At 43.8% G+C, this 511,420-nt stretch overlaps 100 protein-coding genes, 6 long non-coding RNA genes and 3 other non-coding genes across 211 annotated transcripts, besides 4 other annotated features; 54 read left to right on the top strand and 55 right to left on the bottom strand.

Annotated features, from left to right (window-relative positions):
- Positions 1-1,482: 1,482 nt before the first annotated feature.
- NT1 (Neurotrophin 1) lies at positions 1,483-8,264 on the top strand. 7 transcript variants are annotated; one of them, NM_001169877.2, is made up of 7 exons: positions 1,483-1,855; positions 4,014-4,516; positions 4,608-5,512; positions 5,737-5,868; positions 6,238-6,384; positions 6,452-7,025; positions 7,117-8,264. In NM_001169877.2, exons 2-7 carry the CDS (start codon positions 4,061-4,063, stop codon positions 7,561-7,563), a joined length of 2,661 nt encoding a protein of 886 aa, NP_001163348.1. In that variant the 5' UTR covers positions 1,483-1,855; positions 4,014-4,060; the 3' UTR covers positions 7,564-8,264. The 7 variants fall into 7 exon arrangements, with proteins under 7 accessions (NP_001163348.1, NP_001261418.1, NP_729009.2 ...); NM_001274489.1 differs by having other exon boundaries at positions 1,483-1,563; positions 6,452-8,264; NM_168090.3 differs by having other exon boundaries at positions 6,452-8,264.
- Positions 8,265-9,415: 1,151 nt separating this feature from the next.
- On the top strand, positions 9,416-11,060 carry CG13720 (uncharacterized protein). Its single transcript, NM_139656.3, has one exon. The coding sequence runs from the start codon at positions 9,478-9,480 to the stop codon at positions 10,939-10,941; it is 1,464 nt and encodes a 487-aa protein (NP_647913.3). The 5' UTR covers positions 9,416-9,477; the 3' UTR covers positions 10,942-11,060.
- Positions 11,061-12,138: 1,078 nt separating this feature from the next.
- CG13721 (uncharacterized protein) lies at positions 12,139-13,033 on the top strand. The gene is made up of 2 exons (NM_139655.2): positions 12,139-12,510; positions 12,641-13,033. The coding sequence occupies exons 1-2, from the start codon at positions 12,258-12,260 to the stop codon at positions 12,706-12,708; spliced, it is 321 nt and encodes a 106-aa protein (NP_647912.1). The 5' UTR covers positions 12,139-12,257; the 3' UTR covers positions 12,709-13,033.
- Positions 13,034-14,700: 1,667 nt separating this feature from the next.
- Positions 14,701-16,182, top strand: lncRNA:CR44709 (long non-coding RNA:CR44709). 2 transcript variants are annotated; one of them, NR_133167.1, is made up of 3 exons: positions 14,701-14,795; positions 14,857-15,264; positions 15,336-16,182. It is a non-coding gene; the product is annotated as a long non-coding RNA:CR44709 (long non-coding RNA). The 2 variants fall into 2 exon arrangements; NR_124784.1 differs by lacking the exon at positions 14,701-14,795 and having other exon boundaries at positions 15,117-15,264; positions 15,336-15,604.
- A 2,770-nt stretch (positions 16,183-18,952) lies between these two features.
- Positions 18,953-24,757, top strand: CG13722 (uncharacterized protein). Its single transcript, NM_139654.2, has 4 exons — positions 18,953-19,088; positions 19,174-19,272; positions 22,333-22,395; positions 22,453-24,757. Exons 2-4 carry the CDS (start codon positions 19,264-19,266, stop codon positions 24,505-24,507), a joined length of 2,127 nt encoding a protein of 708 aa, NP_647911.2. The 5' UTR covers positions 18,953-19,088; positions 19,174-19,263; the 3' UTR covers positions 24,508-24,757.
- A 788-nt stretch (positions 24,758-25,545) lies between these two features.
- CG11350 (uncharacterized protein) lies at positions 25,546-27,107 on the bottom strand. Its single transcript, NM_139653.3, has 2 exons — positions 27,070-27,107; positions 25,546-27,004 (listed from the first exon to the last, which is right to left on the bottom strand). The coding sequence occupies exons 1-2, from the start codon at positions 27,070-27,072 to the stop codon at positions 25,637-25,639; spliced, it is 1,371 nt and encodes a 456-aa protein (NP_647910.1). The 5' UTR covers positions 27,073-27,107; the 3' UTR covers positions 25,546-25,636.
- A 1,321-nt stretch (positions 27,108-28,428) lies between these two features.
- Positions 28,429-29,633, bottom strand: CG7465 (uncharacterized protein). Its single transcript, NM_139652.2, has 2 exons — positions 29,583-29,633; positions 28,429-29,503 (listed from the first exon to the last, which is right to left on the bottom strand). Exons 1-2 carry the CDS (start codon positions 29,583-29,585, stop codon positions 28,541-28,543), a joined length of 966 nt encoding a protein of 321 aa, NP_647909.1. The 5' UTR covers positions 29,586-29,633; the 3' UTR covers positions 28,429-28,540.
- A 5,187-nt stretch (positions 29,634-34,820) lies between these two features.
- CG11349 (uncharacterized protein) lies at positions 34,821-36,848 on the bottom strand. Its single transcript, NM_139651.2, has 2 exons — positions 36,837-36,848; positions 34,821-36,778 (listed from the first exon to the last, which is right to left on the bottom strand). Exons 1-2 carry the CDS (start codon positions 36,837-36,839, stop codon positions 34,892-34,894), a joined length of 1,890 nt encoding a protein of 629 aa, NP_647908.2. The 5' UTR covers positions 36,840-36,848; the 3' UTR covers positions 34,821-34,891.
- A 629-nt stretch (positions 36,849-37,477) lies between these two features.
- Positions 37,478-38,167, bottom strand: CG32248 (uncharacterized protein). Its single transcript, NM_168089.3, has 2 exons — positions 38,149-38,167; positions 37,478-38,077 (listed from the first exon to the last, which is right to left on the bottom strand). The coding sequence occupies exons 1-2, from the start codon at positions 38,149-38,151 to the stop codon at positions 37,532-37,534; spliced, it is 549 nt and encodes a 182-aa protein (NP_729002.2). The 5' UTR covers positions 38,152-38,167; the 3' UTR covers positions 37,478-37,531.
- Positions 38,168-38,903: 736 nt separating this feature from the next.
- Positions 38,904-39,915, bottom strand: CG32249 (uncharacterized protein). Its single transcript, NM_168088.3, has 2 exons — positions 39,907-39,915; positions 38,904-39,845 (listed from the first exon to the last, which is right to left on the bottom strand). The coding sequence occupies exons 1-2, from the start codon at positions 39,907-39,909 to the stop codon at positions 39,120-39,122; spliced, it is 729 nt and encodes a 242-aa protein (NP_729001.2). The 5' UTR covers positions 39,910-39,915; the 3' UTR covers positions 38,904-39,119.
- A 3,370-nt stretch (positions 39,916-43,285) lies between these two features.
- Positions 43,286-44,811, top strand: CG32241 (uncharacterized protein). The gene is made up of 2 exons (NM_168087.3): positions 43,286-43,294; positions 43,446-44,811. Exons 1-2 carry the CDS (start codon positions 43,292-43,294, stop codon positions 44,688-44,690), a joined length of 1,248 nt encoding a protein of 415 aa, NP_729000.2. The 5' UTR covers positions 43,286-43,291; the 3' UTR covers positions 44,691-44,811.
- A 1,281-nt stretch (positions 44,812-46,092) lies between these two features.
- Positions 46,093-46,942, top strand: CG15024 (uncharacterized protein). Its single transcript, NM_144079.3, has 2 exons — positions 46,093-46,195; positions 46,551-46,942. The coding sequence occupies exons 1-2, from the start codon at positions 46,193-46,195 to the stop codon at positions 46,866-46,868; spliced, it is 321 nt and encodes a 106-aa protein (NP_652336.2). The 5' UTR covers positions 46,093-46,192; the 3' UTR covers positions 46,869-46,942.
- Positions 46,943-48,411: 1,469 nt separating this feature from the next.
- CG15023 (uncharacterized protein) lies at positions 48,412-49,294 on the top strand. Of its 3 annotated transcripts, none has more exons than NM_001300006.1 (2): positions 48,412-48,599; positions 48,664-49,294. In NM_001300006.1, exons 1-2 carry the CDS (start codon positions 48,597-48,599, stop codon positions 49,168-49,170), a joined length of 510 nt encoding a protein of 169 aa, NP_001286935.1. In that variant the 5' UTR covers positions 48,412-48,596; the 3' UTR covers positions 49,171-49,294. The 3 variants fall into 3 exon arrangements, with proteins under 3 accessions (NP_001286935.1, NP_001261416.1, NP_647906.2); NM_001274487.1 differs by having other exon boundaries at positions 48,545-48,599; positions 48,667-49,294; NM_139649.3 differs by having other exon boundaries at positions 48,545-48,599.
- Positions 49,295-49,598: 304 nt separating this feature from the next.
- Positions 49,599-50,723, top strand: CG15022 (uncharacterized protein). The gene is made up of 2 exons (NM_139648.2): positions 49,599-49,671; positions 49,734-50,723. Exons 1-2 carry the CDS (start codon positions 49,669-49,671, stop codon positions 50,616-50,618), a joined length of 888 nt encoding a protein of 295 aa, NP_647905.1. The 5' UTR covers positions 49,599-49,668; the 3' UTR covers positions 50,619-50,723.
- A 1,029-nt stretch (positions 50,724-51,752) lies between these two features.
- CG11345 (uncharacterized protein) lies at positions 51,753-52,739 on the top strand. Its single transcript, NM_139647.3, has 2 exons — positions 51,753-51,806; positions 51,871-52,739. Exons 1-2 carry the CDS (start codon positions 51,804-51,806, stop codon positions 52,594-52,596), a joined length of 729 nt encoding a protein of 242 aa, NP_647904.2. The 5' UTR covers positions 51,753-51,803; the 3' UTR covers positions 52,597-52,739.
- A 472-nt stretch (positions 52,740-53,211) lies between these two features.
- Positions 53,212-57,939: a mobile genetic element.
- Positions 57,940-61,843: 3,904 nt separating this feature from the next.
- Positions 61,844-63,343, bottom strand: CG12607 (uncharacterized protein). 3 transcript variants are annotated; one of them, NM_001274486.1, is made up of 3 exons: positions 63,239-63,343; positions 62,329-62,739; positions 61,844-62,121 (listed from the first exon to the last, which is right to left on the bottom strand). In NM_001274486.1, the coding sequence occupies exons 1-3, from the start codon at positions 63,239-63,241 to the stop codon at positions 62,116-62,118; spliced, it is 420 nt and encodes a 139-aa protein (NP_001261415.1). In that variant the 5' UTR covers positions 63,242-63,343; the 3' UTR covers positions 61,844-62,115. The 3 variants fall into 3 exon arrangements, with proteins under 3 accessions (NP_001261415.1, NP_647903.1, NP_001137884.1); NM_139646.2 differs by having other exon boundaries at positions 61,844-62,018; NM_001144412.2 differs by having other exon boundaries at positions 61,844-62,739.
- A 177-nt stretch (positions 63,344-63,520) lies between these two features.
- On the top strand, positions 63,521-63,920 carry lncRNA:CR45739 (long non-coding RNA:CR45739). Its single transcript, NR_124783.1, has one exon. It is a non-coding gene; the product is annotated as a long non-coding RNA:CR45739 (long non-coding RNA).
- A 7,684-nt stretch (positions 63,921-71,604) lies between these two features.
- CG15021 (uncharacterized protein) lies at positions 71,605-73,195 on the bottom strand. The gene is made up of 2 exons (NM_139645.3): positions 73,025-73,195; positions 71,605-72,969 (listed from the first exon to the last, which is right to left on the bottom strand). The coding sequence occupies exons 1-2, from the start codon at positions 73,025-73,027 to the stop codon at positions 71,710-71,712; spliced, it is 1,263 nt and encodes a 420-aa protein (NP_647902.1). The 5' UTR covers positions 73,028-73,195; the 3' UTR covers positions 71,605-71,709.
- A 727-nt stretch (positions 73,196-73,922) lies between these two features.
- nAChRbeta1 (nicotinic Acetylcholine Receptor beta1) lies at positions 73,923-80,567 on the bottom strand. 2 transcript variants are annotated; one of them, NM_079203.3, is made up of 7 exons: positions 80,414-80,567; positions 80,201-80,350; positions 77,394-77,530; positions 76,457-76,611; positions 75,857-76,301; positions 74,827-75,426; positions 73,923-74,741 (listed from the first exon to the last, which is right to left on the bottom strand). In NM_079203.3, exons 2-7 carry the CDS (start codon positions 80,262-80,264, stop codon positions 74,577-74,579), a joined length of 1,566 nt encoding a protein of 521 aa, NP_523927.2. In that variant the 5' UTR covers positions 80,265-80,350; positions 80,414-80,567; the 3' UTR covers positions 73,923-74,576. The 2 variants fall into 2 exon arrangements, with proteins under 2 accessions (NP_523927.2, NP_728994.1); NM_168086.2 differs by lacking the exons at positions 73,923-74,741; positions 74,827-75,426; positions 75,857-76,301; positions 76,457-76,611; positions 77,394-77,530 and having other exon boundaries at positions 79,687-80,350.
- Positions 80,568-83,294: 2,727 nt separating this feature from the next.
- Positions 83,295-88,254, bottom strand: CG15020 (uncharacterized protein). The gene is made up of 9 exons (NM_139644.3): positions 87,603-88,254; positions 86,050-86,147; positions 85,290-85,649; positions 85,015-85,231; positions 84,734-84,951; positions 84,538-84,671; positions 84,328-84,482; positions 84,025-84,266; positions 83,295-83,962 (listed from the first exon to the last, which is right to left on the bottom strand). Exons 2-9 carry the CDS (start codon positions 86,125-86,127, stop codon positions 83,552-83,554), a joined length of 1,815 nt encoding a protein of 604 aa, NP_647901.1. The 5' UTR covers positions 86,128-86,147; positions 87,603-88,254; the 3' UTR covers positions 83,295-83,551.
- A 1,013-nt stretch (positions 88,255-89,267) lies between these two features.
- On the bottom strand, positions 89,268-102,973 carry TP53INP (Tumor protein p53 inducible nuclear protein). 8 transcript variants are annotated; one of them, NM_168084.2, is made up of 5 exons: positions 102,532-102,771; positions 91,422-92,096; positions 90,744-91,134; positions 90,253-90,487; positions 89,268-90,176 (listed from the first exon to the last, which is right to left on the bottom strand). In NM_168084.2, exons 2-5 carry the CDS (start codon positions 91,792-91,794, stop codon positions 90,012-90,014), a joined length of 1,164 nt encoding a protein of 387 aa, NP_728991.1. In that variant the 5' UTR covers positions 91,795-92,096; positions 102,532-102,771; the 3' UTR covers positions 89,268-90,011. The 8 variants fall into 8 exon arrangements, with proteins under 8 accessions (NP_728991.1, NP_728990.1, NP_001097503.1 ...); NM_168083.3 differs by lacking the exon at positions 102,532-102,771 and adding an exon at positions 95,459-95,559; NM_001104033.2 differs by lacking the exon at positions 102,532-102,771 and adding an exon at positions 102,896-102,973 and having other exon boundaries at positions 89,650-90,176.
- Positions 102,974-103,856: 883 nt separating this feature from the next.
- On the top strand, positions 103,857-104,789 carry CG15019 (uncharacterized protein). Of its 2 annotated transcripts, none has more exons than NM_001104032.1 (2): positions 103,857-104,131; positions 104,301-104,789. In NM_001104032.1, exons 1-2 carry the CDS (start codon positions 103,946-103,948, stop codon positions 104,553-104,555), a joined length of 441 nt encoding a protein of 146 aa, NP_001097502.1. In that variant the 5' UTR covers positions 103,857-103,945; the 3' UTR covers positions 104,556-104,789. The 2 variants fall into 2 exon arrangements, with proteins under 2 accessions (NP_001097502.1, NP_647899.1); NM_139642.2 differs by having other exon boundaries at positions 104,301-104,702.
- On the bottom strand, positions 104,748-106,429 carry Syx17 (Syntaxin 17). Of its 2 annotated transcripts, none has more exons than NM_079202.4 (3): positions 106,021-106,429; positions 105,719-105,965; positions 104,748-105,657 (listed from the first exon to the last, which is right to left on the bottom strand). In NM_079202.4, exons 1-3 carry the CDS (start codon positions 106,087-106,089, stop codon positions 105,068-105,070), a joined length of 906 nt encoding a protein of 301 aa, NP_523926.1. In that variant the 5' UTR covers positions 106,090-106,429; the 3' UTR covers positions 104,748-105,067. Both variants share the same exon structure in this region, with proteins under 2 accessions (NP_523926.1, NP_001261414.1).
- Positions 106,430-106,734: 305 nt separating this feature from the next.
- Positions 106,735-125,474, bottom strand: slow (slowdown). 2 transcript variants are annotated; one of them, NM_139641.3, is made up of 5 exons: positions 125,029-125,474; positions 118,695-119,466; positions 107,760-108,016; positions 107,273-107,691; positions 106,735-107,204 (listed from the first exon to the last, which is right to left on the bottom strand). In NM_139641.3, exons 2-5 carry the CDS (start codon positions 119,423-119,425, stop codon positions 107,073-107,075), a joined length of 1,539 nt encoding a protein of 512 aa, NP_647898.3. In that variant the 5' UTR covers positions 119,426-119,466; positions 125,029-125,474; the 3' UTR covers positions 106,735-107,072. The 2 variants fall into 2 exon arrangements, with proteins under 2 accessions (NP_647898.3, NP_788461.1); NM_176283.2 differs by having other exon boundaries at positions 125,289-125,474.
- A 2,812-nt stretch (positions 125,475-128,286) lies between these two features.
- Positions 128,287-129,052, top strand: CG32240 (uncharacterized protein). The gene is made up of 3 exons (NM_168082.2): positions 128,287-128,530; positions 128,589-128,726; positions 128,790-129,052. Exons 1-3 carry the CDS (start codon positions 128,430-128,432, stop codon positions 128,986-128,988), a joined length of 438 nt encoding a protein of 145 aa, NP_728987.1. The 5' UTR covers positions 128,287-128,429; the 3' UTR covers positions 128,989-129,052.
- A 476-nt stretch (positions 129,053-129,528) lies between these two features.
- On the top strand, positions 129,529-142,267 carry DopEcR (Dopamine/Ecdysteroid receptor). Of its 3 annotated transcripts, none has more exons than NM_001014560.2 (5): positions 129,529-129,985; positions 130,320-130,495; positions 138,012-139,318; positions 139,832-140,090; positions 140,179-142,267. In NM_001014560.2, the coding sequence occupies exons 3-5, from the start codon at positions 139,186-139,188 to the stop codon at positions 140,753-140,755; spliced, it is 969 nt and encodes a 322-aa protein (NP_001014560.1). In that variant the 5' UTR covers positions 129,529-129,985; positions 130,320-130,495; positions 138,012-139,185; the 3' UTR covers positions 140,756-142,267. The 3 variants fall into 3 exon arrangements, with proteins under 3 accessions (NP_001014560.1, NP_647897.2, NP_001014559.1); NM_139640.3 differs by having other exon boundaries at positions 129,529-129,607; positions 140,179-140,782; NM_001014559.3 differs by lacking the exon at positions 129,529-129,985 and having other exon boundaries at positions 130,317-130,495.
- On the top strand, positions 131,917-132,548 carry lncRNA:CR44360 (long non-coding RNA:CR44360). Its single transcript, NR_124782.1, has one exon. It is a non-coding gene; the product is annotated as a long non-coding RNA:CR44360 (long non-coding RNA).
- Positions 142,268-142,457: 190 nt separating the features above from the next.
- CG11342 (uncharacterized protein) lies at positions 142,458-143,422 on the top strand. The gene has a single exon (NM_139639.2). The coding sequence runs from the start codon at positions 142,502-142,504 to the stop codon at positions 143,216-143,218; it is 717 nt and encodes a 238-aa protein (NP_647896.1). The 5' UTR covers positions 142,458-142,501; the 3' UTR covers positions 143,219-143,422.
- On the bottom strand, positions 143,245-144,482 carry CG33514 (uncharacterized protein). Its single transcript, NM_001014558.3, has 2 exons — positions 144,116-144,482; positions 143,245-144,056 (listed from the first exon to the last, which is right to left on the bottom strand). The coding sequence occupies exons 1-2, from the start codon at positions 144,418-144,420 to the stop codon at positions 143,426-143,428; spliced, it is 936 nt and encodes a 311-aa protein (NP_001014558.1). The 5' UTR covers positions 144,421-144,482; the 3' UTR covers positions 143,245-143,425.
- Positions 144,483-144,672: 190 nt separating this feature from the next.
- Positions 144,673-145,366, bottom strand: mRpS6 (mitochondrial ribosomal protein S6). 2 transcript variants are annotated; one of them, NM_079201.5, is made up of 3 exons: positions 145,331-145,366; positions 145,171-145,237; positions 144,673-145,104 (listed from the first exon to the last, which is right to left on the bottom strand). In NM_079201.5, exons 2-3 carry the CDS (start codon positions 145,213-145,215, stop codon positions 144,706-144,708), a joined length of 444 nt encoding a protein of 147 aa, NP_523925.1. In that variant the 5' UTR covers positions 145,216-145,237; positions 145,331-145,366; the 3' UTR covers positions 144,673-144,705. The 2 variants fall into 2 exon arrangements, with proteins under 2 accessions (NP_523925.1, NP_001246623.1); NM_001259694.2 differs by having other exon boundaries at positions 145,171-145,366.
- A 447-nt stretch (positions 145,367-145,813) lies between these two features.
- Positions 145,814-187,425, top strand: Cip4 (Cdc42-interacting protein 4; the record flags this gene model as incomplete). Of its 11 annotated transcripts, none has more annotated exons than NM_001259688.2 (12): positions 145,814-145,928; positions 146,789-146,889; positions 171,734-171,849; positions 173,597-173,647; positions 181,999-182,143; positions 182,214-182,683; positions 182,746-182,932; positions 183,672-183,707; positions 184,506-184,855; positions 184,920-184,994; positions 185,469-185,632; positions 185,696-187,244. In NM_001259688.2, the coding sequence occupies 12 exons, from the start codon at positions 145,916-145,918 to the stop codon at positions 185,857-185,859; spliced, it is 1,872 nt and encodes a 623-aa protein (NP_001246617.1). In that variant the 3' UTR covers positions 185,860-187,244. The 11 variants fall into 11 exon arrangements, with proteins under 11 accessions (NP_001246617.1, NP_001246616.1, NP_001246622.1 ...); NM_001259687.2 differs by having other exon boundaries at positions 184,920-185,054; positions 185,466-185,632; NM_001259693.2 differs by having other exon boundaries at positions 185,466-185,632; positions 185,696-186,386.
- Positions 148,015-148,868: a mobile genetic element.
- Positions 162,115-164,115, bottom strand: lncRNA:CR45156 (long non-coding RNA:CR45156). The gene is made up of 2 exons (NR_124781.1): positions 163,632-164,115; positions 162,115-163,107 (listed from the first exon to the last, which is right to left on the bottom strand). It is a non-coding gene; the product is annotated as a long non-coding RNA:CR45156 (long non-coding RNA).
- Positions 173,689-181,129: a mobile genetic element.
- A 231-nt stretch (positions 187,426-187,656) lies between the features above and the next one.
- CG15014 (uncharacterized protein) lies at positions 187,657-188,811 on the top strand. Its single transcript, NM_139635.2, has one exon. It carries the CDS (start codon positions 187,719-187,721, stop codon positions 188,691-188,693), a length of 975 nt encoding a protein of 324 aa, NP_647892.1. The 5' UTR covers positions 187,657-187,718; the 3' UTR covers positions 188,694-188,811.
- On the bottom strand, positions 188,807-191,161 carry PMP34 (Peroxisomal Membrane Protein 34). Of its 2 annotated transcripts, NM_001259686.2 has the most exons (4): positions 191,108-191,161; positions 190,794-191,001; positions 190,657-190,717; positions 188,807-189,778 (listed from the first exon to the last, which is right to left on the bottom strand). In NM_001259686.2, exons 2-4 carry the CDS (start codon positions 190,863-190,865, stop codon positions 188,967-188,969), a joined length of 945 nt encoding a protein of 314 aa, NP_001246615.1. In that variant the 5' UTR covers positions 190,866-191,001; positions 191,108-191,161; the 3' UTR covers positions 188,807-188,966. The 2 variants fall into 2 exon arrangements, with proteins under 2 accessions (NP_001246615.1, NP_728982.1); NM_168081.3 differs by having other exon boundaries at positions 190,794-191,161.
- Positions 191,162-191,307: 146 nt separating this feature from the next.
- Positions 191,308-196,433, bottom strand: Claspin. Of its 2 annotated transcripts, none has more exons than NM_001300005.1 (7): positions 194,806-196,433; positions 194,496-194,743; positions 193,782-194,444; positions 192,422-193,723; positions 192,112-192,364; positions 191,719-192,054; positions 191,308-191,656 (listed from the first exon to the last, which is right to left on the bottom strand). In NM_001300005.1, the coding sequence occupies exons 1-7, from the start codon at positions 196,279-196,281 to the stop codon at positions 191,537-191,539; spliced, it is 4,398 nt and encodes a 1,465-aa protein (NP_001286934.1). In that variant the 5' UTR covers positions 196,282-196,433; the 3' UTR covers positions 191,308-191,536. The 2 variants fall into 2 exon arrangements, with proteins under 2 accessions (NP_001286934.1, NP_728981.1); NM_168080.2 differs by having other exon boundaries at positions 191,443-191,656.
- A 5,764-nt stretch (positions 196,434-202,197) lies between these two features.
- On the top strand, positions 202,198-215,912 carry dyl (dusky-like). Of its 3 annotated transcripts, NM_168079.2 has the most exons (4): positions 210,412-210,572; positions 210,824-210,911; positions 211,146-211,386; positions 213,625-215,912. In NM_168079.2, the coding sequence occupies exons 3-4, from the start codon at positions 211,321-211,323 to the stop codon at positions 215,392-215,394; spliced, it is 1,836 nt and encodes a 611-aa protein (NP_728980.1). In that variant the 5' UTR covers positions 210,412-210,572; positions 210,824-210,911; positions 211,146-211,320; the 3' UTR covers positions 215,395-215,912. The 3 variants fall into 3 exon arrangements, with proteins under 3 accessions (NP_728979.1, NP_728980.1, NP_647890.2); NM_168078.2 differs by lacking the exons at positions 210,412-210,572; positions 210,824-210,911 and adding an exon at positions 202,198-202,558; NM_139633.3 differs by lacking the exon at positions 210,824-210,911.
- A 571-nt stretch (positions 215,913-216,483) lies between these two features.
- On the bottom strand, positions 216,484-217,434 carry Fdx2 (Ferredoxin 2). The gene is made up of 2 exons (NM_139632.3): positions 217,174-217,434; positions 216,484-217,085 (listed from the first exon to the last, which is right to left on the bottom strand). The coding sequence occupies exons 1-2, from the start codon at positions 217,290-217,292 to the stop codon at positions 216,746-216,748; spliced, it is 459 nt and encodes a 152-aa protein (NP_647889.2). The 5' UTR covers positions 217,293-217,434; the 3' UTR covers positions 216,484-216,745.
- Positions 217,435-217,669: 235 nt separating this feature from the next.
- CG15012 (uncharacterized protein) lies at positions 217,670-218,708 on the top strand. Its single transcript, NM_001169876.2, has 4 exons — positions 217,670-217,846; positions 217,907-218,041; positions 218,100-218,229; positions 218,293-218,708. Exons 1-4 carry the CDS (start codon positions 217,763-217,765, stop codon positions 218,400-218,402), a joined length of 459 nt encoding a protein of 152 aa, NP_001163347.1. The 5' UTR covers positions 217,670-217,762; the 3' UTR covers positions 218,403-218,708.
- On the bottom strand, positions 218,705-221,275 carry Hexo1 (Hexosaminidase 1). Of its 4 annotated transcripts, NM_079200.5 has the most exons (5): positions 221,215-221,275; positions 220,745-220,866; positions 220,036-220,670; positions 218,866-219,955; positions 218,705-218,803 (listed from the first exon to the last, which is right to left on the bottom strand). In NM_079200.5, the coding sequence occupies exons 2-5, from the start codon at positions 220,819-220,821 to the stop codon at positions 218,737-218,739; spliced, it is 1,869 nt and encodes a 622-aa protein (NP_523924.1). In that variant the 5' UTR covers positions 220,822-220,866; positions 221,215-221,275; the 3' UTR covers positions 218,705-218,736. The 4 variants fall into 4 exon arrangements, with proteins under 4 accessions (NP_523924.1, NP_728975.1, NP_728976.2 ...); NM_168076.2 differs by having other exon boundaries at positions 218,705-219,955; positions 220,745-221,008; NM_168077.3 differs by having other exon boundaries at positions 218,705-219,955.
- A 291-nt stretch (positions 221,276-221,566) lies between these two features.
- On the bottom strand, positions 221,567-222,878 carry TfIIEbeta (Transcription factor IIEbeta). Of its 2 annotated transcripts, NM_079199.3 has the most exons (5): positions 222,705-222,878; positions 222,528-222,632; positions 222,290-222,452; positions 221,939-222,229; positions 221,567-221,882 (listed from the first exon to the last, which is right to left on the bottom strand). In NM_079199.3, the coding sequence occupies exons 1-5, from the start codon at positions 222,764-222,766 to the stop codon at positions 221,625-221,627; spliced, it is 879 nt and encodes a 292-aa protein (NP_523923.1). In that variant the 5' UTR covers positions 222,767-222,878; the 3' UTR covers positions 221,567-221,624. The 2 variants fall into 2 exon arrangements, with proteins under 2 accessions (NP_523923.1, NP_001163346.1); NM_001169875.1 differs by having other exon boundaries at positions 222,528-222,878.
- Positions 222,879-223,050: 172 nt separating this feature from the next.
- CG1316 (uncharacterized protein) lies at positions 223,051-226,065 on the bottom strand. Its single transcript, NM_139630.3, has 9 exons — positions 225,633-226,065; positions 225,375-225,569; positions 224,926-225,311; positions 224,800-224,863; positions 224,644-224,741; positions 224,385-224,491; positions 224,147-224,317; positions 223,996-224,069; positions 223,051-223,744 (listed from the first exon to the last, which is right to left on the bottom strand). The coding sequence occupies exons 1-8, from the start codon at positions 225,950-225,952 to the stop codon at positions 223,998-224,000; spliced, it is 1,413 nt and encodes a 470-aa protein (NP_647887.1). The 5' UTR covers positions 225,953-226,065; the 3' UTR covers positions 223,051-223,744; positions 223,996-223,997.
- A 372-nt stretch (positions 226,066-226,437) lies between these two features.
- On the top strand, positions 226,438-226,960 carry srw (shrew; the record flags this gene model as incomplete). Its single annotated transcript, NM_139629.3, has 1 exon — positions 226,438-226,960. One exon carries the CDS (start codon positions 226,438-226,440, stop codon positions 226,846-226,848), a length of 411 nt encoding a protein of 136 aa, NP_647886.2. The 3' UTR covers positions 226,849-226,960.
- Positions 226,961-227,098: 138 nt separating this feature from the next.
- CG11583 (uncharacterized protein) lies at positions 227,099-228,412 on the top strand. The gene is made up of 2 exons (NM_001038900.2): positions 227,099-227,306; positions 227,368-228,412. Exons 1-2 carry the CDS (start codon positions 227,187-227,189, stop codon positions 228,316-228,318), a joined length of 1,071 nt encoding a protein of 356 aa, NP_001033989.1. The 5' UTR covers positions 227,099-227,186; the 3' UTR covers positions 228,319-228,412.
- On the bottom strand, positions 228,331-231,954 carry Ctl1 (Choline transporter-like 1). Of its 2 annotated transcripts, none has more exons than NM_139627.2 (9): positions 231,666-231,954; positions 230,799-231,175; positions 230,577-230,731; positions 230,292-230,521; positions 229,935-230,235; positions 229,371-229,650; positions 229,142-229,304; positions 228,858-229,079; positions 228,331-228,800 (listed from the first exon to the last, which is right to left on the bottom strand). In NM_139627.2, exons 1-9 carry the CDS (start codon positions 231,780-231,782, stop codon positions 228,570-228,572), a joined length of 2,076 nt encoding a protein of 691 aa, NP_647884.1. In that variant the 5' UTR covers positions 231,783-231,954; the 3' UTR covers positions 228,331-228,569. The 2 variants fall into 2 exon arrangements, with proteins under 2 accessions (NP_647884.1, NP_001261411.1); NM_001274482.1 differs by having other exon boundaries at positions 229,371-229,635.
- A 183-nt stretch (positions 231,955-232,137) lies between these two features.
- On the bottom strand, positions 232,138-246,197 carry CG1273 (uncharacterized protein). The gene is made up of 6 exons (NM_139626.2): positions 245,948-246,197; positions 237,719-237,836; positions 235,820-236,135; positions 235,519-235,756; positions 235,298-235,460; positions 232,138-235,239 (listed from the first exon to the last, which is right to left on the bottom strand). Exons 2-6 carry the CDS (start codon positions 237,803-237,805, stop codon positions 232,537-232,539), a joined length of 3,507 nt encoding a protein of 1,168 aa, NP_647883.1. The 5' UTR covers positions 237,806-237,836; positions 245,948-246,197; the 3' UTR covers positions 232,138-232,536.
- Positions 242,413-243,127, top strand: CG33764 (uncharacterized protein; the record flags this gene model as incomplete). Its single annotated transcript, NM_001031936.1, has 4 exons — positions 242,413-242,475; positions 242,530-242,685; positions 242,751-242,918; positions 242,972-243,127. The coding sequence occupies 4 exons, from the start codon at positions 242,413-242,415 to the stop codon at positions 243,125-243,127; spliced, it is 543 nt and encodes a 180-aa protein (NP_001027107.1).
- Positions 243,256-243,291: a mobile genetic element.
- A 254-nt stretch (positions 246,198-246,451) lies between the features above and the next one.
- VhaM9.7-a (Vacuolar H[+] ATPase M9.7 subunit a) lies at positions 246,452-247,211 on the bottom strand. 2 transcript variants are annotated; one of them, NM_001104030.2, is made up of 2 exons: positions 247,169-247,211; positions 246,452-247,118 (listed from the first exon to the last, which is right to left on the bottom strand). In NM_001104030.2, exon 2 carries the CDS (start codon positions 247,100-247,102, stop codon positions 246,845-246,847), a length of 258 nt encoding a protein of 85 aa, NP_001097500.1. In that variant the 5' UTR covers positions 247,103-247,118; positions 247,169-247,211; the 3' UTR covers positions 246,452-246,844. The 2 variants fall into 2 exon arrangements, with proteins under 2 accessions (NP_001097500.1, NP_001097499.1); NM_001104029.2 differs by having other exon boundaries at positions 246,683-247,110.
- Positions 247,212-247,445: 234 nt separating this feature from the next.
- CG11586 (uncharacterized protein) lies at positions 247,446-248,619 on the top strand. Of its 2 annotated transcripts, none has more exons than NM_139624.3 (2): positions 247,446-247,652; positions 247,712-248,619. In NM_139624.3, exons 1-2 carry the CDS (start codon positions 247,550-247,552, stop codon positions 248,191-248,193), a joined length of 585 nt encoding a protein of 194 aa, NP_647881.1. In that variant the 5' UTR covers positions 247,446-247,549; the 3' UTR covers positions 248,194-248,619. The 2 variants fall into 2 exon arrangements, with proteins under 2 accessions (NP_647881.1, NP_001261410.1); NM_001274481.1 differs by having other exon boundaries at positions 247,712-248,264.
- Positions 248,273-250,486, bottom strand: CG1309 (uncharacterized protein). Its single transcript, NM_139623.3, has 6 exons — positions 250,248-250,486; positions 249,859-250,172; positions 249,656-249,807; positions 248,945-249,548; positions 248,611-248,878; positions 248,273-248,554 (listed from the first exon to the last, which is right to left on the bottom strand). The coding sequence occupies exons 1-6, from the start codon at positions 250,371-250,373 to the stop codon at positions 248,444-248,446; spliced, it is 1,575 nt and encodes a 524-aa protein (NP_647880.1). The 5' UTR covers positions 250,374-250,486; the 3' UTR covers positions 248,273-248,443.
- A 277-nt stretch (positions 250,487-250,763) lies between these two features.
- CG15011 (uncharacterized protein) lies at positions 250,764-253,925 on the top strand. The gene is made up of 10 exons (NM_139622.1): positions 250,764-250,903; positions 250,970-251,580; positions 251,642-251,800; positions 251,854-251,970; positions 252,028-252,144; positions 252,201-252,332; positions 252,396-252,604; positions 252,660-252,840; positions 252,901-253,356; positions 253,417-253,925. Exons 1-10 carry the CDS (start codon positions 250,789-250,791, stop codon positions 253,840-253,842), a joined length of 2,523 nt encoding a protein of 840 aa, NP_647879.1. The 5' UTR covers positions 250,764-250,788; the 3' UTR covers positions 253,843-253,925.
- CG1265 (uncharacterized protein) lies at positions 253,863-255,140 on the bottom strand. Its single transcript, NM_139621.3, has 4 exons — positions 254,948-255,140; positions 254,621-254,880; positions 254,186-254,306; positions 253,863-254,116 (listed from the first exon to the last, which is right to left on the bottom strand). The coding sequence occupies exons 1-4, from the start codon at positions 255,099-255,101 to the stop codon at positions 253,986-253,988; spliced, it is 666 nt and encodes a 221-aa protein (NP_647878.1). The 5' UTR covers positions 255,102-255,140; the 3' UTR covers positions 253,863-253,985.
- Positions 255,141-255,609: 469 nt separating this feature from the next.
- Positions 255,610-263,573, top strand: ago (archipelago). Of its 3 annotated transcripts, NM_168073.2 has the most exons (8): positions 255,864-255,927; positions 256,839-256,889; positions 258,076-261,192; positions 261,262-261,443; positions 261,508-261,733; positions 261,794-262,004; positions 262,091-262,262; positions 262,329-263,573. In NM_168073.2, the coding sequence occupies exons 3-8, from the start codon at positions 258,115-258,117 to the stop codon at positions 262,438-262,440; spliced, it is 3,981 nt and encodes a 1,326-aa protein (NP_728965.1). In that variant the 5' UTR covers positions 255,864-255,927; positions 256,839-256,889; positions 258,076-258,114; the 3' UTR covers positions 262,441-263,573. The 3 variants fall into 3 exon arrangements, with proteins under 3 accessions (NP_523922.1, NP_728965.1, NP_728964.1); NM_079198.3 differs by lacking the exons at positions 255,864-255,927; positions 256,839-256,889 and adding an exon at positions 255,610-255,788; NM_168072.2 differs by lacking the exons at positions 255,864-255,927; positions 256,839-256,889 and adding an exon at positions 257,865-257,934.
- Positions 263,574-263,682: 109 nt separating this feature from the next.
- On the bottom strand, positions 263,683-267,182 carry pav (pavarotti). The gene is made up of 6 exons (NM_057677.4): positions 267,028-267,182; positions 266,210-266,968; positions 265,602-266,151; positions 265,220-265,541; positions 264,614-265,164; positions 263,683-264,552 (listed from the first exon to the last, which is right to left on the bottom strand). Exons 1-6 carry the CDS (start codon positions 267,036-267,038, stop codon positions 264,082-264,084), a joined length of 2,664 nt encoding a protein of 887 aa, NP_477025.1. The 5' UTR covers positions 267,039-267,182; the 3' UTR covers positions 263,683-264,081.
- A 130-nt stretch (positions 267,183-267,312) lies between these two features.
- Positions 267,313-269,743, bottom strand: Sqor (Sulfide quinone oxidoreductase). Of its 2 annotated transcripts, NM_168071.1 has the most exons (8): positions 269,642-269,743; positions 269,393-269,577; positions 269,025-269,130; positions 268,740-268,964; positions 268,481-268,681; positions 268,213-268,422; positions 267,826-268,012; positions 267,313-267,772 (listed from the first exon to the last, which is right to left on the bottom strand). In NM_168071.1, exons 2-8 carry the CDS (start codon positions 269,518-269,520, stop codon positions 267,456-267,458), a joined length of 1,374 nt encoding a protein of 457 aa, NP_728963.1. In that variant the 5' UTR covers positions 269,521-269,577; positions 269,642-269,743; the 3' UTR covers positions 267,313-267,455. The 2 variants fall into 2 exon arrangements, with proteins under 2 accessions (NP_728963.1, NP_647877.1); NM_139620.2 differs by lacking the exon at positions 269,642-269,743 and having other exon boundaries at positions 269,393-269,608.
- Positions 269,411-269,847, top strand: asRNA:CR45738 (antisense RNA:CR45738). Its single transcript, NR_124780.1, has one exon.
- Positions 269,848-273,768: 3,921 nt separating this feature from the next.
- Positions 273,769-285,910, top strand: ImpL2 (Ecdysone-inducible gene L2). Of its 4 annotated transcripts, none has more exons than NM_079197.5 (3): positions 273,769-274,013; positions 284,210-284,989; positions 285,065-285,206. In NM_079197.5, the coding sequence occupies exons 1-3, from the start codon at positions 274,008-274,010 to the stop codon at positions 285,077-285,079; spliced, it is 801 nt and encodes a 266-aa protein (NP_523921.3). In that variant the 5' UTR covers positions 273,769-274,007; the 3' UTR covers positions 285,080-285,206. The 4 variants fall into 4 exon arrangements, with proteins under 4 accessions (NP_523921.3, NP_001261409.1, NP_728960.1 ...); NM_001274480.1 differs by lacking the exon at positions 273,769-274,013 and adding an exon at positions 282,614-283,342 and having other exon boundaries at positions 285,065-285,910; NM_168069.2 differs by lacking the exon at positions 273,769-274,013 and adding an exon at positions 282,614-283,342.
- Positions 282,614-285,206, top strand: CG46460 (uncharacterized protein). Its single transcript, NM_001382165.1, has 3 exons — positions 282,614-283,342; positions 284,210-284,989; positions 285,065-285,206. Exon 1 carries the CDS (start codon positions 283,140-283,142, stop codon positions 283,233-283,235), a length of 96 nt encoding a protein of 31 aa, NP_001369038.1. The 5' UTR covers positions 282,614-283,139; the 3' UTR covers positions 283,236-283,342; positions 284,210-284,989; positions 285,065-285,206.
- Positions 285,911-285,912: 2 nt separating the features above from the next.
- Positions 285,913-315,923, bottom strand: CG43367 (uncharacterized protein). Of its 4 annotated transcripts, NM_001202119.2 has the most exons (26): positions 315,581-315,923; positions 315,002-315,358; positions 314,752-314,938; positions 314,529-314,617; positions 314,201-314,326; positions 313,926-314,075; positions 313,609-313,869; positions 313,232-313,554; positions 312,961-313,168; positions 312,289-312,903; positions 310,982-312,232; positions 310,320-310,920; positions 310,034-310,266; positions 309,348-309,975; positions 309,098-309,285; positions 304,383-304,690; positions 293,189-293,332; positions 292,738-293,125; positions 292,511-292,679; positions 292,322-292,446; positions 291,952-292,259; positions 291,614-291,894; positions 291,201-291,552; positions 290,571-291,148; positions 287,548-287,725; positions 285,913-287,489 (listed from the first exon to the last, which is right to left on the bottom strand). In NM_001202119.2, exons 1-26 carry the CDS (start codon positions 315,629-315,631, stop codon positions 287,324-287,326), a joined length of 8,265 nt encoding a protein of 2,754 aa, NP_001189048.2. In that variant the 5' UTR covers positions 315,632-315,923; the 3' UTR covers positions 285,913-287,323. The 4 variants fall into 4 exon arrangements, with proteins under 4 accessions (NP_001189048.2, NP_001246613.1, NP_647869.3 ...); NM_001259684.1 differs by having other exon boundaries at positions 314,201-314,617; NM_139612.3 differs by lacking the exon at positions 314,201-314,326.
- On the top strand, positions 287,182-288,212 carry asRNA:CR32252 (antisense RNA:CR32252). Its single transcript, NR_048228.1, has 2 exons — positions 287,182-287,504; positions 287,556-288,212.
- Positions 293,502-294,537, bottom strand: Cpr64Ad (Cuticular protein 64Ad). The gene is made up of 2 exons (NM_139618.4): positions 294,452-294,537; positions 293,502-294,376 (listed from the first exon to the last, which is right to left on the bottom strand). The coding sequence occupies exons 1-2, from the start codon at positions 294,464-294,466 to the stop codon at positions 293,648-293,650; spliced, it is 744 nt and encodes a 247-aa protein (NP_647875.1). The 5' UTR covers positions 294,467-294,537; the 3' UTR covers positions 293,502-293,647.
- On the top strand, positions 297,001-297,952 carry Cpr64Ac (Cuticular protein 64Ac). The gene is made up of 2 exons (NM_139617.2): positions 297,001-297,054; positions 297,117-297,952. Exons 1-2 carry the CDS (start codon positions 297,043-297,045, stop codon positions 297,669-297,671), a joined length of 567 nt encoding a protein of 188 aa, NP_647874.1. The 5' UTR covers positions 297,001-297,042; the 3' UTR covers positions 297,672-297,952.
- On the top strand, positions 298,376-299,036 carry Cpr64Ab (Cuticular protein 64Ab). Its single transcript, NM_139616.3, has 2 exons — positions 298,376-298,458; positions 298,568-299,036. Exons 1-2 carry the CDS (start codon positions 298,444-298,446, stop codon positions 298,913-298,915), a joined length of 363 nt encoding a protein of 120 aa, NP_647873.2. The 5' UTR covers positions 298,376-298,443; the 3' UTR covers positions 298,916-299,036.
- Positions 300,738-302,078, top strand: Cpr64Aa (Cuticular protein 64Aa). The gene is made up of 2 exons (NM_139615.3): positions 300,738-301,024; positions 301,352-302,078. The coding sequence occupies exons 1-2, from the start codon at positions 300,824-300,826 to the stop codon at positions 301,727-301,729; spliced, it is 579 nt and encodes a 192-aa protein (NP_647872.1). The 5' UTR covers positions 300,738-300,823; the 3' UTR covers positions 301,730-302,078.
- Positions 305,577-309,091, top strand: CG15005 (uncharacterized protein). Its single transcript, NM_139613.3, has 2 exons — positions 305,577-305,831; positions 306,699-309,091. The coding sequence occupies exons 1-2, from the start codon at positions 305,799-305,801 to the stop codon at positions 308,916-308,918; spliced, it is 2,253 nt and encodes a 750-aa protein (NP_647870.1). The 5' UTR covers positions 305,577-305,798; the 3' UTR covers positions 308,919-309,091.
- A 204-nt stretch (positions 315,924-316,127) lies between the features above and the next one.
- Positions 316,128-321,417, bottom strand: tipE (temperature-induced paralytic E). 2 transcript variants are annotated; one of them, NM_168067.2, is made up of 3 exons: positions 321,288-321,417; positions 318,030-320,240; positions 316,128-317,724 (listed from the first exon to the last, which is right to left on the bottom strand). In NM_168067.2, exons 2-3 carry the CDS (start codon positions 319,322-319,324, stop codon positions 317,661-317,663), a joined length of 1,359 nt encoding a protein of 452 aa, NP_728952.1. In that variant the 5' UTR covers positions 319,325-320,240; positions 321,288-321,417; the 3' UTR covers positions 316,128-317,660. The 2 variants fall into 2 exon arrangements, with proteins under 2 accessions (NP_728952.1, NP_523920.1); NM_079196.3 differs by having other exon boundaries at positions 316,816-317,724; positions 321,142-321,417.
- Positions 316,948-336,032, bottom strand: CG18675 (uncharacterized protein). The gene is made up of 4 exons (NM_144077.3): positions 335,589-336,032; positions 335,253-335,522; positions 335,074-335,190; positions 316,948-317,724 (listed from the first exon to the last, which is right to left on the bottom strand). Exons 1-4 carry the CDS (start codon positions 335,961-335,963, stop codon positions 317,611-317,613), a joined length of 876 nt encoding a protein of 291 aa, NP_652334.2. The 5' UTR covers positions 335,964-336,032; the 3' UTR covers positions 316,948-317,610.
- On the top strand, positions 321,893-330,936 carry Teh2 (tipE homolog 2). Of its 2 annotated transcripts, NM_001169874.3 has the most exons (6): positions 321,893-322,243; positions 327,043-328,391; positions 328,466-328,661; positions 328,715-328,888; positions 328,949-329,185; positions 329,561-329,932. In NM_001169874.3, exons 2-6 carry the CDS (start codon positions 328,115-328,117, stop codon positions 329,616-329,618), a joined length of 942 nt encoding a protein of 313 aa, NP_001163345.1. In that variant the 5' UTR covers positions 321,893-322,243; positions 327,043-328,114; the 3' UTR covers positions 329,619-329,932. The 2 variants fall into 2 exon arrangements, with proteins under 2 accessions (NP_001163345.1, NP_647867.1); NM_139610.4 differs by lacking the exons at positions 321,893-322,243; positions 329,561-329,932 and adding an exon at positions 330,329-330,936 and having other exon boundaries at positions 328,080-328,391.
- Positions 323,051-323,898, top strand: VhaM9.7-c (Vacuolar H[+] ATPase M9.7 subunit c). Its single transcript, NM_139611.3, has one exon. The coding sequence runs from the start codon at positions 323,148-323,150 to the stop codon at positions 323,400-323,402; it is 255 nt and encodes an 84-aa protein (NP_647868.1). The 5' UTR covers positions 323,051-323,147; the 3' UTR covers positions 323,403-323,898.
- Teh3 (tipE homolog 3) lies at positions 325,253-327,271 on the top strand (the record flags this gene model as incomplete). The annotated part of the gene is made up of 2 exons (NM_144078.2): positions 325,253-326,609; positions 327,043-327,271. The coding sequence occupies one exon, from the start codon at positions 325,253-325,255 to the stop codon at positions 326,597-326,599; it is 1,347 nt and encodes a 448-aa protein (NP_652335.1). The 3' UTR covers positions 326,600-326,609; positions 327,043-327,271.
- Positions 331,646-335,057, top strand: Teh4 (tipE homolog 4). Its single transcript, NM_139609.2, has 8 exons — positions 331,646-332,418; positions 332,486-332,696; positions 332,982-333,066; positions 333,131-333,333; positions 333,398-333,564; positions 333,618-333,912; positions 333,989-334,126; positions 334,198-335,057. Exons 1-8 carry the CDS (start codon positions 332,273-332,275, stop codon positions 334,525-334,527), a joined length of 1,575 nt encoding a protein of 524 aa, NP_647866.2. The 5' UTR covers positions 331,646-332,272; the 3' UTR covers positions 334,528-335,057.
- Positions 336,033-336,126: 94 nt separating the features above from the next.
- Positions 336,127-339,512, bottom strand: Ero1L (Endoplasmic reticulum oxidoreductin-1-like). Its single transcript, NM_139608.4, has 5 exons — positions 339,124-339,512; positions 338,439-338,702; positions 337,006-337,691; positions 336,640-336,948; positions 336,127-336,578 (listed from the first exon to the last, which is right to left on the bottom strand). Exons 1-5 carry the CDS (start codon positions 339,262-339,264, stop codon positions 336,527-336,529), a joined length of 1,452 nt encoding a protein of 483 aa, NP_647865.2. The 5' UTR covers positions 339,265-339,512; the 3' UTR covers positions 336,127-336,526.
- Positions 339,513-341,069: 1,557 nt separating this feature from the next.
- lncRNA:CR44529 (long non-coding RNA:CR44529) lies at positions 341,070-341,677 on the top strand. Its single transcript, NR_124779.1, has 2 exons — positions 341,070-341,250; positions 341,353-341,677. It is a non-coding gene; the product is annotated as a long non-coding RNA:CR44529 (long non-coding RNA).
- A 774-nt stretch (positions 341,678-342,451) lies between these two features.
- mas (masquerade) lies at positions 342,452-348,250 on the top strand. Of its 2 annotated transcripts, none has more exons than NM_001274479.1 (9): positions 342,452-342,586; positions 344,279-344,451; positions 344,524-344,673; positions 344,735-345,031; positions 345,120-345,272; positions 345,332-346,246; positions 346,303-347,203; positions 347,262-347,539; positions 347,599-348,250. In NM_001274479.1, the coding sequence occupies exons 2-9, from the start codon at positions 344,328-344,330 to the stop codon at positions 347,919-347,921; spliced, it is 3,141 nt and encodes a 1,046-aa protein (NP_001261408.1). In that variant the 5' UTR covers positions 342,452-342,586; positions 344,279-344,327; the 3' UTR covers positions 347,922-348,250. The 2 variants fall into 2 exon arrangements, with proteins under 2 accessions (NP_001261408.1, NP_523919.1); NM_079195.3 differs by having other exon boundaries at positions 345,117-345,272.
- Positions 348,251-348,983: 733 nt separating this feature from the next.
- Positions 348,984-356,298, top strand: nab. 3 transcript variants are annotated; one of them, NM_001014557.2, is made up of 6 exons: positions 348,984-349,585; positions 353,420-353,692; positions 353,803-354,677; positions 355,458-355,549; positions 355,671-355,746; positions 355,832-356,298. In NM_001014557.2, the coding sequence occupies exons 1-6, from the start codon at positions 349,267-349,269 to the stop codon at positions 356,072-356,074; spliced, it is 1,878 nt and encodes a 625-aa protein (NP_001014557.3). In that variant the 5' UTR covers positions 348,984-349,266; the 3' UTR covers positions 356,075-356,298. The 3 variants fall into 3 exon arrangements, with proteins under 3 accessions (NP_001014557.3, NP_001261407.1, NP_001163344.1); NM_001274478.1 differs by having other exon boundaries at positions 355,671-355,750; NM_001169873.1 differs by having other exon boundaries at positions 355,671-356,298.
- A 1,144-nt stretch (positions 356,299-357,442) lies between these two features.
- Positions 357,443-361,220, bottom strand: CG1299 (uncharacterized protein). 2 transcript variants are annotated; one of them, NM_139605.2, is made up of 6 exons: positions 360,891-361,220; positions 359,525-359,694; positions 359,194-359,452; positions 358,361-358,766; positions 358,223-358,298; positions 357,443-358,157 (listed from the first exon to the last, which is right to left on the bottom strand). In NM_139605.2, the coding sequence occupies exons 1-6, from the start codon at positions 360,985-360,987 to the stop codon at positions 357,630-357,632; spliced, it is 1,536 nt and encodes a 511-aa protein (NP_647862.1). In that variant the 5' UTR covers positions 360,988-361,220; the 3' UTR covers positions 357,443-357,629. The 2 variants fall into 2 exon arrangements, with proteins under 2 accessions (NP_647862.1, NP_001261406.1); NM_001274477.1 differs by lacking the exon at positions 359,525-359,694 and having other exon boundaries at positions 359,194-359,415.
- A 2,729-nt stretch (positions 361,221-363,949) lies between these two features.
- CG32260 (uncharacterized protein) lies at positions 363,950-367,552 on the bottom strand (the record flags this gene model as incomplete). 2 transcript variants are annotated; one of them, NM_001274476.1, is made up of 7 exons in its annotated part: positions 363,950-364,204; positions 364,436-364,507; positions 364,589-364,800; positions 364,874-365,167; positions 365,221-365,506; positions 365,795-365,946; positions 367,522-367,552. In NM_001274476.1, the coding sequence occupies 7 exons, from the start codon at positions 367,550-367,552 to the stop codon at positions 364,064-364,066; spliced, it is 1,188 nt and encodes a 395-aa protein (NP_001261405.1). In that variant the 3' UTR covers positions 363,950-364,063. The 2 variants fall into 2 exon arrangements, with proteins under 2 accessions (NP_001261405.1, NP_728942.1); NM_168065.2 differs by lacking the exon at positions 367,522-367,552 and adding an exon at positions 366,160-366,824.
- Positions 367,553-367,845: 293 nt separating this feature from the next.
- On the bottom strand, positions 367,846-368,449 carry Akh (Adipokinetic hormone). Its single transcript, NM_079194.2, has 2 exons — positions 368,262-368,449; positions 367,846-368,193 (listed from the first exon to the last, which is right to left on the bottom strand). The coding sequence occupies exons 1-2, from the start codon at positions 368,328-368,330 to the stop codon at positions 368,023-368,025; spliced, it is 240 nt and encodes a 79-aa protein (NP_523918.1). The 5' UTR covers positions 368,331-368,449; the 3' UTR covers positions 367,846-368,022.
- Positions 368,450-368,517: 68 nt separating this feature from the next.
- Positions 368,518-370,840, bottom strand: Ras64B (Ras oncogene at 64B). Its single transcript, NM_079193.4, has 3 exons — positions 370,657-370,840; positions 369,922-370,009; positions 368,518-369,865 (listed from the first exon to the last, which is right to left on the bottom strand). The coding sequence occupies exons 1-3, from the start codon at positions 370,735-370,737 to the stop codon at positions 369,456-369,458; spliced, it is 579 nt and encodes a 192-aa protein (NP_523917.2). The 5' UTR covers positions 370,738-370,840; the 3' UTR covers positions 368,518-369,455.
- A 79-nt stretch (positions 370,841-370,919) lies between these two features.
- Positions 370,920-373,557, top strand: Rop (Ras opposite). Of its 2 annotated transcripts, none has more exons than NM_001274475.1 (1): positions 370,920-373,557. In NM_001274475.1, exon 1 carries the CDS (start codon positions 371,102-371,104, stop codon positions 372,893-372,895), a length of 1,794 nt encoding a protein of 597 aa, NP_001261404.1. In that variant the 5' UTR covers positions 370,920-371,101; the 3' UTR covers positions 372,896-373,557. The 2 variants fall into 2 exon arrangements, with proteins under 2 accessions (NP_001261404.1, NP_523916.2); NM_079192.3 differs by having other exon boundaries at positions 370,920-373,128.
- A 320-nt stretch (positions 373,558-373,877) lies between these two features.
- On the top strand, positions 373,878-375,056 carry RfC4 (Replication factor C subunit 4). The gene is made up of 2 exons (NM_079191.3): positions 373,878-374,097; positions 374,150-375,056. Exons 1-2 carry the CDS (start codon positions 373,933-373,935, stop codon positions 374,978-374,980), a joined length of 996 nt encoding a protein of 331 aa, NP_523915.1. The 5' UTR covers positions 373,878-373,932; the 3' UTR covers positions 374,981-375,056.
- Positions 375,057-375,365: 309 nt separating this feature from the next.
- On the top strand, positions 375,366-387,009 carry ens (ensconsin). Of its 12 annotated transcripts, NM_001104028.2 has the most exons (16): positions 375,366-375,462; positions 376,094-376,147; positions 376,260-376,367; positions 377,704-377,960; positions 378,027-378,166; positions 378,680-378,795; positions 379,273-379,527; positions 380,125-380,265; positions 380,943-381,608; positions 382,754-382,927; positions 382,985-383,154; positions 383,214-384,035; positions 384,108-384,338; positions 384,416-384,780; positions 384,837-384,997; positions 385,064-386,363. In NM_001104028.2, the coding sequence occupies exons 1-16, from the start codon at positions 375,414-375,416 to the stop codon at positions 385,078-385,080; spliced, it is 3,726 nt and encodes a 1,241-aa protein (NP_001097498.1). In that variant the 5' UTR covers positions 375,366-375,413; the 3' UTR covers positions 385,081-386,363. The 12 variants fall into 12 exon arrangements, with proteins under 12 accessions (NP_001097498.1, NP_001261401.1, NP_001261400.1 ...); NM_001274472.1 differs by lacking the exon at positions 376,260-376,367 and having other exon boundaries at positions 377,713-377,960; positions 380,943-381,302; NM_001274471.1 differs by lacking the exons at positions 376,260-376,367; positions 379,273-379,527 and having other exon boundaries at positions 377,713-377,960; positions 380,943-381,302.
- Positions 387,010-387,527: 518 nt separating this feature from the next.
- Chd64 lies at positions 387,528-395,627 on the top strand. 2 transcript variants are annotated; one of them, NM_139603.3, is made up of 3 exons: positions 387,528-387,760; positions 394,270-394,611; positions 394,774-395,627. In NM_139603.3, exons 1-3 carry the CDS (start codon positions 387,707-387,709, stop codon positions 394,942-394,944), a joined length of 567 nt encoding a protein of 188 aa, NP_647860.1. In that variant the 5' UTR covers positions 387,528-387,706; the 3' UTR covers positions 394,945-395,627. The 2 variants fall into 2 exon arrangements, with proteins under 2 accessions (NP_647860.1, NP_001261398.1); NM_001274469.1 differs by lacking the exon at positions 387,528-387,760 and adding an exon at positions 394,164-394,193.
- A 131-nt stretch (positions 395,628-395,758) lies between these two features.
- Ack (Activated Cdc42 kinase) lies at positions 395,759-401,730 on the bottom strand. The gene is made up of 3 exons (NM_139602.3): positions 400,933-401,730; positions 398,277-399,418; positions 395,759-398,211 (listed from the first exon to the last, which is right to left on the bottom strand). The coding sequence occupies exons 2-3, from the start codon at positions 399,413-399,415 to the stop codon at positions 396,129-396,131; spliced, it is 3,222 nt and encodes a 1,073-aa protein (NP_647859.1). The 5' UTR covers positions 399,416-399,418; positions 400,933-401,730; the 3' UTR covers positions 395,759-396,128.
- A 715-nt stretch (positions 401,731-402,445) lies between these two features.
- On the top strand, positions 402,446-402,773 carry lncRNA:CR45670 (long non-coding RNA:CR45670). Its single transcript, NR_124778.1, has one exon. It is a non-coding gene; the product is annotated as a long non-coding RNA:CR45670 (long non-coding RNA).
- A 26-nt stretch (positions 402,774-402,799) lies between these two features.
- Positions 402,800-406,352, bottom strand: Fit1 (Fermitin 1). 2 transcript variants are annotated; one of them, NM_139601.4, is made up of 2 exons: positions 405,798-406,352; positions 402,800-405,713 (listed from the first exon to the last, which is right to left on the bottom strand). In NM_139601.4, exon 2 carries the CDS (start codon positions 405,654-405,656, stop codon positions 403,530-403,532), a length of 2,127 nt encoding a protein of 708 aa, NP_647858.2. In that variant the 5' UTR covers positions 405,657-405,713; positions 405,798-406,352; the 3' UTR covers positions 402,800-403,529. The 2 variants fall into 2 exon arrangements, with proteins under 2 accessions (NP_647858.2, NP_728936.1); NM_168060.3 differs by having other exon boundaries at positions 403,234-406,352.
- A 307-nt stretch (positions 406,353-406,659) lies between these two features.
- On the top strand, positions 406,660-415,573 carry CG14995 (uncharacterized protein). Of its 7 annotated transcripts, NM_168059.4 has the most exons (10): positions 406,956-408,439; positions 409,071-409,136; positions 411,717-411,890; positions 412,112-412,409; positions 412,582-412,710; positions 412,938-413,012; positions 413,849-413,944; positions 414,042-414,280; positions 414,623-414,716; positions 414,794-415,573. In NM_168059.4, the coding sequence occupies exons 1-10, from the start codon at positions 408,360-408,362 to the stop codon at positions 414,905-414,907; spliced, it is 1,365 nt and encodes a 454-aa protein (NP_728935.1). In that variant the 5' UTR covers positions 406,956-408,359; the 3' UTR covers positions 414,908-415,573. The 7 variants fall into 7 exon arrangements, with proteins under 7 accessions (NP_001163343.1, NP_728935.1, NP_728934.1 ...); NM_168058.3 differs by lacking the exon at positions 412,582-412,710 and having other exon boundaries at positions 407,219-408,439; NM_001274468.1 differs by lacking the exon at positions 412,582-412,710 and having other exon boundaries at positions 407,219-408,439; positions 414,770-415,573.
- On the bottom strand, positions 415,572-416,709 carry CG14990 (uncharacterized protein). Its single transcript, NM_139599.2, has 2 exons — positions 416,600-416,709; positions 415,572-416,533 (listed from the first exon to the last, which is right to left on the bottom strand). Exons 1-2 carry the CDS (start codon positions 416,675-416,677, stop codon positions 415,643-415,645), a joined length of 969 nt encoding a protein of 322 aa, NP_647856.2. The 5' UTR covers positions 416,678-416,709; the 3' UTR covers positions 415,572-415,642.
- A 500-nt stretch (positions 416,710-417,209) lies between these two features.
- On the bottom strand, positions 417,210-422,335 carry CG14989 (uncharacterized protein). Of its 4 annotated transcripts, none has more exons than NM_001259683.1 (4): positions 422,212-422,335; positions 420,702-420,956; positions 419,774-419,877; positions 417,210-419,643 (listed from the first exon to the last, which is right to left on the bottom strand). In NM_001259683.1, the coding sequence occupies exons 2-4, from the start codon at positions 420,947-420,949 to the stop codon at positions 419,255-419,257; spliced, it is 741 nt and encodes a 246-aa protein (NP_001246612.1). In that variant the 5' UTR covers positions 420,950-420,956; positions 422,212-422,335; the 3' UTR covers positions 417,210-419,254. The 4 variants fall into 4 exon arrangements, with proteins under 4 accessions (NP_001246612.1, NP_647855.3, NP_001286932.1 ...); NM_139598.4 differs by having other exon boundaries at positions 418,614-419,643; positions 420,702-420,951; NM_001259682.1 differs by having other exon boundaries at positions 419,016-419,643.
- On the top strand, positions 421,172-435,839 carry Gad1 (Glutamic acid decarboxylase 1). Of its 4 annotated transcripts, NM_168056.2 has the most exons (9): positions 424,073-424,293; positions 424,387-424,487; positions 425,118-425,186; positions 427,277-427,513; positions 430,422-430,990; positions 431,099-431,166; positions 433,039-433,117; positions 433,976-434,320; positions 434,378-435,839. In NM_168056.2, the coding sequence occupies exons 3-9, from the start codon at positions 425,126-425,128 to the stop codon at positions 434,549-434,551; spliced, it is 1,533 nt and encodes a 510-aa protein (NP_728931.1). In that variant the 5' UTR covers positions 424,073-424,293; positions 424,387-424,487; positions 425,118-425,125; the 3' UTR covers positions 434,552-435,839. The 4 variants fall into 4 exon arrangements, with proteins under 4 accessions (NP_728930.1, NP_001261396.1, NP_728931.1 ...); NM_168055.2 differs by lacking the exons at positions 424,073-424,293; positions 424,387-424,487 and adding an exon at positions 421,172-421,704; NM_001274467.1 differs by lacking the exons at positions 424,073-424,293; positions 424,387-424,487 and adding an exon at positions 421,517-421,704.
- Positions 435,840-435,961: 122 nt separating this feature from the next.
- On the top strand, positions 435,962-437,884 carry Faa (Fumarylacetoacetase). The gene is made up of 4 exons (NM_080091.4): positions 435,962-436,162; positions 436,547-436,764; positions 436,825-437,426; positions 437,485-437,884. Exons 1-4 carry the CDS (start codon positions 436,076-436,078, stop codon positions 437,829-437,831), a joined length of 1,254 nt encoding a protein of 417 aa, NP_524830.2. The 5' UTR covers positions 435,962-436,075; the 3' UTR covers positions 437,832-437,884.
- A 314-nt stretch (positions 437,885-438,198) lies between these two features.
- Positions 438,199-445,764, top strand: wit (wishful thinking). 2 transcript variants are annotated; one of them, NM_079953.4, is made up of 6 exons: positions 438,199-438,507; positions 441,602-441,757; positions 441,828-442,052; positions 442,113-442,682; positions 442,746-443,569; positions 443,632-445,764. In NM_079953.4, exons 2-6 carry the CDS (start codon positions 441,706-441,708, stop codon positions 444,670-444,672), a joined length of 2,712 nt encoding a protein of 903 aa, NP_524692.3. In that variant the 5' UTR covers positions 438,199-438,507; positions 441,602-441,705; the 3' UTR covers positions 444,673-445,764. Both variants share the same exon structure in this region, with proteins under 2 accessions (NP_524692.3, NP_001261395.1).
- Positions 439,635-440,547, bottom strand: CG32259 (uncharacterized protein). Of its 2 annotated transcripts, NM_168054.2 has the most exons (3): positions 440,455-440,547; positions 440,276-440,382; positions 439,635-440,213 (listed from the first exon to the last, which is right to left on the bottom strand). In NM_168054.2, exons 2-3 carry the CDS (start codon positions 440,285-440,287, stop codon positions 439,734-439,736), a joined length of 492 nt encoding a protein of 163 aa, NP_728929.2. In that variant the 5' UTR covers positions 440,288-440,382; positions 440,455-440,547; the 3' UTR covers positions 439,635-439,733. The 2 variants fall into 2 exon arrangements, with proteins under 2 accessions (NP_728929.2, NP_001163341.1); NM_001169870.1 differs by lacking the exon at positions 440,455-440,547 and having other exon boundaries at positions 440,276-440,427.
- Positions 445,365-447,624, bottom strand: dib (disembodied). The gene is made up of 4 exons (NM_080071.3): positions 447,027-447,624; positions 446,285-446,886; positions 446,028-446,225; positions 445,365-445,941 (listed from the first exon to the last, which is right to left on the bottom strand). Exons 1-4 carry the CDS (start codon positions 447,574-447,576, stop codon positions 445,822-445,824), a joined length of 1,470 nt encoding a protein of 489 aa, NP_524810.2. The 5' UTR covers positions 447,577-447,624; the 3' UTR covers positions 445,365-445,821.
- Positions 447,625-447,992: 368 nt separating this feature from the next.
- Positions 447,993-450,146, bottom strand: Ugt305A1 (UDP-glycosyltransferase family 305 member A1). Of its 2 annotated transcripts, none has more exons than NM_144446.2 (4): positions 449,336-450,146; positions 448,869-449,278; positions 448,690-448,802; positions 447,993-448,634 (listed from the first exon to the last, which is right to left on the bottom strand). In NM_144446.2, the coding sequence occupies exons 1-4, from the start codon at positions 449,992-449,994 to the stop codon at positions 448,065-448,067; spliced, it is 1,752 nt and encodes a 583-aa protein (NP_652703.1). In that variant the 5' UTR covers positions 449,995-450,146; the 3' UTR covers positions 447,993-448,064. The 2 variants fall into 2 exon arrangements, with proteins under 2 accessions (NP_652703.1, NP_001261394.1); NM_001274465.1 differs by having other exon boundaries at positions 449,336-450,013.
- Positions 450,147-450,255: 109 nt separating this feature from the next.
- Positions 450,256-463,320, bottom strand: CG1136 (uncharacterized protein). Its single transcript, NM_139596.3, has 4 exons — positions 462,910-463,320; positions 452,501-452,663; positions 452,320-452,441; positions 450,256-452,263 (listed from the first exon to the last, which is right to left on the bottom strand). Exons 1-4 carry the CDS (start codon positions 462,922-462,924, stop codon positions 451,187-451,189), a joined length of 1,377 nt encoding a protein of 458 aa, NP_647853.1. The 5' UTR covers positions 462,925-463,320; the 3' UTR covers positions 450,256-451,186.
- On the top strand, positions 462,181-462,928 carry Dpy-30L2 (Dpy-30-like 2). Of its 2 annotated transcripts, none has more exons than NM_001274464.1 (2): positions 462,181-462,217; positions 462,460-462,928. In NM_001274464.1, the coding sequence occupies exon 2, from the start codon at positions 462,467-462,469 to the stop codon at positions 462,761-462,763; it is 297 nt and encodes a 98-aa protein (NP_001261393.1). In that variant the 5' UTR covers positions 462,181-462,217; positions 462,460-462,466; the 3' UTR covers positions 462,764-462,928. The 2 variants fall into 2 exon arrangements, with proteins under 2 accessions (NP_001261393.1, NP_647854.1); NM_139597.2 differs by lacking the exon at positions 462,181-462,217 and adding an exon at positions 462,243-462,323.
- A 3,998-nt stretch (positions 463,321-467,318) lies between the features above and the next one.
- Positions 467,319-469,387, bottom strand: Rcd5 (Reduction in Cnn dots 5). The gene is made up of 3 exons (NM_139595.3): positions 469,013-469,387; positions 468,223-468,949; positions 467,319-468,163 (listed from the first exon to the last, which is right to left on the bottom strand). The coding sequence occupies exons 1-3, from the start codon at positions 469,285-469,287 to the stop codon at positions 467,429-467,431; spliced, it is 1,737 nt and encodes a 578-aa protein (NP_647852.1). The 5' UTR covers positions 469,288-469,387; the 3' UTR covers positions 467,319-467,428.
- Positions 469,388-469,433: 46 nt separating this feature from the next.
- On the top strand, positions 469,434-472,393 carry CG11593 (uncharacterized protein). Of its 2 annotated transcripts, none has more exons than NM_139594.2 (4): positions 469,434-469,820; positions 469,885-471,102; positions 471,164-471,274; positions 471,337-472,393. In NM_139594.2, the coding sequence occupies exons 1-4, from the start codon at positions 469,816-469,818 to the stop codon at positions 471,455-471,457; spliced, it is 1,455 nt and encodes a 484-aa protein (NP_647851.3). In that variant the 5' UTR covers positions 469,434-469,815; the 3' UTR covers positions 471,458-472,393. The 2 variants fall into 2 exon arrangements, with proteins under 2 accessions (NP_647851.3, NP_001261392.1); NM_001274463.1 differs by having other exon boundaries at positions 469,625-469,820.
- Positions 472,341-474,117, bottom strand: Gr64f (Gustatory receptor 64f; the record flags this gene model as incomplete). Its single annotated transcript, NM_168052.3, has 7 exons — positions 472,341-472,469; positions 472,529-472,781; positions 472,837-472,991; positions 473,042-473,313; positions 473,371-473,823; positions 473,881-473,966; positions 474,020-474,117. 7 exons carry the CDS (start codon positions 474,115-474,117, stop codon positions 472,377-472,379), a joined length of 1,410 nt encoding a protein of 469 aa, NP_728924.2. The 3' UTR covers positions 472,341-472,376.
- Positions 474,118-474,212: 95 nt separating this feature from the next.
- Positions 474,213-477,775, bottom strand: Gr64e (Gustatory receptor 64e; the record flags this gene model as incomplete). 2 transcript variants are annotated; one of them, NM_168051.3, is made up of 12 exons in its annotated part: positions 474,213-474,381; positions 474,442-474,531; positions 474,589-474,751; positions 474,818-474,972; positions 475,031-475,305; positions 475,366-475,752; positions 475,809-475,883; positions 475,939-475,979; positions 476,064-476,452; positions 476,503-476,755; positions 476,820-477,456; positions 477,528-477,775. In NM_168051.3, the coding sequence occupies 9 exons, from the start codon at positions 476,147-476,149 to the stop codon at positions 474,298-474,300; spliced, it is 1,356 nt and encodes a 451-aa protein (NP_728923.2). In that variant the 3' UTR covers positions 474,213-474,297. The 2 variants fall into 2 exon arrangements, with proteins under 2 accessions (NP_728923.2, NP_001027106.1); NM_001031935.2 differs by lacking the exons at positions 476,503-476,755; positions 476,820-477,456; positions 477,528-477,775 and having other exon boundaries at positions 475,939-476,006; positions 476,064-476,149.
- Gr64d (Gustatory receptor 64d) lies at positions 474,213-477,854 on the bottom strand (the record flags this gene model as incomplete). Of its 2 annotated transcripts, NM_168050.3 has the most annotated exons (12): positions 477,528-477,775; positions 476,820-477,456; positions 476,503-476,755; positions 476,064-476,452; positions 475,939-475,979; positions 475,809-475,883; positions 475,366-475,752; positions 475,031-475,305; positions 474,818-474,972; positions 474,589-474,751; positions 474,442-474,531; positions 474,213-474,381 (listed from the first exon to the last, which is right to left on the bottom strand). In NM_168050.3, exons 1-4 carry the CDS (start codon positions 477,577-477,579, stop codon positions 476,333-476,335), a joined length of 1,062 nt encoding a protein of 353 aa, NP_728922.2. In that variant the 5' UTR covers positions 477,580-477,775. The 2 variants fall into 2 exon arrangements, with proteins under 2 accessions (NP_728922.2, NP_001027105.2); NM_001031934.1 differs by lacking the exons at positions 474,213-474,381; positions 474,442-474,531; positions 474,589-474,751; ... (3 more) ...; positions 475,809-475,883; positions 475,939-475,979 and having other exon boundaries at positions 476,333-476,452; positions 477,528-477,722; positions 477,770-477,854.
- asRNA:CR45042 (antisense RNA:CR45042) lies at positions 475,166-475,886 on the top strand. Its single transcript, NR_124777.1, has 2 exons — positions 475,166-475,313; positions 475,370-475,886.
- Positions 477,855-477,883: 29 nt separating the features above from the next.
- On the bottom strand, positions 477,884-481,311 carry Gr64b (Gustatory receptor 64b). The gene is made up of 11 exons (NM_168049.2): positions 481,193-481,311; positions 480,743-481,132; positions 480,527-480,687; positions 480,187-480,464; positions 479,967-480,132; positions 479,825-479,914; positions 479,420-479,764; positions 479,176-479,370; positions 478,480-479,116; positions 478,169-478,421; positions 477,884-478,107 (listed from the first exon to the last, which is right to left on the bottom strand). Exons 1-7 carry the CDS (start codon positions 481,230-481,232, stop codon positions 479,669-479,671), a joined length of 1,221 nt encoding a protein of 406 aa, NP_728921.1. The 5' UTR covers positions 481,233-481,311; the 3' UTR covers positions 477,884-478,107; positions 478,169-478,421; positions 478,480-479,116; positions 479,176-479,370; positions 479,420-479,668.
- On the bottom strand, positions 477,884-481,311 carry Gr64c (Gustatory receptor 64c). Of its 2 annotated transcripts, NM_001259681.1 has the most exons (11): positions 481,193-481,311; positions 480,743-481,132; positions 480,527-480,687; positions 480,187-480,464; positions 479,967-480,132; positions 479,825-479,914; positions 479,420-479,764; positions 479,176-479,370; positions 478,480-479,116; positions 478,169-478,421; positions 477,884-478,107 (listed from the first exon to the last, which is right to left on the bottom strand). In NM_001259681.1, exons 7-11 carry the CDS (start codon positions 479,475-479,477, stop codon positions 477,991-477,993), a joined length of 1,260 nt encoding a protein of 419 aa, NP_001246610.1. In that variant the 5' UTR covers positions 479,478-479,764; positions 479,825-479,914; positions 479,967-480,132; positions 480,187-480,464; positions 480,527-480,687; positions 480,743-481,132; positions 481,193-481,311; the 3' UTR covers positions 477,884-477,990. The 2 variants fall into 2 exon arrangements, with proteins under 2 accessions (NP_001246610.1, NP_523913.2); NM_079189.4 differs by lacking the exons at positions 479,825-479,914; positions 479,967-480,132; positions 480,187-480,464; ... (1 more) ...; positions 480,743-481,132; positions 481,193-481,311 and having other exon boundaries at positions 479,420-479,652.
- Positions 481,312-481,315: 4 nt separating this feature from the next.
- On the bottom strand, positions 481,316-483,147 carry Gr64a (Gustatory receptor 64a; the record flags this gene model as incomplete). Its single annotated transcript, NM_168048.2, has 7 exons — positions 481,316-481,522; positions 481,593-481,845; positions 481,896-482,173; positions 482,229-482,395; positions 482,447-482,641; positions 482,704-482,895; positions 482,952-483,147. 7 exons carry the CDS (start codon positions 483,145-483,147, stop codon positions 481,433-481,435), a joined length of 1,371 nt encoding a protein of 456 aa, NP_728920.1. The 3' UTR covers positions 481,316-481,432.
- Positions 483,148-483,904: 757 nt separating this feature from the next.
- On the top strand, positions 483,905-487,216 carry CG11594 (uncharacterized protein). 4 transcript variants are annotated; one of them, NM_168047.2, is made up of 6 exons: positions 483,905-484,069; positions 484,747-484,971; positions 485,210-486,226; positions 486,289-486,363; positions 486,422-486,640; positions 486,700-486,942. In NM_168047.2, the coding sequence occupies exons 2-6, from the start codon at positions 484,786-484,788 to the stop codon at positions 486,847-486,849; spliced, it is 1,647 nt and encodes a 548-aa protein (NP_728919.1). In that variant the 5' UTR covers positions 483,905-484,069; positions 484,747-484,785; the 3' UTR covers positions 486,850-486,942. The 4 variants fall into 4 exon arrangements, with proteins under 4 accessions (NP_728919.1, NP_001261391.1, NP_728918.1 ...); NM_001274462.1 differs by having other exon boundaries at positions 483,905-484,248; NM_168046.3 differs by having other exon boundaries at positions 483,905-484,971; positions 486,700-487,216.
- Mul1 (Mitochondrial E3 ubiquitin protein ligase 1) lies at positions 486,415-488,459 on the bottom strand. Of its 2 annotated transcripts, none has more exons than NM_001316436.1 (4): positions 488,277-488,459; positions 487,629-488,212; positions 487,363-487,570; positions 486,415-487,095 (listed from the first exon to the last, which is right to left on the bottom strand). In NM_001316436.1, the coding sequence occupies exons 1-4, from the start codon at positions 488,379-488,381 to the stop codon at positions 486,976-486,978; spliced, it is 1,017 nt and encodes a 338-aa protein (NP_001303365.1). In that variant the 5' UTR covers positions 488,382-488,459; the 3' UTR covers positions 486,415-486,975. The 2 variants fall into 2 exon arrangements, with proteins under 2 accessions (NP_001303365.1, NP_647847.1); NM_139590.4 differs by having other exon boundaries at positions 486,858-487,095.
- Positions 488,460-488,636: 177 nt separating this feature from the next.
- FoxL1 (Forkhead box L1) lies at positions 488,637-491,038 on the bottom strand. 2 transcript variants are annotated; one of them, NM_001259680.2, is made up of 3 exons: positions 490,452-491,038; positions 489,264-489,519; positions 488,637-489,207 (listed from the first exon to the last, which is right to left on the bottom strand). In NM_001259680.2, the coding sequence occupies exons 1-3, from the start codon at positions 490,820-490,822 to the stop codon at positions 488,737-488,739; spliced, it is 1,098 nt and encodes a 365-aa protein (NP_001246609.1). In that variant the 5' UTR covers positions 490,823-491,038; the 3' UTR covers positions 488,637-488,736. The 2 variants fall into 2 exon arrangements, with proteins under 2 accessions (NP_001246609.1, NP_523912.1); NM_079188.3 differs by having other exon boundaries at positions 490,452-490,996.
- A 12,251-nt stretch (positions 491,039-503,289) lies between these two features.
- CG14985 (uncharacterized protein) lies at positions 503,290-506,442 on the bottom strand. 2 transcript variants are annotated; one of them, NM_139589.3, is made up of 3 exons: positions 505,952-506,442; positions 505,575-505,780; positions 503,290-505,400 (listed from the first exon to the last, which is right to left on the bottom strand). In NM_139589.3, exons 1-3 carry the CDS (start codon positions 506,315-506,317, stop codon positions 505,247-505,249), a joined length of 726 nt encoding a protein of 241 aa, NP_647846.2. In that variant the 5' UTR covers positions 506,318-506,442; the 3' UTR covers positions 503,290-505,246. The 2 variants fall into 2 exon arrangements, with proteins under 2 accessions (NP_647846.2, NP_001246608.1); NM_001259679.2 differs by having other exon boundaries at positions 504,339-505,500.
- Between the last annotated feature and the right edge of the window lie 4,978 nt (positions 506,443-511,420).

Raw genomic sequence — 511,420 nt, 5'->3', positions numbered from 1 at the left:
TGCGGTGCTAGGTAATATTTCACTACCGGACCGGAACACAAACATACAATAAACATAACAACAAACATAAAATAAAGAAATAAATATAAAAATAAAAATTTAATGTGCAAATTAGCCAAGTGCATCGCTATGTTTTATGGTCAGCAAGTTGGCCAGCCGGGATGAACGCCGGTAGCGGAAAATCTAGCGAATTGCAACGATATGCGAGTAAAAACCATGGATAACCGAGTGCAACCAAGTTGAGTGAGTGAGGACACTTTCGGCTATGGTTGCTTGATTGATGACGCTGCAATTAAACACACGGCCAGCGATGCGGTAATGTCGACAAATGGACATTAAGATAAAATGCGTAAAGGCTGAAAAACATTGCGTGCTCGTGAAAATGAAATGAAAATTCAGCTGGTACCGTTTTGCCGCTGTGGTTACCAATGAAAGTGTGAAGAAAATGCTCTTTAAGTGGTCATTGAAAGTGCCATAGAAGCCGGAGGGAGGATGCACTTGCCACTGCCCTGGAGCAGTTAAGCCGATAGTTTATGGACTCAACCAATGATGAAGAAATAACAATAAAGCGCAAAAAAGCAAAACGTCAAAATCACGAAAAGTCGTTATTAGACGCAAGTCAAAGTCATTGCACAGTGGGGTGCAAAACGATATAAGGTAATTAGCTAAAAATAGGAGCAATTTAATCAGAGTTTACGAACATAAAAAAAATTATTTCAATCCTAAATTTTCATTTTAGATTTTAATAATGCTAATCTTAATAAAATTAGGCATGTATTTGGCTATGATATATAATATATATTGAATAGTTTACAAGGATATCAACTTGTGTTGCTATGCATTAAAAGATAAAATAAAAATTTGCACGACTAAATTTTGTCCCACTGTTCGGTGGCTGAAAAGCAGGCGGAGGCGCTAACCACCTGCCCAAAGTTGCTACCGAGGGCTGTTGTTTTGAAAAACGAAAGTGCCGTGGCTGGAAATTAATTTTCTTTCCTTAACTTTAGGGGCTGACCCTCGCGGGCGGCCGTAACGCCTGATGAAGTGGTCAAAGTGGTTTTCGTGGCTAATGATGCCGATAGAAAGCAGTTTAGATACGCCGTTTAGCATGCTTCCGTTTTGGACAAATCGCTTCCTGACCCAGTGCCAAAACAAATGACTGAAGACACGAACTGGGCAGACGAGGCTGCTACATACAGTTTTAAATATAGGCAAACTTCCGCTCTAAACGTTAATTAATTTCACATGCATGGATATGCAAATGTAAACCAACTAACGGTTCAATGAACTTGCGAACTGCACAAGAAATGCAATTTGCCGATGCGCACTTTTTAATGCACAAGCACGCACCTAAGTTGGATTTACTGCAATGGGTCCAGAACGCCAACTGAGCCAAAGTCGCCGCAGCAGCAGCAGCAACAACAACCGCAGCAGCAGCAAAAGCGGTAGGTAAAGAAGCAGTAAGCAGCAGTTGAGGCAGCAAATCAGTTTGCGGCGAGTGTTGAAAGCGTTCAGACGTAGCAGGCGGAAAAAATAAAAAGCTGTCTCAAAAGCAAAACGAAGGTGAATGCCAAGCGGACAGACTCAAGAAGTGTGGCAAAGTAGAAATTTCTGTTAATTAAGGCGCGTGTGAAAAGTGTGAAAATCAGCGAAGGCGGTAGCCAATGAGCCTATAAAAGTGAAAATTATCTATGCAAAGTGGAGTGGAATGGAAACTCGGTTCTTGCGCCGCAACAGGAAATAAACAGTGATCAAGCTAAATACATATATCGAAGCTCGGAAGACTGGAGAAGGGAGTGGCTTGGAGAACAAAAAAAAAAAGAAGAACAGTGGACTGAAGACAAGCTGATCTGAGGTGATTTCTGAAGCTCTGCTTTAGCTTTATAAATTAATCATAAAAAACTAGAGCGCAAAGCGGAGAACAAGAAACAAAATCGAAATTGGAATTTTAAAATAGCATTTCATTTGTGAGTGTATTTTAGCCAAATATGTGAAATGGAAACAACTTTCTAAATGAACGAAAACAAAAAAGCGCTTACACCCAACAACAATAACAACAACGACGCACAAAAATTTGAATTCGTTTTATTCTTTACGCCCGAGGAAATTGTGTCAGTCCGCGCTGTTTAAGCGTGTGCGTGTGTGTTCGTTTATTGATATGAGTTGCCGCTTTTCGGCGGTCGTCAAGTTTGTGTCTTAAGTCTTTCGTTTAGGGCCCAGTAAGTTGGTTGGGAATTTATATGTCAGTTCGGATGGCCAAACCTATGCGATGAAGATATTGATCCCCGATCTGTCCAATACAGCTCGACAGCTGTTGGTGGTTAGTGGTTCAGCGGGTTCGCTTACTAGGTTAGTCGGTTAGCACCTAGTTGCTTCTGAGGCTGCTTAGTCTGCTTAGTAGGATTCTGCGGAGATTGTCAGTGCGACTTTCTTGCTTTGCGCTTCGCTTTCAGATGCTTCTCCTCTCATTTGCAGCGCTTTAATTTGTTTTCTTCAATTCGTCTCGTTTGTTTTTCTTTTGCCTTTTTTTTTATTTTTTGACTGGCCCCGTTTCGTTGTCTGCGCAACGCACGCAAATTACAAGTTAATTAAAGTGGCCAAAGAATTTGCCGAGAGATCGCATGCAAGCGGAGTGCAGCATCTTCAAATGCAACCCATTGCCATTCCCATTTTCGTCTGTAATTTGTATTTGCTTTCTTGCAAATGGCACCCACGCGAAATTACTGGGATGCCTGGGAACCGAAATAATGGTTGGCATATATGGGAAACGGCTGCGACTTATTGGCTTAATTTGATTTATCGTACTATGCCGCTTTCCCAGCGTCAAAAAAGTATCTATACGTAAATGCAAAGGCCACACAAAAACCAGAAGCGCCGCCATCTCTCTTCCCCTTTCGTAGGATCCATTAGCGGGGTCTTCTGCGCGCAGGTGTGCGAGATAAATTAAAGACATCGAGCCTGCCTGCATCTTGACAACGGCAGCATCCTCACGTTCGTGCATCGCAAACTGTGCGCATCATTTCATTCAATTATTTGCCTTGCCTTGGGTGCCCGAAGAGACGTGAATCGTTGGACAATCTTCTCTAGCCCACGTCCGCCATAAGTTTTCATGCTGGCCTTGGCTGCCTTTTCTAAACTGTCAACTGTTTGCCGCTGCTGCAGCCAAATTTTCACTTTTCATCTGCACAAAAGGTCATAACATCGATGCAGCTGGTATAGCCATTGCCTCGGAGGAGTTTTCCTGGCTTGGGTGTTGTTAGCATTCAGATTTGTCGGCTCCTTGGGGTAGTCGACTATATAAATAACGAACAAAATGAAAGAAAGACTTTCCTTTGTGCTGAACACATTTGCATAGACAAGAAGAGAAAACCAAGTTCATAGGGAAGAGGGAAGAGCTCTTTTAGCCTGACAAATGTCTTCATCATGATGATAGGAAGCTAAAGCGCAGTCAAATCAATCACCCGACCTTTGGATGGGATGCCATATTACCGCAAAACGGCCAGTTTAGTCAGGAGTCATAACCCCGTGCGCGAAAATACACATTAAAATGGTAAAAATAGCAACAACCAGAGCAGCTTCGGTGCTTCACGCCTTGTTGGGCAGTCAACTGAGATGACAGTGAAGATCATGATGACGACGCCGATGGCTGAGTGCGATTACCTAAAGCCGGAGACGACTGTGCTGCTGTAATAGCCTGGCCAAGATGACTGTTATGACTCTTGCTGCACGGTCGTAATAGTTTACGCTCATGTTAATGACTCTTGCTTTCGATGGAAAGCCAAAAATATGAATGGTTTTGAATTTGCCAAGACAAATTGAACCCGTCTAAGAATAAGCCATAAACTGTTTTTTTTTTTGAAAGCGTGCGAGTGTCGTCTGAGGTGCACTATAGTCATAAATAAACAATTAATAAGACGACATTCATCTGATATTTCGGAAAATTAAATCCAACTTAATAACCAGCAGTGACCGCCCCCTCGCTTTAACTTTCCTTTGCCTTTTGTCATTCGCAGACGACTGCAATTAAAAACAAAGCCAAGAAAATAAAGCCAGAGTGAAAATGAAAGCTGGCCGCGCCTTCGGCTGCCTTTTCTGGGCTCTGCTCTATTGTGTGCTCTATCTGGATCTGGTCAGTGGGAACTCCGCCGACGATGAGCTGATGGACTTTGATTTTGCGGATTCAAATGATGCTGCTATGGAGGACTGGCAGCTGGATGATCTGGAGGAGGCAAAAAAGGCGGAGCAGGCCGAAAAGAAGTTGGAGTCGAATATGCTGGACTTTAGCGTAGATCTGGATGAACCGGAGCCGGAGAAACAATTACCACCTTTCGATTGGCGAGAAAGGGTTTTAAGAAACGCTCTGGCCAAAGCCTTGGCGGATGAGGGATTGCGCCAGAAGTTCGCCGAAGTTTTGCCCATTTTAAGAATGCTATCTTCTCAACAGCGCCTGGCTCTTTCCGCTTTGATCTCGGCTCAGATGAATGCAAAAAAGGGGCACGAACTAAAGTTTGAACAGGTGTGTTTGAGAACGTTTTTAAAAAAATATTATTTTACATTACATTGCATTAAAAAAAAAAACTGGCTAATGATTTTTCTAATTTAATCAGGTTCGCATGATGTTTGGCAATGAAAAAAAGCTGCTTTTGCCCATAGTGTTCGACATCGCAAATCTCATAAAGAGCTCTACCCGCAAGTACATCAATCTGGGTTCTGATCTGGCTTCATCTGCCCTTTACCATACTCCCATCAATCGTCGTGAAGATGATTTGACTCCAGAAGAGTCCCAACAGGATGACCAATTGGGCACCATTGCTGTGGAAGTTGAGCCAAAAAAGGTCTCTACTGAGGAGGTGCAATTGGAGTCTCTAGAGGACTTCTTTGATGAGATGGGGTCAGAAGTGCTTGATCCTCAGATGATCAATGAGGCCCTGACAGGTGATCTTCATGATAACAAAACCAAGACTTTTAAACCAGAAAATCATGGTCAAAGAGTTCGACGATCGGCAAACGAGTTTGTTCACAAATTGACCCGATCCGTGCCTGCTTCTGTGACCGAGCAGCAACTTTTGGGTGGCATTGCTGGACGTACCATCAAGCTGAATACCACAGCTTTTCAACAGCCAAGTAGCCAGGAGGAGGAGAAGATGGCCTCCTCCAATGGTGGCCAGTCATACTCTGAGGTGGAGGATCTGGCTTTTGCTGGTCTTAATGGCACGGAAATCCCCCTGAGCGCTGATGAGCGATTAGATCTGCAAAGAAACAGCGCCGAGGAGACTGAGGAACCACTACCAAGTCCAGAGGAACTCATCGCTGGACCACGTTACCGACTGGGGAAAAGACCACTGCCTGGTCAAAAATCTGGATCTCCCATCAAACGAAAGAGAGTCACATCCTCCTTAAGGGGAAGACCGAAGACCGCCGCCAGTTCCCATAAACCCGTGGTTACACCACCCAACAAGAAATGCGAACGATTCACCAGCAACATGTGCATCCGAACCGACGACTATCCGCTGTAAGATTCCCGTAGCTAGTTGGTGAGCGGTACTCCCAGGGTCCTGGTTCCGGTCCATAGTCCTTAGCTCTAGTTTAGTCCGAATTTTAGCCATAATAAAACTTTAATTTATGAATCACACTTGCCCAACTTTCCCTTGCACTTATGCTTAGTTATTGGTTTTGGTTAGAGTTGTTGAATGAAGTCTACCGTTGGAAACTGCATATATTATTTTGAAATCTTAGTGAACAGATCATGGGCAGCATTAGGCGTCACAAAAACGCCATGTCCGCTCTATTGGCCGAGTTCTACGACAAGCCCAATAACAATCTGGAGTTTAGTGATGACTTCGATGACTTCAGCCTGAGCAAAAAGAGGTAAGTGAAAAAGATCATCAAAGATAGCAAATAACTGACAATAAATGTCATAACATAAGTTTTGACTATAAAAGTTTTAGGAAACGTGATCATTTCGAAATTGTATATTGAAATTGTCGTTGAATCATATGAGCATAAGCCACATAAAGTCATTTTCTTCACAAAGTTATGATAATAAAATAATATATTAGGTCACACAAATTTTATTACACTTTTATCAGTTATATTGGCATTATATTTCGTAAACCAATGAAAAAAAACAATGTGTAGGAATATACTTTTATATTAGTTTTGAAAAGACCAATTAAAAAGCCAAATGCTCGACGGTGAATTTTGGTAAAATATTTCATTTTTTTTTTCACATTAAAGGCGTGAAGACGAAGGCAGCGCAGGTGGGATGTGCCAGAGCGTGGTACGTTATGCCCGACCCCAGAAGGCCAAGTCAGCTTCAGGAGAATGGAAGTACATAGTGAACACTGGTCAGCACACGCAAACCTTAAGATTGGAAAAATGCAGGTGGGTGAAAATAATTTTTCACTTGAATAACATGGTATTAACTTGCAATCTTTGCATTTATAAACAGTAATCCCGTCGAGAGTTGTTCCTACTTGGCGCAGACTTACCGTTCCCACTGCTCGCAGGTGTACAACTATCATCGTCTATTAAGTTGGGACAAAGTGCGTGGTCTCCATGTGGATATTTTTAAGGTGCCCACCTGTTGCTCCTGCCAAGTGGATGGTTATCGCCAGCAGTTTCCACCGCTCTCCTCCATACAAGCCAAAGATTACTCTCCCCAGTCTCCTGTCATAAATCATAGTCATAATGGGTATAGTACCATAAACGAGGAGGATCTGGACTATGCCGAAGAGAGCGAGGAGGACGAACTGGGTCTTCGATATCCCTCTTTCAACAATCGGGAGACAAATGAACTGTATTCCAGCAGTAACAAGGTGCGCGTAAAGCTGCCTGGTATTAGCAGCAGTGTGGGTCCATATCTCAGTCCCCCTGATGATGACGAAGATCGCTATGGCGGATACAAGAGCTCCAGTTCCAGTTCCAAGAAGTATTACAGCCAGGTGAGCCGCCGGCGGCCGCAGCATTCAGAGGCGCGTCTGGACTTGGATTTGGCGCCAAGCGAGACGCATTCGGACCAAGAGGTAAACCTATTCGCTGGCCCACCAAACGGCGGTGCAGAGAAGCCGCGTATCCCGCTGAATCGCAAGCGTATTTATGCCTCCACCCACACAGCCCCCACCACCGCAACATCATCAGCATCATCATCTTCAGTACCATCGCCCGCAGGAGGAGCTGCCGTCCGCCTACGATTTCCACAGACCACAAGTCTACCAGCCCGAACGGGAACAGCTGCCCTTAGTCCGGGATCCGGCTTTGTCTCCGGTTTCAGCGCCAGTGCTGGCCTCTCCAGCGCCTCCTCTGCCCATGCCGCCCATGCCCATCAAGCAGGTGCCATCGCACCACCAGGCGCACCACCAACAGCCTCACCACCATCTTCACCAGTCAACCGGCAAGGTGGCAGCAAATCGCGACCCCGCTTCTATGCACCACCAGCCACCACGACGACCAACACAGCAGTGGTTACCGGGTCAGCGTCGTCCCTTTCGACCGAGCGCACCACTCAGTGGGAGCGGGATCAGTCGACGTCACTACCACAACCGCCGGCAGTCTATCCAGTGAGCTCGATCTTCCCCAGCGGTGGTGGCAGCGAGATGTCGGGCAAGAGGATTAACTATAACTACCACCCCATTATCGATTTCTTCGAGAAGAATCGCAAGGCGGAGGCGGCGGCTACAGTCAGTTCCATCGCAGAAGAGTCCCGCATAGTGGAGCAGCGTATATTCCCGCAGAATTCCCCCAAATCTCAACAGAATGGCATGGGCTTGGGCATGGAGACAATCACTGGAGTTTACCAACATCCCATTCCGGTGCCCAAAACGCACGAGAGGCGTATGGGTTACCGGGCACATAACGGTGGCGTGGGTGGTGCAGGTGCTGTGGGTGGTGGTGCTGGTTTCGCTAGCGATAACGCCTGGCTGCCCATGGTTGTGGAGTAGCTTAAGTCGCATGAGTCCATCAAAATCAAAGTCCTCAAATCCCCGAAATCTAACGTATTAACGCCGATGCCTTAGCTCGTAGTCTCTGCCGTTCTCGCCAGGAGCCTAATCTTGTAGTTTGTCTACCTGGCTCCTAATCTCAACCCCATTTATCCCAAAACCCACTCTAATGTTTAACCAACTATGTTTATTTATTTATTTATTTTGTAGTGTGTAGTGCAAAGATTAAGAGATGACCTCGTTTTTGGGGGAGGTTCAATTGGTCAAAAGCTTGGTTGGTTTGTCACGAGAGTTCTAGCAATAAATATAATTTATTGAAATCTTAACACGTGTTTGTTTCTTTAAGAAATGTGTCGAGTTTACTTTTACACTCACTGTACTTCTGTTAACACTGAAGCTAACAGAACAAATATTATAGCATCTTTTAGGCGCTTTTTAAAATTCTGACTTCTGTTAACAAAACAGGCATGCGCAACGGCATTGCCATTAAAAGAGCTGTTTTGTTTTATTGATAATATAATCTTGTAATAAATTCAAGTACAAGGCAATTAAATAAAGTCCTACAATTCAATGTTAATTATGGTGCTTTTTAATTTAAAACGTGACTAATATAGACATTTGTAGTATTTAATAGTTTGCAGCTTAATCAAATGTAGATGTTTGGAAGAAGATTTAAATACAATTATTTGCAATGAAAAGTTTACTTAAAAATTCAATTAATTACGTACCTTGAAGAGTCAAAGAATTTATTAAAATTACAAACAGAAACAAAAATTTTTTTTCCACTCACAAAAAATCTCATGAATATATTTATTCCTATTAGATATTCCCATAGAATATCAAAGTCCGCATAAATCATTCCCATCTAAAGACCGCATTATTCCCCATATTTTTAAAACACCCAAATTAAATGGACAGTGCATAAATTAATTCACCGTTCGCTCTGCCTTTCGCCCAAATGACACAAATACCAAATCAGTGGCTTTCGGCGAAGTTCAAGTTGAGGGTCAAGTGGCGGGCACTAATGAGATTCGAGACTGCGAAAATAAAAACACTTACCCACACGATCGAAAACTGAATTCAAGACAGAAACTAGTTTCTGCACAGCAACCAGAAAGTTGCAATGTGCCAAGCCACCGTTGTGGCGTATGCAAAGTGGGTTTCTAAAGCGAAACACGGCTTGAGCCCCGACTTTGACCAGTTATAACATTGGACGTTGAACGTTGCAACTTGCATCTGGCAGCTACTTGCAACGTCACTTCGGCTGGCCAGATTCGCTTTCATTTGCGGCCGAAGCTAACAAACGGCCGATGACGACGACGATGACGACTTCAAAAACATCTATCTCGTCACGAAAGAAAGAAAGAAAGAAAGGCTCGTGGCGCGGTGATCAAACTGGAAAATTGGAAAAACGGCGAGGAAATGTTATAAAGCCACAATGATAGCACACTTACTGCACAGTTGTCGGTTGGCCGTCGAACGCGAAAGTGAAAAGTTGCATTTCCCCCGACCTTGGGATAGAGAGAGTAAAAGTGCAATGGCTGTGCTAAGGACATACTTTTTGCTCCTCTTCTATTTACAACTAAGCCAGGCGATAAAAGTGGATAGTGGGAGCAAGGAAGGAGATTCCAGTAGCACTCCAAGTCCTCCTCTTTATAGAGTATCGAAGCCCGAGCACAAGAAACCGGAGAACAGGGTTCCACCGCATTTGCAGGACATACGTCCTGGTTACGTCGATGATGATGCGGGAGATGTGATCAGGATTATTGAGCCTCCTCAGCACTTTCAGCAGCTGAAACGTCTGCGTCAACGGCAACCTTCCAATCCACCTGTGGTTTGGGAGCAACCACGGAAATTGGCCACCAATAGGTTGAAAATCATGCCACAAGGAGACCTCCTCACGCAAGAAACCCAGATTCAAAATGGTCCTAATCAGCTACAAATACCCGTGGAAATCTTGGCCTCTGTGCGGAAAACAGAGCGTCTATTGCAGCGGCAAAGACAAAAGGCAAAGTTTCCGCTGGTAAGACAACGACATATCCAGCGACAAAGTCACACGTTGATAGCTCAAAAGGCCCTGGAACAGCAACTTTACCATCGAAGCCAGCAGCAAAGACTAAAAGCACTGTTAAGTCGCAATCAGGAGCTTAAGAGAAGTAAAAGAAACCGAAGGGATGTGCCTGTAAAGTCAAAGGAACCTTATGATGTACAAAAGGGCCTGAAGTTGGTGGCCCACATTGGGGATCTACTGAAAAATGCAACACAATATCTACCCGACGAGGGCGTCACCAATGAGGTGAAGAGGTCATCAATTTGCAGCAATGCAACCAACTGCGACAATCGGCGACGTCGCCAAAGACTTTTCAAACAGCACGACAAGTCAGCAGAGCGGGAAAAATTAAAGGAGAGGCGGCGCAACTTCCGGAATAAAGAGGCAACAACCACAACAGCAGCAACAACCAAGGCGACAACGACGACAACAACAACCACTGGCAAATCAGTGTTTTCAAGTGCCAATTCACTTGCGGAAACTTCCGCAACTCCGCTGGCCAGTCGCCTGGTGAATTCACGCAAATCCAAATCCAAATCGCCAAATAACAACCGCAATAGCAACTGGGGCCGCAACGATGACTCCATACTCTATGCGGATGTAATGACAAATATACGCAACTTGTGGCAGGAGCACGATCAGTTGGCGGGACCAAGGTTTATTGCACCTGACGAGGTGGCCAACAATACGGACTATCGCACCTTGGACGTTTATCTCAAGCAGCTGGATGATTTGGCCAAAAAGCTACCCACTGTGGCTCCCATTAGTGGTCTCAACAAGGAGGAGCTGCAGCGAGCTACGCCAACGCCCAGTTGGTACTTGATAAACTCAGAGGGAGGGATCTTTGAGACCCGACTGGATAGTCAAACTAAACCCTCGTCGTCCCTATTTCATCGATTCCCCGACATGCCCAATCAAAATCAAAGTGTGTCCACATTGGACTTGGAGTAGACATTGCTCTTAAAGTTTTAAGCTAGTTGTTACTTATTTATTTACAAAGAATAAAGTATTATTACTGCAACGGAGTTAGAAATGAAAATTTCTAAATGGCATTTACGTTAGTTTTAATTAAATGCAACTTATATAATTATTAAGTTATTAACAAGTAGTTAACTTATTAACCCTGCAACTCTTCGCCTCAACTCCTCCAAAGCTACATCTCTGGCGGATTCTTGGTGGCCAACCAAGCATTTAGCTCCGCTAATTACAACAACTCCCAACTCTCAAGTCACAAGTTCTTGGCTAATGCGGCAATTTAGATAAGCCCTAGCTGGCAATTAGCCCCGAGCTTGAATCCAAGCTGCCAAACGTGCGAAACGCATTGTCCCAAGCCCTGACCCCGCCAGACATGCAAAGTTGTGAGAAGATTTTCGGCAATTAGGCAGGTACATGGAAATTGAGTGGCTCAGATGAAGCGGAAGAAAATCTGACCTGACCTCTCTTACACGGGAAATATGTAGATCTGTCGGATCTCTCATTCAGATAATACTTGTTTTGGTTTCTGATCTACGTAATAGTTTTGCGGGGATTCTTGGAACATTTTCATTTCCACAATCGTTTTTTTTTTTTTTTTCGCTACCAAGTCTGAAGTTTTTGGGCGTCGTTTTTTTTATGGGATTAGAATGTTGTCCGGCCACTTTGACAAAGAATTATTTAATTTATAGAGCGTGTGTTGGGTTTTTTATGATTATTATTTGGTGTGTTGGCGGGACGAGCGATAAATTAGAGTGGATCGATAGCGAAGAGTAGAGAAATCGGTCTACATTATGTAAGCAAATGAATTTCTGGCCTTTAAAGAAAAGAAGAGGGGCACTGCCCATTGCGACATTGACCCCACTGATCGCAGCCAGCGGGCTGAATTGGTGGCGGAGTGGGCGGTGGGTGGTAAGAGAAAAACAGGCAAACAAACATTGGTTGGCCCAAAGCATTGTAATTAGTAGTCGGTCATGCAAGAAATAGAAGCCTCCCACCAACCCCCCTCTTGGCCAATTCATTGATGTTTCGGAGGGGGTTTTCTTTGAATTGTTAGAAGCACACGCAGCTGGAGTCGCCCAAATTGAAGGGGGAACCGTTTTTCGCTTAGACAATTGTTTTGTCGCTGCGCATTGATGGCAATGCGGCGTTGCAAGAATCGCTTTTTGGCCATTATAAAAGCACAGTGCACGTTTCCAGCGTCAGTCAGTCAGTTTTTGTAAGCCCCGAGTGGCATTTCCATTTCCAATACTTTGTTGTTTGCCCAAAGAAAATCCGCCGAAATACTCACCAAAATGTTCCAAGCCAGAACCGTTTGCCTGCTGCTCGCCCTCAGCCTTTTGGCCATGTTCTTTGTCGGATCTGAGGCCCTGCCACGCCCACAGGAGGGTCGTGAGGAGGGCGGCGATCAGGAGGCGAATGTAGAGGCTGAGGAGAAGGATCTGGAGGGAGCTGCATCCTTTGGATACGGATACTACTCGTCACCCTACTTGGGTGGCTACTACGGCGGATATTGGCCACATTACAGCGGCAGTTACTACGGAATTGGTAAGATTATAAGAAGAATAGAGTAAAAATATTTCGTTCGGAAATTCGGGAAATTCGTGACATGGAGGATTATGTTCTAATTTTGATAAAGATCAAAACGGGTATAATCTTTGAACTTACTTACTCGCAGGTTATCCATACTATGGAGGTTACTACGGATTGCATCATCACCATGGGCACTATGGACACTACTTCTAGGAAGGGTTCTTAACCCAACCAGAAATAAATACTTTTACAGCCTCAGTAGAACTCTATCAGCACCAGACATCTATCAGCACTAGAAAAAATAGTACATTTAGTAATAGAAGCCGACAGAGAATAGCCATTAATAGCCAGCACTAGACTCAATAGCCAGACGATGCGTTCTTGACCGGATAGCGAACAGATTAACTGCACTGCCCCTTGGGCGAGGATAATTGCTTCAATAAAGCATAAAATCACAAAAAAAAGAGTACAACCAACTAAATATTACATAAATAAATGTTATACTTTGTACAAATTAATGCCTGCGTGCTTGATGGCTACTGTTGATTGTTTTAATTTTACTCCTAGCTCTTTATTTTATGCCATCGTAAAAACCTCATGAAGCGAACAGCTAATTTGCAATTCAAATGGAGCTAAACAAAAATTGGCTCCATATCGTTAGCCTAATCTAATTAATAGGGGTTTTATTTCAGAAGCAAATTAACTGTACAAATTGGCAAGAACTTAAGCGGACGTTAGACGTAAAAGTTTGGTAACAAACGACAGAAAAGTACAAGTAATCTTCGGTTATTTGATTCCTGTTGTACCCCTCGGCGTATGCGTAATTTGTGAGTGGAATACCATAAATCTCTTAAGGCGAGCGAGCATTGTGTAAGCCAAGTGTCTCAGATTCTCAAAATAAACTCGCCGAACGGTGCTGCCCAAGACTATTTGTCTTGATCGGATTTTGACAGGCAACAATCGGATATTGGAAGTCAGACATCAAGTCCGAAAGGTCACGGAAGCGACGGACAATGGACATCTAAGATTAACGGCCGGCAGACGGCGGCGATGGTGCGACAATAATCGTTTGATTTCACAGAGAAACTTTAGCATACATTTTATTCAGTTGATCTAAGGTCAATCGGTAGCCGAGAAACGAAACTCTCCGTTTGACCTCTGTGCATTGACACTTTTCTTCGTGGCTTACAAACGTCAAAATCAAGAACGTTTCATTGATTTTTCTTTGATTTTTATTCACATTCCGAGGGCCGGATTTAGCTGTAGACAATAATAGCGTTAAATTGGTTATTAAAAGATCGTTTAGCATTTCATTGTTGATCTGAAGCGTGACTTAGCTCAAAATATTGCTTAAATATGATTATTATTTATTCATCAGGTTGGAATGACTCACTTAAAAAATCTTGCCAAAATGGATAAAAAACTTGTTTTAATTAGAGCTGGGAGACTTTTGTCTGGTTAGCTTCTGCTCTTTGTGGCTCAATAAATTAAGTCAGTTGACGGTAGCACCGACATTCATTGCACTTTCTCACAGTTGCCGGACTTCGCCAATGGGTTTCTCTAGATCATTTCGTTTTTTGGATTCATAAATCACTTGGCAATAGGCCAAAAATATCAGACTGATTATTTGGCTAATTCTTTGTTTGTTTTAGTTAATTTTACCCAAAGCTGTTTGCGTTTCGTTGATGTTTTTCTTCTATTTATAACTTTCATTAGCTAAAAAGGTAGATATTGAAATTCATTGAAAAACGTTCGGCCATTGTTATGTGGAAAAACCACTGAAATTATAACCACTTCTTTATTTTTATGCTGAGTTATTGTATCTTTCGTGGTATTTAATTTGGGCATCGAATAAAAAAAAAGTTGGCATGAAAAAAATATCAAAAAATTTTAAGACATTTTAATACATAATTTACGAGCCCATTGAAAAGTCAGAATAAAAGTTATGAGAATTCTACATTTTTATTATACATTTTACTTGTGATCCACTGTATAATCTGTTTATTTTTTCGTGATTAAAAAAAAGCGAAGTAATAATTTGATTTGCATCCGAGTACCTACTTGTTTACCCATGCGTCGTGGGTCGCTTTATATCTCAATTAGACGCTAAGACGATCATCATTAGCGTAGTGGTGGCGAGTGCATTCAAAGCGCAGTGCGCTCTTGATGCGATAATAATTTCAGTACAGTAAATTATCAATCTATATGCCGATGGCATTAAATCCCGTCAGCGAGACGGCTTAAAGGTGTCGCAATCTGGCTTCAGCAGCAGTCGCTTTGAGAAGTTCCTGCTGCGACAGGTTCGTGTCTTAAGTCTTTCGTCTTTCGTGGAATTAACATGTCAAGCACGTATTATTTCAGGTCGAACAACAATTCCCATCCGCAATGTTGTGGCAGTCCCGGGCCAGCATTCGATTCTTCCTTGCCACCAAGGACGCTGCGGCTTAAACGCACTTGAACCCTTGTAAAATTATACACTGGAAAATATTAGTTTTATTTAAAAGAAAATGTATTGAATTATATATTTTTTTTTTTTGAGTAAAATCGGAGTATTCCACAACAGTCCAAAAATAAAATTTAATACAGTGCTCTTTTCCTAAAAACAGTTTTGAAATTTTTCCAGCACTGGCATCCTGGATTTGTCCCTCAAAGTTGGCCATTGAACTTGCGGCAAAACTTGTTTTCCCCTCGTTTTCTTATCGTTTCTGCGGCAGCTGCTGGCGTGGCTTTTGTGGTTAAGAGTCGAGGCGAGTTGGCCGGATTGTAATGGTAAGCATTTTGCATACCAAAGGTATTAAATTCTTTCGACTTTGACCTTGCCCAATCCGATCTTCGCGTAGGTGAATAGAGCACAGCAGGGTGTACCTTAATGTGTGTGGCATGCTCGACTTGGCAAGAGGCAAGGGCGATCAGTTGTGGCAGAGCAACCCACCGAGAAGTCCGCTCCAAATGCAACAGACCAGAAACCCGACCGAATAAAGAGAACTTCTAGGCTTTTGGAGACTGCTCGTTATTTAATTTCCAGTCAATCTCTTTAATTAGCTGTTAACTTCCGCAACATTTGCGCCAAAGAACGCTTGTCTTGTCTTGCCAAAAAAAAATAAAACACAAAATTCCAAGATACAAGCAACCTCCCAACCAAGTATTTATTCGTTGTGGGTGCGTTCAATGGCTGAAAGTGATTTATGAACGCCTGCTGTGCCATAGATATTTATGGCAATTGTTTCGCTTTGATTTGCGAAGCCATTTAAGGCTTTAATTAAAGTGCTTAGTACTGGGAACTAGTCTACTAGACTCCGCGACGGAAACGACGCTCTGCCCAAAAACTAAGTCAAAAGCTTCCATTAGCCAAGTTAGCAGACAAGTGCTGACAGGAAGTTCTCATCTCTCGGTTCTAGCCATGAATTATGACCAATTTTGACCAAGAAGCGACCAAGCGTTTTAGAAAGGCAAAATCCTGTGCCACTAAGGTCACATTCTGGTCCGTTCGAACGCACCAGAACCCGTTCTCCAGTCACTTCCTCCATTGTAACAGGATCAGCTTGGGATTCCGCTTCATGTGCTGGCCATTAAGCGGGTATTCTGATTCTCAGACGTCGGATGCCGCGGCGACCTTGAGACGAGAGTGCAAAAAATGTGTTCAGATGTTCGCTGCTGCCCCGATCTCTCGGTGTGTAGGTTGCAATTAAGCTGAACTTGTTATGGTCGCTGGTTTCACTTCGGTTGCTCACCGACGTTGGCTTTATGACCGAAAAAAATGTGCTTAATGAAAACGAACCGACGCCCCATCCATCTCACCATCTGCCACACCACCCCACCCCCTCCCACATTAAGCTAATCGCTCCGAAAGTTGTTATAAATTTGTCACTTAAATTCATTACATCGATTGGATCCATTGTCACTCGCGTAATTAGATATTGATGAATGGGCCTTTGTGGGTGGTTCCCTGAACGTGTGGGGTATGTAAACTGTTACAGAAAGCTTGACCTTACGCAATTAAATTTTCTAAAATAATGTTAAAAAAGTGAACTACTTGTTTTTTCAACACATATCGAATTTTTGTTTTTGTTTACATTTTTTAATTCAGTATGTACAAGATATTTAATGGAAATTATACTTGAAAACTTTTTCATATTGAAGAGTATTTTGAGTCTGTGTCTGTTGAAGTTTAACTTTAATTAGTCACTGATGATTGCAAATTTATTTTCAAATAATTTGTAGCAGTTCGATTGATACAAGTAGTAAACGTTAAGTATTTTATAACACACATTTTCAGAATCTTTAAATAAATCTAGCTTAAATTTAATTAGCTCGTGTTTGTGTCATTTACCTTCTCATTTTTATTAATAGCCAACCCATCACCTAAATTAAAAGGGTATGACAGACTGCGTCTTCTCGAGTTTTACTTTCATTTGTCATATTTGATTATTTATTTGTGAATATTTTGTATCGGTTCGATTTGAACATGAGGTAAAGCGCCCTGAGGTTTAATGAACTGTTGGCGGATTTGTTTTTGGTGAAAACCATTGGGGCTGAATCACCTGCTGATTATTATTGTTGGTTGTTGGTTTAATGAGCGTTTACCTTGCGGTTGACGCTGCTGGTAATTCATTTGTATGCCATGGGCGAAATTGTCCCAGCGAAATGCATAAAAACTTCAGGGGGCTTATATTATTTATGGACTTGGGTACAGGGAATTTTAATCAGGTTCTAGCCACATCCTAGTTGCAGTGTTAATCCCTGTTAATATTCATTTATTATTTCACTTCCAAATTGTAGAGGATCAGACAGCTTGCAATCTGTAGCTTAAAATTCCTGAGTGATTTGCTTCGCATTTGTGGGCATGCTAAATAGTTGTTAAAAGCTTTTAGTTTTAGTGCTAAGCCGCTTAGCCGAATAGAATTTCTAGTTAGCCACGCAAATAGAACTCCGCCTGAAATGCGACTCATCTGTGGCAACCGTCGATCATCTCTGATCTAGCTCTCTGGTTTTTAATTATCGGCTGGCAATAAACGATTTCAGTTCAAGTTGTTAATGGCATTTCGTTATGTATGTTTCATAGTTTTGAAAGTTGAAATACTTGAGTCGAATCAAATGGTTGTTGTACAACACAACGCATCTTGTACGGGTATCTTCCGGTTTTTCGTCCGATTTATGATTATTATTAATAATTGAATTTCTATTTGTTCGACGAGCCGTGAACATAGACCAGCATCTTTTTGTGGCTTTGTTTCGCTTGCAGGGTTTTTTCATCTTTTTTTTTTCTGTTTTGATGATTAGAGCTTAATTTAATGGAATCAACAATGGAAACCGTTGCTTGATCGATTGTCTAATTTGTCAGCCAAAGGATTAGTACACAAATCAACATTAATATGCCATTAAAGCGGCACGAACAAGGTTTTGCCCCTCATCTCTCCCTCATTGATAGGAAAAGGGTGCAGTTCCGCTTGATTGATGAAAAAGAACCGAAGCTATCTGATCGCTTTTCACACTTTTGGCCAGCTCCACTTCTACTTCCACTCCGCTGGGGTTCTTTTTCCCGTCATTCAAGCCAACTGCCAACTAAGGTCATTCAACAACCCAAATAAAAGCAAATCAAAACAGCTTCAACTTTAGATTATGGGTGTTCTTTTTGCACTGCGATCGATATAAAATCAATCAAGGTCATCGCATCTCAACTCACTTCAAACGGTAGCAAGACTGCAAGGCAAAATGGTATCAAATATTTTGGCACGCTTGCGTACGGTTTTCGGAAGTCATGAAAAGGTTTTCTTGTCGAGAGCTATTAACAGAGTTCAGTGTTGTTAAATATGTAAACTTGATATTTATGAGTAAGCAATTTTATAATCAATTATTATTTTTAGATGGGAACTATTTAATGATTTGCCTAATGTCCGCTTCTCTATCGTAGTTTTTGGATAAGTCACTTTTATTGGTATCAATCGTAAAAGTATTTAAAATTGCAAAATATTCCCCTCCTAGTTGCTTAGTCTTATATTTCATGACTTACATTACTTTTTTCCACAAAGACTTTATTTATTTCCGTTTTTTTCCTTATTCAATTTAAATTTTCTCTTCACCCAAGCACTGTTCATACTCAAGGTCGTTCCACTGCTATTTTTGGCGTATAATGATGGCAATTTGTAGGCCAATTTGCGTGGCCATTTCTGCAGTTTGTAATGCCACGGCTTAGACAAACACCTTTAAGTCCGGAGGAGGAGCTATGAAATCGATTAGCACCCCGAAGACGGTCTAATTGTGGGCACGCACGAAGCTCCAGTTCCGAATACCCCACAGGTGGCAGTCTTCTTGTCTGCAGACCCCTCCCCACCTGGATTCAATCGGCGCGGCGGTACGATGTGGCTGCACTGCGCATGCGTGGCGACTGCCGAGCGATTCGATCGGGCGTCTTCGGCAGCAGAGTCTTATAAATACGCCGGGCGTCGGCGCAGTTTTTGTTATTTGAACTTCAAATTTGCTCGAGATCGCTTCGTCTCGCGCATTCGGCCGCTAGCGAAACGCGCGCGTTTTATTGGCGATTTAGTAGCGTTTTCTTTACCGCCTTTACCGCGGCGATTTTGCGTTCTTTACAAGTGGGTAGCTGTTTGCCATAAACAGAGTGACTTCTATATAGAACTTTTTGGATGTAAATAAGTGGTGTTCGTAAATATATTTTAGGTGCTGACGCAAGTGGTGCTGTTGATCTCAACTGATCTGATCTGATCTGCTATTGAATCGCAAAACGCGTTGTTGCATCACGACTCGAGAATGAAGATGGTGAGTGTGCTGGTGTTGCAGTGCGAAACGAGTGCACCGAAATGTGCGAACAATCAGGCCATAATCGTAACAATGTCGCGGCTAGAATCGGCAATGGATCCCAGAAATATTCACACTTTTTTGAGGTGCAGTTGCATGCTGCTGCACTCCGCAGTTAGCAACCGATATGCAGCTTGCAGCTCGGCAGTTGGCCTGCTGGCATCCCATGAGTTGTCTGTCAAACAAAATTGCCCAACGCCAAAGAGTTTCTAAAAAGCGACAGCGACGAAAAACAAACAAACTTACAGAAACAAAAACAGAAACAGATACGACTCTGCGCTGCGAGTGGAGGAGTCGCATGGTAAATTTGCATAAATGGCGCTACAATTGAAGAAAATCGGTACAAGTACAAATAAAATAACAGAAAACAGCTGGCAGCAGTCATCAGTCAGATGCGAAAACGGCGACATACACGTAGAGAAAGGATAAATGATAAATGATTTAAAAAGGAAATAGATTGAAAAGCAAATTTTATTTTCGACCAGTTCAAAAGATTGACAAGATTGGGTTTTTTGAATATCCAAAATCAATGATAACCAATATAATTTTTTACTTATTGGAAATAATATTACTTTAATTTAAAATCTATTTAATTTTCTTAAGGGTTCTAGTTTATTAGCAAATGTATATTACTTTTTTTTTTGTTGACGCTCTGTTATATTTATCTAAGTTAGCTTAGTTCACTTTCACCATACTCCAAAACCATTTCAATCCATGAATTTCATAAGACAACGAAATTTCTTTCTGTGCTGACCTGCGGCAATGGTAACTGCATTGAGTGATTCCACCGGCTCCAAAACCGAGTCCGTTGCCAATGACTGACTCACTCGAGGGCGACTCCGGAGTTGCGACCGGAAGTGCTCATAACCGACCGTTTCAATCCGCCCTGCGCTGAGTTGCTCTTCACGCATGCGCGTGTTCTTGGCCATTTCGAGAGCGGCTAAACGGGCCACGAGATTTGGCAATAAGCCCTGGGCTGGTGAATAGGCTTGAATGAGTCAATGGGTGCCCAGAACCAGTGTTGAGCAACCGCAATTAACACCGAGCGCCAAACTGATTTTCCCCAAGGTCGTCACACCACATATAAATAGATGTGCTGGCTTTGGTTTTATGATGTGATTTCACACGCCTCAATTGTGACAATTAACGCCCCCCGTTTCGCGGCATTTGTCGCCCGAATTGTCTAAGTTTTCGGTGTTTTTCTCTGTTTGTTTGGAGTCAGGGCTTAGGAAAATGACTCGACATGATCGAGACAGTTTCAGATTCTGTGTTAAAAAAGTTCCAGCGGCAGGCGCACCTCGAGCAGTAGACCTCACCCACTTTACACACTCTTCAAAACTTCAACTATTCAAGCCACACAGAATTATGCCACTCGAAATGACGCCGCACATTCGGGCAGGTATTTTGTAATGGGTGCTTTAATTACGAGCTTGTAGATTTGTATGGTGAAACTTTCAATTAAGGTCAACAGGAAAACGGATATGTATATATCTTAATTCGTCCGAGCCATGTTCATTTTGGATTAGCAGAAACAGTAAGATGCCATCTTTGGCATTATTCTAAAGCGAATATTAATAAAGAGAAACATCGAGAGCATTATTCATGTTATGCGACACCTGTGTGCGTTACTGCCATAAAAAAATATATTTCAACCCAAAACTTAATTGGGTTCTGACTTTAATGGACATACACATATCAACGCGAGTTGTCAACTAATAACGCAACAGAAACCAAATTATACGGCGGTTAGAACTAGTTTCTTGAGGTGCCTGTGATTCATGCCACAAGTTGAAAGAAGATTGGCAAATCCGCTAGAATTTAAGGCCCGACAGCTGACAAGCCGCTTGAGTATCTCACAAGTGGCATTTTTCCATAACAATTTATCAAAGAGGTAAAGAGAAAAAAAAAAAAACATAATCATAAATCCATAAGAACATTGCGTGGGATGCCTTAAACTATTTCCATTTGATTGAGATGATCTCGCTGTTCGACGCGACTTTTGTTCCATTTTTATATAACATGGTTTTTTTTGTTGAATTTTTTTGATGCTATTGTCTTGATTCAATTAAGGTTTCTGTTTTAATGGCCAGTCTTTAACGACTCTGACTTGAAGCGCACTCATAGAAGCCGTTTAAGTTTATTTTTAGTTTTATTTTGGGCAAATTTATGTGCTTTAATTTGAGAAATGGAATTCCGGGTTTCAAAGATTGTTTTGCTCAGCAGATAAAGGTTTTCACTGCCTCTCTCAAAGTCTGTTATCTATGGCTTAATTAGTGCTCGCCAAATTGCTAGTTTTGTATTTACATAAATCGGAGCGAGTGGTGGGATTTCCATCTAATTTGATTTTAGCATCTACTCGGGTTTATCGAACCGGTCGGCGTGACTTTGCCATCAAGTGCTAGTGTTTTTGTCCGACTATCCACGAGGTTATTCACACACGCCTGGTATTTAGAACATTTCTAGGCGGTCCAGATCGGTTCGATAAACTAATGGTCAATGTGGCAGATGCTACGACCTTGACTCTGAGTATCGCTCGCGGCAGCTACCAGTTTTTATTTTTCTATTATATATATATATATATTTTTTTTTTAATGCAACCACATGCGGGCTTGGCGTAGGCCCGGTCTATACCGCCCCTGCCAATAATCAATCAACGCATGGGCAATTAGCGCACAAAAATGCGTTTAATTTGGCTTTCGACTTGTTAATCATTAATGTGCGTATAGAGTCATCGATGAACGTGACCTAATTGGATTGTAAGCGCAGTGTCGAATTCTTAGCCAAAAACCGATGGTGTCAAAAGCTGACAATGGTCAATTTGCCAAATGGTCAAACCTTAATTATATGCGGAAATTTTCGATGCTCTGACGCCACTGAAAATGGCCATAAACGGTCGAGGCCCACGTAGTTGTTGTCAGTCACTTCGGCTAAATATAAATATAAATGTCAAAGACTTGGATTTAAGATCATTAATGGTTTCGACACTTAACTATATTTGTATTCTTATTATTTTTCTTGCAGCAAATTCGTGTATTTAGCCTGGCTTTGATCGCCCTAAGCCAGAGCTACTTTACTGCGGCCCAGGTAAGTCGATGATATCTGATTAATGTAAGCGTACTTAACTAATTGAATCGTTTCCAGGGCTATGACTATCCAATTCCGAAGGTGTCCTTCACCGATGGGTATTCGTATCCAAAGCCGGCCATTCCGTTCCCACCACCACTCCCGAAAGTGGTGGAGTCCAGTGGCTACTCCTACCCAAAGCCAGTCGTTCCCTTCCCGCCAGCACAACCGAAGTACACGCCACCAGTGCAGCAGATCATTCCGCAGGAACCAAAGCTGGTCAGTGGGTACTCTTATCCAAAGCCAGTGGTCCCATTCCCGCCACCAACGCAGCCACCACAGATCAGGGTGACATCACCACCGGTCGCAGAGGGATACGCCTATCCCACGCCGTCGGTACCTTTTCCCCAGCCAAAACAAGGATACGATTACCCCAAGCCGGCAGTTCCGTTCCCACCACCAGCTGTTCCAACACAAAAGTACTTGCCACCTGTAACCACAACTCAAGCGCCACCTCCTCAAGTTAAACAGGGATACGACTATCCAAAGCCTGCCATTCCATTCCCACCGCCTACTGCTCCGCCACAAAAGTATCTTCCGCCGGTGACCACCACTCCTGCTCCACCTCCACCACCACCGCCGACTAAGAAGTACCTGCCACCCCCTCAGGTTAAGCAGGGTTACGATTATCCTAAGCCAGCAATTCCATTCCCACCACCCACCAACCCACCACAGAAATACCTGCCTCCCGTTGTGCCAACCAGCCCTCCTGTGCCAAAATACGTTCCCCCACCTACACCTACCTACATTCCACCACCACCAAAGAAGCAAGGATATGACTATCCCAAGCCCGCCATTCCATTCCCACCACCCACTGCTCCTCCGCAAAAGTATCTGCCTCCTGTGACCACAACCCAAGCACCACCTCCTCCACCGCCCAAGTACCTGCCGCCACCTCAGGTGAAGCAGGGATACGACTATCCCAAGCCTGCTATTCCATTCCCTCCACCAACTGCTCCGCCACAAAAATATTTGCCACCTGTTACCACCACGAAAGCTCCTCCACCACCACCTACTGTCAAATATCTTCCTCCACCACAAGTGAAGCAAGGTTATGATTACCCAAAACCCGCCGTCCCTTTCCCACCTCCCACTAACCCACCACAGAAATATCTGCCGCCTGTTGTGCCTACGACTCCACCACAGCCGAAGTACTTGCCACCTCCAAAGCCAACAAACCCACCGCAGCCCAAGTATCTGCCACCCCCACAGCCTAAGTCCGGCTATGATTACCCAAAACCCGCCATTCCATTCCCACCACCAACAAACCCACCACAGAAATACTTGCCACCTGTTGTGCCCACGTCTCCACCACAGCCCAAGTACTTGCCACCTCCTAAGCCAACAAACCCACCGCAGCCGAAGTATCTGCCACCCCCACAGCCTAAGTCAGGCTATGATTACCCGAAGCCCGCCATTCCATTCCCAGCACCTACTAACCCACCTCAAAAGTACCTGCCACCACCGGTAATTCCCACTTCACCACCAGTACCAAAATATCTGCCACCTACAAACCCACCAACGCCCCAGTACTTGCCTCCGGTGCAGGTGAAGCAGGGTTACGACTATCCCAAGCCCGCCATTCCATTCCCGCCACCCACTGCCCCACCGCAGAAGTACTTGCCACCAGTGACCACAACACAAGCACCACCTCCACCTCCTCCCACATCCAAGTACCTTCCTCCACCTCAAGTTAAGCAGGGCTATGACTATCCCAAGCCCGCCATTCCATTCCCGCCACCCACTGCCCCACCGCAGAAGTACTTGCCACCAGTGACCACAACACAAGCACCACCTCCACCTCCTCCCACATCCAAGTACCTTCCTCCACCTCAAGTTAAGCAGGGCTATGACTATCCCAAGCCCGCCATTCCATTCCCCCCACCCACGAATCCCCCCCAGAAGTACATTCCACCCGTTGTGCCAACCAGCCCGCCCACTCCCAAGTACCTTCCACCCCCTCAGGTGAAGCAGGGTTACGACTACCCTAAGCCAGTCATTCCATTTCCCCCACCCGCTCCCAAGTCGGCGGGCTATTCCTACCCGAAGCCGGCCATCGCATTCGACTTTTGAATAACTCATCCGTCGATTGGCCCTCTCATCACTGATTAAATGACACAATTGCCTCTGTGTGCGCATAGTGATCCTTAGGAACGTACGAAATTGAATAATTGTAGTCTACTGTAATATTTTATTTAATAACTATTATTAATGATTTACCGGGGATCTTGCCTGCGGAATCTCCAATCGAACTTAGTCATTAAAATATGTTTTTAAAACTTATGTTTTAACGATTACGCAATGCTGCCGAATTAAAAATGACAATGTGAATGTTATGTTCTTACTGTTTTCTTTCAGTGTGTCGAAGGGTAAGACGTCTAGTCTTAGAGTGAAACAGCAGATCCCATCTAGAATAAACTAAAAATTCGGTCGAATCACATACTTTTAGACATCGCAGTTTATAGTGCTGGCTTGCCGAAAAGTAGAGTACATTTGGGCAACAAGAAATTAATAATTCTGCTCAAACTTCGGTAACGCGATAGCATTGGAATCATTCAACCTGCTATTTTTTAGCCGGAATAACAAAAGTCTTTCTGTGATACGGATATAATGCTATACATTGAGGCTTTTTATATTACTAAGATAAATTTTTTAATAAGTCTGCCTTACAAAATAGATCCATAATTCACTGGGTTTTTTTTAACTCTGTAGTCTGCCGCGAGGGACTTACTACATAAATATACACTTACTATATGCTTACTACATCCATATAAATCTTACAAAGGCCAAAAAGTATGCCTCGAATTTTCTTATGGTTGACTTTGAACTTGAAGCTTCAGATGACAATGCACTTGCTGAACAAAAAATTAATTTCGAAGCATTAAACGAGTTTCCGCATCTCGATTTGAACTAGTTTTTTCAGTTGCTGTATCGTCTCCGCTTGACGACAGCTCGGTATTAATGCCTGATAATCATTGGCTTTAGTGGCCAAAACTTCTTATTCTATTATGCAATATTATTGTTAGGCAAATAAGGGGGCTCCCGTCAATGGGGTTTCCTGTTAGTCGATTAATTAATCAGGCAGTGGAAGTATTTTTCAATATTTTTTTTATTTATGAATTTATTAATTTCGTTTCCCAGATGAAACCCGTGAGTCAAATAACAGGATTTGGCTCGGTTCGCTGGGGGTTCGTTGGAGCCTCTAGTAACGGTGACGGCGGAGGACCACGCGACGCTGGGTCTTGTAGCGGTATCCATCGTTGGAGGAGAAGGAGTGGGCGGGCTCAGAGGCGGCGGTCTCGTAGCTCTCAGCTGGGGCAGAGTAGGAAGCAGCTGGGGCGGAGTAGGAGACAGCTGGGGCGGAAGCGGCACCGCTGTAGTACTCGGGAGCAGAGTAGCTCTGAGAGGGAGCAGAGTAGGAGACAGCTGGAGCGGAAGCAGCAGCGGTGTAGGTGGCAGCAGGAGCAGAGTAGCTCTGGGCAGGTGCGGCGTAGGACACAGCTGGGGCGGAGGCAGCAGCGGTGTAGGTGGCAGCGGGAGCAGAGTAGCTCTGAGCGGGGGCGGAGTACACTGGAGCTGGGGCAGAGGCTGCTGGAGGCAGGTAATCGTTGGAAGGCAGGTGGCTCACATCACGACGGTGACGGCGGAGCACCACACGCTTGTGGGTCTTGTAGCGGTATCCATCGTTGGAGGAGAAGGAGTGGGCAGGAGCAGAAGCAGCGGTTTCGTAGCTCTCGGCGGGCTCGGCGTAGGAGACAGCAGGTGCGGAATAGGTCTGGGCGGGAGCGGCGTAGGACACAGCTGGGGCAGAGGCAGCGCTCTGGTAGACTGGAGCGGGGGCGGAAGCTGCTGGGGGCAGGTACTCACTGGTTGGGGCAGAAGCGGCTCCCTGGAAGGGGGGCAGGTAGTCGTTGGAGGGCACGCCACGACGATGACGGCGAAGGACCACGCGCTTGTGGGTCTTGTAGCGGTATCCATCGTTGGCCGAGAAGGTGTGGGCGGGCTCAGAGGCAGCGGTCTCGTAAGACTCAGCGGGAGCGGAGTAGGACACAGCTGGGGCGGAAGCGGCAGCGGTGTAGGTCTGAGCAGGAGCAGCGTAGGTCACAGCTGGGGCAGAAGCAGCAGCAGTGTAGGTGGCAGCAGGAGCAGAGTAGCTCTGGGCAGGAGCGGCGTAGGACACAGCTGGGGCAGAAGCAGCAGCAGTGTAGGTGGCAGCAGGAGCAGAGTAGCTTTGGGCAGGAGCGGCGTAGGACACAGCTGGGGCAGAAGCAGCAGCAGTGTAGGTGGCAGCAGGAGCAGAGTAGCTCTGGGCGGGAGCGGCGTAGGACACAGCTGGAGCAGCATAAGACACCGCTGGAGCAGAAGCAGCAACGGAGTAGCTGGACTCAACGGGAGCAGAGTAGGAGGCAACTGGGGCCGAGGCCTCTACGCTGTAGCTCTGGGAAGGAGCAGAGTAGGAAGCCACGGGAGCCGATGCTGCTCCACGGCCGGGGGGCAGGTACTGGCTAGATGGCAGGTGGCTGACATCAGCGGCCACGGCGGCGATGAAGGCGCAGAACAAGAAGAATTTCTGCAATGGAGAAAATGGCACATATTAGCTGATTATCCTAATGGCGCACCGTTCCTGGTTAATACCATTTTGCTGGGTGCTCGGCTGTCCAGTTGAACGGAGAGTGCAAGTGGAAGTGATGCCTTAGACAATGTTCTGCGGCTTATTTATATGATTCTAATCACCGGCCTGCGGCGAGAAATTTGCATTTGACTATTTAATTTATGAATTTGTATTTAGTGACACCGCCAAAACATATCCATTATAGTTTTGCAAGCAGGTTTGCAACGGGTTTTGCGCTCTGCTCAACTCCAGCGAGATCATGAGCCACGATTTGGGAGTCCCCCTTTCACCCCCGGCCTAACCGCCAAATCATCCAAACGGCCACTTAATATTTTAAGTATATTTCGTTAATACTTAGTGGCCAAGATCAGGTTCCATTGTTCCCCTATCCGCACTTGCCAATTTCTCCCAGACCAAACGCGTGCCAATTTCGATTCCCAATTCCGACCCACCCCAGCTCAATTTGCTTAATTGTCGATAATTATATTGTGGCTTAATCAACTGGTACTAATCGGGTTCTATGACTTCGGGTAATAAAAGCAGATGTTCGATAGCGGAGCGGAGAAAAGGCTAAAAACAGTTGGTAAGAAGCGAAATGACTGCCGAAAAAGCAATCAAATTGCGGAAATAAATCACGACCTCAATGCCGAAACAATACATAGATGTGACTGTCGAAAGCGATTGTATATCACCGGCTGAAAGAAAACCTGAACAAAATGAACTGAATACACTTTTGGAAAAATTACCTTTTATGAAGAGTCGAAGGAAAACATTAATAAAACGGGGTAATTAATTCTATTCCTCGAACTAGATTCTGCTAACAAAACGTTTCTATATTTAATTGCAAATCGTATATAAATAATATATCCACTATAAAATAACATTTTAATAAATTACATAAGCGTTTAGGTCATAAAAACCTATTAAATTAATAACGGCATATTAAAAAGACACACCATCCAAGAAAGTTAACATACCCTTACTTTTGTAGGTAAATGGTCTAAAAGCGTTAAGCAGGCTTGAACTTTTTGAAGATGAGATTGCGGAAGCTTCGGCATAAATAGATTTCAATTTCGATTATGTGTCAAGTGTATATTGCTTCTCTAATCCCACGTTCTTATGTGTATAATTAGATCGTGAAATAATGAATATATTCTAGCCCTAAAACCTTTTTATATTATTACATTAAATTATTATTTTTAAATAGGTTAATACATGTTTAAAAACTTTGTCGTTTTTTATTATTCTCTGGTTTATATATTATCCGCAAAGATTTATGTTTTATCCGAATATATTCCTCCTTCAGTCAATTCTATACATATAACCTTTTATCACCCAGCTCGTACACCCAACATAATAAAATTAAAAAGAGCTGAATGTATGGATTCGTTATCGTATTATTGTATTTGAATGAAAAAGAGGTATTCTAATAGTAGGGTCTGCACTCAAAAATGAGCACAATTCGATCACCTAGTGAAGCCTTTATCGGATGATTTAGTGGCGGCGCAACACAACGCGCTTGTGGGTCTTGTAGACGTATCCATCATCAGCCAGGACATGGGCGGGAGCCGCCTCGACGGTGTTTTCCTGGGGGGCAAGGTACTCGGCAGAGGGAGCAGACTGCACGGGAGGCAAGTACTCGTTGGAGAGCTCGTTCACATCACGACGGTGACGGCGGGTTACCACGCGCTTGTGGGTCTTGTAGCGGTATCCATCAACGGCCAAGTCGGTCTCAGGAGCAGTCTCAGCGGGAGCCAGGTACTCGTTGGAAGGAGCTGCGAAGGGGGGCAGGTACTCGTTGGAGAGCTCGTTGACGTCACGGCGGTGGCGGCGGTAAACAACGCGACGATGGGTCTTGTAACGGTAACCGTCATCGGCCAGCTCATGGGCGGGCTCAGCCTCAACCACGACAGGAGCGGGGGCGGCCAGCTGGACAGGGGCGGCGATCTGAACTGGAGCGGGAGCTGGGGCAGCAACCTGGACGGGGGCGGACACTGGGGGCAGATACTCGTTGGAAGGAGCAGCAGCCTGGACTGGGGGCAGGTACTCGTTGGAGGGCAAGTGGCTCACATCACGACGGTGACGGCGGGTTACCACGCGCTTGTGGGTCTTGTAACGGTATCCATCATCGGCCAAGATGGTCTCAGGAGCACCCTCAGCAGGAGCCAGGTACTCGTTGGAAGGAGCTGCGAAGGGGGGCAGGTACTCGTTGAAGAGCTCGTTGACGTCACGGCGGTGGCGGCGGACCACCACGCGCTTGTGGGTCTTGTACCGGTAGCCATCATCGGCCAGCTCATGGGCGGGGGCAGACTCGGCCTGCACGGGAGGCAGGTACTCGTTGCTGGGTCCGGCGATGATCTGCTGCTCCTGGACGGGAGGCAGGTACTCGTTGGAGGGCAGGTGGCTGACATCGGCAGCCACGGCTGCGATCACGGCAAAAGCGACCAGGAAGAGTTTCTGCAAGAGACAGTTGGGAAATTTGTTTAGTTTAGTCCTTCAGTGGCGATTCGATGGCTCCTAAATTGTCGAATCGTACCATATTGTCCGATGAGTTGCTTGTTCACAGCAGTAAAACCGAAACTCTAATGAGGAATACGCAGAACCTTTTGGTATTTATACAGATTCTCCGCTCTTCGCTGGCTATTACAGAGCTGGCGTTTTTTGCGCCTCTGCCCAAAAAGACGTCGCTGCCGGCGCAAGCGTCTGTAAATTCGCACGACTTCGGCTTTGGTTTGGCTAAGCTACGGGTTCTAAGCCGCTCTTTTGCGGCTCAAACGCAGCTTGGCCAACACGATAGACGGCGACTGCGACGCTTACATTCGCACAAGCTATAGCTTCGGAGCAGTTGATGGCTAAAAAAAAAATGTTTAATGGCCAAAATCGTTCGCACGGATTCTCTTAATTGTTTTATTTAATCATATGCAAAAGATTTGATGGACATCAACGTTTTGGACAAGTCGAGCGCGCAAAGATACTCACATACAAATATATATAAACATATACATATATCCGTATTAACTTGGCTCTCGTCTTGTTTACACCTCTTTGTGTTCGCTCCACCTGCCTGGTTTCATTCAAGCCGCTATTGGAATTGCGCTCGATATAAATTCAAATGATGAGTTATATGTTTCAATCAAATTCGCTCACTTCAATAGCTTTCCGAATCGCCACTCAAAAAGTCGATTATTTCGATCGCAGCCTCTTCCCATTGTGGCGATGTCGTTCGCCGTTCATTAATCAACAAATAGGAACTGACCAAGCGAGCCATTCAATTTTTGGAAATATGATATAATTATGCCTGATGCGTACGAATTGTATAAGTTTGTAAACCGAATGCCGGATATAGGATGACGAGATCTTCAGAAGATCCCATTGTGAATTCTAAGAACAATCCGCTTTGTGCGGATGCGCGCTTATCAATTACTAAGTTTGAAATGGCTAATAATATTTATTGACATTAAAAAAGACAACAGTATGGATATGTCTAAAATATATAATTGTTATTTAAAAATAAAATTTAAGTTTTAATAAAACATTGATTTGAAATCGTAATAGGTACAGCTTACTTTTAAAAACATGTTTTCTTATAATTATTAATCGACCAATTTGGTTGACACAGCACACTTAATCCCAGCTTAAGCATTTTTCAATATCATCCAGATGTGACATTTAATCTGCAAGTGATTTTTTGTGTCACTTCTGGTTAAAAACCTCTCACCAATTGTTTCCAAAATTAAACATGGACATGCAAGGGATGTCCGAATAAATCAAGTTAATCTGTTTCCACCTGCATATAAGGAGTATTTATTTTCGCTTATTTATGAGTTAGTTTAATTTTAAACGCATGCGCCAGTTGATAAAATAGGATTGAATGATTAAATTGAAGATATTAATGCGTTTAAAAAAAGAAGGCAGGCCATCAAGTCAAGCTAATCAATTTGTTAAGAGTCAAAGTGCAGCAAATGATTAATGGTTTAACTTTGGCGGAGAGGGGGAGTACATGCTTTATTTGGTGTATTTGCAACATCGAAGCTAAAATAAATAGCCATGAAGCAAGGCTCGTTAGAGGTGCTAAGAACTAATCGGTTCCGTAAAGTGAAGGATAAACGATGACTAATCAACCGCCAATCGATTCATCGAAAAATCGCTATATAACTCGGGTCAAAGTACAGCCGTGAAAGTCAAGGCCATGATCGATGGGGTTGCCCGAAGTTTTAGATGAATGGAGGTGGTTGTGGGGATTGCGCCGGTGATGGATGGTTGTCACGCGCCACCAATCGCCACCAATCTGAGAAGACGGACCTTAATAGCACCAGTTTGGCTAATTAACGCGGCGACCATAAACACTTTGGTCGGTATCAAATAGCAACTATATCAGTTTTCCTATTCCCAAATGCATAAAGGTTGAGAGCCTTACAATTCTAGTTTGGCCTGCCATTGTACGCGTGAGATAAATCACTTAATTTCCTGTATGTGTGCAGCACTTAAAAATACTCAAAAAACTGCGAGTATTAACGAGCTGAATTTATGGCTTTGCCAATTTACATTTTATTCACTGGCAACATAGCGAGTTCTAGCATATTCCACATATGTGTGTATGTATTTCTATTCTGATTATGGTCCAGTTGCCCATAGATGTTCTACACGCAAGCTGCCAGTCAATAGATCACGATAGCCCCATCTGCTTATTATTACTATCCATCAGTAGTTCGGTGAGCCGGTCCGAACACTTAAGAGTTCCATTTCGGAATCGATGCTTATGCCGAAAAATAGAGAAATATGCAAATTAGTGAATGGCAGTTGGGATCCCATATAGTCGTCCCGTAGAATGGGACAAAATCCCAACGCAACGGCCACAGACAACATTTAAATTGTCAGCCCGGCTTAATAAGTAAGCGTGGGCCCCGAATTAGCGTAACCCACAAAAAGAAAACGGACAGGAGAGCGGATCGGCGAAAGGAGATCTCCGTCCCACTGATTGTGTTATCGGATAATGTATACTATGGTTAATGGCCGGGCGCGCTCGATCGGTCTCCCCAAATGGAGTTTCCGAATCGCTGTATATACCAGATTCAGACTGCCTTTGCATAATCCCACAGGTCGCGTCGCTCTGTCTAACAAAAACCAAAGACCATTTCGCGTTGGCTTAATTTATGCAAATTCTATTCTAATTAATATTATGGCCATTCGATTTTTGCCATATATGTGAGCTTAACAGGCGGCAACTTCTTTCTCGTGGCTGCCGCCTTTCCTTTGTCTTAGTCTTTGTATTTTGTCCGGCATAGTCACACGCGCTAGTTAATTTAGTTTTCAAGATACTCTAATTGGGGAGGATTCCCTATCCCGCATTGTAGTTTATATAAAATGGAATCTTATCTGAAAGCTTGCATATGGTAAGGGCATCGTATTATTATCAAAATTATATTACATATTACAAGGTTAGTTGGCTGGGAAGTAAAGGTATTTATTAACAGTTTATGTTTCTTTTATTTGTATTTATCTTAATTAAATTTTAGAACAATTTCTTTACATGTTTCTGCTCTCCATCAAAATTTATCAAATAAAATATAGTCTGTTGCTTTTTTTACAGCGTAAAAGAAAGTCTGTTTCAAAAGACTCTAACACTCACTAGCCAAGTACACGTTTTAGTCTTTTACGATAAACTTAACGTTCTTTTAGCCTGTTATGCTCTTTTTTCGTTTAACTAAAATATATGATAAATCATTCTGGAAACCCGTTTTCAAATCGCCCCACTCTTCGGAGCCGGCGACTAGAAAGTGCCACCACCGTCATGAAGCGCATCTCCAGAGCTCTAAAAAAAAAAAAACAAAACAAATCCGAAAAGAGCTAAATTATAAATATACAAAAATCAACGCCAAGCAACAGGGCAACAAAAAAGATGAAAAATAAAATTCCGCACACTTTTAACACTCGGCTCGTGGCCAATAAATAATGGAAACGCGTGGCAGCCGAAATTTGGCAAGTTCCTTTCATGTAATTCTGATTCTGATTCTAATTCGATTCTTATTTTGGGGCTGCCTGCGGCTCATCGAGGGGCTTTCTGTTTGATGGCTGATAGAAAATAAAGTGCGATCGTTCTTGAATATGTATTCTCGGTTGTGGGCTGTCTAAAATTAATTATGTGGCTGCCAAGTGCTGAAAATTAATCATCCGAGCATCGAATGCTCGTCGATTTTTTTAGGCTATGTTTAACGGATGACGCAAGGCGGAGTTACATGAGATCGGATTAGTTATGATCCCGAAACTCAGAACCCTTTCAGTACAGAGTTGTAGCTCTATGTTGGCCATCTGGAAAGTCATTAAATAATAAATACACCTAAAGAAATCAGAGTACATTCGATATATTTCATACATAAATGACTTTTGATTATAATTAAATTAATTGATTAATTGAATTATATTTCACTGCCTTAGTGATTAAAATTGTTCGATTCTTATTTAGTAGAACAATTTAAATTGAAAAATTAATACTGTTCTGAAAATTCTCAGTTCTGATTTTGCGCAGTGCTTCGGGAAAGCCTAAAAATTATGGTTCATAATGTTTGATAGCAATAATTGCCAAAGAGGCGGGTGGCACCGGATCATTGAACTCCAGCAGCCCCACTTTGAACCCACTCACTCGCTTTGCATAGCCACAAGCCCGCGAAATTCGCACAGACATCATCCGAAATTTATTTCTGTAATCAGCGGGCTTTTAACGGTCTCCGTTAATTTTATGCCGAGCCGAGCTCCTCCGTAGAGTTTGATCCGAAAGTTTGCCATAAATTATTTTAATTTAATGCTACTTGTAGACATTTTTTTGAAGGCCCTGCTGCGGTCATTTGACTCTCTTAAGCTTGCCAATTTCACCAGGAGAAGTGCGCTGATTTATGGGGATCAGCTAATAGGTTTCTATGGGTCGGTGCATTGGGTCACGAGCCGACGAGATGGGCTAAGGCTAATCCTCTCTGACCTACAGTTGGCCAAAAAACAGACGCACATGCCGGCAGTGGACTGCCCACATTTGATTTAGGAGTCCACTCGCTAATATTGACATTGATTGCCGAATTTAAACATTACTAAGGCCCGCCTCAGTCTGAGTAAAAAATAATCATAACAAAAACATAACATACACGCAGCCTTTTATCCATAGGTCACAAATGAGGTGGGCCAAAAACGGATCCAATGAATGTGTTTTGGGCAGCTCACCTCTATGCAGTCGACTGGCCAAGATATGCTGCCTGGTGAAACAATAGATTTTGTTTTATTTCTATTTTGATTTCAGTTGATTGGATTTGCATGAGAATCGAATCTAAATGATTGCATAAATTTATGTCGACAATTCATTTTGCCTCTCTCACTATAAAAAAAATGTCTTTGTGCCTCTATTTCTATATAGCTCTGAACTAGTTTCCTTTCCGCGTACCCTAATGGACAATATATACACCTTTTCCATCAAAGGCAATCGCAGATATGGCCAGAACATAAATGCCCTAATCTATTTGCACGTGTATATTTATGTTAATGTATGTAATTTAAAGGCAAACAAAAAAATCAAATATACATAGTTGGTAAATATCTGGATATTTTTATGTGCAATATAGATATTTGTAGTCTGGTGTAAAGCTTAATCAAAAGCTCAATTTATAAAGCTCAGCTTGAAAACCCGTGTCGATTTCTCAACAAACTTTAAAGCTACCTTGAGCGGAAACGGAAGTAGCCGCCATAGTTTTCGCCTGAAAGTATGCTTTAAATAAGTAATCAAGGTTTGTTTGGTATGCTCTTGTAGCAAATGCTGATAAGTATGATTTAATTTATGTTATAATATGTTCTGTTTTAAAATACTTAAAACTCGAATGACTGTTTGGGCTTCTGGTAGTGATAGCCATCCTCACGATAGTCAGTGTCGTACTCCGAAGCAGATGTTTTAAGATCCACATTGTTTCGCTTTGAACTGCGCCTATGAGATCGCAGTTGTTTGGGAGCAACCACATAAGAGGACTGCTTGTTACTAGCCGCAAAGCCCAGAAATCCTAGCTGCCCATCATCGTCCGCATCATCGTCATCGGGTATAAGGACTGAACGCTGATTAGGATTAACCGATACCAAAGCCCGCTGGTGTCCATGATGAGGATCGCTGTAGAAGTTGCCGTCTATGATGTTGGTGTCCTGTTGATTTCCCAGCGCATTTGTGGGTCCCTGGAGATGGGGTTGTCCGAAAACGTTTCCATTCAGCACATTGAGACCCTGGTAGTTGGATCGATTGCGCTGTCGTCGGTTGTTGAGGCGTGGTACTTGTCCCGCTGCCAATTGGGCTCCAATGGAGGGGTCGGACTGTCGCTGATTGGGATCAAAAGCTCCTGGTCCAGCTGCATTGGGTCGCTGGTTAGGCACGCCTTGTCCAGCTCCAAGTTGGGCACCTGTCGAAGGATCAAATGCTCCCTGTGCACTTGGTCTCTGGTTAAAGCCCTGACCTGCACCCAATTGAGCACCCGTAGAAGGATCAAATGCTCCCTGTCCACTTGGTCTTTGGTTAGAAACACCCTCACCTGCGCCCAATTGAGCACCTGTAGAAGGATCAAATGCTCCCTGTCCACTTGGTCTTTGGTTAGAAACACCCTGACCTGCGCCCAATTGAGCACCCACGGAGGGGTCAAAAGGGCCACCTAGCTGAAGGTTGGGATCATATTGGTTTTGCGCAGGTCTTTGAGGTCTTTGACCAGCTCCAAAACCAGTGTTAAATGGTCCTCCGGCAGCTGCTTGGGCACCAAAGGAAGGGTCGAATCCTTGGCTCCCTCCAAGTTGAGCTCCTCCCGCAAGCTGACCTCCTCCGGCAGCCTGTTGATTTCCAGCTCCAGCATTACCTATGGCTCCCAGCTGAGCGCCCAGCGAAGGATCAACAAAAAAGTTGAGTCGGTTGCCATATCCACCTCCATAGCCACCTGGACGTGGAGGTCGCTGACCGTTACCCAGAACAGCCAATTGTCCGCCGGCAACAGGTTGATTGGCCGGAAGATTAGCACCAGTGGGAGCCAAAGCACTGGCTGGTAGCTGAGCACCTATGGGATCAGAGGGTCCACAGCCAGGTGGTACGTTTCCAGGTCCAACAAACTGGCAGTTGGGTCGAAATCCTGGTGCCTGGGCTCCAGTCGGTGCTTGAGCCCCAGCAGGATCCTGTGCTCCTGCTGCACGATCTGGGCGAGTAAGGGAATTCAATTCCGAATCCTGGGACTGCACGTTGATCTGCGTGTGGGTGTGGAACACCGAGTTGGGGGCACTGGCGTATAGAATTCGACTAGGACGACGGCGGCGATAAACCACTTGGGTAGCAGCTGGGGTGAACAAGTCCTGATTGTAATCCGTACGGACATGGGGCTTGCTATGCTTGTAGTGAATGTGCTGGGTCTTTACTTCTGGCTTCTTGTCATAGTGATGGTAGTGATCCACTCGCTGCTTTTTGGGCTCTTCATGTTGATGCTCCTTGTAGTATTTGGGCTCCTCGTGCTCCTCTACCTTGTGGTAAACCACCTTTTCACTGGTGTGCTTCTCCTTCTTGTAAAAAGGTTGCTCCACCTCCTTTTCCTCGTGGGGAGGTAGGTAATGGGACTCCTCATCGTCATCTTCGTGATCCCTGGAGTGATGATGCCGCTGGTGCTTGTGGTGTTTCACATGGGAAACGTCCGCCAGACATGCGATTGCCATAAGGCATAGAACCAGGATCACGAGGACATTCTAAAATAAAAATGGATTGGTGAAATGCGGAACCTAGAACCTATCGTTGATCCGTTACCATTGCTAAAGTGCCAGTGACTGTAAGCAGCTGTAGATGCAACTTATATACTCTCTTCGGGATCTTTTTTGTTGCATCCCCACATCGAGCCCCCAAAAAAGACCACAGTTGAAAGCGAAACCTGTTGCCGAGCGTGAGAAATCGATTCCGCGCTTTATGTGACCCATTTGTTCTTATTGAATAGCCGCCAATTTAAATTCTATTGAATATTCTGAAGCACAACGAAAGTGTCCCGTAAATTTGTCAGATCAAAGCGTTTAAATTTATTGGCCCAAGTGCGCTGCACACTTATGCGATAACGCATGGGTTCTTTGAACTTCGTTTCCAGGTGTGAATTTGGCCTAGTAATACAATTGAAGCTTCAAACTAATTTATCATTAACAACTGATTGTTAGTTATGGATAAGAAAAACTGCACTCCAGTACTAACTAACAATTATTAATAAAATTTAATTTTGCGATTTTTTTTTTCTTTTCTAGCAAGAATTTTAGCACTTTTGAAATGTTGTTTTAGGTTTTATAGTTTTTTTTTTTGCGCGCTTCTTTTGCTAAAACTATACACCATATCATTCTTGTTTAATTATCAAATTATCATATTATCTTTATTAGTGTTTTAATGCTCAAATAAAACTATGTTTTTATAAATTTAATATTCGAGTTTTTTATTGTCGCATTTTATCGTATCATCATCATCGTTTAAGCGCGGTGCTTGAACACACGGCGACGGACGGTCTTGTACTTGTATCCCTGCTGGCTGGCGGCGGGCTGGCTATAATCGTATCCGGAGCGGGCGGCAGAGGGGGCGGAAGCTGCGGCCTCGAACACCGGTCCGGAGGACTCGAAAGCAGGAGCTGGAGCAGAGGCGAAGGACTGCACGGGGGCGGGGGCGGGAGCTGGAGCAGGAGCAAAGGACTGAACGGGAGCTGGAGCTGAGGCGGCGGCATGGTGGTGGACATGGGGAGCGGGAGGCACGTATGTGCGGGCTGGTGCGGGTGCAGAGGCGGCCTGCTGGAAAACGGGAGCAGGAGCAGCTACTGGAGCTGGGGCAGGGGCAAACGACTGCACTGGGGCAGAGGCAGCTGGAGCTGGGGGCACGTAGGTCCTCACTGGAGCCGGAGCAGAGGCAGCTTGCTGGAAAACAGGAGCCGGGGCAGAGGCGGCTACCTGGCGGGGAGCATTGTAGTTGTAGCCAGATTCGGCGGCCACACAGCCAACCACGGCCAAGGTCAAGATAAAGAATTTCTACAGGGAAAAATCGAAATAGAATAATATGCCAACTAATATAATCCGCAATACAGATGGGAGATCCTTACCATTTTAGATGATCTGTTTGCTTTAGGAGCAACGAACCGAATAATATCTTAGACCGGCGACTCCTGTACTTTTATACAAGTCGGAGAATCTGCGGATCCAAACGGAAGTGCTGAGTATCATAAATCAACGAAACGTTTTTCTTCGCGTCGAAAAATTTGTTTAATTGGGCAAACAGATACCTCGACCACGACGCCATATGGGGCTTGTTTTTATCAGTTAGGTACGCCATGGAGTTTGGATTTAAAACTCTCATTTTTTTGCTGTCATATTAAATATAAATATTCATAAGAATACACGTATCACAGCTTAATTTTTTTGCCAAAACAATTTTATCGCAAACCTGATAGTTTGGTTTCGTCTTGAAGAAGAGCTTTTTTAATTCACCCAAGCTTTTGCTAAGACTAAACCCGATATTGGGTTAATAGAAACAGTAGCAGAGAGCTATTTTTAAATCGATCCAGAACAAGAAGTATAGCAATTAGCCGGTCATAAACTATCTAGTCAGCCGTATACCTTATCCACTTAAAGCAAACAAATTGCTCAGGCTAATGACTTAATGTTCCGCTAACTCGATTGATGGACTGATTGATTAATTGTTCAGAGAAGCCTCAAGATCGCGACTCCCAAGGTATTAGGTATCTTAAACATTTCCTCTTGGGGTTAATGGCATATGGTGCCCTTTTTTGCATAATCACGTTATCTGATCTGTATTGACGCCCTCCAATGGTCTCGAGTCTAAACAATGTTATTGTTTATCTTTCTGAGCTTTCTTTATTGTCTCTTTTGCGCTAATTCGAGAATATGCTAATCGTATCAAGTCAGACACACAAATAAACCTATTAAATGTATTTTTGCATTTCTTTGCCAAGATGGTGAATTAGCATTCGAATATAGTTGGTGTTGTGGGTTAAACCACAAACCAGTTGAGTTGGTGGTTGCTCAGAAATGTTGTTTCGGATGATGAGGCATCTTACTGGGGCGGCAGGTAGGTGTTACGAGGAGCGATGACTTGTGGCGGCAGGTAGGTATTGCGCGGAGCAGCCACCGAGATCACTTGCGGAGCAGGACGAGCAATGGACACCACCTGTGGAGCAGGACGAACAATGGACACCACCTGTGGAGCAGGACGAGCAATGGACACCACCTGTGGAGCAGGACGAGCAATGGACACCACCTGCGGAGCGGGACGCGCAATGGACACTACCTCTGGAGCAGGACGCGCAATGGACACCACCTCTGGAGCGGGACGAGCAATGGACACCACCTGTGGAGCAGGACGAGCAATGGACACCACCTGTGGAGCAGGACGAGCAATGGACACCACCTGCGGAGCGGGACGCGCAATGGACACCACCTGTGGAGCGGGACGCGCAATGGACACCACCTGTGGAGCGGGGCGACTAATCACTTGGGGTGGCAGATAGGTGTTACGAGGCGCAGCCACGGAGATCACTTGGGGAGCAGGACGAGCTATCTGCACCACTGGCGACGGACGATAAACGGGAACCACTTGTGGCACCACCAGAGGGGCGGGAACCACCTGACGCTCGATGATCTGGGGTTGAACTTGAACCCTGGGAACAGAGATCACCTGGGGTTGCACCACCTGCACCTGAGGCGGCAAATAGGTCCTGGATAGAGAAGTGGCACCGACCACTCCCAAGAGAGCCACTGCGAAAGGCAAGAAGAGGACACGCTGGGCAGAAAAATTTTCCATTAATCTCACAATTATTAAATCCAATCCGATTGAAACCCACCATGTTGATCACACAAAGTCGAACAATTAAACTGTTTTTTTGCGAGCAGAACATTTGGTATTTATAAGACAATTTGGGCAGAACCCCAAATATATAGTATATCTAATAACATTCAGCTGGTATATCTTTTGCATATGTATCGGTATTGTCATTCTGATTGCAGTCGTCTGGCGAAATGCGGTTACGACTGCGAACCATAAATAAAAGCAGTAGTCCAGACGCAGGTTCCATGTCAGCCATAAAACAATTGCTCGCATCAATTTGAGTTAAAATATTTAAATAAAAGTAGCTCGCCAAGTCCATAAATCTGGTTTGGTAAATACTTTCACTTTTCTGCAATACTATGAGTTAATTAATAAGACGCAATTTGAAATGCGTATTTTTATTAATTTGAGTTTCTAATAAACGCATAAAGATTCCATCTAAGGGATAATTGGATTAGGGATTCAGTTTGTTTCGATGTATGGTCATAGTACTGTTTTGGATAGATGATTCATACGTATTCCCATACCGGTTCAGTGCCCGAGTAATGGGTACGAACTAAATTTTTATTATTATTGTTATTGCTGACCTAAACAAAATACTATTAACACATTTTGACGTTCCTTAGCACAGTCAGATTCTGCCCTGGTCCTAGTCCTCCTAATTAAGAGCGTACATATTTCATTGAGCAGACTTCTAGTGTTACGTACTGTTCATCTAACCTAGTATACCCACTTATTTCAGACAGTAAGAGCTATAATACGGGTTTTTTTTTACTAGTTCGTGTTCTGCTCAATTGTCTGTATCGCCACTGTTAAAGAACTGTGTTCTGTTGCCGTAACAGAGTAAGCCGGGACACGAACCACGAATGTAAGCCACAACGGTCGGTTCAAAGACGATGTTAAATAATTTTTGGAATTTATGTGCTCTTAATGCAGATTTATACAGCCAGAAAGAAATTTTGTTGTATTCTTAATGAACTTTAGCTTTTGTGTGTTGTGCTGGCTTGCGGTTTCGTTTTGTTCGTGCCAAAAGTTGCCAAACATCCAGTATATATTGGCCTGTAGCTGGTTGGCTGTGTTAACTTGGCTTCCGTTGCTTGGCCGCTAATTGATTCCCCACATTATCTCGCCCCCTTGAAGATTAATGTTTGACATTATGCTGGGATTGATAAAGAGTTTTCAAAATTATTTGCTTGCATTCGGTTGGAATTTGGTCTTGAATTTGGTTTTGAGAGAACTCACTCATAGGAATGGACACAGTAAACTTGTTCTTAATTATGCCCAATATCTAATGTGAAATTTATAAACACTAAATACTAAAGCATTCACCAAACTAATTGAACCGGTTTCAGGATCGGTTATACGGCTCTGCAATTTCCGATCCCGTCTTTCGATTTAGATCCCCAACCCTAATACATCGCACGCGTGTTTAGCGGTGGACATATTTGGCTATTTCAACAAATTCATTGTTCAAAATACACATTTGCGATGATATATATTTGGTATATATATGGAGGGGAGTGCAGATTGCAAACTCGTTTACCGTTGTGTGGCATTTACCCAGCATTAATCTAATTAAACCACAGGCAGGAGCGTTGTTTTCATTTCAGATGAAGTAATCAGAGCTAATTTTTTATATTAGCGGGTAGATGATGGTCTGAGAACTCATTTAAATGCCGGAAACTTTGATCCGCTCGGGTCAGATCACACACATCAAATTCCGACAAATTGCCAGAGTCGCTAACAGCCATTCAAAAATTAACCATCGTGATTAATCGATGACTATGGCACGTTTAATAATCACTTGATTGACGACTAAGTCCAAGTCATGACGTAGATAGTTCGCACTAAGTCTGACAAGCAAACCAGATTTCTTCGATACTGAGAGATTTGCCCTATAGATTACGCAATACAACTTCTAAATGGAAATTAAGCGAAAAACCCCCGGAATTCTAAAAAAAAGAACAGCATGGATCAAATTATTGCGTCGGTCAACGATCGACCTAGCCACGTTTGGTGGGAATTCTTGGAATACTATCCATCTTGTACGTCATAGCCGAAGAGGATAATAATGTATTTGAATCGAGAAGCAATTAACGGCACAATCTGAAGAAAAAGATTTGTTTGCGATTATTGCAAAAATAAATGGACTTCATTAAAATTCAAATCGATTGTATAACAATCAAGTTTGATGGTAGGAATTCAAATGACCAACATTAAAAATCAGTTTAAGAGTGCAACTTTCGACGCGCGTAAATCGATTTATCAATTGCGTTTAAAAGAGAAGATGACAGGAATCTGGAACAGTGGGTTAAGCTGGGATTGTGGTTGCCCTTGCAACGGTCCATGGCAAAGGTCAGTTTGAGGAGGGCACTGCATAAGCAACCGGTTCCACTTCCGATGACTGATTCATGCACTTGGATGACGTTTGTCTGAAGGTTGCCCTTCGAGAGTGTGAATATTTTTTTTTTTTCGTAGGGAGAGATAATTTGGGGCCTCTAGCCACAGACGGAACTTTTGGGAGAATTTATGCAAATCCACGAACGCTCTCATAAATAAAACATACTGAAATCGGTTTTTTTTTATAGAACCAAATCAATGCGAAATTAATTTATGCTTTTCGTCGCGCTAACCAGCGTGGAACGTGGCTCTAAACTAGATTTATGTGGGGGATCATTTAAAGAGTGCCATTGTCTATGTTGTGAAGTGCGAAGTGGCTCCATCTTCTCCAAATTGACTGTCATATGGTGGAGCACCCCTGCTGGTTATCGATCACAACTATCCAAATATTTGCAGATTAACGAGCATGAAATTGCGAGCCCATGCGGGACTTCCATTCCCCGAAATTCCAGCACTTCTGCGCCTCCACTTTCTGAGTTCTTCCACGCGATCGTCTATATTTCACCGGTTTTTCTAGAATTTAAATTAAATCTTTTCAAACAGCTCACGAAGCGCAGACTCAGCTTTTAAGTTATCACATATTTAAAAGTAGTCTTTTTGCTTTCTTTGGATTATGATTTTTATTATATTCGAGTTCATTTAGGTGGGTTCTACTTGGATGTGCTAGGCGCTTTTTTCATTTTGTTGCCCTGGCCAAAATCTAAATTTGTCGCCAAAATATAAAATTTCGCCTGGGACGCGACAGAGAACGAGATAGACCGTAAGTTTATGGGTGTCGTTCTGAGGGAGCTGCGTAGCCAGAAGACTCAGAAACGTCAGCAGCAGCCGGTTAACCAAACCAAGCAGGTTCTGTTAAGTTTTCGGAGCTCCGACGAGAAGCTTCTGCCGTGAAATCTCTTTTGGCCATCCTGAGGCGCGCTGAACTATAAATAATGTAGACCCGAGTAGAAAAGGCACAGTCACAACTCTACCTTCGAGGTGTTGAATTGGATCTGAGCAAAATGGTAAGACCACAAGCCGAGGAACGGAAATGGAGTATCGAGGATTAGAGCGCTGCACTCGGTGGTGGATACGAATACCGAGCTGGCAGACCGTGGAATATCTATGGACACCTAAAATGCAAGCTTTGCTTACCGATCTGTGTTTTCTTCGCAGAAATTCCTGATAGCTTTTGCCCTGGTGGCCGTGGCCAGCGCAGATGTTTCTCATCTGTTCTCGAACAGCAACAACCTGCAGGAGGATGGATACCACTATGCGCCACCTAGCGCTCCGGTCGTCATCGACGTGCCGTATGTGCCCCACGAGTCTGCCCCACCAAGAGTAGTGGTCTACGAGGCCCCCAAGCCCAAGCCCACACCCCCTCGCCCCGTCTACACACCACCAGTGGTCATCCCCTCCGAGCCCGCCGGTGTCCTCAAGGACGATGGTTACCACTACGGACAGCCCTCCGTGAAATTCGAGGTCTCTGCTCCTCCACCACCGAAGGTTGAGTACCTGCCTCCTCCGACCAAGAAGGTGGTTATCGCCCCTCCCCCAGTGTATGTGCCACCCCCAACCAAGAAGGTTGTCTACACCCCACCCCCACCACCACCAACCAAGAAGGTCGTCTACACACCACCCCCACCACCACCAACCAAGAAGGTCGTCTACACACCACCCCCACCACCACCAACCAAGAAGGTCGTCTACACACCACCCCCACCACCACCACCACCGAAGAAGGTCGTCTACACTCCACCCCCAACTGGCATCCTGAAGGACGATGGCTACCACTACGGCCAGCCCTCCGTGAAATTCGAGGTCTCTGCTCCTCCAGCACCCAAGGTTGAGTACCTGCCTCCTCCGACCAAGAAGGTGGTTATCGCCCCTCCCCCAGTGTACGTGCCACCACCAACCAAGAAGGTTATCTACACCCCACCCCCACCACCACCAACCAAGAAGGTTGTCTACACCCCACCCCCACCACCACCAACCAAGAAGGTCGTTTACACACCACCCCCACCACCACCACCACCGAAGAAGGTCGTCTACACTCCACCCCCAACTGGCATCCTGAAGGACGATGGCTACCACTACGGCCAGCCCTCCGTGAAATTCGAGGTCTCTGCTCCTCCAGCACCGAAGGTTGAGTACCTGCCACCCCCACCCACCAAAAAGGTGTACGTCGCTCCCCCAGTCTACGTGCCACCACCCACCAAGAAGGTCGTTGTGTACACCCCACCTCCACCACCACCGCCAGTGTACATCCCTCCCCCAACCAAGAAGGTCGTCGTCTACACACCACCCCCACCACCACCACCGACCAAGAAGGTGTACGTGACCCCCAAGGTCGAGTACCTGCCCCCCGTCCAGAAGGGATACAGCTACCCCAACGACCCCCAGCCCGCGTTCAACTTCTAGGCTCTCGAAGCTCGTTGTAAATACACAGATTAAGTATTAGCCATATTTTTGAACGAATTGTGAATGAGTGGCTTGGCCTTTCCCTGTCGCAGGAAAGCCAAGTCCACTTGATATAACCGTGAAAATAAAAATCATTCGATTTTAATTAGCTGTCTATTGATAGTCGGGAATATAGTAAAATAACACAAAGCTTGGTTATCGTAATTCAACTCAATTTACTTAAATCAAGTATCTGTCTATTTAAGTGCCAAAAAATGAAATCGTATAAATTTATGTTATTTCAAAAGTATAATTTAGTACCTTATGATTTTTGGAAAGGTAAATCATATCTAACGTTATATCATATACGCCTTTTGCTATACTATGAGTTTTAATGTGACTCACTTAGCCCGAGAAGTATGCTTCGTTTTCTAAAAGCATTTCTTTGCTAACAGAAGCAGTTTCTTCTTTAACAGAATAAATTGTTTAACGCTTTAATTTATACATATATATTTATGTGCAATTTACACATGTATGTTAGTTCATTGACAGGGATTTAATAAGAAGCAAAAATTTAGCTCACCTTATAAATATATTTATTTAATTTGAATTTGTATTAACAAACGAATTCAATGAATTGTATTGAAATCAGGTATATAATATTGTTACTTGTTCCAGTTATTAAAATGCCATTGTTAGCTTTCTTTGGATAATCAAAAAGTGGGTGTGTCTCCATTCAGATCCCGTTGGCAGTTAACAGCAGGTGCAATTTCCGCCTAGACATAAACCAATCTAATCAATGGCCAAATGGCTAGTGCAATCAATCTTCCAACGTCCACTGAAAGGCGATGCTATACTATAATCAAAATGTCAAGTTGGCGTGGATAAATTGTGCGATGGCTTCGCGAGTTTTGCAGCCATAAAATCCAATGAAACGGAAACGTGTTGAAGCGACGCTTTTATGCGCTTTATACATATGCTCCGCCGGGCATCGGGCAGGGCTGCATAATTGAATATAAGACGTGAGGAGCCACTCGGATCACGTGGATGGGAGCAAACACTGATCTGTCAGAATCATTAGTTCGTATACAAATCGACAAACAAATGCGCCAGAGACAAAAGCAACGCACTGACACTTGACCCCACAAAACAAGTCTTAGCCTTGGCAATGGCGATGTGGTTGGAGATGGAGATGTTGTAGCATTTTGAGTGGAGTGCCCGCTGCCGAAGCGGTAGCACCACCATTTGGCCCAAGACATCGATTCGTTTGTTTGTTTATCTAGGGCCGCTCACTGTTCCACTGGTTCGGTTTATGTTTTGGCTTCAGCACAGTCATCACGATCGGCTTGGCGCAATTAATAAAATGAGGCAAATGTGGCGAACATATAGAAGTATAAATAGTTTGGGCTCGATCGCCGGCGCCTGCATTCGCTTGAGCAACGCTCCATTGGTAGCGACAACTATTACGGCATTCTTAAAGGTTTCCCTTTCAAGTTATACCCAGCTAAAGATCATCTAACATCATGGTAAGCCATCGTCTTTAGTAGCTTATAACCACCACTAATTTGGATTTATCTCAAAGTTACTGCAATTGGAGCATTTAACTTAAAAAAAAGGAGAACATGTTCCCTGCTTAACATAAGCTTAAGATAATTGTTCATCAAATTTGCACTTCCATCATATATCGACTATTTAAAGTTTTTTGTTAATAATTCAACCAAAACTGGATTTTTTCCAATAGTGAGTCTATTTAATGCAGAAAATTATCATAATTTGTTTTTAGGATTATAATCTATTGTAGATAATACACACTTCTAGTTTTGCTCACAAGAACTTTGGTTATAATTTTTAAACAAATTATTTTATATATTTTCTCTATAGCGCTTTTTGGTATTCAGTTTCATGCTTATGGCAATTTGTCTGGCCGCCCGAGCAGATGTCTCCCAGTTGGTGAGATCTGGCAATGGATTTGTTTACGATGTACCCAAAGTCACGGAACTAGAGCTGGAGGTGAACAACGAGTTTCCTACGGGCGAGGAATTCCCCCAGGATGCCATCCCAGTGGCTCCCTCCGATGCGGAACTCGGCCAGGCTGAAGATCTGGAGGAACCAGTAGAACCAACAACAGCCGGCACAACTGCCTCCAAGAAAATCCATGGATACAAATACCAGGTGCCCAGTCGGCGCTTTAAGAGCTAAATTCCACCCTTACTAATTCCAATTTGTACCAAAGTTTCGTAAAGATAATAAACAATAAAATCAAATCGAAATCTAACGGCGTTCCTTTCACAATTCAGGCCCTTGGACAGGGCTTATTCCAAAAACTCATTGCCTTGGACGTGGCTCAGAACGAGATTCACAGCTTAGAGTAGTGTATTCATAAAAAGCACAAAATGTCTCTGCTCGACCAAATATTTCTAATCCAAACCGGTTGAGGAATCACGAAATTCGCAGAGATTTGCGATAGATCAAAACTGCTGAGGCCTAGCCAACGCTGAGATGAATGCCCATAAAAAACGACAATTAATTCCATAATCGGCATAAATTACTCGCATTTTGGCCAAAGGCGAGCAGAAACGAGGATGGTTCAGCACACGCCATCCAATTCCGGCACTTGACAATCGATCAGTTCGATCTCTACTATGCAGTTCAACAACCCATTGATTTTTTGGCATGCGGTCAAATAAAAGTGATAGTTGAATCTGGACCAGTATCGTCTGTTTGTTTATACAATCGTAGCCGAAGACGCTAATCCAACTAATTAGTCAACTTAAGGCGGCTGGTCTCCAATCAATAGAGAGTTCTAAATAATCCAGACATTATTTAAAATAGTTTTTTAGTTTTGTAAACACCGTGTCTAAACTGTTCAAACAATAATATTTAAGTATTCCTTAAGAATAAAATTAAATGTTTCCAGACTTGTTCATAATTTCATTCACTATAAACATAGGTCTTCTCCTAAAACTATTTCGATATCTTCTGACTACCACCATTAAAAAAATGTTAGTTTGAAAATAGTCTTAATTTTCCTTGTTCTCCGTGGCCGTTAAGCTCCTTACCATCTTCTCCGCCTCTGCTATATAACTCGACTGATCTGTAACTGAATTGCTTCCGCAAGATCATGTCCAGCAGACAGCTTCATTGTCCATCTGTCCATGAAACTCTGACCACTCAAACTTCTTGAGTTGCAAAAGGCAGCGCGAGCCATAATTATTATAAATGAAGTCTAAATGATTTATGACAGCCAGCAGAGCACGCTTACAACGCTTCCAGCGACGGAACTACCTCTTCAGATGCACTGAGAGAAAATTTAGCTTGACTAGCTTAAAATAAATAACATTAAGTGCATGTACCTTTCATGTATGAATGAATTTCATTAATTAACATTTAAAATATGTAGCAACCCATATCAGAATGCAAGTACTCGCTGATTACTTATTTCAAATTGATTCAAAATCTGCTCAGAATTTTTATGAATTTATGACTGTTTTTCTGTGTGCTAAGCTTTTGTGCCCCAGGTTCCGTCGGAAGTTTGGTCATACCTTTAACACCGTAACAATGAAAACCCAAGTGACGACGTTGATGAAAAACGGCTCAGTAGGGCCCCATATAGGCATAATAGTTCCGAAACAAAGTTGGCGATGTTGACGCTGCTCCTCTGTCAACTTCGGCGCACTATTGTGGCGCTAATCATTCATATAAACATGGCTGCGGAGAGCGCTACAGATACAGATACATTTACCGATACAAAGAATGCCGTGGGGCTAGCGGTGTTATATCGATTTAAATGATAATAATTGGCCTCTAGAGCGCCATGGACAGTATCGATCTGTTTTAGAATTTTGACTATAAATAAACCGACGTGGATGCAAACGCTCAATCATTTGTGGTTTAAGAGCTCAAGGTGTTAGACATATCATAAAGGAGATGGTGAGTGTGGTCAGTTGTAGATATGAGAAGCAATCTGAACTTCACGATTTCTTTCCTATTTCAGAAGCTATTCATTTTGGCTACCTGTCTGCTGGCTTTTGCAGCCGGTGATGTTTCGCATTTGCCGCTGGAACTCCTGGAGGAGCATCATGAGCATGGCTATGGCTATGACTACCCCAAGCCGGAGATACCATTTGTGATTACCTCGACGACGGAGCCACCACCGCCACCACCGACTTATCTGCCACCCAAACCAGTACCCACTTACCTACCTCCTCCTCCGCCCACAACCACAACTACCACCACAACCACTCCGGCTCCTACTCCCGCTCCTACCTACCTTCCTCCCCCTCCACCTACTACCACTACCACGACAACCACTCCCGCTCCCACTCCTGCTCCCACTTACCTTCCTCCCCCACCTCCACCACCGCGTACCACTACCACCACCACCACTACAACCACAACGACACCTGCACCCACGCCAGTGCCCACGTACCTTCCACCCCCACCACCACAACCGGAACCGGGTTACCACTACGATGTGCCCGCCCAAGAGTTCACCTTCTGAGCAAAATCGCGATCGAACTGAACATGGAAGATTTCCCCGGATTAGTTTTGTTTTAAATCGTTCCACTAGGCTTAGGTTTATATAAGGTTAAAGCCATCTCAATAAACGCTGTTTTGTTAACCCCATTAGCATCGGTATCTCCCAAATATTTATTGGGATGGGACAAAAGTGGTACAGATGGCCGAGTCAATCACCGTCAATTGTCTGGGATTTCGTCGCATCCGCTGCATATTCATGAGCTGCTTTGTTGTGCAGAGCTAATTTGGTCGAAATCGCATTAATTGTTTTGGGGTAGAGGGAGATAACACACGCCGATAATTGGCCGACCTCAAGTTCATGAAAACCAAGAAAAGTGTGAAGAAAACCAAATAGCCAGCCGGTCGAGGAAGGCGCGATCTTTGTATAAAAGCGGTGACCATCGACGTTATTGACATTACTACCTGCTGTCATCAAACGGCAGCAACATCATCTCGATCGGTGGATTATCTCTTAAAGGAAATGGTAAACAGTAGCGGCATATTCTCTAATAAAGATGACCTAACAGGAGGTTGGTTATTTTACAGAAACCCATGCTGATCCTTTTGGCTCTGGCAGGCTTTGCCATCTGTATTCGGGCAGACGTGTCCCACCTGTACGGAGGAGGTTACCACGATCACGGCCATGATCACCATCACCACCATGATCACGATCACGATCATGATCACCACCACTATGATGTCCATTCCCACCACCATTCTCCCTCGTCACACGATCATCATGATCTGCACATTGATCTGCACTATCAGCCGGATCACCACCATCATCATCATCAAGAGGCCAAGTTCGATATCCCTAGCGGATATAGCTATGGACCTCCAGAGAAACCTCGCCAGAAGTACCTGCCGCCCAAGGTTTCCCTGCCACCGCCACCACCTCCACCGCCCAAGGCAACTTATCTGCCTCCCTCAAAGCCTGAAGTGAAGTACCTGCCCCCCGAACCGGTGGCCAAGTATCTGCCACCCAAGGTCGCTCCCAGCCTGCCTCCTCCACCACCACCTCCAGTTGTGGCGCCCAAGCCCACATATCTGCCTCCCAGTCCGCCAGAGTCCAAGTACCTTCCTCCTCCGACGCCCGAGGTGAAGTATCTGCCACCTGCTCCAGTGGCAAGGTATCTGCCACCCAAGGTTGCACCCAGTCTGCCACCACCACCTCCACCCCCACCAGTGGCTCCCAAGAAGCTGTATCTTCCTCCTGCCGAGCCGGAGACTAAGTACCTGCCACCTTCCGAGCCCGTCGAGAAGTATCTGCCTCCTAAGCCCGAACAAAAATATCTGCCACCCCAGCCTGAGGTAGATTTCCACATACCGATTCCATCCTATGCACTGCCCTTGGGCCCTGCACCAAGTCCAATCCACGACGCCGAGCCTGGTTACCACTACAAGCCTCCACTTCGCCGTTTCAGGCATTAGGATAATCAACCACCGAAAAAAAACCAAACCACAAGCACTGCATCTAGTTTTAAGCTGTACACATTAAAAGCATTTTTAACAAAAAATAAAATGGAGTATTACACCACTCGCACTCTTTCCCCATCCTCAAGGTCAAAGATATCAAACCCAAATTGCTGTCACCCAGCCCCCAAGGGATCCATGTGGATTTCAATCTGACCTCCAAATCTAATTGCGGCCAATCAACCGAAATAGCCAAACGGCTTCGGTTTTAGCTTTAGTTCAGCTCGATCATCACCTGCAGTGTCGATAATTACTGTCTTTTTGGATGAAAAATGATGTGAGTTTTGGTTTGAATATATTTATAGGGATTGATCGGTGTCGGTTACAGAAAGGTTCAAACCGAACCAAAATCGCTAATCGCCAATTGCAGCCATCGGCAATGGGACGACAGTTGACCTCTTTCAATGTTGCCCAGAGATGGGGCAAGTCTTTTAAAGGTGCCATGAAAAGATTAGACAGAAATAAATAATTAAGCCCCTAACGAATTGAGTATGCTCTTTTGAAAAGGGTTAAAGTTTAAATGTTTAAACATTAGGTTACTTTAATAGCACACTTGATTTGTCTTTCATTTTGTCTTTAAGCATTTTAATTAAAACCTGATAGTGATGTATCAATAATGTTATACATTTCTTAGGTACATGATGACTAATGCATACGAAATAAATAGTCTAACAACTCCAAAAGTACGATAAACTATTTATCCCAATAATTGCCTAACCAAAAACTATTTTAAGTACTTGGCAAACGCAGCGGTGATCGTAAAACCCAACACGTTTATGGCTCCCAGCCATAAAGAGCTCCCTGGTCGGGCCAAAAAAAAACAAAAGCCAACGCAACGAGATGACTTCGAATTAAGAGATTTAATAAAAATTGAATGCCAATTCCCAATACCGGCTGCCAAAGGGGCGAGACCCCTAAACGCCGCTTAGCTGACAACCGGGCCATTTGGATATAGACGGATCGCAGTCAGATCGTCTCTCGCGGCGTCGGCGTTGGCCAGAGGTAATAACGTGACGCGATCGCTTTATAGCGACCACTGATTCAGGTTCAGGTTCTCTAACTGTATAAATAAAGAAGCACTTGCCGGAAACTGTATCACTTCGGTAGAGGCCGTCGTCGCACCAAGAACGTTCCAACAGAAAAATGGTTTGTGTTTACTCTCCAAGGATAATAGCTCAGCGTGTTAAATTGATTTTATTGTATATTTCAGAAAGTCCTTATGCTGGCTGTTTGCAGCTTGGCTCTGGTAGCCGCTGATGTCTCGCATTTGTTCGGTCATGACCACCATGATCACCATGACCATCCTGGCTACAACTATGACCCACCAAGCATCCCCTTTGAACTGCCCACTCCGGCTCCGGCTTATCTGCCTCCAGAACCAGTGACCGTTCGTGAGGCTCCTGTGACCGTGCCTCCTCCAGTTTATTTGCCACCAGCGACCGTGAAACCTGAGATCCCGGTTGTCAGGACCCCCAAGCCCGCCTATCTGCCTCCTCCACCACCAGTGATTAAGGTCAACCCACCCAAGCCCGCCTATCTGCCTCCTCCGCCACCAGTTGTCAAGGTCAATCCACCCAAGCCTGCCTATCTGCCTCCTCCGCCACCAGTTGTGAAGGTCAACCCACCCAAGCCCTCCTACCTGCCTCCTCCACCACCGGTTGTTAAGGTCAACCCACCCAAGCCTGCCTATGTGCCACCTCCACCACCGGCTGTCAAGGTCAACCCACCCAAGCCCGCTTATCTGCCACCTGCACCTGTGGTGGAGCAGCCCCGTTACGTCGCACCAGCTGTAGTGCCCGCCTTCAAGATCCCGATCCCTTCATACGCCGCACCTCTGGAGGAACCCGTAAACACCTATCTGCCACCCCAGGAGATCGTGGAGTCCCATGATGATGGATACCACTACGATGCGCCATCTCAGCCGTTCCTCTTCTAAATAGCCATCATCCTCAGCCATTTTTTATTTGTTGTCTTTGAGTGTGACGTGTATTTACCTGTAGTTATTTATTGTTTACCTAGCTCAGCCTGCACTAAAAACGAAATAAAGCTTAGCACTGCGAAAACGTAGTTTCCCAAGCGTGTTATATGTATATCCTGTTCTGATCTTGAACTTGAGAAGGGAAAATCCTATCGTAAAAGAGGCCATGACCACGAACTCGGCTCAAGTGCCACGATAGACAGCATAATTGCCTCGGGAGTGCTAAAATTATATTTCAGACCGAGGCAGAACAGTTTCATTCATGGACAATCCAGCTGTGGTTATTTTGGGAACTACACTGAGTAATGCTCTATGGCCAATTCCGGCTTGATTTATTGACAACCCAAACAAAATCCAGCTTTGAGTAATTGAACTTAGCAGCCATAATAAGCTGTAGTTTTATGGGTCGAATTGTGGCTGAGCTTCAATAAACGACATTCTTATAATTTATGATACCACCTTAATTGCTCGAGACAATCGCTGGCATTGTTTAAGAGGTGTGATGATACGCCCCCGACCATTGGAAGTATTTTATTTTTTTTTTGTTTTAATCCGCCCACAATGCTGTGAAAGTTTTTATTATTAATTTATTTATTAAGGCATACGGGGAAGTCTTGAATCCCCTTTGTGTCCTTCTTATCTATTAATTCAGCCCATTTGGGCTCGCCGGCTAACTATAGTTAGCTTTTTCAAATTTACAGTAATTTAACTACAATTACATAACAATCACATATAACAAATAGGATTTAAGATAAGCGTCAGCTTCTGCGGACCCTTGTCAAAGGAGATCGGGTAATGAGATCCCTCGGTTGCCTTCTATTGAGCCTCCTTGGTGGGCGAGATCTGTTTAAAGCGCTGGCCAGCCGATTTCTGTGGCGCTCCAGCCTGTCATGGTATCTGCTCGAGTGCTTGTTTATTTCGTCAAATACCGTTGCGAGTTTCAGGTCTCTGTGCAGGGTGGTGTTTCGAACAAACCACTCGCAGCCGGTGATGAGTCTTGCTACCTTATTTTGAATAGCCTGGATCCTTTTGATGTGGCTGTCGCAGGCTAAGCCCCAGATTTGGCACCCATACTTCCAGTTTGGTGCTAGGATCTGTTTGTAAATTGTCAGCTTGTTGGATAGCGACAATTTACTGCGCGAAGAAAGTAGCCAGTAGTGCTTCGCCACCTTAGCACGTAGGCGCGTTCTGATGTCGGTCACATGCTTGGAAAATGTGAGTCTGCGATCCAGAAGCACTCCAAGGTACTTTGCTGCGTTCGGCTGTGGTACGGGGACTTCCTCGATGTAGACGGGCGGTGGCGTTCTCCGCTTTAAAGTGAAGCAGACGTTGTTGGATTTACTGCTATTGATGCCAATATTCCATCGTCTTGCCCATTCCGAGAACCGGTATGCAAAGTCCTGGATACCATCGGCTGCGTCGTGCTCGCATCGGGACCTGTAGGTGACGCACACGTCATCGGCAAATGTGGCCAACATAGATTTCCCGTAAAGGCTTACATCTGGCTGCGGCATGTCGTGGCTATACAGGCAGTAGAGCAGGGGGCCGAGGACACTACCTTGTGGAACACCAGCTGCCACGTTGTGCTCGGTGGAAATTGCTGAATGAAAGCGCACAGCGAACCTCCTTCCTTCCAGGTACGATTTCAGCAACCCAAAATATGGAGCAGGCAGCGTCTGCTTGATTTTCAGTTGGAGTCCAATGTGCCACACTCGATCAAACGCTTCTCGAATGTCCAAGAAGAGGCTGTTACAATATTCCTTACTGTCGTAGGCAGTCAGAATTTGCTCGACGACTCGATGGAGCTGCTCGACAGTACAGTGGCCAGCACGGAAACCGAACTGGTGCTCAGGGGTAATCCCCTGGGCTTCCATAATCCTTACAATCCGGACAGCAATCAGTCTCTCAAACACCTTCGAAATTGAAGGGAGGAGACTGATCGGCCGGTAGGAGGCGGGCTCCCTTTCCGGCTTGCCAGGTTTGTGGATCATGGAGATTATCCCGAGCTTCCACTGATAAGGGAAGTATTGCAACCTCACAATAGCGTTGAAAACCAACGTTATGTAGAGGATCGCTTGTCTGGGCAGGGCCTTCAATGTGGCGTTGCAGATAACGTCATGTCCAGGTGCTTTGTTGTTACTCTGGCGCACAATGACTTCGGCTACCTCGCAGGGTTCAAACGGCGTGATTGGCATATCCATTTGAAGCGCTTGGTTCAGCTGGTCCTGAGTTTCTTCAACCTGTTGCAGGCTGGCAAGCTTGAATGGTTGAAATCGCTCGGCGAGGTGCGCAGCGAATACCTCCGCTTGTCCCAAGTCGGTCCGACACCATGTCCCGTTGCTATCGACTAGAGGCGCCTTCCTCGTGCAACGCCTTTTGATTGCGCGCGTGGCCTTCCACAGCGAATGCGTCGCTTCGCTTTCGACTCCGGTATTGGCAAGCCTTTCGTCGAACCATGCGGCTTTGTGCAGCACCAACGCGCATCGGAGCCTACTCAGAGCTCGGTTCCATTCCGTTTTGTCCGACGGGTGCCGAGACCTCATCCACCTAGTGCGTAAGCGCCTCTTCTCAGCTATAAGCAGCAGGATCTCCCTGGGTATTGGGATTCGATCTGCCGCGGGCTGCCGAGATATGCTGCGAGTTGCCAATCTAGCTGCTGACTTGATATTGTTGGTGAGCAGTTCGATAGCATCATCAACGTCCTGTCCAGAGTTTATGGCAGTGTTGAGGGGCAGTGTGGACTCCAGTTGCGATTGGAATACCTCCAGGTTAGTACGCCTAGTGATAAGCCGCTCCATCTTAGGGTAGGATATTGCCCCCGCATCCAGCGTAATTACCAGAGGCAGGTGGTCGGAGCTAAGCTCAACAACCGCACTTATGTTAGCGTGGATGCCCAGCACACCCTTTGTCAGTGCAAAATCGATGTACCCTGGTGAGCCTCTACAGCCGTACGGGTATCTTGTTGGTCCTCCTGTTGCTAGCGAGTCCACCTCCGAATTTAGGACGAGATTCGCTAATGCAATGCCTCTTTGGTTGCTCCTTCCCGCACCCCAGAGCCAGTGGGACGCGTTCCAATCGCCTGCAACAATGAACTTCGTCTGGAACTCTTCCAAAATGTCCTTAAACTCGTCCGTAGTCCATGCAAATCTCGGTGGGCAGTAGACCGCTCCAAAGCTTATAGGACCAAGTGCCGTTTCAATAACCGCCGGCGCAAGTTGCACCTTGGCAGTGGCTATTGGTGTTAGCGGAAAGTGGGCAAGGCTATTTTTGATTAAGATAGCTGCTCCGCCTTTGGCGTTGCCACCACTCGGATCATTGGCAGTGTAGGCTACAAATCCGAATAGCTTAGGCGTCTCTGCCCCCTTGCAGTGTGTCTCGCTGAGCAGTAATACATCGATTTCGTGACGTCGCACGAAGCACTCTACTTCAGGCAACTTCGTGGATACGCCGTCGGCGTTCCACACTAGGATGCGCAGCGGCATCATTATGGCGCTTGACGCGCTTGGAGAGTAGTGAGCAGATTGATAATCTGCCCCTGCTGATGTGACTGTTGTTGCTGTTGCTTCATCATCATCATCATTAATTCCATTTGCTTCTCTTGAATCGAGCGCAAAGAATTAATGTTCTCATTAAGCGTCTGCAGGATGGCTTCAATGCTGCTGCTAGCATCCGTCGAGCGCTGGAGTGTACCCCTAGACGCCCTTGTCCGGCTGCGGCTCCTTTGACGACTGGGGCTTCCATCATAGGGCTGTTGCTGTTGCTTCTGTTGCTGGTGCGTCAGGCTCATTGGTTGCTTGTGGTGAATGGACCCTCTAGCCACATCTGCATAAGATATTCCGCCTCGAGAAGAGGGGATCTCCTTACCTCCAGCTAAGCCCCGTGGAGTTGGTCGCTCGCTTACTTCTGTTCTTCCAGCCACTCCACTTCTGGGTCTGGATCGCTGCAGGAACGGTTGTAGCTTGCTGCAACCTTTATAGTTTGCAGGATGCTGGCCGCCACAGTTGTAGCAAGTGCACAGCTCGATGCGTGGCCTGGTACAGTCCTTGGCTGGGTGTTCGCCGGCACATTTCACACAAATGTGGGCCTTACGGCAGTATTTGGCTGTGTGGCCAAACTGCTGACAACGATGGCACTGGACAATAGCGTTACGCTTGCGGAGAGGCTCAATAACTACTCTCATATGGCATAGTGCCTTTACCGCCAGGATCTCCTTATTGTTTGCCGCAGCAGCAATATTTAGGAAGAACATATTGACTGGCGACGCTTTTGAGGTACCCGGTTCGTTTCGCCTAAGCGGTGTGTGAATATCGAGAACCTTGTGCCCGATCTTTTCCAGCTCATCCTTGATTTGGTGATGTAGCGTACTGTGGTGCAGGCCTTTCACGCATACCCTGTAAGGCCTGTCCTCTTTAAGCTGGTAGCAGTGGAACTCATACTCTTCGATCTCGAGCCAGTTCACTATGGTGCGAAATGTATTAGCGTCAGCCGCGTAAAGCCTTAGGACACCGCTCATTGACGCCCTAGCCTCAATCTTTTCTAGGTCCACTATATTTTCGATGCTCTGCATCATCAGGTATACGTCGTCCACTCCCTCCATTACTATAGGAGGTGGTTTGGACTGCGCCTTTTTGGCTGAGCTAGTGGTACCAGCGGAGGCTGCATCCCGCTTAGCGGCAGCAATTGCAGCTTGATGACTGGTACTGGGCTGGTCATACAGATCGCCAATTTCATTGCCTACTTGTTTGTCAGCTGTGAGATGCGCAAGTAAACCAAATCGGTTTGAATTGCCGCCATATCTAGGTTCTGTAGCCGAAGGGTTTTCCCCTTGTTTGCCGATGGTTGATTTGGGTTTTTTCCTTTCAGTCTCCGGAGAAGCACGAGACTTTCGCTTTATTTTTTGAAAGCGCTGCGGGGCAGCACATTGGGGGCTCGAGAGAAACGCAGTATCCAACGATTCATCAGCCGCAGCGGTTTCATTTAAAGTGTTCATATTGAAGTGTGCACCAAATCACCAGGGTTCTAGCCAAAACTTGAACCCTGGGATAGAAAGCTTTAAGCTCGCAAACAGCTGTTTGTGCGATCGCGTGGCAGCTGGGCAGCGGAGCCCCAGTTCGAGAAACTTAACTTTGTATTTTTGAATGAAAATGTTTTCGTTTCACTATTATTTCACTGTTAGTGACTTGGGGGGTCACTATTTGCTATGTGTGCCAGTATTCTGGTCTTGTCCATAAGTTTATTACCGCGAAAACTAATTTCACTTAATCCACTTTGTCAGGTGCGTATTGTTAGACACGAACCTTTTTGTATCGCTGTGAAAGTGAAATTAATGCGATCAGGAAGTTAAACATTATTTTTTCGGTGCTGCCATCAATGGAGAAGATGCCCGTGGAATGTTTGTTGACAAAATGAATTGCTCTTATGCAAATCAACTTCATGATCTAATGGCTGGGAACCAGTTTTCCCTTATAGCCACCCGCTTCTTTCTGTCAGCAAATGCAAATTAATAAGATTATTACGTTTATCTTTGGCTGAACGCCCAACAATGATTTACTTAAGAGTTTTATCTACGGTTGTTGCTCTTAGTAGCGCCGTTTAAATAAACATGGCCCATAAATTATCTGTCAAATCATTGATTTTAGAAAGCAAAACCGAAAAACTGATGACCCCACTCGAACAGGCGGTCTAGCCTGTTTCTTATTCGCCACTAATGAAACCAACTATTTGTTTCCTTATTTTTTGGCACGATCATTTTGCTGATGCATTTGAGACGAAATGCTAATTGAAAGTTAGCTTATATCGGATCATTCTAGACGTGGACGTGGATCATAACTACATTAATATTTCGGGTTTGATTGTGCATACTTTGCGTATGATGAATATAATGCTGGCAATTATGTTCGAGCAGTCAATTAACAATATAAAATAAAATTGAAATAAATCCATCAACACGAACAGAAAAAATAAATCAAATGTAATTTAAAATGGCTATTAAATCTGACCTACACGATATTCAGATTACAAAACCATTAATAAAACTAATTTGCCTTTTTTCATGCGGTATGTATTAATTGCACTGACTTCTTTTAAACAGCCGAAAACGTATTGTTTGCGTAATAAAAATTAGTTGAGGTATCACTTAGACATATATATTTATATAAAGTTGCTTATTAAAATATACAGGATATGTTGGGCTAGTGCATTATGGTTTTAGCGAAATCAATTTTTCAAATTTTTTTTTAAAGTCTACTTAATTAGTGTAGCCTAATTGACGCCCTAGCCTCAATCTTTTCTAGGTCCACTATATTTTCGATGCTCTGCATCATCAGGTATACGTCGTCCACTCCCTCCATTACTATAGGAGGTGGTTTGGACTGCGCCTTTTTGGCTGAGCTAGTGGTACCAGCGGAGGCTGCATCCCGCTTAGCGGCAGCAATTGCAGCTTGATGACTGGTACTGGGCTGGTCATACAGATCGCCAATTTCATTGCCTACTTGTTTGTCAGCTGTGAGATGCGCAAGTAAACCAAATCGGTTTGAATTGCCGCCATATCTAGGTTCTGTAGCCGAAGGGTTTTCCCCTTGTTTGCCGATGGTTGATTTGGGTTTTTTCCTTTCAGTCTCCGGAGAAGCACGAGACTTTCGCTTTATTTTTTGAAAGCGCTGCGGGGCAGCACATTGGGGGCTCGAGAGAAACGCAGTATCCAACGATTCATCAGCCGCAGCGGTTTCATTTAAAGTGTTCATATTGAAGTGTGCACCAAATCACCAGGGTTCTAGCCAAAACTTGAACCCTGGGATAGAAAGCTTTAAGCTCGCAAACAGCTGTTTGTGCGATCGCGTGGCAGCTGGGCAGCGGAGCCCCAGTTCGAGAAACTTAACTTTGTATTTTTGAATGAAAATGTTTTCGTTTCACTATTATTTCACTGTTAGTGACTTGGGGGGTCACTATTTGCTATGTGTGCCAGTATTCTGGTCTTGTCCATAAGTTTATTACCGCGAAAACTAATTTCACTTAATCCACTTTGTCAGGTGCGTATTGTTAGACACGAACCTTTTTGTATCGCTGTGAAAGTGAAATTAATGCGATCAGGAAGTTAAACATTATTTTTTCGGTGCTGCCATCAATGGAGAAGATGCCCGTGGAATGTTTGTTGACAAAATGAATTGCTCTTATGCAAATCAACTTCATGATCTAATGGCTGGGAACCAGTTTTCCCTTATAGCCACCCGCTTCTTTCTGTCAGCAAATGCAAATTAATAAGATTATTACGTTTATCTTTGGCTGAACGCCCAACAATGATTTACTTAAGAGTTTTATCTACGGTTGTTGCTCTTAGTAGCGCCGTTTAAATAAACATGGCCCATAAATTATCTGTCAAATCATTGATTTTAGAAAGCAAAACCGAAAAACTGATGACCCCACTCGAACAGGCGGTCTAGCCTGTTTCTTATTCGCCACTAATGAAACCAACTATTTGTTTCCTTATTTTTTGGCACGATCATTTTGCTGATGCATTTGAGACGAAATGCTAATTGAAAGTTAGCTTATATCGGATCATTCTAGACGTGGACGTGGATCATAACTACATTAATATTTCGGGTTTGATTGTGCATACTTTGCGTATGATGAATATAATGCTGGCAATTATGTTCGAGCAGTCAATTAACAATATAAAATAAAATTGAAATAAATCCATCAACACGAACAGAAAAAATAAATCAAATGTAATTTAAAATGGCTATTAAATCTGACCTACACGATATTCAGATTACAAAACCATTAATAAAACTAATTTGCCTTTTTTCATGCGGTATGTATTAATTGCACTGACTTCTTTTAAACAGCCGAAAACGTATTGTTTGCGTAATAAAAATTAGTTGAGGTATCACTTAGACATATATATTTATATAAAGTTGCTTATTAAAATATACAGGATATGTTGGGCTAGTGCATTATGGTTTTAGCGAAATCAATTTTTCAAATTTTTTTTTAAAGTCTACTTAATTAGTGTAGCCTATTTTTCGTCAAAATATCTAAACGCAACTTAATTTGCAATGCTGCCCCATTGTATGCTTTTAAACATGAGAGTATAACAGTTTTGATTTTTAGCAGTTATGAGAAGAAAATCCTTTAGCAATTAAACACATAAAGCGTTCAACAATGCTGGTTGTGAGAAAAGTGCTGTAATGTTATTATAAATTAAAAAACAAGGTCCGGTTACAAATTACTACTTTAAAATCAAGTTGCAATATGGGTGTGTAAGTCCGTGTAATCAACATTCAGTCATTAGGCCACAACGATCTATTAATGCCAATTGACCAGGGAATAAATAAAAATCCCAGCCAAGACGGAAGCACCTCCGATGATGAATTTCCCGCCTGTCACCACTGCCATCCATACAAAGGAGTAGAGTGGAGTGAAGTGGAATGGAATGGATGGATCAAGACCCAGTTTGTCATAGTTCACTGACAAAAGTGACTGTTAATGCCCCTGAATAGAAGCTGAGGCAAGGCAATCAAATTGACAATCAATCCATCAATCAATAGTACATTGTCTCAAAAGCTGACCACCCGGACAGACTATGGCTTTTAAATCGGATTGTTTACACTTCTGATTTGACTATGTGGCCAGTGGTCGTTTGTGTGTATTTTTGGGACAACTTGGCAGGTTCAGAAGATGTCTAAACCGGTTAAACTTAATGTATTTTGAAAGTAATCTAGTAGATTTATGTATTTCTATTTGTTTAAGCTGCGGCTAGTTTCGGTTTACGACCCGTCAAGAGTCGTGCAAGAAGCTGCATAAATAATTCTCCCTAATTAGCCGAATAAGACGCACCACTTAAGCCCAGTGTAGTCTTAATGAGTGCCAACACCACGCAACACAGAAATTGTTTCCCAGCCACTTGTTAATAAGTCGACCCCAAGTGCTCAGATACGCAGCTTCCGTATGCAAATGTCCATATTAGATGGCAAGTACATTTTCCTCATGGCAATCCATGATTAATGAGGAACCAGCAACGATGATGCCGATGGGGGGTACTCATCAAATCGAGAACGAATCTTTGTACAATTTCGACACACTTTATTGTGCTTTGATGAGCTGTGAATAATATAATTAAAACCTGATACTCTTCCCCCGTTTTTTCCGACCAGTTTGATTGGCCTTGGTAGATGAATGAAATAGTTGAACCAAAAATTTGTTTATCATTTTTACAAATAATTTACGTTTATTTATTCGTACTTTACTGGGCAATTCAACAATAACTGAATACTTCGTTTTTCGATCTTTGTCTTTAGAACATCATTTGTCTCTTTGTACTTCGCTCTTTATGCTTTTGATCTTGACTTCTTCTTGTTGGTCGTTTCTTTGATGGTTTCGTTCTAGGATTAGGATAGTTATAATACGATATTTTGATAGTTGGACAGTTTGATAGTGTGGATCAGTGCGTGATAATGTGTGTGTTGATTTGGATAATTGTTAATGCTTGATACGGTTTGGGTTTTGATTTTGATTGGTTTTTGAGTTGAAGATTGGTGCGTAGAGAGTTGATTCAGGCAGGTGAGGAGTGGAGGAGAAGGAAGAGAAACGACAAAATAGGAGGAATTACTGGGGTTGTCGAGCACGTATTAAATATAGTTAAGATCTAGCTGCGTCCTCTTAGTAGCGGCGCAGGCGATAGAAACGTCTTACATAGACTGGACGGCGGTACTGGTATCCAGCCCTGCTGTTGTAGGTGTGTCCCACCAGCTGCTGTTGCGGCAACACCACCTGCTGAGCCACCGGCGCCACGTACTGAGCCCTCTGGACAATCTGCTGCTGGACGGGCTGCTGGACGAAGGATTGGGCCACAACCACGGGGCGAGCCACTGGATGAGCAACTGGCCGAGCGATGGGAGCAGGGGCGGCGAAGACGGGACGGGGAGCAGCGGCCACAGGACGAGGAGCAGGTGCGGCAGCCACCGGTGCAGGTTCGTCGATATCAATGTACTCCGGCTCCGGGGTGGCAATATCCTGAGGATTGGGTCCCTGGGTGGCGGAGTCAGGAAGCTGAGCTCCAGCAGCAATGCCCACAAGGGCCAAAGCCAATAGCAAAAAGAATTTCTGCAAAAAAAAAAGGAGAATATTTACCATCAATTCTGCTACCTAGTTCTTTGCTTGAATGACTATGTCCTTAACTGCAATAAGTCTAAGACTTATAACAATTTGAGGGACACAACTTTTTATATTATCATCCCATATGGATGACCTCAGTTTAAGTCAAAATCTGCTATATACAAATTAACAGATATTTCAAAAACTGCCAGTGAGTGAGATTGTTATTTTAAGAACATTCTGAAGCATAATCATGTGCGTGGCTTCGGCACGGGTGTGAAGTGAATCAAGTCCCGAGGAGCACTAGAAACGGGACAGCGCGTTGATGAAGTCGTTTAGAGCACTTGAGTCCGGGTTGGTTGGCACTTGTGGTGAGAGTTATTTTTGGGTTTCTAATTTGAATAGTTCTATATCACGTTTCACTTGGTCTTTTGTTTTTCGTTTTTATCCTGGTTAAAACAGCAGCATATCACTAAAATTCGTTGTCCTTGTTGCAAGGATCACATACCATTTTTGTTTGTTTTGGTTTTGGGGTTTCACGAAATTTTCTCGAGCAGAAGCAAACGAGCAATTTACACTTAAGAAGTTCAAAGCACAAATGATGATGAGCTGGTCAGTGGGTATGAAATTTATACTATATCGCCCGTTCAGTCCGTCCGGTTCGGTTCAGTTCGCTACGTGGGTCTAAGAGAGTCTGGGCAGAGCGACGGCGACCGCCAAAAACCAAAACCCGATGAGACACAAACCGCACACCGCGTTATAAATAAGGCAAAAACAAAATCTTAACAGCAGAAGCGGCAACGTTCAGCACCAAAAGCAACAACGGCAGCAGAGGCAATTCAAATCAAAATTTAAATTAAATGAAACGAATCGAATTGAGAAGAATCGGCGACTAGAAGAGGATGCTGGAGATGCCGACGGGCTGTGAGATGCTGCCGGGACCCTTTGGACAATCACTTAAATGTCGTCACGAGTCATGACGCACAAATAAAAAGGCCCACAATATTAGAGATCTACACTGTTCAAAAGGTGGCGAAATAAATGTTAATAAGAGGGCTATGTGATTTTTGGCTATGTTCGTTGCCTAAGTCTTTTGTTTTGAAAATATCGAATACAATTTCTTTAAGCAAATGTGACATTTACAGGAAATCGGATTCGAAAGATTTCATTCACACAATTACTCTTTAACTAATGTTCGTGTCTTAAGTCTTTTGATTTTCAAGAACAGGAAATAAAATTTTCATTTAAATCAAATAAAATTCCCCTTACTCAATTTTTATCAGTGTATGTACTCTGATTTTAACGCCGTTTGTCTCTTCACAGCGCGTGCCTCAATTAAAGTTTGTTTCCTAAGTCTTTCATTTTGTCTCCTGCTTGAAGTAATTTGCATAATTTTTTATTAGAATAATATTTTCATATTGAAGTGGCTCTATTCCAGTATGCTAAAATCTTGCCAGAGTTTATCCAAGGGAAAGATTAGTCATCGAAGTGATAGCCCAAGCTTGGATACAAGCGTACTGATTATGTTTTCAATAAGACAAAACTTGACTTCACCATGTCAATTTGTAGATTGCTTGCCCATCTGCCAGCCGACCTGGTAGCCCCCTCTTTCATTCATTGGTTTGACTGCTGGCATGATTGTTTGTATCTTCACTTGACCTTAGTGGCAACAATAAGCAAATTTAACGGCTTTTGGTCATACATCATTTCCGTTTCTCATGTGTGTGTGTGGGGAAATACATTCACCTGCCACCGTCAAGTGAATGAATCCACTTGAGCCATAGATGCAGTGCCAATAAAAATGATTTGTTTGATATCAAGGCCGTCCTGAAAAGATTAAGTGGCTCTAAGACAGGAAATTGTTAAGCCATTTTCGACGCAGATACCAACGGGCTTTGTAAAGATGTTACCATGAATATAACTATGGCTATAAGCCCACTTTAAAATGGTTCTGACCCCATCGTGTGACATCATTTTTGCTGCCTTTCACTTGCATTGATTGATGGAATATTTGTCAACGGCCAGAGATGAAACATACAAGTTTTATGCAGCATTTTTCATAATCTACCCAAAATAATAAACACCAAACAACAATTTATCGTGTGTTTTTACGGTTATTAGAAAATTTAAAATGTAATTAATAATGCTTTGGTCCGCTGGCATCTTAGGTTTCAAATTCATAAATTTGATCTCCCGCGAAACTTTCATTATTGACTGCTTATGCCATTTGCGGCCATTGTCTATTGAGTCAGCGATTTGACTTGCAAAATGTGTCATTTGCGTCTAAAAAGCATCGTTCTACCTATGGTTATAAGTCTATACATTCGTAAATCAATGACAAGGGCGGGGCAGATTTATGCGACCAACAATCGATTTCGATATAGTGCAGCTGTCTGCTTCGTGATAACATTTATATTAACGGACTCTTGACTCTTATTTATGTTAATGCCAATATAAAATAAATATCCCCGTAAAATATGTTTTTGATCTTTCCATCATCGTGTCTTGTGTGTACGGAAACAAGGTGACTACTTTTGCCCAATTTGCATACAGGAACCAGATATCGCACCAAGTGAATCAAAAGCCCTGAGCCGCCATAGAAGTTTTTTTTTTTTGGCTAAATGCCGGTAATCGAAGATTCTTGAAATTTATTACCTTATGCCTGCCCATAGCCAGAATCCAGTCAATTTCACGTGCCTCTCTAAATTCGTTTTGTTTTGCTCTAAACGTTCATACATATTAAGCATGCGACCTGTTGTGCGACCGGGGTTAAATACAACACAGATTTCATAGGCGATCGATTTCTGGTTGGGTGTGTTTACAAGCGATTTTAGTCACCTGATAAGGATTCCAAAGTCAGCCCCGTGCTTTTTGAATATTTCTTTTATAGCCGCAGTTGCTGCCAAGAGATTTGGTTTGGGGTAAGACACGCCTCGTTTTCTGGTCACCAGCTGTGTTTAGCATTTGAATATGCGCGTGTGAATAAACAGAAAATAAAACATTTTTAACGGTCGTTTATGTCTTGACATCTTTCTTAGTAAAATGAGCTAGTTTAAAAGCGAAGACATTGTGTGGCGTTGTAATACAATTTTATTTTGACCTTGTCCAAGCGAAGATTCTCAAGCCATTCTACCTTTCCCGTGTTTTTATTTTATCACGTTTCTAGACACAATGCTTCGTAAATAGTAGTATGTGGAATTCTTTATTTAACAAAGCTTCCGCACATTCACCACGACGTCTACCAGCGGCAATATGAATATTCAATATTTTACGCAAAAAATTATAACAAACAACAACTGAAGCATGGCAAATATATCATGTTGAAAAGACAATTGAAAACTTTTGCATACTCTTGTCAAGAAATATATACAAACATAATAAACAGTGATGGACAAAGTTTAGTTACCCGTTCGTAGGGTAGTAATGATGATCTAGGCCCAGAAATATTTATTGCAACACCTCAAAATATTTGGGGTACTTGAAAGATTTATAACCGCCTCAATAAATTGTCTTAAAATAGCTTATAAATCCTAATGCTTAGCCTCGTTTCCGCCTCTGCATTTGAGTGAACAAATGTTTTCTACCAATTAACGTCGATCAATCACTTGACCTACAGTTAGTCTGTCTTTGATTCCAAAATCGAAGAACTCTCTGGAATGGCATATAACTTGCCTGTTTTGCAGGTGTTTCGACATGTTTAATGTTTAACCGGCCAGGGCAGATTGCCAGTCGTCGTAGACCGACGGTCTGGGACACGCGCACAGTGAAAGCTGCCGAAGAAGAACGTTAACATTTAATGGGAAGCATAAATTAATTATTGAAATTAGTCAGAATCGACATAAAATAAAAGCCAAATGGTCACGAGAATCGAAAGACGATTTGCGAATGAGAATGGCCACAAAGAGCTTCATCTAATCATTGTTTAACTTAATAATAAGTTTTTTATTATATACCCCTATAATTTGTTTCGCAACAACAGCAAACAATGAAATCGATGCCGCCGAAGGGGGAAAAAAAGCATCAGCGATATCTCGACGTCGGTGGCTGTGAACATTGCCAATTTAGCCACTTTGGCACCTTTTTGGCCGGCTCGTGCTGCAAACTCAGACATGTGAACTAGCATATTGAACTTTGAAGCTCATGCAAGCGTAGTGGCCAATTTGTATAATTAAATCGACTAATTGTCACAAAATGTTCAATTTTGCTACATACTGCAGCCCAACTCGAACTATTATGGATACCTTTCTTGTCAAATATATAATTATTAGTATATTAGTAGTAGTATTAAAGTACAATTATTATTTATTAGTTAGTTAAAGAACAATCAAATGACCTGGGTTTGTTTTATTAAAATAAATATAAACCAAATTATGCTAATGAGGATTCAATTTGGTCTGCATATGGAACTGCTTGGCTATAACTCAAGAATTAAGGTCAGATTCAACATTTCATTAGTAGAGCGTAAATATGGCAATCCAGATAAGCAAAAATCGAACATAAAACAGACATATATGGATATATACACTTCCCCAATGGACATACCCAAGAATACCCTGCGATTGTGCTGTAATCGACTGGCAGTGAACTTGAATTTTGAGTAATTGCACCCAATAAAACTGGCACTAAGCTTAAAAGGCTAATGTGATAGTTCGAAACGATCGATGTGATCTAGTTCTGTGACAAACCCACCCTGACACGAAGTCCAGCAACCAGTTATAGCTCGGCAAAAACCCAAAGAGAGGTGATCGATTTAAATGTTTATAACTATAAGTTTAAGCCATTCTAGCCAATTTGCACAAATGCAAATGCTGATTATTATGATCGTATTTGAGAGTGAGACGATAGCTTAATGGCTATTAGAAGAACCCGTTTTGCGGTTCTTTTTTTCGGCTTCGAATGATTATTTCCATGCGGCACATGGCGTGGATGATGATGATGATAAAGGTTCTTCTTGGCCGCCGCTCTGTCTGCCGAGTTGTGTAAAGTTCTGGCATCTGTATCTGCTGTGAGTCAACGGATCATCTGGCCATCTGTATCCATCAGGCACAAAAGGCATTTGAATGTGTGTTGTGTTTTTGATGATTTGACTAACTGCTATGACATTGTTTCAAATCGGATGCCGTTTGCTGCGCTTTGTGTGTGTAAGGCCAAGGTTGAAATTTGTAAAGAGATTGTAAACAGTGGATTAACTGCTATGCGTCGTGTTGCCTTTTCAATCGGATTCGGTTTTTATCTTTGTTGACTCTGCATTTGCATTTCTTAGCCAGCCTTTGGAGATCCATTGTGGCGATCGATGTTGCTGCTGTTTTGACATCCATTATGGATTGGTTTGACAAGTGCTGTCAGTGCTCAAGACAACGACCCACATGACTGAATGGCCCAGACTAGACATATATTTTTGCCGTTAATTGCTTCACGCTGGCCAAGACGACAAGACGACGAGACGTTTTTGGTTGAACATTCAGAAGCGGCATTAACCAAATTTGCGTGACAAAGCCGCCCTCTGGGGCTTAAATCTTCACCACACCATTTTGAATGAATGAATTTTCATATCTGATCGATCTAGACCGCATCGAGCTTGTCGCTCTTTTCTGCATCTTTTGATTAATGTTGGCGTTTTGTTCGTTTTATAATTAAAATTTAATAGAGCGCACAAAATGTGTTGCCAGTGCCTTGGTATTATGCTAATCACTGGCGCCCACAGCGTTTATTGAAAATCTCAAGCTTACACAGGCAATCATCCTTAACAAAGGCTAAGTCAATCTCTTATTTTTATATTTTTTTTCTACAATATTTTTTAGCCACGAGCCCAAATGATGAACTGACTTCTTCTGGAACGGCCAAGCGAATAATTGCCAATTTTCGACTGCTAAACGATTTTGTTCACGCTCAAGAATCGCAGCGTTTAATCATAAATCGCCGCTGTCTGTGGGATTCGTGATTAATTCGCAACCACTTGAATGCTCGCCGGGAAGGTTAACAGTTGTTAAACATCTATTAGCAATTGATTAATTTACTGTTAATGCGATACAAGCATGAGACTTCAGACGTAGGTCAGGGGTTTTCAAATGGGATGGAACGTGTTGGTAATATCGGTCAATTGGATAAGGAAGTTGTTGAAACAAATGGATTACGCTGAATTTCGCTTGCTGAGCCGTAGATTAAGACATCAGTTTCTAATCGAGGTGTATGCTGATTGCCGATATTTAAATGAATGAATTGAAATCTTGAAAATAGCTAATTCGGATAAAAATAGAAAAGACATTGCGGTAATCGAGGTTTGGGGTTGAATTCGATTTATAACTAGCTATTAGAGTTTTGAAAACAAAAAAAAAAAACGCTTAGCTCTAAAGCAATTAAAAAAATAAATACATAAATTTTAAAATGGAAAAGGAGGAATAGTCAGTAAATAGTAAGGTAGTTGACTTTCGAACATTCCAAGAAATTGTCTCAATATTGCAATGGAACTTATTTTTTACTTTTATGCTAGACTTTTTTAATATTTGTGTAAAAACTTTTGTAGTGCTTCAGCTATTATTTAGCCATCATTAATAGCAATTAAGCAGCCTTAACCAAGTCCCTCAAATAAAATCGTCGTAAAGTTATTTTTAATATTTAATTAGCAGGCATTTATGATTATAATTGACTCACAAAATGACCGCGCAAAGACTCCATAAACACCAATAAAAAGCTTAAGCTTAATCAATTAGGAAGCTCAAGACTCAAGATAAATGTGTATAAAGCTCAGTTTATCTTAAGGACCAGTTGAAAAGTAGGCAATATATTCGCAAGTAAATTAAGCTCGGCTTAGGTAGTTTGTTGAAGAACTTTTAAGTCGAACTTAAGGCTGAAAATGATTTTTGTCGTAAGCATGATTGTGCGAACTGAGAGCTGGTTTCATGCGTGAGCGGTTTTCATAGCTGGTTTTTGCTAGCTGAACCACTCGAGCACCGCTGACGGCTTGATTCATATTTCTTGACTCGTTCCGTCTACACAAATCATTGTACGCAATGTTTGAAGACGTTTGGGTGCGTTGCCGTTTTACAATTGAACAGTTATGAGCCAAGACAGCAAAAAGTAGCAATCGGGTGAAGAATAGAAAAAAAAAAACCAACGGAAACTGTGCCAAGGGCAATTTCGCTGGTGATTGATTTACATGAGGGGCCAACGTAACGCAACGCAAAAACGGACCACGTTGCGTATGCGCAATATTTTTTGACGCTAAGCGAACAACAGGTGCTGTTTCTACGACTTTACCTCTTCGGCACGGGCATAAATCAGTTGATGACTTTATTGTATGTCCATTAAGTCATAATTATAATATGTCCATTAATATTTTCGATTAGCCGCTGTCGGAATAATTTTTGAAGAATTAATTGGAAATTTGAGATGAACGATGAAGAAGCTGGCTGTTAAGAATTTCGCCCTCAGGCATTAATAATATATATTTTTGCCGCTTTCATATTTAGAATGATTTAATATTTATATACTCGCATTTACATTTGCGTGTTCGTCTGACGGAGGCATCTGAATATTAATAGCTTGTTTGGGAAATTTACACCCGGATGGAATCGGAGGGAATTAGAATCGTCATCGGAGTGGCAGAAATTAGCTAGGGTCACCAGGTGACTCGCATGAACTTCATCTGGGGCCTAGTGCCTCCATTTGGATTGCTGCAATTATCGAGGCAAGTCAAACAATGCGTGCCGAATCTCATGTCATGCCCAATCTTTTCAAGTGCCGTGCTGTAATCATAAATCACGCAAAAACTTAAGTCTAAGTGCAGCTGCAGATCTGATGCTATGGCTGATGCCTGACAACATAAATCACACCCAAGCCGCTCGTTAAGACGTTAATCAAATGGCTCAGATCGAGCTGAGTGAGTGAGGCTTAGGGCGCCCCCGTGTCCAGCGAAATTGAAGGCCGTTTTGTAGGTGCTTATGTAATTAGTGGCAAAGTACTCGCCCGCAAGCCCCCCCCTCGGAAAAAGAAGAAAAAAAATCCCTATTGGAAAATCGTTGCACAACCGCACTTGCAGTTGCAGTTGCAGTTTTTGTTTCTTGTTTATCTTTATTTTTGGGCAACCTAATGAAGTTGCCACGGCTAACTCAATTTATTGACTAAGCCAACTGGCATATTGACTAAATGACTGATGAACCTGGCGACTGACGAACCGACCGACGACAGCCGGTGGGAATTGAGTCGTCGATCGATGGATCGCCGGCTCAGATCGATCATTGATCGACTCGCTCATATTTATTTTGGCTCCGCCGGCACCTTGAGTGTCCCATGTATGGATGCAATGTCTGTGGCTATGCCAGTTGCAATCATTATGGGCTCTCATCGACATCTACCTAAATCTATATATATATATATATATATATATATATATATATATATATATATATTTATGGTCGTTAGGGTTTATAGATATTGCAAACAAAGCCGGCCTGAGAACGTTCACGGCTGCTTGACGCTCTCGGAATTTCCGCCTCTGATTTATGGCGCCCCCAGGTTTTTGATTGATTTGACCTACCAACTGGCCACCACACTATGTACCACTGGGTGGTGCCTGGGGACTGCACTTGAACCACTGGTATTTCGACTAGGCCATCTGCCTGCACTGGAAAAAAATTGAAGTTTTTGGATGAGTGCAATGTGTGAAAGGAGAGTAACAAATATTAGATTCTCGTCTTAAAAACTATTTATCTATATAAAACTATATTTAAAATGTGTGTAAAGTACCATAAAAGCTTGCAAATTTTTGTTCATCTTGTAGCTGTTAAAGTGACGGCACAGAAGGTCGTTTTTAAAGCTGAAACATTGACCCACCAGCGAATCCCCCGAGTGATTGACATATCCAGCTTTGACTTTGGCTTTTGAAATTTGTTTTTATTTGGAAAAAGATTTGAGTGGCGGGGCAACTGGCTCCAATGGTGGTTCACAGGACAGTGGTTTTGAGTACTTTTCTAGAAGTTTCTAGAAGGTAAAGGGTTTGGCAGGCTTGTTGTAGTTGTAGCCATCGGGTCCCAGAGAGCCTGCCTCATCGCCACCACTGGTGGGTGGTGGTGGTCCGTACTCCGGAGTTGGTGCAGGTGGTGCTGGCGGACGTGGCTGATAGGTGGGTCCTGGAGCAGGTGCAGGTGGTGCAGGAGGTTGTGGCTGATATGTGGGTGCCGGTGGTGCAGGAGGACTCGGGGGGCGTGGCTGGTAAGTGGGTCCTGGTGCAGGCGCTGGTGGTGCTGGTGGGCGTGGTTGATAAGTAGGTCCTGGTGCAGGCGCTGGTGGTGCTGGTGGGCGTGGCTGGTATGTGGGTCCAGCGGGAGGTGCAGGCGGTGGTGGTCCGTATTCCGGCACTGGTGCAGTTGGCTGCGGTTGTGTCGGGGTGACCTCATTCTCTCCAGGAGGTGGCAAATACTCAGATCCTGGCTGTGGCCGTGGTGGCTGTGGGCGTGGCGGCTGTGGTCTTGGCGGCTGTGGTGCCGGCTGAGCGGGTCCTGGTCCTGGTGGTGGTGTAGGAGGGCCGTATCCTGGAGTAGGCTGTGGCTTAGGCGGAGGTGGTGGCGGTGGTGGTCCGTAGCCAGGAGTTGGCTGGGGCCTAGGTGGTGGTGGTGGAGGCGGCTGAGGACGCGAGGGCGTTGGACGTGGCTTTGGCTGATCTGGAGGCAGGTACTCTGGCCCAGGTTGTGGCGATGGTGGCGATGGTGGCTGTGGTGCCGGTGGCTGAGGCTGAGGAGGTCCATAGGATGGAGCTGGAGCCGAAGGTGTTGGCTGCGGTGGAGGACGAGGTGGTGGTGTCTGCGGCGGTCCATAAGATGGTGGTGGAGCGGGAGCCGATGGAGTTGGCTGTGGTGGAGGACGTGGTGGAGGCGTCTGCGGAGGACCATAGGATGGAGGTGGCGGAGCAGGAGCCGAAGGAGTTGGCTGCGGTGGAGGGCGTGGTGGCTGAGTCTGAGGAGGTCCATAGGAAGGACGAGGAGCTGGTGGAGTCGGCTGTGGCGGTGGAGGAGGAGGAGGAGGACGCGTCTGCGGGGGCCCATAGGACGGCGCCGGCGCCGAGGGAGCAGGTCCTGGGCCTATGCCCGAATCCTCAATGCCATTTCCCGATCCCGGAGGCGGAAAAGGCACCGACGGCTGCTTGTAATGATAGCCATCCTCCTGGAGATCTGTGTCCAGGTGGGAGACATCCGCGTGGACACCCGCTGCCAAGAGCAGGGCCACCAGAGGCAGAAAACAGCGCTACAAGACAATTGAGATGAAACCGGCAGCTTGTTTCCTCAGCCAACGAACTCACCATTTCTACTCGATGCTAAACGAGCGCGGTTTTTCCGAGTTTTCCTAACAACACAACACACACAGCGAATCGAACTATTACCGGTTTCGCAGACGAACCGCACTCGAAATTACTTTTCCAGGGGGCCTTTGAGCCGACGTCTTCGTTGCAAAATCAGAAATCGAATGATGCCCAAATGTTCTCCCTTGGCTCATTTATACCGGCCTGGCCCAGAGCAGCCCCTAAGTTGGCTAAGCTCGGAGCTCGCTCAGTTAGATGCCGAAGTTTTGAGTCAGCCGAGTACGAGTTTTACCTCAATCGCCGCTCAGCCGAGCTAAGTCGTCATCATCGTCATCATCTTGGTCGTCGTCGTGATGCTGCAACCTTTGATGTAGCCATATAGCCACAGGTGAGGACAGAGATACTGTATCTCTATATCTGTATCTGTTGATCAGCGGCGATTGTAAGTCAATAACAGCGCGTACTAGTTAGTTTTTTGTCTTTAGTTCCCCCGAACTCCGTGTGAGTGCTCCAACCAGGAACCAAATGGGGAAATTTCTGACCATGTTTATGTGTTTGGCCAATTAGGTTTGATGGGATCCGACAGAATTCACACCAAGTGGCTACGTGGGCGGATGATTAATGTGCGAATATACGACTGCAAAACAGAAACAGCTATTTCTAAGACACATATGCCCAAGATATGTTAGAATCGTGCTTACATAATTGGCTTCCCATCCCTACCACTAAACAATAAACATTATTGACTTGAACAATCGATGCTTATTTAAATCGACATTCTCCAGTTGGCCAATAAAACATTATGCCCATATTAATTTGTTAATAAGCCAAGTGTCCAGGCGCGTAACACGCGGCGTATGCGCGATGCAGCAATGAAATTAATAGACGGGTTCGCTTAATTAACTTTGCATTTTTATTGGTTTCATGTAGGCTCCGGGTCTCCGGATCTTCGGATCTTCGGAGCCTACGATTAAGTCGATCTTTTTGCTAGCTGCGATCGTGTGAGAAGCATTTACAAATTGATTCGGGATGTATTCCATTCTTAAATCTTATGCGTAAAACTGCGATTACTTATGATTAAGTTCCTGGCACAACATAACAAATTATTTGGGAAACGTTTGTTTGCTATTTATTGCTCTTAAACTAAACTTCATTCTAGATGTCCATATTAGCTAAGTTCGTTTTAAAAATTATAAATTTACTCACAATTCCACTAGGTTGGTTTTCTTTGTTTTGATTTATTTGTTTAACATTTGTTGCTGGTGAGTTATTTTGCGTATTTGTTTTACTCGACGTCTGCTTAGTGTGTGTTCTGTGTTCCAATTCGTGTGTTTACCAAAAAGTTAATATTAGTTAGTTATTTTAGGTGTTAATTCTGCTCAAGCAAGTATCGTTTAGTGTTCATTAATTATTAAAATCTAAAAATCCGCATTAATTGTTGCAATTTTCATTGTTTTCCTCTGTCTCAATACCTCGTTTGCTTATTATTGTTGCGTTTGCAATGCTGTTAACCATTTCAATCAGCCCCCGGCTGCTCCAAGTCCTCACTCGCTTACTTTCCCCTGTAAATCTCGATGATGCGATCCTGATCAACGTACTCGAAAATATGCGGAGCATCCATCAGAATGCCCACCGTTCCGGCCGTGGTCACAATGAAGAAGATGTATAGTTGCAAGCGATCGATCACCATGGCCACGTACTTCCAATCTTCGCGGGTCTGTAAAGTTTTTGGGAGATATTTCATTTCATAAAGTCATTCTCGAAACAGTTAAATATTCAAATAAATATTCTATTACACCCACCTGAATGTACAGATCCTCGTTCCGCAAGTGCTCGGCAATGAACTCCACCGCCTCGGTGGCCTTGCTGGCCTCCGGAGAGAGCAGGATGGAATCGGAGGACTCGCTCTCCCGGCGACAACCGTCACCCAGGCCAAGTTCCCCACCACTGTTGACCTTGCGGTTGATCTTGCAGTTGGGGTGATGCAGGTCGGACAACTCCATGACCTCCATCTTGGATTGCTTGCCGCCGATGGCGCTGATATGCTTGGGCAGCTCCGCTGGCGAGCCGTAGGAGGGATGAGGATGGGCGGGCATGCTCATTCCGGGCATCTCCATCATCCAGCGCAGGCGGGTCTTCCGAGGGCGCTTCATGAATAGGAAGGCGGGCAGGTAGTGCAGGAAGATGGAGCGGATGTACATGGGCATGCGGTGGGTGCGCGGCCCCCGGAAGTTCCAGTTGATGATGATCACGGTCACCAGGATGGAAACCGTGTTCATGATGAAGGTGAACAGCAAATATTTGGCGATCAGTGGCAGCACCAGCGACGTTGGTGGCAGAATCTTCGACACCAGCAACAGGAACACAACCAGTGACAGCAAAATGCTAATTCCGAGCGTAACCTGGGGACACAAATCGTTATTTACGGATCGGTAATAGACCAAAACCTGCCCTACACTGAAAGTAAATGGGTCGCCCCACTGCCCAAATACGTTCTATCCATGTTTCTGACTTTTCAAGTGAAACAGATTTACCAAATTTATTTAGATATTTTTAAAATCTTAATCACAATGACGAAACGAAATCAACAATCATGTTGTTTACTGGAATTAATTAAATCAAGAGCCAGATGTTGAAGTTTAGTTAATTAATGTTTGGGGGTATACTACGATCATTAAATAAATGGAAATTAGTCGTTGACGAACTCTACGTGGATTAAGAATATTTAAATATTATTCAAGTGTATTTTTTTTTTTGACATGACCCCACCCATGACCAGATGTGACCCTCTATAAAGTAGACTTAATGACCGATCGAATAGCTATATCTTACCTTTTCGCCGGCCTCGGCTGGCAGGTAAAATACCAAGACGCAGAGGAAGGAAATCAGCACCGTGGGCAGAATTAAATTCACAGTGTAGAAGAGAGTCTTTCGCCGGATGATGATGTAGAATGTGATGTCAGTCTCCGTGGGGTGGTTGCTATCGCCCTCGTAAACGTTCAGATAGGCGGGCACCTCTATAATGTCCCAGGTGCCGGACTTCCAGTAATCCGACAGATCCACAAAGTTCTTATTATTATAGAGCGCCAATGAGACCTGATCTCCATTGAAGGTCCACGATCCGAACTTCATGATACAGGTCTGCTGATCGAAGGGGAAGTAGGTCACATCGATGGTGCAGGAGCTCTGGTAAATGGCCGGAGGAACCCACAGGACCTCTCCCGTGGGATAAATCAGCACGTTGGACTTGTAGCGCACCTCGTAGTTGCCATCGGCACTGTCGACGGAAAAATAAGATATCAATATGGGCTGCAAATTAAATGAGTGCGAGGAGCGCTCCGACTTTCGCCTACTAGTATCATTATCTATTTGTCTTGGTTAGTGTAGAGAGTTGGAGTTGATGGGTTAGCTAGAAAATGGCCATTTACTCACTTATTGAAGAGCACAATGTCCGGCTTCCAAACCTTGTCGGGGGGCAGACGCAACACCCCGATGCCGCCGTAGTCGGCCTCATCCCACTGCAGCTGGTAGTCGTACCAAACCAAACGTAACCAAACGTTTGATTTCATAATTTGATTTTTCTCATTCTTGATCGGTTTTCGATTTTCGATTTTGTTTTTTCGGGAATTCGTTTGTTTTTTTTTTCGGTTTTGATTGTGATCAGATGGTGGTGGTTTGGTGGTTGGTTTGTTGGTGGTTTGGTTGGTTGGTGGTTTGGTTGGTTGGTGGTGTGATAGAGAACGGTACGAAGTACGGGTACGATTTTCATTTGAGATTCGAAACGAATCGAAATCGAATCGAATTTTGGCGTACACAATCGAGAAATCGAGAGAGAGAGCGGGTGGGAAGGTAGTTAAGACATTATTTCGCATGTGGCTTTACTTTAGTTAGTTAGTTAGTTAGTTGGTTAGTTTGTTTTGCTTGTTTAATCTTAATTGTTTAGGGTTAGTATTTGTATTTCGTATTTGATTTTCTAGCATCAAGTTCACTACAAACATACAAAGTCAAGACAACGTGTACGTAATTATTTACAAAGCATAACCGAAACTGAAACGTTGAATGCGCCCCTCCCCCAGCCCCTCGTCAGTCTGAGTGGGCGTGGCCGGGGGAGCAGCCAGTGCATGTGAGTGTGTATGTGGGTGTTGCTGACTGTTAATGAGCGAGTGTGTGGGTGTTTTATGGCTTTTTTTCAGATGGACGATTATGACAGCAACGAAACTGAAGAATTTGTTAGGAACAGAACTCGAAAACACATTTACACTCTACGAAAGTTAGTTATGAGTTTTGTTTTTTTATATTAGCATAATCTTATTATTATTCAGGTTTTTTTTTTTTGTTGTTTGACAAATTTAATTTTGAGAACACTTACGACATTGATTAGCTGTACGAACGCCAAACCAAATCTTACTCCAACTTTTTGTGTCATATTCTGTACGGGTCGTATGAGTTTATTGTAGCCTCGAAAGAGGTCACGCACCAAGCGCTCTTCATCTTCGGATGCACTGACTAAAAAACACAACGGAAACGGAAGCGAACGAAAAACAACGGAAGAGTGTACACACACATATAGGAATTCGGAGGCGGGATATAGGTTTAATCAGAACAAAATGGCGGGCACACAGAGACACAAAAGTAATGAAAGAAAATACAGAGAAACAAAGAAACGAACGGATGAGCAAAGTTGTTGTATTCATTGTTTAAGTTTTGCTTGTTGTTCTTTTTTTAATTTTTGAATGGGTTTTTGGGATGATTTAGCTTATAGACAGATAGACTTAGACAGAGCGAGATAGAGAGAGAGAGAGGAAGAGTAGAAGAGAGAGACTGAGAGAGATAGGCAGATAGGACAGAGGCATTGTCAGACTTTTTAAACCGATTCTTCGTCTTCAGCATCAGCATCATTTTAGAATTTTGATGGGAAAAGTTAAACAAAAATGGACGACACATGAGAACCGCTCGATTGTGGTATATATTTCTGTTTTTGCTGTTTTTGCTGTTTTTGGTGGTGCAGGTGGTGGTTGTCAGTTTTGGTGGTGGAGGTGGTGTGCGAAGTGGCACTGTTGATGTTGTTGCTGTTGTTCTGGCCTACGTTGAGTATACGCCGCATGGGAGGCACTTCCGTTAAACAAGAACTATGAACAGGGGAAGAGGTCCTTCCAACCCCCACCCCCCACATAGTGGATGGTTTAATGCAAGTGCCTAGTGATTCTTACAGTCCTAGAGTCCTGACTCGTAAAAAGTACTATGATAACATGGTTATACAGTAACTTGTGCTTGACAAAGTGCAACATTTAAGTGGCGCCCGATCAGGGATATCTAAGAACCTAACGGGAGTTTCTGCTTATATATTCTACGTGGGACTGAGATGGCTATAGTGCCCGTTGTTTTCCTCGCCGCTTGACAGCTGAGCGAACTTTATCCGGAAAAGCTCCACACGGTGTCCTTCGAGAGAGGAGAAGAGAGAGCTCTTCGAAAGCGCAGGGATGCTGGGGCCCACACTCTCGGCCGCTTGTGTGTGTGACCGGGTTATCCTTGTTCTTTGAGTGTGTGTTCGCGTCCCTTTGTGTGTCCATGTGTGTGTGTGTGTGGTCTCATATATGGAGCACGAACTGCTGCTACTGTATGCGTGCGTGACTTTCGAAACTCGTTTTTGGAGTTGCACTTTGCGCTAGGTGAACGTTATGATTTTTTGGGGTGGGTACATATGATGATGATATACTAAGCAAATCAGTGTGTGTGTGTGTATGTTGTTATGCGGGTGAGTGAATGCACTAATATATTTAGTTCTTCTTTAGCAAATTAAGTCTAATCCTGAATGGGGGGTTCTGTCTATGCGAACTTCGACTACAATTTCTATTTGCTTTTCTTTTCGTTACTTCTTGGACTGCTCAGAAGAGAAGGAGTATGAATTAAGATTCGGCAGTTGATACAGAAATCTTTATATACACGTATATATATATATGCATTGTTGTTTCGGTTCGTTGCATTTTCGTATTGCATTTTCTGTTTCTTTTGGTTGCTGTTCATTTCGGTTGCCGTGGTCGTTCGGGATGTAATGTGCCACCACCCATCCTGCGGGTCCCTCAAGGACCTTGGCTACCACGCTTTTCGTAGATACACAGTCAGGGGTTTTTAATATTTATTTTGGGGGGTGGACAAAGACAGAGAGATAGAGAGTCATAGAGAGAGAGCGAGCGAGAGAAATGCAGAGGGGACTCTGGAGAAATGTTAATAATTACAAAAGCGATTATAGCTGGGGAATATTATATATTGTTTGTAAAATATTCATAGAGTAAAACAAGTATGCAGGTGTACTGGGCGTATAGTTTGATAGTTCGGTTCGGGTACAGAAGTTTACAGTTGTCGAGCAATGGATATAGAGTCGGAGAGCGGGAGAGAAAGAGAGAGCAAGAGAGAGAGAGAGAGAGATAGCTAAAGCTAAGCTAATGTTTAGTGAATCTATATAGAGATAGAAGTTATAGCTATGCCAAAATATCTAATCTGTGGGGCGGCACTTAACAGAGTGCGAGGTGTGCTATGAGGAGTTCTACTTGAGATTCCAAATTATATATATATATATATATAAAGTTTACAAAGAGTTTTGATGACTAGCGCAGTTGTGATTCGGTTATAATTTTCGGTTCTTTTTTTTTTTTTTTTTTTTTGCAGCGCTGCAGCAGCGACGCTTTGACAGATTCTCCAAGACTCATTTTTTCGGGCAATCGCAAGTCGAGATTTGTGTGGCGGTTGTTGTTGCTGGTCTATTTGCTATATAGCTACTAAATCCAGTACATTTGGTAGTTGTTGCTGTTCTTTTGGGAGTTGTGTGGCTAAGCTATATACACGAAACGTTGGATGCCAGGAGCTGGAGGGCCGGTGGTAGTTGGTACTTGGTACTTGGTGGTTGGCAATGAGAGCTTGGAGAACTTGTTAAGGCGGCGCTGCCAGCGCAAAGCGTAAATTTAAGAAAAAAATCAAATCATTGCTGTAAAATCGTAAGCTAGCTAAGGAGAAGAGAAATAGAGAGATAGTTTTCGTTTTTCGGGGACTAAGAAACGGTTAGCAGAGTTAACAGAGTTTTTAGGCCTTCATTTGCATTTCTTTCCTTTACGATTACATAACGGCCCTTGCCCGAAAGGGGGCGTGGCAGTCTTCTTCTTCGTAGCCCAAAATACGTACCCAACGAAAAGGCCACAAGCACCAGGATGCTGCACAACAGCCAGGATTTGCAGGAAGACTCCATGATTTTTCCACACTTTTCACTTACTCCAGGGACATGGCTAATTTATATTTTTTCGCATTGGGATTTCGCTGGCCCACGCCCCAAAACTGTAGACACAATAAATGAGGCCTTTAATCCAGACAAAACCTCTTAAAAACAGCACACTTCACCTTATCTCAAGCTTTTCTTAATTTTAGCTAGTGCTTTATGAATATTTTCTTAATTTTCACTGATTTTTCAGGGAATTTTCTTTCCGAACTTTCCGTCTTGAACTGGAGCCGTCAGTTTGGGTGCGGATTAAGAACTCTACTTCGGGAATCTGGATAAAAATCAATGGGATTCTGACTTTCTAGAGCGCAGCAGCCAAATCTGACAAAAAGAGCTGAGCGCAGGCGCGAAAAATTCGGATAACTGAGATGAAAATGGAAAGCTCTCTCATTTCTAAAGGTGTTTTTTCCAAAACCAACCCTTTTGATAATCTTTAGTTTGTAAACAATAGCAGTTGGCCCTATCAGCTGTTGATAATATTTGTTTACATGTGCTTGGCCTCCAGAGTTGCCGGCGCCCACAAAAAGTTTCCACCACAGTGATTGTGAAAAGTTAGTGGAAGAATGCTTCCGCTATCCGGCAATCTCGTTTTATTTTGTTATAAAAATGTTTAGTTATGACATAAGACTTGGGCCTATAAATTAAGCGAATAACAAAAAAAAAAAAAAACTAACGACGTAAAGGTCAGGTGGGAGTGGAATTTAATTTGTTATTTCATAGTTTTTTTTATATATTTTTTCACAGCGTCCAATCGCTTATGGTTATCATTAGGAAAACGCAGTTCCTCATGGCGCGTAAATGATTTAAATAAATGTTTCCCAACAACGGCAATGCTTTCGAGTACCCACATTTCACGATATTTGTTCCAGATTTCTAAAAATGCAAGTGCATTATTTTTAAACTCTTGTATAATATGGCTTCAGTTTGACCTTTTGGTCAAATTCCCAATTCTCATTCAGCTGTCAGCACTTATATTAACCTTTAATTACATTTGGAATTATATTGCCAAATGGCTTTGGGCTTGTAAGCTTCCGTGAATTGATTGATAGCTGCTCAATTTATTTAATCTATCGAGGATGTTGAAAAAGCAAGTACAATAAAAACTCCAAAAAGATTCTCTGCAAAGGGAAAACCGAACAAAAAAATTCAACGATGAGTTGCCCAAAGGAGAATATTATTAATACCACATGTGTGTTATACTGTTTGGTAATGAAAGCATATTTTTACATTACTGATTTTTACGGAGTTTCTGAAGTTGCCTTAACTGCACTGGAAGAAATTTAGCCTAATGCGATTATCAGTGAACGTATAAATAAATTAAAAACAATTAATAAAATAAAATAATATAATATTATATAATCGTAAACCTACAACATACATAAGGGTGCTAGAAAAACACATTGACCTAATGAGAAATGATTCCTTTCTTTCGGTGTGGTATTTCTTCGGCTTTTGGCTTCTCTGCCTGCTGTTGATGATTTTCATGTGCGCATGACAGCGCAATACAATGCAGCGAAAAACGAAAGACTCAGGCCACGAACGTGCAAGTTATGAGACATGCGGCTGTGCTGGGCGAAAAGCAAAAACTCTAAGGTCGCCTCTAAGCGCATAAAAAGCACAACTTTGAAGCCTTTGTGCGGCACTGTTGGTGCAATTTGGGTGCCATTTTTTGGTGTCACCAGCGGCAGCAGTTGGAGGCAAGTTTTTCCTCTCGCCCGCTGGGGACGCGATAAAATCAATGGCAGCAACGCCAACGCAAATTACATCAAATTAATTTCTGTATCTTCATAAATTTTTACTTAATTATTTCGCTGCATTCAATTGAAACACTTTGCTCAAGGTCGCCGTCGAAAAGTAGTTAGCCGCAGATCTACGTGCTCAAGATGGCCTAGAAATGGTGGAGAAATCACCTAAAAACCCACTGGGCGGGGTCGTTATGCAAAGAAATAGCGGCCGCATGTAGAGGCATTTTAAAATTTTTGTAGAGTGCCACTTCCACCTTATGATTCAATTAGTGTGTTTTGCTCACTCGCTTCTTAAACTGTCATTAATCATAAATGAGCAAAAAAAAAAAAAAAAGAAACAGCAAACACTGTCGATTGTATGCAAAACTCTGTGTGAAAAAAGCTGCCATTCTGTGCATAAGTGTAATGTGATATCATAAACATATTTGGATTGCTTTTGTGTGCGGATTCTTTTGTTTGTTTTCGCACAGCCACATAAATTAATTAGCCGTTGACTCTGGCCAATTCCGTGTTAATTTTTACACCCAAGAACAGGCGGAGAGCGTTTGCCAAAACAATAATAGAGGCGAAATGACTGGGCCATCGAAAATTGCACAATTAGCAGTGTATTTCTGCGGCTGCTGCTAATGCAGCAGTTGTTGCATTTGCGATTGGGCAATATTAAAAGTCCTCAACCATATTAACACTTTTTGGGCAATGTTTTGCGGCGCGCCGCAGTCGAAAATTTGTGTCAAACCCAACATCTTTGAGCCACAACAACGGAAAATCATGCGGCTGGGCGCACGACCGACTAAAAAAGCAGTCAAAACACATAAATCTCCATGGCTCTCGGTGACAAGCGCTCGAAAACACCAAATTTGGACGTGTCAATGGCTGAGGACAAAGCCGGTCTCATGAGGAAGTGCCACAGGTGTCACCAGTCGCCTTCGACTTCCTTATGCCTGCCACATGGGGCGGCATAAACATGAGCGGTAACTCAAAAAAACCCGCCTCCAAAGGCCATCAGTATATTTGGCGCTGAACAAATTGAAACATTATTCAGTGGCAAGCCTAATGGCAGGCAACATTTTTTTACACTAACGGTTTCGAAAGTTTTTAATCGAGCCTATAGCCAGGCAATATTTTACGTTGTGTAAACAAAAACCTGTAAGTAAAATTCGATTCAAAATACTTCAGTTACATATACGTATTAATTTTAAAAACTGTATAATAATGCTTTACATATATTTCTCATATAAAAATAAACACAAATTTTCTTCAAAACATCTGAATTAAATTATATTTATTCAGTAAGAAACCAAGCTTTTAAAAGGTCTATAATTTTTAGAAATCGCAGGAGATCTTTCTCCATTCCACCCACGATCAGTTGGCAAAATCAAAACTTAAGTCTAGCACTCGGAACCTAAAGAAAGACTACAGCAAACTTAGCTCTAACTAAAACAGAATTTCGTGGGTCATAAGCTATATACACAATGTGCTCAGAACAAGGCCACAAATTGGCCAATTTGGTTTTCATCAATCGATTTGTCCTTTGTGTGCAATATAAGAGTCGTACAGTGAGGACTCCTTGCGACGTTTTAGTCTCGAACAGGCAATGAAGAGGGTTACTGTTAGCACGCATAATACCGCTGAACAGCCGGCGGTTAATGCCGAAAATGTGGACGTTTTCAAGCATGTTTGATGTGGTGACAAAGGTTTCGTCTGCCGATGGGCATACACATCATCGCCATCAGTTTCACCCTCTTGCAGAACACGCAGGGACTGGAAAAGGTTCACATTTTCGGATAGGGAATTAGCTGTTGGGCTCTCTGTGGTGAGTCCCTCTCCATCGGCGGACAATGGAGGAATCGAGATGTTTGTGGCTGTCATGTTGGAGGTATCGCGCTTGGTCACTGCTTTCAGATTCCTCCAGTGACATGGTTGGCTCTGAGGAATAAAATATATTATTTTGACATAATGTTTACTGATTATTTTACGATATAACTCACTGGACACCGTCCATGGCACATCCGCACATCGCACTCGATATAGAGCGCTGGTGATCCAGTGAAGCGGAAAGTCTTCATGTAGGCATACACCTGAGTCTCGTACACTCCAGAATCCGACCAGGAGCCCCTGAAGCGTGAGATGAGCTTGTCATCCACTGGACAGCCGTGCTGATCGATGAGCTGTATCCGCTTGTTGGCGCCATTGTGGGCATAACAATCGTTGACCACTATGTCGAAGCCGTCTGCGTATCGCAATATCGTCATTAATATATTAGTTCAGACGGTGTGAATCAATTCATTTACCATATTTGCTCCTCATATAGATGATCAAGGTTAGCGGATCGCCCACACGCACTGGACCTGTTACCCTTGGACCTCCAATGCCATAACCATTTTGGATTTCCATATAGCATTCGGGCGGACTTAGAGTGAAGACCACAGGATTGCCAGTAGCCACTCTGTGGGATTAAAAATATAAATAACTAAATATATTTGGTAATTTCTTATACGTACTCCACATCTAGAAAGGGAAAGGTCACCGTTTTCCAGAAGTCATAGCCATACTCGCAGGTGACCTTAAAGTGTTCATCGTACTCTTCCTCAATCAAGGGGTTATATTGAACAGTTACCGTGTTCCACATAAAATTCTAGAAAATAGGGAAAATTTTCTTCAAACATTGTTATAAAATCCAGTATCAATCATACGCACCGTGGGATTCTTGCGACTTTCCTCTTGCAGAGAATTTTTCCCCAAAGTACCACAGCGATTCAGCTGGATATAGAATTCGTAGTAGTCCCTGCCAGACCCATTGATGTACATGCAATCCGGATCATAGGCATATCCAGCTGAATACAGTAATCCACTAAAGGAGCCATTGAATCCAATGCGTATTTTCATATAGTCATCCTGACACTCAGCTTCGATATCTGTTTAGGCAATTGGATTACCATGAGAACGAAATATTTAAGTTAGGAATTATTGATTCTTACGTTGAACTCTGGTTCCATTGTGTTGATGTTGATGTCCTGCATACTCCTGATCCCAGTATTCCTCCTGCCACTTGCTGTTCTCATAGGGCACCGCATGATAGCCACCGCTACCAGTAGGAGCACCACTTGAATCCACTCCCGTAGGTCCATAATCCAAATGCACAGGATGACCAATTCGATGGGGTATGTAGCCAGAGGAATCAGGCACGTGATCGGGCTGATTTTTGACACATTTTTAATTAAATAATTTCGAAAAATATATGTTAAAAACTTACGACTTCATGCTGCAGCTTGTTGCGCTCCAATGCATTACTGCTACGATTGCGCACATCCTTGGGAAATTTTTTGGGTCCTGCCAGTCCAGCTCGTTTAGACAACTTCGAGGGTTGTGTGGTGGGTCCGGAAATATACGATTTGGAGGAAATCCCAACCAATTCCTTTTGGGCTTCAGCGCCAGTGGCCAAGGGACGAGTACCAGAAGTACTTCTCGTGGATGGAGTTGTTGTCTGAATGCGACCTTTGAAAATTCGCAGTGGCGGCACTAGAGTGGGTGGTGCAGAAGTCGTGGTTGCCACTCCTGCAGTCTTGCTAACCACCGAATAGTCCGTACTCTGTTCCAATCCACTGATGGGCTGCTGCAAGACAATGGAAAAGAAGCATTTTCAAAAAGTGCGTACGGCGCGTGGGGCGTATACGCAATGCCATAAATCACTCGCTTAAGTTTGTGTCTCAAGTCTTTGGCTTTATGAGCCTCGCGAAAAAGGAAAAGTGCTGCATCAGCAGCAATGGCAACAAAGCCACATTATTTTGGCCAGACAAAGCTTCTTCCGCTCGCGGTCGATACGCAATCTGCATTAGAGCAGAGCATATCCGTTAGACGGGCTGGGCGATTGGCCAACGATTGGTAACGGTTCATGTGGCCTAATCAGGAAGTTCATGCTAAGAACTGTTAAATAGATTAGATTTCCCATCAGCCACTACTTGGGCAATAATGCTCTTCGTTGGCCAATCAGTCGGAGGTGAAAGGTTTCTTACCTGCAACTCCACGAGCAGCATCATCAGAACAACCGACTGGAGCAGCCACGTTCGCTTGGGCAATCTGCACATCTTCATGTCCGTCACCCGACTGGCAGCTGCAAAGATGAAAATGGAGTCCCATAGGGGACCATTCAATATGGTATCGGAATGCTAGTCGGTATCATAACTATCGTCATGCTTGAGGCTGCCACAAGCTGACCTTGCTAGTGGTCACTCAAGTGTTGTCTGCCGGTGGTTACACCAAATGCGTGCTGGCCGGAAGGAAGTTTGTGCTTCATAAATTAATTGTGGCCAATGTGCACGGCTATTAGATCTCGGATCTTCGTGGTCGCAAAATGGTTAGATAGGATGCCCTTAACTTGATTTATGGCAGATCATAAAGATAGAGGTTATTATTCTATTCTATGGCTTCTTCCTTGCAAAACTGTCTTAGTTTAGCAGATTTAGTTACATATTTCGAACGAATATCTTTAAGATTCTTATATACAAGTATGGACAATGGACAAATCATTTTAATCATAGAAGGTTCTAAAATTTATATTTTTTCTTGAAGTTATTTCCCATTCCAGCTATCAGCCATAATGTTACTTCCGTTGGACTCTACAGCATGTTATTTCTATCCTCTTCAATGTCGTTGAAGCTATGGCCAGAACAATGACAACTTCAGATACATCATCTTCTAACTCCGTTTGTCTGACGTTAAGGTCAAAGCCATAAAACTGTCACCCGTTGCGATGGTTTAATTATGGCCCACGCAGAACGCACCTGTCTAAGATTTTAGTCTGCGCTTAAACTTGGATTACATTTTAATGAACGACGTGATCCGCCGACGAAATCACCCCTCTCGCCCACCAAAATGCTTGGCTGCCTTTTCGCTTAGCTGTAAAAACGCACGCCGTTTGCTTAATTGTTGTTATAATTACTTCAGCTTCTTGTGGGTGTTTGTTTCATGTTTGTTTAATGTTTTTTTTTTTTTTTTTTTCTTCATTTTTGCCTTGTTGTTGGCCACTGTTGTGCAATAGTTGCTGCTGTTATTGCCGCTTCTTCGTTTTGTTGGGTTTTTGGTTTCGGTTTTTGGCTTTCATTATTTGCCAGTCTTGTTGATGTTGTTCTTCTGCTTTTGCTCCTACACTTGGCTTTTATAATTATAGTTAATCGCATTTAACTGACCTTGAGCCGTTTTTCTCTGCCTGCATTAATTGCAAATACCTAACGGTTCCAAGCACGTTAATGGCGGATGGTTAGACCGGTTTAGGCCATGGCTTATTCTTCCTGGCAGATAATATTGATTTAACAGAGTGCTTTTATTATCTTTTTTAACTATACTTTTAAAAAATTGCTTTATAGTTTCTCTTTAATAAAGAATGCCGCGTTAATCATTCTCGTTTTAAAAGAAAAACTTCGCTATTATTCATCATCATCTGACTTTTGTTCTTCAGTGTAAACCTTTAAACTTGCATAGCTAAAGTAAATTTTATGTCCTTAATAAAATCATCATAAATCAATATTCTATGAAAAACCTTTTCTACCATCCCTTTTGAATAACTTACCTCTTTCGTAAAAACTCCTTAGGCTTCAAATCGCTTGACCTCTTAGTTCCAGATCAGTTTAATTACTGACCTGCTCAACGTATTTCTGATTTTCCAACGCGGTTTTCTCACACCCACAAACACGAATCACGGGTCACAGTTCACAGCTCGGCACGCACTTTGACCAACTGACACCAAACAACTTGGCCCATTTCAGGGTGCTTAGCAAATCCTCGCGACGTTGGCCATAAAAGTTGACGATCCGGATCCGATGTTCGGTCTCAAAACGCTATACAAAACGGTTCGGATTTCTTTTGGACGGTTTTGTCTCGGTCTCACTTTCGATAATGGTTTTGGATATTGCGCGATTTTTGGTTGGCAGCTTTTGTCGGGTTTTCTCGGCTACGTCATTTGGGCCGCTTTACATATTGCACGTATGCTGTTCAAAAGGTTTGTTGGTTTTCCGTTTTTTTGGAAGCCCGAAAAATCACTCAAGTGCAACTTGCCAAATAGAATCAGCCACCAAGTGGGGGAGTTGGGCGAGTATGTAAGTGGATGGATGGATGTGTGTTCGCAGATTGCCTAATCTTACATAATAGTCCGAACGGAGTTCCGACCACCGTTGCCGGCTGAATTTCCGAGTCTTATATCTTTTGCGGACTATGGTTTGCAGCTCTTCGCGATGCGAGCAGGTGTGAAGCGAAGCGCGGCTAGTGCGGATCTTTATAAAGTTTTCCTCCATCCATCCACACATCCAGCCATCCAATAGGTTGCACAGAGGAAAATCTAGGTAATAAGCGCTATTCTCAAGCAAAGATGTATTGTAACAAAGATCCTTGCATCAAAATAAAGGATCGTTATAAGTTTTAAGTTTGAATTCAAAAGACTTACAGGACTAGGAATGGATAGATATTTTTTACAATATGCATACCTTGCTTGCAAGATTTTTTCCCTGTGTAAAAGAGCACAAGCAACCAACCGCATTCTCGTGGCTCTCAGGGCTCCCCACCTTTTGCAGGTTGTGAAAGAATCTCTTGGAGCCCATCTGAGATGATTCCATTTGCTGATTTACTTTCGTTGTGATTCGCCGTTAGAGCCGCTTTGCATCGCGGAAGTCGCAGGAAAATGGGGAGTCGGAGCAGCTGCTTGGTAACCCCTTACCCCTTTTGGCCAAGGTCAACGGCACCTAACTGTCGAGTGCGGTCTGCGGATTAGGCTCGTTTAATTGCCACCGTTTGCCAAGCGTGTCTGCGTTAAAATACTAATCACTAATTAGTTACTTGGCACTTTAAGCGTTGTGAAAGGCTCGTCCGCCTCCCGACCACTTGACCCTGGGACAACGGCTTCTCCATGGACAATGGCTCGAAATGCACATCTACGCAAGGGCAGCCCTTGTCTATCGACCGTGACAACACGCTCCTTCGATCCGCACAGTTGACCCACATTGCAAAAGATCTTTAACCCCACTACAAAGTATTGGATCTATAGGATCAATAAGGAAACCCTTGCTATTAAAATAAGAAGAATCTCCGACGATCCTTTGACTCTATGAGTGATAAATCCCAATAAATCCCATAAAATTCCAGATGGTTCTTTAAAGTTTAGCAGAATTATTTTTATTGTGATTTTTTTCCTTCTGTTATATATATATTTTTTTTTTTTTTTTAACCCCTTCTCACACATTTTGTTTCATACATACGCACGCGCATTTCCAACATAATCAGGCATACAATAGAACATTAGATCTGGTGCCAGGGGTTTAATACAATATATCCTACATTTCGATAAGCATACACTTTACACACGGAAATTCATACAAACTCAAATCAATCGATATTCAGAGACCGATCACACAAACAAACATAAAGTTTTGCAAAACATACCATAAAGTAATCGTGTGTGTGTTGTTGATTGTTAAATAAATAAAATAGTTTTCTTAGCTACATTAACAAAATCGTTTCTGTTGCTTATTTTATACATGCTTTTTTTTGTCATTTTTCATGTGTGTATTTTCTCATGGGTTTTTTTGCATAATCATTTTGAAAATTTTATTGCATTTTTTTTTTTTGGTATTTTTCATATAAGTTTTGAAATTGAAACGGCAAACGTTAAAACCTACGCATTTACACAGATAGTTAAATTTTTTTGTTGCTTTTCTTTTTCGTTTTTACACAAGTATTTGTTAAGTTTAGTTAATTAAACATATGCGTTTCTTGTAGCTGCTAGATTTTTGATATTTTTGTGGCATTTTTCCTTTTTTTGCGAATTTTCTCTCGTTTCATCTGGGGGTAAGGTTAAAATACTAATTAAAATCGCGTCGCCTGCCATGATTGTAATGCTCCTCCTACGGCTCCGTCGGCTCCTCGAGCGCTGGAGGCATGGTGGTGGTGTTGGTGTTGGGTGGTTGTGGGTGGCGTGGGTGGTGGCCGCCTAGTAGCAGCACTTGCTGCGGTTGTTGTTGGCGCCGCTGACCAGCTTGCAGTGCTGCATCTCCGAGCGGCGCGGGCGGTTGGCCTTGGCCTGGAAGTCGCGCACCTTGTTGGCCCGCTTGATGGCACTGCGGCAGAGCTGCTGGTGCTCCTTCTTGTTCTTGCTCTATGGATTGGGTGGAGAGGATAGATCTATTAGAGATCATATACTTTTACCATTGTGTAATATGTGTAATCCTTACCTTCTGACTCTGACGAGCCAGCGTCTGCTGCTTCAACTGTACGGCCGCATGGCTATCGAAGCGAGCGTTGGGGGCACGTTGCTGCTCCTGGAGAGCCTGGCGCTGATCCTGCGGCTCAGCCTCCGGCTCGGGCTCCTCCCGCTGCTGCGGCACCTCCGTCGACACCCCGAGATCAAGATTAACAAAACTATCGGTTCCCTCCTGGGTGGACCTAATACTATGATAAACGGACATGCTGCAAAATAGAATAGAAAAGTCGCAAGTTAGTCAAGGATCAATAAGTCCAGATGGATAACTAGTATTTTGCGTGCGTTTCGGCTGCAAATGGCGGTTGTTGGTGGAACGGGTAGGATGCTGGGATGGGTTGGAGACTTGTAATGTGTACTATAAAGATCACCAACCTTGGATGCTCAATCAATAGATTCTCAAATGGTGATGTTTCCATATTGATTGGCCCAATCGAGGTGAAGCATGGTGGCGGTGTTACGTACCAGGACTCCTCCATCAGCACGTTAGCACCCTGGCCGTGATCCTGACCCTGGTCGCTGCCGCTCGGCGAGGCCACGTACAGCGACTGGGTCAGCGTGTCATGATCGCCGGCCCCCAGGGCGGGCACACTTCTGGGCGGGCTGAGGGTGCTGATGCTCAGCGGCCGGGAGACGCGCGAGCGTTGCAGATAGTTGCGTTGCTGCTGCGGCCGGGGCCCACTGTACAGGGAACACGAGTTGACGCCCTGCCGGCGGCGGCAGTTGAACGCCGTGCCAGTGGCCACGGTCACCATTGGAGAGGAGGCGTTGTTGGAACCGCCCCGCGGCTGCGACACCTCCACCACGGAGAGCTCCTCCTCGGAGTCGCTGCGTGGCAGGGAGTCGTCCTCCTCGTCTGCAAGAGGAATAAACCGTATTAGTTTAGCACGAACTATTAAGAAAATAAATCTTAAAAGTTACTATTTGATTTTTTAGACATGGATTTTGCCATTTTAACACACACTTTCAGATCAAGACTGTTGAATAACCTGCGACTTTATTTTCAATGCTAATGTAGTGAATGAGATTTATCAGTATCTTTTTCTTTTTAATTGCGTACTTTGAACACTACTTTCTGCACATAATGGATAACCTAATATAACCTAATTAAAATCTTAAAATTTGGCAGAATTGACAACTCACCTTCCTTCTCCACAATGTACCATTCGTCCTCGTCGAAGTCCTCGTCGACGATCTCGCCGGAGGGCGTCAGCAATTTGGTGATCGCTGGCTGTTGTTTCCGCTGCTGCTGGTTGGTCCGCTGCTGCTTGCCACGCCTGTTCTTGCCCCGCTTGCCGTTGGAGGCGCGCACCGCCCCACGACTGCTGCCCGCTACCGAGGGCGTCGAGGAGGTGACCTCAATTACATCGCCTGCAGCGGGATCGCTGGTCGGGCCGGGACTCGAGCTAGAGTTCGCGTTCGAGGCGTTCGTTCGGTTCTGGGCGGGATTGGCTTCTTGGCTAATGGAATCGGATGTAGCTGATCCAAAGAGATACGAGGCGAGGCTGCTTAACATTATACAAGGTTAATGCGGCTGATCCGGCGGTAAAGTGCGCTGGCTCTTTCTTTTTATTGCTTCTTGGTTGCGGGGTTGCTGAGATCAAAGATGCGCTTTTCCACTCGGATTTTTGTGGGCCTAGTTTCACAGTTAGAGAGACGATTTGTGGGAGATTGCTTATGTTGCTGTTGGTTTTGTTCCTTGGATTTGCTTGAACGTTGCTCAGTCTTTTATTTAATTCTTTTTGTATTTGTTTATGTTACTTGTTTGTACGCTGTTCTCTTGTCTTGTTCTGTTTCTCTTTCTTCGTAGCGTAGAAGCTGCAAGTGGAAAGGAAAGAGAGAGTGGTGAGAAATGAGCTTAGCAAATTGTGTGCACATTGCGTAATCGCCAACCCCCCCCCCCCCTTCGGAAAAGTCCCCCTTTTTCCCAGTAAGCCGCTTGCTTGCGTGGGCGCACGCGGTTCAATGGGGCGGCTACTTAATTTCATTTAATTGCCCATACTCTGTTAAGTTATGAGCAGCAGGATTTTTTTAAGTGCATACCTCAAGTGCTTGGGTAACAAAGCTTATTTGATTGAAGTTCCAAGACACGATAATGGTGGGAAAACAAAAGTTATTTAAGTAACTTTAGAAGAACTTAAGGTCTTGCAAATACGAATTTATTTAATTTGATTTATTTAGCTTTATATATTTTTTAGAGTATTCAATGTGCGTCATTCAATCAATCCTTGCTAACATTTAATTTAATCGCCTTTCGTTGAAACTCACATATTCAACTTAATTTTAATGAATGTGCGGATCCGAATGTGAACTCGAAAAACGCAAACGACAAGTTCCCCACAAAATGATAGCAATTATTTTTTATTGCATCACTTGGATGCTATATTATAAATACAATATATAGCTCAAGCGAAATCAATGCAAATGGGCTTTCGAATTCGATTGCGAAAGTGAAATTTTCCCAACGCAAATTAACCGAACGCTCCAATTATGTGTGATTACATTAATCAGATTTTTCTTCTATAGCACCGTGCTGACAACTGTATAATAGACTGGCCAGTGCCATAAAGTATCGCCGCACTCGCCATTAAGTTTCCCAGTTGATAGATACCCCCTGTCCACCAAGGCCACCTCCCACCGCCCCCAATTCCATCCGATTCCAATTGGAACGGTGTGCATGCGCCAAGCTTATGATCGAGGCAATTATATATGGCACACACACACACACACAGCAGTAGAGTGGTTTGCTGGAACACTAAGTGTGTATGCAATTTGAATCGGGCTCTCGTCATGACAATAGAAAAATGTGTATAAATGTATGAACTAAATCGGTGATGCACTTGGCTAAATGCATATTACATAGCTAAAGCAATGGAGAAACTAGAAAAGTTGTATTGTTAATAAAATGTTATGTATTTTTCCCCAGTGCATTTGGCTGATTATCGCATCGTCATAAAGATGCCAGCAGCTCGACTGGCATATTTTTGTCGATCAAACTGTGCGCACGGAAAACGGAAAACTCAAACAAATGGAAATGAAAATGGATCTGAAGCTAAAGCTGGACTTGCAGAGACAATTGCCGGGGCAATTTGCAATTTAACCGCAAAGCAAAAACGTGAAAAGCCACAGAAACTAACAAAGTGAAATCTCCTGCAGCAGAGACACAAAAGCGTACGAAAATTGGATTTGATGAGGCAGTCCAAGTCGAAATGTCAGCGAAAGTTTGACAATCAAATTTGATGGGGGGGGGCCATTGACTTGGATAGCACAAATAAATTCTGATAATTGCCATTGGCAATGGTAATGCGCTAAACAGAGAGCGCGCTGCCTCTTCAAAGGGGTTGCAGGAATACAATAAACATTTAGCAAACTCAACTTGACCTCAAAATGCCAGGCCATATTTTAGCACATTGAAGAATGCACATCTAACCGAAAATAGCGGCAAAATGTTTTGCATTCGAAATGCATTTGCGTTGCACAACCGCGTTTGCCGTGCAGGCATTTTATAAATAAACACGTTCATATGGTGGACCGATCGAGGGCTCTCCTTACTTTTATGGCCGACAGCTTACAGCACCCTTGATAACCCGTAGGATTGATTGGTCATGGACCCCGCGATGCATATATACTCTACTTGGCTTGAGCTGCTGCAGTAAGCACAATTTCACTTTTGTCACATCTGCAGCCAAATATTTGCGACCTTCGAATGTTCAGATACAATATATATATTCTGATCTGCATTATATATTCTAGTCAGCGTGCATCGCTAGATACCAGATATCATCGCGCTTATTTTAGCTCACAATTTTGTTGATTTTCCTTTGGCACCGACCTTGATCGCTAATTGGTTATATAAGTCTTAGGAAATCGTTATCCACACAATGTTTGGGCTTTGTTTGCTATCGGAATAAGTTTTGACTGTTTATCACCGACGACTAACAATAGAGAATTCGCCAACTCATTTTGAGGACCGATAAGCCGCACCCCAGACGAATTCGCCAGACAGCGTCAACTATGCTAATAATTTCTATTTGTATACTATTATACCATTGTTTACTATATAGTCTAGGTCCGACTATAGCGCAGAGTCTGGCGTGTGTGGCAAACGAGCCAGCAGTCGAAAGTTCAGGCTTTGTTCAATTGATTGTTCTATATAGTTTCGAGATAGTGGCGGCTTCACTATCCACCGGGGGCTTTCAAGTGGGGCTGGGCTAATGAACTTGAACTAATTTAGTAGAACTGACAGCTGCTGTGAGCACAGAGTGTGAAACAAGTGCAGAGCAGGGCTTTCACAGAACAGGAATATCTGGACCATTAAGTCCAAACATCTCTAACGAACTTATTTATACCTCGGCATGTATTTCAAACAAAGAGCCGTATGTAAAGCTCTCTGCTTGAGTACAAACCAATAGCCAATCTGCTATATATACATACGTTAGGATTGATATCTATATGTGGGCATATATTCATATCAGTCAAATCGTATCTGATTAGCTTTAAGCTCTCGCCCAGTCAAAGTGCAAAAGTGCCTTTGTTTTGAAGGAATTTCGTGTTATTGTTTGTTACTTGTTTTCGCTTTCTTATTATTTTTTTTTTTTTCTTCGTTTTGGGAAAACAAAAAACAAAGTGGGGTATGGAATTTTTCTCTTTATGGCATAATGCGGAATTATGCAAGCTAGCCAAATGACGTCAGTGGCGACCTTGGCAGTGCCTGAATTTTGCGAATTACAGGCACTAATTGGTAGAACACTTGAAAATAGATAGCTGCGATCTGCTCACCTTATGGATGCGCAAAACTATCAAACTGCACAAGGAAAACACACACGTAAATTCACTAAAACCACTTAGAGTCAGGCCACAAAATCGGATATTGTTTGAGGGATATATATATATAGGTATATATATATATATGGATATGGATGCGGATGCCACTGCAGACGGTACAGCCTAGTCGACACTCGATTGCCAACTGAATCGACGGAAGCGCATTTGAATTTCAAAAGCGGGCGCAAGAACAAAAGCTACAGTATTCGTATTTGAGAGTATCTGTATCTGCGAGTACCTGTATCTGAAGCCGAGTGTTGCTTGTGTTTTTTCCACTGCAGTTTGTACTCTTCTATTATTTTGGCGTTTTTCGGTTGGGTATCTCACACTTCTCTTGTTTGTTTGCTTGTATTTACCTAATATCTTCTGGGATTTTCACTTTTCTTCTTCTGCTGCACTCGATTTTCCGGTGCTGCTGCTGTTGCGTCTGCTTTCAAATATCAAAGGCGAATGCCAGGCAGCGATCGTTGTAAACGCTGGAAAAGTATCTGAGTATCTCTTGGTTTTTTTTTCCCCAGAGAGCGGAAAAGAGAGCGCAACTCGCGAGCGTTTCTAAGCCCATAATTATGTATTTTTTTAAAACGCAAAAAGCCAACAAAGCCAGCGCCAAAATTATGCTCCAACCAGCTGAGCAGCGCTAAAAAACCGTGAGAGAACCGCGATCATACGTGTTGTTCGTGACTTTTGTTTACCAACAAAGCGATCGCGGCTCTCCTTCTTCAAATACAAACTATATAGCGTATAGTATTCGCTCTCCGATCAGCTGCTCTGACGTTTGCGCACTGACACACTTTCCCGCCCCCTAGCCCGCTCCCCCTCCCAACTGTAGCTGTATCTGCTAGATACTTTTCTATCGCCAGACCAAGTGGCTCTTCGCTGCCAACTGGCCACGGGCCGCCCGAGTGACTAAGCTTCGACAGGAAGGGGGTGATGGAAAAAACTGAATACACGTCAACAAATCATGGGATTTGTGAAATATGAACTCAAAACCTACTTGAGGTAGTTACGCCATTTCTTTTTCTATTAGTAGATATTAGTTAGTTTTGATCCGATTGCTAATTGATTGAGTACATATTACTTGCTTTTTATATTATAATTAATTCAGTTTTTTTTTTATGGATTACAACCATCAATATATGAAATTATGCCATAACTTGGCTAAAAATAATCCCACTGTGCTAAGATTACATTTTTTATGAAGCTAATAACACATATTAACAATCTGTATCATTAATTTTTTAATTTTGAAAAAAAATTTTTTTTTGATTTTTTCACTTTTTGACAGTGGTTACATCATCAAAATTTGCAAAAAATGGCAAAATTTAAAAAAGTTCAGATTCGAATACAATTCGATTGGTGGTGTTTCTACGAGCTCAAAAATGTATTACATTCCGTATTTGAACAATTTTTTGATTGTTTTTTGTGAAAAACACTAATAACAGAAGGTGGAAATGCACAACTAAGGAAATTTTTGCAAAAAGATATGAAATTGTTATTAAATAATCTTAATCTTTTCTAATCAAGCGCACAGCTTGCGTAAATATGTTTACATTCTATGCCTATGATTTTGATAAGATATGATTTCGTGTGTGTACTTAAATTTTTCTCACTTATTTTTCCCAGTGCATGGGTGTGGAATACTCGCTTTGGCAGAGTAGTTGGCAGCTGGCAGCTCCAAAGTTCACGCAGAAATACAGTTTCTCTGCTTAATAATTTCAAATGTTTAATGCCGAGTCACGGCTGAAGCAAAAGGCAGCCAAGCAATAAGTTGTCGGACATTGGGAACGCATAAAAATGCTAATGAACGGCTGAGAACTATTTGCAAACTGTCATTCCCAGGCATTCTTGAGGCATTTGAATCAGTTCAGACTCGATTTCGTTGCCAGTTTGCCAATCATCGCATTATGCAATTCGAAATCAATTCGAAAAGCAATCATCAAGTGTCGGCTACTGCCTCTTTGGATATAAAGTGCTATAAACGCTATATGAGCTCATTTAAAAAAATCATTAAAATGCGACTACTGCTTGTGCAGATATAAAATATACAGTATTCCATAGACAAAGCGCTTAAATGTTTTTTTCACATTCTGCTACCTTCTAGACTTGAATTTAAATTAATAATTATAATTTGGAAAAATACTAAAGTTAAGACCGACCAATTTCTACAATAAATTTTAATTTAATTATAAATATATTTTTTTTACTATTTATATCGTATTGTGAATTGTATGGAATAATTCATTTTTTGTTTTTTTAGAATTACCTCAAAACGCAACTGTTGCACACCCAAAAATTGATTCTCGCTCGCCACCACCCATTAAATAATTTTGTTTCGTTTTAGATAATGGGCCATAACACACAAGTGCATGTACTGATACATATTTCTGACAAAAGCACAACCTCTCGGCCAGGTTCAAGGTTGTTTAGCCATTAGAGCAGCATTTTGTTGTGGCTTTCTATATATTTTTAGATATTCTATCATGCAACAGCTGACGGCGACAAAGTGTAGCTTTCGCACAGGGAGAACTGCAACTACAAATGTAGCAGAGCGACGACACAGGTGCTTAAGAGCAGCAAAAAAGATCGCCGGATATAGCCAGCTATATATATATAGTCGTATATATACATAGACGAAATTTATGTGTGTTTATGGCCAGCATACCCGCACAAAGTCTTGTGATCTCTCTCCCCATTCCATGCCATTGGCCAACCCAAAGTTTTTATAATTAATCTTAGTCTGCACGCGTTTGGTTTATGCTCGAAAAAAAAAAAATAGTATAAAAAACATGGTAAAGAAAACAAAAGTCCCCCACTTCTGCGTGGAGGTAAACAATATTGGCGTCATCGGGTGGACGCCAAAGAAATAGAAAACCAAATAAAAAACTACATGCGCGCGGCAGCACTTTAAATTCAAATAAACAAAGTTCAGATAGAAATGGTGCTCTATCTAATCGGGTAATGTTTATGCCAGCTATGTGGCTGCCACATCTTGTGTCCCAAAATGATTACAACATGTAAACAGCCAGCAAACTGGCAAAGCGGCCAGCATCAAAGGCAGTGAAGTGAACCATGGCCCAGCCCAAGTGAACTCAACTGTTCCGAGCGCTTCTTTCTGGGTTATTGCGCACAAACTCCAATCCAAGTAACCCCCCTTTTCCATAAGATCCCCTCCATGGAGCACAACTTGCAAATACTACGCAGTCAAATGACGAACGCCAACGCATCGACAGAAGCTAAATGCGACATCAAGTGAGGCAACTTTTCATTCGCTTTATGTTTTCATTTGGATGGACAAACATTTGTGAATATGGAAATGGAGACGATCAGCTAGCTGACATGCATGTGAATGCATTTTTCAGCTGCACTGAGTGGAATTTTACGATGCACTGTAATGGATACCATATGCGGTGGAATTAGATATTTTTATGATACCATGATACTTGTATACTATATCAAAATGTTACAATTTGTTTGGTCTATTTTGTAAAAAACTGAGCCTACTTCTTTATTATCAAGCCAAATAATAAGTTCATTTCAGTAATATCTACAAAGCCCAGTTAAGCTGCTCAATAAATGACGCAAACGATACTTTGATGTCACAGCGACACCAACACACACATTTAGAAAGAGAGTCAGCTGCGAGGCTCCACTGTACCAATGAATCAAGGTTCGTTGTGTGGCGGAGCTTATCAAACGATCGATGATAAATGTGGGATTGCAGGTTCTGTGCCCGCACATATATAATTTCAAGTTCGCGCACCTCGCTGCACTTTGGCTGTACATATTAATGGCATTTAGTTGAGCTTTTTATTATATTTGTGCATATATACATATATATATATATATATATATATATATATAATTGGATGTTTTATAACGCGTAATTTCAATTAGTACGTGAGACGCAGCTGTGCGCATTCCGTGCGACTCTTCTTAGGCAAATCCACTGGACACGGCGCATATTTTTTATCACTTTGTTTATCAATAGCAGTCCGCAGGTCCAGCTGTCGTATTTGGAATTCTGGGTCAGCGCCGTTTCTGACCACCGAATATATATATATTCACTAAACAATCAATCAATCTAATATTCCGCAAGTCAATCAATATTGGCGGATTACATCAGGCGCTCAACTGGTGACTCGGAAATGAGTCTAGTCAATATGATTACTGTAAGTATAGTATGGCTTAAAGTCGCAGTCTAGCACGTGCGCAATTATAAAAATAAAGTGCTACACGGGCATAAATTTGTTATGCAAATTGTATTTATAAAACGGTTTAGAAAAATATCTCTAGTGGTTACAAAATCATTTATATGAGTGCGTAAAAGTTTGCAGCAAAAATCAATGCGAACTACTTTGATGCTGAAAATATATTGTAGCATACTTTCAAACATCTTTCTAATTAGTATTTTTCCGCTTGCCAAGTACGATCTCTTTTTAAAGAAACTTTATGCAGATTGGTGACCTTATTTCCTGCCCTTTGACAGTTTCCTTTCCTTCATAATCAAATGAATTTTTAACGCCATTTCCATAGCGTCAGGCGTAAATATAGCACTCAAATTGCCACAGTTGTGTTTGAACGACGCCAATTAAAAGGCAGATTTATGGGCAAATATAAATCGACCGCCCCCCGCCCCTTGCAGACACCACCCACTGGGCTTGAAATAGTTTTCCCACCGCAGTTTGTTACTGTAACTGGTACGGTTACTGGCTTTTCCCCTACATTCACTGCAGGACTTTTCCCTAGTTCTCTCTCTCTCTCTCTTTGCTCTCAGTCCTATTTTGTTTACAAACAAATTTGTTTGACCTGCGCAGTCGGAGGGCATTTTCCCCGATGACGATTACCTAGCAACCTTCACGATGGGACCCATTGAATGTTTTGGTTCTCTCTCTCTGGTATATATATATATATAGAGGGAATACCCACCATCCTAAATATATATGTATATACAAAGTAACGACTTCCGCATTTGGGAAAATGTAGGCCCAGAGAAACTTTTTTGCAGCCTCCCGTTCCGCAGCCGTTTTGGGGGTCACCTTTGCTATTTTTGGGCTTGCACAGGGTGCCTCCTAGTTGTTGGGTGTAGGGTCCGCACCACATGCTTACCTCCCTTTGGAAGCGGTTTAGCTGCAAATCGATGAAAGGCCCATAGCTGCAAATCAGCGCCAGTGGAAAATGAACACGTCAGCAACCCCAAAGTGGAAAACGGGGAAGGGATTTGGGTGAAACTGCGCAGTGTGCAGTGTTACTGGGCCTACCACCTGGAACCACCCCGTTTACCACCCCGAATCTTCTACCCTACAGTACCCACATGCAGCTGCGTTTATTTTCAAGAATTATGACATAATTTTTGACATTTAGATGCGCAGTCAAAAGAGTCAGGGGGGAGAAAAAAAACTTACATAACTCGAAAATACTAAACAACTTGAACTTGACTCTGTGTCTTTGTTTCGCATCGGTTTTTTTTTGTTTGTGTCCTGAGTAAACTGGTTTTGCCCGCACCTACAGCAGTTTCACTTTCTTCATGGCCATAAATCAGGACCTGCGAGGAACCCGAAAAACAGTAACCCAAAACCGAGACAAGAACATCAAGTGTTGGTTATTTGGCCTTTTGTTTGGATATCTTTCGGATGCACATGCCTAAGTACAGGTACGGCAAGTCGGCTGACTAAATTTCTAATTATAGTCGGGCATTATCGGCTCTGCGGGGAGGGCAGTCCCATCCCATTTTGGGATTAGCCACCAGCCAGTTGCCTTCCCCTGCTACCTGTTAGTTGGTTTTTGGATCTGCACCCGATGGGCTGAGTTGCGGATACCCCTGGGACTGTCCAAAATTGCCACGTCAGTATCTATGCTCTAATTAAACCAGATAATGCCGTCTAACGATAACCTAATTGCCTTCATTCCCTACTCAGTTCAGTGCTCAGAGGAATTGACACTGCTGCAGATAAATAAATAATCACCGAATTGGGTCGCTAAGTAGCTAAGTATGGTTTACTTAAAATGAATAACTTTCAAAAAAACAAATGATCGACTTATGAATTATAGAACTCAAATACTTCTGTTATCTAACACATTTTCTCCCTGTGCATCGGTTGGACTTTCTGTGACTACGGTTACCCTTTTGGCCAATTAAGGCGACCAGATTTGTTGGCCACGATCGAAGCGGGGCAGCCAACTGACTTTATCTGCCAGATACACATTTGGCTGAGTTCGCGTTGCTGCAGCATCATCAGCTGTTCGCTGTTTATGTTGTTGTCTGTGGCTTTTGTTTTTCAATTTTTCTTTCATTGCCACAGACAAACAACTGGCCAGACTTGATTTATCATCCGCGACGGTTCTTCCCATTCGTTTTTGGACCCCTACTCCCCACCCCTCCGTTTCGATCCAGCACCTTCCGTTCTTTAGAGGTTTTTTTTTTAGCTCTTCAGCTCGAAAAATGGACAATGGACAATGGCAACTGCAAGACCTGTTCTGCACATTTGGCGCATGATTCACTTGGGTTTTTGGGCCTGCTTTTGTGGCTGTGGAGCGGCAAGGTTTCTCCTCGAAATGCTCCCTATTTTCGTTTGCCTCTCGGATCTCAACATCTGAGCAAATGTTGGCAGGCATCCAGGAGATTTTTTTTGGCCATAATATTATAGTTGAGGAAATAATTGCAAGGCTAATTAAGATGTTAATCAGCGAAACATTCATTGCACTTGCCATCACCAGTTGACACTCCATGAACACACAATGATTGCACAAAAAAAAATATATAACTCGATCGTGGGGCAAAGTGCAGCAGCTAATATGTAAGTCTGAACACAGAGAGAAATTTTTCTAAAAAGAGTATGAGAAATTCTGAACGCTTTATGTTAGCATTTAATTCTATACACTCATTATTCCAATAAGCTCTACATTAGATGGTTTTAGGCAAATTTTTAGCAGTGCACTCAGCTGGGAAATGCCAGAGATCTGAGATGTGGCACGGATCTGATAACGATCGCTAAAAATGCTGAAAACGTGATGCAAGTCAAATTTATGGCTATTAGATGCCCAGAATGGAAATCCCCTTAACAAGAAACTCGGCCGATTTGCAGCCAAATACAATTTGGGGGAAAATCGGTGTTTGTGTGTGTGTAAGTGCATGTGGAGATGGAAAACTGTTGGCCTGGCCGAAAGCCAAGGAAAACTCACACAGCCGCAAAAGTGTGAACTCTTTGGATGCGAAGGTGCAATCAGAATTTTTTCCTGCTTTTTCGTATGTATCGCTGGGCTGCACTTTGGGATGTGTGTACATGTAAATCGGCTTGCAGCAGAACTTTTGAGAAACATATCTGAGCATGTGTTGGTGCGTGTGTGAGTGTAATGTCCTTTCCTTGGAGAAGGACTTCCGCTTCAGTATTTTTCTGCTTTTTTTCTTTGGGGGGGTTAAAACTGCACTTACTTGCTGCGCGGAGTTTATTGATCGATCGGTGTCGGAATCTACCCGTATTCTCTGCAATAATTTGCACCAGCAAGGCTTTTTACACAGTTTTCGAAATGTTTTTTAATTGGCGTGCTTATTGTTTTTTGTGCTGATTACTTCCGTTTTTGCTTAACTGACGGGGGTGAGAGTGCGGAGAAGAGCAGCGCTACAGGAACTCCGTGACGTATGCTAGCAACAACGACTGACGAGCGAATGATGGCAGAAGGTCTACAAACTGGCCAACCAAGCTGGTTGCCCCCCTATCTGTGTGCCTCTGCTGTTCGCTGGTGTTGGTGCGCTACCCATGTATTGGTGGCTCTACAGCTGAGCCCGACACACTTACCCTGTTTCTGCCTCTTTCTGCTGCTGCGCATGTGCAAGAGAGGCTCTTCGGATGCTCTATCCAAATCGAAAGTAACTCAGCTATGTCACTGAAGTAAACACATTGTATTGTACATTAACAATACCTTATACTTTGGCTAAATAGCTAGGACATTTTTACAGTCTATCTCTTTGTGAAAACCTTTTTATCAAGGTCTTTAAAAAGTAAGTGCATTTAAGCCGAATTCTTTTAAACTGTTAAACAAACTATTATATGCATTGTCTTAGCTATTAGAGAAAACTATTGCATTTTGTACAATCATATATTTTTTATAAAATTCTATTTAGTGTATTAAAAATCTAGTCGGTGTAGAGCATTTCACAACGACTATATTTCCTATTTTAGTTACTTTTCGTATTTGGCAAGCCTCTCATTTTCTCTTCAGCAGCTGATTTTGTTTGTATACAAAAATCATATTGCAATATATATATACTGAAAAGGAGAGAGAACAAAAGGTAAATAAATACAGAGTGGAAAAGGGGAAGAAAGAGATGAATGGAAACGAAAATGGAAGTGGAAAAAAGCCACAAAAGCTTAATTTGTGGTTTTTAAAAAAGTTATAACTTATATGCATTAAAGGCAAAGTCATAAAAACTAGAATTTAATATGTTTTAATATATTTTGTGGTTTTTAAAAATTTATGTACCTGATAATTGATACAACAGCGCTACAGCATATTAGGGAAAATAAGGACATAAGGTGTAATTAAATAATATGACACATATTTCTATACAGATAAGTGTCTTTTACATAGAAAGTATATAAAACTATTTAAAAAACGAGAGTAAAAAAAAAACAATTTTTAATCTTGGCGGCTAAATAACTAAAAATAAGCCCTGGTCGATTAATTTATTTGCGCTATCGATAAGAGCCCGCTGAAAAAAATCGAAGAAAAATCGGGCAGTTTTCCAGCTCTAGCAAAAACACACGTGTTTACGTTTTTAGCAAATTGAACGCAATTTCTTTACTTCTTTGACTTTTTCTGGTATTACTTAATATCCGACTACCGAAATGGGCAGAAACAATCGCTCGAGAAAGCGTCGTGATGAAATGAATAAGATAAAGAAGGCGCGGTACGAAGCCAAGGAGTTAATTCGACTGAAGAAAACTCTGGGACTCCTAGATGCCGATGGAAATGAGATCATGAAGGATATAAGCGATGTGGTCGAAATTAAGACCGCCAAGGAGCTCAAAAGGGTTAGTTATGTGATATACCCACCTACAAATATACCAATTTACCTAATGTATTATATGTATTGTATGCATGTAATATGCGAAAAACCGGCTTAGTTTATCGCGATACTACCTTCATTCTTGTTACGTATTTTATATCCTTATTAAAGAAGAAATTGTATTCCTAAAACAGGAGGCCAAATCCAAGGAGGAGCAGGAATTGATCTACGAGCACCAGGAGAGTCTGGAGAAGGGCGAGAAAGTCAAGGTGACCAACGAGAACACGGGCGTGGAGCACATTTTCAACAGCAAGACCCTCAAAGATCAGTACGGCAATTATCCTGCGTGGTTCAAGAAGAAGAAGACCGCCAAGCGTCTAAGAAAGAAGCAGCACTCGCAGAAGAAGAACTTCAAACAGGCCTGGACCACGGTTAATGTTCCCCTATAAATCCGGGGCTGGGTTACCCATCTGGTATCTTATCGTAGTTTATAAGTCCTCGCTTAGTTTAGGAGATTTTGTAGGCTTTTTCTACAAAGATGTTATAGCTAAGAGTATATATTGCATATTAAAGCCCAAACAAGTTCTGAAAAACCCAGATATAGTCTGAACTTCTCAACATGGCAATCAAATAGTATCATTACTTTTTTAAAGCTACGAGTTATTATTGCATATTAAAGCCTTAAAATCTACACACATTTGCGGTGTCATGTGAACAACAAGTATCCAACGCTTAAACTAAAGTGCAGTTACATTATGCTCATTAGCTCTATTGCACGTGGAAAATCACAAAATGGGGATATTGAACTAAAATCGTGGTCAAATTTCTACTGAACGGAACAATAGCTGCGCACGCTGCAAATCACTCCGTTGGTGGCTGCCTCCAAACGTCGTGTGTTCGCCGACCATATGTGCGTGGTGGCCAGAGCCGTGGATGCGGATCGGGCACTTCCTCCTGCGGGTCATTCTGGCTTCTCTTTTAGCTCCAGTCTCTCAGTTGACTCGCTATCCGGTTCCACCTGCTCCTCCTCGATGTTGCCATGCATTACATTGGGATTGGCCTTTAGCACAGAGCCACCGGTGAAGCCGAGGATGCCACATCCTACTGCCGCCAATCCTCCAGCTTTCATGCCCGCCACCAGACCAATGGGTCCTCCCACACAGGTGCCCAGAAGAGCTCCGACTACGGGGTACATGGCCTTCTTGTAGGTGAGCGCCCGGCGCAGATTCAATTCGCCCTGCTGGACATTCTCCAGAGCTTCCTCCGCATTGTCTGCTATCTTTTCCACCGCCACTGATTGCTCTGCAGTCAGTTGACGCATTCCCTGGAACATCCCGTGCAGATCGTAGATCTCCTGTTGCAGGTTCTCCATCTGATCCAGGCAGGCTTGCCTCTGCGCCAATTGGTGTTCCTCCAGCTGGAAATTGAGTTGCAGCTGGGGCATGTGGCGGTGTGCGGGTAGACTGTTCATATCCACCTCCTGTGGCTGATTGTCCAGATCGTCGTCGTACTGAGAACTCAAAGTGGAGGTGGGTGATTTGAGTTGGAGCTCTAAAAATACAGTAGGTGTGTTGGTAAAGCCGAAAGAATTTAGATGGCATTTCAAACTTACCCGCAAATTCCTTCATGCCAGCGAAGGCAGTATCCCTGCCAGGTTTCATTAGGTCGTCGAAACGTTCCAGATCCTCCTCCCGTACTTTTTCTCGCAGTGCATCCATTTCCAGAAGTAGATTCTTGATCTGCTTAATGACCCTCATAGCATTGAGTTCCTCCTTTTTGATTTTTTGCCAGTCGCCGAGCGCCAGGCTTTTTTCTATATTGCTGCGATGGTTTTTCAGTAGGCTCAGATGGTGGGGCACCTATGAGTGTTAAGGAATTAGTTCCGCTCTTCAGAAGATATAGTAAATAACCTACCGCCACATCCTGAAACCTTTGGATGGAGACCTCCGCCTGTTTAAGTGGCAGTTTCTCATCGCGCGTCATCGTGAACTGAATACTTTGAACTCGCAGCGCTTTGATTTTTAATCAGTTTTAATTGTGGTAAAAGTGAAATCTGGGGGATCAGTTTCTGTAACACCCCCCGCCCCTTTTTAACGATGGACCTTGCTTAACAGATTTCCCTGGTTTTTCTGCGCAGTTTTTGCTTTGTTTTGCCAGTGACGTCACTGCTTGCTTTTCGGGATGTTTCCAGTGAGTAGTGCTTTGTTGTTGTGAATGAAACTACGGTGGCATGGTTCCAATCATGCTGGTCTTGTCCCCTATATTTATACTGATAATAATTCTATTGTGCAGTCCAATTATTTGTTTGTTATTGGTGATAGAGATGGCAATCAGTTCGATACTAGCGAATATTGCGCAGCCTTGCCCACACTCGATATTATTCTTACAGTTATCGATTGTCTCCGCTGGTGGGAATCCCCGCTAAAAGGTCAGCTTACAGCCGAGGTCATAAAAATAGTTGTTGACTCACCATTATTGCATTTAAAAGGAAAAATAACCAAATTTTATGTTGCGCGTTAAGTTGTAGCCAATATATAAAAGTAAATATTGCAGCACTTTACCTTTTTTTTCATGATAACTTCCAGATAAATAGATTTCCTTTGTTAAATATCCCATGAAAGACCCATTAAAATCAGAAAATGCATTTATTCGTGCAGTGATTTCTCATATACATTAAAATTATATACAGATACATGCAGAAACTAATCACTGCACCACCCACATGAAGAGCGGTGCAGAGTGCGGTGGTGCGCTTACGTCTAAAACTTCACATCTCGATACATTTATGACACACGTTCTCGCTTAAGTACTAATAGCCCGATCCGTGGGCTAATTCTACAGACTACAGAGGCACTCGACTCGCATTCGGGAATGGCTTACAAGCAGGAGCATCTAGCTACACATGAACGGAGTGGTCAATTAAGTTAACTAACATTTAATAATAGCGTGGGGAAATGCAGTTCTGTTTAGGGGCAATTGGCATTGGGGCCATTCCGGCACTTCAGCAGCAGGTTCAGCATACCCTCCAGCTTGTTCGTCCGGGACTCTGTCTTGTAGAGATTCGTCTGCAGTCGACTGACATCCTGAGCCTGCTTTTCCTGAGGGCATACGAAGTAATCGTTAAAGTATGAATATTCAAATATAGAAGTTCAACTCTAATCCTTACCAGCGTGCTTAGCCGACTCTTGAGTGTGTCCACCACACTGTAGGTGGCCTGCAGCGACTTTTGCAGCTCGTTCGTGTGCACTCGCTCATTGGCCAAGGACTTTTCGATCTTCTGGAGTCGCGTGGCCACCTCCGCGTCCGTATCATCGATATCGTTCTCCAGATCCCGAGCCTCGAACGCATCGTCCGCATTCGTGGACACCTTCTTGCAGCTCTGCTGATCCGACTGGAGAACGAATCCCTGACGGCAGCGGCAGAAGTAAGATCCATGCGTATTGATGCACTGTTGATCGCATGGCTTCTCCGTCTGGCACTCGTCCACATCCTGCTCGCAGAAACGTCCTGTGAAACCAGTTGGACAGCTGCAGGTGCTAGGAGCCGTACAATTGCCACCGTTTTGGCAGCGCGCGGAGCAAATAGCTGTAAATAATTAGAAGATAAAAATATTCCAAATTCATTGCAATCTATGTATTTTGTTTAAGACTCACGTTTCATGCACGAATCCGACCTTGGGTTTTCCCGGCTCCATCCCGTGCAGCAGTCGTAGGTCATCTGCTGGGCGGTCTTGTGATCGATGACGTCCCTGTAGGCCTGCTCGTGGACCACCTGCACCCTGGTGCACTTCTGGCCACTAAAGGTGGGCGGCTGGCAGGGCGTGGCCACGTGCTTCCAGGTGGGACGACTGTAGACCTCCGTTCGCTTCACGGGCATCGTAACCGTTCGCTGTTGCATGCAAATGTGCCGCCTGCAATGAGTAGCAAGGAAAACAAACCAGAGCGAGGTGTGAATCGAATAGGATTGGAATGGATTCGAGCGGTGTGGCTGACCCAAATCAGCGGCTCATCATCTGCAAAAGTGAAACTGACTTTTCCAGACGACTTCGCCCAATTACAGTCATAACGACACAGAGCGGCCAACAGGTTGTTTTTAGGAGTGGGATCTGGGCAATTGTCACATGTGTCTGGAAGTGCCAGCGGATTGGATTGGATTGGATTCGATTGGACTGGACTACGATATTAGCGTGTTCGCGTATCTGCGATGACAAACACGACACGCTCCCAGCCGATGACTTGCAGCCATGTCAGCCATGTCATTTGTTTGCCCGCCACTCGGACTCGGATATGGAGGAGCAGCCAGATGGCAGTTTGGCAGCCTGGCAGCCTATCAGCCTGGCAACCAAGTGCTCCAGTTCACGCAACCGACAGTTCAGTGGCTGTCAAACCAAATTTGAAGGCTTGTCAAACTGTTGACAGAAATATCACAAGGATATTCCATATTAGTTGTTATCCAATTCGGTTGCCTTGTGCAACAAATTCAAATTTAGCAATTTTTTCCAGCGAAAAATGTATGTACTTCTAACTCAAAAAAAGGTAACCAATTTAATGTTTTAAAGGATAAAAATCAGACTAAAAGTAATTTTTTTAAAATGTTTATATATTAGCCAATATTTCTATTGAACATAATATTTTCAGCATTTAGATCCTTACCAGGAATTTTTCGGAACTAACGCTGTAGCCGTTGTTTTATTACAAATTTAAGCCCATAAGAGCATTTGAAGTTTTTACTACTCAAGTACAATCCCAACTTCACACTTTATAATAAATCTTTATATATGACCCTGTGCCTCTCAAACCCAGCCAAAATCCAATAACCGAAGTGCCAATGCTCCTAAGACCTTTGGCCCCCAAGCAGTCAAACATAAAAAGCGCTGATAATAAGCGGTTTTTGATTTTGGTTGCCAAAAAACGAGGCAAACTGGCCCAAAAGCGAGGTGCATCCCATAAATTGGCAGGCTGTGGGGCTGCGAATAAACGCTGCTGTTTGATGCAGCACTTACTGCTGCTGCAGTTACTGCTGCTGCAGTTGCTGCTGCTGATGTTGCTGCTGCAGCAACTGATGCTGGTGGTGGCTGATGGTGTCGTAATTGGCAATGCGGGCCAAAAACAATTGCGAACGCGTGACGTGGCCACTGAGTGACGACTGACTGCTGCGATCGTTGGTTGGTCTTTTTGCTGGCCATTTGGCTGGCCAAAATTTCGCGATTTAAAAGCGGAAAGTGGCACACAGTTGGCCACAATGGTCCTGCGACCGGGACATTTACCAATTTCTTTATTGCCGCGCATGCATATTTATGCCCTGTTCTTTCTTGGGTTTTTTCCCTGTATGTTGCTTGCTGTAACTGGCTTCTCTTGTACCATAATTCTCACGTTATTTATGCGCCAGCATTCTGAGCGTTAAGGGCGCCAAACAAAGCCAAAACCAAAGATACTGGCCTCCATTTCCAGCGAAAACAATAACAAGAACGGCTAAATAAAATGCGGAAGTCTTCTCCCGAAAAGCAGAAACTGTGCCAGCAGCAAAGTGCAACATGGAATGCTCATTCCCATTTCCATCTCCAATCCACTGGCTGCATAAATCTCCAATCGGATTCAGTGCACCAAAAAAAAATCAATTAATATGTTTTGTTTTAATAGTTTCAACTAACTGATAAAATATGAATGGTTCTTATTAAAATAATACAATCCATAGAAATGTGCTTCTACCTCTGTTTAAATCGACTTATTCAATTATCCTTAATCATATTTAAGTATGAACTACCAATTTTCTTTCCGTGCAATTGCAGACGATGCACCCCGACCCCAGGCCGACCTGCCCCGCCCCCTCCGCCCATCGGCGCCTTGTATATATCCCGCTGCGCCAGACAGCGCCAGACAAAAGTGTAATCGAATGCATGTGTGCTGGTGAATGGATGGCTTCATTGCTTTGTTTAGAAACGTTTAGGCTAAAATTAAATTTGAATTTTTAATTGCCGAAAGCCCGAACACCTGTGGCTACACCTTTAAGTTCTCCTTTGGCTTCAGAAGAAGTCAGAGCTCAGTTAAGTCCAAGGGCTTCACTGCCAACGGACCCATAAAATTATAAAAGCATCAATCAAAATTGCCTCGTTTTTATTCGGAGACAAACGCAGAGCAGCAGCCGCCAGAAATAAAATGCAAGCGGGCCAATTAATCAAAAAAATGAAAACTGTTATATTTTACAAGAAACGCAACGAGACAAATATATTGGCCACTCCAGGGCCAAAAACGGAGACCCAAAAGATGCACTTAAAGAAAGGCAGTTAAAAATGTGAAAAGAGTTGGAGTGGGGAGCTGAGATTCGAAACCGTCGAATGCGGTTTATTGATTTACGATTTATTTTCATTGGCCGCCACGCAGAAATTAATGAGCCATCGATGGCTGCAGGCCAAAAAGGTGACCCCGAGCGGGTGTGTGGGCTTAATGGAGTGTGTGTAGATGGGTCCAGGGCTAATAAATGGATAGAGCTCGGAATTCATGAAAAACTCTCGGATCCCTGCCCTCAAGACGATGAGTCATTTCCCATGCTTCAATAAAATTATACGGAAAAGGATTGTATCGATTATATAAACGCACTACCATAAGAATTTTATTAAGAAACCAGAAGTGAAAGATAAATAAGCATCAATATTATTAGTACTTAACTTGAGATCATCTGCTGCTCTTTATGAACTTTTATCCCTGTCTATAGCCCCTGTAAATTTGTAAATATTAACAAGGCATCAAAATATTATTCCCTTCACTAAAGTTTTGCTTTTTAATTAAGTTTCAACACTTAATATGCATATACGTTGACAACTTCGCATTGTGTTCGAAATAAGCCAGACCTTGGGAATCTTTTTAAACCTTTTTGATGAGAATTGTAATTTATTAAAAGTGTGCAGTGTAAAACTCGCTTTGTGCACCACTGGAAATTTGTTTATGGCTGAACAAATTAGGCAGATAAAATGGGTTTTAGCCAAAATGAAACCCCAGTTAGATGACCATTATAAACTGTAAAGGGCCTTTCAATGGAGTTAATTCCGATTTAAATCATTTTTATTGAGCTCTTTAGAGATTGGGTCATTTCGGAAACCCGTTTGCATTTTGTCAATCTTTACAACGTCTTTGCAATGTGAATGCATTTAAAAAACAGTTAAGGCGAATAGTAAAAACCTAAGCCACAAAAACTTGGCGACACTTAACGGCTGTAAACATTCAAGATATACCGGAGAAAAGTGCAAGTCTAGCTTCGCGTATCTGGTTTCCAGATGAAAATGTGAAATAAATTTATAAAAACATAAAAATATTGTTGTCAGGGTCGTAAAATGAATTTTTATGGCCACATTCGCGTTGGAGGAGTGAAATTTGCTTTTGGGCCAGGCCAAGACCGCGGCCAAATGCTACCTACTAGGCTGTGGCCCCAAACTTGGCTAAAATGCCCAGCTCAAGTGCAGGTAACTTTGGCTAACTGTTTGGGCCATTTGTGGTCCGGCAAACTGGGCAGCTAATCTGATTTGCTACATGAAATTAGAATTTAAATTGGCCCGGCCAGCAAATGCACAATTCCAGAACAGAGCGATCGGAATTGCACTGCATCATTAGGCAAGTTGGATGCACTCACCCACTACGACGTTCTGCATTTGGTTAAACTGGAAAAAATCTTGTGCAATTTATTCATGCTAACAAAGAGAACCACTTGAAATGCTAAGAAATAAGGAGATTGAGTAGCAATTTATGACATGATTTCACAATGTAACATTTGCAGCTGTGATCTAAGAGGGTATATTTCTGGTGAGTTTTCTTCAGTGTACCGTGCAACACGACCAAGACGACAACAGCGACAAGAGGAACAGAATCCAACAGAACAGAACAGAAGAGCTGAAAACAGGAGGAACAACCACGACAACGACAGCCGTGGAGAAGGAAGCCTCTGGAGGTGGCGACCAGGAACAGCAACCAGGGGGTGTAGTAACATTTTTAGACGTGCTTCCTGGTCCAGCTGCCGCAGCTTTATTTGGATTCTTACTTAGCGTAAAATGCAACGCCCATGTGACCACGGCTCCCGATCCAAGGAAGATGCCACAAAGTCGACAACGACGCACTGCCTCGTCGTTTCTAATAATATTTCAGTCATGTCCGCGCCGCGTCTGGCAAGTGCAACTAAAATCGGAGGCAGCTCCACCGCTTTCGGTTTTGTTCCTTCTCTTTTAGCGGAGAAAATTATTACAGCACTCAGCGACGACTCAAGTGGAAATCCAATATGCGACTGGACAAATACTCAGGCCAAATGGGTGGAGATTCCCGGCCAGAAAAAAACCATCCAGACAAGACGATTCCCTTGGGAAGATGCTACTTCCTCGTCGAAAAAGGCAAACACTGCTGGAATTTCTTCACTGCTTTGAAGTACTTGTCAGCAACAAATCAGATTGGACTTTTCCAGATCGGGATAATATATGGCCATCATTTGGATTTAGACACCATGTGTTGGCCAAGAAACAAATGCCTTTCTTTCCAGTTGCTGCAGCTTCAGTTGCTGCAATTTAAAAATCTGAAACTAAAACACCATTTCAAATAATTGGTTAGATCGAATAAAATGTATTATTTATTCTTTTTAATAGTATCCCCAAGCAAACTTCAAGTCAAAGTGAATATGCATCACGCTGCTACTCTACACAAATTCGTGGCTGAAATCGCCAGTCACGGCTAACCGCAGCCAGCCAGTTCTAATTTGGCTGTAAATTTGTCTTGCTCTCTTGGCCAGATTATGCAATAAAAGACGCAACAAGAATTTGTTGCGAAAAGTGAAAAGAAAATTGCCGCAAGTGTTGCAGTTGCACTGCAGATGAAAATGGCAATTGGAAATTCCTCGGCCACGAAGATGGAGCACTATTTTGTGGTAATCTAAGCTGATTATATACATAGGGATTGCTGCAGGAGAGAACCCAGGAACTGGGGGGTTCAGTGGCCGCCCGTCCCCTCAAATTTTCCGTACAACATAATCGCGCGATAAGCGATCTGGAGGCCTGTCAATGGGTTCCTCCCCATTTTCTTACCATTTTTTTGTTGTGTCTTATGTATCTGAAATCCCTCCACTAATTCGGGCCCTTTTCTTCGTTCGGCTGCCCTGTGTGCAGCCTCCGCTGGCCAAGTGTGAATGTGATTGAGAGTGTGTGTCGGTGTGTTGTAAATCATGATTAATGCCCCAAACTTGTTTAAACAACAGCCGTGTCGAGCCGTGGCCGAAAATCCGATTAGTGGCAACGTGAGCTGCAGCCTCTGCCCTTCTCCAAAACTCACAAACTCCGAACGAGAAAGAAAGAAAAAAAGCCCAAGAAGATCCGAAGAAAACGCCAGAGAAATGCAAGAGGCGTGCACGATTTCCATTTTATTTTTCCTTACGTCGTTTGGCGGCTGTACGTATTCCCAGCTCTTCACCGGCTTTTGGTCTTTCCGATGAACTGCTAACAAAAGCGCAACCGAACGGCAAACGCACACAAATTTTCATCAAATTAACATGGCCCATTCTCGGCTACCTTTGTTATATTGTTACTCCTAATGCTAATGCTGAAATTGAGATCCGAATCGCGCAACGACGAGTGAAAAGGCCGTAACACATTTGGAAATAGCCGCGTTTGGGTAACCAGAAAAGAGAAGCTGCTGCCGAAATGGCCCAGATGAAGATATTTTCCAGCGAATCCACATCTCGTCCCACGCCCAAAAGTCGAGCAAGTGCAGCGCCAGCAAGCGATCCTATCCCACTCCAGTTCCGAACCCAATCCCAGTGCCAGTCCCAATCCCTGGTTGTATGTTGCACGGCTTGTTATCCAATTGCAACATAATTAAGTAAGCCAAATGGCGTGCCTCGTTCGCTCTCCTGGCCAGGTTAGCATGCTTATCTGCTACACTCAGCGAAAAAGAAAGGTGAAAGTGGATATGCATATGAGCTTAGCATCTAAAATGGAAAGTGACTTTATAATTTTTAATAATTTATTTTAAGAACCAATGCAAAACTGTTCAACTGTGCATTGTGATTTCAATTAAAGAACTAAATGACGATGATTGATGATTCAAGTCAAGGAGATGACTTCATTCAGCAATATAAATATTCGTAGATCTCTGTTGGATTTGAATTAAGCTGATAAAAAATAAATTATTCCGCAGAAATGAGCGTATAAAATAAATGTAGCTACTGTGAGTCAGTGAGCATCACAATCAAGTAATGGGATTTTTCTTAGAGTGTAGAGCATGTATGGCTGGAATTTTGTGCGTCATGTTTGGCCAGACTTTTGGATCTGAGCTCGTGTGTGGCGCTTGGAGTTTTGTTGTCTTTTGTATTTCGTATTTTGTACTGGCTGCAAGACAAAAGCCCATTGCAAAGACATCGCCATCCGAATCGCCATGACACCCCGCAACCCATCCCGGACCACTCCTCGAACGGGTTTCCATGTAATCTGTCTGGGGTTTGGGGAACTGCTTTTCGGTCTCCAACTCGGTCTCAGTCCAATCCCCCCCAGCATTGCATTAACCCAATTTTCAACTTGAGATGCGAAGCTGCGTGATTTGCAAATTACCGCTGAGCCGATGCATTTCCATTGTGGCCAAGCTGGGCTGTCCAACTGTCCATCTGTCCAGAGTGTCCACTGTTCCATTCGAGTTTCGAGCGACTTACTCATGTTTATATGAAAAACTCACTAATTGCATGGCGTGGACAGCGCTGCAGACAATAGGCGTAAATTCAGACCATGAAAAGTGATTTGCATATTCATTTAATAAATTTCATTTCTACTTTATGGTAAGGCCCGAGGTGTATGATAGATACTTATATAACCTGCATGTAACTGGAAAACTTTGCATTGTAAATTCTATTATTATTGCACTATTGTTTCTTGAATGTATCATTACATATTTCAAATCACTTTAGAATTGTTTTAAGACTACACGTTCCCCAATTTTCAATAAAAACAATATTATTCTTTTCTGTTCAACACAGTCTGATTCATTAAATTATTTTGTGGTTCATTTGAATAGGTTTCCATAACGAGGGGTAAATAACTCAACTGGTAAAGGTAAAGTGATATTCCAACAAACAACCAACATGTCACACTTGAGGGAAAGTGTAACAAATATTTTTGTCAGACCTTTGACCCAAATATATTTTGAAAATACCAAAAAAGAGACAAAACCCTCGAAGGTGCCCAGCCTGATCCATTTAAAGTGACACTGACCATGACTAATGGCACAATCGGGGTCACCAATTCGTGCGAGCAGTCATAAACTTCCCAATAACAAGGTTTCCATAGGGGCTCGTAAAGATTGAATGAGAAATCCATCTTCATTAAAGCGAATATTGAGATGGCAAATCAGCGATTTGCATTTGTCAAGCAATTTGTTCAATTGATGTCGTATCAAGTCGTGTTCTCCGCTGATTTTTGATGAGCACGTGTTGCGAGTTGCAAGTTTCAAGCTGCACCGAGTGGGTGTAAGCCCAAGTTTCCCCAACACGAATCCCAAGAAAAACTCATTAAGCGAGCTTCTGCCTGGGCCAAGGTTTCCTGGCCCGATGGCATGACTTGGACTTCAGATAAGCCCGTCTAGGTTTATGCCACTCCAGCTCCAGAGTCTTTGAGCCATATACAGTCTTTAAGAGCGCACTTTTTTTCTGCCTTTTTAGCCGGGCACGCGTAGGCGTAGCCATTGAGCACAATGCTTCACGGTGCAAAATGTTAACGAATTTTCACAGGCCCAGCCGCGTTCTAAGTGCAGCTTTTCCAAGCGCAGCATATCAAATCATTCGTCACTCGCCCCCCAGTTTCCCCCTTTTGTGTCCATAATTATCGCAGACCTGGAGTTTGCAGCTCGGAGTTTGGGTTTCCAAGCCAAAGTCGATTGTTGACAAGCAATTTGCAGGCGGCGGACTTGAGCCCTGACTTCGCATCCAGCTGCGAATGGGCCGCAGTCTGAACCGTGCACTTAGAGAAAACTGTAAAAACCAATTGAATAATTACCCAAGATACCTAATCTAACTTCATTCCAATTGTTTTCAGTGCAGTCTGCGGCTCTGTCTGGGGTCACAGCGCTGCTTGGAGTGCACATAGCTCGGCGCTGGCTCTTGTCTCATTTGATTGTGCCTTTGCCAATTGTTGCATTTGGCTTTTATTGCTGCGCCTGATTGAAGTCAAGGCCCTGCTTTGTTTTCGATTTTTATGCTAGGCCATTGGAGATATCTGTAAGATATGGATGCATGTACTTGCAGCACTCGTACTCGAGCTGCAAGTGGCATTTATGGCGTGACACGCCCACTGGTGTATGAGTGCCCTCCCTGAATCAACACCTTCTTACATGGCGAGTACAAGATCTATAATTAATTTATTGGCTCGCAGTTCAGATCATTCCCCATCGATGGCGCAACTGCGAAGGCAAATCAAAAGTCAATCAATACGATCAGCTACCGCGCCGTCAAAAAACAGACATCAATCAAGTGTCAGACACATGCAACTGCAACTGCCACGGCAGCAACAACAAATTGGCCAAAACATGCACACTGCAGACATCAATTGAATTTATCACACAGAAGCCAAAACACTGGACCAACAAACACACAACAAATATCGAATGGTTCAAATGTTTTGGCTTTTGCATATGCAGTTACAACACGATGTGGATAATTAAAAACTTAATTTCCTGCGCCTCGAGGTGGCACTGTGCACAGAAAGAAAAAAGCTGTACGTTTAGTGTTTTAATAATTGAGAAGTTGTCATCTCAAAATATACTTTTCAACAGATATTTCAGTTATGATGATTGTACATTTGAAGTGGCAATTAAACATTTTTTTTTCCAGTGCCTCTCATAGCCAAAGGAGCGGAAAACGACTTTAGTTCACTTTTATCCGCAAATCACCGCGTATGACGCTGATTAACACGGAGTCCATAGCCGCAATTGAATCGTTGCACTGGCCATTACCCATTAACCAGGTTCGATCGGCCCATGGTGGGGATTTATGTGCTGATGGCGGCGTGTGAATATCTGCAGGCGAAGCCAATCCGTACGAAAAGTCATTTCCATATGCTCTGTTGCAACTTGCCACTTGCAGTCGCAGTTGCAGTTAAAGTATCTTGGCGTTGCACGTGCAGTGCTTAAATAAATAGAGAAATAAATGGGCAAGGCAACAGCAGCGCCTACGTATTGAGGCAATCACAGTGGAAATGATGCCAGAAAATAGAAGATTTGCACAATCGCTGCACTGCGCAAAAAAACGATTTAAAATAGGAAAAGGGCAGTTGCAGTAGATTTATGAAATAATATAAAGTGCATATGCAATAGTTTTTGAAAAATAGCAACCCCCATTCATTTTATCTATTAAGAAACCAAAACCAGCTGATAAGTGTCGAATTACATTTATAATTGCCTGCAGTCAGATTTATAATTTGCTGATAACCATCTAGTTTGACATTTTAATTTATATAGTATGCCGCGAAGTATTTGCACCAGCTTTTTTTTTTTTTTGCCACTGTGCTGTGACTGATGATGCTGGCTGTGTGTTTGCCTTGTGGCATGATTTTGGCAGTTGCCGCATAAATCAAAAAGTGTCATAATTTGCAACTCCAGCACCGCGTTGCATGTGTAAAAACGAGCCATAAGCGCTCAGATTGCGCATACGCGGTGTTGTCCCCGCGTCGCAGATGCAAGGGCGTCGGATTGCAGCTGGAATGCCAGTGCCCTTAAGTAGAGTCGCATTAATTCCAATTAGAAAACATCGGCGACTGGCAATTGAAAACTCGTTAAAGTTCATTACCTTAAAGACAACGACAGACTGGCTTTTTCGAGTCAATGCCACCACGATCTTGGCCAAATGGGTGGTGCACAAAAAAGAGGGGGAAACTTAACAAGGGCGAAGACAAGCCATATCTAACCGAAGATCTGTTTGTTACACTTAGGGAGCTGCAATTGCAATAGTTTCCGAAGTGCACGCTCATTGATTCGCTGCAATTGACACACGACAATTGAAGTGCTTGTTGAGAAAAATCTGAAAATATCACGGCCACTTGGCCTTGGGGCTAACTTCCAGCCAGCAGTTGGCTGGCATTTGGTCCGGACTGGTCTTGCCTCGTCTTGCGGCTCGAATTAGCCACGAAGCGCAGCTGCTGACATTGAAAACGCGGCATGTCATAATATTTAAATAATTTATGTACGCCGCGATAAGCCGCAGATCTTGGGCCAAAGGTAAGACATATGACCAGCCCGGCTTTTCGGTCATATTTATGGCTGCAACAGCCTTGAACCGCCGAACTGAGACTTTCTGATAAATGCAATCGGACACGCCCCGCCCAAAAGATCCGCATCCACCTTTGTAGTCATCTTCATCTATCCCAGAGGTGGGACCCAAAATCATTACTCTTTTCCGTGGCTCAATGAACCGAAGATGGCAAGGTTATCGATTGGACTAAGGCCTGGGGATTGGTGCCGTTTAATTGGTTAATTTAGATAAGATATTGTATCTCTTAGGAGGATGTATGCAATTCAGCAAGTTTAGTTATTTATCATTTGAGCTCACAGGTCAGCATTCTGCTAATAGTATAATAATCTTACCTTTCCATTTCCTTGGGATCTGTGGGATAGCCTCGACCAATGGTGTTCGTCTCGAAGGGATTGTCAGTGGTGATGGTGTTCACTGGAGGAGAACTTGTGGTGGTGGTGTAGCTATAGCCCCTTCTGGCCGGAACCAGTGGTGGAATAGTGCCGATGCTACTGCGAGAACCAGGACTCGCGGATCTTCGATTCAGATTCGGTGGCGGAGCAGTGGTGACCGTTACCGATGGCACGAATGAGTAACCCCTTCCACGTTCTCGCACCCCGATAAACTCAACATCCTGGGTATTATCCTCGCCCTTTCCATATCGCGGTGACAACGGCATCGGCGGTGGCGGTGGACCGAACGTGTTGGTCATGATGTTGTAAGTATTGTAATCCCATTCGGTGGGGTTTCGCGATTGGTGTAGGCGTCGTGTCTGCACTTTATTGTAGGGATTATGTGGCTGAACCCGTCGTAATCTGGTGACCTCGTGCATGGTGACCCCGGGCAGCAGCTCCACATCCGATTTGGCTTGATTCAGCGACTGCAGTCTGCGCTGCTGCCTTTGATGGGTGGCCAAATAGTTGCCCTGATGACGCGTTCGATGACTGTGACCATGTCCGCGATGAGTTTGATTCTGGTGAGGATGAGGGCTGGTGCTATTGGAACCGGCATTCTGTACTGTTCCCAGCAGCAGGATTGTGCAACAGAGCAGCAGGAAAGAGCTCGAGTAAATCATTTCTGGCATTTTGATGCTGGCGTCCCGCTACCTTAATTCACTCGATGGCACTGCAAGTGAAATAAATATATATGTAATATAAGCGTGACTTTATTAAGTGCTGAACTTGTTTCTACGTTGCTTAAATCAAAACCTCATCCTTCGTTCAATTACATTCACTTTCGTTCTCATTCAAATTCCTAGGCATTTTGCACGCCTGCCTTGCTTAATGTAAGCAACAAGACGGATCCACTGCTCCTCATTACCGATTCCTTTGTCCAACGGAGCGCCGACCTGTCCGTCAGTCTGTCCATCATTGGTAATTGAAAGGTAGCATAAATGTATTAACTAGGTACTGGACGAAGCCAAAGGATTAAACCGACAGACACGTACACTTTACTTGCATTTAGGAGACCGTTTATTCCACTCATTAATTCATAAATATATAACTCTTATATTCGAAAAAATTGAAAATATTTTCAACAATGAGTTCTGGTTTCTAAATCTTCAAGTAGCCTTCATTATGGTTTTAAGGAAGTAATATACTTTTCTGAACCCAGTTCTTGATGAGGCCAACGGTTTTCATGGTCGAGTGGCCAACACTTCCAAGTACGGTTCGATTTTTTAGCCCAGAGACAAAGGCAATTTGTTCAACAGAGCCGACGATGATGAGACGGTGACTGTGATTATTTCTCCACGCTTTTATTTTTATTTTTTTCATTTTTTGGTTGATAAATCACACGTTAAACAAAAAGAAAAGTAAACGCGTTAACAGTTAACCGGCAGGAGATGCCAAAACGTGAAGCAAAGTGGAGTGAACCGAAGCCGGAAGCGAAAAAGTGCATCAATTTTGGCTTTGTTCGGTGGGGCATTTTTCAAAATTTCACGCACTGTGCGATTGTGGAGCAATGGCATCACATTTGTCAGTGGAGTGCAGCACAATGCCCCACAGCACCCACCCACAATACACACAGTGCCCGCACCCACCACCCAAAACCATAAAAAACCGATTGCTGCAATTGCTCAGTGAGCTTATTAATATTCATTGCTTCCACTTGAATTTATGATTCCCAACGCCCTGCTCATTAAAGTGGATCTAACATATGTCCGTTCTTGTTTTTAATTTCAAAAAACTGTACACATTAAAAAATTAATTACGTTTCTTTTCTGAAAGTCTGTTTTGCATTCGGAACGAGAACAAATTTGAAATAAATACAATAGAATGGTTTTTTCTACCATTATAATGACACATATTTAATATTCCTATCTAAGCTTAGTACTCATTTTCTTGCAGTGCATGCATTGAACAATTGAACTCCGCAGAACTTTTGATGGCTTCGAATGACAGTCGTCATTAACATTTGCTGCGCTAATTAAAAGCCACCAGCCAAAGTTTGAAAATTGAGAAATGGCAAGGGAAATGTGGCAAGTTCGACCCTTCACTCAACTGCATTTTGGGGAAAAAGGAAAAGAAGCAGGGGCAGTGCCAATCAGGTGTGGTTTTAAGCTGCTTAGTAAGTGAAACCTGGAACCCCTTGGGCTCGACTGCCACTCAAATGACTGCCAAATGTCATACCCAGCCCACCAAAAACCAGTTGTCATAACTCTGCAAGAGTTCCCAGAAATGCAAAAACGCCAAATAAAAATGGTAAAAAGGTTTTTTCGGGCGCCGCCACAAAACTAATCGAGTCTGCAGACAAAGGGTAAAAAGTATAAAAAAAAAAAAAAAAAAAAATGTACAAAAAGTGGAGTGAAAAACAACTTGATTCCGTTGAAATCTAAGCCGCGTTGACAACTCGCCTTGACCTTGCTGGATTGCCAAAAACGGTCAGTCCGCAGATAAATCAAATCCAGCGGCATTTGTCTGAACCCGAAAAGGTGGAGATCGAGATGGATCCACAGATACACCCGAGTATATAGATATTCAATGTGCCAGCCCACAGACGATTGGCGGCTATATTTTGATATATTTCTAATTAATAGCTGGCATTGCCTTAGGAATCGTTTATAAATCAACTTTCGGATCGCGGTTGCAGTTTAGCTGGAATTTATGCAAAGACTGCCACACATTTTTCTCATTTCTGTGCGCTGTAGGTATCGAAATTAGTGTGTGTTAAATGTTATTGATTTGTTTTCCCAGCACATAAATCACCGGCTAAATGTTTCTAGAGGCGTGGACTTTTTCCCAACGAAAAGTGTCAACTTTATTTTTGTCACCCTGACAAGACACGGATTCAGTGGGAGTATCTGTAGCCGAAACTATATATATATCTACATCTGAATCTGTATCTGCAACTGGGAGCTGACCCACACATGAGCTATGGCCAATGAATCACCAGAGATGCGTACTGCCAAACATACATAAAATGTATCAGGCAACTTGAAAAGATGTGAGATACGGTGAGCTCTAGATATGAGGTAATCTAATCTAGAGCTACGTAAAATGTGGCTCATCCAAAAGCTTAAACAAACAAATAAATAAATGTGTACTCATATGTAAAATAAAAAAGAATTCTAATTAAAGCCATTAAAAATAGCGTAGCTCACATATATGAATCTATATCCTACTGTGTGTATTTATACTTAAAGTATTGCTCTGATATTTATTACAAACCATATATATATAAATTACAATATATCCGATTCATATTAAAGTCTTATTTAAAAATCCATCTTATCGAGAATATCTGACTTTCTGACTTCACGAGCTCCCCAGAAACATTGCCTATGTCTCATCCATTTGACATGTTTTGGTTGTGATGGCAAATAGTTGGGGAGGAAGCTGTCGAAAAGTCTGTCTGAATTATAAATAAAAGTTTTTGCATTTCAAAATTAATCATGTCCCCGGGGGCATGACTAAAACTGCACCAATTACTTAATTAAGGAGATCATTATGGAAATTTTTACGTTATTTTTGGATGTTTTTCGATGTTGAAGTCTGTTTACCCGTGCTCAATGGCGTGTAAATTGATCATCTTTCGCTTTTCGGAATGTAATTCAAATTAACAACTCTTCCGACGGCCAGCCATTTAAATGTTAATTAAATGCCTCAGTCCGGCTCTTTCTTCGATTTTTTTTTTTAACATTTTCTTTTTTTTTGTGCAATTCCAAACAGCTGCCAGTTTAGCTTGCGTTTTTATTTATGTTTTGTGTAATCGGGGCCGCTCCTCAAGTTCTTATAAAGAGATAAACTAAAAGCTTAACGCCGCCTGCCGAGGAGAATCCCCAAACAGCCCAGCAATTGTTTGGTAACTCTGCAGCTTTTCTTTAATGGCCGCTCGAGGAAAATTCAAATTTTCCAATTTGTTGCTGTTGCAAACGCTTTTCAACGCTGCTTTTATTAACATTATCTAGACAGCCGAGATGGGCCGCAAAATGCCTTAGATCTCGGGAAAACTGCACTGCACCGTACGATCGATCGCACCCGGAGAATTGTGTGAGAAAATGGGGTGGGAAAAGGCGAAAGAAAAGCCACCCACTGTCGATATAATTTTCACGCTGCTCTCTGAGTTCAATAACCCAGTGCGATGGGAAATTATCGAATATATCTTATCTGACATATTGCCAAATATTTGCGTCGGGGTTACACATTTCATTCATTCCTTGGCTTTGTTTATTGTTCTGGCTGCCGGGCTCATCTTGATTTTTCCCACGAGACAACCAAGACAGCCATGACAGCCGTGATGGGTAGAAAAATCACGGCCAACAAAATACTCGCATGTGGTTTAATAGTGTGTGCTGTTTTGTGTTTCATTTGTTGATATTGTGTCGCTGTCTTTAATATTGCAAGATCATGACACATTTCCGCGGAGTTTGTATCTCGTTTACTTTCGACGTTGCCTCCCCACTATTTCATTGCGAATGTTTTTATTTTTTAACAAGATCAACAAAACGGCGGGGGGGGGGGGGGGGTATCGATCGCAATTTTTGTTTACACTTCACTTTGTTACTTTCAATCCAATTTAAGGAATGTTGTTGGCCTTTGTGGCTGCGTTTCTTCCCTAACAAAGTCGGAGATGAAAAGCGAAAACTATGCAACGTGTTCAACATCGACAGTTTGACATCTCAAAAGTCGCATGCCTCACCAACCCCCTTTAGCACACTGAGAAAAATATTGCACAATTTTAGATTTAATGGATTTATAATTACAGATACTGCTGAGTATAGCCTTCAATAATAATTTCATTTTATTTGATATCCTGTGACCATATTCCGTTTCTAATGGCCAATTACTCATTTGTGATCGATAACTGTGAGATACATGTACCTTTTTCCAGCAAGTTCAACTGTTTTTAACGCGAAAACTCATTTCAATAACAATTGCAGCGACCCAAAAAAGGCCAAAGGAAAAACTGCAACAGCAGAGCTCAATTTGCTGGCATGTCCAGTCTTTTGCTAATTGCTTTGCAGCTGCAAGGGGGCGGAGGCCACGCCCACACGTGCCCCGCAGACCCATTGCCCATATGAACAAATAGTATATATCCATATATATGTATGCATATAGCTATGGTTCATGTTGACCCGCGACCAAGCCGGACAAAAGTCATAAACCCAGTTACCGTTAGCTGCGTAATTTATGGAAATGACTTTGTCTAATTAGCAAAGTCGAGGAAAAACAAGAAAACCAACAACAAACTCCACCCCACTTTCCAGTGGCGTTAACCATAATAACATTTGTATAGACACTATGATACGCAGAAAGGCACGATCGCTTTCCACGGATCGTGCCCCAAACTTCGATTTCTGATTGCTCACCTGCCAAACGATATGTGTGAGAATGCAGAATGCACGTTGGGGCAAACAAAAAAAAAACGAAACTCATTTAGCCATATGTATGCATAATTGTTAGCCAAACTAGTCTAAACAATGGAAAGTATTGATACATCTATTTTTGATTTGTGTCGTTTTCCGCTTTGTCACATTATTTACACTAATTTTTGATGGCGATAACGTCACAAGATTTACATATTTATTTTGGTTGCATTCATGTCAGCAATAATGTTGGGCTATAAAATGTTCATTTCGATAGTGAAGAAAAATGGTTATATAAAATATATATATTTTAAACTTATCTAAAAGAGTAAAAATAAATTACAAGATTTCCGCAGAACAATCTTTGTTTACGCAAAAACGAAGCAATGAATTAATCCTTTATCAGATCATTGTTGAAAGAAATAAAATTTATTGAGCAATTTATTGCCATTTCGAAATAAATAATTTGCATTGAAGAAAACACGGAAACAAATTACACTGTCTTAAACACTTTTTATCAAGGTGCAAATTACCGTAGAAAATTACCAAGAAAATTATCACAAATTGTACATTGAAAACTACTCAGAATTATTGACAATTATTTAATAAAGACATTGTCTTGAAGTTCTCACGATAATTAATTCTTAGACCATTTATGGCATTGTTTGGCAGCCAAAGCGCATATGTAAATGGTAAGCCAACTTAGTTAGCCGCTCCACAAAAATGCAAATTACGTCCATAAGTGACATGTAACTCCTAGACAGGATAGGCAATGCGATTTTGAGCAAGATTAATGCACTAGGAAATGTCGCACCGCGCTTTGACACACATTCAAATCATAAGTAATTGCAATTAATTAAAGCTATTTGCATGTGACTTACACACGGCGAACAAATTCCAACTGACCCAGCCAGTGTTCAGAGAAAAACAGAGATAATCTTGCCCAGATTTAAAATTCCTCTTTATAGAGATGACCCGAAACACGCGCGAATAAATCAAAGCACAATTATGCCAAATTTGCAATCACAAACAATAAATTGAATTGAGTTTTCGCGCTGACATTAAGCAGATACGCGGCACTGTGCCTTTTTTGTACAATAAAATATTTTAATGGCCGTGAATGGGCCTTTTCGAAACATACTATATATATATATTTGTGAAATATATACGGCTCTTGTGATTTTCCGGATTCTGCGTTAGCCGCTTCCGTATGCCAGGCACAAAAACCGAGCGAACTGGCTGCGATCTTTGAGATACAAATTTCCAGCTGGCGCGGCGGAGCTAACGAAATCCAAACCGATCGCTTAGAAGTCCCGAGACGAACTGAAAATGCACAGCCGAAACCGAAAGTCCAGTTAACGATCGGCGATCGACGGCGCTGCCAGTGCAGTCGGAAAGTGGAGCCAAAAGTATATAGATTGTATACTCTGAACACTCCGAACATCGGTAAATATTTAGTTATTTTCTTAAACATTGATTCATTCATATATCAGTAGCACACTTTACTTTTTGTTTACTTCTTTGGAATCGGGATAACTGTAGATGCCGTAGAAAATACGTCGAGTTTTCTGAAATCTACATATATATTTGTTTTTAAAAATATCTTTACCTGATATTTTAGCAAAATTTTGAAAAGGGTAAATTTCTCTAAAATAAGAAGCCACACAAACTTCTACAAATATGTAAGATTTTACTACTCAATTTATCTTGCTAAATATCAGTGGAATTTTAATATGTTTCTCAGGTGTATTCTTATTAGTCTGTATATAATCTGTATATATTTTTTTACAGCTAGAAATAGCCAGCTGGTCTGCACTGTCAGACCAGTCGAAGCCCATGTTCGGTGCACATTGGCTGGTTCGCTCAAACGAAATTGGACCGATGGGGGCACAAGTTGGCTTCCTTTGTTCGATGCAACTGTGGAGCGGATGAATTCGCCAGGCGGAAGAACTCTTTGTGGTGGGGCTGAGGGGCGCAGTGGTGGGTGGTGGGCGGCGCAGTGGGCAGGTATGCCCTCGGCTGGTCGTTGGCTGGTTTTTGAGTGCGTTACAGCTGTTTTGTTTATAGGAGGATCATCTCTGCACTCTCTGCACAGTTCAAACTATTTGGAAGTTGCGGTTTGTGCTTTTTATGGTCCGCCGTTGTTGTTCTTGCGGCCACGGCTGCTTTTGTTGCATCTTCTTCGGTCGGTGGCAAGTTGTTAAGTTAAATATTTACCCACCGCTGCCGGGCAGCCAGTTTAGGCCACGGCTCGCTGATCTTTCACATCGAGAATCCGAGTCCCAGAGCGAAGAAGAACTCGTTTCCAGCCCTTCTGTCCATATCGGGTGCTGGATCTGTCGTTGTCATCATAAGAGTGCTACTGTCAACCACACTCGAAAAATGCCACTAAGTCTAGATTTAATCAAAAATTCATGGGTTAAACATGATAAAGGTTTTAAATGTACTTTAATTCATGTCCTAAGTAAGTCTGTTATATTATATATGTACAGTACTTTCCTTAAGCATAATCACTTTTGTATATAACTTTTTTGATTGTGCTAGATACAATAGTTTCGCCAAGTGCATTGCCACATACTATTAGCCACTGGCAACAGAATAGCTGCCCACTGTCTAAATGCTGAGCACATTGGACATGTCAAAAGGATTTGCGCCTGCGCTGTGGAACATCCAGCATTCAGCATTCGTCCGTGCGAATCCATCCCATAAACTGGTTGCACATTCCCTGGCCAACAGAATGGTCATAAATCGAACAATGTGCCAGCCATTGACAGTTCGCTTAGCTGCACAAAGGTACTACGGTCTTCTCTTAATATTATGTGTGTGTTGCTTCGGTTTCCTCGCCGCCGACAATCACAATTTATTGGGCTATTAGCTGCCACTTGAGTGGGGACTTTGGGTTTGGGGAACACCCACGCCGCGTTCCCAAATCGAATTCAAATAAAGCATAAAAGCATAAGAGCTGAGATAACAAAGCCGGGTACCCCGCTCAGACAATTAACTGATAACAATTCATTAGCATTTCGTGTGGGTTGCCCATCGCCTTCGTCATAATCACGATCTTTTTCATCAGTTGCAGCAGCTCTGCATTGGAGTTTAGGTAATTTGACAGCCATTTGATGACCGACAACATGTGGCCAAAGTGTATCTTCTTAACTGGTTTAGGTGGGAAAGCATAATGGATTCGATTTTGTTACAGGCAATATATTTTTAATGAGAAGTATGAAAGACAAGCCATGCTTAAAAGGTTTACTAAGGTTAAGAACCATAACTTCGTTACGATTGTTATGTATTTAGCATTTTATTTGAAATTAACATGTTATTGCTCGCATGTGCTAATTTTAATTCAGAGCAGAATTTAGTCATCTTGATGTTATCGGCGCGTGTGTCAGCACATTTGTTTGATTCTCGGCCGTAAGATCGTAACTTTTCACATGCCCTGTCAGCCATTATCCATGACTACCATCTGGGTTGGTTTTTGGTTTTCGGTTTTGGGTTTTCGAATTCGAGGCTGGGCTGCTTGTCCAGCAATCGTACGAATGTGCCTCAATTTGGGGCAATATATGCAGTGTCAGTTGCTGGGAGGAGAAATACGCAAAGACAAAGGGGAAACTGTGAGGAATTCAAACTGCAACCAAGAGACGTGGCCATAAATCCGAAGCGAATGTGTCAAGCGGCAGGCAAATTTTCCAACACAAAAAAAAAAAATAATAGAAAAAAATGCCTGAAATGTTCTTTTGACACTGTCAACATTCTCCAACCCCATAATTTATTTGATCACGCTTTTCCGAGGCGATTGTTGACGGAAGCGCACGAATTGCCATTGCAAATTGCAATTGCACCTCGTAGACAAAAGCGAAATTCGCAATGTGGCAAACTTGAATTAGTTAAATGATGATCCCGCCGGGCAATCGATCGTAGAATGTTCGACGATCTTCGACCTTGGCGCCATTTTAAGCCTTAACTTCCAGGTTGTTAAGGATAAGCAGCATAAGCATCTGGCATCGATGCATTGATCATGCTTTCGCATTAATGAGGCAATAATTTAATTGATACTTTTCCAAAGCTACTGCAGCAAATCATTCTTTTGATAAAATGCTTACTATATTATGTATTAAGTCAGCACTGCTTTTCCTCAACACTCAAAGCTCGAATAACATGAGATTTAGTATTATTTTTAAATTTCAAAGAATCAAAACCAACGCATAACACTAGTTAGCTGATTTTCAAAATTTTATCCGGTCTTCAAAAGGTAGCCAGTCGCAGCCAGTCGATCAGGCCAATGATGATGCCTCAATTTGTGTTCTGGAGGAGGGATGCCAAAAAGACCCAGCTGGAGCAGATCTCGCCCATCTGGAGGGATTTGAATGCTACATTTGTGACGTAACACGCAGATAGGATCACTTTTACTTTATGTTACTATATACCATTTTTCATATAGGGTTCTCAGCTGGAGTTGGCTCATCTACGCACTTTCCGCACTGGTAATCATCACTTGTGCATATTTCGCTTATTGTGAGCGCTGCCGAAGAACTGAATCAGTGCGACGACGACGGGTGATTCAAAGAGCTCAAGAGCGGTATAATAGTTATGATTTAAATTTAACAGTTTGTGTTAATTTATCATTTATACACCATTTAAGACCGCCACAAAAGCGACGACCGAATGCGGCCTATCGGGATCACCAGATCTACCGCCACATCATCCTCAGCGTGGCCAAGTACATGAAGAATCCGGATGGTATTCGACCCTTTATAGAACACATGGAGCAGCTATATCCACTCAGGCATAACTTGGCCGATCAGCAGCAGGTGGCCGAACCAAGTGCTGGAGAAGATTAGTGATCAGGGAGGTAAAACCAAAAGATTTGAATCCAAAATTAATAGAATAAATACTGCGAAAATTAAATTTATTTTCATAAGTAGTCTTAAATGCAATGAAGTGCTCTCACTTATTTAATTTCCTATCTACTAATATTATTTCTTTAAAAAATAGCTTAGAGATGAGAACTTGGAGATAATAGATACCAATTGCAAACTAGAGTGGGAGCAACTAGATAAATTAATTAGTTTAACCAGGCTCATGCTTTTGGCCAACTAAAATTGGGTCATGCGCAGTGGGAGATTCTGGTTGGCGGTGCCTAAAAATATGCAGTGCTATTTTTACCTGCCACAAATATAAACAAACGCCATGTGCGTTTGCCGAGCTTTCAGCTGGCGAAAGCTTCGCTTTCTCTCGCTTCCTGTTGCTGCTTTTCCATTTCCATTTCCAGCCGCCCTCTCTCTCAGATCTCTCTCTCCCTCTCTATCGTGCGAGAGAGAGTTCGCCGAGTTGTCGGGGCGTTAGCAGAAGAGAAGAAAAGCGATGGAAAAACGGAAAACAGTTGCCAGTTAGACAGTGAGCGCGTCGCATCTACGCACGCATCGAAAAGATTCAGCGGCAGCAGCAGCAGCGCGTTCAGTGGTTGTTGTTGTTGGAAACGGTGGAAGCACACACACACAGCAGACACAACACCAACACACGCCCGCACACACACACACACACCAACACGCGGCCAGCAAACACACTTTTCGGCTGGCCTTAATTTTCATTGCATACCAATGCCAATCACAATCAAAAATGGAATATTTGAAAATTTGAAAATTCGAATGGCAAAGTGAATTCAATTAAATTGTGCAAATTACGAGCTTGAGGATAATTGAAAAATCAAGGCACACACCTGCGCACATGTGTCTGTGAGAGGGTCCTGTGTGTACTGGTATCTGTGTGAGAACGCCTTTGGCTGTATGTGTGTTGAAGGCTAAGCAGAAAATCAGCAGCCCACGGAAAAGCCAACAAGTAAAGCGAAAAAAATTAATGTTGCATGTGCCCCGAAAATCGGGAAATTGGAAATGGAAATTCAGTTAACCATAGCAAGAAAGTTCGACAGTGCAAAGTGACAAAGTTTGAAAGATATATTATTATCGCGACACCAAAGCCATAAATCGTGCCCCTTATAAATTATCTTATCTGAAAAGAAAATCCATTTAAATCAACACCACCTAATGCATGCATTAAAATATTATTTGATTGATTTATTAGTGAAAAATACACGGGCTGCTTAAAGTTCCTTTGAGGGCCACCGACTTGGTTAGATATATCTTAAGCCCACATTCATCTAGATATTTTACAGTTCTTGCCTGTTGCAGCCAAAGAGTTAGCAAACAAAGTGATAAAGACAAAGTGTTCAAGAAAAAATGTAATAAATACCCATTAAATATTATACAAGAAATCAACTTAATACTCAACCGATCAACTGGAAAAACTGAGCAATGTCAAGGCAAAGGTTCTCAACACGAGCAGTCTCAGGTGAGCAATTTTTCGGTGGCAGGGAGCATCAAGTCGAGCTTTGCTCCAGACGCATCCTACCTCAACACAAAAAAAAAGCGAAGATAGATGGGAAGAAACAGGGAGCGAGAGGGAACGCGAAAGAGCGAACCAAAACATAAACAACCCCGAAAAGAGCGAAACTCTAGAAGTAATGGTCGAAAGGAAAGTGCTGACACTTAAAAAAAAAGAAGAGAACTTTGAGAATTTTTAATTTTTTTTGATAATTTATTTAAGATAACATTAGACGTGTTTTTTTGACAATTACTTGGCTATAATGCACCTTTTTGCGAGTGTCTAATCTATATAGCTGTGTAGTAGACTATGGAGTGAAACAAGCTGTACCGTTAAAAAAAATTTAAATAGTCTAAAGACTTGAAATTTATATTGGGATATTTTTTTCGCAGTGCACTTGAACCTCCACTTCTCCTATCGGAAATGCTGTGCTGTTCTTCTCATATCCCTTATGCTCGGTCCTTCGGTGTTGATGTAGAGATACGAAAATAGGCAAAGTTTAGCACAAAAAAACGAAGAATTTCAGTTGGAAAGCTCAATGCAAAGAATGGCAGCATTCGTTGGGGATTAGCCAAAGCCAAAAGACTTTGTGCAAATACTGAAAAGCTCGGCCTGAGCGCATCATTTTCCACGCAAATTTCGTTTGCGAAAATTTCAATTTATGTGTGGCAAACAGGATTTGCAGTATATGTCTGCATATGTATGTATGTATCTGTAACTCGGTCACACGTTACACGCTTCTCCGTTTTTTTTTTTTCCCCACCATTTTATTGACTTTGTCGTTTTATAGGCAATTTGTCTTCTGGCAGCCGTCGATAGCTTTTGCTGTGTCATAAAATTACGCGCCAAGCGAATGCCCCGTATCCTTATTGGTATCCTTATCCTTATCGGCAAGGACCGGGTTTCGAGCTTGGACTCTTTCGCTGCCAAGTTGTTTATATTGTCGTAAATTTGCCTTCAAGGACGCGACAACACCGCACAGTCTGCCGCCTCCCACCGCCCCCTACCCGCTCACATGGCCATTTTATCGATCACACAATGGGAAATTTCACACGTTGTCCCAAAGGGCTGGAAAATGGGTTTGGAAACGTACAGTGGTCGCTCCTGGCTTTAATTAATTCGAATCACCAGGATATGGATAGACCCACTGCAACAAATTGGGGATATAATTACAGAGAACTGTATCTCCGCGTATAGATCATATAACGTATTAGAAATACATAAGTAAAAAATTACCATTCAATCTATATTTTAGATCTAAGAATCTTAAAGATACAATATCTTATTATTATTGGATACCTACACATTCGCTTTACGCAGAGAACACTGTGGCAACAGACCCGTTGTGTTGAGTTGCGTTTCGTTGCTCGTCTTTAATTACGTGCGCTGCAATTGGCAGCTTCAAGGTCGTTGCCGTCTTTTGCATAATTAAGGGTCACCCACCGCCGCCCAGCGTGCCACCCCCTTCTGACTCATTGGTGCACCCATCGCAAGTGGCTTTTGTTCTTGCAACACAGTTTCAGTTTCTGAATAATGCAATTGACGCGGTCGTGTAGGCGCTGACACAGTTGCCATTTTTCACACATGACCAGCCGGAAAACAGAAACCAGAAACCAGAGACCAGGCACAACTAACAACTGGCACCGTGCGACGTGCAACGTGCGACGAGCAGCATGCAACATTCGCCGCATGTCCGGCAAGCGAGTGCAATTTCCATAGCACACTTCAAGGCTGGCCGCTGTCTAATTTACATGGCAAATGACGCTGCTCTGGCTTTCTCCGCTTTCACTGCTTTCTCCGCTTTGCATTTATGACTCGTGACGTGCAATGGCGATTGTCCGCCAACCATTTTCTTCGCCGTTTTGTGTTTCGACACACGTATTCAATTAGCCCGATAAAGGAAGCAAAATGCCGCAGCTGCTGCTGCCCACACATTTGCATATGAAAGAAAGTCCGGGAAAATTCGAGGGTGCTGATGGTGCTTGTTGGCGGGAAATGTGAGCCGTTTTAGCCATGAAATAAAACGGTACCATCAACATTGGCAGCAAATTTTAATTGGACTCTAATTCGACTTTATCTTCGCAGATAAAATCCTTTTACCCAAAAATGATCTACTTAAAAATATTGCTTTTTGGAATTATATATTTTATTTATTGCTTTACTGTGAAGTATTCAAGTTTAAGTAATTAATATATCTTTTTCCAATCCGGTCTGCAAAGAATTTATTTGCACACATTTATATCTCTTTTGATTTATGACCACAACGTGTCGCGTATATGCCGTGTTTTTTATACATTTTGTGGAAGACACCAGTAAAATTTTGGAAGTAAAAGTGTTTTTTTTTTTTGGCGGCTTTTAGGTTCGACAACAAATAGCTGGCAAAGCAAATGAGACAAACCAAACAAGTGTTTCTATATTTAAATATCTTAAGAGAACAACAAATTTAACATAACAAATATGTATGATGAAATTCTAGTCTGCTATTGACGAGCAAATACTCTGCGACACAGTTTAAACTTTTATAGATGGTTCTAATCTATTATTTGGTAATTATCTCAATTTGTTTTTCCGCTCACAAAAACAACATTTAGCCCAATGAAAGGAAAACAAAACAAACGCTGGTCGATAGTCGGCCTAAGTGGACACACCCATTCAGCCTAAATTCTCCAACACTCCCCTATTTTTCGCTCTCAACTTTCCGCCCTCGCACCCGATTTCCCGCCCCGCGTTTTTTTCCGATCCCCCCGCCATGCCTTTTTACCTCCTTCCACGCACACACAAATCGCAACTCTCTGTTTGTCCAGGCCATCGTCTAATTAGTTGTGGGCTGTGACCGCCTTGATTTATATATTTATGATGGGCGTGGCCCTGGGCTAGTGCCAACTAATTGCCGCCGGGCATTCCCATTTCCATGCCCTTCCCTCATTTCAAATGCAAGGAGTAGCTTTCTATTTGTTACCCCAGGAATAGAGACAGATGCAGATACAGATACAAAACGCGTTCACAGATACACACGTTAATAAGTGTGCATTTGGCAGCTGCTGCGAACAAATTGCTTAAATGTCAAACCGTCCTCAGAGCTTCCGACTGAATCCCGGCCAGACTTGCCAGCTCTTTTAGCGTCAGCTGGCACATTAAGCCAATAAGCCTTTGGTGCACTGAAAAAAAACTAGGGCAGTGAGTAAGTCATATATCAGTAATGCTACTGTAATGTTATACTTGTAGAAAAATATTTAGGACTGGAAGTTATATTAGTAAAATATAATTTAAAATTGTTGACCAGCTAACAGTATGCTATATAAATTAATTTTGTACATTTTTTCCTCTGTGTACGTGCATAGAAACCGCATAGTCATGATCCCGCCCTTCGTTATTGGCTGAATTCGTTGATTCCCCCCGTTTGCTTATCAATCAGACAGCGAATAACAGCAACAAATAAACAAGTTGCTGCATTTAATAAACCAGCAAAGCAACAACAACAATGCAGTGAAAAGGAGCCATGGCGGGGATGACAAATTGATGCATTGCCGTATTGATTGAACGACTGGCTTTGCTATTGCCAGTGCCACAATGAACGCCTTGACTGAATGTCAAGTCGCAGCATTGAAATGAATTTCGTGTTGGGTTTTTTCTTTTATTGATCGATTGTTCCAGTGATGTGTGTGTGTGTGTTATGTCTGTATGTGTGTGTTGATGTGGGGGTAGGATATAGCCGGTATCAGGAGCCAATACAATTGTCCTTAGAGCCGAGTGCCGCCAGTCTTATTTATTACGCATACGTCACGTTGTCGAGTGTTGGGCTTGTGGTTGGAAACGAAAGGAAAATGCCAGCCCATGACTGTGACCTTGCCAATTGTAGAACATCTGCAAACCATTGCATTTTGCCATATTCAAGATATTTCCAAAAAAAAAAAAAAAATACAATAGAACCTTCGCCCAAAGGGAAATCAGAGTTAGAGCGCTAGGAAAATCCAGTGGGAAATAGAACAATATAAAACTAAGCACGAGCGCGTCGCCAAGTCGCTGTTTGCCCTTGGCCCGAACCACGCCCCCTCTCTCTCTCTCTCTCTCTAACTGCCCCTCGCGCAACGCAAAATTGGCCCAAATAAAAAGCATTGCGTATACGACATGTGGTACGGCATTTCACAATGCGGTTTATGGCCATAACAGCGGGTAGCACGTGAATTTAAGTTGGCCCAATCACGCACCCCCCGCCGTCATTTATTTTGAGGACGCAAAATATTCAGGGCATTTCCCAGGCAAATTGGATTTCTTTTTACGACGTTCCTTGGCCAAATTACTCTTTTCGGCTGCCTATTATTATTATTATTATGCCAATGTATAGAGAACGAACACTTTTGGATGAGCTAACATTTTCATTAAATCAATTTAATCGATTCTTTATTACTTTTTAAACTTTGTTTCCACATATCTACGAACATTGCAGTTCAATCAATGCTATTCAGTATCTAATTTTTTGGAATTGAAGTTTCCCAAATTGTTTTTGTGGTCGAACTGTTGCATTTTACGGCAAAGTTTCTAGCGTTCTGCCACTTTGATTGCAATTTGCCTGCAGGCATTTTTCGGTTGACAAAAGTTAGTGGCCAAAGAGTTTGGCTCGGTGAGCGTGGGGCAAAGCAACAGGCAGCAGGACCGCCTGCAAAGTCCTTAAGCTACTGAGTGACAGGAGCTGCCAAGTCTAGCCCGGCGCCACCGCCTTCGGCGACTCCTCCGCCCCCCCGAAGGACGAGCATTTCCAGGCATATGCGACACTTGACATGCGTAAGCATAAATTATGCAGTCGCCGCAGCAGATGCACTGAGCAAAACAGGTGGCGCCATGTAAATACGTTGCACGAAACACCAATTGTCAACTGGCTGCTGTGCTGCGAAAATGAAAATGAAAATGTAAATGTAAATGAATAGAAAAGCCAAGGTGAGGTCATGCTTATGTAAAGACGCAGCCACGTGAATGGCGACGATGACGTGGCACCCATCCGCAGCAGCCTTGCCAGCCTTGTCAGCCTGCCACCCACTGCTACGCCCACTCTTCGTCCTGGGGCTTCCTGCCAACAGGCAGCGTCATCAAACGGGTATAGTATCCTTCTTGGGCCTGCAGCTCGCCTTGGCCTTTGTTGCGGTATTTCGCCATTTTGTTTAAACACGTAGCCCATCCAAAAGTTTATTTATAGCACCCAAAAGCCTGGCTCGCTCCTTGCTCCTGCCACATCCATTCACACCCATCTGCCACATATTATATATGGCATAGTGCTTCCCACCTGCCAGGCATTTGTATATATATAATTGTATATATATTTATATATATACAGATGTGGTTTTATGACAGCGGCACATTCGATGGTTTTCCGCTTCTGTTTGTGTTTCGTTTCGGGCTCAAACTTGTGTGTTTTCTGAGGCGACATAAACACGCATGGAATACATATTTTATGGTCCCGAAAGCTGGAAAATCTACAGAGCAAAAAATGAAAACAGGTCGACGGAAAGTCGGGCGCAAACATACAGTGCGTTTCGGCAATGTAGGCCAGTGACTTTTTAAGCTCCTTTTAAGGTTCGTACTGTGCATATGTTTAAAGATATAGATTAGATTATAAAATAGTTACAAAAGTTAATTCACGCTTCACTTTTGTAATATCTAGACTTTCTAATTATGTTGTGAATAAAAAAAAAACGTTTTATTTTTTGAAATAAATTATATTTTTTAGGAATGACTTGTCAATAAAAAATGTTATTTCCCATAATTTTGTGAATTTTGATGGCACTGACCCAGTTTGGTCTTTATTTTCCTCCTCAGTTTTTAATGTATTCCTTTTTCCTTTAACAATCGCAAGTTTTAATGGTCAGCTATGTGGGTCACTTTAATTTCCCACTGCAACTCAAGCTGCATTCACGATTTCGTATCTCTGGCTATTCAAGTTGGTCAAAGGATTCGCCTCCGGGGCAGGACAAAAGTTGCCCCCCAAAAGGGGGCCACATATTATTTTTAATTATGCCGAGGGCTTAATGGGCTGCCCGGCAATCCCAGTGGCAATCAAAATCTCATCAGCTTGTTAGCGGTTGACGCGAAGAACAATGACCATGTTTACATAATTAATCACTGGCCGCGCTTATTGATTATCCTTCCAAGAAAAGCAGCAAAGGGGTTCGCTGAACGCGATTCTCCGGCTCCGTGGGCCTCCAATTTCCGGTTATTCCGGCAACGACTCCGCGGGTCAAGGGGCACTCATTATGCGGTGGGGTTCGCTTAAGTTGGCGGCCATAACAGTTATTTCAGCGTAATTGCAGTGGGGACAGAGCCGGAGTCGAGTGGATTTGAATGGTTCGCAGGCGGAGAAGTCATTTGCACAAATGACGTTGCTGCAGGTAGCGTCATCAACTGCAGCGGCTTACGTAATGATGGACAATCAGTTGGAATGATGTGCTACGTCGGGATGCGGATGTGGCTAATGCAATCCATTGATATTTATCACCTGGCCACCGACCGACCGACTGTCGAATCCGATGCCCATGCCCAGTTACCCCGTTATCGCTAATTTAATCACCTGGTCGAGCAAAAGAGGGGTATCAACGCAGGGGCGTGAATGACAAACTTGTTACCTCAATCAACGACATCCCATAATGCCACCCCCTAATGGCAACCACCCATCCATACCCATGCTCATCCTTTGGCACTTGGAGCATCCCCGTCGATGTCTAATGGCATTTGATAATGGTGTTTGTGTCTGCGTGGAAAATGGCACGATGACGTAGTGTGTGCCTCTAATAGAGGCTGTGGTTTAAAGCCAGTGTTGGCAATTGATTTGTATTTGAATTCTTAGTACAGATAAAATGAATATATATATATATTCAAAACAGCATATTAGATTAGATGGTGGAACATGTTTAAAAGTATGATTCGTTATATATTTAATCTAGAGATTCATATCGAAATAATGTGGTATCTACTGCGATCTTTAAGACACATATATAAGTAAATAATTTTAAAGTATCATTTTTAAATGAAAAGTTGCTTGAAAGTAGCCAAGTAGGCATCACTGCTTCGGCGCTCGTTAAATATAGATGGAGTGGGCGTGATCGATGACGGTGGTCCACAAATAGAGACCAAAGCGCAGACCCCTCGAGATTTTTAACAGTTCCAGGCCCCTCGAGAGACAAACCCAGTTTGAGCAGCCGGCCAGTGACAGCTATGGCTCTCAAACTGTGTCAAGTGGCACCGCAAAGTGGGTCATTGCAGGCGGGAAATGTGGGTGGTGGCTGGAGGTGATGGGTGGGTGGGTGCCTCTGAAATAGCAGGCAAGTGACGGGCGCAGGATAAGCACGCTTATGTAAAGCGTTTGTGCAGCTAAAAGGCTTTTTCCGCCTGCTGCCGTATGTGGGATAATTTATTGATTGGCTCAAGATGGAAGATTCTGTAAACTATTTATGAAGCGCTAAAGGCATACAATTGCTATCCTTTGTCCTTTCAGATGCGCACAATTAGCTTAAAACGACAGCAGGACGTGGAGTTTAAACACCAACAACAGCAACAAGAGCCAGAATTTACAAGCAAAAGGATAATCACAATCACCAAGCAGCGAAATTAAATAGCAAAACCGATACTTAACAACCGAACTATTATCGAACTATTTTAACAAACTTAAATGTAGCACAACAGAAGCCTTACAAAACAACAAAACCATTTGTGCTGTGCTTTAATTATAGTCGAAAGATATTTCAACTAACCCCGAAAGAAAAAGAGCCCTGAAAACCGCGTAATTATTACACATTAAATAGTTAAATTAATAATCATTATTCTTCCACTTGCGAGTTTGAAATGTGTACATTTTTAAATCGATATTAAAACTAGTAGCGAATTATTCAAGCATACAACTAACAGTTTTGACGTTCATTAAAACTTAGCAAAGAGCGTTGTGAATTTAGCAAAACAAAACGAATTCTTTAAATCATTAACGATCCTCTAAGATAGAAACCAAATTGTACGCAATTACTAGATTTTACGTGTAAGATTTTAGCCCAAGCAGCATTTTAAACGAGCTTCAGACACACACATAGACACACACACACCAGCACAACCTTATCCTTAACCTTAACCACGACGCCAGGATTGTGAGGGTAACAATCAAATGCTTGGCTCGGCGCCAAAAGGTGGGCAGTAGTAGAAGTTGCAGCCCAAATAAAAGTAGGCAGTAGAAAATTTATACAAATTTGGCGCCAACGTTGGAGAAAGGACGAAAAAACAGCGCCAAGGACTCCGACGACCTTCGCGTGTGCAAGCCTCGTTGCACAATAAAGGACGCCACCAACACTCGCACCCAGACACACACACACACTCACACATCGACACACTCACCTAAGCACACATAGACACTCACAGACACACCGACACACACAACCGAAGGCACAGGACAATTGCATGGGCGTCCGCCATGACCGGAAGTAAAGTACGGTCACGTCCACGTCCACTGGCCTTTGCATAACAATCAGCCCGCCAAGAAGGTGCGGAGAAAGCGGGTGAAAGCAGCAGCGAAAGCAGGTGAAAGCAGGAGGAGCCAAGGAGGAGGGAAACGGACAAGGAGCTAAGGGAGCGTATACAACGAGCACAGGAGCGCCCATTTCAACCGACAGTGCCAGCCCGTAAAAATGCAGGAAATGAGCTACCTACAGGATAATTCCAAGGTGGAGGCCCTCACCAAGGCGGTGCTCATATCGATACTGGGCGTGGCCATCGTCCTGTCCAACCTCCTCATTATCGCCACCTATGCCAACTTCAAGGGTACGTTGCACGAATATCACACTCACATAACACTTTCCACAGGAACATCTCGAATCTCGCGGTTGGGTTTGGCCTCAAGCATAATATTTTCATAAGTAACCTACATATGTGTTGAATATAATTTATTTTGACCACTTAAGTCCAATGTTTATACTTAAAATGCATCCATGATTTTGATGTGAAAGTGAAAGGAATGAAGTAACACGGCATCCTCCCCAAAAATTCAAATGTGTTGTTTTCTTGTTGTCTTAATTGCTTTGAAAAAATTCAAAAACCAATTGTGCTTAAGCATATTATTTCTTTCCCCTTTTTGTACCTAAACTTTTATCCTATAAATTGATTGTTATTGGATAAATTTAAGAACCTTAGGTTTCTAAATAGTTCTAGTGAATGTCGTACAAATAGACTCGCCCAAATTATTGAATGATCCATTTAAATATTATTGTTTGCATTTGCCTATTATTTTTGAATACACCTCTACTTCGTTTTCTAACGATATTGCTGTCATCGCAGGACCCACAGAGGTGATCAACTACTACCTCTTGTCCCTGGCCATCGCCGATCTGCTCTGCGGACTCCTGGTGGTGCCCTTCTCCGTGTATCCCGCTTTGACCGGAGAATGGATGTACGGCGACATCGTGTGTCGCTTCACCGGCTATCTGGAGGTCACTCTGTGGGCGGTATCGGTATACACCTTCATGTGGATATCAGTGGATCGCTATCTTGCGGTGCGGAAGCCACTCAGATATGAAACGGTGCAGACGAAAACGAGGTGAGTAGCGCCAATGGAACCCCGAATTCCTCCTCATCTGGATTAAAACTGGATTAATCTTTGATCTCTTGTGACCTTTATCGTGCAGATGCCAATGCTGGATGGTGTTCACTTGGATATCGGCGGCCCTGCTGTGCTGTCCCCCAATCCTGGGCTACTCGATGCCCATCGAGAACAACATGACGCACATTTGCATGCTGGACTGGGGGAATATGGCAGCATATAGCGCCACCTTGGCGATATTAGTCTTAGGTCCCAGCCTCATTTCAATCGTACACAACTACGGCTATATCTTTGTAATGATGCGTAAGATTAGGTCCGGCGAGCCGATACACGATAAAGAATATGCAACTGCTCTGGCTGAAAATTTATCGAACCCTAGTCATATGATGTCATTCGCATTAGTCTTTGCATTCTGGGTGTCCTGGCTGCCATGGATTCTGTTGCGTCTGTACGAGGTGGTCACGGGCGATGTTATCCAAAGTACTCTTATCAACTTCGCCGTCGTCTGGATCGGCATATTGAATTCGTTTTGGAAAATTCTGATCATGACCAGTATGTCGCCGCAATTCCGTATCGCTTTGAGAGTATTTTGCTTAACCATTTGTTGTAAGACTAAGGGCCGTTTGCAAGCAGAGCTAATCGGGTTGGACCCAGATGACTAGAGTTAGATTTAGATTTTCATTCTCCTCAAAAAAAAATACAATAATTATCCGTAAAAATCCCCCTCCCAAACCCATCCTCCGTAATCCCTTTGAGAAGAACTACAAAGTCCTGCAAGTAAATAATTGGTTGTAATTGCATTGAGCCATTTCCTTAACTCTCTATATATCTCTCTCTCTCAATATATATAAACACTTACTTGCCTGTTTGCCATATAGTTGCATATTTACGGGCCGTTTGGCGCTACGCGACATGCCAATGAAAGCACCACCCCACAGTCACAGCCACAGAAAAACTGAAAACTAAAAACGCAACCACTCAACCACTCAGCCACCATACAGCAAACCACACAGAAACACCAAAAACACCAAAACCACAGACACGTTGAAAGACATATTCATATTTCTAGACCTAAGCTAAGCTAAGAGTTTTTAGCGTATCCAATTATGATTGATTCACCGATTGATTGATTGAATTGATTGACGATTATTATTGTGTATTTATGAGCTTACCACGTATATATATACTTGTACTTAACTCTAGCCATATACATATACATATGTAGCAGCGATCTAATTCTAATTCTAATTCGTAGACAAGAGACAATTCACTAGGCAAGAGCAACATTTCCGTTTCCGGTTTACAATTCGAACTTGCTACAACAAAAACAATATACGAAAATCATATGCTACTCGAGCAGCAGGATTATTATCTAAAGATTGCATAAGTATAAACCTTTTTCAAAGTCCATATTAAGTAGCATTTAGAATTTTACAAAATGAAATCGTGTAGCGTTTATTAAACAATTTGCCAAACTTGACGACGGGCCGAAATATGAGAATTCAAAATTCGGAAAATCTTCAATCTTCGCACGCTTTGCGAATTGCGCTTAAGAAACGAAAAACCAAGGCCCACTAAACGAATATAAAACACAGCAAATATGTTAAAATCCAAAAAGCAAATAAGCCCAAAAAGACATTTCCAGTAGTTCTTAGCCATACAACATACAACTATGATACTGAAATGATAGGCTAGTGTGAAGTTTCGATCGTTGTTCAAATCGGTAGAATGATTCATTTTCCTTTTGGCCGCCCCTGAACGCTTCGATTTGGTGGGCTTACCAACAGAGCGTTGCAATTTTGCCTAGTTCCCTTAGTGGGTCAAATTCAGTTTCCCGAGCGCCGCCGATGAAGCATCCAGGGTCCCAAGTCGAGTGTTTGTCGTTGAATATTGTTGATCATTGTGTTGAATTGATGATATCTTAGCCACAAACATGCCAAATGCGAAAATACCGAACGAATTCGAAGACGAAACATTGTGTATATTTTGTTGTTGTATTGTACATTTCATTGACGATATTTTGTACATTTAGTTATAGTTTGAAACTAATTTACACACCAAAGAGCAAGTGTTAACGATTTTTAAGTGTAAGTGTTAGAGCCGTATAAGCAGATAGCAAGAGGCGTTTCGACAAATATAAACAAAGAACGCAGTAAATAAACGCAAAAATGATGAAAATGCATGTGAGTTTTATTTGGAGATGCAGTTTGAATTTGGCGGTTTTCTTAAACTGCACCTTTTAACACTGGCCTTGTGAAAATTGTAGATGTTAACTCACTTAACAGCGCTGCTAGAGATGGCATGTTAACTTTGTTGTGCATTTAAATATGATATATCGTCTCAACGACCATCTCTAGCAGCATGTTTCTGTGAAATCAAAACAAATAAAAACACGAATCTTATAAAATATGGATATTAGAAACAACGATCCCGGCGCGGTTCAATATGGCAACTTCTTCAACTACTATCAGTTCAGTTCCGCCGCAGAACGCGTGAAACTCTTACCAGACGCGGACATATGGCTTCCTGCGTTGGAGGATGGAGAAACCCAAAAGGATAAACCCTATTTCATCCTGGATGTGGGCTGCAATTGCGGCGTACTCACTCAACTCATGCATAAATATCTGGAGGAACGTCTTCATAGATCTGTGAAAGTTCTAGGTGTGGATATAGACCCTCGGCTGATTCAACGTGCCAGCGAGGAGAATGAATCCCCGAAAGATGTGAGCTACGCCTGCGTGGATGTCCTCGATGATGAAGCCTTTGAATCCGTTAAAACCTATATGGAGGTGAATAATCTCGAGAAATTTGATGCCATTTGCTGCTACTCCATTACCATGTGGATTCACTTGAATCACCATGATCAAGGCCTGCGATTCTTTCTGCAAAAGCTCTCCAATCTGGCAGAGCTCCTGGTGGTGGAACCACAGCCCTGGAAATGCTATCAGAAAGCAGAGAGACGCCTGAAAAAAGCCGGAGAGATATTCCCTCTTTTCCTGGAACTTAAGTGGCGATCTGATGTGGATCTTCAGATACAAAAGTACCTGGAAGAGTCTTTGGACCGAAGAAAGATATTCAAATCCGCACCAACTAAATGGCAGCGAAAGATCTGCTTCTACAGATGATAATAAAAGCTAAAAGGACAATGTTTATATAGGAGAAACCTAAAACTGCTGCGAAGTATCGTAGCATATTCATGTATTCCTATATTATCATTCCTACTATTGGATTTTACAATTCAACTGATGCGAATGTGTTTTCTAGCCACTAAATTGGACAACTTTTTCAACTGGCTGATAAGAAAATAAAATCTTTAAAGTTACAAACTGAAACTAGTCCACGTTGAGCTTTCTAAAGGAACCTTCTACTCCGAAAAGCCCCTCAAAATCGATTGGTTTTCCGGGACGCAGGCTCTCGTCGGTGCCGAAGTTCACATTTTCCTGGAAGAAATCGGCGTACTCGTCCAACTTCTTCTCCATGGCGGCCACGATGTCCTGCGTGGTGCCATTCTCGCCGCCGTATTCCTCGGGCAGATATTTCAGTGGAATCTGCTCCGTCAAGAGCCCCATTTTGTTGCCGTGCACAAATAGGCGAGACTGCATTTTCTTGGACATCATTGGCTTGAACATGTTGAACAGCTGCTCGAATCCGGTGATGGTGTTGATGAAATGCTGTGCCTTCAGACGCAGTGGAAGTGCCTCCTCCGAGAAGACAGTGAATTTCTTGGCCATCGACGGCGTCATCTGGAACAAGTGTGCGGCGGTGGCACCCTTCATGTCCATAATGAAAACTACTCCATTGACATTGGCGTAGTCGTCCTCCAAAATGGCAATCTCCTGCATTGCCTGGGCCACTTGCATGCACTCCAGCATTGTGTACTTCTCCACTGGCACCAATCCCATGCGCCAGATCCCGATGCGAGGTCCATTTTCATTCAGCGGAGTGGGCAGGTAGATGATGGCACTGAATTGACAGAATTGCATTGATAAATTAAATTAGTTAGCTGGCGTCAAAATCCTTACCCCGTTTGATGAATCTCCCGGAACTTGCTATCCGTGGTGTTGGTAACTCGGAAATAGTCCGGATACTTGGTCTTCAGCGTGTAGTACTTATCTAACTTGGACTTGGCCCGCTCCAAACTGTACTTGCAGCCGCGCAAGAAAGCCACCAGAAACTGATCATCCATTCGGGGATTTAGATGCGGCTGCTGCTCGATCCATGTCTTAAACGCCTGCAGATCGGCTTCGAGACGTTCGGGATCCTCCTTGAGCTGCTCCTTGGCAACTTTTTGCAGCTCTGGCGTAAGTGGACGGATTTGCGGTGACATTTCTAGGTCGTTTGCGGTCAGGAGGAAGTACTAGTGAACTGCTCGACGATTCTTGAGGCACTACCTGGACAATTTACGTTCTATTGATGGTCGATTATACGGAGCTTTATCAATTAATTGATAAGCGTCCGATTGGGCGCCATAAACCAAACAAAGACAAACATTGTGAAAAGTACTAAGATAACAGGCGCATTTCATAAGGAATGCTTCAGTTTGAATTAGCCAAAGATCGAGGAACCCACAACCGGTTTTAGCATACATAATTAACGCGTTTTATTTGGTGTTTTATTTTTGGAAGGGATAGTAGTCCAGGCCGGAGTTGTAGTTGAACTTCTTCTTTTGCTTCTTCTGGGCGGCCGCAATGATCTCCTGCACATCCTTGCGATACGCGGGTGGCAGCATCTCCTCGTGCAGCGTGCAGGGCTTCTGCTCGGGCTCCTCCACCTTGAAGATGTAGCGCCGTATGATGTCGATGTCGCGGCCAAACTCCTCCTTCAAGTCTGCGATCTTAGTGGGCGCCGTATCAAAGGCGATGGTGAAGTGGGTGCCTTCCCGGTGAACCACCCCGTGTTCGCTGACTTTGTGGGGCAGGGCGCGGGATCCCAGGTTCTCCAGCTTCCGGATAATGCCGCCCTTGTCCAGGATGGACTCGGCCGTTCGCCTAATCACGGAAATCAGTTCGGGCTGCGGGCGGTGTACAATTCTTATTTACTTTTATGTAACTGCCGGTGGATTTCATGTGCTACTCACGCGAGGCAATTGGCGGAGCACCAGTGCTAGTTCGTAAGAAGGCATTGTGACCGGTGAATTGTATGAGCTGGTAAGGAATTTAATTTCTTATATTAACGTTGTTTCTCTCAAGTTTTAATTCATTAAAAAGTTAGTAAATCTAATGTAATTGTTGACCCACCAGCTGATAGTGTTAACAGCTGATGCAAGGAAAGTACTAAAAATGATCTAGCGCCTGGCGCACATGCTTACACCTTACAGTGTGCCAAAATCTATTGCTCCAGTGAATTTAATGTTCAAATTAATATATTATATACAACAATAAGCGATGCTCTTGTTACTTTAAAAGCAATAAACAATAATAAGAAGTTTCTTCCAAGCTCAATAATAGCTTTCTTCATCTGTTTCAACGTTATGTTATTCCATAAAATTATTAGTTTTCAAGGCCACAATAATATATTTAAAAAGTCTACAATTAACGTTAAATTATAAAAAAAAATGGGGGCACGTATTAACGAAAGTTTCATATATTTTATATAATAATAATTAAACTTTACAGTTGCTCTCAATATGGGTTCATATCCCCGCTAGATGTTAAAGAGTTAGAAATTAGGTCGCCATCGGTCTCTGGTCACACTGCAAACGCAGAGGTGTGCCTATTCAAACACATTGCGGTCACACTGTGTATTGATGCCGAAGTGAAAAAACGAGCGGAAAGTTGCGAGCGGATAAAATTGTTTTTTCGCACGCCAAAAAGGAGAAACAAATGCTTGCGTTGTGTGAGTGCGGGTGTTTTAACTGTGTGCTTGTGTGTGTGTGCAAATGTCGCCCGAATTATGACGCATGCGAAAGTGCAGGCGCTAAATAAAACCCAAAATCGAAAGAAGTTGCAACTGCAAAGCAAATGCTAAAAAAAAAGTTAGCACAAATAACAAAAAAAAAAACGGTGGCAGATCTAGAAGCAGAGTGCGTGCATTCGGCAATTGCGTTTACTTGTGTGCGTGTGTGTGCGAAATTATGTAAATACAACAATAGTAGAATTCCAATTGTCCTCTCTTTCTGCTTTTCTCAATTATGAAATGCAGTTGCATCGCTCTCTATCTCTATCGCTCCCTCTCTCTCCTCACTCTCTTTGCGCATCGAAATGCCAGTGCATAGAATTTTCTTATTTTGCACTTATCACTAAACAACTCCCAAAAAAAGTGTTTAAATTCTCATTATCTATAATTTCCTTCAACTTCATTTTTCTACCTGCCGCTGCAACTGACACGTCTGCATTGCCACTCTTTTTTGTTTTTACATGCTTTCTTACCTGCCCAACCACCGAAAAAAAAAAAAACAAAAATGAAATATATCTGACTCGAATTGCTCTCTTTCATAGAAAATTAAACATCGCGCCGCGCAACGCTGAAAAAAATATAGAAAAACAAACGGAAAATGAAAACGAAAAAGCAGCCATAAAATTAATTAACCTTTGCGGGAAAATATAAAACAAAAACGAATAAAAGTTCTCATCTTTTGCTCTTCTCCCTCGCTTTCTACCTTTCTCCCTCTCTCCTCATCGTCTGTGGATTACATTATCTTCTGTGGATTATTATTATTAAAACAACAACAACAACGACGGCAACAACAAATACAGTGGCAAGCGGATCGAGCAGAAGCAGCAGCAACAACAAACTGGCCGAATCGGAAAACTCAGCGCAAAACTCCAACAACATGAGTTGGGGCACCGAGCTATGGGTGAGTTTTTCCTGGATTTAGAGGGGCTATATCTTCAGATAAGAAGTCGTATTTCATTGATAAAACAGGGGGTTCCTATAAGCAACAAATACATAGTTCTGCTTGTTTGAGGAGTATGAATGTATACCTATAGCTAAAAATCAAAACAAATTCGTAGTTTAGCTTGATCAGAATCATTAAGGTGTCCATTACCAGCTCAAAGAAGCTGGGGTCGGAAAAATCGAATTTTTGAAATTTGAAAGCTGGAATCGTTTGCCCATTTTTTGCCCATGTTTGCCCACCAATTAGTTTTTTTTGCCCACGTCCAGTTTTTGAGATATGAATTTTCGAAAAAGTTCGAAAATTTTCGAAAATCAAAAATTTCGCTTTTTTCAAATTTTTTTTTTTTAAATCGCAATAACATCGTTTGCCCACGTTTGCCCACCCTTTAGAATTTTGAAAAAATTTATACTTTAGAAAATATAAGGCTTTTAAGTTTACCTCGGTCTAATCAGAGAGTAAATCGTTTGCCCATCTCTTAAAACCAAATATTATCAACAAAAAACGTTTGCCCAACCATTATTATTAGTTTTTATCGTTTGCCCACCCTTTAAAAAACCTTTAACAAAAATTTTTTTTCGATTGCCCACACTTGAAATACAACTAATTTCGTTAGCCCACCTCTTCAAAATAAAACTTTTCAATAAAAAACGTTTTCCCACCATTTAAAAATAAATAATTTCGATTGCCCACCTTTTAAAACTAAATAATTTCGTTTGCCCATCCTTTAAAATTCATTTTTAACGTTTGCCCACCCTTTAAAATTTGTTTTTTTCGTTTGCCCACCTCTTAAAAATGGTTTTTTCGATTTTTCACCTATTAAAACTAAATTTGTACATATGTACATATGTAATAATTGTAAGATGTGGCGCCAAAAGCACAGTTACTTACAAAAGAACAGTTATTTACATATTTACATACATTTTCAATATATCCATAGTGTTAATCATTCATGAATTGTAACATCAATTTTTCTTAATCATTGTTTCATTTCATGGAAAATATTTTATATTGCAATATAATATATATGCAAAAAAATGTATGTATGTTTATCAACACTCTCCAAGCTCAAGAAAATTCTGGAATAAAATATTTTCCATGAAATGAAACAATGATTAAGAAAAATTGATGTTACAATTCATGAATGATTAACACTATGGATATATTGAAAATGTATGTAAATATGTAAATAACTGTTCTTTTGTAAGTAACTGTGCTTTTGGCGCCACATCTTACAATTATTACATATGTACATATGTACAAATTTAGTTTTAATAGGTGAAAAATCGAAAAAACCATTTTTAAGAGGTGGGCAAACGAAAAAAACAAATTTTAAAGGGTGGGCAAACGTTAAAAATGAATTTTAAAGGATGGGCAAACGAAATTATTTAGTTTTAAAAGGTGGGCAATCGAAATTATTTATTTTTAAATGGTGGGAAAACGTTTTTTATTGAAAAGTTTTATTTTGAAGAGGTGGGCTAACGAAATTAGTTGTATTTCAAGTGTGGGCAATCGAAAAAAAATTTTTGTTAAAGGTTTTTTAAAGGGTGGGCAAACGATAAAAACTAATAATAATGGTTGGGCAAACGTTTTTTGTTGATAATATTTGGTTTTAAGAGATGGGCAAACGATTTACTCTCTGATTAGACCGAGGTAAACTTAAAAGCCTTATATTTTCTAAAGTATAAATTTTTTCAAAATTCTAAAGGGTGGGCAAACGTGGGCAAACGATGTTATTGCGATTTAAAAAAAAAAAATTTGAAAAAAGCGAAATTTTTGATTTTCGAAAATTTTCGAACTTTTTCGAAAATTCATATCTCAAAAACTGGACGTGGGCAAAAAAAACTAATTGGTGGGCAAACATGGGCAAAAAATGGGCAAACGATTCCAGCTTTCAAATTTCAAAAATTCGATTTTTCCGACCCCAGCTTCTTTGAGCTTCCATTACCTCCTATATTCTTGGATATTAAAGAGGCGCTTATCTTCAGATAGGCTATATATATTGAAAGGCTCCAAACCTAAAATATAGATAGAAACGACAACATTGGTCTTATTAAGAAATTGTAAGCACTCATCAAAAATTACAAATTGCAAGCCACACAATTTTAATTAATTAAACATTTTTGTTTTGCCAAGCACTTGGTAAATGCAATTAAACTTCTCAAATATTTTACAACTACCAGAAAATAAGCTCGAAATTCCGGTTTTTTAAAACCAACTGACACATTGTTCCTGTCAGAAAACCCTACATTTTCTAATTGGATACCCAATCTCAGTGAACTTAAGCGTGTCAATTAATTATTATTTCAATGTCATCGGTTTACCCATAGGAAATCCACTCAAATGCTCGAGCAGTGAGAATTTAACAAATTGCTTCCCATAAGCCAAAGTGCAGGCAAATGTTTTAAGAACGCACGCTTAAAGCGTCCGTCTCTCTCAGCCGCTGCATTGCCGTCTCTTTCCGTCTGCCGACCAAGTTGGAACTCGAAACTTTATAAAAAAAAAAACTGGTTTTGCGGGTTTTATGTAAATTACTGCCATATGAGCACGGCCAGCAGCAGCAGCGTGCGCCTCAATTCAATATGTGCTGCACACACATATATATATGTATATTTATGTATGTATATTTTTCGGATATATCTGCTTTCTTGTTGTTTTTATTTTCCTCATAGTTTGCGTTCTGTTTCGCCAAAGACCCCACATTCCACTTCGATCCATCGGATTCCCAGTGCCGGGTCTCCACATTATTATTATTATTATTATTTATTTTTTTTTTTGTTTTTTCCGCTCTGTCTATGGGCATTCTCCGGCTCACAGCTGTTTTTTTTCTGACGCTCTTTTCATGTTTCGTTTGGGCCGAGGGCGTTGACACGCCCAGCTAAAGCTTACCTGTCTATACAGGGATTTAAAAGATACAAAAAACCATTTTAGCTTGCCTCAGCTGCCTCCTTTTTTCCGCCGTTTTAGCCCGATTTAGTTTTTGCTGATTTCAATTCAATTCGGATACTCGAATATCGATGGGCTTCACATGCCCTCCGCCTTTCGGGGGTAGTTTTCCTTCATCAGACAGCAGCAGCCAGCCGGCACACCCTCAAAATGTGCGCTGGTGTGCGTGTGCGCTCGTAGGTGTGTGCGCGTGTGTGCTTGTGTGTGTGTGTAAGCGGAAAATTCGCCTCGAATGAAGAGGAGGTGCCCCGATGTCAGGACCAAAATTGCACGTCTAGACATCGTTTTGCAATCTGTTTTGCTGGCACTTTGTGCACTTTTTTTTCCATAGTTTTTCTCGTTTTTAGTTGCAGGGATTTAGCCAGTGTCTAATGTTGGTTTTGGGCTCTGAAAAAGCTTACCAAGTGTTTGTCCAACGGATTTGCATGGGGCTCAAAACGGCTTGAAATGTGACAGAAACTAATAAAATGCAGCTGGTAGTTGGGAAAACAAAATGACAAATGTAGCACAACAACTATTTAAAGAACTTCTATCTGATTTTATACAGAACTAATTGAAAGCTGGACATATAAACTTACTTTTGAATAATAATAACCGAACTGCAGGTATAAACAATCATTCAAAACTTAATAAAAGAACAGTAGCAACAACACATTCTCAAGAATATAAACAAATTCTTCTCAGCTTTTATGGCCAATTCCACATAGCTCGACTTTTTGCTTTTTATTCTCGACTTCGCGACTTTGTTTAGTGACTCATGTTAGTGGTAGAAATCCAGTTTCTGGCGCCCCTCCGCCGATTTTCCGCCCACCACATCTTTTGCAGACTCAATCACGAAGCATTGTTAGCTTGGCTAAAATCGGTAGCCAAGCGAACATTATGCTTTAGATGGCCGAAATTGTATTTTCAATATTTGCATAATGATTCGCACGCCACACGGCGAAATACTCGATATGCCACTTAACTCAAAGAAAGTGTAACCAGCAAGATTTCGGTTAATTGAATTTGTGCATGGAAAGCGAGGCGGACAAAATTTAAAAAAAGGCAATAATATTGTACATTTATAATGCAGAAATCATAGCCTACGTCCGCGCCCCCTCCCCCTCCACCCTCCTGCTGTCCAGTTTCTTGGCCTGGCTAATAACTGCGGCGATCGAGCGCGTGGCTAAGCGGGTCAATTGTGGGGCCAGAAAAAGCCAACAAGCGCCAGTCGTCGTCGGGTAATACGAAAAAATGGGTGAAAAAAAAAACTTTCTTTGCATTTTTCGAGTGCCCACTTTTTTACGAACCCAAGATTTTCACTTTAATTAAATTTAAAGCATGCGCCGTTCGTTGCGTTCGTTGCTTTGCATATGCAAAAAATGCCAAATATAAAATGAGTAAAATGTTGCGCCACCGCAGACAGAAACTTGGTTAAATACGGTCGCTTTTTGTTAAGTATTTATTTCGACATTTGCATTTGATGGGAATTTCTTTTTCGGAAAAACACCACCCCACCCACATGGTATCTCCCACCTTTTCCGTCATCTCCCTCGCTCTTTCTCGCAGCCACTTGGATTTTCTTGTGTCTACAGAGTGGGCCTAAAAATAGTCAGTGTTTTTGTAATTTCAAAGTGCGTCGGGTCTAGACAAAGTATATTGAATTAAAGATGGTTTTGTTGCCAGAAAATTCGTGCTAGTCTCTGCTATATAATATACTATACTTTTTTAAGGATTTAGTTCGAGGAGCTTTACATCCTTTTCGAAACTTAAAATGCCTAAGTAAACGATTCCCAACTATTTATCGTTGCTGTGAGTGAACTTAATAAACAATTAACAAAATAACAAAGTAGTCACCAGTTTTATCTGGAAATATCCAAGTAAATATTTCCTAGAATCGTAATGGAGCTGTAACTTGTTCTAATTTATTTGGCTCTAAATATGCATGCTCCGTGAACAATTTGTCTTCATTTGAGTGCTCTGCTCTGTCACAGCCTATCTAATCAGCTGGTTCTACTGGAGCATTCTGTGCAGTATCACTCAAACCGATGACTGACCGGCTCGTCTGCACTTTTTTCATGTTACACCCGTCCTCACAATTCCAGACCTCTGTGATCCACACTCGGCGTTCAATGCCATCGAGTCGTTTCGAGTGCAGCTGTTTAATGTTGTCGAGCACTGTGTAAATAAGTTTCATGCAATTTGTAACTGCTGCTGCTGGTGGTGATCGTTTTCGATCAGTTTTCACATGACATTGAGAGGCCCAAGACGGCAAACAAAATAAAAGCGAAACATTCACCGCGCCGAGAGACGTTCACCCGAGCAATTAGCAAATAAGTATTTATGTATCGAATTGGGAAACGGCTTAAGGTTCGAGTTGCCCCAACTTGTTGAACGGCCTGGCCCGGCAGAGATCATAAAGCATTTTTTATGCGTTCGGGGTGTGGACATGCTGTTGTAAGGAACTGTTCGCCGGTGCGCTCCATAAAAAACCGAAGAAATAAAGTCGAAGCTCGTATATCTTTTCGCAGCAGGTCCATTGCCGAGGGGGAGGATGAATGCTTTTCTATTTCAAACGTGTCCGCCATGATTGAAATTCTATCACCATCACCCTCTTCCAGACTGCACTTGGTCTGCCTTTCCTTTCCTTTCCATTTCCATTTCTTTGCTATCCCCCAAAAGAAAAATGGGTGTATGTAAGATCTCCTTGGGCACAATTCCAATTAAGCGACGGCAAGTGTCAGTGCCAGGACATCCAGGCTGAATTGGGGTGGACTCCTGGCTCAAGGCCATGGCCAGCTCCTTGGGTCTCCTTCACATGTTCTCGTCCTGCGTGCAAAACGCACCCTATCTGAAAATCTCAATCTGCATCGCCAACGCCAACGCCCTGCTCTGCTCTGCTCCTTATCCTTATCGATTTTCCTTTCTCCTTGCACATCTTCTCCCTGCAATATGTCGCCCTAATGTACAATCAAAATAGTTTCTGGCTTACTCAAGGGAATTTTCCAAGTTCACGCTCGCCACGGGGGGTTGGAAAAACATTTTCGCTGATTTTATTGCATCCGGATGCGGAGATGGCAACTCAAACGAATTTGGCGGCAATCCGAGACGTCGTTGAAAAGCTGACTAAGGCGATATTTATTTGGCAAATGGCTTAAGGGTTCCGAGTATGGATGGAACTAGTGTCGAAATGGTTGAAAATATTCCACAGAATTTGTGTGGGGAATTTATTACGGCGAACGGGAATATAATCTAATAAACAAAAAAGGTGTACTTCAAAAATGAAGAAGTTTCTGAACTTTGTTGTTCGTAGAATACCCAGCTATGTTATCTGAACATTCCACTGAATATCTCTCACGATCCATCCACATGAGTATATGAGTATCCTTCGCTGTGCGACTCATAACTCTCGATTGCGAATTCTATACACATCGTATTGGGCATTGTAAAATTATTATTACTTTTTGTTTGCATTTTAGCTTTTCGCATGCTTTGGCTCGCGTTGCCATTTTCCAAGTTGTTGTTTTTTTTTTTTTTTTGCAATCCGTCTGTCGTGGCGTCTATTGATTTCAGTAGCCTTCAGCCAGTTTGCGCCGTATGCATACTAAACAGCATTCAGATTCAGATACTTTTGCCAGTGCAGTACGAAAACCTTTTAAAATGCAAATTGCAACCGTTGGAGTTTGAAATAAAAATCGGTTGTGGCGCCTGCGCTGACCATTTTTAATTTGTGCCACTGCCCCGTCATTTTTGCCCCACATGAGAGTGATTATTAACATTAAATATTTTTCCTCTTGTTAAAAACATTTCAAAGATAAGTTTCAAATTCTTGTGCGATAAGTACAATACATACATATATTACGCACTCACTTCCTTTTAATTCAGAGCCTCCGTTTCGATAAGTTGAACTACTTAAGCTTAGTTTGTCCCTGGGTTCAGATAAGTTTTATTTTAGAAATATTTCCACATATGCACATTACTTATGGAATAAATAAATGCTTATGGTGCTGAGAACGTGAACTGAATGCTGCCGAATTTCTGTGTTTCAATTAACACCTTGGCGTTTCCGAAACAAATCAATTTGTTGCCATTTCCAGTGAGTCAGATATTGGCTTTTGTTTACAAATACCTGCTGCTGGCTGATTCAGCTGGAGAAATATCTTGCACAGAATTAATTATAACTATTTAAAGTTTTAGAGTTTTGTGGTTCGCTGGGCATGTCGTTTCAGTTTAGTTTGTTCCGTTTTTTTCGCTGGCGATGTGTCAGAAGAAAACTTATCAGCACATTCAGCTGATGTGACTAAATTAAATGAACCTGTTGCTGGTCATAAAATCTATATAGACACGCACACCAACAGGTGACAAAAAATCCCTGGTTTAGTGTATTGCATTTGTGGGACTCATTTTATCGGTCGAAGGTAGAGGGATTGCCTGGCCCCGTATCAGAAATAGATTAAGCACCCTATCGAAATTATGAGAATATTGCCTATTAAAGGAAAAGTCATCCACATATATATATATTTATTCTAAAAATATTAGGAAAGTAAATCTAACCACATAAATATTTTCTCAAAGATAACACTTTTTATACATCAAAAAGTCACATTGAAAAATATTTACATATATTTCACTCAATCCTTTCAAGATTTTTGCGCTTTATTAGCATAAGCAAATTTGTCTCGAAATGATTTATCTCACCTACAAACATACATATATAAAATAACATCAACATTGTTTTTAACAAATTGTTGACTAGAGTATGTGAAATTCAGCGTTTCGTTTTTCAAGCCAAACAATTTTTGTTTGACTAAGCACACTCACAATCGCCCACCATATCATATCATATCAGCAAAGGTTAATAAGTAAATATTAGTTAGACATTAGATACACAATGTGGCCAGTGCTACGTATCTGCTAGAATATTTTTTTGTTTTCGTGGGTTGCCTGAGGGAAACAAAGGCCAAATTCAATTATAGTGGCGGGTGGAAACAACATGGCCAATTTGGGTGTGGTTCGAACCGATGCCAAAAACTACAGAAAACAAAATCATGAATCAAAGTATTCGATTTTGGATAATAATTAAAATTCCACGCGAAGATTTATGATGTGTGCGTAGAAAGCTAAAGTCGCTGTGGGATAACTCCCACAAGAAAAGATACATATATTTAGATTTCAAATAGTTAACCTTAGATAAAAGTGGTCAAATTATTGATTAAAGTATTTTTATCTGTGCTTCATAAACATATAGTAATATGGTGGCTCTTGCTCGCTACTTTGGGTAGGTTGGAATTGTAGTAGTTTGTTTGCCAGTTCGATAAGAACGCTTTTCCGTTGCTCATTATCAACAGGTTCGCTGGGCTCAACTTTGACCCTGCACTGTCAGCTTTTGTTTCCCTTTTTTTTTTTATTTCAACATTTATTAATTAGTCTAGAGATTTATGAACAGGCGACGATAATTCATTTACGCCTTCTGACTTCTCTGACTTTCTGTGTGGCATGGCGACATGTGGCCGCTGATGGCTCATGACCAAGTCAAGTTAATGCCTGGAGAGCTCTCGTTTCGAGTGGATTTAGGTTTCCAGAGGGAGTGTGTGCCATTTTGCAAGAAATCGGCAACACAAATCGGCCACAAATCACTTGAAATTGCAGTTGGATCGGGCAACCCCGTTTCTTATTGTTTTCCTGTCCAAAATGCACTCGAATTGTGAAGTGGTAAATGGGACGTCATGGCAACCGATGCCCTTTGTTCTCGATCCCCTGTGTATATGCAAGTATATGTAGTATATATACATACGAAAATGTGCCCTAATGCCAGTTTGTATCACGTTTTAGCCGTTGGATCTAGCAACACGTTTCATTATTTACATCCATCCAGCTAGCTAGTTGATAAAGAGACGCTTTTTCTTTTGAGTCACCCACTTCCTCCGACTGACTCACCCGCAAGGGGGTGGCCTTGCCGCCTCCTGATTCCGCTGTTGCTTCCACCCTCTCACGTATGACTCATCAGCTGAGCCAACTTGTCCTTCAGACCCTCCCAGAGCCACCCAAACACCATCCATCCACTCGCAGAAACCCCCCATGTAATGCCGCTAGCATTGCGTCAAAGTGCTTGATTACGATGTTTGTTTAATATTTTTTTTTTCGCTGTGTGCGGCATGCGACATTGTTTGTTCGGATGGGATCACTGCAGGAAACGGGGGTTTAAAAAAGGGGTGTCGACTTTTCCCATAAGCTGGCTTATGAATCATGCAAAAGGCTTCTTCATTGTTACCTTTTTAAACGTTAATAATGCAAATAAATATCTGATTTTCAGTAATAAATAAAATTTTGCTTTCTAAAATATTTGGTAAATCAATATGAATGTCAATATTTGGAAATTCAGTCAATTATTATTAAAAATTTTATTTAAAATGGGTTATTATATATTTTCAAGTGCTAAATTACTATTTGGTCAATGTATCTTGATAGTGCAGATTCGAACATTCCTGTTCATTCATAATTTAAATGTATATCCTTAGAGTCTTTTAAATATTTTTCGAGTGTCCTGCTATCCGATGGGAATCTGTCACAGCTTTGGCCCTATTCAAAAGGAGCTTTTTCCGCCTGCTGGATGGCAAGTTCAAAGGCAGCTGGCGAGGCAGGGGAATCACACAAAGGACTGGCTGTGCTCCCTGTTTCGTCATCAAATGTTATGCAAAGTAAAGAAAAACGAGGAATTGAGGACACAGCCCGGCTTCGCTTTTATCATTGTCATAAACATAAGCGTTGTAAAACGCGAAGGCTAAGTCGGGCTGCCTGCGTGGCTTGGGTTTCCTTTAGTTTGGGTTTCGTATAATAACGTTTTTTTTTATTATTATTTTGGTATTCCTCAACCCCTTGATGAAAGAAAGAAAAAAAAACAGTCGATGGCACACCCGCAAAACAAATTAGCTTCATTTCCTGCCCATGTGACAGGCCCAAAACATAAGCACTGCCAAAACTCAAGTATTTTTTGCGTTCAGAAATACATAAATTTGCTGTTTGCTTGGCCATCTTGTTTGTTGCAAAAATTCGAACAAACTTTATTGTATTTTTTTTTTTTACTTTTTTGCATTGTGTGGGCAAGTTAAAAACTCCTCCACATGGAGGAGCTATGGCGGAAATCGTTAAATACTCGGGCGATAAGACTGAAAGTGTTGCCGCAACATGTTGCAGGGGCGAAGTCATTGAACCGCAGGAAGTTGCATTAAAATCGATTCTGCGGACCCTGATCTCCAGTCCCTTGACTCATCGCATCGCATCCCATTCATTTCATCCATCCATATGGTTTTGGGGTCGCTTTCCATTTCTGCACAGTCCTGATTCATTTTTTTTTTTCGTAATTTCGAAGAACGCGTGTCAAGGGGTGTGGGGTGTGGTGGGTGGTAGGTGATGTGTTATGATGTGATGTGCACATGAAGAGCTCGCCTTTTGTCTGCCTTTTGATGTTTTATGACAGTTTCAAATAAAAAGCATCCATTAACGAACCAAATCGCTTCATCAACTGCATCCACAGCTGCCGGTCTTTGTTTTCCATGCTTTGTTGCATTGCGATTTCCTTGGCCAACCGTGAGAAATTGCACTGATATGGCTATAATGGCAGAGGATCGGTTTATCTGCTTTCTTTTGCATAATCATCGTCGGTAAAAAGTGCAAGATGTAATACATAATCTATTCTTAAGTTCAATATAAACGCATAATGCACTTTACGAAAGTCCTATAACTTTTGCGATGTGCTCTAGAAACGTCAAAAAAGTTATAAGTTCTTTGCCCTGAGATGCTCTTATGAAAAGGCGTCGGTAAATTAGGTGGCAACATAGTTGCCACTCAAACGTGCCACATAATATTATTAAAAACTGCAGTTCGCCGCCATAAAACGTTGCTAAACGGGGAATGGGCTGGGCCCGGGCTCTCCATGAGTAATGGAGATGGAGTACAGTGGATTCGAGTGGCTGGAGGGGCTTGAGGTTGAGGCTCCGCCATACACGAGTTATAAGGTATGCCAGTGGGAGCTGCAGATGGCGACGAAGAAGGCATAAAAGTTTCGCGCTGCTCGGTTGCAAGTGGAGCAGCTAGTGGCAAGAAGGGGCGGGGGGAAGGTGGGTGTTTGGCTGGGGTTGGGGGAGCAGAAAGGGGATACCCGGAGCATTGCACCCGCCGTCATTGTGGAAAACTGTGCAAACTTGAGGCAGCTGCCAACTATTTTGCATCCGTGTGAGTGAGCGTTCGTGTCTAGTATTTGTTTGCTTGTTTGCCGTGAATAAGAAGATGCGACGTCTACTTCAGTTAATACTATTATGGCAAGATGGTAGCCCTGATTTGCGAAGAACATACAATAAATAAGTGCTTTGTGGCGAGCACATTGACTTTGCTGCAAGTTGAGGGGAGGGGAATTTGAGCAGTTGGCTTAATCAGTTCATTTGCCAAGTGCTGACACACTTTATTTCTAAGAATATCCAAATTGATTTAGCGCCTGCAGGTCTTTATTATTAGGTGATTCATGGAAAAACAATATAAGTATCAGCTGAATCAGGAGTTATCGGAATAAATTTGTATATATGCTTGGAACTTTACATAGATACATTGTATATATATATATATATATCGTTTAGGTATAAATAAATTGGTTTTTTTTTCTTAATGTTATTTATCGCACTTTCTGTTTGTACCAAGTTTCCTTGTAAATGTTCCATCCTGTAGCATAAATCAAAAAATAATTAAATGTAAAATCAAAGAATCAGACTTCCGTATAAATAAAGACTTTCGTGAAAATGAACTGTATTTATTTGGAGGTTTAAACAAAATATTCAAGCATCGATGTGAATTTTGTTTAACCCGATTTTCTCTTTCTCTTGCAGGTAAGTTGCAGTCACATTAATCAAGCGACGTGAAAAACAACTGGCGAGTACAGAATTTAAGCAGAAAAGCACGATAAAGTCTGCAGTTGAAGTGAATTTTCCAGGCAACGGGAATGCAATCGGTAGCGCTAGTTTATTTTTATAAGACTTGAGCGCATTTATTATAAACAAATGCGAGTTGATAGCCGCAATAATGTTTACGTTAACATTGACTGCCAGCCAGTGGAACGAACCTGAACCCGAAAAGAAAGAAAATATTGGGAATCCACCACCCATGGAAAACTGATTTTTCCTTGACGCATTTCCTAGGCATTTCCATTCTATTTAGTAAACATCACGTCCAACTTTTCTTGTCCAGAAAAAACCCAGGTATCGATGATCCTCAAGCGGTTCTCCCGATTTCCCAAAAATGGGCCTGCTGGCGGCTACTTTTACTTTGCATTGGATTGAAATCGAAAACGAATCAATTTGTATTTGAAACGCAGTGCGTTCATAATTTGTTTATAGACTCGTATATATTTATATTTCCGCATTTCGCTTTTGGGCACTTTCAGTTTTCATATGGATTATGCATTCGTTTTATTGCTGACTAATAATGGAAACTACTACCCTCGGTCATAATTAACATTACAAATCATAAAGATTTCCAAGCGTCAACTCGATTTGCATTTCCATTGTGGGGAACGCAAAAAAAAAAATGTTTTGATAAAAGATATGGTTTTGATGTTGTTTTTTCATTTGTTTGCTTTAGTCATTTGTTTGTTAGTATTATTATTTATGCATTCTATAGACGGGTCTTTCATAATTTCCTGAACCGGTTTAGGGAAAGGTAAAAGAGAAATAAATATAAATGGGAAGCTGCATAATTTTATAAACAAATTGGGAAGTTAATTTCTTTTTACGATCCCTCAACACACTGTGGTTTCCCTATTGTTCAATCGCACAGGTGAAAATCGTTTTCTAACAGACAAATACCAAAAGTATTCGTAATAAACAAATGAAATATCATTTCAATAGAATTTAAGAAGCGCCGCCAGGTCATTTGACCCAAAAGGTTTGGGTCATCAAATTTGAGGTCTAATTTGCATATAAATTTCTTTTCTTTAGAGAATCTTCTTAACGGCATTTGTGTGTTGCACTCAATCCTAACTGTTACTGCAACATTTATATTGTATTGTGGGGAAATTTTAGAATACCTAACGGCCCGCACACAATTAACGGAAAATATATAAAAGAAATAAAGCTATTCTTAGCTGAATATAATCGAAAAAAAAAGCACAGAGAGAGAATTTCCAATGAAAATCCACTCAGGTTATACGAATTTTCTGCAAAGGAAAATCATTCGCCCACGCCAAATGCTTATACATGTATGTGCACATGAAAAGATCTTAAATTATAGGCCGATTGTATTCGAACATTTGGCAACACTTGTTATGAAATCACCGCAACATGCCTAATGATTTTCCATCCAACATTTTTCTTCCCCGGACGCCGCCGAGGCGTTATCCATTTGGAAAAATTGAACCAGGCCAGCTGAGCTGGGCGAAGAAACAATGGATCGCCACAGACCCAGACCCAGTATCCGAGTCTCGGGTCCAGTCACTCACTCATTCAATGGCCCCCCCCAGACTGGCTGGCACTTTGGGGCACCACGAAACGGGTTTCGATTTGGTTTCTTGCTGGCTGCTAAAATGTTGCCATCCGCTTCAACCATCCTCCGTAGCCTTCACATCCTCCGCATCATCGCATGCAGACTGCATTTAGTGTCGTCAGGCAGCTGGAAAAGTCTGAAACTCAGTGCCCAGACCTCCGAAGCCCTCGTAAAAGTAAAACAAAACTCGTGTCTAAACAATGGCAAACTCAAACCGCGGGCAATTGAAACCAGAATTCATTTGGCTTTGGTTTAGATTTTCACTTTTGCGGCTATTTTGACGGACACTCCCCCAGCGGCGGCCCTCTCACTTCTTCAATTCCTCCGGCCTCCTTCACTTTTCCCCTTTTCTTTTATTTGCCCTACTCAATTTCAGAATCAGACTGACATTCGTGCAGGGAGTCGACTAGGAAATACCCTGAACAATTGCAAAATTGGTTGAAAATGAACTGTGATATGGAGGCTTACTTTATAGCACCATGTAAATTCCAGTAATGGAGTAATGGGTATATGATAATCGAAACAAAATACAACTAAAGCTTTTGATTGATGTTACATTCTTTTCAAAATATCTGTTTTCGAATCAAAGCACGTCAAATGTAAAACTTACCGTGCAAAAAGAGCTGACCAGGCACGTGTTTAACCCACACCCTCGTGAACTCCTGCTCCCCAGATCTTTTCGAAGTCCAGCTGGTTAGGCAGGCAATTTACATTATTTTGTTCTAAGGCGCAGATGTTCCATTGAACAGGGCTTGGTGTTGTTTCTAGCTTTCGTACTTTCCTTCGCTTTTCACCGACTTAATTGGAAGCGTTTGTGACGGCGCGGCAATTGTCTAAATGTTTGAACTGCGGCTGTTAGTTAGTTAGTCACTTGGACTTGGACTTTGTCGGGGCAATTGAGGTTCGGAATTGACATTGACGCCGAATGAGATTGGGTTGTGGAAACAATGAGGCGCTTAGAAATAAACGAAATCCATAATATTAAGCAACGAAAAAAAAAGATTGCTTCAAATAACTTTGCGAAAGACTGAAACTCTCTCACGTTCGATGGCCGAAGGCGAAACCGAGTTAACCTTTTTGAACTGGTCAAAAAGTCGGGGTGCAAGCATTCCGTGACGTCACTAGGCAATCAACTCTCAGTGGCACACAACACAAAATCTGCATTCTATTGAATGATATATTCTTAAATAGTCACATATGTTAATATATAGATAGATCAGTATTCTAGATAGTATAATATAATATAACATTAATAGCAGCTGTTGAATACTTCTTTGTTCGCACAATTTTTCCGCAGTGCATCTATAGATTGGCCAGAGCTTCAAGTGCAGCTGCGATGCCGCAACATCGAGATGTTTGTCTGGTCAGTGAAATGCTGTCGTTTTTTTTTTCTGTAGCTAGCTGTTTGTTATTAATTGACTTTTGAGTTGACTTGCTGGGCGAAAAGGCAACGCTTAATTTATTGCTCATACGCCCCGTTGTCTGTGGTAAGTACGAAAGAAATGGTAGGGAAGTCAGCAGGGTGCACCCACAAGTTCGGAAGCAGACACTGCAGGAAATTGATCAAGTTTTCCCACCCGCCAAGTAAAGTGTCTACGTTTTATACTCACCATTTCCCCTCTGCACTTTCATGGCTCATAAATATATGGAAATGGCAATATTCCCGCTCAAAGAAATATGTGTAGATTTTGTTTATTATTTTTGTGCTTTTGTGCTGCTATAAAAATAGCTAATGGATTGCAGTTGGCTGTGCTGTAAACATTTCCTCTTTTGCTGGCATTTAAAAGATGGTGAGAGTAATCCATTCTGTTCTACGGATCGTGGAATAACAACTATTTGCATTATATGGCTGGTTTTCAGCACCGCCTAATTGCCACCTTGTTTTCCACGAAGCTATCGCCTCGTATAATCACCGACTATGTAAATACATACATACATATGTGAGAAATTTTAATTACCGGCAACGATCTTGTATCGCATACGAATAGCATAGCCGACAGATAGATGTGTGCTGTGTGCATCTCGTTGCTGTGCCGAGATTAATGATAACTTTGAAGAGCTGAAAGTAAAGACATGAGAAATGAGTTACTCGGAAAATGCTGCCCAGCCTTTGTTGTTGCTCCAGTTTTCAGCGTTGCAAGTTGTCAGTCGCAGGCCGCAAGTTGCAAGTTGCAAGAGGAGAGTTGCTGCATATTTTCATGTACAAGCCAACGGAAATGCAACAAATTTTTATGGCCACTCGAGAGCGAGTGAAAAACAAAAAGAAAAGAAAAGGAAAAAAGCCAGAGACTTGAAAAGCGAAACTCTGGCCACGCGGATCGAGGCTGATAAGGCTCGACCAGGGCTCTATTTATAGAGCGGGGCAGCTTTATCCAATCGCTGGTTCTGGGCGATGTCGAAGTCATGCCGCTCCTAAAAAGTCCATCGAATGTCCGGTCTTGCATGTGCAGCTGGAGCTCTCAAGTTGGAACTCGGAATTATTGGCCATGGTTCTGCTGCCGCTGCGATTTCTGCTCAACCAAAGTAGTTCAACCTGTTCGGCGGCTTTGGCCCGTTCCCAAAGAATGTGGCTGCAAATTTATAGCTCTTTTTGCTTTCAGCTCTTTTAGCCTTACAGCTTACAACCGCTTCTATGTTCCATCTTCGTCGATCCGACGAGCATGCCCCTTATGTTTTTGTTTCATATTTTTAGCCTCTCAGCGGCATCAGCATCAGCAGCGACATTAGCTGAAAAAAAGATTAAACTTTCGTGGTCATTTGGTTGCAAGATTTACGCAAAATGTTGCTGAAAAATGGTTAAGTCACATAAAGTACATAAAAAACGCTAGACGGCAGATTTTTGCTTCCCATCAAAATGGAATGTGAAGTGCACTGTAAAAAATAGTTGCTTTAGCAAAGGCAGCTCTTTCAAGCGAGCTTATAAACTTGGGAAACTGTGTTGAAGAATCTGCTTTATTGGTCATTTCTTAGCTGACCTCATTTTCTCATCTCATTAATCTAATCTAAAGTGAATAAGATTATTAATCACTCAAACTTGATTGGAATTTCGTTTGAATACAACCTAGATATTTAGGGCACATCATTTAAGTGACTTGATAAGAACATAAAAATACGAGTTGAGGAATTTGTATCGTACATTTTTGCATTTTTAAATCTCAGTGTAAATTGTAGTTCCTCATCTTATTTCCTAAGATGCTTGTTTGGGCTAAGATGGAGTTTGTGCTTAGATACACTTTATTTTACTTACTTACTTCTCGACAAAAAACTTGAAGTATTTTTATGGAGGAGGAGATGATGGTAGTTAAAGAAAATCCGTTGATCCGTTTGGCACGAATGTCATTCAATCATTTTATTCACTCATTCACTCAGTTTTTTAGATATACCAATCTTTTGTTTTTATTTGTGCTTGTAGAGCGTCTTCTCTGGTTCGCCTTCTTCTTTTCTCAGTTCTCAATTAAGTTTAATGAGCACATGGGCATTTTCATAATTGGAGCAAATTAACTTGAATGGCGCTTCTCAGCCAGAGATCCACTCTATATATAACGCTTGGTATATAAGCCGCAATCCGCCCGGAAGCGTTTGTCGTACTTATAGTTCGACTTGTAAGCAAAACATAAGTCTTAAGTCTGACCAACTTCCCTCTTGTTTTGTGCCCTGTGTTCACCTAACGAGCGCCAATTGTCAACTGTTTGCTGACTGCGTCTGGAGCAGCTGCTCTGTTTAAGATGACAGATCTTTGCGGTTTTGGCACGTTTCGAGGTTACTTGGACAGCGGGCAATCAGTGAAATATAAATCAGTATAATATAAATAATAATAATAATAATAGCGAAAAAGAAATGAGCACTGAGCTCGGTTCTATCTCTATCTGGGCAACACTCCCTCGTCTTGGATGGCACATGTTACGAAATTCTTGGCTTATCTTGAACATTTTCTCCCTCCACTCCATCGGTGCATTTTTCTACCACATTTCTTGCGGCCATTGGAGACCACTTAACTGGCTGAACAGTTGGTCAATTAGTTCGTTCGTGGCTCTCAACATGAACTGCCTGCTCGGCTATTTGAATGCGGCACAGCGCAGCCTCAGCGAGTCCGGAGTTGCAACCATTTTGGATCCCAGGGATAGCCATTTGGAATTTTGGGTGAGCTAGTGTGTGTGTGTGTGTACCCGGCGGGGCAGAAAGCAACCAATGGAACTGCCAACAAGAATGCCCCGCAGGTGGTTAACTGGACAACCAGTTTGCAATTAAATGTCGCCGCTTAAATGTGATTTGATTCTTTGCATAACCGAAATGCAATTGGGCTTCGACTGCCTGCGTTAGATTGAGTCGATCGAGATTGGGCTAAACAAGTTTGTAATGCACAGTGAAAAAGTGGCTTAGTTTCTTTTAAAAATTAGGAGAAAATCAAAGCTCTCAAGAAAATCGAACGTCAAAAGTGTTGAATATGCAAAAGTAAAGAGTAAAGTGTTATTGGATTAGAAATTATTGTTAGAAATAATCGATTGATTGCCATTTAAATGGTTCTCTAGTCAGTTATTATTCTACCTATTCCAAAATAAATCCCAGCTCATTTATTTCAAAAAACATTAAATAATTTTAGTAATAAGATGGCTATTTTACATGTCTGCCCATAAAATTACAAATGTTTAGAAATGAAGGAATGAACCTTTGATCTTTCGGACCGTCCCAAGAAAACTATTCATCAGCAATCTCAGCCTGGAGGCCAATCCATTCATATTATTCATTTGCAAGCACCGTTTGGGGCTGGCCATCTCTAATGATCTTGGAACCGGGTATTCAGTACTTGACCAACGGCTTCTGCTGCCGGCGAGTTGCGACTTCTGTTTCTTCTGACCACGTTGAAAGTTAAAGTTCAACTGAACGTAGTGGCTCAACTATTTTTATGATTACAACTTTGCGGTGACTAACTAACGGTTCACATACGTTGGCCAGAAAGCAGCGACAACATACATATGTATGCTATTCATTCTGGCCGATGTTTTATGCTTCCTGTTTTGCTTTTCAGCCATGAGCATTATCCGGTTGAGCTGCTGCTTCTGGCCAAGATCATGTTGCTACACTCGGGGTTTTCGGCATTTGGCTGTCGGCTTTTCTCGTTTTTTTTTCCGCCTCTCTGTTGAATTTCCACATTTTTAACTGTGAAAAGGCGTCGCTTGATTTATTCATTTATTCATTCGCTTGCATGATTGCAAATTTACATGTGTAATTATCAAGTTGCGCCAATTTGTTAGCCACTTATTCGGTTCTAAGCTCTTTTACTTCTGTTCTATGATTGAAATGCAGTGGCCACTGTACTTCGATCTAATTGGATAGCAATTATTCTTTGATGTTGACCGACTTGACCTAAATATCGATTTGCAAAAAATGTGCGGGAAAAACAAAAAAAAACCAGAATGAGTTATTTAATCAATAGCGAGACAAACGGCAGCGATACCGAATGGGTTAATGTGCTAATTTTGGGTTCCCACTGTCAACAACAATTTGCAGGCACTGTGTGTGAGAAGAGTGGGTGATAAAGAGGAAGTGGCGAACGACATGTAAATATAGATCCCCAGTGGAGTGGGCGGGAAATGGGGCAGAGTTGAGTTTTCCACGGAGCAGCATTGAGGCGGAAAATCGTTACAGCAAATTAACTGAAAATGAGCAGAAAAAGCCGCTTATAAATAGAAATGGAAATGGAAAATGGCAAGAAAACGGGTCAGGAGTTGCTTCTTTAGTTTCGTTTTTCTCCCACTCATTGTCTTTGCAAATTTGTAGGGAAATTTCTGCGGAAAACCGCCACCAAATTGCTCTTTAAGTTGTTATTCATGTGGGTATTTCTTGAAAAGCAAATACAAGCGGTTACACTGAAGAGAAAATTTGTCTATTTTGTGAAATAAGTTGAGATAAATAGTACTGAATCCGTTCATTTTTCTACATAATCTTTATGTGGGAAGCTGAACTTTATATGTATATGTTGAACCGACTGATTTACTGGGGTCATCGTACTGACCTGGCTTAATGGAAAAACTGATAAAAGCTTAAAAAAAAAAAAAGGTGGCCGTAAAGCTTTCTCATATGCAACATTTTCATTAGACGTCACGACAAACAAAGGCGCCGCCCAAACGTTGTCATGCTAAACTGAAAAAACAGAAGAAAAAAAATTCCATCGAACTGAAGGCGGTAAAAGGGGGCGTGGCGGAAACCAATAGACTTACGTATAGACGTGCCGCCACGAGCTGCATGTTGCACTCACTGGGGGCAATGTCAATTTGCGTCGGCCAAGGGAACAGTCAGTCATCAGTGGACATCATCGTCATCCACTAAATGTCGACTGGGTGCAGCACATCAAACAAACAATTCATCGTCATGCCGGGCGGTCAACTTCACTATCGATATGATACGAACCCCCCACTTTTTCCAACACACCACTTGTGCATGTGTGTGTGTGTGTGTTATTACTTCCCCTGCTTATCAGCTGAAATGAATATGTTGCTGTTGTACTTGCTGCTGCTGCAGTTGCAGTTGCAGTTGTTGCCGCTGCTGCTGTTGCTGCTGCAGTTGTTTGCGTGCCACGTCCGCTGCAGATAAAAACGCGTGCTGCGGAACTTCCATTGGGCGGCTGCCCATGAGCTGAATCCGTTGTTCTTCTCCAAGAATTTGTCGTGGATGCACTGCTAGAAAATGCAGTCGTAACTGCATTGAAATATATAAATACATAAATAAATAATCGCTATTCATAAGAGCAGATGCATTTAAAAGCTATACTTTTTATTTATAATAGATTCTGAATTTAATTAATAGCAATTAATAATTCTTTGTTTAATGAAGTGTCGCTCAACGAATGTCAAATGAACATTATTGATGACTCAACCTAATAAAGCCTTCCGCTTTTGTGTTCTTATAAAAAATCAGCTACATATTCATCCAATTCAGTCAGCCAATGTGATTGTTAACTAACTCTGGCTAGATTCGTTGTTTAAGCCACCCCATTTTGTTTGAGCCACTGTGAATATGGCTTCCAAAACCGCAGTACAGAAACAAAACACAAAAAAAAAAACGCAACGGTGGTAACAAAATCGTTGGTAGCAATACCAATAGCAGTAGCAATGGCAACCCAAAGCCAAAAGCCTCAACCCGTTGGTTGGTTGTTGCAGTTGGTGCTGCACCTGTTACCCAGTTTTATTTAGTTTTAGCCGTTGGCATTGCCAGCTCGGTTAGTCGGTCGTCAAAAACTGGGTCTCTCTCCTAATCGCCTGGAAAACTGAAGCACTGAAAAACCAAAACAAAAGCCAAAGCCAAAGCCGTGGCAAAAGGAAGCCAACGTTTCTGGTCGAGTGCACCACAACTGTGATGCTAATGCAAAACAGGAACCATAATGTACGCGCAGTATTAACCGAACCGATCGGTGGATATATATCTGGTATATAGTATATACTATATGTGTATATAGACAAATGCCAGACAGTTGCCGTCAACGCTTTCTGCTTCAATTGACACCCTCTTCTGTTGCAGTTGCAATGTTCGCAGCATTGCAGTTGCATTTGGCTGGCAAAGTGGTAGTTGTTGCATAAACACAATTGACAGGGCGCTCGGGGTCTTTGGGCCAAGCTGATTTCCCTTTACCGTTGCACATTGCCAATATTATGCAATTGTCTGGTTTCTGCTCCCTGATTACAGTGGTTACTGCCATTTTACTAGATCGCCATGGGGTATGTACATACATTATCTAATGCAACTATCATAAATTATTATACGATATTGTAGCTATCGGCGGGTTCTACAGTTAACTGGTTTCGTGGTTGAAATGCAGTAAGTACTTCCTATGCGATAAGTGCTCAAGTGCTGAGAATTCTCAAATGATTATGATTATAGTTTTATTTCAAAAGTATGTTGTATGGGATGTTATGTGATGTTCCCACTTTCACACCCGATACAAGTTATTGATATGCTAAAAATTCTGCTTATATTGCGGTTGTAAATTATTTATATGGTTATCATATTCATTTTTGCAATACAAATCAATATAATAAACAAGAATTTCCTTCTCGATTATCACCAATATTTACCACTTCGAGTTCTTGTCCCCGTTCCACTTTCCGTCGCCCCTTTCCTTTTTGATCGAATGTCACGAGCCCTGAAAAGTGATTCGAAACCACGATTAAATTGATTGAAGAACAAAACACAATAAAATACAATACAATGTGTTGAACAAATAAAGGGCGACAAATGCGTTTAATCAATCGGATCAGCCTTCAATCTTGACCCACTGAGCGATGTCAGGCGGGTCTGTTTAATGGTTAATGGAATGCCCTTCCTACTGGGTGCCCCATCGCACATTCCTCAACTTGGAATGCTCAAACTTACCCTTCCAATTTCAAAAAAAAAGAAAAAAATGGAACCCAAACAATCGATGACAATCTTCAATCGAATCTAACACTTTTCAATGTTTTTTTTTTTCTTTTGCCAGCAATTTGTTAATTTCTTTATTGCTTTTTATTGTCATTGTTTCGCTGGGGTTGGATTTTTGTTGTAAGAGTTTATATCTTGCCCATTCTTATTGCTACATTTTGTTGATTGTTGTTTTTTTTTGTTGACGAGCCCCGAGAGATGACGGTGATGAACCAACTTGTGTCAAGTGAAAGTCATCAAGTGGCTTCGACTTTAGCTGGGAATGGGAATCGGGATTGGATTCGAGATGCGTTTTTGGATTGGGGCCTTTTGCTAATAAAGTCTGTGACATCCAAAGCTGACGATGATGGTGATGGTGATGATGATGATGATGTTGATGTTGATGATGCCTCCATGTAAAACTTTCGCCATGATTTATTGGCCACCTTGTTAGTGTTGGCCAGTCCAGGCTTTTTGGGATGCGGCGACATTAATCTTCCGGCTTGGCTTGCTTAAGTAAATAAATATTATTTAAATGTGTCATTAACCCGCGAGGCGAGCAAAACGAGAGAGTTGGCGACACGGCACATGTGCTCCTCCAACTCGATGCCAATTGGAAAGACCCTTGATTCCGTTGCCATTCGACTCCACTCCTTATATGCGCAGACTGCCTCCGATCTTGGCATCGCATCGCATCGCATAGCGATCCGGTCAAGGTCAACAATGCGATCCGATTGGCAAATAACCTCGAGAGTCGTCTATCAATGTCAGATTCGGAGCCTCGCTGCCTCGTTGGATGAGCGACAGCGATCATGTTCGGCCTCTCGGCAACCATAGAAATTCAGTGAAAAATATCAGAAAAAACATAAGTGCTTCCCACATTTCATCTAATCAATCGATGATCGATCGATCGATCGATCGAGGGATCGCCCATAGAACCAGAATGTTAGTCCCAAACCAGACATTCCATTCTCACCTCATAAGCCCGGCGACAGCATCAACTTATCTCAATCAATGCATTTAACTTGCGGCCTATCATCAAACATTTATATAAATCAATAGCGCTAATGGCAACTTTCCTGACCCAACGAGAGGCGGGCAATTTGCCATTCCATTTAATCAAACAAGATGGAAAACTGGCACGCATGCACCCCTGGCCATATATCTATATACATTTATGTTTCTTTTATAATATATGTATATGTAGGTAGGTAGAGCAGTCGAAGCAATTTCCCGCCGGCGGGGGGCGTTTATATTGCGCAAGCGCACCACTGTGTGTTACTGTGAAAAGTAAATTAATTTGATTTGATTTTGTGTCGAGCGGAATGGAATGGAATTGATGGAAAGGCGCCGCGGGAAAATGTGTGCACCGAAAAAAAACTAATCACAGATTTGCTGAAATAAGTTTTACTTATTAAGCAATCAATAGCTTTGGATACCACTTCCTAAAAAAACATTTATATTGGAAAATCTTGTAGCTTTTTTTCTCCAAATGCACGTCAGGCAATCGATTACATAAACAGTTAACTTACCCAGCGGCACAAGTGACAGATGCCGTATTTTATATGCCCAGTTTCGAGACCAAGTCGTCCTGACTCCTGATGGCTTCCACCCACAACTGGTAGGCAACGCCCTCGGCGGCGGTTGCAACTCAATTACTGCATGCTACTCGCATGACATTTGTGCCGTGTCGCCTGACACTTTTCCATTTTCCACGCGAAAACGCTTTTCATTGAGTGCCAAGATGTGCCGCACCTTTGTTCGTTCGAGTGAAAGTTTTTACTGTGACGCAAGGGGCGATTCGAGTTGAGTCCAAATAAATACAAAAATAAAAGTCAGCCACGTGAAATAAACAACCAAATCAAACAAATTCTACAAACGCACTCGATATCTAATGCTGTATTGCAAGCTAATTGACAATTGTTTTAATTAATGGCGGGCACGTTGCCGAATTTCACTGCTAACGACTGAGATTATTGTAATCATCGCATTGAAACAAAATTACAAAATTTTGCAATAGCCCAAAGAAGACTTCAAAACATACAGACAGCGTAAATTTTCGAACATTTACCGCTTGAAAATTGTTTGGGCCATGATCGGAACTGGGTTTCATTATGTAATTGATGTTAATTTCTCGACTCCTCCTCAGCTGAACTTCAAATGCAAATTGGCTACGCGTCTTGTTTGTGTGCCATTTAAGCGGTTTTTTTTTGTGGGGATTTTTGTTACCTTCTGGGTTCACTTAAAATTCAAATCTGCTTGCCATTGCGTTTGGGGGCGTGATTCGTTCGCGATTGGCAGCTAAGTTGGCCAAAACGGCAGCGTCTTTTGATGTCTCTACAGTCTTGTTGTTTTGTCAGCGTGCGAAAATAAAATCAAAAGTGGAGCGCCGTTTGTTTTGATTGTTGTTAGGTCTGCCTATTGACAAACACAATATTGAAAAGTATTGCAAATTGCCCACAAAGGCAGCCAAAGAAAGTAAAAATGAAAGAAAATAACCCGATATTATGTCATAACGCGCGACGAGGAGGAAGTGACTGCCCATATTTGTGTCAGCGGTAAACTAATGATACATATGCCATAATTTAAGATTGAACCACTCGAAATTGTCGACTAGTAGCGTTTAAAATTCAATGCTCCTATTTAAGGCTAATGAGTTCGCTCTGCAAGACCTGCAAGCTCTATGAATCGATCCATTATGGCATTGTATAATCTAGATCTTTATCCACATAAGTGAATTCCCATTTGCTACGCAGCGAATTTCCTATATCGAGCTAATTAAAAAAATTAGATTAATTTCGTATTATTTTTTTTGCGCTGCTCTCAATCTATTCCATTTATCGCATATGTGTATGTATCTATGTATCTACGCATTTGCCTTGGCTCAATGTCAGCGGGCATTAAGTGCTTTTAACCCGGCTCTTTTTAATAGATTCCATCTGCACATTTTCCATACTTTCAGGATCAAAACGAGAATCTGGCGATACACACAAACAGAGGCATCGATGCTCTGGACAAGTTTGCCAACTTCTTACGCGATCGAGTGGCCATAGAAACGGAATATGCCGGCAAATTAAGGTGAGTCCGATTTATAATGAATTTAAATCGGGGGATTCATTAATGATTGGTCGCTACATTTGAAAAGCAATAAACTGACTGCCAATTCAACCTAATTGAAATGATTAACCACTTTTAATCACCTAAAAATACAGCAATATCAATTTTATTTTTAGTTACTTTTAAGGCATTAGAACGAATTAATACTCTTGTCGCTTCCCAATTTGGCCTTAACAAATAGCCAATTAAATATAAATATTTCGCTAGTTGCAACTGGCCTCACCCATTTGTGGCATGTCTTGTGGCTTTGGCCAGCCGAATATTAATGTTCTCGCTAATGTAAATCCGATAAAGTCAAAAAACAAAACGTGATGCCAAGCAATGGGCACAAGGTCGTCCACTTGTGGAAGTGATTTAGCGATTGTCCAGCAGGCTCCTTTCCAGGCTAAAACAAAAAGGCCTTAACTTAAAACGCATTTAATCGAAGTCTTTGTCTTGGACATTATTGCACAATGACCACAGCCTTCGATGGCGACAGAAAAACGCTCGATTGTCATAAACAATAATCGTAAATAGTTAATTGTATGCACTTACATACTTGTGGCGCATTTCAATTACCGCCGATTACGAATGTTTATGGATCCCAAGAATTTTCGAGAGCTGCACCCCTGCAAAGTTTAAAACTGCACTTAATTGAGTGACACCCGAGCAGGGAAACCACAACCTGCCCCACTCAATTGACACGCGACTGCCTCTTTGAGTGGCCAATCCCCAATCCTCGTTGCCCGCTGGCCTGTCCAGGCGAACTGGACGTGGTGTCACATGTGGGGACCTAATGGGATTAGGCTTCGCCTTCGGTTACCCAGACGATTGCCCAACATGGCAGCGTGGGTCGGTGTTGGCTGTCAGTTCGTCATAATTGTTTAATTTAAGCGAAGATTATGTTGCCACGTCAAGGTGTTCGCTTCGAAAGAAGGGGGCATCGCTAGTTTCCCACCGCCTGGCACCGAGTTCCCACCATGAGTCGCAGCTTTGCTTGATGACTCCGCTTCAGCTTCCATCTCAGCTTCAGTTTAAGATTCAGTTTTAGTTTCAGTTCCTCCTCTCCCCCGGATGGTGGGACTGAACTATGGCCCCTGATATGGCTGGGAGCTACCCGTCTTGACTCGTTTTAATGACTTTATCATTACGCGTCTAACATTGCTTGCGGCTAGAGGTGCAGTTGTACACTGAGAAAGAAGGCGTGGAGTCACAAAATGTCTTGGAAAGTGTGTTAAAGACATAGGGGACTATTAAGTACAGCAAAGTAATTGCTGGTGGATTTGCATAAAATGGTTAAATTGAATATAAATTATGTATATGTTGTATAGCAGCTCAAATCAAGAAGGTATACTACAACCTACACATTTTACTCAAAATCTAGCTAATTCTCCGTGTGTATTTGTTCTTTGCTTCAGAGTCTTGAAGCGAGTGCATAGTATACCCGTAGCAGTAGCAACTAGACCACAAAGTCGCCGCATGAAACTGTGAGGAAAAACTGAAAAACTAAAAAAAAACTGTATTAAAATGCGCGGCGCAGTGAAATCTTTTGCGTGAGCCGCCTTGGCAATCGGCAAATGAAAAGTCTCGTGTTAATGCAAATGCGCTGCTGCTACTATTAATATTACTATTACTCTTATTACTATATCTTTCTTTGCATAAACAAAGTTTCACTAATGCCATGATTTTGATTATACCTTTCGTTTTTGCCTCTTTTTTTCTCTTGCAGGCGCCTAGTGAAAAACTACCAGCCCAAAAAGAAGGAGGAGGAAGACAATGAGTAAGCATTATAGCCAAAAACGCGATCAAAAACGTTACAATTGTAATGATGAACTCCAATTAAGAACACAAGTCCGTTTTAAGTTGAAGGCAGCCGTCGGGCTGACATATATTTATTCAATTTCTTCTTTTGATTTTAGAGTAGGCAGAAATGGTTCTGTCAGCTCAACGTCTACAGAGTCTCTCCGATTTTACAGTTTTTTATATATTTGGACTTAGGCTAATCCGCGTAGCTGCGCTGCCGGGTACGCCAGCAGCGGAGCGGTGTTCTTATGTATATCTTATATATCTAGGCTTATCGGGAGAGCGAGATATGTATGTACGTATGTAATATGTATTTGGTCGGCGTGTGAATACTGACCATGCACTTATACTTTTTGCCTTCGAGTGGGTGATCATGTTACATCTGCCCTGGCCTAACTGCGTGCATAAACATAAACATAAACATAGCAACAAAGTGCTGCCATAAGTTAATATGCTATTTTATTTAATTGTTCTTAATATTGCATAGGCACATACTACATCTCCCTCCTTTTGAAAAATAACGTAACCTAGTGAAGTTATTTTGATTATTAAATGCAAATTATTTTATTTTTATTTTTATTTTGTTTGTGTTTTTGTTTGAACAACAATAGTTGATTTTATAATGCAAAGATAAAAATATACGTAGTGTATGGAAAATTTGTATAAATGATTAAGGAAAATATAAGTTTAAATTCAATCATGAATGAAATTTCTTTAATCTATCTTTATGAACTATTTGTTTTTTGTTTTTATTAGTAAGTAGCGTAATATTGTTATTATCTCCTATGCTTTCTATCTTATAGGGCCCCGTATATTTAAAGTCTAATTTATGACCTACCTCATTTCTTAGTAAAACTTTATCTCCTACTTCTAATTCTATGTCTTTTATTTTTAAGTCATAATTTTCTTTATTTTTTTCTTTGTGTGCTTCAAGAAGTTTTCTTGCTCGAGCATATGCTACCTCTAACCTATATTTACTCTCCTTAGCGTAATCATCTATGTTATATATTGGTTCTATGCTATGTAGTTTATTAAAATGTTTTGGTAAATTACTTGTTCTACCGAAAACTAATTCATATGGACAATAATTATGTACCATAGATTGGGTCGTGTTGAAGCAGTATACGAAATATTGAAGCCATACGTCCCAATCGGTTTTGTCCGTCGATATGTAGGATCGTATATACTCGTTTAAAGTTCTATGACTTCTTTCTACTACTCCAACTGTCTGGTGGTGATGAGCTGTTGATGTTATATTTTTTATTTTCAAATATTTACACAGGTCAGTAATTATTGAATTCTTATACTCTGTTCCCATGTCCGTTATGAACGTCTTCATTGGACCGTACTTTAGAATAAAAGATTCAAATATAGCTTTTGCGACTGTTTTTGCGCTTTTATTTGCTATTGGTATGGCAACTAAGTACTTGGTTAAATCACATATGAGAGTGACTGCGTACTCGTTACCATTTTCTGACTTGGGTAGTGGACCAATTGTGTCCACAACAACTCTATCGAAAGCATGTTCTGGTGTTTCAGTTATCGTCATTGGAGTCTTTGTGTGCTTTGTTGTTTTTGCTTTTTGGCATTTTTGACATTTTCTTACGTACTCTTTTATGTATTTACTCATATTTTTCCAGTAATAATGTCTTTTGACCTTGGCCAAGGTTTTTGTAATGCCTGTATGCCCTCCTTGTATTGGATCATCATGTAATGTAGACAATATAGCTTCTTTTTCTTTTTCATTATTTATTTGGGTCACCGGGTTAAGTAGCGCTACTTTTAAATTCTTTAATATTTTATTGCCCATATTTTTAAATTTATCTATTGAAACGTGTTCAAAGATTTTTTTCCACGGTGCCATTTTGATTTGGCTGATATCATATATACCGGCCTGCAATTCAAGCCTTTGGAGAAATTGATCTAAATCAAGAATTCCATTAGTATAAAGATCACCAACATCATATCTTGCAATAATTTTCTTTCCATGTTTAAATAAACATATCGAGTCATTCAATTGCAATGTCACTACTTTTCGTACCTCGTCATTTGTTATGACTTCGTATACGTTGGGCTCTGAAGCTATTTCTTTGGTTTGCTTTTGCAAATCCAATTGTTCTTTTCCTGCGCAGGATTTTTGTCTACTTTGAAATCTTGTAGTGACTTTTAATATATTTCCAGTTATATCTTTTAGCTCTTTGATGGTTATTCTTGATAACGCATCTGCTACATGATTGTCCTTGCCCTTTAGATACTCTACTGTAAAATTATATTCCTCTAGTTCAAGCCTTATTCTAGTTAATTTAGAGCTGGGGTTCACCATCGAGAATAAATATGTCAATGGTCTATGGTCTGTTTTCACAGTGAAATGTTTTCCGTAAATGTATGGTCTGAAATGTATTATTGCCCAATGAATTGCTGCTAACTCTTGTTCTGTTGTACTCTTATTGCTTTCACCTTTCGTAAAAGCTCTGGATGCATAAGCAACTGGGAGTTGGTGGCCATTATGGTTTTGAGTTAAAACTGCGCCACACGCTTGCTTGCTTGCATCTGTTGTTATGCAAAATTCTTTGCTGAAGTCTGGGTACTGCAAGAGTGTTGGGTTAATTAGCTGAGATTTTAAATGTATGAATGCTTTTTGACATTCATCTGTCCACTCGAATGGAACATTCTTTTTACATAATCTTGTTATGTGCCGCGAATAGTCGGCGAAATTTTTGATAAAACGTCTGTAGTAATTGCAAAATGCTACAAAACGTCTAGCGCTGTCCGCATCATGTGGAACTGGGTAGTTCTGAATGACATCATATTTTTTGTCATCCGGCAAAATTCCTTTGTCTGTGCATTTGTGTCCCAAAAATGTGACTTCATGCATGAAAAATGAACATTTTTCAGGATGTAACTTTAGGTTGTATTCCCTGCATTTACCAAAAACTTCAGTGAGGTTTTTAAGCATATGTTTTTCGGAACAACCTATGACTATTAAGTCATCCATATAAAGGAATGCTTGAGACGGTTCTATTCCGGAGAATGCTATAGTCATCATTCTTTGGAATGAATTAGGCGCTATTTTTAAGCCAAATGGCAATCGCGTGAAACGATATGAGCCATTGCTGGTTGAGAAAGATGTTATATCTCTCGAGCCTTCATCCAGTTCGATTTGATGAAAACCTGACATTAAATCAAGGCAGGAGAAATATTTTGCTCGACCAAGTTGGTCCAAAATATCATCTATTCTCGGTAGTGGAAATTTGTCAGCTAAAAGTTTCTTATTAATTTGGCGATAGTCTATTACTAATCTCCATTTCTTTTTATCAGAATTCGGGCTTGACTTTTTGGGTACTAATAGCAAAGGGCTATTGTACTGTGAAACTGATGGTTCAACTATTTTATCTTTTATTAATTTCTGAACTTGGGCTTGTATTTCTTCCACTTGACTATGAGGACTTCTATAATTTTTCGTGTATACTGGCTCATCATCTTTTAATCTCAACTGTTGTTTATACAAATTATTAACTGTTATAGGTTCTGATTCTAATGCAAATATATCTATATATTCGCTGCATATATTTTCTAATTGTGATTTAAACAATTCGGGGAAATTTTTCTTTAATTGAGATAAGACAGTTTTATTTCTGTGTTCACTATTTGCCTGAACTACATTGTAGTTCGAAAGTGGCTCATATTTTAGAGTGTCCATATTGACTAATTGGTCGGAATCGGTTGTATTTAAAATTCGGACAAATGTATTACTTGATGTTGCGATTGTATTTGCAACATAAATACCAGTTTGAATTTCCTGGTTTGGAATTAAAATGTTATCATCTTTTGATGATACTATTAATCTTCGGACAACTTGGGATCTTGCTGGTAATAACGTTGTGTTAATACCAGAGCTGTATGCTATGGGAATATATATTGGAAATTTCAAATTGTTTGGTCTAATTATAAACCAATCTTCTTCTTGGTTTAAATCGATTTGGCAATTATATTTTTTTATGAAATCTATTCCGATTATTCCATCACACGGTATTGGAAAGTTTTTATCTACTAAATGAAAATCGTGTGGGATAACGTATTTACCTGTCTGTATCTCAATAAAAGTCTGTCCTCGAGACTGAATTTTCTGTTGGCCTATGCCTTGAATGTTTATTTTATTGGTTATTTGAATATTAGAAAATTTGTCAGAGTTCTCTTTGAGAATAGAGATATCTGCACCTGTATCAAGTAGAAAAACTAGTTTTACGCCTGTTTTGGCATGAATGAATGTAGAAAATATGTTGAGATTATAATTGATGGTGTATACTCTACGATCTTCTTCTACTGAGTACCTAAAGGCTGTTGCGAGTTTCCCTGTTCTTGGATTACTCGTACATTGGCATTGTTTCTGTTGTAGTTGTTCTGACTGTTGTTACGGCCTCTGTTTCCATTATAACGGCCTCTGTTATAGCCATTATAACGGTTATTATTTCCATTATAGCGGTTTTGATAACCGTTATTCTGGTAACCGTTATTTTGGTAACCGTTATTTTGGTAACCGTTATGGTAGTTGCCTCTAATACTATTGTTATTAAAGCCTCTACCGCGGTTACTACCTCTATTGGCATTTCCGTATCCTCTATTGGGTCTGTTACCTCTAAAGTACATCACTTTATTGATGTCACCGGTAACTCTTGTACTCGTTCTTATGTATGCGCTTATCGCTGCATCCATAGTGGTGCAAGTCCCTGCTTCCAGTACTGTTTTGATACTTTCGTGCTCAGCACGATGTATCATGGTTTCAATTGCCTCTTTGGTGCTTAGACCAGTGGCATGTTCTAGAGGTATACCCTCATCGATATAGGAAGCTTCTAAAAGTTTTCTCAGGCTATCAACTTCAGCGGTAAATTGCGTTGCAGTTTTACCTCTCTGCTGAACTGTTGCTAGCTTTGCTTTGACATTACTGGATGTCTCACCGACAACTACTTTCTGCAATTTGTTTATAATTGCTGGAATTGTCGTTTCATTGTCAACTGAGTTCAAAATTGTGCCAACTATTTTTGACTTAATGACCTCAACTGCAATGTCTTCAAATGGTCCCTTAGCTAGGTCTACCAATTTGATTGCCTTAATGAATCTTTGTAAATGGATCTTTTGCCCATCAAATTCTGGCACTGTGCAGGCGACTTCCCTAATGTAAGACCTAATGGCAGCTGCTTCTTCTGCCATGGTTAAGTTATTTTCGGAGTCGGCTGCGTTATTTGTTTTATCGTCGTTCTTCAGCATTAATTTTGCTGGTATAGTTAGATCGTGAAGATCTTCCTCTTTAATGTCTTCCTTGACTATAGTCCTATCTTCCTCGTCAGAGTTAGTGCTGTCTTCATTCAAATTTATTCTTAGTGGGGTGTTTACTATGGTTGGAATTTCTATCTGGAGACTGAATTTATTTTTTATAAATATTAATTTTTCTCTTAATGTCACCAGTAGGTTCAAAGCCTTAGCACACTGTTTGCGTTCCAAATTCTTTCTATTTTGTTGGATCAACTCTCTGATTTCATTATAACTATTTACCAAGACTTGGGCATTCCTATTGATTGTTACAGCTTGTGTTGATCTGTTTTGCGTTAAGCACTTATAGGATTTTCTGAAATTTTCATTTTGATCTTTTATCTGATCAACAAGCTTTTCCCAGTCCATGCTGTGGTATACTCATAACTTCAAATTTATTCATTTGTATATATTTTTTTTTTTTTAATGTAGATAAATTCAATATTACGTTTTATATTTTTTTTTTATTTATTATTTTTTTTTTCATATAATTTTTCTCATATTTTCATTCATAATTGACTTTATTAAAGATCTTCCTTAAATATTATCTATACCGTTAGCAGTGCTACGGTATCGTTTCTTAAGACACTTGTTATGCAGTTTGTATATTTTTATTAATGCATTGGATACCATAATTAATGCAATTACAATTAGTATTATGGTTATCCAGAACAAGTCTGCATTTTGGACTTCTACTTTATTTATTACATTGGCTGTAGAGTCCACAGTTTTAGTGTCTATTAGACCCATTTTGGGTATACTAATTTTATATTTTGGAGAATAGAATAGAAAATTTCCTTTGTATATACTTTTATTTTCAGTTTTACTTATTTCATTTGTCTCTATAGACATTTATGTTTGGAATTATCTATTTATAAAATCTTTCAATGTTCGCAAGAGTAAAAAAAAATTGTATTTTACATTGTTGCCTGCCTGATTCTAGCTATGGCTTCACGGGCCATATTGGGTTAACAGGGCATAATAGTATATGCTCCGTTTTACAATATTTCTTACAATTTTTCTTATCTATATATATTTTATATTTACTTTATATTTATATATATTTATTATTATATTCTGCTGTTGATGATGCTCATCAGGTGTCAGCTGGGCGTCGCCGGGGGTGGCACGCTGACACTCCCTCGCTGCTGTCTATTTCTTCGCCGCTGAAGACGTCGATGGTCGCTCACAAGTCCCCAGGCAGTGGGGACTCCAGATTCCTTCGCAGCCAGGGGGGCAGGACTTCTTTGGTTTTGTTAATGCTGGTGCTGGTGCTGGACATGCCTGGTATTTTGGAACTTCATTAATTGTGGGTATATTTTTAATATTATCTGAGTGAGTTTTCTCGAGCTTATGGGTCTTTAATTCTTGCTGATATTGCAACAAGTGGTCTAGCTCTGCATGTAGCTTTAGAGCTTTCGACCAAACCGGTGGCGTTTGCTGACCGTATATTAGCCACCTTACGTGGGCTATACGTTTATTCAGCTTAGTTTTCAAACCGCCACGGTGTTTGCCCATACTCAATAGAACTCTACTCACTCAGATTTTTCCTTGGTTTTTGCAGTTCCATTTAATTAGTCCAGTCTTCTTCCAGTCCAGTGTTCCTTTGTTCCTTTGTTTTCACCAGCTTTGGTCAATTCGTCCAGCGTTGGACGACTGTCACGGTCGCCATGTAATGATGAACTCCAATTAAGAACACAAGTCCGTTTTAAGTTGAAGGCAGCCGTCGGGCTGACATATATTTATTCAATTTCTTCTTTTGATTTTAGAGTAGGCAGAAATGGTTCTGTCAGCTCAACGTCTACAGAGTCTCTCCGATTTTACAGTTTTTTATATATTTGGACTTAGGCTAATCCGCGTAGCTGCGCTGCCGGGTACGCCAGCAGCGGAGCGGTGTTCTTATGTATATCTTATATATCTAGGCTTATCGGGAGAGCGAGATATGTATGTACGTATGTAATATGTATTTGGTCGGCGTGTGAATGCTGACCATGCACTTATACTTTTTGCCTTCGAGTGGGTGATCATGTTACATCTGCCCTGGCCTAACTGCGTGCATAAACATAAACATAAACATAGCAACAAAGTGCTGCCATAAGTTAATATGCTATTTTATTTAATTGTTCTTAATATTGCATAGGCACATACTACACAATGTACCATATAGTATAATTGAGTTTTTTTCTTTCTTCTTTACTTTACCCTATTCATTCGTTAAATGTTTTGGAAAATTATCCGTAATTTGTTGCACTTTGTTTGCCATATTTGTCGGCAAAAAAAAAAAAAAAAGTGCTAAGTGGATTGGGTTGGGGATAATCTCATATGACTTATGCTCTAATTGTGCGTGCTGTGTGCGGCATTCAATTTGCGCGGAAAAAGCCACTTGAATCTCGTCTAAGACTCAAGTAGTTCCATTCTGTGTGGTCTGGGAATCGCGGTTTTTAATTACACGCCATGCAAATCTGGCCCAACTGGCAGTCTGGCAAACTGACATCATGACCCGCAAATAGATCTCTGAATGTGGCATGTGTGTAACATGACAATGAAGCTATAGCCATGGCGATAGCCAAGTGGAACTCTCTTGGTAATGAAATGCCGAGCGCTTTACCATATTCAGTTGTAAAATCCATAAATTTATGCCCCATTCCTCTGGCCATATAGAGTGGCCATTCTGACAGACGGCGATGATAGACGAACGGACCACGGACGGAGGGACAGCAGAAATCCGGAGTCGCGTGGGTGTTCCACAGCGCGTGTCCAACGCTGTCAATCCGAGAGCTCCATAAATCGGGCCCTCGGCTATGGACTGTCTTGAGTTCATAAAACAGTCCACTAAAGGTCTGCAGAGAGAAAAATATGCTGTGCTTGCAAAGACATGTGAAAACATCAGTTTTCGTTTAGTTTTAAATTTATTGCTCACATTATAAACGCTGTTTTTCTCTGTGCACATAAACTCATAGTACTCCTCAGGCGCAAATTGGCGTAGGTCGAACTGATTCACATGCTACCATTCCATTACAGATTCACATCGGTGCAAGCGTTCCGCAATCTGCTCAAGGAGGTGGGCGATCTGGCGGGACAGCGCGAGGTGGTGTCCGAGTCCCTGCAGCTGCAGATCATTGCGGGAGTGACGCTTCTGTCCAAGACATTGCGCGAGGAACGCAAGGTGAGTGCGTGGGATTGCCGAAAAATAAATTAAACTTACAACCCATCTATATCCATATGTGTGCTTGTAGAAATGCCTTAGCGATGGTGCCACCCTGCAGCAGAACCTCACCACACAGCTCTCCTCGCTGGACCGGGCCAAGCGGAACTACGAGAAGGCCTACCGTGACTCGGAGAAGGCGGTGGACAGCTATAAGCGGGCAGACATGGACCTCAATCTCAGCCGGGCCGAGGTGGAGCGCTACAAGAACGTGATGACGTCCAAGATCCAGCAGTCGGACGATGCGAAGAACGAGTACGCTAACCAGCTACAGAAGACGAACAATCTGCAGCAGCAACACTACAGCATGCTGCTGCCCTCGGTCCTCAATCGGCTGCAGGAGCTGGACGAGAAACGCACCCGTGGCTTCAGGGAGTTCATTGTGGGAGCGGCGGATGTGGAGTCATCGGTGGCGCCAATCATAGCCCGCTGCATGGAGGGTATCGTGAAGGCCGGCGAGTCCATCAACGAAAAGGAGGATACCTTCAAAGTCATAGAAAGGTGGGAAACGTTTTCCGAATAATACATAAACCTCAAACTAACTCTCTATGTCCGCCTTGCAGATATCAATCTGGTTTCACGCCACCAAGGGACATACCCTTCGAGGATCTGTCCAAGTGCGATCCGGATTCCGTGCAGGACTCACACTACAGCAACTCGACATCGAACCACCTGACCATTAGAGGCACGATGAGTGCCAACAAGCTGAAGAAACGCGTGGGCATTTTTAACATATTCGGCAGCAATAAGGTGAGGCAGTCCGTGGCCAATTCGAGGGGCCTAACTTTGGGATACCTCCTCAGTGGGTTTTAGACTCGACTACCACTGCCTGACTATCTCTATTGTCCAGAGTTTTCAGTTCGCCGCACTTGTCCGTTCCATTCTGTGCACTAGCCTCTTGAGTTGAGACGCTTCTTGATTAGTTCTTAAGTTCGATGTTCTATTGATAAGGTGTAGGTCTTGGTTATGGTTTGTGTCTCTTTATGGTTTACTCATCCAGTCTTCTCTCTTTTCCGTTCTATTTCTATATTAATTTGATCGAATCTCGATTACCATATCTTTATTTCACTTGGACATGGTTCTGTCTCTTGCCGTAAGTACCAAGTGTCCAAAGAATTCGATTCGTGTCCTATCCAATCATAGTCCACAACCAGATCGGCATTTCCATATATACATACATCGCCTCATTCCTCGGATTGCTTTTGAATTGCCATGTTTTGTGTCTTTCGCTATTACTAATACTTTGTGCTTTAAGTTCGCTCCTCACCGACTGCAACATTATTCCAAATCCAAAGCTTCTTCTATAACTCACGAATATTAATTGATTAACTCTTGATTTCTACTTTTGTACACATATTTGTTGCTGCCATTCGATTTTAAAATGATTAAATGCTTAAAATCACACGAACACAACAACACCACACATGTGATACAATTGCAAAAATTAAAAACCTACAAAATAAATATTAAATCAATTCGCTGCCAATAGCAACGGCAGATAATTGAAGCCTGTATCACCATGAAGGTATGATGAATCTTTCAGCTTTCTCCCAACTAAATAACTAACTTTAACTAAGTCTAGCCTAAACTAGCCCCTTACGATTAATCTTAATAACACCACTATCTCGCTATTTACTAATCACAATCAGCTAAATAAGAATCTAATCATCACTAGCAATATCGTTTCCATTAACAATAATTAATAGTCTGAGCAACTTTCACTTTAAACGCCTGAACGCAAATGATCGGCATATTCTTGGCTTGATTAAACATAGTCAAGTTCTAAAAATGAACACCACCAATTATTCTCAAATAGTTAAGCCTTTAAATTAACCAGTAAATTGTTGGCCAACTAGCTGAAAGTCACAGCAGCACACTTACACATTATTCCATTTATGTTTTAACTTTATTATTGTTTAATTTCTGTTCTTTATGTGCCATTAGCTCTCGAATCCCACCGCATGATTGAATGCCTTTATCGCCTTGTTTTCCCTTTCGTTCCATTTCCATAATTTTTCTTTATGGTGCCATTTAATAGCCTGTTGATTTCGAAACTGGTTTGATTTATGTCGAAAGCGGGTCATTGGATTATCAAAAAATCTGCATTTATTATTTTGCTGTGTTGATATTATTATCTGATTTTTCGGTTTCCTCTGTTGTTTGTACTGATTCTAATCACTGCGTGCAGCTCTTGTTGTGTCTTGTGAATGTCTTGTGTCTTTTTAGTCCTGATTTGTATCTTATTATTCATTGCATTGGCCTATAAAGATATCATTCAATATACTTGTAATGCATTCAACTAACCAAGCTGTAATTGGCACAGAATTCCCTGACTGCGGATGGACAAAAGGAGGACTTCAGCGATCTGCCACCGAATCAACGAAGAAAGAAACTGCAGGCGAAGATCGCCGAACTGACACAGAATATCGCCCAGGAAACAAAAGCACGGGATGGCCTGATGAAGATGAAGATCGTCTATGAGGCGAACTCATCGCTGGGCAATCCCATGACCGTCGAGGGACAACTGAACGAGTCGGAACACAAGTTGGAGAAGCTGAAAGTGGATCTAAAGAAGTACCAGGGCTTCTTGGAGAAGGCAAGCCAAGTGCCGACGGCCACCAGTAGTCCGCAGGCGAGTCGAAATCAATTGCAAAACGGTCACCGAACCTCTAGGTGAGTTAATATAAGTTGCGACCCATATAATATACAATCTAATAACTGAATACCCCCACTTTAGACATTCCAATGGCAGTGCCGATGACCATCATGATGATGGCGACGACCAGCCCGATGATGCTGGCAGCTTAAGCAGGTCAGATTCTGAGGATAATGTGGCGCAAATACAAAATGGGCATAATAATAACAATAACGGGTACACTCATAAGTCTACGTTCAATGTTTATATATATATATATCTTTCACCCACATACATTATACTCGTACATACATTATCGTAGCATTATGATTTGGCATCGCATATATAATCTGTATTATTTAATTCGATCGTAATATCACTGCACTATTCACGGTGTGTGGCATTTTCTTCGGTGTTGGTTTCTCACTCACTTTGAAAGCATATAAAGTATAGTAACACAGCCCAGAAAGTCCACAATAAGCCAAAGATTAAACAAAAATTTTAATAACTATTTTAGCATACTTCTAATTTGTAGTACAACTTAATTCTTTATCGCTCTACACCAAACATGATGACACTTAATAATGTGAAAATTGCAACTTCTTCAAATATTTCGTTTCATTTTGCCTTTTCCATGGTGAAATCCAGCAGTTCGGCAAGTCCCGAGAGTGGCCTTGGCACTTCGCACACATCCCTGCCAGGATCAGGACAGGGCAGCGCCAACGAAAACGCGATTGGCGAGGATACCTACTATGAAACGGAAGTGGAGACCCTTAATCCAGTGGGAAAATGTCGTGCCCTGTATCCATTTGAAGGTGAGTAGTAGGAAATATAACGAATGTAACATCTAATTACATGCTGGCTCTAATACTTTATAGCCTCCAGCGAGGGTAGCATACCCATGAGTGAGGGCGAGGAGCTGCAAGTGATCGAGATCGACCAAGGAGACGGATGGACGCGGGTGCGGCGGGAGAACAACTCCAATGGCTGGGACGAGGGCTTCGTGCCCACGAGTTACATCGAGATCACGCTCTATGCTTAGGATTAAGTTCATTTTCGGGGCGGGCAATCAGCCGGGCGGTTTTAAATGTTACCTACTCAGCAAACTCTTGCGTATGATCGATTGATTTGTGTACTTTTGTCATAACTTTGCGTTCTGTCGGACAGCCATAACACACAAAACATAACATAACAGACACAACACGCCTAACTTTCACACAACACTGTACATTTGACTTAAGCTAAGTTCGATTCATTTACCCTTCGTATGCTTTGTATATTTACTTTGATTTTAAACGTCATTGATCTTATGGTAGTGCAAGCTATATCATACTATAAATACTATAGTCATATGCACCTACGAGCAGACCTCACCTAATTGTAAGCACCGCAACGTTTCCCTCTTCACCACAACAATCATGATAACACCTATTTATATACATATATGGAAAAAGATTTATATGACACTTGAATACGTGAGAGCATGAAAAGGAAAACTTAAACTGAAACTTAAACTACAGCCGTTGGACATTAAAAGTAATCTTGTGAACACGTTCTCACGTGCAATCCATTTGGCAATGTGTTGATAATACTTACTTTTGCACGGTTCTCGGCTTTGGCCTTAGGAGCACCCGTCACCTTTCCCTCAGACCAATTTGGAAAGGCGGCAGAGTGCGATTTCCTCAAATTTAAGCACTAAAACTTTGGTAAATATGCAAAGATCAAGCGAGCGGACATCGATCCCATCCCATATATACACACACACCCGAGACTCCAGGAAATGTGGGCAAAAGTTATGGCAATCCTGCATGACATGCGGCATATGCAATTGCGGAAGCAGAAGAACGCGCTAGCTTGTTTTATATAAATAGCAACAATTGTACATTTTACTTTAAACCACTCTATGCATAATTCGTAATCTTAATTTGATGATAATTTTGTATTGCTCTTGGCCTTGTACATTTTCACACACTATGTTTAATGGGACGCGAGAAGCGCATTCATGCCGAGATAGTGCATCGATTAGTTATGTTTTAGGAATCCCTATACCATTAAGTTCACAACATTAAGGCTTAAGTCAATGCAAAGCCGGGCGGCAATGACGCCACTTTGCAATACATTTATTTATACTTTAATATGATATACCGCTGTATATTGGTAAACCACAATCAAAAACATGAAACGGAAGTCTGCGGATAAAGTCCAGGCGGAGCGAGATAGGTCTTTAGTTAGATATTCAGCAGCCTTCAGTATCTGCATTTTGTACTTTCATTTCGCATAGATATGCTACCATGCTTTAGCATTTAAGTGTGCAAACAACTGAAACTGATGAATTCTGTTTTTCTTACGTTTAATTACACGATGTAAACGAATGACGATGAACTAATCTTAGTGCGAACGCAGAAAATAAATAATTCCAAAATTCTTAAATTTATCTAATTTTAAATTCGAACCGAAAACAGGCACATACGTATTACGCTATAATGTTTACGACATCAAATGGAATGAGAGTAATTGAATTTAAGTGACAGACTACGGCAAAAGTATGTGAGAATCGTCGGCTTAATAAAAGTAACTACAATTAAAACATAAAGCTGATCAGCATTTGATCCTTTTGCAAATGGATGTTTTATTAAACTGGTTGGGAATAATTATAGAAATTTTTTTAATTTAAAAGGGCATTGATAAATGGAAATATGAAATTGTATTTTAATACCGATTAAGCAATTTCAAAATTAAAATTTTTGAAGATGAATTTTCTTTCAATACTTTTAGTTTTAAAGTGACCATATCTTCTTAATTCTGCTCTACGGATTTTAGTAGCTTCAAAGCACGGCATTACTGGCGTATTTACGGTATCACTAATTTAAACAGCCGGCGAAGCAAAATAAGTTTTATTTCATGGAGCCCGCCTCAAAAAAATCGAAAATGGGTAAAAACGTGAAGTTTAACAACAACAAGAAGAAGTATTTCCACGCCAAGAGGCAGACGCTCCAACCTGGGCAACGTGGATTCTTCGCCACGTGCAACATCAACGAGAAGGCATGTGTTCGCGAATGCTACAATTTGTTGAACCACTATGCTGACATACTTTACGGTTCGGAAAAGCCAGAGAATGAACCGGAAAAGAAGCAGCCAGAGGAAGGAGCGGGTGGTGATGCGGGAGAGGATGATCCGAAGCCAGCGGCGGGAGGCACCAGTGATGACGATGACGACTTGGAAGCAGCTGCCGCCAAATGCCGCGAGATGCTTTCGCAGCGCAAGATGCGATTCCAGAATGTAGACACCAACACCACCAACTGCGTGTTCATCCGCACCCAACTGGAGGATCCGGTCGCCCTGGGTAAACACATCATCAACGACATAGCGACCACCGGCAAGTCCATGTCCCGATTTGTCCTGCGCCTGGTGCCCATCGAAGTCGTCTGCCGCGCCAACATGCCGGACATCATCACTGCCGCCGGCGAGCTCTTCGACAAGCACTTCCTCAAGGAGCCCACCAGCTATGGCATCATCTTCAATCATCGCTATAATCAGCAGATCAAGCGCGACCAAATCATAACCCAACTGGCCGAGCTGGTCAACTCCAAGAACGTGGGTAACAAGGTGGACCTAAAGGAGGCCAAGAAATCCATCATCGTGGAGGTCTTGAGGGGCTGGTGTCTGCTTAGCGTGATCGACAACTATCTGGAGTGCAAAAAGTTCAACCTGGCCGAGCTGGCCAATCCTAGCGATAAAAAATCTTCCGGCGAAGGAGATTCCAAGTCGGAGACTTCAGAGGTCGCCAATGGCAACGATAAGGAGCAAGCTGAATCTTCAGAAGAGTCCAAGTCTAATGACGATGAGAATAAGGACTCTACTGAGAATGACAAATAAATGAAAATCAAAACCGCCCAATTAAAGATATATAGCAATGACCACACCTAGGTATAGATGGACCATCTGCTGTGCAGACGAATATAAATAAAGCATCCAGTTATTATTTACTTCTGTTAACTATTTATTCTTTTCATTTATCCATTGACGCTTAGCGACTAAACTTTGGAGAGTCTGTGTGCTGGCCATATCCTATGTCAGAATGTGTATGTTTGTGTTATAGCTTACGTTAGGATTAATTGAGTAAAACTACTTGTTGACTAGAGCCTCTTTTCAGTTGCGCTTAAGCAGCATGCCAACGGTGCCGGCTATCTTTTCGTAGGCCATGAACATCAGGGCCGCCGTGAGCACGGTTTGCAGGATCTTGGCCTCCAGACCGCGGAACAGTCCACGAATGCCCTGGTGCTGCAGTATGCTGATCATCAGCTCCAGTGTGCTCTCGGTGCGGGGCGTAGAACCCGCCGATGTGGACGGCTTCGAGTCCGACTCCTTGCTGCGATGACGCTGCTTGGTTTGGACCAACTGCAGCGGATAGGTCAGCACCGTGGCGAAGGCCTTGGCAATGGCACCAATAAAGAAGAAACTCAGACTGCCCATTTCACCGCCGGTGAAGCGCATAATGTTGCGCTTAAGCATCTCATACATCATGAACTGCAGCGCGGGATTAGAGACCAGCATCAGGGAGGGTATGGTGCCAGACCACAGACCGGCGATGCCCTCCTTTTCGGCCACGTACTTGAGACCCTCCAGCAGGTTCTTGTAGTGCTTGTTCACCTCGTCCGAGGTTCCGGCCACGTTGCGCATGCGCAGTCGCGTGTTGACCACCCAAAAGGGTGTGGTGGTGAGCACATTGATGATGCCGGCAATGCTGCCCAGGAGCAGATCCTTGAGAGCGCTGTGCTGGGATGGCGAGCCTCCCGATGCCACCGCCTTGAGGGCATGGAATGTGTAGAAGTAGACAAAGTTCGAAATGCAAAGGCTCTGCAGTACAGGACCAAGACCTCGGTACAGGGACTGGAATCCCTCGCCCAGCACGATCTCCTTGATCACTTGCCTTGTACTCCGCACATCGCCGGCTTCTTCCACTGTAAATATTTATTGGAAAAAACACTATAAGTTTTAAGCTGGGGATTCTGAAGCCAAGATTATTTCAGGTGTGTTTGGTTTTCGCGCTAATTGAACTTGTCACGCATACTACGAGTCAGTGATATTAAGCCAACCCTGAACCCTATTATGTTAATTATCCAATTTCTAGAATTAAATTTGAAAACGCTTTAGTCGAATATGCAACCGTGTTGGGTAAATATGGTATGGGCTAAAATTGTCATAAAGCTGCACCTTTAAAAAAATGTATTAAAAGGTATTTCTTTTTGTTTTCGCGAATTTTAGTGAACTTAACTGATCATAATTGTAAGAAGTTTTATTTTACGAGTCAAAGTCCAATGGCTCTATAAAATTGCAAAATTTATGCATTCAGATAATATAAGCTGTTCGTGTACTTGGAAAATGGGAAATAGAGCGCACACCTTGTAAAGTGAACCCTCGATATCACATAGGTATCATATGGGCACTTAATATTGAACGAATTTTGTGTATCAAAATATACACAATGTAATATTATAACTACGTTCACATATGATATCATCTATAGTGTTTGTATATCTTTTAAAATAAACCTTTAGTTATTCCTCATACTATACAGAAAATAATTATCACAATTTTTTTCGCGGCACAGAAACCAGACGCTATCGAATTTCATCTATAACCAGACCTCAAATTGGATTAGCCCGGGCAATTGACTGATATGGACTCTCAAACATATCGTCAATAGAAAGTTTCAAACGCTGGAGTTTGAACTCGCGCACAGATTAATAGGTGCGCCTATATGAATTATCAAAGCGTGGCCCGCTTATCGGGTGATGATTAGTTACAGTCCGATTGTTGAATCCCTGGGTAAACTTACGTTGCAGGCGGGAACGCACTGTATCCAGTGGATAGAAAGTGCTCATGGCGATGCAGCCGCCCTGTGAATAGGTGACCAAATGCAAATTAGCACCGATGCCATCTTGACCTTTAGCCGGCAAATATTTGCCCACTCACCGCAGCTCCGGATACGGCATGCACAAAGTTCTGGTAGCTAAGCACCTGGCTGAGTTTCGAGGGGGCCACCATTCTGCTGTTTGTTTGTCGGACTGTGAGATCTCTAAACTGGGGACTGGAACGTCCGGCGGCGTCTTCGGGCGAGTGTTTACTGATTGACGACGACCCGATCGATCCGCCGGTTGTTGAAAATTTAGCTGCGGCAGCGCTGTTCGCCGCGATGTGTAGATTAGATTAAATTTATCGGCGGCGGAGGAGGCGGTGGCTTTGTTGTGCCTCCTGGATCACGGCGACTTTGTAAATGATTCACTTACATATTCATAATTTCTGTATAGAATTCACATTCATTCACACAGTATGACCAATGTTTGTGGGTTCGAAATATACCATGTAGCTGGAGAAATATACCAAAATATATATACGCACATATGTATATATTTTACAAAATAGACCGTTAACTGGGTTTGTAAAATCTTAAATCTTTCTTAATTTTTTATTAATTATTCCTCATTTTACTGAAATACATACAAATTCCTAATCATAAACTTCCTACATACCAAATTTCACAACAATCGCACATAAAATGTAAGGAATATTCCAATTATAAGGCAGTATAACCAATTTATACTGTTCCTATCTAAAGAAATATAAAATTTAACTTATTTTTATTCACTCCTATAAACTATCTTAGCAGTCTAACTTTTGAAATGTACATTTAAGTCTTAGCTTAAAAGAAGAACGGATCAAAGGAGCTGATCTATTAGGCACTTGTCTCTCCGAGGCTCCAACTTTGGTTTCTTTATGAAGTTTACCCCCGTCTCAGTGCTGCTGTTCAGTATATCGGCAGCTTTTCTCTTTCGATTCTGGAATGTTATTAATTTGGTTTAGAAGGAATCGTAATCAAAAGAACATAGTTAGTTCCCACCTCATGTTCCTCTTCCGTTAGCGTGGCGAAAACGAAGTTTTTCGCCTTCGCTGACTTCACAGAAATAGTGCCCTCCGCGGCATCCACATCGCCGGAGGTTCCTTTTGTGAGTCCTGCCAGTTTGGAAAGCGTCTGCTGGTCCCGAATCAGAAAGGAGCCACGAACAGCGCTCTTCTGCTGCTTGCCAGCTATTGTCTTTGAGATCAGGAATGGAGAATTCTTCTTCACCTCCACAGTTGTCTTCTTAGAGGAAATTATGTTCAGTCGGCGAATGGCCGGCGAATTACCATTGTTACTGGTGTTTATCACGGACGTAGAAAGCGGTGAGGCCACCTCCTAAAAGATTAAAATGTTTTAGTGAATAGAACTAAGAAAATAAACGAGTTTTCGCACCGGTTTTAAACCCTTCTCTAAAAGAAGCTGCTCTCGTTCGTAGCGGATTTTTCGCCACAGATGCTCGTTTTCCTCATCGCCACTGCCGTCGTTTCCTTCACCATTGTCGGTTCGATTATCGTCGAGACTGAATCCGGCCTCCACGTTCTTCCAGCGGAATTGGCGCTGGCGATTCGCTCCCTCTTCCTCCTCTTCGAAGAGCAATTCCTTGATCTTGCGCACTTCCCGAATATCCTGATCCATCATTTTACGCCTGTCAAAAAGAAATGGTTAAAGTATTTTAAAGAAGTAGAATTTTTGATTTACTTACGCATGTATCTGGCCAAGCTCATGCCGCAGTTTATCACGATCGAACTGGTCTTCGTCGCCCAATTCAATGTCGTACTCGTCCATGTTTTTCTCATCCTCGTCGGCTGATCCCCATTCGGATTCAGACAGCTCAGCTTCTTTGTCCACAAAGTTGGCTGCTCGTATTTTACGATCCTTCTTGGTCATCTCCACAACAATCTCATTTTCCTCGGAATCGTAGTCTACAAAGGTTTCCGGAATTTCCTCTACTGGCTCTGCGTCACTTTCCTCGTCGAATTCCTCAACCTCATCATCGCTATCTTCATCATCCGAGAAGCCCAATTTGGCCTTTTTCTTTGGCCTTTTCTTGGTTAGTTTTTTGTTTCTTGGCTTATCGACTTCCAAGGCATCCTCCTGGGCTTCTTCATCGCTGGATACTATTCTGTTCGCTACTGCTGCCGGTACTTCGGATTCTTCCTGCTGTTCCGGCTGTTGAGTGGGTGCTTGCGATGGCAACTGGGTGGCGAAGGTACCAGAACACAGACCCTCCAGTTCATCTGCTGCCTGGCTGCTGCCGCCAAACTGTGTCATGGGAATCTGACTGATCACAGCTGTATCCACCGAAGGGGCGTCGGAGGAAAGCATCTGGGTCTGCGGAAACTGGCCAGAACACAGATCCAGGAGTTCATTCTCCTCGTCGCTGGCCGTGCGTCGGGTCTCCACATCGAAAAGCTTGTGGGCGGATAATTGCAACTGGGTAGCGGTTATGGGAGCAACATTGCTTGGCTTCGGAGTTTGCAGCAGGTCGAGATCATCTTCATCGGAGTTGTCGTCCTCGAATGCTTTAATGATGCGGTTCTTCTTTCTGGTTTGCGTTTCTGGCTCTGGGTTCGCTTCACATTCCTGCTCACTTTCACTGTCATTTTTCTCATCCTCACTGTCTTCAACTGGATTGTCTTCGGGATCTTCGTCTGCATCGTTTTTGTTTTCTTCAGCATCGCCATCATCCTCAGCAGTGCTATCAACTTTATCTATGATTTCCTCATCTTCATTTATAGTTACTTCTGCATAGCCAGGTTTATCTTCCGGTTCGTACTCCTCATCCACATCCATGCCTTCCTCCTCATCTTCTGCCATTTTCTCCTGTTCTTCAGCCTGCTTTTTGCGTAGGTCCTCCATGCGTTTTTTAGTAATCAGGGTTTTGAGATGCTCCTGCATTTTCATGTAACCCGCTCCTGGTTTTGGTTCTTTTGCGATTTCCTCTTCGTGCAGGTGTATGCTCACCTTGGACATCTCCAGCTTGCCATGTTCAGTGGTTAGGATGCTAAAAAAAATGTACCCAAGTTTTAGGGCTGAAAAAGATGGTAAAGTGGGCTACATACTTGACAGTCTCTGTGGTCTTGTGCTTTTTAGCTTCCCGCGTTTTCATCAGACGGTTTAGCAGGTCATCCACACCTGTTGGTTTTTTGGCGAACATATCACCCGTTTCCAGATCAATAACCATGTTGGGATCGCCTTTCAGCGAAGGGCTCTCATCTAAGCTCTTCTCAATCTTCAGCTGGCGAATAACTTCGCTAATCTTAGGAGTTGCTGGCTTAGAGGACGGTGTTATGTTGATGGTGCTCAAGTCCAGCTTGGGCAATTCCACTACTTCTGTAACCAGACAGACTTTGCTGGGGGATTTCGCATTAGTCTCTTGCTGAATTTCAAAATTATCTGCTAATTTCAGGGCAGCTGCAGTAGAGGTGGAGGCAATGGGTTCTTCTTCAGTAATAGAATCTGCAACCATTGCTTCATCACCGACGGTATCATCTGTTTTGTCTTCACCCAGGACAGGTACCTCAATAACTGCTTGGCTGGTCATGTCCTCTGTGTCGTTCTTGGGCTGTTCTGGAGTTTTTGGATTATCCAGCATCTCATCCATAACACCTGGATTGTCTTTTAATTCCATAGGTTCTTCGTTCTCCGAATCATCCTCCTCATCTGACTCAGACTCAGACTTAAAGAACTCGGTAGCTTCTTTGGCACGATCCTCCATAAGTTTTCTAAACAATAGATTAGGTTTAAATTATCTTTTAAAGCCTCATGTAACTTACGCATAAGCCTCCAATTCCTCCCTGGTCATCCGCAGTCCCACCGACTTCCTTGGCTGCCTGCTGGGCATTGGACTTCCTCCAGCCAGAGCCGTGGCCAGTGGAGCGTTGATGGTTCGTCGGCTAAGAAACTCCTTCAGTGTCCTTGGTTTCGGCTGATGATACGGCACGTTGATGTGTGCCTCGCGGTGCAAACGCTGCTGTTCACTTTGGATGGCCTGCATCCCCTCCAGTGCTTTCTTAGCTGATTCCTAATTATATGAAAGTATGTATTAAAATATATTATAGCCATCCTATTAATTAAAAAACTCACGCGAACAACTTTGGCCTTCTTAGGTTTCTCTCTGGAGAGAGCGCTTTCCATTGGGGCTTCCTGTTCTCCTGCAGATTCCTCGGGATTGTCTAGCTCTGGTTCCGATTCCGAGTCCACCAATCCTTTAAGTTTGTTCTTGACGGGACTAACTTCCTCAGCAGTTTCTTCCGGTTCAGATTCGGAGTCCACCAATCCTTTCAGTTTGTTTTTGGGTGAACTGGTTATTTTCTCGCTTTCGGTTTTCGGGATTTCATCTTCGCTTTCACTGTCCATTCGTTGTTTATTTTTCTTTGCCTTTTTGGGAGGTTCCTGCATTTCCTGGTCTTCCTTATCGCTGCCCATTTCCAGCTCATTTTCACTGCTCATTTTCTTAAGATCATGATCTTGATCCACCTTTTCATTCTGATTTTCCTCTGACTCGTCATCGCTCAGTACTTTCTGTTTGTTTTTCTTGGCCATCTTTTTCGGCTTCACTATCTGTTCCTTATCCTCCTTGGTGTCAATATTGTCCAACTTTATTTTCTTGAGTGGCTTCTTTTGCTCTTGGTGTTCCTGGTCTTCACCTGACTCTTCCTTACTGTCCTTATTAGTTTTCTTGGCTGATTTTTTTGTCTTCTGCTTTTGAGGCTCCTGATCTTCTTGATACATTTTAAGGTCTTCACCCGCGTCCTCTTCGTTGTCCATTAGGGAATCTATTTTAGATTTGTCGGACTTCTTTGCCTTTGATTTTGGTGAAGGTTTCTTCTTCTCCTGTTCAGTGCCATTGTCCTCCTTATCATCCTCTTGTTGCTTCTGCTTCTTGGCCAACTTTTTTGACTTTTGTGTCTTTGCAGGTTTCTCATGCTGTTGGTGGTGGTCGTACTCTTCGTTTGTTTGGGGTTTACCATCTTTATTCGTTTGTTTCTTATTTTTGACCACTTTTTTTGGTTTATCCTCCTTGGAAGGGTTATCCTGGTCGTCCTCCGCCTTGTTTGCTTGGGTCTTATTCTTTACCGCCTTCTTTGTCTTATTAGATTTGACAGGTTTCTCCTGATCCTCCTGGTTGACCTGGGATCTCTTCTTCTTGCTTTTGACGGGTTGCTTCCCCTCCTCCTTCTGCGTCTTTTTTTCCGCCTGCTGCTCATCATCATTATCCGAATCTATGATGGCGGATACCTTCTTTTTCGGCCTGGAAACCATCTCCTCCTCCACATCCTCGCTGTTTTTTATGGAATCACCGTTTCCCTGATCCATTGCATCTTCCTCCTGGTCACTGTCCATCATCCTTCGGCGCCTGTCCTTGGGTGATAGGGGCTTTTCCTGGGAGCCATCTTCCGCTTCGCTGTCATCCGACATTATCAAACTCTTGCCACCCAGTAAATCTTCGCCGGAGACCATCTGCTCGTCTTCCTCGTCGAAGACCAGCTTTTCCATCGAGTCGTCGGCCTGCTCTTCATTTTCCGCTGCAGCTGCAGTTTCTGCAAGCGATTCACTCATATTTCTGGGTCACTTGTTTTTTTGTTAATAATAATAAGAAACCAAAAACATTCGAAGTCGCAAACGCACACAATTACACGCAGTTCGATTTTTGGCGCAAAGAGTGTTGAAAGTGCGGGATCAATCAGCTGATGCAGGCAGTGTTGTAAGGCATACTTAATAAACAGGCCTGGCCACATTTGTGTAAAATGATGTAGAAGAAATGAGTCAAATTAATGTATAATAGACCGTTACTTACAGGAATATTAAAAACAAAATTTTACTCAATTTCATAAGGTATAAAAATAATAATAATAAAAATAAAACAAAATTAATGTTGCTCCTTTATTTTATTATTTTCTAAATATTAATTAAATAAACAAAATATATTGAAATTAGAATATAAATTTTCTTAAAATATTTCAAATTTTATTTTGTATTAGAGGAGAATACATACTCAAAGTTTATGGCCACATCAGTTTAAATAGTGAAAACTCTTAAATAGCCATAAATGAACTCAATATCTCGACGAGCTGAAACCTATAAAATGTACATGATTATTCAAACGCAAATCAAGCAGCGTGAACAAATCTCGGACAGCAACTTAATCAGCAGGCTGCAACCTTTCAGCAGTACAGCAATCGAAAGTAATCACCCAGCGGATTTGCATACACTCAGATGAAAAAAGCAGACAAATGGAAAATATCCAGGTGGGTATGCGAGTAGGTTCACCTGTTCCCGTGGTTGTTGTTGCTCTTGTATGTTGGCGAATTGTTGCAGTTGGTTTGATTTTGGTACGATGTCGATGTTGCTACTTGCTGCCATGCTTTCTCCGCATCTCTTTCTGTCTCAGAGGCATTTCTCTTTCACAGTTTCGTGGCTGAAAAGCCAAAAAGCTGAAAAGATCTTTCGACCGAGGGTCATTAAGTAACCCCAAGACGACGAGAGTGGCCTAATGATATACCCTTGCTCCGATATAAATAGCATTAAAATGCAATTAATAATGCTGAAAAACGCATCCAATGCGCAACCATTAACCTCGGTTCAGAGCCTAATATTCAATTAACTTGGCTTTCAATGAAAGCAAAAGCAAAAGGCCCCCGAAAAGCGAAACCAAACCGTTTTAATAGGTGTTAAATTCCCCCGGCTTTTCACTTAATAGGTCTATTCTGAGATCACTCTCGGTCAAAACATAAATGATTAATGCATTTTACAAATGTCTTTGATATTTAAGAGGGACAAATGTTTCACCTTGCCGAATTGCGCAACGTTTGAAAATCCCACACAACAAAGCCATATGTTATTCAACCTTAGAAAGATCGAAAGAAAGCAGCCATATTTCACGAATCCTATGCTTTCCGCTTTGCCAAATTCATAATATATTCGCATGTGGAATCACAGCTTGGGCTTAATCAGTCGTTAAATTAGCATGGCTTGGTAAATATTTGGATACTCTTTTGGAAGAGATTTCTCTCAAATTTTCATATTTATCAAACATATCGATAGTATTTCAATAAGCTTAGAGAATCGCATGAAAACCATGATATTACATAGATATTTGTTCTAATTTGATATTTTCTAAAAAAAATTGATCTTATCATCTTACCAACAGAACTACAAGCTTTAATCCCCAGATACAAGTATTTATCACCATTAAGTCGTCTTTTACAGTCATAAAAACCTTAGGTAATTTTTGCCCCTTATCCAGCAGCCTGATTAAATCATAATGCTCTTGCTTACGACTTTTGAGCTAGGCATTTATAATTTTAAGCTTCAGCTAGCGCACCAATTAGCATACTATATACGTATATTTAAAAAAAACGAATCTTGGTGCCGTCGCACACAATTTCTCTTTCATTTGGCAAAAACCAAAAAAAAACTAAAAACGGTTAACTGTATGTATCTTTCAGACATCTTTTTTCATATCTGTAGCAGAGATTTTGCTTTTGGCCACTTACGGTATTTCTGCGCCTTGTTGTCGCTACCTAATTTGCATACGCACAGTTCACAGATACCACCGAAAACCGAAAAATCACAACTTGGGCCCATAAGATGAAAGTGAAAACACTCGAGTGTGTGCTAAATGCAGAGTCTAATCGAAAGATACACATAATTTCCAACTGTCTACAATCAATATTGATCTTCGCCTCACAATCTCATGGAATTCGAAATGGGATTTCGATCGAAGCAAACAAACAGCCAATGAATACCCCATTTCTTTAGAAAACTACTTTTAGCCCATATTTTCTTTTTGGCAAGACTAAGTGGCTTATGCAATCGCGCGGTCTTAAGACCTTTCAGAGCCTTCAACTGCAGATTTAAGTTGAGTTTATGGGGCTTATGCAGCCACTCTGTCGTTCGCAATTAAAAGCAAATCGTCCACGGAGGATCGCATAAAAAATCGGGGCTGATCGGCTTGTAAATGCCACATGTTTGCGTATATATCTTTTAGCTGTTGTTCCTGGGACCCAGACACGCCTTTGGCTGTCTGCGTCTGGCTTTTCGTTGCCCGATTGAGATTTCTTGCCGTTTTGCTATGCCATGTCTTTTTTTTTTTGCGAGTGAAAGTGATATATGGCGCATGACTCAGGCTCCGTCCATGCTCGACTCCATCCGACATCCAGCCGACCCCATCCCGGCCTCAAGTCATATGCATAAAATAATAATTAAGCGCCATTTATGCGGCCCAAGTCGAAGAAATGGCCAAAAAGGGCGCAGCAGCCATCGAGCGTGGACCGAAACCAAACTTAAAATCAATTGACGTTTTGCGCACACTGAAAAAAATATGAGCTCATAAAAAAAAATTTTTTTTTCTTATTTTTGCATTTTTGGATGTACCACCCATCACCTTTTTTCCGAAAAATCTAAAAATTTTAAAGTTTCCAGTTTTGAATGCCAATTGATTGGGTAGTTCATTACGAGCACTTTGAGGTATAGTATTCCACTTTGCGTGAACTTTTTCAATTGTTCTGCTTAAAACATAGATAAAACGTTTAGATTAGATTAGTTATCTACAATTACAAAACAAAAGGTTATCAGCAATAGAGTAATGATTTAATGGTAGCAAATAACTTGGCCTCCCCCTAAACTTTCAACTGATGTACACCTGTTTACTGCCCTTCTGTCTTCGAGTTCAGCAAGTTGGCATCTTAGAGCCAGGTTCATTGTCTTTATAAATGTGATTTAGGGCTGGCGACAGCTCAGCGGAAAAGCCGCCAGCGTCGGAATGAACAGTAACAAAAAAAGGCCAGTAAATTGCAGCCCAGCGACTGACAAAAGAAATGGAAAGTAAAAAGCGTGGCGATTCCATTGAGCTCTCGAGCTCGATGACCGGGCCCGGGGTTGCAGCTCCGGCCGGAGTGCGACTTGCACAATGATTGACATGATTGTCTGGGCCGGGCCATGGTCCACAATAATTTGTTTATAAACAATAAGCGCCTAGATTGTGCACCGTTATAACTGCACTGACTTAGCGGCTCAAAAAAAAAAAAGAAAGAAAAGCGGAGTTGTGCAAATCTGTGGTAGCAACTGGTTTTTATCTACACCAAAATGAAACGAAATTAACTGAATGAAGCCGAGATTATTTTGTTACTTTTGTTACTTTAGGAGGTGAAATGAATAACCGAAGAAAGGTTCGACAGCTGGTAACTTTGTAAAGATATTTTTAGACTGGCGGTAAAACGTTTCAACATCTTATTATTTATGTTTTTTGTAGCAGTCGAGGTACAGAAGATTATTTTATATAAACTTAATAACAAATTACTTATCTCCTTTAAAAACAAATTAATATTATTTATAAGTAATATAAAATCGTTGAGATTATTCCAACATATTCTACACACTCACAAATAAATTCATACTCTGATTTAATTTTATTATGAAATACTTTCCACTTCTCCCGGCATTGCCTCACTTTCCACAGAAAGATTGCATCACGACCGCGTTCTCCAGCCGAAAACCATTGCCTTTCCCAACTTCGCTCGACCTGAGCCCCAAAATGCGGGCCCAGAAGTTGCTCAATTTTCTAGAAACGAACGAAAGGCCAAAAGAAGCCACTGGATGAGGGCCAGCCCACGTACGAGTGCGTCAGCCGAGACGGATCACGGTGCAATTAGCATGCCAGGCACGTCCCTGACCCAATTTCGATTTGGAAGCGTAACTGGGGGCGATAATGTTACTCGCTCATTTGGCGGAGTGCCAGAGGATCTACGTCACGGAGCTGCGGGTGATTCACTACGGGCGTGGAAATCCAAATCCGGGGCGTTAACGCGCCCTGGCCGAGATCGACTTTGAATGAAATCGAAACCCGAAGGCAAAATGCGGAACTTTCGATTTCTTTCGATGTCATCGCTTGGGCAGCCAATGTGCGTACCTGTGGATATATAAATTTAAATGAAAGTTCATAGCGATCGGCGATTACTTTCTTAGCATTTGGGATCGGCTTTGGCCAATTGTCGGCCAACCATTTTGTATCTCTCATGGATTTGGGCATTTCTACTTAATCACTTTTTTGGCTTGTGCTCGCTCGTTTCACTTGACGCTTTGAATTGGCATTTTTATGCCATTTCATCATCGGAAATTGGTGGAGTGGTCTAAAAGACACATCTCTTTTGTGCAAAATCGAGAGTGGCGGGCGACAAATTTACTTTTGCGTTTGGCACTTTGGCAAATTGATCAAATTGTTGCTAGGAAATTGGCACAAAGTTGTTTGCTTTTCTTTATTTGCTTGGGTTGTGCAATGGGCAGATGGAATTACTAGCCCAAGGCATTTGAAAATTGGGCTGAAATCATTAAATGAAGTTTGGTGGAAACAAACTCAAATAACACAAAATTGGGACATTTTCCTGGCACGTGCCTTAATTTGTTTAATTTTGTTTTGAAAGAAGTTAAGAAAACTGCATTTAAAAAATTATTACTGCATTTAAGCAATTATGGTTGGGTAATTGATCATTTTCGTTATAGGTAGCTAATTAAAAAATATAACCCAAATTGAGATACATTTTTTTTATGAAATTGCCAGTATATTGCAATGAATTGAATACCTACAAATTCTTCAAGCTATTTTTAATAACAATATGAAACTTTCACAATTTATTCTTACAGCAGCAGTGAATATCATTATGCATGAACAATGGCTCAAGATGCACAATCAACACATTGTTATTTGATTTACTTTAAATTCGTTTACCCTAGAAACAAAAGACTTAGGCAACGAACTTGAAACTGTAAATGACTCAATTAAAATCGAAACCTTTTCTAATCTCATGAGAGAAACAAAAATTGACTTGATAACCGAATTAAATTAATTTACGCCTCGCACACACAAAGGTCAATACAATGGAAAAAAACACACCGCCCATTTTGTACACACCTCGTGCCCCGTTAAGTGTGTGCATTATGTCATTAGGGATTGCATAAGCGGCTGGCGATCATAATTTAATTTTCCAATGCATTGGCCAGAATAACAAGCGTGGCCAAAAAAGCCGTTAGCTGACTCACAGCCGGACGCGAACCCTTTTGGAATAACAATCGAAATTAGGCAATCGTTGAGGTAGTTCGCTCGGTATCCGGCAGGCCACCACCACCAACGATCTACGTCACCAGTTACCTTGACACCACACAGACGGTGGGCAAAAAAAAAGATTGGATTTATATATATCACTTACTTGAAAACCGCAAGAGAAAGAGAAAAAGGTGGCCCGTAGCGGCAGCAGAAAGCGGCCTGAAATGAAAAGTTGGCCGAAAACTTGTTTTTGGAATACCCGAAAACCGCATATTTTGCATTCGGCGAGCTGCTGCCGAGCAAAAGAGCGAGTCTTCCAATCTTCGTGAGCTCTCTTCGACGCTTTTCAAGGCATCGGGCGCTCGAGCGGAGCGACAGCTCCAATGGTAAAGGGGTCAAAACTTTCACGCGATATAAAATCTTGGTTAGCGATACGGCCGGGCCGCATTTTCATTTCAACTTTGTGTGCGACGAGTTGTCTCTCCAGTCGCGTCCTGTTAGCCACCTCCGCGTCCGCAGCGCGTCCCTTCGTTCCGTGATCGCAGTGCTCGGAATCGAATATCTATATCAATTGGAATATATTTTGGAAATTTCGAATATATAAAAACAAGCTACAAAATCAAGTGAGCAACTCGAGACTTGCTCTTGTTTCAATTTGTGCAACGAACACAACCGAATCCTCGATTCCAGTGGAACGCCGAACATAAAAAAGCAATCGTGATCCGCCGCTGTGCCATTGACTCCAGCTGAAAGGGATTAACCGAACCCAATGCCAAGGATTTAAACTGACTAAAGGTAAGAAAGTGTGACGAAATAGAAAAATATCTGGGTTGCCGGATGAGTTAACCCAGTTTAGGGATCAATGAACGGATCTTAGTGTCACAGGATTGTGATATTAAATGAAAAGCTTACTGAATTGCTAATAAGATCTTGGGTGTCATAAATATAGTGAATTGTGAATGTATCACACAAACTTGTACCGAAAACAAAAGACTTAGGAAACGAACTTGATGGGAATGTGTTCAACTAAAGTACAAAGCGTAATTAAAGTATGTTTAAAATATATACATGTTATTTGTAAAATTGATAATTAAAATGCTGTTCTTGCGCTAAAGTATTTCAAAGAACCATTGTTACATTGATGCCGTGTTTTCACTCCTCAAACTAAATTAATGATCATCCTTAGCAGTGGGCCACCTAACTGTCTATGGTCTGTCTGCCGACCATATAAACACCTGCCCCATTCACATAACTTGTAAAAAACGTTCAAACACTCAACCCACAGTTCCATTTGCTTACAAAAGCGTTGCAATCACTTCGCCGACAGAGAGAATACCCGTAAATGTTTGTTATTTTCGTTAAAAAAAAAAATGAGTGCAGAAGAAAGCCAAAAAACAACTTTCGTCGTCGTGCATTATGCGGAAATATAACTATTATTAATAATAGTTAGGGCGCCGCTGAGGCGTGAAGCGCATAAAACTGATGTGGAACCCTTGGCTCATTAAGCTTAATTTGGATTTGCATACTCATAGCTCTCAATTGGCCAGAGAAAGAAGACATCCAGCCACCCACCACCCAACCACCCACTTGAAACGAGATTCGAGTGGTTCGGTGATGCAGTAGCCGGCGCTCGTTCTGTGTGTCTCATGTTGCTGATTTTTCTGCTGGTGAAATTTCATCGCGTTTCGCGCGAATGAAAGTCTGAAATTATCTTGTGCCGCTTCTCATTCGCAATCGTGGCTTCTTCTTCTGCTTCTGCTGCTGTTGCAGTCGCTGAGTTTTCCATACACACATGTATTGCAGCTTCTCTGTTGATTAATATTGCGAATTGCTTTGTTCAAAAACTGCTCCACTTTGGGCCCGCAGCGCATGAAAACAATTTCGCTGGGTGCGCTCTATCTTGCAGATATACTTTCCGTATCTGTATCTATGTAACAAAGTATCTGAGGTGCATCTCGGGATCTCTTAGCACGCGCGCTCTCGGCCAACTGGGTTGCATTGCTCATACGCCGTGTGGGCCACCGCTTGTCATTGCTGCCCAAACATAGCGCCTGGCAATACTTTTAATTGATTCCACACAGACAGACGCCGCAGACGCAGACATTCTCATAGTGAAAGAAGCTGCACCACTTGCTGAAATAATTACTGGTTTCTCGCTCTCGACTGCGGCTTGCATCTCCAGTTGAATCTCTGAAAACCCTGGCTCAAGATCGCGGCAACTGGCTCTGGGACTTGGCGACAATTTCAAATTAACGGCAATTGTCTCGCCGCCTTGTGCAATTTTCACGCAGTTTTTCATGGCAGCGTGAAAATGTCAAACAACAACGGGATAGAAAGAAAAAAGAAAAGCGACCGAACTTTCATTGGCAGCTCCAGGAGTTGTGAAAACGCGATTTTCATTAACTGCGAAGAGAAATGAAATAGAATTGAAATAGAAAAATGTAAGAGTAGTTGTTAAAATTGCAAACCAAATTCAGATTTTAAAATTAATCTTATACACCCGAAATGATTCCATTCGAATAACAATTTTCTTTTAACACCTTCACTTGACTTTCAATCCACTTTTAATGAGACCGCCAAGTCAATTTCTCATATTTCATTTCAAATGTTATTCTCAAGAAATAATTCAATTCACTTCCATCTGTTTTGATTTCTTTCCTTTTCACTTGGTTAACTCTGTTAACCCTCTAAATCTCGCCAGCCAGCTTAGCGTTTTTCGGCTTGTTGACCACAAAATCTCATTTGGCACCATCCGCTGCACGTCACTGCCCATTTCAAGTTGCACCCAAAAGCTCTTCATTAGACGCAATCAAAGTTGATTTGAAATTATCATGGAAATCATGGAAAATCAGTCAAATCAATGCCCGCCCAGAGATCCATTCGTATTTCGTTTTTCCTCCACTTTTTTTTTTTTTTTTTGATTGAGCCGCACATTAACTCAACGAGAGTCACTCCAAAAATCGAGCAGCATAAACGAAACATCTCAAGTAATGCTATATGCTATATAGCACTGCATGTGTGCCTGAGCGGTGCGCTGAAAAGAAATGAAAACCACTTTCTTTGCATGCATGCCACAAAGTACGAGTACGCCAACACTGCACCACTACCACCAGCAAGCGGAGCCCCAGAGTCGAGCAATTTGCTTGCACCACTGCGATCCGCCAGTTGCAAGTGGTGCGGTGGTGGCTCAGTGGTGCGGCGGGCAGGCAAGCGGAACAGGCCGCTCCGTGGCGACAGCCGCCGCAGCCCGAAATTGGGTCACTAATTATTTCAGAGCAAAATGCAACCGGCTTGGGCTTCGCCAACTTCGTTGGATCTGTTTCTGCACGGAGAAAAAATATTAAGATATGTGAATATCTTAAAACAATTTAGGCTATGGTCACATAAAAATTGATTTGTTATTCGTGAGATCATAAACTGTTGTTATATTTTAAATTACATTGACATTACATTGCACTTGCCTTTTCTCAGAGTGCACGAAACGCTGGCGCCACTGCAACTTCGGTTTCAGGTTGGCTTCGGCTAACGATGCGTTGCAAGTTGCAACTGGAGGATATGCCTGCAGCTCAGCTCTGTCGCCCCTCTCTACTCTGCCCCTTTCTCCGTTGATCACCTTGTCGCTTTTTTTACTTGCTTTCTTTCACCCTCCATCGTTCTTTCACCGATCGGCGCTGAACTGGACCGGACAACTTGGGCAGAAAGTGCAAGCCCTTGAGTTTTTACTTTCGTTGGGCTGGCAATGGCAGCAGCGGCAACCGGTTCTGCCCATTCAATGGCATCCGATCGCGATCCGATGCGGCCCCATCACCCCCTCCCGCCTTTTTTGCAATTGGAGTCGTTTTTGGCGGATTTCGAGTTTACCGTTAAAAGAAATGGAAAGTAAAAATGGCCAGCAACAAAAGGAAGCCAAAATGGGCAGGAGAATATAGGGGGTTTTGTGAATTATGTTAATTGTCTTGTTTCCTTTTATCTGCATCTGCATCTCTGATCCTGGCTAACGGCATTCCACTAATGATCCGCGAGGGGTTACTTGCCACAACTGTTGGGCAGTTAACGGAAACAGTTAGCAGGTAACGGGAATTCGTAATTTTTCGGAGTTTTTTTTGGGAAAAGTTATGGTTCAGTGCGAGCTGGGGGAAATTGTAAAAAAAAAGTAATTAATTTTTTATCATCACGAAGTTGGGCCATTTTAGAATATTTTGTTTTGTATTTTTTAAGCGTGAGGCTTTCAAGTCTTACAATAATTATTAAAATGAGTAATAGTGAGTTAAGCTCCTGGTGCATTTAGCTAAACAAAAAAAAAAAACAGCCAAACGCAGTTAATAATAGCTTGCACAAAATGCCGTTTACGTTGGTATTTTTTCGTTTCCTTTGGCATGATTGCAATTTCCTCTCAATTAGCATATTTCACACCCCATATCTCGTATGCCCACATATCTTTTCCCTGGCCTTCAACCCGCAGCGTGCCAGATTAGTATGCAAATTGCTCGCGAGGCCCATTTCTAAATTCACTTTCCCTATTTTGCGATAAATTGCGTTATCATTTTTGTACGCACATGCGCGGTGCGGCAAGGCAAGGCAATTTCCCAACAGCGACGACCAAGTGAATGGAATGCCGTCGAAGTTGCGGCTGCAACAATTTACTTTCATTTGCCACTCAGACAAGACCTGAGGCAAGTCTGCGGGCGCCTTTGCCTTATCTCATTGGTTAATTGTCGCCTTGTCGCCGAAGTGGAGCATAGAAAATTAATTGTTTGCTCTATTTTACATAATGTCCGGGCTGTGGGGCTCATCTTATCGCCAGCTCGGTCTTAAGTTGCGAAAAACTGCGGGTTCCTCCCATATTGGTGCAAGTTCGTTGCCTAAGTCTTTTGTTTTTTTGCATGCTTGCTGCTCTAGTCTTTTGTATTCAAGGAAGTTTGTTGCCCAAGTCTTTTGTATTTAAGGAAGTTTGCTTGTTGTTGAAAAACACACACCAAAATTACCAAAACCATCAGAAACAACCAAACGATTATCGAGCTTGTAACCCTCATTAATGGTATGACCAAACTGCCCGAACCGATTTAATCATGGAATTAAATTTACGAACCACTAACTGAAACAGTTACCGATGCAAATTAAAAAGTTATAGGAAGAAAATTAAATTAGTGTGGAAACATATATATGGGCATTTCATCAGCGAAGACCTCTTTCAACATTCGAGCACGCTTCAGAGCTAATCGCTTTACCCTCTGTTGCCATCTGCTTATCTGCAAGAAAGAAGTTACTTAATAACCATAAAAAAAAACACAGTTAACTAGGCACTCACACACACGCACACACTTGCGCGAGTAAACGAAAGTAAATTGCCCCTTTACAAGAAAAAAACCCTCGACGGCTGTTAACATTTTTGCGCTTTTTCAACCACACTCCTTCTCCATTGTTGCTGCTCGCTGACGGTGCGAACAAATTTCACTTTCACAGCATCCGAGGCTCGTGATATGGACATGTGTAGTTAATTACGCATGATACGCTCGGGGGATCGAAGGGGGTTATCTGGAAGCGGTTGGGGGCCGACTTCGGTTTCTATGCCACTATGGCAAATAATATCGATCGTTTACGGCCACAAAAGCCGCGGCAGCCACAAATGACATTAAATTGAGTGGAAACGCTGGTCTTACCGTTACAATTTCGAAATGCTGCACTGCAAGAAGCGTGTTATGAAATGTCATATATATGTACATATATATATATATGGAGCTGGCCAGAATAGTTTGTCTTTGCATTAACGCTTAGTTATAAGCTTTAACAGCTTTAATTTAATGGTAATGTTTATAGTAAAATAAACAAATAAGCATTCACAAAACTGCTGTAAAATTTGAAAGTAAGTGCTATCTGTAAATTTATTGCTCCTCAGATTAGATAACTTAATTCAGGTTTTTATGAATTCGTTTCATATTGTTTATCAACCAATCTTAACGTGAAATATGACACGCTTCTATGTCAATAAATAACATGATAGCACTTATTAATCAAAGCAAGTGTACAAAATGTAAGCAGCTAAGAGCGCATTTAATTGTTTTCGGTGTATTAAAAGTAGTTCCACAGCATCTGCAATAGTGAAACTTTTACCGAGCAACAACAACCGCCTCTCGGAATCGATCGACAAACAACGAAACACATTCCAACGCATAAAACTCCATTCCAAGTTCTGTTTTGTTAACCAAAGAAGTGTTTGCGCTGGCGACCGCACCTCTGACATCTATAAAGCGTTTTTTTTTTTATTTTTGGAAGCCCCTTTCCTCTGGGAACCCCATCTCCAGACATCAGCCATCCCGTGTCAAGAGCAGCAAATTTGTCAGCTACTCAATTAAGCAAATATCCAAGACATTTATGAAGACATATAGAAACGTTTTTATATATATGTATACGCCTTAATCCCCGGGGCTGCGAAACGCCAAAGATGAATGAAAACGAAAAAGATGTGAGTTTTAGTTACGACGACGGGGGATTTGTGAAAGCGTTCAATTAAATTAATGGACTGCAAGCAGCCGTTTTGGCAAATGCCAAAACCAAAAAATAAATGCAGCGCGAGTGCTGATAAATAATTACTCGGCCATGGCATTAAATGCAATTTCGTTTTCTTTTAATTGACAACCGATGTCAATGAATGCGTGTCTCTTATATACATATGTGTGTGTGCCTTACAAGGAAATTTTGGAGATGAAAATAGTACAGCGAAGCAATGAGAGTTATTATCGAATTAGACCAGCCCGAGGGGCTGAAATGTGCGAAAAGTGCCTTACAATCAAAGAAATTATAGTGCCAACATGGCTTTGTTTGACTTTGAGTCGCAGGAAATGTCGTGTGCTAATGTCGGCTATTCAAATCAACGAATCCTGGGGACACACGACCAACCATTGAGTTGTCCGATTCGTATCGATATCCGGCTTGGGGGACCCCGAAATGTAAGCCACGTAAATTACCGAGAATTAGAACGATCCAACCGCGAGTTATGTGAGTGCCCCAGTGGTTCACCTAGTTTGCAATGGACCACTGCCATATGCCATGCCATGCACCATATTGTTTATATAGCGTCACGCATTGTCATTCAATCAATCGGCGGAGTGGAGACATCGCCAGTAGTCAGCCAGCTGGTTTTCGTTGCATTTTCACTTGCCAGCCATGATTTTCACATGATTTAATGCGCCGATACTGTAAATATATGACAGAGAAATGAAAAATGCTAAACCCAAATCGTAAGCTAATTAGCTGAAAACAAAAGTCCCCAGTTGCACCTTTCGCCCGCGATATGTGAGCAAATAACTTTATAGTGTTAATTAAAGCTGGCAAACAAAACAAGAGAAAAATAAATATGCCCTTATATGCGGCATCTGTAAGAAGCGGGCTCGAGCAGAGCCAGAAAAAAAAAACAAAAAACTAAAAGAAGAAGGCGGTGAAAAACTTTCACTTGCCAAACAGCCACAATAAACAATTCCATTTGGCAGTTACACATAACAGCCAACAGCAGCAACAATGAGCTTTAAACAAGCACCATCAGCTGCTGAAAAAGAAAGATTTGTTGTTGGCTTCTTTGGTGGCGATTGAAGTCGCTTGATAAGGCATTTGCAGGGGTGCCAGCAATTAGCTGGGTACAAAATTAAGAAAACCACCAAAAGTTTCGCCGCATTTTGCTAATTGCCAAAGATTTCTAGTTTTATATGCAAATTTGCAACCATTTCCTGGGCAAGAAAGTGGCCGAGAAAATCAAATTGAAAATACCTAGTCAAATAAATGGGTAAAGCGCCGTTAAATGGCCAGCGCACTTAAACGAACAAGACATTTGCGAGTTCTTTGCTAATTTTACGATGTCTTCTGCCAGTAAAAATATCGCTAATTGTGATCAGCACTGACCTAACCCATTTCTTGAGTACAGCTTATAGACTTTGTTTTTATGGGCACACTGGGAGGCATCTATCATTTAAATATTTCAATCTTCTTGAAACTCGTGAAAGTCACAATATTTGTATAGACTTTTTATGAACTATCACATTCTCAATGGGCTTAAAACAATACCAATATTATAAAATAATTGTAGGGTTAGTTTTGCAGGAAACTACCTAATCGGTATATTTTACCGTTGAGCTACTGAAAATTAGAAAACCATGATTGCATAATCCGATCAGCTGAAGGGCCATTAGGGCAATTAGTTTGAAGTACCTGCCCCAACCACCGACATGGTCCCCTCCTGTTGCCAAAAACAATTGTCAGCCAGTTTAGTGGCATCCGTTACTGTTTCAGTGGGTTAATGGTACACTTGCTCAACGCCAGCAAGCCGGTTTTCAGCGGCATCTCGACGGACTTTATGGCCGCGGCTTGTTAAAAACCCATTTACATGTGTTATTTTTCGGAATAAGACCTGGGCACCCAGCACTGTGGCCCGTCTTTAGCCGTTGTGTGTAAAAGTAAAACCTAAGACTGCAAGTTGAAGTCAAAAACAAAACTATGAAATGATAAAAACAGAGAGACAGTTAGGGTAAAGAAGCGGGAGAGCAAGTGAAATGCGTTCGAGGCAGAGCAGCCGCTTACTTTTCCATCGCTCCGGCGGCTGTGTGAAAGCTGTCAGTCTTCGGTCTTCCAGTCTCTCCGGTCTTCAGTCTTCCAGTCTTCAGTCTTTATCGGCACTCGAACGCAGGCGCATCGTCGGCATCGGATTCGGAATCGTTGGAGTCCAAAAACTACAAACACTGAGCTCTGTTAGCCAGGCCAAGACGCTTTTGGGCCACTGTTAAGCCGATGGCCGAGTAATGCTAGAGTGCGACTGTTAAACGTAAGGAAAAACAGTCGAAATTAATGGATGGTCGTAAAGTGCAGCCACCGTGTGGAAAACCAGACGCTGCGTTGGCGTTTTGGACTCGGATTTGTACTCGGATTCGTATGGATTCGTATGTCGTAGTCGCATTCGGATTGGAAGAAGCCAAATGCTAGCGGAGTACTGTTATAGTGAAAATAGAAAGTGGTTCCTGTTTGGTGCGCGCGAGTTTTCATTTGCTTAACATCAAATGCAGTTTTCTTTCACAGCGCGTGTACTCGTATCAACTGACACCATAAGCCAGCAAACGGGCAATTGTGGCTATTAATTTGGCCGCTTAATGACGACCATAAAGTCGTATGCGTATATGTTTATGTTTAGCTATATGAATATGTTTGACCAAAACGTTGTGATTTTGCTTGAGCATTATGCATAAGTGAGATAAGCTGCGTGGTTCGATAACAGTGTTTTCTAACGGCCTTACAGAATGTGCCAAATAACAGCGCCTTTACAACTACTGGCCTCGAAAAATATTCGTATGCAAATCGGTCGCATTGTTTACCCTTGTTCCCCTTTCTTTCTTTCTTGCAGACGCCACACCAAAAATCAAACAGCAGCACACCAGCAGCAGCGAAGAAGAAAGCCGCAGAGCGAGGCCGAGTAGCGAAATCCAAAAATCCACATTTTTGGTTTCCAGGGCGTCAATTTGGAATTTCAATTTCAAGCCAACCACCACACACACACACACACACACAACCAGATCAAAATGGGACACCTGACGCGACGCAGCAGCCTAATGGCCATAGTCCTGTGCCTGGTACTCAACACACAGGTGAGTTGGCCGGCGGTGGGTGGTGGGCATACCTTATAGATGATGTAGTTCCACATGAAAGTGCTGGGCATGAAGCGCTGGTTTTCATCCAGCAGGCGTCGTACAGTTAGAAGATCTCTGCGGTGTGGCCCACTTTGGAGCAGCTCATTTCGTATGCAGACCCAACCTGTAGCGGATCTCTTCACTTTCGACTCAAAGATAGACTACCGTTCGATCAATACCAATTCGAATGCAAATCACTGACGGATTGAGCTGGCTGCGATCTTAAGTTGGAAGTTGGAAGTTGGGAAGTCAGAAGACTATGCATATAGCGGATTGCTGGCAGATCAATATCAATATCGAATCGAGAGAGTTGGCTAGTTGGCTGGTGAGGAATGGCGGACAATGTAGCAACTAAACGGCACTTTGCTAATCATTGCAATTAGAGTTGGAAAATTAGTTGAGAGAGAGAGAGAAAAGTAAAGAGATTACTCCGAATAGAAGCGAGGAAGTACATATATTACTATTAGACTTTATTTTACAGTGGTTGAGTGAACATTTTCGTAGAAGTGAGTTTCAATCTTACAGATGTCCAATGTATCTCGTGGATATAGAAAACATTAAAGTAACGAGCAGTTAGTTAAATACATGAATATGACAGTAACATGATTTCTTACATAGCTAAAGAGAGGTATTAAATTTAAATACCTCTCATATGCATCACCGCGATGGACTGTCAATCAATATGAGATGAGCCATAAATTTGGCGGATTTCTTTGGCGCGCTGCCGCACGCTTTCGATTGATAAGCAAGGCCAAGACAAACTCGCCTCTTCCCCCTCGAAAAAGTGGCAGCCTTCAGTGGGCTATTTAAAGCGCATCAATCACTGGTGGCCGATGGAAAACAGAAACACACTCACACAATCAGCGCATTTTAGACGCTGCAATCACGTCAAGGAAAACTCAAACGCAAGCTGGCCAAAGAAACTGTTGGCCAGTTGGATGGCCAAGCGAGTGTCGTCCAAGCATCCAGGCATCCAACTAACCAACTGCGTGTCTGGGTGCTGAGGCGGCGAAGAAATTGCAGTTATGCTCTGATTTGTACCAGTTTTGACTTTCTTGTTTATGGCGCATTAATTCACAGAGATTGCTTTATTATTTATTTATTGTCAGTTTTCTTTCTCCAAAGCGTTGAACGTTGGAAAAAAGAGAGAAGAAAAATTACCAATGCCATCGAGGCGATCGAATCGATCGATCGATGTGTTTATATTGATATCTCCATTGCCAAGTGCGTGGAATGTCCAAAAAAAAAAAAAAGAAAATAGTCGAGACGTTGTGTTTTTGTCTCTCTATTTTTCCATTAGGTACGTTGCTTCTTTTGTTGGCCAGCTCGTTTTCCTTTGGTCATTTCACTTTCAAAATCATCTCACGACATCTCAACGCGTGGTCACCAGCCACCGAAAGTAGAAAAGCACAAATATAATAATAAATAAACAAATATAACAGCAGCAACAGCAGCCACAGAAAAATCCACACCGTCATCGTGCTGGATTTAACTTTCGGTTTTCGTGGTGCCCCCCGCCGGACTTTGAGATACATCCGCTTCCCGTGCGCAGCCACAAGCCCATAAAATTATGAGCCAGATGCGAAGACACGGCCAAACCGAAAGACAGAAAGAAAGTGACAAAGCCCTGCGGGGGAAACGTGGGGGCGTGGCTCTTTCTCCGTTGTCTTACGCAATGGGTTAAACTCCATTTGGAGCTTTTAGTTTTGTGTTTCTTGGGTTTGTTAAGCGTGCCGCTCTGTCAACCATTTAATTTTGAAATACTCCAGCTGTCGTGTAATTTTCAACGCTTCGCATCGCTTCTTGCCAAATGTCGTCGAGAGTGATTTCGGTGTCTGTCGCTGAGATTGCGATTGCATAACCCAAATCCAATTATATATCGCGGAAAAGATAACCCGAAACGAGAGCTTTCCGCAATCCTGTGATCTGAGCCATAACCTAGGCTCTAATCGAAACGTTTTTAGGGGGCGGAGTGTTTTGACATCGTTTTGAAAAGCAAGAGGAAAACTTTTGAGTTGGCACATGTCTTAAATGTGCAACACTGCGTATAAGTGATTTTCATCTGTGATGACTTCATTGCAAATTGCTCATACTGCACTGTTGCAGTACATTTCGCTTGATGAGAGCTTATTAAATAAAAAATTAACTGTATTGGTTCCCTTTTCTAATGAATTTCCCCTTCTTCTCTATCCACAGCACCTGTCGGTGCATGGCGATGCCTCGCACATTGAGTCCGCCGCCCTGCCACTCGAACACAGGGCCGGCTACGGTCCACCGGCGCCCATTTACGGTGCGCCCCAGGGACCACTGAGCACCGGAGCCACCAACGATGTGTCCGAGGAGGCATGGCCCCTCGCCAGCACCAACGACAGTCCGCAGATCAAGCACCTGCAGGTGCAGTGCGAGAAGACCCACATGCGGGTGAACATCGAGTTCGACCGACCTTTCTACGGCATGATCTTCTCCAAGGGATTCTACAGTGATCCACACTGCGTGCACCTGAAGCCCGGCACCGGCCACCTGAGCGCCACCTTTGAGATCTTCCTGAATAGCTGCGGCATGACCAGCTCGGCCAACCACAATGCCGCCGGCTATGGAGCGCCCACGCCATCGGGCAGCTATGTGGAGAACACGATCATCATCCAGTACGATCCCTATGTGCAGGAGGTGTGGGATCAGGCCAGGAAGCTGCGCTGCACCTGGTACGATTTCTACGAGAAGGCCGTCACCTTCAGGCCCTTCCAGGTGGACATGCTGCATGCGGTGACCGCTAACTTCCTGGGCGACAACCTGCAGTGCTGGATGCAAATCCAGGTGGGCAAGGGACCCTGGGCCTCCGAGGTTTCGGGCATTGTCAAGATCGGACAGACGATGACCATGGTGCTGGCCATCAAGGATGATGAAAACAAATTCGATATGCTAGTGCGCAACTGTGTGGCCCACGACGGCAAGCGGGCTCCCATCCAGCTGGTGGATCAGAATGGCTGCGTTGTCAGGCCCAAGATCATGAGCAAGTTCCAGAAGATCAAGAACTTCGGACCCTCCGCATCGGTGGTTAGCTTCGCCTACTTCCAGGCCTTCAAGTTCCCCGACTCGATGAATGTGCACTTCCAGTGCGTCATCCAGGTGTGCCGCTACAACTGTCCCGAGCCCAAGTGCGGTCCCGGTTTGCCGGGTGGCGAGTACGGTCTGCCCCAGATTGGAGCCAACGGTCTGTCCGAGGAGTATGGTCCCCCAGAGGCATATGAGCGCAACGATTTCGCCCTGGGCGGGCCCGGAGTTCTGCCACCAGCAGCCTATCCTGATCCACGTCACCCTGCCTCCGATGCCACTGGAGCGTACTCTGAGAACCAACCGGATGTGGTGCCCTCGCCCCAGGCTCAGACATCGGCGGCAGTGCCCACTGCTGACTCGGGAACCGTTTCCGGACCTGCCAGCTCCCAGTCGCCACAGCCTCAGCCCACTGGCAGCAACGAACTGGGTCTGCCGCCACCACCACTGCCAGGACAGAGCGGTCAGTACAGCACGGTGAAGCGCAAGGATGACCTGAGTGCCGGTGGCAACCTGGTTTCCTTGGGCGGACGCCCACGCTCCGTGGAGGGACTGGACGATCTGCGCGGCGTGCGAAGGCGCAGAGACACCATGGACATTGTGGTGAAGCCACAGAGGATCTACAAGAGGAACGCGCAGGAGATGACCGATGTGAACACCAGCCGAATTATCCAGGTGGTGGCGCCCGGAGACGTTAACTTTGCGCTGAACAGCAATGCCAGCAACGAGACGGTGGTCATCCAGTCGGCCAGGTCCGCGGATGCGGAGACCATCTGCATGTCGGTGCCCAGCTTTGTGGGCGGATTGGTGATGCTGCTGCTCGTCCTGGCCGTCGCCTCTCTAGTCGCCGCCTTCCTCTTCGTCCGCGTGCGTCACTTCGATCGCAAGGGAGCGGGCATGGCCTATGTGAACTAAGGATCTGAAATCGGGCCAGAGGACCGGACCATCATCACCATCAACAGCGACCGATCGGCGTGAACAGAAAACCAAATCAGTTTTATGTGCACTTCAGAAACACTCATTCCAAACCCATTCCCCATAGGCACCCCCCATCCCATAACTATTTATTCTTTGGTTATTTATTGAGATCCCACAATCCGCCACTTTCAAATGGTTTCCTACTTTACCACTACGCTCTATCCTTCATATGTTTCCCTAGTTTTAGGCAAAGCGAAATTGAATTGTCAGACTTGTTAAGTTTCAGTTATACCTACGCGGGATTTGAGGCCATCTGAACGAACAGATTAGCCTCGAATGTTACAATATGCAAGTTAATAATATCGAGAAAATAAACACAAACGAAGTAATGAAGCGGCAAACATGGAAAGGCAGAAAATCGTTTACAATAAGTTAATATAGCAAATGTATATATTAAATTATTTATTTATTACTTTATTTGATAGCTGCGAAATAATAAAAAGTTTACTTTTATTAAGCGACAAGTGTTTTAATGCGTTCTAATAGTACCTCTGATTATCGGAGCTTGGGAACGACTGATAAGGAAACGCAAACAAAGCTAATGCAAACTTTATCAGTGTGATGAAATGTTTGTGTGGGGGGCTTTGATAACAGCCCTTGTGTTGGCCGTGACTGGAAGTTTTGGTATAAACAAAACAAGTTTGGCAAAACGAATGAATAGAATAAAGAATAATATGGTTCGCATTGTCATACAAGCGAGGCAAATAGGAATATAAAATACGATCATCTTGAATTTGCTAACTAATGATCATAAACCTGTGTTCAAAAGTATACTACACACTTTTATTAGAACTATGATGCCGAGGAAAATCTTTGCGTGTGCCTGTTTATTTGCCGAGCACAACTTCGAGATCATGAATACACGCAGAAAAACACTTTTTAGCTGAGATATTTAAAAAACAAGAATGACCGATTTAAAATCGGCTAGTTTTGCCAATAGAATTAAAAAGGCAAATGAATTATTGGTTAAAAATGATATCTACGCTGGATGCTTTCCTCCACAGTTTCAATAAAACCAAGAGAAGTACGAAAATACATGTAAATTTATTGCAACACACTTATTTACATATTGATCTAATCCCTTTGAGCTTAAACACTTTAAAAACAACAGCGGACGCTAATCCGCAACTGGAATCGGATTAATGCGCGCATCCATTATAGCCGCCTGAGGTTTGTGTCCCTGGGACAATACATACGATTTCGTTCAAAAATATTGACTACATCTAGGTTGAACTAAAGCGAATTAGCACTCAAATTTGTAACAATTGATAACAGTGGTGGTGTCTATCTACGCGGCACGTGCGTCATTGATGGTGGAGGGCACATGTACCTCCAGGCCCTCCATATCCTTGGACAGGGTGATCTGGCAGCCCAGCCGCGAGGTGTCCGTCAGTTCGTACGCCAAATCCAGCATGTCCAGCTCCTCATCACCGGGTTTGTCGGGCAGTTTCTCGAAATCGCTGGTCTTGAAGATCAGGTGGCAGGTGGAGCAGGTCAGCGTGCCCTCACAGGCCCCGAAACCATCCAGATCCACATTGTTGTTGACCACCACGTCCAGCAGGGAGTCACCCACTTTTCCGGACGTCTTAATCTTGTCCCCATTGGCACGCACGAAGGTTATGTTAACACTGCAATAGCGAGATTGGTCAATGTTTACGCTGCTCTGGCGGTGTGGAGCTACCATTGTAGTGCTCGTGGGGTGGAGAAGATACTCACACATCTTTCGTTTTCAGGGCCAATCCCGTCGAGAAAGTACGCGTTGCGATCGGCGATCGCAAATTGAGGCTGCGTAGCGCCAATCTGGAGGCAGCTCTGCATGAGTTTATGACTAGCATTCTGGTTAGGATTCCTTTGCAATCTCTTACTATAACTGACAACACGCACCCACTCGTGTCGCTGCGATCGGTTGTTAAATAATAAGGAAATCAATTAAATTTTGTTAAACGTGAAGTTGTGTGTGACCGTATTGGACTTTCTGAAAAAGACGTCGTGCCTTTAACGTACTAAAAAACAACAACAAACTGCATAAGCAGTAATTTTAAAGTTAAACATTTAAATGTTTGCACAAATTATTGCACAAAATATTTAATTAACAGCAACTTTCTTTTTATAACGGAGTTAATTTGTGTTACACAAAAAGTATATGTTACTGCTGCAGTTCAGGTGTGAACACACTAAATACTGAAACAGGGTTGCTACAGCGAGTGAAGAAACCCTGTATTCACCTGCAGACAGACAACCCTGTGCGTCAAAACAAGAAGATTTAAGAGTGGAATAAATTTAATTACGTTTTAAAACCTAAACAATGGGCGTGTTGGACAATATTGCGTTGCATTTCACGGGGGATGCGTCCAGGAACAGGAACACCTCCATAATAGCCGGACTTCTGGTAGGCTAACACCCGCAAACAAAGAGCCGCCCGCCTGACAGTGCAACTTTTTCTCCTTAGTTTTTCGCAGGATGGTGGGTTCTAATCGATGCCATGTCCATCGACGGCAAGCACCAGATTACCACAGGACACGTCTTCATCGGCATCTTCGGGACCATCAGCTTCTGCATGGTGAACGCAGTGAAGGGAGAACATGTAACACACACTTATCATTGGGCTTAACAAGTGACTCACTTCTTTTGTTTGTGCGCAGATTTCTGATGAGAACTCATCGGAGTCCGGCGCCAGGATAGCGAAGATCTGGCTGCTTGTGGGCTTCCTAATGGGTTTTGCCTCCATCATTGCCGCCATCTGGGTGATGATCGACGACTTCATCAACAATGGTGAGAAATAAACAGATATTTAAGGATTCCTTAGCTGAATTGCACCCACTTATCGTTTTTCAGAAAAGAAGGATGGCTGGTTTGGCGTGGCTCTGCTGATGCAAAACGTCTTCATCCTGTTCGCCAGTTTGGTCTACAAGTTTGGACGCAACGAGGAAGAGTGGAATGAGTAAAGCTTCCATTCAAATTATTGCACAAGGGAACGCAGCTTTTAGTATCTAGACTCATTACGTACATAATCAGGAGTCCAAGGAGTTTATGCTTGAGGCCGAGGACACCATCACTCGCAAATCCTCACCCCACACATTGAAGCGTAAAATGTCCAACTCTGCTACTGTTCATATTCGAAAAAATCGTCGAGTCTGTACGGATTTCCCTCACTATTTCCGACATTCTGCCGCTTTGAATCGGAAAAGGGCGCAGAGCAGGGCCAATAATCTCATTTATATTTAACAAAATAAACGACAAGTCACTTGCGTAAGGCCACCTTTGAGCTGTACTTTATTTTCAGGCAGAGAGCGTTGTGAGAAGCAACAGGACGATCAACCCAAGCCGCCCGCTGCCCCGACTACATCTACAAGGATAGCGACCGTTAAGAGAAATGGTTTAATAGCTGGTCAAACTTGTGCATCGTACGCGTCAATGGGACACTCGTGCTCGTTTTGCAGGCACCACTGCGGCTGCATGGCCTCTGCGCCCAGACCATTGTCCACCAGTCGCTGGCGGTGGAGCAGCAGACGTGACTCCGCCTGGCGCCAACCTTCGGCAGGATTTGACCAAAGTCGTTCGGCCAGGGCACTGGCCCTGGGCCAGAAGCGGTTGTCCAGTGTGTGCTCGTCGATCTGCTCTGACCAAATGGCTCCCTCCGCGCCCAATACATGATGCTCGTAGTCGCCGGCAATGGATTTCAAACTATTGTCGTACACCTTCTGCCAGCCAATGTAGGGGGAGCACCAGTTGTTTCCATCGGTCACCCAGCCAGCTCCGCCGCAATCCAAGTACAGGGCATCGTAGTTGGACACAATGATCTTGTAGCCCCGCTCCAGAATCTTCTTTACCTTCGGATCTACACCAGTGGTCCAGATCTGAATGATGTAACGCTCTGGGTTCAGATACTCGTCAATGAAGGGCTCCTCAGTGAGTCCACTAGTCCACAGAATGATGGGCGTGTGCGTACCATTGGCCACCTTGTCCACGCGACCAAGAGCCTCCGTCTGGAAGTGTCCCCACAAGCGCATAAAGTCGGCGGTCTCCAGGCCCCAACCCTGTTTCTTCATCCACTGCTGGATGGGCTGGCTGCTGTTCCAGCAGCTGGTTGACACTTCATCGCCGCCCATGTGGAAGATATCCGGGTTGAACTGATCGAACATGGTGCCGTAAATGTCCTCCAGCACATCGTACATTTCGTTCACAGTGGGATCGAGTTGGCCACACGGTGGCTCAACGCAGAACGACTTCCATGGCTGGGCATTGAAGCAGGCGGTCATGTTCTTGTGCTGCCAGCCCTCACCCACATGGGCAGGGGCATCGAACTCTGGCATAACACGGATGCCTCGCACGCGGCCGTACTCCACAACCTCGGCCACGTCCCGACGGGTGTACACCTGCCGTTGGGAATAGGCTCCCAGCTTGTGCAGCTCCGGACGCTTCTTCACCTCCAATGGGAAGCTGTGCGAGTCCGTGATGTGCCAGTGGAAGGTGTTCAGTTTGACCAAGGCCATGCCCTCTAAGGAGGAAAAAAGGATACTCATAGAGTCAACGGAAAACATAACCCTCCCCTGCCTCTTTCCTGAACCATTGCCTTACCCAACGTCCTCTTGATGGACTTCACAGAGTAGTAGTTACGGGAGGTGTCCAGGAGCAATCCACGCCATTTGTACACGGGAGCATCGTTGATGGTGGCATTGGCAGTCACCTGAACCTCGCGGCGGATGTCATCGTAGACAATCAACTGGGCTAGTGTCTCCAGGCCATGACGGGCTCCAAAGAAGTTGGACGCGGTTATGTTGGCCAGCACATGACCCGAGGCATCCGTATCAATGTCCAGCGTATAGCTCTCATCCGTATCCAGGGTGAGTCTGGCCGGTGTCGGCTCATCCGGAGTATTGATGTTCACAGACATACGGTAGCCACCTCGTGCCAGAACCTTGCGATCCGGAATCTGGGCTTCGAGCATGTTCATGAAACGGTCTTCAACCGCTCGCCATAGCTTCTGCTGGCGGGCAATTCCATTGAAATTGAAATCAATGAAGGAGATGTCCACTTGGCGCATCAACGTGTCCAGACGCACAGTGCCCGTCGGTTTGGGCCACAAGGTGCCGATGGAGCTGCCGCAGAAGAGCCGGCACACGGGCAGACTGATGGCCTTGACGTAGTTCTCCTCGCTGAGCTCTACCTTCTGGCAGTAGCCACTGCGGCACTCGTAGCCGTAAACCAAGTCACTGGATGCGGGAATCAAGTCAAAGAGAAAGTCAGTGACCTAATCTATATAGCATACGAGGTTTGATTTACTCACTCCGAGCTGTGGGCCGCCAGTTGAGACACCAGGGCCAGGAGCAGGGCCACTCCAAGTGCAGTCCGCGTCGACTTCATTTCGTCAACCTCAGCACAGAAACTCTCAAAACCAACTGGCGAATGCTTCGGGAATGATAATTAAACAAATTGAGTATTTCAAAACAAGTTTTTGCCGCCGAGTAGAGAGCTCATTGTCCGTGCCAAAGAGTCAAGCCAAGTAAACAAAGAATCGGATTTCATGCAAGTCCACTTATGAATACCCTATCTTTTAAATTGAACAAGTTAGAGGACGAACGATAGTTTGCAATATGACTGATTTACGAGTCGTATGAGCTATATTTTTGTCTATACTGAATATCGGATCTCTTGTTATAATCTTAATAGATTACAAATAGCAACACAATCTTTTTTTAGATTTGTAGAGTCCAATATATAGATAATTTTCCTGATAAGCCCGCACAACCGCCGTACCAAAATATAGGTTATTCCAAATCGATTCCAACTGAACTTGGCTGCTGTTCAGTGCAGACTAAAGCTACGGCTTCCCTCTGTTGCCAATTTAACTGCCCACCAGCATCGATTCTGGCCCTCGTACACGCACACCACCAGCCATCAGGTGTGGAAAGCAATGGGGAATGTCAGGAAAAGATTACATAGTTTTGCTTTTTAATTATCTTTCCCTGTGCCGGTCGTCATATTTTTAAGTTCAATGCCACAGGCAGAACAGCAATCTGGTACTATAAATCTTGAGGAATGAGATTTCGGCCACAGCGGATTCTTAATTAGATTGGCAGTGGTTAAACAAATTTATAACATCCAGTTTCGAGTGTACTTAATTCCATTGAGAGTGGTTTTTATTTGTATAATCTAATGTCTCTATTCTACGTTGGGTTCACACCCTTCAGCGTTAGTGTGTTATCCTCGTAGACCTCCAGAACGTCGGCCAAATGTTCGTTGTCTCTGGGCTTCTTGAACTGCCGCTTCTTGTTGGCCGCCTTCTTGCGCTTGGGAATTGCTTTCTTGAGGCCATGGTCCTGCATGGAGCGAATGCCCTGCTTCTCGAGGTACTCGTCAATCTTGGCGTCGTCCATTGCATCGACCGTAGCCGAGCGCCATAGCTTCTGGAACTCGTCGTCCACCTGAGACGGTACAATTGATTAGGCTGGGATTTTAGAAGAGTGTGTTTATAACCCACCGAAAAATTAGCAGTCCTGTCATTGTAAAATAAAATCTTCTTTTTGTCAATGGGTCTAACAACAAAAAGTATTTCGGCTGATCGGTTCTTCAGCACCTTTTCGCAGTGTGGTAGAGATTCCTGGACATCGTCCAGCAAAATGCCGCCCAGGCCCTTTAAATCATGTTGCTTGAGCAGACGCATCAGCGTTTTGCCATCCTTGATCTTGTAGACTGGCTTGAAACTGAACTTGGTGCCACATGGACTGGCTTCCACCTTGGGATTGTTGTGCAGAGCCTCGCTAGCAAGCCACTAAAATAGAGGAATAATGGTTTAATAACCTGCCACAACTTATCACGCACTGTAGCTAACATTCTTAACGGATTGCCCAATGTCCAGCTGGTTGGTCTCGTCCAGAATCTCATCGATGGTCAGGGGATGGTCGTCGCCGTCCTGGTGACGTGTGCGCATGAATTTCACAATCTTGGCCAGCACTCCAAAGCGGTACTGGGAACTGCCGGACATGGTCTTGTATCTAAGTATGGAATGCAAGAGTTCCACATGGTTAAGAACCATTTCTGGCAGTAGCAGAGGCTCTCAAGGAACTTACGTTGTGGCATCCAGCCTGGGAGCATTGGGCGGGCGCATTTTGCGCCTGGAATCATCGCTAGGCGGCGGTGGAGCTGGTCTATCGGGCTTGGACTTCTTTTCCACGCTATTTTAAAAGGATAGCATGTAATTTTCGAGAAGCAATCTTTATCAGAGGGGCCACAAGTGCGGTACTCACGTGGGCGTGGCCATCGCCCGCTTTTTGAAGGCCTCGCGTTCGCGAAGCAGTGCTGGATCCATTTCGAATGTTTTTTTTTATTATTTAGCTCTACGAAAAAAAACTTTCTGCTGCGAGAAATCAACAATTTACAAAATCTAAACAATGCCTGCTCAGCTGTCCGTGGAACCGGAACTTACCAGGGCTGCGACACTGAAGTTGTACATTTCGGAACTGGTTCATTTAACGACCTTTCAAAAAGTCCATTCGCTTTTAAAAAAAAATTTATTATATATATATGGAAAATCTGCATAGCGAGAATTAATTTGTTTCCCATTTCGCTTCCAAAGAAAAAAAAAACATTATTCCATTTAAGTGTATTTATTGTTGGCCTTATACAGTAGAATATCGTTTATTTAAATCTAATATATGAAAAGAATAATTTTTCACGCTGTGGCTTAGCGTGAATTTACGAGACAGAGTTGATACTCTTAAGAAATTCATTGCGTTTGAATTTATTGCTTGGCTGAATCTCGTCGGAATAAGTTTGTAAGAGTTCAAGTTACACAGAGAGTTCGTTTCTGTATCACGGGTAGATTCAAAAGTCCCCTAAGCGGTATGAGTACACATATATACGACACTATGCATATATTGTGTATATAGCAAGAGCATTGCGGTTTCGTTGGCTCCGTTTAAAGGTCGTATGGGTTATGGGTCTTTCTACGAGTGCTCTGTACGAGACCCACTTGAGTTAGTCAATTGGTAGAGAGTAGTCAACGGGTGTGGTGATTTCGTTGGCCTGTTTGGTTTGTTCACCCGGGTATGGTCTTCGTTCGCAGTTTCCGTTTCCAGTCTGCGTTCTCCAGTCCCCGTGGTTCTGGTTCATGTGGCATTCCGTACGGAGAGTGTTGTTGTGGTGGTGGTTCTTGTTTGGTTATTGGTTGGTTGTTGCGTTGTTTGGTGGTTGGTGGTCAGTTCAACTGTTTTTATCGGACTGTATGCTCAAGTTAGTTACGTTTTCGTACATTGCGTTCTCTGTAAGTTCTTGGTTGTCAGTGGGTCTGTGGAGATAGAAAGATAAAAATGGTTTGGCTTATTATGTTCGCGCTCAGTGGGCGGCATGGGTATCGTGGACATCGATGGCCAACCGGTGCACAGGGCAAGTGCAGCAGGCGCACATTGTCTTAAATCGCTAAAAGGTTTTCGGTTTGGAATTTGCACAGCTACTTACCTCGTACCACGGCACACACTCAGTTCAATTATGGCTACATTAATAGATACGGAATTTATGCATACTCAACTAGCTACTTACACTCAGTTCCGTCTCAATCGCTTGCGACCGCCATCATCGCCGTCGGAGCCACTTCGCTCCTCAGCCTCCATGACCTAAAGTAAGATAAAAATTTAAAATTGATTAGAATTGCTTGCTTGTCAGCAACAGAACATGAGTACACGGTACAAACCTTGATTTTGGTGCCGCAAATTTCGGCTCCGTTTAGGGTACGAATGGCCAATTGAGCACTCTCAACCTCCGCATACTTGACGTAGCCACAGTTCTTGTTGGGCAGAAGGTAGACGTCGATCAGTCCCGACCAGCAAGAGAATATGTTCTTCAATATCGAATGCGGCAAGTTCTGAGTAGATGGGAAAGAAACAACGTTTATAGCTAATGGTAATTGGACACGGTACAGTGATACCTACCGCTGAGAGCACAATGAACAGTCGTTGGGCCACCTGGTCGTCCGGCGATGCCAGTGGCTGAGTTGGGGGCAAGGGAACATTGCAGATGGCATCCTTTTTGGTTCGCTCTAAAATAAAAAACCACATTAAGTCTAGAAATAGGAAATATCATGCATTTTAAGCCAAAAATGTGCTAAGAAATAAACCAAGCAAAAGCGTTTAATAAATGGCTACAGGTGATGGCGCGGCCTGTAGCCCTTGATAGGTTTAACTCGCGTACTGTCTATGAAGGATGTGTCCATGCGAGCTGAGCTCATTCCATTGACTTTGACAATGATGCGTTCGCCCATTGGGTACTCCAGGCCATGAAGTTTGTCCCTAAAGAAGAATAGTGTTTTAAAGCCTGCATGAAAATGAGTTTTAGGGCTTTGTTTACTTGGCATAAATGGCGGCTTCTGGGTTGTCGTACACCACTAAGGCCTCATTGGTGCGCGGTCCATCTACAACGGAGATATAAGTAGTTCAAAAGGGGTTTGAAACCCACACTGGGTTGGTCACTTACGTTCGCGCATGATTTGGCAGTAATCCAAGCCGGGAATTATGTCGAAGAGACGCCAGAGCTGATCCTGGTTGACGCAGTTGCTCACGTTAACCTCCAGACAGGATGGCTGGGCCACTGGCACATTCTGCATGCGCAGGAAGGCCGCCATGTCGTTGTTCTGCGATACATTCCAGTCGTTGTTGTAGCTGTTGCTGCCGCCGCCACCGCTGCTGCTACCGCCTCCATTGAAATTGGAATTGCCACGTCCCGAGCTGCTATACAAGGGATTGTCCTCGGAGGGACGGCCGTACTGGTCACGCTGTGTGCGTGTAGAACCCTTTGGCTCGGCAAAGACAGCTTTATACTTGGCGGAGCAGTTTTCGAAAGCCACAGCTGCATAGTAAAACCTGTGCATTGAGATTAGATTAGTTATGGCTAGGACAATTAGCAATGCTACATTCGCCACGCACTTGGTAAAGCGGACATATCCGAAGCCCTTGGGATTGCCATTGTTCTTCTCCTTGACAATTGTGACAGATTCCACATCGCCCCACTGCGAGAATTCCTCGCGAATATCCTCCTCGGTGGCTGTTTTGGGGATCACTATGAAGAGTCTCACGTACTTCTCCTGCTCGTTCTCAGACTTATTTGAGCCCTGATTGCGACTGGAAGAGGAGGATAAGAGTTAGACCATGGTTTTGGGCCAGTACTCTCGAAGCTAATCTTACTTGGCTGCCACCAGGACTTTAAGGGTGCGATCCATCTTGCCAATGGTCTTGCCGTTCATCTCCTCCTGTGCCTTGGCAGCATCGGATGTCTTGGAGAACTTGACGTACGCGATTCCCTTGTTCTCCTGGGTGTGCTTGTCCTTCACCACCCAGATATCCTCGATTTCGCCGTATGGCGAGAAGGCTTCACGGAAATCCTCCTCGGTGTGCGCCTTGTTGCAAATGATGAAGAGACGCGACATCGGCGGATCGTCGTCGTTCGAGTACTCCTGACCGCCACGTCCCCCGCCACTGCGCGATTGCGATCTATAGTCCGACATGGTTCTGATTTATCTATATTTTTTCCGCTCCGTTAAAATTATTTGCACTTCGACTTTTCTCGCTTTTGCCGCTTTGACACACAGCCGTATACAGACAAGATAGAGATGTGAACTGATCGATATACGTCTAAACTGTTTCGATGGCTGTGTACGCTGTGGTTCCTTTGATTGAACTGGTTCTTACACTATAACCGCATAAAATACATTTAAAAATCCATATTTCATAAAGTAATTTCTAACAGCTCGGAATGTTAAAGATCCCAACTGCGTTGCATGGATTAAAGTATTAATTTCCAATAATAAGTCAGCAAAAAGGGCCATTGCGGGCATTTAGGTAATAGTTATAAAAATAGATAAAGCCCTTAGTGGCAGCTGGTGAGTGATTTTCTACCTGAAACATTATACCACCTACTACCTGTACTATATTCTTATTTAAAAACCGTTTGTAAGTGCGCCAACACTTCAGTTGCATATTCCAAATCAATATGAAAACACTTCTGACTATCTACATTTTGCTATCCTTTGGAGAGTTAGGCCTCGCTAACATGGCACAAATGCGAAAGAAATCGCACACCGAGGAATTCGAAGGAATGCCAGCCTTGTTCAGGGCCATGTCCTCATCTCCAAACGATGGATACACATACAATTGGAGCGTGGTCTCGTTTTCAACGAATGGAAAACCAGGATCTGGTCTAAATTGCACCGTTTTGTATCTGGATCAGTGCACATCCTGGAATAAGTGTCGACAGACCTGCCTGAAAACCGGAGCCACCAGCTACAGGTGGTTTCATGACGGATGTTGCGAGTGCGTGGGAGAACTTTGCATGAATTACGGCGTAAATGAGAGCAGATGTCGACTATGTCCTGAACCCGGACTTGAAGATGAAGATGATTGAAAATCCCTTGTCAGCAGCTAGAGGCTAATTATCGGATGCTATACGTCATGCTAATTGTAATTTCAAATTAATTTATAGATTATGAAAATTTAAAAGTTTATTTAGCTTAACGAAAATAAAAGAAACCGTTAAAAAATATTTTACCTACATTTTTCTAGTTTTTGATTTAAAATTACGGACTTTTCAAATACTTCCCATAAAGTGTTGCAAAATACCACTATTCGGGTGCACGTGCTGTTGACGCCCTGGCTTTGAATGAATAGCCATCCCTGGTTGTTGTCACTCCACGTTTTGCCTTCGCACTGTTCAATTGTTTTTAATTATTTAAACTACAAAAAATGGGTCGCAAATTCCAGAATAAGAAAAAGAAGGCCGCGCCGCAGCTGGAGATAGTGCCGCTGGATGAAAATCCACCACTGCCGCCACAGAGATCGTCAGATGATGTGGTGCCCAAAAAGGCAAGAAAAGTGACTTTTTTAAACCCGAATTTCTTAACTAAAAACTGGATTTTATTTACAGGAAAAATGGGTGAACAAACAGCGCGTGCTGGTCTTCTCCGCCCGCGGTATTAGCCACCGGGACCGGCACTTAATGAAGGATATTAAGACCCTAATGCCGCACCACCGACCCGAATCCAAAATGGAGCGCTCCAAAACCTTGTCGGTGGTCAACGAAATGTGCGAAATGAAGCACTGCAACAAGGCGATGCTGTTCGAGGGACGCCGGAAAAGGGATCTGTACATGTGGATATCCAACACCTCGGGATCGACTGGTCCATCCGCTAAATTCCTCATCGAAAACATTCATACAATGGCCGAACTGAAGATGACGGGAAACTGCTTGCGGGGATCACGTCCGCTGCTCTCGTTTGACTCCAAATTCGACGAGCTGCCGCACCTTAAGCTGCTCAAGGAGCTGTTCGTGCAGACCTACTCCGTGCCCAACCATCATCCCAAGAGCCAGCCCTTCGTCGATCACGTTTTCACCTTCACCTACCTGGACAAACGCATCTGGTTCAGAAATTTCCAGATTCTATCCGAAGATGGCGGTTTGTCCGAAGTCGGGCCGCGTTACGTGATGAATCCTGTAAAAATATTCGATGGTTCCTTCACTGGCAAAACCATTTGGGAGAATCCGGACTACGTGAGTCCATCCAAACAGCGGCAGGTACTTAAGAAGGCTGCCAAGGATAAGTACGTGAACCGAGTGGAGCAAAAGGTCAAGCACGAGGCCACGCGACCTATTAGAGCCTACGATGGCATGGATAACGATGAGCTATTCGAGGACGATGATCCCGTGGAGACGGCCAAGATACTGGCTGCGATAGCCAAAAAGAAGAAGGAGGAAGCCGCCAAACAGACACCCAAATCGGCGCTGACCAAGAAGATCAAGGAGAAACAACTGCAGGCCGTGAAAGATGTGATTGAAAGAAAGAAGGCAAGAACCATTAAACGCGTGAAAAAGGTTTAAACACCTCATTTTACATTAAGATACAAAAACGATTAAACTTTATAAATACGTTTACAAACTGTGCATCCTAAGTTTGAATATATCAATAGACAAGATTACCAGTTATTATTAGTCCCACTGTTCTGCTTTGTACGTCGCGACGGAGTAATGGTATGTATATAAATATTAACATCCTAATGAGATGTGCGTTGAGTTTCGGGGGGTTCTGCGCTTGGAATACAAAAGCGAAAGCATCTAGCTGCGTCTTAGAACTAATCCGCCGACATGGGAGCTACCTCGGGATCGGACTGAGGGAGTCGGGTAATACTAAATGGCTGCTTGTTGATGGGCATCATTTGAACAACTTCGATGGGCGGCTCCTCGCCAGGCTGCAGCGGTTCCTCGCCTACCAGCTTGGCCAAGTTACTCTGTGCCCAACGACCAGAGCGACCATTCAGGGTCTTATCCTCGCAGACACAGAGGAATAAGGTATCCACTACCATCTATTAACGAGTCATAGGTTAGCCATAAGCTTGGTCGTATTGTAAAGGAATACCTACCTCAAAAAGCGAGAGGATAATGTGAGCAATAAAGAAGGAGAATATGATGATGATTATGACGGGAGCCATGTAGAAATTCAGACCGGGCTTATCCTTGAGCAAAACGATACCAATCAGGCCAGAGAGCGCGGCCACCACAACCTTTCCCAGGAAGAGAATGAAGTCGCCCACACTGTTAATGGTGGCCACTTGCAGGACATTCGTGGCCATGGCATTCCAAGCCTAGAAAGAAATAAAAATTTATAAATTTCAAACATTCAACATTTATGGGATAGCAGACTTACAATGCCAGCAGCGGGGCAGAAGTTAATGGATTCGATAGCCACCACGGTGTAGGCATTATGATTCAAGAAGCGAATGAACTTCTCAAGCAGCCAGAAACCACAAATGCAGCACTTCAAACAGCAGGCGGCACACTCCGATCCCTTGTCCTCGCCTTTTTTTAATCTGAAATGTCATGTTCAATTAGTAAAGAATGGGAAACTCATGCAAAGTGACGATGATTCAACTTACTTGGCGTACAAATAAGTGAGTATCAGGCGGGGAATCTTGAAAATAGTGATGACAAAGGATCCCTTGGCCACCGTACCCAAATGATACTTAACCAGTTTGCCAATGGCGTAAAACGTGGGCGTGCTGGTCGGTTTTTGGAAGTACCAGAAGGCCACGGCTGCGGCCAATGCAAACTGCTGGCATGCGAAAATAAACTCCACTGTCCATATAAGACCCACCACATAGATCCAGAACATGCTGCGAAGAACTCCGGCATCGGCATATTCTACACGGGCATTTGCTGTTTAAGGAAAATATTTGCTTAATTCTCTGGAATCATAGGTGCAGTAACTTAAGAAGAAATCTATTGTATATACAATTTAGATCGAAGAGTTGTGAGGAGAAAACACAGAAATATATACAAATGAGTCAAATTCCGTGCCCTTAGCAAATATCACTTACTTATTCACCAAATCACGTTATAAAATAACAACAAAATGCAAAAATTCAGATTATTTCAAATTCGTCTGCTTTGGGAAACCTGCATAGAATGGATTTACATCGCAGATATATGAGACTACTTACGTCTTAAATCATTGACGTCGGTGCTATTGGAAACGAACAATGCATTTGCTGGCAAAGGCTGTTGATGGGCCTTCGAGTTGTCGAACGGAGCAATGGGACTTTGTCCAGGTGAACTGGCAGTGGCCAGGCAAATGATCACTGCGACCCAAAAGCTTAAGAAGGCTATAAGCACAAGGAAGGCCAAGAGCGGAGCGATCAAAAGACCTGGGAGATTCATCATGCACTGGCCAGCTTCTTCGAAAAGCGCAGATAAGCCAGCCAATTTGTTCTTCAAGAAGTATATGACCACAATAAGGATTATCTGTAAAGGAGACACACTAAGTAACTACCCATAAAGTATTGAATGAGCTAACAAACCATGGTTATGGTGGCCAGAACGGCCAGGGTTAAGACTGCCTGTTGGTTGCGCACAAACTCCTCCAGCATAGAGTACTGTGTGTTAACGCCAGACTTATTGCGTATGTTGTAGTAGGCATACCACAGAGCAACAGTAAGCGCCACACTGGCCACTATGACCAAAACACAGATGATCCAGGAGACGATGCGAGACAGCCAGTGCATCATGGTTACCAGAGCAATGGAAATGACTAGAGAAAAAGGCTTTTTAGAAAATACTTTGGTGAAAGATGTGTCTACTCTTACGCAAAGCTAATCCACAGACCATGGCAATGATGTGCCAGGTGGAGTAGATATCGCCAACGAACTGCTGGGCCACATCCCAGTTGTTGAGCATGTCGTAGTAGTTCTGAACCTTCTCGCCCGTACCCTTGGGCACACAGCGATGTAGGACAGGCGAACTGGAAAGAAGTGATTAGTGTGTGAATTAAATTAGCATTTGATTTGGGTGATGTAATCAACACACACCTCTCATGAACGGGAAAACTGGGACATGGGCCCAGGAAATTGAACGTTTTGGCATCGTTGCCCGCCGTAGTCAGCTGCTGCATGTTGTAGTCGTATTTGCAGAGCTGTGTGCCCGTTTGGCTGTAGTATTCCAGCAGCTCGCTGCCCTTGGTCATAGTTTTGGCGGGACATGACTTAACGCATATCTTGAGGGACTTTTTCAGCTCCTTGACATCGAAATAGAAGAGCTCCGGCTTGTCGAGTGTATTCATGCCGGACAGCGGGAATCCCTGGAACTTTTCATTGTACTTAACGCCACAGGTGTTGCCAAAGGAATCGTAGCCATTGATGATGCGCAGGGGATTTCCATAAACGAACGAAAAGATGGCAATCACTATCTGCAATACAAAAATGAGGCAAATTAAAGTGTATAGATCATTGTTCATGGTGGCCAACGCCCCATGACCAACATGTCATGTCAAGGGGCATTATTAATATAATACCCATGCAAATACTTGACATGGAAATGCTTTCGAGGAGTGGCGTGTCCTGCAGGACAACAGAACAGAACAGCAGAACAACGGGTATCGATTCGCTTCACAAGGGATTTAAGTTGGCTTATACAATGTCGGACTAACCCTGACTGTTAAATCATCGCATTCATTAGAGGAATTAACAATTCCGCGCATGAATCGCTATCCAGCGATGACGACATGAATGAGACATTTTCAAGTAACAAGTAGCCGCTTTCCGCCCGCAAAAACCGCTCACACACACTGCGAAGCAGACAGACGCGCTGCGCAGATGAATGTCTCAGCTTTCACTTTCCCGATACAGACTTTGGCTGTATATATCTCTAAATAGGGCGAAATCTATTTAATTTCTTACCAAAAACAGCCAGAATATAATGTAAATGGCCAGCCAGCAGGTGTCCGTGCAGGACCGGTATTTGGGCCTATTGTTTTGCGCCTCCCCCTCGCCGTCCTTGCTCTCCGCACAGCCCATTTTGCACTTGTTAAGCTGCTCGATAATTAGCGGGCTTACTTCCTCTTATCACTTTGTACTTATATCTATTCCTTCAGTATGTTGAGCAACTTGTTTGTTCTATTTTGATTCAATTCACAACCGACGAAACAACAACAACGCCTAAATCCTCAATGCTCAGGTGTGACCAGAAGGTGCGCGGAAAATAAGACCAGGTATCTGCGGCCTACAAAAAAGACCAACATAGCGGTTTATGGTGAGCGCGAGATTTGAAAATAGTCTAGAAATATATAAAATACTTGAAATATAGTTAAAGCTGAAGAAGTGCAGGAATTTATCCATACCTTTTTCATCGAAAAAGAAAGCCATAGCTTGTAAGAAATTATTCACATTTATTTAAAGATCGGGCTTAGTCATTACATTACATCCGTAGCTAACATTAACATAAGAATAGTAATGAACTGAAAAAAATAATTAAATTTCGAAGTCGTATACTAGAGATTCGATGCTTATTCAATGAATGTGATGTGTGATTTGTCTTAAATACTGAGGACTGGCAGTCGCAGATTCCGCCAATATAACCAAAAGTGTCATTCCAAAATTGTTCCCATGCGCGAAACAATTTTCGAACAAGATTTCGTCATATGCACGATCGACCTAACTAAAGTTATATTCCCTACTTATAACTAACATATAGAGTGGTTTAAGCTACATCCTTGCGTTCTGTGGTAGAACTCGATTCTCCTATAATCTCATGGTGAGGCCGGCTCTGTGATCACTTCTTAACCGTCACCTGGATGCCGCCCTTGACCACCGCCTCTGCAGGTGGTTGTCCGAATCTCCGGCTCTGGTTGAGGTTGCTCTTGCGCCGTATGCTAATCTTTCCAGGCAAAGGGGCAGGTGCAGGTGCAGGTGCAGCCAAGGGAGCCGGAGCACTGGCACTCCTCTGCGTCTCCTCGTCCGCGGCTGGTGGTCTGTAGGTTCGGATTCCGGAGTTGGATCTCACCGGGAGAAGCGTCACCAGCTTATGGACACTGGGTTCCGTACTGCTGGCAGCGAACTGTGAGATCTTGAGCATCTCCTCGTAGTTTAGTGGATCCACCACCTCCACTTCCGCCTCGCCAATCACTGGAATTGCCGCTCCCAGGACTTCAGAGGAGCCATCATCTATAAAACTAGACATTGGCTTAATAAACGGCTCCCTTTCGACAGGCAGAATAGATTCCGGTATCAGTAATGGTATTTCCGTGGTGGTGGAGCTGGGTATTGGTCTCCTTGTGACTTCTTCCTTCGGAGCGTGCTTTAGTTTGTTTTGTGAAAAGGGAGGAAACTTATTGGGAACACTGGGTGTAATGCCCAGCTTGGAGGCCAACGTATCAAAGATCAGGGAGATGTCCTGAATGTTACTGGCGTTGTTGATCCTTGTCTTGATATCGTTTAACGTCAAGTTTTCCGACTTGTCAATGTCCTCCGATACCCAAGCCTGCAAGGTCTGATTGAAGACCTTCCTCATATTCGAGTTGTGTCCAAATCCTTGAGCCGATGAACTATTGACAAACTCCCATTTGGAGTGAGACGGAAATAGGTTTGAGTCGTCCATCATTGTGGGCCGTTCACTGGTGGTTCGAATGCGATTCCTTTTCGTGGTTCTGGGCTCCTCCGTTGTGGTTCTGGTTGTTGTGGTCGGCATCGTCGTGGTTGTGGATTCCTCCAAAGTTTCGTTGGAGAGAATCGATGAGGGGGTATTCCTCTGCAGAATGATTTCCTTGAGGTTCATGAAGTTCGGCTTGGAAAGGCTTACACTGGGGGCCTTCAGAGTATCCAAGGATTCCTCTTCCTCAGGTTCTATGCGGGATTCTATAGCATCCTCTATTGGTTTTTTAGTCGCAGTCGCGTTTTCCTCTTTGGGCAGATTAAGCAGCTCCATGAAGAATTCTCCAATGGTGTCGGCCAACACAGAGTTATCCGTAGGTTTCAGCGAGGGCAGAGATGGAGATTTCGTTGGCTTGGGTGAGCTTTTAACTGGTACGTTTGTGGCTAATGTGGTTACCTCCACTTTCTCCTGTTTCCTTTCCACTTTAGTGGTTATCTCTGGTTGATCTGCCTTCTGATCATTATGCGCCTGAGCTTTCTTCTTTTCCGGAGCCGTCTGATTCGCTTCCTTGACGTGTGCTTCCAACTGCTCTTTCTTTGATGGTTGCTCCTTCTTTTCCAGTTTCTCCTGGGGCTTCTTTGCAATAACTCCTCCACCTAAATGCTCGAATCTCTCGTTGCTGGCATCCAGATTGAAGGGCATCTTGTCGCCCGTTCCCATGGTAGCATCGATGGGCTTAAATGGTGGTATAATAACATCATCTATAAGAGGAACAGGCAAAGGATGTGGTTCCACCAGAGCTCCTCCCAAGCGTTCTATATTCTCGGTGCCCGGCATAAAGATCGGACTGCCGAAATTATGGTAGAACAGCATGTCCTGATCCTGTGCCTGTGGTCCGAGATTTGGTTTCGGCTCTTGTACTCGCAAACCCGGATTGAGGAAACCCAAACTATAGGGATCCACAGTCACTGGAGCCACAGCAGCTGTTGGAGGCGTAGGATTGTCTGCAATGAAGGGCAGTTCGAATTCGTCGATTCTCCTCTGTGGTATATGGTTCACTGTAGGAGTAGTTCCACCGGGTAGAGTTTTGGTGGGAAAAGCGGGTGGTGGTCCGGGTAGCAGCTCAGGAACCTCTCGGTGCATGGGTCTCCACGGTTGAGTGTCCAAAATGGGGAACGTGGTAAACAGATTGGCATCCAGTTTGGGCAGAGATCCCCCTTGATTTGGAGGAGGTGTGTTCACGGAGGGATAGGTAAAAGTGTTGGTGCTTGTAGTGGTTGCTCTAGTGGTGCTTGGAGGTAGTGGCGGTGTTGTTGTAGTCGTCGAGGTAGTGGTAGTTGTAGTGGCCTCCGTGGTTGTAGTAGTAGTTGTAGGCTTCGGAGTAGTCGTTGTTGTAGTTTTCCTCGTAGTGGAAGTTGTGGTTCTCTTTGTCGTGGTAGTAGTTGCCTTAGTGGCCTTGGTGGTTGCCCTGGTGGAGCTAATAGGACCTCCGGTGGGCAGCTGTTGCGGCAGCACCGTTGTTAGCTTCTCGATGCTCGGCTTCTTGGGCTTCACCCTCAAGGAAAAGGGCGTAACCGCAATGGCCTTGGGTGGCAAGGTGCTACTAGCGGCTTGGTAGGCGCGAGTGGGCGGAGTCTTCTTCCGGGCTATGTCCGCGTCCGTTTTGGTGATCTCGAAGGAACCCTCGAAAGATCCTTGTATAACTGGTGCATTCTCCACATCGATATCGGGCTCTTCGTCGGCGGAATGACTGCGCAGCAGGGGATTCTTCGGCTTGGGCGTGGTATTCGGATTCGGTTTAGGATGAACTGGAGGTGTTGCCGGTGTGCTGCCCTTTTTCATGAGACGCTTTTCCAGTTGTGTTTGACTAGTGGGCACTGTTTGCTGTTGGATAGAGAATGGTTTTACAATGATAACAACTTTGAGAGGTCTCTTGACTTACGGCTTCTTTTAATATCGCTGCAGATCGCACCACCTGTTCATCCATTATGCGCTTGATCTCCACCGACTCCGTGTCCAAACGTAGTGAACGATATAAAGATTTCGCAGCGGAAGTTTCCAGGAACAGAGACTCCTTGATATACTCCTCGACACTCAGGATGTTTCTGATAAATGAAAGAACATGAAATCGGTGGAAATAATATGGAAATAATGTTTTCTTACTGCGGCAGTTTACGGACATCGAGGAATACGCGGAATGAGACCTTTATTAATGGACCGTCACCAAAGCCCCAGACATCGGTGCGCAGTGGCTGCAATCCATTGTCCATCATGGAACGCTCCACGAATCTCTTATAGAAATCGATTTTCTGTTTGTAGGTGGTGGTGTGGTTGTACTTCAAACCAGTGGAGAAGAGATCCCCTTTGGCAATGCGGAAGGAACCCTCAAAGCCCATGACAGCTGTTTAAAGTTACCGAATATTAAGTATTTTCCAACTATTTGCATATATGTCCAAATACTTACGATCCTCCAGATTGGTTTTTATAGAGCTGAAGTAAAAGGCCAATCCGGCGATTGAGATGACCGTAAGCAGGACGATAAATGCAGCCGTTGTAAGGATAATGCTGAATGATCGATTCTTGGGGTACTGCGTGTGCGTCTTGGCCGAGAAGGTGGATGGGGCGATGTTCCTGCCATCCCGCCATATGCCCCACGTATTGTATCCATACTGACTGTTCAGACTGTGCTCATTGGTGTACGAGGGCTGTTTGTTCATGTGGTAGTATGCCCCCAGCTGAGACCTCCGGCCAACTGTGTTCTGGTATGTATAGTCCGCGCTCTGCGAAAGAAGATGTCAGTTATTCTTAACCAGGTTTCCAAAGTATGCCAGAATCGATCCCGATGGCCACTAATTCGATAATTAGAAGCCAGAAGTCGCACAACTTTCTCGTCGACAACCCTTCGGCCACTTTCTATCGTGACTCCCAATCTAGATGACGGAAGTTGGTATCTAACGGCCCCCTTTTGGACTCAATTGCTGGTATCTTCAAGAACCGCAAAAACCAAACTTCCCCTCAAACTTTCCCAGCGTTATGTCAGAATCGCTATCGCCGGTGAGCACTTGTCATGATTTGTTAATGCATCTCATTAACACGGCTGGGAAAACGCATTTAATTAGCCTGGGTTGGTACAAAGTCATTGCACTTGGTCAAATTCTTAGAATCTGGCTAACTTCCGTGTGATTCTTGGCACAGTCAAAATCATATAACTAGCTGTTTTAGGTCTAAAAGTTTAATATTTTTATGTTAATCTTTAAATATGCATATTCCCTTTTGCAATTGACTTTATTTAGCCATTCAATAAGCTCGTTTTATTTTTTCAAGTGCTTTTATTAGCAGTGCCATAAAGTCAAAAGACTTTTTTGCTTAAGTCTTTTGATTTGGCATTGACATTGATATTGAAAAGAGTGACTGGCATGGCATTGATATAGACTTAAACTGTTAATTGCAGATAATATGACTCGCATTAAGTTAACTGTAAATACATTTTTACGTTTCAATTTGTATTATTTATTTTAAGTTTAAATTATTTTAAACTTGGGATTTCCATGTTGTTTGTTTTTAATTGAGTTTTTTGCTTAAGTCTTTTGATTTGATTTGTCTGTTTACATTTCGCTGCACATATATTATCTACCAAAAAGAACAGTTCTTTATTTTTTCAAGCATTCCTAACCAAATCCAAACTCTTAATTACAAATAATCAATGAACCCCATGGGCTATTATCTCGACCCCGGCTGTAGGTGCATTTGCTCGGGGAGATACATCCCCGAGGGGCCTGTGGGAAAGTTTGATTGTTTCTTGATTACCATTTAACATTTAGCAGTTAGCTGCAGGGCATTTCCCTTAGTTCCTCTCTTTCGGCCGGGAAGCAGCTCCCTTGCCTTCCGTTTGGCCCCCTGCTAAACTAAACTGAGTTGGCCAAATTGCCGTCTCCTCGGCTCTTTTCTTCTGCGTTCTCTTCTGCGACTCTTCGCTGCCTCTTATTTCTTTCTTCGCTGCCAGAGAAAGTCATTCACCTTTTAGAACGTTCTGCTGTCGAGTTTGGCTCGCTAGTTACTCGTACCTATGTATCTTTTTTTTTAGACTCTCGAGTTTGCTGGTGAATGAGGAATGCAAACAGCTCGATTCCGAGACCCAGGTCCCAAATAAACAGGCAAATGAATAAATAAAGAACGCAGCTTGCATGCGTTCTGTTTAAGAAACACAAAAAAAAAGATACGGCCGACGCGAGTTGATGTAACAACTCTATTGACAAAGGGATTTGGGGCCCCGATTCTATTCTTGGACCTACTGAATGCTAATCAACTTGATACCGTTAAGCCTTTTGTACCCGCAAGTGATAAACGATTGGGGATTACTCACCATTTGCCGACATGTCTGCGCCCTGTATATATCACTCACGCCGGATAAACTCTGGAAGTATTTCTTTGTCCCATAGACAGTGTCCATTTTTCCACCGTTACAATTCCAGTCGCAGGTTCTGAAAAAGATAGAAAATTTGGGCGAACCATTGTTAGCAGTTTTCTTCACTTTCGTTCTTCGGTCTTTGCTTTCTTTTGGGTCCACTTGGTGTGGGCCTGAGTGATCCATGCTCGGGTTCAGGCTGTGAAAAAGAGTCACTAATGGGCCAGCATGCCGGAGAACCGGCTAATCCTGTTTCCCAGTCCATTAGCCAAGCGAAAATTCTCACTTTTCGCCAGGGAAAAGAGGAAAAGAACAGCGCACAATGGCAATGAGATATGCATGCCGTTAACCGGTTTGATTTGCATTTGCATTTTCCAAACTACTCAAAAGTATTCAAAGGAGTAGTTTTACACAAGGAAAAATGATTGTAGTCTTATAGGAATTCCTAGAAATATTTTTATTCAGATCAGATGAAATTTATAAGGCAACAAATTATGAGACGCTCCCAGTAATAAAACATTTCCCAGAACAAAGAAAGCTGGTTCAGAAATACAGCGGTCCTTAAGAACCACTTGCTTTTCCTAACAAATGAAGACATTTCTCATGCTAATAAAAATTCCAGTCATGTTTCACCTTCTCAATAATGAAAGAAGGTATCAGATAAGTTTCATAATTAATTGAACCAAACGCCGGACCAAAGTGAAGAGCTCTCCAGTGACCAGTCGTAAAAAGCGAAAGCTATCCGTGGCATAAACAAAAAAAAAATTTAATTAGAGAACTCCCCGACACTCCGATACGCTCAATGGCTGAGCCCTACAAATTTGGAATTTTCACTTCATGGGAAGCCCGGCTCCAGCATAAAGAACCCACTCCGAATGGCTTAAGTACACAGCAGATGGGCTGGCGATGGAGTGGGTTGGAAACCAGTTCTCCACATCCAAGATGGGATGCGATGGGGCCGAGCCGGGTTATGGCTTGTTCCGCCGTCATATACACATGTAAGATCTCGGTAGTTATGAAGCCACAATGTATGGTTTGATTGTACATGTGCAATCAAAAGCAAAGTTCAGCCGCACTGAAACGTGTGTAAAAATAGTTTTTTCGGTGCGGCAAAGCCGCGGGCTACAGATGGTCTCTTCTGTGGATGGATGATCATGGCCCGAGCTGAGCTTTTCGAGCTGGCAAAAGTAAAAGTTCTGTTATATTTTTGGAATGCCTTGCTGATGGGCTCTGGCCAACGAGGAGAAACTAATTCGATACTTTGAATGGTAATCAGGCCGGCAGAAGCCGCTTTGTTGGATCATCACAGATCGAACACAAACCTAATGGGGGATTATGCAAAATGGTTTAGTAATGAGTCTAGAAATGATCTGGGAAAGCCGCATATGCTTTATTCTTATGAGCCATGTTTATCTTACTTGACTTCAACTTGAAACAGATTACTCCCATCGAACCATTGGTTTTATGGCCCGCGTGAGTTGTTCTAAAAGACCATAAATCTTCCGGTTAATTTCTTTCCTAGTAACCCCCATTAACTGTAAGCGATGGCCCGGAATCTTTCTGTCATCGCCGCCACTTCCCATTGAAATGGAACGGAAACCCATTTGCCTAATAAAATGAGCGCCAAAAACGCGCTCAAGCTGGCAGAAAATGAGGCAAATTGAAGAACCACTGCAATTAGAATGGAGGTACACATGTTCCAATGTGTTTATATAGCTGGGCTCCAGGGGGAATCCAGTCACCCTCCACCCAAAACAGTTAGAACGCTTGGGGAGCCATCGCCATCGCCATAGCCGTCGTCATCCTCATCCGTGGCCAAAGCCATAGCCACCAGCTTTTGACCTAGATGCGCATGCGCGGAGCCACGGGGAATAGAAGGTGCGGGGAGGCATGGTGAAGTGGTGAGGTGAAGCCCGGCGATGGCCCAAACCAAAACTGGTAACTTGTGCTCGCCTCGCAGTACGTACTCACAATGGCGGGCAAAGTATTAGGCGTATGTTGAAAATATTTAACAAGCTTAGTGTTGTTTTAATCCGCTGCTTAATGTAAATACATCCATAAAAAATTATATAAATAAATATTTCATAACATATTCTAAGCCAGATTTGTATTAATGAAATATGCAATTTGTTAAGCCAGCATCTTTCCTTTGTTTTAAATCATCTAATAGATTCCAATGATGTATAGTATTATTGTGTTTACACTATCTTGACCGCAGCTGTAGTCACGTTGCTGTGCTTTGGAGAAAGAATGAATAAATTGGCTTGCGTCTGAGCGGCGTAAAAATGTTAACGAAAATACAGAAATAAAACAAAAATATTGCTGGCACACACTTACTTGACTGTTTTTTTTTTTTTATTTCGATTTAGGCATTAAGCATTAAGACGTCGCTGGCCACGCATAAGTTGATTAAATTTCTCGCATTAGCCGATTTTCACTGCCGGGGAGAAATTGCTGGACGAAAAAGCGTCAAAGAATGATTGATGAGAATTTGATCTGAAAACTCAGGCAGTTGTCGGTCTGCAGGTAGCTACATACATATATATGTGTACATAGATGTGTATATATAGCTGCAAAATGTCTAACGGAAGTCGGCCATTAACCCGTTGGCACGTTTAACCCATTGCGGCCGATATCTGGACAAATGCGACGCGATTTTCGGCCAGATTAAGATTCCCAGCCACTTTCAATCATAAAAGCCTCTCGCCGACAAAGTCCCGAAGAAAGTGAAATGTGACAGGTGCTCTGCGGGAAGGGGGAGGGGGGATGGTTGCGGTGTTATTTTATTTATCTTTTTCACAGGTGAGGCATCGATGTCAATGGATGCTTATCGGAAAACGACGGTGAAATGGAAAGTCCATTTCGAGCGCATCGAAAACTAGAGGAGCTGCTCATTGAATCATCCAAACAATGCAGTCGTTTTGATTATTTATCCAAACTGCGACTTTTGTTCGACTTTGGAAAGTGATTGCCAATTTGGTTGGCCGCATCATTATGGAGGTTAGAAAACCGCTAGCCATATGTCATAATTGATGGCTCAATTTTAGCTGGGCAGTGTGCAAATTTATGCAATCTTCTCCGGCGCTTTCCTTTCTTGAGCAAAAATTCGTACAACTAGTCTAATGTAAACAGAATGGACGGTACAGTAGAAATTCGTTATGAAAAGCGAGGAAGATGTAAGAAAGAGTTTGGTAATAGGTGAAAAAACTAAAACAAACATAAATTGAAAAATATAATATTTCAAAATAATATCTATAAGGTATATAACAAGATTAGTATAACTATTAGTATAACTTTTTAGCCATAAGCTTCTTTTTATTGGCAAGAACTTCGTCTAATACCAAATGTTTCTTAGTGAACCCACTGCAGTTCCGAACAAAGTAACGTTGCCGCTAATTGTATGATAAATTAATTAAAATGTTTATGGCCATTAAGAAATAAATATGTACGAGTATGCGTTGAAAGCAATCCGTGCAGCGTTTGCAGTTTCGTAATCGCTCTAACGGCGCCAACTACCAGCCTCTTACTGGAGCATGACCACTTCATAGATATGGGGCTAGGAAACACCACATACGTTCATATGTATGTATCCATGGAATGGAGTGGGTACTCTTTGGGTGCTCAGAACCACGCGGCTTGGATACAAAGTATGGCACTCAGTGCCCAAGCATTGCGGAACTAAGAGTGCACTCCATTTCTGCGACAAACGGAGGGGAAAAGTTGACAGGGACGAAAAGAACACAAATATATTATAACATGAAAAGAGTGGAGTTGTGAAGAGTGTTGGGAATAGTCATTAAAAGCATGCACCGCTACGCTTTAACCGCCGTCCCAACTAATTAAAAACAAACAAATCCGTCGGGCATTATTCTCACATTTCAGCTCCGCCTTGGCGAGCGAGAATTATTCAGAAACTTGATTACTCACTAAATGCAGAACTTTGCCCAATGGAGGGCCGACTGTACAGGCCGCCTCATCGAAGGTGAAAAGTGTCAAGTCAGGTGGCCAGCACCGTTAGTCTGAGGTAACAGTATTAACAACAGTGCTAAATGCCGGATGGGTGACTTGTTGGTCAAGATGGGAACTCTGGCAACAATGTAGCGGGTGAATTCGTTCCATATTACTTAGCAAACTTAAATCGAAATCATTTCATTTCCGATCCCAATTAGCAGGAAGTGATTCTAGCACGAATCCAAAATAGTAACTTGTTATGGATACGGATTTCAACCATCTCAAACACGATGAAAAATAAATTAGTAGAGTTAGGCTTATTTTAGTTGAAATAAAAGTTTAGTTGTGCTGATTATTTAAATTATTGTAAATATGTTGAAGCATAATTTAGGTAATTTATAAACAATTTGATGGACAGTATATTTATCGATAAGACCAAATTGATTTTGAATAGTGTTCTTTTCTAATTGATGAATGTTGGCTAGCTAATTTGGAACGGTTTTAATGGATACATCCAAAAATTAATCACTAACATTTTCACGCTGTCATTTTGTTGCTTAATGACGATTTGGTCGTGGATGTAACAACCATATTTAAAAAATGTATCAAGGAATAACTGCATTATTCCAGTTGTAATTGAATTATTTATATAAAGATAAAGTGTAGTTCAAGTTTAATACACCATACACCAAAAGGATATAATGGCAATCAAGCTGAATTTGTTCGTCGCCTCTCTGATTTTGCTAACATATTATATCACAGAGGTTTGTTAACTGTTTTACTGAAAAAAAAAACCATAATAAAGAAGTTACTTTTAGATTTATTCTGTAGTGAAATTCACAAACATACAGTGCCAGTCTCTGGATAGGGACTTTGCCTTATTTGATTCTTGGTTTCTGAAATCAGTTAACCGATCCTACAAATACGTTTCCGTAAAAGTTAAACTCCTAAAGATACCCGTTAGCAAAGTAAAGGTATAATGAACATATATCCAAATGTATTTTGAGGCATATTAATAAGCTTATATTCTTTTATTCAGGTGCGTTTTGGTCTCTATAAACGCGTGAATGGCTATATGCCCTTTCTCTACAATATGAGTTTTGATGCGTGCAGATTCCTAACATCGCCGAATCCCAATCCGGTTGCCCTTTACTTTTACAATTTTTTCAAAGATTACTCCAATATTAACCACTCTTGCCCCTTTGACGTATGTATTCCCCAAGGTAATAAAGTATAATATTCATATTATCTATATTTCAGCATGATATTATTCTGGATAAGATGCCATATCATAGTATAAACAATAAGGTTACAAAAATACTGCCCTTTCCGGAGGGAAAATATATGATTGAAATGCACTGGATAGCCTACGATATTGATCGAGCTATAACTAAGTTCTATTGGACACTTACTTGATACTAAAAGCAATCAAAAATAGAATTGGAATGCAAGTAATGAAGCATAAACTTAAAGACGAGCTTAATTATGAATGTATTTAGATATATTTGTGTATTGGTGGTGGATGATATGTAAAAAACTATGTAACTATCAGATACCCGTTACGCCGTTAGTGGGAATGCTCAAATAAAATCCAATATTTGTTATTTCAGTTACACTAAATGAATATGTTTTTCTTACAGTGCAGCGGAGTGCTCTTGCTCCATTCGCTTCACCGCAACGAACTCTTGCATTTGAGGTCGCTTTCCTCTTGGCAGGCGAAACAAAAGATCGGCCCATTAGAGGCGATTTTACATCATTTGAATGCAATTTAGCCGCAGCTTAGCTTAGCGTTATGTTCTATTTCTATTCCGGCCCGGCACGAACTGCTGGCCAGGCCAAGTCGGCTGAAGAGCCAGACGGAGATCAATCTGATGGCCAGTCTTCGGATTCTTCTGTCATTTGGCATTTGGCGTCGCGCAGAAGAATCGTGCGGCACGGATGATCAGTCGTCGGTACTGCCAATTTGGGCCAGTCGCGAGAGATATCATCATGATTAGACCCCCGTTTCTTGACCAATTTGTGATTCTTCACGCAGAATCATTCACTGCCGCGGAAGAGCGGAGAATCTGAGGCAAGACAAAAAGTCTTTTTTTTTTGTGGAGGCGGAGAATTAACCTGAGATCTTAAGAGCTCAGATCTCAGATCTCCGAGATCTTCGGCCTCTGACTTGACCGACTCTTAACGAGCGAAAGTGTTTCATTAACTCGTAAATGAATAATTTGAGTGTCGAGACAACGAAAACGAAATCAAAATAAACCAAAACAGAAACACAAATAACAAAAAAAAAAAAAAGAAAAAAGAAATGCTCGTAAAAATGTACATAATTTTTCAATCTCAATCTGGTTTTGCGCATTTCTATTTCGCCTGTCGTTTGATCCACTTCCGACTGACGAAAAAACATGAAAATTTTCATTGCCTCAGTGAAACTAATATGAGGTGAAAATTGTCAAAATAGGAAAAGAAGCACGAAAATGTGGTTAAAATAATGGGAGAAACACTGCAAATGCCTTACTGACAGTTAGACAGAAAAAACGAAAGAGCGAAAGATATGGGTGTGTTTATGCGTCTAGGATGAGATCTTGGATTCGGATTCGTCTGCTGGCTGGGATTTGGAAGTGGATTTGGCAACCTGTCGAGACAGCCTTGTCCCAGTCCGCATCCCAATCCGAGTGTCTCGTGCTGAGTCAGTGGCTCTGCTCATTTGGCACTTTCTCCGGCTGCAGTTATCAATGAGTCAGTTTGGATCGTTGGCGCATTTGCGTCAGTGCTCGGCTATTACTGGGTGCCCCGCCTCGAATTGGGTCAAAAAAAATAAAAAAAAATGTGGAGAAGAAGAATGAGTGCCGAGAGCCACAGCCTCTTCCTGTCTTTTTGCCGCTTTATTTTAAAAAAAGAACGAGAACCGTAAACGACTGAGATCTTAACTGCGACTAAAAATCAATTTCCGCAACGACATACATAGATAGGCGCATGCAAAACACTCATATCTGTAATGGGCACAGCTGCGGTCAGGATAATAGCACCCGGGGCTGGGCTCATAAAAACTTAATTGTTTAGAAATATTTAAATGCTGTTGTAAAATAGAAAAGTGGGCAAACTGAACAAGTAGATCACTAAAAAACATTCCTTCTATGTTATTATTAATTAAATGCATGAATAACAAAAAGGCGGTAATATAATGTATGTATGTTTATATACGTTTTCTTGTTTACATGTTTTATTATAGGCACATGTTTCTTCATCTAGGATCAACTGATCTTATGATGAAATGACATTTCTCTTCCATATTTGCAAACATCAGTAATGCATGTAATTTAATAAATCAGCATTAATTTTGAACAAGTTCTTAGTTATAGCTTGTCTGAACCCCCGAAGATGCCCCATAATTCCAATATACTATGTTCCTATCGATGCAACCGCTTCTATCTCCCATCGCCCATAACAATCCGCCGACATAATGGGCGAACCACTCATCTTATAGCGGTTAGTGGGATCGGATAATAATGGAGTTTCCTCCCGCGGTGCGCCATCTCCGATGTCGTGGCTCCAAAGCGGAGTGCAACGGGTCCGTCTCCGGAATGGCCGAGGGGAAAATGGGAAATGGCCACGAGCGAAGTGAACCGAGCACGGTGAACAGTGAGCAGTGAACTGTCGATTGGCCCAGTTCATGAACGTGGTAATTGCGCGGTTAGCGACATATAAAGCGACACCAAGAAGAATTGCGACGCGAGGAGGCAACAAAGCGATCTCCGGGCCTTTTGTTTTTTTTTCGAGCTCTTTGGACGATCACCTGTCCACCTTTTTAAGACATTCTCAACGCTTTTATTGGTGCCAGTGCCAGTGCCAGTTGGTTTCGGAATGGCTGGCTTGGGCGAATGCTCTTTGCTTCGTGCCGCCCTTTTTTTCGGGTGTTTGGCGGAGTCTTAATTTCTAATTTCTTTTATTACAGACTGTTTCTTTTTTATTGCCATTTTTTTTTTTTCGTTTTAACATCCATAATTTTGTTGCTTTGCCAGCTCGTTTGTGCGCGATTATTGTGCTTGGCCAGGCTTTTTAGACCTCTTACGCTGGTGGTAATGTAACCAGTTTCGGACCTTCTGCACACCCGGTGCTTTATGGCATGCCTAACTAGTTTATGGCCCAAGTCGCGAGACTTGGCTTAGGGAGAGTCCGAAGATTCCGGAATGCTCCTGCACCTTTCTTGCAAATTAAGTTGTAAACTCCTAACTAGCTCACCTGCCAGGTTTTGCTTCACTCAATTATCGTCCACCGTTGCAGAAGACGGTTTCCATTTGAGAATTAAGAATCACTCCCTGCGATCGATTTGTACTTGAATTCAATCACAAATGCTGCACAGTTTGGATTATTTTTTATGCGACTAATTTCTATTGATTCGGAAATTCACGGTATTTTCTTCCATGGGCACTGCAAAACCACACGAATCGGAAAAGCCAACTGATCGCGCCCGTGACTGAAGGTTAACTGAAGACGGTGGCTACAAATCTCGGTGGTGTTGGCCCCCAGCAGACGAAGAAAAGAGAAAAGAAGATGGGCTCTTTTTCTCTCTCTCCACTCTTTCTCTTCGCTCTGCGCTTATCAGCAAAAGTATCGTTATTCTTCTGTTATTCAAATGGACAGGGAAGGCATTTCTATTGTGGACCAGCTACTGACTGCAGTAGTTATAAAGAGAATTAAAATATGAATATGTGCAAACAGAAAGGAAAAGTTGGTTGTCTTTTTGTTTGGAATGTCAAAATACTTTCTTGTTTTTGGAATTTATTCAGCATAACTGTGTGGTAGCCATTAATTAACTAAAGAATATTAATTTAACTTAAATTATTCAAAAAATTAAATAGACCTATTATTCAAACTGTCTTCATTTATACAATTTATATTGGTAGAAAGAATATTTGGTTTGAAACAATAATAGTATTCTGCAGATGTACTAGTTGATGCCTATAGATTTTATTTACAAGGCAATCTAAATATTTAATTTATTATTGAATATCTGATATTTAAACAATTCGAAGTTAACAGAACACTTGATATTTTTACTTCTTATTTACAACGTAAAACAAACAGCTAATGTGACGATTATTGCAGAATAATTTAGTTAGCAGTCACTCTATTTTCCTAACCAGCCACAATTGGGTTGTTCCAGGACCTTCCAATCATGGCCACCACATCGCGCTTTAGTTTGGGCCCGATCAAGGGATTCATTTGGGCCATGTAGCAACATAGCCAGAAGAGCCAGCAGCAGGCGGCGGTCAGCATCAGGATGCAGCGGATCAGATTCTGGTGAGGTCCTTTGGGGGTCATTATGGGCATGGCGATGCCCACACCGCCCCACAAGGCGGTGAAAAACAGCACGGGAAAGAAAGCGGCACCCATTTTTTTGGCTATGAAACTTTAAAATACAATAATTTCCCAGATTTTACGGTATTTATTGCAACCTACCGTTTTTTTCCTAACTGCTGTATACGAAAAATCAATATTTATCGCACATCGATTATTTTACCTACCTGTGGTTATCGTCGATGTCCAAAATTAGGTCCATTTTTTTGTGTATACAGATTCGGACTTATATGCTATTAAATAAGCTTTAATTTAAACTTTAAATACAATTTTTTTAAATTAAAATTAACAACTGCTTTTACATTTTCACATCCGCCTTCTGGTTCCATCGATAACATTTAAAAAAAAATATCAAGTTGTCATCCCTGTCCAAAATCTTAGCTCAGACGCAAACCGCCGCATCGCTAACAAAAATATTTACAAATTTTCATTGCCTTACTTTTACCGAATAGATTTTAGTGCAATTGTCATCCCAGCGCCACCATGACGATGCGACCTGATGACCACCGAAGGAAATGGGACAAGAACGAGTACGAGAAGCTGGCGGCGGAGCGGCTGCTCAACCAGGTGGCACCCAAGGAAGAAGGTCAGTGTCTAAATTCCCTGGAAGGCACACATAATAAAAGTCTTTTTGTTTTTCACCAGAACCCGTACAGCGGGAGAACCTCAAGCGACGCGACTATAAGGTGGACCTGGACAGCAAGCTGGGCAAGAGCGTTGTCATCAACAAGAACACACCCACCTCGCAATCCGGTGGCTATTACTGCAACGTTTGCGACTGCGTGGTCAAGGATTCCATCAACTTTCTGGACCACATCAATGGCAAGAAGCACCAGCGCAATCTGGGCATGTCCATGAAGGTGGAGCGGAGCACCGTCGACCAGGTAAAGGAGCGCTTCCAGCAGAACAAGAAGAAGATGGAGGAGAAGCAGAAAGACTACGAGCTCGAGCGCCGCCTGCGGGAGGCCAAGGAGGAGGAGGATCGCTACAAGGAACACCGCAAGGAGAAGCGAAAAGAGCGGAAGCGCAAGGCCGAGGACACGGACTTCGAGTCCGGCGGCATGCCCGACGACATGGCCGCCATCATGGGCTTCTCCGGCTTCGGTGGATCAAAGAAGAACTCGTAGGAACTAAGTGTTGAACTGCCCCTCCCCTCCAATTTTAGCTGTACCATGAAATAGAAACTAACCACAAGACGACGCGTCTAGTTTAGCTTGTGACATTTATTTTGTATATAATTTCACACCAGTTCAGAAGACACCAGCTACCCGGCTGTTCCCAGTTAGAATAATTTAATAAGCAGTCAGAAGGCAAAAATTACTAAAAACCATTTTACTAAATCTAAGCATACGGCCGTGGATCACCTGCGGAATGAGCTTAGGTGAACACAAATCCCTGCTCAGTGGGTATGTCCCACGGCATGGTAAAGAACTCCCCGGGCAGCTGGGTGCAGTGCGTCGAGTTATAGTCACGTAAATGCTTGCGCAGCTGAAAGGTGAACAGTATTAGATATATAGACCATTTAAACTGCCGAATAAACCCACCAAGAACACAGCCATCAGATTGCGCACCTCCTCCGAGTAATCTGCTCCAATGTTCATGGGGAATGACTTGCCCTCGTCAGAGGCGTAGGTGATCAGGCGCGACATGCACAGCTTCTCGTCGGCGACGGGGATACTGTATGGTTCCAGGGGCTTAGACAGCAGCCCCTTGGCCTTATTCAACTGGGAAGCCCCAAAAATGTTGGGATACCGGTGCTTGAGCACTGACAAGACCAAGAAATTTCCGCGGTTTGTGTCAATGTGGTTGTCCCTAATGGAAATCAATGGGTTACGTTTTAGGAAAGACCTCTGCCCAAATGCAAAAGTTATCACTCACTCTGCAATGATCTCATCCTCAGTGCGGCGAATAAAGGATATGGGTCCATTGAACTCGTTGGCCAGTTCGGCATTGTTCAAATTACAGTAGTTTCGAATGGCTACCTTGACAATGCCCGCCAGTGCAGCTGGCATGCGAGGAACGGCCAAGTAGAGCACATCGTCGAAGGTGGCGTCTAGTACCACTCCCTTGACATCCGGATACACAGAGGCAGCGTATAGTGTACTAAAGCCACCAATGCTCCAGCCATACAAAATTATATCCTCTACGGGGAACCTAAGATTGTTGATGGCAAACTGCACCACGGCATCGATGGCGTTCTTGTCCTGGTGGGGATGAGGAGTGCCTGTGCTGCCGGCAAATCCGGGATGATTCCAGCCCAAAACGGAATACTTTAAGGCCACTGGGGTGGCCATAATGCCCACTTCATAAAAACCGGCATTGCCCTCGGAGCAAATGACTAGAGTCTTGCCATTTCCCACGTTGTTTGGGCGATTGTCAATGAACAACGTATCGATTTCGTTCGAGTCAATGGTCTTAACCTTGTAGCGGATGCCGTTGTCATCCTCGATGAGCTTGGCGCGTCCGGAGATCAGCATGGGTCCTGCAAAATATTTTAGGTTCAGTATATGTAGAAGTCTATCTTATGGGCTTATCGGATTGCAATTTAACAACATTTCAGACAGCTTCACATATGTATATCTTTCTTACTCATAAGTTTCTGGAGTAGTTTGACCGAACCCGGATAGATCATGGAGAGCCCAAAGGTGTTTATGGCCAGGTAGGCGATGGCCTCACAGGGCAGTGTCGCCAGCTGGATGGGCTCCCGCCTTCTAGCCGTAACCACCGGCTTTTTGGTATCACTGAAAACGAAGATGTTATTCTGGCACACTTCAAAGGCGTAGCCCACTCACCCGGTTAGAGCTTTCACATCAAAGTCCACCGGCCAAGCGTTGAACTCGATGTCGAAGCGACGCAGCTCGCTGTTGGCATCTCCTGGTGCCTTGGAGGACTTTGCTCGGACGAGGGCCTTAATCATGTTGGAGTAGGAGCGCGATTGCTTGCGCCCCAGGCCGCGCATCACCAGCGATAGGATGACGATGAGGCCCACGCTGGTGGTGATCTTGGCCAGCGTCGGTATGGAATCGGTCACCAGGTAGCCGCGTCGGTATAGGAATGTGACGAGCAGCGGAGAAGTATAATAGCCCACGGACCACATAACCGATAGCTGCAACGGAGAGTGTCGATTTTCCACATTACCATATGCTCCAGATTCTGCCCCATGGGATCGCAGGGCACTTACCGTCGATAGAATCTGCTCCCCGAACTTTTCCACGGCACCTGCCTCGTACATCTTGCGCTGCGGCTCCGGCACACCGCGGTATTCCATGTAGAGGTTGGGGCCAAACACGTAATTTAGGAAACTCATCTTGGATCGGATCGTAGTCGGTATGTCTGGATATATTTAATTTTCTCTATTTTATTTTGTTGCAAATGATGTGAAAGCTGTTCCAGGGTGTCGCACTCACGAACAGATGTTTAACATCGAATACCAGGGCTGCCACATTAGATACCTGACCTATTAATTGTAAACTTCAAAATGTTGGTCCAAATTATTAAATGCAATAAAATATGCAGAGAGGATGTTTGATAATTTAGGTATTAATGTGTATGTATGTATTTTTTTTGAATTAAATGAAATTCCCAATTGGAAACTGAAAGCTCACACAAATGTGTACCTTTCGGAACTAGATCCCCTAATTGCTGTTATCAGAGAACGAGCCATCCCTGGTTCTACCCCAGGAATTTATTCCCAGTTGATAGACAAAAACGCCGGCTTAAAAATGGAAAAGTTTAATAAAGCGCAAGCTAAAAATTTGGCTGCCGCCCAAAAACTGGTGGACACCTACGCCTCCAGCTCCGAGGATGAAGGCGAACTGGATGAGAATCACATTTTGGGTAAATCGACCGATGCTTGTGACGTGTCATTTGAAAACCATCAAATTTTGTGCTTTATCTTTTCAGAACTCCTATACAAGAACTACAAACCGTCGGACAACGCAGGAAGCTCAAAGGAAGCGGCACGCACCAGTACGTTTCTGGAAAACACTCTACACTCGGGAGCGGCAACCTGTCTCATTTGCATCGGAAGCATTCGGCGGGTGGAGGCCATTTGGTCTTGCGAGAGCTGTTACTGCTTCTTTCACTTGAAGTGCATCCAACGGTGGGCCAACGACAGCATGATGCAGATGAAGGTAAAGGCGGCAGAGCAGCAGAACGGCCAGGGCCACTACAATCATCTGGGCGAATTTGTGCCGCCCAAGCGACAGAAATCCCTTCACTGGTGCTGCCCCAAGTGCCGCAGGGACTACCAACCGGCCGATAAGCCCACGCAGTACAACTGCTTCTGCGGCAAGGAGGTGAACCCCGAGAACCAGCCCTTCCTTGTGCCCCACTCATGCGGAGAGCACTGCGGAAAGCTTTTGCAACCGAAGTGTGGGCACGATTGCAAGCTGCTATGTCATCCGGGGCCATGTCCTCCTTGTGCGCAGCAGGCGCAGGTCTCGTGCCTGTGTGGTAAATCTAGTCCTAGGTCCGTGAGGTGCATTGACAAGCAGTGGACGTGTCAGCAGACTGTAAGTCTTAACGTTTTAAGAAATTTTGTCTGACCACCATACTAAAAAAATGATTTTCCAGTGCAAGGAACTTCTAGCCTGCGGCAAGCACAAATGTAATCAGGTGTGTCATCAGCCAGGAAAGTGTCCTCCATGCACCAGCAAAAGCTTACAACCTTGCGAGTGCCAGCGGGAGTCGAAGATGGTCAACTGCTCCGATCGGAAATGGAAGTGTCAGAATGTAAGAAAAGCCTTTTGAAGCTGAAGCATAAAACAACATTAATATTCTTTCAGGTTTGTGGAGCTCCATTTGCTTGTGGTTTGCACATTTGCGAGAAGGTGTGTCACGCTGGACCCTGCGGAGATGGAGAGTGTCCTTTGCAAGTCAGGAGTTGCCCATGCGGCAAGAATGTATGTGATATATTTATTTACAAGTTTATATTCATTTATGATTACCTAATTCTGTAGACCCAGGTAAGACCCTGTAATGAGACAGAGGAAACCTGTGGCGATACGTGCCAAAAACTTTTGTCCTGTGGCCAGCACACTTGCACCCAGCGTTGTCATCGTGGACCTTGCATTTCCGTAAGATAGCCACCAGGGAAGCAAATCGATTCTCTAATGAAATATGTTTCTTACAGTGCCCAATAAGAACCAAAAAGAAGTGTCGTTGTGGTCTGCACGAAAAGGAGTTGCCCTGCTCCAAAGAGTTTGCATGCGAGACTAAATGCAAGCAAATGCGTGATTGCGGCAAGCATGCATGCAATAGAAAGGTATAAGAGCACGCAAGCATTTTAAATGTATACAGCCGAATTAACCAATAACCTTTTTTAAAGTGCTGTGGGGACCAGTGTCCACCGTGCGAAAAGATTTGTGGCAAGCAGCTGAGCTGCAACAAGCACAAATGTCAGTCCGTGTGCCACAACGGACCTTGCTATCCGTGTAAACTGGAATCCCAGATTAACTGCCGCTGTGGAAAGACCAAAAAAAGTGTTCCTTGTGGCAGGGAAAGAAGTGCACGCATTGTCTGCTTGGAACTCTGTCGGTTCGTATTTCTTTCGCAATATATAATGACCGACTTTTAATCTCACTTCTTGCAGCATAACTCCCAAATGTCACCATGCCATTAAGCATCGTTGTCACAAGGGTGACTGTCCTCCATGTGGCCAAGTGTGCGGTCTACCCAATGACACCAGCAAGTGTGGGCACATCTGTAAGGCACGATGCCACGAGGCAGTTAGAGTTAATAAACCCAAAGAGGCTAGGCCACAGGCCAAAAAGGTAACTATAATCACAAAACTCACCTATCTCAACATTAAAACTCTACAATTTGTTTTACAGTATGAGTATAAGGCATTACCACATCCACGGTGCGAGGAAGGCGTCATTGTCACCTGTATCGGAGGTCATGAGGTTGCCACTTGGCCATGCTGGAACTCCAAACCCACTTCCTGTCAGCGATCGTGTGCACGTCAGCTTAAGTGCGGCAATCACAAGTGTTCATTGGTTTGCCATTTCGTACCGCTTCCCCAGGATATGTCTGCGCAAACTGGCTGTGCCAACTGCGAGGAGGGTTGCACCGTTCCCCGACCAACCGGATGTATTCACGCCTGTCCCAAAGGATGTCATCCACCGCCCTGTGCGCCCTGCAACTTTGTGATTAAGACCAAGTGTCACTGTGGACTCAACCAGTTGGTTTACAAGTGCAACGAGTATTATGATGAAACGGGATCGGTCCAGGAGATCATCGAGCGAAGAGAAAAGCTACGGAGCTGCGGTAATCGATGCTTGAAGAATGTAAGTGCTGTAATATACCATTGTCGATCAAGCCTTACAGTGATATATATATTTTTTCAGTATCCTTGCGGACATCGCTGCACAGCCATCTGCCACACAGGCAAGTGCCCAAATCCCGAGTTGTGCCGCAAGAAGGTTCGCATTTTCTGCGCCTGCAAGCGACTCAAGCAGGAGATTGCCTGTGACAAACACCGTGCTGGTCAGACATTCTTGGATTGCGACTCGAACTGCAAGGCGGAGCAAATTCGCGTCCAGGCGGCAGAGCAACTGCAGCTGGAACAAAAGCGTCGCGACGAGGAAGAAAGAAACCGCCTGGAACTCGAGAAGTTCGAGGCCAAGTTCGGCAAACGCAAGCACAAGGAGCGCAAAACTGTGGGTTCTGGACCGGCCAAGACCAAGATCGATTGGCAACGTAGAGCAATCTATGCAGTATCCATTCTAACAGTTGTGGGTGCAATTGTGGTGGCTTTCTACGCGGACAGTTAAACGAGTAACAACAACCGATTCAAACAAGAATTTGTAATATCAATTTAAACAGATAAGCAAATAGAATTAAAACAATGACTGATAAGCATTTCCAGCCAGCGCAGTGTTTGTCTATGTTGAGCTTTTCTAATCAGGCTGGCCAATTACTCCGCCTTGGCCTTCTTCTTGTAGACGCAAGCGGCGGTGAAAACGGAGGCGCTAAGGAACGTCGAAATCAGGAAGTTTGATAGCAACATCCAATCGTGGGACTGGAAGAACACCGTGTAGATTCGAGCTGTAAGGGATACATATATGATGTGTTAATTGATGACATCAAGTGATGGAATGCAAGATGTGATCTCACTCATGTTTGTAAAGGCGGAGAGCGCCCATGTGGTTCTACTGACGGAACTGGCATCCTTGGTCCTCAGAATAGCCAGCAGCTGGAGGACCTTACTCGTGGCTCCAATGGGAGTGCAGAAAGGCTGACGGGAAATCAAACATTTAGATGAATTTCACGAGATTTATATATATTGCCCGAGCACTGAAAGTATTAATAGCCGCTCAAATATTATACAACAAACATCGGTGACCTTGAGCGAAGATGCTGCCCAGTTAAGAGCACCGCCTTTTCAAACTAAAACAAATAACAAATCAAACCAAACCCGTTTGCCCGGAAACATAATTAGTTAATTGGAAAAGAGAGCGGGGAACGGGTTTGAACTGCGCCGAAGTCGTTATCTGGGCAAGAATACCCGACTAATCAGTCACTAGGTGATATCAATACAGGCTTACTCACCACCAGGAACTTAAGGATGATAATGGGAAAGAGCTTCATGTATATGAGAGTGGCCACTATACTATACAGTATGGCCACCACTTGCGTCCTCCTTCCCAGCAGATCCTGGTACTTGAAGGCGTAGTAAATCAGGGCGTACTCCTGCAGCAGCAAAACAGGATACTCCATGTACGAGAGGAAGTCGTAGCCACTGGTGTAGTTGTACGACAACATCACCGTATAACTGAACAGCTCCAGGCACAGTCCCAAAACACTGATGCCTAATTCATAAATCCGTATCATATGAGTGGGAGGATAGGTTGCAGATGTTGTGTGGGCGGTGCTCACCTTTCGAGGACTCGTTCGCCCGTATCGTGTTTATCTGCGGAACCTTGATCACCAGGCAGGACGAGACCGTTATCAGGCTAAGGAGGTCCGCCACCACGAGCACTGGGCCGCGCTCCAGGTATTCGGACACCACATCTCCGAGAGCTCCACTCATAGCGACCGTCGAAATTCGAAATTTGCAGCTTCTGAGTGTGACCTTAACATTGTGTGGACGGAAATGCTAGTGTTACCACACTCTATCACTAGTAAACAAATTAACGATATTTGCTGTAATGGTTTCTAATTATTTTATAACATAGCAATAAATAACAAACTCATGTCATTTTTAGGGTTTTCAAGAAATTTCTATAAGTTATAAAATATAAGTATAAAAATTAAAAACTATGAAAATAGAAACAAGTTTTTTAAACATATAATAATTTTAGTAATTAAGCAATCAAAAATATAATATAAAATATAAGCAATCAAAAAAGAAAAGTAGAATTGCTGAGCAATTAAATTGTGTAAGAAACACGTTTATTATTACAACACATAAATAATTCATGAAATCCATACATATAAACAACTTGCAGAGTATCACATTTTTTAAAACCAAGCTCGAGTCACGCGGAGACCATCACATCCCTAACTTAAGCCGTGAATTCCCATGGTATATTTGAACGGTCGAGCGGTGGTCACACTGGATCCGCATTAGTTTTTTTTCGGGTCCAAAATCTGTCCAAATCCGCAAATTGCACGCATATTCTAGTATCTGAAAACCAGAAATTTAGATAGACTGGGTACAGAGTCATCTGAAAAACGCAAAAATTAGGCAATCTCCGAGGAGCAACGTCCTTAAAACGTATGTGAAAAATTCGATTGAACGTGTGTGTGCTGTGTTGCGCCTGTATGTGTGAGAGTGGGCCCCAAACGCAAAAAGTTTTACACGCGTTAAATGTGCAGTTGAAAACCTGAAAACAAATTGTGCCCGCTAAAGTGGGGTGTGTTTTTTTAGTGCCCCCTCCACGTTGGCTGCCCTTAAAGTTTATAAACAATGTGCAAGGCACCACGCGAACTCAAACTTTAGCTGCGAGCGAGCGAGCGAGTGGGTTCGTCTGTGTGCGTGACTCTGCCTGTGTGTACAACAATGTCCACATTTTTCTTTTGTTGTTTGCTCCACGAATTATGGGGCTATCCCCTCCGTGTTCCAACCGCTGCATTTGCAGGTGCAGAAAAGTGGGGTTAGGATGGTCAAAGAGTCCGTAAGGAACGCTCAGCGTGCTGCAATCGCTGCTCTGAATTTGCAACGAAAGTAATCTATTTTTGGGGGATTTGGGACCACAGGTCTCTGCCCATTATCCGCGTTGGTGTGCGTCTGTGTGTATGCAGCGATTATGACGACTCCACACCCGTGGCTAAATCCACAGAGAGAAAATGTTCTCGAGCGCATCCCCGATGTTCGACCAAAGTGTCCTGTGTGGCACAGGTAAAAACGCGTATCGAAATGCGGTGTGAAAGCGGAGACCCTAAAAACATATTTTACGTTTTTTCGGGAGGTCAACAGCCAAAGGCCACGAGCCAGGGGTGGGGAAGGAGGAGGAGGAGGAGAAGCAGTAGAAGGAGGGTGGGAAGAGAATGAATACGAATATGGGAAAATGTTCGGGAGAAATGCCTGCACATCTGATCTGTTTCGGCAGTGATGCAACAGCAGGAGCGCTGAAAATTCCTTTGTGATCTCGCCCCTTTTGTTCTGCGGATGCTGCGCTGCAATGGCTGATCTTTGCTTCTTCTCCTTCTCCTTGGTTTTCTTGTCCCCTCCCCTGGATCTTCCAATCTCTGCCTACGGCGATCCCTTTTTCTACTCTCTCGGGTGCGTGTGTGTGTCTGTGCGCTGGTAGGATGTGATGGCCAGTCAAGCTGCTGTCAAACATCAGAGATGCGCAGCTGCGATTTTTCAGTCACGGTGAATGGAAGCTGGCTAGGATCAATGAATTTCTAGAGAATAGGGACTACTATCATACAATTTACAAACATCTTAGCCCTAATAATTAATGATTTCTTTCCGTTCTCCAGGAAAAGAAAGTCAGTTTGCACAAATAATTTGTTTTACAGAATGACTAATATCTTGTTATTTGGAATTTCGGTTTCGACTAAATGTTTGCGATTTTATATAGCCCATGTAAAAAACTCACGTTTTAATGTAACTTTTTAAAATGGATGACTAATACGTATGTATTTTGGAAAGTCAACAACTCTGTGACTCAGCATATTGGCAGAAGTAATCTTAGCTTGGGCTTGGCTCAGCTCTAGTCAGCAAGAAATGTTTCGTGACTATAGATTTCACAGTTCTATTAGTAACAACCAACGCAGTTTATTAAAACGATTTACTAATGTACATTTTAACTTTAGTTGGGTGTCGAAACTATTTGAATATGGTCATACACTTCTTTAGTATAAAAATTATTTGGAAGGCTTTTCCTATTAGTTCGGTGACTGTTTCCCGATCACCAGTGACTTTCCCGCGTTGATCATCTCTGAAAGTCAGTAAAAAGCGGAGGGAAAAGATAGCGGCTTGAATTGCAAGGTGTACGTGGTGTTGTTGTTATTGTTGTTCTTGTTTGGTGCTGCGGCTGCTGTGTATCTTTGGTGCTTCTTCTTCTCACGTCCGTTACTTCTCGCTCTTCACTCTCTTTACAATACCTTTTGCTGTTGTCTCTCTTTTTAGGGTATGTGTGTGTGTCTGTTTGTGGTGTTTTTGTTGTAATACCCGTTTCGTCTTCTTTTGCCCATTCTACTTCGCGCCGTTTTAGCCTCTTCCTCGATGCACTTTTGTGATTTCCTTTTTCGAGTTCCAACGACGCCGGCAGAGGCAGCGTCGTTACAACAAATTTTTCCCACTGCTTTTCATTCCCTTGGATTTAATTTTTTTTTGCAACCATCAGTTTGCGCTTGTTGCGTGGGAATTTCGGATCATCTTGGATTCTCAGGGCACAAAAGGATCGTTCATTGTAAGCGGTGTAAAATTTGTCATACCTTGGGTTTGAAATTTTCATAGCGTCTATTTTCAACACTATTATTCACTTTTCCATAAGTGCTTCCTCGTGTTACCAGCTTCCAACCATTCGATAACCAATCTTTAACATTTGCAGGAGAACGCATTACCCACTTTTGAATGCCTGTAAAGTATTATGGAAAGAGGATGCCCAGCTGCTAGCAGTGAATCCGTGACCAGTGCAGGGGAGCGTACTCAGTCAGCAGTCACCAGCTCCACCTCCACGTGGGTCAAGAGTCAGGCCTCAACCAGCCGAAAAACAGAAGCATCAGAAGAATCGGGATTAGGAGCAGTAGACGCAGAAGTAGGAGCCGGCAGAGAAGCCTTTGTATCTATGTCAACGCTGCGGGAGGATGTGGAGGACGTGTGTGTGTCGTCAAACTCACAACATGGTTTCGCCGTAGTTTTGGACGACGAGTCCAGCACATTTGAGATTAGCTCTTCCAACTCACTGCCCACCAGTGCGGGGGCGGCGTCCACAGTGGGAGTGGTGGCCGTCGACGACAGCTCCTCCACGGATACCTTGAACGGTGGTCATCCTGACTTAGGTCACCCCGCCTCATCGGAACACAGTCGTCAGGGCTTTTTTAATGAGGATAATGAAGATCCTCCGGTTGTATGCCTTATAAACGACGATGACGATGATGAGGAACCCGAGCCGGAGGAGGACGATGAGGAGGAACTGATTGAAGACGAGGACGAGGACGCAGTGGACATTGTAACGGGCGCCATCAGCTGCCCCAACACATCACAGTTGGCTTTAGCCGACGGCACCATCATGGCGGCCGATGGATCTAAGATCTTCCTGGAGACGCCCGTCGTGGAGGAGGCCCAGCCGCATCCCGGTCAGGTAGTCACAACGGGATCCCAGTCGGAGCTCACAGGCAAGCCAAAAAGATTGAGCGATGAGTTCTTGCTGGGTGAGGAAGACCAAGCAGAGAACCTGGCTTTGGGAAGATGTATTAAGTCTGAGCCGGTTAATCCCGTGGACGACAATCCATCTGAAGGCGACGATGGGGCTACTTGCTTCTCACTACATGACCGTCTTATGTCAGTGCGCCTGAAGCAGATGAGCCTCACGGCCAACACCGTTTCGAATCCCTCGCCAGCAGCCTCTGCCAACGCCGCCGCCCCAGAGGAGGCCTCCACTTCCAACTCCAGCTCAACCTCCAGCTCTGCCTTGTCGAGGGCAGACATTGAGTCCATGGATCTGATCGAGCGTCGCGACTTTGAGACGGAGCAGCGTCTCACGGGCGGCATAATCCTGCGTACCAGCTCCATGGTGAGCCAGAACAAACTGAATCTAAGTCTGATCAAGTCCATGGCGGGGGGAAGCAAGGCGGCCAATGGATCGGGTACGGCCAACAGTGACGACTGGCCCAGCAGCAGCAATGGGCGGACCGTCTCATCGGACAGCAAGTACACCTACAAGGATCTGTCCACGACTCCAACGAGCAGTCGCAAGTACACGAATAGCCGGCTAAGCAAGTCCACTGCCAAATTAAATCTGGGATCCTCGTTGGGCGCCTCCAGCTGCAGCCAGCACCGGAGTGGTTCCAGTTCCACTTCAAAATCCATGGAGTCATCGACCAGTTGCACTGGAGCTGCCCGAACGGACGTTTACACAAACACCAACTCGAATGATTACCCCAGTCTGGCTCCAACCACGTCTGGTTCGTCCACATCCGGGGGAAGCTGTCAACAGGATCAGGAGGAGAATGTGAGTGCATCCGTCTCGTATAGCTCGGTGGGATCGCAGACCTCTCAGGAAAGTGGTTGCAGTCGCACCACTGCCATCAATCCAACAGCTGCCTGCTCCACCGGATCGGCCTGCTTGGGTGACTCTCAGGCCTCGACATCGGCTTCTACCTCGTCCGGAGCCGGAGCGTCCAACCGTTGCCAGTATGCCACTACATCGACGACAAAGGCAGCTCGCCAGGTTAATGCCAGCGCCCAAACCCAGGAGCGTTTCCTGACTCGCAGCAATCCTCCAGCTGCTAGTGGAGCGGGGTCGGTTGGGGCAAACCCGACAGCATCTGTTCGGCAACGGCGAAACGGTTCCAGCGATGTTGTCCACCTGGAAGTGGTGGTGGAAGAGGGAGCTGGCGGAGGGGACGGCGGCGTGGTGGAGCCCGGCGACTTTAGTGCCGAGGAACCTTGGGCCAACTGCGATGAGGAGAACAACTGTTCCGATCTGGAGGAGATTTGCACATGCCAGAACGGTAACGGAAGCAGCTACGGCGGAAGCAATGCCAGTCTCAGCGAGACTTTCGACATGGACGCCATGGATCCCGATGAGCCCATTTCCTTGTCGCTGTCCTCTGCCTCAGCTGGCTTCACCGAATACTCGCTGACCAATCCCAGCTCGCTAATGTCTCATCAGCGCAAACGAAAGTTCAACGAGGGACGTCTGCTGGATGGCGGCGACTACTCGGTGACTATATCTTCCAGCGGCGAAGTGGGCGGACCGGGTTCAGGTGTGAGCGATAATTGCCGCAAGCGGATTGCCTATGATTTTGCATCTACGCCGCGCTCCTCGCAACATTTGGGACCCACGGCAGTGCTATCGGTGACGCCCTCATCGCATCTGACTAGCTCCACGCCGGGATCGGCTTTGGGTCGTCGCACCCCACGTTCCGTGCCGTCTCGTGACAATCCGCCACCAGAGCTGCAGCACTGGTTGGCACAATTCCAACGATGGTCCCATGTCGAGCGATTGCTGGCCCTGGACCGTCTCATCGATCACTGCGATCCGTCTCAGGTGCGGCACATGATGAAGGTGATTGAGCCGCAGTTCCAGCGGGACTTCATCTCCCTGCTGCCAAGAGAGCTAGCCCTCTTTGTGCTCTCGTACTTGGAGCCCAAAGACTTGCTGAGGGCAGCGCAGACCTGCCGCAGCTGGCGCTTCCTGTGCGACGACAATCTGTTGTGGAAGGAGAAGTGCCGCAAAGCCCAGATCCTCGCCGAGCCGCGTAGTGATCGCCCGAAACGGGGACGCGATGGCAACATGCCGCCAATTGCTTCGCCCTGGAAGGCCGCCTACATGCGTCAGCACATCATCGAAATGAACTGGCGGTCGCGACCTGTGCGCAAGCCCAAGGTACTCAAGGGCCACGACGATCATGTGATTACGTGCCTGCAGTTCTCTGGCAATCGCATTGTGTCCGGCTCCGATGACAATACACTTAAAGTATGGTCAGCGGTGAACGGAAAGGTGAGTAAATCGAACAAGCAATCATTTAATGTTTCCCTGCTAACGAGATATCTTTCTCAACAACTGTAGTGCCTGCGCACTTTGGTTGGTCACACCGGTGGTGTTTGGTCTTCCCAAATGTCCGGAAATATCATCATTTCAGGCAGCACGGATCGCACGCTCAAAGTCTGGGACATGGACAGCGGCGCATGTGTGCACACACTTCAGGGGCATACGTCCACTGTGCGGTGTATGCATTTGCATGGCAGCAAGTAAGTTAAAACCACACACAACTATCCACTAACCAATGCTGATTGTTGACGAATTTCTCAACAGAGTGGTCAGTGGCTCGCGAGACGCAACCTTGAGGGTTTGGGACATTGAACAAGGCTCCTGTCTGCACGTTTTGGTTGGTCACTTGGCTGCTGTGCGTTGTGTGCAGTACGATGGGAAGCTGATTGTGTCCGGAGCGTATGATTATATGGTGAAGATCTGGCATCCGGAGCGCCAGGAGTGCCTGCACACACTGCAGGGCCACACAAATCGCGTCTACTCGCTGCAGGTAAGATAGTCAACACTTCTTTGTCGGACTTTGCCGTAAACCATTCTAAATTTCACACAGTTTGATGGCCTGCATGTGGTATCGGGTTCATTGGACACCTCTATTCGCGTGTGGGACGTGGAGACGGGCAATTGCAAGCACACCCTGATGGGTCATCAGAGTTTGACCTCTGGCATGGAACTGCGTCAAAACATTCTTGTCTCGGGCAACGCCGACTCGACAGTCAAGGTGTGGGACATCACAACCGGACAATGTCTGCAAACGCTGTCGGGTAAGTTTGAATCCTCCGTGTTTACTTTTCACTAACATGCTGTAAAAGATCCACTACTAATCTGGTACTCCTTAAATCCCCTTTAGGTCCAAATAAGCATCATTCTGCGGTCACCTGCCTGCAATTTAACTCCCGATTTGTGGTGACCAGTTCCGACGATGGCACCGTGAAATTGTGGGACGTTAAGACGGGCGACTTTATACGTAATCTTGTGGCTCTGGACTCTGGTGGATCCGGCGGCGTTGTGTGGCGGATTAGGTAAGTCCAAGACGATATAAATCCGCTCATTATAAATGTAATTAACTATATCTAAAAACTTTTCAGAGCAAACGACACTAAACTCATTTGTGCCGTCGGTTCCCGCAACGGAACGGAGGAAACAAAGCTAATGGTCCTCGACTTTGATGTTGAGGGTGCATGTGTGAAGTGCTCATAGGAGACGGTGGGGCACTTCCGGTGGAGCCTACGCCGCCGTCTCGCTTGGATTCAGGCGGTGAACGGTCAGGGACGGGGCAGCTAGTATACAGCTTCAAGCGAGATTTCATTGCAAACTCATCCAAACACAGAAAAGCACACACAGACAGATGCCGCGGATGTGAGGGTCCGCAACGTAATGTTGAATGCCTTGCCAACAAAACGCAACTGCTCACATACACCACACACACCATTAACACCACACACACCGTAACACACACACAAAAAACATTAAACAATTAAGGGAAAGAAGAGTAGGGTAGTCGGGTGGTCGGGGTGTGGCTGTGGCTGTGAGTGTATATTGTTAATAATACCCTTTTAAATTACGTTGCTTCATAGCCAAAATTCGTTTTCCACCGTAGAATAATTTCGCTTCTTAGTTTTTATTGCTATTGTGTATATGGCAAGAATCGATTACCTTAATGATAATATTATGATTATGATTACGTATTATAAAGCGCAGATTTACAACTGCAGATGCAAATAATTGTTTCGCGTCGTGTGAACCTGAGAGAGCGTTTATGAGAACAGAGCTTTATATTGATTAAATTGTAATTTGTTTAAATGAAATTTGGATAAGATGGATATGTTAATATTGGCCCACCACTTGAGTTGAGTTTGCCGCCTATTATGTTTACATTTGTGGTTTTGTTTCGTCTCGTCCAACTTGTTTTGTTTAATTGTACTTGAACGGGTATGTACCTAAATTCTATTATCACGTTCTGATTGTTTCCCTTTTACATTTGATTTGATTCATTTGTCGTGCAGTAGCATTAGCGATATTGGCTTCCAATTCCAAATTCGAAATTCCTCATTTGCCAGGAACCTGCCACATTTGCCGCACATAGCGTTTAAGAGTCATCTGCCGAACTCATCGAGCAGCAACTCACACCCACGAAACAGCAACTGCAACATGAACACTGCAACACAACAACACTCACACACGTGAAATCATTAAGCGAACATATATTTTAATTATAGACTGATTTATTAGTAATTGAAATTAATCTACAAATATGTATGTGTAATGGTACCGTATGTATTTCAATAAAATTTATCGGTTTAAGCATAAATCTGAATAAACGCAGGAATAATAATAAAAATAGTTAAAACCATCTATGTGCCACATGTTATTGCTTCACGGAACTCTGGGAGCTTTGCAGCCAGAAAATCTAAAATTGATAAAAACCAAATTGATCACTTTCAGTATATGCGCGTAATTCACTTTATTTGTTCATTTTGTGACTGGACTGGAGTTGGGTTCACTCCGAAAAACAATAAAATATTTAATACTTTATAATAACACTAGAGTAGTTCTATGATTGGACGATGCTTGGATAGTTTCTAACAACTGCTCTTGGCAGATACCCTCCGGGTACCGACTATTTGGAGCAGGAAACATTTCCATTTGCGAGGGGTTGCGAATTCATTTACGGGATTATTTATACAGATTAACTTTTCTTTAATCAAACAAATCACTTCAATGCGATTCAACTCCAAAAACCGAAGTGGGTGAGTAATAAACTTAAATTTAAGTTATGGAAACTAAGTAACTATGAACTAAATGGGTAATTGACTTTGAGAATTCCACGCTGAGTCATTTTTAGATTTTCGACTTCTTGCTGCTGTGTCCCTCAATGCCGAGATTGCAGCGGGAGGCTACGTCCTGGGCTGAGGTGACCGTGCTGGGCACTGCACCGCCGCCCAGAGCCGAAATGTTGCCATTGCTGGGTCGCTTTCGCGTGGGCGAGTGAACCGGTGACTTCTGCTTGAGGCACTCCACATCGTTGAACACAACTTGGGCACCACCGCCACAAGTGGGAATTACATTGCCCTTATACAGCTTCGTCTCCACATCGCCATCCGTATCCGCATCCTGCGAGACGAGACAGTACTTCGTAGTTCCGTGAGCAGTCAACTCCTTCAAGTCGGTTAGTTTCGTTACGGATTTGCGATTCTTCAGATACGGCTGCATAATAGTGCCAAGCGGAACGGGATTAGCTGCCCGATGCTCCAGCCACTTGTCGCCTGCGGATCGAGAGCGTCTATGCCGATTGTTGGCCGCTGCTGCACCCTGTTGGGATATAAAATTATCAATAGATATTGCAATATTCTAGGATTAATCATACACTTACATGACGTGGCGTTGCATATATATCTGTTCGTGTAGCTGGCACCGAGGACTCCTCCGTGCGCGCCGTATATGCACCGCGATCTTTCTCATTAAGTATGTTTTCCGAGCTCTGTGACCGCGGCAAACTGGGCAGATCTTCGGACTGCAGAATGTTGGAGACCAATCGCAACTTCTCGTCCTTGATGCGCATGCGTTCCTGCAATTTCACTCGCTGTTCACGCAGCTTTAGTTCAAACTCTCGCTTATTTTTGTCCGACTCAACGGCCAGCTTGGAGCTGAACTTCTTCTTTTGCTTTTCCTTCTCGTGCTCCTTTTGGGTGAGCATATTCTCCTTCTCGTTCAGCTTGAAAGTCAGCTCTTCAATCTGCCGTTCTTGCTTGCTTAGCGTATTGTTAAGCACGTCAATGGAGCTCTCGTGGATGCGAACCTTCTTCTCGAGTGCCGCACTGCGATCGCGCTCCTGCTTGTAAACAGCCTTTAAGGAGGCGAGCTCCGTGCGCAGCTGAAGATTGTCGCGGTCAAGGTTCATCAGCATCTGCCGGAAGCTGTCACCTGAAAGTTGTGGAATTAGTATTTCAATGTTAAGATTAAGAAAGTGACGTCTTACATTTAATGTCCAAGTTGGCACGCAGCTTCTTTCGCTTTTCTATGCGCTGCTCCAGATAATGCATTAGCTCGCGGATTTTGATCTGTGCCTCGGGACTGTCCATTTCGTAGGCGGGAAAATCGGGTCCCAAACTGTACACCAAACCCACGTCCACCTCCAAATCCTTGGCCTCAGGAATGCCCAGCTCGTTTAGATTATTAACGGCAATCTTGAACAGCTTGTTGGCCTTGCGACGGCCGGGAGTCAGACCCAAATCTTGCTTCATAGGAGTCGCCCGAGCAATTTGCACCTCCTGGGTCATCTCGGCGAACTTCATCACTTGCTAAACGGGATAAATAAATTTTAGGGACCAGAGTACATTGTTGTCAGAAAAATAGTTTACCATATTCTCATCATAGTCCTCAATTCTTGGGTTGATGCACACAATCATGGACACCTGGCCTTCGCCATCGAAGTAGTTTTTAAACATGTGTGTGATCTTGGAGTCTCGATAGGGGACCTTCTTGGGTGCCAATCCATTGCTAGCCGCGAGTTGGTTCTCGCGCAGATATTCCAGGCAAGTGCGCAGCGTCATCAGCGAATTATTGATGTTGCCCGCCTCACGGAGTCGCACACCGGTGTTCTTGGTCCTTGAGGATCGCTCACTGCCCGCCAGATCCACCAGGGACAGTTGACTCACTGTGATGTTTTGCCGGTCCTGAACCACATTCTCACCCTGGCTATCAGTGGGCGCCTGCACCAAGCGTATATTGAACACCGAGTGACTCCTACTGGATTCTGCATTGAGAACAGTGTGTCCCATTCGTTTGCGCTTCTGGCCCATTTGAAAGACCTCGAGGGCGTCCTCCACGGTCTTGACCTCCACCTCTGTGACGCCGTGGACGAACATGTGTCGATTGGCATCTTCACGAATGATTTTGCTCTGCAAAGTCCTGTCGGGTCAAGAATACAGTTAGATTTCTTTAAATGTAATGCTTAATAAATACTTACTTCTGTATACCCGAGTCCTCAAGGAGGTCGTAGACGCTGTTATTGTAAATTTCAATATAGGTGACAAACACCGAGTACATGTTGTCCTCATCCAAACCCAGCAGCGGAATTGGCTCCACGGAGGCCTGGGATGCAATTTCCGGATCCGAGTCCTTGTGCCTGAAGGCAAATCGTCCTGAGCCAGCAAAACGCTGGTTCATCTCGTGTTGGCGCTCCAAAAGCGCATCCTCTTCGGACAGGATCTCGAAGCCATTAAGCTTGTCCGGCTTGAAGACGAACTTCTTGGCCTGGTAATCTGAAATGGTGCGAAAGAGCACGTCCAGGCAGCGCGGCATGATGCCGCGGTGTCGCAGGTTGCCGGTCATGGTGTACGTTTTTCCACTTCCAGTCACGCCGTAGGTGAAAAGCAGACTGTTTCGGCCTTTCAGTAGGTTCTCCACCAACGGCTGGGCCACAGCTGCGTACACATCCTGCTGCGTGGCATCCGGCTGGAAAACGTGCTTGAATATGTACTGAACCTCGCGCTGGGCGCCGTTGTGTGGCTTGTGATGCTGCAGCAGCTGATCCTGCGGATTCAGTGCGATCGTCGTGGAGTTCTTGACCCTTAGGGAGGTGAGATCTGCGTCGGATTGTAGTGGCCGCACTCGACAGAACACATTCACTGGATCCCTGGCCTTGTCGGAGGTGTCTCGTCGCTGTTTCTCCACCGTTTGATGCACCCGCGGAGTTTTCGGGACGACACGCATCGGCGTCCTGGGTCTGCAAATGGGTATTCTCATTGATGGAGTTGTTCTTTCGGGAACTGTCATATCACTTACACTGCCTTCATGTTGTCAGCTCGTTTTTGCAACTAATTTGATATACGGGAGTTGGGTTTCTTCTTGTTTTGTTGCTGGAATCGATCTCTCTTTTAGTTCGTTACCTTCAAATTTACAGCGCCAAGCGACGCCACGCTTGGTTTTAGAGTGACCGAACTTTAGAAAGCGGTTAATGCTGCAAATACCATCCCCTGCTCCAATATATACTTGATACATACTGAAACCGAGGCTATGTACAGTGCGTGCCATTTGAATAGGTTAAAATATTTAGATATACTAGATTTTAAACTAATTTAATACTTTTATTTATGATCTCACATACCAAATTAAAAGTACAATGTTTATAAATTAGTATGATATTAAGGTATGGAATGGTTATGATGATGCCAAATATTCTTTTAAAATTAATTAAAGATCATTTGAGGTCCCTATTGCTTTTTATTAAACTTTAGCACTGAGAAAATTTTCCGCATTAGTGCCGGTCCGTTCCAGTAGCCGTTCATCATCAGCTTCCAGTAGAGCACCGGCATCAGCTCCTTCTTCATAAAGAACATGGAGTACCTCTCCTTGGACTGGTCCAATGGAAAGGTCTCCACGGGGGTGAGGTTGTAATCAAACTCAGCCAGGATGCAGGAGCTGTAGCCGGTGACGATGGGGCAGGACGAGTATCCATCGTAGATATCCGTTGGGGCTTTGCCCTCGATCGCCGCCATTACGTTTTTGAACACAACCGGTGATTGGGCGGCTGGAGGTGAAAAATCAATTGAATATTCTGATCAGGATTCCCAACCCATTTACCTGCCGCCGCGGCCGTCTTCGAGTTGGGACTGGACGCCGAATCGCCGATGGCGAACACGTTGCTGTACTTGTTGTGCTGCAGCGTCAACTGGTCGACGTCCACAAAGCCAGTGGGGGTTACCAGTTTCTTGCAGTTGGCCACCACATCCGGAGTGCTCATCGGCGGAGTCACATGAAGCATGGAGTACTGAGAAAGATATAATACTTATATAAGTTTAATTTCATGGCCTTCAATTCTCCTATTTCTGCAATACTATACGACTTTAAAATTGATCTTAGTTAACCTACTCTTCATATTTCTCGCTTTAAGTAGAAAGATATAGTTCTAGGATCTAGATCTAGATCTATATAGTATCTAGAATACCCAATTAATTGACCAGCACTTACCGTTTCCTCATAGTGAACTCCTGGTTTGGCGAGATCCTCGAACACGGCTATATTATCTTTATGTCTCACTTCAACGAGATTTCTTTGAACATTAAGCGTGATATTTCTCCTCTTGATCAGTTTCATCAGGGCCTCTGCGTAATGCTTAACACCAAAAATCACGGGAAGCGATGTATTGTAGATGATATTGACGTTGTCGCGACGACCCATCTGAAAAGGGTTTCAAATTGAAGTTGTTTGCCAGATATTCTATCTAAATGATGCACACCTTCCTAAAGTAGTGCTCAGATATATAGGCGATTTTCTGCGGTGCACCTGCACACTTAATGGGACAATTGGGAAACGTGAATATAGCATTTCCTTTGTTGGTCCTGCGCAGACATTCGTACACATGATCCACGTACTTGGGCGAGTAGATGGAGCAAACATTACTGTCGGGGGTCTCCAGGGCCTCCACCAGGCCAGGTATCTATGGATATGTGGATATGGATATTAGCAACTATTAAACGTACTGATACCCTACGTACCTTTCCATAATTGAGCTGCAGTCCGGTGGCGATGATCAGGAAGTCGTACTTGATGGTCTTGCCACCAGAAGTGCTAACCGTATTATTATCCGGATCGAACTCCAGCGCCTTCTCCTTCACCCATTTGGCCTTTGTGGGCAGCACATCGGCCATTTGGCGGTGGCTCTGATCCAATCTCTTCATACCACCTCCTATTAGGGTGAACATGGGTTGGTAGTAATGTTTCTATGGGGAATTATCGCGCTATGTCATAATGGATTATTTACTGCCTTTGGGCTTACTCACATCTTCCGGTTCCAGGACGACCACCTTGTCGCTGCCCAAACGTGAGGACAACTTGGCGGCCATGGCACACCCACCGGTGCCACCGCCCACAACCAGCACTTGGCATCTGGAAAAAATAGGATTTACTTAATTGCTGGAATATACAATGACAGACACCTCAAGGGAGATTAGTACAGTCGCATGACCACACCCACCATCAGTGCCATCTAACCATGGCCAACAAGTTATCTCTTCGTTATCGCCATTAATTAGTTACTAGCCTAAACATACTAATTCAATTTGTTTTGGTAGATATAGATATAGATTTGCCATGCCATTTGTTTCGCGGAAAATGTCATAAACTTTCGCAGCTATATAAACAAACTTACTCTTGCCGCTCGCGGTTCACTCGAGATGTGGACAGGAATCTGGTGGAGAAGGCCGTTGGAGCATGGTTGTGGGTGGCTAGGAGAAGCTTCTGGCACTGGCTGATGGTTCCTGGAAGGCGACGGTTCATCGCAACAGCTGGATGATCTTCGATCCCTCAATCTGCGTTAAAGAAAAACAAAACGGACTGCAAGTGCCCACAACCGATTGAAGACTGGCAAAAAAGAGCTTTCAATGGGGGGTTATCAAACCGGCTGCACTGGCAAAAAGTTTGGTCTATTTCAAATTTAGAAAAAACTTTAGAAATTTAAAAAATGCCGAAGATGCTTAGGCGGCACTGTGTAGTGCTTCCCAACATTTCGACCGGCTATCAAGGAAAACAAAACGAGTGTGGGAAAATTTGTCAGTGAAATCGAACATAACAACTGATTTTGAACACAAGTAAATAACACATTAGAAATTGTTAGAATTGTTTTAAGCGTACTAATTTGGAAAAAGTGTCAGGCTTCTAAAAATGTGGTATTTCTTAATTTCGCCCGTCGGCCATAAAAATCAGAGTGTACGTGGCTGAAAACCAGTTTTTATGTGGTAATAAAAATGGGGAAAACGCAACAGGTTGCACTGTAGTTTTCGGATGGGTGTATTCATAGCTTAACCTTGAAAGATGGCAAAAGCTTTTCAGCATGCTTTTGTACTCAGCTGTTTAAAGCTCATTTGGTGCTAAATAATCCAAAGCTCTAAAGTGCGCGAATGCTCGAAGCACTTAAATACTATCTACAGTGGATTTTGCCTACAGACAACACATGACATCATGCCTTAAAATACGAGGACTTAATTCTGAGAACAGCAAAGAATTGTGTGCTTATCGGGGCTCAATAAATAAAACAATCTGTAGGTGGCGCGTGTGCTCGGACCACTTGCTTTGTGTCTACAGTGGAACCCGGCGATAAGCGACCCATGAGATCATGCCCTTAAATACGGCTCCTCAGCGCTAACAAAGTATCATTTATTTGCCTGCTTATCGGGGCTAACAAGCGTTTTATTTGCCTTCTTAGTGCATCGGTTTATATTTATGGTATACCTCCAGGGGCAACCTTATCGAGTTTGAAGAATTTGAGTTGCATTTGCTGGTAACTGGCCATTACACTGTAAAAATATACGCATGCTTTCTAAAGGATAAACAAAAAAAAAAAACGCCGAAAAACTCGCATATTTTTATAATCAGGCATGTGGTTAAGTAACTGGTTTAATTTAAAATTGAATATTTTCACATTTGATTTGATTACTTGCGAGTCTTATCAAGCAATTCCTATAATATGTGGACATTAAATAAATGGTCAATTAATAGATTGCACAGACTCTAATCAGAATATGAAGGTCACCAATAAATCTTATTAATAAACTGCAGCGGTCATCTACTCATATACGTCAAACTCTAAATCAAGTTTTAAAAATTGCAACTAATATAAATTAAATGATTTTTGCAATTTTTCAGATGTTGATAACAATTTAATTCCATATTTAAATCAAAGTATTTCGTTAAAAAAGGAGATTTAAAAAACTTGTCTTCCCTTAACTTTCGTATTGTTTGATTTTTCTAAGGGTCTTTTAGGATCCCTATGTCATTCATCGTTAAGGGTTTTACTTAAAATATAATGATCGGACCCGAAAAGTTATATAATGCAAATGTTTTATGCCCCGGATTTTTCTGGGACCTTGAATCTATAGCTACTTCAGAAATAGATAAAGATATTCAAGTTAAATTAAACTCTTTTAAGATTATATCATGAAAAAGGTTCCAGATATTTCAATTAAAATTAAACATGTAATTTATATAAATTTCGATTTCTGATGAAAATAATAACAATAGTAAATTAGGGGTCTTTCCACCAAGCTTGTTGAGTACAATTTCCCTTCGGATCCAGGGATTTTCCACGGCTCCCCATTCCGTGCATTCGGATACGAGCAGATAGATCGATGTTGCTAATAAATATGGTAAATGTGGGATGATTAAGTGAACAATGTTGCCAATAAACGCGAGGCGGACATGTCAAACGCCACGAGACGACAACTGTGACAGCGGCGGGTTTAATTACGCCATGCTGCCGACTGATTGCAGATGGGCTTACGGATGTGGGATGTGTGGGCACATAGATGGATGGCTGGATGTGGCCACACACAGCCCACTGCGTGGGCGGGTGCTGAGGGGCAGGTCCTGGCGAGGTCCTAGCGTGGGCCCGACCCGCCGCCATGAGGTGGCCCATCGTCAATTGGAGACAAGCTGGCAATTCAAATGAAGCCCTATTGACTGATGGCCAAATTGGCTCCGCGACTGCGTGGGCGGCTATTCGAGGGCCAAGCGATAGCTACGGATATTTATAAGAAAACAATGGGTGGTTGGGTGATTGGCTGGCCTGCTGGCTGGATGCTTGGATGCTTGGGTGGCGGCTGGGTGCCTGGGTGGTGCTCGTTGCCTCTCAAACGGGCGAGGGGCCGCTTTAAATTGGGCGTGGCAGCCGCTGTTGCTAGGTGACCATTTTCACAGCCATTTCCAACTGCGGTGGCAAGGTCCCATCATCATGTGGTTCCCGAACCGATAATGACCAAGCTGGTGGTCATCATGCTGGCTTTCCCCGGGCTGTCTGTTGCCGTGATTGCGTGAGCTCCACTTCATTTGAATATAACGGTGGCAGGCCACTTGGAGCACGTAGGCCCACACAGTGAAAAAATGGCTGAGAATATAGGTTTAATGTAGTTATCAGATTTTAAGATAGACAGCAAATACGTGAGATTATTTAATTGAAACATTTTAGAAAGCATTACTTATTCGTAATACTTTATCTTAAAATTAAAACAAATTTTTAAATTGAACAAGTAGAAAGTGGAAATGCATATTTACACCAAAGAATTGTTCTATATATTTTAATATTAGACTGATATATTATAAAAATGTGTCATCTGCTGTCGCAGATAAGAGACCTTTCTAGATTTAAATATATATGTGGCCTTAATTTAATTAAATTATTTGAATACCTTGAAAATATCACCACCTAGTGACGAATCGCACAGATAAGAGTTTTTTTTGCCAAGCAAAACATTGATGAGCCATCACTTTTGAGTACATTTTTTTTTCACTGTGCGTATTTAGATATTTTTCCGGTTTTTTGTGGTATATTCCACATAAAAAGTGGGCGTTTAAGAAGTAGCAACAAAGGCCCATAGAACTCTAATTAGGTGGCCTATTCTCGTCCAGCTGAAGAGCATTATTTGTGCTGATATAAGCCCCATTGTAATGAGGCGGATTACCAATTTTGGTTGGATTTTTTCTCCGTGCCCAGACTCCTAGACTCCGAAGTGCATTTCAATTGACGCCACACCAAAATCAATTGCAGCATCGTCTGTGGCGGGATCTTTGTGCAATTGGTACCGGGGCTCTGGAATGCAAATAGCGGACACCGCGGCAATTGATGCAGAGTCTCCAACTGGAGGCAGCAGGTCTGCCATCGCCATCGCTATCGTCATAGCCATACCTATATCTGTATCTCCAGCTCTACATATATCCATAGAACCACGGTGATTGACTGTCTGACCGGAAAGCAGATGGAACTAATTCCCGTCGAGCCGAATTAAAATCGCGACCTGAACAAATCCGGAATTATCAGCCCAAAGGCGGAGGCCATCAATGTTGGGAATGGTGGGAAATCAGAAGGCACCGCCTCCGCCAAGTGACTGGCATCTATTGATCCTTGTGAGAGTCACCGCCATATGGTAATTTGTGGGATCGAGGCGCTTGAGTGTACTGTAAAAAACCGTAGTGATTTTCATATGCATTTGGGGCACGCATTTCATTTCATTTCATTTCATTTGATTTCCAGTCCGATCCGAACGCAGCCGATCCAATCTTCTGCGAATGTTAATGAGAAAAATGTAATTTAAAATAATAAATTTGCATACAATTTTCTTTGCGAGTCAATCAATCAAAGGGGAGCAACAAGTAACTCGGAGCCAGAGCCACAGCCATCCCATCCCCTGTGAGCCACCCCCTTTTTGGGGCTAACGAAAAAAATATAAGAAACCCGAGCGTGGACACGAAGGCAGCCGCCACAGATACATTTACAGATACGAATGCGGATTGAGATACTGTATCTGTAGAGAGTGCCGACGCCATAACTGTTATTAAAGCCCCTGTAGAGTCCAATTTGCTCGCTCGTCCGTTTGTCCATGCGTCCGTTTGTCCGTTTGTCCGTTCGTCCGTTCGTCCCGCATTCGCCCACTTGTTGATTTTTGGTTCGGTTCGGGCATGCCCATGCCCATGCCCATGCCAGATGCCAGATATAAAAGCATGGACGCTCAATCTTCCGCCACACAGTCCATCATCACTCGCCACATCTCGAGCAGAACGGAGCTCCACCGAGAATCGACCATATATATATATATTCACATATATATACAGAGCCGAGAGTATAACTGCAACTGCAGCCTGAGTTTTAGTCCAAGTGAAATCGAAAGCCCACCTTAACGTATTCCATTTCCACCGGAAACTCCAGCCGAAGTTCTAGAACTCTAGTGAAAGTGCCAACGAAGCTTCGAGTGAACGTCATCCAAAAAACAAAAAATATGCAGGTACGAATGCTAGTCAATCACTAAATAAGTGTACTAACTATAAGCATATGGCGGGATTTTTGGACAACTATTACAAGCTTAAATGTCTCTGATTATTGGGGAATATATGCATTTGGATCTTTATTTAAATTAATTTTGACTATATACTGCACAGTTCTATGGCTTAATTAAAAAATATTCCATCAAAAACTGAATAATCTTTATAGCGGCAAACGAAAAAAAACCTTTCTCAATAATATATTTTTTATATGTAGGACCGCCTAGAAACCATGATTTAGCAGAAAAGATAGCCCACTTAATTGGGGTTCGGGGTTCAAAACCATCCGTATAACTTATATAGCAGCTTCCTCCGTTTGACTCATCGCCTTGGCAATCGAATGGTATCTCGACTTTGAACATCTTCATACATTTTTGTACCAGTTTCTGATCTTGTGCCATCAATTCATAACTTTTCGTGATGAGAGTGCTAAAAATGAGCAGTTTGATTCCATGTTTGATTCATGTGACGTGGGTACAAAGGGTCAATTCGCAAACGATTTAATTGAAACATTTCATCTTTAATTTAGCACACTCGTGATTTTTAATTGTGCAACAAAAATGATTTGTTATCGCGCTAGGCAACAGACTAGTGGAATACCAACAGACACTGGGGGGATCTCAGTTTTTCTGGGGTAGTCGCCAGTTGGTCTGTAGTTTCCCCTCATATATCGGATCTGTTGTTGTTGTTTTGCTTCCCGAAAGCCGGGCAATAATGATAACTGCAGTATTTGGTCAGCAATGTGCTTTTATACGCCGAAAAACTGGCGGATACTAAGAGTAAACAAAGTCCTCAGTGGCGATCGAGCGTGAGAAGAATGCCAATTGTCAAACAGAACTTAAGCAAAATATTATGAATATTCGTTGCCTGAGATCTGTTTTGACATCTCCACAACCGGAATTTGTCATTGAGAACTGTGCGAACTTGTGCAGTTTGATCTATATTTATAATATCAGCTTATCTGTGCCGATTTCGTTGCTTAAGAGCGGATTCATTTGTATTTCGAGTTATTATTATTATTTAAGCGAGTTATCTTTACATTTTATAACCTAGTACATTCTCGAATGAATATGTGTGACTATACCACTTAATTTACTTCTAGAGGTCAGAATATTCATTCTATCAGTTTTTGCCAGAACTTGAGGACAGATATTTCTTTACCTTCTTTGTAAGGTGGTTCTTGCTAGATCTTCAAGATTGGTTGCAAATGAAGCTATTCTTTCAGATATTGGAGCTATGTTGATACCTTGAAGAAATAGTTAGAAATGCACAAATGCTAAGCCCTAGATGGCCATGGGTTAATCCGATCTGCATTTCGCCGGCTGTTGAGTCAGTTTTTTGGCTTAGAAAAAAGTGGCTATGCATTTAGTGTCGCGTCAGCTGGAGACCTCCGCCATTGGTTTTTAGTTTTAGGTTTTAAGTTTTCCAAGTGGAGTGCTGGCTACGTGATCCGCCGAACATCTCCATCTCCATATCCACATCCACATGCACTTTTTAAAGCCGGCTTCCAACCAGAATTGCTTACATGCTTATTCACTTTTTTTGAGCCTGACGTTGCGCTGGTCACGCAGGCACTTGCCACACCTTCGCCCACAACCCCCCTCGCAACAGCCCCTAGGAACCACTATCGTTCGATTCTGAATCGAAATCAATTCACAAGCAATTAATAATCAGATCGCTTTTGTAATAAATTGCAATTTTATTAAATGCGAATAAAAAAGACTAAGCAAAAAAAAAATTGTTGCCTTCGACTTTTTCGCAATGAAATTAGTTTGTGTCGGTGGTGGGTGGGGGGGAGAGGAGGGGGTGTCGAAGGAAGTAGTATGGTGGGGGGAGAGAGGAGGAGGGGTCAGGGCGGAGAGTCGCGAGTTCAAATGCGTCACAATCTCAATTTTATTCGCAATATTCCAATTAGCATGCGATCGATAAGAGAGAGCGCATACGGCTCTTTCTCTGCCAACGTCGCTGCTTCCCATCTGTGTGAGTATGGGTGAGAGTGAGCGTGTGTGAGTGAGAAAGAGAGAGAGACGAGCCCCCAACTGATGCTGTGTGTTTATCCACTCACACATACACACGCACTCACACAGTGGGGCACTCAATTATGCTGCACACTAATGAATCGCTGGAATATCAATTGCGCACACACACTAACGCACATTGAAAATACAATTAGGAGGAATCTTTAATTGGCGGCCCCGTCCTCGTTGATATACCCCCAACTCTGCCACGCCCCTCTTTGCCATGCCCTTGCACATATATATGTGTGAATGCGTGTGTGTGTGGGCAACGAGCCCCCTTTTTCTACATACATGTTTTTGCTTTCATAATTGTTTTTCAAGCTCTATTGAACTTGGCGCGTTGATGGTGGCGACGATAACAACGCTCCAGTTGAAAATAACATCGCCCCACACGTCATCAGACGTCATCAGACTACCCTATTCAAAAAAAGGAGGATGCTGCCAGTCAATAGGGTCTTTTGCTTAAATCTCTCGATCTTCTAATGATTTCTTTTTGCTATTCTTCTTCTACTAACTTAAGAATCAAATATTTGTCATACAATTTTCAATGAGCAGGTGTTTTCCCGCTAACACGCTTACGTACACCCTTAAAAATGCAGGTGCTACTAATGGATCTTTTTAGAATCGCTGAGCAATACTAAACACCTGCTTATCAATATTTGTACGAGCTATATATAAATGGTCTAGACTTTAATTCAAGGAATTCACTTTGAGTGATAGAACAGCAGATACTTTATCCTAGTTATATTTTCAAATCACCTCAAAATATGTTGTAAGGGTATCACGTTTTCGGTTCCACAAACTTAACCTCTTTTTTTGTGCCTTCTGTTATTGTTTTCTTTGGCCAATTCATTATAATGGAATGATTACAATTAGAACGAAATATAGCGATGATAAGAGCTGTCTATGGGGGTCGCAAAGCGAGGAGGGGGGTCCGATGATTGGGCACATAAGGCACGTTCTACTACTCATAACTCTAATATCGAAATCGTAGTCATTGCAGTTCATTGTATCTTTCTGTGTAAGAAGACACATTCAATAAAATAGCTTGCCAGGCTTCTCACCGTTTCTTTCTAATATATATTTTCTACAAAATTTTTCAATAGATACTTTCGCATATAGCATAATTTATTTGTTTTTGAGGAATTTCTGGCTCATATAGCACCGCACTATGCTGAATTTCGACATGTAGGCAATGCTAATTCGTAGCCAGTTCGATGCTCTTTGGTGTGACCCAACCCATTTGAGGTTTGAGTGTATTTATTTACCGACACAGCGAATGAAAATGACTCATCGGGGGTCTGCCTTCGTCTCCGTCCGTCTCCCTTACTCATGTTGGTGATCGTGTGCGGGTCTCAGGGTTATGCTCTAAAACCCGGCTTACCTTTGCGCTGCAGTGAAGAGCGCACCAAGACATCGGTGTTTGTGAAGCGGTACGGTACGTACATATACGTGGTGCGGGGTGCGGGGTAGCGGCTTAGGGGCGGGGTGGGTACGGATCGGCTTAAATGGCTGATGCAATCGGAACGCAAATTGGGCGAGAGCCGGAGTCACAGTCACAGCCCTCTCTTCGATTTTGTTTTACTTTACTTCACTTTACTTTTGTTGCACAACAAACAGAAGAGGTCTGGTAACCGGAGACCCAAAAAGTGACACCCAAATGTGAGGCATTCGAGGAATTCCAGAGCGTCGCATTACAGCGCATTAATAGCGCCTTAATTGATACATACTACTTGTATAATTGCCGAATGCTGATTTATTAGCCATGAATATGCGACGAGGAAGTCCGCTTTCGTCCGTCCAATTCCGATTCCGATTCCGTCGTCACCTTCGCTGATAAGCTGCCAGTTTTGAATTTTGAGATTTCTGTTTTCAGCTTTCGGTTTTCAGTTTCGAGTGTCCCACAGCAGCCATTAACTACCCCCAGCCATCGAGCAATTAGCGATAATTACATTTCATTCGGATTTGTCGTAAAATTTTCCACATTTCACGTAAAGAGAAGAAACTTGATATGCGGTTTCAAAAATTTTCCATTCCATTTGTTCGCTATGCTCGGGGCACATTGTACAATACTACACCCAACATTACATTGCACACATGGGCCAAGTGTGCGTGAGTGTGCGTCGAGATCTCGATCTCGTTATACTGTAGAACAACTATATAGAGAATCGGGCATTGCCCAAGCGAACCGAACCGGGAGAGATCGGCGAGCGGAGTGGGCGCTTATCAGGAATCATCCAATTCAAGTTTACGGGTCAGGCAATTCGGTCCAATTCAATCTGCCGTGATTTACCCACCTCCGCAGAGGAATCACCGCCGTAACTGCCATGAATCATTGGAACTCAATCATAACAATATACGTTCTAATTCATTGGTTACATACGTTAACTATGGGTCAAACAATCTTCTAGTAGACAAGGACAGGAATTTCAAAGATAGACATGAAACTTTCCCATCTTGAGATTCGGAAAAATCTTTATAGGGTATATTACTTACAAACGTTAGTAGATAGATCATGAGATTGAAGATCGTCATATCCTAAAGGAATGTTAAGGTTGTATTAAATCTTCTCTATCAACAACAAGTACCTGGCGAAATACCATTCATAGACGAGAAGTTATTCGGTCGGACGTGCTATCCGATTGCGATACCATTTTCAATTCCCTGAACTGACCTTTCATATAGCGCTGCTGTCAAGGCGACACGAGCTCATTGCGGCGTTCTGTCTTTGTTCCGATCTCCAGCGAACAGGCGGCGGAGATCGAGTCGAAAAGTTGGGAAGTTGGTCGAGAGGCCTAGAGGCCGAGAAGTTGGCCTGTTGCTAGGCGGTTAAGACCCGACCCTATCAATGACAGCAGGCGGCAGCTGGAGAGGAGGGGGGTCGAGCTGTAAGAAACACTGTGAAAACGGCACAGAATTTGTGGCATGAACATGAATTTTCTCACGTCGTCACCAGAGTTCCACTGGCTGCTACAGTCACACCGACAACCTGCAATTCACCGAATGCATCTGTATCTGTACCTGTAGCCTGTGCATATGTATCTGTATCTGGCCAACTGGTCTTGGCTTGCCAGTTGCATGTTGCACTATCTTTTCCCCGAACTCTCGGCCTGTCTCGTTTCATATCTCCGTCTCCTGCTCTATCCGTCCGTCCCGCCGTCCCAGCGTCTCACTTTGAATGGGCCGTTTCCCCGACCCCTACCCGATCGACACTGCAAGAAATTAGGCCTATAAACGTTAGGTATCAGACACTACTTTTTTTTTAAATAGTGTATTGATTAAAACGTGGATATCTGGAAGATTCTTTACTCATAAAAGCAGTGCATACTTGAAAAATTTCAAACTATACTCCCATATCATTCTAAAAAATAGTCCGACTTGCCTAATTTTTGGTATGCAGCCTGATATAGACCACACATGTGTGTGTACATTAATTTCTCTCAGTGCACCCCTTCCACTGACTTTTTCCGGTGGTGTGTTGCTGCTTTGTATCTCTGCGGCTCTGGAGGTGTTGCTATCGCTGGCACGACGTTAATTAGCAGAAAAGTGCAAACGATGCGGGCCGTACGAGTGGTGCGATGTGGCAGACGTACAAGTAGAGTGTAGAGTGGTGCCGCTTGGTGCGGTGGCTTACGAAGAGATTTACCCATTACCCATTACCCATTAGCGGAAGCGGGCCAATTTGGCTTACCCATGCACCCATGCACGAGTCTCCGATCGTCCATTGTCATGATGCAATAATTTGTGCCATCAACTCGGCAAACAATCGTACGATTTTCAGTCAGCTCTATGGAAAGAAATAACTGAAATAAAACCGAATGACGGGGGGCCAGACCTCGACCTCTCTTTCTTCCTCCACATACATACAAGACGGTGGTCTTGTGGAATACATAGGTGGCTGTGTGCGGAGTGAAAACACCAGCGATCGATCGTTTCTAGGAAATGGAACCTATAAATCTACGCTTCGCACGAAAAACTTCGATGACAATGCCGACGGGCCGTCCACCTGAGATCGGAGGGGCGTTGATAATCGGAGATCGGTGATATTGGTGCCGGCCGGTGGCGATCGCCCAAGTCGATGGCCACATGAATATGTATGCCAAGCCAAAGTTAAGACGGTCCAAACCAATGTACGGTGATCTCATTTGGGAGGGCCACTAAAAGACACTCAGAAAAATTCACAAGTCCTTCCATACATAAGTTATGTAGGTTTATCAACGGTAAAGAATCATAAAAGTATGCTACGTCTTTAGATCGGTTATGAAAACCCTTATTAAAAGATTACAAATGAGTCAACGCTTTCGCTTCCTTATAATTCCCAAGTGTGAATCTTGACTTCTGCTGTTTGATTTCCACTTTGTTATATCGGTGATATAATGCCACACTTTCATCAACCTTTATTGGGGCTATCAAATTCAATTCAACACTCAAAGTTTCCGATTTTTATTTCTGATTGCCCCGTTTGATCCCGCTCAATTGCATCCGTGTGTCCACCTCATCTAGGAAGTGCAACCCCTGACCGCGTCACTGGCGAATGTTACGTGAGGGGATCGGATCGGATCGGATTGGATCGGATCGCAGGCAGTGCCTCCTATTGTAGAAAGTGCTCCCCAAGTCGCATCAAAAGGCCATTTCAATTCAGTGCCCCTTACGTCAGCGTTACGATATCGTTGCCAGCGCTTTGAGGTGTGCCGTCCAAGGCTGATGATGATGAGGAGCAGGCGGAGGAGCAGCGCACTCGGAGATGTCCAGGGGGCGGAGGAGGCACTGATCTGGGGCTCGCGGGGATTGGCGGGCCAAGGAGAGGCGGCGGCACGAGACACAATTTCAAGCACCTGCAAGATTTTTCTCTCAATTGAATTTCGCTTTGTGGCTGGCTCGTTGCCGCTGCCAAGTGCTTGAGGGGGGCGGGCGGGTTGGATAGCTGTGGCGGCAAGGGGGCTGACACATGGTCGTGGAGAGGGGGTTTCAGTGGGGCGGTGAGAGACCCGTCTGCGGTCGGACGATTTGTGTAACGTGCAATAAATAAATTACTCGTAGAATTGAATCTAGTTGTCGATGTGGCTTGTCGATAAAGCGAAGAAAGAAACTAGTCGCGGTGCCTCAGTATCAGCCACCCCCCTCCCCAATGCCCCTACCCACCCCTCATCATCCTGACCACAAGCGGCTGCCGCCCGGCAACAGCGGAAAGCGAACACGCGATGTGGCTGCCAGTCTGTCTGCCATTTTAACTGCACCTCCGGTCCCCAGCCCGCGGTCCCAGTTTCCAGCTCAGAGCTCCAAGCTCCCGGCCGGCAACGGCAGCTCAGACTAGTTTGGACCCCGTCCACCCCGACCACCGCACCCCTGGCCACCGATGTTCACTTACATTTACGAGCAGCCAATCAGCAATGCACTTGGAAAAAACGGTGGTTCCCGTGGATATCTTTAAAAGAAATTTTTTAAAGAAGTGGAACATTTAAGTAAACTGAGATTAAAGATATGGTTAAATATACATATGATTTCATTTCAATGCTTGAGTTCCGAATCCTTTCTCTCAGTGTACCTTGTGGTATCGTACCTCCCCATCCGCCTACCGCTCCCCCTCCAGCGCTCCTCATTCAGCCAACGAACGCCGCAGACAAACTGGCACTCACACTTGATTGCAATGAGGCGATCGCACGGACAGATTGGACAGATGGACGGACAAGCCAGTGACTTGGACTCGGAATCGGATTCGAACTCAGACACGGTCTCGGCTAATGGAACCTTGCACCATGTCAGTGCCACTGCACCTCCTCCTGCGCCAATCCGATCCCCAAGCTAAGCAACCACTCTGGAGACTGGGCCAAGAAAAAAAAAAAAGAAGTGGTCTGTTCTTGGCCAGACATTTGAATGCTGCTCGCACCGTCAACGGGCTTTAAGTTCTGATTCCCATGGGTGGTTATTAATTGGGAGATTGGTTATGGATTACAAAATTAATTCGTTCGAATGAATTCGAAACCATGGAGTTTTAATTAATGGTTTTGACAACTACAGTGCTAATTCAGTAAGCTAAACGAATAATATACGGTTGATACTTTGCACTTCGTCGAAATGATTCATGAATATTAACAGAGTAGTGTGAAGCACCTTTATATGTAGGGTTAATTAATTTTACTTACATGTGATAGAAAGTCATAGGATCTCGAACACTGTTGTATGTTCTCAACAACTTGCATAAGATGACAATGTTAATTGTCAAGATCGAAATGAAATGGTATATGGGCTGGAAAGTCATTGAGCTATCCTTGTGAGACACCTCAGTTTCCAAACCACCAACTCTGGACTGCGGACGCAATTAGGCGGTGGAAAGACAGATCCCGAGGCGGATAATCGAACCCCCCGTCCGGTTATATCTGTTTTGTTCCGCACCTTCCCGGTGCGGCGGTCGCATAAAGAATTACGATCCGAGAACGAGCAGAGAGAGAGCGGCGAGTGAGTGAGAGTGTGTGTGTGTGTGTCTGTTGTCTGTGTGTGTGTGTGAGTGAGCCGGCGTCGCATATAAATGGAACAGCGCTGCGGCCACCAATTCAGTTCTGTTACAGTTTCCAGCTGTTGAACACGACTTTTGAGAGCCGCCGAAGCCAACTGATCCGAAGTTAACTAAGCCGATCCGCGATCCTCGCTTTTCAATTCGCCGTGAACCGCATTCGCAGCAGCAATCCCCCCCAAAAACCAAAAACCAACACACCTTGACTCGAGTGTAATGTCGATGAACCGTGCGTATTCAAACGAGTGCCGCGCCAACCAGACAACCATCAAGAAGTACCAGACCAAGTCCACGTCCACATCGAAGGAGCACTGATACCGCCACGAGGATCGAATGTGCCAAAGTAGTCAGCTAGATATTCGCTACGCCGCCTGAGATTAACACGCTTCCGCTACCCAATTACTCGATCCTTATCCCGATCCTGAAGCGCCACTCCCGAGCACAGCACCCAGACGTTTCAATACGATCCATCCTCGTCGCCCAAGACAGACCGGCAAGCAGCCAAGATTCCACCAACACTGAGCTGCACGACCTCCAAGACGGCATCCAGCGCCGGACCTATGTCAGTGCTAAGCCAGCTGCTGCTCAACTTCAACCAGAAAGCCCAGACCAGGAGCCATCACAACATAGAGCTGATAAATTCGTTCATAACATAACGATAAGCCGACCTGCTTCTGCTTTACCTGATCTATCATCGTCCAACGTTGGGGAGAAATTTGCAAACATTTTTTACCGGAAGAGAAAAAAGAAATCAAATCAAAGGGTGAGTAATGTGCGTTAACAATAGATAGGTGATTGCCGCCGAACGCAGTTTCGTGTTCCGTTTTTCGTTTGTTTTTTTTTTTTCAAAATTCGAATTCGTAGAAATGCCCAAAGATACAAAAATCACCGTCGAAGGGCAAAGACCGTCTGATGCAACATTCGCCAGCGATTGGCGAATGACTTTTTGTGGGGCTACTACTAATTCATACATACAAGCGTATGTACATACATAATACCCTCGAAACTATTTGAATAATTAATCGGTCACGCAGTTTGTCCAGTCTAGACTATGGGGACACATTGGCCCTTGATCTGCGGCTGAAGCGTGGGTGAGTGTGTGAATCCGAATCGGGCTGTAGAATTCGAATTTAAATTGACGTCACACTCCGCGAGTCATTCCGTTTTCCGTTTTCGATTTCTGCCTCTGATTCGGCCCACGCAAGAATCTTATATCATTTTCTTTTGTCAATTCTTGTTGTCTGGTGACGTGTCATTGTGAAATACATTCATCTACGTTTGGACCGAGCACATCTCTTAGGGGCCGGAAAAGGATTCCGAATCTAAATTCCGGACTCCGAGAGCCATTAGCACATTTCGCAAGTGTTAGTAATGTTCTAGAGCCCGCCGACTGAAGGCCTTGCGTTCTTATCGGGGAAATAGACTCGGAGACCTCCCCTGATTAATGGAGGCGGTGATGAGTGGGGGAAGTGGGGTGGTGGGGTGGTGGGGGGATGCATGACTGGCTGAAAAGTCGGGCTAATCGCATCACGTTGCTCTGGGGTTTAATAACCTATATTAGAGTCGTACGAGTGCCGCTGTTGAACTTTGAACTCACTTCCGATTTCCACTCTCTCTATCGATCTTGCAGAAAATGAATTTACATGTGTGCGCCTTAGCGCTGCTGCTGTTCGGCAGCATCGCCACTGTCCGCGGAAGAGCCGTGGACCTGGTAGACGATAGCAACGACGTGGATAACTCCATCGAGGCGGAGGAGGAGAAGCCACGCAACCGAGCCTTCGAAGCCGACTGGCTCAAGTTCACCAAGACGCCGCCGACGAAGCTGCAGCAGGCCGATGGAGCCACCATCGAGATCGTTTGCGAGATGATGGGCTCCCAAGTGCCCAGCATCCAGTGGGTGGTGGGTCACCTGCCCCGCTCGGAGCTCGATGATCTGGACTCCAACCAGGTTGCCGAAGAGGCGCCCAGTGCCATTGTGCGCGTCCGATCGTCGCATATCATCGACCACGTGCTGAGCGAGGCCCGCACCTACACGTGTGTGGGACGCACTGGCTCCAAGACCATCTATGCCAGCACTGTGGTGCATCCTCCTCGCTCCTCTCGTCTGACGCCGGAGAAGACCTACCCGGGTGCCCAGAAACCGCGAATCATCTACACCGAGAAGACGCATCTGGACCTCATGGGCTCCAACATTCAGCTGCCCTGCCGCGTGCACGCCCGTCCCCGCGCCGAGATCACCTGGTTGAATAACGAGAACAAGGAGATCGTCCAAGGACATCGCCACAGGGTGCTGGCCAACGGCGATCTTCTGATCTCCGAGATCAAGTGGGAGGATATGGGCAACTACAAGTGCATAGCCCGCAACGTCGTCGGAAAGGATACCGCCGATACCTTCGTGTATCCCGTACTTGTAAGTATTCCCCTACCCGCCGGGTTATACCAACTCATCCTAAGTAATCCCTACGTATTTTTCTTGTCCTTGCAGAATGAGGAAGACTAAAGATCCTACCACCAAATAAAAAACAAAAGGCTATTGGATTGACGACGGAAATTCATCTAGTTAGTTAGATAGATCAAATGCCTTCGAAGATGCGTGAAAAGAAATGAAATATGCTTAGAAAAAATACAAAAAAAAAAAAATCAAAAAAAAATATGATGGATCAAAAGGTCATACGATTTACAATTATGTACAATTTAGATTAAGCACAATCTAGCTCGTAGTCCAGGTAATTAACCGTATCTAATGCCGGCTTAGACACTAATTTTCCCACTTATTATCCTCGAATATCAGTCACATTTAGAGCATTCGAATTATAGCACCTACTTTATGGTTTTCTTCAATTATAGCTTTAGTTATCGGCTTGTAATCACGCTTCTTTGGTTCTTTGTAAGTAGCAATGATTGTTCCTAGCGATTCAGGCAGCACTAGTTAACGTATTTAAACTAATTGGCCGTTTACTTAAGGGCACTGCAGCCCAAGAAGCACTTATGACTCGTGGCACAAGCCACAGTCAATCAACCAATCAATCAGTCAATCACCCACCCAATTCGTATTTATGTGCACCCATCATTTCTACAACTAATTTATTGATCGACCAAATTCATTCAGCATCGCCACCCATACAGAATCACTGAATAGTATTCACGGAATTAATCAGTTTCATAAGCTACCCGACTATGTTTTAATTTATAAGGTAATAGAACTGAAATATGTTTTTCTAATTGTTTAGTGTTAGTTTTAATCCAACCTTCAAGCGATTGTTTTTGAATAAATACAAGAAAATTGAAACAAAAGTACTCAATGGGCTGAATGGGTGAATAAAACGAGCAGCTACGAGTACATACACTTTTCATCACTTTATTGACGGATCTACAAACTACGAATAGTCACATTATCTACATAAACTCGTACAGTTACGTACATACATTGAACGGGTAAAACAGTTTTGCCATATTTTGCAATACGATCTTAACAACAAATAACGATCTCGATCCGGAGGACCTTTACGTACACAGATGATATACTATATATTGCTGGTGTAGATAGATATTGATAGGTTGGCTCCAAAGCGGGGGCTAATCTCACGACCCGATTGTGCGAAAGTTCTATACTATATATGCGATTACGATTCGTAAAATATATATGTATGTTCTCAAGTCACCTTTGATATTGTCGCATGTCTTTGGAAATTCAGATTTCAGAGTCTGTGAGGGGTTTTTTTTTCACAATCGCTGGCGCGTAAGATCAAAGGCAGAAAGTTTGGTGATCGGAATGGTGCTGGTGCTGGTACTCGTACTGGGTGGTATGGAAATAGATAGAATCTCTTGCTCTGGCGCACCAAGTATTGGGTATTGTCTGCCTATGCGGATCTCGGATCTGTGTGGACGGACTGTGATCGTGCTGTGGTGATAATACTTCAATTGGAAATGCTCTGTTAATGATTGGGTAGCAATACCATGCGATCCGAGTGTGCGTACTTAATGGGACAAAGATCTCTGGGCTCTATTTTTGGTTGTATCTGCAGGCGAAAAGGGGCGCAACGAAAGTGTTTCTCTTGATCAACCGAGCAGCTGGATGCCGTCGATCTCTGCGAACGGTTGCCGTTTTTTAAGCGCCTTGCCGCTGTTGCCGGGCGCTTTTTTTTTCGGTCTTAATTCTTTTTCTTTGTATTTCGGCCAATTTGAAAGTCGCTCGTGAGTCAGAGAGAAGTAGTTGTAGTTGCCAAGTGCGTCGACAACCAGTTTTCCGTCTCCAATTCCCGTCTCCTGCGTCCCATTTGCCGAGCTATCTCTCCGCACCGCCACAAATGGAATGATTGATTATTCATTCAGATTTTCATCAAGCGAAGAAGGGGAGTGTGCCATCCATCATTTCTGCCGCCCAGGATGGAGGATCGCCGACCCAGACAGGTGTACACGCACATGTGATGGGGAAATAATGCTTAGTTGGCATGGAAATTCCGCGAATGCAATCGATCGACTTGCTGAATACCTCTAAATACATTTGTCAACTTTCTGGGAATTTTTTGAGTTGGTCAAAGGCGCTTTGCTTTTGGCACGTCACGTAGCATGGGAAGCAGATAGGAAATAAATCATGACAAATGACACAAGACACAATAAATAAAACTAGGGTGCGCTAAAAGCAGAACGAAGGAAACTAGAACGACTACAACTTATGCTACGCAGAGGGTAAAATTCGGGAATTCAGTAGGTCAGCCAGTGTTCATTCCAGCTCCTGCTGAACCTAAACATTTAGCACGGAATGCTTCTTATTGCCGCCGGAGGGCAGTTGCACGGCGATCACCGCCAAGCGTCCATCTCGAAGCGGCGCCAGAATGTGGGTGTTGCCCGGAGTGACCACCACCGTCTGGATGGGCACGTGCAGGGGAATGTCGAAAACGGGCTTCAAGCTGGAAAAGAAGAAGGTAAAATAAGTCAGTAACAAATGTGCTATATTACAATTCTTACCCGTGTAGTCTGCTCATGGTGATATCGCCGGCATCGTCGGCCACCACCAGGTAGTCGGAGGCACTAGCCAATCCCGTCACCCTGCCAGAAACGTATTTGGAGCCCAGACTGCAGCCGTTGATGCTGTACACGTGCACCGAGTGCGAGGTGTCATCCAGAGCACTGAATGCAATGTGACCTGTGTGTAAAGGATACAGAAAAGAAGAGCAATCAGAATTGTGGTTCAATCATGTGAAGCATTCTTTGATCATATCAGCTCAGATGACAGAATGTGGGGCAGGGCGTAGTGGCGTTAATCTACGCAGTGGAAATGCCATTATGCTATTAGACGAGGTCCGGCCCACTCTGGTCTGCTGATAACCTGACATCGCATAAAAACATTATCACATGGCGACATACTACATACTACAAGTCCGAGCAATGCGTAGTTGCTCTTATCTACACAAGTATCCGTGTTATGTGGCGGCACTTGTATCTCTGCATCTGTAAATGTATCTGTATGCCAATGCCACCCAGCGAAACGCGTTCAGAAGGAAGAGCCACTAAATAGCCTAGATTGGATCTGAATGAACTTCCTAAAGTGACCCGGCCACGCGCACAGAAATAACTAGTATAAACCGTGCCCAGTTGGTTTTGGCCAATCTTGTACGAGTAGTTCATTCAACAAAAAAAATCCCAAACTCTCACAGTTGATATCTGTATATAAAGTATATACGTATATCTTGATCTTTCCGTCGAAATTTACTACAACTAGTTCATAAATTTTCTGCTGCGTCTTAGGAATTTAAAAATGAATGAATCGCTGGGGCACATGGGTGGCCTGAGGGGGATCGGAGGAGCACATGGTGTTGGGGGGGGGGGGTTGGACTTGCTGGTCGTGTGACTGTGTGACGCGCGATTCGTTCGCCCCTCCGATTTGATTCCATTAACGACGTTGGGTTAATGCCAGAGAACCGAGTGTCGTACGGATCGGGCATATGGATGCGTATGTATGGGTGGGTTCGTTGCGGACTGATAGTCAATCAATGGATGGGATCGGGTCTTCGTTAGCGGCTATGTAATTGATTGGGGCCCCGACAAGAACGCAATTAAGTGCCCATCATTGCCCTGGAAAATGAACCGCGACTGACGTTTTTCGATTCGATTTCCATATTTCTGAATCGATCGCAGCCGGATGTTGCGAATTTATAATCAGAAGTGTGTATTAATTCAGTCGATAAGCGGACGGACGGCTGCAAGTGGCTACATTATATGCATTATGGCCGTCTATATACTCGGCTTACTGGAGGCAAGAAAAAACGAAGGAGACGAAAGGGAAGGGAATGGGGGTATATCTCCGCATGGCAGTGGTATATCAATTTCCAAGAGTCCAAGCTGATTGCCCGAAAATCGAGTGGCTTAGCGAATCTATATGGCTGCATATTTAAAGAACTCGATATGCAAGCCGGCGCCATCGATTGACGTATTTCGTAGTCAGAATGCAAAGCAAACGGAATTCGAGTATTGATTCGCATTATCACAAGACAAATATTGTATAACAAACAAAAATGAAAGTTAAGTGCAGGCAGCAAAATTATATTAACTTTCAGAACGTTGAATCGAGTTGCGAGTAATGGCATTACACGCTCACTTTGATATTTAAAAACGTGTTTTGCTCGTTTTAAGCACTCGTTTTGAGGTAATCCCATATTATATTAACCCAAAAAGGATGGATTCAACATAAAGACAAAACATTATTAGAATTAAAAATCTTTCCTTTAACGGAAACATTTAGCGTTTAAATCAAACTCTAAAAACTCGTGCTAAAAGAAATGTGATTTGTGAAATCTGTTCATAAAATCAACGCCATTTTAGAGCAATAAGCATGAGTATGTTAATTATTGTCGTAATAAAATCGAAAGCATATTGATTTAGGTCGGTACAATTGCGCAATTAAGATATTTCCTTATCGGGCCGATGGTACGTGCCCGTGATAGTTTTTTTTTTTTGTGCAAAATCAGAAGAAACCCGGATTTTATTATATGGTAATAACACCTTGAGACAGTGTTGCTATGAGGAACGATGGAGAATTCAGAGGCATACATTTTCAGCTTGCCAACAAAAACGAACAGAGTCTTAACCTTGCTGGGGTTCGTATACTTTACACTCTCGCCGGGTTAGGCACGCTTCTATTTGGATTAATGCCCCGTCGCCCTAGCTGCAATGCGAGATAAGATATAGCGGAGCAGTGCATGGGACAAAGTCGGACGATTTCCAACATCATTATGATATAGCCCGTTTGAGGAGGCGAGGCGAGACGAGGCACATGGCCACACAATCACGTGATTCTCGTCGACGCACTTATGTGGCAATTGGCGATAGGAGGGCTGATTAAATTGTTTGATTGCCCTCTTCAAACATAATGGGAGTGCTATGCAGTAGCACGTGAGGTATCCACCGTCTCATCGGAAGATTAGGGGCACCATGAGTGGACAGAAAAGAGGGCCGATTGACTGAGATTATGGGTTTCAGGTGGTCGAATGTGGGCACAGCCCACAGCCGTCTTATGAGTCAACCGATCAAGCTCGATTTCATTGGGTTTATCAATCAATAGTTGGCCCATGTTAACTTTCTTATCAATAATTCTTAACCGAGTCAATTGAGTTTTGTTCAGACGGGTCGAATAGTTCAAATTGATTAAATTTTTTTCGCAGAATTAGCTCTGATGCATGCATTCAGGAATTTAATCAGTATTAAACTATTAGTTCTTCATGAATAAACATATACGAAGGAATAAGACTTTGGGTGTAGGCAAAGTCTGATAAAGTTGTTAGCGACATCAAATAAATTGTTGTGAACGCCTAAATGCTACCATGGATTTCTAAACAAATGTATGAAACTACAATGCCACAATTGTGGTGCATACTTTTAGGCCATTACAACAATGATCCTCAAACTGTATGATTTAATTTATCCTCAAGAAGGAATAAGAATACCAATTATAAATAAATAAAAATAATTATTAAATAAATTTATCAACTTACCATGATAGGAAAGGGTTACAAAAGAGATTTGTACACACGACTCAGTGCATCCAATGGGCTTCAGTGTTCTAACAAATTGACCCTCCTGAAGTGTGTACACGTTGACAGTTCCATCCAGGGATCCAGAGACCACCAGATCCAGTTCCGTGTAGATGGCTACACTGGAAATGGCATCGTCGTGACCATAGAGCACCGTCAAGGGCTTGGGTGAATAGCTATTCTGAGTATTCAGCTGGGTGATGGCCTGTAGGTGCGACTGACCCGTCAGCGCATGAACTGGAATGTTGTTAGTGGATCCACCGCCCTGCTGATTTGTTTGGATGCTCCACACAATACAGGTGCAATCACGCGAGCCGGTGACCAGGTACGAGCCGCAATTGTCCAGTGCTATGCAGGTGATAATGTCCAGGTGGCGGGTCACCGAAGCCACCGCCTTGCCCTTGTTCAGATTGTACACCCTTAAGGAGTTATCCCAGATTCCACCGGCATAGAGCAGCTTACCATCCGTGCTCACCGCAAAGAGCTGTGAATGCGGTTGCTGTGACGAGTGGAAGGGTCCAAAGATCCGCTTGCGGTTCCTTTAAAGATATGTACATTAATATGACCGATTTGCTAAATCTTTAAACATACTTTAGATTAGCCGTTGTGGCATCGATTTCCAGCAGGAATCCCTGATCCTTATCAAACGATAGCCACGAATTGCAGCCCAATATGGTGGACTTCGATATGCTGACTAGAACATCGGGACTCAGCTGCAGGAACGATCGCGGAGGACTTCGCGGTGGACTCAGGTACACAATGGGATCCTTGGGCGTGGACAGCTCGCAGTAGTACTGCACCACCTTGTCCAGGAACTGAGTAAGATCCGGCCTTCGGAGCTCAGCACGTACCAGCTTTAGAGCCGTCTCATCCTGAGTAAGGCGTCGTGGATGTGGCTCCCGCAGCAGCTGTGAAGGCACTTGGCCAAAGTTATTAATCATTCCTAATATAAATGAATGGATGTCAATAAAAATAGCAAAAAAAAAAGTCTTGGTGTAAGCCACCTTCAACCGCCTCCCGTTCTACAGGGTTGGTGATCTTGTCCAAATCCACAGCGCCTTCATAGGAGCAATAATAGAAAACGTTTAGAGCCTCAGCTGCCTTGGGTCCCTTTTGCTTATACCCAAAGATCAGATCAATCCAGTGGTGCAGATGCTGACTGACATACTCCGATTCCAAAGCCCGTCGGTGTATGGCTATGAACTCCTCCGGCGTGGTAGCCCAAGCAGGCAATATGACATCGTCCACCTTTTCTTTGGTTATTTGTAAGTGGCCCAAATCAAATCTGCACATAAAATAACATTAGGCTAACTAAGTAAAAGTAAAAAACCACATGCATTACTTATTCATGTTCTTAAGGAATTCTGGGAAGTAAAAGAACTCGGGGATCAGCTCCTTCACGTCATTGGGATTGTCCATTAGCAACTTCCACGTCTGAGGTATCGAGTGGAATTGTCGATCGGCCACATCGAAACGACCGCTCTGCAGATCAATGTGCAGCGAGGTGAACGGTTCGACGCGAAGCAAATAGTGGAGCACGCCGGCCGAGTTGGAGTAGTGGGTTCCGTAGTGAAACTTTGGTATGGCACCAGAGGGGTCCTCGAATGAATCATATTTGCCGCGCACTTCGGCCTCGTTTTTAGGATTTATCTGCGGTAGAAATGCGTTTGTCATGTAACTGATCACCTTTTTCTATTTTCAGTAATACTTACGCATCCAATGGGTTTGGATAGGTCACGGAACGATTTTGGATCGGTAAGATCCAGCACGTCACTGGTGTAATCAGCAAGGATCCAGGGGAAGACGGGGTATTGGCTTAGATCATTGTAGGATCGACCTAGTTATGTAAAATACGTTAGTTTGATAAAAATGTATGTAATAATCAGATGTTATTTGCTTACCTGCGATTGTGTTTAGGTACATCAAGTATTCAAAGTTGGAAATCTCACGATTGATCCATCTCTGTGTGAGTCCCGAGGCCCTAAGCAGCTCAGCCGGCGATCTTCCCGAGCCGTAGAGTATGTTTGGAAGCGGTAGACCCACGATTTTTGTGAAAACTTTATTTCGAGTCTTAAAGAAATAAGAACATTTGCAATGATCACATTTTATTTACAAAAAAAAAACTCACCTTCGTCGTAAAGTTGAGGAAGTAGCTAGTCTGATCCACCAGGAAGATTTCCAAAGCACTCCTGCGCAGATTGTACTTTCGCAGATGAACCTCACGTATCTTGTTGGTGGAGAACCTGAAATCGTATTTGGAACCATCCTCTGTTGGCGGGCTCAAGTCCACAAAGGTGAACACGCTCTGGTTAACCTCAATGCGTCCCTTCACCTTGGTCATCAGCGTGATCAGCTCACAGTCCTGTGACATGACTAGCTTCTCCAGCGCCACATCCTGTTGCGCTTGCGTGTCGATCAGTTGACGTAGTTCCTCCTCCAGCTGGGAACTTTCGTCATCCGCCAGGAAATCGCGCACCACGGCATTCTTGATGGTGGAGTCAAATTCAGAGATTTCCCTAAGATAAAGGATATTGAAAATCAGATTATGAAGGACACTACTAAGGACTGGCTGGGCTTACTTGGTGTCGTAGGCACTGGTCGCATTGTCGCGCAGATTGGCGGCATTCTCGTGTTTATTTGGATATAACTGAGGCTCCAATTTCAGACGCATCCTGGCCACGTTCTCATGTTGCGAAAGCTTCCAGAACTCTTCATCCACTTCCCTAAAAAGAACACCAAGTTTTAAGTGTAATCCTTAAAATATAAAGAATGATACATATAAATATTACCTATAAATATTAAAGCTAAAATACTTAAATAATTTTCTTAAGCCTCTATATGATATCACTCTCGTAATCCAGGATGCCTTTAAACAATAAACTACAATCTTTTGTTTTCAGAATTTCTTTAATTTTGGGTTTTTGCGATGAAAGTTATTCAATAGCTCGACAATGATTAATCGAATATGTACAGATGAAAGTCCTTTGTCGAATTGCGGTCAATACTTCCTTTACGACTCCTACTTCTCCTCCTTCTACTTAGGCGACGATGGGAGCGGCCAGGGTCTTGGCGAAGACTGGAGCGGGGGCAGCAGCCACAACTGGAGCCACTGGAGCAGCCACGGTCTTGGCCAAAACTGGAGCCACTGGGGCAACAGCCACGGGCACATCCTTCTGCACCACTGCGTTGAAACCGTTGATGGAGTCGGCGTAGTAGCTGACAATACGACGGGAACCATCGGGCTCGATCAGAGAGTAGGATCCACGGACGACATCACCATCACGAGTCTCCTCCTGGGTCTTGGAGTCACCGGTTAGCGTATCCTGGACATCGTAGGCGAACTTGTACTGTGGGTGGGCATCCACGATCTCGGTGGCGATGGGAGCAGCAACTGGAGCAGCCAGGGGAGCAGCAACTGGAGCAGCCAGGGGAGCGGCTACTGGAGCAACTGGGGCAGCGAGAGGAGCGGCGACTGGGGCAGCCAGGCGAGCAGCAACTGGGGCAACTGGAGCAGCGAAGGGAGCGGCGAAAGGAGCGGCAGCGTAGGTCTTGGACACCAGGGGAGCAGGTCCCGCCACCAGAGGGGCGTTGTATCCCAAAGGAGCCGCGTAGCCCAGAGGGGCGGAGTACGCAGCCGGGGCGAAGTATGGAGCAGGTCCCAGAGGGGCGGAGTAAGCCAGAGGAGCACCCAGAGGAGCGGCGGCCAGAGGAGCGCCAACCAGACCAGCCTGAGCCGAGAGGGCCATCGAGGAAAGGACTGCAACAACCTGTGAGGAAAATGCATGGAGTCCAGTTTAGTCTCCTGACCTGACGGGTTCACCGAAGCCATCACCAACACTTACCGTCAGAGGATTCATTGTAAGGCTTGGGTGGGGGTTTAGTGCGATTGTCACCGTCGGTTATCGAAAATGAACTGACATACCTTGGACAAAAAAACCACGACTTTTATACCCAGATGCGTTCGCGAAATTTGCATGCGGTGCTCCGTGGAGGGAACTGCGTACCAATTGCGTATGGTAGCCCATTGTCCGAGCTCCTTGCCCCCCGCATCATCACCATCGCCGCTTTTTGGGGCCGCCTCTTCCTACCCAGCATTTGGCTGCGTCTGCGTCTCGGGCTTTGATCCAAATTCGCAGCACGTACTCCAATTTTCAGTCGTCTTGCGGTGGCTACACCAAGTTTTCATTTTTATTTGCCACTGTTTTTGCCTTGTTCGGATCGAAAGTGAATGCGATTTGATTATATTTCGGAGCAGTAGTTTTCGGTAATTGTCATGCAGGTTCCATCCAATGACAGTGCTTTTAATTTTCCTTTACACCAAAAGCGCGAAACTTATAATTAAGTTACCATAATGACGTCGAGTTGACAAGGGTTCAAGCTCAAAAACTTAATATTAATATATCTCTGGGATAAAAAAGTATCTTTAGAGTGTAATGATCCTGATTTTGATGTACTACTTGAATTGGTTGTCTCAAATAAATTGGAAAGTTTCTTATACACCTTATTGGGTATCAATTACTTATGCTAATGAGTTACCACTTATACATAATAAGGGTTTTCACAAGGGGTTCGGTTTCACTTAACAAGGTGAAACTGGGTCAATGTGGCCCAGTAATATCGATTAGACTAATATATATACTATATACCCATATATTACTATTGTAAATCTATTGAAAGATTATCAACATTTGATACATCAATTATATTGATATTATTCTAATAAATGGCCATGCATTTGGTTTATGTTTCCATAAGGAGATTTTTAGTTCCTCCCCTAAACGACTTTGCTGAAAAGGATAAATCTTATTTTAAATTTAACATGCTTTCCTAACAAATATCTTCAGTAACAACAAGAATCTCTGGTCTTTTGGAATTTGCCTAACTCCATGGTTGATTAAAGATTCCCCATCGATTTCGTGCTGTAACTGGTGGCTGGTTTTGAGTTCGTGACTCTTTTCCTAAATGCAACCAACGACCTTGCGACTCGTTGGCTGCGGATTCACCTCGGAGAGACGCTGAGCGATCCGGAGAAGCGGAGAGAGCCCCAAAAGTTGGCACCAAATGGTGGTATTACTCGTCGGGTTGTGGTAGCTGACTAACGGTTGTCGGCGTAGATTGTCGCCACCGGAAACCAGCATGGATATACAGTCGTCCAATTTGGCCAAAGCGAATGGAATGCTCCACTGCCATTTATGCAGTTCCTTGCCCAATCGCTTGACTCTGCTCTGAGATGAGAATTAATTAAAAGTGGATGAAATACTAACCACAGCCACTTAGCTGCCAATTGTGAGCAAGGTCGCCGCGGTTAGAGCTTCCAAATGCCGGCTAAATGCTTTTTGGCCCGATCGAGGCAATTACGGTGGCTAAGTGACCGGGCTCAGCAATGTGGGCGCTGGTCCAGTTGGTCAGGTGGAAATCGGATCGTCGAGGGGTTAATGCGTGTGCCAGTGCGTAATTGCGCCTGCGTCCCGCCCAATTCCATTCCCTCCACCAAGCCGTCGAAACTTGCCATTTTCGTTTTCTAATTAAACGAGTGGCTGCGAACGATTGATCTTGTTTTTATACCCTGCACTTTGGGTGGGCACATTGGACATGTATGTTACTATGAAGATTACTCGCACGTCACGCAAACCAAGCGAAATTTGCTTGCGTTTGGACAACATGGCGTGTGAGTGATAATCGGCATAACTTAACAGCAGGCATTTCAATTACATATTCAAATATTGATTGAAGTATGTTCGCCAAATGAGTGTTTACATATCCAATTGTAATCTTGGTTTCATACATTTTCAGAAAATTGAGAGTAAATACATATTTTCATTAGGTCTTTGATGATATTAAAGATTTTTCTTGAAAGGGTACCTACAATCGCTAAAAAAGCACTGTCACTGTTCTTGTGGCAACTGCAACTGAAACTGCCACAATATGAGGCACTTATTACATCAGACAAATTTTGGCTGGAGAACCTGAGAATGTGCCAAAAAACGGCGAAAAAATGAAACCAGATCGGCCAGCGAGTCAGCGGAAAACGAGTCTGGTGTTGCTGGTAGCTGACTAGCTGGGTATCTTGGAGCGGCGCTCTTGAACGGACTCAAATGGACTTCGGTGAGTGGTGTGCCTCGGCAGCGGCGGCTGCAGTTATTCCATTGAGAAAAGCCAGCACCAATGATGAAATCCGCACCAGAAACACGAAATCCGCCATCAGCGATGAGGTCTGGGGTGCAAGATCGAGATCGAGATCGGGCAGCCACCAAATGAGACGCAATTGTCACTCTGCCCATTAGATTGTCCAGTTTTTTTTTCCGCTGGCAGCTGCCGCCAGTTTCGAATATAAAACTGAAGACCACGCGGAAAATGCATCTCACATTTGAGCTGAGTTCTCGCAGTGCAGACACATCCAAACCAGAGCTCCCTCATTCTCACATCCTTCGCCATGATTGCCCAGGTGAGTTGGCCAAAGGAGTGCAGCTTTTAGTTGGCTCAACTGATCATGGAATTCCTCGCCAGACTCTGTTCGTTTTGGGACTGATCCTGTCCGCCGTTGTGGCCATTCCCATTGATCCCTATGGACTTTCGGCCCCTGGACTCACCTATGCGGCTCCCAAGTTGCTTGCTGCTCCTGCCATTTCCTATGCTGCTCCCAAACTCCTGGCGGCTCCTGCCATCTCGTATGCCGCTCCTGCCATCTCCTATGCTCCCAAGGTCCTGGCTGCCCCCGTCGCTGTGGCCAAGGTGGCTGTTGCCGAGCCCTACGATCCCAATCCGCAGTACAGCTTCTCGTACGGAGTAACCGATCATCACACCGGTGACTCCAAGCAGCAGGAGGAGACCCTGGTCAACGGAGTCGTCCACGGCAGCTACTCCCTGGCCGAACCCGATGGCACTATTCGCAAGGTCACCTACACCGCCGACAAGGTCAACGGATTCAATGCGGTCGTGGAGAAGAAGGGCGTGGCCGCGGTGGCCATTGCCAAGCCAGCTCTTGCCGTCGCCGCCGTTCCCGCCATCACCAAGATTGGATACGCTTCGGCGCCTGGTCTGAGTCTGGGTGGATACCACTAGGCGATGAACCGGTGGACCAAGCGATGACAAACTCCATGGCCTAGTTGTAGGACCGTTGTTAAATAGTTCTAATGCATTTACCCACTTTTCTGTCAGTCAAAACCCGAAACACAAGGACGTGCGTGCTGTTGCCACCCCGCTGTTGACCCACATTCCCAATCTCCGATCGAAGGATCGCCACCATAGACTACGTTTAGGGATACCGTTCTGGGGATCTGGGGAACGGCTATCGGCCACTTAGTGAATTAGTAACTGCATTTACTGAATAAAAGTTTCGGTACAAAAAAAAAGATTGAATGAATTGTTATTAGTTGTTCGATGGAACTGATCGGTTGGAAGTGATATTCGAAAAGTTGAAATATTTCTAGGAATGCTCCACATTCCCCTGCTTAACCCAGTTAAACATTGGGGTAGGTCCCGAGCTTCGAGTTAAAGCTCCCAATCTTAGATTCCGATCACGTAGTGCCAACTATATTTACGGTTATCACAATTCATATTGGTGGGGCTTCAATGGAGGGGAGAATTGTGCAAGTTGGGCCATTGGATGGCACGTCCATGGGGGAAACTTTTTGCAGGTGGACCAGGCACAAAAACGGGCCATTACGTCAGCAAATGGAATCGTTTTTGGCAGCGGTTGCCACACGGCGCATGTTATCGCGGAAATGTGGAGGCCCTTTATAACCCCGATCCAATGGCAATCCAAGACAGTTCCGACAGCATTGTCAAGCACAAAGCACCATTGGAAAACCACTATCCACCAGCAAATCTAGTCATGGCCCTGATCAAGGTGAGTTGAGGGAATCCTGGTCAAGGAATGTGATTGAACATACTACTAGGATCTGCACAAGTGTATATCTTGATCATAAATCAATCAATGCACCTTACTTAACCCACAGATCACCCTCATCTGCTGCGCTCTGATCGCCGCCATCGAGTGCGCCCTGCTCCCAGCTGCTGTTCCAGTGGGAGTGCCCCTCAACACGGAGGTGGATCCACATCCGCAGTACGCGTTCGCCTATAATGTGCAGGATGCCCTTACCGGGGACAGCAAGAGCCAGCAGGAGGTGCGGGATGGAGATGTGGTCAAGGGCTCCTACTCGGTGGTCGATGCCGATGGTTCACTGCGCACCGTCTTCTACACCGCCGATCCCATCAACGGTTTCAATGCGGTGGTGCAGCGAGGACCAGTTCCGGTGGCTGCTCGCCCATTGGTGGCTCCAGTGGCTGCTCCAATCTTGGGCTAACTCCACAATCTTTCAGAGCCTTTAACACTGCTTGTAACCTAGCTTTTACATAACTTATTGTCTGCTCCTTAGTCCGTTGTAAAGTCAGTAATCATTAAACAATAAACTCAATAAGCCAAAGAAATACATGAAATCCTTCAATCATATTCAAGGAAAATCCGCAAGTATTCGCTTCTCAAGGCGTTGATTAACTAAAATTAATCAAAAGCTCTACTAAAATTCCGAAACGAGTTTAAATTTACACCTATACATTTTTATTAATTAGTCAGTTGATTAGACAAGCTCAAGGCCCAAAATGCATACTTGCCTAGTTAATGATAATGAACTAAATTAAAAACACACTTAAAAGTAGTGCAAAATAACAAGATATTCAATGGACATTTTTTCAAGATCAAAATTTGCGTGTTAATTATGATGCAAATATCGTCGTTTTGAACTTGAAACTTAGCAGTGTGTTAACTTTTTCAATTACATCATAATTGCGGGTGTCAAGAAATGGAAATGGTTATGTGCTTAATGGAACTAATTACTTGGTGAACATTTTCGTGACTCCATGCCATGTAAAAGTGGTTTTGTAATTTTAAATGTAACAAAATGTAACCAGGAAAAGCCCAATTCGCCAAAGAAAGCTGACCCATTCCACTTACATAAGACCGCAATCTTAGATGGTTATCTCCCCTCCAGCTGTCCCACGCCCAAAGAACTCTTCCACTCCAAATGAATACATTCACTCTCGCTGGCCCAACACGCACTCAAATTATTCAATAGCTTAATTGAAAGTAAAAAATCGGCACGAGATGCAATTTTTGGATTACGCAAACCCCAACCCGAGCATGTCCATAGATGTTGCTGCCGGCGCCGACTGCAACTGCAGCAGTTACTGCAACTGCAACTGCAGCAACGCCTAACAAGCGGCGGTACGCGTTGAAAATTAGTGATAATGGCCAAAATTGTCCCAATGGCAACAGAGCAGCGAAACAGAACCAAATCTATACACTCAAAAAAATACTGCATGACATTCGAAAATCTATAGGATTGAACAGAATATTCTACAATTGATATCCTTTTGTATTGTATATGTTATCCAAGTACTTTTTTCGTAGAGATTTTAATATCACATATCACATTCATTGCGGTTAGAACTTTTTCGTTTTCTCGCAGTGCATTGAATGCGTCTGGCGTAGATTTTTTGGGTGGGCGCGGCTTAGAGCAGCCAGCCAGTTTCGAAGGCTGTGCCCCAAACACACCTTTCAACAATCGACTGCTGGGTGCGTGTGCAGCGTCGCCCCAATCTGGTGGCCATAAAGTCGAGACATGGAGACATGGGAGGCACTGGTGCTCATGCGTCCACCACACCTGATCCGTCCGGCCACCCGGCTTAGGCCCAAATAATTCGCTTTCGAATTGAACTTTTTTGTCACGACAACAACGACGGCGATTCAGCCGGCGTGGGACCAGTTTGCTTTGGTCCAGCACAGTCCTCCCAGACTCCCAGACATGCGTGAACCGCCAAGCACCTCCAGCGCCTTCAGCTCGACCGGCAGCTCCTCCACCTCCGGACAGCCCCTTCTGATTGCCATGGGCAGCGAAAAATGAATTATTTTATATTTGTCGCGATCGATGCGAGCATTTCGCATAGGCACAGGCCGCTACAGACTCCACACGCATGCTCACTTTTTAGTTGTTTATTATTATTTTTTGTGTCTTGCTGCGCTTTTTGCATAAATATCTGGTGGCAGGCGGCGGCGGAGGCTGTGGCGGATTTTTGGGCTCGCGTCTATGTGAGGCCTATAAAAAGCAATTGTCGTGCGGCCACAGAACCACAGATCGAGTTCATTTGTCAGTCGAGCAGCAGTAGACCTCCAGTTCTCCACTACTCCATCGCAAACACCAAGCAATCCGTCCAGAATGGCACAGAAACTGATCCTCGTCCTGAGCGCCCTGGTGGCGGTGTCCTCCGCCGTTGTGGTCCCTGGTCCCGGACTGGCACTGCCCGCCTATCCATCGTACCCGGCGCTGGCCAAGGTGGCTGCTCCTCTGGTGGCCAAGGTGGCGGGTCCGGAGCCATACGATCCCAATCCCCAATACACCTTCAGCTACGATGTTCATGTGAGTCAGCTTCGTAAGAAGTTATTAGTCACCTCATAAAAAGCAATGCCAATTCAGAAATCTGCATTCGAATTTTATTGCTTTATTGAGCAACTGGTATGCAAATTTTGATTTTGCCAGACATTTTTATGAAGTGTTTATGGAAGCTTAGAACTATTAAATCCGACCACTTGGTTGAGCAAGTTGGATGTTGGATATAAAATATTTATAGTTTCCTTGAAATCCTTAGGATATAAGATGCAAAGGATTCGTTTCAAGGCATTTCTTTAAATATAAAGTACCTATTCCTATCCTTTGCTAATCCAACAACTTCCTTCTGCCCACCAGGATGGCTCCACTGGTGACGTGAAGAGCCAGCAGGAGACCCGCAGCGGAGATGTGGTGCAGGGCGCCTATTCACTGATTGAGGCCGACGGAACCCGCCGCATTGTGGAGTACACCGCCGATCCCGTGCACGGATTCAACGCAGTGGTGCGCCGCGAGGGAGCTGTGGTGAAGGCTGTGGCTCCGGTGGCCAAGGTTCTGGCCCCGGCTCCGCTGCTCCATGCCTCTCCTCTGGTGGCCAAGGTGCCCGCCTATGGTCCGGCTCTGGCGCCCGCTTACCCGGCTCTGGCCCACGGATACGGACCGGCTCTGGCTCCCGCCTATGGACCTGCTCTGCCCAAGCTGGCCCTGCCCGCCCTCTCGCCCCTGGGCTACCACTAAGTCAGATGGATGGATATACACCACTCGAATAATGCCGACCTCTTGCCGCAACCGAATAATGGACACATCGCGACCAACTTCTCCTGCCACCTGGGCTCCAGTTAGCCGGAGCTCATGGGCCGATCATAGTCGATAGTAGTTGTAGTATTAGTGGAAATGAAAGCGATTTATCGAAATATGTACATACGAATTCACGGACAGCGGATTCCGATTGCCCAGTCCTTGAGTTACGGATCCAATGTTCCCTCATCTACACTCACACATTCTCGAGACCTTTCATTTATGTTTCTTGTCTTCTTAATCTTAAGGCTGTTTGACCGCGATAAATACTCTATAATCCCCAACTCACAATCCCCGTTTCAATTCTTATTTAATCCGAGCCTGTGCACTCGAGTAGAACTCGCAGAATGAGAAACGAGATTGCAATAAACGAACCGAAGCTATGCAAATGGAAAGTTAATGGAGTATTCTTTTACGGGAAATGAAAATTTGGAAGAAAATTACTCTGATTCTTGAGTTTTAAAACGGAAGCTGATTTCTGTTTAAAGCTATTGCTTGAATATTATATCGAAATATATTACAACCATTGAACATTAGTAGGATTCAAAGACAATTACTATATTTGTAGCTAAATAATTGAAAATATCTTATGTTACATATTTTTTGAATATATAATTTTCAAATAAATCGGTTTCCTTCAAGAACTAAAGAGTTATATTTGAATAATATTATTCAACTAATAGGCAATAACTTGCTTGTGAATTTTTTACGCTTAATAAAAAGTAAAGCATACTAAAGCTATTTAATTCGATTTTAATTGCCAAGATTGCGTTTAATTCTAAATCATTGAATGATAATCGCTGTTATTAGAACCAAAGTGCCATTATTCAGTGGCGGCTTAGACTTTGACACTGGCAACACATGAATTCCATGTTAATTTTGGGACATGTAGTGCACTTGTGTCGCTCACCGCCCGTGAGTGGTTCGACCTTAGAACAGAACAAGCCCCACCTGCGTGGGTCACCCACCGGGCTACCGATGCAGTGCGCCACTGAATGGTGGATAGGCTAATCGCTCAAGGTCGGGCCACGCACCACAGAAAACTGCGTAATTCGAGCGTCAATGCAAAGTGGTCTAAATGAAATTTATGGTCTCAATTGGAGAACAGTCCGTCGCCGATCCGATTGCCAATCGATCCGATCGAGTAATTGGCAACTGGCCACCGGGCACAATGGAGAACTTGGAACTGGAACTGAAACTGGCCGCGCCTCGATCATTGGCTTTGGATCCGGATAATTTGATCCGTCCGAGAACTGACCTCCATCGGAATGGTGCGGAGTGGACCCCACATCGTCTGCACATCTGCAGCGGCGCCTTCAATTATGCGCATATTTGTTATTATTTATGTAAAAATGTATAGATCGCATAATGACTTTTCGTTACATTTGCACTTGCATAATGCGACGGGCCTTTGTTGCAATCGACATTAAACGCTTTTGATGATTTAATAAAATTAAATTGAAATGTTAATCGCGACACGGCATGGGCGGGAAACTGGAGGGGGGTAGCTTCAAAAGACATGGGCGAAAGCGTAAGACAATGGGCGTGCTGCAGCTCCAAGCAACCGGTGCTACAATGGGCACCAAATGCTCGAGGGGCTACCAAAATATCGGGAAAATTTTAGAAAGTATTGCGGAAATACGATGATGCACTATAGTTTTCACATTTCATTAATATCTGCGCATTATACACCTTTAAGTTGAGCAACACTTTAAATTTAGACATTCTTTAACAACTTCTAAAGACAATTGTAGTTAAGAAACTTAAAAATGCCTTATGTAAGCAAGTAAACAAAATATAAGCATATAGACACCTGAGTAGATTGATTTTCAATAAAAAACTATAAAATATTTGCATCATAATAAAGTTTTTATTAATAACGACTAAGTCCTAGACCCCGGCCATATGATAATCTCAAAATCTCGCCACTAATCTCAGATTAGTGAATACGATTTTAATGAGATTTTCAGCCAAAAGTCCGACCATAAATAGCCATCGGATTATCACCGATTTGTGGCATTGTGTTTGACGCATTTCACCCATTGTGTCAGTGGAACTACTAAACGTATTGTGGTTACCACCAGCCGAGTGTGTTGATGATCATGATGACTCCGCTGCAGACTTTAATGATTGAGAGGGATTTGTTTGCATTTGGAAGTGAAATTAACACAGAGCGCGGCGGCTTCTGGCCATGTTTGAGTCTTCGAGTGATTCGAGTGGTGCCTTCAGGTGATTAAGTGATCACGCACACATGTAATGCGAGTATTTATTATAACCATGCACGCTGGCACGCTCGATTACAATTGTCGCCTCAAATGCGAGGCGGGCAATTAAAATGCTGAATTTCGCGTCATTTCATAATGGAATCGGGGCGGGCTTAGTGACGTTTACACAGAGAAAAATCACTGACGTGAAAATGTAAACTAAATATGAGAGTGGATGATACCTAAAACTGGTAATATAGGAGGAAGAACCGGAATTGATATAACATCTTTAGAAGATATTTAACGTTATAACCTTAGAATCCACTTATTAAAATAGGTACTTTTTCTTTCCATGTGATAATAGGTACATATATCAGAGAAGTACTCACCCGGTGTACCATGGTCCGCGTGGGCCGTACAAGAAACGCTTGGCGGTCTTCCAACGCTTCCGTATGTGGCTGTCGATGGTCTTGTGCTGCAGTGCAGCCGCCTGCAGTCGCTGCATCTCCTCCACCTGGCGCACCTTCCACGGCATGTAGATCTTCTGCTGGAAGAGGCGCCTGTTCTCCGCCTGATTGGTGGCCCTCTGCTTGGAGGCAGCCTTGCAGGCCTCGTAGCACTCCGCCCAGAATCGATTGATGGGCTCCCACAGATGTAGTTCGATGTCGCGTTGGTAGCGATCGTACAGAGGCTTCACCTGAAAGTGTGAGAAATTAGAGATTAGTACAGAGAGAGAAACAACCTACAACATCTTGATATCTTAAGCCTTAAGTAAGCAAAACATCCTAATCTTTTAAGCCTTTTATAATTGTGATTAATAGCCAGCTGGTTAAAACATCATATAATAACATTTCATATATAATAGATGAATATGAAACTTAATTTCTTTTTTATAGAAGCTCTTAAGTATCCAGGATCTAATTGAAAGTACCAGTATATATAAGGATTGATTTAATTGATCAATTAGATGAAATCCATTGCAATTGTGGTATTTTCTTTCAGTCTCCACTGTGTGAGTTGAAGATCAAGATTGACGATTATGGCAGCTTGAATTTGTTTTCGCTTTCATTCGATTCGGGGGCACTCTTCGTGCGTATTCCAGATCCAACTGTTGGCCAGGCACTCTGTTGGAGATCAGTCGGCATCTCCAAGTCCACAAGTCACGTCCGGTCAGGTTCAAGTTCAATGTGCAGATAGCCGCGGGCACAGGAAGCACTCGATTGCAGTTGTGCAAACCAGTTAGACGCGCTCCTCGATGGCTGTTTATTTGGGTTTTATTTAACGCCGATCTCCTCCAGTTAACAGGCGTATCCAGGAGGCATCCGCATGGCAGCTTCGCGGGTATTCTTTGCATAATCCATTACCACCTAGTAGGGTGCCTCCAGTGATCGTTCCAAGGCACTGGGCACACACACGGAGTTAAATACTAATAAAATAAATTGAAAATAAAAGAGCAGGGCAAAATGTTTCTGGTAAAATCTCCGCCAGGTGGGTGCATCGGCAGCGACGCCGCTTTGTCATTCGACTGGTTCCAGCTGCGCCTCTTCGAGCCACAAAACCAGACCACTTTCTTGGCGCTCAGCTCAGTTGCCGAAAGAAAGTCCGACGAGTCGTGACCGACCGGGAGCCGCGTGGAAAATCTCAGTCTCGATCTTCAAAACTCCAGCAGCGCCAAGTTGGATTTCGTTTGATTCGGAGTCGGAGTCGAAAGTTTTGTTGATGTTCGCGTCGATTTTGGAATTTGTTTTTCCAAACTACTGCCACTACTGCGTAGAGTTTAGTTCGCGCTTTGTCTAACGCTCAAAATGTGCAATTTGTTTTGGCTTTCGGCCTGTTTTGTAAGCGATTAAATAATATGTGAATTAATTATGCTGCCATCTCATGTGTGGTGTCAGTGATATTAGATAGAGAGAAACTGGACTTTTAATTCAACTCGAGGATTCCATATATGCGATTGCCCATTCAGAATGATTATCCTTGTGTTAAAATATCAGCTCGTAGATTAACAATTAAAAATTAATATTAAATTTCTTCAATCAGTTTTAAAGTTGACGCAACAAATACCTAAAGATTATTAAAAGGATAATAGTAGCTGAGTCATAAGTCTTTTATGTAATGATAACTAATTCATATTTATGTTTAGTTTATGTTATTAGGATACCTATTATAGTCACTTTCAAGTTTTGATTCCAGTCCAGTGGCAACCAGTCATGGCCGAAAACAAAAGCCAAAAATGCAACTGCACACGGACTCGCACACCTGAACCTGGCGATGATCAGGTTCAATGCTTGGCTCCTTCGAGTGCCCAGTTCCATCTCCTCCCCAACCAATCCCTGCACTCCTCAATTGTGGTTGGATTGCGTGAGAGCAACCAGCCGGCAAGGTCCCCGCATCGATGCAACTATTACGAGGAGCCTGGCGAGCAAGACTCGTGATTCGATTGCCACTGGTGGAGGTGATGGCAACTATGTTACGTGTAAACAGCTAGGGAAACTGGGAGCCAGAGAGGCGCGCTGAGGCGGAAGCCACCGCCGAGAGCTAGTGAGTCTTGCATGGAAAGTCAAAGGTTGGCCACATAAGACAAAACCACACAGAGATGACAGCATTTAAGTTTGGAGGGAGAAAGTTTATTTGTCTGATGACCTTTTTTGCGGAAGATTAACCCACTCACCCTTTTCCTCTTTATATATCCCCTTTCCCCGTAGTTGGCCCTCTGTCTGCCCCATGCCCTCAGCGAATCCAATGCCACAAGTGTTGAGGGGACGCCTAAGACTGAGTCAAAAGCAGAGCTGGTGCCCACGGCGGAGAAACTAATCCGATATCGCCGTCAGCCTCCCTACGCCGTGATCAAGCGCTCCAAGCTGCGCCGGCGGACTAAGGGTCATCCGAAGATTAAGTACGGACCACCACCGCCCCACATTCGCTACTCGAAACCATCATTCCCTGCCCATACCCATATCGAGGAGCCAAGCTTCTCCCTCGATGACTTTCAGCACCTGAAGTTCGATGGTGCGGACTTTAAGATACCCACTTCCAGTTACGAAGCGCAGTCCATGGATCTGGACTTCTACAATCACGATACGGAACCGGATCTCTATGGAGCACACAAATTCCCTAGCCTGGACTTTGGCTTAGTCACCACACATGAGCATGTTCCTCACCAACAGTACGGGTTGCCTCCTGTGCAGCAGAGCTTCCAGCCAGATCACTCTTTTACTACGCACTATGAGCCACCTCCAGCTCCGGCTCATCCGCCGGCTACCCGCTATGGAGTACCCGACGCTCCTGCTCCAGTGCCCAGCTATCCACATCAGGATCTGCCAGCTCCTGACTCCTATTCCATATATGAGCAGAAGATTCCCAATGTGGGCTACCATCAGAACTTTGCGGAACCACCCAAGCATCCCCCCAAACATGGTTCCATCAATAATCCTAACTTTGAGATCGCCTATTCTCCGCCCGCATTCGAGATCAGCACTTCCTATCAGTCCAATCACCAGCAGAGCTACGTTCCACCCCATCCCCCATCATCTCATGATGGGTTCGCGGAGCCACCGTCTAATAATTATGTGAAGCCTCCTCCCCAGCACCCTCCAACTAATAGTTACGCACCACCCCAACATCCTTCTTCGAGCTATGACCAGCCACCGCAGCATCCATCATCGAGTTATGACCAGCCGCCACAGCATCCTCCTCCCAGCTATAGTCAGCCTCCCCAACACCCTTCTTCTAGTTATGATCAACCTGCTCAACATCCCTCATCCAGTTATGATCAACCTCCTAAACATCCGTCTTCCAGTTACGAACAACCTCCCCAGCATCCCTCCTCCAGTTACGATCAACCTCCCCAACATCCCTCCTCCAGTTATGATCAACCTCCTGAGGAGCACCCAAGCTCCTACCAACATCCTCCAACATCCACATATGATCAGGCACCCCAGCATCCACCATCAAACTATGTTTCCTCCGATTCCCATTCCATCAATACATATCCGCAGGACGATTACTCACCACCGTCGCAGGAGTTGCCCTTAAATCCACACCACAAGTTTCCTAGTTTCGATTTCCCCAAATCCAGCTACGAAGTGCCCATCTACGATCCCGTTCCTTTCGAAGCCTCCAATCGCGATGAACAGGAGTCCTATCCACCCATCTTGGCATCCTCTCCCGATCTGAATGAGATAACTTCAGATGCCCATGCGGCTGGTAGTTCCAAGCGGCGTAAGAGAAAGCGAAAGCCCAGTCCTGGAGTTGTCCCCGCAAAGCATACGCTTGATGTTCCTGAGCTCCAGCAGGCCTATGATGCGGATAGCCACTTGGGGGAGTCACACGAGTCAAATGCAGATACGGATGCAAATAGTTCTCACTATGTGGAGAGGAAGCAGAGCTTTTTCAACTTTGTCACGCCCACAACAACGACGTCGACGACTCCGGCTCCTTGGACTCCAATGAGGGGCAGGGGTAGTACGACCCGTGCGGCATTCATACCAACCATTGTAACAAGTACTCCGAAAACACCCACTACTGATCGCAGTAGACATCGTGGCTCTTCTCGGTATCGCACAAAGCAGCAACCCGGAAATCCCAGTTCATCCGATCCCACCAATACCAGCGTTCAAATCGATCAATCCCACTCGCAAAGCTATTACGATGGAACCATTGCACCACCGACCAGGCAACAGTTTTCACCCACAACCGGAGGACGTGGCTCGAGACCGACAAGACCAAGTTACGTCAGAAATCACGGCCCGGTGTCACCGCTGGCATTGCAGCCCGCCGATGGTAGGGGTCCATCCACATCCAAGCGGACTACTAAGGGCGTCTTCGACACGACGCTGTTCAAGAGTCCCCTCAGCGATAGGGAGATGGAGAGAAATCTCCATGGGCTGCGTCAGAACTTGCCAAAAAATCATAAACTATTCTGAATTCTCAACGAAATCAAAAGGAGGCATAGCATAAAGACTTGTTTAAATAGTGCTTAGTTGTTTAAAATATGTTAATACGTTTTGTCCCTAGATTTAGGCTAATAATGTTGAATATATTTAAATAATAAACAAATCGAGTTCCAAATAAAACTGATACCACATTTTTCTACGTTACTTACCATGCGTTCAATAAAGTTCCTCCACTTTTTGCTGGTGCTGTACATTTGGAAATCATTGAAGAAGACGGGACCAGAGGAAGTTGACGGCAGATCAGGCAAAGTAGAATCCAAATTGAAGGCTACGCGACATTTTTCCAACAGAGCTTTCATCACAGGCATCAAGAATGAGTACTCCTCCGGATTGCCAACTAAAGAAGCAAATAGAAAATGTTTAGCATTGGAAAATTCATAATAATATTCTAGAACCCACCTTCAATGGCATTATCCAGAGCCCTGTTTATGCTATATAGAAGATACGACAGCTCCGCGGGATCTTCCGTAGAACGACTTTGGAGAATAGCATGCAGCTTGGCCGTTGCCATGGCAACAATACCGGGATTCGGGTGATGCGAACACTTGAGCAGAAGACCCAAGCACAGCCGAATCATATCGGACCAATCGTCGGAGGAGCCCTGTTGGAAGATCATCAGGGCGTCGAGCAATGCTAGCACACCATCCAAAAGTTTTGTCGAACACTTCTTAGACTCATCTTCGTTGGAGCCTAGAACCACCAATTCATAAACCATGCGCAGGATGTGTGATGCATTCTCCTGGTTGACTAGCGTTTGACTGCCGTGCTCGGATAGATCGAAAAGCGAGGCCTGTACGGCCATTTCCAAGATGCGTAGGCGCAGTGAGAGATGTGAAGTAATCAACTCGTTGTTCAGAGCCAGCAAATTAATGCAGCCCAGCACTTGGCCACGCTCTTGCCAACACTGCGGATGATCGTTGGGGATACCGCGCCAGAAAATGTTGAATAGTGTGTTTGAGACTAGATAAACCAACTGTTCCTCGGTGTCCACATCGCCATCGGCCACAAAGTCAAAGGCGGAGGTGCTCTGTAGAAAAAATTATAAATAAGGAAAAACATTTTCGATTCACTAAAGGGGCACTTACCTCTAAGGAGTCACTTTTCTTGGGAGGACCATGAGGCGACTGCGAGGATGTGTCGGAGCTTAAGGATTCTTCGCGCTGAATCGAAGGCGTCTGTGAACCATCAGCAGTGTCCGTCGAGCTACCTTGCGTCAGGGACTCAAAAGTGTCCTGCAGATCATGAGTGGTTTGTCGAATGACCGAAAACAGGCTGTTAGCATTTTCAACCACAGCTCCAGAGACAGATTCAGCCAATTCTGGAATTAAAATACATTAGAATATTTCACACTGGATTTAGGGGACAACTTACCTTTAATTTCACTCTCGATAACTGTGGCTGCCTCTGTAACACTAGCCTGGATTTCGTTGAGTATTAGGCCACTGTCGCTCAGCTCCTCTTGTTGCTGCTGCTGCAATTGGGCGAGGCCTATCTCCTGCTCCGAAAACGTAATGAGATCGGCCTGCGCTAGGAAGTTTGAGTTATCTTCCAACAGCACGTCGAGGTTAATACCAAAACTGCGACGCTTCTCCTCGTCTGGCGGAGAACTGGTTATTGGTTTGCGGATGAGCAGACGGGCAATGGACTCCTGCCAGCCCGTTTGCTTCGCCATCGCTACTGTGGATTGCTGCTTAACGAAGGTGGTTTGAAGCAGGCGTTTGGCGATCTCCAGTTTTACGGGCAGATCACAGCTGCTCACATGATAGACCAGAAATATGAGACCTGCATAGTCTGGCTGCAGTCCCAGCATTTCGTCAACCAAATGAAACAAGATAGTAGAGCTCAGGGACAACGGTGTAATGAAAGAGAAAAATCCTGGGAACATGCTCTGCTCCGTAGTCTGATCGTACAATCGAAGCACTTGCTTATACTTCTGATGCACACGCGATGTGGCCAATAGTCCGCTAATAAACTAAAGTTGAAATAGAAGTATGTTAGCCACATATACAGATGAATCAAATATTTAATTTTACCCTTATTGCAGCCTCCTGAATCTCATTACTGTAGCTCTTGTCCACGAAGAAGTTGTATAAAAGATTGGCGGACTGGGGCTCGTGCAGAAGTAGAACCATCTGATCCTTGCAGTTCTTGCCGCGCACATAGAAAGTCATCATTTCCAGGAACTCTACAAGTACGACATCCTGCCGTACAGAAGCCAGAAATGTAATCATTGAATTGACCTCCTTTATGTTAACATCTTTTTGTAAATAAAACTTGATGATCCCGAACAGCGTTGCTCGAATGGTTTTCGCATCATCATCGCTGATGCTGTCCGGTGTAGAGTAATATTGACGCACCACGTCCAGCACAAACTGGACGCCATACCGCTTGCGGAAGAACTTTCTGTCGTTCTTAATCATGGCACTCAGGTATTGGGCGTGTCCCAGGGTTATTTGAAACTGCAGACGCGACCAAATAGCAAAGTCGAAGACAATGTGAGCATACAAAGCGTCCAACAGCTGTCCACCTGCTTCCGCTTTATGTCCTTGCAGCGACTCCATTAGCAGGTGGGTGGCCATCAGGGCATTAACATCGAACAAAGACGGCGGACAGCGTTGGAGCATCGTGCCCACAATGGCCAGGCATTCACTACTTAGTAGTTGTTCTTGGTTTGTTTCGTGCTCATGTGTGAGGTAGCGCAGGAGGCACAGAAAACTGGCCAGCGGGTGTTGCAGCATTTTCCATTCGGTGTATGAGTTCGATGATAGCATCTCCCAGTCTGTGAACTCTTCAGCCGAGGGCGTCGGTGCACAGGACAAGGACTCCTCGCTCACACTGCCAATGGAGATGTCTGTCGTCTGATCCAATGTGATTAGCCTATGCAGCATGGGTAATATTGCACTGATACCTCCGATACTATTGATTGTCTCCTGGATCTTAACGATCTTGCAGTGCTGAGCATTAATCCTACCCGGATACTTTCCGCCTGGTATTAGGTCCTGGCAGGTTCCATGCCATATTGCTCCCGGAGCGTAACAGAACACAAAGCGAGAGTTGAGTTCCAAGAGGTCATTGTCCTGTGAGAAAATGGAACTGAAATTGGCGCCCGCGTCGAAAATTGTTTTCAAACTAGTAGTTGGATCCGCCAGTAGCACACCGCCCAGGTGTCCATTAAGACAAGTTTGCTCTCCAAACACTGTATCCTGCATTCCGATAGGAAAGTTCTTTACATTCGGATCAAATGCCGTCTGTGTGCGCATCGGTAAGGTAAAGTAGTTTGACACCTAAGAGGATAAACTAGGTGAGTAATAGAATATTAACACAAAATCTTGATTCTTACATTTGCAGATAGGGTCCGTTCAAGTAAGCTGGGGAGCATTCCTTTGTAGCCACTGGATCCGCTCTCCTGTGATGAAGACCTTGGCATATTACCAGTCTTGGCTACTTCACCTGGCTGTGGTGGAGCCACCACTGCGCCGATAGAGCAGACAGTGAATGGTTCATTAACTGCCTGAACCTTCAGGGTGGCACTCAGTTTCTGAACAAAATCCACATAGATGTTAATCTGACTATACGAAAATGGTCGTTTTGGGGGCGTTATGGCCACTGTAAGGTAATGCCACTGGCCATCCATAAGTGTTTTAGTCGCAGTAGAGGAAGTGAGGTATTCCCGCCGGGTCAGTGCAGCAACCACAACGTTTCCGTTTGGCTGCACAAAGACCTCGAAACCACTGCCACTTGCTGTCTGTAGTGTAAGCAGCATTCGGCGACTGTTTGACTGCTCCTTCAGCTGATTGAATCGGACCAGAATGTGAAAGATGAAGCCATATGAACCGGAGATAGTCCAGTTTCGAATATCGGGTACAAGAATACCATCCGTCGGTTGCTCAATGGAAAAGAACTCGGCGCAGGAATTGCTGCCTCTAAGGCTCTGCAAAGCAATTACAACAAGAGTCTGCAAGAAATTTAACTATTAACAAGAATACGATATCACAAGGGGATAGAATTTCACCTGCTGAAGCTGCTTGAACTGCGGAAACTTCGTGCCCTGCCGCAACAGTGAAAATATGCACTTGAGCTCCGCGGGTACAATACTGAGCTTGCTTAATTCCTCTATCAACTTAATGAGATTCTGAACACAGTTCTCGGCCAGAGATTCCGCCGTCAGGAGGCAACCACATACTGCTTTGATAATATGACTGCCACATGCCACAGTTTTTCTGTTAAATATTCAAAAGGCTGATGTATCCGTTGATTATATCAATCGAAGCTAATTTTCTTACGTTCTGTAGTTGTCGGTGCAGCCCTTGAGCACAAGACTGGTCACATGCAATTGTTCGCGCTCTTGGAGCGTTGGCACCCAATTGAGCAATCGAAGCATAACTTCGGGTAGCAGCAAAAAGTGCTCACTTTCATCGTAGCCAAGCATGAAACAAGTGTCCAGGAGTTCGACTGTTGGACTGCCATATTCCTGCAGGCTGGTAAAGAGCCTCTCGATGCGCTCACCCTGTCGCAACTGGGACGCGGATTGAGGGGAATGGCGCGCTAAAATAGCCAAAGCTTCCATGGTGCTGCACAGGGAACTCGAGTGGGAAATATGCCAGGGCTATAAAGTATAACAATGATTAGTACTGAATTTGTAAGAGATAAGAAAACATACTTTTATAAGCTTTGGCAGATTGGTAAGCAGTTCCAATAGATTGGAATCGGAAACGGCTTCACTAACACCTGCATCGCCTGTGACAAAGAATTTAACAGCCGCTACGGTGGAGGAGAGTGCAGCCATGTCGATAGCCACATCCTGGTCAGCATCGCTGGTTATATCGAAATTGGCATCCCCGCTATCGAAGTGCTTTGTGGCCAGGAGCTCTTGGAGAGCATCACAATACAGTTGAACTAACGTAACTAGGTCTATTTGGCGCTGTGCAACGAAGATGTGATTAGTTTGCTGTGGAAACGAAATGGCTGGCTACTCACTTCTTCCGGACTAGATTTCTGCAGCACAATGACCATCAGCGCATAGCATTGCAGGGCTACGCGGCGCAGATTATTGGCACTCTCCCATTGTCGCAGGATACTCATGGTAATGGACACCGTGGCGGGGCAAATGGCCTTCATACCATTGCGCTGATCAGACCAAATTCACCATTATAAGGGTTCAACGCAGGACATGGGACAGACAAGCAATGGCATGCATGAGCAACGGTTAGGGGACAACAATGATCGGGACAACAGATGGTTCCACCACTCACCAAGTTATCACAGTCTAGCAGCCCATCACCCGAGCAGGGGGCAAGTGAAGAAGTGGTTAGAGCGTTAGTATTTCTATTTGTCAGGGTCGAGGTCGAGTTTAGAGACTTCTGCACTTTCAGCTGCAGCTGGAGGAGATCCAGCCACACAACGATACACGAAATGAAACGAAATAGGACAAGGAAACAAAATGATAGAGCTCTAACGTACATTAATAGCGAAAGCAGTGAGCAGAAAGGTAAGCTGTCAGGAAGTGAGGTTAATAATTAAACGGTTTTTAAGAGAGAAAGGACTACACAGGAAGGGACTGGAGACGCTTTCTGGCGCTACCTGTGAGCCGCAAATCACAGCGCCCAGGATGTTTAGCAGGCTTTCGCCAATTTCCGCATATCGGATGAGCTTCTCCTCCTGAAAGCAATCTGCAAGGCAAAGCGAAATGTTAGTGGGCCAAACTGTTATGGGGCAGTGATGGGTCACTTAAACTTAAACTGGGATCAGACTCATCAGTAGTTAGTTACACTCCATCACTGCCTCTTTATCCTTTTTATCTTACCATAAATAAAGGGGACAATTTCCACATGAACCGAGTGGGGTTTATATGAAAGACGACTGTAGTCAGCTGACTGGCCTCGCACGAAGCTGCGCCACGTCAGATATGGATCATACATGACTTCCAGGAATGCCGAGAAACTGCTAAACAGGTGGCTTATTGCGGGCACGCTCTGCGGCAGCTCCATTTGCTGGAATTCATTGATAAGTTAATTGTGGTAAAACCCAGCAATATGTATAAGATATTTGCATACTTGTTTGAACACCCTGGAGAGTATGGCGATCAAATTCGGCTTGTATTCATACTTGATGATGGACAGTATGTTATCAAAGTGCCGGCACACGATCACCAGACAATCCACGAGTATGGCTACTTCTTCAATGGCCTGCTCCTCCAGTTTCCCTTCCGTTTCGCAAACATCTCTGGCTACAATGATGAATTTACCGATGGCGGGCAGGAGTTCATCCGGGAGGCGGCCCAAGTGGGGACCACTATCCGGCTGAACCTCGTGCCACATCGGGCAATTTTCCGCCTGAAAGTCTAGCTGCAGTTGGCTCCTCCAAATGGCCACGAAGCGGGCCACAAATTGCCGGAAGTGGGTTTCATCATTCTTAAAACGAAAAGAGCGAGGGAGAGGGAAGGATTTAGTTTGAGCCTCTCCGGGATTATATAATCATTACACTGTTTACATTACTTGAAGTGCTGTTTGCCTTTCAGTGACTAATGCTATAAACATTTGCGGCCTCCCCCGCAATTGGAGCAGCACCCCCCGCCACTCCTCCACCCAAAATCCGACTTCTTATCACTCGATTTTCTCTAATTGGAACCTTACCTTTGTCGTGTACTGCACCCACAGATTGTATATATCCTTCTTATTGTCCATCGTCGCGTTTTTTCCAGCAATTTTCTCAACTGAACGGCATTTGTTAATTGCTAGCCGAGTTTTTCCCCAAGGCGAATTATTTGTTTACAAAAAAAAATGTTGCCGACGATGTAGGTTGTTTTGTCCACAGCCCAGGTTTTGCTCTATTTCGGCGTTGTTTTCCGAGCTCCTCCTTGGGAGCGAACGTCTATATAGTCAGAGTGATAGCCTCTACAGAGGTTGCAAGCCGTGATTCAGATTTCAGCACATTTACAAGAACTTTTTGGCCAAATTTTCACACAGCTAGAGGCACAGGTGAAAACGGCAACAGCTGATTGCTTCTTCTTCCTGTCATTCACCATTGTTTGGCAGTGTTGTAAAATGCGCGGGTAACCAAAAATGTTGGCGCCAAATTTTGATCTCAAATATCATTAATGAAATTGAAGATCTTTGTTATTTATTTTGTATAGCTGCAAAAATTCATCCATAACACCAAAATAAAACAGCATGACAACTTAGGCTGCTAAATGCGTATTTATTTCGAGATTTTCATGTATTTGGTTTCAATTCTAGTAGCATTTTGTTATTTGTTTGTCTGTTTTACATGATATTAGCTAATAGTTGCGCTTCTGTTGCCATTGCTTGACCCTCGTTAACTATTTCCAACTGTCGTTAAAAACAAACGATTTCTGTGTAGTTCATTGCCGCCTATCATTGATACAATATGCGCAAAAGTGCAGTTTATTGATGCGGATGCGGATGCTGATGCAGATGCGGATGCTTCTATACGCATTCTATACGCAATTTCGTTTAGAAGTGACTTGGTTTGGTTTTCGGTTTTGTTTGTAATATAAAAAGGAAACGTTAGTTTATATTTAATTTCAGACCTAAATTATTAAGATTTAATGCAATATTTTATTTGTAAGTTTTTAATTGAATAGCTTGAACCATTTGTAGGACCTATAAATATTCACTATCCGTTAATAATCTTAATAAAATAAATATGTAGAAGAAAAATCTTATGCCTCCGTTTCAGTTAGTTAAAGCTGTGAGTTTTTATCCGCATTAATTTGAAGGATAACAATGTTAGTTAATTTACGTTAATTTAAGTTAATGTTAATTTAATTTAATTTAATTTACTTCAAATATAGGCATTCGACTTGCTTTCGTTTATCATTACGTTTAAATGAAATACACGATGCTTTCGTTTGTTGTTAAATTTAATTTCTGTTTTTCGGTTTTTACGCATTACGGTTTGCAGCACTTGAATGGGCATTACAATATTTAAAAAACCTCAGCGCCTCGATTTATCGATTTGTAAATAAGTTGCGCGCCTTGTTTTTCTTTTGCTTTTATTTGCTCTATTTGGAATTTGGGTTTTGGATTGTGGATGTTGGGCAATGGGTAGTGGGGTAGTGGAGTTGGTGGAGTTTATCTGTGTTTCTGCCTCGAGACGACGACGATTGTTGCGAATAGAAAAATAATTCAAGTAAATATTTGTATATGCGTGTATAAGTATTATAGTTTTTCCTCTAGGTATATGAATAGCACTCCATGCTCGAGTCCATGCGGCCTATGTTTTTATTGTATTTGTACCAATCGCCTAAGATCCTCCAGATATCAGATACTGTGCACATACTATAATGCCCGTGCATTGCAATTTTGAGTGGGTGTGGCAGTCCGGAGTTACTCCGGCTATCTAGCGTGCTTAATGTGGGTGAGTGTTTGTGTGAGTGTAGGTGTGAATCCGAGTAGCTAGTTCATAAGGTAAATATAATCTATCATAGTTCATTAGGTGCCGCTAACAGCTCTGAAGGTATTCAGGTTCGGTCGCATTCGCTGCGTTGTTGTCGATTGTTTCGGGTAGAAATACTTGGGGTGTATCGCGCTTTACGGTTGCCTCATGAGTTCTTTTTCGGGTTGGGTCTCCGCTCCGGTGATCTCCGCCTGCTCCGTGGTCCGTGGCTGACCGCTCGGCGGTCTACGAGTCCAGTAGCGGCTCATTTTCTGAATCGGAATCTAACATTTTCCAGACCATGCGCCTGACGTTTCAGACTGCCGCTGTCGGCCCAGGAGGAGTTGAGATACTCGTCGTCATCGTCTTGCTCAAGTTTCTGCAAAAAAATAAAGATACATTTGAGTTTTAAAGTTAACGTCATGGTTAAATCCAAATAAAAGTTATTTCACAGGATTTATGATTTGGCCATTTTGCGCATAAATGTATGCCACAAAATAACACAAAAGAACTTTTTACGTATACGTAATATTTCTTTTCTAAGCAAACGCCTATTGTCAAATACTTTTACAGAACCCCTTCCGTAAGTCTGACCCAATGTATGCAATGATTCATATGACCTCATATATTATTCAACCCCACTCCATTCCTTTCAATGATTACCCCATGTATATCCTGTCTTACCCTTGCACTGAGTTGGACGTGGAGATAGCTCCGTTCTCCAGCGAATCCCTCGATAGCTCGTCGGCCATCTGGACTTTCAGCTGGTGACCGAACGAGTTGATCTCCGAGTTGGGCGTCATCTGCGAGCCCGCCGGACTCTGCGCGATGTACGGACCCGGCGTGGTGACGGAGCCACCCTGCGATATGGAGGCGGTCATGCCGGGACCGCCGTTGGGCAGGACACCCTCCAGACAACTGTCGTTGGTGGTTGAGTCCATGTTAATGATTTGGCTACCGGCCACATTGTCCGCCAGGACTGCACCATCGCTGTCGTCCACGGCATCGATATCATCGATGTCCATGTCTTCGGCGTTCTTGTCCAACGGCGCCGTCTCCTCATCCTCGTTGTATATCTTGAAGTAGGCATACGTCAGATAAATCACCGAGATGATGAACGAGGGTATTGGAATGGCCATCGAGTAGACCAAGTTTAGGGTGTTCTGCCAGTAGTCCAGGTCGCTGATGACCAGACTTGGGTCCACCTTGGAGTAGTAGCAGGGGAACTTCATGCCGATCTTGGTGTACCTCTTTAGCCAGATGGTACAGTTGAGCATTGGCGGGTAGCCACAGCCCTTTACATTCGGAAAGAGCCTGGCTCCCACATAGTAGTACATGGAGCGGTTCCCCATCAGGCCCTCGTTCAGCTCGGAGATCTCGTCGAACGGCCTCCGCTCGTCCGAAATGAGGGTACCCGAAGCGCTCAGACCGCGCGTATCCTCCGAATCCTCAATGAGGTAGCCATTGGAGCCGTCGGCATCCCCAAAATTGAGCTGTTCCATCCGGCCGGCGCCTAAGTCGATGTCCAAGCCGGTGCCACCACCCAGATTATCGTACTCGTAGTCGCTCCTCAGAGCTCTCTCATAGCGATCCGTTCGCTTGACGGGCGGCAGGATGCGCTCCGCCTCCTTGAGATTGATGTGGTACTCCGTGAAGTTGAACTCATCGGTGAAGTTATATAGATTGAGACGGTAGTTCACCCGAATCTGGGTGCACGTATAGATGTCCTTGGTGCAGCCCTCGCGGCAGGACGACCACGAACAGTTCTTGGCCCCGTAGTAGATCTCCGTGTCGTACGTTTCGCAGAGCGCCGGAACCTCCTCGAACTGCATGAAGATCGTGGTGAAGGCGGGCTCGATGACGAAGGGCACCAGGAAGAGGAAGGCGAACAGGCTGAAGGTGCCCAGCAGGATGAAGAAGGCGGTGGTGTAGAAGAGCAGCTTCTCCTTGCCGGTGCGTTTGTCCTGCTCGTCTCCCATGTTTTAGCTCGATTTTGGTCGGGTTTGAGGTCTACTATATATTATGGTATTATTTAATTTTATTAATATTATTAGTTTTTAGGCGCAGGTCTGGCGGTGGCGGCGGCGGAGCAGAGCGGCGATAAGTGCGATAACTTAGCTTACAATTGCGGCGATTACTGATCGATAACGATAACTAATAGCTAGATTACGATTACGGTGCAAGTTATATCACAGGGAGAGTTCGATTTCTCGTTTCGTTTGCTTTTGCTGTTGCTTCTGCTTTTGCTTCTTTCGCTTTGGTTGCCTGGCTGTCCGGTGTCCCGTTATCTCGCACATAGCTGACCTTTGCAGGGAGGGTCCTGCATCTTTGTGCTCCAGTTCAACGGCATCGCTTCACTCGATTAGGCTAAATACTCCACGGAGTCCGAGTGCGAGTCCCACGTATCCCGCATTCTTAATCCCCTCCAGCTTCCTCCGCCTCCTGGCAGTGTGGTGGCAACAATCGTGAACCTTTGCTAATTGCTTTATTCGTCCCAATGGAGATGTTTCGTCAACATCAGCACGTTGCAGTCGTCTTGCTTTTGCCTGATTTAGCTGCTTCTTGATTATTTTATGACTGCGGCAAAGCACTGGATGTTCGTGCGTGTGTGTCGTGTGTGGCCTGTGTGTCCTGTATGCTTGGTGTGCCTGTGTATGTGTTTGGCCTGCCAATGGCCAGTTTTGAGGTCTCTCTCTTACTCTCTGTTTTTCTTCACTTTACATTTACATTCTTTCGAAATGTGTGTAGAAAAACGAATGCTGGACGGACAGTTTTGTTTGTCTTTTTCACTTTTTTGCTTTGGTTGGCTATTCCTAGCACTCTTCCTCTCTCTCCAGCATGCTCTTTCCTTCTCTTCTTCTCCTTTCTATCCTTGCCACGTGCAGTTCACAAAGGCTGTAAGAGAGTGTGAGTGCGTTTTAAAATACCGTTAGGCCGCGCTTTGCCGTTAATTCGTGTATATTTTTAAAGCACACAAAGGTGACGACGGCTATATTTATGTAACCCCGAGTGTTACGAAACGGAAACACGCGGCACGGCACCAATGAGCTCAACTCGCACTCGTCGTGTTTAAATAATAAAACTCCTTCGATGCATTTGCGGGGTAACGAGGGGGTCAGAGGGGCGGAAGGGGAATGGGGGAGACAGAGTGGAGCCACATGTAATTTTCAATTCATTTGGCACGCTTTCACTCACACACATACCAACTCACACGAACTGGAAACAGACTGTGCACATGCAAGTAGGCTCTCCCCCTCCCACTTACCCACACACACACACATTGACACACAGAGTCTTAGGAAGGGGAGGGGGGCTGTAAAAGAGAAAGAGAGGGGCAGAGTGCCAGCTCCAATCGAAATTATGCGGCAAAGGACCTCCCAAAGGAGTGAGTGAGTGGGCAAGAGCAGAGCCAACTTCTTGTGCCTAGCACGAAACGATTTTTTAGGAGGCACCATATAAAAAGATTTATAAGAACCACCTTGCTGGGAACCTGCCCCCACCTTCTCTTGGAGATCAATTAAATGTAGTTGAGTTACAATTTTCAGGTATTTCGGTTGGGGCCTCTCCACTTCTAAGCCTCCCTCCCCCCACACCTCTTTCCAGTTCTTGTGACGTAGAGTTGCGTGCTCCCGTTTGTGAGCTGGTATGTGTTTGTAAGTGTCCGAGTTGCGCTTGTGTGTGTTTACTCAAGGTTCAGGTTACGCGGTGAACACGATGACAACGGAACGAGGATTACGCATTTTCAATCACAAATCACCAGCACACATTTGCTGTTCTTTGGGCTACCACTGTTTACCATGGAACAATGGTGACCTGATTGCGCACGGGGTCAAAAGTTGCTAACGCTGAACAATTGTCACATTCACGCTCCACATTTTCTTTCGTGGCATTTTCGGTTCCTCTTGCCTTTCTTTAGTGGCAACAATACAGAGACAGACAAACCAACGACAACTACGACGGCGAACGACAACGACGACGGCGACAACCAAAAAAGGAGCACGGCGACAACACGACGGCTGAACTCTTCAGCGAAAGGACTGCCTGCCACTGGCAACGCTGCAGCGGAATTAAGGGCCCACGTCTAAGTGGAGCTTCGGAGCGGAGCTTTCTCCTGCACTGCCAACAAGCTCCAGTCCAGCGTTGCCCATTTGGCTAATAACTTGCTAGATAACTAGCTTTGATAACGGTTAGCTTTCACGTTTAAAAGGACAATTCTTATTGCATACGGAAAAGGAGTAAGGTTAATTTTCTACAACTCCGTAAGAAATGGCCAAAAATCATGAAAAAAATGAAAATAGTATAAACCGTAAATGAACATTTGGCAATAAGTGCTTAAGAACTTTTAGCTAAAATAATAACTTTTGTTGGACTTTTCACTTCTCAGCATCACTGGCTAAAGCTCTCTCTCCCTTCCTTTCTCCAGCTGGGAGCAACAGCGGCCAGCGATGACGTAAAGCCAGTCGGCGCAGGCGCCCGGCGATCCCCGCCAGAAAGAGAGGGCTCCGATGGGCGAAAGCTGAGCCACTCAGAAGTGGCATAAACAGCAGGGAAACGTAACGAGTTCTCCTGTTTGGAATTTTCTCGGCTCGCCCAGCCACGGGGAAATGGTGGAAAAGTGCAGAAACGCAGCAATTGTGGCACTTGCTTAGCTAAGGATCAAAAAGAAGGTCCAATAAACCGTAGAGTTCCGTCAAAGAGTGAGCCATGTGCGGGTTATGAAACGATTTTGATGGCACACTGTGTGCAACTGTGACTGTGACTGCGATTGCTGCAAGTGTATTGGTGTGGTTAACCAGCCCCCACGACCACCAACCCCTTTCCCCACGTGTGTGCGTGCCCCAGTAGCAGGAACGTAAATAAACCTCAACACTCGGAGCTAAAACATCCTTAATTTACATGTGAGTACTGACCGAGAAATTCAAAATGGTAATCGAATGTAGGATCCTTCGATGACCCTCAAAATCATTGCCTACTTATAAGCGCACTTTCCATTGATTGGCATGCAACTAGAATTTCTCCCTGCGGCCATTGATTATTCCATTTGGTCCGTGATAAAACCAAAGCGGAGCATGTTCAGTGGTTTTGTTAGTAGAAGAGCCATTGCAGCCAATCTTGTGATACTATGTAACCACCATGCCACGAATCCTATATGTGTAATTCAATCCAATCCCCCAAACACTTATGAAATGCGTCATTCTTAGATCCCGTCATTCACTATTAGCCATAAATATTTAATAGGCTTGTGGTGGAATCACCAAACCTAGGTATGGATTTACCTAGATATAGATTTATGGTAAATTAAATCTAAAAACAACTAGATATAGTCGTGAATATTAGAAAAGGTCAGCCCATAACCATTACATATTTTAAAAATAGCTAGACAATTACATTTTTTTTAAATAGACGGATATATAGATATCCTTAGATAAGCGTTGAGACTTAAAAAATGTATAATTAAAGTGGATTTATAAAATTTACCTAAGCCCTGTAATTTTATTAAATAGCGAAAATTATTTAAATTATTTTGAAATGATTTTTCTATGTATTTCTATGATTTATGTCAAATTCGAGATCCATTAAAAACAGTTTGTTAACAATAATTAATTCAAGTAATAAAATTAAGCCGCGAAACCAACTGTTGACCAGTGTTGAAAGTGATTCAGTGTGTTAGTGTTGGGCAACAGGCGCCGTGTGAGGATTTTGGTGAGACGCGTTAGTAGATTTCCGCCAACACAGATGATTGATTAAAAAAGAATTTAATTTGACGTAAATAAAGGAAAGTGGAGAAAATAAGCAACAATCATGGAAGTTTTCCTAACAATCGTCTTCTTCACCATCTTCTGGGCGGCGGTGGCCAAGTACGGACCCATTCTGTTCACCAAGCAACCGCACGATGACCTGGTGCGCTGCATTTTCCTTCTGACCGCCGTCGTCTGCTGGCTTTTCTGGCTGTGCTGCTATTTGGCGCAACTGAATCCACTGCTGGGGCCGAAACTCAATGGAAACACCATTCGGATCATTGCCTCGTCCTGGGGAAATCCCATCAAGGAGGGATAAGGAAAGCCCACATAGGAATCTCCCACCTAGCTAATCTTTGGCGGTTGCTTCTTCCGCGTATTTCCGGATCTTAAGCCACATCACACACAGTCGGTGAAACCACGGAAGCAGTGGCTTCGCCAAACCCTTTTTGTACTTCAATACTGGCAGCAAGTGGACAAGGTTGGGCTACGGCTATCCAAGCCCCAGATACGCCCCACTATTTCCAAACTAACCACATTAACCTCTGGACGTAAACTTTCACTGTACATTTTGTTGTTGCTTATAGCTCAATATCTCTGATCACCATATTCTTTATGTTTACTGCAAAACATAAGCCATGTATTCCACCCAAAAATCCAATTATTGCAATTTAATTCTCAACAAACTTGCCACATGAGCGATTTTTGTAGTCAGATTATTATTTACCTATTTTTCCGTAGTGTAGATAATTTACTAATCAGTCATTGTATTTGTGATTTAGCTATTGGCAAATATAGAACAATTTTTTCGTATTATTTTCCTATTCGTGTTTATTTATTATTAGTTTTTAGTATTTACATTGAAAACCAAAAATGTCTAGCAATGTATATTTATAAGTTTACGCCCCATTTAGCTTTTCCCGAAATCTATAGTTCATATATTAGCTTAAATATTATGTTTCTCTTAATTTATATTTGTTTTTCAGAATTCTTTTTTCCCATTATATAGTTTAGTTTGTTTAGTATGAAAATGTTTCATTTCGGAAGTGCAATTTATGTTATTTTTAGAACAATGCATCCGAATAGGGTTATTGTATTTTCGCCTTAATGTGGAAGGGGGCGTGCCCGGTGGTTGACCATAACTGGAGCAAAAACACAAAGTCCCCGCACATGGCGCACTCGGTGCACTTGCACTCTTGGCCATGTGGAGGCCGACTTAATCAATGGAAACGCTGGCAGGGAATGGGAATGGCCCGAGCGGAGCCAACTTGGCGGTTGTGGGCAGGGAAACGAGAGAGCGGGGTATTCGAGGAGCAGCAGGGGAGCGGGGTGTCCTGCTCTTTTCAGCAATATGTGAATGCGGAACTATTGATTTTGCAATAAAAGTGCGCGCGCAGAGCCGAGATTTATGCCAAAAGCGGAGAGTAGCGAATTCCACGAGACCCGCCACGATGTGTGCCATGTTGTCGGCGGTCAGTGAGGAGAAGCCGGAGAGCTGGAGCACTACTAGAGAGCTGTGAAATCCGGAGACCCAGAGCCGAGCCGAATGCAGTCGCCAGTGCGGAGCAGAAAGCCTTGGGTCACGAGCCACCAGCTGCCAGTAACTCGAAGGGAAAAAATAATTACCACAGAACAGCACTGCTCGAGAATTAAGAAATAATTGTACATAAATTATAAATCCCAATAATAGCCAGATAATTGTAAAAAGAAGCGGAATTCCTGGAACTGTGTGAATTCTATCTCCAAATCGACAGGAAAATCAACTGGCACGTGATGCAACCAACGCGTATGGATGGGCCCAGTGATTAAAGTGAATTTCTGTGGGGTCAGCTAGCCAAAAATCGATAGGTTTGTGGCCTATCCAAGGAACGTGTCCTCCAGCTGGAAACGTGCGCAGCCTGCAGAGTAACCAGTTTTCCCTTTTTTTGTGGACCCATTGAAAAGTCGGTGGAAAATCTCAACCTACGCAGGGTTATATAACCGCACAACATACAAAACCGCCCACGCAGCTTTGCAGCTAAATCGATAGACTAAAAACCGACATGACGAGCTTCTAATTGGATTGGATTGCACGCGAGGGATTAACCAGCACAGGGATTAACCAGAGGAGGCACCAGTGACCACCACCCACTTGCTACTTGGAATTACAGGGTAGTCGCGCGTTAAAAAATGGGCAAGAAAAAGGTGCCCGTTGAGGACCTGGTGGTTCCACCGCAGGACACGCGAATATGCGGCACCATATGCATCTGCCAGATGACCCTGGTGCTCAGCTCGGTGGCTCTCGTCTACCTCACGGTGGCCATATATATGCCCTCAACCAGGGCCTTCAAAAGTGGCATCGATCCCACGCCGGTGATGTGCACCACCACGCGGGCGGTGAACAAGGACAACTGCGAGTGGGGCAGTTGTGGCGAGTGGTGTCTGAGCAAGACTTCCGGAGCCTGCATCCAGATCTATGTGAATCTGCGCAGCAATGGCAGCAATCTCATATTCCAGAACTGCACCAACTCGGCCAATAAAACGTGCTACGGGATCGACCAGGATCGCGCGGACAAGGCCAGGTGCATCAATGATGAGTGCAAGAATCTCACGGGCACCTTCAATTGCACCGCTGGCCAGTGTCTGAACATCACGGATGCCTTCGAGTGCATCTTCCACAACAGTGATGCACCAGTCAAGTGTTCCGGCAGGCGGGGAAAGATCAACTGCATGGACATCAGCGGGCTGTACTCCTGCAGTCGAGGAACGTGCCGGAAGATCCGTACTCCCTATAACTGTGACCGAAGGTGCGTGGACATCCCAACACGGAACAAGAACGTGGTGGTCCTCAGCGGGGACAAGGTCTACCTGTCGCAGTGCCAGAATGCCATCAATGCCGAAACTCTGGAGGAGGTGTGGAACGAGTCAAGCGAAAATGTAGCAATGACATCGTGTTACTTCATCAGGCACACCTCGGACCAGGTGGATGCGGTGGACTGCATCAATGGCTCCACGCTGGAGACCAATATGCTCAGCGATCTGACCAACTTCACATATCTGAGCCACCTGCACGTGTCGGTGGCCACTCCAGTGCCGGAAATAGCACCACCCGATGTGGACCTCACCATTTCCAACGAGTCCAAGCTGATGATCAATCTGGAGGGGTGTGTGAACACTCTGATGGACGAGTGCAAGGAGTTCCTCAAGGACTTCGGACGCGATGGCAGCGACCACAATGCCCGGGCCCGCTTCCCGTGCTTCTATTCGCCCGGAAAGAAGGACGTGGTGGTGGCCCGATTCGACCTGGAGGTCACCTATCGCCAGTTTGTGTTCGCCTCGGTAGTGCCATCGGTTCTGTTCGTGGTCTCGTGTTCCATCCTGATCATGTGCCAGACCACCGTCTACGTGGGCGACGATGCCAAGATGCGCTTCAAAGGATGTGTGGACACGGAGACGGTCCTGAATAAGAACAACGTGGGCGCACCCACCAACGGCGACATGGGCGGGGGCGGCGGCGATGAGGTTATGGCCCTATGAGATCCGTCACGTAAGCTCTATATTTCGCTACTCTAATATCTGGACATCGTGTCTCTATAATGAATTCTCTCTGATGACTTGCAGTCTTCGCGGTAGCCCACATGTGAGAGGTCTACCAGGTGTTCTAGGTCTCTATTTTCAATATTCCTTGTTTCGAATTCCAAAGAAAGTAGAAAAGTCTAGATTTATTCCACCTTATAAGATATCATTAGATACTAGAACCGAAGGGATATTAGTCAGGTGTTATACTCCCACGACATGTTCTTAAAAATTGCAACAAAAATAATGACTATACCCATCCTAACTCCTTTTTAGAAGAGCAATTAGTATAGTTATATTCAAAGAATCCATATTATTGAAATTCTGAAACTTAGGTAGTTCCCTAATTTGCCCTTATTATCTTTAATTCATTTTACTAACATGTCGTACACTACACCTTTCAGGCATTCCTCTGCTCCAGGAAGACAGCCCGACACACCAGACGGGAGTCTTCGCTTTGCAATAATTGGAGTTGGGCACCAGCTGAAGTCAGGAACACAATCGAGCAACTTGAAATTCTTTGTAATCCTTCCATCGAACTTTTGACACTCCGACACCTCAACACACAGAAAGACACAGAGACACGGACCACACCTCAGAGGCTTTTGCAAGGACACTACTGAGCTAACCAGGACAAACTGAATCTCACAGACCGACACCAAAATCCGGTATCCCATGCGAGGCGCTTGACATTCTCAAGATAACGACGATCGGCAGATCTGAAGACAATATTAGTATATTTTTCGACTGTTTTAGGTTCAGGATTAATTTGAGTTTTGGTTTTTTGGAATTGGGCCAGAGGCTGCAGGACTTGTAGGATAGCAGGAGATTTAGGAGCGAGGTTATATTTAAAGTGATTGCAATTATGGAACTTAGTTTTATCTAGGGGATAAACGCACACACGCACACCCACATGCACGGCACACACAGACACACGCACACACACAGAGATACACCCACGACAACACACACCACACACCAGAATCGGCTGAAGATATAGAAGATATATAGAACAAGGTTCAGTCGCCGGGAGAGAGGGCAGAGAAATTCAAAAATGGCTTAGAGTGAGGGATGCGTGATCAAAAATCTAAAGAAAAATCTCGAAACGACAACTAGTCGATAAAGTCAAAGCAAAATAAGTTAACCCCACAAGGCTAACATAAAAACATAATAAGCATTAATTTAGATAACAAAGCAAAAACCAAAAACAAAAAAAAAACAAAAAACTATTCAATATACAAAGAATACAAAATAAGAAATACATTTTCCATTTCGGCTAAAAAAAATAAGGCAGATGGGCAGGAGGAGATCAGAAGATTAGAAGATTAGGCTAAGGGAGATCTTAATTGTTGTAGAAGCGCGAATGTTAGCGGTGTTCATTTTAAAGGCTTTTACCGATCCAACTACAAACTAAGCACCCCACACGTACCCACACCCACACCCGAAACAAAACTAAGAGAACCGTATTTCTCCGCCATGAAGAAGAGCTCCACGCTGACCACGACCACGTCGATGCCGGCGAGTCCGACGCTCTCGGCACAGACGCTCTCCGCCAGCAAGATCAGCCTGAACAGCAGCCGTTGCGGCTCGGCGGGATCGGGATGCGGATCCGCATCCGGTTCGATGCGCTCCGCCTGCCAATCACCGGTGCGGCCGGGGAGCGGATGCGTGGACGCCATCAAGGCCAAGCGCGAGGAGATCGAGATGGACACGCTGCTCGAGAAGGCAAAGTTCTATACCTCCGTGTGCCTTGGTAAGATTACGAATGGCTGTTGCTAATTGACTTCTTGAATATCCTATCTAACTCACATTCTTCAAAATCACCAGGTACGACTGCCATTTTGTCGGTGTTCACATTCCTCTTCCTGATACCCTTCGTCGTGGATCCCGCCATCTCAACGATCATAGCCGACTATGATCCAGTGCCGGTGACCTGCATCGTCATCGACCATATCTACGCGGAGGGCATCAAGAATTGCAGCTGGAGCTCCTGCCGCGAGGGCTGCACATCATCACTCACCAAGTGGGTATCGATATGCCTGATTATATCTACATACTAACTCCTCTTATGTCCAGGTGCCATCAGTTGTTTGTCAACTATACGCGCATCCCGTTCAGCGAATGGGAGCGCAATCCTCGGGACCTAGACACGGTCAACTGGGATGTGAGCTACACCAAGTTTCTGATCAACTCAGAGGGTTGTGGCTATCCGCCCACGACCAATTGCAGTATATTTGCCAGGCAATATGGGTGAGTTCGCATATGAATAGTAGCCATGACAACGAGAGTCCTAACCCTAATCCTTGCCAGGTTTTCACACATCGGAGAGCCCTTCCCCTGCTTCTACAGCAGGGCGTATCCGGAGGTGGTCATCGGTCGGTACTCGTGGGAGAACAATCTGTACCACCTAATCCTTTCGCTGATCATACCGAACGTGCTCTTTGCCATCTCGATCGGGGTGCTCAGCTATTGGTACTGCCCCTGCTGCGAGAAGGCGTGCAACAAATCCTCGCGGGTCTACGCCGAGAAGTTCCCGACCAAGGAAGAGTGAGTGCTATTCCGTACCAGCTGTCCCGCATCTTGTTCTCATTCATTGCGAAAAGTTTGGCAAATTTGAATTCCCCGTATTCGTATTCGTATCTGTATATTGTAGTAGACACTCACTCAGATCCATGGACCATGTACTCATTGTGCCTTGTATGAAGATATTGTCGAGAACCAAAAAAAAATTCCGTTTTGTCATGCTGTATCCTCCTCCTATGATTGTAACGTCTTCATTTTGTTAATTGTTAAGAAATTGGCCAGATCCATAAGTCGAACCATGAATGTAACTCTTAGTTTTCCAGTTTATTTACTTCCCAAAAGCCTTTGTATTCTATTAGCTTTTGTTATCTTCTCTTTACTACTCTATATTACTTTCAGGATCGTTAACTGCATGAAATGTAACACGGAAAAGTCGTTGTCCTTGAATGTATTTTGAATATGAACTAAAGCGCGAGTGCCCGACCTTTGATCCCCAGAAATGTATTGTGATAGGTTAAGTGCGATGGTATTTGCTATAATCCCTGGATCCCTCGATCCAGATATCTTGCACATATTGTGTGGCACCCAGTCCTAGCTAGTCCACTGAAAAAAAAAAAACACCCGCATCTATTTGAAGCCCAATACAAATTGTTACTCTGAAGTGTCCTTAGCAATTACTGCCTTTCTTAATATTTCCAATAGTAGTCTTGTTTTCTTTATCGCACAAAAACAAAACACCATTCGAAAGGAATTTTAAACACACGATCACTCAAAAAAAAAAGAAGATATACAATCAAAAATCACAAGAAATATACTCAAAATATTAAAGGTCTAGGCTCAAGCAATACAGATAAAAACAAAAGGTTTCTTTCAGGCTAAAACAAAATTTAGTTAACACTCGGGATCGCAGCATTTCCCTTTTTTCTATAATCAATAATGATATAATAACATATCGAATACCCTCAAGTTTTAACGATCTTATATTAGAATGCCTTTAGAAAATGTTTTGCATGCTTTTCTTTTGATCTTTAATGAATGTTTGTTAATTTCGAAACTAGCTAGAATGGCATGATCCGTTTATCCCAATCTATTTAGCATAATATATATACCGCTTATATCTGACTAGCATTGATTAAGAAATCTGTTCCAATCGCATTCCAATTCTAGCAAACTTCTGTGTCACAGTGACGAAGATGATGATATGGAATACTAGCAAAAATAATATTAGTTAACGCCCTTAACAAATAGCAAATTCAACTTTGTAGTCTGTACCACACATAGCTTACCTAGATATATATATATATATACAAGCATATAGAATTCCATTTGCCATCACATCGGACGATATATACATATATATATAAATCAAGCGGAGCATCGCCGAAGGAGTCACTTTTTCTCAGCCAATTTATTAAACATTTGTGCGCTCAAGAGATTTGTTAACATACACTTTGCCATCATATTGTTATGCTAGTTATATGGAAATTTGGTTGCTTCAATGGCTTTTTTGGAGGCGGCAGCGATGCTCCAATCTCGACTTCGATTTTCACAGAGATAATACCAATACCAATTAATGAGTCGCTTGTTTTCAACAAATTGTGATAGTAGTCATAAAAATATTAAGTAAATTCGTAAAACTAACTAAAACGGAAGCGAAAACCAAAGAAACCAATCAAACAAACAATTGTATAGAACCGAATCCGCTCCAGGCCGCTCCAAAACACGGCGAAGATTCATAAAAACGGGGCGGTACGAACTCCAAAACGAAATAAACCCAGAAAGATAGATTAACCACAAAATACCAGATACAATCCATTGGGGATAAGCAGCGGAACCAAATTATTCACTCACACACGCTCACATTGGGACACTCTCAACATTTTTGAAATAGTTTTAACGATCTTATGTAAAAACCAACATCTAAACGGATTATAACAGTATATATATAAACTTATATATATATATAGATATATACGTATACATATAGCTTAGCAGAACCGATATAACGCACGTTGCTTATGAGAATTTTTTAAATCATACAAACCAAACCGAAGAACAAACCAATTTGAATGCAAAACGATTAAAATTTTTTACTTAACGTGTCTTTATCAATAAACAAATTAAACCAGCTAACGGCCTATTTAATAAACAATTCAAAAATGAAAGAAACCAAAACAAATGTGGAGAAATGCTAAACAAAACCCAAAGCTGTTTTCATTTACGAAATTTGGGGAGAGAGTAGCGCAAAACGAGGACAAATGAGGTGGAGGGCATCCTCTCCAGGCGCAGGCGTGCTTCCCAGGATCCGGAACCGTTTGTTGAGCTGGCTCCATCCCTGTCCCGGTTTTTTTCCATTTCACTCAAGGGCTTGTTTTGGCCTGGGCCCCACCACTTTCGCTTTCGCTTTCGAAAAAGTAAAAGTGCGCAGTGTCCTTTGGCAGTCCTGGCTATCCACACTCCTTCCGCTCCGGGATTCAGTCAGGACTCTGTTGCCGTCGGGAGTGGACGTGCGAAAATCGGCCAAATAGGCGACTTCAAGCCATCAGAACGCATCCATCAAACATTTATTGCGTTTATGCGATGCACTTTTCACGCACTGCGTTTCATGAAAAGTGTCAACACGCGTGTGCATAAACGAAAACAAACGTTCCAATGAAATGCGTGAAAGGGTGAGTCGCAACCCTGGAAGCTCCGAGTGATTTAGGTGGCAACTCCGTCCGCAAATGAAGAACAAATTGAACAAGTCGTTAACTGGTTGAATCTCGCCTTGTCGGCGTTTGAACATAAGACGTCCCAGATTCCCACCTGACATTCCACATATCGCTAACCCACCCCACACGTCCGAGTAATTTTAAATTCCAATGAGCCAAGCTAAATAAAATAGAACGGCACAAGCCACAAACACACCCACCACCACCCCAAACAAACCACCCACCCACCCGAGCAACCACCACCCACCAAACCCAAAAGGAATCACCTTGAGAACGGCGTAGGGTGACAATACATAGGTGGAGCAGGGCCGGAAGTGGGCCACCAAATCAACAAGTCGTAAATTAGCCGAGCACTAGGTACTACTGAACCCACACCCAGGAACCACTACCAGGTGGATAAATGGGGCGGCGCAAGGACAAACCGCGGGTGATTCCCGAACAGGATGCGCGCATCTGTCGCGCCATCTGCCTGTGCCAGCTGACCATGGTGCTGTCCTGCGTGTCCATCGTCTACCTAAGCGTGGCCATCTACTCGCCCTCCCTAAAGTGGGTACCTACTTTATAGCCCCCCTCTAAAACCCATAACCCACTCATAACTTGGTATTGTTTCTAGGGCCTTCAAGTCCGGCTTCGAGCTGGATCCCGTCATGTGCCAGACGGTGGATCGCCAGATGCCCAACAACTGCCCCTGGGCATCCTGCGGCGAGTGGTGCCTGACCAAGACCAGTGGCTTTTGCCCCCAGATCCACTCAATAGTGCGTCGCAACGGCACCGATATCCAGCTGAACAACTGCACCAGAGTCACCAACACATCGTGCGCCATGGTAAGTTTATAGCATTTCCCTTAGGTGAAAGGTTCCTAAGCAACAACTGGTTAACTTTTGTGACCAACTGTAGCACTGCCTTAAACTGAGCAAACTAGTAGAAGACGTCATCGTCTTGGGCATCCTGCTATAGGAAAAGTTCTGCCATGACTCATTCTTTGCTTTTGGTGGAAAGACGATGAAGCGTGTCAAGTATTTGCCCCTCCATTTTAATAGCCACTTGGCGCCACGAGAGTTTAACGATCAACAAATGACCATTATCCTTCTTTTGTTCTCTCCCCACAGATTGACCTGAGTCGGCTGAACAAGTTCAATTGCAACAACGGCACCGCCTGCAACAATATCAGAGGCGTCTTCAACTGCTCCAATGGTAAGTTCCATACTGGAGACCCCCTATGTGAATTTTCAATTACTGATTGCTTTTCACCTTGCAGGACACTGCAAGAATATGTCGGAGTTCTTCTTGTGTCACCACAAAGCCGATGGACTTACGGTCAATTCGCAGAAGGATAACACCAAGCTGAATGGATTCTTCGAGTGTCACGGGGTGCACTGCACCAAGATCAAGAAGCCCTTCAGCTGCGATCGCTACTGTTCCAAGATAACAACTACCAATGTGAACACCCTTATTATGCACGTAAGCTGGAAATAAGGATAAAAATAACTATATAAAATGGAAGTAAAATCCATAATACTTTTAGGAGGATAATCTTATTGCCGCCGATTGTGAGAACGCAGTGGCTTTCAACCAAGCCCGAGGATCCGAGCACGGTGTGCGTATCGAACCCTTTGAGTTTTGGAAAGAGGATGATGGCAACCTGCTGACCAACTGCGCCACAGTCACAAGAGAGTCGGACAATCGCATCACGTAAGTCTAAAAGCATCGAAAAAGATTTTGCCTACAATCTGTTATTCCAAAAGTGCCACGGACTGCATAAATGGAACCCTCCTGGAACATGACACCTTGCCCGCTCCCTTCATGAACTTCACCCAGTTTTGGGCCATCTATGAGAACAGCACCAGGTCGGTGGATCCCGAGCAGAGGTACCTGCCCAACCAGGCCAACCTGACCATCTACAGCTGGAAGAAACTGTTCATCAACCTGGAGGGCTGCGTGAACACACTGCGTGGGGAGTGCAAGGACTTTGTGGCTCGCTATGGCAACGATGGCGATAACAACACCGCCCAGTCACGCTACCAGTGCTACTATAACAAGGTTTGTGGGGGATTAAACTCCATTTGAATTCCAGTTCTGGTATCAGTTTACCTGACGTTTCTATTACCTCTCACAGGACTCGAATGTGGAGTTTGTGGTTGCACGCTACGATTTGGACAAGGTTTACAGGGAGCTTCTAGTCTCGCTGATTGTGCCCATTGTGCTCTTTGTGATCTCATCTATATCGTTATGTATCATCACCAAATCCGTCAAGGTGGGTGGCTTACTTCGAGAAGAAATCAGATGAATTGATCTTACTATATAATACTTCTATCTTTTTTTCAGGTGGGTGACGATGCCAAGATGCGCTGTGTTTGTGCCGGCGATGATTCAGATAATGATGGCCCCTTTGGCCCAGGACTAGCAAACAAGCAGCAGGATCAGATGTACGATACAGACGACGATGTAGTTGACCTGGAGCACCAAGCGGTGGATGGTCAAGAACTATCGGACCACGGACTTCCGCTGGACAACCAAGAGCTAATCGGTAGCACCAAGTCGTTGATACCAATCAGTCCCGTCGGAGAATCCGGAACTAGTGATCAAATCTTTGACCAGGATCAGGAGAAAGCAACTACGTGCGATGTTCCCGAGAAACCACTAGTCATACTATAAGCGGATTAACCGCATCGAAAGAAGGATACAAAACAGCACCAAACTTTAAGGACCTGTGCATTGTACAAGGGGAACTGAATTTAAATTCTAATCAGCGCATTTATACAACGTTTACAACAACTAACAGATTAATGAAACGGATCTTTACTTTGCTTGGTTGAAAAATGATAATCACACATATATAAATACTGGACATATAGCTCCCAGATGAACAACGATGGGATGGCCGAGCTTTATATACCCGATCCCCACTCTAACCGTTGCAGCAGATGGGCCTTAGACATAGTTGCATTTATATAGAGTATATAGCATAAACCAACTGACATCTGCTGAACGAAACCAAAGAAGAAAACACCAGGACAGACCAAGGATATAGGCATCCGACTCGCCTTAACTCTCGACTTTGTAGCTATGCAATATTCAGCGATTTCTTAAACTAGTTTAACCGGTGGAGCAATAGTACCTACTTATATCTGATATACTTATACTCGAATTATAGCAAATAAAACACCATTTGGAATTCTCTCTACAAAGCAAAGGTCCTACCTTGAGTTCCTCCTGGCGGCGATAGGCCTCGGCCATCATCTGGCGACGCAAGGGATCGGAGATCACGGCTTCGCGTCCCGGTGGTCCTTCACCAATTTGATTTAGCTTCACGACCACCTGGTTAAGTATTAGGATGGGTTATGAAGGAAATATATTTAGGATATCAAAGGGACAGTTACCTTGGTTTTGTCGTTGTGACCCAAATAGTCGCTCATTAGCTTCCCCATCAGCATCTGGTGTCCTGCAAACCAGAACTGAGCCTTGGACGGTTCGATGACCTCCTTGGAGGCCTGGGTGCCAGTCAGATCCTCGGTATTGGTGAACTCCATGCGTATGGAGTCGTGGGGCGGCAATTGCATGGGATATACAATAGTGACACCACCACGCAGGAGGTTCAACGCCTCCTCAACGATCTTTGGGGTCAAGGTCTTTGAGGATTTAGCTAAGCGCTAGAGGGAATGTTGGTAACCATTTAGCAAAAACAGTTCTAGGGATAAACTTCGAGGAGACATTACCCGATCCACCATAGCCTTGGCGTCGTTCATGGCACCTGCCAGGACCTTTTGCATCGCCTCAGTTGGCTGCTGTCCGTTACGGCGAAGGAGCGGATCCTTGTTGATAGTGAAACCACCAGACGGGATGCACTTATCCGCCCAGACATCCTTAAGCTTGAGCTCTTCCCTCTGTTCCTCGTTGAGGCCAATCATTTCAGGCGGCACCATGGTGCCATGTTCGGCCAGCTCCTCAATCTCCATGCAGACACGCTGAATCTTCAGTTGACCATTGTGCAGAGCCACAAGCTCGCGAAGCACAGTATCAGTCTTCTCCTTAACGCTTGTCTCATAGAGGAAGATAAGCTCGTCTCCGCGTTTCACCTGAAGAAGCACCATTTCGCACAGAAAATATAGTCACAAGAGCAATCAAGTGTCGATCGACTGGATAGCAATTTGCTAATGTCACAAAAGCCGACAGCTGGAATGGCAAACAACTCGGTTGCTAGGACCCGTATCGATGGAGACGTTAGAGAGGGTGTTTCAAAACAGACAGAAGTTTATTTTAGCGCCTTGTGTCGTAAGGTCTTGGTATTGCACAATGCGTTTACTTGCTCATTAAGTTCCGCTCACAAACTCCTCCAGATACAATAAATACTATGCTAACTTACAATAAACACCTGCATCCTGCATGGGTTATTTTTTTGTCATTTGGTTTTTTTTAGGGTGATACGGTGCGCTAAAGTACAAGTAGCCTAGGGTAATAGTTTGTATGTACAGGGAAGCAGCTATCCTGGGGTTACTAGCCTCTGGCCTCAAAAATGTTACGAACTATGGGAGGGAAACCGCATTCAGTAGGAAGTCCAAGACGCAGCCCCAGCGATGTGCGTATGAATTAACTAGCTGCTCATGTGAGGCGAATGAGATCCGGCTCGTCGCTCGGTTAGTCCAGTCTGGATGGGTTACCTCAGCACGCACCGGAAATTCTCCATCTCGTATATACTGTTGGATAGTCTGCAAGCAAGTGTATAGATGTAAGTATTTTAGAAATGCCATTTTATCATTTAAAACGCACCTGCCAAACGCATTAAATAGAGCTACAATCTCTGTTCGCGACAGCCTGAAGATGGGATCCGCTTCGATGTGCGGCTTGTCCCACAACCCGCTTTCCGTGGCCAGATTGAGCTTCTCTGAGTAGAGAATCTTTAAAGCAGTACCCAATCCCTGCGTCTGCAGCTTCCCCCACAGTTTGCACTTGTCGCAGCCTACGCAGCTCATGATGCGGGATATGTTTCGGAACTTTTCCTTATAGTCGTGCTTGAACTTAATAGAAGCGATTCCATTACTGAAGAGGGCGTTCTCGTCGAAGTGGGATTGAAAATTTCTACAAAAAGAAGCTAAATTGAAACATTGTAAGAAAAAAGAATATTCCTATACTCACTCTATGACACTCAACATATCATTGATGGCTAGTTTAACCTCATCATCCTCCTCTGCGATGCCCGTGTAGTAATCTTCTCGCCGCAGATAAGGAGCAGCCTTAGCCAAGGCGCGCAGTTCTATCAGATAGATGAAGTAGAGGTTTCGCAGCCAGTGCGGACCTTCACCGCTTGTGGTTTCTGGACTAAAGCGTCGTTTAAACTCCTTTACGTTGGGACCCCAGATGCCCTGCGGATCTAAGAAGTCCTTTGACTCTGACAGCAGGTATTTGGAGCACAGATGAATGTTGATACTAGAGTGCAGGCCAGAAATAATGCGATAAAAGGCACGCTGCTCCAAGCACACATTTCGCAAATCCAAATGAGGCACGTAGTTAGAGAACTTGTTAGCCGTCTCGTTGTTGCCACCGAAGCAGTTCTCCAGATAGATGCTCTTCCAGATGCGATGTGCCGATTCGCCCTTATAGCCGGTGTACCGCTCAGGATTTAGGAGCAGATCCACATACTGGGATCCCTCCTCATGATCGTCCACGATGCAAAAGTCCTCTTCCGCCTCATCATGCTTCGCCCACAGTTCGAATTCCCGATGCGCCTGATCACTTATGCTCGTGTCCAGGAAACCCAGAGAGCTGTCGAAATCCTCTCCATCCGAGCACGCTGAGCCCCCAACTTGCGCCTCGCGCGTGTACTGTAAATACAAGATGCAGATGAGGAAGTCAGTAAGGTGAAGTGAGCCAGTTGTGCAAACAAATAAGCTTAAGTTTTAAGTCAGTCATTATTTCATTGATGGTTAAGTAATCTTTGAAGAAACAGATAAAGCTTTTCACAAATATATCAATACATTCTTGAACGGCATTATCGGTATAAATAATTATCTATACGTTAATAAAGTATCTGGTAGATAATATGGTTTTGTTTTTTTTTTGCTATGTACGAGTATCAATTGTTTTTTGTTTGTGAAGATAAGAACCTCTGCTGTTAAATACATACGTATATTGAACTGCATTGTTTCTTTTTTTTTTTTTTTTTTTGAGTTATCTTTAAAAACAATAATTGATTTTCATTCTCATTTTGGGGTATAGAATTTTTGTTTATAATATTTTACTGTATGGTATAGTCTGCTAAGGAGTGATCAATATTTTAGATAAGTTAATAAGTTAATCGACAATTAAAAAGGGGCGGGCAAACGCTTGATGAGATGTGAAGACCACGTCAGCATTGCAAAACAAAATCAAAGGCCACATCATTAACAGTGTAGGCTCAGTTGAAGATTATCGATGCGGTTCATTCTTGTGGAGCCGCAGACATTCGAATAAAAATAAATCACCTGCAAGCCCATTGAGTGATTGGGTAGATAGTGGTGATTTTGGCAAAAGATTGAATAAGATAAGAGGCGTAGTGTAGACGATAGCGATGGAAATACCCGGAATCTTACTTTAAACGCGGCCTTCTCCTTGTGCTCTCCCTTGTCCTTGATGCCCTGGGGAATCGCTTGCTCCTCGCAGTTCTCCACCTGGCAGAAGCGCATCGCACAGCGACTGTCATCCGGCCAGAAGGGGCACTCCTGCCGCAGGTTCACCTTGTAGAAGCGGAAGAAGTTCTTCACCAGCAGACTCTGCAATCGCGGATAGATTTTCATGTTGTTAAAGTGATCCACCGTGTCCACATCGCAGCTGCAGTCGTTTATAGATCCCTCCAACTGCGAAGAATATAAATATCATACAGTCGAGGTGGCAATAGTAGGTATACAAAAATTTGATCTCAAGTTAGCTGAGTACTATACATATACTAGGTCAAATATTATTAGTGAAGCAAGTGTAATTAATTAATTATCACAAATAAATAATTGAGTATTCTGTACGTTCTGCACTGCAATTAAAGCAAAACTAATATAAGCACGAATTCTTTTTTACTAATCTCCAGTATTTCAACTACATACTTTTCAGTTTAAAATACAATTTTAAAAGCCTTTTTTTAAGATCTAAGTAGAGATCGTTAAAGGATAAGCAAATGATGATGAAATCAACTTCTTAATATTTTTGAAAAACATATTTTTAAATGGCTTAAATCATCAATTAATTTTACCGTTACTGTGTACAATAATCCGAATATTAACCCACCTCGCAGAAGCAGTTTTTGCTAGTCTCCGTCTCATCGATGGCTGCAAAATAGCCTCCAGTGGTGTCCGTCCAGAGCAGGAGCAGAACTAGGACCACCGCAGCGGAGGCCCACAGATTTCTCTGCACCGTGCGTGTTGTCATTGTGTTTTGATGTGAGTGTTGCTATTGTTATGACTGTTGCTGTCACTGTTTTTGTTGTTGCGTGCTCAGTTGTTTTGCGCTTCGCCGACGGAGTGCATCTGAATCCGATTTCCCCACCCGTGTGATTTCGCACCTGCGATTCCGAATCCCAATTTCACGAGTTTAGCGAGCATTTGCGTTTCGAAGCAGCAACATTGTTCATTTACTTTCGATTCATGATTTTGGACACGTACCTGGCGTTTGTGTGACCGCACGCGCTAAGCGCCGAAACGTACTAAAAAATACCACACTTGACGAGCGAAGTGCGGTCACTCAGCACAGCAGGTGCTTTTCAAATGGCCAATATTTCCCATTAATATAAATAATTTTATTTCAGTAATTTTTTTCGATTCGCAAATGAAGTATTCGAATATTTCTAAAAATTTTATATTTCTTTTCTAAAAGTTTTGGTTAAATGTTAAATAAGTAATCAAAATGTAATTGACCGTAAATATATAAAAAAAAGATTTTAAAAATAATCTGTTAAAAATTTGCCCATCAGATATTTGTTATATTGAATTTACGATATGTTGAAATTTCGCGCCATTTTTTTGAAGCAGAGGCAACCCTCTTCCCAGGGATGAAACATTTTAAGGGAAGAGGTTGCCAGATCGCGTTATGGAGAACAGAAATAAAACCGCTCGATTTGAATTAGCAGAATGAGAATATTTAATAACAAAAAATTGAGAGTGAGCTTGATTTAAAATTAAATAATGTAAAATTTTTCAAGATCAGATATAAAAATGATGAAATCGAGGTAAACCACTTTATTCAACAATTTATTTAACAAAGTATAAAAAAATAACTTTTTGATGAAAACCAGTTCATTTCTGATAGTTAAAAAATTCGGTTAACGATATTTAATTAAAATATGAAATATGAGCGTAATAACTTTCCAAATGACTTCTAGCGATAAAATTCAAGATAACATTCAATCGTCAATCAATTGATTGGTAAATGTGAATATCGTTATGGATTTCCTCGTCTCCAATATTGATGCAGTTAATTAATTACCTCAAATATTGATTTCGGCTATTCTTCGGCAATGAATGCGTCTTTTGTTCCCATGACAAACCCTTGCCCCGACGATAGCACCCCTCAAAGGAGCTCGCGACCCTCGATATGCAAATTGAGAAAACTCGGTCAGATCTTGGATCGAATCCTTTCGAGCCCAAGACCATCATCGTTCATCACGCCGGGGGGTGAATTGCTTAGGATGCTGGGCACGACGATGCAGGCACCTCGATTATTCGAACATAAATCGCCTTAGGTCGTTTGGAAAGTAGATACCAACCGCAACAGGATGGGGTCTATCATTTTAATTTAGTTACATCTTAGAATGTAACAAAGAAGCTACTTAATTTTAAAAAAAAATCAAATTAGTTACAATACCTAACTAACTTAACTAATTTATCAATTTTAAGCATGTAGATTATTTAAAACATTACATTAAAATTATTATACGTTAATGTGAACACCAAAACTCTCACGTTTCTTTTTCTTTATTCCGGTTTTATTCGAAATAAAACTATTTTTTTGCTCCCAAAAAAAAAAACTTCTTTTGTGTCCCACCTGAGCATCCTATTTCCATCAGAACCCATCAAAAGTTCTCACGGAAAAGTGAAATTACAACAACGGGATGACTTAAGCAAAAAAAAAAAAAAGATGAACCTCGAAAAAAACGGGGAAAAATCTTCGAAAAAAATGTACCGAACGAAAGGGTTTAATCATTTTTTTTTCCAAATAGGACGATTAATGCAGAAAAAACGCAGACGCAAACATGTGTGGCCAAAGGACAGGGCGGCGACCCTCGGCATTGTTCGAATTGAAAAGGAATCATCGCGGACTCGGGCGAGCGATTTGCATACGCAGGACGAAGGACGCAGGACGAAGACCAAACCACCACCACCAACTCCTTATCTATTTGCCTGAGGTCCTCGGGACCAGGTATAAAACTCGCACAGAATGATAAATCCTTTTTTTTCTCGTTTTTTTTTTTTGATGAACTTTTTTCACTTTTTTTTACCACTTTCGGTTTTTTTTATGCAGCACTTTATTCAAATTTCTAGCCGATCTGGTCGTGTGAAGTTTCGTCTTGAGAAGATTTTGCCCCGAAACGAAGGATGCGCGACGGCTGCGTGTCTCTCGGGGAATCGAACGAAAGGAGCCTGGGAACATCCGCGAAGGACACGCAGGCGGATTGTCTCTGTACTCATTTGCCTAGACATTGGATCTTGGAAATGTCTAGACAATGGATAGGAAATGGGTGGCGATACTAATTAGTACTATCTGTTTACTATCCCAGCCTTAGCATAACGATAATAATATGATACACGTATTTATGTATGAGTATTATTTACTTAAACATACACCTAATATAAGTACTTAAATTAAAAATAATATATGAATACACTAGGTTCCTATATGATAAAAATAAATAGATATAGTTTCCATTACCACCCTAATTAAACACTATTTCATTCCATGTACTTATGCAAAACTGATGACTGATTTTCCCGACTCACCGCAAATGCCGGAATCATCGGCTTACTCGATTTTCCCAGGCCATATGCAAATGCACTTAGTTGCTCATTAGATTCGCATACACTCGTAATTGCAATCTGCAATGTTTTGGCAACAGGACGACGTCAACAGCTTCTCAAGACTCGGGATCGGGGATCAGGAGTTGCAAATTAGCATATGTAACAAGATGTTGGCAGAAGAGTATATGCACGCCAGGCCAGCCACTTGAGATTTGCATAACTAAGCCGCGGACACAATGCAAATGTGCAAAAATGATATTTACATGATAGGGGTACGTTAATCCGCTAAAGTAGGCACACTCCGGGGGTTCTTTTGCCTTTTTCATTTGCCAAAAAACTACACAGAAAGAAGGGTGCTAATAAAAATGTTCGTACCTTCGGTGATAAAGTGGCCAATTTTCTGAAGAGTTAGGAGCACCAGTGCTTATGTTATGTTTTATGGCCCATCGTTAAAACAAGGTGTGGGCCAGGTAAGCACAGGTGATGGTGCTAAGAGCAACAATCGCCGCTCTTCTCGGGAGAGAGGCTCGGCCTCTTGCACACACACTTTCTCCGGAGAATTCCCGGCCTTGGCGGCTTACCATCGCTGAGAACCTTGAGTGCTGGTCAGTCGGCTTTTGGCTTTCGCAAGGTGCAGTCGCGTCGTGATCGCATCCTCCAGATACTATATATACAGATACTATATATATATACACACAAAAGAGATACCGAGGATCGTTCTAATTTAAACAGAAACCTTTGTGAGTGGCTGCTATTCCTACCTGTTTTCGCCTGGTATCGTACTTTGCATATCGGACTCTAGTTAGAAGTGGGTCTCCGGATCGATACCAATTCTCCTGGCTGCCAGCTCACAGTTAGGCGTCTGCAAACATACCGTTAAGATCTGAAGATCTTACGATCTCGAGATCCGAAAAGAAAAAAGAACAGAGACGGGTGTGGGGATAACCGAGAAACAGAAGTCGCTTAACTTGTTCGCGCGACGAGCCTAAGGCGAAGAATTCCTCCAACTCTTCAACATCGTGGTCTTCTACGTTGCTTTGCGTGTCTTTATTTCTCCAGTCGGGACTTTTATGGAAGTGCTAAAAACGAAAGAAACCAAACAAAAGAGACCCGAATCGTTTTGCAAATTGACAAATCAACTACGATAGTTACAGTGTACGGTTTACAGTTAAGCCAAACGGTTCTATTTGTTATGAAAGAAATCTTTTCTTTTTCTTTCGCCTGGCGTAAAATTCAAATTCGTATACGCATATTCGGCCAACTGGAATGCCAAGTGATTCGATTCCCAGCCCATATCATACCAGTGCCAAGAACCAAAGAACCGAACAACCGAACAACCGAACAACCAAACAACCGAAGAATCGAAGAATCAAAGAACTGAGGAACCGAACTCGACCGAAAGAGAGAAGAACGATCGGTGTTTCGGTGTTAATGCCGTCGCGCCTTATGCATCTGACCTAGTTTTTGGTTTTGGTGCCGGACTTGGTATTCATGGTGGCGTAGGCGTGGCGATACCGCTGGTATTGGTGAATTTGGAGTGACAGAATGGGGCAGGAATGTGTTACCCAGAGGAGAAACGAAACGACTCACTTGACCCAAAATACGTGCTAGCACTTTCTAGACCCATCAGCTGGCCAAATAAACATAATAATGTTTTCATTTTTTTTTTTTTTTTCACATTTTCTGCTCGCAACGTTGAGAAATTTCCGGTTTGTAGAAAGCTTTTGTTTGGACCGCACGTGATTGGGGAAGTCCGATTCCGATTCCGATTCCGAATCCCATTCCGATTCAGTTTCCGAAACTCAAAGTGCACTTTCGCTGGAACATCCGAGATCTCTATCGGCCAGGTTTCATTTCGTACTAAGTACTTTCTATTTCATTCATTAAACGGTTTCGTTAATTGTGGCCCAAGAATGCCCTGGCTTTTACCGACCTCTCTGCCTGCCCATAATTATTTGCATGGTCTTCTTTAAATTTGTTGTTCAGTTTTCTTGAGTATGTGTAACCAGTTTTGGGTCTTCGGTTTCCATACTCGTTCTGGGCAACCCAGATACATGGATTATGGCCGGAATGGAGCTGGAGTGGTGTCCGTTAGGCGGCGGCAGGCACCGCTACGTATACGTAATATTGAAATGGGGCACCTGCAACACAGAACCAGAATCAAAATGTCCAAACTGGTTTCGGGCTTATCACACACCTTGCCTCCCCGTGGTAATATCTCGATGATGATGCTGTTGATGATCTTCTTTCTAGGCCAATGATCTCTGGGCTCGTGGCAGATGATGCCCCTGCTCCAAGCTGCCGCATTACGTCACTGGGGGGCCCGAGGTTACTCGGCCCGGAATCATGATGATTCAGTGGCGGCCACCTCGACTTTCACTTGACCATCGCTAATTATCTCACCTCTATCTTTCTCTCTGTCTCTCCCGCAGATTCTTGGTAAGAAATGAACACGTGCTGACCATTTTGGACCAACGAATTATGCCAAGACATTCGAGCACAATGAGCCGCCTTGTTCTGCCCCTGATCTTCAGCATTTTGCTGGTCAGTAAGCCATCGCCATCACAGGCTCAGGATGAATCCCTGGCTGGCAGTTTCCTATCAGGTAAGAATTAACTTCGTGCTTCTTAAGAATTCTGGAGACCAAAGAATATATATAATTTGTCTTTCTTTTTAGGTCTTTTGGACACCATAACGAGCACCGCAGACTCCAAGGATTGCCCTGGAGTATGTGTCCACACTTTGGCAACTTTAATTTGCTACGAAGTTCTAGACGATGTGGCTTGTCCTTCGCCCAGCATGAAATGCTGCATAGAAAATGCTCCAGGTAAAGCTAAAAAAAAATAAATCACTTTTAATTTAACATCTTAATCAAATCTACCTTTTAGCCGGCAAGAATGCCACTGCTGTGAGAGCAACCACAACGCCTAAAACCACAACCACTGCTAGCACCACTACCACCCAGAGAACCACCACCACGGTGGCCACTACTAGCACCACAAAGAGAACCACCACAACGAGCACCACTCCAAAACCAAAACCAAAGCCACAGACCAAGCGACCTGCCACTAGCTCCACCACAAAAGCCACTGTGGCCACCACAAAGAAACCGAGCACCACCAAGAAAGTGGCTACGGCCAAACCCAAGGACAAGGAGGAGGCCACCAAGGCCGATGATGCAAACAGTGAGTTTGTTTCCTAGAGTTTGAGAGAGCAAATGGTTATAGACATATAAGACTTTCGAAATCTTCATATATTCAATATTTTCAGAAGACTGCACTGGAGTTTGCGTGGCCGATCGCATAGCGGAGTACTGTGAGGCCTATTTGACCAGCGATGGACTGTGCAAGGAAGGCACCAAGTGCTGCGTCTCCCTGGATGAGTATTCCAATGGCAAGCTGCCCAAGGATATCTATATTCCAGCCAGTAAGTAATCCACATATGATAATATCATTAAACTTTATGAACACTTGACTTTAACATAGAACATATGAGCAACTTGAAGCCCAACCAGACGCTGTCCGAAAAATCGGCTCCCGCCAAGAGTTCCAGTACGTCCACGACGTCCACTACTACCACCACCAGCACTACCACAACACCCGAACCGGCTAGAATAAACAACAGTTCTCCGAAGCCCACCAAACACAAGAAGCATCCGACCACCACAACGACGGAGGCAGCCGAGGAAGAGGAGGAGCAGGAGACGGAGGAGGATGGCGAGGAGGAGGAGCCACCACTGAGCAACAAGCTGAAGTCCGGACAAGGTCAGGGTCAGGTGTTGAAGGAATGCGAGGGCGAGTGCATGAATGGAATATTTGCGATCTTCTGTGATGACATCGATTCCGATGCTTTCTGTCCCGGAGAAGAAAGCTGTTGTGTGACTGGAGGTGCCTCGGAGGCAACACCCTCCTCCAAGGCTCCACCCACCAAGCCGGCCATCAAGCATGCTCCCAAGCCAGCAGCCAAGCCCGCTCGTCCCGCGTCTCCACCGCCAGCACCACCATCTTCGACCTCTGGAGGCGGAGGAGGTGGTGACTTCCTCTCTCAAATCATATCCTTTGCGGAGAGCACTCTGAACTCGCCATCTCCACCACCGCCACCACCTCAGGCTCCGATTCAGGTGCCTCGCTGTCCAGGATTCTGTCTGCTCAACATTATGGCCGCCTTCTGCGAGAGACCCTCGGTGCTGGTTTCCACACCCACAACGTGTGCCAAGGGTTCGGTATGCTGCGACAACTCAAGAGCCGGAGCTCCCAAGCCCAAGTTGCCACCACCGACGCCGTCGCCCACGGCCTCGCCCACTGCTCCACCATATGTCCTGCCCAATACCCCGAGTCCCGATCCGCGAGAAGAATGCCCAGGATCCTGTATCGTCAGCCTGCTCAGCTTCACTTGCTTCAGTAAGTACTCATTGGATTCTTTCTTAGGATAATAGATTAATATAAAGTTCCCCCAGAAAACGCCGAGATGACTGACTTGTTCCGCTGCAAGCGTTCCGGCCAGATTTGCTGTGCGCCCAAGAGCAAGATCCTTGAGAAGCAGCAGTTCCAGACGCGCAACGACACCGCCTACTACCCGGCACCGCCGCCACCGCCCATTGGTCCACCACAGGCATATCCCCCACAGACACCACCCTACTCCTACATGAACAATCCACCGCCACAGGGACCTCCACCCCAGATGGCGCCTCACCACCCCAATCCCTACCAGCCACCGCCACCGGCGCCCAACTACGCAGATTACTATCCAGTTTCCGGACCGGGACTACCTCCACAACCTCAGCCACCGATGACCACGCCTCCGACGACAACTACAACCACCACGACTCCACGGCCACATGTCTACTCCAAGTATGTGTGTGGTGTGAAGGGAACTCTGCGAACGGGAAGATCCCAGGCTCTATCTTTCGTCTCCTACGCCCGTGCCAAGTACGGAGTACAGAGAACAGCTCGCCAGATGACCTCCGCCGCCGGATACTCTCCCAACTTCAACAAATCCAATGAGAGATTGGTCCTAGGATCCGCCATTGTGCCCATCCAGATTCACAACGACAAACTGGGTGACCTAGTGGAGTCCAGCAGTCTACAGAGCAACCAATTACGTTCGTACCACAATCACCAAGCTCAGGCAGATCAGCCGGATCTGGTCTATCCGGAATACTACCAACAGAGGTCTCTTTACGGACTCCAGTCGAACTTCAGCGGAAGACGAAGGGCACGAGTGGTGGGAGGAGAGGATGGCGAGAATGGAGAGTGGTGCTGGCAGGTGGCTTTGATCAATTCCTTGAATCAATATCTATGTGGAGCTGCTTTAATCGGAACCCAGTGGGTTCTTACCGCAGCCCATTGTGTGACCAAGTAAGTGGTGACTTCTTTAACAAGGAATATATGATTCCTAACGTTATTCCTGTTCCAGCATTGTTCGTTCCGGAGATGCTATCTACGTGCGGGTTGGTGATTACGATCTAACCCGGAAATACGGCAGTCCAGGAGCACAGACATTGCGCGTGGCCACCACCTACATCCATCACAACCACAATAGCCAGACCCTGGACAACGATATTGCTCTCCTGAAGCTCCATGGTCAAGCGGAGCTTCGAGATGGAGTGTGCTTGGTGTGTCTTCCTGCACGAGGAGTCAGCCATGCGGCGGGCAAGCGATGCACGGTGACCGGATACGGATATATGGGTGAAGGTAGCGACTAGATCCTTATGATTACTTTGATAGCTTCTAACTTTTGGTCATCTTTTAAGCTGGTCCCATTCCCCTGCGAGTGCGTGAGGCGGAGATTCCCATTGTGAGCGATACGGAGTGCATACGGAAGGTGAACGCCGTGACGGAGAAGATCTTCATCCTGCCCGCCTCCAGTTTCTGTGCCGGCGGAGAGGAGGGACACGATGCCTGCCAGGGCGATGGAGGTGGTCCACTAGTTTGCCAAGATGATGGGTTCTACGAGCTGGCCGGCCTCGTCTCCTGGGGATTCGGCTGCGGGCGACAGGATGTGCCCGGCGTCTATGTGAAGACGTCCTCGTTCATCGGCTGGATCAACCAGATCATCAGCGTGAATAACTTATAGTGAGGAATCTCGCAAAGGACACACTGACACCATGTGCGGGAGGAACCCCGCTCTTGTGGCGATTTCCAGGACTGACGACTAGCCTGGTGTAGCCTACGATTGTTTCCAGGGGTTCCCGCTCTTCGACTGCTAACGTAACTCCATCCTAGTGTAATCTATTCATACCTAAACCTAACTCTAATGACTCCAAATCCAGAAAGCAACTATATTAACTATTATGATTATCGGTAGCGTAGACGGCAATCTTTAAAAGTATTCCCCTATTTGATAACGCCCTATGGTAAAATGTTTTTGTATATACAAAATAAATACAAAAAATCTTCAGTTATATAAACATTTGAGTATGGATTTGGTTGGGTAAAAAGGGTTTGGTTTAATTAATTTTTTAAATATATGATCATATTTTACAATAAGCTGTTTCTTCGTTTTCCACAAGAAACTGCTTACAAAATTTCAAATATATATTTTTCCTAAAGATATTTAAATATTTTCGAATTTTGGCGGCAAAGGAGAGCAGATTTTTCTTTTCTAGTACGAAAAAATGCAGTTGCATAATGATTCATTTGACATGGGAAAAGGGTTATGCAATCTTATACAACCTATTTTTTTTTTGCTGAAATTTGAATATTCCCAACAGATTTAACGGAATTCTTCACCAAAAAAACATTAAAAGGATCTTTTGGAAAGTCTCTCCGGCATTCCGAATCTTTGAGTGCTTCTCAAGAGGCGGAGCACAAAAACTCACTCAATGTCGCTCAATTGCGAAAAGAGAGAGAGAATGATTGTTCTCTAAGAGAATCTTGAGCATCGGCAGATAAAAAGTAACCCTCAAATCTGGAAACCAATGTCCTACGTTCCTAACCCTCCGAACAATTTGTTTGGTTTTGTTTTTATCCCTGATTTTAACCCTTTTTTTTTTTTTTGCCCCGGCTGATAGAAAACGAAAGCGCCCGGCACTCGGGTGGACTTCGGGTGGCTTCGTTGGCTTCGTTGTCGTCGGCCGGTTCCAAAAGGGTTCCTCAGATGTCCGTTCTGGGATTCGTGCACAGAAGTTCGTCTGGCCTCGAGCTGAGCGGATCGCAGAGATTAGAGAGACTGAAAGTGGCGCGAGTTTCGTTACTGCCGTTACAATCTTCTGTTTAACTCTCCCTAAAGAGTCTTATATACTTATCTAGTGTAGTTAATCGTAGCCTGTAGTACTCTTCCGATCCTCGATCCCTGATCCTAGATCCTAGTTTGCATGCATTTCGTCCTGGTTCTTTGTGTTTGTGCCTGGTATTTGATCGCCTTTCGTGCCAATCGCGTTAATTTAATCCGTCATCGTTTGCCAACGTGTTTTATCGCAATGGAGGCGAGCTCGAATCCCACAACACCCACGACGGCGGTGGCCACCACCACATCCACATCCAGTCCATCGCCAGCTGCCAGCACCAGCAGCAAAGGACACAGCCAATCCGCAACAGCATCTGCATCCGCCTCCGCCACACAGTCACAGCTGCTGACCACCAGTCTGGAAATGCCCAAGACGGAGGATCTGTACAATCTGTCCGTAGCCAGCGGACTATCCGAGGGACAGAGATCGCTCTCGGGCGCTCCGTCGGCCTCCTCCAGTCCCATTATGAGTCCGCAGGGCAAGATCTTTGGAAGGAATGCGAATGGAACAAGTAAGTAGTTTATTATTAACTGATGCTGTAATATGGTGAAAAGGATTTCCAAGGATATTACTGTGCTGTGTTACACTAGTGAACACAGTACAGTTGTGGATAGAAGTAAAAGGTTTTCTATGCTCTCACTTAAAAAATAAACTTTGGTAATCAAAGTACAATTGTAGAAAGGGAACTAATTGTTTTGAAACAAATTAAAAGTTTCTAATAGAAATTCTTTGTGAAGGATGCCTGTTTTCATAATTATAAACTATTTTCTGTCAGTTAATTTCTTTGCGTTCTAAAGGCTTTCAAAATGGTTTATGTTGATGGTAATTGAATATAGTTTTTGTCGTTAAAAATACCAAAAAAAATTTGCTGATACAGGTTCTAATTATCTCCGAAAGCCATGCACATCCTTTCGTCATTGGCTCATGCAGATGTCTTCATTTGTATAAATGTTATTGTGTCCAATCCTGATCCTTCGACCGCAACGAATCCTTTGACAAAGGAATCCTCATCCAGCCACATGCTGCAATTTTCGCGCTCTTTTCGCGAGCTTCCATTGTCTGGCGATGTTATGTAACGGAAAACCGAAGGAGCTTGTCCCTGTCCTTCAAGGACCTCCGTCTATTAACAAAGGAAGCTGAAAGTTACCTTTGCTGGGTAATAATTTAATTTCTTAAAAAATAGCGGACCCTGTTCCGGTTTTCATTTCCTCGGTGCTCGATTGCTTGGGGTGTCTTACTTTGCATATTTGCTCAAGGTCTAGGATTTCTTAAGGCAGCAATGGCAGACTTCATCCAATAGGATCCATGCCAGACCCAGGTAAGATGCCTTTTCCTAGGCAGCCGTTAGATGAACCTCATGATGATAGGTCGCGTCTTAGGGGTGATATGAAAAAACGTTGTAAGGAAACGGAAAAAACTCACCCCAAGCGATGAGGGTAGTAAAATATTTCAATAAATCTCAGTTGGCGGAAGGGGAGGCAACCAACGAGACGCGTTCTCGTTGGAAAAAATGCTCAAGCGCCGAAAGAAAAGATGTCGTCACACAGAGAAAAAAACATATATATATCCAGTTCTTAGTGATTCAATCAACTTATATTATCTAGTTGGTATCACTTAATATAACATAGCATTTCCAATGAGTATCCAGTGTATCTTTTATTTAGATTTATACAAGTACAATGGACATGGCGAAACAGGTCCTATTAAAACCCTCAAATTGGCAAGATTAAGATCGTAATGACCCCGAAAATAATGCACTTAATATTTTGGACAGACATTATTCTTTTCCTGTGCAGGTTATGGTTATGGTTCCTCTGCCGGGGCCATTGGCCATTGGCACGTACGGTCCACGTTATTGCCACCAATGGAATTTTGATCGACAAGAATTTGGTCGTTGAAAAAGTTGGCTTTTAATTTATCGTTGTATATGAGAAATAGTTTCGGTTACTTGCCCATTGCCGATGCCAAGCAGAAAGGGAGGATCGAATGGAGGAGGAGGAGGAGGATTCAGACCCTGGTCCCAGTCCCAAGTCCCAGGTTCCAGGTTCCAGGTTCCGATTCCAGGTCCAACTCTCCAAGTCAAAGTCTGCAAAGTCCGGCGTCTACTTTTTGCCCATAATCGAAGCGATCGCACGATTGACTGCTCCGCTCCACACGCACACACAGACCGCTCACACACACACACACATGCACTATAACGCATTTTCTAAATGCACTGTGAGAAAAGTGTGTCAAAATAATACAAATAATATAGGCATGAGCGAGGTACATACTTAACTTAATGCTCAGAGACGCCTTGTATGAAATATATATAATTATAATTTCCATTAGAAACAATTATCACATCTTATCAGAATCAACCACACTTTTTTTCTAAGTGCCTATCCTGCTGGCTGCTCGCGGTTTTCCGTTTTCTGCTCCTGGCTGCTTGGGCAGCTGCTTGGTATGTGGCGTCGAATGTCATTATTGCTGCCAAGTGCCAACTAAAAAGTTACTGCAGTTAATTTTTTGTCCATCTTCACCATTTGCCGTTCGCATAAAAACAGCATATTTAGCAAATGACAACAACAACAGCAGCCGCAGCATCGGCTCTTACGCAGTGGGTAAAAAAAATGAAAGCAAGCAAAAAAAAAAAAGAAAACCAAACCCGCAAATTAAATAAATAAAAAATCAGCAACAATCCGCAGAAGCAGAGGAGCTGGAGCAGCCACAACAAAGTGTCCCCAGTTCTCCGCCTTCCCAGCCTCCCGCTTCGCCATATCCCCCCCGTTCCCCCCACCATTCACATTATTTGTGTATTGAAATCACGTCTCATTTATTTATTGCTACCACCGGCTGCCCCTCTCCGTTTGCTCCACCAGACTCCCGACTTACGCAGGTCTGCGTTAAATACCCAAGTTAGGATCAGGGAGCGGGCGGTGGCAAGTGATGGAATAGACCAGAAGTGTGGCCACGCTCTTAACCCTTCAGCGGTCACTCTAGGTTTTTTTTTCAATTTCAAGATCAATTGAAAATCTTAAGAAAGCTTTCAGAAAAGCATTACTCATATGTATCTTTTCATTTTAAATATATTATATGTATATAGAGATATATAGATCATAAACTTTCACTAAAACTGGCCAAATGTGTCTATTATAACCCTCTCATTAACTAGTTTTAATAACCTTGTCACTTAGCTACTAGTTTGCTGGATTTAGCGTACATTTATAAGCACTTTCAAAGTCGACACTAATTTCAGTCCAGTTCAGCTCAGTTGATCACAGCTTTCAAGTGGACGCAACTGGTCTGATATTTTAGTTTCCAAACTATTTATGATATACCCAATTAAGCGGCTAAGAATGCGAATTATTCTTGCTGCCTGGCCATAAATCGCAACAACCCCATGGAGCGGAGCGTGGGTTAATGGCGCGAAGTGCGCATCCTTGGTGTTGCACGTCGGTGGATGCGCTTGTGGCTTCCAGTTGGCCAAGGCAACTGAATACAAACCACAAAAAAAAAAACAGAGCGAGTGGAATCGGAGGATGGCAATCGATGTAGGCAGCTTTTTCTGCCCTGAGTTTGTTATAATTTAGCCGACCAGCTCGTTTTTCTATTAATTAAAGCTGGCTGCAGACGTTGTCGCCGCCTGAAATATTCTCACATAATTATTTACGATTTGACATAATCATCATCCTCGTCATCGGCGTCGTCCATTTAGAGCTGTGCTGCCATAACAGTTACAGTCTCCTCGATCGGGGGATTCATTAGTATGAGCAATAAATCGCTGGCTAGTCAGGATGGTTTCCTATGAACTTGAGTGTAGGTACGACTTTATATGTATGTACATATATATTTCACACGATGCCATCCCATATACCCATGAAAATTTACCTATTTTGAGCCAAAAATTGAAAGTGATAAAAGCAAACAAAAAAAAAGAGAGAATAGGTTAGATTTAAATGATGATCCTGGCAATCCTTGCTGGCATCTTGCGCATGCGTGACGCATTTCTAACGAGTTTGCCGACTCAAAGCGGATCGTATCGCATCCTTGGTCTTTCAGAAGGGGTTGAACCACCATGCTTATGCAGATGAGTTGGTTCCCAGCTCTTGCCTCATCCTTTTTGTGTGCTTTCGAGTTTTTTTTTTTTGCTCTGCTCAGCCTCTACGAAAAAAGGGTTAGGGTCCAGACGTCCGTCGAGTTTTTTTTTTTTTTTGGGTAAGAAAAAGCGAATTTAATTAAAATTTTTTTCTTATAGGCGCGTAGCATTGTGAGAACGTCGCAGGCCAGAACTTAATAAATATCATTTTTTGCTGGAACTTCTTCAAGCCAGTTTCTTATGCATACGTTTGCTTGTATCTTCCAGTGATCACCACATCGCGACCGGGCAACGAGGCGGAGGTGCAGCTGTACCGGGTACTCCAGAGGGCCAGTCTGTTGGCCTACTACGACACCCTGCTGGAAATGGGCGGTGATGATGTGCAGCAGTTGTACGACGCCGGCGAGGAGGAGTTCCTCGAGATCATGGCCCTGGTCGGCATGGCTTCCAAGCCACTTCACGTCCGCCGGCTGCAGAAGGCGCTGCACGAGTGGGCCAACAATCCGGGTCTCTTCCAGGGACCCATGATGCCGCATCTGGGTAAGTTTAAGAAATATGATATAAGGAAAATGAGACTTTTACAATATTTAGTTGATTTGATGAATTTCCGCCTCTGTAAAACACTTTTGCTAATACCTTGTTACTTGCAGGTCTCTGCGAAACGCCACCGAAACCGGCATTGATCTTCAATCCGGACACCACGCCCGCTCTGCCCCGCCAGAAATTTCCCTCGTTCAATCCCTCGGGTTCCTCCTTTATGCCCTCGCCGGTTCCCCCAGCTCCACTGCCCGCTTCCGCCTCGGTTCCCGCTCCCACTGTCCCCTTGGCTACCCAGATCAGCTGTCCCTCAGCTCCTTCGGTGCCCTTGCCGCTGGTACTGCCCCCCAACCCGCTGACCAGCAGTCCGCATCCCTCGGCGAACAGTAACCTTCCGGCGAACACCGCCCACCAGGTCTCCTCCAGTTCGCCCCAGCTCACACCTGTTCTGACCGAAGCGCAGATCCAGCGGATAACCATGTGTGCTGATAAGATTGGCAGGCAACTGCCCCAGAGGGAACCGCGCGCCCAGACCACCAGGAAGCGAACCACCCGGGAACTGGAGCAGGTTATCGCCATGGGGGAACAGGATCCGCGGCGCATGGACGAGATCCGTAAGTACTCGGCCATCTACGGCCGTTTCGATTGCAAAAGGCGGCCGGAGAAGCCGCTGACCTTGCACGAGGTGTGCGTCAATGAGGCGGCGGCCCAGCTGTGTCGGAATCCCCAGACCATCTGGCTGCTGACCCGCCGGGATGAGCTGTTCCCCCTGGCACGGCAGATTGTCAAGGATGCCGGGTTCGGCCACTCGGCCAGCATTGCCCGGTACGGTGGTCTGCTCACCCAGCTGCCGTCGCAGGGAGCGGGATTGGGCGGAGGACGGGCTCCTGGCGACACGGACTGCGAGTCCAGTGACGCCGCCGTGCCCTCCAAGCGACAGCGACTCTCCTCTACGGAGGCTGCGCAGCTGCCGCTCGACTTGAATCGGGTAAGGAAGCTAGATACCGTAGAGCTATAGGTCCGGTGCCCGGTGCAGTGCTTCAGCTTCGCTTCAGAGTCCTCCGGACGGAGGTGCTCCCTGATAACCCAACAATTTGCCTTGCAGCTTTCGCGAACGCCAGAACACAATTACTAATCCTAGTCGAGAGGTTCTTCTCAGAATATCCCGACCTGTGGAGAGGGATCCAAGTTCACACTACAGTATTTTTGAACTAGACTTGATAAATCTTACTTCTAATCTTGTAGTTAAAAAACTGACTATAACCCATATAGTCTGTGTAGTCAATTTGGTCTTAAAGACCTTTGAAAATAACTAAATCACTAATGTATTTAATTCTTTAATCCTTATCGTCTAGCTTTATTAGCATGAACTAATATATATTCGTAAATGGTTGTGTTTTTTGTAGTTTTTACTGTTGAGTTGCTAGTATTTGTTGCTTGAAAGTTTATTAGATTAACCTATGCTTTAATCCTTTATAATTTAATCACTAACCCATTACAATTGAATCTTATTAGATATAAACCCAAGTTATTTAGTCAGTAGTCGTTTTGCAATATATTCTTGTACCTTTTCCCACTTACGAGTCAATAAATAAATCCTACAAAATTGCCAAAACCAACGATCCACGTGTCTTCTTCCTTGGCCTACAAAAAAACTCTTTCCACGCAACTGCCTCTTGCCTCGCTTAGCTTCCATTTGGTTCCATTGAAATGCGATTGAGAGTCTCTAATCCCCGATCTTGTTGATAAATCCAACCCAAAAATAAAGGAAGCTGTCGAGGATTCGCGCTACAATCTGTTCGCCATGTACCAAAAGTTTGCCAAGCCGCCATTTGATCTGTCGGAAATTGCCAAGTTCTCGTGAGTATAAGGTCAAAACTTAAAATTAGCTTAATATATTTTATATTAATATATAATGTATTTATATATATATACGTATACAAGCTAAACATTATTTTATAATACTTAAATTAATTTTCAGAGTCAGCAAGGCGGCTGATTATGAGGACAACGATTCGCGCTTCTCGTTCAGCAACTCAAGCTCGCCGACCATGCCAGTGAGTATGTGTTGGAGCTCTACGAGGGCATTCCGTTACCCGGGAAAGGCCGAAGAATAAGAGAAATACATTTAATCCTCCACAGACGCCATGCAATGGAATGGAAGGTGAGCGATCGCCCGTCTCTCGCCAGATGGAGACATCGTCGCCGCCACGGGAATCAGTGGATCTGAGTGGCACATCCTCGGGCGCAGCTCTAAGTGGAGTCCAGGTCATCTCCGCGGCGGGGGACAACATTATCGCGGTGGCCAATCCCGCCCTGGCACTCAGTCCCGCTTTGAACGAGGTGCTCGCGCTCAAGAGGAGTGCTGCTTCACCAGAGACTTAGTTCTGGAGAAAATTGGATGGATGCCATTCGTAGTGCCAGATTGGGTTACCCACACCCAAATCGTTTTGATTCCAGTGCAATTCAACTAGATTAGTATCGTCTAAAAACATAACTTTATTTAAGGAGCTTTAAGACAACGATTATTTTGTAGTCTCTGTGATCTATACTAAAACACTGTAATAAAATCATTATTTATCTATCAATAAAAAGTTATAATAATTTTTAAATGCAACAAGCTAATTTTAAATATAGAGAAATTAGAGGAGATAAAAATACAATACCTGACAATTGCCCTCATTGATCATGGCAAATTGAAAGATCATCGAGATCATAGATCACAATTGCACCCATTGAAATTGACTGATCGTGTTTACATTTGCGATTGTGGGCAATTCCTTTGTTCGCCTCTTGACGCCGCAAAAAGGCAAGATCCTGGCGAACCTCCCTGCGATCATTGCGATCCTTGCGAACCCTTGCAAAAATATCTTTCAGATTGGCGATGAAGAAGTGCGATCTAAGGGATCGGGTAATGAGCAAATTAACACCCTTGTGGCATGGACTTAGGTATGCAAATGTGGTGCAAAAATCGCGGGGCATGCAAATTTGGTTGGCATTATTGATGATGATGATGATCGGATGATGATCTAAGAACGATTTACTTTCGCTCTTGTGATTGCATCTTAATTGTAAAGAGAACAGGATAGAATAGTTCAAGGGAATGCAGTTTAATGAACTCTTTCTTCGAAATAAATCATCTGCCAGATGCGATTTGAATCTGAAGGGAAACCAGACCACATGGCCGCAAATGCGCGGGAGGCGTTCTGACTTCAAAAAGGATTCGTCGTGCTTTTGTACTCCAACATTTGATTTGTTCATCTGCCGCTGGAGAAAAGAAAGCAAGAGGGAAGATTGGGGAAGGCAACCCTTTGTTCCCCTCCAGTAGATGGCGCCCATGCGATACCTTGGGCATTCCATCCCCTCCTGAGTTATGCAAATCCGCTTGTGGCCGCCGCAGCAATTACAATGCAGCTCATGTCCAGGATCGCAGGCTGCCTTCTTACCCCGCATTTACATATGTGCACCCCTAGCCCCTTTTGTCCCTTCTGCGGGTTCGCCCAAGACGCGATCATTACCAGAATGATTGATGGGCGTCTTGCGCTCGATTTGCATAAGATGCTGTGACCCAAAAAAAAAAAGAAAAAAGGAATCCTTCTGCCTTCAGGCATCGGGCACAGGGATTAGACGTCCTGAGAACAAAGCCAGGAGTGTCAATATTTGCACTCAAAAAGTACTGATATTACATCACAATGTACATACAAAATATAGCGATCAAAACGTTACTAGTGCAACCTACTACATAGTAGTAATAAATGTGAAATAAATTTAAATTTATATTATACAAATTTAGGACTATAAAATCGTATTGAAGCATTTAATATCATAATGAATTTTAAATCAATCGTTTTGTTCTCATTGCACAAGTTTTCTGCTGGTTATGGGTTTGCTTTAAGTTAGGGATCTTATGAGCTAGGTGCAGCACGATGGCGATGGCAAATCAGGGTGTGTCCTGGACCTGTTGGATGATCCAGTCCATGAAGTACTGTGTGCTGGAGTAAACTCCAGGCACATTTGGTCGGGCACAACCAATTCCGTAGGACACCACGCCAATCAGATAGAACCGTAGTTGGCCCTGATACGGTTCTGGCAGCATTAACGGACCACCGGAGTCGCCCTGGCACGTATCCTTGCCACCGGACAGGACTCCGGCGCAGAGTACGGCCTTGTCGAACTGATCCGCTGAGAAGTAGCGCTTCTCTTTCGCGTAACTTTGCACACACACTTTGTTATCGTAGATGGGTATCTGAAGCTCATTGAGCACCTGGGCGGACTCACCGCCCTCCATTGTCTTTCCCCATCCGGCGACGAACGGCATGTAGCCCACGTAAGATTTCTGGCGCAAATTGGCCGTGTGCGGCAGGCAGATGGGAGCGATCTTGCTGGTGAACTCCACGTTCCGCTCCAGGTACAGGATGGCCATGTCACTGCGTCCATTCCGGCGATTGTAATCCGGATGGGATACGTACTGAAAAGGGGCAACAAGATTGTGAGTAAATTGATTCATTTAAAATGCTCGATTGGTTGGCTCACCCTTGCTATGTTAATGTCCACATGGCCAGTCTCCGTGTCCGTGGACAGATCATGTTCGCCCAAACGTACAAATTGCCTTGGAAAAGTGGAACTCAGATTAGAATTGAAATCCTAAAGGATAAAGGATCTTTCACTTACAGATCCTGCCTGATGCAGTGGGCCGCCGTGAGCACGTGTCTGGCTGTGATTAGGGTTCCTCCGCACTTGAACGGCGATCCGGAGGGATCATCATATCCGAGGAGTGCGATCCAGGGCCACGCCCCCTTGCGACTAACCTCACCGCCCACAATCTTCTTGAAATATCCCACCGTGGAGCCACATCCCTCCTCCACATTGAGCAACCGACGTGGTATCTCGTCCGTGTTCTTGGGAACTATTTGAGACGGTGCCGGAGTGGTGTTGGTAATGCCCTGGCCAGTGGGGCAGCACACCTGGGTGCCCTTGTTTTGGCAAACCGCGTTCGAGGCACGCAGGAAATTGGCAAAGGTCGCGTCCTGCGACCTTGACCTAAGCTCATTCAGCAGTGAGGCACACTCCTTGATTTCTAAATGGGATAAGTAAATATACATATAAAAATATAATAAGACTCGAAAAGATTGAGATTGATCCAAAATATATTTTGATTTTCATATACTGTAAACTGTTTTGGATAATCAGATCAACTTTTGGGGTTCATCAAATGAATCTGTACGAGAAACAATATTACTTTGCCTGCATACAATGCTTTCTAATTAGAAACAGGTTTCAACTAATTATTCCTGTCAATGCATCAGGTATAATTGATTTTTGGGCTCTTCCCGAGCATTAAATGCCATTTAATTACAAGCAAAACACGTCAAAGGCGCAATAAAATACATTTTAAAGATTTAAAACAAAAACGTGCGAGCACATCGAACCACAAACAAAAAACACGTGTGCACATTGATAAAAAAAAATATAAAATTTCAGTTTGAATTCCCAAATAAACTCACCCACACAGTTTCCTGGTTTTGTATCAGGGCCGCGGCAAACGGTTCCACGTGGTTCTATAAGGGGAGCCGCCGAGGTATCCGGAATGGGAGCTGGAGTGGTAGTCGTCGTGGTGGTCGTAGTCCTGGGCGTGGGGATCAGGAAGGGATTGTCAGGAACTTCCGGCGGCGGCTGTGGGCCAATGAATGTGGACTCGCTGGGAAAGAAGGGATTCCGTGGACGTTCTGTGACCGGGTTATATCTGGGTTCAGTGCAGCAAATCTACGTGGGAGGAGCGGGGCAAAGCTTAGCAAGGATGGAAAGTGGAAGGATAGACCTAAGATGTGTCCCTACCACCGGATCACCGTTGATGCTGCGGGTGCCACAGCTGCGCTGCAGGGCGATCACATAACGCTGGGCCCGATCCCTACTGGTGGTCTGGAAGATGTTCACCACCTGGGGGCAGTAGGTCAGGGCCACGCAACTGCCATAATAGTTCTCGGGTGTGATGCAGTTCTGGCGAACTGGATAACAAAGAAATGGGTCATCGTTTCGTTAGCTTCTCGTATAAAATGTGATAAACTTGAAGTTCAGGTTTTTCTTAATCCACTGCGTTTTGCTTTTAAAAATGTAGTCTTTTTGTTAACAATATTCCCAAGCTTTTAGAACAGCTATTACTTTTAATCGATTCAAACAAAGTAGTAACTTTGTTTTTTTTTATTATGGTTTGGTTAGTTTTGTGTTAAACGGATTGGCCTTCTTCCAAATATGAGTCATTAATGGGAATGTCAGATTTAGTCATATACTTTCTGACACCTCTTAGCAAGTCAACAATCTATCGCTAGCCAGAACACAAATTCTAAACAAAACCGGCATATGAAAGCACTCAAGCTCTATTATTATACTTCGCATGCACAAGAAAAATAACAAAAGGGGTTCCTTGTTGTCTTATGTGATTTATTTTTATTTCGAGCTAACATATCTCTATGCTTCTTTGTCTTGAATAATTGATATCTAAACTGGAGCTCTTTCTAATGTGATTCAGAGCTCAATATAGACATTCGATATACGACAAATTCTAAAGGCCTAACAAGTTTTATGTGCAATGCAATACACTTGCATAAGACTTTCTCATAATCTTAACAATCTTAGATAGTCGTAAAGATCGTCGTTTGCTGGTCAACGGAATCTTAGAAGTCTATATCTCAATCGAACTTTACGAGTACCGGTCACAATGCGATACGTGCTCTAAGGGAACGCCCCGCAGGTAATAAACACCTGTTTAAGTCGGTGTCCGAGTCAAAATCCGACCTTGGTGACTGGTTTTGTGAATTGGTAGTGAACTTGAATACAATGAGCCAAAAATTTCGTTGTGAATAAGCGGGGATGATTGTTTGTTTTGCAGTTAATACAAATCGCCGCATTCGGACCGCAGTCAAATCGAAAGACTTAAACAACGAACTCGCCATTGAACTTGAAGATGTCGTCAAGTTTTCACAGGTTAGAGGTCTTTGCAAATCGGTATTATTGGGTTAAACTCATTTGAATGCGTTGATTTTTTAATGATTTTTGATTAAATTTCGAGATGCGTTGTTAATGGAACTGGTTTGTTGTTTGCTTAGATCGGTCGTAAAAGTTCTATAGACTTTAGATAGTTGTAGTTAAATAGATAGATATGGCAAAGCGAAAAGCTCTCTACTAATTAAGTGACTGCGACTACCTTGCCTGCGTTGATTAAACTGGGCGACAGTGGGCGGAGGGAGGAGCACAAGGGGCAGGAGTGTGATCACAGCACTAACACAGCACATCGACTTCATGGCGAGATCGATCTATTATATATATGCGATCATATATCCGGAATATCGAGCGGCAACGCGACGTACCGACGTTCACCGTCCGAATCGCGTTATCAGACTGAGTGTTTTTTTGGAGAACCGGACAAACGGAGACTGGAGACGCGTCTTCACCCGCTGAAGCTTCTTCGGAGATTGACTTGTGTGTCTTTTCGTGGCCTGCGTGACCAACGCGATCGCGTCTTCGATTCGGCTGAGCGATCGGCCCTCGGAGCCGAGCTTTATATACAGGCTTCTCTTGGGATCTCCCAGTATGCCGATCTCTCAATCAATCGATCTCTCTGGGCAACTCTCTCGCCGGGAAAAGTGGGCACATTTCAAATGGGGTTCACACTCGGCGATCTCGGCTAGCACGCCAAAGCACCAAATTCGCACATTTGAATTGTAAAATGAATTTCCCAGACCGGCGCCAGCCGAAAATGGAAACAAATACTATGTATATGATGTGTGTTTGCTGCCTAATAATATGGATCAGTGATAATGGTTTGTAATAATATAGGGACACAATTGGGGATTCTCAATTAGGGCATGAGTCAAGTAAGGCGCCAAATTGATGACCTTGCTCTGTTCTCAATTTGTCATTCCATCGGGTCCGAGAATTCTGTGACTCAATTAGACGCGCGTCTAGTCAAGAATGATAAATGCCATTAATCAAGGTAAATTAAAAACGTATCCCGTTGACATTGTCAATTGGGAATCACTTGGCCAAGTAGTTAAAGCCATCGACGACATTCTAGTACTAGTTCTATATTAGCATCGTCATTAGCCATCTGATATCATCTTACTCTTAGAAACTGTCCGTATTTATGTAAGTACCGTCGGTGTAGCAGGCCTGCCGAACTTGATTCCAAAAAGCTGGTACCATTGGCCCAATACCAAATCGAAAGACTTAAACAACGAACTTGCCATTGAACTGGAAGATGTTACAAACAGGGATTTGTGAATCTACGTTAACCCTAGTTGTGTGTGTTGATTTGCTTACAGTTTTCATTAATCTTCTAGATGCAATGAAATAGAACTAGTTATTTAATTGCTTAGATTGTTTGGTTGTACAATTTCTACAGTACTATAATTGATAACTAGTTTTATAGGTGCTGTCAAGAGAAAAGCTCTTAACTTACTAAGTTGTTCCGACTACCTTGATTAAACAGATTAAACTTGGCGACAGTGGGTTGTGGGTGAGAAGTGTAATTATAATACATCGATTTCGCTGTTGGTTAAGTAACTTTAAGCAATTAAATATCCGCAATATCAAGCGGCAACGATACGTTCTCCGTCTGGAAAACATTATCAAACTGAGTAGGTGGTGGCATTAACAAAACTTTTTCTATCAGTGCACTCCAGCGAACTTTTAATGTAACGATTTCATTCCGATTTCACTCTCTCGCCGAAAAAGTGGGTGGCATATCAGATGGGGTTCACACTCGTAATCGACGAGCACGTCATTTGCCTTGCGATCATTTTGATCAAGGTGGAAAAGCATTCCCACATTCATATTATAAAATGATTTTCCCAGCGCAGCCCGAAAATGAAAACAATGATTATTTGCTGTTGCTGCATAATAATATGGATCAGTGGGTAATGTTAAGGGAACACAACTGGGAATTCTCAATTGAGACATGAGTCAAATGTAGCGCCAAATTGTTGACCTCCCACTGTTCTCAATTTGCTAGTCGATCTGGTTCCGAGAATTTTGTGACGCTCAACTCCGCAAGAATCTCGTATGCCATTTTTCAAGGTAAATTAAAACGGATCCCGTTGACATGTCAATTGCGAATCATTAAGTAGAGTCATTAGGTCGGTAATCAAAACAAACATTCAATCGCTATTTATATTTATATATATATTCCAACTACATACAACTACGATTAGCAATCTGAGATGCTCATACTTTCAGAATCTATTGGTATGCGAGCACTGCAAACAGCTTTCGCTGATTATTATAATAGATAGCAGCCTCCCATTGAGAATACGAAATTATTGGAATACAGAGAGAATCTCTATTGATAATATTGTTATATCACCGAAATACCTGAAAAAGTATATCTTTAAAATCTTTTAAATTTGAACAATTCTCACTGTTATAAAGTACATTTGGTTAATAGATGGACAAGATCAAAATTATTGTTTAAAAAGCTTGGCCAGTAATAGTATTAATGATTCAAACTGCAAAGTATATTTCAACTTATACTAACATTTTAGTTCTGGAGGAGGAGGTGAGTTCGACATGTGACGCCATATGCGTTTTGAATGCATCTTATGTGCGATCACAGTTATCGCCAACTTAATGCATTCCACTAGGTCCCCCCAATCTCTATATACATCCCAGTGCTTGGGGGCACTCAACCTGATTAGAATTCCGGGGGAGCCGTCGCCGAATGCCAATTGGCATGCGATCGATGCAATCGCCGGGGCATAATAACACCGATCGTTCTACAATAATGACTAATCCGGATCACTTGGCCATGCAGGGCAGGTAGAAACAGCGGGGACCGAAGTGAACTGCGGGAAATTCCAGACCCTGTACCCAAAGAATGGCTTTTTCGGTTCCGGCACATCAATTTCAACTAAAATATTTTATTGCAGCTCATATCTTAGCTTAGCTCAATACGGTAGGTGAAACATACACGAAATTCAATTCACATCATGTATTTCAGATCAAACAATGAATTTTTATCGGAAATATACATAAGATCATTCTTATCGAATCTATTGGCATCCTAATCAAATAAGATGTTAATTGGCATTGATTTAAATTGAATTTGCAGTTTAAAGTGCAAAACAAATTCATTATATTATATGTATTAAATGTTATAATGATGATACAACAAATATCTTACACTGGGGCTTTAATTCAATGGATGCAAATTATATTTAATCAGGCGTAAATCAAACAAGAACCTAAATAAATGAGATTTATAAAGAAATTCCCGTGGTTGCGTGTATTTGGGGTTTTGGATTTTAATACAAGTATGCATTAGGTGCTCTCAATTCGGATGACACATCGGAGATAACAATTTGATTTAGGATGTGTCATATTCTACGCGGATGCGATGTGTTTCTTGATCCAAGGAACATAGGAAGCAACTCTAGTATAAACACCGGGAAAATTGGGCCGAGCACACTCATAGCCAAAGGAAACCAGGCCGAGCAAGTAGAACCTATAGACATTGCCCTCCAGCTGAAAGATTTCAAAAATCGGATTTGCCAAATGGTTAAATCATAAATTCCAAATTCTCTTCTGCAAGTCACCGGCATTTTCGTTGGCCAACGAAATCGTATGTGCGTCACAAAAATGGACAATTAGCGGGCGGTTTACAGTGAACCACCTTGGAGACAGAGCTAAAGTCTGAAGACTTGGCCAAAACTGGTTCGATGACTCACAGACACAGAAGAGGAGATTGTAACTGACCTGGGGCATCATGAGTGGTCCACCGGAATCCCCTTGACAGGCATCCACGCTCGAGCTGCCCGCGCACAGCACCTGCAAAGGATTTATTGATGCATTTTAGTGGCTTCCACTTTGTTCAGGGAACTCCCCTTGGCTGAGGATGACCCCGCTCACCTTGTCACTGAACTGGACGAACTGGAAAATGGACTTGTAGCTCTGCTCGCAGCTGTGGCGGGACACGATTGGCACCTGGGCATCTCTTAGCACCTGCGAGGTGACTCCCTGGTGCTTCACGGCGCCCCAGCCGGCCACAAAGGGATTCATGCCCACGAAGTCCTGCTGCATAAACTTGGCGGCCTCCGGCAGGCAAATGGGCGAGATGTTACCTGTTTTTACAGATCAGAAAAAAATGTTTTAATAGAGTGATATTAATAGTATTTATATATAAACATTGCGCACCTGGCAATGCACCCACTACGTTTAGCTCAATCAGGGCTATATCATTCGATATGGAGTTGAGATCGAAGTGCTCGTGTACCACAGTTCTACGAATGCGGAGATCCATTGCGCCCGATTCGGCTGGCTGGGAGAGATCATGGGCTCCCAGTCGGACCAAGGTCAACATCGGATTGATGCAATGTGCCGAGGTGATTACGTAGCGCGAATGAATCAAACTGCCACCGCAGAGGAACTTCAATGCATTCCGATTGTTTTCCTCGAAGTAGCCAAGGGCAGCTATCCAGGGATATGCTCCTGGTAGTTGGAAGTTCATTTAATACATGAACAACTCTATTTAGCTTCATTACCTTTCCGTGCTTCCATGCCACCCACAACTCGATTGGAAGTGGCGCCACTTATGCCGCAGGTCGCGGACTCACGTGGAGCGTTATTTGGTGGAGGCGGAGGTGGTGGTGGGTAGAAGCTGGGACTCACCACCTGGCTGAGGGGCGGCGTGGGCTGGAAAACCATCGGGGTGGCCGTAGAACCGCCACTCAAGGGCGAGAAATGAAAGAATCCAAAAGGAGCTGCGGTGGTCACAAATACATCCTTCCTGCTCCTGGCATTTCCACTGCGATCCGTTGCACAGCAGACCTAATCGAATAAGAAGTCCTAACTTTTTACTTACTTATAAGTATAACAAATTATTACTTAATTATAAATTATTATTATTAATACAACAAGAACGTTTAAAATTAATTCTGCCAATTTGTGATGTATATAGTATCAACTTTTCTCTAGGCAAAAAGTTTATCAAATAAGCAATCGTCTAAAAATAAATGCAATTTAATGCGTAGTTGCAGATAATCGTTTTAAACAATTTTCCAATTAGCAATAAAATTTAATAGCCATAACATTCCGAAAAAAAAACTGAGAAATTACCATGAATGTGGAGCCATCAAAGCCACATATGGACTGGCCCAGAAAGGTGTGGAACTCATTGGCCTGGCCCTGGTACTCCTGCATGAGCTGGGGACAGGAGGTCAGGGGCAGGCAGCTTCCAGGCCGGGATCGGGCATCTTGACAGGATTGAGCTGCAAAAGAAGGAGGTGATTGGGGTGGGGCGTGGTTCAGGACTTTTTTTAATGCCAATTTAGTTTGCCAATTCGGTTTGCTTTGGTTTTTGTGATCGTTTTTATTTTGACTAATTTTGCTGTATATATGCAAGTGCGTTTTTTTTCAGTGTAGGGGTAAGTGATTTTTTTTTGAATTGGTGGCTAGAAGGTGATCTTAGTAGAGTATCCGACGTCTCCGGCGACGACGTCGCCTACGTCCGGAATTAAGCGGCATGAAGACCATCATATCCGAACCGATTTGTGGTCCCGTGGACGAGAGCAACGGGGAGTTCTGCTGCTGGCGAGGATCGATGCAGGGGCAGTTGGGCAGTGGACGTGCTCCGCCGGTCAGGCAAACCAGCGGCTGCGATGGACACGTTGGCATCGGAAGCGGCAGAGTGGTGCCGGCGGTCGTGGTGGTGGTCAGTCCCGTCGTCGATGTGGTGCTACTAGTGGTACTGCTGCTGGTCGTGATCAGGGGCGGCGTCACCGGCGTCTGGGGATTCGGAGGCGTTGGCTGGAACGTCGGGATCACTGCAGGTGTGGACGGAAGAGCGGGTTGGGGCGGTATTAGTGGACCAATCGGCTGAAACGGCGGCGGCGGCGGGGGCGGCGCAGGGTATGGAGGTCCCTGCGGCGGCGGCAGGGCGTAGATGGGATAGTAACCTGGTGGGTACAGCGGGCACCAGCCCTTGATACTGGCCAGATACGAAAGGAATGGCCAGAAGTACACCTTCACACAGAACTCGTCCAGCAGTACCATTTCCAATCCGTAGCCGTATCCGTTTATCCGTGCTTTCTGCTTAGCCACCAGGTGGCAACTGTCCACAGAACTCTCAATTTTCGGCCAATTGCAGCTTGGCCAAGTGGAGCATGGCGGCCCAAAATGATTATAATTCAATTGTATTTTAGTGGGGCACAATTATCCAAAGAGTCGACTGAAATGACCAAGCTCAGGAGCGGATTGAGGGTAACGAGGGGTCAGATGGGGTCTTTAAAATTATTATATTTCATAATTTATGGTTTTAATGTTTCTAATATGTTATATTAAAAATAAATAAATAAATAAAAAATAATTTTCATTAACAATGTTTTGACGGATGTGTATGAGTAAAGAACCTTTTTGTAGTTTTGATAAAAATACTTTCAAATGTTTAGTGACCCATTACTCATATTATAACGACATCACTTGACTGTGTAACATGTTTTGAATGACTACTGGGAAATGCACAATTCTAAAAACTTAATTCAGTGCATTATTCAAGCACCTAATGGCAGATTCAACGAATTCACACCGAGATGCATCGTTAATTCGGGGGAAATTAAAATAACTGGGCCAGTGGCGCTTGAAATCCGATTGAAATCGTTTGTGGAGGAGATCTGCTGAAATCATTAGCTGGGTGTTAGATGATGTGCTCTGTGGGGGATGGGTTTATGTTGACACATTAAATGGAATGACACGATCTCATATATCTTAAGCAGATCTATTGGCACGATCGGTTGGGTATTTTTAAACCGAATGTTGAACTAAATATAGAAATTCACACCACTTACACTTGACGGACGACAAGATGGATAGACCCATATAAATGAATAGAAATTTATGAGCTTTCGCGAGGCCGGAGATCGCACACATTCTGATCCTATGAACTACAAAGACGAACTGAACCCGTGGGCCACTGACACACCGGAACTTAAGCGCCAATGGAAAATGATTTAATTGTGGCAATTTTCGAAATCAAATTAAATTTAATCGACAGGTACTAGCGGCTTGTTCGTTTTTTTTTTTTTGGGGGATGAACTTGAAAAGTTGAAGGATGGGTGAAGCACCCACTGAGGTTACTCATACATATTCCCCAGATTGCAGCTAGCAGAATTAATTTCGGATGCGCTTATTTATTGTTGAGAAAGGAGTGTTCCATTAAATCTAAATGCCGACTACGACTACCTTGATAACGTGCTGTATATACGGGTAATTATATATATAGAGTGTATGTGTGTGCGTGCTAGACATCGTCCGAGATCCGGACCAGGATCTGGTTGGCCTACAGCTATCTACTCGCGGTGCTTGCAGTCCAGAAAGAGCTGTGCCTGAGATTGCACGAAGCGGAAGATCTCGAGCAGCATTTCGTTGGAGGTCTTGCAGTTGCCCTGCTGTGTCTCGAAAAAGGTTCCAGGACCAGCTCCGCCCACCGAACGCTTGCCCCAATCCGGCGAGAAGGTCAACTATATAGAGGAAAATAAAATGAGACATCAGAAAGGGATATCCTGCAGCGGGATATGAATTCACTCACTTGACACTGGACGCAGGCCAGCAGCATGAAGAGCACGGCTGCAATGAGGACTTCGCTCTTGGGATTCATTCTGAGTTCTATGCTGGTCCACTTCGATTCAGCCCGCTTTTATACCCATTGAGCTCGAAGGGAAGACAGCTGGTAAGTAATTAACACAGCACTAGCAAGGATTCTTTCTATAATTGCTTGGATTGGGTCGGAATTTTCAATTCCAGTCGAGAGCGTCATTGAAACAATCTTCTATGTGGAAGCGTTTGTGATTCTCCATGTGTTTATTAGAATTGCGCATATGTTTAATTTTAAATTTAATTATATATTTATTTATATACCATTAAATAAGTTCGTTAAATTAAGCAGTGTATAAGAGTTAAAACAAGATTGCGGCTAAAGCAACTGTTGCAATACATTTGGCGAACAATAAACCATAGGATCCGGATCCGACTGGGGACATGTACAAAAGTATCGTTAAGTGAGTTGTGCGCGCCTGGCAGCTGCGGGTATAGTACAAAAATGCCGTGGGTGTAATACAGAGTTTGATGTTTTAGATTTCTACGCGCGAGAACGAGGCACTCAATTTGTTACAACAAAATCGGTTTGTAAGCAGTTAATATATGTATACGTATATATTAGTAGTAAATAACAATACAAATTACAATAACACATTATTACGTTTTGGCTTAATCGAAACAAACGTTCTGGGCTTAGTTATTGCATTATAAAAACAAATGGCCTGCGAGCCACGATTGGTAATAATCATGAAAACATTCGTCCTTAATTGTTGTCGTTGATCAACAAAATAATATTACAAAAATATATGTAGAAATATATATGTATATATAAGTTATTCGTGTGAATCTGTTGTATATATCTACCTATGTTTCGTGTTTCTGTTTGCATTTTGCATTGTTAGTTGTCAGTTGTAAGATTCTTCGTAGCTATTTGAGAGTGGCGAAGTTTATTCGATTCGTTCGTTGAATGCGCCATGCACCTGGGCAGGTAAGAAATGCACTTCGTTTGGGCTCGTTGACACGTTTTGTGCGGTTACTGGTTTCGGGTTACTGGTTTATCGTCTTCTCAACGGAATTCAAAGCTCAGTCGACGCGTGTTTTTCAAAAAATTTGGTGTTATAATCATTATATGTTGGCTCCTGCTTCCGCTGCGGCATTCAGGAGATTCTCTTCCATTTAGTTCCTTCTACATCAGGCAGCACTTCCTCTTGCCCTTCTTCTTGTAATCCTGCTCGATGAAGGGACGCTCGGCGATCTGGAACTTGCGCACGATCCTCACGAGCTCGTGGAAGGCCTGATCGACGTTGACCCTCAGTTTGGCACTGCACTCGATGTAGGGGATCATCAGGTTGCGGCTGGTGTTCTGCGCCTCCTCCAGGGACACCTGCTGCTGGTGCTTCAGGTCGCACTTGTTACCCACCATCAGCATGGGGAACTCGTCGCGATCCTTGACGCGCAGTATCTGGCGCTGGAACTTGGGGATCTCATCGAAGCTGGAATGATCGTTGAGCGCGAAGACGAGCAGGAATCCCTCGCCGGAGCGCATGTACTGCTCCCGCATGGCACTGAACTCCTCCTGGCCAGCCGTGTCCAAAACTAGGTAAAATATCAGGTTATTATGAATCTGGTAAGGGTAAAGAAAGGAAGCTTACTGTCCAATTTGGCTGGCACATCGTCGATGTTGCACTGCTTCGTGTACGAGTCTTCAATGGTGGGATCGTAGTCCGTGACGAAGTAGCTCTGCAAGATTAGGATTAAAATTATTGTACCGCCAGCTGCCGAGGCCACAAAACTACATATATAAACATTATAAGACTGGGTTTTTTATGTGGGCGGGGTGCGTTTATCATTCCGCCTTTGATTTGTTTACACACGTCACTTTTATCATTCACTATCCACTATGCTCTATATATCTTGGGGAAAAGCTACAGCATATACACGAAAGATGTGCAGATGACGCAAATGACTAAAAATAAATGGAAGCGGGCGGTCATTGTGGTCGTGACCATGGCACAAACTCTCGGGGAATCGATCGGCACACCCAGAAAACTGGGGGCTGCGTCTAACGCAACTCCCTGGTTCTGGGCTCTGACCACTTGATCCCCAATTGGAGATACACACGGGGGTGTGGCCACCGCGATGATGATGCTGCCAATGATGATGATGATGATGATTGTGTTGGTGATGATCTCGGCCCGAAACTATGCACACGCATGTCCAAACACAGACGCACATCACAGTCGCTTGTTGCTTGTTTGTTGCTCTGGCCAAAACAAGGGCCGTCCCCCTGCCACCGCCCCTGTGCGCCATCGCCCCCCACTCCCACATTCAAACGCCCCTGTGGAAAGCGACGTCACCAGGGATTGGGCCGATGCTGGGCGGCTTACCTGGATGAACTGTATCGTTATCGCTGACTTGCCCACGCCGCCGCCGCCGACGACCACCAGTTTGTACGTTTGCATCTGCATTTCCCCGTTTAAATCGACCAGTTGGCCAGCAAAATTATTTTATTTTCCTTCCTCGACAGCAGCAGCGTGACCGTTCTCGGTTAACTGAGAAATCCACACTCGCACTGAGACGGGTGCGCGTCTCTGCTAGACAGTAATATCGATATCAACTATCGCTAGCCAGCAATCGACTTTCGCCCATCACTAAGGCTAAGTCATCAAACGAAAAAAATACAGAAAAATTGGCCAAGGAATAGATAAAATTCTTTAAGTCAAGTTAGCCCACGCGAAAAAGCGAACGGAATAAGCTAAAAAGACATATTTACACGCAGTGTGTTCATAATCGAGTTGCCTTTGCGCCCGTGACCAATAAAACGCAGTGAAAATGGCCTTGAAAGTGCTGGTGGGCCAAAAGCTGATGAACGAGGTGGTGAAGTACAAGCCTCCACCACCCAAAAAGCAGGGCGTTACGTCCGCTGCGGGGGCGGGCGGCATGGAATGGCGGGTGCTGGTGGTGGACAAGCTGGGTATGCGCATGGTGTCCGCCTGCACCAAGATGCACGAAATCAGCGCCGAGGGCATCACCCTGGTTGAGGACATCAACAAGAAGCGCGAGCCGCTGCCCACGATGGACGCGATCTATCTGATTACGCCGTCGGATGAGTCAGTGCGCGGTCTGATACGAGACTTCGAGAACCCAGCGCGGCCCATGTATCGCTATGCCCATGTCTTCTTCACCGAAGTTTGTCCCGAGGAGCTATTCAACGATCTGTGCAAGTCGTGCGCGGCCGGAAAGATCAAGACGCTGAAGGAGATCAACATTGCATTTTTGCCATACGAATGCCAGGTGTTCTCGCTGGACTCGCCGGACACATTCCAATGCCTCTACTCGCCGGCCTTTGCCTCCATTCGGAGCAAGCACATCGAGCGAATTGCCGAGCAAATAGCCACACTGTGCGCTACCCTTGGGGAGTACCCAAATGTGCGCTACCGCAGCGACTGGGACAGGAACATCGATTTGGCCGCGTCGGTGCAGCAGAAGCTGGACGCCTACAAGGCCGACGATGCCACCATGGGCGAGGGCCCCGAGAAGGCACGATCCCAGCTGCTGATCCTGGATCGCGGCTTCGACTGCGTGTCGCCGCTGCTGCACGAGCTCACCCTGCAGGCCATGGCCTACGATTTGCTACCCATCGTCAATGACGTGTATCGCTACACGCCCGGCCCCAACCAGCCGGATAAGGAGGTGCTGCTCGACGAGAACGACGACTTGTGGGTGGAGCTGCGTCACGAGCATATCGCTGTGGTCTCCACCCAGGTGACTCAGAACCTTAAGAAATTCACCGACTCTAAGCGCATGGGCTCGGCTGACAAGTCGTCGATGCGCGATCTCTCGCAGATGATCAAGAAGATGCCGCAGTACCAGAAGGAGCTGTCCAAGTACTCCACCCACTTGCATTTGGCCGAGGACTGCATGAAGTCGTACCAGAACTACGTGGACAAGCTGTGCCGCGTGGAACAGGATCTGGCCATGGGCACGGACGCCGAGGGCGAAAAGATCAAGGATCATATGCGCAACATTGTGCCCATCTTGCTGGACGCCAATGTCTCGAACTACGACAAGGTTCGCATCATTGCCCTGTACGTCATGATCAAGAACGGAATTTCCGAGGAGAACCTGACCAAGCTGTTTACGCATGCCCAGCTGTCGCCGAAGGATCAGGATATGGTGCGTAACCTTAGTTGCTTGGGCATCAATGTCATTGCAGATTCGCGCAAGAAGCAGTACTCGGTGCCGCGCAAGGAGCGCACCACAGAAAGCACCTACCAGATGTCCCGCTGGACACCGGTGATCAAGGACATCATGGAGGATTGCATAGAGGATAAGCTCGATCTCCGCCACTTCCCCTTCCTCGAGGGCAGGGCCCAAAATACCAATTATCATGCCCCAACCAGTGCCCGCTACGGTCACTGGCACAAGGACAAGGGACAGGCGCAGGTAAAGAACGTGCCCAGGCTTATTGTCTTCATCGTGGGCGGCGTGAGTATGTCCGAGATGCGGTGCGCCTACGAGGTGACCAATGCGGTTCGCAATTGGGAGGTCCTTGTTGGCTCTTCGCACATCCTGTCGCCCGAAATCTTCCTCAGCGATTTGGGCAGTCTCTCGAAGGAGGACTAAGGAACTTATTGGGTCATAATCTTGTTAATGGTTTTGTCACATTTGTCGTGTTTAAAAATAGTTTGTTATTCCTTACCGGAGGTTCAAAATGATTCCTTAAGAAATTATTATACTAATTACATATTGCAATATATATTAAAAATACAATACATAAATTATATACGCATTACATAATATATATATTACAAATATATAGTATTTTATTCTTAGCCGAATATAAATAAATATTAACTACAATAATACGCGTAGTATTATTTCAATTAAGCCCCTATACTGGCTCATATACTGTAGTACGAAATGTAGAAGAAATCACGGGACACGCAACTCACACAGCACCATAAAATATTCACCGCGGATTGCAACAATGTTTAATGTATTTCCGAATTAGTCAAATTGAAAGAATTATGGTTGAGCCTGTGCAAGAATACACATATTCGGCAAAATGACATAAATTAAATTATTGAAATGTTAACACTAAAGATAAACTATTGAACCAAGTTGTCTTACAATCCGAGTACTTTTCAAAAACTTATGATATACTTTGCAATTGGTCACTGATCGTATGATATAATTCGAACTATATTCAAATGCAAGTTCAAATTTTTGGCACCTGATGCATCTAAATGTATTGTAATTTCTTCAATACCCAATAAAGCTTAACGAAAAAAAAAAACTATTTGGTCTTAAATTAAATTTAACTTTTTTAGTTTTTTTTAACCTGATTTGAAATCCTCATCTATCTAACGTTTACATTGTAAACAAGAATTTTTAACTAATGTTTGCTTAAAACATATTCTTTTTATATATTGTTGAGCGTGTGTTCTTTTCCTCATTTACAGAATATTTTATGATCTGAACGTTTTTTTTTTATATTTGAATTTCAAATAATTACCTTTATGGACCTATCGGTGTTGCTAAGAAATCGATAAATGTAAAAAATACCAGGCCTAACCGTTGTGTTTTGGCGCCCAAGAAACGGCCACACTACAGCCCCACGCTTCAATTTGTTTGTGCGAATTTGTGAAATTGCACATAAAATGCCGGAAGAACCAGAGAAAACGGCGGACGACAAGCGCAGTCACTTGCCGTGGATTGAGAAGTACCGCCCCGTGAAGTTCAAGGAGATAGTGGGCAATGAGGATACCGTAGCAAGACTATCCGTATTCGCCACCCAGGGAAATGCACCCAATATTATTATTGCTGTGAGTTTGTGAGGAGTAAAATTAGTTTGGCGCCACTAATTGTGATCTATAGGGTCCTCCTGGCGTGGGCAAGACAACCACCATCCAGTGTCTGGCCAGGATTCTCCTGGGAGACAGCTACAAGGAGGCTGTCCTCGAGCTGAATGCCTCCAATGAACGAGGAATCGATGTGGTCCGCAACAAGATCAAGATGTTTGCTCAGCAGAAGGTGACACTGCCGCGGGGCAGGCACAAGATTGTGATTCTGGACGAGGCGGACAGCATGACGGAGGGTGCCCAGCAGGCACTGCGCCGGACCATGGAGATCTACAGCAGCACCACTCGTTTTGCCCTGGCCTGCAACACCAGCGAGAAGATCATAGAGCCTATCCAGTCCCGCTGCGCCATGCTACGATTCACCAAGCTGTCCGATGCGCAAGTTCTGGCCAAGCTCATCGAGGTGGCCAAGTGGGAGAAGCTTAACTACACGGAGGACGGACTTGAGGCCATCGTATTCACTGCCCAAGGTGATATGCGACAGGGACTGAACAACCTGCAGTCCACCGCTCAGGGATTTGGCGACATCACCGCTGAGAACGTCTTTAAGGTCTGCGACGAGCCGCACCCAAAGCTCCTAGAGGAGATGATCCACCATTGCGCTGCTAACGACATACACAAGGCCTACAAAATCCTGGCCAAGCTGTGGAAGCTGGGATACTCGCCGGAGGACATCATTGCGAACATATTCCGTGTCTGCAAGCGCATCAACATCGATGAGCATTTGAAGCTGGACTTTATCCGTGAGATCGGAATCACCCACATGAAGATTATCGATGGTATCAACTCGCTGCTGCAGCTCACCGCCCTTCTGGCCAAACTCTGCATTGCCGCCGAGAAGCATTAGATTTAATATGAACTATAGGTTAAAGAAATCTCAGAGATAAATAAAATTGGAGATAAATAAGTCCTTTTCAGTATTGAATACAAGTGTACCTAAATTTTAAACTGGGCACCGTTAGTTAACAGATTAATGTTAATTTCTATGTCAGCGCACTTAGAGCATATCGTCCCTAATGGAGTGTTAATTATTGCGCCCTTGGTATCGGAAGCTGAAATTATCATACAACATTAGATAATGTATTTATAGGACCGAATGATCATTAGTTTTTATACATAAAACCGGAGTTAGTTTTTATACATAAAAACCAATACGTTAGTTAACATTTCTAGTATTTTCGTAGAGCACACCACTATACAACAGTACGGTCGCATTAAGTAGATTATCGCAGCACTACAGAGCTGGCCACACTGTTTGCAGCGCTAAAGTAAAGTGAAATATGGCGAGTCTTGGGGGCCAACACGGAAATATTTCGACTAATCCAGAAGGTACGCATTGAAAACAACCCGCTGAGAGTGCGAAATCGAAGGACGAATGCCCCCGCGTCGAAAATCGGCCAGGATCTACGCGTTTTCGGGGCGTTTTCAGTGGCCAAAAAGTGCTGGTCGACTGCGCAGCAAAACGGCACTCACACCACGGCCAAAAAGCAAAAACGGAGTGAAGAGAGAAAAACGAAGAAAAAAAACAGCGAGGCGAGAGGCACAGAAAAGAAAAGAAGAGAAAAGCCGAGAAGCCAAAAGTGTCTGCCCCCTAGAAATGGGGGATATATGTATTTCGAGTTCCCCGATTCCGAACCGGAGTTTTGAGTTTATAAATAAGTTCCAGTCGGAAAAGTCGTTGGAACAAGAGAGAGGGAAACATACATTATTTTCTCGTACTTCTCACTGTCTCTCTCGCTTCGTCATCGCAGCTGCTGCCGTGCGCTTGTGTTCGTGCGTGTGTGTGTGTGTTTTTGTGTCCCCCTCCTTCCTCGCTCTTTCGCCTTCTTGTCACCTTTCCTTTTTGCCAAAACGCAACGGCAATTGATTTTCCCCACACACGAAAGCCAAAAGTCCGTGTAAAACTCCGGAAAATCGCAGCGAAACTCAATCGTCCATTTTTCTCGTACTTCTTTTGCAGTGGAAAACACAGCCAAGCGACCCGAAAGTCGCGAGGGCAGCGCCGAGCGAAAAGGTAAGCCTTCTATGCGGATTATCTTGCGAGTTACATAAAATCGGCACCAATGTATATCACACATACGCACTATATGTAATCGCTTTAACATCACCTATAACTCGAACCACAGCCCACGCATTCGCACCTGCCAAGATCTCGGGCTGCAGCGCCGGCGCAACCTTGCATTGGTTCGCCCAGGTGGGCGGTCAAATCTCCGCCAGTGAAGACGACTCTCAAGGTAGTTGGCATTCCATTCAGGCTGCTCCAAAGTCTTCCACAGCCACGCCCCGTTCTGTTCCGCCTCCAAAACGAATGCTCCGAATGTTTGCCGCATGATCTCACTAACAAATAAGACCCATAGTCCGCCTTATCGCGATTTTAACCGTCACTGGTCTATTGCAAGTCTTTCATAGCTGTTTTTCTAATAAGAAAATCTTCTTATCTATTCTCACCCAGTGACACGCTTTAAATCACTGTAGTTTCTAAACTGTCTAGATGTTACCCACTAAAGTGGGTTATTAAAAACTCAAAGCATCTTCAATTAACACCTAAAAGATCAAAATGTTATCTACACTTAAGGTCTAGCTTGATTTTAGATGGCAAGTCCAACTCTAATTATACAAATTTTAAAAATATGTATAGTCATATTTGACTAAATCATTGTGAGAATGCAAAACAAGGAATGATTAAGTTATTGGGAATTTGATCTTAATAACAATGTTCTCAAAGTTTGTTAAGTTAAATTGAACTACATGTTATTACGAGAGCAAAAAGGAAATGGATTTTATCAAGCGAAAAATCAATTGCAATGTTTTTGGCTTTCCAAAAACACAAGTAAATATGGCATACAGTGGGTTAAAATCCAGCAATTTTGCCTGCGACCTTGACAGCTGATAATTTCCCATTTGCAAGATATTTTCGCACCTGTAACTGGCAAAAAGATTGACTTGCAGTTGTTCCTTTGTCGTCTTGCTTACGTCATGGAATTCCAAAAATATCTTAACCGATAAGGCGATAAGAACCAGTTCCCAGTTCGATTATGCAGACTTTGGCAGCCAAACCGCATGCTACCAATATTATTGTTATTATTGTTAATTTTTTTTTTGCATTTTTCCGCCTCAATGTCATTTCAATAGAACAAAATGTGCGCCTGCATTAGCAATTTGCTTTCTATTTTCCTTTTATCATTTGTTTTTTTTGTTGTTCGCCCATTTTGCACATAGGCAAATTTGAAGCGGGGGCGGCGGTATTGTTGTCCGAGTATTTGTGCCATATTTGTTATTGTTGCTGCTGCTAGTTTGTCAATTGACCCACAAAATGCGAGTGTACATTGTCGATGACGTCAGCTCTCGGCTCTCATGTAAATAACTCGCCGGCAAAAGTCGAAAAATGGGGTATAATACTACACATATTAAGCAGATATTTATCGATTTTTGTTGGGCCACAGGTAGCAACTGATGAAAATATTCCCAGTTTTATTTGCTTGCGAACCGTAACTTGTTTATCCAAATTCAATTTATGCCCTTATAAGTATGTGCGAATTCGAATCTCTATTCATTTTGCTACGCTTTTAGCGTCCAAAGACCGTGAGGAGAAACTAAAATATGCCCGCGATCGCCAAAATGAGGAGCGCCACCGGAAAATCGAGGAACTGCGTGCCCAGGCGGAGGCCGCCCAGCGGTACCGTGAACAAAAGGAGGAGGAGCGCCGTCGACGCATCGAGGAGATCCGTACCCGGGACACAGAGAAGCGCCACCAGGTGGAGGAGCGCAAGAAGGCCATTTTCGAGGCCGAGAAGGAGCGCCGCGAGTACATCCTCAAAAAGAATCAGGTGCGTGCGTTATCGCTTCGATTCCAATGAACTTCTATTATAATTCTTGTTTTTGATCATCCACAGGAACGCGAGTCCCGGATAGAAGTGAAAAAACGGGACAGAAACTCCATCGGCTTCGCATTTGGCTCCTCGACTCCCCGCCTGCTGGATGTGCCCGCGGATTATGGTCTGGTATCGCCCAGTGCCTTTTGGGGTCAGCGGAGGTGAGATCCGAATGAAAGTTATCTGAGCACAAAGCCAAAAACTCACACAAAACGCGCACACTAATATGTAGCCATTCATGGCTATCTAGATTAGTATATATTTTGGCCGATTTCATATGTGCTTTGCGCTGCACATGACTAATTAGCGCTGCACTCTGACTGGCATTACTTAATTATTTTTATCAGTTCTTGAACTTTTAATGACGAAATTGTTTGCCAAAATATATAAATCACAATTAGTATAATTATTGACTTAGTAAATGTCGCGAAATGAAAGCAAATAATTGGCTAACATGAAACTAAAGATAGTGAGCTAGTAGCCAATCAATTGTTGAAAAAACCCATTTCACAATGATTAAGCAGGTTTTCATTGTAAACTTTGATATTCTTAATGGCAAATAGCTAATTGTTTTATCGTTATGAAGTAGCAAGGCCATTTTGAGGCAATTCGAAGTTTATATTTTTGCGCTTAGATATTTGAATTTGAGTACTAAACATGACTTCCCCTTGCAGGTCCACATCTATATCGAACGTAGCGGGCGCCTCGCTCACACGTCGAAGTTCAGAGCGTGAACTTGCCGACAGTGGTGCTAAGAAGCGTGCCTCCTCATCGACGGACCGACAAGATGGTGAGTCGCGCTGCCCCCGGCAGCACTTGAGTCATCCCCGAAACAGATATACACACACTCTTGAACACTCCACACTCGCTGAGACACCAGACACACATAATGAGATTAAATTTTACTTTGCAGTTATCGTTATCGTTACCTTAGACACTCGTAAATCTTGTAATTGACAAGTCCCAGTTATTGTTTACATGTGCCCCGCAAACCGGAGATTTCTATAACCCTCTACCATGTTATCTCCCACTGTGCCCAGTTGGTGTACATGTGAATTACTATTATTGTATAGATACAAACCCCTAGCACCCACAGACTTCTCACACGGCACGATCACTTCTGCTCCCTTCTTCTCTTTTTATTTATTTTTTTTTCTTGTATTTGTTTTCTAATATGATTTGCACCCAAAAGCAAACAGCAATCACACCTCTGTAACGTTCACTTCTATATTTGAAACAAATCGAAAAAACTACCGACTTCACACAGATCACCGACGCAAGTCTTCCTCCATGTACGAGGTGTTCAATTGGGGCTATTCCAATGACGAGCCGCCCAAGCGGTTCTCGCTCTCCATTGCCGGCAGCGAGATAAATATCGATGGGCCGGCCAATCCCCATCCGCCGCCCACTTCCAAACAAACAGCCAACGCGCACAGACCTACAAATCTCACAACAACCACAGCAACAAGCACCACTACTGCAGGCCACAACAACTTTAACAACAATAACTCGTATCGTAAGGGTGAGGGTTCTTCTACTCTACTCAGCTCCTCCTTCTCGTTCTTAACCCTTCTCGTTCTGACCCCGTTTTTTGTTTTGCCGTAACCCCAATGCCAAACCTAACCCTGTATTCGTAACCCCGCCGTAAGCTCGTAACTCTCGTTGTCTCTACCCCCGTAACCCAAACCAATGGCATGCCTTGAGCTTCTCAGTTTTGCATGATGTTTTTACGCCCTCCAGATTGTACAGATCCCAAGCGCTCTTCGTTGAAGCTAACCCTCGAAAGCAGGATCGACCGTCTGTAAAGAATTCAACGTAAATCCCCAACAGCATGGTTATTTTGTACCGAAAGTGTTTACACTGGCTGACTGTATTAATTACCGATTCTAAAATTAATAATCTATTATGAAACCATCAGGAGTATCAGTGTAAACACTTAAGTTTTAGCTATTTCGCTTTTGGTTTCTATCGTTCCTAGATATTAAGTTTTTTCATATATAATTTTGAGACCGAAATCGCAAGTGAATCATTTCGGCAGTTGCATCCAAAAATCGAATATCAAAATCCAAAATCATGTACAAAACAAAAACCAAAACAACCCAAAACCCGAATATTGCAGAAGATAGCGTTGACTCATCACCCATGGTGTTCCGAAGCGTTTACCGCAGGAAAACGGACCTTATGCCGACAATACCTAGCCCCCGAGACGGGCATTATGGTTCGCGAGGCTCCCTGAGCTCGACGCCGGCCAGAACCCCAGGTAAGACCCACCCAATCGATCCTCCAGTCCATCCAACCGACACACCCCCATAGCTATCTGAATCATGCTCATCCAGCGATCAGCTTCATCGTCTATCTACGCATCAACAGCTCTTCATTCGACATCCCTCCATCCGATTAGTTGTGTTTCCTTTTGGTTTAGCCCATTCCGGACCAAGAGTTGCCCTTAGCCCCTGACTTTTTACTGTCGTTTCCCGGGTTCAATGCTGTTTCGGCAGAGATATAGTGAGAAAATATGGAACACTTTCTCTTCCAGGCACCTGAAAACACCAGAACTTTATTCCACGCACTTGAAACACACACTGTAAAAAACACACCAGCCACCTGAACACACCTTTTTCAAAACACACCTTGTACACACCATTTTGTAGACCAGTTTGTCCACATCTTTTTGTGAAGTCTTCCTGTAACTGCAGTTGCGTTCGAAATAGTAAAGTTTTATTAAATCTTATTTTATAAAAGTTATATCAGGTATTCTCGTATCTTAATGATTTTCAGAATACAATAGATATATTTAAGACAATTTTGAAAATTCCTTGAAAACTATTTCGAACGCATCCGTGGGTTAAGCTTAGCTAGCTCCCTAAGGATCCACAGCCAGAGCCAGGCTCAAAAAAAGATTCACGAAACCAATTTCAACTTTCAACTGAACCGCAGGACGGGCCTACTCGATGAACCGCTTGGACCAGCTGGCGCAGCCGATACGCCGCAATGGGGAGCACATGCGTGCGATTCTGGAGCGGGAACGCCGCGAGCGGGAGCTGGAGATGCTGGACGAGACCGCCTCGCTGGGCGGAGGAGGGGGGCGACGCGGTGCGGGGTCCAGCGCGCGTGCACGGCGGGCGGGAAGCGCCGGAAGCGGTAGCTCCAGTGCCGCCGGCATAATGTCCCGCAGCATGACACACCTGGCCGGAGGAGGTGGCCAGCGGGAGCGCGGAAAGTACTCGCTGGGAGGCGGCATATCGACCAGCTTCCGTCCGCTGGCCAGCGGAGCCGGAGGGCAGCGGGACTCCACCAGTAAGAGCATGACACAGATTAGCAGTTGGTCGGTTTATGGCAGCACAGCACCACAGCAACCACCACCCAACCACCTGCACCACCTGCGCCAGTCCACACTCGGCCTGCAAACTGCGGCAACTAAGAAATACCTCCAGTCATCATTTGCCTCAGCCTCATCCTTCAACTCTGCATCCTTCCGCGCGAACGCGACTGGTCGTGGCCGGCAGCAGCAATATGCGATCTCTACTAACCCCCACCGTTTTCTCGATCTCGATCCCAACTCATTGTTGCTCATGAACTCTGCTAGTTTGTTAGTGAATGCAGGTGTGTGCGATTTAAACAAAAACCTAAATTACAACCAAACATCTCGAACTACCAATCAAAAAACACCAATCCAAAGAACACGCTAGCACCACCACCACACTACTCACTAAATCTAAAATCTAAATCCTCCGCAGATTGCGTATAGCGTTGTAGCCATCTATCCATTTACTCGAGTACCTACTGATAGCCCCCACCACAAACCACTAGAACAACAACTCGCGCACCGAAATCGACTAACTTGAACTTTCACCACACTCCAAAAATCGAACTCGTACACCCGCATAGGCTTTTGTTTCCCAATTCCCTCGGTTCATAGAGGACATACGAAGAACGACCGATCGAGGTTGTTTGTAGTTCATCTGAGCAGCAATTTGTGATCCACATGTGATCTCATGCGGTTTCAACAACCTTTGATATGTTAGTCCATTACATCCGCAAGTCCGTTTATATGATAAATCCAGTAAAACACATTGTGTTTTCATTTGATCATTTAATCCCAAACCACATGTTAAACGTTTGTAAGATCTTAAAAAAGAATTTCAAAAAGCATACATATAGGCTTCACATTTCACATTATTCTAGATCATCATAATCACATTATCATAATCGATCCTTTTCGGAGCTTCCCTGGTCCATATTGTTTGCTGCCTGTCGCCGTCTGTCGGTCGTTTTGTTCGTATGTATCCATAGTTACACTTGCTTTGATCGGGTTTTATTAGATGGTGAAGCGAAACTTACATTTATTTAATTGTTATCATTATTATCATTTTGATTTATTTTACATTTTAGCCATATCATAACATTGAATACGCATATAAACATAAGTATTTATGGGCTCAGATGAGTCTGTGTACTCCTAGGTATATGATATTTGGTCCTTGGTTTTATGTTCTGTATCCTCATTATGTGTTCGCTCGCTATATGTGTACGAATTGAACTCTGTTGGATCTTTGGTTAACTTGTGTCCTACATTTGGTATTGTGTTTCCCTGTGTTTCCCCCCTGCAATAATGGTAAACTCTGGTGACGGTCACTACTCACGTACGCTTTATTTGGTGCTCCACATAAGCTCATCCATAATGACACCCCCTTGCCCCCTGTAATCTCTCATTCCGTAACTGTTCTAATGAAATCTGTAATCTTTAGGCTCGCGATCGGGAAATGCCACGCCCGGCGGACACTTCAATAACTCAAGGCCCGGCAGCGCCATGTCCACATCGACAAACATGTCCACATCCGGGCTGGTGCCCAGGCGACCGGCAACGGCACCCCGGAAACCGAGGCCCGCCAGTATCGCCGGAACGGGCATGTCTCTCGAGGGTAAGTCCGCTTGAAGAACACTTAGAACGTCAGACATGAAACCCTTAAACCTCGTAGAGATTAACAAACTCAAGAGGGATCAGAAGCCGCCCGTGAAGACGACAGCCGCCTCGCCATCCGCACAAACGACACCCAAACGAACTGCAAACCTTATGTCCACCTCCCTGATCGTGACCTCCAGCTCATCGCGGCTGAGCAGCGCCGAAAAGAAGACGCCTTCGAAGCGGGTAAGATTCGTATTCCTTTGAAGCCCATTACGTTTATTGAATCGTATTTGAATCTACAGGAACCTCCGGTACCCAAGGCAGCATCAGCTTCAAAGGCGCTGCCAAGTCGCACAGCCAGTTCCGAGCGCATCAGTAGGCTTACCAAGGAACCGAAAACCAAGGATACCTCTGCAATGACTAGGTCGATGATTGTCACCAGCAGCAGTACCTCCACCATCACAAAACCAGCTCCTGCCCCGGTCGCACCCACATCCGCTCCAGTTCCCGAGCAGAACGGTGTGGCCAAGGAGGTAGAGAAGACTACTGCAGATGAGCCAGTTCCTGAGGCTGAAGTTCCTACCGAGGCTCCCGTTGTTGTTCCATCAGTGAGCAAGGCTGAGAAGGAAGCATTGAACACGGAGAAAACGGAGGAAGGGGCGCGTCAGGAGGAGGAGCAAATTTTAGCGGTGGAATCTGTGCCCGAAGCTTTGGTTACCTCAATTAATGTAGAGGAAAAATCGGATGAGGGCAATGAGAAGGAGGTTCCTAAGCCCCAGGAGCAGGCTGCGCCCAAGAAACCATCGCGCAGCAAGGAGAACTCAGAGGTGCGGGAACTGACCCCACCAGAGGGTGCTGATCTGATGACCGCTTCGATGATGGCCAAGAAGATCACGACCGAGGAGGAGGCCAAGGCCGCTTTGGCCGAGAGACGACGCCTGGCCCGCGAGGAGGCCGAACGACAGGCGGAATTAGAGCGCCAACGACTGGAGGCTGAACGCCTGGCAGAGATCAAAGCCCAAGAGGAGGAGGCGGAGCGCCAACGCCTGTTCGAGGAGGAGTCCACTCGCCTGGCCGAGGAACAGCGCCGCGGGGAGGAGGAGCGCCTGCGCAAGGCCATCGAGGTAAGTTGGCGACGCCCAACCGGAAACAAAGAAAACAAAGGACTCCAATTTATTACTCACTTTGCTTCGCAGGAAGCCCAACAGCGTGAGGAGGAGGAGAAACGCCGGCGCGAGGAGGAGGAGAAACAGCGCGTGGAACGTGAGGAGGCCGAGAAGAAGGCCAAGGAGGAGGCAGAGAAGCAGCGCGTCGAGGTGGCTGAGCGCCTTAAGCGGGAGGAGAAGGAGCGCGAGGAACGCCGCAAGCGGGTGGAGGCCATCATGCTGCGCACCCGCAAGGGAGGCGCTGCCACCACACCCTCCAAGGTATGTTCTAGCATTGGAAATTTACAACCAAGCGTAAATCTTCAATTCATTAATCCTGTTCAAATGTTTGTATATAGGACGCTAACGACAAAGCAGCTCCTGCCGCAACGGCTCCAGAGAATAATAGCAGCAGCAACAGCAGCGTCACCGGGAGCAGCAACAACTCGGCTGAGGGCTCGCCCAGCGCAGCAGATTCCACGCCAGCACCAACGGCAACGGAAACTGTCCAGGAGGCGCCAAACAGTCAGGCGATGTACGAGCAATCGGTGCTAGACAAGGAGAACTCGCTCATCAATAGCTTCTCCACGATGATCATCGATGAGAATGCCAAGAACCTGCAGCAGGTGAGCAACGGCAAGTTGCTGGTGGACTTTGAGAGCACCAATACTGTGCCGGCGGTGGCCAACGGCAATGGACACATCGAGAATGTCAACAACAAGAAGTGAGTGGAGGGAAGTGATATTCTCTCAATTATTATTAACGTTCAACAAATTGTAGTGACATCAATCTGCTGCAGGACGTAGTCGCTCCGGTCGCCACCCAGCTGATTGACCTGAGCATCGAGTCACAAGATCTACACCTGAACAATAACAACAGCTTGCTGACGAGCACAGCGGCAACCACCACGCTAGTCACTGCTGATAGTCACGAAAATAAAGGTACCATTGATTTCATTTATTGCTCATAATAGTCCTTTAATATAATCCTGTTTCTACCAACGACAGATATATCGCTGCTGTGAATTGGATGAGGAAACCAAACTGATTGTTTTCTAAACCTAAATCTTGATATAGCTAAATGTGTGTGGAGTCGGAGTATTTATTTATAGGATGAGATCTATATAGGAATGCGAGTGGACAGTGCGACAAATTATGGTTACTAAAAACAGGAAAACGTAAAAGCTTAAAAAAACCTATATATTTAAACGTACACATTATATAGATAGATCTGAATCAGAATCAGAGCGGGAGTAACGATAAGACCGATCCCGAGCAGCTGCAGATAAAAATTAGTTAAGAACTAAGACAAACCCTAAAAGAGAAAGCGTGAGATATGGTGGGGACATCCTCCTCAGAGATCGGGGATCGTTTGCGAAGCAATTTAATATCAAAGAAATCTGTTTGTGAAGTACTACAACTAAGCTAAAAAAAAGAACATTTGATGCAATTTTCGATTCGAATCGTTGCGTTTCGATCTAATATAATTACAAACTCGCTTCAAAAGTTGAAAGTGCATGCTTACATTGAGTATAACTTGAGCCAGAGAGCAGGATAATCGCCTGGGCCGACGCCGAAGCAGCGTATATAATTGAAAATTATATAAAATTAGTAGACAACAAACCCCTAGTATAAACAACAACGCGAGATTCTACGGGGCACCCAGATCGAATTGTGTGTGGACGGGTCCCGAGCAAGCAATAAAAGAATACGAAGACGCGGTATCCACATACCATTAACCCATCCACATTTACAGCGCCTCACTGCTAGGAGGGCATATTCGAACCCCCTCTTTATTTTTTGCCCAACTTTGCACAGTTGTTCTGTAAGTTAAGTTTAATACGTTGAGCCAACGAATCGTGAGGTATTATTTATTTAAACAAAACGAAACAAACGAAAAAAAAAAAACATAGGAAAGAGGAGGAAATAAGGAAATTCAATTGAAATTATTTGCTGATACTGTTCGCAGCTAGTCGAGCAGATACATAGGTAGCCTGTAAACAATAAAACAATTACACGCGGATATATACACCCACTGTAATCACAGATGTCAGTGCTTGATATACACATGCCTAGGTCTAGTGGAACTGGTAGTTCTACCATGTTGTACTATTTGTAGTAGGAGTCCCAAATCTGATTATGCTTATGTCACCCTTTATTATAGGAATGTTCTCTGTATATTATTGCGTCTCTTTTGCGTCTACGTATATATTTTTTGGTAAATGATTTTTTATATATACATATACACATTTATATTTGTAATTTGTATTTATCCATGTGCAAAAATAAATTATGATGATTATTTTTTAAAGAGTCGTCCCCCTCGAAGCATGCATAACAGATTGTAAAAAATGAATCGATTTATATATAATACGAAAATCACACACTACCCACTTGTATCTGAGCGAAAGGGCCTTAACAATTAGTAGGATGCATGATCGATGTATGCAGATCGGTTATAAAAACAGATATAGCAGGCATATTATTCGCATGCGAAAACCGTTAATAGAATAATATATTATAATGGCAATATGTGTATGCAACTAATAAGCCCTAACTTCTAGTTAATTACTGCTTTCCTATGTTATAAACCAAATGGCGATATAATCAAAACAAAAGACAAGCCCACATAAGTTAAATGTGTATGCTACCAACATAACAAACCTTTGAAGATCAAGCTGAATTATGTATTTCTAATATTAAATATATCACAACCCACACATAAAAAAAAAAAAACAAACACGACAAATAGAACAACAAATTATACAAGCAATTCCCCTATTTATTTAGAACCACACTGAAACACTAAAGAAATTCGCTTCTTATCGTAAATCCACAATTGCATAATTTATACGATTAAACAAAATATATATTTATGTGAATAAACTGTAACTAATTCTCAAGGCAATCATCCAAATGCGATTCGCTACTTCTTGGTTTCCAGAAAGTCCCCCAAAAATGTCATGGTCATCTGAATGGAATGCTGCTGCAAGAACCTCTCGATAAGGGGGAACATAGGAAGTTTTCAATGGAACTTTACTCTGGCGAATCTTATCGGATAGTTTGTACACAACCGCAAAAAGTAGCACTAATAGTGGTTGACTTCTATTAAAAGTAAAGCAACAGGTGGATCATGGAAATCATACTGATTCAGATTCATTATCTTTTCAAAACCTATTGAAAACAAAAGTTACTGGTTTAGAAGGCAAATGAACCAGAAATTTTAAATTTATACTTATATAGTGTAAAATTGTTTCCAGTGCTCGATAGTTCCATGTTTTATTATTTGAAAAACAACTGCCGTTAACAAAGCGGTATGACATCATCAATGCCATCATAACAAATCAGCTGCCGCTGATAAGCGCAGCTTGGAGCTTTTATGTTGTACCCAACCTACTAGGTACAAGACTGAGTGTGCTTTACAACACTAAACTGTTGGCGAGCTTTCCTCTGTTTCGCAGCTCGGACCGCCTTTCATAACGTAGTAAGTTTTCGTTGCGAACGGACGTAGCCCAACCAACTTGGCCTTAACCCTTGCGCTCCCTCCGATTTATTCCGCGGCAAACACATTCCAGTGGACAGTGGTGCAGTTCAGCCCAAGACCAACCTACATTTTAGCTCCCTGCAAACCCGTTTCTTCATCAAATAACTATGGCGTCCAACCGTGCAGCGAAGTCTGGTTTTGCCGCCGAGGCCCAGCGCAAAGTAAGTACCAAATAGCAACAACAACCGCACCCCCCACCCAAAAACCGAAGAGCGCCAAACAAAACAACACAATAAACAAATTGCCCAAAAAAAAATCAACTTTTGCACGGGTGTGTGCGTGAGTTTAGAGCTGCATTGACTTTATTTGGCGCTGCGTTGTCAAGATTTTATCTTCGCGCGCCAAATGCCAAAAATTAGCCAAAAATGGTCTTGAAATTGCCAGCGTCTAACAAGGAATGACCTCATTTCGCTGATAAGTCGAACAAGTATTTATGTACATACATATGTATATAGGAATATATACATGCATGTACACACATGTGTAATGCATGCGTAATTCGAAAGCTTGAAGATGATTTAGGTGATTTTGAGGCATTGTCAGTGCGGGTGATTCAAATCGAAGATCGAGAAAACAGTTGGTTATCCATAAATCAAACAATTAGTAGTAGTTAGTAAAGCTCTGGAAATTTCGATATGAATAATATCCCAAGTTCGAACAGTATACATTATAAAGATGAGCTAATATAATCCTAATTAATTGTGCTGCAATAAAAGCAAGTCTGAATACATAGGTGCTACTTGTGGAGTATCCACTGTAGAAGGAAGACCCTTTGGATGATCTCAACCCAACTATTGCAGCATGGTAGCTTCCGCAATGTAAATTGACATTAGTTCCGTCCATTAGCAGCACTTTGCCTCAAATGCACTCATACAAATGCATCGGGCTTTTGTGGGTGGGATGGGGTTGGGGATGGGTTACCCGTACCCTTCGGCCATTTGGCCCTCGTCAAGTCGGGGTTACGCAATTCCAACCGCCCCTGGGCAGCCCCAAGTGAAATTGTATATGTCGCCGGCACAGGGGATTAAGTGCAGTCCGACGAAATCCACAACAAGACAACTACAGTTACAGCATTGCCCAAACAAAAAACGAAACAAATAATCGAGATTTTTCATATCCGAAGTTTTGTATACCCTTGAGGAGCACTTTACCAAGTTGTTGACAAACTGAAATATTTTGTTTTGCTTTAGCTTTGCTTATCTAAAAGTATTTCCACCCGGATTTCATTCTCTTGAGTCAGCCATTTGGCAAAAGGCCTTGTTTATCGGTATTATCTGTACTAGCGCATTTTTAAAACACAGTATGTTTTAAAACACAGTATGAAGTATGTTTTAACGTGGTTTATGGTGATATATCAGGCACTATGGTTATGAAAAATATTATGAGAACTCTGTAGTGTTTATTTATGCCATATCATGTTAAGCTAAAACATTTTGGTACTTGGAATAGGAAGAACCTTGGCATAGGGTATAGAAAAATAAGAGAAATAGAGGCGAGTGCCTGGAGGCGCAGCTGCTGGCGCGACTCCAAGCCGCGATCGAATGGCTCCCCAGGAGCCGAAGGCGATGATGTCATTCCTTCAGCTGTCCCTCCACTGGTGCTCCTCGATCCCTTCGCGATCCATTCAACTCGAAGGCGTTGTTAGTTTGAGCACTTTTGCCGCTCGCTGGGAGTCACTCATATCTTCTGAGGGGGATTCGGGTTCGGGTTTTGAGTTTTTGGGGGTGACAGGAGGTAGAGGCGATAGCAGCACCTTTTCCACCACATGAGCACTTAAAACTGAGTATGTGGCGTAAGCAAACAGCAAAACAAAAGTGAGGCAAAAAGGTATGAAAGCAATATTTTTGTTTGTCTCATGGGTTCTCTACACTCCGTGCTTGCGTGTGTGCTTTTTCCGACTTTTACGACCAGTCACCGACAAATTGGCATGGATCTCAAGTTTCGGCCAGGGAATTCGTAGCCCCTTTATTTTCAACCCTTTCCTGGGATCGTAGCACCAGCTGTCGGGAAAGTTCTAGGAATGAGGCAGAAAGGTCTCAAGTTACTCAAAGTATGTTTACTAATTTGTAACTACATAAACGATTGAATATATTAGTTTAGCAATCTTAGATTCAGCATGATACTATTTCCTTTCTGGAAATTCACCCCTAAGAAGCCGCACTGTAGTTGTTTTCTTTTCCAACTCCCTCCACGCTCGCAGCTGTATCTCACCGCATTGGCGGCACATGGGCCACGTACTAATCACTTGGCCTTTTTCGGAGTCAAGAATCCACACTCAATTAGCAGTGCATATGTGAAAGACACTGTGTACACACTTGTACATCCGCAGCACGCACCTCCCTGTATCTGTATCTATATATCAGTATAGGTACGGGTATCTCTATCAGTGCGGGCGACACGTAAGTGGAACACTTGGCCCACATGAACTCCGTGCTCCTAGATGGGTATAGCTAGGTATTCATTCCCGAACCTCTCCCCCAAAAATTTAACACTTGTTGGCCGCTAGTTTTAGATAAGCCATAAACAGTCGCGGGAGGTGGTCGACAGCGGCTTTATCGTAAATCAAATGCTGTTTTGGATTTCCGGTGAAACTACTGCCAGTGCCGAAAACACCTCGACAAATGAAAATGGAATGAAATTCTGCCCCCTGTCCAAATCCCTCCGAAAAAGGCACTCGATGGGGGCCCATACAACAACTCAGTCAACTGAAGTCGAAGTTGGTCGCTCGTAAACCAGACTCAAAAATCATATATGTATGTACGCAATTGACCTCGTTACATTTTTGCGGATTTTGTTTATGTTATCGTTGTGGAATTTTTGTCATTTTCCCATTTATTTATCCACCCAAAAGATATCGGTCAGCAATTGTCATGGATCATGACGCATTCGAATCGCAAAAGAAAGCGAAATCGGCGGTGGCATAGTGAATAATCACCAGATCTGGCCATTTCGTGGATTGATTTTTGAAGACGCGATTACGTAATTGTTTGCCTGGCGATGGATGCGTCAACTCCCAGCGATCCCTTTCGCAGCAAAATAAAAAAAAACACACATTTAACTAATCATCACCATCACCATCTACATCTATGTATCTGCGCTCAAATATTGCCAAAGTTCAAATTCAAGCCATAACGATGCCATGACATCACCACCATCGGCTTCAAAAAGCCATCAGCCAAGCAAAACGTGCCCCTGTCTCTTTTTCTGTGATCCTACAATGGATTATTATGCAATGATCATCAGTCTGGGGCTCCTCGCCGGCTTTTGGGCGGAAACTTCCGTCAAATTTGCAATAGGGATTCATTATTTATTAAGTATAAAACGTTTTTAGAATATTAGAGACACTTAGTTTCTTGCTGAAGCTAAAACTTATTTCTTAAAACAAACTGAATGGTACGGCTTAGTAATCCATTAAAGGAAGCATATGATTCCTAAAAATCAAGTTTTTAAAATATTTTATTTTCTGAATTTTTTAAATAAATGAGCTGGCTATCATTAACTACTTCCCGAAGTTTCGGAAACTTGCACAAATCTTTGATCATAAAACTCGTAGTGAAGTAAATTCTCGGAACTCTCACTCAATTGTGAAGTCTGAATCATGATGAACATAAATAATAATGTTATGTTGTACCAAAACATTTTCACTTTTCAAGTGGCGTAGGTGTGAATTAAATTGAGTTGGCGTGGGCAGGCGCTCTCCCAAGAAACTGGACTTTTTTCGGAGCTTGGGTTTCTGCTGACCCCCAGTTTTTTTTTTTTACAATTTTGGAAAGCAGGAGTTTTATGCTGGCTCAGCCAGTTTTTGAGCAATTTTAATTTCACTAAAAGCCAACCAGGCTTGGCTTGGCATGTCTTGGCCACTAATGCGCATTGCGTGTGGAATGCCATCCACCCAGAACGCACTTGAAAATAGAATACGTTGTACATCATGAGCTGGGAAATTAATTAGGTTCTTGAGTCTACTGAGCCCTTCATTGTCACGCCGCTTTGTAATGGCCCCTAATCGTGGCTAACTCATCAAGTGACCCAGAGACCCAAAAAAAAAAAAATGTAAAATGAAATATAATTTTGGCTGGGGAAACATAAGGAAATCATCGTAATTTCTAACGGCAAACGTTGACTAATTTGTAGTTCCGCTTCTAATTATTTATTGTGTTTTATACGTTTTGAGTTCGTATCGAGCGGTGGCTTTCGTCTGGAATTCTTGACTCCCGATAAGGCAGTAGTATATTCTAACCAGCTGTACATATGTTTTTAGAGAAATACTTATATATATATATATATATATATGTATGTATATATGGGGTGTACTCCATTACTGGCTGTACTTTTGGCCCGGCATTCGATCGTCGCCGAGTTTTGAGTCGACCTCATAGCGCACAAACCAAACAAAAACACAAATGAAACTCACTGGCTGGCTGACTGGCTGCTGACTCATTAAAACAGCGCTAAAAATATGTATTTTATAGAAGACGAGGCTTCGGAAGAATTGGAGGAATAACTTGGCTATTCTCCACCATTTTTCATTTAGTTTCGAACATTGTTTGTCTGTCCGGGGACCACCAACTGTCAAATTTGTTCTGCTGGATTTGTTTGCCGGATCTTGGGATCTTCGCAGAAGAGCCAAAAAACGTGTAAGAAACGATCGGAATTCATTAGGCTCTTAACGGCTTTTGGCTTACGATTATTATGTATGAATAGTATGCATAAACTGGCCGCAGAATCCCATAAACATCAGCATCAGCATCCCATTCCTAATCAAAATTTATTCATCTGCCCCGAGGGTGTCAATTTATCTGCCACCATCAGGGGCTCTAAGTTATGATCATCAACTTCTGGCCGCGACCAGATTTCAGATTCCCGATTCTCCAACGGAATGTCAATCAGAAATTGCTTTTATTAATTGTCTCACGCTTTCGATGATGAATGGTGCTGTTCCGTTGGCGTTCCGTTCATCGCTCTTTTCGGGCTCTAATGAATTGACCTCTGCTGTTAAGTGCTTGACCGTTAAGCTGAAAAAGTCGGACAAAGCAATTTGGCCAACGGTCGATTGCAATTATTGATAATCTCCAGTTTTGGCCAGCACGTTGGCTAGATAAAGCCATTTCCCGGCGATTACCATATACTGTGCTTATCTCACTCAAAGATCGCTGGCCTTTATTGGGTTCGAACAACAAAAAAGTCGTAAATTTTTAATCTACGATAGCCGCGGACTTCTGTGGCTCGGGAAGGGATTGGGTTGCTGGAATTAGTTGGAGTGGTATAAATACATATTGTGTGTGCAAAGTGCATTCACCTTCATTAAGCACACAAAAACATGGGGAAAAGCGTCCGGACTGTATTTCACTTTTGTTTTACTGCATCGCCAACTTCTCCCCCATTTCCCAACAATTTGTGGGCTTGCATTTCCCCACGTCCAGCGATAAGAAGTGGAATACAACTCAATTGGCGACAATCGTTCATTCGGTTGCTCTGAGATCATTCGTTTTAATAGACTTGCCAGTCAGAGCAAAAATCACACAAATACTAAATAGTAATACAATGAAGGCTAAATTAATAGGGAAAAAAACACAACTTAAAAAAATATTGGTACCACAAATAAAAAACTTTTAGATATGAGTTGTGAAGATAGCAACGCTGTTCAATCAAACTTTATCTATAGACAAAAAAAAACAATCTTATCAATATATTTGAAACATATATTTGATCAAAAATTCATTCATATAGTACTGAGTAGTATTGTATAATATTCAGCTCATAATATATTGCGAACAGTTTTTATAGCTCCACTAACTTAGTTTTTAGTACTTGTTCTTAATCTAAAATCAGTTTGTGACAGCGATTCAATTCAATCAAATAAAACCAATAAATACGTGTTAAGTGAGTCGCTGCGATATAACCCGTAGTTTGCTAAACATTTTGATTTAGATTTTTATTGGCAAGCTGGCAAATGGTAACCCAACACGCAACGACTTTGCGGTTTTTGTTTTGGGACTCCGGCTTTTTGTGGCTTTGCCAATGGAGTGGAAATGGCAATAGAAGTGGGGGCCAGCTGCTCAACAAGTGGCTTTTTGTCTGTGGCCAAAATCGGTGCGAAGGACGCCCAAGCGGCCGGTAAACTTACGACCATATATGGTCAAGACGATCAGATTTAAAGCGGGCTCAAAGCGGGCAGCCAATCGAAGCTATCGGCATTGGCAAATATGGATACTTACTATTCTACATGAGAACATGTGAACGAACGTGACTGACTTTTATAAGTTGAGCAAATCGAGTAATATGGGGATATTTGGGAAAAATGGGGAGTGCCGGTGGGAGAAATGAGAGTTGCAATCTTATCCTTATCGCAACTTGAAATATAACCGCCAAATTGTCACGAGTGCGAGACAAGGGAAAGGCAAAGAGAGAGAGAGAGCAGCACTTTTATAACCAATTAATGATAAGTCTGCTATCGGTGATATTTCATATGATAAGCGAGGGGAAATGGCCCACAAATAAAATAATGGTCTGTACTTGATTTAACCCCCGATTGGGTATTCAGTCTACCAAGTGCAGCAGCCAGTGTGGGATTAGCCAAAAATGTACCAGTCCAAGGTACATAAAAGGATACCTTACTCTCTTACCAATTACTACAATTTTATTAAACATCAACTGTCTGGCTACTTTGCAGATTAACTCCAAGTACAGCGAGGAGCTGGCCCAGGAGAGCCTCGAGTGGATCAAGGCCGTCACCGAGGAGCCCATCAACACATCCGGCGACACCGACAACTTCTTCGAGGTGCTCAAGGATGGCGTCATCCTGTGCAAGCTGGCCAACGCCCTGCAGCCCGGCTCCATCAAGAAGATCAACGAGAGCAAAATGGCCTTCAAGTGCATGGAGAACATCTCGGCCTTCCTCGCGTGCGCCAAGAACTTCGGTGTCCCCACCCAGGAGACCTTCCAGAGCGTCGACCTGTGGGAGCGCCAGAATCTGAACTCGGTGGTTATCTGCCTGCAGTCGCTGGGTCGCAAGGTGAGCTGATTACTCCAGCTTAAGTTGATAATACGGTCTAAGGATCAAAGTATTGAGTTTTGCGCATAGAAAACCATGCATTGCATTGACTCTTATCCCATGCATTGATAAGTTTTATAAGATATATGAGACTGGGTATTAATATGTTTTGCTTTTGCATAGGCCTCCAACTTCAACAAGCCATCGATTGGCCCCAAGGAGGCCGACAAGAATGTGAGGAACTTCAGCGACGAGCAGCTGCGCGCCGGCGCCAACGTCATCTCCCTGCAGTACGGATCGAACAAGGGCGCCACCCAGTCGGGCATCAACTTCGGCAACACCCGGCACATGTAGATCGGTGTCCTGCAGCCAGGATCCTCCGCCCCACACATCGCTCTCAGACATTCCGCAACGAAAGACCAAACCAAAACGCCAACATCTTACGACGCAGCCGCTTTTGGGTTCCACACACTTTTCACGTTTTGAGCTAGATTTGGGTAGAGCCCCTGAATGATATGATATCAGATGGATATGGATATATATTTATGATACCAATTTGTATTTGTATTCCAATTGACCAGGCGTATGCTGTTATGTAATAACATAAACTACTTTAATTTAATATTATTAAGTACTCGTACATACGGATCTTAGGATGATTTATTCTATTTTCAACATTTGCATTCGCAACACGATCGTTTTGCATACTTTCGTTCTATATAAACCGCACTCAGCTTCATCCTTGTGCCATCGAAGACAGTTGGAGATGGAGTCACCATGCAGAGTGGGATAATAAGTGATCCACGGATCGAAATCGAAATGAATTGTGTTTGATGAATGTGTCTTCTATCTCGTAGAGTAACGATTACAATGTTGTTTCGAACTAACCACCTGAATACCAATCAAAAACGCAGAGCATTTACAATAATGTATTTACAGGCAGAGCAAATATATACATACATACGTGTTACACACTTTTGAATGATCTATTTTAAATAATGTCCCCTGTTGAAAATAAATAATTATTCTTTTAACACATATTGCTTGTATCTTGAGACGGAAAAATGTTGGGTTTTATCTTTATTATTTCTGGTTTCTATTTCCATTTAGCAGTCGAGTTAGTGTAACTTACCTTTTTGGTTGCAAATTAAAAAAAGTGCCGTGTTTTGTAACAATTTCATATAATTTATTCGATAAACAAATGAATTGTTGCATACGTTTGACATTTTTGACCTTAACCGGCCGAAGCGAACCGAGGTCTTCATTCGAAAGATTCAATTTCGAGTGTGAATAAAATATTCGGGGCATCTCAGAAAATGCGGACATCGAATAACAATTATAAAATAATTTTATACGATCGCTTACATTAAATAGAACAAATTGTACAGTCGTTGACAATGTGTTTGCATTCGCGCATTCACCTAGGAGTATTTTGATAAAGATTCGATACATCGTTAGCTAAGTTTAAAAGAATATTCAGCACGTAAAACTAAAGCAATTACATTCGAGGCGGTAATACATGGTTGTAGTTTGTGGGTTTAGCCGGCATTCAGTAGTAGTTCAGCTGCCACCTCTAAGCTCCAGTTGGTCTGCTGCAGCGCCTGTTCGCACTGTGGTCGCCCAGCCACCCCAAGCCTCGCCAGTTGGTCGATTTTGTAGTGCCGCGTGGCTAGTCCAACATCTCCGCTGGCCGCACGCAGTGCATTGCGCACATCCTGCTCCACCGCGGAGCTGCCCAGCTCTTGCATTAGCTGCTGGAGCTTCTCCTGCTCGCGACCGTAGTCCGAGGGCACTGGCGCATACAGCTGATGGGCTCCGTCCAGCTGCTGCTGTTGCTGCAGCCGCATCTTCTCCATCCTTCGTTGGATCTGCTGCGCGGAGAGAGGAGGTGGCGCCAATGGAGCTGGTCGCGTTGGCCGCAGGTAGTCATCCTGAGTCACTTCATCGTACAGAACAGCTCCACTGCCATTCGGCACTTGGCCGTAGTATGTGGAGCCCGCCGTGCTGGCCGCCACTGCATCGTACAGCGAGGCGGTTGAGGAGTACGCATTGTTTTTGGGTGCCACCACTCGATTGGATATTGCAACAAACGAATGGTTCAACTCCTGCTGCTGCTGCTGCTGGTGGCGATGGTTTTGGTAGATCTGCTCCTCTGCCTGCTCTGTCGGCGGCTGGGCATAGTACTCGGACTGCGTGGACGCCACTTGCTCATACCAAATACGATTCACCACACTTTGCGTGGTAGCTGCCGCAGCAGCTGCTGCCTCCACATTGTTCTGCTTGGGCGACGCGGTCGAAGAGGGACTGGAATGATTCGAGTGAACTGACCCGGGTGCTGCACCGTTCTTTAAGGGTGTGAGATTCTGCTTATACACCATATCCTTGCTGGCATACATCTGCGTAGAATTGCGCTGGTACTCCTCCTGCGCTCTGTTTTGCCCGTTGCTGTACATGTCCTTCTCCAGTTCGGCGATGAAGGACTTGTCCAGCAGTACTCCATCACCAGGAGGAGCAGGTACAGGCTCCACTGGCTGAATGCAGGTGGCGTCGTGTCGCTCCAATGTAAGATTACTGAGATTTAGCTGCATAGCCGCTGATTCCAGGGCAGGTATGTTTTCTTTATTCGACTTGGAGCCACCGAAAAGGCTCTTCCTGACCGAAGGACTATTATAAATCGGTGCTGGTGGAGAAGCTGCTTCCAGAGACTGGTTGAAATTCGAGTAGAGTGCCACAGTCGTTTCAACGTTTGTGGTGTCGAAGGGATCTCGCTCCCTTACAGGCGTCGCTAGCTGCTGTTGGTGAAGGTCTCGTTTTTGGACAAACTCCATTGTATTCGAGTAAGTTGGTGGCATCTGGTACGGCGGCGGTTGCAGGCGCCCTGGTGAAGCTGTCATCTTGGCCGGATCAAAGTCGAACTGCGGCTGCTCATTGTAGTACGTGGGCGAGACATTAAGATCCCCCGATCCACTGGAGCCGGCATAAGTGGGCACATCTATGGGAGCGTCTAGTATGCAAAACGAGCTGTCCGCCTGCAGTGAGGAACTATCGCCTGCTCCCTTAGCTCCTCCTGTTCCAGCTTCGGCTATGGGTCGCATATCGGGCGAGATGTCGATGAGTATGCCCTCCTGTTGAAATTGTGGCGGCGGAGGACGCTGCGGGCCCACCACCACTCCTTTGTGCTTCACTGCATTTCGTCGCTGAAGACCAGTAGCGGAATCATTAACCAGTTTGTTGTACGCAAACTGCTTGCTGGACGTGGACTTGCGCTCCTTGGCATGGGGCTGGTTTGTCATCGAGGCACACTTTCGCTGTCGATCATCTCCGTTGGCCATTGCAGCTGCTCCGCCCCAACAAAAGCCGAATGGCGAAGACGACGAACCATTTCCAACGCTGCTTCGCATTACCACATCTCCGGCAGCACCCACTTTGCGCTGCTCCAGTAGGTTTCTGGGAAAGATTCCTATATCGAATGTTCGCTGGTTCTGGCCCTTTATCAATTTCAGCTCGTGCCGTCCATCGATAATGGCGATTGTGTCGCCAGGCTCGATCTGCAGTCCCTTGGACTCGTGGTGACTTCGGGAAGCACGCATCACAGGAGGCGACATACTGGCCAAATATTCTCTGCAAAACAAGGATACGTATTAGATGAATATGAATTACAAATATAAACAACAAGGGGAACCTACTTGAGAGCAGCAAAAGTGGGTCGCTCTGCTGGAGTTTTATCCCAGCATTGCAGCATCATAGCATAAACGTCCGGTGGACAGGCATCCGGCTGATGCAGTCGCTCGCCTTCGCGATCGATTTTGCGCAGGATCTGCGATCCATTGAGTCCCACCCATGGATCTTCGCCAAAGCTAAACATCTCCCACAGCGTCACGCCAAACATCCAGGTGTCAGAGGCGTGCGAGAACTGCCGGAAGCGCAGCGATTCAGGAGCGCACCAGGGAAAAGGCACCTTCTTATGCTCAGACATCACATAGCAATCATCCTCTTGGGGCAAGGCACGCATTAGGCCAAAATCTCCGATCTTGATCTTGTTTCCAGCTGCCAGGAGGACATTCCGACATGCCAGATCGCGATGTAGAAAGCGCTTCTGTTCCAGATAGGCCATGCCAGTCACAATCTGCACCGACCAGTTCCAGATGATGGTCAGCGAGGTGTGGCGGCATTGTTTTCGCAACGTATCCAGCAGCGACCCGCGCTCCGCCAGCTCTGTAATCATCATCATCGGCTGGGATAAGACGACGCCGTAAAGCCGCACCAGATTCGCATGATCCAGGGCGTGCATAGCCTGAACCTCGCGGAAGAAGTCATCGATGATGCCCGGTTGGGTGAGGTTGTCCGACTTCAGCACCTTGACGGCCACCGGGATGACCTTGCCCGCCGGCGAAGCACTCCATTCGCCGCGACGCACCACACCGAATGATCCGTCGCCCAGTTTCAGTCCCATTGTGATGTCCTTTTCGTGGATAAGGCAGGTAAGCTGGGTGCCATTGCCCTGACTGGATTCCCGGGCGGCGGAGGACTGCTTCTTGGACGAGGGTTGCTTGCCACCGCCAATTAGTTTGGACAGGATGTTCTTGCGCCACTGGTGGGCCTTCTTTTTCCGCACTGCCTCCATCAGCCGTCGAATAGCCGGTTTCCCCAGACCACATCGCTCCAGATCGTCAGGTAGCACGTAGTCGAAGTGCGCCAGCCGGGTCACCTGTAGGTCGTCCCGTATCCTGTCCAGAAACTGCTCCAGCTGCACCTCCCGCAGCAGATCCTCCAGCCAGGCCGTCTCGCTCCCGAGCCCACCATCCACCGCCGAAGTGGAGGTCATTTCCTGAGGGGACGCAAAACGAAACACAATAAGTTGAAGGCAATCTCAACAACATAGTGATCGGTGAATGAACTGTGGTCAAGGGTACTGGGTCAATCGCGCAATCACGTATTTTAATATGTATGTATGTATCCACTTGCCATATGCGATTAAATGGTCAGGGAACAGAGAAAGTGCGCAACATTTATGGACCGCCAATGCAATTCCATATCTTGTCATTAACAAAAGGTGAAGCAATGGGGTTCAGTGATTTCTGACGCAATAAAATATTTCGAAACCGTAGTTTTTAATAGCTAATTGAATTAATATACGTATATACATCGATTGATCAGAGGTTTGTAAAAGTAGTAGTATTCATTAAATCCTGATATATAGTTCTATTCTCTTTTTTCAACAATAATTATATAAACAATAATCTATTGCCTCATTAAAAAATACTTAATATAAAATCCAAGTTCACATGCTCGTCTATTAAGCGGAAGTAAGCTGGTTTCTAGATAAGCCATTTATTTAATTCCACGAATCCGTCAGGCGACATACGTGTTGAATCTATGGCTGCTTCCAAGGGGGCCAATGCATACAAAAGTGGATTTGTGTAAACATATCCCCACATGACGTCACGTTTTCTTGGCAATCCCTGTAAACGCATTGCGTCACCCTTCGAACCCTATCACTAAGAAGAGATACATATACATATGTATCTGTGTACATATATAGGAAGAAGTAGGTGGTTCGGGATCTCAGGAAATGCGGCTTGAACTTTGGCGCGTGCTGAAGTGGAGTTTATAAATAGACCGCAATAAAAGGTGAGCAGATGCAGGCACAGAATGTAACCGATATGCACGCCCCATGGGATTCCCCTTGGGATGAACAAAATGATAGCCAGATTGCTAATGTCTATTGTTAAGGAGCGAATAATAGAATTTACACTTTGCGGCGACAGTTTGACTAATTATTCGGGCGGAAACTGGAACTTAGCGGATGCGAGAGCCACACAGAGATGTCCAACGAGACAACAACGCCCAGTTGAGAGCAGGTTGCCAGTCCATCAGCTGTGTCGTATGTAGATACAGTCGAACGTCCGTAACGCGGCATCTGTCGTTAACTACACATATGTGCATATACTCGAAAATGGTGACTTTAAGGTACAGAAATAACCCAGGTACAAACGCTGGCATTGTGTATCTAAAAATAAATACAGCCGTACTTCCGCGATTCAAAACAAAACCCAGTTAAATTACCCTTCGATTTAATATTTTCGGCTAACATTGTATCCTATCATCATAAGAAGTATTATTTATTTAGCTCAATTTCATGGCAAATAACTTTAAGTTTAAGAAATAAAATTAAGTTTAGTTGGGGTCCGCGTACGGGGGTTCTACTGTACCACAGCTATCACACCCCGAATTCCACGAAGCGGCTAGTTCCATTCACTATTATTTTGTTGGACATTTGTACAACATTTCCACCGGGTGTTTGGCTGGAAAGGGTTTTTCTTTGTTTTTCGAAATACTCACCGAATATTAAACAGCTGCGCAGCTGCTGCGACGCTGGCTGAGGAGCGTCGACGTCAACGCGGACGTCGCAGTCGCTGCACTTGGCTAAACTTGAGAAAATTGGCAAACTTCCTGTCTGTAAGCGAACAGGTTGTCCAGACAAAAGATGTTGCGGCAGATGGAAGTGGTTTATGCGGTGGATATGGAGATTTCTGGCTTAAAGATGTGAAATTCGATATTCGAGTTGAAGACAGCGCAGTTGGCGTCGCAGTCGCCGCAATGTAAACGATTGTATGCGTGCGTGTGTGTGTGTGTGTGTTGGCTGCTTTGTTTACACTCGCCAAATGAGCAGCTGTCTGCTTGGCTGCTGATTTTGATGGCGGGCGGTTAGTGGTCCCCTCATGACGCAGACACGTAAATATTAATTTATAGTGCACACACGAGAAAACAATGAATATTCCGCTTTCAACAGCGCTCAGCCCCTCCCCCACCGACCATCCCACTCGATCGTTTCACGTTTTTGCACAATTTCACACACACACGCATTCGCTGCACGGCCGTTTGGGTCTGGGTGTATGTGTGCGTGTGTACGAATCGAAATGCACGAAAAAAACAGCAACGCAAATCGCAGGTGCCACGAAGAACCGAAAAGAGCGAGAATTCTTTACTTTTTCAATATGTTAACTCGCTGAAATCAGCTTGATTTTCTTTCTAATGCGGAAACATCGTCGTTAATCGCAGTTAGCTGCGCTTAATTTGCAATTGAAAATGCGCGACGGCCAAACACTTTTGGTATTTTTTCAAGCAGCTGATGCAGTGGTGATGGAACAAAACGCGATGAATGTTAAATATAACCGATGTTTCTCAAATCATAATTCTGAATATCGATAATTTATATCGAGTATTTAAGTTATTTACTGTTACGATTTAAAAATATGATTTAATATTTACTAACATTTAAACATAAAAATATACGTAAATATATAACTTTGTGAAAGTGGTAAATTATCGAAGTAACACATTTAATTTATAAAATTCTTGTAAATATTTTACATATGTAACTAAATCAAATTCATTTCTATTTCATTTAATCGTGATTAAAATAGATTCCAAAAAAAATTGTATTATCCCTGTTACTTAAATCTTTTTGTGCAAGTGTCAAGAAGTATTATTTTTCTTTAGAGAAGATAAATGTGAAATGCTTGTTTTTTCATTCCTTAAAATTGTTTCTATATTAATCATGTCAATTTTTATCACAGGAGTGCAGAACATTTAAAAACAAATTTGTTTCTATCATCTTGTGATTCAAATGTTGAATTATAAGAATTCGGTTTTATGTGGGCGCTGATTGCATTAATCATAGTTTTTTTTTACTAAAGTCAGCTTACATTAGTAATGTAAGTACTTACGACTGTAGCAAATATTAAAATGCATTTTTTTTTTTTTTTGATTATAGATAATACTTGGAAGTGGTATTTATTTGTCATGCGCTATTCATATCTGGCATTTTCCTTATTAAGAGTCACCCCGTTAAATTAAATCAAATTGAAGATTTCGCCAGCCATTGCGTGAGAAGTTGCCCCATTCCGAGGCACATACGTAGCTTTGGGTCGCGGCCATCAATCAATGGCGTAGCACGGCACGCCTATAATCTCGAATCCCCATATATACCCACTGTACAACGCCGTGGTGCGCTTATCAATCCAATTGAGTGCGCTGTTATTAATAACAATACCCGTGCTTTATATTAAACGCGTTGACTGTTGCATCAACGCCCCTCAGAAGCACACAGCGCGTCAATAAAAGTTGGATGAGTAATCCCAGTGGACTCGGGTTACCAACTGCCAGTGGAATGCATATGTAAAAACAAACAAGCCAGCCACCATTTACGGTCATTAAAAACATATAAAATAATTTATTCTGCTTATTAATTTGTTTAATAAATATACAATATATAAAACTGCGGGTTAGTCGCGCAAGTCCGCACAAGTGTGGTAAAAAATGGACTTAAGTAGTGTAACTTTAACGCTGTGTTAGAAACAGACAACACAGAGAACACAGGACATTGACTTGGACTTGTTTTGGGTTAAGATTGCTCTGGCGAAGGCACAACATCGTTATCATAATCGTTATCAGCGTGGTGATTGTTATTAGTCTAGAATTCCATTTCCATTAACACTTATACACGAACGCTTTCGATTTGGGTGGGTTGACTGACTGGGTTGATTAAAAATGTAGGTAATCGTTGGACAACTTCTTGGACAACTTGGACAACACAAATTTAAGAGACTTATACTTATAAAGTTAATTATTTTTTTTTTTAGGTAAATGCCGACAAAAGAAAACCAACTTCTGGTGTCGGACACTAGTCCGTCAAAGTTGTTTACAAAATATATACGTATTTAGGTTGATAAACCGAACAGAAAAAAAACATTGAGAAACTAACAACTAGAGTTACGAAGAAGTTGCTTGGTGTGGTCCACAGATTACCAGTCAACCCATAAATCAACGCACCCTACATTAGGTAAATATATGTAGATAAAACTGTAGAACATGCGACGAGGTTTGTGCTTGGCACTCAAGACTCCAGTCCAATGCTCCAGACTGCGCCAATCCGTTTACGACCAGCCGCCCGTCAGCTTGTGGAACATCTCCTCGTTCAGCGTCTGGTTGTTCTCCTTGGATCGCATGGACATGAATATGTAGCCGCCGATGAACTCGTGCACCACCTTACAGTCGGCCGACTGCACGGAGAAGACGATGTTCTCGTCCTGCAGCTGAATCATCATGCACTTGATGCCCCAGTTAACATTCCAGGCCTTCATTGTGTTGTAGCGCCAGGTCTTTATGTGATCGCCGGTGTTGAGGTCCATGCGCATGATACGATTGTTGGCCACGCCCAACAGCTCCTCCTTCTTGTGTCCATCGAACTTGATGATGAAGAGAGTAACACCGAAGTCTGGTAGAGATTGCCAAGCCTGGATGTACTTCATCTTGGCGTCCATTAAGCTCAGCTGGCGAACGTTGGCATGGGCCTCTAGGATCCTCTGCACCGCCTTGCTGGATAGTTTGCGCATCATTTTGGGCGATAGGTAATCCATGGGCTCAACACTTCGCGGGTTGACGGTGAGCGGAGCTCCCTGGGCGGGTTTCTGCATCTGCAGCAGCGAGCGAATACTGCTAACTTCGCTGTCGTAAGAGCTATCGGCTAGAGAGCGACCCTTGGCGGCCAGACGACAGGCTGCCATCCACTTGGCGTACTGCTCTTCGTTGTCGCATCTCACCCAGACCTCACTGTTCGGACCATTTCTGATCTCTGACGGAACTTCCAGACGGATGGCGAACTTTCCTTGGGCCAGGTTAACATCGGGCGTCACCTCGCAGCCCTTCAAATTGATGCTGATGGTGGGAGCTCCCCGCCTGGACTCATCCTGCGATTTGTAAAGGTGCAGATGCAGATCCCTGTAGGTGAAGAAGTAGCGCTTGTATCCTTTAAGGGTGAACCTTTGAGGCTTGAGGAATTTCAAATAGTCCGACAGCTCTGGTATCCTGGTGATGTTGCCCTGATCCTTGCCACCTCCTGGTCCTTCGAGTGTGATCTGCAGCTCGTTGAGAGCGGAGTCAATGTCGTCCTCGCCGCCAGTCTCCTGACTGGAGGTATCTATTCCGGAATCGATGCCTGGGGGATGCAGATCCGTCTGATGATTCACCTGGAACTGCAGGGCGGCAAACATGAGGGTCTCCTCCTCGGTGGGTTCCAATTCCTCGTTCAAAATGCTCCATTTGGCTTGCTCGTACAGTTGATTGATCCTCACTTGGTCGTACTTGGGGTTCAGATCGAAGAACGTGAAGTATTTGAAGCGCAGGCACAGAGTGTCATACTCCCTAACTCCCTGCTCCATGATGGAAAGGGACGAGTCCAACCATCCCACGTTGAGACGGGCTTTCTCCACCCGGGACTTGGGTCGAACCAAGCGTGCTCGTACATCCGGACTGGGCGACCTTGGCGACATGGCCAGATTCTCCTGGAGGTCTCCGAAACTAGAGTTGGAATCGTAGCTAGCATAGCCAGTGGAGTTGTGCTTCCAGGTGCCCGTGGGCGAGCTGATGGGTGTTCCCGGAGCAGTGGCTGCCCGTCGGGTATACGGTGAAGCCGGAGCGCACAGCAGATTGCCATTGTGCGAGCGATCCAGGCTGCCATTGCTACCGTTATAGGCTCCTGTGATCGGGACAAAGGAGTTGGTGTCCAGCGCTGGCTGCACGTATGCGATTCCATTTGCCTCCGCCACCGGAATCTTTCGCTGCGGCAGCTTGGAGAAGTTCTTCTTCAGATGCTCCGGTTCCAGGGGCTTGCAGAAAGACAGTTCCTCCGGATAGCGAATGTCCAGGTCCTTGCACAAGCTCACAACGGCTCCGAAAGTTTTGGCCGAAAAGTTGACGCGGTAGTCCAGATAACGAAGATCGGGCATCTGCACCCTCAGTGTCTTGTGCATGGGCGTGAAGTGCAGAAAGGAATCCGATTGAACTCCGGCCTGGTCCAAAGTGGACCGCGTCCTGGTCAGCCAGATATTCTTGGCGGGCCACCACAGGGCGTGATCGGACCAATCCTTGGGCAACTCCGGATCCACCAGGTTCAGCATTACGCCGCCAATGTGCTGGTCACCCTTCACGCGCAGCGTCTTCTCCACCTGCAGATCCGTGATGAGGATCCGCAGGTTCCACGTATTTTCGCCCACATGAATCATCTTTCGCTAAAAGTTCCGATGCGCGGGCGTCTCTTCTGTCCAAAGGCGAAACTATAACTGCGGGTATATTTGTATAGTGTATATATATGGCACAATCAGAGTCTAAATTTGCCCTCGAAACGATGACGTAATTCAACTTACGTTCAGCACCGTTTTTGCAACCAAGTTTTTGTTGTTCTTGTCGTTGTCGTTGGCTGGCGGGGAGCGGAGAGGGGGGGACTGCGACTGTGGCGGTGGCGAAACTATATAGGCCCTTATCTCGCCAGATGTTTGCACGGAAACAGAAACGCCAGCGAAACAGACCCAACAATCCAACAAGCCGAGTAATCCAGATCAAAATCGTTGGATGTAGAGATGGTGGTGGTATGTATGATGATAAAAGGGGGGGAGAGGCGGGGATGTACGGATCACTTGATTAACACACGCCCAAGGTTACGATTTTGATGGCTTGCTTGCTGCTGCTTGGGATGTTTTGTTTTCCCGATCTCTCTAGCAATCGCAATTCGCAGCGTTTTCCTCGCTCTTTTCCTCGCACATCAACACACCGACGAACACTAATGCACGCGCTCAAAAATGCGATGCAAATTTTCACAAAACAACACGTCGCGGGCGACGAGACAAAGCGAACGAGCCGAGATAGAGAGAAATTAATTTATAAATAAACCAGCAGCAGAGCAGTATGACCGTTTGTCTGCGCATATCGATGGTTCGCGCCAGCGAAATCGAACTTATCGGAACGGATGGTAAGAAGTATAGTTTAAATTTTGTTAAAAATTACATCGAAAATTAAGCAATACCATTTACCGTTAATTCTCGTGCTTAGTTTTTTGTTATTAAACTTACTGCAAGAGATATTAACCACCATACATTCTTATAAATTCTACTTTCACAATTGAACCGTGGATAGGGCATACCTAATACATTAGATTCGCATGATTTAATATAATTCGTATTCGACTTGAAACGAATTTGTGTATGGCAATCTATTGTATTGTATCAATTGTATTGTATCATAATATCGGACAGGCAAAGAACAATGAAGTCGTGGAGATTGGCACTATTGTTCCTCATTTATTTCTTCGAATTGGCTTATTCCATACGTACCTGTGGCCCAGGACGAGAAAGGAACTGTCATATTAATACTAAGCAAAAATATCAAAGGCCGAAACATTATTAACGTAACCACATGTTAACAGTAAGCACATATTTTAAAATGAGGGTACAAATATGAAAAGTGTATCGATATTTATTTTTTTCCAGAAATGGGGGTCACACCGGCCCAATGGTCATCTCTAAGTTATCGTAACGAAAAATATAGTTCTGTTGTTTTAATAATTTTAGTAGAAAGCAAATCTGCTATTATGAATATCAATTTAAATTAACGCATGTTCCAGTTAACTAATTTGTTATAAAGCAAAAGTACATGCATATATAAAAACAATACTGGTTTTTCTCCTCCTCTCTCGCTGTTTCGCTCTTTCCGCTCTTTTTCTCCACACCGCATTCGTAAACAAAGACAATGAAAGCTCCAGTTGAACGGCTAAAGAGGCCTCAAAGCCCCCAGATTGTTTTTCGCCGTTGAGCCGAGCGCACGTATTCGAAAAAACAACTAATAGTGTATAATAGTGCAGTATTGTGTAAAACACGCGCGTCTCTGCTTTCTCGCTCTGGCACCCACCCATACACTTTCGCGTGCCCATACACACATACCTGTAAGAGAGCGAGATACGAAAAACGGTGCATGGAAAATAGGAAAATCGGAACTGAAAAAGTCGGAATTTCGTTTAATCAAGTTAGCTGCGCGTACTACTGTCAGTTTCGAATTGAAAGTGCCGGCCCAGGGTTTTTCAAATAGTCATATCGTTAAGAAATTCGAAATAAGACACACACCCACAAGTTCTCGGACAAAAACATCTCGGCACGAAAAAATCGATGCAGCAATGTAAAAATTTGACAAACTCCCGTACCACAGAATGAAAGCAACAATTGAGTTACACACATATACATAGTGTAGTTAAGCGGTGTGTTACGTTCATATACATACTCGTAACAATAATAAAAAAAAGCGCGGCGCAACAACCCGAGCGGCTTATTCATCCATGCAGGAGATTCGAGATACAAAACATCAGATACAATAGCAAAACAGCAGTCTAGCATCGAAATTTTAGTCAGTTGAAAAAAACCGAAAAGCACAAGAAATTTTCATTTTGTTCGGTCCCTTAACGATAAATCCTAACGTTTTTGGCAATTAACGAATATTGTAGCTGTGGAAAGGAGCCACACTACAGCAAATACACCAACATTAAGCGGTTGATAAACCCGAACTCAGAGCAACTTGAAGACTGGAAGACATACGTAATTACAACAAATTGCAGCAACAACAAAGCAACGCCTACGACACGCCAGTGATTACAACAATAATAGCAGCAAAAGCAAAAACGAAATTATTTACCACAACAAGGCATAACCTGTTGTAGCTATTTCACTGTACTGCATTGTTGCTCACCTCTCGGCATCTAAAATTGGGCATTCACAAGCGGCTTATAGTAAATACGCGTTTAACCATCGGCTGTGAATACACAATCATTATATAGCCGGAATCTGCAAGTGGCACACCTGTGGCCACGGGTCAGTTGAACACCAGTTGGAGCAACAGCATCGCCATCATCATCACCATCACCATCACAGCCACAAGTACACACAATGTCGAGACTCACCGAGGAAATGGTGATAGCGCGGGCCAAGCAATCCGATTTGTCCCTGATCAAAAAGCTAAATTGCTGGTAAGTAGACAGCCCAAATAACTAGAAATATTTATAGAATATATCATCATATCATACTGAATAACGAAAGGAATGCTTGCATTAGTGCAATAACTAGATTGTTTGTAAATTTTTAGTCAGCGGCATATTAATCATGCTTTAGCAAAGTTAGGACGACTAATTGTTTATTATTGTTCAGACTCAACCCACTGTTAATTTCATCGATTTTCGATCTAATTTTCGCCTGTGCATTGATCTATTGCTAATCGTGCTGGGGCAGGTGCAGCCACTATAGTGAAAGCTTCGATCTGTGTTGAATGGGTCTGCGATCTGGTGTCTGGGGTTTGGGGGATCTGCCCACTTTGCTGCTCACTTCGGTCGCTCCGGCTGCTTTCACTCGACCCAATTCCAGGGGCAATCTTCTAACCAGTTTAGAAGTGTCCACTTTGGAGCGAGTCACGATTTCCTGGACTGGAAAAACACGCGCCCCTCGAGAAAAACGGTTGGAAAAGCGTGAAAAGCAGTTGAACTACTTTCCGTGATGGGCCCCCAACTCTTGACCCATCTGCGATAAGCGTGTTGCCTGCTAAGAGGGCTCCACTGTACATTATTTATCTTTATTAAAATGCCATCTATTCTGTGCTTATTTCAGGGGCAGTGATCTCAGCGATGTGTCCATCATCAAGCGAATGCGTGGAGTGGAAGTTCTGGCTCTTAGGTAAGTCACAAGTCGTGAAATATTTCTTCTATAAGGATCATTTTGATTTCCTGACTCGGTGCCTTTTGATTGATACAAAGTGTGCGGCTCGCCGCCGAGAGAATGCGGTAGAGATATATATATTAAAAAGCTAGCGAGATATTTGCTTTCCAGTGATGTCATCGCCCCATCATTAGGCAAGCTCAAATACGAAAGATACTTTGGCACGCTCAAGCGCGTAATTAATGCAAAAAGCTGGGGACGCAGAAAACTACAGAAAATAAGCTAAAAGTCGTGGGAGCTCCCAAATTGGCAATAGCAACTGGCCGCGTACTTTTCCAAGTCGCGTAGGCCACACTGCGTAGTGGGCAGATACTATAGTTATGACTCGTATCTGCTAGATACTTTTGTATCTCGCTGTGCCTTGTACCTCATCTGGTACTGCTGGATACTTGTTGTACTTGCATGTCGCTCGATAAGTTTGCATGTGCTGCTGCTGCTGCTGCTGCTTTTGCTGATTTCGCCACTTTTGCCATAAAAGGCGACAATCATTTTGACTGCCAAGGTCGCCGAAATCCATTTCACCCCCCCAAAAACTTCTGTCATCTGTTGGCAATGTGCTGAAAACTCTCGACTCTTGCGATTCGTTTAATTATGCATAAAACAGATATAGATGGAGGTGCATATATACAAGAGTTCGTGGCCTTATAGGGAGATTTGGCATTGAACTTAGGGGAAAAGAACCGTGAGAATAACAGGAAATAATAATTTAGGTATGGGCGAATCAGCTATTTCAGATGAAGCGAATAATATGTCGACCCAGTGAACAGGAAGCTATAATTATGGTATTGAAGTTGTAGATATCGCACCTTAAACAGAAATTAGATCTTATATATTTATTTCATTAGAAACAGGAAATCCCAAAGGAGGTGTAGTAGTTATCAGAATAAGAAAAAACCAACATTAAGCAAATATGGATATCATATATATTCATGGGGTGAAGTAAAGTATAAATAAAATAACCTTGAACATGAATTGACACCGATCTTGATCAAAAGCAAAAGTGCTCCTTTTTTGGCAAGTTGTTTTCGTATCTTTATTTCTCAATGAGTCATATAAAAATATATGTAAGTCTGTTAGATATTTGAAAAAATATTTTTTCTTGCTACTGCATTGCTAAATATGTAAACAATATGTTCTTAAAATAATAGAAGCTTATCTTGAGTACATTTTTGTGCCCTAAATTCGCCAAAAAAATAGAGCTTTTGGGTTGCTTCTTGAAACTGAATTAACTTGATAGCTCTGTAGGCACTTCTATTATCAGGAAGCTATTACCGCAATCGAGAACTACTCAACTGTCGTAGAGCTACATATATCAGTCTATAGATAATGGTACGCGTTTCCTATATACAAACGTGAATGAATAAATTGATAACAAATTGACATGGCAAGCGTGTAAGCCCGAGGGCAATAACTTCTTATAGAAGTCTGCTCTGTTTGCATTACTTTACGTGGTTAAACAATATACAAGGAAAACCTTTCAGTCTCAAACCGATGGATAGTAGTGTTTTACGTGGGGTTCCCTGCTTTGTGGAGCATTTGTTGTGCTAGGCGTGGAGTAGTGTTCGCAATGAATGAGCCATAAATCAGATTGGTTTACCATACTTCAGGTAAAATGCGTTGGCGTAGTCTCCATTTCTTGGCAGTATACTCGCCCATTTTGCTCATTACCATTTTCCTACCCATTTCCCTGCGTTGCATGAGTGTGCATATTGATTTGACTTGCGTGCTGCAAGCACTTTTCTTTTTACCTCCCATATTATTTCCACATTCGGTGGTAGGCCTCAAGTGCTAGATAACCTTGACTCTTCAGAGGAAACATTGATATTATGCATACTTAAGCAGTGGCACTCCTGCTTCTGGTCCTACTCCCGATTGGCCTGATTTATTTGGCGAACTATTTATAGTGCCACGAATTCCAGATACCAGACATTCACTAAGGCAATGCACTCGTGTGCCATTTAGCGATCTTCCTGGCTAAGTTTAGACAGTTGGTTCTGCCATTTCCCACACTGCGAAATAGGAAAAGATGTTTTAGGTGTCCACACAGGGAGAAGAGTATATAGAAAGTATATAGAAATTCATTGAATTGAGAGATTCTCTCTACATATCTATGATAATTTGGAAATACAATTCGCTCAGTGTAGAAAAATATATTTTCTTTACCTATTCAATCAGTTGGGTGGGCAACAAAATCATGGCACGCTTTTGGCCATCGGCAATTGGCCACTTCAGAGGGTAATTAGCATTGTTGGGAGTTCAGGTGCTAAGCGGGTATCGCCCGGAACATGGGGAGGGAGGTTTAAACCTGACCTAGACGAAGACAAATGATGACAATCAGCTTTTCCCCCTGCCGAGATTCTTTAACTGTTATTGGTGGGGTATTCTGCGAAGAATCCGACGAGTTAATGACCAGCACGCAGCTGCCGGAGAATCTTTTGTGTGTCTTTTGAGCATGAGTCACGGCAGTTAGTTTGCTGTCGCCTTTGTCCCGCCAAAGAGAAAGTTTCTTGAACCTAAAATCTTATGCTTCTGTTGCAGTGTCAACAAGATCAGCACGCTGTCGACCTTCGAGGATTGCACCAAACTGCAGGAGCTATATTTGCGCAAGAACAGCATCTCTGACATCAACGAGATCGCCTACCTACAAAATCTTCCGAGTCTCAGGAATCTCTGGCTGGAGGAAAATCCCTGCTGCGAACGAGCGGGTCCCAAGTGAGTAACTTCAATGGATAAATTCATAGTAATCTATTATCAATAAAACGTGATATATTCTGGCTAAAAGCATTAACGTTTGTCAACGTGCCAAACGATGAGATCGCTCTTTGTTCGAAAAGCATATAAATAGTTAGTTGTTCATAAATTATAGTATGTATTATATAGTATGTAGAGAAGCCCTAATAATCGGTCTCACCTCTGTCTAACCACAATCACAGCTATCGTTCGATCGTATTACGCGCCCTGCCGAACCTCAAGAAACTCGACAATGTTGAGGTCACACAGCAGGAGGTGGAGGATGCGCTGCGTGGAGGCGGAGTCGCCGCACCCGAGGACGAGGTCTACGAGGATGCATACCAGCAACAGCAGCAGTCGAGGCGATCATCGCCGCAGCAGATACTGCAGCAGCAGCAACACAGCTACCCGCAACACTCGCCGCCGCCGCAGCAGCAATATCAGCAGCAGCAACAGCAGCAGCAGCAGCAGCAGCGCGGCTGCACCACTCCCACGAAAGAGGTAAGTGGCTGCCATTGTCTGTGTGGATTTTCACACACCACGCCCCGGTTTAGCTGCTATAATCTCTTGCCTTGGCAATGAACTCTGTAATCAACACTTGCGCCCGTTTTGGTCTATTTCTGTTAACACCGAACCACCACCTACTACCATTAACACTGCATTTCCGAACAAGCCGCCCCAGTTGCCCAGTCCGCTGGTCAAAAACAGCAGCGAAGGAAGCATCAGCCACAGTGCCAGCGATCTCTACCAGGTGCAGGCGGCTCAGCCGCTAAAGGGTTCCCAGCCACCCACGCCCACCAAGGTAATGGGAGGTCAGCTAGTTGGGAGTCGGGAGATTTCCTTTTTTCATTTGCTATATCTATTTGGTTGTTTCTCTGTATTAGTTTCGATTTTTAATTCCATGTTTCTTTTGTATATGGGTGGTACATGTCTAAAGGAGTGTAATGCAATGATCTGAGATTAGTCTATATACCCCTATGGTACCTTAGCCATAAATCCCCACTAATCTTGTTTCGGCTTTTTGTCCAGGAACCCGTGCATCCGCCATCGCCCATGTATAACACCATAACCAAAGAGCAGCGCACCTCCTACCACCAGTACGATGTAAGATCCACAACTACTAAATAACACCATGTGTAACAGCCCCACTCCGCATCCGACATGACAAAATATTCAGCTTGTGTAGCCGGGCGGGCCCACTTTAGGGGGGGGCCCTATTTTCGAGGTTCGATGTTCGAGGTTCGAGGGTGTGGGCTCGTCACACTCGAGTGGAGAGGAGGTGGAACTCAGATGGGGCTAGGGACTGGGCATAGCCATCACGCGATGGCATGGTTCTCTTGCTTTCCCCGCCGCCCGTCTGTTTGACGACTTTTGTGGGTTAAGTCACTCGGTTGACTTTGGAATCGAGTGCAGAGAGATGGGAACTGGGGGACGAACCATGATGGCTCAAGAAGCCCAAAATGAGCCATATAAAATAGGTCTTTATGTATTCATGCACGTGGGGAAAATATTTAACCAAATAGTTGGGAGTATTGTAATCTTTACGAGATCGGAAAGTAGAATGACGCTAGTAAATATGTGATATAAATATTTAAATATTTTTAAGCTAATTGCATTTTAATTACACATTTTCTCTCTGTGCTGAGAAAGGGCTAGTTCCTCCGAAAAACCACTGAACCAGTAGAGAATTAGCCCTCGCCAAATGACTGGCTGAACAATTTGTCATGTGTGGATTGCCCCCCCCGGGGGACTGGGGATGTGGATGTGGGGGAGGGGGGGGGGAGAGATATCAACTCGTATCTAACGTTTCTCTTCTGCTGCTTCTCTCACCAACCATGCACTGATCCCAATTGCAACGCACAACCAAAACAACTAAAAACGACCCAAAACTAAAATGCAAACCACACCACTAACGCCTCACCCGCGGACTCGACGAGCAGCGCTCGCCGGGATCCGACCAGGAGAGTAGTCCGCACACGTACAGGGAGGTGCGGCCCACGCCGTTCCCGCCCAGCATTTCTGCGCACTCGATGAAGGTAAGACTGGCCAGCCTCTGTGTTGGAGATGTAGCCATGAATGTAGCCAAGGCACTTGAGGGAAATGACACTGTCTAATTGTCGCATTCTCGTACAGGAATACTACCAGTCGGACAGACCCGCCTACCCGGCGCACTACCGCCACAGCCAGACGGACCTAACCGAGTGGGAGGAGCACCAGCAGGTGCCCCAGGTGCACCACAATCCCTATGGCAGCCAGAAGCAGTTGCACCAGCCGCAGCGACGCAGCGCAGGTCCGGAGATGACGCCCTATCGTAACGGCAGTGCCCGGGAGAACGGCGGCGAATGGGATCCGGAGGACAGGTCGAGGGCGAGGTGAGGTCATCGACCAGGTCATTTGGTGGTCGTGGCTATTAGCTTATTTCATTAAGTGTAAACAACGCGACATATCACAGATAGCCAGGCAGCTTGTGTTTATTTTAAATACGTACTTCGTTTATTTTTAAATGTGTTAAAAGCGCGCCATTTAAACAAATAACCTGTATGCATACAATTTTTATTGAAAATCGATTGATTCGTTTATGTAATTTGCACGAAGTGAAACACTTTGGTACAGAAAACTGTAGAACAGTTGTATGCATATAGAGTAATTGGTTTATTTGCTAAGCGATCTGAATAAAAATTGGTAATATAAATTTATGCATACACATTTTTCAGGCGACCCGAGGGAAGATATAGTGATGGGACCTCGTCATTGTCGGCCTCTGTGATGAATCACTACTCGGGCTACCATCGCAGGCCCATAAATAGGGTGAGTTTTACGAGTATAGCCAAAAGGCCACCATTGATAAAGTTGACCTATAGCTGAATCGCATCCCGCTTTCGCAGAATTCAAATATTCTCTCCGCCGCGCTGTGTTTGGTGAAGGAGTTAGACTACGCCAGTCTGGAGGTTCTGGAGCACGCTGTGCGGTGTCGCATTGATGAGCTGGCGAACGAATGATGAAGACGACTCTCTAATCGCATGTCGATTAGCTAATCCAACGCCTCAGCGGCGTTGCAAAATACAAATGACCAGGAAAACTGAACACACATAAAAGACAAGACACGAGCAGCTGTAGGGGTTGCGAGAGGAAAGGGGAAAACTGATATTATACTAACGTCTTAAGCAACAATTAACAATTACAAATCAGATACTTAACGAGGATAAGGATTCATACTTGCCAATTGAAAACTGTCATAGTGTAACTAGCAACTTTTGTAAGCATTTTGTTATGTAACGAACTTTGCTATTGTAAACACATAACGAAACAGTAAGCTAGAACATAATCCGCCTATTGATCCCAGATCCTGTTCATTTGATACCCAATCAATCCCAAGCACAGACCACAAAAACTAGCCCTTTTTTTGTACTTAACTCGAGAAGATCGACTAGCGAACTAATGTCGCCCAAGGCGAAGGAGCACAATGTATCTTCCTAGATTCTTAATAAGATTAGTTGAAATCATACTCATGACTTTGTTAAATATTTGTACGCAAAAGCAAATAACGCTAAACCTTAATTTTAATATATTTACCTAAAATGCAATGAACACGTCCAGTTTATGTTTGCCGTTCTCTTTTTAACGATTACGTTGGAAACTAAAATGCAAAAAATAAACAAATTAACAGAAGATGGCCTCTTTCGAGGAGTATTATTATTTTAATGTATTATTAATGCTTAATGTAATGTAAAAGCTTATTCCTGTTTATAGTTCGATGGTAACTGACCAGCAGCGAATGGAACACTGTTGGAGTTCTGGGCCATGTGCTCATAGATCCAATCCCGAAACATTTCAACATTTGTGTAGACTGCTGGAACGTTTTCCTCTTGACAGCCGATGCCCCAGTTAACGATGCCAGCCTGCTCATAGCGCGATGGGTCCGCCTCCATGGGGCAGAATAGAGCGGATCCTCCGTCGCCGAGGCAGTCTCCCGCATCCTTCTCGCCGCCGGCGCATATCAGACTAGCAGGCAGATCAAACGAGACGCCCAATCTGGTGTTTCTCAACTGATCCTGGCACTGCGCCCTGTTAATCATCGGCAGTTCGATTTTCTTTTGGATATTTGAGTAATTTTCATCGTTGAATGCCACCTTTCCCCATCCGGTCACCAAGCAGCGCTTCTGATCGAAGGACCTTCCCTGGCTGGGCAAGCAGATGGTTCGGATGTGGCTTTTCAACTCAAATGGGTTGGCTAGGAACAGAAGGGCAATGTTATTGGCTCCCAATAAATACGAAAACTCCCTGTGTTGCACAACTCTGGCCACCGGACGATCCTCCGACGGTAGGAATTCACTGCGTTGTCCCGTATTCCATTCGCCTGCTCTCACCACAATTTCCGCATCAGTCTTGCCCACCACAATGCTAGCCGCTGTAAGGACTACTTCTGGGGCAATCAAAGAACCGGCCCCAAAGTATTTTCCCTGACTGAAAAGGGCAACCACCCATGGAAATTGGCCAGGTGTGGAGTAATCTTTGGGCACCTTCACATTGGCCACCAAGCCATTTGGATTGCTCATGCCGCAAACTTGATTTGGGTCTGGTTGAAGATTTTCCGTGAATGACATTCCGTTGAATATTCCAGGTGCCTACAATTTTTTTTTTAATTGAATTGAATAAAATATTGATTAAATATTTCAAAAAATATTATATACTCCTCCTTCATTTTGCCCAGTCGCACTACAAAGAAACGAAACCAAAAGGAACGTATTTATTGTCCAGTTCTTGAGCATGGTTTGCTTGAGCTCACAAATTCCAAACGACTAAAAGTCAGAAGCTGCGACACTTTTAAAAATTCGACGGGAATCATGCTTATCAGTCACTGTTGATAGTATACATACTAAGCTTTATATATTTTCTAAAAGAGAGCGAATAATATCTACGAAAAATATACGCATGCACTCCTATGGGAAATAATTAATATATGTATGTAGGTACCTAAGAAATAAGCAATCAATTTTTTTGTTATACACATATAGATAAGAATGTAGACAGCGCGCCCTGATTTGAAATACTGTTTAAAGCAGCTCAAGCGGTTATGCACTGCTTGCCACGGTTGAAGCAGTGAAACGGTTCCTCAAGCTTACGTGGTAAAGCAGTGTATTCAAATTGTACGTTACGTTAGTTCTTGTTATTCAAATTAAATGAAAACTCGGGGTATTTGTAAAAAATGTAATAAAATTAATAAAATAAAAAATTGAATTGCATATTTATTGAGCCCCTTAGCCATCCCAATAAAACACAGGCTTTCTTGTTTTTTTTTTTGTTTAGAGGGGCTTTACAACATTTAACGTATATAAGATAATAATTGCCTTTATTTGGTTGTGTAGTTGCTGTTATGGTTATCTGTTGTGAAATTGCCTTTAAATCTATTTTTCTGTGTTATTTTAACCATAGCCCCAGACATTACCGACTAAGATAATGCCTGGCCATTGGATAAAACTAAAGAAACGAAACTGCGAAACGGCATAATCGGTTCGAAACGGTTTTCGACTCGGTATTCGTAATTGATGATGATGATGTGTCTGTTGGTTATAAATATATATATATATGTATATATATATTATTGAATTATGGATATTATTCCGGCATAATCCGTGTGATCGGTTCGCTAGTCGCTGTATTCATGGCAGAAACGCAACGCCTAACACATATACATATACATAAATGTAAAGTGCATTTCGTATATTAATTACTGAGTGATTAACTTGCTACACATCGATATACATACTGAAGCCGCATTAGGTTATCAATGAATGTGCTCTGAAAATTGCCTTATAACTTTGGTGCAATACAATATTTATTAATTATTTTCCATTTTCCTTGATTAGTAGTAGTGCATGGTTAATATTAGCAATAGTACTGATATATAGACACTGAGTATGCGAACTTCCTTGCCTGCTCTTCTCCTGCTAAGTTATAGTTAATTATTGTCAGTCACAGCGTCGCGTTTGCCACAACAACGTGTGCTTGTATTGACTATATCTTCGAGCTCGAATCGAAAATCTCATTATTATTATTATTATATAGAATATCTTACAAACTATTTGGCAGCTGGCCGATCTTTTTGGCGCTGCCGCAACGCATGTCTTCCAGAATGCGATTTAAGTTGTCTTCCATTTCAATGCAATGCGAAAAAATGTCTTCCAAACACACAGATAATATGCATACAATACATCATATGCGATTATTTATGCTGAACAATATGACACCTAGATATTATGGTAACTATGGTTTACAGCTTTATGTATATATATATATTCATATATATATATATATGATGTATACGGGTCTGGTAGATCCAGTATAGCCCGTCTGAGTTTCTGATTTGCAATCGCAACTCATTTTGTGGATATATATATAGACCAATTACATGTGTTATTCGTTAGTAAGTACAAGTATATATTTTATAAATGTTGCTTTTGCGTTTAAGGGCCGTAACCAACACTAAACTCTTGGTTGGCACTTTGGCCTAATTGCGACACTCCTAATTGATGCTGATTTGAAATATCTCAATGCTTTAGATTCGCCAATAACTTGTAAGCCAAAACAAAGGAAATTCTTTAGATACCAACTTGTTTTTGCCTCGTGGTAAATTGATATGCTGATTCCATCGAACCAAGGTGTATTCCAAATAAATGTGATTGGGTGTTTTTTTTTTTGTTTTTTGATTTTGGGTAGTGTTTACCGCACGATATGTTGTGTACATTGATATTAATTGGTTGTTCATCTTCATATATCTCTTCTTGTGTCTCCTCAGTCCAATTCCTTGACCAATCACCTAAATACGGGTTGTGTCCGTCCCGGGGATTTCGGATGCCTTTTGGGAGGGCATCCTCATCCTCCGAGGCGACGCACTGGAAGCCCTGCGTGATTCTGCTGTTTCTCGAGTGTGGGGGGTAAAGTCCCCCCCCTTGCTTACTCTATAGCTTTTCTATAGTTAGTTGTAATTGAAATTAGTTACAAATTAATTGATTCGCATAGGGAATTTTTTTTGTTTGCTTGCTCCTCCTCCTCATCGTATATTCTTCTCTATGTATTATTTATATTGAATTGTTTGATTTTTTTTTTGATTTTTCTATAGTTTTTGTTTTTATCTCTTTACAGTATTTAACTAAACTTTCGTAACACGTTTTCCGATATAGATTATATATGGGAGATACTTTTTCATGACAACAATAGCACTAACTGAAGTTCAAAAACGAAGAACAACAAAACATCAGATAATCAGATAATTCTCGATCCATATATATGGTTTTGTGATTTAGCGCCTCCATCGGGAGCGATCCCCTCAGGAAGGTGGGGATCGCTCAGCTGAAGAACGGCGATAAATCACAGTTGCACAAAGACCCGCCATCGCCAGTCTTGCAGAGCACCTTGCACACTTCGTCCCAGTCCGGTGCCGGAGTGGTTGTGTCCGTTTCCGAGGCGGCTGCCACGGTAGCTGCGGACACTGTTGCTTCCTCGACCGATCCTCTCCGTTCGGCATTCTCCGCGGCTCTGGAACCGTGTGTTGGATCGCCCAGCACTCCACTGGCCTTCTCCTCGTCCTTTCGAACCTCCTCCTGCTTCTCCTCCTCCTGCTTCCGCTCCTTCATCACCCTCATCCTGCGCACCTCCTGCTGGCAGGGACTGCATCCGGGCAGGGAGCGACCCATCTGACCACAAAAGCTCGAGCAGACCAAGTCGCCCGCTTTAGCTGGAAGTAAATAAGTGCATTTGATTAGTATGTTTATTTTTCAAAAAGCAAATTAACCTTAAGTTCGACCATAATAATCATTAAAGTATAATATTTTGAATAGAGTTTCAATATATTATTTTCCACTTACCCCTAGGCAGTCCACACAGTTGCCGGCACTTGGCCACATCCGTCTCCGGTCTCAGGATTGTGTTTTTGGCCACATCAGGCGTTGAAGCAACGCCCAGGCCAGCTCTGCAAGGATCAACCATAAAATGCTGATTAAATTGCAATGCAGAGTAAATTAAAAAAAAAAAAGATTTAAGATGACAGTATATGACACTCGCATTACCAAGTTAAGAACCATGATATATGCATAATTGTTATTGAAACTAGGTTTACAGATAACATAGTTTTAAATAGCACAAATGATCTAGGAAAATCTCGACTTGATAAACTGTTTTTTTTTTTTGTAAAAAATATATTTATTTCAAAACATTTTTAAATAGTATTAAACACCAAATTAAAAAATAATGCAGAGTATATTTTAAATATAAACGCAAGCCAAAATGTTCTAATTAATAATATTTGTAAATTATATATCGTAAAATTGTGAAATAATTTTGATTAGCTTTGACCCGACATTTAGAATTTATTTTTTAAAGCCTATTCAATTTTTTAAGTGAGCACAGTACTTCTGGCGACTTCGAGTGCCATTTATACTTAACATATTTGGCACTTGACAAACTACTGCACACACGCCACAAAAGTCGAGTCACGAATCATTGATATAGCCACCGATCATCAGGAATGCGGATTATATTTCCCTGACACACGCGATTGTGGGAAAACCTCGATGGAAGCCACTTGAAAGGCCGACGCGATTTGCAAATGATTTCTCAAGGCCAACATTTTAGTTGGTAAATGTGTCGTATTATTATCATTATTAGTTTGCACTTTTTTTTGTGTTGGGGGGAAACCTGCACTTGCCAACAATAAACACTTGAGTCACTTTGCGCCGAGGCACCTTACTTTCAGTAATTCCTAGAGTTTTCGATTGCTGTTTATCCGAAACTTACCCGCAGAGCTCTTTACACAGCAAACTCCAATCCTGAACTGCGCTGATGGTTTGGACGTCTTCAAGGATTTTGGCTGCTGAATGCGCTGCCGTCGGAGCAGCATCCCCCAAAGTGTCGTCCTTCAGGACGGGCGATGACGTCACAGCCTGCGCCTGCGCAGCCAGGATGAGGATTGTGACCAATGGTATGACGAGCTGTAATCCACATCCCCCCATTTTTCTCTGTCGCTTTTCAACACGCTCTCCCATCGCTGGGCTGAAAAGAGATGGGTAGATTACGGAACTGGGGGATGGGTTTTTCACGCTGGTTTGGGGCGTATTATCCTCCAGGGAGGACTGGGCCAAAATGGAGACTGTTTGGCCCCGTACAATAGGAGCAATTGTGCTCGAAATGCAATTATCGCGCTCTCAAAAATAGGCAGCAAAAAGCAGCGTTTGGGGTACTTGCCTGCGGGGCCTAATCCTTACACCATTGTTATCCCGAGCATTTGCTATCCGAATATCATTCGCTTGATTTGCCAAACCGAAAGGGGTTATGCAATCGCCTGTCTTTCGAACGCAACTGAGACTCCCACCTGGCATCCTGGCATTCTGGCATCCTGACAACGCTTTTGCAACGGGATTCTCGTCGAAAATACCTCACATAAATGCCTCAGCTAACCAACCTGCTGGAATCTTATTTTGTCAGCGTAATGACAGGCTAAACAGTCGAAATTCCCAAACTCCCATTTGTTTTCCACGGGCAACGAAAAATGTTCATGGCCCCCGGGGTGCGGAGCATTCCCTGGCCCACTGTGCTTCTGATGCCTCTGGCTGGCAGTTGAGAGTCGAGTGCCAAAGAGGACGCTTCGCCCTGGCCAGAAACGCCCGGTCTGAATTAGCCGCCCGAGAATAGCAGACCCAAGCTCCCAGCTCCATCCGCATCCGTGGGTGGCACTTGACTCCAAACATTTTCGCCTATCTGGGTTACAGGGCCTACTTGCGCTACGTGCAATCACAGCCAGGTGAGCATCCTATTTTCTGGTCGAGAGCTCATCTCATTGTTCAATTCCATTCGCTAGTTGTGCTCTTATGAAAGGGTATCGATCCTGTCTAACTATTTCTACTGATGCAAAGTATCTATCTCAATTTATTTATCTGCTATCATTAATAATAAGGAATGTTTATAATGAAGTATTAAATATTTAATGACTGCATAGTTTTATTTTTTGATAATTTTACAAATCCCTTTCAGCTTTCTAGTTTGATTAAAATCAAATAAATAGTTCTTCAAAGCTTTGTTATTTTTAGTAATATGACTATTCTTTTAACTAAAATATTCCTTAAAAATGTACATATAACTTTTAAAAGGGACTGCAAGGCGACATGCTTGTATTGCAACCATTATTTTTGAGAGTATTTTAAACATCGCTCTTAAAATGGCTTAAACCCATAATCCTTTTGTTTGTCCATGTCTGCTGCTGTTTCTGTTACTGTTTCTGTTTCTGTTTCCGTTTCCTGTTACAACTCACTGTGCTTTTCCAAAAGTTTGACTCAATTAAATCCGATTGTTCGTGGCACCTGCTCCGCTCGAAATGCTTAAATCCTTAACTCGACGGGATTTATATAAAGCTGTCCGCTACAAATGGTAGCAGTTGTTCAACTGAGCCCAAACCGGCCCAAACGAAAATCCCACTTACTAATAATAAATGTTTTTGATGGCTTTATCTGCCGGTGTCATAGATTCAAGTGCGAATCAGAGGATAGACTATCGCAGATACACCCGATCCCCCCCTCCTTTTCAGACTGGTCTGTTTGCCATATATCTGCGATAAGTGCAGACCGAGTGCCTAATTATTATTGGTAGCACATGCCGTTGAAGTGCTTTTCAGATAGCAGGCGACTTTATTTCGCCATGTTTAGTGGTTCTAAATACCATGAGCTGTTTTTGTATCAGAAATATTTGTCTGACACTTGTGATGGATGGGTTTTGTTAAAGGGTTACGCAGATGTTAAGGCGTAGGGTGCAAATTCATATCTATTAGGCGCCATATTTGTCACTTAAGGTCTTCTAAAATGTTTTTATTGTTTCAAGAAAGCAATTGAGCAATTAACAATTAAAAAACTGCGAAGAAAGTCCTTTCACACAGTTGTTGCCACATCAAAAGTAACGATTTCGTTGTGCAATTACGGCTTTATGGACTTTCTGCAACTGCCGTTGGATTTCTTCTAGCTAGTGCTACAAAGTAATGCACTACGCCCTATGAGAATGTTTTGAAAGTCATGTTGAACAAGTGTCGACTTCATTTTGCCAATATTGCAGGCATTCAATAAAAAAGATGGATCACAGGGACTAGCAAGGGAGTTATTGCCACTGTAATGGCCTTCTTAAGTTGCAATCAGTTACATCGAAAGACACTTTTCAAGTGCCAGAGCCCTCGCAACGAAAATACGCTGACGCATTGGATCCTGCCCAGGGAGCAGGAGCTGGAGCAGCAGCAGGACCAAGTGCCAAGTGCCAAGTGTGTGGTAACATCCTACGCCAGCTGCTCCGTGTGTCAGATAAGAATGGAAGTGGAGTGGGTGGAACTCTTTTGCGGCAAGTATTCCTAGGGTTCTCGTTGTTTAAGCTTCTCCAGTTTGATGGACGTCCTTTTTGGTCCTGCTGCTCCTGGGCTCTTTACCCAAGTTGCATAACATGGCCATAGATGTTCTCTGGCCCTCAAAAGTATGCTACGAAACGCGTTCTATTGGAAATGATGCAATTTCACTCTGAGATACATATCTATTTTGCATAGCCCAAGTGGGCGGGCGGCCTAGCTTTGACCCAAATTTCGTTTTTGTTCTATATACCAGGAATCTATATGCTTTGGCTTCTATATCTAAGCGCACATATGTACATATATGCGGGAAATGAAAGTAATTATAGGGTTATTTTTTTTTGTTTCATTCGACAGGAAACTCTCATAAAAAGTTGTGGGTCATTGTAAATGTCAGAAACAGTGGCAAAATTAGTTTGTTAATTAGCTTTTCATTTGGTCGCCCCATCACAATCTATATTTTCCTTTCCCTTTATCCCGTTTTATTATTTCTTTAGCATTCACCAGGCGTGCGCACATATTTCATGTGTATCTGTTGGATACTTTGGGGCGCGCATGGCCGAAGCTCCGCCCACGCAAAATGGCCTTAACAAAGATGGTTTCCGAAAAATCAATGACGTCACCCGGAGAATTTCCCGCATTTTCCTCAGCCCCACTGTTGTTGTCGTTGTCGCTGAAGGTTATGCAAGAGATTGAGGAGTAGTATGTATATACATAGGTACGCTTGTAGTGGTATATGGGCAGCCATTTTTTGGATGCGAAAAGCTTCGTAGGCAACTCAGGCGGATGCTGCTGCTCATAGCTCCGCAGATCGTCAGCGAGTGTAGGCTGCTCAGTTCCCTAAGTTTCCCAAACCGAAAGTGAAAGTTGCCCGAAACCTGTGAACCTGTGAAAATATATATACATTTCAAATCCAATAGTAATTCCCAGTCCGTTCAATCAGCGAATTGTTGCTCCTCCGTTTCGCGAGTGATTTTCAGTGTTTTTTGTTGTTGCTAGGAAGAAGAGAACTCTGTAAGTTGTCGTTGGTTTAGACCACAAGTAGTTAATCGCAGCTCCATCTCAGAGATACATTTCGATACATTTCGTACTCGCACATTCCTCTAGCTATATCTTTTCGAAAGCCTCGTCGGTGATTCGTCGCCCCCCGCAGACAGTCAAAGTGAATTACCTAAAGCAGTATATCGACGATATCCGCAGGATTATCGGTAAGACTCCCAGACGATTTTGTTGCATAAGTTTCGCACTGTCCAAGGTTTTCGCCATTAATTGCAGCTGTCGCGCTGTCTGTATCCCCATGTAAATCAAGCTTATGTATATATATAAGCTTATATATATATATACTATATATGTTCGTTCCGTCGCAGGAAATTGGCTTAACACTCACTGCGCAATAGCAGATGGCGCCAAAAGTGAAAAGGAGGGGCCCTGAAATCCGTGTATATGTGGCATATACCAAATACTTACCTCCCACTTGGAGCTTGCCCTTCAGTTGTCCTTGTACCAACAGCCCCCCCCCCCTTCTCGTTCGCCAAACTCCGCATTCCATTTTCCATTTTCCACTCTGTTTATTTACACGCCCATTGCATTTTCGCACCGTTTGTTTGTTTGCTTGTCTTGGTTATGCAATTTGTGTGTGTGGGTTGTTGGAAAATGGGGGCTTTCGAAGTGCAAGGACTTATGTAACACCTGCCCCGAGGACCCACGGCCTTCGGTCGATTGCATAACATTGACTCACTTCATTTGGCCGAGCTCCATTTTTCCTTATCTTGCTGAGTCCGCACTTTGCGTTTCCCCCCTAATAATTTCATCACGTTTTTTACTCTGTATCTTTTCAGAGGAGAAAATGTCGCTGAATCCCAACGGGTATAAACTGTCCGAGAGGACGGGCAAACTGACGGCATATGGTGAGTATCTATTTGAATTTAAAATAATATAATGTTTCATAAACAATATAAGAAAACAGATTCGGGAAGATGAATTAAATATGCGTATGTATATTTACTCTCTAGAGAACTCAGGTTTGTTTTAGTCTACCAAAAAATCCTTTTGTAACCCGATTTTAAAGAGCCTATATTAGTTTTAGATACGAAATATTAGAAAGCGTGGTATTATCGTTGTTTTGTTTTAAAAATGTTATTTTGATAAGATTTCAAAATGCTTAAAAAAGTCCTTTGGTTATACAACACAGCAAGGAATAGAACAAGGACCCTACAGTTAAGTTCCCTGACTGTCAGATAGTAAACACTTTGCTGAGGTATCTGAGGCATCTGAGGTAAAAGTAATGAGGTAAAAGTATTTTTCCCTTTTGGTATAAGTATTGTACATTGTATCTGCAGCGTTTTGTCGATAAGTAATTAATATTCCATCGGGTAGCTCCTTGTCATAACCATAAATTGCAAGAAAACAAGGACTTAGAGCTAGCCGAGAGCAAGAATTTATTTTCGAATTGTGCAACTCCAACCTGTCACATTCCGGCACAAGAAACATATTTTGCGATCATGTGTCTGGGGGGCGATTACTTCGCCTTGGTAATAATCCTGGCAAACATTGGTCCTACGCATAACTGCACTCGAATCGCATCGCTTTTGGCTGGGCAAATAATAAACGAGTGTTAAACTGACACTGCCAGGAACAGGGAACAGAAAATGGGCAAGCTGGGCAACTGGCGCACAGGAGTCTGCTGTTTAAGGACATGGACAAGCGGTGGGCTGTCCAGGACACTCGTGTGTCCTTGATAAATGGCCCCGCACTGGAAGCTCCTTGTGTTTCGTGTGCGTTTGCTGCCTCTGGTGAAGCGTGAAACTGGCGACTGTTGCCCTGTAACAGATTTCTGCTCGACAAACACGCAACAAACAGACAGAACAGAACAGAAAGTCAAACAAACCACCACCATTCGATGTACATATGTATGTATGTGTGTTGCACAAGGACCAGAAAGGTGGCAGGACTCTCCCCGAGGCGGCAGACGCGTGCCTCAGATTGAAAGGCCAACAAACATAAACCGTTTAGTCACAGGATATTGCTCACGCTCGATTCCAGGACGCTCGTGTGCGGCGGCTGCTCGTAATGCCTTCCAAGGACTCGCAGGACTCTCGGCTGGGCCAACGTCTGCCTTTGACACTGAGCACCCACCGAAGCAGACGAGCACATTAAATTTTATTTAACTTCTTGGCCGTAAAGTCGTGGAATTTTTCAAACTGTTACAATTTGTCGCACCACCTCCCCCAACGAAAATGGTAATCATGCGCAACGTTAAGTTTGCAATTGATTTCCAAGCTGGCTTCTAATGGAGCTGCTCCCATTTGCTCGCTGGCTTAGTGGCCACTGCCGATGCTTAAACGAAAGCCCCAGTAATTAATTGCAGCCACCGCAGAAGGACGAAGGCAAGGACACCGAGACCAAGGATATGTACAACCCACAAGGGTGTGATGCCCAAATCCTGCTAGTTTCCGAATAAGCTTCGCTGATGTACAGCGTTTTAATCCCAGTGTTTCGTTATTCCGGGCAGTAAAATTAAATAAAATTGTAATTGAAAGACATGAAAATTACACTCTTAATGTATAATAATAAATGCAATCGCTATAAAAGTTTTTTATTACCGCTAAGTGAATATTAACGTAATGGGAGAATAGAGGTACTTCAATGCAAATAGAAATATGTTTAAAACATAGAAAAAATTAAAAATTATAAAGAAATTCTTATGATTATTCCAAATTCTCGCAGTGAATGGATAGAAATAGTCTAAAAAAATAATTGAAATCTCATCTTGCCCCGTAGGACATTCGACTTAACTTACCTTAAAGCCAGTCATCTCTTTTTACGACTGCGCCAGCCCACAAATCATTGTAATAATAATAGCCATATATCACGATAAGAGAGGAAGACCATTTTTTCTGTCAGCGGTGGGGCACGCTTTTCATATTTACCGATAAGGAATTCTCATTTGGTTTTTTCCGCACCCTCTTTTCATACCGCTATTGTTTTTCCTATCCAGATCTCATGCCCACAACAGTGACCGCTGGACCGGAGACACGGGAGTTCCTGCTGAAGGTAATCGATGTGCTGCTGGACTTTGTGAAGGCCACCAACGACCGGAACGAGAAGGTTCTGGACTTCCACCATCCCGAGGACATGAAGCGGCTGCTCGATCTGGATGTGCCCGATCGCGCCTTGCCACTGCAGCAGCTCATCGAGGACTGTGCCACCACATTGAAGTACCAAGTTAAGACGGGTAAGTTAAGGATCTCTATTATTCCCGACCAATAAATCTGAACTTCTATTGAATCCCTGGTTTCCCCGAGATGTGTGATGAATATATTCAGAGGTGATCTAAGCTTGCTGACTTCCTTATCATCACCTTGTGAAGTTTGCTCAGTTGGGGATTAATCAAATTTGTCCCTGCTTAGCATATGCCTTTTGTCCGTGGAATATGGTTCACTTTTTAAGGACGAGCGCAGGACGCGTGCCTCTGGACCTTGCGGTGGCATTAGGGCACAAAGTGTGCAGCCCTCTAGATAAGCACATTAGCATATTGATGGCACTCGGGCAGATCTACTCGTCCTGGTCGCAGGAAGCAGACAGCATACAGCAGACAATGCCATTTTATGGCCCATTGAGCAGCACCCCGGCTTGTTTACACCTTTCAAAAACACTCGCCTGGGGGTCCGTAGTCTGTAGTAATCCACGCGATTCAGATCCACTCGGCCATCAATCATAAATCGGGCAAAAGGGTTCTTTGTGGGCGCGGCTTTAGCAGCCAAAAGTCATTCGCACGTTTCACTTTTAACTTTTTCATACCCACTAGTGGATGAAAAAGGGGATATTAGGGAGGATTAAGTTCAGTACTCACTAGTACTTATTCATATATGTAAGATGAGGTTTTGACTTGGGATCTGATGGAACTACCTGCCAGTTTTACAATAAGATTTATAAAAATATATATAATAATGAGGACTACATTGGTATGCTACTTGGAATGTATCAATTGAGTTCCTAATATAATTTCGAAATTCTATGGTATCCCCAAGTCGATTGCTTCTCACATATTTCGCTCCAGCTTGTTTTGAATGTCCTTGCTGATTTGATTTCATTGAAAATTAATGCGAGAGGCAGTCGCTCCCCAGGCGAGCGACGCTGTCTTTGTCCTTTGTCCGATGTTTGTGCAGTCCTCGCACGTGACCGCAATTGTGTTTGGAGTATCGATAATAAGCGTATTTACTCTAGCCAACCCACACCAACGCACACCACCCACTCCAACCCATGTGGAAGCAACGCCCCCAACCTCCGGAAACTGCGGCCTTGTCTCGGAAGCAGGCGTCGCTTCCCCCGATTTTTCTCGCAGGAAATGAGGCTGCTGCTGTTTAGCCGTCTGCTCCCATTTGGCTTGCTAAAAATTGAATTAAAACTCTACGCAATCAAGGCTGCAACTGAATAAGCTCAGATTGCATGATGCGAAACTTTTGGGAAAGAAAAAGAAATGTAATTAGGATGCGTAGTGCCATGGAATATGTTCAAGTTGTGGCCTAAGTTTGAATTAGTTTCTTGCTCATTACGCTTGGCAAGTGGGCTATTGTTAAAATAAAGTTTTAATGTCATAAGTTGTCATAAGTTTCGAATAAAGGGGACTAAGTCTCTCGCAATTGGAATTGCTATTTAAAATAGTAACTAATTTTAGTGCTATGTTTAGTGCTAATGTTTCTCCTCAGAAGATAGCACTGTCAATTATTTTCCTCTGAGCCAGCTCTTCTCCCTGCAGACCCGATAAGAGTCCCATTTATGATCCTTAATCTCACATAATGCGCGCCCTGTCAAACGGGCAACCTGATACGAAGGAAACGACTTCTCTTCCTTCGGCGAGGACTCCATAAAAACGAGGGGAGCTTTAATCAAAATCCGTTGTTATTTTCTGACTCGCTGCATTCCTGATCCTTTGATGCGAATGAATGGCTGACTGCCGACGCGGGGGTGAATCCGCTCGATTCGAGGACTCGAGTCCTTCCAACGAGCATATCCTGGCCACATGCGCAAATTGAAATGTTTGGATGCCAACGCTCTGTCAGTTTACACATGGGGAAATTAATAAAAGAAAAAAAACGGATAAGTTGTAAAAGTTCAGTAAACTGGAAAATATTATTAAACTGTTTTTTTTTAGATTGTTTGCTTTGGCTTATACGAAATTTTAGTATGATAGTTTTTATGTTGGGTAATGTTTGCTGTGTTCTTTGGCTTGCAATTATTTTTTAATCATTACTTAGTGGACAATTTTTTTTTTCCAAGTGCATGTATTTTATTTCTGTGGGTGGATTTAGCCTTGTGGGCAATGGGATTTTAATCACACGACTTATGGCACTCAAGATGTGAACTGACAGACGCCGAAGGGTTCAAACTGGAGTATAGTGGAGCGGGGTAAAAATCCGGCAGTTGGACAGCTTCCTGATGGTGACTGAAAGCATTTTGTGATTCTTCGTGGGAGTTTTGCCCCACTCTGCACATATTTCACCCCAAAATCGAAGCTCGGCAAGTCGCAATTAGCTACAATAAATGAGCAATTTATAGAGCTCACAGAATGCGGGGTCTAAGGATTACAGGGCAAAACTTGTTGAGCCGGGGACACGGATTTCGAGCAGACTATCCGCTATTGATTCACCAGGACCTTGTACCGTCTGCCCTTGAACATATGCACTTCCGGCAGTCTATTCCTATACACATTCTTCTTCCTTTCGGGCCCAGTCAGCCGTGTTTTGGCCCGGCCTTTGTTTCACTTGCCACTGGCCTCGAATATATTTTTAATAAAACAAAAAACGAAAAACATTGGGTGGCTGATGGGGCGGGCGATGGGTTGTTGGGTGAAGGCAGAGGCACAGCTGCCAGGCACATCTGCTGTCAGCTTAGAATCACTCGGTTCTCCGGAGAAGCGAGAAAAGTCCCCAGAAAAGACTTGGAGAGACAGCCAGACAGCCGTGGCTAAATGGAAAGCATTTTCAGCTACATTAGGCAGGCACATACAAACTGTCAAAAGTATTACCACTGGAAATATTAATTAAAGTTTGGAATTCAAATTTAGAGGGCGGACTTACAAAATATTTGATGAAAGGTCTCTACTAAAAACATATACATATATTTTCTTTAACAATTTCCAGGACATCCCCACTTCTTCAATCAGCTGTCCAACGGTCTGGACCTGATCTCCATGGCGGGTGAGTGGCTGACGGCCACTGCGAACACCAACATGTTCACCTACGAGATTGCACCAGTTTTCATTCTCATGGAGAATGTGGTGCTGACCAAGATGCGTGAGATCATTGGCTGGTCGGGTGGCGATTCCATTTTGGCACCCGGAGGTTCCATCTCCAATCTGTATGCCTTCCTGGCAGCTCGTCACAAGATGTTCCCGAACTACAAGGAGCACGGCTCGGTGGGATTGCCCGGCACACTGGTGATGTTCACCTCGGATCAGTGCCATTACTCGATCAAATCATGCGCTGCCGTTTGTGGACTGGGCACCGATCACTGCATTGTGGTGCCATCGGATGAGCACGGCAAGATGATCACCTCGGAGCTGGAGCGCCTGATCCTGGAGCGCAAGGCCAAGGGTGACATTCCATTCTTTGTGAACGCCACTGCCGGCACCACTGTGCTGGGTGCCTTCGATGATATCAACACGATTGCGGATATCTGCCAGAAGTACAACTGCTGGATGCACATCGATGTAAGAACAAAACAATCTAATTGAGTAGAAAAAAAACAATAGATACTTAATAGTTGCAAGGATCGTATATTGTAATATTAATTACTAATTTTTTCTGATTTTTTCCAGGCTGCTTGGGGCGGTGGATTGTTGATGTCGCGTAAGCATCGTCATCCCAGATTTACTGGTGTTGAGCGGTAAGTTTTTAGAAAAATATATATTACATTTTTCAAATAATATTTTTGGAGTTGTAGTAGTTAAGTCCTAGTAATTTTCTAAGTGCGGTATACTTTTTATGTAGCAAATTAAGCCATCTTTTACTCCTTCAAGTTCCAGTGAGCTGCTCAGAAGTGCTTTAAAAACCCCTTGGAAAACCTTATCTTTTGTCCCAAGCAATTGCTGTGCCCATTCATCATCGTTCTTGACATGAACTTTGTGCCTTGGGCGCCCTCATCTTCAGGGCCAGTCAAAACAAAAAATTGAAATCTCTTTCCCGGTTTGGGTAAATTTAAATCTAAATGCTCCCAAATGGCCCGCATCGCTCGACTTTGCCGCCCCCTTTTGAAGGTCGGCGGCGTGCTGAACATGTGGGAAAAATCTCAATTTGTCATTTAGTGCCTCCATCAGGTGTTCAGAGCTTACAGGGATTACAATTCACAAGCCGAGTGCATTTTGGACCGAACAAACAAATGAACAAAGTGGATTTCCCCTTCTCCCATTCCCAACCAATCCATCTAGCCCAGGGGGGTGTTTTGGATGGCCATGGGCATTACTTACACAACAATTACGCCAAACAATGAATGGGCGGGCAAGTCAGGAATAGGGATTCATCCCCGGGGCTAGGAATTTTTAATTTTAAAGTCGCAACCTGAAATGCACTTTACTCCATCTCCAGCACGACCTACGTTTCCAACCCGAATCCATTTACTTCGGCAATTCATATAACATCTTTAATTCTACTCAGCATTTCGGGAAGCTTAGGCAAATGCGGCAAGTGCAGCTGTCGTGGAATCGACAGCTTGCGGTCAAGCAGCCGACTCCACAGAACACTTTCAAATTGATTGCCATCGACGGAGGAGGACTTAACATCCACTCCCGTTCCCATTTCGACTTCCTTCCGTCCATCCATCACCCAGGCGAACGCCTTCAATTAGTTTGAATGGATCCTAAGGCCCGAATTGTTGTGGCATGCAAATCGAGGTCCTTAATTGAAAGGCTCTCAGCGCGAATTAATCATTAAAATGCCCATGCAGCTGACAATTTGTGGCCTTCGGCGGCTTACGCAACTGATTAATGGTCCTTCGATGGAGGAGGCTCTTAAATCCGCTGAGTTTCAATTTGCGAACAAACTTAAAACAATCGAAAATCTCTTCTTAAAAGTTTAGCTTCACATGCCACCGCTCAATCAAATAAGCATTAGACGTCAAAAGTGTTACGACTAAATGATACTCCTCTAAGTTTGAAGTCAATCTACATTAAAGCACAGAGTTTCAAACTTATTTCAAATTTACTGCAACAAAATATTTAAAATACTTTCTTTATAAGTTTATGACTAATATTATAGTATTTAAATTATTTGTTATATGCTAAACCGTTAAAACAAACCATATACCCTTTTTCCCATAGCAGCAGACTGCTTGAAAAAGTGAAGCATACTTCAAGGCACTCCATAAGGATCATGTTTATAGACACCCACTCACTCACTCACACTTACAAGCCCAGCCCACACACAGGCACACACTCTCAGTGCCCACATAACTGTAAATAGCTCCCACAGGGATGTTTAGCTGTCAATGTCAACCCTCCAGTGCCGCAGGGGGTTGTCCTCGCTCTTTTGAATTCAATTAAAGTGCTGCGGCCTGAAATTGCCACAATTTATGGCACTTGCCAGGACCTTCCGCATCCCTCCCCCCATTAGATTTTTTTTTTTTGGAACTCTTGTCGAACAGCAGGGGGTGGGATTGGTGTCCTTGGGAGTGGGAATTGTACCGCAGTGCGGCAGCTTAGTGTTAATTGTTTGTAATTCGTAATTGAATGTCCATTTAACGCCGTGCGTTTAACTCTTGCAGTGCCGATTCGGTCACCTGGAATCCCCACAAGCTCATGGGAGCCCTGCTCCAGTGCTCCACGATCCATTTCAAGGAGGATGTAAGTATACTATTACAGAGATATCAATTTATTAAATCATTTATGCTAGGTGTTTTAACATTTTTTTAAATTTAAATAAAGTTTGGCAAGATTTCAAGGCTTAGAAAGTGGTAGCATCGATTTTGCAGAGCTTGTGGAATTTCGATGGGAGTTGTGGCTTAAGTCCATGTTACAAAAGTATGCAACGTACAATTTGTTCTGCAGCCCCACCAACCAAACGAAATTGTATATCCTTTACAGCTGTGACCTCACATTTTTCGTATTTTATTACCCAAAATCACTGAAATCATTGTTTGCAAAGTAATAAACGAATAATTGCTCTTTGAGTTGCAAATTAAAATTAAAGGCCAGCCTGTCGGAGGAGTCATTCCACCACCAATCCCCCCCGCAGAAACTCAAACCAAGCGATACAAATTGGAGGCATACCCCTAGCTCAACCCCATGCTTTAAATTCCTTTTCCAACCGGCCCATTCCCCCTCGACGGTTCACCCAAAATTCTTCTGGATGCACATCGAACAATGTTTGTGTAAAGAATTCCAATTGTACTCCGAACAATTCCTTGTTGTTTCGTTCCGTTCGTTCTGCCAAACCAGGAGCGAAATGGCCAAGGGTAGTCGCACACACAATGCGTAATGAAATCTTTGACGAACCAAATGCGCCAAGTCACCACCCTGGCTTTTTTACATCCCGTGCAATATGTTACCATCGGTCACAGTTGCGTCTTTTGGCAGGCGGAATTTTAATTAAAATTTCAGCTTGACTTATGGACAGCGGAGTTACGTCTGCTGCGTAGTGAGCGATTTCATCCCAAATCGATATGTTCATACTCGTATATCTATTGTACATCTTTCACGCAGGGCCTGCTCATCAGCTGCAATCAGATGTCGGCGGAGTATCTCTTCATGACCGACAAGCAGTATGACATTAGCTACGACACCGGCGACAAGGTGATCCAGTGCGGCCGCCACAACGACATCTTCAAGCTGTGGCTCCAGTGGCGGGCCAAGGGCACCGAGGGCTTCGAGCAGCAGCAGGACCGGCTCATGGAGCTGGTCCAGTACCAGTTGAAGCGCATTCGCGAGCAGTCCGACCGCTTCCATCTGATCCTTGAACCGGAGTGCGTCAACGTCTCCTTCTGGTATGTGCCCAAGCGACTGAGAGGAGTGCCACACGATGCCAAGAAGGAGGTGGAGCTGGGAAAGGTAAGATCGTCATTATATAGCGGTATAGTGCTAAACACTTTCCAATTATCCTTGCAGATCTGCCCCATCATCAAGGGCCGCATGATGCAGAAGGGAACGCTGATGGTGGGCTACCAGCCCGACGATCGCCGGCCCAACTTCTTCCGCTCGATTATCTCGTCGGCGGCGGTCAACGAGGCGGATGTGGACTTTATGCTGGACGAGATCCATCGCCTGGGCGACGACTTGTAAGGGGTTTCAGTCTAGTTTGGCTCGGCTCGTCTCGGTTCGGTTCGGCTTCGATTGGTAATGGTAGATCTCACACAACCAAGAAGTATCATTTAGGTAAAAGCATATCAGGAGACCGGCTGAAGAGCCCAGAGATCCGAGAGCCGGCGATTATGGGTATCCCGGTAATCATCAGAGTTCAATGTTGAATGTACATTTGTTTGTATCTATAACGTGTTGCTAGATGTTCCTTTACGATTTCTCATTCTGTTATCCGTTGACCGTTATTCGTTAAGCGTCGTTATCCGTTCGTCCCGGAGTTGGAAAAAAAAGTACTATGTATAATCGAGGCGTTTTACTTTTACGTTCGTTGGCAACTATATCTAAATCAATGGACGGCGAGAGGAGAATCCACAAGTTATATTTGAATATCTATATGTATACCGAAAAATAACGATAGAATTCAGAGCATAGAAGCCACCGCTCCACACACGCACCACCAAAACGAAAGACAGCCCCAGTCCCACACAAAAGTACTATGATGATATAATGATATATATGTATATGATATAGAAACTGTTGGAACGCTATCTTAACATATCAGGAGAAGATGAAGAGCCAGTTGAGGACCTTAGTTCAATTCGTTGATTTCACTTTGTTTGCAAACAGAGAATGTTTTCAAATATATCATATCTATAGCCATGCGCGTACCTTTATAAAAACAAGATCGAAAGAGACCTGTGCTTGTTAATTGTATAGACAAACCAAAGAGAGGGGATCTGTGCCGCAGAACCCATTTAGTCCATGTATCGAACTGTGCTATATATAGAGACGTGAATACGTATAATCGAATTAGTTGGAGTTTAGTTTCAACAAAATGGCTGACAAGTATATATGTATTGCCCGGAGTCAATTAAGCTCAATTACGAATGTTGGAAGATTCAGATTTTAGTTAAGTTTTAATCAGTTAGTTGTTCCAGAAAGGTTGGTAGTGAAATGTCCCTATATGAAAAGAACACAATCAGACATTACATTCTACCTGTGCACAAAACTCGTTTGTCAATTCCGCAAAAGTAAGAAAATAATGGCATAAAAACTACAATAAATTCAACAATTATAGTACTTTAAAGCGTGTTATCTAAGTTTATCCAGCACCACGCTCATTTTATGTATGTATAAATTAATGTATGTATATGTATTTGCAGATCCAAATCAATGCCAAACAAGAATTATTCCAACATCTATATAAATGCAAATGAATATATTATATATATGAATATATGAGTAAAATAAATAAAAGTAATCAAAGCGCAATTAAAATTTCTCTTCATTATGTCTAAGGCGCTCTTTACCTTTGGGGGCTTGGTTTTGCTAAGAGAGCCGAAAGATCTTGTGGTCTGAGCACCTATATAAGGCGGATCGTGAATAGAAAATCCCTCAGTTGTTATCTAGCTCACTCTGGCTCCGCGCACGCTTTTTCCGCTTCTCTGCTTCACTTTATTGATTCGCACCAACCTGCCCAAGTTTTCCACTTTGAGTGCTTTTAAAATGTCCCAGAGTTTTGTGCCAGTGCCAGAGAACAGCGATTTTCCGCTGGAAAATCTACCCTACGCTGTCTTCTCAACCGAAAACAATGTGAGTGATATCATACTGAAATCAAATCTTATATTTTTATGAGATTTTAGAACAATGGTCTCGCTGTTGTAAATGATAACTAAAGTGGTAAATGGCAAAGCAAATGTTCCTTTAACTCAGCCTGTTTTCCGTGTAATATTTTCAAGTTTTTCTTCAGTTTCATGTGACTTTGGATCGTTCCACATGTTCTAGAAATCAACTTTAGAACAGAAACCGCTTTGGGGCATAGCATTTGCATACATCATCCAAGACAAACTAGTTTGTTTACGAAAACAATATGCTAATCCAATCTTTAATACCCCAGCAACCAGGTTCTGATAAGGCCCCATATCATATATCGTATTTGTATATCGTAAATGGTGTTTTTCATCTTACCATCCGTAGAAAGTTCACCGTATTTGTGTGGCCATTGGAGAGCATGTCCTGGACCTGAAAGCTGTCTCGCAGTTGTTTCCTTTCCAAGTTCAGAAAAGCCTGCAGGCCGAAACTTTGAATGAGCTTATGGGATTGGACTTTGAAGCTTGGGATGTGGTAAGAAGCCAGACTCAAAAGCTATTGACGAAGGGTTCAGAATTGGACCACAATGTGGACTTGAAGGCGGTGTAAGTCGGATTTATTATAATAATTTATTATTCATAGTTAATAATTTATTTATTTATCAGTTCCATTGTGCCACAGTCTGAGATCAAGCTGCACCTGCCTGCACAGATTGGTGACTATACAGACTTTTACTCATCCATCCACCATGCCACCAATGTCGGCATTATGTTCCGTGGACCAGACAATGCTCTGATGCCCAACTGGCGCCATCTGCCGGTGGGCTATCATGGTCGTGCAAGTTCTGTGGTGGTTTCCGGTACTCCCATCCGTCGTCCTCTTGGTCAAACGTTTCCCGATGGAGCAGAGAAGCCCGTCTTTGGCGCCTGCAAGCTTCTGGATTTCGAACTAGAAATGGCTTTCTTTATCGGTGGTAAGGGAAATCAGCTGGGTGAACCCATACGCGTGGATGAGGCCTGGAAGAACGTGTTCGGTTTCACGCTGATGAACGACTGGAGTGCCAGGGATATTCAGAAGTGGGAATATGTGCCACTGGGCCCCTTCACCGCAAAGAATCTGGGAACCACCATCTCCCCTTGGGTAGTGCCCACAGCTGCCCTGAAGCCCTTCGTCTTGGACAACTTTCCTCAGGAACCGGAGGTGCTTCCCTATCTGCGCCAGAACATTCCCTTTAACTTTGATATCAACCTCGAGGTGTCTTTGAAACGTAAGTTGCCGCCTGTTAAAGATTTGTTACGTTAATTCACAAAATTTCCCCTTCTCAGCCGCCGATCAAAACGAAGCGCTTATTTCAAAGTCGAACTTCAAACACCTTTATTGGACTCCACTGCAGCAAATCGCTCATCACACAGTCACCGGTTGTAATCTGCGTCCTGGTGATCTGATGGCCTCCGGAACGATCTCCGGTGAGACTCCAGACTCGTACGGATCACTTTTAGAGCTCTGCTGGAAGGGCACCAAAACATTGGAGCTTCCGGGTGGTAAGACCAGAAAATTCCTCCAGGACTTTGACGAGGTCATCATCCGTGGCCACTGCGAAAAGAACGGACTGCGAATCGGATTCGGGGAGTGTGTGGGTCAGGTGCTGCCTGCCCACCCCGTTCCGCAGTAGGACCACTTATTAACATAAGTAAATGAAATAAATTCTATTCAGTCTTCCTGGATACGTCAATACATTATGATGTTCGGAAAACTTCAACTTTTCGTTCAAAAGCATACTTTTTGGGATAAATGGCCATCCATAGTAGCGTATACGTAATATTTTTTCTCGGTGCACAGTAATAAGCTCAACAAGTGCTCAACTCTTTCGCTCTCTCGCTACGATGCCTTGCTCTCTTTCGTTTACACAACTCTCGCTCCAATCGGAGCCTCTGCCATTCCACGCAGCTTCGTAAATACGCGCACGCCGCTTCTTCTTTGGCTGCAGAGAAGAGCGGAGAGCGCCAATGGGAGCATAGCTGAGCGGAGCAGCAAACCGCATTCATTCCTCGAAAGTCGGCGGGCGAAGGTGGGCGCGCTGCGAAAAGTCAAACGGCAAAACGGCAGAAAGGCAAAACGGCCCGCCTATCGGGCAAACTTGTTTAAAGTGCCATAAAAAAGCCTCTAAAAAGCGTAGAAATAAAAAAAGCTGCCGTGCAGCGCAAAGCAGACGCGACTGGCGCCGGTGCCCCAATAATAAATTTTCCGACGAGTGTGCAACTTCTTTCGGTTATTTAAAACAAAAGAAATAAATAAGTAATACAACTTAAAGTGCAAGTGCAGTGGTTGAATAGCGCCCTGAATTAAGTGTAAGTGCTGCTCGCAAATTGAAATTAAAATTAGTGCAGAATAGTGCAAATGTTTTCCGCAAACAACGCTGAATGTCTTGGAAAAATCAATTTTTTACTCCACTCTGCGCAAGTACACACACACAAATACGCTGACTAGCGAAGGGCAGACGGCGGGTTGGGGTGGGCCACCCACCCTGGCAGAAAACACTCTGTCTGCTCACAGTACACATGCACTGTTAGAAATGTTAATATCTTTTGCACATTATCACATAGTATGCATATGGATGTTCTTTAAAGATATGTATGTAGAACAATTGCGTTCGAGTAGTAGGATCAAGGGGCCATTGAAATTATTCGTATTTTGGATACATTATAAAATAATATACAACCCATTTGTTTACTGTGTGGAATGAAGTCAACAAGAGACCTCCGAATCCATACCCATTCAAATTCCCTTCGCCATTGTTGTTCTTGCTGTCCTCCGCCGACTGCATGCACTTTTGTGTTTTTGCATTGATTTTCCACATCGTTTTTTACACCGACTGTCGCAGTTTGGCCAAATGCATCTGCAGCACGAAGATGTATCCCCCGAATGGCGCGGATGTGTCTGAGGATGGGGACATGGACAAATGCACACGCAGCACGCAAAAAGTTAATCAGGCCCCAAAGAACAACAAAACGGTGGGGCCCAAAACACACTAACAGCGAAGGAGAATGTGAGCCTAAAGACAGTTTTATACCCTGTGATAAAACGAACTATAAACTAACATAGGTTCCTGTGTTACAATGTGATTTTTCTTAATTCATAAGTATTAGGAAAATTTATTGGTGCAAGATTTTAATGCAAGATAGTTTTAGAGCGTGTTGGGTACACCCTGACAAGTGTAGGGTATCGAGCAGTATTTGCAATTAACTGGCGCCGTCGGCTATCGTGCGAGAGCAGCCGGCGGGTTCCGCCTCCTCGCCCGCGGGTCCTCCTTCGGCCCACTCCACGGAGCACTTGGGACAGCGCCAGTTGAACCTGTTTTGGCGCGCCAGAGACACCGCTCTCTAGCTTCTTGAGTTCTCTTCATGTGCGCATTTGCTGAAAGTGGAGAAAGGAGAGGAAACCAGAAGCGAAATGGGAGAAAAGAAAGGCCAGAAATAGCGTCCCTTCGAAATTATAATTGCTCTATAAATTGAACATTATTATAATCATGATACAAGAAATATTGTACGAAAATGGAAAAGGAACAGAAAATATTCTATTCGGAGCTTTTCTTCAACTGGGCTTTATCGCGTTGACGCATCTTCCAAAGTTTTTTCTGGCGGACGAGGTCGACAAGATCAAGTGGTGATTGCGGGACGACTTTCGACATGATAGCATCCAGTTTGGAGTTAATCATGTTAACCAAAAGTCCGACTGCATTGACAACCGACTGCTGATCATTTGGATCCACTTCCAACAAGGCTTCTGGTATTGGTATTTCTTGAGCTGGAGAGTGCTCTGAAGAACCCGATGAAGAGTCAGAGTCCTCGCTTAGATTGGCCTCTAATATGGCTTTCGCTAATTTTTCAGTTATCGAATCCTGTGAGGAACCTGATGATGGGTCGGACTCCTCGTTCTCATCTGAACCATCACAGTAATCTTTCGACACGTCTGATGAATCGGAATCCATTTGCAAACTCTTCTTCGCGTTGGAATCCTCAGTGGTGTCCGAATCCTTATTGCTACGATTTGGGTTCTGCATGAAATGTGGTAAATGGAATATGAATGCACTCAGGACACAATTAACCAACAACATACCATCTTATTCATCTTTCTGAAGAGTTGCAAAATAGTTAAGCACAATGACGAAGCCAATAAAATTCACTGCAATCCAGAAAATGAAGTAAACGAACACAAGTTCTCCACTCATGACATTCGAGTTCAGAATGAAATAGTTAGTTGGATATTCTATGATATCGATTTGACAAGTAACTTACAGCGTGCTGGATAATAAAATTAGCAATCCCACAAAATCGAATCGAATCGTTCTCTGCAAAAATTGCTGAATAATTCTATTAGCTGTTGGTCAGCTGTTTCAGGCAAAAGGAACTGTCAAACATTTTGACAGTTCATCAACCCCTACCAGAGTTGTCACCATCTATGGCGAAATAATCTAGTATTTATTTAATGCTAGATTTTTTGTAAATCAACATATCGCGCTTTTGCTTTCATTCTTGATTCACTTGCATGAATTTCTTGAATGGAAAATGCCATAAACAATAGCCGTAATCGCATGATAAGTCTATCCTGAACTGTCTGATAAATTGCTTATCTTGGCTTAAATTTCATGCCTCGTCACCCACAATTAACCCAAATGCCGCCGATGCAAATTTGTTACCAGCTAGGTATAAACACATTTTTATTTGCCAGTGTGTACATACATATGTATTTATATGTATAAGACAAGCTAACGTATCCTATAATTGGAGCGTAATAACTTTAACCAGCCACATAATTAATGACGGCAAAATTTCTAATCAGCATTCAGGGGGGAAACGAGTGTGAGGTGGAGTGTTTTCAAGAATGCGTGCTTATATACATATGTACATATGTACCTTTCGTTAATGGATGATAAGGGGGATAAATTAAAGGTAGTTCATTCATAGGGGTACACAATTGTGTAAATATATTCTCGCAGTTCCATCTAGATGCTCCACACTGCAATCGAGCCTCAAGTGAAATGATTCCTATTCTGGCGGCGCCTGGTTCCAAATCGGTTCCAAAGTGCAACCGTTCCCTCGAGACTTGGAGTGGGTGGGTGCTTGTGGTTCCCTCATTTGATCCCCCCAGCCCCCGCAACGTAGACAGACTTTGATGGAGACGCTTGGCGATCGGTAGTGTTCGATTGTGGAGCTGTGCGAGTATTTGGGTCTGGCCATTATCATCGGCGGGTCGACTTGATATAGACGGAGAGCTCGCGAATTGTCATCGTCTATTGATACGCCAACCGAATGTGAGATTTTTGTGGTGGGGACCAGAGGTTGGAAAGGGTGCGAGTGTGGCCCGTCTATTGATAATTCCTGTGTACATGTTTCTTATTCAGAAAAGACAGAACAATATTTATAAGCTGATGCGTTCTTTCAGCTCCTTTTGGTTGTTCAAAATGCCGTAACATTATCGAGGAACCCGACAGTCATACGCATCCAAAGTAAATTATACTGAAGGTGGTTTTGAAAAGGATTCCAGACATGAATTGGGCTATCTATCTTTTGTTGGCCCTGATCTCGCTGGGCAGAGCAAGTGAGTACCTCAAAGTCTTCTTATCTATGAAATATTTATGAATGGAATTTTTCTTTTTTTTCTTGATTAGCACCTGTTCCCAATCGCCAGTATAGCTGTATGAGCTACCAGGAGGACGACAACTCATTTCACGATGATGATGGCGATCAGGACTCTAGTGGCGAGCTGCAGGAGCAGCAGGTGGAGTCCACTCCGATTCCGAGCGAGCCACATAGACGCACCTGCCCAGATGGCTACACTTTCTGTTTCACCATCTGGAACCAGACGGCCAATGGAGCGCGGGTTGTTAAACAGGGTGAGTTCATGAACAGGATTTTTTGTTTAATTGTGAATTTATGAACTCAAATTTACCTAGGTTGCTGGAAGGACAACACGGATCGCACTTCCATTTGCAGCCAGTCGGAATGTACCAGCTCGGCTCCCACCTCGAAGACCAGTTCTTTGTACTACTGTTGCTGTTCGGGAGGAGTGTGCAATGCCCAATATTCCGTGGTCGAACCGGCACCTCTGGAACTGGGCTCCAATGAGGGACGGACTTCGATCACAAATCGGGCGACAGAAAAACAGCACCAGTCCTTTTTGGCCAGTACAATGCTGGGCCTTGCCGGTGGACTCACAGCCCTCACAATCGGCATCTTTCTGGCTGTTCAATATTGCCGCACGGCCAAGGAGAAGCCGGAACCGGAGGAGTCGCCTCTGGCACCATCGGGCCCTGGCTACAGTTCTAATCTCAGGAATGTCGACAACATGAATTTGATCGGCATGCTGGGGAGCGGCAAGTATGGAACTGTGATGAAGGGACTGCTCCACGATCAGGAGGTGGCGGTTAAGATATATCCCGAAGAGCATCATCAGTACTATGTGAACGAGAGGAACATCTATGCCTTGCCTTTGATGGAGTGTCCTGCGCTGTTGAGCTATTTCGGTAAGTGTTCCTGGGTAATTTCCTAAGTTATATGCTCAACACAGACTTTATTCCATTTTAAAGGCTACGATGAACGCTGTACCATGGACGGGCGAATGGAGTATCAACTGGTACTATCACTGGCTCCCCTCGGATGCCTCCAGGATTGGTTGATAGCCAATACCCTAACTTTCAGCGAATGCTGTGGAATGCTGCGGTCCATCACGCGTGGAATCTCGCACCTGCACACGGAACTCCGACTGGGAGATCAGCATAAGCCCTGTGTGGCTCATCGGGATATCAACACAAGGAATGTGTTGGTCCAAGCTGATCTCAGCTGTTGCATTGCGGACTTTGGTTTCGCTCTCAAGGTGTTTGGCTCCAAGTACGAGTACAAGGGCGAGGTGGCCATGGCGGAAACGAAGAGCATCAATGAGGTGGGCACCCTTCGCTACATGGCCCCAGAATTACTGGAAGGAGCTGTAAATCTGCGGGATTGCGAAACCTCGCTGAAGCAAATGGATGTCTATGCCCTGGGCCTGGTGCTGTGGGAAGTGGCTACCCGCTGCTCGGATTTCTATGCCCCTGGTCAAGCAACACCTCCCTACAAAGCACCCTATGAGCAGGAGGTGGGCTCCCATCCCAGCTTTGATCAAATGCAGGCGTTGGTGGTGCGGCACAAGGCGCGTCCCTTATTTCCCACCGGCTGGGGTGGAGGAGCAGCGGCTAAAGTGGTGCGGGATACTTGCGAGGACTGTTGGGATCATGATGCGGATGCTAGGCTGACCTCCCTGTGTGCCGAGGAGCGCATGCAGGAGATGTCGACTTTAAGGCCACGAGCACAGGCTCAACCTTCCAGTCCACTGCTGAATACCAACAATCTGGTGGCCAGTCCAACTGCGGAACAGGTGAGACCATTACTCGCTAGTATTTCAATAGTTACTGTATGTATGAATATGAAATTTTGCAGGGAATAAATATCATAGCCACAACGACAACGGCGGCTGCAGTCCATCACCAGATGAGCTCCGACACTACGGGACTTATACAGCCACCTCCCAATCAGCAGATACCTCTAGCTGCCTTGGAACGGGAGAAGAATCATCTGAGCTACCCGCAACAGCAATTGCAGCCGTATCAGGGCAGGAATCCCTGCCAGGAGCGCAATCTGGCACCTCTGACAATGCGAACTCCACCGGTTCTTGTGGAGCGGAGCAAGAAGCACAGTTTCCAGACACAGCCTCAGGAGAACTCACTGTCTTGCTTGGAGCATGATGTGAGTGTGGAGGAGCTGATAGCCAGCCATCAGCACCAGCAGCAAAAGAACACGATTGTAAGCACAGGTGGAAATGGCAATTCCTGCTTGGGTCAGGGATTTCCCAAGCAGCAGAACACGGATCAAAAACTCCGGGGATGGCATGGAGTAAGAGCCCTGATCCACAAGAAACTTTTTCGCAAAGAGCATGCCGAGGAGCTGTGTCGTCAGTTGCAGTTGGGCGAAGAGAAGTCCAATCTGGTGACGGCTCTGCGTCGACCGAACAACCTGGATCTTAATCCTCGCCTCGATAAACCTCCGCCGGATCAGCTGAGGAGTGCAGAGCAACGGATGGGAACTCCCGCTCACATTGTACCCCGATCGCTGTCCAGCAGCCTGATCAAGCACATCAACGGGACCACCAACAATAACTCCATCCAGAGTCATGGTAGCGAATTGCAGACCCTCACCCGTCCGGCTTCGAAGCGAAGACCAGGTCACCTGCGCACCAACTCCCTGATGGCCACCACGGGTCAGGGTCCGCCGACGGAGCAGCAAATGCGTCGTCAGCACAGTCTGGAGGTATTCCGTGAGGTATTCAGCGGTCGGGGGAGCAGCGAGCGTTTGAGGGACCCCAGCGAGCGGGTCAAGACGCCGGGAGATGTGCCACCATCCGTACGGAAAGCCAGGGCCAGCAAGACACTGAGCTTGTACGACGATCGGATGATGGACTCCTCCCTGCTCAACATTCTCTAGCATGAGGAGGTTCTGCTGCTGGAGCTATAAACTAATCGAATGCAGCAGAACATCGATCCACACCCATATCTCATCCTTCATCGAACACATATTCAACGATAGCCATAGAGCAGAAGACTTGAATCGCTTCCTGGAAAAGTCTTCTCACAAATCAGAAGGATAAAGGAGTATTTTGTTTTCTACTCAAAATTCTCTTCGATTTCAAATCAAAGAAAGAAAAAAATCGTTATTATTTATCAGGAAACATAGATACTGTCACAGAAATCACACATCATTATTTCTTAACTCGCCTGGATTGATGATTTGAAATCGAAAGAACTTTGAGAAACTGAAAACACATAACAGGTCCTAGATACAATTATTTTTCGAACATAGTAGAAAGACAGTATGTGTATATCTGAATGTATTTTTTCACCAATCATCCTAGCGTGTAGTGCGGCAAACAACCAAAGTCCTTATAGGTTAGATCAGACTAGTATCGTACGAGTATCAGTATATAGCAGTATATAGCCTCACACACACACACTCACATATATTTTTGACTTGATCTTGGACAAGAGCGAAACAGGTAGTAGTCTATATAGTTTGTATATGTGCGGTTTTCACTCGAGTCGAGCTTAAGGCAGGAAGGGAGTAGGGAATGAAGGGGATTGGTCGGACCACTTTTATAGAGCCATATATAGAAACGAACTGCATTACGAGTATATATTTAACTAAACATTGTACTGGAATATTTAGTCAAGCATAATTACACACTAAAGACCCAGAATTGGGTTGTTATGCTGAAGCCATGTATACAAAAAGAAAGCACAAAATACTCGAAGAAAATATCTGGTTAACAATATAAGCAATCTTCTGTGGAATGACAACCCACATGCCCGTTGTTCGAGTATTTGGCAACCCTATCTAGTATACCCCCCTTTGGATGAATTTTCGGTGAATGCCTTTTAGTCGTTCTCTTTAGTACTTAGACCAAAACACCCACAGCCTTTCAATCACATAAAATGCAAGTCTAGTTATATATAATTTACACTAATTATAATTAATTATGAGCTAATTTAAAATAATTAATAAACGAATTATTTAAACGTGACACGAGTCTAGTTTCTCAGTCTTAATGCTCTGGCGACTTACTTATACCCAATAACCTTATTCTCTACGCAATCGCAGATCGATCAGCACTGGAGCATCGGGTTTATTTATCAACAGGGTCTTCACACCCATCTCATCATCGGATCCGCTCCAAATCAATTCGTATTCACGCAGCAGCTGAAAATGCAAATCGGTTCAATGGAATAAACAATTGGACACTATTTTGGAGACCGCAAAGTGCTGATCTGTTTCCGTTAGCTCACCCTGAGAAGCAAAATGTGCATATTCTGCTCGGCCAAACGGCGGGCAATGCAGGCCCGCATTCCGTGACCGAAGGGAAGGACCAGATAGGGATTGAGGGCACTACGGTGCTGGAGCCATCGATCTGGTTGGAAGCGCAGGGGATCCTGGAAGTGCTGCTCCAGCCGACAGGCTACCATGTTCTGGGTAACCACGGTGGTCTGGCAAGGGATAATACTATTTAGATATATAATTAGAAAATATTTGTCTATACACTGACCCCCTTTGGCACAAAGTAGCCACTGAAGATCGCATCCTGATTAAGAATCCTGCCCACGCCCACGGCAATGGGATTCAAGCGTAGTGATTCCTTGAGGACAGCCCTCGTATAGGTGATATCTGTTCGTAGGGCATCCATGGATAGCTCGTCCTTGGCACTCGGAAGCACTCTCCTGGCCTCCTCGTGCAGTTTTTGCTGCACCTCCGGATTTCGTGCTATGTGATAGAGCAGAAATGCCGAGGCATACGAAGTGGTATCGATGCCAGCCAAGAGTAAATCTGCAGCAGTGCCCACCACGTCACTGCGATCAAGCTCGGGATTTTTTACATAAGCCGAGATCAGTGAAGATCCCACTGAACCATTCCTAACATTCTCCTCCACTAGCTCCAGGGCCACACTCTCCATATATGATTGGGCCTGGCTTAGTTTGCGAAAGCTAGGTGTCTCCAGAAATCGCCACAGCTGGAGGCCCTGATCTGTGGGCAGGATGCAGCTATTGGTGGTCTCAGCCGCATCCATCAAGCGTGTGGATCGGGATCTAGGATCTTGTTCCTGGGCAGTAAAAGACTGCAGACGAGCTCCAAAGGTAAGCAAACAGGTTACTGAAAACAAAGTGATTATTTCGAAACTAGATATCTAAGAACTTCAAGAGCTTCTATTTTACGGATATAAAAAGAAATTCCAGAAATGGAAATCTACCGAAAATTGCCACATTCACCATTTCCAATTCAGATCTACTCACATTCCAAATTCAATCTGGTGAGCTTGGGCAGCATATCAATGGCACCACCATTGCGAGATTCTTGTAGAAATCTAATGAACTCCTTGGTCACTCCATCCACTTGGCGAACAAAGTTCCGCACACTCTTTGGTGCACTCAGCTCCTTTTGCACCTGGGCACGTATACGCCACCATTCCGGACCATTGGTGGGCAGCAAGCCGGTGGTTTTATAGACATCCGGTCGGCTCTTGCGATATTGAGCCAGTGCCAGGTGACTTCTTCGCTGCGGACAATCCCGCTCGTTGAGCAGCAAAGCTATGTCCTTGGGATCGTACAACCAGACAATGTCCTGCCCAGGAACTATAGTTTCCCGCACAATTGCGCCATATTTCTCATACTTATCCTGGCCGGCTTGGTGCAATCTTAGCCAGGAATAGGATCCGATTCCGGGCAGGTAATTGTATAGATTACCCATTCCAAAGGGTCCTCGTGGTCCTGGTATCGCCTGATACGGCTTGGCAAAGGTGCACTGCCTCGAGGTGCAGCTAATCTTTAACAGTTTGGTCAACATTTTTCGTCGTTACTCTGGTCTTTTCGCGGCAAATTCTCGAAATGCACTGGAGACTACATGGGTCTGAGGGTTTTATTGCCGGCTCAGCATTCGGGAAAAAGGCATTAAACGCACACTGGGATCGAAGTTGTGCCTACCTGTGGTGAATCTACCTACCTGAGAGGGTTTACTTCCGATGTTTTCGCTCTTTAAATTAAGAGAGCCAAAATGGGAATAGTATATTCTTAAAAAGAAAGGTATACTTTTCGGCTTTACGTTTTTATTGATCTAGCTAAAAGGGGTATAAACCCCAAGTATAGCTTTGATTTGCATTTTGATTGAGTTTTCTCCAAATATGATATTTTGCCAAAACGCATCATATTATTTTAAAATGTAGCTCAAAATACCTGAAATGGACTTTGCCAAATTAATGAATTGATGTTGCCGAGATCTTTACAATTATTTATTCGCAGTCTTATTTGGTACATGAAACAGTATTATTCAAACATTTAGTCTTCTTTCTTCTCCTCGAGGGGCTTTTCTTCCCCTTTGAGCAGTTCCTCCTCCCCCTCGAGAATTTCATTATTTAGATCTTCAAGTAATTCGCTGGTTTCTAGTTTGAGTGTTACATTCACTGGTGTGAAAGTCTGGGGGGAACTCTTTTTTGACTTCTTGCGTTTTTTGAGTACTGCTTTTTCCAAAGTTTGTTGACGTTTGGATCCTCCAGTGTATAAGACGTAGACCAAGTTGGCCAAGGATACCACGGCAGCCAGGAGAACAATGAGAGGCACGGTCAGGACATCTAGGGAATTGGCCACGAAGAAATTTTGGGCTAACGTCTCAGTTTGTGCGAAATGTTTAAATAGTCGTGGTTCGGCGATAAGTTGTTCCGCATGCCATACAGCCAATTCCAGGGCGGATTGCGGACGGGTCCGGAACTTCAACTGGGCCTGGTGGAGAGCACTTATGAAACGCTCCTCATCCAGGATTCGCGTAAGGGCATCCGACAGGGAGCTTTGGTTAAATTCCTTGACCTGAAGCATCACACCCAAGTTGCGTTCCATTACACGTTGGGCATTCTGCAGGATAAATATGATTTAATATAATTAATAGAAATATCAAATATACACTCACATTAAATTCCTCTAGTTTAAGGGGAAGCACGACGACGGGCACTCCATAGTGAATTGCCTCCTGAAGACTGAAACTATCTCCATGATTCAGGAACCCCTTGACGTACTGCATAGCTGATTGTCATAAATAGAAGTATGTTTCTTATTAATTTTAAAACGTAAAAATTATATAAAACCTACCCAAGATGTCTTGCTGTAGTGATTGATTCACATGAAGCGTCAACAGATTTGGTTTCTTGGCCGGCAACTGCTCTAGTTGCTCCACATTCCAAATGAAGGCAACATTGGGATTTCCGTGAATCATCGTATACATAGCCTTCAATCCCTGGTCATTCATATACTCAATATAGGGCATATTGATGTACACAATGCCGTCGAAGAACTTCTCCGTGAATTCTTGTATATACGTGGGCAAAGGGCTGGTCTGGTTCTTGATGTGGAGACCACCCACTTCGATGACTCCGGGCGGAAGGTTCTGAACATAATCCAAGGTTGGATGGGTATTTAGGAGCACTAATTGTAGTTTGGGGAAAGCATTTTCCGTCTTCATTAGTTCACTAAGAACCGGACGAGTGATCACTAAGTGAATCCTAGAGATTAGGATAATATGATCATTGGAAAAAGTAGAAGATGATCTCTGAACTCACAGTGGCTCTGCATAGTACATGATGTGGTTGTGAAGTCGGTTCCAGAAGCCCATAGTCTTGGGAACTTGGCTAATATAGTGCGGAATCCGGGCCGCATTTATCGTGTTTTCCGCTCGGAGTAGGGACATAAGGTCCGGGGTGAGCTTACCAGCACTCAAGCCAAGAACTGGCTTGGAACGCCAGCCGGAAACCGAATCCATTAGGCACTCAATGCCTTGGGTGACATCCGTAATGATCAGATCATATTCCATGCTCAGTTGGGCGGTCAATTCCGGCCTCTTGCTGCTCATGGTATCCGAGTTAAGTAGAGCACGGCAGCTGCCCAAGAGGACCTCGTACCACACCAGCAGCTGATTGAGGGTAACCATACTTATGTACTCGCGCGGTTCCTCGAGGAGGAAGTGCCTCTTCATCACATCGTATTCGTTGGGCAGATGGTAGTACACTAGACCGTCCACTTGCTTCTTTGGTTCCGGATTGGGCGCTGTACTGATGACCAGTAGGCTATGACCATTGGCCAAGAGGGCGTCGAAAAGGGGCTTTGACCAGCCAGGATTGTTGTGCTTGGCCGTGCTCACCAAGCACAGGATATTTGCCGCCTCCAAGGAGCAAAACCTGCCCAAAAGCACGAAAACCGGGAGTAAACACAAGGCCCTCATTGCTCCAATTACTATCCACTACTGAGTCACCTTTGTGGGTTGTTTGGGTGGCATCACCCGATAAGATTGACCGGTTAATGTGTTTGTCGTGCCGATAAGGTTTCAATCGGATTTGTTTTTCCTCGATATCAGTGGGATTATGGGGAATCGGTAAAAAAAAAAACGTTAGCAACGGAGTGAAGTTTTGGGCATAGACTTACTCATGTGAGAAATTGTTTTTTTTTTTTTATCGCAGCCATAAATAAAATACAATAACTATTTATAATTTAAATACATACGTTTTTATTATCTTCAAACTGCTTAACAATAACATTTTTCGCAATACATGGCTAAGGTTTTTAGGCAACGGGTATTCATTCCTCGGAAATGAACAGCTATTGGCCAAAAAACCGGCTATAGTTATTTTTATTGATATAAATTACGCTAAGGGGCAGAATGGGGAGTTCCAAGTGATGAACAGAGTGTTTTATTAATTTACTTTTTGTTAATATGGCAAGATTAATACGTGAATCGATTTCTCCCCAATCACTTACACAATCTACATTTCGTGTGCGACAGTGAGTACCCCTAATGAACTTATTCTAAGCGCTAATTGCACAGTGTTTCGAATTATAAATTATGTTACATTTGGATGTGATTAAGCATTAAATTAATTAACACAGATGTCGTTTTCTTTGTGTGTGTGTGTGCGTGCAGTAAAGAAAAAACAAAAAAACAGTGGGACCTTGAGAAAGGAAAGCTTTGAGCGTGGTTATATGTACAGGTTAATCGTAAGTCGGGGGATTCCCCTTGGTTGAGGTTCTACGGTTAGTTTTGGTGCCTCGTTGAGTGAGTCGGGATTCGGGATACGTGCAGCACCTTCATTAGAGTGGGTCGATTTACCCGGTTGGTTGGGTGGACTAACTTGGACAAATCTTTAGAAACTTTTCCTACAAAACCTATGGGTTTAGCTTCGAAATATCAATTTGATTAAATACTGAATATCCATTTAAAATTTATCACATGACATAAATATTATATTAATTTCACTATGTAGATTTCATTTCTAGCTTTATAGGAAAATCTTTTGGAAGAATACAAATTACCCAGAACTATTAGATTCCTAACCCCTTAACTCTTTGAAGAACCCAAAATCGCCGAATAAATAAATCGACCCACACTAATCTCCATGAATGATACTATTCTCTACTATCTATTCGTTGACCAGCTCCGCCGGACCCGGTGAATCGTATGGCGCTCCATTGGCGCCCACAAACTGATTGTTATTCCGATGGACGAATCCCCTGCCGGGAGCTGCGTTATAGTAAACCACCCGACGGATTCCGAAGGGATCCACGTAGCCAAAGCTGCCCGCTCGCTTTCCGTCCGATGGATTCGTTTCCTCCTCATGGTACTGCTTGGGCAGCACATAACGGAATCCATTGCGGGTAACTCCAACGCCATCGTATTCGGAGGCGGCCAACCCATCGAGGTGATTACCCTGGACTGGCCTTGGACGCAGGCGTCTTCGGTATGAGCTGGATGGCAGGGGCGGAAGAAGTGCCGCCTCCAGGGAGTTTACATCCACTGGCGACTGCGGAGGCGGATAGTAGCCATATCCCGTGGTGGAGGACGTGGCTGGCGGTGCGAATTGATAGGCAGGAGCAGCGAATGGCTGTGGCGTGGAGTAGCCATACAAATCCGCGCCAGAAATGGGTGCTGGTGTGCTGGAAACAATGGCTACGGGAGCTGGAGTCGGACGCGGACGCAGACGACGTCTGTGGGCACTCAGTGGAGGTAGCATATCCAGCGATGGAGGTCTGGCCGTAGTGGAACTTATGACCGAACCAAACTGCCCGTGTCCGAAGGCTCGATCCGCTTCAGCGTCGTACACATTGATGGCATTCAGTTCCAAGTCCTGAACAGGGTCACCATTCGAATGGATGTCAACCAGTGGACTCAGCGGCGTGGCTGGAAGAGGCGACAATAGCTGATCCCTCGCCCGTGGCAACTCATCCGGATAATGATCGAATCCGAGCTGTGATTGTGGCTCAATCTTGGCCGCTTGTTCGGGGGGCAAGTAATTGAGCTTGCCTGCACCTGAGTCCTCGACGTCCAGTAGAGCTGGAGGCGGATATGGAGCCGGTGTGGTGGTGGACGTGGTGCTCGAAATGTAGCCATAGCTGGGACGATGATAGCTGCCCAGACTGTTGGCCGAAGATCCCGAGGAGCCGCCATGCACTAGGACACCCGATTGAGCTGGCGCTGCCTTGGTGGATTTAATGGCGTCCTAGGAAAGAACATTTATTAAAGTAATTCTTTTATTTGAGAGTCGAATAGTCCTACCTCAACGGCCCTTCCTAGGCCCACGTAGATGGTCTTGGACTTCAGTATCCTGTATCCCTGCTTATCGGCAATGTAGTCCTTCTGTCGTAGATAGCCCGCCGCATCGATCCAGGCCTCAGTTCCTGTCAGTAATCAATTAGTTCAATGTACTTTCCCACTATAGACATCGTTGATCACTCACCGATGACTGTGCCATCCTGCAGCCGTTTCTCCTTGCGGAACTGTCCGCTGTCCGTTTGGAAGCGGAAGTATCGCTCCGGTCCCTCGTCCGTCTGGATATGGTATTGATTCGCACTGGGAGTCTGGCTGCCAGTAACAACTGCTGCCAGGGCCACCAGAGCCAGCTGAAAGGAAAGTTTCGATGAGTTGCGATCATAGTTTTTATTGGGGGGTAATGTATCGAGGATTGGTCACTAATCACATCCGCCGGCAGCTGCCCCAAACCAAAGCAGGCAGTCATCTATCCATTGGCGGCTTTCCGGTGGGGCAACTCATGTCCAGTGTGGAAAATAATATTTGGTTTATGTGTACCAACAAGTATTTAGTATCATTGTGATTTCCCGCCATTAATTTTGAGTAAAATGCAAAAAGAAAATAAGTACCGCACATAAGCACCGCAAAAGATTCATTAAAACATATTTCTCTCAGTGTGTGGCAAGTTTCAGAGTCAAGGTGACACTGGTCAGAAAGTAATCAATGGCACGAGATGCGGTTGTGCAACATTTTAGCAACCGCGTGCGGAAATGCAGTATGTGAAAGTGTTTTCCATGGCATCAACACCGCCACCAGTAGCAACTGAATAGATAACGACATCAGCATCTGCGAATCGAACCGGTTCACGTGGCGTATGTGTAATGCAGATGACTCGATTTGGTTTTACTTGGGATTGGCATTATAGCCGACTTGCCCGCGCTCATGGTTAAGGTTGGAGCTCGAATAATAATACTTCTGGCAATTATTCTAATGTATGAGCCACCCGCACGTTTAATCATTTACGCTTCAATTACTTTAGCATTCCGTCATAAATTTCCATGGGCTAAAGACAAAATGGCGGGGGTTTCGGTGTGGGTGGAACGGCTATGAGCCAAGTTTACTGGCTAATTTCGGCAGCCGCTGACATTTTTATTATAATTTCGTGCTCGTTTGGGGCGATACTATATGTATGTACGTCTTGGCTCGACGCAATTTATGGCGCTTTAATTAATTGTTGTTGGGACACTTTTCAGAATAATCAAAATAATTGAACCGCGAAGAATGAACTTTCCTTAAAGGGGGGAACTTTATTCGCCCCACCTTTGTAAGATATGTGCATATTATATCATTGATTTATGACTCTGTCATTTGACTAAACTTGACCATTAATCATAAATTAAGGAGACAAGCATTACGTCAGCACATATGTGTAAGTCCTCACAAACACTTTCCTGTGTACTCCCACAATAAATTTTTTAAATAATATTCAGATTGCAAACAAAACATAATTTATTCTATCCTTGTTTTAAATGTAGCATTTAAATTTAAGTTATTCTTGCTAGTAGTCGTAATTTTGTTTTCATGACAGCTAATTGAATTTCCCCCTAAAACCAATGACATAATATACCAACAAAACTCTCTCAGTTTCCCAACCACACCCCCGAAAAAAAACTATAGCAAATTGGCGTCTATTTGTGAGAAATTCGCGTGTCTGAATCGCAGTGCCCATAACTAAAAGTATCTACAAGCTCCGTGCGGGCAGATGGAGATTTATTTGATCGACCAACGCAACGAATTAAATTGCGAGCAAATTATTGCGACTGTTTCCGCTGTGTTTGGCCAAAACGAGAGTAAAAGTGGCCACCAGCGGGGCTTCATCTCTCTGAATGAAATTTGCTGGCCCGATTTGGGAGCCTGGGCTGCCAGTTTTGAAGACAACCGGTTGGTAGCTCGGCTGGCGGGACTCTCCACTCTGCAACATATGTTGCACATTTGGAGTTGTTGCCGCAGAGGCTTTGGTTACGTGAGAATCGCCCGAGATGCGGCGAACTCCTTTTGGGCGCGATCAAAAGTGGAAAATCACGTTTTCCTTGGCGCGCAATTTTGTTTACTTTATTGTCAGACGTTTGTTGTTGTTGCTGCTGCCTGTCGAAACGGTAACAAAACATAAAAACAGGGGAAAAAAAATCCAAAAGAGTTTCTTTCCGTTGCGCAACCATCTCGCCCCCGCAGCCTCTTCACCCACTTTGCTCCCCCCCTTTTGTAACTTACGCAACATTAAATTGCTCAGTTGACCCCAAAAACCCGAGTTGAACAAAGAATTCTGCAAAATGCTAGAAACAAAGCAATCATAATTCCCCATTGTTGATGACCTTCGCCTGATCACAGTTCACTTTTTAATTAAAACCCACTCCAATTACGATCACAGTTCGCTCCAAATCCACCGGAGATGATAAATGAAGCAAAGAAAATTCCAATTTTTATGTTAATGCTTTATTTTTGCCTGCATTCTGGGCACGAACAAAGAGCTAATGAAGCCCATAGACTTTCAAATCGATCCCCATAGCCGACTCACATGGATAGTATTTGGTTTGGCTCAGTTGGGTTGGTTCCGATTTGGTGGTTTTAATTTTATTTTTTTTCGGGGAGTGTTTTTGCATACTCGCTGGGGAGTGTGTGTGCATGTGGTGATGGATTTCTACTCGACTATTTCCCCGTTTTCAATTTGATTATGCGGCTGATGGCTGCTTCCGCCTGGGGGATGGATGCCGTGAATCATGTGGCATGAAAACCCACAGAAATCGATTGTGGAAAATTTAGTTCATGATGAAGTTGAGCGATATGAATGTCCAGCATGGCCAAGTTATGGCAAAATCCGCTTTCAATAAATTATTTTCCAGCATAAATCAGATGGCCAGAAAACACACAAAACATATTTGCTTACATGTTATGAGGAAAAACAATGCTGATTCATATTTAGCGTCGTTTTTGAATTCTAAGTAAAATCTTGACAAATATTATTTTTCGTAATAATCAATGAAATCGAAAACAAATTTCCAAAAATGGAAAAACCAGTTCCAGCTAATATCAAAAGACTCAAGACACGAACTTACAGAGTTTAAGAACAACAACGATGAATCATTTAAACTGTGTCCCCCGCACTAGTATGCTTATGATATTTGAAGAATAATATTTTATACAGCAAATTTATTCTTAATCAACTCTGATAAAAAATATAATATATACTAGTGAAAACTTAAACGAAAGACTTAGGACACAAACTTGGAAGACTTAAAAAGTATATGACTCTGTGTCAATTAATTTTGTGATTAAGCTATTAAAGTAAGATATAAAAACTGAAATTACTTCACGCTGGGCGGGAACTTTTATAGTATTGTCAAAATTTTATGAAATAATAACAAGTCACAAACATCGTGTCAATAAGCTGTGTCAATAATCTTGTTTAGCCCCGTCAGATGCTAACCGAAGCAAGTAATAATTTCTAATTGCTCAAATTCCACAAAAACACTGCAGCCGCGCAAAACATGAAACCCTATATTCCGCTAATGAAACATTTCATTAGGCACAATCAATTCCAAGAATGCGACCCGCCAACAGCAAACGGCGACTATTGAATTACACTAAGAGCAACCGAAAGATATTTGAGTGCCTCACGAATAGAAAACACCCACTCGGATATTTCGCAAGGGGCAAATCGGAGGGGAATTGGAATTCTGACTGACAGCTCGCTGTCAGATTTCGAGCAAAGTCCGCAGATTTTTGGCGGTGGGAAGCAGCTGACAAACAACAACAATCTGCCGTACAAAATTGTATTAAATTTCGTTAGTTGTTTGACTTTTCGTAACTTGCAAAAAATCAAAAGAAAAAAAAACTAAACAACAAAAAACTAAAAGAGTAAAAGCCAACAAAAAAAGTGCTTGCCTTTTTCGGTCAACGATTTTTTGGCTGCGGCATTTCCTGTTTGTCTTGGAGACCCCACCAAAAAAAACAGTACATAAAATATATAGGAACATTGTAAGCAGTTATACAATCCACTTAATGGTGTCTACGATCAGCAGCCATGCCTTTGGGCCAGGCTCCAACTATGGCCAAGTCAAGAGTGTGGGCTCCCAGAACCCGACCCTGAATTGAATAACCAACGAAGGCGACCACGCAGCAAGCTGCCTGTCTTGTTTGTCCCATTCAGAGGCACTTCATCCGATCCGGCTGGGTTCCAAACCACTACCGATAGTTGATTTACAGCCCCTAAGTAACCCAGTTCTCTACCAGACAGCTGCCTCATGTTGCTAATCTCTATTTATAGAATTTATCAGTCAACTGCACGCAAAGAATGTGCAACTTGAATCGGATCTCACTTTTACTGAATCTCATTAGTAGATCGATTTGAAAGAATCATTATATACTGCGTTTTGATGGAACTAGTAATATTTAAAGATAAAATCCTACAATTTCTACATTCAAGCTATTCACATAACTTAAACGTTTGTATACTGAAGATCTTGTAAGCGGTATTAATAATGAGAGAAATATCATATAACTATTTCTTTAGGAATTACGAAGTATTCCTAATTCGATTCGCTTACATTCTTGGCCTTACCCGCACTCATCTAAGCCCGCTCTAACCACATTTTGCACTGCAATTTATTGCATCATTTTAAAGCTGCTGCTCTCCATATTTGTGGCACTCGTGGTGTGATAACTCGATTATTCGAGTGAGTGTTGCGTGGATGGGTGTTGTAATTTGAAAAGTGGATGCGACGTGTGAAATCCCCAATAGTCACGCATAGAACGAAGCGAAACGAAACAGAACGGAACACAAAACGCACAGCACCAGAATTGAATTAATAATTAAGCGATAATCATGCAATTGACATGCATCGGGCGACTGTCACAACAAATGTTCATCATCGAGAGCCATAAACAATTATTGAAGCACAAATGGTCATATGCATATGGTTTATGTGTGCCGCCCCAAAGCGGCAAGGTCATCCAGAAGCGACAAAACGTGGGCGGACAACTCAGGGGCAGAGCTATGAACTCAACAGCTGGCAACCGAAGCGGCGCCAAAAAATTTTCCACCAGGCGACACTTCCGACACATTTCACTTTTGTTCAGTTGACACAATTATTAAAATTGCATAATGAGTTACACGGTTGCATAACGAGAATAAAAAGCGCACTAAACAAGTTGTCTTTACTTTAGTTTAATGTTTTTTCAGCTTTACATAGCACCCACAATTGATTGTAGAGCTGACTATAATTGGAAATCGTAACTAGTCGTATAAAATGAAATTTATGTTTCGTAGTTTATGCATTTTTTTTAATAGATTTTGGGCGGAGTGCAGATAATCTAGTTTTATGAGTAATTACGCAATGAGCTCATTGTTAGGGACAATAATATATTTAACCATTCGGTTGTTTCATACATTAAAATATTAGCTGAGAAGAATCTACGATAGATTAGTTGCCCAATAAATCAGTTGCATAACAAGAACCTGAGCCAGACAGCGTCTGTTCTGGGCGTCTTCCGATCTTCCAACTCGGCTGCGCCCAATTTGCCGAGGCGTGAAAGAGTGGAACTAACTAAGCGGAGTGGAGTTTCTTTGAGTTGATCGGCGTTGGGTAATGCCCCATGATGAAGGTCGACATCTGGTGGCGGGGAGTTGATGGAGAGGAAAAGTATGGCCCGCTAACCAAGTGGAAAATCCACCTGATGTGGCACCAAACGGCGCCGCCAGCTGTTGATTCAGCCAGCCATCTCGGCCAGTTCGTGTCTTAAGTCTTTTGTTTTGCGCGTCGCTTCGCGCTTCGTCGCCAAAAATGTTTCCGCAATTTGGCACTGCACTTGGCACTTGGCAGTTGGCGGTTGGCAGCTGTGGGAGCTGTGCTGCTCCTCGTCTGCTCCAATTGGGCGGCAATGGGCGACCTAATCTCAGCCCCAGAAACAGTGGCCAAAAAAAGCGAAGCAAATCGAATCGAAATACCCCAGCCGGCTGACATTCGGCCCCAAAAGAGAGTGAAAGCTGCACGAGCACATTGCTATCGCATTAATTTTCAGCTCAGCTGCGACTTCGATCCGACTTCTTCGACTTACTTCGACATGGGCCAATGCAGGCAGTTGTTCATTGCTCGCTCGTGTTTTAATTTCGTGTTGTATAAACTGCTGTTTCTCCCCACCACAGCCCCTTCTTTCGCCCCATTTTCATTGTCAGCGTGCGGGCATGCAACCAACTACCACCTAGCCTGGCTTCTTTCTCAAAAGCCCCCACCAAATGCTAAGGCGTATTTCATAATTGCGCCTGAGCTGGGCCTCCGAAAAGCCAAGAGTCCAGAGCCCGATGCACACACATATCAAGCGAAATTAATCATAGTAATTGCCGGCGCTGAATTCGACTCTGTTTTGCGCGCTGCGTGTAAATGAACTCCGGCGGAAAGCGTTTAGCTGTGTGGGAAAAGCCGCATTTTTTGGCAGCCACCTGTCCCTGTTCGGGCGCCATCTGTGTCAGCGGTATATGCAAAAATGCCAGCTATGTGTGATAATTGTTTTGTGTTTTACTTTCGAACCGATGCACTTGAAAGAAATATAAACCTTTGTCCAGTTGTTATTTTTAATTTTTTTCTATTTTTATCCAATAATCTGCTGATCATTTCTTGCCGTGTGAAATTTCCATTGCCACTGGGTTGGGAAAATGTGAAAAAGGGCCAGGCCAGGCCAGGCAAGCCGACTGACTTTGGCATACTTTCGATGCCAAGCGGATTGATTAGCATCTATGGCCCCTCTGCAGCTCCCTCATCTGGCATTCAACTGGTGTACCATGCGTGGGACTCACTCATATTATACGTTGGGTATCTGTGCATATATTTCTTATTCTCCCCGATCAACTGGCGACATTGTTCCTCGCTAGCTGTCAGTTCTTGTGTGGGCAAAAGTGCCTCTGATTGTCGCTGCTTGCGAGCGTGGTTGCCTCGTTTGCACTCTAACAACTGCGAACTGTCAGATAGCCAGATAGCTTTATGCGCAGTCAAAAATTCGGGGCGTTGCAGACAGAAGTGTGACAAGGAAATGGAATTGTGAACCGAAGGATTTCAGGCCAACACCCTATGGAAATTTAAATAATTATATTTGTCACATGCTGTCACATTGACAAATGCAGCTTATAAGATAGTTATAGTTCAAAATAAGATACTTTCGACTTGAACTAACCAACTAGCATAGTCATTTTTCAAGTAGTGTAATTTGTACACTGTTTAGTAGTTGCAACTAGGAAATCTATTGACTACGAAACGAAATATGCCCTATAATTATATGTAGTATACCCAGAAAGTGGCCAGTAAAACTGAAACATTTATTACCCATTACTCTCATGGGTGACCTAATGGATTAATTGCCGCTGAGTCTCACCCAGAACATCTTCCCACATCACTCACTTCTCACTGCTGAGGTGACCCGCCACTTATGGCTGTGACCGCATTTGGATCCGCTTCCCATTCGACTGCAAAACAGCAGCTGTTGCTAATTTGTTAAGAAGACCATTAAAAAAAACAGTGCAAAATTCTACGGCGTGTGAACCATCATAGAATTCAGTCGAGTGGCCAAGTAAATTAGCCACCTCCTCTTGACGCAGAAAAGGAATTGGGTCAGCGTCTGGAATTAAAAGATATCTCCATGTGCCGGCGGAATGTGGCCGAAAAAAAAAAAAGTTGCAGCATCATCGATCGACTGTGGCCAAAACAGTTTATGGCCAAATAATTTATGCGTGAAATGCAGAAAAACAAAACGCGAATTTGCCGCCGGCAGGGGCGGTTCCATTTGAAATGATATTTAATAATGGGTAATTGTGAAATGAAAAACATGAGAAACACAAATCGGACGCCCATATATCAATCCATCTAGGAGAGTCTTGCATAATTATCATAGGGCACCTAATCTGTTTTATGTTTTGAGTTTACCTTTAAGGTATCCAAAGCGAAGAAAAGTGCGAGACAAAATGGCAAAGACAATTTGAATTTATTTTTGTCACTCCGCCATCTCCCTCGTTTTTTTTTTTTTTTGGGCCAGGCTATCTCCCTCAAGGTCGCATAAATAATAAAAGTAAAATGTGGCAAGTGATTCCACTGCGCTAATTAATTCAGTTGCTCTAATTCAGCCGTGCTCTGTTTTTGGTTTCTTTGAGTGCCCTAGAATGGGGTGTGATATATTCATGAGCCGATTTGTAACAAAAGGGATAGAGCAAATCAGACCCATAAACAGCGGATTTTTATTATTTAATTATACATTTATACATTGTTATTATTTTTGAATGTTGTATTTCTTTCATTACTATGTTAAGGCATTTTAATTTTGGTGCTTGTTGAATTGTAGTAGTGTAGGCAGCATTAATTTAAAATTTATATTAATAATATCAATGATTTAAGTTTAACTTAGGGTATTCATAGGTTCGATTTCAGATTATTTTTAAAAATACTCTGTTTTTGTATCTTTCTGTTTTGTCTGTTTTGGTTTTTGATGCCGCTCAAACTGATTTGCATATACTAAGCTCGGTCTCTTTTCTTTTCATATCGCTATCTTTTTCTCTTTCCTTCGAGATTTGCGCAATTGTGGACTGCAGTTGGGGTTTTTTTTTTTAACCTCTGCTGTTTTGTTTTGATTGGTTGTCCCTTTGCGCGGTTCCCTTCACAACTAACCAAATGTTAGGCCCACGTGCTGCTGCCCACTTCAAAAAAAAAAAAAAAAAGATACAAAGATACAAGATACACTGTCTGAGTTGGAGTGCGGTGTATCTGAATAGCACATAATCGTCTGCGTCATCATCATCATTATGATCATCATAAGATGCCAGTGACCTTTGGCGGCGGGCTCTTCATTTCTCTAGCTTCTCTTCGCCGATCGATATCTGGGGAAGCCTCCATCATCCGTGTAATGCACGATTTTTGTCGAAACCGAATGATTGAGGCCTTTGAAAACAGTTAAGGAACATATAAGCAACATAGTTACCCCCACTGTATTTGTTTTCTGACCCGGCTTCTATTCGTATTCAAATTTCTGGCGAAAATTATCTGAAATATGGGTCAAAAACTACAGGTTTCTGGTTTCTCGCAGCGAAATATGTGTTAATCACTTCCCATGAATTATTCAATAAATTTCGCATAAAAAAGCAGCGACAAATCTATAGAGGAAGGTGCGAGTGAGATGGCGTGCAGATTTATGTGATTTACAGGTGGCAATTAAGTGTAAAAGTGTTGCCAAACATAAGCAAACAATTTAGCAGGCGATTCTACACCGATTTTACGACGCTCAGAACACGTTTACATCGCCCGGCGACTGACGACTGGATTATGGCACCCCACCGATCAAGGGTTGCCCCACAGCCGCAGCTGGCGCATTTTGAAATCAAGTTTGCAGATTGGAGGGGGGACGTAAATTTATGGGCATTGCACTTGGTCCCCTTTAGCTTAATTAGTGGGGGCTACTTGGTAGCCACTTAGGAGATAATTGCTGCGGCTAATTCCCTGACTTTGTCTTTGGCCAAACCAGCAAAACAAACCGAACACACTGCTCCTAAATCTTAAGCGCTTCACATAAATTTTGGGTCGAGGTCAGGCGGTTATCTATGGGAAGTATGGACTGATTTACGACCCGACTAAGGGTGATTGAATTTCAAGCCAAAGCCGGTGACAAAGTGTTGGGAAAACTCTGGGTGACATCATCGAAGGCAGTCAATAGAAAATGATGTGGTGACCACAAGACCAAACTGCATTCTCTGAATATGCGAACACGACCTATTTCATACACACAGCACATAAAATATCCTCAATATTTTGTAATAATATCGATAGTAAGGTTTTTGAAATTTTATTTTTTAGCTGCAGCTTAGCATGCCAAGACTTTTGCTTCGGTAGCTTGTGTAAGTAAATCCTATAGGCACATCATTTTAAAGACAACATTCAAAGCAGTTAGAACTCTGTTCGAATAAAAAAACAAAAAAAAATTTATATATTTTTTAAATAAAGGTGAGAAAAGTACAGCACAACGATTTGGCTAAACTTTCAAAACAATACTAGAACCTAAAACCCTATGTATAAAATACTTATACACTACAAAAGTGAATTGTCGAATAAGAAGGATTCGTTTTGATTTACCCCTCAGCCCAACAATGCCGGTTTCCCCTGGAGAGGGGGAAGTCAATGGCGGCGGAGATGTGGCCAAGAACGACTCCAACTCGCAGCAATCGGTGGATGGAATCGATGCGTTCGCCGCCTGCCAGAAGCCGCGTCCGGACACCAGTTCCATGCCGGTTCGCCAGTACCTCGACCAGACGGTGGCCCCCATTTTGCTGCACGGACTGCAGGCTTTGGCCCGGGATCGCCCCAGTGATCCGATCAGCTACCTGGCCACCTATCTGCTGAAGAACAAGAACCGCTGCGATGAGGTCAAGACAGAAGAAAACTAGTTACCCTTGGCTTGTGCTCCCTTGTTTTAGTTTTTATTTTTTTTTTTGTCCCTTATCACGACGAACTGTTGCCGATTTTAGGTTTCGCACACCAAAAATTACTCTTGTACACAACTTATCGCTGATTACAACTGAAGGCCACTTACCAGCCACGATTTCATGGTGATCCTTCGTTGCTTTCGTCTTGTTATTAATTTTCCCGATTTAATTTGCAATTTATTTGCCGTTGGCTTTTCACGGCTCCGTACACACGCACAAGATTTTCCGAATTATCTATTATCTCAGCGGCTGCCAATTTTGGCAATCCTCATTATTGGCCAATTAGCCGGGGGAGACTTTCAATTAGTTCCAGCTCCGGCTGCTGCGCTTTTTGTTTATTTTTCAAATATTTATCTTTGCTTAACACTTCCGATTGCAGCCCACGCTCGTTGCAATCTGCGATCGCTGCTGTTTGGTTTCGACGGTTTTGAATTTCAGTTTGGGCCAGGTTTTTTTTTGTTTAGATTTCAAACTCGCGCTCGTGTGTCTGGTCGACTGGCTGGCTCGTTTGCCACTAAATTCGCAGCGAGCTTAGTTGACGGTTTAAAAACTTCAAATTCGAAACCGCTTCGGTTCAAAAGCGAGCGCCAAAGCTTCGGCTCTGGGTTCGTCGTATTTTCGATTCAGTCAGTTCTGCTTGGGCCAATTTAATCTACTTTGGGGGCTGGCTCTCCAGCTCTCGAGTAAGCCGATTTCTCGGTTTTGAGGCCCACCCGCAATTGTCACGCGCCAAAATCGAAATGAAAAAAACTACATATGTACATATGCGGCACATATTGCATAGAATAATTACATCTAATTGCCAGCGAGAGCTGGGTCTAAAGATCACACCACATCGCTGGTTCAGTGCATCTCCGAGCCAAATGAGTGATAAATACTTCACTCATTTTCGAAAGGGTTTGCGAACGGCCTTGGCATGTTGGATCTTGAAGTGCGAAGCAGGTTCAAGCCGATGTGAAGTTAGATAACTTGGCGTCTCTACAGTTTCCGATCAGTTTTAAAATGATTAAAATACCCCGAGCCATATTCGAGCCATTTTCATCGAGACAAATAAACACGTCTAAAAGTAATAACGAATTCTCCGGGCAATTCGCCATTTGAGTCAGCGAATTTAGCTGGCAACGCAAATATTTGATAGCCAAGGGAGAAAGGCCAAGTGCATAGCTTTTGATACCCTTCGCTCCGAGGGATAGGCATTATCCAATTAAAGGCGGAAGAGAAGGGGACCTAGATTACGTTCCCAATGCACGGGTGATTCACTTCGGGGCTACCCAGCTAATTAACACGCCTTAGATCACCTACTTAGTGGCAGTTACTTTGAGACTCAAGTGTGAAATCATTACCTTCTAGATAAAAAATAAATAAACAAAGAATCCTTTTAGAATGATTTCAAGTATCTTAGCCTATCAATAATCTTTGATTTGACACTCAGATTGTTTTCGATTACCTGTAGTACCATACCCTGCCCTAAAATATTATACAAATTGCTAGAATAGGGTATACTGCCATATTCATAATCCATTAGAAGCTAAGAAAACAAAATAAAACAAACAAAGCTAGAAACAAAACAACAGCCTGGCAGCCCACACGGATAATAAAAGTCCGGCATATGATTTCTGGCGGCGTATCTATGGCCATCTGTATCTGTATCTGTATCTTGTGCTCGCCTTGCGGCTCGAATTAATTAAAAAATCAAAGTCGTTGTAATTATTTGTCTCGGGCTGCAAAAAGTGTCTGGCACTCGATGCTATCTGGTGTGGCTCTCGAGATCTTAAGCCCCGAAAGTGGAGTTGCAAATTGAACTTGCTTTTTTTGGCGCCACAGCTGCCATTGTTGTTGGTAAATATCAAGTGCGTGGGCGACTTGGAGTCGCTTGCGTCTAATGGAGAGCACTGAAATCCAAGGCCTCCCAGTCAATCTGAGTGACTGACTTGGGCTCGATAAACCGATCATGGTGAATAGGCCTCCTATAGAGGCATATATCCGTTGCAGTTGACGTCACGCGGCATGAAATCATTTTCAAAAAGTGGGGGTTAGGGATAAATCAGCGAGCATTCCATGAATAATCATAGACGAGCGGACGAGCGAACACTAGAGATACAATATATTCGCCAGCTAGTTCAATAAACAAAACCACACGGCGATTCAATTACCAATGCAGCTCACAGCGTCTGGACTTTGACTTTGACGACCCACGGTGCGTATGAGCGACGCGGAACAAAACTATTTGAGTTCGGTTTGGGGGTTTTCGGATTATTTATGCGTTACATGCCGAAACACAAAGCCAAATCGGAGTATTTCACATGACGCATTCGGTTGACATGCGTGTCACTTCAAACAGAAGCGGACACGCCCCCTCGCCAATTTTTAATTACAGGAAGAAATATATTTAATTGGCGGCTGCTTATCTAATATTTTAATGTATGATGTATTATTATCCATCTCATTTTTTTTGTTATCTATAAATAGTTTATAGAGAGGGTTTCATTAGCAATTTTTTTCAGTGCATTCCATACCATCGCAGAGACTGACAATTGAAATGAAATTGATTGAAATGCGATTAACAAAATGAATATCAAACTGCAGCGACAATAACAACAAATGACCAACTCTATAAATGTTTTGTTTTCTCGCATTGAATTGAATAATCACACATATGTGTGGCAGGTGGAGTAAAAAAAAAAAGGGGGGGAAATGATATTGGCATAGTTCGATTCGGAAAAGTGTTCAGTAGGCTATTTTTATGGCCCCACATCGATTGTTTTTGGCCACTTTCCTGCAGAGTCACGAAATCTTGGGGAGCTGTGACAATTTCATTTGTTTACTTTACTTTATATAATGCAATGAGATAATCAAGGCATTATGTCAGCCCAACTGGGCCGAGCTGGGCTCAGGTGTATCTAGCACCAGATAGATCACTTGGACCAGCTATGATCTCAGCCATCGAGCCGTGAAAGTTCTGGCTTTTAGATTAAGACACCCACGCAATGCCAGCATAAAATGGAGTGGACGACGTTGCTCCACTTCGGACACTTTGCAGACCGATCTCCAAAAAGAACAGCATGACCTACGCTAATAGGGATTGTGGAAGAGAAAGATTTCAAACTAATTTTAGCAGTTGCGACATCACCGAAATATCGGAATATCGAGCCAGCAGCAGCAACAACAAAAGTTCGGTGAACTGCACAAAAGATATGGCAGAAGTATAATAAGACAATGCCGTGCTTCATTAGCCCTGGCATCATCACCATCTGACCATCTCACCATCATCGCCGAAGAAAGCAAGCAGGCAGTCGTCGATTGGTCAGCGGACAAAAAATGCACACAAATCAACGTTAGAATTTTGGAATTCCAGCGGGAACAAAGCGAAAAAAGATGGAGAGTTCGGTTCGAAATTCCCGGTACCACCAAGTCAAGATGGGGGTAAATTGACTTTTTATAGACAGTGACAACAATTAATTATATTTTAATATGCTGCGCAGCCTGGCTTATTAGTTTATAGTATCAACAAAGTATCAACAATACAAATTAAAGAGCTCCGCCATCTCCATCTTCATTCGCCATCCCAACCCATCGAACCCAAGCTCGACCTCGAAGAAAGGCCGCCACAGAAAGTCATCGAACTTTCTCCGTGTTCTTTCGCCGACTAATTTCTATATTAGGTGTCATGGTCTCGGCTGTCGGTGGTTCTATTAATTACCCCAACAGCTGCGATCATTTATAACTTAGTCGGGGTAGTCAATCTTGCGATCTGTTACAATTTGTAAGTGGAAAACCCGTGGAGTCAGTGGAGCTCCCAAGGTGCGCAAGGTCGAACAAATTTGCCTAAACACAATCGCAAAGATTAGCAGCCAAATTGCCGTGTCAAGTGAACCTCTCGAAGTTGGGAACCCAGTGGCTCCTCCAGAAGAAAGAAAAGATCCGACCCGACCCGGCTATTATACAATCGCGTGACTCTTCTCAGAGCTGCTGCGAATATTTGTTGCCCAATTCACCTTTGTAAACGGTGACATGCGAACAGAATGGTTATGGATAGAATGGTTAGATGGATGGAGCTGCGGATGGTGCCAATGGTGGCCCCAAGCAGCGTCTGAGCTGTAATTAATAGCAGCTTACGGGTTAGTCGCAAATTAGCCACATGACACAGCGCCAGCGAAGGCGTAGGAGTCTGGAGACATAACCGAGACGGTTCCTCGTGGGCGGAACTGACCCCATCCGGGAGAACTCCTAAGCTCTTTAGCACTTCCCTTCGTTTTTACCAGCGACGGTTGAAAAAGTCGCTAACAGCATCCGTTCGATTGGAGGCGTTGCGTTTGACGAGTTTTACAGCGTGGGTGTGTGTGCTTACCACTCTAATTTACTCGAAATACATTAAGTTTGATTTAAGTCGTAAATATGCTAATAAAAAGCATTTAACTCGGATTAAAACTCATTATTTATACTGCAAAACTTTACACTGTCTATTAGTCAACTTCTATAAACGAAGTGTGGATAAAATATTAAAACAAAAATATTTATGATTTATACATATGTCCATATGCTTTTTATTTCAGAAGTTTGTTTTTTTGGGGTTTACTAAGTACTAGAATATATTAAACACTCGCAGCCAGCCTGCTCTGATCGCAACTAGTTGAGGGGATTCGATGTCTTGGCGCTCTCCTGGCGGATGGCGTTGATCAGCTCGTAGTTGACCAGGAAGGTGAAGCGCAGACCGGATATTTCCACTGTGCAGTTGTGACCGAGTCGAGCTTTGTTGGCGGATAGCAAAGGAGTGCCGTCGATAAAGATGGCCCTCTTTCCCTCGTTAGCGATGAAGAAATCCCCATTGCTGCGCAGCTTAATGGTTCCTTGGCGGCGAGAGATCTTCGCAGCCGGTCCCTCGAGCCCCAGATCCACGTCCACCACACAGTCCTTGGCATCGCGACCAAATGTTATTTCCTTGGAACGCATTAGGTACCGCACATGGCGGCCACACAAGCAGGCCAGTGTCTGGTTGTCGAACTCGGAGGCAGCGGTCGGACTAAGCACGGAATCCACCAGGACGGCCCAGCGCGAGAGCTCGTTCTCCAGCAGGCGAATATTACGTTTGTTGCGACGATCTGCCAGAGCTCGCTCCATCTCGAGAGCTTCGTCACGTGGCTCGTTCAGGTCGTGCTCGAAGATTTGATCTTCTGCATCCGAGAAGCTGAGTGGCTGCTGATCCGTGCCATATATAGGCTTCACTGACTGATCCGGCAACAGGGTGTACTGCTTGAGAAGAAGCCAATGGTTTTGCAAGGATTTGGCAGTGCGGGCGCAGTAGAAAACGGAGGCATTCTTATCCAGTAGCTCCTGGAACTGCTCAAGTTTTGGTTGTTCCGACTGTGAATTGAATTACTGATTAGAAAAAGCTTAAATCATGATGAAAATAGTGTACTTACGCTCTTAATGGTGCCAAGCAGATCCTCCTCCTGCACGCTGTACAAAGCTTTGCGCTGAACGGACTCCACGAGTTCGGGGTGCAGGTTCCTTATGGCGGACACTGCAATCCTGGACACCGCAGGCTCATACAGCAGAGCATACCAGCGCTGCTGTAGTTCCTGCAGAGTAAACTTGCAGGAAAACTTAACGCCGCGATGGATTATCCGCAGATCGTTGGTCTGCTGGATGCCAATTATGAGGGCCAAGTCGTCAATGGGCTTCCAGCGGCCCAAATCCTTGGTGGCCATCTGACCCATGGGACGACCATTTCTACGCTGCGCCTTTTTGCTGGCAGGACGCACTGGGCGCGAACGGCGCTCGCTGGTCGTGGAGCGCTCCATGGCCGGTGGTTTGGGATGCGCGACGGCAGTCACAATTGGGGCAACTGGAAGGGGAGTGGCCAAGGGAGCTGGCGTTGTGGGCGTGGCCAGTGACAGCGATGCAACAGTGCTAGGTGTCCCCGGCAGCAGGGAATCAACTGAAAGCGGCGTCTGTGGCGTGGAAGTGGGTATGTTAAGAGGCGCTAACGTGGTGTGCGGCACGCCCACCAAAGCTGGATAATTCTGGGAGGTGGTGCGAGGCCTGCTGCTGCGATTGGCGTCTGTTCCGCTGCGATTTGTGGGCACCGCAATGTTGTACTCAACTATTTCGTCATCAAAACGCTTCCTTTTAATCGTCCGCGATGAACTGTTTCGATGCAAAAGGAGCTGCCACTTAATCTGTCAATTTTGACATATGTCATCGTCTCACCTTCTTCGCTTTTGATCGTTTTGCTGTTCTATCTGCAGATTTGAAATGGGATTTCGTATCGGCGTTGAAATTCCAACGGCACTGCTAGCTGTACTTCCTATTGTGGTTGTTGTTGTTGTGGCTGCTGGTGTTGGCATGGTTGTTGTTGCTGGCGACACGCCTACCTGGATTAGTGTGCTCGCAGCTGCTGTGGGAATGGTGGACACTGTGGGGGGATTGGGAGCGGTAACGGACACTGCACTGCTGGCGATCGCGGTTATTCTTGATGCCTCCATCGCTCTAGCGGGCTGTTTATGGGCTAAAATGTATTTATTTTCGCGACGCACAGCTCAGCAGTGTGACCGCACCAGCAGGAAAAAGTATATCACTTGCAGAGTTGCCACGTCTTCGAAATAAAGTGTCACTGCAAGAAAAACATTTGTTAATAGCTTATATAAATATATATAAAATTAATTTTCTTTCTTAACAGTTCACTTGCTTAATATATAATTAGCGAAAGTGAGAACATTAAGCTTGACTTTACCATTTTAAAAGTTACCATCATAGTGTCACTGGCCTGCCAGATCTCCATGGGAAACACATGTTTCGCAACACTGCTACCCACACAAACGCATTCGCGAATATCTGGTAACCTCGCCACTGGAGCCCTCTCGAAATTTTGTTTACTGGCATTTAAAATCAGCGAATTCGGGCTAAAAAGTCTTACTTATGCACCCAGCACCGATGCCCGGAGCGACTAGATGAGTGTCTGGATGAGCGGGCCCCGAAATTTCGCACTAGCCACACAAATTATACGGGAAACTATGAGGTAAATGGTTCTTTGCACGAAAACAAAAAGGCGACTGACTAAGATATGACTAATCGATTTGCAGTTTGCACTACGCGGAATCGGAATCTTCGCCGTCAGAGAGCAAAATGGACATCTCGGAGACGCCGACGGACTCAACGGGCGTCTCGCCGCTGGCGGATGATGTTTTGCCCACCGCGCCGGAGAAGAATATCCTGAAATTGGAGCAGGCCAAGCAGGATCACGATAAGGAGGAACTGGAGTTCAAGACGACCTCCGCGCTGGACAACAGAATACTGCGTCCAGAGCTGCTGCCCATGGAGGCGATGCCACAACGACACAACATCATCGAGCGCACCCTGGCCAACAGCCATCCGCTGATGTCGCCAACCAACACGGACTCAGACTCGGAACCCTTTCAGCTGAAGAAGCAGGAGAAACAGCTGCCGAGGAGCAACTTTCCGGACGTTGTGCCCACCACGGAGACGGTGCAGGTGAAGAACAACCTGAACCAATGCCGGAACAAGCCGCAGGACGCCAAGGTCAGCCTGCTAAGGGCCAACAGTCCGGATATCCTGAGCAGCGAGTCAGATGCGGATGTGTCCCAGTACTTGGCCGCCGTGGAGTCTAACTTTCAGTCCGTTTCCCTGATGCCCAATGGCAATGGCAAGAAATCCAAACGATCGACTGCACTCCCTGGTGGCGAGGACATATCTAGCCTGGATTCCATCTCCAATCACAGCTTCGACGATGACGAGGACATTGAGCACAATTTGGCCTCTCTAAGTCCATCGAGCTCCCTGATTGATGGCTTAGACGGAGAGGATGACGACGACGACTGCGAGGGTCCGGAACTGCTGCCCGACCACGACGACGACTTGGAACTGGACCTGGAGTTCGGTTTGGCCACCACGCCCACGCCAAATGCTCCGGCATCGGCTACGGCTGCCTCAACTCTGCCACAGTATACGGCTGCTGAAGAGAGACGTGATTCGCGGAATTGGCAGAAGATCACTTTACCGGATGGACGTACCAGGGAGATCGACATGCGGGTCATAGAGCCCTACAAGCGTGTGCTGTCCCACGGCGGCTATCTCAAATCTGGCGGTCAGAACGCCATTGTCATCTTTTGCGCCTGTCACCTGCCGGATAGGTCGAGGGCCGACTACAGCTACGTGATGGACAATTTGTTTCTGTACGTGGTCAAGACCCTGGAACAGTTGGTCACTGATGACTATGTGCTAATCTATCTGCATGGCGGCTCCAATAGGCGTAATGTGCCACCTTTTCCCTGGCTTAAACGGTGAGTTGTTCGGTCTGTTTTTTAAGGAGATTTCTAATGCCGTGCTATGATAATCCTTTAGGTGTTATCAGCTGCTTGATCGCCGACTGCGCAAAAGCCTGAAGCACATGTATTTGGTGCATCCGACATTCTGGATAAAATCGCTGGTTTGGATGGCGCGGCCTTTTGTGAGGTAAGTAATAATAATCATTGTCAAATGTAGATCTCATATAAATACTGCTTTATCTCTCGTAGCACAAAGTTTTGGCGAAAGCTGGTCTACGTAAAGTCCCTGGAGGAACTGGGCATGCACGTGGTCGTGGAGAAGGCAGCCATTCCGGAGAAGGTCAAGCAATACGACGCCAAGCGGCACTGAGGCCCTGCGATGCCCCAGACTTGTTAAACGCAAAACGCTAATGCAAACTTAACGCATTCATGCCACACTCGCTACTCGAGCCTCTGCATTCCCCATCTTCAATAAGGACTGAGGCTAATCCTCCAAACCGATCGTTTGCGCTCTCTCGCTATGCTTTAATTTAAGATCTCAATCTTTGTGATACTTTATTTTTGCCTTCTCTCAGCCAAGTCGAAATCCCCCCCAGCATTTTTCTGTGTGAAGCGTGAAGGCGTTCAGCAAAACATCGAACAAGTTTTTGTAGTTCTTTATTGGCAGTCGTAGAAATCGTATTAGACACAGACTCATATGTGTTAGGATCCTATATATACACCCACATACATAATGGTACCATGTAGTTATCGTGTAGCTTCCGCTTCATATATTTTATAGAGGAACATACATATGCAACCAGAAACCACCAAACTTCCGAACATGTTACCTTTCCTTTGTAGTGGCAAAAAGAAAAAAAAAAAACACAAAGTTGGAAACGGAGCAACACACTAAACTGAATCTAAACATAAGTAATTGAAAATCTTTAGCTGAATTTTGCATCTTATATCGCATATTGTATATTCCAAGCGTTCCAAACACGACACTTTCGCTGACACATGATGGACCCCATGCCAGTCGACAGTAGGTGCCCCATTTATCTCATCCACCATCAGAGTTAGCCGATTAGCCTGTAAGTGAAATAGCGACCATTCTTTGTGGAATCTACACACGGACACACGTAGAATCTCTCTAGCGGATAATGTGACGTACAATTAGGCAATGTAACCGATTGATATTAAGAGCGACATTTTGTTGGTTTCCTTTTACCGCTTTAAACAAACAATAATAATAAAGTGCAAGATGATTTTTTATTTATTACGCAATAAACCTTGTGAAAATCAAACTCCTATGAGTAATAGCTCTGATCGCAGTCCCACAGGTCGTTGTCCTCATGAAATTGGATGAGAACAAGTTCGTACGTGACGATGGTTCCAGCCACCTAAGTAAGTGGATATCATACTAAACTATATGATTACATTCATATTTGTGTAGTCTTACACTCAGCACCAGCTTCCTTGTGAGGTGGAAAAACTTCATGCCAGTGAGGGCCACCTCATCGCTGATTACCTCCTCCGTAAATCGTTTCACCTCCGGACACCAGGACTCCTTGGGCACACAGCGCAGATATCTCAAAGTCAGCCTGGATTCATCATGAACACTCGAGGAGTACAGTGAAACCGCCAGAGTGCGACCAATTAGAAAGATGAGCGAGAAGTAAAAGTACACAGCATGGGCCACCGATGGCATAGTGCTGGGAAGGATTATATAAACTGAACAACTGGATGTTATTAAGTGCATGAACTCACTTCAAGCTTCTCAGCAACTGGACGCAAATGAAATACAAGTTGTTGGAGAAGGACACCATTGTTATGAGTGATATGGCATCGTCCATTTTGTCGCACAGTATGCATATATTTCTGTACTGAATACGACGCTCTGACCAGTAAGATGGAGCCATATTCTGCAAGTGGTTATTGCTTTTCATAAGGGATTTAGTTAGCATTGTCTTACCATTCCTTTAAAGTTTCGCAAATCATCGTTGAGCTGGCGAAACTTCGAAGCCAGTCCAATGCTCACAATCATCACGAACAGGTCCATGTAGTTCCATATGAAGGTCGAAAACACATTCTGGAATTTGCCCCACAAGGCCAGAGTTGTGGAGTAGCTGGTCACGAAGAAGATCTCATCGTTGGTGCGCAGAAAGTAGTTCTGGATGGGATCGGCGGTGCGGTTGCAGAATGAGGCGTAGTTTATGGCCGATACCATGCTCAGGATATGCTCCGCTGTGGTGGCATTTTGGGTTTGCTTTTGGAATATATCTTATATGGTATAATATTTACCAAAGGACAGCATCATTCCCAGCAGCATGACCATGGAAATGGTATGACCCATCTTCCACTTGGTCAACTGTGTCTTGTACTGCGGCAGATCCTTCTCCACCGTGTGCCAGTACATCATCAACTGGGGCCACTGCCTAGCCAGATTAAGAGCCACTATCAAGACCAGCAGGACAGAACCCCGGAATATAATGGGCTTAATACTGTTGAAACTAATCGGATTGTTTAACACCTTAAACAACGACAGTCCAAAGTTAGCTAAGCTCGAGGCGATGAAAAGCAGACTGAAACAGGTGCGTATGTTGCGCCAAGAGAAGCTCAGATCCGAAGGATGTTTGCCCGTCACACCCTTGACCGGCATCATGGCAAAGAACTCCGCCACTAGGAGCACTCTGCCCACCGCCTGGTGGAAGCTTCCATCGCTGAGGAATGCCTCCTTATCGCTACGAGACAGCTCTGTTTGATCCAGGACTATTACACTTTTTTCACAATAATAGTTTATGCATAACTTACTGGGCAAACTATTCCTGATTTCGTACTCATTCTCAATCTGATTTTTGTAGGTCTCACAACTCTCTTGAAATGCCTTTTTTCGGGCACTAAAATAAAGTTATATAACCAAATTTTAAATAATAAAATACCCATATCCAACCTCTCGTGAACCAAATCCAATTTTCTGAACAGTGATGTCCGGGTTACCCTTTTCTTCAGCCGCCTCAACTTGCGCTCCAGCTTCGGAAGAATCTTCATCCTAGGACCTGCTGGGGTAAACTGCTTTAAAGGATTGGCCCAGCCAACTGAATTGTCACACTGTGAGTGCCCAATGACTATTAGAAACACCTGTTGTTTTGCACTTATCTATAATTAAGGACCAACACAGCAACAAAGTATATATTTTGCGGACTTAACCCCCTGCCACTTCCACAAAATTCAGTTTTCGAAACAGCCGGGCACCTTTTCCTCGCCATTGAATTGCAGCAAAATGAGTTCGTAGGTCACAATTGTGCCGGCCACCTAGGGATATAGTATAGTGCTATAATTGAATATTTTGCAAGCATTTTTGGGTAAACAAACCGAAATGACAACGCCGCGTGTTAGCCGAAAGAATTTCATGCCAGTCAGAGCCACATTGTCCATTTGGACCTCCTCCGAAAAGCGTTTTAGCTGCAAATTTGTGAGGGATTATCCAAATTTCTGGTATTAGCATATATATCATCCTACCTCATCGCACCAATATTCCCGGGGAACCAATCGAAAGATTACCAGTGGTCGCTTGGACTCATCATTTATACTGGAGCTGTACAGGGACAGGATGAGGGTGCGACCAAGTAGGTAGACCAGCGAGAACCAGAAGTACAGGGCATGCCATATAGACGGCTTGGCCCTAGAAAAATATAGGTACAAATTCATACATTAACATATAGATATAATGAAATATTAAAGAACCTACTGCATACTCTTTAGGATCTTTCCGCAGATGAAGTACAGATTGTTGCTGAAGCAGAGCAATGTAATGGTGGATATGGCATCGTCCACCTCTTCGCACAGCTTGCAAAGGTTGCGAAAGTTAATCCTGCACTGCATCCAATAGTCCACAGTGGTGGGCTAAGCAGGTTATCACTCAGATTCATTAAGATTCTATTGGTCTGATGCAAATTCTTACCAATCTAGCCTCCCTCATCATGTAGTCATTAAGCTGACGAAAGCGAGCAGCCAAAGCTACGCTAACTGCCATCACAAAGATGTCGTTAAAGTTCCAGGCGAAGGTGCTCAGCACATTGACCACCTTGCCCACAATGCCCAGGAAGCGTGTGTAGTCCACGAAGTAGAAGACCGAGGAGAAGCTCAAGTACAGGAAACTGTCTATGGGACGATCTGGCCATCGGGGACAGGAGTTGACATAGTAGCCCATGGACAACATGCTCATAATGTGCTCCACTTGAAGAGTAACAAACAAATTAAGTCATAAAGTGTATAGTAAAACAAAATCCCTTTTACCCAGCGAGCAAGTGGTGGCCACGATGGTGATCATGTTAATGTGCTGCGCCAGGGATCTGCGCTCTTTGGGCAACTTCAGAGGCGGCAACTTGGCCTCCACCAACTGCCATGACTGAGCTATTTCTGGCCACTTTCTGGCCAGTTGAAAAAACGACAAAGAGATAAGGAATATGGACAAGTAGAAGACCAGGGTCTCCACCGAATCAAAATTAAAGGACACACTTGTCACAAAGGCCACCATATATCCAGAGCTAACACCAAAAAACAGGATGGTTACCAGGGCGTAATAGGATCGAACGCTGAACCAGGTGAAGGTTAGGTCTTCTGCGAACTTGGAGCTCACTTTTCGAACTGGCATCAAAGCAAAGATCTGCGCGATTATGAGGACTGAAAGAAACTCGTATAAGAAGTAAAAAAAAATGTAGTAAGCTTAAAAACATTACCAGGCTTGATGGCTTCCTGGAAAGATCCACTGTACTTATAATCCTCCTGTCTGATGCGAAGAAGCCAAGCTTTTACTGAAAGGGTTAAATAAATAATAAATATTTTAAATACTATGCAAGATAAACTTACTCAAGGAAAGCTTAAATCGCTTTGTATCTTTTTCAACGACTCTGTATTTAATGATTCCCAAGGTGGCACTGGTAAGTATAAGCAATCCGATTACAATTAAAACAATCTCAACAGGATCCACCTACTCGCTGCCCACGCGCGATCTTCGCCAGAACTTGATGCGAGACATGCACCTGCGTCGCTTGGCAGGATCCCCAGTGGTCCTGGCCATGTTCCGTACTCGACTGACAACCAATCCCCCGCAGACATGTGGCAAGCCCGCAAATTTTCACTGGTCACCGCTAATTGTTGGCTCCCATGCCAATTGTGTGCTTATCTGTGCATAATCTTGTGCAAATACGACGTAGAAGGACTTATGGCGCATATATAAATGAAAATGAAGTGCTAAGAGGGGCTAAGAGAAGAAAATGCTCATGGAGGAACCGGGTCCGCGGCTGCAAATACTTTTCTGCACCACGGCACCTTGCATTTGCCGGAACAGCACCAGTTCGTAGCCCATTAAGGCACCAGCCATCTAAAGGGAGAATGTTCTTAAAGATATTCACATTCTGTTCTGGTACTCACTGCAAAGATGAGCCTTCGGGTTACGTAAAAGTATCCCATTCCGCTGAGTGCAAAGGTTTCATTGCGAAGCATTTCGCTTAAACGACCCAGTTCATCGCACCATGGACTCGAACGGACCTCGTACAGGGTATTCGATATATCCTTGATCTCCTGGGGAATCGAGGAAGCGGCTAGCATCATGTTCATCAATCGACTGATCACATAGAGCAAACAAAACCAGAAGTATAGCTCATCCATAAAGGCTCCTTTGACCCTATATATTGTTAAGGAGTGTTTTGAATATATGGTATATACAATAAAAGCAGTTGGGAGCTCACTGAAAACTATGGTAGACTTGAACACAAATGAAGTACATGTTGTGGGCACAGCAGACCAGAATCAGTCCAGACAACTCCTTGTCGTAGAGCTTCAGCAGGCTATCCAGATCCAAAAAGTCCGAACGTATTTCCTGCCAGAACTCCTTGGCCATCGGCTTTCCCAGATTCTGACGAATACGCCAGTGCAGCTGTTGAAAACGAATCTTCAAGCCTCGACACATGAGAAACAGAAAAATATCGCCAAAGTTCCACACAAAAGTCATGGCCATGGTGTTCCATTCGATAAAGAACACCATCCAGGCGCGGTATTCAAAAACCGAGAATAACTCCTGACGCTCGCGAAGGAAGTAGTTCTCCACGAATCCCACCTTCAGATTGCAATCTCGAATCTGGACATAGTTACTCCAAGCCGCACTTCCCACATAGGTCAGGTGCTCACATAGAGCGGCCACCAGAAGGATCAATGCCCATCGCCTAAGAAATCGGGTGAAATTGAGTCCTTCCTGGTTCGCATAGCAGGGCTTCAGAAAGATTCGCTCACATAGCGCTGTTTCCCGGATGATATGGGGCCATCGACGGGACAGTTTTATAAAGGATCCGAAACAAAATATGCAAATCACACTAAAACTCAAAGAGCCTGGGAGAATAAATAGTGGGAAAACAACTTGGTATATATATATCTTATATATATATTATCCAACATCTTACCCATGGTATACAGCTGAAGGCCATCGTTCAGTACAATCTTAGTTGAGAGCATAAAGTCAGCGATTACAAATGTGAATGCCACGACGAAAAACAGAATGTATGGCGAAAACCAGCGAAAGCGAACATTTTCCGGCTTGCCATTAGGATTTATTCCGGCCAGGGGTAGTACGCCAAAAATCCGGGCTATTATCAGAACTGCAAGGGCAAGCTGAGAGATCTGATCAACTGGGAACCTAACTCACCATGCCCAATGGTATAATGCAGGGTATTCTCCTGCACTGACCGCTCCATTTGAAGTCCATGAACAGACAAATGGCTCCTCAGCATGGACGTGATAATTAAGACACTTGCGACCGAACGTTTCAGACACGCATTGTATTCATAGATATCATCTGACAGGTGATTGATTGGGTGCGATTAAAAAGTACAGAAGGTGCGACAGAATGCAAATTTCAAACTAGAACTAGGAAAATATGCTCTTGGACGAGCCAACGCCGCCCTCGCAGAAGCTCTTTTGCACCTCAGATCCAGCCATTTGGTTGATGAGCACCAGTTCGTAGACCATCAAAGTGGCAGCCATCTGTCCAGATATTGAGTTGCTTAAAATGCACTAGAATATGTTATTTCTATTGCCAACTTACTGCAAATATTAATCGTCTAGTCAGCAGAAAGTATCCCTTGCCACTCAGAGCAAAGTGGTCGGATAGAAAGATCTCATTCAGGCGCCTGAGCTCCACGCACCAAAACTCAGTGGGTATTTCGTATAGGGTGTAGGAAATCTCCTTAGCCTCTTGCGGAATCGAGGATGCAGCGAACATCATGTTTAGTACGCGAATGATGACATAAGACAAGCAAAACCAGAAATATAACTCATCCGCATAGTTGCCCTTGGATCTGAAAAATAAAAACCATAGACATAGTGATATAGTTTAGTTTAATCCAATCAACTCACTGAAAGCTATGATAAATCTGCACACAAACGAAGTACATATTGTGGGCACAGGATAGCACGATCAAACCGGATAATTCCTTGTCGTAGATACCCAGAAGATCACTGAGGTCCAGAAGATCACAGCGAATCCTCTGCCAGAATTCATTCGGCATTTGCTGCCTCACATGCTGCCTGATGCGCCAGTGCATCTGCTGGAATCGCATCTGCATTCCGCGGCAGATGAGTATCAGAAAGATGTCCACAAAGTTCCACACGAAGGTCATCGACAGCGTGGTCCACTCGATGAAGGGTATCCACCAGGCGGTGAAGTGCATGATCAGGAAGAGCTGCTGGCGCTCTCGCTGAAAATAGTTCTGCCAAAAGTTCGCATCCAGCTTGCACTCCACGATGGCCAGGTGATTGTTGTACAGCGCGCTGCCCACATAGGTGGAGTGCTCGCAGAGAGCGGCCACCAGCATGCAGACTCCCCAGAGGCGAAGGCGACTGGAGTAGCCACGTCCATAGCTGCAATCGTACTCTGGTTCCAGGAATATCTGCTCGCACTCCGCCGTTCGACGGATGATGTATGGCCAGCGGCGGGAAAGCAGCAGGAAGACCCCAAAACAAAAGATGCAGATCACGCTGAAACTAAGAGATCCTGGAAAGGAAAGGATTGTTAGTCAATATGCTATAGAACATACAATATTTCGATCTCACCTATGGTATAGATTTTCAGTCCATGATCGAACACCACTTTCGAGGATAGCGCACAGTCCACGATGGAGAAGACGAACAGGATCAGAGCAGCCAGCAGGGACAAGGATATCCAGCGAAAGCGCACCCTCTCCGGACGACAACTCGGCCAGACTCCTGCAACAGGCAGGACTCCGAAGAACTGGGCTATAACCAGAACTGAACAATATCCGAATTATCATCAATACCCAATCCTTGACTCACTCACCTGGGCCGATGGCGTGCTGAAGCGTGTTTCTGGTGCCTTTTTGACCCGACTGCTGCATGGCTTGACTGTTGGGTAGCAAATGGAAAGAGGTCCTTCACGTCCTAAGGACACGCCGTAAAAAAAGGGGCGTATGCCGAACTATTTGCAGATTAGGATCTCGCGAATGTGGATTCGGTGCGGGTGCATGGGCGTGACACTTATGACTAAATGCGTTCTTGAATTGGAGATACGAGTAGTAAATTCTAGGATCTAATATTCCCTGCAGTACTGAGTCTTTTGCCTGATGGAACCTTGGTTAATAACATCCGATATCATGAGCTCGTAGGTGATTATGGTGGTGCCCATCTAGATTGGGATATATACGGTTACAAACAGAAGTTCAAATGTTTTATTGGGCAATCTTACGGCCAGGACGAGTGAGCGGGTGAGGTAGAAGAATCCGCTGCCGGATAGAGCTGTCGTATCATTTCCCAACTGCTCACTGAAGCGCTGAACCTGTGGATACATATATTCTCTTAAGGTATTCAATCTGGATGATACTTTCTACCTCTATGGACCAAGCTCTGGAGGGCACATCCCTCAAGGCTGTGACAATCTTTCGTTCGTAATCGTTTATGGAAGAAGCCACGAAAATAGTAAGTAAAGTGCGAACTACAGCGAATCCTAAGGAGTACCAAAAAGCCAACATCACCAGGAAATCCACACCTATATTTCTGAAAAAATATACATAATATATCTAAGCTGTGTAAAGTCATTTCTCAACTCACTTGAAGCTGTTGAACAATTGAAAGCAAATGAAAGACATGTTATTGCCAAAGGCGAGGAGCACCAGTGGAGCTATTGCCGCATCCAGGAGATGAACCAGACGCTTCAATGCCAGATAGTGCTCCCGAACCTCTGTCCAAAAGACCGCGGGCATTACTTTCCTATGAACAGCAGCGATTCTTCTATAGAGCTGGTGAAATCTGGCAGCCAAGCCAATGCCAATGCACATGATGAAGCAGTCGGTGAATGAGCGCGGATAGGCAATGGTCTGGTTAACCCACTGGATAGTGTTTAAATGAAATTTAAGCACTGCGAGATGAGGTATCCTTCAAGGTAAATTACCTCCAAGATGGGTAGCATCCAAAAGTGGTAGGGCAGGATCATGTATAGATGAGGACGCTCCCACTTGTAAATGCTCTCGAAGTAGGTAACGTTAATCTTGCACTGGGTGCGCTCCATATTGCTCAGATGAAATGAGTTGCCCAGCAGGAGACAGTGTTCCACTGAAAAGGATGCTTAGAAATTGAACTTGAATTATTAATTTAAGCAAGCATTCACCCAAAGCTGATGACATGACAATTGTAAACACAATGTAGATGCGCCTCTTTATCCTGTACTCGCCGTAGAACCGATAGGGAACCCGCAGAAAGAGCTGCTCCACTCCATGCCAGGTGCGCATAATCCTGGGCCATTGGATGGCCAGTCTCCAGAAGAAGAGGTGCTCCAGAAGGCAGACAATGTACAGTGAAAGCGTGCTGGAGGTGTGAAAGTTGATGGTCACCTTGATGACATAGTTGATGACCGCACCGAATTCGCTAAGATTTAGGATCCCGATGAGTAGGGAGTACAAAATGCGAGGCGAGCACCAACGAAACCGGATATCCGCCACGTCCAGAGCACGGACATTGCTAACCGGAAGCAGGCCGTAGATTTGTGAAATAAAAAGCACTGCGAAAATATTTAATTCAATATTTAATAATGAATTGAACCAAGTAGAGATAGGCACACCATTCGAGACCGCCCGATGGAATGTCTCGCCCTGCGGCATGGCCAAACTAGCACTAACCAAACGACTTGCCAATCTGGCGTGCCAAGTGGCCACCGATATTTCCAAGGGGGTGTGGTCGCTTTAAACGATTTACCAACTAAGTATTTAAAACTAATAGTGGCGCCTGTCACATTCAGCTGACATGACAAATGTTTGGGGAGTGGGAGGATGGTTATGGTGTTGGTGGCTATTGTTGTCCATCAGGCGCACAGTGGCTGCAGTCCTTTGCGTCGATTGGGTTCATCGAATTGCAAAAGGACCAGTTCGTAGGTGACAATGGTTCCAGCCATCTAGAGGGGTGGGGGAAACACAGAGGTGTGAGCATAAACCTTCATTTTTTCTGCACTTGGGGTTACTCACTCCAAAGAGCAGTCGTCGGGTGAGGAAATAGAACTTCTTGCCGGAAAGTGCCACTGTCTGTGTGGTCATCTGGAATATCAGGCGCTCCACCTCGACGCACCAGCTACGACTGGAAACTCTTCTGAGCACTCCCAGACCTCGTTTGGACTCCTCATTGATGTCCGCCGCCGTGAGGAATACAAAGGCCGTTCGTCCAATGAGGTAGAGTAGGGAGTACCAGAAGTATATGTAGTTGATGGGCCAACGTAGTTTGCTAAGGAATATAACTATAATATTAGAACAAATATTTTCTTGGCTACTCACTTGAAGACATTTAGCAGTTGGTAGCACACAAAGTACAGGTTGTTAACACACGAAAGTAGAATGAGACTGGACATGGCGCTATCCACGAACTCCAGTAGCTCGCACATCTTGACGTAGTGCTCCCTGATTTGGATGAACACCGATTCACAGACCTCCTCGTGTTCCAATTTGCGAATTCGCGTAGTTATTTGCTCGAATCGGTAGGACAAGCCCTTGCTAATCATCATGATGAACAGATCCATGTAGTTCCACACAAAAGTGCACGCTCCGTTGATTAACTAAGATATAGATTCTTAAGAATATATTAAGTAATTTTACGTAAAAGTTACTTGCCAGTATAAGAACAGCGATAATGGGACTGTAAGGTAGCAGTTGGAATACGTAGTCATAGTTCGTCTGCATGTAGTTATTAAAACTGGGCACAGTGGTTATATTGGCGCACATCTGAATGCGTCGTGTGTAGCTTAGAATAGCAGATACCTGGTACAGAGCATGTTCGCCTAAAAGGGAGTAGAAAGAAGTATATCCACAAGACAAAACTGCAAACTCACCTAAGGACAAGCCAATGATGGCCAAGGCAGCCAATTGCACGCGTCGCGAAAGATTCCTTTTGGGTATTTCATATGGTGGCTTGGTAAAAGGTATTTCCGTTCTCGTCCAGATTCGAACAACTGCTGGCCATTTTTTGGCCAGGCGAATGAAGACCACATAGGCCGACAAAACACAACCGAAGAACACCAATCCCACTGGATGGATACAAATACCCATGTTAACTTTCAGCTAGAAAAGGACATCGCTCTGCTCTTACCAAAATTCTTGGCTGTAATGCCAATTTTTAGCAGGTGGGTGAACATGCTCAAAAACAATATCGATGTGGCTATCATAAAGATCAGGGTAACGAACATGGGAATTGATTTATAGGCAAATCGAACCCGGCGAGGATTAGATTCCCGGATGCCCACCAGCGGCATTATGGCGACGCATTGGGCCAGAAACATAACTAAATCGGAGAAAATAATTTCTAAATATTCGTTAGTAATAATTGTTTAATCTTACATGGAAACACTGCTCTATGGAATAGATCCAAATTGGTATAGTTGGGCAACTTTTCGCTGGCCAAGACATTGAATTCCAGATTGGAATCCTCAACAAACTTCGGTGGAGGCGTTTCCGGCCTGGCCAAACTCTCCACCTGCTTAACGCCATTATCCTTGCTCGGAGTTTTTCGAAAATTCAGATTGGGTCCTTTCATGACGCTGGTCCCTTTTGCACTGACACGAAATGCGAAATTTCAACATGTCCAAAGCTTGTCATGGGTGGAGTTGAGCCCTTCACAATGGTGCCCGTCTGAAGTGCCACTAATTAGGGGCTTTGGACCTAAGCTAGTACCAGGATGTAAACAACAATTATGAGACACTTCTGTGGGAATTGGAATAAAGTGGGTTCACTCTGCAGCAGCAGACCGAAGGATTCGGATGCATCCGTCAGATTGCATTTCGATTAGCTGCCGAGATACATGTGAGAAAGAATGTTACAAATAAGCACAGATTTGGTCAAAACTTTGTATTTCTATTCAAGTTTTAGTTGGTCCACTTTTAGGCTGAATAATATATATATATTTTTTTTTGCTTCCGCAGTGAACGTAGGGCAGTAGTAATATAGCTACTTATCTCCGATGTTAATCGAGTATTGATTGATATGGCGAGCGATGTGGTAAGAGCCCAGTTTAGATAATACGTTGGCTATTTACAAATCTTTCTTATCAATGTATTGTTAAAATGTTACACTTCCGAATAGCCTTAGAACCTTGACATACATTTTTAATGTAATATCAGATACTTATTTATTTACAAGAAAATATTTAATAAATACAATTGACTAGTGTTTCATAAGGCATTTCTATTAGGAAGTTGATTTTAACAGCTAAGAGACAATCGCTGTTAGATTTGAATACACTTGTGATCATATGGAAATAGATGGGATGGATTGAATCCACTCTGGGCGCTTTGGAGCAGTGGATGAGAGCAGCTCGTTGCGACTGGTTGTGCGACAGGTGTCGGAATAAATAAAAGCAAAAACATTCGACGGCTTTTGTTTGCGCTGATAAACAACCTGCGCATATGTACAAGCAAAGCAAAATACTGCTCGAATAATTGTTTGTTCAAAACAATCAGGTGTGCCTTTTATAAAACTAAAAGTTTCTAATTTCTAAACGAGTAGGTGTGCGCGCTTCTAATAAAAAATTTCGGTATTAAAAATTAAGTTGTTTTAAAATTAAATGCTCTTCAGCTTTTTAAGATGCAGCAGAACTATTGTGCTAAAGAAAATAAACAAGCACAAATCACAAATTACGGTAAATGCAAAAATATAAACAAAAACGTGCCTGAAAGATACGGGGTTACTGCGATCGTGGTTTAAATAAAATCAAAAGATACAAAACCATAGCGATACAATACAGATGCAGATACATGTGCGTCTGTGGAGTTTGGAAAATCAAAAATTATACCAAAAATAAACCATAATTGATATAAAAAAAGCTTATCATCATTTTTCTATATTTATTGCCTCTGACAATTGTCGATAACAATTAAGAATATAAATATCTCACTTCTTCTGTGGCAAATTAAGATATTTCATAACTGTAACTCAATTATAAGTAATCAAATGAGATCTTTAGAAACCGGTACTTGGGTTAATTTACACAGTTTCTAGCTGTACAGGGTCTCTAGGCGTTCGCATATCAGGTTGCTTATCAGTTCGCGTCCGACGCTCGACGACTTCGCTTCGCTTTTGGTCTGGGATTGGGTTTGGGTTTTCGCATCGAGCCAATAACATTTATTTGACCGCCAAGGTGATTAGAGGCGTCTGTGACGGAGACGGCGACTTGGAAATGTCATCCGGACCGTTTTTTGTGGGCGTGGACGTGGGCACGGGCAGTGCGAGGGCGGCCCTGGTCGCCTGCGATGGGCGTGTCCTGGAGCAGGCGGTGCAGACGATCCAAACGTGGAATCCTGAGCCGGGCTACTACAACCAGTCATCCGATAATATATGGCAGTCCATCTGCCAGGTGGTGAAGGTAGGCAAAGTTGTTCTTATACATAAAATAGTACCATTAACTATATTTAATTATATTCATATTTCGAAATGCATTGAGAATTTTTAAAATGAAATGACTCTAAAAATAATAATTTAACGACTTTAATTTGGGTCTATAAACCCAGTAATGATCTTCCCCCATTTGCTCTGTGCGATAACCTCTGTCGTTCGGCGACGTTTCTCGCGAAGATTAGATTAACCCAGTGCCGATTTTACAGAAAGTCATTGGCGGCGTCGATAAGTCAAAAGTCAAGGGCATTGGCTTCGATGCCACCTGCTCCTTGGTGGTTCTGGGCCCCCAGGGATCGCCGCTGACGGTGAGCAAGTCCGGTGAGGCGGAGCAGAACATAATCCTCTGGATGGACCATCGTGCCGAGCAGGAAACCCAAGAGATCAATGCCTTCAAGCACTCGCTGCTGAAATATGTGGGTGGTCAGGTTTCGCTGGAAATGGAGGTTCCCAAATTGCTGTGGCTGAAGAGGAATCTGTCACAGACTTTTGGAAATATTTGGAGGGTCTTTGACCTGCCCGACTTTCTGACCTGGCGAGCCACTGGAGTGGACACCCGATCACTTTGCTCGGTGGTGTGCAAGTGGAACTACGATGCAGCGAATGGCAGTTGGAACAAGGAGTTCCTGAAGCAGGCGGACTTGGAGGAGTTGACACAGAATAACTTCGAGAAATTGGGCAGTGATGTCCAGCCGCCTGGCCGAACGGTGGGCAAAGGACTCACGGCCAAGGCTGCTGGGGAACTGGGCTTATCCGCCGGCACTGTGGTGAGCACCTCCCTAATCGATGCCCATGCTGGCGCCTTGGGAATGTTTGGATGCCGCTCAAAGGAGTCCAAGGGTGCCGACGATGTCCAGGGTAAAATGGCTCTGATTGCCGGTACATCCACCTGCCACATGAGCATCACCCGGAAGGCATGCTTCGCACAAGGTGTTTGGGGTCCCTATCAGGATGCCATTATTCCCGGCTACTTCCTAAACGAGGGTGGTCAGAGCATCGCAGGACATCTCCTAGATCACGTCCTCAAGTCGCATGAATCCTACGCCGAACTGAAATCCCAATTGGGAGAGGATAAGTTTATCTACCAGCATCTTAATAAGTTGCTGCCGGAACTGGCAGCAGCTCGAGGATTAAGCCAGGTGGGCTGTCTCACCCAGGATGTCCATGTCTGGCCGGACTTGCATGGCAATCGGTCGCCCATCGCAGATCCCACGCTGCGAGGAGTGGTAAGTACTACATCTAAATAGATCTTCTTTTTATTATTGAAATGGGAAATGATTGCTTTCAGATTACTGGACTGGACATGACGCGAGGAACTGAATCTCTGGCCATCAAATACTTGGCGTTCGTCCAAGCTCTGGCTGTAAGTGGTATCCTTATAATTTAATTGTAAACTTGATATTTATTCGTTATTACTTCAGTACGGCACACGTCACATTATTGAAAACCTTTACCAGTACGGTAGAGCTCCCTTTCAAACGCTACTTTTCTGCGGGGGATTGGCCAAGAATCCTCTGTACGTACAATGTCATGCGGACATTTGCAATCTGCCCGCACTGATTCCGGATGAACAGGAAATGGTTCTGGTGGGCGCTGCTGCCTTGGGAGCCGCTGCCTCCGGCCACTTCGACAGCTTGGAGGTGAGCTTAAGAATATCTAAATATCTAACTGGTTTATAAACTACTCGTTGTGCTCTTAGAGCGCCTCGAAATCCATGGGTGGCACTGGCCAGCTGGTGAAGCCGAACGCGGAAACGCTTGAGTTCCACAATCGCAAGTACAAGGTGTTCCTGCAGCTGCTGGAGAACCAACGACAGTACAGGCGCATTATGCAGGCAGACACAAAGTGATTTTTTTTCATTCCGATGTCAAGACTTTCAATAATTTTAAATAAATGCCGTACATGAGCATTGTAACAAATAAAAAGTTTGGCGCACACAGGTACAAGGTGATCTTGTTGGCATCTTCGTTGGTTCCTAGGCGATGAAGGCGGCTGCCTTGGAGACGATGCTACCACGACACACGGGGCAGGTGACGGAGATTTTCTGGGCACAGTCCTCGCAGAGACACACATGACCACATGGCAGTAGGATAATCTAGAAGAAAAAAAGGGACGTGTTTAATAATGGCAGTAATCATATAAACATTACATCACTTATATTTAGGGTTTATGGTCATGGTATTGTAAAAACTTTACTGCAATGGGTCTTATTATCTAAGCATTAAAAATTATATTTCCCTTATCTTAATTTTGGTAAACTCATTAAATATCAATACAAGTAGAATAATTAAATTTCAAGATACGGATTCTCAGAGGATAGAATTATGTAAATTCGCAATAGGAATGCAAGGGTTATATTCACCTCCTTGGGATTGGTGGAGCACACCACGCAGAGTTGATCCTGGGACAGAGTGTGAGGACGACTCCTCGCCCTCCGCTCCCGACGCTCCGTATCCAGGCGTTCGCGAATTTTGGCCTCCTCCCGCTCCTGCTTTCGTTTTCGGTAGAGTTTCTTGGCAATGAAGGCAACCAGGATGGCAGAGATGGTGCTGCACACAACCAGCTTGAGTCTAGAAGGGATTAAGTAGAAAGTATTAAGAGTATACACCCAGAGTAAGCACCACCCACATCGTCGTTGTCTTGGCATCTTCGAACCGCTTAATAAGCGTGGACTTGGTGGCAGTGGTCAGGAAGAGCGGTCCCTCATTGGAGGGCTGCATGCGCAGAGTATCGCCATCCAACTCCAGTTCACCAATAGCGGTCAGGAAGCTGCCTTCTCTGAGCACCTCCTCCGTCGTTTGCAATCCCCTCTGACGGACGCCAGAGAAGAAACCAAACACATGGTCGAAGAGGGACAGATTGGAGGGCTCGTAGTTGTCGTAGACCACGTCCACGTCCAAGACGGCGGCACTCAAGGCGTCCACAATCTCCACACCATGGCTCTGGTTACGCAACTCGAAGGGCATCTCGTTGGCGGATTCGTGCAGCAACTTGTGTTGTTCCGTCCAGAAGCCGGCGAATCCGCGCGTTACCCTGTGCTCATGCAGCTTCACAATCTGCAGCACTCCACTCACACTGGGCACCAGGGAGCTCCTCAGTGGCACCCCGATGGGCGTCACTGTGCCCCGGATTACCGCATATGGTATCTTCTTGTCGCGCTGCCGCTCCACCACCGATTTTAGGTCTCCATCGATGTTGTATTGTGGTGCCGCCTGAAAAGCAGCAGTTCACTCAATAAACGCCACTTATTACGTGCATTAGTATTTCTATACGCACCTTCAGCACCTTGGCAGTTCGCTTGTAGTGCACGTACTCGCGCGCACACAGGCCAAGTATTAGCAGATCCACGCCCAGTGCAACGGATTCGTGTAAAAATTCCATTTTGTGTTATGCTATTTTATTTATATTACGCTACAAAAACATATGTTTACTCAGTGTTGCTGTGTTTCCCGCTGCTCGTAACGGCTACAAATACTAAATATTCACCCTGTTGAATGGAACTAGTTCAACGTATTAGTATATGCCATAGAGTGCAGGGTCACTCTAAAATACTACTTTCATATTTGAAATTTACCGCCAAAAAGAAGTTAGCTTAATTCAATTCAATTCTCAATTTGCAATTAGAAAACGGCCAATGCAAACCAATCTATATTTTAAAACTCCATCACTTTTATGTATTTTATGCAAGAATATTTATCACTAAATTAAGATAATTAAGCCAAAAGAGGTGCATTGCTTATGGCTTGCCAATGATATTGTCGATGGTAAACAGCGTGGTCTTTGATCGGTTGCTGCTGGCCACTGGACTGCTCCCAGGTGCATCCACCACATCCTTGATGCCATTAAAAGCTTCGGCAAGGACAGGTGCACCCGATGACGAGGTTTCCCGTCGATTGAGAGGAGGAGTAAAGGCGCTCGGCGAATGTAGCTCCTCGTGCAGTTCCATGGAACTTTGCATTGCTTTGCTGGAACTGGACGAGGCGTCCACATCGTCTGGGCATTCCCTGATCTCGGGCAGTGGTCGGAGTCCGCGGGCCTCGTTGTTGAACAGACTGTTGAAGCCCAGGGATACGGACAAGTACTGCCTGTGCAGATCCGTAATCCTGTCGGAGTAATTGGGCCGCTCGTTGCAGAAGATATCGAAGTCACTCAGCGGTTCGCTGGGCGAGCGAATCTCTGCTGCACTACTGTTGCCATCATTTGAATCCTGCAGATAAATTCATTTATTCGATTTGTTTATGAGTTTTTAGATGTGCATTATACCTTTCCCGATTCCCTCTCGTAGCGATTTGGATGGCCACAGTGCCTCTGCCTGCGCGTTCTCCTCCGGCGGTAGTTTCCCTGTTCGAACATGTCCGATGCCGATGAGTCCAGCATCCAGTAGCTTCCCTTCCCAGCACTGTCGTTATCCTCGATTGTGTTCTTGTCCCGCGGAATCTTCACGAAGCAGTCGTTGAGGGACAGATTGTGGCGAATGGAGTTCTGCCAGCCCTGCTTGTTCTCCCTGTAATATGGGAATCTAAAAAATAATTGGATATTATCCAATTAATTAATTAATTAGGAGCTATATTTCCTTGACATTTTTATCAAATTTTGAAAGGGTAAACATATATACTTTATTTTCAATAAATTAACAATGGAAAAGATATTTTATAAATATAAATCGAATGCGTGTTTATCAAAACTATTTACTTCAGAATTTCACAGCTTTGAATATCTGAATTTGTATATATAAAAATCATTTTACAATCTGAAAAACTTGCTGTTGATACACATCTTATTAGCCCATATCTATATCCTCCGCTGGTTTGTTTAAATCAAGCGATTTGAAAAAGCAATAAAAATAATATTTGTTTATGTTGATAAAGAAATCGGAAATATTTAGTTTACAAACACATTGTTCATTTTCCTGTTTTTCAAATTACTTGCGATCTATTTTATATATCTGGCCGCCATTTTTTATGCACTCTGTTCATTCAGGAAAGGAAATATATACATATATATTTTAATATTTGTTAAAGATATGACTAATAAATTTAAGCCAATAAATGAAACCATTTCATATGGATAATTACCAAGTAATCTGCGTGATATTTATATATTTTCACATTAAGAAATTGGATTAATGCTCCATATTTCACCGACTTAATCCCAGTTGTGGCAAAAGTTTCGTGATAAAAACTTCTTCTCGGGATAAAAACTTCTTTGGTTTGTACAGATACTTGGAATGTGGCGGTTGTTTATTTTGGCATTTGATTTAGCCAAGAATGTCATCTAAATTTTCCTCGATTTAAGACAAGGCGGAACATTTATTTTTGTAGGATTGTAAAAACAAGAGCTTTAGTAGAATATATGTACAGAAATTGGAAATTTTATTTGCTGATTTACAAACTAAATTCACTTATTGATCTATCAAAGATCTCGTATTTTTGTATTGTTCAATTAACTTACTTATCCATGATAAACTTGTAGATTCCACTGAGGGTCAGTCGCTGGTTGGGTGCACTGCTGATGGCCATGGCGATGAGGGCAATGTAGGAGAAAGGAGGCTTTTCCGGTCGATGGGAGTTGTGCAGAAAGGATATAGGCAATCCCCAGATGTTGTTGTGCAGGGCCAGAAAGCTATCGATGCCCTGGTAGTAGAAGGCCGGTGAAAACGATCCGCACATCAGACCCTCCATGCCCGCACCTCCGACGGCACTTGGAGCCAGCGGATTGGGTGACACCTGGGTCCTGAGATAATCCGGATTCGCTAGCATGGAGTTGACCAGCTCCTCATTATCCGGCAGCATCGATCCATTGGCATAGCAAGAGGGTAACATTTTTCAAAACGAAATCCCAGTAACTTGATTCAAAGTTCTTTTATACTCTTTATGTATCTTTCGGGAACTTTGTTTCGAATATCACTTCACATTAACTTGTTAGATATTTAGGATTTTTGTCCTGTTTTCCGGTTAGCTGTTACTTCCGATTTTGTGGGCGATTCGAGCGCGACTGTGGACCATGTGTTGCGTCAGCCAAGAAGTCCGATCGACTAATGAATGAACTCGGATACGCAGATCACTTGTAATGCCTCATCCCAATCTTATGGGTGTGTGTTTTTGGGGGAGAGCAGCGCATTGGTCTATAAATATAGGGATATGCAAACACCCTCACCAAAAGATCCACACATGCGTAAGTTCTCAGAGAGGGGAAAACAATTTTCCTTGAAAAATTTAAATTTTATTAAGGAAGAAATTGAATAAATTGAAATATGAAATAAGTATAATATATTTGAGATTATTATGTTATAATATAATAAGATGATGTTGTTAATATTTAAGTGTATTCAGTTATTAACTTTGTAGTACTAGATTTAGATTGATTATATCATTACTAATTAATATCCTTGCTTATACTATATCTTTTTCGCATATACCCGTTATATGGCAGATCTCTCTTTTGAGGGGGCGTTCCTACAAATATGTTCTCTACTCTTTCCATGTTTATTTATGTCCATTCTCATTTGCCTGTATTTTCCTCGATGGGCGGAGTCAAGACCTTTTCCCCATGTGTGAGTGAGTGTGGGAGAGTCCCAGTGTGTTTTGAATAATATGTAGATTTTGATTTTTCAACAAATGAAAATCGAGCAAAGTTTACACTTGAATTACGGGCACTTGAAAGGGAATTTTTAAATCTTTGGAAATAATGTAAAGCTTCTAGGATCTCATGCGTACATCGTTAGTCCCAGTTATTAAAAAAGATTATACTGCAGTATTATGATAGGTTACATATGTATGTATGTAATCATTGCGTGAGTTAGTCACTAATTTAGCCTTTTTCTGGCTTGAAAAAGTTCATTTAGATGTTTAATCATTTTATAACTTTCAAATCTCTTGATAGCACTCACTAAAGAGCTTTGATAACTCGTCAGTTCAATTGGTTTGTAAACATTATTTAAATAAAGCGATTCCAAGAAGCACTCCGTTTATACATTCCACCGGATAGCAGCTGGCAAGATAATGCCAGAAGTCGGCATTATCTGGTCCCTTGACATCCCATGCTATCTCGTGGCAGTTGCCTTCCGATTTTTACGACTTTTCCGAGCGAACGAAGGAAAGCGAGAGTAAACTCGCGGCAGTCAAGTACGCAATTTTCCGAATGCAACCGAAAGTCTTGGTCTATATCTTAAAAGGTCGTAAAACAATTGTGTATACATTTCAAACAGGACTACGCTCGATTTTTACGATCGTTCCGTTCTCAAGTAGAAAGCAGAGATCATTTGAAAGAAATAAAAACATTGAACGCAAATCGAAGAACTGAAAATCCAAAATGCCCGAAGCAATTGAAGTTCACATGTGTGGATGATGCCAATGCCACAAAGGATTCTTCACGCTCTCTCCCGATTTATTCAAATTTTACGATCGCTTACCGCTGGTGAGAATGGGTCATAAAACAATGGGTTATCCTATGGCCCATGGTCCTCCGATTCTCTCGAAGATGTCGCTGCCCTGCGTGTTTAGCTTGCTTATTTTTAGACCTATGCTGGGAATAGTATTGGAAACAAATATTGTTTTTTATGGCCCAGCTCGGTTTGGTCTGATTTCGTCTTCGAACACCGATCGATGTTTTTCGTTGTGAAACTATGTTTTCCTATGCATTTCACCGCATCTTTTTTGACATATCCCTCGCACTAAGCCATAAAACGCCTCGGATCCTGTTTATTTAGTCGCAGCGCAGCTCCCCAACCGCAACTTAATCGCTGTGTGTAATCGCGTAGTTATAGTTATAGTTTAGTGCGTGACTACCGGTGTTGTTGTTCACGTTGTCATCGCTTGATTTATGCTGTGAACTGCTTGCATTTAGCTGAGATACATTACAGTAGAGCCTCGAGAGAAAGCGACATGTTACATCGCTCGACTCTTTTGCATGTTAAGATACTCAAAGTTTAGTTACTTCAAATCCGCTGTGTTAAGATTGTTAGCCAAACTTAGGTACTTGGGTACTCCCCGTACAGTGCCTGTTTATGAAGCTCCACTGTAAGATTTTCAACTTCAGGCACACTTTGCGGCAAATACACTCGGAGTGCCGCCAGTCGACACCTTGTCAAAATTTGATTTAATCACTCGACACCACTGTGGCTTGCTCCCGAGATCAAAGACAACAAATCATCGATCAGCATGGATTTGTGGCTGTGCTCGACAAGCGGTGATTTGTCAAAAATCGATGGGGTGCCCCATGCCGCATGCCACATGCCCCATGAGCCTGCGTTTATTGGAAGGCATTAACATCTAGTAGAACCTATTTATAGTCGCCGTAAAATGCAGCACGGACTATTAAGAGGAGTAGATGCCGAGATGATGCCGCTGCCGTGTTGTTTGACAACAAATAGCGAGGACCGCAGAGAGAGCCGGGCCCCTTCGTTCCACATCATTGACAGCAAATTATCCACATTACCTGAATTGTCAGGACCCGCTCTTTGCCCATTAGCCATTACGGCGGTGTGAACGTGACCTTTGCCGGCCATTAAATGGCACACTCGGCGTCCCGGAATCGGAAATTTATGCGATTCTTGACACTAGTTGCATGGCACCAGCTACAGCTCCAGCTACAGCTCCAGCTCCATCTCCAGCATCCCCTTCCACCAATCTCTGCCAGCATCCTCGATGATAATGATGACTTTCGGAACGCCAGAAGATTTCTGAAATGAAATGCGTGAGCAATAAACTGGTTGTTGACCTGTGACGGCGGTAGTTTACTCCACCCTGCGCTCCTTATTTGTTGGTAACAGGTGTTGGACACTCGAGTAATCGCGGCCATTTCGATTCAGCTCCTTGGCCAAAAGGGTTGGTGTTAATTAATGGCGGGTTTGAAGTCGATAGCGGTAAGCGAAAACCATAATTTATTTAGCCATTGAGTTTGTTGGCAACTGCAATTGATTTGTGTTTTGCAGACTTGGGCGGTTTCTTGGTTTTTTTTTTTTAATGTTCGCTGAAGGAGTTAAAAGGTAAATATTCTTTGAAATCTTTAAATAACCAAGAATTTATATATATGTTTGAGAAAACAAGAATTAATTGTATCTAAAATATGAGATTACAAATTGCCCAACTTTAATTCACTCGAATAACTCGAATCATTTGTAGCATTTCCCGCCTGACAGCACCTCATTTGCACTTGAAAAACCTATAAATTGAGTGATAACTTCGCCTTCGCAGCTATTTGGCATCTTCAAAAAGAGCAATCTATACACAAATCGAGAATGGCTGGCTTTCGAGTGGCCCCCAAACCACGGGAATCTCGTGGATTATTATTTCGTATTACTCATATTGATTTCCAGCCGCAGGAAAAGTTTTCTTCGATTTTCTAGGCGGATTGAGGTGGCTGGAGTCGGTCGGAAAAGCCAAGCTGGGCGGATGTTTTTGGTGAGGCGGGGTGTGGAAAACAAAAAAACATAAACCAAGCACTCACATTGATTGGTTTCCCGGCCAAAATGAATCAAGTGGAAATGGAAATGTGAATGAATTTCGCACGTTTTAAGTGCCAAATTATCGGCTACTCAACCGGGCAAACGTAAAGGAATATCAAACAGTTTTGCTGCACAGGTTTAACAACAATAAACTTTCAACAGCAGCGCAATGGATGTTTGTTTATTTGTTTAAATTTAGAATATCGACCACATTAAAATAGCAACAGCTTCAAAAAGCCTCTCAAGTGGCCGTGCGGCCCATTAAACAGATTTCCAAGATGTATTACGGCCAAAAGCGAAACCGAAGCCCCATCTTTCCCCCATTTTCATCCATTTTCCCCCAACTTTTCCATTTTCACGGCCCTGTTGTTCAGTTATAAAGAGGTATATATGTACATACGTACATGCATGTTGCGGTTGACCCCGCGGGTAATTCGCACTTCAAAGCGAGCCCCATGCAATCTGTTTATGCCATCAAGTGGGCCAGCTGGTGGCCCCCGAAAAGATCTATGGCATTTATGAGTAAGTGTGGACTACCACGGGGTATTCCTCGAGTGCCATGTGCTAATGAGCCGCCGATTCCGTGGACTCCATTCCACTCACCTCTCTCCAGTCCACCGCCTAATTATCTCACATTATCCAGGGAGCTAAGTGAAATAATCTGTGGCAAGTCTGTCTACGCACCTGACAGGATGCCAATGGGCATTATTACCTTCTATTGCGATTCCATCATCGATCCTTGTCGCCGGCATAAAGCAGCTGTCAAATCTCCAGTTGACAGCCACTTTCATTTCGATGCATTATTAAAATACAGGCAGTGGCAACATCCTGACAACTCCCCAAGGACCTGCACTGCGAGAAACGAGAGCAATTTAAAGTTGGGTTAGTTTATATTTCATTGGGGCGATTCACAAACGTATAGAGTTTCGAAGAGGCATTCATTGTTAACATAGCCAAACAGCCCCCGTTTTTCACAGTGCACCTTGCAACACACTGCTGCCACCTTGTGGGGCAGCCAGGTGAGTTGGAGAGCAACAGCAAAATCCATGGCCCGTCGCAGACTTCTTGGCGACTGTCGGAGCCAAACGCTTGTTTATTTTTCATGGGAAAGTCAGCCAACAAAGGGGGAGGTGGGCTGGAAAATTCCCCCGTGCTGTTGCTGCTGCTGCTGCAGCACTTGTTTGTATGTAAATACAAGTAGGCAAAACTTCATGCGGTGCTCATATACCGCACTCACTCCTGGCTTTCCCACACCCCTTTACCCATGAACCTATTCCGTATTCGGAGTACGGAGAACGGAGACCGGAGTCCGGAACACACGCATCGCGTCAGCAACGGAGCAACAAAGGCACGTGTAAACAAGCGGAGCTGGTTGCCCCTGCCCCCGGAAAGTCGCCGGGTACTAAACACCCTCCCCCCCACCCCACTCCCCGCAATTGGGGATATGTATGGCAGCGATGCGGCGGCACTTGTTGCCACATCGAACTTTCTATACCCTCCAGGCGATCGGAGGGCCGAGCACGAGGAGCACTCACTTCCCACGGCAGATTCAATTTGGAGGCGGAACTTGGCCTAAACTGATAAGACCAAGGCTCTAACCGCTGTCACCAGTCCGAAACTTTTAATTTGAGCGGTTAAGAACAGCACTTAAAGGGGTGTTAGTGAAAACAAGACTCCATAAGTGGTTAAAGATCGAAATCTATATATTGTGATTTTAATCTAAATAAAATAAAATTTGATCTAAAGTTACCAAAACTAGAAGCTTTTGAGGGCGTTTCCCCAAAAGTTATGATACATTAAGTTTGAGTAAACGTTGTTTAAAGTGAGTCAAAGTTTTGCGAAACTTTCGAAGCGGTATCAATTTCCTCAAGCATTTTTCTATTGACTTAAAGCTGGCGAAGATACCGCGAGGGAGAATAAATTTCACTTAGCAAAACAAACCGACTCCCAGAAGTTTGCAAATTGCAAGCGACCTTTGCGCCAAATAGTAGTTAGTATTGACCCCCATTCGGTATCAGCTTTTCTTCGCAGCTTTTTTAGTCGCCTGCGATGGAAAACCGGAGCGGGAAATGCCAGAGTTCACCACAAAACTGTTCGCACCCGCTGGCGTAGAGTGCATAATAAAAAGGGCATCTACGTATGAATATTTTTTTTTTTTTTATTCGAATGCAGGCCGTCAAGGCGTGGCGCGGCAGACAGAGTGGCGTCAAAAGTTCCCCAGATGGGGGATACTTGGGTTTGGTTGGGGAGCCTGCTCCATGTGTACTGCAAGTACGTGCAGTACGTATGCCCGGGTGGGTTGAGTGCGGAGAAAGGGGGTCTTTCGAATGTTATGAAAACAACGGCAGCCAAAAACCACTTGGCACGGGCCGCACCTCGTTGTAGACCCAATGGTAAATGGTCGACAGTTTGATATGCGGTTTGGCAGAGCCAGCAAAATATCAGTTTGAACGTAGCCGAGAACTCAGCAGCTGAAAACTGGAAACTGAAAACTGAAAACAGCAAACGGAAAACTGCAAACGAAAAACTGAAAACCGAAAAGGAGAAAGGAGCGGCTGATTTAATTTTCCATGGCCGAGTTTTCGCAGCAAGTGTGGGTGGTCGTGGAAAACTGGGCTCTCGTCAAATGTTTACAAGCAAATATGCCACATCATCAGGGAAACTAGAAAGTCAGTTTGTTCCTTCTTTCTTTCTGGTCGAATGGGAATTTATGGATTTCTTCGCTGCGGCTAAGCCGCGAAATCGGGGGAACAATAAGTTGGAATTCGCTTTGATCTTTTCGCACTTTTAAATGTTTGAGAAATCTTTGTAGAAGGCATGAATCGGATTTCGGAGAACCAATAAAAAATTAATGGCAGACCGTCTGTCTGTTGTTCTTGTTGTTGCTGCTCGCCACTGCCGCTGTTTTCTTCGGCTGTTATTTGTTTTTTAAATTTTCTGTTTGATAAAGCGCACCACAAACAAAATGGGTGGCGAAAATAAATGCCCCGCCCACGCAACAGCCCCTTTTTGAAAAAAAAAGAAAACTGAAGAAAAACCAGAATCGTAGGAAATAAATACGTGTGAGGGCACCGAGATGTGCAACTAGTTCGGTGGAAAAGCCAGAAAATGGCCTCCACCCACCGCCGCCACTTTCCACTTTTCCCAACGTGCCTCCAAGTCCCCCTGATTTACATTTGATTCGATTGGAAGGCGGAAATCTTCGGCAATTGCAGATTAATGCCCTGACAGCTGCCTCCTGGCGAGAGTCCTGGCTTTTCAATACACTGAGAAAAATATCCTTAATAGTGGAAAACTGCATTTTGAAGAGGGAAAACTTCTTAGTTGTTCTTTATGTTAAGAAGCCATTCGAAGGAATGAATAATCCTAGACCTCTTAGTGAATTCATCTCAATCTTTTAGATACATTCCACATTTTCAAGATAGTTTTGTGTATTTGTTTACCAACTCTGCTGAGAATCGAATGAAACTTATTTTAAAATTCACTTTTTTGAACACATTTTTTTTTTGTCGTGCTGCTGTCGTTCCTGGCTCTTCTCAGGTGTCAGGATACTTTGCGCTGATTAGATAAACATTTTGGGGAAATGTGTTAAGCCTTGTTTGGCTTTTGTTTTCGACTGCCGCAGGTTGGCCCTTGCCATGCCGATTGCCTTTAAAGCCAACTTTCTGCGGGCCAGCAGAGCGCTGTGCAAATGGCATTTTTATTGAGCCATTAAAATTTTCGCTTCGCCTTCGATGCCTCCACCGGTACATGGTGAATACCTAGCCGGGATACCCGTAAGATGGCCATATCTGGCGGCCAGGACACTTTGTCCCCCGGCTCCCCGCCAGCATTTTGATTAACGTGCTACTGATGCTCGTTTGCCGCGTTGTTTTTTGGCTGCTCCTTTTCTTTTTTTTTTTATTTGCCCGCAAAAAATCCCACCTAAGGGGATAAAGTTGTGAAATATTTTGGGATTTGCGCGACTTAGGAGTTGTCCCATTCCCATGCCCATTCCCATTCCCATTCCCCGCTGCTTGACGCTCTAGGTGATTAGGCAGCAATCCATATTTCTTGCGGCCAGCGATGGCCAACAACTGCTACCGCATTCCATATATTTTATTTCCTATTCCGCTAAAGATTTATGTACATATTTGGCTTGGGGTTTTCGGGTTTGGGGAATTTGCCTCATTAGCTGCAGCCCTCCGAATTCTCCATCCATCCAGACACCCCCCCCCCCAACTTTTTCACCTGGGGGCGTGTGCGTGTGCTTATCACATGAATGTCATTACGCACCTTTCTCTCTTTTTATTTGGCCGGGAATGAGATGTGCCAACCCATAACTTTCTGCCCCCTTTCTCAGCGTTGGGGAAAAACAGAGAAAGTGCGAATGTGAATGTGAATGCGAATCCGAATGGGAATACGTGAGTTCTGCAAGTTATGTGCGCGTAAGTGAATGAAATTACCGTAAGGCATTTAACCAATGCAGGAAAGACTCCTGGAATAGATACATAAATGACAATGCCGCAAAGCGTTTAAAGATGCCGCATAAAAACGCTGCCTGCGATTGCCAGGCGTTCAAATCCACAGCCTCAGCCACATCTACTGTCACCTCCTCATCCTCATCTTCATCCTCGTCTACATCCACATCCAAGGCATCCCCCTTCGGCTGACTGGTTGTCTTTTCACTCCGAAGAAGGCGCGCTTATCGTTTTGACAGGAATATCTGCGCTTTCTAAATGCCGACGCCGTCGTTTATGACGCTGACTGCTGCGCTTACGATTGAGTCGGAAAACCCCATCCACCATACCACCCATGCCACCCTTACCACCCATACCACCCGCACTTTTGCCAACCGATTTTAGCCATCCTGAGGAACCTTCTTTTGTCGCCGTAAAAACGTGCTGTGCCTGGTTGTTACTTTAATGGCTTTTACTCCACACGAATCCCGGAGTCGTCAGGCGAATTATGGAAGCTGCCGTCGCCGCCATCGCTATCGTCATCGCCGCCTCCAAGGCACTGTAAGAAAATCTAGGCCAGAAAACAGAGCTATAGTTAGATGAATACTAAAACACAACCTTCTTACTCATATAAGAAACACCATGAACTGCAAACATTATCTAAGATATTATATCTTATTATAGATGAAGATACATAGGGATTTAGACCGCTGGCTTTCGGTGGGATGTCATATTAGATAGGCCAAATAACAATGATGTAAACTTTTACTACTTCGATCCAACTCTATGAAATGAAATAGTTTTTAAGAGGCATAATCTGGTTTTAAACGTATAGTTTTTCCTCAGTGTACAGCATTCTCATCTGCTGGCTTTGTTTTTCAGCACTTTCGCGTGCCTGCGTGTGTATTTAATAGTCTGTGGTTTGACATTGACTGCTTGGTCCTGTACACGAATATACACACAAGGAATCATATACAAATACACATAAAGTGCGGGGCATTAAGGACGCTCAACTTGTAATCTGGGTGAAAGGGCTGACGCCGATGTCGTGCCAGGATCTGGACCTGGATCTGAATCTCTACCTGCTCCAGTTGCCATCTCCGTGGCGTGGCTGCTACGCCAGGACTCGCGAGCCTGCGATTCGATTATCGTGTCAAATTTTAATTACTCAAATTACAACTTGGCTTTTTATGCCCGCGACTTACTACCTCTAATGCCCACTGAATCTCTGCATTTCCCCCCCACTTTTCACTTTTCCATTTTCCATTTTCCCACTTTCCCAGCGAGTTGTCAGCGCTGTCACAATGTCTCCTGGTCATTAAACATCCGACTCCGACGAGAAGGCGTGGATTTGTGGCGAAATTTTAAGGCCTGCTAAATAAGTGAAATAATTGACCCGAGGTGAATTCCTTCGGACCAGAATAGGAATGCGGTTGGGATTTGGCGCCAGGAACGAGTGGCTTATCAAGCTTTAAGGTGAATTTTAATGAAAGAGCTGTAAAGTATGCTAATAAAAGATATCAAAATATTAAGGAGAATATCCCCAGGAAACAAGGATCTATATAGGATCTATTGATTAGACACGAGATATTGCAGCATATAACTATTCCATCTTGAATAGAAGGATGTTTGTTTCCAAAACAGGTAGTTATTTGAAAGCTAAACACACTGTGTTCTTTAACAGGTAAAATCAGAAATAAACTTCCAGCTTATAAGGCACTTTCTAAGAGCCACCTCATTAAATTCATAAATGCTTTTATCTCTGCTAATGCATTTCAAGTTGGCAGCGGACCCTTTTCCAAGTTCATCAATTCGCTGGCGAATTTGACACGCATTTCGGTCTATTAACCAAAGGAAAGCATGGTGAAAAGGATTTTCAAGGCAACCAGTAGCCAGTGGCTGCCAAAAAATATCTCTGGCCATCTATCCTTGGTTTAAAATCGCCAAAAAACGTGACGAGGGGTGAGATGGCATCCCATTCCCAGTCGGAGGGGGAATTAAACGTAGGCCAGAAGATGGCAGGATCAGTCAGATAGCCCGGGGATATGAAACGACTTAGGCCGCGTTAGTCCGTTAATATGCCAAGATTGACGTCGATTATGCATTAATAGGACACGCACTATAAATAACGCGCCTTTGGCCCCAGCGAAGTCCTGTCGTGACGTCTATGGGCCTAATGAAGGCTTTCTTTCTCCAGCATACGTTCCACGTAGACGCCCGGGGGAGCGAGTGAAAAAGAGGCTGCCAACAAAGTGCACTGCGAGAAACATTTACTGAAAGGTACCTACATCTCAAAGGGGGAGTATCATACCTCTTTTCAACGCTAGAGATTTGCATGCCGAATGCCTGTGTCATTATCTCAAATTCATATAAATCAATCGCTCGCATTCGTGTTAATTTTCCAGGACTTCTTTCCATTTTTTCCATTTCCGGCGCACTGTCATTTTTTAGCAGTGCAGTAGGCGGCACCACCCATTTCGAATTTTGCGCTGACATTGATTGATTATAAATCGGCATACATTGCAAATCCAAAGAGAGGACAATAACTGCCTGCTGTTGTTGCTGCTGCTCGTGTTGCTTTGTATCCTTTGTGCTGCTGCTGTTGTTGCTGCCAGTGTTGCTGATGCGGTTGCCTTTGTTTGGTCTGTGACAGCTTTTAATCTGGCACGAGGCACAGCACAGCACAGCAGCAACACCAAGTGCTACAGTAGCAGCAGCAGCAACAATGGCCATTCCTAGAGTGCCTGCCACGACAACGGCTGTGTGGCAAATTTGAAAATCACTTTAGTTCATATTTCGGACGCACAGCCTGAGACCTCAGCCAGTTGTCATTGCGCTCCTAATGCCTGTCCAAAGCGTTAATGATGCGGTTGCTGGTCAACCGCAGCAGTCGCCGCAGCAGCCAGCCACTAGCAACACCCAACTGAACCACCCAGCCATCCAACCACCCAAACCACCCGGCTGGTCCATGCCCGCCCCCTTGTCCTTCACGCAATTTACATAATGGTCGGCTCCTGATGCAGGAGAGATGCTTTCACCAACAATAACAACGCCAGCAATAGAAATGGCAGCAGCAACAACAGCAGCAGCAGCAACACTAGCAGCAACATCAACAACATCAGCAGCAACAACAACCGTTGATGGCACGTTTTTGATTTCAATTGCTATTGCCAGTAGTTTCACTTGACTTTATGTGCTCCTGCGTCTCATCCCTAAATCAGTGCACTCGAAGAAATAGGAATATACTTAAAAACTAAAGAAAACTAAGGCTTTAACTTAGGTAAACCTTCTAAATTGTACATATATTATTTTATAAGATCAAGGTAGATAGTTCAAATACCTAAACTTAATTGTGTTTATTAATATTTAGATTGTATAAGATAGGTGATCTTTCTTTGAGTATCTTAGGGACTTCGATGCCATGGTTCAATCCCTTTCTACTCGATTTCTCCGAGAACCACTCGACTTTTCGCTGAGTGCAGCCATCTTTCTCGTTGCTTTCGGTTCGGCTCTGATGTCTGGCCTATATAGGTTGCTTGGCGCCATTTTATGTACGTAGCAAAACAAAAGTTATGGCCCGATTTTCCCTATCGCCTATGTCGCTCGGCCCCGCCCACTTTCTTGTTTTTTTTTCCCCCGTTCGCTTTTCTGGTAACAAGTGGGACATTTGCCAGTTTGCCTGGCCGTTGTTATTGTGCTTGTTGTGGATGTTGCTGGAAGCAATAAAAACAAGCAAAAAATGTTGACGCCACCCTTTTTTTTCGGTGGACCAAAGTTACGCATCTAATGGTAAATCGGCATAAGTATATGTGTACACAATGGAAATTCTAGTTTTCCACATATATATATATAGCCCGTTGCCGAAAATCCAATGATAATTTCAAGCAAACGAGCGAAGAAGGCCCGTAGTGAAAGTCAAAGTCAATTACGTGGCGCTTTCACAAATCTTTCCAGCCAGGACAATCGAGCCAAGGAGGCGGGGCTTGGAGCTTGTAGCTGGGAGCTGGGAGCTCTGGGAGATTGGGGGATGCTATGGCAAATTAATAGAGAGCACACACGTAAGTAGAAGGCAGCCAGCTCACCCGTCGTAAAATGTAATGTCATAAGTGCTGCTCTGAACCTAAAACATTCCGCTTAACGCGACCCCCTACTCCTTCGCCTTGCGACTTCAGCTATTGTCTTTTCCTTTCGCCATCCTGGTTATGGCCAAGTTAGAGTCCTTGGTAGCGATATTACGACTTTGCTATGCCCAGTAACAGGAGGTTTTGTGCTCAACCAGGAACTCAATAATTTGACCTTCTATGGAGTTCCTGTTTTCGCTGCAAACAAGTTATTGTGTTTTCATGTCCTTTTAGTATGGTTTTTAAAGTCCTTGGAACAGTTTGACACCAGTGAGTCTTTCGATAAGTGTTTGAACTATTTTAATCTGTATTAAATTTCGTAAGTGAAAAAAGAAAAAGGAATTATATAATGCGGATTATATTATATAAGGCGGATTACAATTAAATATCCGGATGCTGGACCATCTTGGGCGTAACCCATTTTCACAAACCACCGATTTGGACATACCCTCACACCCAAAAAAAAGATGACCGGGTAACAAAGTGGCTTCCACTTGGACTTGTCTTTTTCGGCGAGGGTGGGAGTAAAATATTCGGATTAGTTATGCTGTTGGTCTGCCCCAGGCAGTGTCTGCTCGACATCCTCCCCCTCGAAGGAAGGTGGAGTAATGGGGTGAAGTGTTGGGTGGTGGGCCCTTTGTATCCTCGCACTCGAGCAGGACGAAGATGAAGCTGGTGCCGTCGACCAGGACCATAACTAATTCCATGGTTATGTATTGTATATTGTAGTTTCCTGCGCTAGCTCTGCTGCATTCATTGCTCACAAATTGGCAGGCAGCGCCAGAGGCTTGTGCACTTGTGACCAAGGAGTCAGTGGACCAGTGGCCTATGGACATGGACCTAACCATGGCTGGGCATCGAGGAACTGTTGCTTGCCAAGGGGAAGCCTGAGCCGGAATCAGCTTAGTGCGGGTCTGTTGTTCAGTCAGTTAGTGGCTTATTTGTAGGCAAACATTCACCGGTGAGGCCCCGGGATCCATCTAGTTCATAGATTTATCTAAAATAAGTGAACCATCTAATTGTTCAATAAGTTCATCCTGGGCCCCGAGCATCTCCTTGTTGCTTGTTTAGAATATCCAGGGAATGAATAGCCAGCTTAGGCAAATGGAATCCCCACTCCACTCCACTCTAGAGTATACTCATAGCCATACCCATACCCATGGCCATGGCCATAGTCGCCCGCAGGCTCCGACCTCTAGACGTGCTTAAACCCAAAATTAGGGGTGGTTACAGTGGGTCCTGCTGGGTGGTTGGGACTCATCTTGCTCTTCTACTGCTGCTGTTCCCAGGCCTTCTTACGGGCCATAAAATTTAAAAGCGAGCAAAGCATTTTAGCTCTGGTGCAATTTATTAGGCCGGCTCATCGCGCCGCATTTCGGGCCTTTGCGTAACAATTGCCTTCATCTGTTGATAAATCCCTGGCATGGCACCAAGTAAATTGAAAATATACCCCACACACGATGAGAAGGTGGCACACCGACTTCGCCTCCAATTCCGATTGCGATGTGCAGCCAACTGTGTCGCAGTTCTAATTATCCACGCACATGTCTACTGGCACTGGCATTACGAACAGGAACAGGAACAGGCCGACTCCATTGGTCCCAACTGGAGCTGGGACTATATCCAAAAATCAGGTAATGAGCACAGAAATGATCTAGCTGAAGTGCGTACTTTGAAAGTTACTTTTCAGTAACTGACGATACTCGAGTGGCTGCTTTCCAGAATGGCGTCAATGTTTCACCTACAGAGGCTCAACTGTACCGCCGTCGAGCTGCAGACCTGGCTTTAAGGACACGGACAGAAGCTGGTAAAGCATGAGCTTCCGCTTCTGTCTTTTATGCAACTGCAGTGGCCACCCGCTGGCTGCCTCAGTGGCGAGAGGCATTCAAAACAGCAGCCAGGACGGGCCGCCAGCTGTGCAGCTGCCTCCGCATCCGCAAGTGGCGTGAAAGTTATGAATTTTAAACATTTTCTGGCAGGGCATCGTCGGAGCCAGCAGAGAGCACAGAGGACGGCGGACGGAGGATGAAGGAGAACGCCCCTTTGGCCACGTCCATATATTAGTTTCGGTGTCTTCGTGGCGTCTGCAGATTTATAGCCGGCCAAAATCTGCAATTGTGGGTGACTGCAACACACTCGCAGCTCGTTTTTGTAGAAATTGAATGAAATCTTTATAAAATTGGCAAGAGCCAGTCTAAATGAAGTTGCATTTCTTAAAACTAAACAATATTGTCTGCCTTTTCACGATGCAGCGCTTGAGTTGCGCCATATATCCACATCCGTTTGGAGGCATTTTCGGAATTTGTAGTTGACCAGGCCAATGGAATACATCGGATTGGCGGGCTTGTAGAAGTGCAGACCTCGCCCAATCTTAATTATGTAGCCATTGCTTAAGCTGCAAGAAAAAAAAAACGAATAGATAAGATAATTTAAATACATACGTTTTCAAGTGGGTGTACAGATTGCGAATATGCCAAATTAAGCTGTCCCATAACCTTTTAATGGAAAAACAATCGATGTTCCCCACTTCAAGTCCAATTTTACTGACGCTATCATTTTGCAAACTTACTAAATTTTTCGATCGTGCAGAGAGTCTTCGTATTTTATGTAGACAGTCACGTTCCGCCGCTCCAAGTCACCCTTGATCTGTCCAAGATTTGTTTCCTGCTGATCTGGATTCTTTGCATCCTTGTACTCTTTGGTGATCAGTCGAAAATACTTTAGGTTTGGGCAATTTGTGGCAGCTAGCTCCAAGAATCTTATTAGATTTTGATACTGCAAGCGAATATAAATTACAAGCAATGGCTCAACAATCATATTTCTTATCTTAATATGATATGAAACCTCATATGAGGTCATTACAAAAGATTAACACTTGATTCAATTTTCTTTGAATTATATTCGTAAATGTTGACCATCTTGAGGACTTGAGGATCATTCTCTTACCTGATAGTTCTGCGTCATGTAGGGTTCCTCCAGCATGATCTCGACGGTCTTGTCGTCCATGTATTTCCCGAAGAGCTGATCGTAGTCGAAGCCCGTATCATTCTCGTCGATGGAAACGTGGGAAACCACCTCGCCGAGCATTAGTTTGCCATTGATCCGCGCCTTAATTGCGTCAGCCCGATCCATGTACTCCTTGATCCTGGTCAGGAACCCCTTCCGTTTGGCTTCATCCGGTTCCCCGTTGACGAACTGCATCAACTGCCCGATCCCCTCTGTGTACAGCGTTTGCGCCTCCAAGATCCGTCCAACTTGGTCGCATTCCACGGCGCGTATAAGTAACTCCTTGGCGTTCAAAGCGCTGCTCATCTTGGCATCTCAGGCGGGGGAGTATTAAGTACTTCGAATATCTCACTGTTCAGGATCTTTTGATCGAGGATCTTTCACATTTAATATGTTATTGCCACGGAATGCAACATTCGAAAACGCAATCAGCTGGTTGTGTGACCATAGCGCGCTAGTCTGAAAACTCCGAAAGTAAGTCCGATTCGTTGGTATATATTCGGCATTATCTTTCGCTGACCGTTAATTTTCAAAACTAACAAAGGCTCTATATCTCTGGTGTTTATTTACGAATAATTTAAAAAAAAAATGTCTGTATTGAACATACATATATATATTACAATAAAAAAATAAATAATAGCACAGGCTTAAACTTAAAGCTATCTTGCACAAACATTTAATTTTATACGCATTGAGCAAGATTTTTCAAACATATTTTTACCTCTTGCTTTTTTGTTTGTGACAAACCTTTCAATTGCAACATGTGCAAATTTAAAATGCCCCACATTTGCATATTCCACTGTAGCACGATGACGTCCCCTTTACGAGCAATTACGTGGAATCGAAAACGAAAGCGTTTTATCGCCAGCCAGCAGTCAGACATGCCAACATGGAGCCGAATTCAATTTCACTAAGCCAAATATTAATTTATTTGTGTTTTCATTTCTGGCTCCAACCGCCAGGTGACCAATGGATCTGGATGAGGGACTGGACTGCCATGGCCATCCAATCCAATCGGAGTCAGCCAAGGAAAAAACCGAAAACGTTTCGTGTAATTTCGAGTATTGGGTGGGGGTTTTTTTTTTGGCTGGGTGGTTTGGTGGCTGAGTGGCTTTTCCGGACATCCCGAGTCCGTATTTTTATTTATGTCATAAATTTTAAGCCATTGGGAGCTGTGAACGGGAACGTGACGTCAGCTTATAGTTCGCACAGCGGGGCTTAAATTTTTCGTATTTTAAATGCGTATTAAGCAGAAAGAAAAGTCATTTCGGGTGATTCGACACAAAAACCAGGCACCCAGCTCATCCAATTGCGAATAAATATGGCTTAATACATGCGTGCGATGATGTGCTGCCATTTGACTATGCAATTTGTTTGCTTCGATTAAGTGAAATGTCAAAAAAATATAGCACAGCTCAAAAAGCCATCGAAATTGAGAGAAAATTTGGAATTTAACCAAAAAAAAATAATAATAAAATGTGTTGATAAACAGGTTGTATTTTAAATGAGCTAATGGTATTCGAGGTTTCTTTATAAAAACGAAAGCTAAACAATTCAATTAGGCAATGAAAAGTGGAATACAGATGATTGAAAATCATATTTTATTTATTAATAAATAACTGGTAAAAAATATAGCTGATTTGATAATTATTCGTAACTTTTTATACTTTCTCACACTTTAAAAATAACAATCCAAATTTTACGTAAATTTTCTCCCATGCTCCTATGTTTTACATTCGGTAAATGATTCAAATAGTTTGCTGAGCAAACTGAAGAGGATCCTAAAAAAACATTGCATACTTCTCGGCGAAATCGGGAATGCAGCCATGTTGAGCTGCTCCATTCGGATGGGAAAATTAATTTGCCATGGCTGGAAACAAAGTGTTTTTATTTGTAAATTAGACAACTTAAAGTGAAAGTGACCTTGTTAAGGGCAACATGATGGAGTGGAGGAGCTTGATGTTGAGCTGCTCCTGCGAGTCCTCCACGCAGGACTAACTTTTTGTTTGGAATTAGTGGAATTGTATCTTGTAAAACACAAACTCAAGTGGGCTAAAGCTGCGAGCCTAGAGCTCTGGATATCCAAGGATATATCCACATGTCACCCAATAATGCGCTGTGATGTGCCAAGCCACTTGTCCGAGTGTCGAGTGGTTGGGGTTCTTGGTAGATGGGTGTTGGGTGTATCAGAGGATATCAGGGCATATCAGAGGGTTCCCAGGATATTTTTAGGGTGTTTTAGGGGTCAGCAGGGTGGGTTACGTTGGGGTGACTCCGTGAGGATGGCTCTATAGGATAGGATGCGGATTCGGAATCGGCATCGGCATCGTTTGCTGAAAAGGGGGCAGTGGTTAGCTTGGCTTAGCTCATATTACGGGTATCTTGGCGCCAGCTTTTTATCGACGATTATTTTTCTTTAACTGTGTGTGCTGTTGTATTTGTTGGCCCGATTTTATTGTTGCTGCCTTTTCGCTCAATATTTGATTGCTAGCTGCTTCCTCGTCTTTTGGCTTCCATTTTTTTTTTATTCTTCAGCCCGCCACTTTTGCAGCCTTTCTCGTTGATTTTTATTTGTTTCTCTTTCAATTTATTTTGCCATTTCGTTTTCCTTTCTGCTGTCATTGCTGTTGTTGCTACCACTGCCATTTTCATCGCTTTTATTACAAACACACACACTCGCACACACCCACACATACACCCATGCCGCCTCACTCACACACGCACAGACACATGTGGAGCAGCTCCCCACAATGTGTGTCCTTCACAGTCACAGTCACAGGCACACACACACACACACATACAGCCAGTCGCACATTCACACACACATTCGCAGTGCGTGTTTGTCAGTCTAACTGTGTGCTCAGTGCACTGCGAGAAATAATGGGACAGCTAATGGAGAAATAATTAACCAAGAAACGGTCGCTAAGCCAAATAGAAAGATATAATATAGAAATGAAATAATTAAATTTTATGGTCATTATTTATAGATATGTCAACTTTGAGTTCCGAATGAATGATCTAGAAATTGTTTTTGCTCTTATGGTTAACATGGATTACCCATGGATTACTTTCCCATGGAAAGCGGCAACTATAATTTCCCGTGTAGCGAGTGAAAACTTCTTTAAGCCCTTTCGACACATGTTTTTCTTGGCATCGAGAGCTTGTGCGCTTGCATACCCTTGACTTTCGATGGCTTTTTCTCAGTGTGTTTGCGAATCTGTTTGTTTGCTGCTAAATGTGCGCTCAGCCCGCCACTCATTTATGTCGTCGATGTGCCACAGCCGCTGTCACCCGTCGCCCTCTGGAAAAACAGCCCCCCTGAGCAGCCTTGCCACGCCCTCCTGCCGCCACCCGCTGCCCCCGGCCCCTGGCACGTTCGTTCGTTAACGTTCAGTTTTCCACTTGATGCTATTTATGTTTGCTTCCATTTTTCAAGAAGGATCAAAATTTATATTGGCTAAAAAGTCCCTCGAGAGCTTTTTACCCCACCTCCCGTGGGTTACTTGAAGGAAGAGGCCCCTTCGCCGCCTGCGCCCCTCATCACATCACATCACACACTCTTACAGATGTAGCAAATTGTAACACAATCGTAACTGTTTACCCGGGGGTAAGGGGTCGCCAAAATCATAACCTCATGAACTTTAGCGCCCCTTGTGAGCGCGGTAAGTGGCCACGCCTCCTTCCTCCATCGTCGTTTTCAGCCCACATGTCCCTCAACTCGAGCGATTGAATTGAGCTGTGCAATTGTTTTGATTTCTGGCCCAGGGCCTTCATTTTCCCGCTTTTCCTCAGCCATTTTCGCAGACTGCATCCCACACTCCCGTACATTATGACTTCTCGTATTTATCGCCTGTGTGGCAAAAATGTAATAAACAATTCGAGATGCTTTATTGCTCTGCAGCAACTCAATTTATATGGCCCGGCCTTTGAGGTGCTCCCACTTTTCGCCGACATCCTGGCCAGAAGCCATCCCCACTTTGGCCTGGTTTTGTTGTGCGTCAGTTTCCCTATTAAGCACACACAAATTGATGATGTTAACAATGACGCTACCAAAATCGTCGGCTCCATGACTGGACGGAAAAAGCAGAAAGCTGAAGTTTGTGCCGGCGAACCGGAACAGCGCATGGCCAACTGAAATGGAAACTGGCTGGATATTCCGGAAGCTCACTACTGCATGAATAGTTCAAGATGTATGTGTTTCATTGGAGGTGTTCCAGAAATCATTTAATTTAATGGGGAAATAATATACCTCCTTCAATGAGAATATATAGAACTGCTCCAAACACCGTTCTACATCAATTTAAAGGTCGTATCTACTTGATATTTATATATTTCTATATATCCTAGTGCTACATGCTGTCCTAACGTAACTTTTCTTGTTTACTTAAAAAAATAAACACATTGTAAAATACATTATCATATTAAATTCGGAATAAATTTGGTGGCTAACATTCTTATTTGTGCACCAGCTCACGGTTGACTAAGCATCATGTGTTTTTTTTATGGCTTTAAGCCTCTTCAATGAAGCTTAAGTAATTGTATTACCAAAAGGTAAACAAAGGTGAATAAATAAATACATTTTACATTAATATTTTATTTTTATTGGGTGAAAGGTCATAAATACTAGATGTTTGGATATTGAAAAGAATTTTAGGATTAAAAGGAATTTGTCTGAATCAATACATGATAATAATTTTTTTTATTATTATTGTGGGCGACAGTCCACGTGGTGACGAAGCGCACCAGGAGAAAGTGAAGAATTGGTAAGACTTTCGCTTTAATGAAAATATCCTTTAAGCTTCTAAAACGTTTTAATGAAAACTATCAAATGCATGAAACAACCGCTTGTTCTAACTGCTTCGCTTTATAGCTGAAATTTCAAGGTTTATGCTGTAAATACTGCAGCTGATGTTTACTAAGCATCGTTAAATATAAAACCAAAAGTTTGCACTCCCCTGACGGAGATTTATGACTGTTTCAGCATATTCAGGAACACAGTCAATAGCTCTTCGTGTTTGTGTTGCAGGCCAAAAATGGCTTTAATGTTTTCGCATTTGCTTTGTTGGCTTTGATGGAAGCTAACTGGGATTGGTGATTGGGGATGGGGCCATCCTGGTTGGCCCACCCCTTCGCATCGACAAATCAATTGAAAACTGACAGTTGTGACTAAACGGCGCATATTTCCTTGACATCTGTGTGGGAGTCTGTGTCTGTCCCCCAATCCGTATCCCGAATCTATATATATTGGGTATTTCGGCATTGAGTGTGTGCTTGGCTGTGTCATGCATATTTTTGTATTGGATTTCAGTCCATTACGCGTCGCTCGAGTTTCGGGAATTGGATATCGGCTTTTATATATATACATATATACAGTGTAGTATAACGCTGGCCCTGTTGCCGATTCGATTG

This window comes from Drosophila melanogaster, chromosome 3L (assembly GCF_000001215.4).
Source record: "Drosophila melanogaster chromosome 3L".
Lineage (NCBI taxonomy): Eukaryota > Metazoa > Arthropoda > Insecta > Diptera > Drosophilidae > Drosophila > Drosophila melanogaster.
This window is presented reverse-complemented; position numbering and strand designations above follow the sequence as displayed.

Excerpts from the sequence above, each read along its gene's own strand:
- NT1 (NM_001274489.1), top strand. The coding sequence starts at position 4,061 with ATGAAAGCTGGCCGCGCCTTCGGCTGCCTTTTCTGGGCTCTGCTCTAT. Across the intron at positions 5,869-6,237 it reads TTCAGCCTGAGCAAAAAGAG|GCGTGAAGACGAAGGCAGCG; the intron begins GTAAGTGAAAAA and ends TTCACATTAAAG. Across the intron at positions 6,385-6,451 it reads TTAAGATTGGAAAAATGCAG|TAATCCCGTCGAGAGTTGTT; the intron begins GTGGGTGAAAAT and ends ATTTATAAACAG.
- CG13720 (NM_139656.3), top strand. The coding sequence starts at position 9,478 with ATGGCTGTGCTAAGGACATACTTTTTGCTCCTCTTCTATTTACAACTA.
- CG13721 (NM_139655.2), top strand. The coding sequence starts at position 12,258 with ATGTTCCAAGCCAGAACCGTTTGCCTGCTGCTCGCCCTCAGCCTTTTG. Across the intron at positions 12,511-12,640 it reads CGGCAGTTACTACGGAATTG|GTTATCCATACTATGGAGGT; the intron begins GTAAGATTATAA and ends ACTTACTCGCAG.
- CG13722 (NM_139654.2), top strand. Across the intron at positions 22,396-22,452 it reads GCTACTTTACTGCGGCCCAG|GGCTATGACTATCCAATTCC; the intron begins GTAAGTCGATGA and ends AATCGTTTCCAG.
- CG12607 (NM_139646.2), bottom strand. Across the intron at positions 62,019-62,328 it reads AGTACCGCCGTCCAGTCTAT|AACGAAACCATCAAAGAAAC; the intron begins GTAAGACGTTTC and ends TCCTAATCCTAG.
- nAChRbeta1 (NM_079203.3), bottom strand. The coding sequence starts at position 80,264 with ATGGAGTCTTCCTGCAAATCCTGGCTGTTGTGCAGCATCCTGGTGCTT. Across the intron at positions 75,427-75,856 it reads CAGCCGAGGCCGGCGAAAAG|GTTACGCTCGGAATTAGCAT; the intron begins GTAAGATATAGC and ends TTGTGTCCCCAG. Across the intron at positions 74,742-74,826 it reads ACGAGGATCTGTACATTCAG|ACCCGCGAAGATTGGAAGTA; the intron begins GTGGGTGTAATA and ends AAAACTTTACAG.
- CG15020 (NM_139644.3), bottom strand. The coding sequence starts at position 86,127 with ATGAAGATGTGCAGATTGCCCAAGCGAACGTGGCTGCTCCAGTCGGTT. Across the intron at positions 84,672-84,733 it reads AAAGTCGCAAGAATCCCACG|AATTTTATGTGGAACACGGT; the intron begins GTGCGTATGATT and ends CCTATTTTCTAG. Across the intron at positions 84,483-84,537 it reads TTTCCCTTTCTAGATGTGGA|AGTGGCTACTGGCAATCCTG; the intron begins GTACGTATAAGA and ends TTAATCCCACAG.
- TP53INP (NM_001259695.1), bottom strand. The coding sequence starts at position 91,794 with ATGTTAAGCAGCCTCGCCTCGTATCTCTTTGGATCAGCTACATCCGAT. Across the intron at positions 90,488-90,653 it reads CTATTGATTGAGCATCCAAG|CATGTCCGTTTATCATAGTA; the intron begins GTTGGTGATCTT and ends TCTATTTTGCAG. Across the intron at positions 90,177-90,252 it reads TGGCTCGTCAGAGTCAGAAG|AGCAAGAACAAGAAGGAGCA; the intron begins GTAAGGATTACA and ends CCCAATCCATAG.
- CG15019 (NM_001104032.1), top strand. The coding sequence starts at position 103,946 with ATGGGCAGAAACAATCGCTCGAGAAAGCGTCGTGATGAAATGAATAAG. Across the intron at positions 104,132-104,300 it reads CCGCCAAGGAGCTCAAAAGG|GAGGCCAAATCCAAGGAGGA; the intron begins GTTAGTTATGTG and ends TTCCTAAAACAG.
- Syx17 (NM_079202.4), bottom strand. The coding sequence starts at position 106,089 with ATGACGCGCGATGAGAAACTGCCACTTAAACAGGCGGAGGTCTCCATC. Across the intron at positions 105,966-106,020 it reads AAAGGTTTCAGGATGTGGCG|GTGCCCCACCATCTGAGCCT; the intron begins GTAGGTTATTTA and ends TAACACTCATAG. Across the intron at positions 105,658-105,718 it reads TGGCATGAAGGAATTTGCGG|AGCTCCAACTCAAATCACCC; the intron begins GTAAGTTTGAAA and ends CTGTATTTTTAG.
- slow (NM_139641.3), bottom strand. The coding sequence starts at position 119,425 with ATGCCAGAAATGATTTACTCGAGCTCTTTCCTGCTGCTCTGTTGCACA. Across the intron at positions 107,692-107,759 it reads GTCGGATTCGTGCATGAAAC|CTATTTGCTCCGCGCGCTGC; the intron begins GTGAGTCTTAAA and ends AATTATTTACAG. Across the intron at positions 107,205-107,272 it reads AGAGTCGGCTAAGCACGCTG|GAAAAGCAGGCTCAGGATGT; the intron begins GTAAGGATTAGA and ends GTATGCCCTCAG.
- CG32240 (NM_168082.2), top strand. The coding sequence starts at position 128,430 with ATGATGATGCCTCAATTTGTGTTCTGGAGGAGGGATGCCAAAAAGACC. Across the intron at positions 128,531-128,588 it reads TTGAATGCTACATTTGTGAC|GGTTCTCAGCTGGAGTTGGC; the intron begins GTAACACGCAGA and ends TTTTTCATATAG. Across the intron at positions 128,727-128,789 it reads ATTCAAAGAGCTCAAGAGCG|ACCGCCACAAAAGCGACGAC; the intron begins GTATAATAGTTA and ends ACACCATTTAAG.
- DopEcR (NM_001014560.2), top strand. The coding sequence starts at position 139,186 with ATGCAGGAAATGAGCTACCTACAGGATAATTCCAAGGTGGAGGCCCTC. Across the intron at positions 139,319-139,831 it reads CACCTATGCCAACTTCAAGG|GACCCACAGAGGTGATCAAC; the intron begins GTACGTTGCACG and ends CTGTCATCGCAG. Across the intron at positions 140,091-140,178 it reads ACGGTGCAGACGAAAACGAG|ATGCCAATGCTGGATGGTGT; the intron begins GTGAGTAGCGCC and ends TTTATCGTGCAG.
- CG11342 (NM_139639.2), top strand. The coding sequence starts at position 142,502 with ATGGATATTAGAAACAACGATCCCGGCGCGGTTCAATATGGCAACTTC.
- CG33514 (NM_001014558.3), bottom strand. The coding sequence starts at position 144,420 with ATGTCACCGCAAATCCGTCCACTTACGCCAGAGCTGCAAAAAGTTGCC. Across the intron at positions 144,057-144,115 it reads CGGGAGATTCATCAAACGGG|TGCCATCATCTACCTGCCCA; the intron begins GTAAGGATTTTG and ends CTGTCAATTCAG.
- mRpS6 (NM_001259694.2), bottom strand. The coding sequence starts at position 145,215 with ATGCCTTCTTACGAACTAGCACTGGTGCTCCGCCAATTGCCTCGC. Across the intron at positions 145,105-145,170 it reads TGCTCCGCCAATTGCCTCGC|CCCGAACTGATTTCCGTGAT; the intron begins GTGAGTAGCACA and ends CACCGCCCGCAG.
- CG15014 (NM_139635.2), top strand. The coding sequence starts at position 187,719 with ATGGAGCCCGCCTCAAAAAAATCGAAAATGGGTAAAAACGTGAAGTTT.
- PMP34 (NM_168081.3), bottom strand. The coding sequence starts at position 190,865 with ATGGTGGCCCCCTCGAAACTCAGCCAGGTGCTTAGCTACCAGAACTTT. Across the intron at positions 190,718-190,793 it reads ATGCCGTATCCGGAGCTGCG|GGCGGCTGCATCGCCATGAG; the intron begins GTGAGTGGGCAA and ends ACCTATTCACAG. Across the intron at positions 189,779-190,656 it reads AGTGCGTTCCCGCCTGCAAC|TGGAAGAAGCCGGCGATGTG; the intron begins GTAAGTTTACCC and ends AAATATTTACAG.
- Claspin (NM_001300005.1), bottom strand. The coding sequence starts at position 196,281 with ATGAGTGAATCGCTTGCAGAAACTGCAGCTGCAGCGGAAAATGAAGAG. Across the intron at positions 194,744-194,805 it reads AGAAGGCCAAAGTTGTTCGC|GAATCAGCTAAGAAAGCACT; the intron begins GTGAGTTTTTTA and ends TCATATAATTAG. Across the intron at positions 194,445-194,495 it reads GAGGAATTGGAGGCTTATGC|AAAACTTATGGAGGATCGTG; the intron begins GTAAGTTACATG and ends TCTATTGTTTAG.
- dyl (NM_168078.2), top strand. The coding sequence starts at position 211,321 with ATGGGACACCTGACGCGACGCAGCAGCCTAATGGCCATAGTCCTGTGC. Across the intron at positions 211,387-213,624 it reads GCCTGGTACTCAACACACAG|CACCTGTCGGTGCATGGCGA; the intron begins GTGAGTTGGCCG and ends CTCTATCCACAG.
- Fdx2 (NM_139632.3), bottom strand. The coding sequence starts at position 217,292 with ATGCTAGTCATAAACTCATGCAGAGCTGCCTCCAGATTGGCGCTACGC. Across the intron at positions 217,086-217,173 it reads GCCCTGAAAACGAAAGATGT|TGTTAACATAACCTTCGTGC; the intron begins GTGAGTATCTTC and ends TCGCTATTGCAG.
- CG15012 (NM_001169876.2), top strand. The coding sequence starts at position 217,763 with ATGGGCGTGTTGGACAATATTGCGTTGCATTTCACGGGGGATGCGTCC. Across the intron at positions 218,042-218,099 it reads ACGCAGTGAAGGGAGAACAT|ATTTCTGATGAGAACTCATC; the intron begins GTAACACACACT and ends GTTTGTGCGCAG. Across the intron at positions 218,230-218,292 it reads CGACGACTTCATCAACAATG|AAAAGAAGGATGGCTGGTTT; the intron begins GTGAGAAATAAA and ends ATCGTTTTTCAG.
- Hexo1 (NM_079200.5), bottom strand. The coding sequence starts at position 220,821 with ATGAAGTCGACGCGGACTGCACTTGGAGTGGCCCTGCTCCTGGCCCTG. Across the intron at positions 220,671-220,744 it reads CTGGCGGCCCACAGCTCGGA|TGACTTGGTTTACGGCTACG; the intron begins GTGAGTAAATCA and ends TCCCGCATCCAG. Across the intron at positions 219,956-220,035 it reads GTCCATCAAGAGGACGTTGG|AGGGCATGGCCTTGGTCAAA; the intron begins GTAAGGCAATGG and ends TTTCCTCCTTAG.
- TfIIEbeta (NM_079199.3), bottom strand. The coding sequence starts at position 222,766 with ATGGATCCAGCACTGCTTCGCGAACGCGAGGCCTTCAAAAAGCGGGCG. Across the intron at positions 222,633-222,704 it reads CGGGCGATGGCCACGCCCAC|CGTGGAAAAGAAGTCCAAGC; the intron begins GTGAGTACCGCA and ends CTTTTAAAATAG. Across the intron at positions 222,230-222,289 it reads TTGGGCAATCCGTTAAGAAT|TGGCTTGCTAGCGAGGCTCT; the intron begins GTTAGCTACAGT and ends CCTCTATTTTAG.
- CG1316 (NM_139630.3), bottom strand. The coding sequence starts at position 225,952 with ATGTCGGACTATAGATCGCAATCGCGCAGTGGCGGGGGACGTGGCGGT. Across the intron at positions 224,864-224,925 it reads CTGCCAAATCATGCGCGAAC|ATGGACCGCGCACCAATGAG; the intron begins GTAAGTGACCAA and ends TCTCCGTTGTAG. Across the intron at positions 224,492-224,643 it reads GGACACATCCTTCATAGACA|AGCGAACCAAAAAGGATGCC; the intron begins GTACGCGAGTTA and ends TTTTTATTTTAG.
- CG11583 (NM_001038900.2), top strand. The coding sequence starts at position 227,187 with ATGGGTCGCAAATTCCAGAATAAGAAAAAGAAGGCCGCGCCGCAGCTG. Across the intron at positions 227,307-227,367 it reads ATGATGTGGTGCCCAAAAAG|GAAAAATGGGTGAACAAACA; the intron begins GCAAGAAAAGTG and ends TTTTATTTACAG.
- Ctl1 (NM_139627.2), bottom strand. The coding sequence starts at position 231,782 with ATGGGCTGTGCGGAGAGCAAGGACGGCGAGGGGGAGGCGCAAAACAAT. Across the intron at positions 229,305-229,370 it reads CTCACTTATTTGTACGCCAA|ATTAAAAAAAGGCGAGGACA; the intron begins GTAAGTTGAATC and ends ATGACATTTCAG. Across the intron at positions 229,080-229,141 it reads TCTGCCCCGCTGCTGGCATT|GCTTGGAATGCCATGGCCAC; the intron begins GTAAGTCTGCTA and ends ATTTCTTTCTAG.
- CG1273 (NM_139626.2), bottom strand. The coding sequence starts at position 237,805 with ATGGACACTGTCTATGGGACAAAGAAATACTTCCAGAGTTTATCCGGC. Across the intron at positions 236,136-237,718 it reads CGCAGACATGTCGGCAAATG|AGCGCGGACTATACATACCA; the intron begins GTGAGTAATCCC and ends CTTCTTTCGCAG. Across the intron at positions 235,461-235,518 it reads GATGTCCGTAAACTGCCGCA|AAACATCCTGAGTGTCGAGG; the intron begins GTAAGAAAACAT and ends TTCATTTATCAG.
- VhaM9.7-a (NM_001104030.2), bottom strand. The coding sequence starts at position 247,102 with ATGGGTGCCGCTTTCTTTCCCGTGCTGTTTTTCACCGCCTTGTGGGGC.
- CG11586 (NM_139624.3), top strand. The coding sequence starts at position 247,550 with ATGACGATGCGACCTGATGACCACCGAAGGAAATGGGACAAGAACGAG. Across the intron at positions 247,653-247,711 it reads GGTGGCACCCAAGGAAGAAG|AACCCGTACAGCGGGAGAAC; the intron begins GTCAGTGTCTAA and ends GTTTTTCACCAG.
- CG1309 (NM_139623.3), bottom strand. The coding sequence starts at position 250,373 with ATGAGTTTCCTAAATTACGTGTTTGGCCCCAACCTCTACATGGAATAC. Across the intron at positions 250,173-250,247 it reads GGGAGCAGATTCTATCGACG|CTATCGGTTATGTGGTCCGT; the intron begins GTAAGTGCCCTG and ends TCTCCGTTGCAG. Across the intron at positions 249,549-249,655 it reads ACTACTCCAGAAACTTATGA|GACCCATGCTGATCTCCGGA; the intron begins GTAAGAAAGATA and ends AATATTTTGCAG.
- CG15011 (NM_139622.1), top strand. The coding sequence starts at position 250,789 with ATGGAAAAGTTTAATAAAGCGCAAGCTAAAAATTTGGCTGCCGCCCAA. Across the intron at positions 251,801-251,853 it reads GGAAATGGAAGTGTCAGAAT|GTTTGTGGAGCTCCATTTGC; the intron begins GTAAGAAAAGCC and ends ATATTCTTTCAG. Across the intron at positions 251,971-252,027 it reads GTTGCCCATGCGGCAAGAAT|ACCCAGGTAAGACCCTGTAA; the intron begins GTATGTGATATA and ends CTAATTCTGTAG.
- CG1265 (NM_139621.3), bottom strand. The coding sequence starts at position 255,101 with ATGAGTGGAGCTCTCGGAGATGTGGTGTCCGAATACCTGGAGCGCGGC. Across the intron at positions 254,881-254,947 it reads GGCGAACGAGTCCTCGAAAG|GCATCAGTGTTTTGGGACTG; the intron begins GTGAGCACCGCC and ends TTTATGAATTAG. Across the intron at positions 254,307-254,620 it reads TCATCCTTAAGTTCCTGGTG|CCTTTCTGCACTCCCATTGG; the intron begins GTGAGTAAGCCT and ends ATTTCCCGTCAG.
- ago (NM_079198.3), top strand. The coding sequence starts at position 258,115 with ATGGAAAGAGGATGCCCAGCTGCTAGCAGTGAATCCGTGACCAGTGCA. Across the intron at positions 261,193-261,261 it reads GGTCAGCGGTGAACGGAAAG|TGCCTGCGCACTTTGGTTGG; the intron begins GTGAGTAAATCG and ends CAACAACTGTAG. Across the intron at positions 261,734-261,793 it reads ATCGCGTCTACTCGCTGCAG|TTTGATGGCCTGCATGTGGT; the intron begins GTAAGATAGTCA and ends AATTTCACACAG.
- pav (NM_057677.4), bottom strand. Across the intron at positions 266,152-266,209 it reads GAGGACTCGGGTATACAGAA|GACTTTGCAGAGCAAAATCA; the intron begins GTAAGTATTTAT and ends TTGACCCGACAG. Across the intron at positions 264,553-264,613 it reads TATATGCAACGCCACGTCAT|GGTGCAGCAGCGGCCAACAA; the intron begins GTAAGTGTATGA and ends ATATCCCAACAG.
- Sqor (NM_168071.1), bottom strand. The coding sequence starts at position 269,520 with ATGAACCGTCGCCTTCCAGGAACCATCAGCCAGTGCCAGAAGCTTCTC. Across the intron at positions 269,131-269,392 it reads GTGAACCGCGAGCGGCAAGA|ATGCCAAGTGCTGGTTGTGG; the intron begins GTAAGTTTGTTT and ends TATTTTTTCCAG. Across the intron at positions 268,423-268,480 it reads CTGAGCACTACTTTAGGAAG|ATGGGTCGTCGCGACAACGT; the intron begins GTGTGCATCATT and ends AACCCTTTTCAG.
- Cpr64Aa (NM_139615.3), top strand. The coding sequence starts at position 300,824 with ATGGCACAGAAACTGATCCTCGTCCTGAGCGCCCTGGTGGCGGTGTCC. Across the intron at positions 301,025-301,351 it reads CCTTCAGCTACGATGTTCAT|GATGGCTCCACTGGTGACGT; the intron begins GTGAGTCAGCTT and ends TCTGCCCACCAG.
- CG15005 (NM_139613.3), top strand. The coding sequence starts at position 305,799 with ATGTGCAATTTGTTTTGGCTTTCGGCCTGTTTT. Across the intron at positions 305,832-306,698 it reads TTTGGCTTTCGGCCTGTTTT|TTGGCCCTCTGTCTGCCCCA; the intron begins GTAAGCGATTAA and ends CTTTCCCCGTAG.
- CG43367 (NM_001202119.2), bottom strand. The coding sequence starts at position 315,631 with ATGGACAATAAGAAGGATATATACAATCTGTGGGTGCAGTACACGACA. Across the intron at positions 315,359-315,580 it reads GGGTGCAGTACACGACAAAG|AATGATGAAACCCACTTCCG; the intron begins GTAAGGTTCCAA and ends TTTCGTTTTAAG. Across the intron at positions 314,327-314,528 it reads CTGTGATTTGCGGCTCACAG|CTGCAGCTGAAAGTGCAGAA; the intron begins GTAGCGCCAGAA and ends GATCTCCTCCAG.
- tipE (NM_168067.2), bottom strand. The coding sequence starts at position 319,324 with ATGGGAGACGAGCAGGACAAACGCACCGGCAAGGAGAAGCTGCTCTTC. Across the intron at positions 317,725-318,029 it reads ACGTCCAACTCAGTGCAAGG|AAACTTGAGCAAGACGATGA; the intron begins GTAAGACAGGAT and ends ATTTTTTTGCAG.
- VhaM9.7-c (NM_139611.3), top strand. The coding sequence starts at position 323,148 with ATGGAAGTTTTCCTAACAATCGTCTTCTTCACCATCTTCTGGGCGGCG.
- Teh2 (NM_001169874.3), top strand. The coding sequence starts at position 328,115 with ATGAAGAAGAGCTCCACGCTGACCACGACCACGTCGATGCCGGCGAGT. Across the intron at positions 328,662-328,714 it reads TGCACATCATCACTCACCAA|GTGCCATCAGTTGTTTGTCA; the intron begins GTGGGTATCGAT and ends TCTTATGTCCAG. Across the intron at positions 329,186-329,560 it reads AAGTTCCCGACCAAGGAAGA|GATCGTTAACTGCATGAAAT; the intron begins GTGAGTGCTATT and ends TATTACTTTCAG.
- Teh4 (NM_139609.2), top strand. The coding sequence starts at position 332,273 with ATGGGGCGGCGCAAGGACAAACCGCGGGTGATTCCCGAACAGGATGCG. Across the intron at positions 333,334-333,397 it reads TGAACACCCTTATTATGCAC|GAGGATAATCTTATTGCCGC; the intron begins GTAAGCTGGAAA and ends TAATACTTTTAG. Across the intron at positions 333,913-333,988 it reads ACCAGTGCTACTATAACAAG|GACTCGAATGTGGAGTTTGT; the intron begins GTTTGTGGGGGA and ends TACCTCTCACAG.
- CG18675 (NM_144077.3), bottom strand. The coding sequence starts at position 335,963 with ATGGTGCTTCTTCAGGTGAAACGCGGAGACGAGCTTATCTTCCTCTAT. Across the intron at positions 335,523-335,588 it reads CCAAGGCTATGGTGGATCGG|CGCTTAGCTAAATCCTCAAA; the intron begins GTAATGTCTCCT and ends CATTCCCTCTAG. Across the intron at positions 317,725-335,073 it reads GCCGCCAGGAGGAACTCAAG|AAACTTGAGCAAGACGATGA; the intron begins GTAGGACCTTTG and ends ATTTTTTTGCAG.
- Ero1L (NM_139608.4), bottom strand. The coding sequence starts at position 339,264 with ATGACAACACGCACGGTGCAGAGAAATCTGTGGGCCTCCGCTGCGGTG. Across the intron at positions 337,692-338,438 it reads AGGAGAAGGCCGCGTTTAAA|TACACGCGCGAGGCGCAAGT; the intron begins GTAAGATTCCGG and ends TTGTATTTACAG. Across the intron at positions 336,579-336,639 it reads CTATTTAATGCGTTTGGCAG|ACTATCCAACAGTATATACG; the intron begins GTGCGTTTTAAA and ends ACTTGCTTGCAG.
- mas (NM_079195.3), top strand. The coding sequence starts at position 344,328 with ATGCCAAGACATTCGAGCACAATGAGCCGCCTTGTTCTGCCCCTGATC. Across the intron at positions 346,247-346,302 it reads GCTCAGCTTCACTTGCTTCA|AAAACGCCGAGATGACTGAC; the intron begins GTAAGTACTCAT and ends AAGTTCCCCCAG. Across the intron at positions 347,204-347,261 it reads GCAGCCCATTGTGTGACCAA|CATTGTTCGTTCCGGAGATG; the intron begins GTAAGTGGTGAC and ends TTCCTGTTCCAG.
- nab (NM_001014557.2), top strand. The coding sequence starts at position 349,267 with ATGGAGGCGAGCTCGAATCCCACAACACCCACGACGGCGGTGGCCACC. Across the intron at positions 355,550-355,670 it reads TCGGAAATTGCCAAGTTCTC|AGTCAGCAAGGCGGCTGATT; the intron begins GTGAGTATAAGG and ends ATTAATTTTCAG. Across the intron at positions 355,747-355,831 it reads CAAGCTCGCCGACCATGCCA|ACGCCATGCAATGGAATGGA; the intron begins GTGAGTATGTGT and ends AATCCTCCACAG.
- CG1299 (NM_139605.2), bottom strand. The coding sequence starts at position 360,987 with ATGAAGTCGATGTGCTGTGTTAGTGCTGTGATCACACTCCTGCCCCTT. Across the intron at positions 359,453-359,524 it reads GCATCAACGGTGATCCGGTG|ATTTGCTGCACTGAACCCAG; the intron begins GTAGGGACACAT and ends CCTCCCACGTAG. Across the intron at positions 358,158-358,222 it reads TGGACATTAACATAGCAAGG|TACGTATCCCATCCGGATTA; the intron begins GTGAGCCAACCA and ends GCCCCTTTTCAG.
- Akh (NM_079194.2), bottom strand. The coding sequence starts at position 368,330 with ATGAATCCCAAGAGCGAAGTCCTCATTGCAGCCGTGCTCTTCATGCTG. Across the intron at positions 368,194-368,261 it reads TGGCCTGCGTCCAGTGTCAA|TTGACCTTCTCGCCGGATTG; the intron begins GTGAGTGAATTC and ends TCCTCTATATAG.
- Ras64B (NM_079193.4), bottom strand. The coding sequence starts at position 370,737 with ATGCAGATGCAAACGTACAAACTGGTGGTCGTCGGCGGCGGCGGCGTG. Across the intron at positions 370,010-370,656 it reads TAACGATACAGTTCATCCAG|AGCTACTTCGTCACGGACTA; the intron begins GTAAGCCGCCCA and ends CTAATCTTGCAG. Across the intron at positions 369,866-369,921 it reads TGTGCCAGCCAAATTGGACA|TTTTGGACACGGCTGGCCAG; the intron begins GTAAGCTTCCTT and ends TATTTTACCTAG.
- Rop (NM_001274475.1), top strand. The coding sequence starts at position 371,102 with ATGGCCTTGAAAGTGCTGGTGGGCCAAAAGCTGATGAACGAGGTGGTG.
- RfC4 (NM_079191.3), top strand. The coding sequence starts at position 373,933 with ATGCCGGAAGAACCAGAGAAAACGGCGGACGACAAGCGCAGTCACTTG. Across the intron at positions 374,098-374,149 it reads CACCCAATATTATTATTGCT|GGTCCTCCTGGCGTGGGCAA; the intron begins GTGAGTTTGTGA and ends TGTGATCTATAG.
- ens (NM_001104028.2), top strand. The coding sequence starts at position 375,414 with ATGGCGAGTCTTGGGGGCCAACACGGAAATATTTCGACTAATCCAGAA. Across the intron at positions 375,463-376,093 it reads TATTTCGACTAATCCAGAAG|TGGAAAACACAGCCAAGCGA; the intron begins GTACGCATTGAA and ends CTTCTTTTGCAG. Across the intron at positions 376,148-376,259 it reads GGGCAGCGCCGAGCGAAAAG|CCCACGCATTCGCACCTGCC; the intron begins GTAAGCCTTCTA and ends CTCGAACCACAG.
- Chd64 (NM_139603.3), top strand. The coding sequence starts at position 387,707 with ATGGCGTCCAACCGTGCAGCGAAGTCTGGTTTTGCCGCCGAGGCCCAG. Across the intron at positions 387,761-394,269 it reads CCGCCGAGGCCCAGCGCAAA|ATTAACTCCAAGTACAGCGA; the intron begins GTAAGTACCAAA and ends GCTACTTTGCAG. Across the intron at positions 394,612-394,773 it reads TGCAGTCGCTGGGTCGCAAG|GCCTCCAACTTCAACAAGCC; the intron begins GTGAGCTGATTA and ends GCTTTTGCATAG.
- Ack (NM_139602.3), bottom strand. The coding sequence starts at position 399,415 with ATGACCTCCACTTCGGCGGTGGATGGTGGGCTCGGGAGCGAGACGGCC. Across the intron at positions 398,212-398,276 it reads CCCACTTTTGCTGCTCTCAA|AGAATATTTGGCCAGTATGT; the intron begins GTAGGTTCCCCT and ends CTTGTTTTGCAG.
- Fit1 (NM_139601.4), bottom strand. The coding sequence starts at position 405,656 with ATGATTCATGTGGGCGAAAATACGTGGAACCTGCGGATCCTCATCACG.
- CG14995 (NM_168059.4), top strand. The coding sequence starts at position 408,360 with ATGTCGAGACTCACCGAGGAAATGGTGATAGCGCGGGCCAAGCAATCC. Across the intron at positions 409,137-411,716 it reads GTGGAAGTTCTGGCTCTTAG|TGTCAACAAGATCAGCACGC; the intron begins GTAAGTCACAAG and ends CTTCTGTTGCAG. Across the intron at positions 413,013-413,848 it reads CCTCCTACCACCAGTACGAT|CGCTCGCCGGGATCCGACCA; the intron begins GTAAGATCCACA and ends CTCGACGAGCAG.
- CG14990 (NM_139599.2), bottom strand. The coding sequence starts at position 416,677 with ATGCTCAAGAACTGGACAATAAATACGTTCCTTTTGGTTTCGTTTCTT. Across the intron at positions 416,534-416,599 it reads CTGGGCAAAATGAAGGAGGA|GCACCTGGAATATTCAACGG; the intron begins GTATATAATATT and ends AAAAAATTGTAG.
- CG14989 (NM_001259683.1), bottom strand. The coding sequence starts at position 420,949 with ATGGGAGAGCGTGTTGAAAAGCGACAGAGAAAAATGGGGGGATGTGGA. Across the intron at positions 419,878-420,701 it reads CTGTGTAAAGAGCTCTGCGG|AGCTGGCCTGGGCGTTGCTT; the intron begins GTAAGTTTCGGA and ends TGATCCTTGCAG. Across the intron at positions 419,644-419,773 it reads ACTGTGTGGACTGCCTAGGG|CTAAAGCGGGCGACTTGGTC; the intron begins GTAAGTGGAAAA and ends ATTTACTTCCAG.
- Gad1 (NM_168055.2), top strand. The coding sequence starts at position 425,126 with ATGTCGCTGAATCCCAACGGGTATAAACTGTCCGAGAGGACGGGCAAA. Across the intron at positions 427,514-430,421 it reads GAAGTACCAAGTTAAGACGG|GACATCCCCACTTCTTCAAT; the intron begins GTAAGTTAAGGA and ends AACAATTTCCAG. Across the intron at positions 431,167-433,038 it reads AGATTTACTGGTGTTGAGCG|TGCCGATTCGGTCACCTGGA; the intron begins GTAAGTTTTTAG and ends TAACTCTTGCAG.
- Faa (NM_080091.4), top strand. The coding sequence starts at position 436,076 with ATGTCCCAGAGTTTTGTGCCAGTGCCAGAGAACAGCGATTTTCCGCTG. Across the intron at positions 436,163-436,546 it reads TCTTCTCAACCGAAAACAAT|AAAGTTCACCGTATTTGTGT; the intron begins GTGAGTGATATC and ends TACCATCCGTAG. Across the intron at positions 437,427-437,484 it reads CCTCGAGGTGTCTTTGAAAC|CCGCCGATCAAAACGAAGCG; the intron begins GTAAGTTGCCGC and ends TCCCCTTCTCAG.
- wit (NM_079953.4), top strand. The coding sequence starts at position 441,706 with ATGAATTGGGCTATCTATCTTTTGTTGGCCCTGATCTCGCTGGGCAGA. Across the intron at positions 442,683-442,745 it reads TGCGCTGTTGAGCTATTTCG|GCTACGATGAACGCTGTACC; the intron begins GTAAGTGTTCCT and ends TCCATTTTAAAG. Across the intron at positions 443,570-443,631 it reads CCAGTCCAACTGCGGAACAG|GGAATAAATATCATAGCCAC; the intron begins GTGAGACCATTA and ends GAAATTTTGCAG.
- dib (NM_080071.3), bottom strand. The coding sequence starts at position 447,576 with ATGTTGACCAAACTGTTAAAGATTAGCTGCACCTCGAGGCAGTGCACC. Across the intron at positions 446,887-447,026 it reads CACCAGATTGAATTTGGAAT|TAACCTGTTTGCTTACCTTT; the intron begins GTGAGTAGATCT and ends CTTTGTTTTCAG. Across the intron at positions 445,942-446,027 it reads TGCACATTTTGCTTCTCAGG|CTGCTGCGTGAATACGAATT; the intron begins GTGAGCTAACGG and ends TTGCATTTTCAG.
- Ugt305A1 (NM_144446.2), bottom strand. The coding sequence starts at position 449,994 with ATGAGGGCCTTGTGTTTACTCCCGGTTTTCGTGCTTTTGGGCAGGTTT. Across the intron at positions 449,279-449,335 it reads ATGTACTATGCAGAGCCACT|GATTCACTTAGTGATCACTC; the intron begins GTGAGTTCAGAG and ends CCTAATCTCTAG. Across the intron at positions 448,803-448,868 it reads ACTACAGCAAGACATCTTGG|CTATGCAGTACGTCAAGGGG; the intron begins GTAGGTTTTATA and ends TATGACAATCAG.
- Dpy-30L2 (NM_001274464.1), top strand. The coding sequence starts at position 462,467 with ATGCCGGTTTCCCCTGGAGAGGGGGAAGTCAATGGCGGCGGAGATGTG.
- CG1136 (NM_139596.3), bottom strand. Across the intron at positions 452,442-452,500 it reads GCAGGATGGCACAGTCATCG|GAACTGAGGCCTGGATCGAT; the intron begins GTGAGTGATCAA and ends GATTACTGACAG. Across the intron at positions 452,264-452,319 it reads GCCTAGGAAGGGCCGTTGAG|GACGCCATTAAATCCACCAA; the intron begins GTAGGACTATTC and ends GTTCTTTCCTAG.
- Rcd5 (NM_139595.3), bottom strand. The coding sequence starts at position 469,287 with ATGGAGGCATCAAGAATAACCGCGATCGCCAGCAGTGCAGTGTCCGTT. Across the intron at positions 468,950-469,012 it reads AACGATCAAAAGCGAAGAAG|TTCATCGCGGACGATTAAAA; the intron begins GTGAGACGATGA and ends GCATCGAAACAG. Across the intron at positions 468,164-468,222 it reads TGCTTGGCACCATTAAGAGC|TCGGAACAACCAAAACTTGA; the intron begins GTAAGTACACTA and ends TTCAATTCACAG.
- CG11593 (NM_139594.2), top strand. Across the intron at positions 471,103-471,163 it reads CCTTTTCCCTGGCTTAAACG|GTGTTATCAGCTGCTTGATC; the intron begins GTGAGTTGTTCG and ends ATAATCCTTTAG. Across the intron at positions 471,275-471,336 it reads ATGGCGCGGCCTTTTGTGAG|CACAAAGTTTTGGCGAAAGC; the intron begins GTAAGTAATAAT and ends TATCTCTCGTAG.
- CG11594 (NM_168046.3), top strand. The coding sequence starts at position 484,786 with ATGTCATCCGGACCGTTTTTTGTGGGCGTGGACGTGGGCACGGGCAGT. Across the intron at positions 486,227-486,288 it reads ATCCCACGCTGCGAGGAGTG|ATTACTGGACTGGACATGAC; the intron begins GTAAGTACTACA and ends GATTGCTTTCAG. Across the intron at positions 486,364-486,421 it reads CGTTCGTCCAAGCTCTGGCT|TACGGCACACGTCACATTAT; the intron begins GTAAGTGGTATC and ends TTATTACTTCAG.
- Mul1 (NM_001316436.1), bottom strand. The coding sequence starts at position 488,381 with ATGGAATTTTTACACGAATCCGTTGCACTGGGCGTGGATCTGCTAATA. Across the intron at positions 487,571-487,628 it reads GATGCCAAGACAACGACGAT|ACTCAAGCTGGTTGTGTGCA; the intron begins GTGGGTGGTGCT and ends AATCCCTTCTAG. Across the intron at positions 487,096-487,362 it reads GCTCCACCAATCCCAAGGAG|ATTATCCTACTGCCATGTGG; the intron begins GTGAATATAACC and ends TTTTTCTTCTAG.
- FoxL1 (NM_001259680.2), bottom strand. The coding sequence starts at position 490,822 with ATGTTACCCTCTTGCTATGCCAATGGATCGATGCTGCCGGATAATGAG. Across the intron at positions 489,520-490,451 it reads TACAAGTTTATCATGGATAA|ATTCCCATATTACAGGGAGA; the intron begins GTAAGTTAATTG and ends ATTATTTTTTAG. Across the intron at positions 489,208-489,263 it reads ACGAGAGGGAATCGGGAAAG|GATTCAAATGATGGCAACAG; the intron begins GTATAATGCACA and ends ATTTATCTGCAG.
- CG14985 (NM_139589.3), bottom strand. The coding sequence starts at position 506,317 with ATGAGCAGCGCTTTGAACGCCAAGGAGTTACTTATACGCGCCGTGGAA. Across the intron at positions 505,781-505,951 it reads ACATGACGCAGAACTATCAG|TATCAAAATCTAATAAGATT; the intron begins GTAAGAGAATGA and ends ATTCGCTTGCAG. Across the intron at positions 505,401-505,574 it reads CTGCACGATCGAAAAATTTA|CTTAAGCAATGGCTACATAA; the intron begins GTAAGTTTGCAA and ends TTTTTCTTGCAG.